Raw genomic sequence first — 569,943 nt, 5'->3', positions numbered from 1 at the left:
AAGCACCTGCCTTCATTTTATCATACTGAAAGTATACAGTTTGTCATCAGAGGTCCAAGCTCTAACATTTCTCCTGCATTGTGCCTGGGCTCTGTTCACAAAACTACCTCACCATCCATGCTCTCCAACCGTGGTGTCCACATCCTAGGCTGACATTAGGAAGAACAGAGGAGAACGAAGTGGCACCTATTCTCTCTTGCTTTTGAAACCTTCCCAGAAATAACACACATAGATCCACTTGCAGCTCCTCAGTAGAACTTAATTACCTTAGTGAGCTAGCTGCAGAAGAGATTGGGAAATGCCATTTTTTATTCAACATGGTGTTAAGCACAGCTAAAATTCATGGTTCTGTTATTATAGACAAAGAGAGGGATAGATTTGGGGAGGAATTATCAATCTTCACCACACCTTCAAAAGAGCCAGAAAGAATGTCAAATGGCTGCATTACACCAGCTCTTTGACTACCCTTCCTTATAATTCTAAAAATAAAGATGATATGTGCTTAATATAAAAGTGCACATCTTTAATAATAAAGATGCACTCACTTAATAATGTAACATAGCACCCCTTGACAATGGAAAAACACGTTCCTTCCTTCCCCTAAAAGGAGTATGAGTTTCTGCGTCCAGCTCCACACCCAGGAGCTCTGAGTGGTAGTCATTCCTCCTTTAATTCTGTCACAATCCCATCTCAATGTTCTGTAACTCATAGACTGCAGTTGGTCCTATATAAGATAGGAGAGAAAAAGGAACAGATGAGGAAGGGCAGTTATTTGAAATAGAAATATACATATGCCACAGCAAGGAAGGAAACAGAAGTTAAGAGTTCCTGTTTTGCAGCTGGTCATAAGGCTACAATTGGTATTTATGACTCCTGGACTTACTGCCCATTGCATAATCTCCCTTTCCCTTTGTCAGGCATCTCAACTACTCAGAGGAATTTGAGGTTATTATTGTCTGCCACTGGATATGCCAGTAGCAACCAGGCATTACCATGACTGGATTCTACTTACCTACTTTTGCCCATCCCATAAGAGCAACCTTACTTCCACACAGTTCTCATTATTGTCACACTGATCACTATCATCATAACCAGCACTTTTGCAACCCACCCACTGAGACGAAATAACCAGAGTCTCAGTTTTCATTTCAATGGAACTTGAATCCTTGCAGTGGATGAATTTCTCTTTGGTTACCAGCACCTTCAAGAGTGGAGCCTAGAGAGGAAAAAACAGAAACAAAAACTTAGCAAATAGATCAGTGGGTGTATTCTTGAGAGGGGAGTTTCTCTTTGTTCCTATACCCATGTGTCTTAACTGCAAGGCAATAGCATCCTACATTGACTTGGGAGTCAGAGAAGATTCTAATACTATAGGATAGTGACTTTCCTTTGCCAGGTACTGTCTTCCAATGGCCATTCCACCATTCTAAAAATTCAGCTGCTACTGAGGGACAGAAATGAGCCCATCACATTTCTTTTTTTGATGTAAAATGAGGTCCCTGGGCAGAAGCAATGCTGTGGGGTACCAAATGGTAAGGGACACAGAAAGTCTAAAGGTGGTAGTGGAGGCACTGATGAGCAAGGGCAGTCAACCCAAGTTCCAAAGCACTGTTCATTACAGTGGGGACATGTCACTGATATCCTCCACGAGCAAAGAGGTCTATGTAATCTGCTTCCATGTGGATACTTGGGACAGCCCCTAGTTTTGGAAACTTTTGGAAGACTGAGAATTGGCTGGTGATGCCAGTGAGAAGCCAGGTCAGCCTTGGGAGGGGAAAGTCCACGTTGTAAGAACACGGAACAGTTCTGTCCTTGCCTTCATGGTCACCAAGCCTGCAAGCCCATTGGAAAACCAATGAGCCAGCTAGGGACAGAAGATGACTCAAATCACAAGGCAGGTCACCTCTTCCTACTGAAAGTTGAGGCCCCAGTGTAACTGGATCATTTAATGAACCTGACTTGTTGGCTTGATGGATCAGAATAATGTACATCTCAATAGGGCAGCTCAGAACTGCCTCATGACCCAAGATTCTTGATCAGGTGTTCAGCATCTCCTCTCTCTCTCTCTCTCTCTCTCTCTCTCTCTCTCTCCCTCCCCCCCCTCCCTCTCTCCCTCTCTCCCTCTCTCCCCCTCTCCCCCTCCCTCTCTCTCTCCCTCTCCATGCTTTCAGTATGGAACAATCACATTTATCGTGGGGAGTTGGGACATGTACATAATGCATTTAATTCCTTTCTTCATACCCTACCCCTCCCATTGTTCTGTCCTCCTTCCAACTCTTAGTCTACTTCCCATTTACAAAAGCTGTTTCCAATTTTTCTTCTCCATTCCCTTTCCCTCCCTTCCCCCATCTCTTGTTCCTCTTTCCATTTGAGAAAGATCTGCCTACTTCCTACTATCTTTTATTTTGCTCTTTATATTTTGGGTTTCTCATGTAAGAGAAACCATGCAATATTTAAACTTGTGTGATTGATTTATTTCACTTAACATTATGGTCTTGAGGCACATCCATTTACCTACAAATGCCTCAAATTTGTCCTTTTTATGGGAGAGTAGTACTCCATTGTGTATAAATGACACATTTTCTCTATCCATTCATTTGTCGATGGGCATATAAGCTATTTCTAAGATTTAGCTGTTGTAAATGGTGCTGCTATAAGCATGGGTGTGCATGTATCATTGTAATATGATCCCTTTAACTCTTTCAGGAAGTTATCTAGAAGAGGAATAGCTGGGTCAAGTGGAATTTCTAGTTTTAGTTTTTGAGGAATCTCTATACTGATCTTCATAGTAGTTGTACTAGTTTACATTCCCACCAACAATGTAGAAGGGTTCCTTTTTCCTTCTTGCAGCCTGCCCAGCATTTGTTATTATTTGATTCCTTGATGATAGACATTCTTTCTGGAGTAAGGTTATCTCAGTATTGTTTTAAATTTGCATTTCTCTAGTGGCCAGTGACGTTGAACGATTTTTTCATGTATTTAATGGCCATCTTTACATCTTCTTCTGCGAAGTGTCTATTCATTTCATTTGCCCATTTTTTGATTGGGTCTTTTATTTGGGAGTTTTAATTTTTTTGAGTTCTTTTATATTTTAGATGTTAGTCCTCTGTCACAGGAATAGCTGGCAAAATTTTTCGCCATACTGTAGGTTATTTCCTCACTCTGCTGGTTGTTTCCTTTGCTGTGCAGATGCTTTTTAATTTGATATGATCTCATTTGTTGATTCTCAGTGTTCTTAAGCCACTGGGGTTCTGTTCAGAAAGTCCTTGCTTGTTCCTATGTCTTCAAGAGTTGTACCTATTTTATCTTCCAGCAGATTCAGTGCTCCTATTTTAACATTTAGATCTTTTATCTATTTTGATTTTAGTTTAGTACATGGTGAGATATTTGGGTCTAGACTCAATCTTCTGCATGTGGACATTCAATTTACCCAGTATGTTTACTGAAGAGGCTATCTTTTCTCCAGTGTATGTCTTTGGCCCCTTTACCAAAAATCAAAAAGCTAAATTTTTCCAGGGTTGTTTCTCCTTGCTCTATTCCATTCCATTGATCCATGTCTGTTGTTGTGCCAGTACCATGCTGTTTTTATCACTGTAGCTTTGTAGTATAAATTCAAATCTGGGATTGTGGTGCCACTTGCTTTGCTCTTATTACCCAGCATTGCTTTTGCTACTCTGGGTCTCTTCTGGTTCCACATGAATTTTTGGATTGCTTTCTCTAGATCTGTGAGGAATGCTGTTGGTATTTTGATTGGGATTGTGTTAAATCTATTTATCAGTTTTGAAAGTACAGCCATTTTGACTATATTGGTTCTGCATATCCAAGGGACATAAGATATCTTCCCACTTTCTAAAGTCCTCTTCAATCTCCTTTTTCAGAGTAATGTAATTTTTATTGTAGAGGCATTTCACTTCTTTGGTTAGGTTAATTCCTAAGTACTTTATTTTTCTTGATGTTATTATGAATGATATTTTCCTAATTTCTTTCTCAGTGAATTCATTGTTAGTGTATAAGAATGCTATTAATTTATGTGTTGATTTTGCATCCTGCTGTATTGTTGAATTTAGTTATTAATTCTATGAGTCTTTTGGTGGAATTACTTGGATTTTGTAAATAGAGGATCATATCATTTGCAAATATGATACTTTGAATTCTTCCTTTCCTATGAGTATCCCTTTTATTTCTTTCTCTTGCCTGATTGTTATGGCAAGTGTTTCAAGGACTATGTTAAATGAGAATGGAGCCCACTGCAGACAGGCAGGTCTGTGTATGCCCTACAGAGGTCCCGAGTCGAGCAGGAGCATGCAGAATCAGCCCACGCCCCGGCAACAATCCACTGGACCCCCACCCCCGCTCCTCTGTACAGCCACCTGGTTCCACACTACAAAGACACAGAGGACACCGGACCACCAGACCACAGTACTGAGTCCCACTGCTCCCGGCCCAGAGATAGGGGCTGCTGAGCCACCATCCCACTGCTCCTGGACCAGAGGAAGGGGCTTCCTGGCCACCATCCCTCCCGCTTCTCCCAGCCCACAGGAAAGGGCGTTTGGGCCACCATCCCTACCGTTGCTCCCGGCCCCTGTCCCAGCTCTCCTAGCTCAGAGGAGGTAATCCGTGCAGGCGCCAACAGCCCCGACCCCAGTTGAAATGAGAAAACACGTAAATAAGTCACAAAACCAGACTTCCAGATCATCTACAGCCACCCCAAAGGGAAATGAGATGGAACACTCTGATACTATACCACCCGAACCCACTGAACTGGCAACAAAAGGGGATCTGGAAAAAATGAAATCAGAAATAATTTCTCAGATAACAGGAGAAATTGTGCCCCTAGTGCAAGACATGATTAATAAATCTAGAGAGGAGCTGAGGAACATGATGGAATCCCAACATAGAAAACCAATGGAATCCATGAAACAGATCCAAATAGATTTCCAGGACATGAAAAACTCCCCCGAAAGTCTACACAGCAGAATGAGTCAATGTGAGGACAGAATTTCAGATATAGAAGATAAGATTGCAATTAGTGACCAGGAAAAGAAAAATTGCTTCAAAATTATAAGGGAACATGAGAAATCAATCCAGCAGCTGATAGATGATGCAAAGAAGAATAACATCAGACTGATTGGAGTCAATGAAGAAACAGGAGAGAGTGCAGATGACATAAAAAATCTCTTCACAGAAATAATGGCAGAAAACTTCCCAAGCAGGGGAAAAGAACTTGACATACAGATAAGTGAGGCATATAGGACTCCAAATAGCCTTGATCAAAAAAAATCTACACATAGGCATGTAATTGTTAAGATTCCAGAAACTCAACAGAAGAACAAAGTTCTCCAAGCAGTCAGAGAAAAGAAACAAATCACATACAAAGAAAAGCCCATCAAAATCACAGCAGACTTCTCAACACAAACCATCAAGGCAAGAAGAGCTTGGAGTGACATATTCCAAGCCCTAAAAGAAAACAGCCTCCAACCCAGATTGATGTACCGTGCAAAACTATCTTTCAAAATGGATGGAGAAATAAGATACTTTCATGACAAAGAGCACCTTAGGAACTTCGCGCATACCAAACCAGCACTCCAAAGAATTTTACACAATATCCTAGGAACAGACATTGAGGATCACAACCCCAGGAAGCAAAGCAGAATGAACCCATCTGGCATGGCAAGAAATTAAATGGAAAGGGGGAGAACCCAACAAAAAGAAAAAGTCATGGCAATGACAAGTCAATACATTTCAGTTATAACCATCAATGTTAATGGTCTCAATTCACCAATCAAAAGAAATAGACTGCAGAATGGGTCAAGAAGCAAAATCCAACAATATGCTGCATACAAGAAACACACTTCATTCAAAAGGAAACTCATAGACTGAAAGTTAAAGGGTGGAAAACAATACTGCATGCGACAGGAACCCGAAAGAAAGCAGGAGTAGCTATCCTCTTTGCAGATTAAGTAGATTTCAAACCAACACTGATTAAGAGAGATGAAGAAGGACACTACATCCTTGTAAAGGGAAGAATCCAAGAGGAAGAGATGACAATCATAAATATCTATGCACCAAACACTAGTGCACCCAACTATATAAAACAAATGCTAACGGACATGAAAAGTCATATATGCACTAATACAATTGTAGTGGGGGACCTCAACACCCCACTGTCACAAATAGATAGATCAACTAGACAAAAAATAAGTAATGAAATACTAGAACTCAATCGAACTCTTGAACAAATGAACTTAACAGATGTTTACAGAGTCTCTTCCACCCCACAAAATCACAATACACATTCTTCTCAGCTGCACATGGGTCATTCTCCAAAATAGACCTCATACTCACACATAGAACATGTTTAAGTAAATGCAAAGGAATTGAAGTTATCCCCTGTATATTATCAGACCATAGTGCGATGAAATTGGAGATCCATAGCAAAAGTAACTCAACAAATTTCATAAATACTTGGAAATTGAACAACACACTTCTGAATAACCAATGGGTCACAGAAGAAATTAAAGAAGAAAACAGATAGTTCCTTCAATTAAATGACAATGACAATACAACATATCGGAATCTATGGGACACAATGAAAGCAGTCTTATGAGGGGAATTCATAGCAGTGAATACGCATATTAGGAAAACAGAATGAGCCCATTAAACAACCTGATGCTGAACCTCAAACTTCCAGAAAAAGAAGAACAGGACAACCCCAGAGCTCATACAAGGGAGGAAATTATAAAGATCAGAGCAGAAATCAATGCAATGGAGACTAAGAGAACAACACAAAAAATCAATGAAGCCAAGGGCCGGGGATTTAGCCCAGTGGTTCCATCGTCTGCCTCGCAAGCACAAGGACCCAAGTTCGATCCCTGGTACCAAAAAAAAAACACAAAAAAACAAATCAATGAAGCCAAGAGTTGGTTCTTTGAAAGAATCAACAAAATTGATAAACTCTTAGCCAACCTTGTCAGAAAAAGGAAAGAAAAGGCCCAAATCCATGCAATTAGGAATGAAAAGGGTGAAATTACAACAGACCCAGTAGAAATCCAGAGGATCATCAATACCTACTTCCAGAACCTATACGCCAATAAGATGGACAACACAGAAGAAATGGACAGATTCCTAGATACATGTGAATTACCAAAGTTGAACAAAGAAGACCTAAAATTCTGAACAATGCAATATCAACCAATGAAATTGAAAATGTAATTAAAAACTTATCAACTAAGAAAAGCCTGGCCCCTGATGGCTTCACTGCTGAATTCTACAAGACATTTAGACAGGAACCACAGCCACTACTGTTTAAACTCTTCAGTGAAATTGAAAGGGAAGCAATACTCCCAAATTCATTCCTGGAAGCAAGCATCACCTTGATCCCCAAAGCAGAGAAAGACCCAACTGAAAAGGAGAACTATAGGCCAATCTCACTAATGAGCATAGATGCAAAAATCCTTAATAAGATAATGGCAAACAATGCAGAAGATCATCAAGAAGATCATACTCGCTGATCAAGTGGGATTCATCGCAGGGATGCAGGGATGGTTCAATATACAAAAATCAATCAATGTAATACACTATATCAATAGAGCCAAAGACAAAAACCATATGATTATCTCCATAGATGCAGAAAAAGCATTTGACAAAATCCAACATGCATTTATGATAAAAACCCTACAAAAAATTGTAATAGATGGTCTCTACCTCAAACTGATAAAAGCCATCTATGAAAAACCAACAGCCAGTATCATACTAAATGGTCAAAAACTGAAATCCTTCACACGAAAATCAGGAACAAGACAAGGATGTCCACTATCACCACTCTTGTTCAATATAGTTCTGGAAACATTAGCCACGGCAATTAGACAAGAGAAAGAAACAAAAGGAATAAAGATAGGAAATGAAGAAGTCAAATTGTCATTATTTGCAGATGACATGATACTCTATATAGAAGACCCCAAGAACTCCACCAAAAGTCTTCTAGACTTAATAACCAAATTCAGTCAAGTAGCTGGATACAAGGTCAACACACAAAAATCAATAGCTTTCCTCTACACCAATGACAGACTCACTGAGAGAGAAATAGCGCAAATAATTCCTTTCACAATAGCATCCAAAAAACTGAAATACCTAGGAATCATCCTAACAAAAGAAATCAAAGACCTCTTCTCTGAAAACTATGGCACTCTGAAAAGAGAGATTGAAGATGATATCAGAAAATGGACAGACATCCCCTACTCCTGGGTAGGAAGGATTAATATAGTGAAAATGGCCATACTTCCAAAACTGCTATATAGATTTAATGCAATTCCAATTGAGATCCCAGCAGCATACTTCATAGACCTTGAGAAAACAATCCAAAAATTCATTTGGAGTAAGAAGAGACCCAGAATAGCAAAAGCAATTCTAGGTAACAGAGACATGGCAGGGGTAATCACAATCCCCAACCTGCAACTCTACTGCAAAGCTACTGTGATAACAACAGCATGGTACTGGCAAAGAAACAGACCTGACGACCAGTGGAACAGATTAGAAGATGCAGAAACAACATCAGAAACACTCAGCCATCTCATCTTTGATAAAGGGGCCAAACACCCTCACTGGAGGAAAAATAGCCTCTTTAATAAATGGTGCTGGAAAATTGGGCTTCAACTTGCCAAAGATTAAAACTAAACCTATATCTCTCACCATGCACTAAACTAAAATCAAAATGGATTAAAGATCTAAATATTAAAATAGAAACTCTGAACCAGTTGGAACAGAGGTTAGGTAGAACCCTTGAAGACATCGGTGTAGGAAAAGATTTTATGAACAAAACCTCAGTTGCCCGTGAACTAGCACAAACACTCAAAAAATGGGATCTCTTCTTATTAAAAGGCTTCTGCACAGCGAGAGAAAGCACCAGCAGTGTGAAGAGACAACCCACAATGTGGGAAAAAATCTTCACCTGGTCTTCCTCACACAAAGGTCTACTATCTCGAATCTATAAAGAACTTAAAAAGGTCAGACCTCCCAAATTTAAAGACCAATCCAAAAATGGGCATCTGAAATGAACAGACATTTCTCAGAAAAAGAAGTAGAAACAGCAAATAAATACATGAAAAAATGTTCAACATCACTGGTCATTCAAGAGTTGCAAATCAAAACAATGCTGAGATTCCACTTCACTCCAGAAAGAATGGCTGCTATCATGAAAACAACCAATAACAAATGCTGGCGGGGCTGTGGGGAAAGAGGAACCCTGCTCCACTGCTGGTGGGAGTGTAGACTGGTGCAAGCACTGTGGAAATCAGTACGGAGATACCTCAAAGAACTAGGACTGGAAGTCCCATTTGACCCTGCTATTCCACGGCTGGGGATCTTCCCCAAAGAATTAAAAGAATCATACCACAGTGATATATGTGTGCCCATGTTCATAGCAGCACAGTTTGTAATAGCTAAAACTTGGAAACAGCCCAAATACTCATCAACTGGAGACTGGATAAAGAAAATGTGTTTTTTTTATAAAATGGAGTACTACTCAGCCATAAAAAATGAGAAAATAGAGACATTTATAGCCAAGTGGATGCACATTGAGGCAATACTCTTAAGTAAAATAAATAGGACACACATGTATAAATACTGAATAGTTTCTCTGGTGTGAGAAACTGAAAGTGTAAATAAGGACTAAATGTATAATAGGTCATGTGAAATAGGAAGAAAAGGGGCAAAGGGAAAGGAAGTGGGAGGGCTAGGGGAAAGGATAGAAGGGAATGGGATTAATATGAGAACATGGAAAAATAGACACAAAATCTTTGTAAATAGGGAGGACTGGAGGGGTTGAAGGGCGGGCTGGGCAAGGGTAAAAAATAAGAACCAAGAGAGACTATGTAAAGGTGCAAATTTCCAATGATGAATGTCATTATATTGTATACCTAAAATGTACCAATGATTAGAATGAATAATCGATAATGTAAAATAGGAAGAAAAGGTCCAAAGGGGTAGGGGTAGTGGGAGGGGCAGGGGAAAGGAAAGAAGGGAAAGGAAAAATGCTGAGAAATGGAAAAAATGGAAATAAAGTCTTTGTAAATAGGGAAGGGTGGAAGGGGTGAAGGGAGGGCTAGGAATGGGGAAAAAATAAGAACCAAGATGCATCATGTAAAGGTACAATTCCCAATGAGAAGTGTAATTGTGTTGTATACCTACAATGTACCAATAAAAGAATTTAATTAAAAAAAAATGAGAGTGGTGATAGTGAACATCCTTATCTTGTTGTTGACTTAGAGAGAAAGCTTTCAGTTTTTTCCGTTTTATTATGATTTTGGCGGTAGGTTGGACATAAATGGCTTTTATCAGATTGAGATAAAGTCCTTCTGTATCTATTTTCTTCAAGGTTTTTATCATGAATGAATATTGGATTTTGTCAAAGGCTTTTTCTGTATCTATTGAGATGATCACATGATTTTTGTCCTTGCTTCTGTTTCTGTGATGTATTACATTTCTTGATTTGTGTATGTTGAACCATACTTGCATCCTTGGGATGATGCCTACTTGGTTATCATTGTGGCTTGTGTTTAGATATCCTAGTGCCCTTGAGCATAACACTGTACCATAAACCAATCCCAGTATCACACACTCTAGATCCAGCTACCTATGAAAAAGCCCTACCTATGACCTCATGAGGCTTTGGGGGGGACATCTAACAGATTCTTTCTGGCCCTTTTATCTTATCCAGATTACTTAGGGCAGATAGCCCTCATATCCTTAATCCTAGTGCCATAGCATTACACCAGAAAAACTCTGTTAATCTTTCTTGTTACTTTGCTGTCTTCTCTCTGCCATGAACTGTTGGCCCTCTGCCATGTGCCACCTTGCCTTGGAGCCAGTCAATTATGGACTTATTATGGCTTGTGGTTAGATGTCCCCCCAAAGCCTCATGCAGTCACAGGTTGGGCTTTTTTAGAGATGACTGAATCTAGAGTGTATGATTGATTCCTGGTGCAATCCTAGGCCCAAGGGCACTAGATTAAAGGTGTGAGTGCTACCCACTCTAGTTAATATGACTAAGATAAAAGGGGCAGAAAGATGCTGTTAAATTCTCTTGTTGCTTTGCCACTGTCTGTCCACTATAAACTGTTGCCCCTCTGCTACCCTGCCTTGGAGCCAGCCAGTTATGGACTGAAAGCTCCACAACTGTAAGCCAAATAAATCTCCCCCGCTTCTTTAACTTTGAGTGTCATTTGTCTCAGCAACAAGAGAAAAGTAAGATGGAATTTGGTGCCAGAGAAATGGGGTCATTGCTGCGTCATTAGCTGGCCATGTGGCTGAACAGCCTTTGGAGCTATCTTCTGGGAAGGAGAAGAGTTAGGAAAGGTTCAGAGATGCCTGTAGAAAAAGTAGAGCTGAACACCTCAGGCTGTATTTGATGGAAGATTCTGGTCAAAGCTCAGAAGACAAAAAGTCAATACGGACCAGGCTTGGGAGGTTTCTGCTGAAAAGAAGGACTGCATTGTCTGCTGGACTCTAGACGATGTGTGCTATGGCTTAGCAGGAAGTTTGTCTGCATTTTGCTTGTGTCCAGAGACTTTGCCTGAGACTGAGATTAAGGGTGCTGGACTAATAAATCTGGCAGAAGAAATTTCAAGACATTGAGGCGGTGGCCTGGCTACTGTTGGACACTATTAGTCAGATTTATGTTGAGAATAAAGAGCTCAGCACAATGATTCAAAACATTGTGAGCTCAATAGGAAAGGAAACTCTAGTATAATTGGCACCTGCAAAGATAGAACAGAAGAGATCTTGATTGCCGAGAAGGAACAGGAGACTAGAAAAGATAGCCTCAGGACATCATAAGAAGCAGCAGTACTCCAGCCTTTGCAACCTCAAAATTGTAAAAGTGAAAGACTTTACTTTGAGAAGAGAGCCCCAGAACACCATGTTCCAGAATGGTGGCAGCCTAGGGAAGTTGTTCCTTGGAATTTGGTTCATTGGCACTGGACCCTTATAGCCAAGAGAGAAGGAAGCCTGGCTACTGCTCCAGCTGACAGCAGACCTTGGCATCATCCATGTGGTGCTGGCTTTAGCCACACGCAGAATGCAAGAATTGTGGGGTCAGGAAGGCTTCCACCCGGATTTCAGAAGATCTGGGAGGCCAGGCAGTGTGCCCCTGAGAGGGCAGTGTATGAAGCTGGGAGTGTGAAGCCAAAGGTGCAGTAGAGATCCCAGAAGTTTGGAGAAGATAAGAACGTGGATCATCTGAGGAAAGCTGCGAGGAGGGAGGAGAGCCAGCCAAAGAAAGAAGCCTGGGAGCTACAACCACTGACCGTGCTATTGGGGAAGAGTCACCCAAGCCCTTTGGAGTTCACAACTTGCTACAGATTGCCGGGAATCCTGAAAGTGTAACTTTAATGTTTGCATTGCTGGATTTTGGTCTTATTTTGGTTCCATTCCTTTGTATTCCTCCGTATGTAATTTTGGAATGAAAATGTCTATCTTGTGCCACTGAAGGTTGGAAGTGTTTAACTTTCTTTTCATTTGTACAGGGCTTGCAGCTAAGAGTTTGCCTTAAATCTCATAGGAGACTTTGGACTTTTACTTTTCAGCAGCACTGAAACGGTTAGGACTTTGACAACTCTTGGAGATTAACTAAATGCCTTTTGCATAAAGGGATATTCATGAGTCTTTGGGGGGGGGGCTGTCAGGAGCAGAATGTTATGGCTTGTGTCTAAATGTTCCCCCAAAGCCTCATGGGATCATAGGTGGGGTTTTTTTCAAAGTCTGGATCTAGATTGTGTGACACTGGGATTGATTCATGCTGCAATGTTATGCTCAAGGGCACTAGGATTAAGGGTGTGACTGCCCTTCACCCTACATAATCTGGATAAGATAAAAGGGGCACAAAGATGCTGTTAGGATCCCTTGTTGCTTTACTACCTTCTCTCCACCATGGACTACTATCCCCTGCCACATGCCTTCCTGCCTTGGAGCTCACCAATTATGGACTAAAACCTTTACAAAGTGTCAGCTAAATAAATCCTTTCTCTTTTAACTTTGGGTGTCGAATATTTTGTCTCATCAGTGAGAGAAAAGTAACTAAGACAGTAATGGTGTATGATCTGTTTGATGATTTGTTGCATTCTGTTTGCCAGTATCTTGTTGAGGATTTTGTATGTATATTCATTAGAGAGATTGGGCTGTAGTTCTGTTTTGGTTAGATCTTTGTCTGGTTTTGGTATGGGAGTGATGCAGAAACAGGCAATCACCATCTTCTATAGCCCAGTAGGAACCCAAGTCTTTTCTTAAGAGGAAAATAGTTATCTGAAAAAGAAGACATGTATTTTCCCAAAGCATTGTAGTTGATACAGGATTCTGCTAATAGGATTTGACATGGGCTCCATAAACCTCTCTAATCTGCCATTGACATTCTAAGCACCACTGAGCCCTGAAAGCAGATTTCATTGCTGGTGACCAAGGAAGAGAATCTGCTTCACCTCCTGGCTCCTTCTCAAAATTAAGACCTTTTCATGACAACCCATAAGCGGGTCAAAGAAGCATACCCCAATGTGACAAATGTTGCTTCCATAGAAAGGTCCTCCAAGCATGGTGCCGCTTTTTCCATAGGAAGTGGTGTAAGGTACAAAAATTCACCCATCCCTTGGCGGCGAGTCTCAATTTCAATCACTATGCTCTGCAAGATACTTCCCTGAGGTCACAGGCCTCTGCAGATTCCTGAGATTTATTTACCACATTACAATTTGCTTGTTTTTTAATTACCTGGAATAACCACCATCCCTGCTCTGCAGGTCCTTGAAAGCGTGATGTCATCAATACGGTGGACACTGTGGCACCTGCAGGACCGTAAGGTGACTAGGACTGCTGCAGACTGAACTGTGTCAGAGACTAAGTCTTCAGTGAGATGAAACTAATATCTTTTTGGGGGGGGGTACCAGGGATCAAACTCAGAACCTTGCACTTGCCAGGCAGGAGCCGGAACCACAAAGTTAAACCCCCGCCCCAAAACTAATATCTTTATCAGGTGAGACAAGGCACCTTTTGGAGTTCTTCACTCATTTCCTCCAGTATTTGGGTGACTTGTTGTGTTGAAAACACTACTGTATTGAGCTTACAATAATCAATTTTCATCTCCAAGATTACTCCATCTTCAACCAAACAGTTAAATGGGGAGGTGTTAGGGTATCACTTCTGTAGGGTTCAAGTTCTAGTCTGAGAGTTAGAGGTGGGTCCAACACTGTTGGTATGACTTATGCTATGGTTTATTTCTTTTTGTTTGTTTGTTTGTTTTGGCGGGGTGGAGGGGTTGGTACCAGGGATCGAACTCTGGTCCTTCTGCTTGCGAGGCAGGCGGCAGACCCACTGAGCTAAATCCCTGGCCCATGTTATGGTTTATTTCTAGATGTCCCTCCAGAGCTTCTTGCACTCATAGGTGGGGCTTTGGATAGGTGATTGGATCATGAAGCTGTGATACTCAGCAGTAGATCAGTCCACTGATGAGTTTATAGCTAAATGTGATGTTGGGAAGTGAAGCCTGGTTGGAGGAGGTGAGTCATTAAGGGTGTGGCCTAAAAGGGTACATGTCTCTCCCTCTTCCTTTGTTCCCTTTCTCTGCTTCCCATTGCCGTGTCATGAGCTCTTTCTCCTCTGCCATGCCCCTCTGTCATGCTGCATTGCCTTGGAGCCAGCTGACTCTAGAGTGAAACCTCTATAAACTGTGAGTCAAAATAAACCTTTCTTCCTTCCAGTTGCGGGTGTCAGGTATTGTTTCTCAGTAGTAAGAAAGTTACTAAGACAACCTACATCAGATCAAAGGTGTTTTTCATTTTTCCCCTGTCAAATAGACTTAACAGTGTCATTGACAATGTCTACCTATTATTTTGGTCCTGGGGCTCATGATCAGTTCTGGCAGAGATCTTTGGTATGCAGATAATTTTCCTTCCTAGATTGGCCCTGGAAAAGAACATAACCATAGTACTTGGTTTTGAGATAACCTTTTCTTTCCTCTGCTTGTGCCTCTGGAATCCTGGCAAACAGGAACCAGTCCATTCAACCCCAGAGCCCTCAACAGCATCTCTGATGTCCATAAGAGCCATAGCCGTGGCTTGGGAGAGGCAGTTCCCTCACTTTGGCAAAGAAAATGTCTTCTGGCCTCTTTCAGGAGAAATTAGGGGACTGGTGAATAGGGGATGATACGCCACACCAATGTTTCTGCTTCCTTGGATTCCTCCTTCTACATTATGCCAGAGAATTCCAGACATCTCAACTATTCTTGAGTGGCAGGGCTGCCATGAAGTACAGGTCTCAATCAACCAACCAAACAACTGGAACCACTCATTGGAGTTTCAATGGACCAGAATCTCTTGATAAACAAACTCTCTTTTCCTGCCTTAGCAACCTCAGAATCCATTCCCACATGAAGAGAAAAATCTTGCAACTGCTTTGGTATGAGTCTGCGTCCTGGTTGGCTTTATGCCACGTGGGTATGTTGGCATCTAGTTGTTTGTGTCCAAAGACCACAGGAAGAGAGGAGGACAAGGCGACCCAACTTCCACCTGCAAAATGACTTCCTTAGGCCCTAATCTTTGCCATTGGTCCTCTAACTATCACAGAAGAGACACGAGGTTTTGTGCAGATGTTGTAAATCAGAAATCCACAGGGTCTCCTTTCAGTTTGCTTGTGGTTGCAAAAGATATAGTATTCCTTCACCAGAGCCACTGACAGCCCTTACCTTTCATTCTCAGTCTGTACCTTGAACTAGAATCTAAGGACTTGCTATTTGCTTCTCAGGTTATCTAACCATTAGAATCAACTACCTCTCCCTGAAGCTTTCGAGTTTTTTGTGCATTTCATATTGTTGTCTGACAGCAACCCCTACTTCTCAAAGCTTGAATTCCAGTGAGATGTTCATTGCACTGGATGACCTTCTTTGCATGTGACCACAAGTGGTCAATTGTGTCATAAGCTATCTTAATACCCCTTGAATTTTTATTGTCCTGGGGCCCAACCAGAAATGTAAGCAACTTCAAGTCTCCCTATCCTCTGAGGCTGTGTTGTTGTCAATACTCCTGGTGTCATTCTTTTGTATTTCCCCGAGCTCTTGGTTGCAAGAAACAGAAATAAGATTTGGTTAATTTAAGCAGAGAAAGAATGGACTAAAAGGCACATTATATAGCTCACAAGACCTTCAAGCGTGCAGGTGAAGCTTGGAAGCCAAGAAGAGTCTACCCAAAGCTATGCTGCAGAACTGGTTCTTTAGGACATCACTGCCACTACCACTGCCTCTGGGGCTGGCAGTTTGCACTGCAGACAATACCAGTGCTGGGCACTGGGAATCACTCATTTCAGTTAGAAGAGATGATAGTTGCAAGTAGGAGAAAATCTGGCTAGTAATAGGTAAGTAGTCATTTTTTCTGACGTGTTTAAATGTTGATTATTGCAAGCAGTGATTCAACTGTCCAAAAATCTGCCAAGGAACCTAGGTTTTTCTTTCTGTCTTCTTTATCACCCTTAGTGTATGAGCTTTAATCCTCTGAATTGTCCCCTGATGGTGGCAATCACAACCATGACATTTGCATTCAAGGCAGAAATGGAGAGGAAGCAAAAGGAAGGGCTCCTGTGTCAGTAAGGCAAGGGTTCACCAAGAAATCCCAAGCCAGACTCCTGCCTCCATCTTCCTGGCTAGAGGTGTGCCATGCACCCCTCTAAAGAGACAAAGGAAGTCAAGAAACCCCTCGTTTGGCCTGACCAACCCCTATAGTAGGGTTGTAAAGGGTGTTGGATTAGAGAATCCCTCTCTAGAATAAATTATATTGTTTGCGCTTCTTTGAGTCACAAGCTTCCAATCCATAGTCTGGGAGAGAGGCCTCTGATTTGCAGGGCCTAGACCATGTGCCCACATCTTAGCAGCAAGAGTAGCTGGGATGTGACAGTCTGGTACCTGCAGTTCCTATGGTGGGACCTACTACTTCAATATAATAGGGGATTTCTCAAATGTAGGGAGGGAGTGCCCACACCAGTAGGCCAGAACGGTGACAAATACCTTGCTATATTGTCATGGAATATCTTCCCAAATTATTTTATTTTATTCTTTTTTTTTTTTTGTACCGAGGATCAAACTCAGGACCTTGCGCTTGCGAGGCAGGCGCAGTGCCACTGAGCCAAATCCCCAGCCTCCCCCCAAATTATTTTGTACATGTAGTTAAAAGTTGTGAGTTAACTTTTTGGAAGATTACCATTTGTGTGCAATTGACCTTTTCATTATCTGTCTTTGGGAATTCTTGTATGCTCACTGTTAAACAATTAAGGGTAAGAAGGAGGCAGACTACAGGAGGGAGGGCTGCTTTGCCCTTGGCTGGTCTTGGAGATCCAGCTACACCAGCTTATCTCTCTCCCAACTCCAAACCTTCTACTCAGCTGAGCACCCAGCAATCCAGGAACCCCCATGTGAAGCTGCCCCGGGCCTACTGACCACAGCATGAGGGTCCCTAGACCTTTGCCACAGCCCACCCACACCACATTCCTGCCCAGTGGCACACATCTGATTATGTTCCCCTCCAGAGGACAAGAGTTCCCAAGGTGGTGAGCAGCTCATTCCCATAAACAAACCCATGCTTTCCTGGGAAAGAACACTGTGTACCATTTGGTAATGCTGACTCTCACCATAGACGTGAACTATGGTTCAGAAACACATAAGTAACCACAGCCTGGGTGATCTAGAATATAAATAGCATCACCTAGAAGGAAAACACTAAATAGAAAGAGGTCACTCAGCTAGGTGGGCAGGCTGCTGAGAAACTTTCACCTAGTGACAGGGAGTCCCATGCTCATAGATGCACTGTTAGACAAAACAAAGAAACAGTTACAGGAGCCACAAAATTACTTTTTGTACATTTAAAAAAAAATAAAATTCAAGTCCTAGAAATTGTCATGTGGTTTTCAGTCTTCAGATGTCACTCAGAGCAATACCAAACCTCAGGTGATGGAAACATGAGTGATTGCTTCACTTCCCCATCAGCACACTTGAGGTGTCTGGTTCATTACGGAAGGAACAACTGACTGGCTATCATTTTCATTCTTAGCTTCTCAGGACAAAGTCAACATTTCTTGTAGATTTTTTGGTCTAAACTGTAGTCTTTAAATGCTAAGTTTCAATGGTTTCAAGAATGCTGGGATTAAGGAAGTAGGTGAAGTAACATAATTGACAAGAAGCATTTTGCCAGCTAAAATTATTTTTACGTAAAAGTCAGAGTTTTTATTGTTTAAAAGTTCCTATTCAACTAATAAGTTGGACTTTTCAGAAAACATGCATGCTTTTATAGAATTTAGTTTGCTCTCATGCTTGCAGTTCTAAATTGAAAGACCCTTGAGTATATCAGATTTTCACAAAATTCCTTATTAAGTCAAAATTCATCCACTCCAAGTATATAATTCAGTGAGTTTTAAGTATCATTAAGTTTATACAACTATCACCACAAATCTTCCAGACCATTTGCATCCCCAAAATAATAAGGGTGTGAGATTTTAATTCAAGCAAAGAGCCCCAGGATTCTTTCCCATATACAGTGGATCCTTGACTTATGAACTCCATTCATTCCCGAGGGCTGGTTGTAACCCAAGTTGGTCAATTGCCTTCAAAATCTCTCTCCTGTATAATTGTAGGCCACATTTTCTTCCACGCAAATCTCAGTGTCCTTAGAGAGACATTGGCCCAGGATTTCTCAATTAACCCCACACAGGAAAGGATGTTGTAATGTTCCTTCCAGACTCTTTAAGGGTTAAATCTGTATCTGAGACCATCTGGAAGCACAAACGGTTGAAATTAGGTTGTAACTTAAGACTTTGTTCTTAAGTTAAAACTAAAATTCTGATAGTAACTCAAGTTGTTCACGTGTCAGGCTGGTCATAACTCAAGGGTCCACTGTACTCCAAATACTTGGCCTATCCTCAGCCAGAATCTAAGCAAATAGACAGAATGTGAAGGCCACCTGGGCTGCTCAGAAATGCTTTTAATGATTTAATAATTCATTAAAACTTTGGTATTAAATGCATTTGGGTAACAACTGGAATTTATTAGAAGTTGGAATCCACAGAGGTCAAGAGCATGGGACATTTCTTAGTTTCCTGAAAACAAAATGAATTTTTTGCTACAGATGAATCCCCTAATGTATGCCTCATCCTCTGCCTAGGGAAATCGCTGAAAGAGGTTTGCTCAAGTTCCTTAATAGCCTCTCCCTACATTTTTTGTCTGTATCTGCCTCTTTATAGAAGAATAATTCTGTGATATCATTTCCCATAGAAAGATAACTTTACTTCGGCACGACTGATCACATTTGGTTTTTATTATTGAACGTCAGGAGCTTTGCTTTCAGCTTCCCAACTTGACATTGTTAGCTTTGTAGATTGTCAGGGTTGTTTTCAAATTTGGGGAAATTTTGATGAACTTTTCATTTGCTGTCCATAAATTTTCAGGACATCTCAAATTTTCTCAGGCATCAGTTAATCTTAAATCGTCTTTGGCTAGATGACACTCTGCATCTATTTGTGATGACACGCGATGTCATGGTGTATGATGAGTTTCACATTATTTTCATATTTCAGCCTGCTGAATGGGAGGAAAGAGCTCGGATCAGCACTGGGGCCCCAGGGGCTCACCACACCCAGAGCCCCATTTGCATTTTTCTTCCGTGGGCAGAGAACAGTGTCCACTTTGTGCTCAGAAAGGGCAGAATGACCCCCCGCCCCACCACCTACAGGGCCAGTGAGCGTCCTCTCTGGACTAGAACCATCCTGCATCCTTCATCTGGAGCCCAGTGGAGAGAGGAGAAAAAGGAGCTGAGGAGGCAAGCCAAGGGACCCTGCAAAGGGTCCTGGATCCTGGGATCGGAGGATCTGGGCTGATGGGATTCAATCGGCAGAGGCCCCCATCTGGACAAAATGTTCTGGGAATAGACTGACCCTTCCAAACTCAACAGAGAACTTAAACTTGCTCCAATAGCACTGGACACAGATCCTAAAGAAGGGCTGGCGAGTTGTGCTGTGGAAATGGGAAAACAGCTCCAGGGACAGCAATTTCAAAAGGAATAGCACTTGGTCTCTCTCTTGTATAGAGAATTCAAGGAAAAGAAGTCAGCCAAGCAGGGAAGGGAGAAGCCTGGAAATTGAAGGGCTTCTCCCAAGAGAAGTGGAGATATAGCCCTGAAGGAGCCATTTGAGGAGTTGGTAGATGGGTGAGTGGTGGCTACTCTCTGTTTGTGGCAAGAGCTCAAAGCCACATTGTGGCCACAGCAGCAGTGACTTGACCAGCATGTGTCATCTCAGCACACTGGGTCATGTGGACATTGCCAGCATTCTGCCTTGACAATATCCACAACCATGCCTCAGAGCCATCCTGAGAAGCCCACCACCAGGGGAGTAGTGGGCAGCCTGTTCCATCCCCTGTCAGCAAGCTGAGATGTGCTGAGCTAGAGAAGTTTCTGGAATCAGTTGGGGTCCCTGGAAAGAGCCCGCCAGGATAATAGGTGACAGCCATCAAGAAACAGACAGCACAGGGCTTGGTTGGAATGGACAAGTGGTGGCTTCACAGATGTGTGTACGCCTCCCTGCTGACCATCCTCGCCATCCTATGGCAGCAGTCTGCCACCCAGGGAGGAGGGAAGGAAACACTGGATGTACAGTACCAGTTTGTCCCAGTGTCTGGAGCACAGGAGCACACTGAGAACAGACTATGTCAGCCCAGGTGCACCTCCCTGGCATAAGGACCATTAGAGAAACTGCAGGTGCTAGAGAAGCTCTGCAGACAAGACAGGTTGTCCTCTTGTAAGGGACATTTATATCTACAAAGATGTTCCATTTTTAAGGGTGTCCCCTGAAGGAAGAGAAGGAGACTCTAATCACTGTGCTATGGTTAGTGGCACCGTGATCATTAGTTCTGTGTCAGTAATCCGCTGAGGGCTCTTTTGCTCCATTTGGGTGGAAATCGCAAATTGGCCAAGTGCAGCTTCCTTGATGCTTGCTTCTCTGGGCTCTGAGTGCCATTGGCCCTTGACCCTCAGTGTCACAGCCTTTGGCAGCTTCTAGCCACCACAGAGGTATCTGGAGGACTCTGGAACTATCCCTGAGGAGGCCACAGGGAGCAGGTGTGACAGCTGTTAGCCAGTCGAAGCCCCTTCTGGCTGTCACAGGGTAGAAGGAAGGGGCATCCTTGTTTCTTTCTAGCTCACCTGGAGACTTCTCAATGGAGGCAGCACAACTTGATGCTGCTAACAAATCCTCCCTTTGCTCCTGTGCATGTCTGGGGCTGCTCCACATCCAGAGACCCTATGCCCTCCTTTCTTGGCTGTGAAAACAAGGGAGCTAAGACTTCTCTGAGTATCTCCGGGGGCGGGGGGCAGCATATGTTAATAACTTTATCTGTTTTCCACTTGTTTTACATTATAGAAGTCTGTTCCAGTGAAGAATTGTGGAGCATGCAGAAAACAAAAAGCATTTCCTTCCCTATACCACTAACATGGAGCACTGTGGGTGGGGAGGCTGTTGGGAACAAGATAGCAGGGTGATGGGAAATCCGGAGCCATCTCTACATTTGCGGTGATGGGTGCTTGTAGCTCCCTATCTGTTATGGTTTAGATATAGAAAGTCTCAAGGGCCTCATGTGTTCAGAAGTGGGGTTTTTTAAAGGTAATTGGATTATGGGTGATATACTCATTCGTGGACTAGTCCACGGATGAGTTCCAAGCTAAGTATGCTGTTAGGGTCTGGTGGGAAGAGGCGGATTGCTGGAGGCATGACCTGGAAGGCGGTATCTCCCTCCTGGGTGGTTCTTTCTATCTCTGCTTCCTGGCCACCATGACATGAGCAGCTCTCCTCTGCCCAGGCCCTTCCAGCATGCCATTTTCTGTGTTTAAACCAGCTGATCATGAACTGAAACTTTTGTAACTGTAAGCCAAAGCATACTTTTCCTCTTTTAAGTGATGAGTGTCCAGTATTGTGTCCCAAAGGCAAGAAAGTGACTAAGACACCATTGTAACCAAAGCACAGCATGGGGCTCTGTAGCAGATGGCCACTCAAAAGGTGCCCAAGTCCCAGCTCTGGGACCCAGAGTTACATGAGAGAGAGAGAGAGAGATGTGGGCCTAGGGAGGCTCCGAGGACATGCAGGAAGTAGGGGTGTGAAAAAGGACAGAAAGGGTGGAAAGCAGAAGAGCAGAGGGTCAGGTAACATAGGCATTGAGCAGGGCTGGGGTATCCTGAGGTACACAGAGTATGGAAGGTCCAAGGGAATAGGACTGGAATTAATAGGCTCAAAGAAAATGAAACAAACATGAGGACAAACCAAAAGCAACTACTTTTAAGGTGTTAGAATTAAACATTCTCACACAGGGTATTTTGTTCATCCCTAAACATTCCCCATTAATTTGTCACATTGTTCACTCTGACTCATGGACAATGGATGATAACGGAGGCTTAGAGAGGTTAGACAGCTTTCTAAAGGCACACAGCTAGTGGAGGACAGAGCTGGGCTAGGAAGCCCTGTGTCTGTCTCTGAGCCACCAGGCAATGTTGTCCAAGGAGACCAATGGGGACCCACCAGCTCCCCCATGCTGGAATGAGATCACAGCCAATTCTGTGGGTCACATGGCACAACAGTGACTTGTGGAGCTGGTGACCTTACAAGTTGCAGGTCTCCACTGTCCCAACTGGCCTGTTGTCCCTTAATATGTAACTGGGCACTGAACTCTGAGCCCAAGGCCAGCCGTGGCCGGCTCAGTTCCACTTCAGTAAGGCAGCTCCAGGTGACTGCGTTACAATGGCATCTCAGCTATTGAGCTGGTCCCGATCCAGATTCCTCCTGACCCTGCCAGGGCAGGTTAGAAAGGAGTCAGGGATGGGGCTGCAGGGACTCTGGGAGCTGCGGGAGCAGCCACCATGGACTGGGGCAAACTCGCAGGCTCTGAGATGACCCCAGACAGATAGCACAAGCACAGCAGCCAGTGGACACAAGTGCCAGGTGCCATGGCACCAGTGTTTATGAAGCCCAGGGCAAGAGTCTCAGGCTCTTAGCAGGGAACCGGTGGGTGTCACCAGAAAGGACAGTCTGGCTAGCATCACCGGGCACTGCACGTCTGTGGTGGCAACTCTGTGGGGGGGATAGTTGTCCCTTTGTCATACAACATAAAAATGACAGTGTGTGTGGAGTGTGGTGGTGCACACCTGTAACCCCACCACTCTGGGAGTCTGAGACAGGAAGAATGGAAACTCAAGCCCAGCCTGCTGGACAACTTAATGACTGAGTGAGACCATGTCTTAAAACATTGAAAAAGGCCAGGGATATAGCTCAGTGTGAAGACCCTGGGTTCAACACCCCAGTACTGGCAAAAAGAAAAAAAAGCATTCCCTGGTCTTTGGGTCTTCTGAAGTCTCCTGTGTCACTTGAAAGTTTGATTAAGTAAATTTGTTATAATTTACTCTTATCAACCCTTCTTTATTGAGAGGGGATAACATTTTATATTTTTTATTTTATGTATTAGTACCTGTTTGCAGTACATAATGATTACATTTATTGGGGGGGAGTTTATGTAACACATCTTAATTTTTTTGTCCCCTTCCCCTCCCGTCCCTCTCTGCTCTCTCCAACTCTTGTCTCCCTTGCCATCTGCAAAAGATTTCCCTACTTCCTATCATCCATTTTTTATTTTGCTCTTTATGTATATTTTACTTATATTTCTCATATAAGAGAAACCATGTGATATTTAAATTGTATGTCTGATTTATTTCATTTAATGTTATGGTCTCGAGGCACATCCATTTTTCTACAAATGGCTGAGATTTATCTTTCTTTATGGCAAAGTAGTACTCAGTGGTGTGTAAGTACATTTTCTTTATTCATCTGTTGATGGGTATATAGGCTATTTTCAAGATTATCTATTATAAATTATGTTGCTATGCACACAAATTTGCATGTATCACTTTTATATGATGTGTTCAATTGTTTTGAGAAGATACCTAGAAGGACAATAGCTGGGTCAAATAGAATTTCTAGTTTTAGTTTTTTGAGAAATCTCCATACTGATCTCTACTATGGCTGTGCTAGTTTATGTTCCCACCAACAACATAGAAGGGTTCCTTTTTCCTACCTGCAGCCTCCCCAGCAGTTGTTATTTGAATTCTTGATGCTAGATATTTTTTCTGGAGAAAGATAATATCTCAGTGTTGTTTTAATTTGCATTTCTCTAGTGGCCCGTGACGTTGAACATTTTTTCATGTATTTCTTGGCCATCTGTTAAGGCTTGTGTTTAGATATCTCCCAAAGCCTCATGCAGGAATAGGTGGGGCTTTTTCAGAGGTGGCTGGACTTAGAGTGTGTGACACTGGAATTGATATGATGCAATGCTGTGCTCAAGGGCACTAGGATCAGGAGTGTGAGTGCTGCCTGCTCTAAGTAGCCTGGAGAAGATATAAGGGGTAGGAAGAGCTGTGGTCAGAAGCAGCCACAGCCACCTCCCAGTCAGCCCCAGTCTCAGAAGTAGCAACAGCAGCAGCAGGAGCAACCACAAATGATGATGACGCTCATGATCCAGCAAGATTCCAAATCTGTTAGGCTTCCAGTTTCCCAAAATGTCCACACCCCAAGGGGCTCTCTGGCCACACCCAGACTCCCAGAGACTACCCATGCAGCAGAGTGGCAATGTACCTGCCATGGTCAGTTTGCAAGAACCTACCTCCACACCACCATCACCTGATAAACAAAGGATGCCAGTGCCTGTGAATACTCCTTCCAATTTTGCTGCCCCACAAACTCACAAATTAGATTCTGTGGTGGTGAATCCTGGAAAGTGATGTAATTCCCGAGCAACGAAAAGGGCAAGTCCAAACAACAGTCGCAGATCTAGTCCTGGATCTAGTAGGAAAACCACCCCAAGTCCTGGGAGGCAAAATTCAAAAGCCCCTAAACTTCCTCTGACCTCTCAAACAAATGCAGCCCTGTTGCAGAATGTTGAGTTGCTGAGAAATGTATTGGTCAGTCTGCATCTCCTGCTCATCCTAACAGCAGTGGGCTGATTCCTCAGAATCCCACTGTGCCTGTGGCTGCAGTGGAGGCTGTTCTTGAGGACAACAAGGAGAGCTTGAATGTGCCTCAGACAGTGATTGCCAGAATTCCCAGAGTAGGAAGGCACAGGTAAATGTTGAGCTATAAGCAGTTCCTGCCCAAGAAGTTAAAATAGGTGTCCCTGAAGATCAATCCAAAAAAGATGGGCAACCTTCAGATCCTAACAAACTTCCCAGTGTCAAAGAGAACAAAAATTTGATGTCTCCTGCCATGAGGGAAGCACCAACATCATTAAGTCAACTTCTTGACAACTCTGGAGCTCCTAATGTGACCATTAACCTCCTTGGGCTTACAGATCTGGAAGTAACACCTCCCATAGTTTCTGAGGAGGACCTGCCATTACCACTGTGCAGGATCCCTCGTCTTCTAAAGAACCTTCTAATTCCCTAAACTTACCTCACAGTAATGACCCATGCTCAACTCTTGTGCATCCAGAATTGAGTGAGGTCAGTTCTAATGTTGCACCAAGGATCCCTCCAGTAATATCAAGACCTGTTAGCTCTTCATCCATTTCCACTCCATTGATCCCAAATCAAATAACTGTATTTGTCACTTCTAATCTCATAACCACTTCAGTTAACACATCACCAGCCCTGCCAACTCACCTGCAGTCTGCATTGATGTCAACAGTCGTCACAATGCCCAACGTGGGTAACAAGGTTATGGTTTCTGAGGGACAGTCAGCTGCTCAGTCTAATGCCCAGCCTCAGTTCATTACACCTGTTCTTATCAATTCATCCTCAATAATGCAGGTTACAAAAGGATCACAGCCAAGCACAATTCCTGCAGCCCCACTGACAACCAACTCTGGCCTGATGCCTCTCTCTGTCGCAGTTGTTGGCCCTTTACACATACCTCAGAACATAAAACTTTCTTTAGCCCCTGTACCACTCAATGTCTCCTCCAGTAGTCCTGCTCCAAACATTCACCCAGGTCGACCCTTAGTCCTTAACTCATGAGCCACTCCTGTTCAGCTTCCTTCCCCTCCTTGTACATCTCCAGTGGTCCTTCCTCATCCTCCTGTCCAGCAAGTGAAAGAATTGAATCCAGATGAGGCTATTCCTCAGGCAAACATCTCAGCAGATCAGAGCACTCTGCCCTCTTCAGCCAACCACAGTGGTTTCTCCCCTTTTAACCAATAGTCCAGGCTCCTCTGTCAACCAGCGACGCCCAGTACCACCTGGTAAGGGCAAAGGAAAAGTGAACAAAATTGGCCAGATTTTGCCCATCAAAGAGTGTAAGAAAGTTATGGGCTCTCTTGAGAAAGAGGAAGAGCAATATAGTGCAGTTGGAGAGACTGAAGTCCAAAGGTTCACGGAAACAGAGCAATTGTCCACAGACCTGAAAAGTAAAACCCCAACACCCCCAGCACCTACTCTGCTAAAAATGACTTCTAGCCCTGTGGGCCTGGGGTTTGCCTCAGCAGGTCCCAGTTTACCTTGTGGTCCTTTTCCCACTAGTATTCACTTGATATTAACCACTCTGGTACCTTCTAAGAAGAGCTCATCTCCATGGCGCTGACCACAAAAACCAATCATGGTAGCATAGTATCCCAGCCACATGCAGGTGGCCTAGTGGAGAATAAGGTAGGATTCTATCCAGAGATTGTACCCAACATAGCCCCAGAATTTGGTTCCAAAGAAGACTCCAGCTGCAGAGCTCTGTTGCCAGATCAGAACTGTGATAGTCTCTGGACAAAGTGAGCCGAAAGAGATAGCTGAAAAGCCAAAGACACTCCCAAACTGAAGAGCCAACTGTGGCTTCTAAAAGTATGGAAAATGGACATCATAAACAAATCCTCTTGACCTCCTTCAGCCTCCAGCTCTACTATAGACATAACCAATGCAGTACAATCCAAGCCAGCGAAGAAAATCCAAGTAAACAAGCTGGACAACGATTTAATACTCGTAAATGTGTGTGAATTTTACAAAGAGCAATTTTGACTTTTAAAAATTTATTTCTGTACAGTCATTTTTAACAATGGGGCCCTTTTCCTAGTCCCTGTAACCTATTTTGTAAAGTGCAATGAGGAAAACAGGGTTCTTGAGTCCTTTTGGTGTTGCAAGATGGAGTTCAAGGTTTCTAAAATGTGGGGATGTATTGAAAGAAGCTAATGCCATTATAAATATTGCTAGTTTTCAAATTCCTAAAGTGGCCCAGAGTACAGGTTGAACATGTTTAGGTCTTCTAATGAGGTATTGTGTTGTGAAGTACTGTGCATGAATAGCAGTAGCAGGGACAAAAGCAGTCTTGTCATTTGGAAATGTTGTAAATTATTTTATTATACAGTGTTTCAGATGTATTTGTTGTAGAAATGGACCAGTGAATGAAGAGAATCTAAGGGTTTGTACAATGTGAAACTTTATTTTTATTTTATTTTTTTTGGTACCGGGGATCGAACTCAGGTCCTTGCACTTATGCAGCAGGGGGCGAAACCACTGAGCTAAATCCCCACCCCTTAATGTGAAACTTTAAAAAAGAAAAGAATTGGGCCAGGGATTTAGCTCAGTGGTTCCGCTGCCTACCTTGCAAGTGCAAGGACCCGAGTTCGATCCCCGGTACCAAAAAAATACATAAATACATAAAAGAAAAAGAAAAAAGAAAAGAATGAGCTCTAGTTTTCCCTTGCTTCCTTTGCTACCTTCTGCCTGCCATAAACTATTGCTTCTCTGTGATAGCTCTCTGCCATGCACCCTGCTTTGGAGCCAGCCAATTATGGACTGAGACCTCTACAAACTGTGAGCTAAATAGACCTTTCTTCCTTTGAGTGTCAGATATTTTGTCTCAGCAACAAACAAAGTAACTAACACAGAATTTGATACCAGAGAAATGGGGTTACTCTGTGACTGTACCTGACCATGTGGTTCAGAAGCTGTTGAAACTGGCTTGTGAGAAGTTTGGAAAGGTTTGAAGAAACCAGCTGAAAAAGTAGAGCTGGAACACCTCAGGCTGTATTTGATGGGAAATTCTGGTCAGATCTCAGAAGACCAGAGGGCTGATAGAAATCCTGTCAGTAAAGACCAGTCTTGGTTGGTTTCTGCTGGGAAGAAGGACTGCAATGGCTGTTGGACTCTAGATGATGTGTGCTATGGCTTGGCAAAAAGTTTGTCTGCATTTTGCTTGTGTTCAGAGACTTTGCCTGAGACCGAGATTAAGGGTGCTGGACTAATGAATCTGGCAGAAGAAATTTCAAGACAGTCTAACGTTGAGGTGGTGGCCTGGCTACTGTTGGGCACTTTTAGCCAGATTTATGTGGAGAATAAAGAGCAAAGAGCTCAGCACAATGATTCAAAACATTGTGAGTTCAATAGGAAAGGAAACTCCAGTAAAGTTGCAGCCTGCAAAGATGGAACAGGAAAAATTGGTCTCTGAAAAGACTAGCAAGAAAATAACAAGTATTTCAGAAGAAGACAACAGAAAAGTAGGCCTGAGGGCATCACAAAAAGCAGAGGGACTCCCACCTTTGCAGCCTCAACATTGCAAAAGTGAAAGACTTTGTTTTGAGAAGAGAGCCCCAGAGCACCATGTTCCAGAATGGCAGTGGCCTAGGGAAGTTGTACCTCAGGATTTGGTTCATAAGCCTGGACCTCTACAGTCAAGAGAAGGAAGCCTGGCTACTGCTTCAGTAGCAGCAGACTTTGGCATTATCCATGTGGTGCTGGTTTTAGGCACATGCAGAGTGCAAGAATTATGGGGTTAGAAAGGCTTCCACCCAGATTTCAGAAGAAGCCCTAGGAGGCCAGGCAGTGTGCCCCTGAGAGGGCAGTGTGTGAAGTTGTGCATGTGGAGCCAAAGGTGCAGTGGAGACCCCAGAAGTTTGGAGAAGTCAGGAACGTGGGTTGTCTGGGGAAAACTGCAAGGAGGGAGCAGAGCCAGCCCAGGAGAGAAGCCATGGGAGCTACAACCACTGACAGTGCTATAGGGGCAAAGCCACCCAAGCCCTTTGGAGTTCACAATGTGCCACAGATTGCCTTGGGTGCTGGAAGTGAGGCTGTGGGATTTTAATGTTTGCCCTGCTGAATTTTGGTCGTGCTTTATTCCCATTCCTTGCTATCCCTATTTGTAACTTTCAAAATGGAACTGTCTATCTTGTGCCACTGAAGGTTGCAAGTGTTTAACTTTCTTTTCATCTGTACAGGGCTTGCAGCTAAGAGTTTGCCTTAAATCTCAGAGGAGACTTTGGACTTGGACTTTTCAGCAATGCTGAAACTGTTAGGACTTTGGTAACTCTTGGAGATGAACTAAGTGCCTTTTGCATAAAAGGATGTGCATGAGTCTTTAGAGGCGTCAGGAGCAGAATGTTATGGCTGTGTCTAGATTTTCCCCCAAAGCCTCATGGGATCATAGGTGGGGCTTTTTCAGAGGTAACTGGATCTAGAGTGTGTGACACTGGGATTGATTCATGGTACAATGTTATGCTCAAGGGCGCTAGCATTAAGGATGTGAGTGCTACCCACCCTAGGTAGCCTGGAGAAGATATAAAGGATGGAAAGAGCTGTGGTCATCCCTTGTTATTGCTTTGCTACCTTGTGGCACTATGAACTGTTCCTCCTCTGCAATGCCTGTCTGTCATGCCACATTGCCTTGGAGCCAGCCAATTATGAACTGAAACCTCTATAAACTGTGAGCTAAATAAATCTTTCCTCCTTTAACTTTGAGTGTCAGGTGTTTTGTCTCAGCAACAAAAAAATAACTAACACCCCAACTCTACTTCTTGGGAGAAGTGTCTAGTCATTCAGTTGTTCATTTTTTGACTGGGTCTTTTATTTTGGTGGTTTAAATTTCTTTGAATTCCTTTTATATTCTAGACATTAGTCCCCTGTCCAAGGAATAGTTGGCAAAACTTTTTGCCATACTGTAGGTTATCTCTTCACTTTGTTTCCTTTGCTGTGCAGATGCTTCTTAATTTATTATGATCCCATTTGTTGATTCTTGGTATTATTTCTCATGCCATTGGAGTTCTGTTCAGAAAGTCCTTGTCTATGCCTTTGTCCTCAAGGGTTGTACCTGTTTTATCTTCTAGCAGATGAAATGTCCTATTTTAACATTTAGATCTTTTATCTATTTTGATTTTAGTAGATGGTGAGATACATGGGTCTAGACTCAATCTTCTGCATGTGGATATCCAATTTTCCCATCATCATTTATTAAAGAGGCTATCTTTCCTCCAGTGTATATTTTTGGCCCCTTTATCAAAGATCAAATAGCTGAATGTGTCTAGTGTTCTGCTTCTTCTATTCTGTTCCATTGATCCACATATCTGCTGTTGTGCCAGTGCCATACTGTTTTTAATCATTGTAGCTTTGTAGAATAATTGGAAATCTGGGGGCTGGGGATGTAGCTCAGTGGTACCGCACCTGCCTCATAAGCACAAGGTCCTGAGTTCGATCCCTGGTACCGAGAAAAAAAAAATTTCAAATCTGGGATTGTGATGCCTCTTGTTTTGCTATTTTTACCCAGGATTGCTTTGCTATTCTGGGTCTCTCGTAGTTCTATACAAATTTTAGAATTGTTTTCTCTAGATCCATGAGGAATGCTGTGGGTATTTTGATTGAGATTGTTTTAAATCTATGTATCAGTTTTGGAAGTACAGCCATTTGGCTATATTGGTTCTGCCTATCCAGGAACATGAGATATCTCTCCATTTTCTGACATCCTCTTTGATCTCCTTTTATCAGAGTGATGTAATTTTCCTTGGGGAGATCTTTCTCTTCCTTTCTCTTGTTATAGAAGTGTCAACTGCAACCCTACTTATGGGCAAGAAAAAGGATCAAACATTTCCATCCCTGCACATTTGTGTATATTTTTATTTTTTTGAACCATGTTATCTATGTGGTCTCTTTGCAAAAATTAAGTTTTAAAAAGAGAGAGAGTCAGACATGAGCCCCACCCTGTAACTAGTCATGTTTGTCTGAGGCCTTAACTTTAATAACACAGCAATCTAAAATTACCTCACTTTTTCTGCAAGGGCCTTTGAGAATAGGTGGAACCACAATCCTTGCTCTACAAATAAAAATTGAAGCCCAGAGCGTTGTATGGGTGGGGAAGGGGGTAGCTGAGTCCCTCTGTCCTGTGTACATGGCTGGTGTTTGAGAATGAAGACAACGGAAGCATCAATTATCAGTCATTCAACACGTTCTGAGTGAAAATACATATGGCCTAAAAAAAAAAATACATATGGCCTGCCCTCTTGGGGTTCACATTCTGGGAGGAGACAAGATAGATGCTCACACGAGCACGTAAGCATCACAGTAAGCTCTATATAGGAGAAGAAAGAGCTGCCTCAGAGAGAAAGTGAACAGCACAGTTTTGGGGTGGGTGGACAAAGAAGGCTCCAGGACAGAGGTGAGACCCAAGAGCTCTGAGAGGACCTGTAAAGCCTGCATCCGTGCCAGGACAATCAACTTACAGTGAAAAGGTTTATCATGGCTCATAGTTTCAGAGGTTCAGCACATGGTAGTTGGCCCCATTGCTTTGGGCCTGGATCAAGGCAGAAATATCATGATGGAGCAAAACTGCTCACCTCATGGCCAGGCAGAAGTCAGGGTCCCTCTGCCCCCTTCAAGGGGATATCCCCAGTGACTAAAGATTTCCCCAGTGCCCCACCTCTTAAAGGTCCCACCGCCTCCCAAAAGCTCCACTCTGGGAGGTCAGCCCTTTAACACATGAGCCCCTGGGACACTTAAGTTCCAAAGCAGAGCAGGCCCAATGGTTGGAGAAGACGAGGTTGATATCACAAGGGAAGAGTAATCTTATGAACCCAAAACGTGTGCTCTGGGAATGAATTCTCACTCCTGGGCTCCTTCTCTGTCAGCCCATCAGCCATGGAGCAGGCCAAGAGAGCCCAGTGTAATATCAGGTGGTCAGAAAGAGTGCTCAGGAGGACATAAGTTCCCCGGCCTCAAGATACTCACAGCCTGGTGGAAGAAGCGACAGCACCCCAGAAACAAGCAGAGAGCCTTGGAAAGGCATGGGAGGAAGGACGAGGGACTGAGCTGGGTGTGATTTGTTCAGTAGATGGCAAAATAGCAGAGACCTGATGGGGCAGGGCTAAGGAGAGCCGATTGGCTTATGGAGAGAGTCCAACCTCGGTTCTAGGCTCTGCATGGCTTTGATTGCAGCTCTGCCATGTGGTAGTGGGCGACACTGAGCAAGTTATTGTTTTCTCTTTGATCCTCAGTTTTCTAACCTGGGACTCGTGTATGACTCCTACCCCTGGCATGGCTGCCAATATTACAGAAAATAAGACACATGTGGGTCTTTGGAGAGAGAAACATCTGTGGCCCATAGCCCAGGAGGAGATGAGGCGGTCCAGTGGGCAGTGCTGGGGGGATTTCCAGGGGGCTGTGGCTGCCAGCTTGGCTTGCTTGGTAATGACCAGCATGGAGCCTCTGAGCAGCAGCCTGAACCTCTATCCCATTATTAGCGGTCTTAATGGAATGATCAGTGGGTTTGGTGGAAACCGCACACCACCATGATGGGAGCCAGTGGGGTTTGTGAAATCCTTCTCCCTCTGCCACCTTGTCTCTTCTCTCAAGACCTCAGAGCAGATGTCATTCCCCTGGGACAGCCAGTTTTCAAAGGACCCAGGCAGAATCCAACCCTCATGGATTAACTAACTGCCAGATTCTTCGCTTTATCTCTTGACACAGCAGAGATAAAAAACGAGAGGGAAACCAAGCCATTCCTGGGGAAGCATTTCCAATAACCTGGCCATTCCTGTGAGCAACAGCAGCAGGAAGACAGGTCACGGTCAAGGGTATGTGTAGGGCAAGTCCGCAACCACTAATGCCAACCTGGACTAAGCCACAGCTCTGAGACCTTGGAACTATGGCTAGTTTAACCTGCAAAGGTTGAACAATTTCAGACATGGATGACAGTCTCTCTTTCTGAATTTTAGGGTTGAAGAAGGCTACTGGGTATTCTGAGGTTGCACAGCCGGTCAGTGACGGATGCGAACAAAATCAGGCCTCCTGTGTCCAGATGCAGACGAGATGCTCTTCTGCTACACCCTTTGGCTCTTGGGCTCCTGTGAGGTCGGTGGAACCCCTGCTGGGGGAAGACAGGGTGACACCCTCGCTTCCTACCTGTGCCTCCTCCCAGTGGTTGGGGTGGGGGGCAGCTCCTGGGCACTGCTGCGGGGGCTTCACACCCGGCTCTAATCAGATTCATCTTCTGTGACCAGTCACCCCGCCCCCACCCGTCAATCCATGCACTGTGCTTCACTTCCTAGGACCACCTGGGGATTGCATTCATTTCTGCTTGGTCTTTGTCACCACGAGGTCCCTTGGCAGAGAGGTCGTCTGCAGGGTGGGCCAGGACTCCCTAAGACCTGAGGGCAGTTCACACCATTCTCTCACTGATTTCCACTCCATGAAGACACCGGTCTCTTCTGGAGTTGCTCATATTTATTTACTTTTTGTCCAAATATAAGTTATCATATGGAATGCTGAGAAGAGGGCCAGCAAGACCCCGCCCTCCAGCAAGCAGGTGGCCCTGTCACAGGACACAGACAGGCACGTGGCCCACTGTGACATAAGATATGGAATAGAGGGCCAGGGATTTAGCTCAGTAGTTCCGCTGCCTGCCCTGAAAGCACAAAGACCTGAGTTTGATCCCTGGTACCAAAAATAAAAAAGATATGGAATAGAACAACATGTGCAGAGATGGGGAGGTGTGGGAGGCCTGGTTCTCCAATGTGGAACTACAGACAGCTCTATAAAGCAGACTGGAAAGGGGCAAGGACAATGTCAGAGGTCACCAGGGCCAGATCACAAAGAGCATTCTATATCTAACTAGCGTTTTTTGTTTGTTTGTTCTCTAACTTTAGGCCACTTTAAAATTTGAGGGCAAAACCAAAATTCCCTGTTAGACAACTTCTAAGAAGTACGTTGGAAGACAAATTAATGAAACAGACCCTGGAGGAAATACAGAATTTGAATAGCACCTATTAAAGAAAGTATATTCCTAGCTTGAAAACCTACCCATATGACAATGACAGACTCATATACATTTTAACTGATAAATTATATCGAACATTTAAAGCAGAAAGAAAAAGCCATGTGATCCTGTCAGTAATTGGAGAAAAAGTATTGGTCTAAATTCTACAACTGTTCATGGTAAAAGCTATCAGGAGACTAGAAGAACAGAAACTTCTCAACAGATAAAAGACATGAACCCCATACTTCTAGCAAAAACACCTTATATGAATGGAGAAGATACAATGCTTTCTCCCTAAGGTGGGGAACAAGAGTTTTGTAATATGCTTTCTATATCCTTTTAAATTCCGTAAAATCTGTGGTAATGTCTTCTGGATCTCGATACTGTAATTTAAAAAATGTATAATTGATATTGTATAATAGGAAGAAAAGGTCTAAAGGAGCAGGGAAAGTGGGAGGGGTAGGGGAAAGGAAAGAAGGGAAAAGAAAAAAATATGAGAAAAGGAAAAAATGGAAACAAAGTCTTTGCAAATAGGGAAGGGTGGAGGGGGTGAAGGGAGGGCAGGGGAAAGGGAAACAAATAAGAACCAAGATACATCATGTAAAGGTACAAGCTCCCAATGATGAATGTAACTGTATTTTATACCTAAAACGTACCAGTAAGCTTAATGGAAAAAAAATTTTTTTTTAAATTCCCTGTTAGAAAGATGGAATTGATCAAATGGGCAAGGACAGTGACAGGGAAACCAGCCAGGTGGATGTTGGGACAATCTGGGATGGGGGTGAGTTCCCGAGCCAGGAGGGGAGAGCTGGAAGACAGACCTGAGGTAGTAGACACCCAGAGAGAGGGGTAGGGAAACCTCAGAGGGAAGATGTCCTTGGAGGGATGAAACTCCTCCAGTGTGCCTAACAGTGTGTCAAAGGTCGGGGTGCAACTTCGGAGGTTAACAGGATGCCTCGCTGCCCTGAGGTGGGGGGGGGGTGCGGCACAGGAGCAGTGTCTGGGCTGGGGTCCTCTGTGGGTGCACAATGCCGTTGGTCTGAGAGTTCCCCTTGTGCAAAGCTGGCGACCTCACAGGAGTTCTGAGCAGCAGGAGACAGGACCCGAGATGGGGGAGGGGAGAGACAGCAAGGCCGTTCGATTGGTGAGTGGGACAAGCACTCTGCCATGACAGGGTGCTGCGACCTGCCTTCTGGGAGCCTCATCTAGGAATAACAGGAACAACCAGCAACCTCCCCCGTCCCCTGTCCCTCCCACACATGCCCAGCGCCATTCCTTTTCTGCACAAACTCTACCCCAACTTGGCATATGCCTGCAGTCCCAACTACTCAGAAGGCTGAGGCAGGAGGATCACAAGTTTGAGGCCAGCCTGGACAACTCAGCAATTTAGCAAGACCCTATCTCAAAATACAAGAAAAAGGACAGGAATGTAGCTCAGTGGCAGAGTACTTGCCTCACATGCACAAGGCCATAGGTTCCATCTTCAACACTGCAAAAGGAAGGAAGAAGGAAAGGAAGAAGGGAGGGCAGGAGGGAGGGAGGGAAAGAAGAGGGGTGAGTCAGGGTAACAGGAGCGTCCCCTTGCTCATCTCACGGCGTTGTGGGGGTGCTGAATTATGTAGCAAATCGTCACACTCACCAATGATGATGCCAGGGCACAAGGGATTTTCACTCTTTCCATCTGGTTCTACTGAGCCAACATCTTCTTCGCGCATGTGGAGCGTGCGGGGTATCAGGAATTGAAGCCAGGGCCTTCACACTGAGCCACATCCCCAGCCCTTTTCTTTATTTTTTTATTTTGAGACAGATTCTCATGAAGTCACCAGAGCTGGGCTTGAACTTTTGATCCTCCTGCCTCCCAAGGTGCCAGGATTACAGGTGTGCAGCACCAGGCCTGGCTGCCAGTGCACATCTTTAACCACTAAGGTTAAATCCCCTCCGAAGCCCAGGTGGGCCTGACCCTCCTCTCTGTCCTGTGACCTTGGCAGGCTATGAGGATGCAGCCAGACCTGCGCTGCCTGACAGGGAGGCTGCGGCCCCCAGGCCCTGCACCCAAAACAGCGAGCTGGAGCCAAGGTGGCCTCTCACAAGATGCACCTGGAGTCCCAAGACTTGGTAGGAACAAAGGAATGTAACGCGCCTCAATAGTCATTCCTAATAGTGATTACTTTGTTAGAATTATGAAGAGTGTCTTGCATTATTAATCACACTTCCTTTTACTTTTTCAAAGGAGGCTGCTAAGAAAAATCTAAATTCTGGCCTGGGGATGTAGCTCAGTGGCACTGGGCCCGCCTTTCAAGCACAAGGTCCTGAGTCTGATGCCTGGTACTGGAAAAATCTAAATTCCACGTGACTCGCCAAAGTCGGGGCTTGCTCTGTACTCTGCTGCATGGCCCTATCCTGTGCACAGAGCAGAATCTGGAAGCAATTCGTTCACTAAATGTGTATGTGCTGCAGACCTCATGATGGACCCGTCTCTGGGGAGCCATGTGTAAGCCAAACTGTCTCCAAGGGTGGCCCAAGCAGGGTGGCTGGTGTCACAGAAGCAGCTCCATCAAAAGCAGGCGACAGACACTTGCTCTGACACTCAGCTCTGCCCCTTGGATTTGCCCAAGGCTCCATACCTTGGGCAGTGACTTTTGTCACAGCCTCTGGCTGGAAATCCACTTGCTCTCTGACAACTTGGCAGTCAGGAGTCTGTGCTGGTCAGCAGAAAGGGCTTCTGGTTTCCTGAGAGGCTTTCAGCTAGCAGAGGTTCTGGGGCAGTCAGGAAAACCTCTACTCAGCAATGGAAACACTGAGGCCCAGAGAGAGGTGTCGTTTTAAGTAGCATTTGCACAAGAAAAACTCATACTCACACTTTAGTGGATGTCAAATGCAGAAAAATAAATAGCCAGGTGTGGTGGCCCATGCTTGTGACCCCAGCACTCTGGGAGGCTGAGGCAGGAGGACCACGAGTCCAAGCCCAGCCAAGTGACTTGGTGAGATGGAGACCTGGGCTCAAATAAAAATGTATAAAAGGGCTAGGAATGCAGCTCAGTGCAATGACCCTGGGTTCAGTCCCCAGTACCACCGAAAGAGAAAAAAAAAGAAGGAAGGAAGAAAAGAGAAAGAGAGAAGGAAAGAAGAGAGGAGGGTACAGAAGGGGAAGGGAGCACTGCAGACATATACTATGTACTGCAAACGTGTACTAATAAATATTAAAATACAAAAAGTAGCAAAACAAAAACATTTCCCTTTCATGGTCATTTTGACTTTGGGGATGGGCCAGGAGTCACATGGTGCCAGATCCTGTGAATCAGGTGGATGAGGGCACTGTGATGCTTTTATGTGACAGAAATTGCTGTTAACAGCTGATCAGTGCCAGAAGATCAACACATATGGTGACTGCTTAAATTTTAAAATTTGTTACAGTACAAAAACAAAACAAAACAAAAAAATTTGTTACAGTAAAAGACTATTGTCATCGGTGCCCCTTAAGTCCTCCCGCTTGCTTCAAACACACTATCCCACTGTTCTTGGCAATGTGTCTTTATCATTTAATTTACATATTCACCGTATTTATCATTCCTTGTATAATGTTATGCACATTTTATTACCTTTTTGGCAGCAAACAAAATATTGCAAGGACACTTTCTTGTCAGTGATTATCATCTAAAATAATGAGAGCACCGGAGTATAATGTTCCTGGCAGGGTGAGTTAGAAGCAAGCCTGAATGTGCTTGTATCAGAGAAGACGAACATTGAGAAAAACAACCATCTCTTTTTTGTATGAGGCTCCGTAAAAGGGCCTTGTTGCCTAGGAGCTTTGTAATCCACAAAGTGTTTTCCTAGCTTTCGTTATGACCGCCAAACTTCCACAGCATCTAGCAAACTGGGAACACCAATGAGCATTTTAAATAAGTGGAAAAATAAGCAAATACACATCATCTTGATATAGGGCATATGATATAGGACCTCCAAATAATCCAAAGGAAACCTGCTAGATATCTGAAACACCGGGTTCCTGTTCTCTAAAACCCAAGAGTGAATTCTAGGAACAATGGAGGTTAAGAGTAGGAAGAATTTATTGAGAGAAAGATAACTTCTAAAACAAAGAAGGAGGACTAGAAAGTGGGATGCTCACCCACCCTGCTTCTGAAAGGTGTTTTATTGAGCAAAGCCAGGAGGTGAGGCAGGTACAAGGTGGGACAAAATTTAGTCAATTAATAAGATTACAAGTATATTCACTTAGGTGATATTGATCCAATGGGAAACCACTAGGTGGGACAAAAGTAGGATCAACCAGTAAGATTAGGACAAGTATAGTGGCTTAGGTGATATTGATTAAATGGGGATCAAATGGGGAAGCAACTCAAGTAGCAAGCGTACAAGGAATGAACAAGGATTTCCTAGAAGGAAGGGGCTCTGGAGGTTTTGGTCCCCAGCGAAGGTAACTGATGGCTATTTAGAATCTCAATCACTGCTGTCCTTCCCTTAGGGAGTATGTGGGTGTAGTTATTCTTCTTTTTTGAATCCTGGCCTTGAGTAGATGAGCCTCAGGACACAACTGTCTTCGTTGCTGAGGGCCCAGCCCTGCCTAACTGCTGTATAATATTTTCTAACTAGCTTAGCTGTCTACAATAATGTCATGAATTCCCCATAAAACTGGGACTAGGTAGGCTCCATTCTCACAATGTTACAGATTGTACAGGGAGCTATTACCTTGGTAAATCCCTTATGATTTAACATAGCATTTTTACAAGTCCATCTCCTGGGCACTCTAAATAACCAGGGCGGTTATTAGTGTTAGTCTCATTACACAGAAGAGGGATGCTGCACGTGGTGATGTATACATATAATCCCAGCACTCTGGGAGGCTGAGGCAGGAGGATTTAGTGACTCAGAGAGACCTTGAAATGGAGGGAGAGCTTGATCTTGACTCCAAAGTCTTGACAACTGCTTCCCAACTGTGACGACTTCCTGCCCCACCTTCACTTAAGCAGTTCATACTGTGCTGGTAAATGTTTAATCTTCAACACTGCGGGTATGGTGGGAGCCCAGACCCACACGGTCTGCTGACTTCTCCCTGTGAATACTCTTACCGTGGCCGACGTGAAACCACTGATGCGATGTCACTGAACACAGATATCCACTGAACACGGGGTCCACCCCAAGGCTCCAGCGGTCTGCCCCCTCCCCCCTTCTCTCCACCTGAAGGTTTACTCCTGAAGCCCACGGGCGTCTCTCAGCCGGCACAGTATGGGCACTGAGACTCCCTGGAGGTGTCTGACCTGGGTCGCTATTCAGGGGTTGCTCTTTCTCCCGTTCCCCCACGCGTGGGTGCTCTTCCCTGGCCTGGGAGAGCCTCGGGGCCATCTGCTACCCAGGTAAGGCCTGCGGCAGAGCCATGGCTAGTCTTGGGCCCTCCGCATCTCCTGCTCCACGCTGTAAGCCCAAGCTGAGGATTCTCTCTGTCGCAGAGTCCCAGAAGGTCTGCGCTGTCGCTGCCATGGGCATCAGCAGGAAGATGGAGGTGGCAGATGGGAGGGGGCCCTGATCCTCAGGCCTGCGGGGCCATTTTTTTCAAAACTGAACTGGCTCAAATCTAAAAGCTATGGAGAACCTGGAAAGCCGGCTGCTGATTATTCTTCCCAGGGCTACACTCTGGGCGGTATTTTTTCCTCTAAACATCTTGCTGGAATTTTCTGCCTTGACTCCTATAAGGTGTGTGCAGACATTGAAACGGCAGAGCGTAGGGAGGTACAGAAAAGACGGGCTTTGGCGCCATCTGCTGGATATTTCTGTTTTTGCACAACATGGATAAATGAAACTGACCGTAGACATTTTATTTTGTTCTTTGATATACAGCCAATTTTGAAAAATCCCTTATTAGAAGAAGCCTGAAAAATATAAACTTAATGAACCCCTTGTTAAATACTAACTTGTCCCCCACTGAAGCATTTATCAAATCTGCTATCAAACATAAAGGGTTGGGTTTTATTGGGGTTTTTTTGTTTGTTTTTAATACTGGGGATTGAATGCAGGGCTTTCACACTGAGCTACATCCCCAGACCTTTTTTATTTTTTATTTTGAGATAGGGTCTCAGCTAAGTTGCTAAGTTGCCCAGGCTGGACTCGAACTTGTGATCCTCCTGTCTCAGCCTCCCAGTGTGTTGGGTTTACAGGTACACGCCATCATGCCTAGCAAAAAAGGTTGAATTTTAATCCTACTTACTTTTCATCCTCCAGGCTGCCCTCCCTTATAAATACAGTCTCAGCTCAGGATGTCTCAACTTATGATTTCTGGATTTCATGATAATATGGAAGCAATACTTCATTACTTAATTGCACATTCCAACAATTGAAAATTGAAAAAATGATGCCTTCACTTTAAAGATGTGAAATATTTAGGGATAAATTTAAGAGAACACATGCAAGACCTCCTACTTTCAAAACTACAGAACAGTTGTGACAGAAGTAGAGACCATACTTCAAATTTTGAATTTTGGCCTTTCCCAGGCTGGTGGCCTGCAGCAGTATCCTCTCTCCCTGGACAGGTTACATCTGCAAAGCTGAAGTACACATGCTGAAGCTCCCAGGGCTTCCACCCACATCAAAGAGCAGAAGCCAAGCCATGAGTTCAGGATGTTTCTCTGCTCTGCTGAGTTTTATTTCTTTCAAATTCATCCTCAGCAACTTATATGGAGCTTAATGATAAATATTTTTTTCTCACATCAAAAATACTAGCCCTGGGCCCGGGATTTAGCTCAGTGGTTCCAGCACAAGGACCCGAGTCAATCCCCGGTACCAAAAACAAAACAAAACAAAACAAAACTAGCCCTGTCTTTACATCAATGTTCTTAGTTTCTGATATCAGTGTTTTTCAACAGCTGTGTCACTGCCACCTCACCAAGCTCTGTCAAGTGGGTGGAAGGCACTGCTCCTGGTGCTAGAGAGGAGAAACTGAAGCCCAGAGGAGGCTGAGTCATCCTGACCAACCACAAGCCAGCCCCCCCCACCAGCTCCCAGCCTGGGTTCCATGTCACTCTGTGGGGTCACTGGGTCCCCATGGGCCATGGAACCCTTACTGGTGGGCAGTGACGAGCAGGGTCACCTTCACTAAAGCCAGGGGCAGTTGCTGCCACCACCGTCTCGTCCCAGATCACCTGAGCAAGCACTTTGGCTGGATTCACTGGGTGTGTGCTGAGAACCTACCGTGCCAGCTGTGCAGGAAGACAAAACTGGGCTGGGTCCTGTTTTCCTTCGAGGCTCGCAGTGGGATGGGGCAAATGCACAGGTAGAGACAGCCACAATCCAAAGCAGGATGGGGTCATCACGATGCAACAAACTTTGCTGTGCCATGGAGGAAGAGAGTCCCTCCCAAGTGGGGAGAATGAGCTGCGTCAGGAGCATTTACCTGGTCTTGGAAGGGGAGAGTCAGTCTGAGCTGGGACAACTGTTACAAGCCCATTCACACATGCACACACGTGTGCCCATACACACAGTGCCCCTAGGGTTGGGAACAAAGCAGGATGCCCATTTAGTATCACCACTTTTACTCAGCACTGTGCTGCAGATTTTAACCAGCATGTCAAGCAGAAAAAAAATAGAAGTTATCCATATTGGAAAATAAGAAATAAAATTGTCTTTTTTACATGCAGTGTAATTGTCTGTGTAGAAAATCCTAGGGAATCTGAAGAGTCTTTTAGAGCTAATAAGTGAATGTTAGCAAAGTCACAAATACAAGGTCAATATATATAACTGAATTGCACAGTCTAGCAACAAACAATTGAAAACTGAAGAAAATACTGTTTTCAGTTTAAAGATCTGAAATATATAAGGATGAATTTAGTAAAATACATACAAGACCCCCTGTACTCAAAACTACAAAATAGCTGGATGTGGTGGTGCACACCTGTAATTCCAGCACTTGAGAGGCTGACGCAGGAGGATCACTGCAAGTTCAAGCCCAGTCTGAACTACATAGCGAGATCCTGTCTCAAAAAACCAAAACAAAACTATAAAAGAATTGTAACAGGGGCTGGGGATTTAGCTCAGTGGTTCCACCACCTGCCTCGCACGCACAAGGTCCCAAGTTTGATCCCCGGTACCAAAAAACAAAAAAAAGAATTGTAACAGAAATTAAGAAATACCAAAGTAAATAGAGATACGGTGTTTGCAGCATAGAATACTCAATGGTGTTAAGATGCTAGTTCTTTATAAATTGATTTATAGGCTCAAAACAATCCACACAAAAATCTCAGCAAACTTTGTAATAGAGCTTAACAAGCTGTTCTAAACATCGTGGAAATTCAAATATTTTAAATAATCAAAACTATTTTGGAAAAAAAGCTGGGAAAATTGGAGGATTTGTATCACCTGTCTTTGAGGTTTATTATAAAGATACAATAGACATGACAGTATGATATTGGTAGAAGAATAGGTCACCAGAATCTGCTGAGAAAAGACTTACATATATAATATGGCTGGTTAATTTTTGATAAGGATGCACATAAAGAATAGTCATTTTTGAAAATTGGTGCTGAAATAAGTGGGTGATCAAAGAACCTCATTTTACTTCACCACATAAAAATGTTTAATCCAGCTGGGCATGGTGGCTCATGCCTATAATCATCACACTCTGGGAGGCTGAGACAGGAGGATCACAAATTTAAGCCCAGACTGGGCAATTTAGTGGAATCCTGTCTCGAATAAAGGGAGGGGCTGTTCAATCCCCAGTAGGGGAAAAAATGAACTCAAAATAGATCTTAGATCCCAGTGTAAGTGCAGAAACCATAAAACATTGGAAGACAGGTCATGAAGCTTCCTCTGAAAGGACCAGATAGCTGGCATTTAGGCTTCGGGCCATGTCTCCATCATGACCTCTCACCTCTGTTATAGCACAAAAGCAGCCGTAGCACTAATGAATGAGTGGGCCTGGATGTGTTCTAATAAAACTTTATTCACAGTAACAGGCAACTGGCCTGTAGCCAGCCCACTGTGTACCAACTCCTGTTCTAAAAGAAAACATAGAGTAAATCTTTGTGACTTTGGATTAAAGATTTCACTGATGTGAGTTCTAATTGTACAGTACCTAAGAACTGTTTAATTGGGTATGGAAAGACTGGCAGGCAAATAAACGGTTGTCATGAAGGAAAAGTTTTTAAAATAAAAACTTCCTCTCAGAGCAAGAAGCCTGACACACCACGCCAGGCCACACAGGGAAGTATGAGGCAAAGTAAGGGTGTGGGTATTAGTCACTTTCCTGCCATAGGAACACAACACTGACACCCACCTCTTAAAGGAGGAGTTTATTTTGGGTCACGGTTTCAGCAGATTCAGTTCATGGTCTCCTGGCTCCAAGGCAGAACTATCACAGTGGAAAGGCCTGGCAGGTGAAAGCTGCTCATCCCATGATAGCCAAGAAGCAGAGAGAAAAGGAAGGAGCCAGAGAGGGAGGTGCACCTTCCAAAGGCACGGTCCCAGCGTCCTGCCTCCTCCAACCAGAGCCCCCTCCTAACAGCACATTCAGCAGCCACTGATGAGGACACAGCCACTGATGAGTGCAGTGCCCGTGATCTGACCACCTCTAAAAGCACCCACCTCTCCACACATGAGCCTAGGGGGACATTCTAGACCTAAACCATGATGGGGACAGCAATGGGGGTCTTATTGTGGTCTTCACAGAAAGAGCACTGAGGCAAGGTAAGCAGGCTGGGCAGGCTGCAAATGGGGTAGCATGGTAACTGCAGTGGGCTCTGAGGATAGGGCTGTCCCAGGGCCCTGGTACTGGTCCTGGGGTTAGAGGGCAGAGGGACAGTAGTCCAGAGTGTGACAACCCCATCAGGAAGTCTCCAGGAATGTGAGCTCTGCATGGGTTGATCTGTATTTGAAGGGCCACCTCCCAGGCCTGGCTTTGGCTGTCTTTGGGAGTAGCAATCCTTGGGGCAGAGTCCCTCCTGGCCAGCAAGGCCCCAGGTATCAGAGTGATATAGGATGTATGATATATGAACCTCCAAATAATATAAGGAAAATATTATAACTCCCAATCTGCTAGATGTCCGACATGCCAAATGCATGATCTCTAAAATCAAAGAATGAATTCTAGGAACAGCAGAGGTTAGGAGTAGGAATAATTTATTAAGAGACAGATAGCTTCTGCCTAAAAGAGACAAAAGGGGTCCCAAGTGGATGGCTGGGGACCTGGCTTCTCAGTTATTTTGGGGTTTTTTTTGTACCAGGGATAGAATTCAGATCCTTGTGCTTGCACAGCAGCCAGTGAAACCACTAAGCTAAATCCCTGGCCTGCTTCTCAGTTTAATAGAGCAAAACCATGAGGTAAGTCAGGTATAAGGTGGGACAAAACTATGATCAGCCAATAAGATTACAAGTATAGCGTGTAGGTAATATTGATTAAATGGGGATCAAATCCCCAGTGCTTGCAAGTCACTTGGCAAGCATACATGGACCAAACAAAGACTTTTCCTAGAAAATGTGGGTCAGGGACCTTTCCTGGAAGGGATGAATTAAGGTCTTGGTCCCTCACCCAAGTGACTGATGCCTATTTAGAATATCAATCACTGCTGCATCCCTAGGGGAAGTATGTGGGTGTAGTCAATTCTCTTTGTCTTGAAGCCCAGTTTTCAATGAATGTGCCTCCAGCCACAGTTGTTCTCTGAACTGACTTCTTTGAGGGCCCAGACCTGTCTGACAATATACAATATTTCTAACTAACCTAGCTGTCTACAATATTTCCCCCTCTGAAGAAGTGCCCCAAACTGCCATGAGGACATAAGGGGCAAAGACTGTTCTGACTACTTCTGGCTGAAGAGGGTTGTAGTCGTGATTGGGAGTCAGAGATACTCCACAGAGGGTCTATTTCAAAGCCCTCAGTAGGCTTCAGGTGTTCTCATCTTGGGTAGGTGTATAGCTTTAAGTCTGGAGGAGATAAGGCAAAAGAAACAGTTAAGAATGCATGGACCAGGGCTGGGGGATTTACCTCAGTGGTGCTGCTGGCCGCCTAACAAATGCAAAGTCCTGAGTTCAATCCCCGGTACCAAAAATAAAATAAAATTTAAAAATGCATGGGCCAAATAATATGAACAAGATTGTTATGCATATAGCCAACAAAGGTTTCCATCAGGAAGAACCAGTACTAGCCTCCCACAAAAAAAAGATAAGGAGGCGGTCCAGGGGATTTTAGAATCCAACCTGGCATTAACCTTTCATTCAGTATCTTGAATAGCTATCCAGATATTAGCAGAAGAATCAGGAATGTACACACAACATTCAGCTTTTATATCATTTGACAAAATCCAACATGCATTTATGATAAAAATCCTACAAAAAATTGGAATAGATGGTCTCTACCTCAAACTGATAGAAGCCATCTATGAAAAACCAACAGCCAATATCATACTAAATGGTCAAAAACTGAAATCCTTCACACTAAAATCAGGAACAAGACAAGGATGTCCACTATCACCACTCTTGTTCAATATAGTTCTGGAAACATTAGCCACGGCAATTAGACAAGAGAAAGAAATAAAAGGAATAAAGATAGGAAATGAAGAAGTCAAATTGTCATTATTTGCAGATGACATGATACTCTATATAGAAGACCCCAAGAACTCCACCAAAAGTCTTCTAGACTTAATAACCAAATTCAGTCAAGTAGCTGGATACAAGGTCAACACACAAAAATCAATAGCTTTCCTCTACACCAATGACAGACTCACTGAGAGAGAAATAGGGCAAATAATTCCTTTCACAATAGCATCCAAAAAACTGAAATACCTAGGAATCATCCCAACAAAAGAAATCAAAGACCTCTTCTCTGAAAACTATGGCACTCTGAAAAGAGAGATTGAAGATGATATCAGAAAATGGACAGACATCCCCTACTCCTGGGTAGGAAGGATTAATATAGTGAAAATGGCCATACTTCCAAAACTGCTATATAGATTTAATGCAATTCCAATTGAGATCCCAGCAGCATACTTCATAGGCCTCGAGAAAACAATCCAAAAATTCATTTGGAATAAGAAGAGACCCAGAATATCAAAAGCAATTCTAGGTAACAGAGACATGACAGGGGTAATCACAATCCCCAACCTGCAACTCTACTACAAAGCTACTGTGATAAAAATAGCATGGTACTGGCAAAGAAACAGGCTTGAGGACCAGTGGAACAGATTAGAAGATGCAGAAACAACGCCAGACACACTCAGCCATCTCATCTTCGACAAAGGAGCCAAACACCCTCACTGGAGGAAAGATAGCCTCTTTAATAAATGATGTTGGAAAAATTGGGCTTCAACTTGCCAAAGATTAAAACTAGACCTGTATCTCTCACCATGCACTAAATTAAAATCAAAATGGATTAAAGATCTAAATATTAAAATAGAAACTCTGAACCAGTTGGAACAGAGGTTAGGTAGAACCCTTGAAGACATCGGTGTAGGAAAAGATTTTATGAACAAAACCTCAGTTGCCCGTGAACTAGCACAAACAATCAACAAATGGGATCTCTTCTTATTAAAAAGCTTCTGCACAGCAAGAGAAACCACCAGCAGTGTGAAGAGACAATCCACAATGTGGGAAAAAATCTTCACCTCCTCTTCCTCAGACAAAGGTCTACTATCTCGAATCTATAAAGAACTTAAAAAGATCAGATCTCCCAAATTGAAAGACCCAATCCAAAAATGGGCATCTGAAATGAACAGACATTTCTCAGACAAAGAAGTAGAAATAGCAAATAAATACATGAAAAAATGTTTAACATCACTGGTCATTCGAGAGATGCAAATGAAAACAACTCTGAGATTCCACTTCACTCCAGAAAGAATGGCTGCTATCATGAAATCAACCAATAACAAATGCTGGCAGGGCTGTGGGGAAAGAGGAACCCTGCTCCACTGCTGGTGGGAGTGTAGACTGGTGCAAGCACTGTGGAAATCAGTATGGAGATACCTCAAAGAACTAGGACTGGAAGTCCCATTTGACCCTGCTATTCCACTGCTGGGGATCTTCCCCAAAGAATTAAAAGAATCATACCACAGTGATATATGTGCACCCATGTTCATAGCAGCACAGTTTGTAATAGCTAAAACTTGGAAACAGCCCAAATGCCCATCAACTGGAGACTGGATAAAGAAATTGTGGGTTTTTTAATAAAATGGAGTACTATTCAGCCATAAAAAATGAGAAATTAGAGACATTTATAGCTAAGTGGATGCACATTGAGGCAATACTCTTAAGGGAAATAAATAGGACACAGATGTGTAAATACCGAATAGTTTCTCTGGTGTGAGAAACTGAAAGTGTAAATAAGGACTAAATGTATAATAGGTCATGTGAAATAGGAAGAAAAGGGGCAAAGGGGAAGGAAGTGGGAGGGCTAAGGGAAAGGATAGAAGGGAATGGGATTAATATGAGAAAATGGCAAAATAGGAACAAAATCTTTGTAAATAGGGAGGGCTGGAGGGGTTGAAGGGAGGGCTGGGCAAAGGTGAAAAACAAGAACCAAGAGAGACTATGTAAAGGTGCAAATTTCCAATGATGAATGTCATTATATTGTATACCTAAAATGTACCAGTGATTAGAATGAATAATCGATAATGCAAAATAGGAAGAAAAGGTCCAAAGGGGTAGGGGTAGTGGGAGGCACAGGGGAAAGGAAAGAAGGGAAAGGAAAAAATGCTGAGAAATGGAAAAAATGGAAATAAAGTCTTTGTAAATAGGGAAGGGTGGAGGGGGTGAAGGGAGGGCTAGGAATGGGGAAAAAATAAGAACCAAGATGCATTATATAAAGGTACAATTCCCAATGGAAAAAAAAAAAAAAACCCCCCCCAAAACCATTCAGCTTTTATAATTGCACAGGCACCCCCTACGCTGCTGTTAGAATGTCTAATGCCATCTGATTTTGGTTTTGTTTTGTTTTTTTTGGTTTTTTGTACTGGGGGTCGAACTTGGGACCTTCCACTTGAGAGGCCAGCGGCGGAACCACTGAGCTAAATCCCCGGCCCCAGGTGCCATCTGATTTTGGAAGACAGCTTGCCACATTAATTTTACTTCTTCATTCAGGAGAGACCAGTCAGAATGTCCTTTAAGGCTCGCTGAGTGTAATTAGTTAAGGTCTTGATGTGTTGCATGACATCTTCTATCCCTAGGGAAGGGATAAAGATAGAAGCCAAGTGATCATGCCAGTGAAACAAGCTTCTAGACCATCAGTGTCATACGTGGGGTAAGTTTGCAGGTGTGTTGATACTTTTGACACTCCTGCCTTGTAACCACACAAATCCCAGTGTGCATCTCCCAAATGTAATTTTTTTTTTTTTTTGGTACCGGGGATCAAACTCAGGTCCTTGCACTTGCGCAGCAGGCAGCGAAACCACTGAGCTAAATCCCCAGCCCTTTTTTTTTTTTATGGTACTGGGGATTGAACTCTGGTCCCTGCACTTTCGAGGCAGGCAGCAGAACCACTGAGGTAAATCCCCGGTAGTGTGCATCTCCTTATCCATCCAGGGAGTGGTCAGGGCCATGAATTGGTTCCACAGGACCATTGAGTGCCATTGGGGGCTTCCCATCTAATTCCAAGGTGATTAAACCAGTTTGTTGCAAACTAGTCTTCAGCCTGTAAAATTATTGTATGTATACACTGCTCAGGGGTGTCCATTCGAAGTATTTAGTAGAGTTAGGCCAATGAGAATAGGAGTGATTTTTCTGTTCCCAACGTAAAGGGGCCTTTCTACAAAGTTGTCCTATACTGGGGGTTAATCATGTATAATCATCTGAAAATAGCTATCTTGATATCTATGTTTGTTGACCCTCATGATAGTACCCCTACTCTTAATAAGGATTTTACTAGAGTTTGTAGAGAGGCTTCAGTGCCATTGTTAGAAAAAATCGGATTACGTCCAGGATCATTAAGAGAGTTGTTTATAGGTCACTCAGTTACCTTGTAATAGTGGGCTAAACTATGAACCATGGATCTCTTTCATGTCTCATCAATGTAGTCTTGTAGTTAATTCCAATCATCTCCTTGAAGTGGGGATTGCCATCAAGGAAGTCCTGATGTATTTGACAAGGGGAGCAGGCCACATATCCAGCATGACATTTGTTGTAATGACTCTGCATGTTCCTATGCTCACATTAGAAAGGAATTACACTCTCCATTAAATGGTAATTAGTAAAAGTACTAAGAGTAGCATTTTAGATTAGTTATCTGAAGGTTTTGCTTTCTTTTTGAACAAGAATTATAAGTTGTCTATAGGTTCACAAGAGTATTTGGATGGCTGCTTACACTCAGCAACAGTCTCTGGTTCCCCGGGCTTGAGTTGGGCATGATGTACCCAAGAGTACAGGCCTGCTACCTTGACAGCTGATGGAGTTGACAGGATCATGGTGTATGGTCCTTTTCAAGTTGATCCTAGGGAAGGAGATGATGAAGGAAGAGAATTTACCAGTACTAAATCTCTGGGCTGGAACATAGGATTCTCCTTTTCTTTAGGCTGAGCTCCTGTTAGCTATTAGAGAGTCTGTTGGAATTTAGCTAGTGAGGTGACATCTTTTAGTAAGACATCTGTGTCTCTATCAAAGAGAAAACTGTCAGTGAGAAAAGGGCATCCATAAAGCATTTCAAATGGACTGAGGCCTAGGATTTGAGGTGTATTTCTTCTTTGATAAGAGCTATAGGTAGTAAGTAAAGCTACTGTAGGTGGGTCTCCTGAGCCATTTTACGACGATGTCTCTTTAGGGTCTTGTTCGTTTCCTCTATCTTTCCCAATGATTGTGGCCTCCATGCACAATAGAGGTGATAGAGAATCCCCAGTGCCTGAGAGACACCCTGTGTGACTGTTGGCTTAAAGGAAGGCCCATTATCACTCTGTTAGCTCTTAGGAAGTCCAAATACAGGAATGATTTCTGAGAATAAAACCTTTTTTTTGAGAATAAAATCTTTACCACCTCTTGTGGCTATTCTGTTCTACAAGGAAAGGCCTCAACCCAGTTTGTGAAAGGCTCTACCCAGCCAATAAGTATTGAAATCCCTTACTCTTTGGCATATGAGTAAAATTGAGCTGCCAGTCTTCTCCATGGTATTTACCGTGGCTCTGTATAGCTGAAGGAACTGTGGTCTGGTTAAGAGTACTGTTCTTGGGCCAGGGATTTAGCTCAGAGGCACTGTGCCTGCATTGCAAGCACAAGGTCCTGAGTTCAATCCCCAGTACTGGAAAAAAAAAAAAGATTGTTCTTTTGGCAGAGCTCACAGACTTTAACTATCTGTTGTATTGTCTGACAAAGTCCCTTTTTTTTTTTATTAAATTCTTTTATTGGTACATTGTAGGTATACAACACAATTATATTTCTCATTGGGAATTGTACCTTTACATAATGCATCTTGGTTCTTATTTTTTCCCCATTCCTAGCCCTCCCTTCACCCCCTCCACCCTTCCCTATTTACAAAGACTTTATTTCCATTTTTTCCATTTCTCAGCATTTTTTCCTTTCCCTTCTTTCCTTTCCCCTGTGCCTCCCACTACCCCTACCCCTTTGGAACTTTTCTTCCTATTTTGCATTATCGATTATTCATTCTAATCACTGGTACATTTTAGGTATACAATATAATGACATTCATCATTGGAAATTTGCACCTTTACATAGTCTCTCTTGGTTCTTATTTTTCACCCTTGCCCAGCCCTCCCTTCAACCCCTCCAGTCCTCCCTATTTACAAAGATTTTGTTCCTATTTTGCCATTTTCTCATATTAATCCCATTCCCTTCTATCCTTTCCCTTAGCCCTCCCACTTCCTTCCCCTTTGCCCCTTTTTCTTCCTATTTCACATGACCTATTATACATTTAGTCCTTATTTACACTTTCAGTTTCTCACACCAGAGAAACTATTCGGTATTTATACATGTGTGTCCTATTTATTTCCCTTAAGAGTATTGCCTCAATGTGCATCCACTTAGCTATAAATGTCTCTAATTTCTCATTTTTTATGGCTGAGTAGTACTCCATTTTATTTTTTTAAACCCCACATTTTCTTTATCCAGTCTCCAGTTGATGGGCATTTGGGCTGTTTCCAAGTTTTAGCTATTACAAACTGTGCTGCTATGAACATGGGTGCACATATATCACTGTGGTATGATTCTTTTAATTTTGGGGGGAAGATCCCCAGCACTGGAATAGCAGGGTCAAATGGGACTTCCAGTCCTAGTTCTTTGAGGTATCTCCATACTGATTTCCACAGTGCTTGCACCAGTCTACACTCCCACCAGCAGTGGAGCAGGGTTCCTCTTTCCCCACAGCCCTGCCAGCATTTGTTATTGGTTGATTTCATGATAGCAGCCATTCTTTCTGGAGTGAAGTGGAATCTCAGCATTGTTTTCATTTGCATCTCTTGCATGACAAAGTCCCTTTCTATGAATAAGTTTGAGGCCATCTTCTGAGTTTTGTCTCTCCCCAACTGAAAGGTTTGATGTAAAGACTTAATAATTTTCCATTGACTAGCGTGAGAAAGAAACAATTTACCATCATCCGACTATAATCATCCTGATGGAAGGAACTGGCACTCATGGGAGAGAGCCCATTCAATTTCTGACTGAGAATATTTGGGTTAAGTGTGATCAAGGGACCCTTCCCAAATCAGAGGGCCCTGAAGGGAGGGTGCTCTTGAGCAGCTTTTTTTTGCTGCTGCATCAGCCAGTTGATTACCTTCAGATACTTTGTTACTCCTTTATGGTGTCCTTTACAGTGAATTACCACTACTTTGGAGGGCATATAGACAAATAAAAGTTCATCTATCTCCCTATGACATTTTATAGGAGACCCATTGGCTGTCAAATAATTTCTTTCCACATGGCTCTGTGGGTTTGTAACACTAGGAAAGCATACTTTGAACCAGTATAAATATTGATTTTCTATCCTTCACTGAATTATAAAGCCCTGATCAGAGCTATGAGTTCTGCTAGCTGGGCACTAGTCCCAAGCACAAGCGAGGAACAGCTTCCAAGCATCTGATGTAGAGACACTACTGCTTTCTTGTCCTATTTTCCATGAAGGATCTGCCATGATAGAAGAGGGTCAAATCAAGGTAAGGAGAGTGTCTAATAAGTGTTCTCTGGCTGTGTATATAGGGAGAATTACCTGTTCACAGTCATGTCTGTCAGTCAGTTTCAATTTCTTCCTTTTCTGGTAGAAAGGTGGCAGGGTATAAGGGGGAAGATTTCTTTATTTGAATGACTGGTCCTTCTAGAAGTAGGGCCTGGTATTTAAGAAGTCAGTTGTCTAATAGCCATAGGTTCTCTTTGGAAAAAAGAAGTCCTGCCACATTGTGGGGTGTGTATGCAATGAGATCTTTGCCTAAAGTCAGCTTGGATGCTTCTGGCACTAAGAGAGCTACCTGCAGCTACACCTCTGAGGCACGTAGGCCAACCCTTTGCCACAATGTCTAATTCATGACTCAGATACCCTACAGGGTGTTGAGGAGGTGCCTGATCCTGAGTAAGTATTCCCAAAGCCATGGCCCACCTTCATCAACATATAAACTAAAATAGTGTCCTGTTGGTAGACTCAGTGCTGGGGCATTTAGAAGTGCTTGTTTAAGCTTATGGAATCCATTTTGGGAATCAGGTTCCCAGGTTAAAGTATCTGTCTTTGGGGCTTCTTTTATAATCTGATAGAAGGGTCATGCAATTTCACCATATCCTGCTATCCAAAGGCAATAAAACCCTGTAATTCCTAGGAATCCCCCAAAGAATTGGTTTAATTCTTTCTTCCCCTAGCCTTCAAGTTCCCTTGGATATGATAAGGCCCAAATATTTTACCTCAAGGCTGCAAAGTTATGCCTTAGATCTAGAAATTTTATAACTCCTGTCTGCTAGAAAATTCAGCAGAGCACAGGTGCCTTGGCTAGAGAGCTCTTCTGAGGGGGCACGTAACAGTATATCATCTACATATTGCATAAATGTGACCTGGGAAAATTCAAAACATGCCAAGTTGTAGGAAAACACTTGCTCAAAAAAGATGAGGATCCTGAGTTCGATCCCCGGTCCAAAAAAAAAAAAAGAAGAAGAGGAGTATCTTTGAATCCTTGAGGAAGCACAGTCCCCATCAGCCAGGTGGCCTAGAAAAGAGGCTTATCAAAGGCAAAAGGAAATTGGGAATCTGTATGTAAAGAAGTACAAAAGAAGGCATCTTTTAGATTTAATACTTCCAGGATCTGAGAGAGGAGAGTGCATGGGTTAGATACTGCCTGGTGAACTGGCGCTACTGCTTCATTTATCAATCGAAGGTCCTGTGCCAACTTCCATTCCCCACTGGATTTTTGAACTCCCAAGATCAGAGTGTTGCATAGGCTGTTACAAACTTTGAGTAAACCTTGTGTTCTTAAATTATCGATTATAGGCAATAATCCTCTCTTAACTTCAGGCCTTAGAAGGTGTTATCTGTGGTGAGGAAAAATAGTAGGATCTTTGAGATGTATTTGCATTGGAGTAGCTTGTATCACTCTACCTATCTATCTTTAGTTTCCCATATTTCAAGATTTATTTCTTACTCTACTAGGGGAAGGCCGTGTACCTGACCTGGGTGTATATATATTACAGTATTTGTGATTTTCCCCATATACTACAGTATTTAAACAAGATAAAATATCTCTCCCCAGGAGAGGAACTGGAAATCTAGGCAGAATCAAAAAGGAATGTATAAAAAGAAAGCCATCCCTGTTACAGCCCAAAGGTTGTGAGAAATATTGAGTTACTTCCTCTCCAGTGACTCCTTTCACTGAGGTATGATGGCTGGAAGGAAGGCCAGGGTTGAAAAGAAAGACTGATACACACCAGTGTCCAAAAATAGGCTGATTTCTTTTCTCTCTGTAGTCATGATTACCCAGGGCTCTGTGGAGATGACAGTCCAGCCAGAGGGAGAAGGCAGAGAGTGCCCTGGGGGCCCTTCAGTCTTGCTAGACCAGCTGGTAAGATGTGTCTGAGTTCTGGGGCCTTCACCTCAGACAGCAGTCTGATTTCCAGGGTCACCTTTGCAACCGAGGCATGGCCCAGGGGGCCTCTTATTGTGGCAGTTCTTATCACAGCCCCTCTTAAGGTGGCCTGATTTTCTACAACAGTAGCAGGTGAGGTTAGTAGTTGTCAAGCTCTTCTTGGAGCTCTGAGAATCAGACCTAGGATCTCTTCCTTTTAAGGCCAAAACCAAGGTAGCCATTTTCTCTTTGTCTCTTCATTTTTTCTCCTTGGCTTCCTCCTGGTCTCAATTATGAAATAATCAAAGGAGATAATTCTCACTAAAGTATCAAGTGAGCTATCTGGGCCAAAAGCCATCTTGTATAGTTTTTCTAATATCTGAGGATGACTGGGTAATAAACTTGTCTTCAAGGATAATCTGTCCTACCAAATTAGGAGCTAAGGATGTATGTTTCACTAATACTGCTTGTAAACAATCTAAAGAGGAAGAGCAATTCTCATTTTTCTTCTGTTGAATAGTTGAGAATTTAAAATAATGAAAGGTCTTAGTTCTCATCCTTCTCAGACTTTCAAGAATACATGTTTGGAGATGCCTCCAATTCCAATCTCCCATCTGGTTGTTAGGCCAGTAGGGGTCTTGAGTAGGAACTTCATGGTCTCTAGTGGGAACTGCCTATCTTCTGGCCTTCTAAATTAACAACATGATATTCATTCCTAAATGTAATAACAGCTTGTAATGCTGCTTGTCTCTCTTTAGAAGTCAATGTTTGATTTAAGAGTAACATTACATCTTTCCAGTCTAGTTCATAGGACAGGGTAAGTCATCTAAAGACCTCAATATACTTATCAGGGTTATCTGAAAACTTTCCTAGATCTTGCTTGAGCTGTTTAGATCACGAGAGCAAAGGACACACAAATGGGAGTAGTTCCAAATTTCCCATTAACTTCCTGTAAGGGATGTTGTCTTTGAGGAGCTTAAACAAAATCAGCTAAGGATGGATACAGCCCCAGAGAAGCTTTGATTATGGCTGGCCTAGAAGCCCCACCCTCAGGTCCCAAAGGGCAAATAGGACTCAGTAACAGTGGGCTAGGCTTTGATTAAAGTTGCCTTGGAAACCTGTCCTCAGGTTCCAAAGGATGAAGAAGAGTAACTTCAGGCTCTGTGATAGTAGATGCATTAAAGGCCAGAGGTGTCTGGTTTTAATGTGGCTTACATTTACATTTTGAACACAAGCAAGGATTATTTCTTAACGCAAAGAAAGTCTGAACATAAGGTAATTCTGACCATTTTTCCTCTTTTTTATAGTATGACTCTACTTGTGAAATAGCGTCATAATCAATACTTCCCTCTATGTTCCATTTTGGCTCTAGGAGGTAGGCAGGCCATGTGCAGGTGCAGAAAAATATTAAACTGCTCTTTCTCAACATATAAGGGTCAAATATTTTCCAGTGTTTAAGAATGCATTCCAGGGGCTGGGGATTTAGCTCAGTGGTTTCGCTGCCTATTGCGCAAGTACAAGGACTGGAGTTTGATCCCCGGTACCAAAAAAAAGAAGACTGCATTCCAAAGGAGTAAGAGATTATGACCATGAGTTCTTCATCTGAAACAAGATAAAGAAATTGGCATCCCTTTTAATTTCTATTTGATTCCTATATCCTCAAGGCATTCCTGAGGTGACCAGCTCCAGAGCAGGTGGCTGCCATCTGGAGAGAAACCAGAAGATAGGCCAGGGTCAGACTAGCCACCCTTACCAGCTTAAGATGATATCTTCCCTGGGAACTTGAATTGTTAACTCCAGCAGGTATTTTAAAAGCACAAATTACAATTGACCTCAGATGTAACAGTTATATTTAAAGAAGGAAGCATTGCTAGCAAAACCAATAACCAAGAGATCTAAACCACTATTTTTTAATTCTTTGAAAGAGAGTGAGAAAATATCAAAGAGCAAGTTGGAAATATTTGGAGCACTTCTCAGCCTGTAAAAGAGATCACCTCTAGAGATAGATAGTCAGATAAAATGGCTTGAAGAAATCTTTTCCTGGGACCTAGGAGAGAGAAGTCTCTAAGACATTTCTGCTATCTACCTAATTACCTAGGCAATCTTCCTTAGCAGCAAGAAAAGGCTACATTTTATTCAAGGCCTAATCTAAAATTTCTGTCTTTGAAGCTCACAGGTTAAACTTATACTCAATGTCTAGCAATCAGAATTCATGTCAGTAAAGGCCCATTTATCAGTTTTCTACATGCACATGAAAAGAAGAGAAAGGCTGACTAAAGTCTTTTTATTCTAATTAGCATGTATAAGACACATGTGTAAGTCACTAGCTGATTGCTATTCTCCTCTGTGAAAAGCAAACAGTTGTCACAAGCTGCCTCAGTCCAACTTCTGGAGGGAGGGGTAGTCTAGCTACAAAGTGGTTTAGCTAATCAAGGAGCTTTAAGGTTAACTCTCAGCGAGTTGGAAAAACCTTAGGGAATTTTTTCTAACTTCCGTAACTTATTAGTGAAAGTATTTTCCTCCTGTACACACATAAATGATGAAAACCAGATGGGGGGGGTGTTAGGGATTTTCTCTTAAACTAAATGTGTTTTGGTCCCTTAAATGTTATGTTGAGGAAATAGCTCCTTCTAGTCTTACCCAGAAGTCAGTTATTTCCATGGGGTCTCAGGTTCAGTCGCCAAAGGAAGACTGTTGCCCAGAACATTATGCAGGAACATTGCTTTTATGTGTGTTCTCTTGGACAGGAAAAATCCTGATGTCTCATCTGACCCAGAGACAGGGTATGTGTTCCTAATCTAAGATACTTCCCTGTCTTTGGTGTTTGCAAATGCTTATTTTCTATGGGCTCAACTTAAAGCTTCTTAGTTATTGGATAGGAGGGGAAGGTTGGGGCACTTTAGGGTTCCTTTTTCTCTAATATTACATGCCTTTAAAAAAGGAAATATAGAATGGCAGAGGAAGATCAGAAAGGAGGTCAGGAAAAGGAAGCCTTTTCTTCTCATGCTCACAGTATGTTATTGAGACAACTTGCTCATGAGTTGTCACCCTCAGCCTGGAAAGGCAAGCATGGGGAATCCCAAGAGCTAAGACTGCCTCCTCACCAGCAGAAGGTCAGACCAGAAAGGAAACTGATACAGAATAGGCTCAACATTTTCTCTAGAGTATAGGGAAGGATTGAGCCAGAACATCTCAGTGATACCTGTCCTCCAAGTATTAAGAATGGCTGCTGGCTATTGCATTTATTAACTGGCAGAAGGAGTCCTGTGATTTATTAATAGGCATATATTTTTTTTTACATATAAACAAGATTTCATAAAAAACCCATTTTACAGAATTTTATATCAAAATCTAGTAGGGGGCACTCTAACACTACTTTTTCCCCTAGTGCTGTTGTCTAACAAGTCAAACAAGTCAAGCAAGGAACACCAATAAATTCAGCAACTGGTCCAAATGCATCATATAAACTTACCATTATTTTAACAAAAGACAATGCATTATAAGCAAAACAAGGCATGAAACTCAAGGTATACACAATTGACAAAAATTCAAGACATAAGCATAAAATTTAAGATAATTTTGATTACCCAAGTGAGCCACAATCTGGAATTTATGAAACAAAAGCAAACTCTTAGAGTGGGCCCTTGACTTATGAACTCAATTCATTTGTCAGTGTTGGTTGTAACTCAAGTTGGTCAATGAAGGTTCAGGCTCCTCCACACAGCCTTTGAAGTCTCTCTCCTATATATAGGCAGAGCTTGGTGTCCTTAGAAAGACATTGGCCCAGGGTTTCTCAACCCCACACGGGAAAGGACATTGTAGTGTTCTTTTCAGTGCTGGCATTCAGGTTGTAACTCAAGACTTTGGTTGTAGGTTAAAACTAAAGTTCCAGTCATAACACAAGTTGTTCATACATCAGGCTGGTCATAACTCAAGGGCCCACTGTACCGCCATCCAATTATCTCAGTGGGACCTCCAAATGATATAAAGTGTATGATATATGGACCTCCAAATAATATAAGGGAAATATAACTCCCAACCTGCTAGATGTCTGACATGCCAAGTTCGTGTTCTCTAAAATTAAAGAATGAATTCTAGGAACAGTGGGGGTTAAGAGTAGGAAGAATTTATTGAGAGAAAGGTAGCTTCTGAGAGACAGAAGGAGTCCCAAGTGGGTGGCCAGGGACACTGCTTCTCAAGGGAGTATTTTTTTGGTGCCAGGGATTGAACTTGGGTCCTTGTACTTGCACAGCAGGTGGTGAAACCACTGAGCTAAATCCCCGGCCCTCAAGGGAGTTTTATAGAGCAAAACCATGAGGTGAAGCAGATACAAGGTGGGACAAAATTATAGTCAACTAATAAGATTACAAGTATAGTCACTTAGGAAATATTGATCCAATAGAAAATCAGAAGGTGGGTATAAGGTAGGACAAACCTATGGTCGATCAATAAAATTACAAGTATAGTTGCTTAGGTAATATTGATCCAATGGAAAATCATAAGGTGGGACAAAACTATAGTTAACTAATAAGATTACAAGTATAGTCACTTAGGAAACATTGATCCAATAGAAAATCACAAGGTGAGTATAAAGTGGGACAAAACTATAGTCAACCAATAAGATTACAAATATAGCTCCTTAGGTAACACTGATTAAATGGGGAAGCAAGTTATGTAGCAAGTGTACATGGAATGAATAAGAACAAAAATTTTCCTGGAAGGGATGTTAGGGACCTTTTCTGGAAGGGATGGATTAAGGTCTTGGTCCCTCATCCAGGTGATTGATGCCTATTTAGAATATCAATCAGTGCTGTTCATCCCTAGGTGGATGTAGTCAATTCTCTTTTTGTTGAAGCCTGGCCTTCAATGAATGCACCTCCAGCCACAGTTGTCCTCTGCACTGACTTCTTTGAGGGCCCATCCCTGTCTGACTGTCTATAATATCTCTAACTAACTTAGCTGTCTGGTTTTAGTGTGGTTTTTTGGGGGGTACTTGGGATCAAACTCAGGTCCTTGCGCTTGTGCAGCAGGCAGTGAAACCACTGAGCTAAATCCCTGGCCCTAGGACCCTTGTGTTTAATCCCTACTGCCAGAGAGAGAGAGAGAGAGAGAGAGAGAAGAGGGAGGGAAATGCAAGTCAAAACTGCAATGTAGTGTCATGGCAAAAATGAAAAAGACCAATAATGGTGGTTCCAGAGGATGTAAGGCCCCTGATTCTCAGGTGTCACTGGTGAAGATGCACAGAGGTGCACTCAATTTTGGAAAAGTTTTCAGTTACCAATAATCACATCTCAGATAAACCTCATTGGCTATGATACTGCCACTGTGCAAAGCTGAGGTGCCCTCAATTTGGAAAACAGTTTGACAGTTTCTCATAAAGTTCAGTAAATGCCAGCTCTAGCACCCAGCAATTCTACTAGATATTTGTCCAACAGAAATTAAAAATCCTGTACGTACATTCACAAAGAACTAGTACACAAAAGCCATAACAGCTTTATCTGTGATAGATAAAAACTGGAAACAACCCACACTTGTGAATGGATAAACAAATATTTCTATAGCCTTAAAATAAGATAGTATTCAGCAATTAAAAATAGAATAAACCGATATATATAATAAGAATATAGCAACATGAGACATGACATAGTCAGAAATGAAAATCACATTATTATAAGATTGGATTTATGTGAAACCCTAGAAAGCAGATCTCCATGACAGAAAGTAGCTCTGTGCATGCCAGGGCTTCGGTAGAAGAGAGCAGCTGAGTGTTTGGGAACACAAGGGATCTTTTTGCAGTTTTTGAAATGTTTTATATCTCAATCATAGTTGTGGTGGTTACACAACTGTACACACTTGTTAAAACTTGCAAAGTTGAGCCAGGCATTGTGGCATATGCTTGTAATCCCTGCCCTTGGGAGACTGAGGCCAGCCTGAACTACACTATGAGACCCTGTCTCATATAAGAAAACAAAACAACTTGCAAAGGTGCACAATAAAAGTGAGTGAATTTTACTGTATGTAAATTGCACTTCAGTAAAGCTGAGAAAAGAATGAGACGATATGAAAGCTTTCCAAAAGCAGCAGAAGAGCGGGCAGTAAGGCCTATAGGGGCTCAGGCATAGCTCGAGGCCCCAGGTTCAGTCTCCAGCACCAAAACAAAAAAAGTGAGGAAGCAAAAAGCCCTACTAGCTATGTAACTGGAAAAATTATATAAATGATCCTTTGCGTTTATTTCCACACAACAAGGCAAGGAGGGTAATCAGTAGGTCTCAACAAGTGCCAAGTTTCTGTGTCCTTTCTCCTCTTTCTTTCACATCATCCACCAGGGCAGCTGTAAATCAGTGATGGGTGGGGCTGCAGGGTGTTGCTCCATCTTCTGATAGAACAGATGTCTCTCCAAAGGCGGCAGGTGGGGGGGGGGGGGGAGCCGTCCTCTGCAGAGAAGAAAATGGAGACTCTCAGAAGCTGTTGGGGGCACACACTTCGATGCAACACTTTCAGAGTGGCATTTCCCAGTGTGCATCAAAAGTTTAAGTGTGCAAACCTGTCCCCTTAGCAACCCACTGCCACAGAAGGGCCAGAGGGCATGAACACCAGCTGACTTCCTTTTGAAGAATGTGACCACTTAGTTGCATATGCCTTCTCTGCATACCACAGTGTCCTATTAGCCAGACCTGGCTCGCCACTGGAGGCTGTGGCTGCCTATTAACGTGGAGCACTGGGCTGCACCTGCCCCAGATGTTCACATTTGCCCAGGCCAGTGCAGACCCCAGCTGCTCACTTCAAATGGGGCTGGGGAGGCAGACGAGAGAGGAAACTGAGGGCCAGTCGGCTCTACCTGCCACACACACTTTCTAGCAGGATCACTTTGCATACATCACTCTGCACATGGACTTTTCATTTGACAACACACTAGTGCCACTTCCTGTGCCAGGATCTGCAGATCTGCTTTATGTTGTCCATAGGCTCCATAGCATCTGGGGACCCTTAATGCACTTAGCCAAGCCAGGGGCCCCTGTGAGGGGATGGAACTCTGGACCAGTGGCACCTGCCTGGCCTGCTTCCATCCTCTCACTTCCAGGAAGAGAAACAGGATCGTGTCTGTTGGAGCAGCCAGTCTTATGTAGTGTGTCACACCAAGAGCACCTGTGTTGTTGCAGCTTTAATAATGATAATTAACACATGTCCGCTGCTCACTACGTGCTGAGCACAGTTCTGGACACTTTACATGAACAACTTGTTTAAACCTCATAACAACACTGGCGTGGATACCATGGTTGTGCTCATTTTACAGATGAGCCAACTGAACCACAGAGAGGTCAAGTACTGCACCCAAGGTCATACCACTCACTCAGGGAGCAGCAGAACTGGGAACCCAGGCAGTCTGGGTCCAAAGTCTGCTCCTAACCATGACATCCATGGGAACAATTCTGGAAGGATAAACCTCACATTACAGCTGGGGTATGGGATATAGGGAAGAGAAAAGAGAAACTTGCCTTTTTACATTCTTAAATTTCTCTTTTGCATGCTTTTCACACTTTAAAATAGTTATATATTATTTTTTAGTGCAAATGGGCAGTTTAAACCCAGTGTGTTGGCAAGCACCTGTAATCCCAGTACTCTGGGAAGCTCTGAGGCAGGAGAATCTCCAGTTTGAGACCAGGCTGGGCAACATAGTGACTTAGCAACACTCTGTCTCAAAACAAAAGAAGTGTTAAAAAGTCTAGCTGTTCTAGTGAAAGATGAGATGCAACTGCTGGGGTGGCCTCTGCAAAGGACAGAGCAGAGCAGGACTTGGAGTGCTTCACAGACACCTGGTGGGCCAGCTGCTACATTGTTATCCAAACAACTGCCCAGACCCATTTCTCATTTTTTACATTTGTTTTGCCACAATATATATTCAGTGTAAACCCAGAGAGAGGGAAAAGGTCTGTCAGCCACCACTTGTCTCTCGAGGGCGCCTCCACACAGCCTCTCTTATGTTTGTAAATATTTAGGTTCTAGCTCCTGGAAGGGCAGAGGCACTTGGGCCCAGCACAGCACCATATTTGGGCTGAAGTGAGTGGGCTGCTGGCTGCTTTAGTCTCAGGTCTCCCAAAAGGAACAGAGGCCATGTGTCCACAAGGCTACTAGGCTGCAAGAACACAGGGATTTGGGGGCTTCTGTCCATTTCTGAATCTGCACAGCTTCAGATTTTGTCACCAAGAGAGAATCAATTTATGGGGAGAAAAGGTTTATTTTGGCTCACAGTTTCAGAGGTTTCAGTCCATGGTTAGTTGGATCTGTTGTTTTGGAGCCTGAGGCAAAGTAGAAAAATGAGGACGGGGAATGTATGGCCAAGGAAGGGAACATCTTAAGGTGGAATGGAAGTAGAGAAGGGGAACAAGAGCAGGGTCCCTGTTTCCCTGCCAAGGCCATGCCCCCAGTGACCTCACTTCCTCCTGATAGGCCCCACCTCCTAAAGGTCCCTCTCCCTTCCCATAGGCCATCAACTGAGGACCAAACCTTCAACACACAAGCCTTTGGGGACATTTAAAATCCAAACCATAACAGTTGTTGAGAGGAAATGTATATGCATTACACAGAAGTGTGTATAAGGTATGTTTTAAGTGGAAAGGGCATTGTTGCCTAAAGTTAGACAACTGAGAAAATAATATTTGAACAAGTTTTAGGTTAAAAAAGTTCATCCACAATATAAAATAATTCTCTTCTTTTCCCCTAGTTACTAGAGAGGGAACTCAGAAACAAGTACTCCATCACTGAGCTACAGCTACAGCCACTTTATTTTTTTTTGAGATAAGGTCTCACTAAACTGCCCAGGCTGGCCTCAAACTTGCCATCATCCTGCCTCTGTATCCTGCATAGCTGGGATTAAAGTCATGAGCCCCCTACAGTTTGTAATAGCTAAAGTTTGGAAGCAGCCCAAGTGCCCATCAACTGGAAACTGGATAAAGAAAATGTGTTTTTTTTTTATAAAATGGAGTACTACTCAGCCATAAAGAATGAAAAACTAGAGTCATTTATAGCTAAATGGATGCATATCGAGGCCATACTCTTAAATGAAATAAATAGGACACACATGTGTAAATACCAAATAATTTCTCTAGTGTGAGAAACTGATAGCATAAACAAGGGTTAAAATGATTAAAATGAATATTTGATAATTTGAAATAGGAAAAAACATCCAAAGACGAAGGAGTGAAGGGAGGGGAAGGGGAAAGGAAAAGAGGGAAAGGAAAAACTATGAGAAAAGAAAAAAAAATGGAAATGAAATCTATGTAAATAGAGAAGGGAGGAGGGGGTGAAGGGCGCACAGGTAATGGGGAAAAAAAATAAGAACCAAGATACATCATGTACAGGTACAAACACCCAAAGATAAATGTAAACGAATTGTATACCTAAAATGTACCAAGAAAAGAACTAAAAAAAAAGTCATGAGCCCCCATGCCCAACAAATATTCCCTTTTTAAAAATAGGTGAATAAGGAATAGATTAGAAGATGCAGAAACGACTACAGATATGCTCAGCCACCTAATCTTTGACAAAGAAGCCAACCACCCTCACTGGAGGAAAGATAGCCTGTTTAATAAATGGTGCTGGAAAAACTAGATTTCAACCTGCCAAAGATTAAAACTACACCCATACCGATCACCATGCACTAAATTAAGATCGAAGTGGATTAAAGATTTAAATATTAAGACGGAAACACTAAATTTGTTGGAAGATAAGTTAGGTATAACTTTTGATGACATTGGAATAGGAAAAGATTTTATGAACAAAACCTCAGTGGCACGGGAACTCGCACAAAGAATCAACAACTGGGCCGGGGATTTAGCTCAGTGGTTCCGGCGCCTGCTTCGAAAGTGCAAGGTCCCAAGTTCGATCTCCGGTACCAAAAAAAAAAAGAATCAACAACTGGGATCTCACCTTATTAAAAAGCTTCTGCACTGCAAGAGAAACCACCAACAGAGCTAAGAGACAACCTACAATGTGGGAAAAAATTTTCAGCAACTGTACCTCAGACAAAGGACTACTATCTAGAATATATATATAAAAAATTCAGACCCCCAAAATTTAAAGACCCAATTCAAAAATGGGCATCTGAAATGAACAGACATTTCTCAAAGAAGTAAAAGCAGCAAATAAATATATGAAAAAATGTTCAACATCACTGGTTGAGAGATGCAGATGAAAACAACACTGAGATTCCACCTCACCCCAGAAAGAATGGCTGCTATTAAGAAATCAACCAATAACAAATGCTGGCGAGGGTGTGGGGAGAAAGGAACCCTTCTCCATTGTTGGTGGGAGTGCAGACTGGTGCAACCACTGTGGAAATCAGTATGGAGATACCTCAAAGAATTAGGCTTAGAGGTCCCATTCGACCCAGCTATCCCCCTGCTGGCTATCTTCCCAAAAGAATTAAAAGAATCATATCACAGCGATATATGTGCACCCATGTTTATAGTGGCACAGTTCGTAATACCGAAAGCTTAGAAACAGCCCAAGTGGCCATTAACTGGAATCTGAATAAAGATGTGGGTTTTTTTTTTTTTTTATAAAATGGAGTACTACTCAACCATAAAGAACCAGAAACTAGAGACATTTGTAGCTAAATGGATGCATATTGAGGCCATCCTCTTAAGTGAAATAAATAGGACACACATGTGTAAATACCAAATCGTTTTTCTAGTCTGGGAAACTGAAAGTGTAATTAAGGATACACACGGATGAAATGGCCTAATAACATATTTCTTGGATTGTGTTTCCATCGCGAGTCGTATGACTGTGTCGAAATTTAAATTAGGGAGAAGGTTGGCTTATGTGGAGTCTGCTAGCTAAATGGAGTATTTTTCCAGATCACTATTTGTTCAGTGCTGGTTTTGGGGATCTTTCTGAAACAAATAATATCCTCTGGTGTCTTGTTGGTCCTTAAGATGCTTTTTTAAGTTATATGGAAAAATGTTTAAGTGCTTTTCAGTTTTGTTTTGGTTGAGTTCTACTGTATTTGAATATTATTGTAGTTTTTTTCCCTTGCATTTTTCTTTTTAATGGCTTTTTGTGTGTGTGTTTGATAATAAAGTTATTTAAGTATATTAAAAAATAGGTGACTAAAAATGGCAGCGTAGACACCAATAGATTCTGGGACCTAGAATCAAGACAACTGGAAAATGACAAGTTGGTGAAGAGAAAAAAAGAAGTAGATCTTTGGGAATCCAGAGGAAACTAACAGGAGAACTAGAAACTACAGCAAAAGAGGAGAAATGGAGCACAATGCAGAGAAAAGAATGAAGCAGTCTGGAAAGCTCACCCGGCTCCCAGGGAAGGGGACCTGTCTCCACTGAAACAAGGTAAGCCCAGGCAGGGTCAGAAGCTTCAGGTAGAAACAACTGGGATTCGTGCTGTCTTCTGATCTTTCACTAATTCCAGTTAATCTTAGATTAGTCTTCTTTGTGTCATCTAGCAGCTGTTGGGTCCATTTTTCATATTCTCTTGTTTTTCAGGTATCTCTGAGTATACGGTCACCTGCATCAGCCTTGTCTTTTAGTTGTGACACTTGGTCCTCACATTGGTCACTTCTGCTGCCCATACTTTCAATAGAATTTTTAATCATCTAGATTTCTTTTTGGTGCCTTTTCATGAACTTTAATCCTTTATTAAACTGGTAATTCATGTTTTGTGTCATTTTATTTGGCTTAGCTAGTTTTTATTACTGTCTTCTGTAACCGTTTTATTAAGTCTGTTGTCTGTTTAGTTATATCATCTTTGAGCTTGCTGAGTACCATATTGATCTGTTTTTATTCCTCCTCTTTTATCATTTTGTATAGTTTGGGTGTTTGGTTTTTTTTATTTCCTCATCATTGATGCCTCATAGAACAGCTTTGGGGAAGTTGGGTGTTTTTGAAGGAACTTTGTTGCTTTGTCTTCTCATCTATTGTTTTGTTTATTTTTGTTTTATTTGCTTGTGCTGAGGTATGCAGGTTAATTATAGTGGGAAGATTTTGTTGCTAGTATAGTGATCACTAGTCAGTGTCTGCTTTTCAGTGATGCACTCTGGGTGTGACTAACTGTAGGCCTTTGCTTCTGTCCCAAGATCCAACCACTTCTATTAACCTAGTAGGGGAGTGTGAGGTGTAATTGGCCTACCACCCAGTTCTCCAAAAATGAGCCACAATATTGTAATCCCAGAAGTCAGCAGGCTGAGATAGGAGGATTGCCCTGAGTTCAAGGCCAGTCTGGGCTACATTGTGAGTTCAAGGCCAGCCTGAACAACCTAGCAAAACTCTATCTAAAAAAAAAAAAAGAATGAAAGAACAAAAGAAGTGGAGGAAGGAAAAAACACAAATGGCATGAAAAAAAACCTGTTTATAAAAATAATAGTAGAAAACTTTCCAAATATGGGGAAGAATTTAACATACAGATAAGTGAAGCATATAGAACTCCAAAATAGGATCAGAAAAGAATTTCTCCACAACACATCATAGTCAAAATCCTAGAAGTCCAACACAAGGACAGAATCTTAAAAGTTAGAGAAAAGCAACAAATCATTTATAAAGGTAAACCCATTAGAATTATAGCACATTTCTCAACAGAAAACTTAAAAGCCAGGAGAGCTTGGAGTGAAGTGTTTCAAGCCCTGAAAGAAAACAGATTGCTATATCTTGCAAAACTGTCTTTCAAGACTGATGGAAGAATAAGGTCTTTCCATGACAAAAAGCACCTTAAGAAATTCATGACCACCAAACTAGCACTCCAAAAAATTCTCAAGGATAACCTAGAAAGAGACAATGAACCTGTGCTTGCTTCAGCAGCACATATACTAAAATTGAGACAATGAACCAAATAATGCCAAGAAGTCTAATGGAATGAATACTCTATAGAGTAAGCAGTTAAACAGGAGGGAACAAAAGGGAGTCAGCAGTAGGAAAATAATGCAATGATAAGAAGAAGTCATTATCTTTCAGTAATAACTCTCAGTGTGAAAGGTCTTGATTCCCCAATCAAAAAACACAGATTGGAAGATTGAATCAAAAAACAAAAACCAACAACATATTGTATACAAGAAACATATTTAATAGAAAAAAGAAATTCATAGTTTAAAAATAAAAGGATAGAAAACAATATTGCATGCAACAGGAACCCCAAAACAAGCAGGAGTTGTTGTCCTATTTTCAGACAAAGTGAGCTTCAAGCCAAAGCTGATCAGAAGAGGCAAAGAAGGTCACTACAAATTGGTTAAGGAAACAATTCAATAGGATGAGATAACAATTATAAATATATATGCACTGAATACTAGCACAGCCAACTTCATAATACGAACACTAAAGGACATAAAAGATCAAATATCAATACAATTATAGAGAGGGACCTCAATATCTCACTATCACAAATGGATCAACTAGGCAAAAAAAAATCAAAGAAATGTCAGAATTGCACAAACCTTTGAATAAATGGGGTCAATAGATACCTACAAAGTGTTTCATCCAACAGTAGAATACACATTCTTCTTAGCGCTACATGGAACTTTTTCCAAATTAGATTCCATACTAGCCCATAAAATATGCTTAAATAAATACAAAATAGTTGAAGTTATTCCACACATATTATCAGATTATAGTGCAAGGAAACTAGAAAGTAATGACAAAACAAAACACAGAAATTATGCAAAAACAAGGAAATTAAATAATACATTTTTCTTTTTCTGTTATTTTGTTTTCATTCATTAATTTTATTGGTGCATTTTAGGTATACAATATGCTGACATTCATTATTGGGAACTTGTACCTTTACATAATATATCATAGTTCTTATTTTTCCCCCTTCCCCTGCCCTCCCTTCAATCCTCCACCCCTCCTTATTTACAAAGACTTTGTTTCCATTTTTTTCTTTTCCTATATTTATTCCTTTCCCTTCTTTCCTTTCCCCTGCCCCTCCTGCTTCCCCTTCCCCTTTGGACCTTTTCTTTTTCTGGACCTTTTCTTCCTATTTCACATTATCTATCATACATTTTGATCTTTATTTACACTTTCAGTTTCTCACACCAGAGAAACTATTTACACATGTGTGTCTCATTGATTTCACTTAAGAGTATGGCCTCAATGTGCATCCATTTAGCTATAAAAGTCTCTAGTTTCTCATTCTTTATGGCTGAGTAGTACTCCATTTTATTTTTTTAAAACACACATTTTCTTTATCTAGTCTTCAGTTGTTGGGCAATTGGGCTGCTTCCAAGTTTTACCTATTACAAACTGTGGAGCTATGAACATGGGTGCACATATATCACTGTGGTATAATTCTTTTAATTTTGGGGGGAAGATCCCCATCAGGGGAATAGCTGGGTCAAATGGGACTTCCAATCCTCGTTATTTGAGTATCTCCATACTGATTTCTAGAGTGGTTGCACCAGTCTGCACGCCCACCAACAGTGGACAAGGGTTCCTTTTTCCCACAGCCCCACCAGTCAGCGTTTGTTATTGGTTGAGTTCTTGGATAGCAGCCATTCTTTCTGGGGTGAGGTGAAATCTCAGCATTGTTTTAATTTGTATCTTCCGAATGACCACTGATGTTGAACATTTTTTCATATGTTTATTTGCTCTTTCTACTTCTTTGTCTGAGAAATGTCTGTTCATTTCAGATGCCCATTAACAAGCCATCAGTTTAAATCACAGAATTATGTTAACTTGACTTTCTTGGGAGCCTCTTAGAGGATTAGTAAAGCTCACTTCTTGATGTGTCTGGGTGGACCTTGAGGATTGCACCTGGCCGGTCACACCTTCCTGTTGGTCATTGTGCCACTGCTCTGTGTCCCGGTCACCCCATCCTCAGGGCCTTTCATTTTCTTTGTTCTCTACATAGGACTCTGGATAGAGAAATATCTGTATGGCCTGCCATTTCTCTCAGTCTCTGGTCAAATTTTGCCCATTAAAGTAGAATTATCTGTCCCTTCTCAGTCTATCATCCTTTATCCCCTTTCCCTAACTTAAATTATCGTTACTTTGGTGATCCTATTGTAGACCAACAATACATTTTTCAATAATCAATGGGTAACAAAAGAAATCAAAGAATATATTAGACAGTTCCCAGAATCAAACAATAATGCCAGTAAAACATACCAGAATCAGGGCCGGGGATTTAGCTCAGTGGTTCCACTGCCTGCCTTGCAAGCCCAAGGTCCCGAGTTCAATCCCTGGCACACACACACACACACACACAAAATACCAGAATCCATGGGACAAAATGAAAGCAGTCCTAAGAAGGAAAGTTAAGGCTGTGAATACCCACATCACAAAAACAGAGCAAGCCCAAATAAATAACCTAATGATATACCTCAAGGTCCTAGAAAAACAAAAATAATCCAAATTCAAAGCTAGTATAAGGAATTTTTGAAGATAAGAGCAGAAATAATGAATTAGAAACTTTAAAAAAAATGAAAAGGGTGAAATCATAATGGAAACTGCTGAATTCCAGAAAATTTGGAAACCTGTGGTCCAATAAATCAGAGAATCTAGGAAAAATGGATAGAGCCCTAGATACATATGAATTAAACCCTGCATAATCCAATAATAGACAATGAAATGGAAGCAACAATTTTTTAAAAACTACCAACTGAGAAAAGCTCCAGACCTGAAAGATTCTCCACTGAATTCTAAGAGAACTTTAGGGAAGATCTACTACCCATATCCATCAAACTCTTTGATGAAATTGAAAGGGAAGAGTACTCTCAAAGCCATTCCTGCAAGCTAGCATTACCTTGATCCCAAAACCGGATAAGGGCTCAACTGAACAAACAAACAAACACTACAATCCAATCTCTTTAATAAGCATAAATGCAAAAATCCCAATCAAAATCCCAACAGCATTCCTCACAGAACTATAGAAAACAATTCAAAAATTCATATGGGATCAGAAGAGGCTCAGAATAGAAAAACCAATCCTAGACAACAAGAGTAAAGCAGGAAAAATCACAATCCCAGATTTCAAATTATATTACAAAACTACAGTGATAAAAACAGAATGGCACTGGTGTAACAGACATGTAGATCAATGGGACAGAACACAATAAGCAGAAACAACCCTAGACACGTTCAGCTATCTGATCCTTGACAAAGGGGTCAAAAACATATACTGAAGGAAAGATAGCCTCTTTAAGAAGTGGTGCTGGGAAAACTGGCTATTTACATGCAGAAGATTAGAGCTTGACCCATATTGATCATCACATACTGAACTAAAATAAAAATGAATCAAAGATCTAAATATTAAAATAGAAACAATCTGCTAGAAGATAAAATAGGTAAAACTCTTTAAGTCAAATGTACAGGCAAGGACTTGCTGAAAAGATCTCCAATTTCACAAGAAATAACATCAAGAACTAACAAGTGGAATTTTTATCAAATTAAGAAACTTCTCTACAGCTAAGGAAACAATCAACAGACTGAAGAGACAACTTACAGAATGGCAAAAATTTTTTGCCAGTTACACCTCAAAAAGAAGACTAATATCTAGAACATATTATGAACTCAAAAATATTAAATACCCCCCAATATAAAAGACCTGATCAGAAAATAGCTGAAATGAATAGATGCTTCTCAGAAAAAGAAGTACAAATGGACAATAAATACATGAAAAAAATATTCTACATGCCTGGCCATTAGAGAAATGCAAATTAAAATAACACTGAGATTCCATCTTACTCCAAAAAGAATGACTATCATCAAGAAATCAAACAGTAGCAAATGCTAATGAGGCTGCAGACAAAAAGGAACCCTTCCACATTGTTGCTGAGAATGTAAACTAGTATAACCATGGAAATTCCTCAAAAAAACTAAGACTAGAAATTGAATTTGACCTAGCTATTCCCCTTCTACATAACTTCCTGAAATAATTAAAGACATTAAATTACAGTGATACATGCATGCCCATGCTTATAGCAACACAATTTATTATAACTAAATCTTGAAAGCAGCCTATATGTTCATCAATAGATGAATGAATAAAGAAATGTGTTTATACGTGATTGAGGACTACTCTGCCATAAAGGATAAATTTGAGTCATTCGTAGGAAAATGGATACAATCTTGGGAATATAACGTTTAGTGAAATAGAACAGACATGCAATCTTAAATATCACATGGTTTCTCTTATATGAGAAACCCAAAGTATAAATAAATTAAAGAGCAAAATAAAAGACAGATAATAGAAAACAAGAAGATAGATCTTTTGCAAAAAGGGATGGAGACCAAGAGACAGAAGTAGGTCGGAGGAAGGGGAGGAGAAGGGAATGAAAAAAGAATTAAGATGCTTTGTGTACATGTATCAACTCCCCCAAATGAATGTAATCATTACATACTACAAACGTGTACTAATAAAAATAAAAATTTTAAAAATAACAATGTATTAGTAACTGTTCTAACTACTCATTTGGATTCTTAATAGCTGCATTTTGTTCTCAATTTTACTGGTGGATAAACAAAGACCCTACTTTGTAGGAAATAATTGTTTCTTTATCAGTGCATGTTTGTTCTACATAATGGTTTTTTTTGGTACAGGAATCAAACTCAGGATCTTGCGCTTGCCAGGGAGGCACAGCACCACTGAACTAAATCCCTGGCCCTGTAGTACACAATGTTTACATTTCTTGTGTGGAGTTGTTAGATCTATATAACCTATCCCAATTCATTTTTTCATTCCCTTTCCCTTGCTCCCCACTCAGCCCATCTCTTCATCTCTTTCCTTCTTTATGTAAAGAAGTATATAATATTCATATTATATATATATATAATGTAGTATATAATGTTCATATTACTTGGGTATATGCAATAATTTTAAATGCCCTGTGTTTTAAACCATATCTGCAAATATCATTTCTAACTCAGAACCTCTCTGGACCCCGAGACCAGTGACTTAGTTCCCCAGAGAGCACTCAGTATTGACACCACAGGAAGGTTGTTTTCATAAGGAGTTGGCTTTATGGCTCAGTCCTTCTTATTAAGTTTACTTAATGTGAACCAGATTCTAAGCATTTAATGAACATTTGCTATGTGTTTAATGCTTTGGCCCAAGTAGACAAGAACTCAGGGGTTGTGAGGGAGAAGGAAGTTGTTTTTACCAACACACTAATGAAAATATAAAAATGGTACTATTGGCTATGATCTGAACATACATCCCAATTTTATATGTTGGAACATGATCCCTGTATTTGTCAGTTTTCTCATCACTGGAACACAGTACCCAACATCCACAACTTAGGGGAAGAGAGGTTTAATTGGGCTCATGGTTTCAAGAGATTCAGTCCATGGTAAAGTGGCTCCAAGGCAGAAACATGGTGAAAGAGCATGTGGAAGCAAAGCTGCTCAGTTCATGGTGGCTGGGAAGCAGAGCAAAGGAACAGTGCCAGAGAGGAAGGAGTGAGGGACCAGCTGTTAACTTCAAGGTCACACCTCCATAGCCTGCTCAAACATACCCTGAAGTGTGTTTATTAAGCTCTTAAGTGGCTCACAAGACAACCAAGTTAACTCCGTTTAACCACCACAGTCCCCAATGCAAGGGCATTGGAAGATGTGGCCTGATGGGAGAGGTTTGGGTTTTGAGGGCTTTGCCCTCAGGAATGGATTGATGTCACCATGAAAAGGGCTGTAGGAATGGATTTGCTCTTGTCTGCTCTTCTGCCATGTGAGACACGCACAGAAAGTGCCTTGACCTTGAACTTTCCAGCCTCCATAACTGTGAGAAATTTGTTCACTCCATCTTAGGTATGCTGCTATAGTGGCACAAAATGGACCGAGACACCTTCTAAGGCACAAGTGTCACACCTGTCTTCATAGGGACAGGGGCAGGACAAAGCAAATTACGAGTGTGACACATGAGTAGGGCTTGCAGGACAAGCAAGAGGTGACCTGAAGACTCAGGGGAGGAAAAGGGTGTCCAGGTAGAAGGAACAGGAAGCATGAGACAGCCCAAAGCTCAGGGCTTGGCATGTAGTATAGAATGGCTGGAGGGGAGGGACTGGTGTTGGTCTGAGTCCTCAGTGAGGAAGGATTGAGGGCTTCCTGCCCAGCCAGAGGCTCCTCCTACACAGTCAGTATCAGTACAGTCTCTAACAAAAGTCTCATTACTTCTGCTGCCCTGCCCCAGGACAGCTGCCAGGAGACCCAGCCCTGCTGCAGACTGCCCCAGACCATGCAGGGATTCTCATCTGGGTGTTGGTGCCCAGGGCCATAAAGGCCATTGTTATTAGCTTGAGTAGATCATCAGTGAGCAGTAGAGAGAAGGCCTCTCCAAAGCTCATTGATGAAAACTGAACCCACTGGGAGAGTGAAGAAAGTCTCTGTAATAAAGGTGCACTGTTTGGTGAGTTGGGATCAGCACCTTCCACCAGAACCCGGACTCACTTTAGGGGAAGGGCGGCTCAAACCTGCAGTAGAATCTTGCAGAGTTCAAACCCGCAGGAAGTCAGGGAGTTCAACTTGGGCCTTGCAGCCAGAAAGCAGTCCAAATCTCAGTGAACTATGGCTAGCTTGCTCAAACTAATCAATGTGGATCTACATGCTGCTTGCTGCCCACATTATCCACCAGTGACAGCAGAGAAAGGCCCTGAAGGGGGCCTTTTCTTCTTCTTCTTCTTCTCCTTCTCCTTTTCCTTCTCCTTCTCCTTCTCCTCCTTCACCTTCTTCTTCATCTTCTTCATTTCTCTCCTTCTCATTCCTGTTCCTGTCCTATTTTGGGGTTTTTTTTTCATTTTCTTTTCTCAGTTGTTCTTATTTTTATAGGAGAATGAATACAGTTTCTAGTTTTCCTGTTGCTGTTTGTTCTGTTCTTGTTTTTGTTCCTTCCTTCACTCTTTTCCTCCTGTCTTCCCAGTTTCCTAAAGATTGCATGATCTTCCTGTGTCCTCTAGCCTCATTTCTAACCTTTCCCTCTACCATCCCCCATTCCTTCTAAGTCCTCACCCCAGAGGGTAAATTCGATATATTGAAGGGCTTATTTACTGCAAATATATTTTGTGTTGGTCTTTGAATTTGATCTGGTTCATGAAGTTAAAGGTTATTAATGCAGTTAAAGGTGATTAATAATTACCTCAATTTGTCATTTTCTAAGTTGTGTTTGATGCTATTGTTGATGCTGATTGTATTATTTGGGCCAAGGTGACATGATTGTTCTAATCAGTTATCCTTCCTAGTATACCAAAACCAAGTTTGCCTAAGAGTCATTACAGACTCAAAACCTAAAGACCAGCTATACCTGGAAGATACCTCTGAGCAGTAATCATTCCTTAAGGGTTCTAAACACTAGCAATAAAGATACTCACAATAAGCAATATATAAGTATCAACCCAGAATTTAAACCAAAAACATCAACAACAAAAAAATAAAAATGAGAAGACACCTAAACAAGATGCAAACCTAGACTACCAGCTCACCAAAGGCAAATTCTAGGGGCAACGAGGTGGAAAAATCTGACAATCAACCACCTGGACAACCTGAACTGATAACACAGGAGGCAACAAAACAGATGAATGAGGTTGTAGAAAAAATCAAAACAGAAATAATTTTCCAGATAACTACAGAGTTGGTGACCAGAATGAAAGACATGATTAGTCACTACAGAACAGAAATAGATTAGAAAAATAGGAGGAGCTCAGGACCATGATGGAAGCCTTGAAGGCCCAGCATAGGGAAAAAATGGAAACCATGAAAGCCCAGCATAGGAAAGAAATGGAATCCATGAAACAGATTCAAACAGATATCCAGATTTAAAAATCCACTGAAAGCATATGCAACAGAATGAACCAATGTGAGGACAGAATATCAGATATAGAAGTTAGGATTGTGGTTAGTGACTATGAAAAGAGATATTTCTTAAAAATAGCATGGGATGGAGGCCAGGGATTTAGCTCAGTGGTGCCGTGCCTGCATTGCAAGAGCAAGGTCCTGAGTTTGATCCCTGGAACTGAAAAAAAAAAAAAAAAATCAAGGGACCATAAGAAACGAATTGAGCAGCTGCTAGATGATGCAAAGAATAACATAAGACTGATTGAAGTCAATGAAAAAGCAGGAGAGAGTGCAAACAACATAAAAAAAAAACTGTTCACAGAAGTAATGTCAGAAAACTTCCCAAGCAGGGGGAAAGAATTTGACATACAGATAAGTGAAGCATATAGGATTCCAACTATCCATGAAAAAAAAAAATCTACACCTAGACATATAGTAGTCAAGATCCCAGAAACCCAACAGAAGAACAAAATCCTACAAGCAGAGAAAAGAAACAAATCACCTACAAAGGAAAGCCCATCAGAACTACGGCAGACTTCTCAGCACAAACCTTCCAATCAAGGAGAGGCTGGAGTGAAGTATTTCAAGCTCTAAAAGAAAACAATTTCCAACCCAGATTGATGTATCCTTCAAAACTATCTTTCAAAATCGATGGAGAAATAAGATATTTTCACAACAAAGAACACTTGAGAAACTTCATGAATACCAAACCAGCACTCCAAAAAATTCTGAACAATATCCTAGAAAAAGATAACAAGGGTTACAACTCCTTGAGGCCAAACAGAACAAAGCCATCAAGGCAAGGCAAGAAATTAAATGGAAAGAGGGGTAAAATAAAAAATAAAAGAGCAAACAATGGGAAAATATCATGACAAAGATGAGTCAATACATATCAGTTATAACCATCAATGTTAATGGCCTCAATTCACCAATCAAAAGAAATAGATGGGCAGAATGAAGCAAGATCCAACAATATGCTACATACAAGAAAAACATAGTTAATTCAAAAAAATTCATAGAGTGAAAGTAAAAGGATGGAAAACAATACTCTATGTGACAAGAACCTGGAAAAAAGCAGGAGTAGCTATCCTATTTATAGACAAAGTAGATTTCAAACCAAAACTAATTAAGAGAGACAAAGAAAGGCACTACATCCTTGTAAAGGGAACAATCCAAGAGGAAGATATGACAATCATAAATATATATTCACCAAATACTAGTGTAACCAACTATATAAAATATTAATGGACATGAAAAATCTACAGTATTCTTTTTTGGGGGGGGGGGTACCAGGGATCCAACTTGGGACCTTGCACTTGCGAGGCAGGCACCAGAACCACTGAGCTAAATCCTCGGCCCTTGGACATGAAAAATCAAATAAGCACTAATACAGTTGTAGTGGGGGACCTCAATACCACACTATCACAAATAGATCATCTAGACAAAAAATTAACAACAAAATACTAGAACTGAACCAAACTCCTGAACAAATGGACTTAATAGATGTTTACAGAGTGTTCCAACTCACAAAATCAGAATACACATTTTTTTTCAGCTGAAAACAGGTCATTCTCCAAAATAGACCACATGCTAGTTCATAGAACATGCATAAGTAAATGCAAAAGAATTGATGTTATCACCTGTAGATTATCAGACCATAGTGCAAGGAAATTGGAGATCGATAGCAAGAGAAATCACAAAAACTTCACAAACACATGGAAATTGAATAACACCCTCCTGAACAACCAATGGGTCACAGAGGAAAATAAAGAAGAAATTAGACAGTTTCTACAATTTAATGGTAATGCCAATACAGCATACTGGAATTTATGGGACACAATAAAAGCAGTCCTGTGAGAAAAATTCATAGCAGTGAATGCCCATATTAGGAAAACAGAGTTAGCTCAAATAAACAAATTAATGCTGAACCTCAGGCTCCTATAAAAAGAAAAGCAAGACAAACCCAAACCTCATACAAGGGAGGAAATTGTAAAGATCAGAGCAGAAATCAATGCAACGGAGACTAAGAGAACGATAAAAAAAATCAATGAATCAAAGAGTTGGTTCTTCAAAAAAATAAATAAAATTGACAAACCCTTAGCCAACCTTATCAGAAAAAGGAAACAAAAGGATCAAATCCATGCAACTGGGAATTAAAAGGGTGAAATCACAACAGATCCAGCAGAAATACAGAGGATCATCAATACCTACTTTGAGAACCTGTACTCTAATAAGATGGAAAACACAGAAAAAATGGACAGATCTTAGATACATATGAATTACCAAAATTAAACAAAGAAGACATAAAAATTCTAAACAACTCAACATTAATCAATGAAATTGAAAACATAATTAAAACTTACCAACTAAGAAAAGCCCAGATCCTAATGGCTTTACTGCTGAATTCTACAAGAAATTTAGGGAAGAGTTAATGACACTACTTCTCAAACTCTTTAAATGAAAAGGGAAGCAATACTCCCAAATTCATTCCTGGAAGCAAGCATTACCTTGATTCTGAAAGCAGAGAAAGACTCAACCAAAAAAGAGAACTACAAACTAATCTCCCTTATGAACATAGATGCAAAAATCCTCAAGATACTGGCAAATAAAATACAAAGGATCATCAAGAGGATCATACACCCTGACCAAGTGGGATTTATCCCAGCCATACAAGGATGGTGCAACATACATAAATCAATAAATGTAATGCTATATTAACAGAGTTAAGGACAAAAACCATCTGATCATCTCAACAGGTGCAGAAAAAGCATTTGACAAAATCCAACACCCATTCATGATAAAAACCCTACAGAAAATTGGAATAGATGGTCTTTATCTCAACCTGATAAAAGCCATCTATGAAAAACCAACATCCAACATCATACTAAATGGTCAAAAACTGAAACCTCTCATGCTAAAATCAGGAACAAGACAAGGATGTCCACTATAAGCACTCCTGTTCAATATAGTTCTGGAAATATTAGCCACAGCAATTAGAAAAGAGAAAGAAATAAAAGGAATAAAGAGAGGAAAGGAAGAAGTTAAACTGTCATTATTTTCAGATTACATGATACTCTACATAGAAGACACCAAAAACTCCACCAAGACTTCTAGACTTAATAACCAGATTCAGTAGAGTAGCTGAATACAAGGTCAATACTCAAAAATCAATAGTTTTCTTTGTACACGAATAACAGTCACTGAGAGAGAAATTGGGGAAACAATTCCTTTCATAATAGCATCCAAAAAAATGAAATATCTAGGAATCAACCTAACAAAGGAAGCAAAAGACCTCTACTTTGAGAACTACAGCAACATTGAAGAGGATATCAGAAAACGGAAAGACACCCCTTGTTTCTGGGTAGGAAGAGCCAATAATAGTAAAAATGGCCATACTTCCAAAACTGCTATATAGATTCAATGTGATCCCAATTGAAATCCCAATAGCATATTTCACAAAACTAGAGAAAACAATCCAAAAATTCATTTGGAACCAGGAGAGACCTAGAATAGCAAAAGCAATCTAGGCAACAAAGGCAAGGCAGGGGATATCACAATCCCCAACTTGAAGCTATACTACAAAGCCACTGTGATGAAAAAGCATGGTACTGGCAAAGAAACAGACCTGAGCATCAATGGAACAGATTAGAAGATGCAGAAACAAATACAGACATTCTAAGCCACCTCATCTTTGACAAAGGAGCCAAACACCCTCACTGGAGGAAAGATAGCCTCTTTAATAAATGGTGGTGGAGGGCCAGGGATTTGGCTCAGTGGTGCCTCTGCCTGCCTTGCAAACACAAGGTCCAGAGTTCGATCCCTGGTACCAAAAAATAAATAAATAAATCGTGCTGGAAAAACTGGGTTTCAACTTGCCAAAAATTAAAGGAACACCCATATCTTTCACCACACACTAAACTAAAATCGAAATGATCAAAAATCTAAATATTAAAACAGAAATACTAAACCTGCTGGAAGATAAATTAGGGAGAGCTCTCGAAGACATTGGCATGGGAAAAGACTTTATGAACAAAACCTCAGTACCATGGGAACTAGCACAAGGAATCAACAACTGGGATCTCATCTTATTAAAAAGCTTCTGCAGAGCAAGAGAAACCACCAACATAGCAAAGAGACAACCTACAATGTGGGAAAAAAATTTTACCAGCTATTCCTCAGACAAAGGACTACTATCTGGAATATATAAAGAACTTGAAAAAATCAGCCCTCCCAAATTTAAAGACTCAATCCAAAAATGGGCATCTGAAATGAATAGACATTTCTCCTATAGGGCCGGGGATTTAGCTCAGTGGTTTCATCACCTGCTGTGCAAGTGCAAGGACCCGAGTTCGATCCCTGGTACAAAAAAAAAAAAAAGACATTTCTGAGATGAAAAAGTAGAAGCAGTAAATAAACACATGAAAAAATGTTCGACATCACTGGTCATCTGAGATGAAAACGACACTGAGATTCCATCTCACTCCAGAAAGAATGGCTGCTAATGCTCAGTAACAAATAACAAATGCTCACTGGGCTGTGGGCAGAAAGGAATACTTCTCTACGGTTGGTGGAAGTGTAGACTGGTGCAACCACTGTGGAAACCAGTGTGGAGATTCCTCAAAAAACTAGGATTAGGGCTAGGGATTTAGCGCAGTAGCACTGCGCCTGCCTCACAAGCACAAGGTCCTGAGTTTGATCCCTGGTACCAGAAAAAAAAATAGGATTAGAGGTTCCATTTGACCCTGCTATTCCTCTGCTGGATATGTTCCCAAAAGAATTAAAAGCATCACACCACAGCGATATATGCACATCCATATTTATAGCAGCACAGCTTGTAATAACTAAATCTTGGAAACAGCCCCAAAGCCCATCAACTAATGAGTGGATAAAGAAGTGTTTTGTGTTGTTTTTATAAAATGGAGTACTACTCAGCCATAAAGAAAGATAAACTTGAGACATTTATAGCTAAATGGGTGCACAATGAGGCCATGCTCTTAAGTGAAATAAATAGGACATACACATGTAAATACTGAATTGTTTCTCTGGTGTGAGACACTGAAGGTGTAAATGAGGTCCAAAATGTATAATAGATATTGTGAAATAGGAAGAAAATGTTCAAAGATGAAGGGGAACTAGGGAGGGGGTGCAGGGGAAAGGAAAGAAGGGAAAGAAAAATAATTGAAAAAAAGAAGGAAACAAAGTCTTTGTAAATAGGGATGGGTGGAGGGTTTGAAGGGAGGGCAGGGGAAGGGGAGAAAAATAAGAACCAAGATACGTCATGTACAGGTACAAATTCCCAGTGATGAATGTGATCATAAGGTATAACTAAATTGTACCAATAAACTCAATAAATCTCTCATTAGTCTAGTGATAAAATTGTTTAAAGTATATACATTTTAAAAATAAAAACAAATTATATTAAATTATATATCATATATAATTACCTATTATCTCTATAGAGTATGTAGTATGTATGTATGTATACTGAGGTTTGAATCCAGGGGTTTCATACTGAGCTACATCCTCAGCCCTTTTTAATTTTTTTTATTTTGAGACAGGGTCTCACTAATTTGCCAGGTTGCCTATGCTGGGCTCTAACTTGGGATCTTCCTTTCTCAGCCTTCCAGAGTGCTGAGATTATAGATATGCACCACCTCACCTGGCTCTCTTATACATCTAAGTATTATACAAATATGTATAACTTTGTAAAGTGAGTTTTTCACAGAGTTAACCATATTCAATCAAAAGACTCTTTTATCCTGACACCATGTCATTACTCTATTTTGGTGTTTAAGTGTCCTGTTATCAGGACAATGAAAAGTGGACAAATTTCTTTTGGTTTCCTCCTCTTTTTTTGCTTGAACGTGAAAGTTTAAGGACTAGAGATTCCAAACTTCTGGAAATACTAAAACAGACCATCAGGGCCAACTGTAGAGACTGACATGATCAGATTTTCATCTCTGATGAGTCCCTCGACAGGGGTTTGAAGGACAGTCAGGAACAGGCAGGCTGCTGATAACTGAGGGCCCGACTCCTGAGGTCCCTCTGCTTATAGTCCAGCACAGAAAGCCTCCTCTGAAGCCTGCTTTAGTCTTCCTCTGACGCCACTGCATCCTCTTCCTACTGATGTGTGTTGACTGCGGCTGTCTTTCCTTTCCCAGGAAGTTGTTAAATTTCCTGCCTCCAGTAAAGATCCTGAAAAACAATCTCCAAAAGCTCCAGCTTTTCCCCATTTGGCTTTTCAAAGCCAGAGCCTTTCATCTCTAATGGGAAATCCTTTACTTCTTCTTGATTTCCAATCTGAGAGTTGCCACAATGTTCCAATGGGGCTTTAGCTCTCTTAAAACTGAAGACCCCCTAACTGACTTGTGGTCCCCACTCTGGCTTTTCCCCACTGGCCAGGAGCAGGGCCTGGCCTGGATCAAAGCACAGTGCCAAGCTCAGAGGATCCAGGCCAGTGGCTGGTGCCAGAGCCTTCCTGGTTTACCAGGGAGGAGCAGGATGGGGTCAAATTTGAAGTGTGAGGGTTCAGGAGTCCAGAAGTGTCCTTTCCAATACCTGCTCCTCCCCACTTGTCAAACATCCCCCCCCACACACACACAATCCATGTACGCAGCACATCCACCACATCCCAGTCTGTGTTTCTGTAACAACATACCAGAGACTGGGTGCATAATGAGGAAAAGAGACTTAACATGGCTCAGTCTGCAAGGCCCACGCTCAGGTGGCCACATCTCCGAGCTCCCACCAGACCCCTCCTCTTAGACTCCACTCCCTGTCGTCACTGTTACCTTGGGGACCAAGGCTCACGGCATTTCAGGGACAGACCACATCCAAACCACAGCACTGCACATGTGTATGCCACACATGTACACAAGCACATGCATGCAGTGAGATACCACTCATGCACAGGGTACCACACAACATGCACACAGAACACATACATATGCACACACTTGCTCACATCAAACACATATACAGCCACAAACATACATATGCAACTCGTACACCCATGTGCACACACTCATGCCACACACACACCCCTATGTGTACACACAGCACACAAGTGTATACACTATTCATGACACATCACAAACACGTGTGCACGTCTGCAGCTTACACACACCACATAGATCCAATACACACTTGCACTATACACTATCCATATATACATCCCCCACATGTGCACACACATGTATGTGACTCACATGCAGACACCTACTAACCTCCCCTATTGTCCTTTCTCAGTCCTGCTCTAGTCACTTGAGTGCCCTCATAGGCCCTGGGTCTGCCTCAGGGCCTTTGCACTGATTTCCCTCTGCCTGGAACATTCTTCTCCTGCAGAACCTCATGGCTTTTTTTTTTTCCAATACTGAACCTAATGCCTTTGCACGGGATCTTGATAAGTTGCCTAGGCTGGGCTGAGGCTATTTATCCTTCCACTTCAGCCTCGCAGAGTGCTGGGATTACAGATGTGCCCCACTCCACTCAACAAGTCTGAAGACATTTATACTATGAATTCACACACAGTCCCAAGCCAGGTGCTGTAAGGCTTCAGAATCGGTCATCTCAGCGCCCGCTGCCAGGACCTCATGGGTGTGGGCAGGGTGCACCAACCTTAGTGGCATCCACCTCCTGATGTGCTTGTCACAACACACAGGGAGACCCCAGTCATGGCAGTTCTGATTTTCTAGGTCTGGAGTGGCCAAAGAATGTACATTTCATCAAGCTACCCAGATGCTGCAGGGGCCCTGCATTCTGGGAACCACAGGGCTCGGGTCTCTCAGAGGTGTCCTCTACACAGGCCCCGTCTCACTGGAAGCCCTCCCCTCTCTGCCCTCACCCTGCTCCACACTTTCACACGGTGCCCATCACCACCACCAAGGAGAAGCTCGGTGTTTTATCAGCTGTCTCCCTACCTGTGGAAGTGTAGCAGGAGGCTAGGGCATGGGAACACGGCTGGAGCGGCTGGCGCTACCTCCCAGGTGAGGAGACTTACTAAGCGAGTTCGAACAACAGCAACATCAAGGCTGACACGGGACCGCCAATCACCAAGCCTGCACCTGTCACCAATCTTCTGGCAGGCGAACACACTGAACATAGCACCTGCTTTCAGTCTTCTAGGATGAGATCAAGTAGGAGCACCTGGATCAACCACCAAAGAAGACAGAAAGACGACAGCAATGGACTTGACAGCCATGACCCTCTTGATCTTGCAGGGGTCTGTTCTGCCTGCAGGCTGTATCTTCTCTTTTCCCTTCAAGTCACCTTTTTTCTCCCTGGCACTTCTTTTACACTTCTTCTCCTATTTATTTTCTTTTTCTTATTTCTGCCCAAACATAAATGGTAATCTTTCACATCCACCAATTGTCTTCGCCAATTCATTGATTGGGACAAACAAGAACCTGGCAAACATTGCTGGTTCCTACCTCCTCTGATAACAAGTGTCAGAGAGAAGGGACTTAGGTGCCCTGCTGTTTCCCCACGACCTGGAGCTGTACCTGACACATAGGAGTCACTCAGTAAATATTTGTGCAGTGAGGAGGGCACGCAGCACAGGGCTAGGTCTGTTACTTAGCAGAGTCACAAACTGTAAAAGAGTCCTAAACCAGCCCAGGTGACGAGGCATATGGCAATCCCAGCACTCTGGGAGGCTGAGGCAGGAGGATCACAGGTTTGAGTCCAGCCTAGGCAACTTAGTGACTTAGTGGGGCCGGGGATTTAGCTCAGTGGTTCTGCCGCCTGCCTCACAAGCGCAAGGTCCCAAGTTCCATCTCCAGTACCAAAAATAAATAAATACAATAAAAATAAAAATAAAAATAAAAAAATCAAAGGGCTGTGGGATGTAACTCAGTGAGAATGCCCTGGGGTCAATCCCCAATACCAAAAACAACCATGAAAATCACAGAGAGACCTGACTTGGATACACAGCATTTGGCCTAAGAGAACAGGGGGACATGAAGAGAGCTGAGAGATGATCAATCAGACAGATCCAAGCTGCTGTTTCTAACAGATGGGTGGATAGGGAGGACAGAGAAACCATGAGGGAGTGGGTTGCATAAGAGGTACAGGAGGCTGAGAGTGCAGCTCAGGGGCAGAGTGCTTGTCTCACGTGTGTAAGGCCTCAGGTTCCATCCCCAGCGCTGCCAAAGGGGACAAAAAAAGAAAAAGGATCCCAAGAGTCATGCCGTTGGCGTGGCTTCCCACTGGGCTTCTGTGGAATGCATCCAGCCCTCCCAAGCCACCCAAGCTTGGGCAGTGCCGAAAGAATCTGCTTCTAGGTCTTTGGGTTTCATGTGTTCCTTCTTAAAAAATGATGTGCCTACTTCTTGCAAGTCATAAACTAGTTCAACTTGCAAGTCATAAACTAGTCATAAACTAGTTCATAAACTAGTTCAAAATTAAAAGGTATTTTTAAATGAGGAAAATAATACAACTATGTCACATTATTTTTAAATAGGGGAAACAAAAATCATTTATAAAGGAAGCATCTGAATATATCATTTTTAGCACTTGCCAGATTGCCTTCCAGTCTTTCTCACCCACGTACTGGTCTACATTGTCATAAATATAATGCACAGATTACAAAGAGATCTGCCCTAAAAAGCTCAGAAAGCTGAAGAGTTAAACTAGATGTTAGTTTGCCTGGGCTCCTGGAATAAAGTACCACAAGTTGGGCTTAAACAGGAATTTATTGTCCCATAGTTCTAGAAGCTAGAAGTCAGATCAGTTTTGAATATGCATTGTATAATTAGAGAATGTGATTGTCCTGCTATTATAGTTCTTAACTGATTAGTGTGTTGTTGTTCCAAACAGAACATTTTTGTTCTCAGAACACCTATGCTAAAGTATTTGGGCAGAAAGGGTTATAATACAGTACTTACAATTGACTCTCAAATGATTATGCACATAACTTACTAAGAGATGGAAAGAGGTAGATGTGGTAAAATGTTAACAACTGGTGCATTTGGATGTATTTTTGTCTTACCAATTTTTCTTAAAGTTTAAAGTTTTTCAAAATAAAAAAAATACAGCGCCTGCGTCATAAATGCAAGGTCTTGAGTTCAATCCCTGGTACCAAAAATAATAATAATTATTATTGTTATAATAAAAATAACCACTAACACCAAAAAAGCAAACAATGTAATTCAAAATGGGCAAATACTTGAGTAGATATTTTTTCAAGGAAGATATGCAAATGGATCATTAACATGAAAAGTTGCTGAACATCATAAATCATTAGGAAGGGCCAAGGATGTAGCTCAGTGATGCGGCACCTGCATAGCAAGCACAAGGCCCTGAATTCAATTCCAGGTACCAAAAAAAAAAAAAAATCATTAAGGAAATGCAAATTAGAGTCATAATGAGGTCCCACCTCACATTCATTAGGAGGGATACTATAATATATATTATACATAACATTATACTGAATATATACAGAATATATATATAGGGAGATATAGAGAGATACAGAATATAGATATATATAGATACAGTATATATAGATAGATACAGAATATATATATATAGGGAAGCCCTGTCTCAAAAAAAAGATAAATATTATTCAAGATGTGGAGAAAATGCAATTCTTAAGCCCTGCTGGTAGGAATGGAACATGGCTGTGGAAAACAGCATGGCAGCATGCTGTTTCTCAAAATATAAAGAATAAAATTATCATATGATGCTGTAACTGGCACTGCAAAGAAATTTTTTTGTTTTTTTTAAGACAAGATCCTGTTATGAAATTCACACTGGCCTTGGTCTCCCAGCAATCCTCCTTCCTCGGCCTCCCATGTGCTGGAATTACAGGTGTGTGTCACCATGCCCAGGTACAAAATGGAACCCTAAGTTTAGATTTTTGCTGGCTTCTTCAAATTTCCTCAGGACTAGGGAATAAATAGCTATACCCACCCTTCCTCAGCCCAAATGAATTTTTTGTTTCATTTTGACTTTTTGAGACAGGATTTCCCTATGTAGTTTAGGCTGGCCTTGAACTCACTATGTAGTCCAGGCTGGCCTTGAACTTTCAGCATTGCTCCTACCGCAGCCTCCTGAGTGCTGGGATTACGGGCATGTGCCAATATACCCAGTATGCCCAGATGAATGGTCAGAGCCTACAGATGCTGGCACCAGGAAGTCAAGTCCAAATCATTCCCTTAGGCAAGGGAGAGAGAGGCTGGGTCCAAGAAGGGATGAAACAAGCCTGAGTATGGTTATTGTTTTGTTGTATTCCCTTCCCCCCTACTGTTGCTCATTGTAGAAGACCCTAACCCACCTGTACATGGTGAGATGGTGATTTGAGGCAAACAGGCCCATCCATCTCCTCAGAGCTAGCTTTGAATAAATCCGTTTTCCTTTTACCACAATAAGTGGCCTGAGTGTATGAGCTGGAGTGGCCATTAATAATACTGTAATCCATTTCTGGGATGTGCACCACAGAACTGCAAGCAGGGTCTCAATGAGACACTGTACAGTATTACTTACAATAGCTAAAACACAGGGGTAGCCTGCATGGCATCTCCAGGTGGATGGATAAATAAAAGGTGACAGGGTAGATGATGGAAAGAAATTCTGGTACATGCTACTTAAAGATATTGTGTTATGTGAAATAAGCCAGTTCCAGGGAGACAAATATAATGATTTCACTAATATGAGTTTCCTAAAGTAGTCAAATATATAGAGACAGAAAGTAGAATGCTGATTCCCTGGGGCTGAGAGGAGGAATGAGGAATTGTGTATAATGGGTAGAGTTTCAGTTTTGTAAGATGAGAACAGTCTTAGAGATAGATGTGGTGCTTCCACAACAATGTGAATATACTTAATATCATTGAACTCCACACTTAAAAATGATTGTGGTGGTAAATATTCTGCATGTGTATTTTACCAGAATAAAAAAATTAATGATGGAAGGAAGAAAACAACACCTGACTACCATCACAATAGTAATTAATTCTGGTAGGAACCATCAATGGGGTAAAATTAGAGATTAAAAGTTTAATGAAGAACAGGATATTTACATAGCCTCAAATTATCTCCCCAACATATTTATTAATTATTAAAAGGAAACATAGTAACTATTATGGCTTGTGTTTAGATGTCCTCCTAAAGCCTCATGTGGTCATAGGTAGGGCTTTTTCAGAGGTGGTTGGATCTGGAGTGTGTGATGCTTGTACCAGATTCATGGTACAATTCTAGGATCAAGGGCACTAGGTTTAAGGATGTGAGTGCTACCCACCCTAAATAGCCTGGGTAAGATATGAGATAGAAAGAGGGGCCAGGGATTTAGCCCAGTGGTTCTGCCACCTGTCTTGAAAGCACAAGGTCCCGAGTTTGATCCCCAGTACCAAAAAAAAAAAAAAAAAGAGAGAGAGAGCTGTGAGGGACAGGGATTTAGCTTGGTGGTTCCACCGCCTGCCTCACAAGCACAAGGACTGGAGTTCGATCCCCAGTACCAAAAAAAAAAAAAAAAAAAAGAGTTCTTAAGGGCCGGGGATTTAGCTCAGTGGTTTCGTTGCCTGCTGCACAAGCACAAGGACCCGAGTTTGATCCCCGGTACCAAAAAGAAAGAGCTGTGGTATGCCCTTGCTTGCTTTGCTGCCTTCTGGCCACCATGAACTGTTTCTCCTCTGCAATGCCTACCTGCCATGCCACCCTGCCTTGGAGCCAGCTGATTATGAATTGAAACCACTACAAACTGAGCTAAATAAACATTTGCCCCTTTAACTTTAGTGTTGGGTATTTTGTCTGAGCAACAAGAGAGAAGTAATTAAGGCAGAATTTGGTATCAGAGAAGTAGGATCATTGCTGTGGCTGTACTTGACCATGTGGTTTAGGAACCTTTGGAACGGGCTTGTGGGAATGGGGAAAAGTTAGGAAAGATTTGGAAATGCTGGCAGAAAAGGTAGAGCTGGAATGCCTTAGGCTATAGTTGATGGGAGGTTTTGGTCAGAGCTCAGAAGACTAGAAGGCTAATGGAAATCCTGCTGGTAAAGACCAAGCTCAGGAAGTTTCTGCTGAGAAGAAGGACTGCCTTGTCTGTTGGACTCCAGGCAATATACATTATACTTTAGCCAAAAGTTTATCTGCTTTTTGCTCATATCCAGAGACTTAGCCTGGGGCCAACATTAAGGGTGGTGGACTAATTAATCTGGCAGAAGAAATTTCAAGGCAATCTGATATTGAAGCTGTAGCATGGCTACCGTTGAAAGCTTTCAGCCAGATTTATGTTGAGAATCAAGAGCAAAGAGCCCAGCAGAATGATTTAAAATGTTGTACATTTGGCCAGAAATGAAACTTCAGTAATGTTGCAGCCTACAAAGATGGAACAGAAAAATTACTTTCTGAAAAGACTAGCAAGGAAAACCCAAGTATTTCCGAAGAAAACAACAGAAAAGATGGCCTAGGACATCACAAGAATGACCAGGACTCCAGGCTTTGCAGCCTCAGAGTTCCAAAGGTGAAAGAATTTGCTCTGAAAAGAGAGTCTTAGAGCTCCATATTCCAGAATAGTGGCAGCCTAGAGAATTGGTTCCTTGGGATTAGGTTCAGAGTTCACTCCACTCCTAATCAAGGCACTCTACCCCTACATTCAAGAGAGAAGGAAGCCGGGCTACTGCTCCAGCTTGCAGCAGATCATGGCATCATCCATGTGTTGCCAGTTTAAGGTGCATGCAGAGTACAAGAGTTGTGGGATCCAGAAGGCTTCCACCCAGATTTCAGAAGAAGCCCTAGGAGGCCAGGCAGTGTGCCCCTGAGAGGGCAGTGTGTGAAGTTGTGCGTGTGGAGCCAAAGGTGCAGTGGAGACCCCAGAAGTTTGGAGAAGTCAGGAACATGGATTGTCTGAGGAAAACTGCAAGGAGGGAGCAGAGCCAGCTCAGGAGAGAAGCCATGGGAGCTACAACCACCTGCAGTGTCATAGAGGCAGAGCCACCCAAAATCTTTGGAGTTCACAACTTGCCATAGACTGCCAGGGATGCTGAAGTGGAACTGTGGGATTTAATGTTTGCCCTGCTGGATTTTGGTCTTGCTTTGTTCCCATGCTTTGCTATCCACCTGTTTGTAACTTTTGGAATGGAACTATCTTGTGCCATTGAATGTTGGAAGTGTTTAACTTTCTTTTCATTTGTACAGGGGCTTGCAGCTAAGAATTTGCCTTAAATTTCAGAGAAGATTTTAGACTTGGACTTTTCAGCAATGCTGAAAATGTTAGTACCTTAGCAATTCTTTTGCATAAAGGGATATGCATGAGTCTTTGGGGGCCCAGGGGTGGAATGTTATGGCTGTGTCTAGATGCCCCTCCAAAGCCTCATGGGGTCATGGGTGGGGCTTTTTCGTAGGTGGGTAGAGCTAGAGGGACACTCGTTTAGTGTCTAGTGACACTAGAATTGATTCATGGTGCAATGCTAGGCTCAAGGGCACTAGGATTAAGGGTCTGAGTGCCTCCTGCCTTAAATATCCTGGGTAAGATATAAGGGATAGAAACAACTGTGGTCTAACCTTGCTTGCTTTGATGCTTCTGGCTACCATGGATTATTTCTCCTCTGTGATGCCTGTCTGCCATCCTCCCTGCCTTGGAGCCGACTGATTACGGACTGAAACCACTACAAACTGTGAGCTAAATAAACTTCTTCCCCTTTAACTTTGGGTGTTGAGTATTTTGTTTCAGCAACAAGAGAGAAATAACTAAGGAAGTGACTTTATAGTAGAGAAATCAAGAAACTGTCATGTACGTGTTGATTAAAGTTAATGCCACCAGCATCAGGACAAATGTATCTCCTAATGTGTGGTACCATGACGCACTGGGCATTACTTCTGTGTGTTCCTGCCAAAATTTATGCAAAACTCTGGTATAATAATGAAGGAACCATCAGGCAAACCCAAACTGAAGACAGCTTGTCCTCTTAAAATAGAGACATGCTGGGTGTAGCAGTGCATGCCTGTAATCTCAGCACTGGAGAGCTGGAGGCAGGAAGATCACCGTGGATTCGAGGCCAGCCTGGGCTACACAGTGAGCTCCTGCCTCAAAGAAAAAAAATAGTCAAATTCATGAACGATAAAGAATGATAGAGGAACCCTTTCAAATCAAAGAAGACTAAAAGCACATGTCAACTGAATGCGATTTGTAATCCGCTACTTTCTTTTGCTACTAGACATTATTTGGACATTTGGTAACTCTGTATAAGATCTGTAAATTACAGGGTTTTAGCAATGCTAATTCCCTTGTCATAGTAAACCCATTTGTTTTATGAAGCAGATACTAAAGTATTCAGAGGTAAAGGGCATCATGTTTGCAACCTATTCTCAAGTAGTCCAGATAAAAACATGCATATATATGTCTCTGTGTGTGTGTGTGTGTGTGTGTGTGTGTGTGTGTGTGTGTGTGTAGACAGAGAGACAGAGACAGAGAGAGAAATAAAGCAACCATGTTACAACATTAAAACTTTGGGAGCACCCCACCCAGACAACAGCAGCGAGAGTGCACAGGTCCCAGCCAGGGCCCTGCCCAGATACCAGCAGCATGGGCACACAGGCCCCAGCTGAAGGCCTGCCTAGAAAACAGCTGTGCAGGTGTGCAGGTCCCAGCCAGAGGCCTGCCCAGACAACAGCCCAGCATGGGGATCCAGAAGGCCATCATTCTCAACCCAGGTATTGGTGCGGTGGTGAGCAGCAGAGAGAAGGCCTCTCTGAGGGTTGTTGAGAATTGAAGCCCACTGGGAAAGCAAAGAGTCACCTCGATAAAGGCACAGCAGACTGCATTGGTTGAAACGAGAAGACACCTAAACAAGTCTCAAAACCATATTTCCAGATCATATTTCCAGGGGCAATGAGATGGAAAAATCTGAAACTCAACCATCTGGACTCCCTGAACTGGCAATGAAAGAGGATCTAGAAAGAATAAAATCAGAAATAATTTGTCAGATAACAACAGAGATTGTGTCTATAGTGAAAGACATGATTAATAACTCTAAAGCTGGGCTGGGGATTTAGCTCAGTGGTTCAGGCACCTGCCTTGCAAGTGCAAGGTCCCAAGTTCGATCCCTGGCACCAAAAAAAAAAAAAAAAAAGAAAAAGAAAAATAACTCTAAAGCAGACACAGATTTAAAAAAAAAAAAAAGAGGAGTTGAGGAACATGATGGAATCCCAGCACAGGAAACAAATGGCATCCATAAAACAGATGCAAACAGATATCCAGGAAATTAAAAACTCTATTGAAAGTTTAAGCAGCAAAATGAGCCAAGGTGAGACCAGAATACCAGATACAGAAGACAGGATTGTGATTAATGACCAGGAAAAGAAAGATTTCTTAAAAATAGCAATGGACCATGAGAAATCAACCCAGCATCTGCTAGATGATGCAAAGGAGAATAATGTAAGACTGATCGAAGTCAATGAAGAAACAGGAGATAGTGCAAATGACATAAAACTGTTCACAGAAGTAATGGTAGAAAACTTCCCAAGCAGGGGAAAAGAATTTGACATACAGATAAATGAGGAATATAGGATTCCAATTAGGCTTGATCAAAAAATATCTACATCAAGGCTTATAATAGTCAAGATTCCAGAAACCCAACAGGAAAAATAAATTCTATAAGCAGTGAGAGAAAAGAAACAAATCACATACAAAGGAAAGTCCATCAGAATCACAGCAGACTTCTCAATACAAACCCTCAAGGAAAGAAGAGCTTGGAGTGAAGTATTTCAAGTCCTAAAAGAAAACAACCTCCAACCCAGATTGATGTAACCTACAAAACTATCTTTCAAAATCGATGGAGAAATGGGCTGGGGATTTAGCTCAGTGGTTCCGCCACCTGCTTCGCAAGCGGAAGGACCCAAGTTCGATCCCCAGCACCAAAAAAGAAAAAAGAAAAAAAAATTGGTGGAGAAATAAGATACTTTCATGACAAAGAGTACCTGAGGAACTTCATGAATACCAAACCAGTGCTCCAAAAATTTTTAAACACTATCCTAAGAAAAGACAATGAGGGTCACAACCCTACAAAACCCAGCAGAATGAATCAATCAGGCAAGACAAGAAAGCAAATGCAAAGGAGGAGAATCCAACAATAGGAAAAGGTCATGACAAGGATAAGTCAATACATATCAGTTATAACCATCAATGTTAATGGCCTCAATTCACCAATCAAAAGAAACAGACTGGCAGAATGGGTCAAGAAGCAAGATCCAACAATATGCTGCATACAAGAAGCACACTTAATTCAAAAAGAAACTCATAGACTGAAAGTTAAAGGAAAACAATACTCCATGTGACAGGAACCCAAAAAATCAGTAGTAGTTTTCCTATTTGCAGATAAAATGGATTTCAAACCAACACTAATTAAGAGAGACAAAGAAGGCCCTATATCCTTGTAAAGGGAACAATCCAAGAGGAAGAGATGACAATCATAAATTATATTCACCAAATACTAGTGTGCCCAACTACATAAAACAAATACAGACATGAAAAATCAAATAAGCACTAATACAATAGTAGTGGGGGACCTCAATACCCCACTGTCACAAATAGACAGATCAACTAGACAAAAAATCAACAACAAAATACTAGAACTGAACCAAACTCTTGAACAAATGGACTTAATAGATGTCTACATAGTATTCCACCCCACAAAATCAGAATATACATCTTTTTTTTCTTTGGTACTGGGGATCAAACTCGGGACCTTGCGCTTGCGAGGCAGGCCCCGGAACCACTGAGCTAAATCCCCAGCTGAATACACATTTTTTTCAGCTGCACATGGGTCATTCTCCAAAAGAGTCCACATACTTGCACATAGAACATGTTTAAGTAAGTGCAAAGGAATTGAAGTTATCACCTGTTTTATTGTCAGATCACAGTGCAATGACATTGGAGATCAATAGCAAAAGAAACCACAAGAATTTCATAAACACATGGAAATTGAACATTAAAACTTGGGGAAATCTGAGTGAAAGATATATGGGAAATAGTTTAGTAGTCTTCGTTTTTTTTTTTATATATACCAGGGATTGAACTCAGGGCCTTGTACTTGAGAGCCAGGCATGGAGTCATTGAGCTAAATCCCCAGCCCCAGTATTATTCTTTCAATTTTACGTAAGTCTGAAAATTATATACATTGAGATGAAAGATTAAAACAACAAAAGGCAAGTGGAACCCTGGTACCTTGTGCTGGAGGTCTGATGATACAGAGCCAGGAAGAGGTCTAGAGGAAAACAGGATGCCAAAACACAAATAGGAGCCAGGTGTTGTGATGCACACCTGTAATGAAGCCCTTGAGAGGCTGAGGCAAGAGGATCATAGAGAGTTCGAGGCCAACCTGGGCTACATAGTGAGACTCTGTCCCAAAAACAAAACAAAAGAACACCAAATCACCTCTAGATATAAAAACAATTAGCACCAAATCCCATTTGCTCTCCCTCCTTTGCCATTTAGCTATGTCATTTTTATCTGAGATCAGAATTGGCCTTAGGTTTTTTAATATATTCATGAATTAGGTGAGTTCCTCTAGAGTTGAAACATTAACACATTTAACTTTATGTGACATCTAGAAAGTAAAGGAAGCTTCCATGGCCATTCACACCCAGTGGCCAGATGTCCCTGCAAAGGAGACTGGAATGGACACCTCCTTCAGCGAAACAGCCAGGGAGCTATTTGCCCTCCCAGTTTCATGGGCAGTTGTCTGAATAGCCAGGTAGACAAGCTACCTTGGCTTCTTATCAACACAGTCTGAGACCTGCTTCCTAAATTTTGTCTGCCCCATCAGGATGACAGCAAAGAAAGAGGAAAAGTATCAAAAAGGCAGGCTTTCGCTTTTTATTTTTGGTCCCGGGGATTGAATTTGGGACCTTGTGCTTTTGAGGCAGGTGGCAGAACCACAGAGCTAAATCCCTGGCCCAGGATTTTGCTTTTTAATTAAATTACTTAACCCATGCTAGGCAAGTGCTCTACCACTGAGCTAACCGCCCCCCCACACACTTTTCTCCAATTGGTATATTATGGAATCATCAGTACAATTGCTACTTCAGATATCAAATGTAGAACTCACTATGTAGACAAGGCTGGCCTTGAACTCATGAGGATCCTCTTGCCTCAGCCTCCCGAGTGCTGGGATTACAGGTGTGTGCCACCACATCGAGCTTCAGATAATTTTTGAAGTATTATTGAGGTCTTATGTAGTTAACTTTTTTTTTTTTGGTACTGGGGATCAAACTCAGGACCTCGCGCTTGACAGGCAAGTGCTGTGCCGCTGAGCTAAATTCCAGGCTGTAGTTAACTTTTTTTTTGGTACTAGGGATGGAACTCGGGACCTTGCGCTTGCAAGGCAGGTGGAGGAACCACTGTGTAGTTAACTTTTAATCATACACGCACAGCTTCAGGCTAGGCTCTGTGAACTCAGGAACACCAGTGGAACACATACTCCTTGCCCCCAAAAGTTTATATCTGGGAAAACACATAGAACAGCTAGAGTAAAGGAGCACAGTATTACATTCACTTTGAGTATGTCCAGAGCACAAGGGGAAAGAAAGTATTCTTTGATGCAAGTCATGACTGCACATGAGACATATTTGGAACCATACACACTGAAGGAGTGACACGGACACAGGCCACGCTGTCCTGGTAGGAGACACAGGGTCAGTATCACATGCCTGAGCTATGTGATGTGAGTAAGGGTTGTTAATAGTAAGTGACAGTGAGTTTACAATATAGACTGGGCTTAAGCAGGCAGGATGGCCCTGATGCAATAAGGAAACAAGCCGAGAGAAACAGGGCCTCGACATTGGGTATAAACAGTGGAGCAAGGGCATCTTGTAGGTGGAAATCACAGCAGACCTCACCTACCGTAGTAAAAGCAGGATAATGTGGCAGGAAGGATATTAGCTTTGACTTCACAGTGTGATTCAAGTCCTCACTCTGCCACTTCCTGTGTGAAAGTGGGGATGTCATCTGATCGCTAGGGGGCTACCAGCTTGTGCGTGTGCAATTGTGATCAGTATTAAATTCAGAGCTGCGCAAAGCATCTAGCAAAGGCAAGCACACAATGAGTAGTATCTCTTCTGCTCTTTGTGTACCAGCTAAGGCATGGCACTGTGTTATCATCTTGTCTCTCCTCCAGTATATTGCAAGCTTCTCACAAAAAGGATTATACATTAATTTCAAATTCCTAGTGCAGTGTCTGACTCATGGTATCTTCTCAGTAGATAGGGAAATAATAAGAATCACAAAAACTCTACATTTAAATAATGACGGCTTGGCTTTAACTGAGTACATACTCTGACTCTGTGCTGGAAGAATTTCATGGATCTCCTTATCTCATCCTCACTACAATGTGAGTATCACATACAAATGACTAGGATGTGGAGGCTGTGGAACCTGCCATAATGGTGGCAAATGGGGCCCAGGCCTTGGCTGCTGGATTCCAGGAGGGTGTTAAATGCTCCTCCCACATTCCCAAGGAAAACCCCACTGACCAATGGGAGCTCTGGCAGCCATCTGAGCACCAAAAAGGGAGAGAATCTGTGAGAGGGCTAAGAGCATTCCAGGCTCAGGCTCAGGCATCAGCTTGGGGCAGCTCTGCTGCAAGCGAGGATGGGTGGGGTTGCAAGACAGTGTGAGCGTTGGCAAGGTGAGGCTGGCTGAGCTCAGATTCTTGCATCCATGGGCCACCCTTAGTCCTGTACTGTCAGCAGGTGGACACAGGAAGAAGAAGACCTCATTATGACCCAGAAGCCCAGAGTTGCTTGGAGCAGCAGTCGGGGAAGGAGGATGGATAGGGATAGGAGAGCTGGAAGGCCGGATCTGATCATGTACTGCTAGTACTCTTCCTCACTTCTCCACCAGAAAAAATGCAGCAGCACAGAGGCCTTGTGATGTAGCGTTAAAAATGGGGTGTCAGGGCCGGGGATTTAGCTCAGGGGTTCCGCTGCCTCCCCGCAAGTACAAGGTCCTGAGTTTGATTCCTGGTACCAGAAAAAAAAACTTAAAAAAAAAATGGGGTCCCATGGGGCTGGGGATTTAGCTCAGTGGTAGGCACTTAGCATGTGCCAAGCCCTGGATTCTGTCCCGAGCACTACAACTAAAGATATAAATAGGGAGTCTTTTTAGCCTGACAACCTTGGGTCACTGCAGGCTTCTAGCTGTGTGACCTGGGAATGATTCGATCTCTCTGGGTCGCCTCATCCCTACTTTGTTAAATAGGTGAGCTCAAGATTAATTAATACCTGTAGAACACTGGGTGCCTCACAAGCACCTGGTAAATTTTATCTCTAGTGGCTAAGGAGAAGAAAAGAAAAAGAAGCAGGGTACACTGGCCCATGCCTGTCATCCCAGCACTCTGGGAGGCTGAGGTGAAGGATCACAAATTGCAGCCCAGCCCAGGCAATTCAGCAATTTAGCAATACTCTGTCTCAAAATACAAAAGTAAAAAGGGGCTGGAGGTGTGGCTCAGTGTGAATGCTCTAGGTGTGTTACTGGACAGGGTTTGAGGATAAGGAATCTAACCCATACTTACTCATAGAATAAGTTTTGCTACTCCCATCAGGGGAAAAAGAATTTTTTGGATTGGTCAGAAAGAGGCAAGGGCAGGATTTATTAGGCAGAAATTTAAAAGCACACATTCCAGACTGGAGTGCCACTGGAGACAGAAAGAGAGAGAGAGAGATATTATTTCAGAAACTGGGAACATTTATGCTTTTTTTTGTACTCGGGATCGAACTCAAGACCTTTCGAGGCAGGCCCAGTGCCACTGAAGTAAATCTCCAGCCCCATTTATGCTTCTTTTGATGAGGCAGAAACTTCAGGAAAAGGTGACCCCACCCCCATCCCGCCCGCAAGGGAACTGGCCCACTTTTCCAGTATGAGCCCAGTTTTTTTGTTGTTGTTTCTTTTTAAAATGGATAATTTAAGCATTTGAATTCTCTTAACATGTATCTTAGGATCAGATTCCTGCTTTTTCATTTTTTTTTAACTATGCCAATTTATGGGCTTAAAGTATTATTACACAGTTTGGACATGATGCATCTGGAAGAAAAGGAATCTAAATTAAGCAAGGAAATGCTGACATGGATTATCTTGGCATAACTTTGACTGGGTCCCAGAAATGACAGTCTTCTTAAAAGTACAATTTTTATTTATCTATTTAATTATTCATTGTTTATTTATTTTTCGGTACCAGGAATCAAACCCAGGACCTTGTGCTTGCCAGGCAGGCACGGCACCACTGAGCTTCATCCCTGGCAAAAGTACAATTTTTCATAATGATTTTCTTCGTTCCCTTTCTACCTATCTTTTATTTCTTCTATCCCATCTCACCCCATCCCCACAACTTCAATTGCTTATTCTTTTTCTTTTTTTTTTTTGGTACAGGGGATCAAACTGGGGACCTTGCGCTTTCGAGGAAAGCCCCAGAACCACTGAGCTAAATCCCCAGCCAATTCCTCATTCTTAAGGAGTGCAGAAGGGGTTAAAGTTCTGCCCTCCTTCTTAAAACCGCTTCAGGCTGAGGAAGGGGATTGCTCTTGCCTAGCCAGGGATCAAAAGTCTCACCCTGACTGATCTAAAGGAGACAAAGGAAGATGAGTTTTGTTGTTTGATGAACCATCATCTTTTGATAGCCTGCAAAAAAGGACAAGGACATTAGCAAGTCATTGGCACTTAAGCTTCTTTTTATAATCATGTTAAAAGAAGCAGGGGCTAAAAATTTAAAGTAGAATCTTGGTGAATAGTAGATCTAAAACACTGTAGAGGTTACACAAAATTTAGGAAGTATTTGGCATAAGCCTTTGAATACTTCTATTTGTCTCGAGGTTTTTACCCAAATACAACAGGTTCAGTTTAACAGCATACAGACTCCTCTCTGTTTGTTAAAGATATTACATTTTTTCTTATTTTTAATTATAACAATGGTGAAGAGGGCGGGGGATTTAGCTCAGTGGTTCCTCCTCCTGCCTCGCAAGCGCAAGGTCCTGAGTTCGATCCCCCGTACCAGAAAAAAAAAAAGGGTGAAGAAATACACTAAATGATGACATATATATATATATAAAGAAATTATTATGAAAAAGCACAAACTTGTTTTTCAATCTAGTTTTTATGAGTTTTATTTTTATTTACTTTTGAGATAGGGTTTCTCTATGTAGTTCAGGCTGGCCTTGAACTCACTATATAGGCCAGGCTGGCCTTGAATTTACAGTCATCTTCCTGCCTCAGCCTCCTGAGTGCTAGGATTACAGGCGTGTGCTACCATGCCTGGCTCAAATACCATTTTAATATCTTAAGAAAACTTTCTTCTTTTAGATATAGAAACCTAACTTTTTAATTATAGCCAACTTAATTATATATAATAATAAATTTTTAAAACAACATTTGTTGAGGTGGGCACAACAATGAGGCAGAAGATCAGGGCATGGCAAAGCAGCTGGATAATAGGCCTGACCTGTCAATCAAGGAGATCCAGGACACCACAGAAAACAAAGTTCTCAAAGCCCTGCACCTGGGGCCAATCAGAAAGTGTTATCTTCAATTCTTCTGGTGAAAAATCAAGGTTTTTGATAGGATAGCCTAGATCTGGCCTCAGCCTGAGCAGTGGAAGGTGCAAAAAAATGGCTGCCATTAAGCTCTTGGGCACTGTGGTCTCTTAGTGGCCCACTCTCACGGTATAGAGCAAACTTCTTTTCCTATGTGTCAATGGCCCTCACTCACTCTGCAGAGTATATTTCTTTTCCTACCCTAATACCTTTAATAAATGTAAAACCTGCTACCTTTTGCACTTGTCTTGACCAATTCTTTGTTCAGGGAAAGAACCTAGAAAGGATAACTAGAAGGAACCCAAGGCACCCTAGACCCCAGAAACAATGACTCTGGAAAAACCAGAGAGGCTCTCCTCATCATGGAGAAAACGGAAGCAAACTGGTTCAGGCACAAGAAAGATTTGTTAGGGACAGATTTAAAAATACACATTCAAGAGTGGAGTGTAGGCATTTGGAAAGAGAAGGTTGCATTATTTTCTAGAACTGGGAACACTTATGCTTTTCTTGATGGGGTGGAAACTCCAGGAAAAGGAGTCCAGAAGAGAACTGGCCAATTTTACCATTATGAGCCCAGTTTTGCTTTGTTTTGTTTTTGAAATGGATAATTTAAGCATTCTTGGAATTCTTTCAGCCTATTCCTTTTCCTAGGATCAGGTTCATGCTCTTTACTTTTTTTACGTTTGGTACTGGGGTTCAAACTCAGGACCTTGTGCTTGCCAGTTAGGTGTGGTGCCACTGAGCTAAATCCCCAGCCCTCCTTTTTTTTTTTTTACTAAGCCATTTTATGGATTTACAGTATTCTTAAGGAGTTTGGGCTTGACAGGGCTAGAAAGAAAGGAGCCTAAATTAACCAAGGAAATGCTGATAGGGATCATCTTGGGTAACTTCGAATGGGTCCCAGAAGTTACAAATCTAAAAGTTTTTAGAGGAATACTTTTTAGAGGAATACAATTTTTAGAAAAATACTTTTTTTTCTTTTGAGACAGACTCTCTTAGGTAGTTCAAACCAGCCTTGAAGTCAGTACGTAGCCCAGATTGGCCTCAAACTAGAGGCAATCCTCCTGCCTCTGTGTCCTGAGTGTTGGGATTACAGGCTGCACCATGCCTGACAAAAGTGCCGTTTTTAGTTATGATTTTCCTTGTTGCCTTTCTACTTATCTTTAATTAATTTATTTATTTTTTTGAGACAGAGTCTCGTTATGTATCCTAGGCTGGCCTCAAACTCCAGGCTGCTCCAGCCTCCCAAGACCTGGGATTACAGACTTGCATCACCATGCATGGCTATCTACTGATCTTTTTTTCTTCTACTCTACCTCTGGTTCAATTCCCAGTGCCAATAAATAAATAAAATAAAATACATAAATAAACAAGTATGAGTAGATCAAAAACTTTATGCTTAGAAAGTATTTTGTTTTGTGTGTGTATGTGTGTGTACTTTTTGCTGATTCAGGGCTCACACCCTCTAAATGCTGCTGTTTACTGGGCAAAATTATTTCAAACTAGGTTCCAGGTCCTTAATTTTAGCTGCTGGCAGGAAACAAGTTTGTCCTGTTGACCCCATGGAGTCAACCAAACACATATCCAACTCCAAGGCCCTCTACCCGGTCTGAAAACAGCACTGGTTTTCCAATCCCCCAGGTTTTCCAACCCAGTTTATCTTCATTTCTCCTTTGCCTCACAGTCAAATTAGTCATCAGGACTGGTTTCTTCTTTCACTGTAATACCTGGTAGATTCACTTCTCCGGATTTCCACCTTTTCCTTTCTCACCCCTTGGCCCCCTACTTTCAACTGCACTAGGTTGACCTACCTGACTTTCAATTTAGAGCCAAATTAATGATCAACCATTTATTTAGGTAAATGGCACTTTTAAATCGTTTATCTCCCTTTGTCAAAAAACTTTCAGTAGTTCTTTTCTAAGTGTTAGTGCAGGGCGAGTTCAAATTCCTAGATTTGTTATTCAAGGTTTTACGTCCAACGGCCCTTCCCCAAATTCTCTGGGGTGGGGGTGGGAGTGAAGGTTCCCTGAAATCACCCTGCTCATTCCCTCCATCTCCCGGGAAGACCCTTCTCCCACCCCGGTTTAAACTGCATTTCTTTCCGAAAACCTGGTTCGATTCCCACCATCCCACACGAAGCTTCCCCTGGTCGGTTATTCCAGCCCCACTTTTTTTTTTTTTTTTTTTTAATCACTGGGGCCCCAACCCAACCCAAGACTGAATTGCGTTATACCCTTGTGACTTTGTCTGGGCTGGGGGAAGGACCCTATTCCTTGCGGAATCCCCCACATGAAGGAGCCCAGGACCAGGCACTCAAATGTTGGCTGCCTGGATGCAGGGGTTAATGGCCGAGCTCCCCGCCTATACTTCCTTGCTAATTCCCAGCACCCACCCCAGGCCTCCCACTTGAGACAGGCGAGCGGTACAGGGGTGGCTTCGGCGCAGAGGCCGGCGCAGGGTTCCCCGTGTGGAGCCCGCCCAGAGTTCGAGGGGAGCCCACTCCAGTGGTTCCCCAAAGGGGGATTAGGGCGCGGCCCCGGGACAGCCGGGGACCCGCGTCGACCTCCCCCATCCTGGCTGCCATTGGGCCGCGTCGGGCGCGCGCGGGGTGTCCGGGGCGGGGACTCCCCATCTCCGCTCCCCTCCCCCGTTTCCCGGGGTGGGAACTATGGGGGCGGGAGGGAGGAGGGGCCACCGGGGGCGGGGGCGTCGGGTTCGAGCTCTGCTTTATTCCGTTGCTCCGCCGCACCACTGTTCCCGGGGCCGCAGTTCGGGATCATGCAGGTCGTGAGCAGCCGGAGTGGGGCTGCGTGGATGCGGGCGCTGCTTCTGCAGCTCGTGCTCGCGGGGCCCGGGGGCTGCTTGAGCCGCCAGGACCTCTTCCCCTTTGGCCCCTCACAGGGGGACCTGGAGCTGGAGGATGGGGACGACATCCTGTCGCCGGCCCTGGAGCTCAGCCAAGCGCTCCGCTTCTACGATCGTTCCGGGATCGACTCCGTCTACGTGAGTGGACCGGGCCGGGAGGGGGCGGCAGGAGCGCGGCCAGGCGGGCGCGGGGTCGCGGGGCCTGCGCTGGGTCTGTGCACCCCGGGGTCTCCCCTCCTCGCCCTGCCACCCGTCGCTGTCACCCGAGCGTGCGCGGGTCCGGGCAGCGCCGGGTCCGTCCCGCTCCGCGCTTGCCTGCGGTCACCCGGGGATCCCGGGACTCCGGGCGGAGCTTCCTTCCGCGGCCGTGGGCTGCATCGCCCCCGGGAGGTCCGTCCGCATCTGGCCTTTGTCCCGCGCCTTTTTTTTTTTCAGAGTTAAGTTTTGAATTTAATAAAGGAATGACAGTAAATTGTATATACGTTGAGTGAAAATATTTTTACACCCACACCACCCCTTCCTGGGGATGAACCTTAGGGGCGTTCTACTGAGCTACATCCTCAGCTCCTTTTTACTTTTTATATTGAGACAGAGCCCTGATAAGTTCCCCAGGCTATTCCTGAATTTGCAGTCCTCCTGCCTCAGCCTCCCGAATGGCTGGGACCGTAGGCTGTGCCCGTGCGCCCCACATTCCTGAGGCAGGACCTCCCCCCCCCCCCCTTGGGGCCGGGTGTGGGCGGGAAGCCCGCGAGGCAGTGGCCGGAGTTGGGTCGCGGCGGCTGCGGGCCTGGACTCCGTTGCCCTGGAGGAAAAGGCGGCCAAACCCCGCGCTCCTCCCCGGGAATTGAAGCAACTGCCCCGGCCTCTGCGCGTACGGGCTCCGGATGTGTCTTGGCAATCAGGGCTTCTGCTCTCTCTACTTGGGCTCGTTTCAGAGTCCAGAGGTCAGGGCTGGGACCGTAGGACGCCCCGGTGATCTATTTTCCTGTGGCCGATTTTTGTCATGCTGGGAGGCCCCAAATAAAGAGCGCGGCCAGGTGACCCTTAGTTCTCTGGCGCCTCCCCAGTGCTGGCCCGGGCTGGGGGCGTTGTCAACTTGGTCCTTTTGTGCCACTGCCTTCCCCAGCCGCGCGCCATGTGGATTTCGTATGAAGCTGTGTGCATTCCAGGGGGGGCGGGGGCAACGCAAAGGGGCCCTGGACAACACCGCTTGCAGCTTGTGCGCTTTGCCTAAAAATGTGAGTCCTTGGTGGCAACGCACAAAGAGCCCTCCCCCTTTGGGGTGCTGCTGAAGTATAATGCTTTAATTTTATTTTACTTTTTTTTTTTGATACAGGGGATTGAACCGCACGTCATCGCACTGAGCTACATTTCGAGCCCCCCTATTAAAAATATTTTTATTTTGAGACTCGCTAAGTTGCCCAGGCTGGGCTGGAACTTGTGATCTTCCTGCCTCGGCCTCCCGGAGTGCAGGGAGTGTAGGGTTGTGTCAGCTCTCCCGGCTCAGTGTGACGCTTTCAAAAGCATAAAATGAAATCCACAAGATTACCAAATATTTTGAAATACAGAAAACACACGTTATATGGTGTAGTATACTTACTGACTTTTTTTTTCTTTTTTAATTAGTGCTTGGCCTTGAACCCATGTAAGGTGAGCAAGCACTGTACCACTGAGCTATGCCCTAAGCTTTTTTTGGAGACAGAGTCTGGCTAAGTTACCCAGGCTGGTCTCACTGCTGCTACAGTATTTTGTTGCCTACATTCGTAGAGAGGGAAATGCTGAGTATTAGTTAGCAGGTATTTACAAGTGAAATTTCTTATTTAAAGTACACACCCTCTGGAATCAGCAGCCCAGGGGCTAATCCAGGATGACCTTTTTAGTCAAGATAATTGGTTCTTCCACATCCGCTCTTTCTAATAAGTCAGCCATTAGTCACAAGTTGCTATCTAAATGAATGACGGGTAGATAACATGAAAGTTTCAGGCTTCCTGTCCCACTAGTCATATTTCCAGGGCCCAGTCCCCTCTTGTGGCCACTGGTTACTCTGTTGGGCGATAGAGCAATTCCATCGTTGCAGAGAGCTCTGCTGGACAGTATTGTTCTGTCAGCCTGCTTGGGCTTGTTTTCCTCATAAGGGACGTGCTCTCAGACCTAAGTCCCCTGTCTGGCCTCTGTCTGGGTCATTCTGTTAACATCTCATGGACCAGAGTCAGTGGGGATGCGTGCCACCACTGCCCCACATGGTGGCAACAGGCAGGGATGCAGGGAGGGGGAGAAACTGGTCCAGATGATGTGAAGTGTTGTGGAAGATGACTCAGAGGTCTGTGGTGGGTGGGTCACCAGGCATGCCTGTTTTTAGTAGGGCAAGTGTGACAGTGGTTTGCGTGGTGGCCTGGGCAAACAGACAAGGGGAATTTGGAATCTGGAAGCCAGTGCCATAACTGCTGGTTTACCCAGATGTGTAGGGCTGAGGCCCACTGGGTATGGGGGACAAAATGGGGATCTAGATGAGAGGAGATCAGGATTTGTGCCAGGGCACATGTGGGATGTGAAGGAGGCAGAAAGGGATGGGTGGAGGGGAAAAGATTGGCCCAGTTTGCATACACAGTGTTGGCTACATATGCAACAAGGGGACAGAGGTGGAGGTGCCCTGAGGCCGGCAGACCCTCAAGCAAGCAGTCTTTTGGGGGAGGAAGTGGAAGCCTGATTAACAGGGGAAAAGAGGAGAGTAAGAAGATGCCAGGAGTTGACTTGAGAGTCCTAGAAAATGATGCTCCAAGATGGCAGTTTCCAGTGTGCAGGCACCCTGGGTGCCCTGGAGACTTGTAAGGAATTTCCGTTGTCCAGACTCTTCCTAATAATGGTACTGAGATGTTATTTGCTTTTTATTCTCTCTCTCATGCTCTCATGAGTATACAGTGGAGTTCAGCAGAGGCAGCATGCTACATGCATGATAGCTGTCACTGCAGATCAAACGGAGAGCCAGAGATGAGGATCCAGCTGCCTTCCATTAAACCATACATCGGATCCATTTTTGCAAAAACATAAAATAGTGACACTTCTCTCCCTGAATATTTTTGGTTTGGTTTACTCTCTTTTAAAAATGTTATTTATGTTAACATGGAATAGGTTCATTATTTGAATGTTAGAAATATTTAAATATTTTTCAGCTCTAATTTTTCCATGATAAGCATCGATTGTAATAATCTATACAAGCCCAAGCTTTGGAGCATCTTTGAAAGCCATTAAGAGTGTAAAGGGGGGCCAGGAATTTAGCTCAGTGGTTTCGCCGCCTGCTGCGCAAACACAAGGTCCCAAGTTCGATCCCTGGTACTAAAAAAAAAGTGTGAAGGGGTCTTGAGACCAGAGTGTTGGAGAGCTACCAAGCTGATGAGATCCAGATCTCTCATGCCTCAGCCTCCTTGTGATAGATGTTCAAAGGTGGGAGGAGAGTTTTGCTGGTTTCCAGACTTCCTCCCATGAGCCATGGCAGGATCCCTGTGTGAGGAGGTCTGATCTTCCCCAAGGAATGACCTCTTGTTTTGGGATGGTAAATCAATGCAGTCTCACCAGTAAAACTAGCTGTTCTTTGGGGCCCATCCTGGCCCTGATCAGCCCACTGGACATTTCTCACAAGCAAAATTGTAATAAGGTTGTTCAGGGTAGTAAAGCATTTTCTTCCTTCCACTGGAATTTGATTATCTCAGTTTATTTATGCTGTTATCTCATCTTGGTTGGAAGCACTCATTGGGTGTAAAGAAAAATTTCCAGAACATAATTACATTGCATATTAAATTATTTGTCTTTGATTCATAATAAATGGAGAAATAGACGGGGATTTAGCTCAGTGGAGCCATGCCTCCCTTGCAAGTATAAGTACCTGACTTCAATCCCTGGTATCAAAAAAAATGGAGAAATGCATTAGATACTATTTAATATGTTTAGTTTTGTTTTAAAGATAAAATCCTTTGTGCCATGGGAAAATAATAAAAGGATATCCTTGGTAGCAAAAAGATTGTATACCTCTGTCCTGACTCATCTCCTACCTGCCTCTTTTTCTCACACGAAAATACACTATATATACACATACACCTAGTTGTTCATATGTAGCATGGCTACACTTATGGGCACCCAGGAAGTTTGTCCATTTGCTAGTCAAATTAATCATTGTTGACCAATTTATATTTACAGCCAAATCATTTCATTTCTTAGCCTTTTGTTGTTCTGGTCTTTTCATAAAATGAACAGGTTTGACAAAATTATTCCTAAGGCCCATTTTATCTTGTGTCTTTAATATTTTTTGGTTGAATGATCTGGTGGTAAGCAAGCACATTTATTTTTTCAGGAAACTGGGTATTTTTTTGTATGTGTGTGTGAAATGTTAATTAAGGTCCATCATTTATTCATTCTACAAATAATTAATTTATTCCCTAATATGCCAGGTACCCTAATATACCAGTGTGAGGCTTTGGACATGGAAGTTGAAAATAAGACCAATGTATTGGTCAGCTTTTCATTTCTGTGACCAAATACTTGATATATACAGCTTAAAGGAGGATTTATTTTGGCTCACTATTTCAGAGGGTTCAGTCCATGATCAGCTGGCTCCAAAGCGGAAGCATCACAGTGAAAGAGCACAGCAGAGAAAAGCTGCTCACTTCATGGCAGCCACCAAGCAGAGAGTGGGGAAAGAGCCAGAGGAGGAAGAGGTCAGGGACAATGTGTGTCCTTCCAGGTCAGGAACCAGTGGCATTTCTCCAACCAGGGCCCATCTCTTACTAGCACATTCAGCTATGAACTCATCAATAGATTAACCCACTGGTAAGATTAGTGACCCACGGTCTAATACGCTTCCATGAACACACACATACACACACACACACACACACACTCACACGCACACCACCTTTTGGTAGTATTTTTGACCAATCCGTAATAAGAAGTTTGTCTTACCCTTACAGAGTGTTCTGTGTACCGAGGAAGATGGCATTAGACAGTGCTTGTGCTGACAACTGAATTGCTGCTGGCTGTGCTCAGTGCTTGAGAGAGGCTGAGGATCAGGTGGGCCTGGATCAGGGTGGAACACAGCTGGTGCAGGAGTCCTGAGGCTCTCCTTCCTGAAGGATGGTAAAGGTTAGCTCTGAGGGAAGGGCAAGAGTGGGGTTCATATGAAGTCACTGTGCTGTGTGTGGGACCCTGCCCAGTGCAGGGCACAGAGCTTGGCATGTGCCTGGCATGTGACAGGTGTGCTTGGGAGCAGCATTGCAGCAGGGCCCTCAGTGCCTGGCCACTCAGCCTCCTCACTGCCACCCCTAATCCCTTCAAGGCTTTTCCTTTGTGCTTCATGAAAGCCAACCCCCTCCCAGGCGTTTGCACAGCCTCCCATGGGTGGCCCAGCTTAGCTGGTCTGTCTGCCCTCATGCCAATGTCTGTCCCTCTCAGGATGGCCTCTGGCTGCCTGGCTTCCTTTCTCTACCTTTTGTGTAGGCCTGGATGCTTTTCTTCCTTCTTCCAGGCTGCTTTGTAAGCCTTGGGTCTCAGCTCTCCTCCATTGGAGACACTCTTCATCATGGTACCTACTGCTAGTACATTCATTTATTTGTTTATGAGATTTGAGCCCCACAAGGAAGGCTATGTCATGTTCACAGCCATCTCCCCAATTCTGGGGGTGGTGCCTGTGGACATAGTGAGTCCTCTTTTGAACAAATGAAGGAAGGAATGAATGAGTGACTGTCAGTATTGTTTAACTTTATTCTGTGAAGCAGTGGGGAACCCTTTGACATTTTTAAGTGGGTGAATGACATGATTTGATTTTAAAGGATCACCGTTTTCTTCAAATAAACTGCATGGGGGACAAAGGAAGAGAGAGAGCTGGTAAAGATGAAGAGGGACTTCCAGACCTGTAGGCTAAAAGCAAGTGAGGCCTGGTTGGGGTCTGATTAAAACCAGCTCAGCTGGCTGTGAAAAACATCTTGGGGCAAACCACTTTTCTTTTTTCCTTTTTGTGGTACTGGGAATTGAACCATTCTCACATTGCTTTTCTAGGAAAGGTATGCATGGAAATATTGACAGGTGAAGAGCTTTGATGTCTGGGATTTCATTTAAACTCCTCTGAAAAAAAGAAAAAGGTGGGGAACATGTGGGGAAGGTGCAGATGAAATAAGAAGCAGAGCATGTTGATAATTGTGTGAGCAGATTGACAGGGATATGGGGGTTTGCTGCACTATTTATATATGTTTGAAACTTTCCCTGAAATTTAAAAAAAATGATGCGCTACCCTGAAGGTGGACTTGGTGAGGGTGGGAGGAGGCGGCAGATGAGTTCTGGGGCTGGGCACTGTTGCCAGGGTCGAGGTGCCAGGTGGGGATGGAGCTGGGGCTTCTGATCTGTTGGAAGGGGAAACTGCAAGGCTTGTTTGGGCTCAGTCTCATTTGAGACATTGTGACAGCCCCTTACCCCCACACCAGGAGATGGCTCAAGCAGGAGGTATGTCCCATGCTGTAGGGAAGAAACAGTCACGACAGCTCAGGGGCTTGTCAAAGTCCACTCAGTGGTCGGTGCCAGAACTTGAGCTCACATCTTCTGACTCCTACTTCAGTGCTCTTTTTACTGCCCCATGCTGAGTATACATTCCCTCCTTCCCTCCATACTTCCATAATGACTTTTTTTTCTTCTAGTAGTGGGAATTGAACCCAGGGAGCACTGAGTTACACCCCAGTCTTTTTAAATTTTATTTTGAGACAGGGTCTTACTGAATGGCCCAGAGTGGCCTCGAATTTGGCATTCTTCTGCCTCAGCCTCCTGCGTAGCTGGGGTTCCAGGCATGTACCACTGCACCTGGCTCCATAATGTCTCATCAGCTCTTGTTCTGTGCAGACTCTTCAGCCTGGAGTGTTGGGACCACAGTGAGGAGTGACATCAGACACGGTCTGACTCTTGGGGTGGTCATTTGCTGCATTGCTTGTGAAAAATCTTGGTTCTCATGCCCTCAATAGCAGGTTTCTGAACTGTTTTGTCCTTGGGTTTTGTCCTTTTCCTTTCATTTTTCAAACATTATGAATATTTTCAAACACACAAAAAGGGGAGAAAGTTGTATCATGTTAACAACTATTAACATTTTCCATATTAATTTTTAGTGGGGGCTGGAAATTTTCCATATTTGTTTCACCAATTTCCCTTTGCCAAAGTATCCAAAATAAACTATAATCTTTATGATATCTTATCACCAATTTTTTTTTCTGAGCCATGGTCTTGCTGTGTAGTCCAGGCTGGCTTTGAACTCATGGTGATCCTCCTGCCTCAGCCTCTGAGTGCTGGAATTACAGGAATGTACCACCACGCCCAGTTTATCACCAAGTATTTTATATGCCTTTGTTACCACAAAAAGGATTGGACTGTTGGAATCTTGCTTGTTGGAAGCCAATCAGTAGAGAGGCAAGGTGGTGGTAGGGAAAGAACTTTTTTATTAAGTGATAAACTAGCCAATTGGAAGATGGCAGACTATTGTCCTGAAGGACCTTCTCTCTGGGAAGCTGATGTGGCTTTATGTAGGAAACAGGTGATGGCAGACGGGTGGGGGTTTGTGGCCAGATGACACAATCTTTTTTTTTTTTTGGTACCGGGGATCAAACGCGGGTCCTTGCGCTTGTACAGCAGGCGGCAGAACCACTGAGCTAAATCTTAATTGCTTAGTCTAGAGATACTTTTCAGCTCTGCAAATCTCAAGAAAAACTGATTGCTTCTGTCAAAGGTTACTTCCTCAGACCGTTATTGATTAATTTGCCTCTGTGCCGTTCTTGACTTTTTTTTTTTTTTTTTTTGAGACAGGGTCTCTGTGTCAATCAGGCTGGTCTTGAAGTCATGTGTAGCCCAGACAGGTCTGAAACTCAGGGCATTCCTCCTGCCTCAGCCTCCCCAGAGCTGGGATTACAGGTGACAGCATACACCCAGCTCTATTTCTGACTTTCTGATTTATAGCCATCTAGTGAGTGTAAAATGTTATCTCATGATTTTGATTTACATTTCCTTGATGGTTAAGGATGTTGGACATCTTTCCATGTGCTCATTGGCCATTTATGTACTCTCTTTAGAGATAATTAAAATCCTTTGATTTTTAATTGGATTATTTGCCTTTTTATCCTTGTAGGTTACATACTTTTTAACAAAAATGTTTCATAAATGAAGCGGCATATTTCACAATGAATCACATCAGGTGGCAGCTCGTAAGGTTATTGCCCTGTTGGCCAGGCTAAGTTAAATAACTGGTGCTAAGGAGCTGATGACAGCCAGGTAGTGTCTGTCAGGTTGTTTTGAAGTCTTGTTTACAACATGCAAGCTAAGGTTGGTGCTCTGGCTTCTCAGCTGCCTGGGTGCCCCTAACTTTTCATCTAACGGTTTAGCATCCTTTGATGATCTCCACCAGAATCAGTTATTAAATTCAGGGTTGCAAAATGGTACTTTATTTTCATTTGTTATTTGCTTATTTGTTTTTGTCACTCTGCATTTATTAGCTGATGTATTTGGGAAGGCAGAACTTCTCACCCACTGTAACATTCAGGTTATACTGCAATAGGGTTCCTTCTGGAAAGGCAGGAACAGAAAGCATTAAATGTTTAACTCTTTCCCATTATTTCTGATGTTCAGATAAGGAATCAGGGTAATACGAGGCTCCCCTTGCTGCAGGTCAAGTCCTGACATCGGATCCCAAATTCCTAAGGAGGCACACAGCCTTCTTCCCCAGAGACTGAGGGATGGGACAGGCCCTGCCCTGATCTTTCCGAGGCAAGGTCCCCAAGGGCAGGATTGTCACTTCTTGCTGAAAGAGACTCCAGCTGTTTTTAAATGTGGGAAGGAAGGTCACCTCAGGTAGGAATGTCCGCAGAAGAGGTGGATAATTGATCCATCATCTCTCTCTAGACATCAACCCGACAAAATTGAAACCCGTGACTCACCCTATTACCTTTGGGCTGTCCTGCATCTTTATTTGGTGATCCTCCTGTCTCAAGGTCTGATTCAAGCCTTACAATTCAGACTTGGAGTTCTAGCTCTGCTCTGTCACTTCTAGTGTGCCATCTTCTTAGCCAAGTGAGATGCATGCACTAAAACTTTTTTTTTTCTTATACCAAGAATGAAGGTGCTATTTACTGCCTACTTTACGTGGTTGGATGAGATAATTGGATTAAAAATGCTTTGTAAACTGTAAAGTATGGTGCGGAGAGATGAGGCCCCAGGTTTCCTCTGGTCCCTGGATGGAAATTAGCCAACCTTCACTTCAATTGTGTCATAGGTTTGGTTATTTCCTGGTCTTATTTTCCAAGTTTTTCTCTTGCTAGGCTCTTTTACTTTTCTGACTCTTTCCAGCTGCCCAGTCCTTACATTGAAAGCATTCCATGGTCCTTCCTTGACTTTTGTCCTTTGTTTAGAGAAAATAAGGACAGATAGAACAGATAGAGTGTAGTTTATGGACTTCAGCAGCTATGGGGTGGGATCTTGGTTCTATCATTTGGTGGCTGTGTGAACATTAGAATCGGTTAAACTTCACCCTTTCCTAGCTTTTCATCTTATGTGAAAAGGATAGTTGTATTAAGTGCCTGTTGTATTAAACCTTAAAAATGCAAAGAGCTGTAGTAAAGGACCTCGAACTCAGCATGTACTCTCTCCATGTTTGTTACTTTTTCATTCTTTATTCTAAATTATTTTGTCCTTAGTTCCCACTGCCTCCCACCCAGGGAGTTTGCTTTCCCACCAGTTGCATTGTGCTCTCAGCACAGCTTTTGCATTTCTAAAACCACCCCATTGGCTTCTGATTTGTGCCTACCGCTAGCATTCTCTAACCACACTGGTTTTGGAGCAGGCTTTCCCTGCTCTTGCAGGCTGCCTTATGCCCTGAGGACCACTGGCTACCGAGCTCATTTAAGCTAAAAGGATGGCTGTCCTTTGACATCTTCTGTGTGATTTGAATATAAAAAATCAAATCTCTCAGGATTGGCATTTAGATTTTCTCCACTGACTCCTGCTGTCTATAAATTCACATTTAAGAGGGAAATGAGACAGGAAGTACTTTTAAAAAACGGGAAACACCCTTCCATTCTTAGTTGCTCTGTCCATCTCCTTCTAGTCTGTTGGGCTGAAACAATTGTAGCTAAGTGGTTCCAGCTGTTAACTCTAGTGCCCAGCGGTTCTCTCTACAGGGTCTTTGTGATGTAATTGTCATGTTCTGCCCCAGAGCAACTGAAGAAAAAGCCATTTTTGTTTGCTTTGCGCTTTAGGGTGAGTGGGTGGACTAAAGGGACCTTAAGTCATGCTAGAAACACGGGGACCTTTGCTAAAGGGAACTTTTCCCCAGTGTGAACTGAAATTGGAAGTAAAATTTCAGGGAAATGTCTATACTGCTCAACATGCAGGAAGTGCTTTTCAATAAATAAGTTTTTACTCCTTAATGCATAGTCACTGAGAATCTCACCTAGGCATATTGGTTAGTTTTAGTCACCTTAAAATAGCCAGGTGTGGTGGCCCACACCTGTAATCACAACATACAGGAGACTGAGGCAGGAGGCTTGGAGTTTGAGGCCAGCCTGAGGTGAGACCCTGTTTCAAAAAAAAAAAAGAATATAACATTGAAATTATTATTTCTCAGTGATTCAGATGAGCCTTCTCAAGAACAGGTTCAGTTGAGCTGGGGATTTAGCTCAGTGGTTTCGCTGCCTGCTGTGCAAGCACAAGAACCCAAGTTAGATCCCCAGCACGGGGGGGGGGACAGGTTCAGCCCAGGAGGGTTTGGCAGCATGATGTATGGCAAGCCAAGCACAGTGGTGCCAGTAGGAGTTAGGGCATTCAAAGAGTCAGGGTTTTGAGGTGCTAATTGCAAAGGTAGAGAGAAGGGTGGATAGAAAGGAACAAGTGGTGAGCCCTGCCTGGGAAGTCAGGAAAGCCTCACGAGGAGGGAAGAGCTGTGCACATACTCAAACTCTGGGGCAGGAGGATCACAAGTTCAAGTCCCTCCTGGGCCACTTAGCGACTTAGAAATCCTATCTCAAAATACAGAATAAAAAGGGCTGGGCACTCTAGCTCAGTGGTAGAACACCCCTGGGTTTGAGCCCCCCATCTGCGGGGCGGGGGTGGGTGGGTGGCCTTTGCCAAGGATGAAGCTGAGAAAGGGTTTCTGAGGAGTAGGAGACCATGGATGCAAAAAATCCTGAGTGCCGCGTTGGCAGAGCACCACGGTGAGTCTGGAGAGCTGTAAGCAGTTGAAACGTTTTTTTCTAACAGATAAATTTCTACTCCAGCTTTTACTTCCCAGCATTCATACCAAACTATACTCTGGTCCCATAATCTGCATAAGTAAAAAGAAATAATGAGTACATATTTGCAGTCCGTAATGATTACATTCATTGTGGGGAATTGGTACATGTACAATCCATGTAAGCTTTTAACCAGCACAGATGTAAGCAGAATACCTGGTGATGCTGTGTGATTTAATACTCTGCTTAATAATTGTTTCTTTGGGGCCACGGATTTAGCTCAGTGGTTCCGCCGCCTTCCTCTCAAGTGCAAGGATCCCTGGTACCAAAAAAAAATAATAATAATTGTTTCTTTCTGGACCCAGGGCACTGTGGGACTGCCTCAAGGCTTTGGAACTTTTCATTACCTTTCATTGCTAAATCTACTTTTGCCAGCACCTTGTGCTCATTCACTGGCTACCCAATAATACTCCTGAGTCCCTGGGAGAGGGATGAGGGAAAGCCCAGGGAAGGAAGGAATGCTAGGCCGAGGTAGAGTCTCCCTCAGTTTTGCTTCTGTTGCTTGTACTTTTGATGTCATCCCCCAGTCAGGACCAATGTCAAGGAACTTTTTTCTTGTTTTTTTCTGAGAATTTTATTGTTTCAGGTCTTACATTTCAGTCTTTCATCTACTTTGAGTTAATTTTTGTGATTGCTGTCAACATGGGTCCATTTTTCTTCTTTCATATGGGGATATCTGTATCTTCCCAAGGCTGTTTATTGAAGAGATTTCCCCACCTGTTCTGTGTTCCTGGCACCCTTGTCAAATATTGATTGGTCCTGTATACTCAAAGGTTTATTTCTGGACCTACATGATGGTGTGCAGTCGGTATGTTCCATATGTCTGCCTTAACTTTGCTAATAACTTGACTGTGGTAATCATTTCACACTGTATTACATATATCAAATCATCATGAGGTCCACCGGAATTTATACACTTTTATTTGTTAATTATACCTCAAAAAAGTTGGAAAAACAGAACAAATCAAAGACAGTAAACCTCAGACCCATTCCTGAGAGCATTGGTGTTGGCTGATCTACTAAAGCTACCTGCTCTTCTTTGCTAAAAGTTAGGTAATCATGTTCATTGTCTATTTTAAAAAATCAAACTTTTGGGCCAGGGATTTAGCTCAGTGGTTCCGGCGCCTGCCTTGCAAGCGCAAGGTCCCGAGTTCAATCCCCGGTACCAAAACAAAAACAAATCAAACTTTTATTATGAAAAATTTTCAAATGTATCCCAAAGTAGAATAATAAAGTAAATTTTGTGTACTCATTACCTGGTTCCAACAAGTATCAATTTGTGACTAATCTTATTTAATTTATTTTATAGCCCCAACTTTTCATAACATCCCTTCCCCTGCCAATTTTTTTTTTTTTTTGAGACTGTCTCATTGGAAAGTTCAGGCTGACCTTGAACTCACTATGTAGCCAAGACTGCCAGTCCTCCTGCCTTAGCCTCCTGAGTACTGGGATTACAGGCATATGCCACCACACTCAGCAAACTGTATTATTTTAAAGCAAACCCCAAACATTTTATTTCATTGTAAATATTTCAGAATGTATCTCAAAATACTTTGAAAAAGAGAAAAATCGTCTAAAAATAATAATTCCTCAATATAATACTCAAATAATTTCATAAAAGTTTTATTTTGCTTTTCATGGATTGGTTTAAGTCAGAGTCTGGTCAGAGCCCACAAATTGCATTTGGCAGATATATCTCTTCTTAGGGCTATTTGGGGGTGTGTGTGTGTGTGGTATTGGGGACATGACACTGGGCTCTACCACTGAGCTACATACATCCCCAGCCTTCTATTTAGGACTTTTTAAAACTATGGGCTTCCCTCACTGTTTTTTATTCCCCTTGCAGTTTCATTATTAAAGAAACTTGGTAGTTGTCCTTTAGATGTCCTATATTCTGGATTTTGCAGATCACGTCCCTATGGTTTCATTTACCGTGTTATTTCCTGTACACTGAGATCTGCAATCACATTGACAGTGTAGGTTCCTATTTTCCACACACTGTGCTATGGTAACCCTGGTTACTAACAGGGCAGGGGGAGGACTGCAGGTACACAGTTCTGGCGTCTTCCTGTTGTTCCCACCTGAGTTCATCCCCAGGTATCACATCCCAAACAGTCCAGGTGCACAGGTCTCCTGTGTTGACCCTCACTGCTCAATATAAGCTGTGGTGGACAAATATGGTAAATGCTTACATTTTAAAAAATGTATTACAGTAAAAGACACATTGCCATGAATCCCCCTCATAATAACCCCCCTCACTTTGAACACACTTATTCCGTCATCCTTTTAACTTTCTGAAGCAATTCTAGAAGTTGTGTTTTAGAAGTTACTTCAGTTCTAGAAGTTACTTCAAAACTCTTTTCATGGTCACTTTTTTTTTGGTACTGGGGATTGAACTCAGGACCTTGTGCTTGTGAGGCAGGCGTGGTGCCACTGAGCTAAATCCATGGCCCTCTTTCCTGGTCATTTTGACTTTGGGGAAGAACCAGAAATCGCACAGTGCCAGATCTGGCAAATAAAATGGATGAGGGAACACCATAATGTTCACTCCCTAGTAATGGAAAAAATCCATCAAACTTCTGGCCATTCCACATATTACATTTCTCTGCCAAGTCATCTTTCTTCAATCTCATGGATGACAGAGTTCAAGGTGCCGCCAATTGACTGAAAAATAATTTTCCAATAATAATACTAATGAGGGTTATATGACCTTTGGCTATCCAGTCATTTGTGCTGTTTCATGATGCTTGCATAAAACCATATTTCTAAGGCAGGCGTTTTGGGTGAAAATGGAAACATTCCTGTGCCCAGATTCCAAGTAATAAAAGATACTGGCAGTGTTTTCACAATTGTTGAACTGATTTAAATTTCTCTGGGAAACAGCTTTTTGAATCTGAGTTGTCTGTGCGTGGCTCCTCCGTGTGACTGCTTCAGCAGCTGGTTTCTGCTAACTTCTGGCAGCTGGAGCCGGAGCCAGTTCTCACGCGCGCCGCTTGCACCCCCCCCCCCCCCCCCGCAGCTGCCCGGGATGTCTGCTGGGGACGGGCGCCTTGCCTGACTCCCTTCCTTGCCGCCTGGCAGTGGATTCTAGATAAGCCCTACTGGCCAGCTAATGCTGGAAAATATGCCACGGGAGGAGTTAACAGCCCATGAAGTTTGCAAAAAGAGAGGATTTTAATAAATCCATGGTTAACTCCCAAAGCGCTGGTTCCTTTCCCTGCCAGGGCCGAATGGGCTCCACCATTCTGAACTTGGCCACCGGGTTCTAAACAGTTGTGTTTTAATCCTTCAGTTCCTCTTTTTTTTTTTTTTTTGCCCTTGGGACTGTAAGTTGAGGCTGTGGGGGTGGGGCTGGGACAAGCCAGTGACTGTCCACAAGCCCCTCCTCAGCAGCTGAGTAGCTATGTAAGATCTGTATTTCCAATCTACAGCCTCTTAAAAGAGCAAAATAAGAGGCTGTTTGGAAAATCCTTCCCATATGATTAGAAAATTAAAATGAAAAACTTTTGTGTGTAGTTTTTTTGTTTGTTTTTTGGTACCGGGGACCTAACTCAGGACCTTGCGCTTTCGAGGCATGTGTCGGAACCACTGAGCTAAATCCCCAGCCCTTTTTGTGTGTTTTTGAAATAAGATCTCCTGTTACCTAAACTAGGCTGGAACTCATGATCCTCAAGTAGCTGTCTCTCCAGCAGCTGATATTATAGGCATGTGCCACTGTACCCAATCAAATTTACAGATTCTTTTTGTTGTTTTTGTTTTTTTGAAACAAGGTCTTGCTATGTAGTTCAGCCTGGCCTTATTCTTACTGTGTAGACCAGGCTGGCCTTGAACTCAAAACAACCCTCCTTCCTCAGCCTCCAGAATGCTGGGATTATGGGCATGTGCCACCAAGTCCAGATAAATTTATAGATTCTTAAGTAAAAAAAAAAGGCTGGAGTGGGATTCCATGTCATTGGTGGAGTGTACCCTAAAAAGAAATGGGGGATATTTAACCTCACTGGCATGGTTTCGCAGCAGGTCTAGATGACCCACACTACCAAGAGGCTGTTTGCCATGGTACCTCAGTGGCCTGCTCTTTGTTTTCCAAACAGTGTGGGTTTTAGCTGAGTAAGAAAATTGGTGATGTCCCATGGTAAGGTAGAAATGATCTCAAGAAATCTGTACATGCACTGATCAAGATGACCAACTTCAGAGTTGGGTTTTCTGTGTTTGAATCCACTAATTTCTTGGTGACTTTGTAGTTTTTGGTTGTTTTGTTTTTTGAGACAGGCTCTCACTATGTAGTTCAGGCTGGCCCTGAACTCACTATATAGCCCAGGCTGGCCTAGAACAAGTGGCAATCCTCCTGCCTCAGCCTTCTGAGTGCTAGGATTATAGATGTGCATCACCATGCCCAGTTCAGCTCACTTGGTGACTTTGGACAAAGTGATTAATTTACCTAATTTTCCCTACCAGAAAAATATGAATATTAGTAGTGCCCAGCCTTCTGGGGTTCTTTAGAGGATTGGATGCTAGTCAGATGCCTGGAACATGGTGAACAGTTACTACATGTTAGCGCTCATGTAACTAAATCAGTCACAATAATTGATGAGACCATGATGCCTGGTGTGGATTTACTTCTGGACACATTATTGTGTCATCATCTGTTTGTGTCACTCTTTGCCTTCTAGATTGCCAGTCCCTTGAAGGCAGGGCCCAGGTCCTACTCATGGATGTCCTCATATACTTAGCACAGTCTTGTGCACATGATTGCTCCATCTGTGAGGAGAATCCGTAAGGTTTGAACAATGCTGTACATTGGGGTCATGCTTGGCAGCAAAGCACTTTATGCCTGCCATTTCACATGGAGGCAGGAAGACACACAGGAAGAAACTTGAAAGTCTTACAGTCTGAGATACGTGGCCAAGCTTCCTCACCGGGCACATGGCAGAGTCATGGCTAGTGGCTGGGCCCCTGTGACAGCTCACCCCTTGGAGGACGGAGCACTTTCTGCACTCCGTTTAACCACACTTGGTTTCATACAGGTCACCACAAATGGCATCATTGCCATGAGCAAGCCTCCTGCCAAAGAATCTCATCCCGGGCTCTTCCCACCCACCTTCGGTGCAGTGGCACCTTTCCTGGCAGACTTGGACACAACTGACGGCCTTGGGAAAGTATATTATCGAGAAGACCTATCCCCCTCCGCCACTCAGCTGGCAGCAGAGTATGTCCAGAGGGGCTTCCCAGAGGTCTCTTTCCAGCCCAGCAGTGTGGTGGTGGTCACCTGGGACTCTGTGGCCCCCTACCAACCACCCAGCGGGAACCCTGCCCAGGAAAGCCAGGTAAGCACTGCCCAGGCACGAGTGCAAATGGTGTGACACGCTGACTTTATACTCCACTCTCCTGGTGTAAGTGACTCTTGTGGGCACCGTCGCTCTGTTATTGATCAAGACAGGAGACCTAAAATAAAACAGACTAGGCTGGTCATTGCAGGTACACAGCTTCCAAAAGCTCTGGAAGGATATATAAATCTGTGTTTCAGTGATGATCAGATGTAAAAAAGCTAGTTCCTGAGAAGATGCCTACATGGGAAAAATGGGACTGGTAAACGGCAGCCCTTGGGTGTTCTTCCTTTAAGTGGCATATACTGGGAAGTTAGGTTCTAATAGAGAAGTTATTACACCAGTGTGATTGAAAAGCATGGTGTATGTAAAGAAAAAATTTATCACCGTAAAAGCCACATTGCTATTAACACCCCCCCCCATATTCCTTCTTACTTTAAACATGCTTATCTCATCATTCTTGCCACATATCCATACATGTGTTGCTGGGTAACTAGATTTTAATTCACCTTCACAGAGAAACACGTTCCAGGCTGTTCTGGCCTCCTCGGATGCCAGCACCTATGCCATTTTCCTGTATCCCAAAGGCAGTCTGCAGTTCTACATGACCTTCTCCAAGAAGGATGAGAGCCAAGTGCCTGCTATGGTTGCTTTCAGCCAAGGTTTAGTGGGATTCTTTTGGAAGAGTGATGGAGCATATAATGTATTTGCTAATGACAGCAAGTCACTGGAAAACTTGACCAGGTATGCTTTCTTTGCTCCTTGGTAGATTCTCTAATTTATTATTTTACCAAGGAAAATGTTATAGGTGATTACCTAACAATATTCTACAGATTTAAATTTTGTATCTAGTTAAGGGTTGTTTGTTTGGTTTTTGGTTTTGTGAGACAGGGTTTCCCTGTGTAGTTCAGGCTGGCCTCGAACTCACTATAGAACCCAGCCTGGACTTAAACTCAAGGCAACCCTGCCTCTGTATCCTGATAGGTAGGGTGTGTGTTTGTTTGTTTTGTGATGCTGGGGATGGAACCCAGGCTCTCTTGCATGCTAGGCAAGTGCTTCACCACTGAGCTGTGTTGCTAGCCTTGTAGATAGTATTTCATATTACGATATACTATTTCTCTGATGAGTGTAAGGGAACACACTCAGAATGAACAGGGATCTTTTTTTTTTTTTGCATATCATCCTCATTTTAAACAGTTTTTTGTTGTTGTTGTTGTTGTTTTTTTAGTACCAGGGATTGAACTCAGGTCCTTGTGCTTACGAGACAGGCGGTAGAACCACTGAGCTAAATCCCCGGCCCTTGAAACAGTTTTTATCATGACCTCTGTAAATATGAAGACGGGGTAAAGATCATTCAAGTTTGTCTCCTTGCCAGGAACCAGAGGCTAAGAAAACCATTTTGTCTCCACACTAACCTAGGGGGAAATCTTACAACATTGACTGTTGCCCAGTGTAACAATGTTCTCAGACTGTGTTGTAGATTTGGCAAAAGGAGGGGGAGCCTAGACTGGTTTCTTTTTTAAAGTAAAATCTTTTCTTTCCCATCAGTCTTTAAGAAACAAAGAATGGCCCCTGCCAGTTTCATATTGTCAAATGTAGCCTAAAATGTCTCTGCCCTTTACCGAGTAGTATGCTGGCAAATCCTCAACATCTAGTTTTATGACGGCAGGAGCCCTTGCTTATTTTTGTGATGAAAATATTCTTGCCTTGATCAAGTTCAAGCTATTAATGTTATATCACTCACAGTTATGAAAAGATACACTATTATATTTTTTCTCCTTACTATAAAGATACAATACAGTTAAAAAATTTGAAGAACACAAATATTAGGGGCCGGGGATTGAGCTCAGTGGTTTCGGCTCCTGCCTCGCAAGAGCAAGGTCCTGAGTTCGATCCCCAGTGCCAAAAAAAAAAACCCCACAAATATTAGTAAAATTATTAGAAGATGAGTTTTTGAATATTTTTACCTTTTAAAATATATAATTTAGGTAAGCATGGTGGTGCATGCCTATAAACCCAGCACTTGGGAGACTGAGGCAGAAGGATCTTCATGAGTTTGATGCCAGCTTGGATTACATAGTGAGTTCAAGGCCTGAACTACACAGGGAGACCGACCTAGTCTTTTTTTTTTTTTTTTTTTGTACCGGGGATTGAACTCAGGACCTGGTGCTTTCAAGGCAGGCGCCAGAACCACTGAGCTAAATCCCCGACCCCAGACCTACTCTTAAGAAACCAAAAAAATTTTTTTTGATTATAAGTTTATGTAATTTAATTTTTTAACAATGTTTGTGCTGGGGGCATAATGGCGCACACCTGTAATCCCAGCACTCGGGAGGCTGAGGCAAGAGGATCGCTGTGAGTTTGAGGCCAGCTTGAGCTACGAAGTGAGTTCAAGGCCACCCTGAACTGAATAGCAAAACCTGTCTCAAAAAGACAAAAAAAGTGTCTTTAATAACGGATTTAGAAAATTCCTAAAACTTCATTGTGTAATGTGGTCACTTTATATTTTTGTTTACTTACCTTCTGATCACTGATGCATGAGAATATTAAACATGAGAGTGGGGGATTAAGCTCAGTGGTAGAGCATTTGCCACCAAGTGTGAGGCCCTGGATTTGATCCCCAGCACCGAACAGAACAAAACAAAACAAACAAAAACAAAGCATTAAAAATGGTGAGCAAATAGAGATAGGGTTATTCTGTTGTGTTTTATAATTATAAACTGCCTTTGGATTTTGTAACTTATTTGCTTTTCACCATACTCTTTGAACACAAAAAGGTAAACTGAGGCATCTCTAAGCTATCTATCCAATGGTGTTGGGGCTTTTAATTAATCCTACCTGCAGTTTTTTCCCTCACACCAGCCAACTGGCCAGTTCTCTGGATGTCGGCTGAGTGCCCTGTAATTCAGTTCAATTCTGGCAGTAACTATGCAAAGTTAATGTAGACCCCACAGGTACAGACAGGTCCAGCTCTACCGCACTGCCCCCACCTCAGACGTCACAGGCTCCATCTGACTCCATCTGTCCTGACCACCCGGCTATATTTCAGAGTTCTCCTTGACACTCTCTGTCCTCAGGTTCAGGCACTTGTTAGAAAGTCTCTCAAAATCCAGAAAGCACTTTACTCTTGCTAGGGTATTATAAAGGGCATACTTCGGGGACAGCCAAAGGGAAAAGTTCCGGACTAGGCGTGGGGGAGAGATACCAAGCTCCCATGCCCCCTCCCTCTTTCTCTGACCTCCCAGGACCTTCCTGTGGTCTCCAACCCTACCATTTTGGGTTTTTATGGCAGTCCCATTAAGTACATGCAGTTGGTTAAATCATTGGTCATTGGTGATTGATTCAATCTCCAGCTGGTCTTCCCTCCCTGTAAGTGGGAAACCTGAACCTTCCAACATCTGGTCTTGGCAAGGCCTATCTGGCCAACAGCCCCCAATCTGTGGCTATCAAGCCCCCCTATACCCCAGTCAGATCATTAGCATACAAACCCCACTTTTTATCACTTTGGAAATTCCAAGGGTTTGGGGAGCTCTTGTATCAGCAACAAGACCACCTGTATATTTTCTGTTCTATGCACTGTTAGGGAAAGAGAACAGTAGAGAGAATGAAAGACCTCGGGCCCTTGAGCTCATAATGTAGGGTAATAGATAACCTAAGTCCTGAGAGTGTCCCGGAGCCCTCCTCATGAATGCTGAGGGGGACCCTCTGATAGTGCTGTGCCCACCTGGACTCGGTTTACCAAATAGTCCTGGACCGGCTGAGCTCTGTGATGGCCAGGCAAGACAGCTGCTGCTCTCCTGCACTTCTAGGCCTGGCTGCAGGTGGACAGATGATCACAAGCATGGCTTTCAGATCCACACGGATCCCAAGGGCTCCTCCTGGTGGTGAGAGGGGCTGCAGGCCTGTTTTCAAGAAGCCTTCTTTTCCCCTAGGAACAGCAACTCTGGGCACCAGGGCGTGTGGGTGTTTGAGATTGGGAGTCCAGCCACTGCTGAAGGTGTAGTTCAGGCGGAGGTGAACCTCGGACCCAATAATGGAGCAAACTATGAAGGAGAAGTCGAAGATTATGACCAGATGACCACTCATTTTGCCCTGGAGGATGCAGCAACTCCATCTTTGCCCTTCAAGATTACAAAAAGGGAAGACATTGACACATATGATGTGCCCCGTGACCTCTCTCCACGCCATGAGGCTACTGAGGGGTCCAGATCTTTCCAGTTGCCAGTGGAGAAGTTTCCCCAGCAACAAGCCCAGGTCATAGATGTGGATGAAGTGGAGGAAACAGGAGTTGGTAAGACTGTTTAAGTTGCAGTTGGCCGGCGACGTCTTTGGATGCTTGGGTGTCCAGGCAGGAGTGTCATTACCTATGTGCATTGTGTGATAGGTTGTAAGGATGAGAGCTCACAGCTGTGGAGCACTGGTGTGTAGGGCTGATGGTTTGGTAGCAGCCCAGTATCCTTTGGAATTAGGACCCTGGAGCTGTGGGTGTGTCCTCTCTCAAGATTCCTTGTATTCCATTCTGTCTGTTTTAAAGAGAAACATGCTTTAGAATTATTTTGAAAGTCAACTTTTCTTATTTGTGACTTCTGAGACCAGAAATGTATTCATCCAGCTGAAAAAATATTTTAGAAGTTCTTTTAGCTATTTCTGCAGCTTATCTTTGACATTATTTCCTCTTGGTTTTGGAATTAGAATGGCTGATTAGTTTTCCTCTCCAGCCCCATCAGTTTTGGAGCTAATTTGTGAAGATTAAAAAATAGAAAATAACCAGACTCCCTATGAAAAACAGTTTCACAGATATTTTCTAGTCAACCGTTATGTATTGGGCTTTTCCTACATTTTGAGAAAAAATAGTTTGAGCATGCTTTATCTTGCCTCATAAGAGATATTCAAACTAAAGTGTGTTCATTAAGTTTTTTCTCTTGAGGTTCCCATTAAAATCCACCCCTTACTGGAGATTGAGCCCAGAGCTTCGCATGTGCTAGATAAATGCTCTACCACTGAACTACATCCTTAGTCCTTTTGCTTTATTTCTATTTTTAAATTTTGAGACAGGGTCTTGCTAAGTTGCCCAGGCTGGCCTTGAACTTTCAACCCTCCTGCTTTAGCCTCCTGAGTAGCTGGGATCATAGGTGCGCACAACCATATGTGGTGACCCAAACCTGAAGCAAGTTTTCTATAAGTTTTTACTGCTTCTGCTAAGAAGTTACCCCAAGACCCCCAGAGGAGAAGTCTGTGTCCATTCCACGCTAGTCATTTTTATTTCTTCTTACTTGTTCTGATATTTCTCATAGCAATGGTCAGAAATGTTTTTTCTTTTTCTTTTTTCTTTGTACCGGGGATTGAACTCAGGACCTTGCTCTTGTGAGACAGGCAGCAGAACCACTGAGCTAAATCCCCGGCCAGAAATGTTTTTTCTTGCCCAGTATCCCAAACACTGGGCATGACTCTGCTCACTGGTGCGCTGTCACTTCTGAGGCACAGAAGCGGAGTAGCTGCCACTTGGTGGAGGATGAGGATGTGGATCCCTGCCTCAGCCCCTCCCTAACCCCACAGGACACACTGTGCCCTGGATTCTGCAGTGATGCCCACATCTCTCAGCATGTGGCACTCTGCTGCGGGTTTGCAGAGCCATCTCCCCACAGTGCTGAGTGTGTTTACCTGTAGATGTTGAATTTGGAGTCTCATCTTATTTCCACCCTTTCTAGATATCTCTGAAAGTCTCACTTGTGAAACCACCACATTTTTTTGCGGGGGGGGGAGGAGTTTAGTTTATTCCTCTAAACAATATTTTTCTTTGGAAAACAAAGCCAAGGAGTTTCTGCCAACAAGTTGTTTAACTTATTTCTAGAAGCCTAGTACATGCAGAATTGAAACTACAGGGGAAAAGTTTTAAAAAGTAGATCCTACAAGAGGAAAACTCAAGCTATTGTAACAAATATTCCTTTAAACACCAAGATAGCTCAACACACTTCAGACAGAAGATTTGGTCTACTAAGGAATCCGGCCTGGTAACTACACACTTAGACCTCACGAAGTTAACAGTAAGTTACAAGTCAACCTGTTAGAACAAACCAAGGTGAAAGGCACTGCTAGCTCTGCTTTAGTGCTTAATGTATCACACCATTACTTAAAAGAAGAAAGAAATCTTATCTTCCCTGTAAGCGGCTGTCATGCCATACAATGTTAACAAAAAACCCTTGAAAACAGATTATCGGCGGGAATGAAGGTAAAGTACTGAGCAGCATCAAGTCATTCTTTGGAAGAGCTTAGTCAACTTCTTCCATGTGTGAAGTACCGTCATCTCCTTCGAGGGGCGGCATCTCTTCAGTGACAGCAGCAGTGGTTTTGTCAGTGGTGGGGTCATTCTCATCAATACCAAGCCCCAGCTTGATCATCCTGTAGATCCTGTTGGCGTGTGTCTGGGGGTCCTCCAGACTGAAGCCAGAGGACAGGAGCGTGAAAACCACCACATTTAAATGAAACTGTAATTAGGCCCAACGATGTATAACAGTATACTACTTGATACAGGAGAATGCCTAGATTTGAATTTAAAATGTGTCTATGACAGCTGTTTTTCTGTCCCTGTATCCCAGTTATTTCGTTGTATGTATTAGAAAGGTCAGCCTTCTGTGGCTAGCAGCGCATTCCTGATGTTATCTGATTAGTCACCCTCAGATATGTAGGCCATAGTAGACCTACTAAGAGCTGGGGCTTGTTCATTCAGCAGAACACCATCAGCTCCAAATGCCATCCTTATCCACACTGGAAATTCCCTGCAGAGGGTGTAGGACTGATAGAGTCTACCTGCCTTTAACTTTGCTTTTAACTTCACTCATGTCAATTACAAGCAGGATCACTAGTCCCCTTTAAAAAGTTTACCTCTCTTTTGCTTTTGAACTTCATTCCAAATTAATTTGCTCTGAATCATTAAATTTAATGGGTCAGCTCATGATTCTAATAAAGTGAACGTGGGAAGTGGAAATTTAAACTAGGGAGAGATTCCTTTTGATTCTTGGGTGAAAGGCTTTTAGACCAGGTGTAACTGAAGGATTAAGTCTCATCAGCTTTTGAATATCAAAGCTTCTCAGTTATTCCCTGGGGAAAAGGGAGGGGTTAAAATTTAAACAAAAATTTAAGGTTGTTCAAATAGAAAATTTTATACTATATATATTTTAACACAGTAACAGAAAATAGTAAAAAGAATGGACATTTGAAGTTCCCCCTAAATGTAAAGCTGATACTTCTTGACTACATTGTATGGATGTCATTGTCAGGTTGATGTTGGATGGCAGTCACCTGATGTTGATTCAGTGACACAGAGGACCCTCGGTGGTAGGAGTTTTTAATAGGTTGCACTTGTCATTTCTCACTCCTGTTGGACCCATTTGCCCCAGTTGTTTGAATAACAGAGCTGTATCACTGTGTCAATAGCTATCTGGAGTGGGCTCTAGTCTTCTGTGATAAGCCAGGTACTCCAGCATCCAGGCAGATTCCAGTCCTGCAGGGACTCCAGACCCTGGAGTGATGTCAAGGGCCAACAATGTGCCTTTCTTTGTTTCCTCCTGACAGTATTTAGCTATACCACGGACTCCCAGCAGACGTGCACCAACAACAGACATCAGTGCTCCGTGCATGCGGAGTGCAGAGACTACAACACGGGCTTCTGCTGCAGCTGTGTGGCTGGCTACACGGGCAACGGCAGGCAGTGCGTTGCAGAAGGTAATTGGTGTCCATGTGTTCCACTTGTGGAGAGAAGAGTGGAGGTTTTGTCTTGTTGCTTGTTTAGAAGTGTGACCTTTGCCCAGACCTCTGGAGTGTGCGGTTTTTGGTGGAGTTTCATCTCTCGTCTCCTATTCTTTGTTCTTCTCTGATGAGTGTTCCTTGGGGAATATACATTTTTCCAATTTGGTGAAGTCTTCCTTTCCAGTACTGTTTTGCAATTGCTAAGGTGATGACAATTGGGAGCCGTCTTCACAGCTGCCAGCCACGTGTTGAAATTATGCAGTCTGAACCAGGGACTGTTCACGCCCCTCGTTCTCAGTTTCCTTTATACCTCTTCCACGTCTTTGTCCTATATGTGTGGCAGACCTGACTATCTTAATGGTTATGAAGCAGGACCACAGAGGACTGGCTTAGACTGTAGTAGGTCAGATTTATTCCCACCATCCTTCCTCCTCATTCCTGTTTCTTTTCTGTCCCTGAAATCACAGCATGGCAGTGCTGGAGCTCAAGGGTGTGCTCAGCAAATCCTGAGGCCCAGATCCACTGTGGGGCCCACTCCCAAGTGGATTCTCTGATGGGCGGAGGTCAGCTCTCAGCTCCGCCCTCCGAAGGACCAGTCGGTCTCAATGCTCTCAGGTGGGACATCTGAGATCTGGTGACAGTTCACTCAGAATGAGACCTCTGGGGCCACACTAGAATCAGAAACAACAAAGCCCATGTTACTGAGCCTTTGTCTTTCATATGCCACCAGATTGTCTCACTGGTCCAGGTAACTTTCCTTGTGGGCTTAATGAGGAATTTAAACTGCTTGTAAACTTTGATTAAATAAAACCCAGTTGGAATTCTGTTTCCCAGATTCCTTGCTGTAATTATCATTCAGTTATTTTAATTTGCTAAAAGCAAAAAAAAAAAAAAAAAAAGTTTCTTTCTGGGTCGTAATTAGATGACGTGACCTTTTTGACCTTTTAAAAAATACTACCTTCAACAATGGAAGAACATCTAGCATATACTTCATATTAATTTTGGAGGATGTTTTAGTCTTCTTTAAAGTGTTTTCTTCTAAATCTCACCCCCAGGCATGGTGTGCCTTTGCTTCTTTGTTTTAGGCTTGGCTTTTTTTTTTACCTCTCCACCCTTCAAGAGTTTCCAAAATCCACAGCAAAAGCTAATTCTTAAGGAGCAGCCTCATTAGCTCTTTTCTCCCAAATATCAGAGCCCAGCATGCTGAGCAGTTTGTTTGGCAGCAGACTCAGAGATGGCAAACTGTCCAGCCACAAATTTTGTTTTCAGCCACAAATTTTGACATTATATGCTCATCCTGTAATAGTTTTCTGGTTTAAATATTTGTTGGATTCTTGCTACTTAAAAAATTCTTTTCTAGCTCAAGTTTGGTGGGAAAAAAATGTGTTTGGTTTCCTTAACTTGGCTTTCTTCCTTGTTTCTGTAATTATTCTTGGGATGCATTTTTTTTGCTATGAGCCTGCAAGCTTCAGAGCATTCCCCAGTGGAATGACACACTGTGTGTGCACAATCAGTCTGTGTCAAATACCCCTTGGCTGGTCTGTGATCTTGTTTAGCAACTTGGACCAATAGCTGACAGAATGAACTTTTTCTCATACCTAAACAATTCAAGATGACCTTTGTTTTACCTTTCTTTACCTTTTCCTTGAATTTTTGTTCATTTTCTTTTGAGATCTAATTCATGTATCTTTTAAGACATAATTTGATAGGTCTTAATATAGCCACTACGTTGTGCAAAAATTACCTCTAACTCTAGAACGTTTCCATCATCCCAGAAACATGCACTGTACCCCTTAGCAGTCACTCTGGATTCCCCAGAGTCCCCCAACCCTGTCACTCCTAATTTATTTTCTGATTCTATGGGTTTTCCTGATTTGGAGATGTCATGTCAATGGAATCACACATTATATGACCTTTTGTGTTTGGCTTCTTTCACTTAGTATAATATTTTCAAATTTTCTCCATGTTGTAGCATGGGTCAGTATTTCATTCCTTTCTCTAGCCACATAATATCCAGTGGATGGATGCACTATATTTTGTTCATCCATTCATTAGTTGATGGACATTTGGGTTGTTTCCCTTTTTTATAACTGTAAGTAAAGCTGCTAAGAACATGTGTACAAATTTTTGTGTGGACATATGTGTTCCATTCTCTTTTTTTTTTCCCCATTAACTTTATTGGGACATTTTAGGTATAAAATACAGTTACATTCATCATTGGGATCTTGTACCATTATATGAGTCTCTTGGTTGTTATTTTTTCCCCTTCCCCTGCCCTCCCTTCACCCGCTCCACCCTTCCCTATTTGCAAAGACTGTTTCCATTATTTTTCCTTTTCTCATATTTTTTCTTTTCCCTTTTTTCCTTTCCCCTACCCCTCCCACTTCCCCTGCTCCTTTAGACCTTTTCTACCTGTTACACAATATCAGTTATACATTTGTAAAATTACAATATCAAGATCTAGGAGACATTACCACAGATTTTACAGAATTAAAAGGATATAGAAAGCATATTACAAAAATCTTTTTTGAAATAAATTCGACAACTTCTAAGAAGTACCTTGGAAGACAAATTAATGAAACTGACTCTGGAGGAAATATAAAATTTGAATAGCACCTGTTAAAGAAAGTATATTCCTAGCTTGAAAACCTACCTATATGACAACAGCAGGCTCATATACATTTTAACTGATAAATTATATCAAACATTTAAAGCAGAAAGAAGAAGGATGTGTTCCATTCTCTTGAGTATACACAGAGGAATTGGAATTGCTGGGTCATGTGGTAATCTTCAGTTTTCTTATTTGAATACAGTAAGAGCAGCTAACCTACTTTCTTTTCTTTCTTTTCCTGCCTTCCTGCCTGCCTTCCTTTCTTATGCAGCACTGGGGATTAAACCCAGACCCTTTCACTGAGCTACATTCCTGGCCCTTGAAAAAGTTTTTTTATTTTGAGACAGGGTCTTACTAAGTTGCCCAAACTGGGCTTGAGTTTGGGATTCTTCTGCCTCAGGCTCCCAGAGTGCTGAGATTGCAGGTGTGCGCTACTATGCCTGGCTAAGTAATTTTTTTAGTTCTTTTATTCCTGATTGTGCAGTAAATATATATGCAAGTTATATATACTCAAACATTATAGAGGTACATAGTATAGAAAACAAACATTCACCATGTTGCCCTGACTTAACTGTCAGCAGTTTTCCCCCAGGTGTATTTATTGCTAATATTTATTGCGGATGTTAGTTTTGTGAACAGAAATGGTATCCTACATTCCAGGTGAGGGGGGACTATTCTGAGGGAGATTAATGGCAGTGTGTCTTTTATTGTAATAAGTTTTTAAATTTAAACATTCCCCATGTATTTTGGTCACCCATTGTAGTGCTCTGTGGAAGGCTGGCTACAAAACATGTCCACCTTCTCTCTTTCTTTCTGGCTCAGGCTCCCCGCAGCGCGTCAATGGCAAGGTGAGGGGCAGGATTTTCGTGGGCAGCAGCCATGACCCCATAGTCTTTGAGAACACCGACCTCCACTCCTACGTGGTGATGAACCATGGGCGCTCCTACACGGCCATTAGCACCATCCCCGAGACAGTCGGCTATTCCCTGCTTCCTCTGGCGCCCATCGGGGGCATCATTGGATGGATGTTTGCTGTGGAGCAGAATGGATTCAAGAATGGCTTCAGCATCACTGGTAATTTATATCCGACATTAAAGTCAGTGAACCACACAGCAGTGCCTGGGGAGGCCTGGGAATGCAGAGGGAACTGTGTCTGCATATGCTTTCTGATAACCATTTGGTCTGGGACAGAGGACCCTGTATTCTGCCCTGAAAATAAGATGAAGACATGTAATTAACACATGCTATATTCATTAGTGGATACTGCCTAGAAGTGTGCTCGGTGGAGGAGCAGTGTTGTGCTAGAGAGTTAGAACTGTAATGTCAGCTTCTCTACACTCACAGCCAGATGGGCATCTGAGGTTGACATTTGACATCTCAGTATCAAGTAAGAGAAGAGGAACCTGCCAGGCCTGGCTGGCAAATCAAGCCTGATACACATCATCCTCCTGAGTCCTAAGAAACCCTGGGAGCCCTTAGAGGCTGTCTTTTGGGGCTATGTGGACAGATGATTTGGGGGCTGCATTCTTGGTGTCATGGTGGCTCCTCCCTTCCTCTGTGAAACACAGACCCTTTTTGTGTCTGGGGCCCATTCCTGGGAATGGCTGCAGTAGCGGAGCCTGCATTCTCATCTTGTTGCTTCCAGGACCTGCAGCTTGCCTCTGACACCCTAGATGTGTCTTCCCCCAGTCTCGGAGGCACCTGGAGCCCCAGCCCCTCTGTCTAGCTTCACCCGGGTAACTGCAGAAGTTATCGGTTTAAATGCATAACTTCCTAAAGTGTGGCCATTTTAAGAAAAGAGAATATATATATTTGAAAAGGGCTTCGATCCCCAGTACCAAAAAAAAAAAAAGAAAAGGGGTGAACCTTCCCATCTTTTGCCTAATGTTTTTTCTCTCTACCCACAAACATATGTATTCGGAGTATCAGAACCACATCCACACTCTTGTGCAAGCTGCATGTACTTTGCAAATGTAGCTGAGCTGCAGCCAGACTCACAGACCCTGCTTCTTCCCTGCCTGGCTTTCTCAGGGGTGTTGGTTTGTATGTGCATTAATCTCAGTGGATGACACTGTAACACAGAGGGGCCGACTTTCAAATTCACTACCCAGTAAATCTTTGTTACCATAGGGATCCTTTGTAACTTGCTAGGAACCTGTGTTATCAGTTGAGTATCTCCTTGAAACTTGGGCCAAACTCTGTCTACAAAGGGATAGAAAGTACACATTTTAAGCTTTGTCTGAATATTTCCAATTATCTGGCCTCTATTGGAATGACTCAGCTCTGTCATTGTGGAGAAAAAGCAACCAAATACAATATGTAAAGGGGTGAGTCTGACTGTGTTCTGATAAAACTTGATTAATGGGCACTTGGAATTTAAATTTCGTGCATTTTTCACATATTCTTCTTTTGAGACAGAATTTTTTATTTTGAGACAGAATCTTTTTATGTTGCTATTTTGCCCAGGCTGGGCTTGAACTTATGATCTCTTGCTTCAACCTTCCAGAGTGCTGGATTACAGGTGTGTACCACCATGCCCAACTTTGCATATTCTTATATTATTTTAACCATTTAAAATGTAAAGCTGATTTATAGCTCTCAAAAGCCGTATAAAAACAAGTGGTGGTATCCTGATTAAACTCTGGGGCTGTAGTTTGCTGACCCCTGTTATAATGGGTGCCTGCTATAGTAGAAAAGGGAAGAGGCTAGATAGAGGAAGAGTATTTTCCTGGAGCTGCTACCCTGCACCTCATTTCTGGTCACTTCAGTACCTGCAGCCTGCACACTGCTGCTGCCTCCAACTCATAGTTCATCAAAAGGAGATCCTGAGCCGACACTAGAGCACAGGCTCCTAGGGTGGTTTTGGGTACTGGTGATGGGTTGTCCTGAAAAACTGGCCTGTCCTGGCCAAGACTTAACTATATCAGTAGTTATCACCATAACTGGCATCAGAGCTTTTGACAAATATGTTTTCTTCGGGTTTTTTGAGACAAGCTCTTTCTAGGCAGTCCATTTTCTATGTAGCCCAGGCTTCCCTTGAACTTGAAATCCTCCTCCCTCAGCCTCCCAAGTGCTGGGATTATAGGCATGCAGCACCATGTCTGGCTTTTACAGAACATTTATCTCCTATCTACAAGGTGGATTGCATCTCTTTTTCACCACCAGGAAATAGAGACTTACAGGGGTTAAGCAACTTATTCAAGTTTACCCAGCCAATTCCTCGCATGGCAGAGAGCAGTGATGGTGAACCTTTTAGAGCTTTCAGTGATACAAACAGCCCTCTGTGGCCTGCGTGCTACAGGCTTACCACTGGCTTAGAGTCAGACCCAAGGCCCCTGTTTTTTTCTGGCACAACCCCTGAACCATGAGTCTCATGGAAGCAGTTTCTCTCCTCTGTGTATGGCTCATGTGGGCCATATGAATGTCTGGGCTCCACCTTCAGTGTCACCAGCCCCAGGTTCTGTCAGTCATGCCTTGGCATTGTGGACAGGCCAGGAAGGAGGGTATGCTAGCCAGACAGCAGAGTAACTGACAGGCTCATCTTGCTTTTGCAGGGGGCGAGTTCACCCGCCAGGCTGAGGTGACCTTTGTGGGGCACCCAGGCAAGCTGGTCATCAGGCAGCAGTTCAGTGGCATCGATGAGCATGGGCACCTGACTATTGACACAGAGCTAGAGGGCCACGTGCCACAGATCCCAGCTGGTTCCTCTGTGAACATTGAGCCCTATACGGAGCTCTACCACTACTCCAGTTCTGGTGAGTCGCCCCGGGGACAGCCCCCACGCCCCTGCAAGCCCTGACACCCTAGTGGCCTCCTGGACCCAACGTCATCTCAAGGGCTCAGGGTGGTAAACACACAGGGCCTTCCACACAGGGCACATGTGTAGAGAATTTAGTGCAAGCCAGAAAATAAGTGTAACTTAAAGTCATAAAACTTGGAGGTGATTATTTAATTGAATACTGTGCTTCATAAATCTCCAACATCTATCTTTATTCAGGTTAAATGTCCCAACCTGTTATATAATTCAAGATAAAATAGTACAATTTTAAAAACACACATCTATTTGTAGTTCTTAATTAAACTGCATTTACTGTCCATCTGGTACCTGGTTTTACCCTAGGAAAATTGAAAATAGAACAAAGAATTTCTGTATACAATTTACCCACCTTCATCAATTGTTAACATTTTGCCACATATACATATTATATATATATTTTTTGTTGTTGTTGTTATTGACCATTTGTGAGTAAGTGTATGAGTCGTGTTATCCCCTAAATGCTTCTTGTGCTTTTCCTAACAAGGACATTCTACACAGCCACATTCTAAGTATCAAAAACCAAGAAATTTGACAATGATACAATAGGATGATATAATCTACGGTGAGGCATTTTGTTTCTATTTCAGTGACATTGCAGTCATGTGGCATTGTTAAAACTTCACCTTTCCAGTTAATATAAAATATGAATATTTAACAGTTAATTAAGCAGGCTTTGAAGACATTTTTAAGGAACCTGCCAGATTCAAATGGATGGCTGTTAAACTGTTCTAATGCTTCTTTCCTAAAGCTTAGGTAGTTTCCACTTTTCCCCACTCATTCTGAGTTGAAATGACCTTCTTTCTTGACCAAATTTCTGACTCAATTCCTAGAAATAGAGGTACTAGGTTAAACAATAGGAACTTTTTTTTAAGGTACTGGGGTTTAAATTCAGGGTCTCCACACAGAGCTTCATCCTCAGCCTGTTTTTTATTTTTTATATTGAGACATGGTCTTGGCTGAGTTGCTCAAGCTGGTCTCGAACTTGTAATTCTCCTGCCTCAGCCTCCTAGGATGCTGGAATTACAGGCATGTGTTGTTGTCCCCATCTAGGCACTTTTTAAAGGCTTGCAGTTCAGAAAGGTTGTGCATTGACCAGGACATTGCAACTAGTCCCAATCCTGGTGGGAGCCAGTGCAAGGAGCAGATGGCCTCTCTAGTCCAGCACGTGGGAGCTGGACAGGAGCAGCTTACACTGATCTTTTATTTATCCTCTGGCTTTCATGCTTCTATTATGGAGCCAACTGCAGGAGAGCACAAAAATATTAAGAGTCTTTTATACCTTTTTTTTTTAAAATAGGAAATTGAAGATTTTTGTCACATGGGCAAATAGCTCTGTTCTGAGTGGGGAGACTGTCTGCTGAGGTTTACTCCTGGTAATTTTTCCAAAATTGACTGTTAAAACCCATTTAAAGTTTCATTTTTTAATGTTACAGAACTGCTTGCTCTAGGGTAGTTTGGAGCAACACAATTTATTGATACTAAGTGAAATAACTTACAGAAGGCAGTTTGCATGCTGCTAGTCATGCAGTAAATGCTCAATAAATGCTCATTGATCTGAGGAATGTTATCAGTCTGCCTGATTCATATGACCTCATCTAATCCTCACCCCGGCCTGTTTTAAGAAGAAACTGAAGCTAAAGCTGCTGGTAACAGCTGTGTGGTCACACACACAGCTTGCAGGTAGTGTGGGGGTGTTAATTTCCTTCCGAAGATGCACTCTTTCCATCAGACCTTGATCTCTAGTTCTGGGAGTCCTAGGAATTACCAGAGAACCATTTGATTGAGAAGCAACAGATATTAACAATGCAGTATCTTCAGGATTTTCTACAGGAATTCTACTATCCTCTTTTTCAGTTGCTGAAATTGTCTTTATTAATACAAATAATTTTAGAGCATGATATTAACCATAAAGGAAACTATTTGAAACAATAAGTGGTATGTACATTTGGTGTCCAGGGAGAAATCATAGTAAGTGGAATGAAGGCTTAATCTTTACAAATGTGCTTCATAAAGCCATTAAGAAGTATGCAGAATATTGTCTTTCCTTAGTATGTTAACCTTTGTATCTAACATGACTCTGAACTAAATATGAAGTGACAATCCTGAATGTTTGTTGTTTTAACTAATACAGCACATTCAGCCAATAAAGACTACATCTTTGCTGTAAGAGGTAAAAAAAAAAAAATGCAAATACCACCCATGATCGTGTGGGAAATCTAGGAAGCTGTATGACTCCCAAGACTGATAAGCTCTATTAAGCTGTCCTGTCCAACTGCCATCTGGTGCATTGTGGGCAGTGAATGCCGCTGATGGTTTCAAAGCACAAGCGCACCTGTAAAGATCTCTCTTCTGTCTCTTGCCCTGTCCCCTTCCACCGTGGCCACCCCAGTGATCACTTCCTCCTCCACCCGGGAGTACATGGTGACTGAGCCTGAGGGGGCTGGTGCGGCACCGTCACGCACCTACACTTACCAGTGGCGCCAGACCATCACCTTTAACGAGTGCGTGCACAACACAGCACGGCCGGCCCTGCCCAGGACACAGCAGCTCTCGGTGGACAGCGTGTTTGTCCTATACAACCAGGAGGAGAGGATCCTGCGCTACGCCCTCAGCAACTCCATTGGGCCTGTGAGGGGTAAGGGGCAAGCTCTCGGCACTCATACTCATCAAAACCTTGCTCTTTGACTTAGGTTTTTGGTCTCTTACTTTTTGGTCTCTTTCCATCTATAGAAGAAAATTATGTTAAATTATCTTCAAAGAGAAAAAAAAATCTTGCCACCTGTGATTCTTGAAAAACCTACTTGCTAACCTACCTCCTAACTAAAGGGCTGATCACACCCTGTCTGGGGGAGAGATTGCAAACCTCATGAGTTATTACAGAGATGGCCAGCCAAAGGATGCTGCTGGCTTTGGCAGATCTTTTCTTCAAATTTATTTTTAATTGGTATATTAATACTTGCACATATTTATGGGCTGCAGTGTAATTAATTTCCACACATGTATATAATATGAAATGATTAGGTCAGGGTAATTGGTATATTCATCCCTTAAACATTTATCATTTGTGAGAACATTCAAAATCCTTCCTACTGTTTTGAAATATGCAATTAGTTGTTGCCAACCATAGTTACCCCACTGTGCTATAGAATGTTAGAAGTCATTTCTCCTGTCCAACTGCCCCACCCCACCCATTAACCACTCTCTCGGTCCCCTGTCCCCGCCACCCTGCCCAGCCTTTGGTAACTGATATTCTGCTGTCTGCTGCTATGAGATAAACTTCATTAGCTCCCACATTTAAGTGAAATTATAGGATATTCATTTTTCTCTGCCTGACTTATTTCACTTAACATCCTCCAGACTCATTCATGTTGCCACAAATGACAAGATTGCATTCTTTTTAAGCCTATAATAATATTCCATTGTATGGGGGTGGGGTTTTTTTGTTGTTTGTTTGTTTGTTTTTGGTACTAGGGATGGCAGGTGTGGTGCCACTGAGCTAAATCCCCAGCCCTCTATTGTATGTATATACCACATTTTCTTTATTCTTTCAAGAGAAGACTTTAAAAAAAAAAATCTCATATTCCCATTTTGAAGGGAATTGTGTGCTTTGGCCCTAAGAAAAATTTAAATAAAACCAAGCACAAAGACAAGCTCTCACCGGGCCCGGGATTTAGCTCAGTGGTTCAGCAGCTTGCCTCGCAAGCACAAGGACCGGAGTTTGATCCCCCGCATCCCCCCCAAAAAAGGCAAGAAAGACAAGCTCTCACCCTGAGAACGGCACACCATGAGGGTGTCTTAGTTACTTTTTCTCATTGCTGAGACAAAAGACTCAACACCCAAAGTTAAAGGAGAAAATGTGTATTTAGCTCACAGTTTGTAGAGGTTTCAATTGATAGAGGACTGGCTCCAAGGCAAGGCGGCATGGCAGGGGGGCATTGCAGAGGAGAAATAGCCCACAACAAGGAGCCAAGTGAGAGCACATTAGCCTTCTTTCATTTTTATTTTATGCAAGCTACCCCCCAATAGGAGAGGGTAGCACTCATACCCGTAATCCTAGCCAGAACTGTGCCAGACTAATCAGTGGACTGATTTAGTAATCACACACCCTTGATCCCAGCACCACACACTGTAGATCCAGCTGCCTCTGAAAAAGCCCTACCTGTAGCTACATGAGGGTTTGGGGGGACATCTAGACACAAGCCATAAAATTCTGCTTCTGGACCCCTAAAGGCTCATGCATATCCCTTTATGCAAAAGGCATTTAGTCCATCTCTAACAGTTCCCAAAGTTCTAACATTTTCGCATTGCTGAAAAGTCCAAGTCCAGAGTCTCTAAGATTTAAGCAAACTCTTGGCTTCAAGCCCCTGTACAAATGAAAAGAAGTTAAACACTTCCACCATTCAATGGCACAAGATAGACAGTTCCATTCCAAAAGGTACAATTAGGGGAATACAGAGGAATGGGACCAAAGCAAGTCCAAAATCCAGCAGGGCAAACATTAAGTCCTGTAGTTCCATGTCCAAAATCCAAGGCAATCTGTGGCAAGATGTGAACTCCTGAGGGTTTGGGTGGCTCTGCCTCTGTGGCACTGCAGGTAGTTGTAGCTCCCAAGGCTTCTCTCTTAGGCCAGTTCTGCTCCTTCTTTGCAGTTTTCCTCAGATGATCCACCTTCCTGTCTTCTTCAAACTTCTGGGATCTCCATGCACCTATGGCTTCACACACTGCCCTCTCAGGGGCACACTGCCTGGCTTCCTAGGCCTTCTTCTGAAATCTGGGTGGAAGCCTTCCTGACCTCACTACTCTTGCACTCTGTATGCACCTAGAACCAGCACCATGTGATGATGCCATGGTCTGCTACTAGTTGGAGCAGTAGCCAGGCTTCCTTCTCTCTTCTCTGTAGGGGTCTAGTGCCTGTATCTCTGAGCACTCTAAACCCAATCCCAAGAAACAAATTCTCTAGGCCACTGCCACTCTGGAAATGGTGTTCTGGGGCTTTCTTCTCAAAGCAAAGTCTTTTACCCACTTGCAACGCTAAGGATGCAAGTATGAAGTCCTGGTGGTTGTCCTGATGTCCTCAGGCTATCTTATCTGTTGTCTTCTTCTGAAATGTTTGGCTTTTCCTTGCTAGTCTTTTCAGAGACCAATTTCTTCTCTGTTCCATCTTTGCAGGCTGCAGTTTAACTGGAGTTTCCTTTCTGGCCAAACTCATAATGTTTTGAATTGTACTGCTGGGGTCTTTGTTCTTTATTCGCAAAATAAATCTGGCTGAAAGCTCCCAACAGTAGCCATGCCACAGCCTCAACATTAGACTGCCTTGAAATTTGCCAGATTAATTAGTCCATTGCTCTTAATCTTAGTCTCAGGCAAAGTTTCTGGACATGAGCAAAATACAAACAAGCTTTCTGCCAAGGCATAACACACATGTTCGGCAGTCCAACTGCCAATGAGTCCTTCGTAGCAGAAAACTCCCGAGCCTGGTCTTTACCAGCAACATTTCTATTGCATTCTGGTCTTCTGTGCTCTGACCAGAATCTTCCATCAAGTACAGCCTCAGGTGTTCTAGGGCTGAGTTTTCAGCCAGCATCTCCAAACCTTTCCAAATTCTTCCCACCAGCCAGTTGTTCCAAAGGTTCCTGAACCACCTGGACAGGTACAGTCACAGCAATGAGCCCCACTTCTCTGGTACCCGATTCTGTCTTACTTACTTATTCTCATCGCTGAGACAAAATACCCGACACCCAAAGTTAAAGAAGAAAAGGTTTATTTGGCTCACAGTTTGTAGAGGTTTCAGTTCATAGTGGGCTAGTTCCAAGGCAGGGTAGCATAGCAGAGGGGCATCACAGAGGAGAAATAGTCCATGGCAAGCAGGCAGGTTAAAGCACATTAGAATCTTTCTGCCCCTTGTATTTTATGGAGGCTACACACCATAGGGTGGCTATAGCACTCACACCCTTAATTCTACCCAGAACTATGCCAGACCAATCAGTGGACTGATTTAGTAATCACACACACTCTAGATCAGCCACCTCTGAAAAAGCCCCCGCCCCGACTACCCAAAGGTTTGGAGAGACATTAGACACAAGCTATAACATAAGGCTTTTGTGACAGGTCACCATTAGACTTTTCAGTGTCCCCGTCTGGATGCCTGGGGGTCCTTATAATTGGGATCTTTCCCTTTTTTCAGTTGTTTTGGCTCTTCCTCCTTACCCAAGTTACTTCCCCAGCTGGCTGGTCTGTCTTCACTTTAGCGCTGCCAGGCAGGAGGCAGGGAGGTGTGGTTCTCCCCTTTGACAGCTGTGGGTCCGGGGATCAGTGATCATCACTGTTTCCTTGAAGGACCAGGTAGTAGATATCATAGCTTTTGTCAGCCATATTCATCTGAGTTCTGCCGTGGTCACACAGGAGCAGCCAGAGACCATATGGAAGCAGAGGGGTGTGGCTAGTTGCCAGTGAAACATTATCTACAGAAACCTGGAAGGGGGCAGAGAGGCCTGGTTTACTGACTCCACTCCAGAATGACTCAAGAAATGGCTGGCCTACCCCCCATTCCTCTCTGTCTCTTGTGGCTTTCTTTCAATGGAAGGAGGAGGCCTGCAGGAGTTCCTGGGCACTGACTTCTCGAATTTCTGCCTTCACAGAGGGCTCCCCTGATGCCCTTCAGAATCCTTGCTACATCGGCACTCATGGGTGTGACACCAATGCAGCTTGTCGCCCTGGCCAAGGGACGACATTTACCTGCGAGTGCTCCATCGGCTTCCTCGGAGATGGACAGACCTGCTACGGTACAGCCTCTGATTGTGTCTGGGATGTGGGGGGCTGGGAAAATTTGCTGGTAGGACGCTCCTGGAGTCTGAATGGGGCTGGGTGTGGTAAGGAAGCTTGGGTGAGCCACAAAGTCTGACCGTTTATGTACCTGCTGTCCCCTGGGTGAAGCTAGGGGTACTGATCCTTCCCATCGGATTTGAGGAGCCGACTCCTGACAGCCCGGAAGAATTCCATGTTCTGCCCCACATTAAGAGTGAGCAAGTCTAAAGAGAAACAAAAGTCAGAGTTGCTACTAACTCTAGGAATATAAGTGTGGCTATGATTTACCCTACGGCTGTGATTCAGGCTCTGTTAGGGGCTTCACAAACACCTTCCTTTTTTAATTCTATAACACTGAATGAGAGATTCTTTCACTCCTATTGTTTTAAAGTTATGTTTAACTGTGGTAAAATACACATAACATAAAATTTGTCTTTCTTTTTTTAATACTGTAGATTAAACCAAAGACTTTAGCACTGAGCTGCATCCCCATCCCGCTAGCCACTTTTTAAAAGTTTTTTATTTTGAGACAGGGTCTCGTTAAACCACTAAGTTGCCCAGGCTGGGCTCCAACTTGCATTCCTCCTGCTTCAGCCTCCCAGAGAGCTGGAATTACAGGCATGTGCCACCACACTTGCAAAATTGATCATCTTAACTATTTTTAAATGGGCAGGCGCTTCAGTGATATTAAGTACATTCACGTTGTTGTACAGCCATCACCGCCATCCTTCTCTAGAACTGTCTTCATCTTGCACAACAAACTCTTGCCCTTTAAACAGAGGCTCCTCATTTTCCTCCCCCAACCCTTGGCCCCGCCATTCTACTTTCTGTCTGTATGAATTTGATGGTTCTAGAGAACTCGTGTCAGTGGAATTTTGTGCCTGGCTTATTTCACATAGTCCATTGTCCTCAAGGTTCATCCACATTGTATGTATCAGAATCTTTTGGAGGTTGAATAACATTCTACCGTATTTTATTGATGGACACCTTTTGGCTCTTGCTAACAATGCTGCTATGAATATAGGTCCACGAATACCCCTTGAGGTCCTGCTTTCCATTCTTTTGTGTCTGTACCCCAAAGTGAAATTGCAGGATCATACTGTAATTCTATGTTTAATTTTTTTTTTTTTTTTTTGTACTGGGGATTGAACTCGGGACCTTGTGCTTGCGAGGCAGGTGGCAGAAACACTGAGCTAAATCCCCAGCCCTACATTTAATTTTTTGAGGACTCTCCATACTGTTTTCTATAGCAGATGTGCTGTGTTACATTTTCACCTGTAGTGTGCAAGGGCTCCAGTATCTCCACATCCTTGACAGCACTTGCTGTCTTCTGTTTTCATTTTGTTTTTGTAGCAACCAGCTGACTCATTGAAGTGAGCCAGTGACAAAGAGTATTTGAACTTGAGCTTCTATCTAAAGCATCTGTTTTTTTCTTCCTTCTTGTGCTTATTTTATTATTTATAATTCAACTTTAACATAGATCACCTGATATTTATGTCACTAAATTTTAGTGCATCTCCAAAGGGCAGTTAGTCCATTTACCAAGAGCAGGAATGTTGGGCTGCTTACTTCATCTGCACCAGAGGGCTCATTAGTGAGGAGGAGGAGGAATGCTAAAGTTTAGTTTCCCTGGCAGAATGAGGAATATACTCATGTATGTTTGGCCAGCAAGATGGGCAGCTGCTACCACCTTTGCTTGACTGGAGAATACAAATCCAGAAGCCCAGCAGCCTTGGAATTTGGAAATGATGCCTTAGGTCTGGAATTCTGTTCCACCAACCAATGGCAGATTTGGTGTGCTGATGTAATGTGAAGGCTGGCAGATCCTGATGCAGGGTGTTGGACAATTTGCCTTAGAGTAACTCTTCCATGCAGGATGCTCATCAGGATGCCTGAAATGTTGGAGAGCAGGTCTTGGGCTCATAGAAGCAGTTGTGTGATTGCTTGGCAGCTTGCTGATACCTTTGGACATGTGATAGAATTCAGCCCGAGACCCACCTTCCTGGTAACACAGCACCGCTTTGGGGATATAACACTGCCTCAACCTGTAATTGTCAGTTGCCCACTCGTCCCTTAGGGTGTGTGACAGTCTTGACTCTGGCTCCAGAGAGTTCCAAGTTCCAAGCAGCATGATGCTGTGTGTGTGTGTGTGTGTGTGTGTGTGTGTGTGTGTGTGTGTGTTGGTGTGTGTGTGTGGCTACAGGAACAGATGCCCTGTAGGCAACATGCATTTTCATCTCTCCACACCTCCCCAGTCTATACAGCCCTACTTCAAACTTGTGAGCCACTTGCATATTAATGCAGCGTGGAGATAACCCAGCCTGCTGCTGCTGCTGACTTTCCTCCTGATGCCACTTTGGTGCCTGAGCTTGTCACAGAGAGAGCACTTCCTTTCAGAAGGCCTGCTTTATGCAGTCTGTTGTGTCCTAAGAAATCCTTGGCAGTCCTTGCCCAGGAAGGCAGGCAGGTGGTCATGTGTGCACTGGCTTTTTTTTGGTGGTCAGTCATTATTCTGGGATATTAGCTCTGTGGAATGTGGGGATATTCCCAGCTTTTTGTTCTAGGTCACTAGCACACACCTCCCAGCATTAATCCCTCGAGACATGGGCTTTCGGCAGGAAATCACATTAAGCAGATCACTTCTCACGTGGTTTTGACCCAGCCAGGGCCTTTGAGAAGAGTGAGGTGAGCTTCTGTGATTCAGTTTGTGCATCATTGACATAATGACTTATGACATCCATAGCAGGGCTGTTTTGGGCCAGACATCTCAGTGGACTTTCTAGGAAGGCTGGAGATTTCCAGTGGAACTGTGGAGCTCTGGTCATTGAGTGTGTGGCAGAGTAGTGGCTGTGTAGTCCTCAATGTGGAGTCTGTAGAGACAGTTCTGGTTAGTCTTTCACTGAATAGTTTTTGAGTATTTGGAAGGCATTTCACAAATCAATGATGACACTCTTCAACGAGCCTGGCTTTTATAGAAGGGACAAATTAGAGAAATTCAGTTGTTGAAAATTGTCAAAAGTAGCCACTCAGAAGAGTCAAAAAGCGTAATCCTAGTTGAGCATGGTAGCAAACACCTGTAATCCCAGCACTCAGAGACTGAAGCAGGAGGATTGCCATGGGTTCAGGGCCTGCCTGGGCTACATAGTGAGTTCAAGGCCACCCTGAACTACGTAGCAAGACACTGTCTCAAAAAAAAAGTTCCTTTCTATTGAATCCTATTCAATAGCATTTCCTGTTGGGCTAGAGAATGACTGTGCAAAGAGGATTTCCTTCCTGAGAAGAGGCTAGACAGATGTTGAGTAATAAGAATCATGATCTTTAAGAAGATACTGAGGAATGCTATGAGGGACTGTTGTCATAGTTACCTAGTCATTATTTCCATTAAAGGAGGAGTTAAGGTCCTGGCCTCAATTTACAGAAGAGATTTAAATAGCACACAAGGAGAAATTTTCCAACTCAAGGACCACAAGATATTAGCAGGGAAATAGGGACTTTCTAGCAAGACTTGGGTGTCACCAGCCTGACCTCATACGTGTGTACCTGGTGTGGCAGCGGGGACCTTCCTTGGGGACCATCCCACCATTCCGAGATCCCGTCTGTCTGTGGTTCTGGAAGTGGAGCATGGGGAGGAGCCTGATGCTTCAAGAGTTTGTTTTTTGTTTTTTTAAAAAAACACAGCTTCCATCTGCATAAGTGTTCTTGGGGCAGGGGAGCTTGGAAAACTTCCCTTGGTGATTTTGCTCTGTCGTCTTGATTGAAGCCTGCTGCTCTGTTCTTTGGCTGTTGGGTCTGAGCACTTGGCCCTGCAGCCATACACTGCATGTCCAGCCATCTGTGGGAGAATCCCCCAAGAGGGATAGGCAGAGGCTGCAAGCACAAGATGGTGCTTCTTCTGTGTTGGAGCAGCAGCTGGCAGGTGGTGCCGTGAGGTCCACACTTGCTGCATGGTCCTCATCCTAAGCCCCAGCTCAGCTCATGTTACAGAACCCCCTAGCTGGGCCTGGCACAGTCTTTGTGTCTGAGATCCTGTCATGAACACATCACCCTCACACATGTACACATATACACACGCACACATCAGTGTATCTTCAGAAGATTAAACAGCATTTCGTTTGGGTCTTTGCCTGGGCATTGGACAAACTGGGCTGATGTGGCCAGAATGCTTGGCTTGTCCAGTGTTGACCAAGAAGCCAGAAAGACCATTGTCTCAGCAGCGAAGACCTGCCAGGCTGGCCATCGGAGAGGACACAGGAGACTGTCTGCTGAGTGTCAAAGTCACCTTAGAGTGCTGGGAAGGGGGCTTAGGAGGATGAGAGCCGAATGGTCTTAGCTGACAGGAAATCTGCACACACCTTGGAGGAGATATGTACTGGCTAAGAGTAAGAAGGACGTCATGTTCATTGCAACCCATCAGTGGACAGGAACCAGGGCAAGGAGAGGTTAGTTCAGTTTCTTAACTATTGGTAGCCACAGACTGGCCCCCAAAGCCTGGTGGTCTTCTGAGTGCTGTGTTCCCTGAGTTAACCAAACTCATTATGGCTGAGGGGTTAGGATGAATGCCTAATAATTATAAGAGTATCTACATGTCTTGAGCATGCTAGGCCTTCATTTTCTGTAATCCTGAAAAGAATGCTCAGGATGAGTATTATGCTTATTTGCCAATGGGGAAACTGAGGCTGAGTAGTTAGGTCACTTGCCCAAGATCACACAAATAAAGGAGGCAACATTTGAACCTAGCTATGTTCAAATCCAGAGCACATGTTTTAAAATCTACATTACACCATAGTGATGGCTGTAGTATTATCATATAAAAGGACATCACTCCACTACTTCATTCAACATCTTATGAGTTAATGACTTTTGTTTTAGTCTATTAAGCTTTAGATAGCATTCAGAAATCCACAATTAGGCTTTAAATTGTCCAATTTTTATATGTAATTGTAATTGGAGAAAGGTTACTTTTGTTGTTTTTTGCTTTGTTTTATTTTGGTATTAGGGATTGAACCCAAAGCTTTCATGCTGAGCTACATTCCCAGCCCTTTTTAAACATTTTTTATTTTGTGATAGGGACTTGCTAAGTCACTGATTGCACAAGCTGGGCTTGAACTTTCGATCCTCCTGCCTCTGCCTCCCAGAAGGCTAGGGTTACAGGCGGCCGCCACCATGCCTTGCAAAAGGTCATAGTTTTGAGCAGCAGTGTATTTAAATATGCTGTTGAGTTTAGGGCCCTCATCCAGAGACCAGACGCTTGTCTCTGTGTCCTTCAGATGTGTCTTTCCCCATTTGATGTGAGGAACTCATTAGGACAGCCCCAGCCTCAGCAGCTTGCTCTGGGATATATTTATCTTTTTTTTTTTTTAAAGGTTTTTTGGGGGGTTTTTTGGTACCAGGGATCTAACTCAGGTCCTTTGGCTTGCAAGGCAGGCAGCGGAACCACTGAGCTAAATCCCTGGCCCTGGGATATATTTATCTTAACATGTATCCATTCTCAGGGAAAAGTGCTGTGTATTTTATTACCCTCAGTGATCTTTGAAGAGGTTGAAAACAGTGTGCACTCTCAAACAATTTCCTGCAGATATTGATGAGTGCTCGGAGCAGCCCTCCGTGTGCGGCAGCCAAGCCATCTGCAACAACCAGCCAGGCACCTTCCGCTGTGAGTGCTCCGAGGGCTACCGCTTCTCAGACGAAGGCAAATGTGTGGGTAAGTTCTCCAGGTAATGCTTCAAAATAGGCTCTTGCTGTGTGGCGGCTCTGTGGGATAGTAATCCTGGCCTAAAGAAGGAGCTGAGTTCTGCCCTTGGGAAGGGTACTTTGCAAAGGCAAATGAGGCCTAACCGGCCCTCCACCTAGCTGGAGAGTCAGAGCTGCAAGGAGTAAGCCATGTTCTTGTCTACACTGGCAACACCGTCGCCTCATGTGTTGTAAGTTTTGTCTTGCATTTGCTTCTGTGTGTGTGTGTGTGTGTGTGTGTGTGTGTGTGTGTGTGTGACTGCAGATTGAAGACAGAGGCTATATCCCTGCCCGTTTTTAAAGTTTTATATTTTAATACAGATTCTAAGTGCTTAAATTCTCCAATTTGGGTTCAAACTTGGAATCCTGCCTCAGCTTCCCAGAGTGCTGGTATTATAGACATGTTCCACCATGCCCAGCACTTCTTAGAAAGTTTTGATCATTTTTCACTATGGCAGTGAAGCTATGACAACTTGCTTCTCCCTTGTCATTCATTAGTGGAGCCTTAAGAATCATGAAGGGACTTATATGCCATTAGCTGTTTTAGACTGAATTCTACCCAAGTTACTTCTAAAATTCCGTTTGGGGCTGTTCTAAGTCACAGCATAATTTTTTAGTGTTACTGAAGTGAATTAATACTGCAGTATTAATTGGGCTAATGATGCTGTTGGTTGATGATTTTGGTGATGATGATTACGGGCCAACCACAAAGAGCTGAGTTGTTAATTTTACCTTTTCTTCTACTGGCTGCACATTGACACTGGTTCCAAGAATTTCAAGTTCAAAGATTCTTGGAGCCTTTCAGGTCTGGAGCACAGCCGGCTGAAAGCCATCTGAGTTCAACATAGCTGCCTGGTTTAGGCAGAGTCATATCTGCTCTTTCAGCCAGTGTCCCCTTGCCCTTCCTGGCTGTTTGCTGAGCCCTGAATGCTTTCCCTTTGCTCTGTCTCCGAGCTCAGACGAGGAGCCAAAGTCCCAGGGTGAGGTGATGTCCTCAGGGCAGGAAGGAACAGGCAGTTCTCATATTTTGAGTGTGGCCCAAACATCTGTGAGCTCAGGAAGCCAGTTCCCTCTGCAGAGTTGAGGTTTCCCCTCACTCTGCTAAAGTTTCTTATATTTCCTCTCAGTAGAGAACATCGGTTTCTATATATTTGGCCTGACCTCCTTTGCTGCTTTTGGTGGCGCAGGAGATTCCAAAGTTTGTTTTTAATAGCAGCCCCATTTCTATCTGGTGTTGGCTCAGTCGTGGGTGGTGGATTTTTTACCCCTTGGGTGGTGGTATGCAGAGTCACTGAGACCAATCACATGCACGTGCGAAGCGTGATGACCTGAGTTTCTGGATCTGAACATTTCCTGATGGCCACAGGCACTGGAGGGGCAGGGCAGAGTACGAGGCCAGTGCTGTGGAAATGTCTGCTCCCAGAGATGTTTGATTCTGAGGAAGATGCTTGAGCTCCCAGGCCTCAGTTCCTCATTTGTAAAATGCTGTGATCATTGGCATCCTGTGTCTCTTGGAGCCATCAAAGTGCTTCATCGCAGTGTTGCCTATATAGACACAGAGAAGTCATGGGTAGGCTGTTATCCCCTCTTCTGACCACCAGCCTCCTATTTTCTATAAATCAAATTATGAGTAAGATGTTTGAATAATGGATTCCATTGTTCAAAACAAGAGTGAAAATCACTAGAGTGGAGGTGGTCACTGGGTTCTGCCAGATCTGCCCTTACGCAGTCTCCATTTTCCCACCGCCAATGGCCTCAGGAAGTTCTCTGCCCTTCTAATTGTCTGCTTGGCTACAGTTGTCTCTCAGAATTCCCTATCCAAATGTTATCCTAGGTTGAAAGTTGGGGCTGGAAAGTTTCTCTGTGGGCCAGAGTAGGAAACATGAAAAAACCCAGGCAATGAGAAGGCTGGTTTGTCCTGCTGTGAGGGGCTGGGGCCCAGGCAGGATACCTGTGACTTTCTCTTTCTCACTAGTTGCAGACTTTTACACTTCGTTTAAATGTATAAGACATGTTTTTGTGAAGGAAAAATGGGCCTCAGCTGGCCCGTAAGTCACCTTGATGTCTTCAGACACATACTCCTGAACGGACACAGGCCTGTGACGCTTGGCCTGGCGTATGGGGCAGGGTGAACTTGGGTGTCTTTGTGTAGTGCATAACACTGCCCCAGCTCTTCTGGCAAAGCAACAGCAGAGCAGGGCTTTGGCAAAAGGCTGCTGAGCATGAGGCCACTCATCCTCCCCCCTTGCCAGTAATATTGTTATTGATGCTACATGGAGGATTCACTGTGATCTTGTTTTCAAATTTACAGTACCCAAAGGCCTTCTGACTCACCCTCCTGAGACCTGTGTGCTCTGCCCTTTTTTCCTCCTTTAAGTGGCTTCTTTCCTTCTATTTGTCCCTCTTCATCTTGCATCTCCTGTCCAGTCTCCTGTGCCTCATTTCTCAGCCCCAACCTGCCTGCGTGTGTCTCCCAGGGACCTTGTCTCAGTTCCAGGTCAGGGCACAGCCCTTTGCTTGAATTTTCTTCAGAAGTGAATGCACCATAAAAGTGGAACCTCTACTTAACAATCTCTGGGTTTCCATTTTGAGCTCAGTTTTCTCTTTTCCAAAACTTGCTCTTGCATTTACCCCTGCGATCTGGCAAGGATCCCTGGGGACAACAGGGCCTTGAGTATTGGTGTCCCCGCCTGCACATCAGCCCACATTCTGGGCAGCTAGAGCGGCAGCTTCACCTCTGTGGTGTTGGTCACCGACTCTCCCAGGCTCCAGTGGCTCCGCTGTAGCAAGAAAGTCAGCAAGGCCATCTGGATGCTCCATTCCCGTGAGAACTGGAGGAAACTGCTGGGCCTACAGACAGCCCTTAGGAAACACTTTCTCTCTAGCTGATGTGCAGACCTTAGCTGAAAATGTTTTAATTACTTACAACTGAGAACTATGCAGCTATACTGTTTAGGATTGTAAAGTTAATTTTGAAAGCTTTGGTAAAAATGAAATCACTGGGCTTGAGAAATTGTCTTACATAAAGGAAGATCCAGCTGAAAAAATTACATTATGAGCTGTTCTTTCTTATCAGCGATTTGAAGATTCTAGAAATGCACGTGTCGAAATGATGGCTGGGGGGTGGGGATTTAGCTCAGTGGTTCTGGCACCTGCCTCACAAGCACAAGGTCCTGAGTTCAATCCCCGGTACCAAAAAAAAAATGATGACTGGGCAGCAATAGTTAGAGCTGCACACATGTGTATTGGATTCTTTTTTTTTTTTTTTTTTTTGGTACTGGGATCGAACTCAGGACCTTGCGCTTGCAAGGCAGGCGGTGGCACCACTGAGCTAAATCCCTGGCCTTTGCACACGTGTATTGAGGCCCAGTGACTCCCAATGAGCTGAAAAGCAGCATGAATGTTTGGTGGAAGAGAGAGGAAAGTAGAGCATCACTCATTTCCTGGTTGTCATGGCCACGGTGGGAATCTATTTTCCCTACCTTCTTTTGGATTTAATTCTTCGAGTCTCCCCTATCACATTGTGTAGCTAAAGGAGCTGGAAGGAAGGAGGACCTTGTAGAAGGGAACATTTCAAGTGATGGGAAGAGGAGATGAGAGAAGAGGAGCCCAAGGGAACAGGATGTGCTCAGGCTGGTTAGACTCTGGTAGCTTCTGGGTTATTGTTTTCAGGCAAGAGTGTTTTGCACCACTGGAAGCCATGTAAAATCTGGCCACCTTTTGGGCTATAAGATTTGGTTTGATAATGCCTGTTCCAGGAAGTTAGTGAGCATCCTGGGCTTCAGAAGTCTAAAGCGGTAAGGGCACAGGCCAGGCTTCCATCCCCAGTCCTTGGCTGCCTTTCACTTAGCACAGATTGTTTACCTGAGAATGTGCCAAACTCTCTTTCTCTTTCTCCTCCCCTTCCCTCTCTTCCTTTCTACTTAAGGCAAGATAAATCAAAATCAGGCATGGGGGGACTCATCAAGGAGAGAGGAGTCCTGTCCATAGGCTAATCCAGATCCACGGACCTCCTGGAAGGGAGAGAAGAGTTATGTTTTGGTAAGGGGTGAACTGTCCTAGGTCTTAGTGCTTCCAGAAAACCAGAAGGAAAATGGTGCCATAGGAACCCCTGAGTAACCGAATTGGCCATTGGAAACCAGCCTGATCTTGGCCATGACTGGCTGCAGCATGAGCAGGACACCATTGCCAGCCCCTGTGTCCCCTATACTCTTCCTCAGACCATGTTTCCTGAGACTGTCATCAGGACCATGGTCCCCTTTGCTGGCTTCCCTGTCACCACAAGTCATCGTTTCTGCTGTGCAGAGGATGGATCTGAGGCTCTGAGCAGTAAACAGTGAATCCAAGTCCATATGGCCAGTCCACACAGACCTGGTACAAGCCCAGGGCCGCCCACCCCAGAGGCCCACAATCTTCTGCCATACCTGCCTCATAGCCTTAGAGAAGCTTCTTTTGCCTTGGTGGAAAGTAGGTGACATTGACTTTGGCATTGGCAGTGAAGGTACTACCTGTCCAGAGTGGTACCACAGACACTATGTGGTTTCAGAGTCTTGGCTCCAAAAGCTGCCTGAGCCAAGGTGCTATGGGAAGTGTGGCCTCTGCAGATGTCCAGCCTCCATCTCCAGATGAGCAGGCTCTTGGGTAGCAGGAGCCCAAGCCTAAGGGCTACGGAGGGTAAAGCCAGATTGAATGATTGACCCGCCAAGACATTAGAGCCCTGATCCAGGGGAGGAAACAAGATGAAAACCTACTGAGAAGTAGGGGAGCACCCTGGAGGTATCTCCTCAAGCCCACTGGATGGAACTGATGGCATGGAGGGAGCTGGGCTGGCCCCGGCCTGCTCAGGGATCTTCCTCCAACAGTGTGCCTTAACCTTTTGTTTTGAAGCTATTGTGGACCAGCGCCCAATCGACTACTGTGCCACTGGCCTCCATGACTGTGACATACCCCAGCGGGCCACCTGCATCTACACGGGAGGCTCCTCCTACACCTGCTCCTGTCTGCCAGGCTTTTCTGGGAATGGCCGTGCCTGCCAAGGTGTGTGGTTGCTCCAGAGTCTTCCCTCTGTGTCACTTGGAAAGGTCACCTCGGTGGTGCTTACTAAGAGCTGATTCCCAGCCACCTCTTACCCCTCTACCCCAAATATAAGAGAGAATTATGGTCCCAGCTCCATTGGGTAAATGAACTGCCTCTTATATCTCTGTGGCTGGAACTGATTTCTTTTAGGGGCTGTTCTCAGTGGTGATACTTGCCCTCCCCCCGCTGATTTGTTCTATGTGACTTGTTTGTTCAGGCAACAATTAGACACCTGCTCTCTGCTGGGAACTGAGAACATTGTTGGTCTTTCACAAAAAAGCAAATAGTCCCTGCATGTGTGTAGCATAAAGTCCATCCTTTTATTTAATAAGATATACATCATCATTCAGCTGGCTTGCTCTAGCTTTCTCCCCCAAAGCAGAGTCCCCTTATTGAATAAATGGCTGTAGAGTCAGAGAATAAATGTTACACAGAATACTTTCACACTTGGGATCACCCCACTGGTGGTGGCAGGGTGCTCATAGTGGTAATTTTAGGTAAGAAAACCTATGAACAGAGTACCCCGGGTCTTTTAGTTGGCAAAATTGCTTGATCGTATACCATCCAATGTTTCTGAAAAGCCCACACTTTCTAAGATGGTTTGAGATATTATCTCTTCATTGCTTATCAGGTGAATTTTCGCTGGTCCCTGGGGTTTTTCTGTCCAGCAGTTAATGATCTGTCTTCAAACATACAGGCATTTAAGCAGTTCTCGCTTTTGATGGAAGGGATCATCTTATGATGTAAATGAATTGTTTCTTTTTCCTCTCTGCAAGCTTGATTTCTCATGAGGACATTATTGTCAAAGTGATTTGACAATTTATAAATGTCGGGGTCCGGGGATTTAGCTCAGTGGTTTCGCTGCCTGCCACATTTATAAATGTCCTAGACCAGTGATGGTGAACCTTTTAGAGCTTTCAGTGATACAAACAGCCCACTGCAGCACTCGTGCCATAGGTTCACCACCACTGTTCTAGATGGATGTTGGGGAGTTAGTGTCTTGATGTTTAGTTAGTTTAAAATCACTGTTCCAGAAAGCTGGCTGCCATAGATATGAGTAAGTGGCTTAAACCATTGGACAAACCACAAATTATGGGAACAGACACGCTGACCCTAGGCCTGTGGCTGTTTTGCAGATGTGGATGAATGCCAGCCCAGTCGCTGTCACCCTGACGCCTTCTGCTACAACACTCCAGGCTCCTTCACGTGCCAGTGCAAACCTGGCTACCAAGGGGATGGATTCCGATGCATGCCTGGAGGTAAGGGAAGACACTTGGAGATGGTAGAGTTAGTTGCCCGTTGCTGTACCCATGAGGGCTGAGTACATGGTCCTGGGGAGATGAGGTGTTAATGGGAGACCCTAGAGGGGCAGAGCACCAGCTTTAGTGCAGAGCCTTGCAGGGCACACAGTGCACACCTCCAAGGGGCATCTGCATGGACCACACTATGCTGGCAACCTGAAGTCAGTTGTCCTATGACTTGGCCAGCAGTGCAAGATAGGAACTGGGCTGTGTTTGCCAAGGCTTGCCAGAGAAACAAAACCAAAAAGGAGGTTGGTGTGTGTGTGAGATTTGCTATAAGAAATTAACTCACGTATTATGGAGGCCAATAAATCCCAAGATCTGCAGTTGGCAAGCAGGATACCCAAGAAAACCAATGGTTTAGTTCCAGTCCTATGACCAACAGGCTTGTGTCCCTGGAAGAACTTATGTTTTATTTAGCTGTGGAATGCAAGGGGGAAGTAATGTTCTAGTCTGGAGGCCATCAGCAATGATTCTCTTACCCAAAGAAGGGTCAGCTGTTTTATTCTATTCAGACCTTCAGCTGATTGGACAAGACCTACCCACATCAGGAGGGCTGAGGGAGAAGTTGCCTGAGCTGGGGGAAGATGCAAACTGAGGACTCGCATCAATGGTCTGTAGTTGTTACACCTACCTGAATGGTGCAATCTGGAGTTGCCGCTGACCCGAGACTCAGGAGGCTCCTCCCTGGAGCCTAAAATCCTAGCAGTTCCAGCCAGCCTTGGAATGAGTCTGGGGACTGGGGAGTCTCTCAGCAAATGCTATTGCATGAGTGAACATAGTGGGGTGCTGTTGATGCAGAGCCTGCTATGTGTTAGAGCTTGTGCCATCAGATTTCCATCATGATAACAAAATACCTGAGAAAATCAACTTAAAAGGAAGAAAAGTTTGGCCTCATAGCTTCAGGAATTTCAGCACATGGTCACTTGGCTTTGTTGTTTTGGGTCTAGTGAGGCAGAATGTCATGGCCAGAAGTGTGTAGTGGAGCAAAGCTGCTCACCTCATGGTAGTCCAGAAACAAAGAGAGGAAGGGCTGTGTCCACATATGCCATTCGAGCCCACACCCCCAGTCACCCAGCTTCCTCCCACTGTGCCTCACCTTCCAAAGGTTCTCTCACCTTCCAATAATTGCACCACAGGCTGGGGACCAGGCTTCAAAACCTGCCCTTTGGGGGATAATCAAGATCCAAAATAGAGCAGTGCTTTATGGGGTCTGTTTCACAGCATGTTCATGATCGTCTTCATCAGGTCAGTGCTGTGATTATCTCCATTTACTCGGAGGGTGTGACACCAAACAAGAAAACGCTCTTTCTAGGTTCCCCAGGTAGTAAATGCTAGAACTGGGTTGGTCTCTCAATGTGGGTTCAGTCCCCCAAACCTCTCATGTTCTGACATGAGGTTAAGAATATACTTGACCCCTCAGGCTGGAGGTGGCCAGGCATGTTATTTGTTTTTAGTTATTGCTGCTCTTATTGGTCAGATGTGTCCACAGCACTGTGGATATTTTCAGTAAGAGCTGTGTGAATGTTTTCATCTCTCCACTTTTGCAACCAGCCAGGAGCTGCATGAATGTCCACCTCTTTCACCAGTCTAGCTTCATTAAGAGCAGGGTGGAGGTACACTTTCTATGTCTCCAGTGCCCAGGGGGGTTTGTGGCCCATCCAGGGTTCATGGCTATTTAGTTGTTGGGAAAACAACAAATGCACCAGCTTCCATATTCTTAACAGCAGCATGTGAAGGTATTTGTTTACCCACATGCTTACTAGGACTAGTTTTTAGAATGGTGCTAATCTAAAAGGAGAAAATGTCAAGCAAAATAAAGTTTAAATTTTGGCATATGTATTACATGTTGCTAGCCTAAATTGTTTTCTTCTATTTAGGACAGGGATCAGTAAACTATGGCTTATTGGCCCGGTTTGGCCCTCTGTCTGATTTTGTAAATAAAGTTTTATTGGAACATAGCTATGGTCTTTAGCTCCTGCATGAAGTCTGACTGTTTTCATGTTAGGAAGTCAGAGTTCAGTACTTGTAACTGAATCTGTGAGGTCCACAAAGTGGAAAGGGCCTAAATAGTTTACTCTCTAGCTCATGGGAGAAAAAGCTTATTATACCTACCTAGCTTACATGGATCCAGGCAGGGTCAACCCTTTCTTCCTGAGTTTATGGGTAAAAACTAGGTCCACGCACAGATTTTGATAGGCAGAGTACACAGAGAAGAGTTGTTGGCAACGGGAGCCTGGGCATTCCTACAGCTATTAAAAATGACTAGTGTCCATTATTCCACAGGCTCGCTTCTCATCTTCACTTCAAAGAGAAGCAGATGTTTCAGTTTTTGGCTTTTGTTGTTTTTAGCCTGACTCCCTGCCCTCTCTTTAAGGATCTGTTTACTAAACAGAAACAAATCCAGACCTGTAGTCTGGGATATGAGGATGAGACAATGATAATGTTAGTAAGAGCTGTTTACCAGGACTGTTTATGTATTTAACCCTGTTCCCTGAGGAGATTCAACGTCTAGCTATATACCCAAGAGACAGTGTGCATCAGACGCACAAGAATGTTCAGTGCAAATTGTTTGTAAGAGAAAAGAGTCTCCATGACTCTTAGCAGGAGGAAAGGGCAGATGAGTCGTGGTTAATTTCATGCGATGAAATAGCAGGCAGCAGTTAAAATGAATGAACTGGAGTTACTGGATAAATCTCAAAGCCATGGTATTAGCTAAGCAAAAGAAAAAGTTGCAAAAGAGTGTGTGCAATATGATCAATGCTTATAAAACAAAATAGAAACCTGTCTGAAAATAAACCTATATACATGGGAAAACTGAAATGGTGTAGGAAATAAGGGGCCTAGCACAGAGATTACCTCTGGTGAGAGATGGGGTTTAGGATTTGGGAAGGGTAATGGTGTCTCGGTCGGCTTGGACTTCTGTGACAGAATACCATGGAGTGGGTGGCTTATAAACAACAGAAACTTACTCTCATTAAGGTCATGGCTATGGCAGTGTCGAATGAGAACAAAGCCGAAGAAATGATAATCTACCTGTTCCTGCTCCATCCTACTGCATTCTGCCCCATGCTTATGTGTGGCTGTGCAATCACTTTAGTGGATCACTGTTACTGTCTTTTAGATCGAATGAATGAAGTAGAAAACAATGTAGAAAATAGAGTATAGGTAGAGTATATACAGCAGGAATAAATAGCATTTCAGGAATCAAGATTTGTATGTGAGATTGTACATGTGTATGGTGTGTGCATGTGTGAGTGTGTATGTGTGCACCATATTAGGCATCTATTGTTATATAGCTTTATCCCCCCCAATTAGCTGCTTACAAGAATAAACACTAATTGTCTCACAATTTCTATGGGTTGGGCCAGGAATTCAGGAGCAGCTTACCTGGGTAGTCCTGGGTTAGGGCATAGCATGAGATGGTTGTCAAGACGACAGCAAGAGCTGAGATCTGCTCTGACAGAAGAGAAGGCTCTGCATGAAGGACCCCTCATTCCTCCCTGGGGTACCTTAGCATGTGAGTCCTGGCAGCTGACTTCTTCCAGGGAAAGCAATGGCTAAGAGAGACCGATTGAAAGGGGGGCAAGATAGGAAGTGACCTACTCTCTCTGCTGTGCTATCACCTGAGGCTGACTGGCTGACAGTGTGAAAAGGGACTTCCTCCTATGGGAAAGTGGAGCCAATCAGGGAGGCTGCTATCACGCCACTCCCCTTGCCTGGATAGCACCTGAGAGAATGTCACTGGCTAGAGTTTTTCAATTCAGGAGAGTCAGGAGAGGGTCAGAAAGGGCATAAGACATCTGGGCTAATGATGCCCACCTGGTCCTTCGGGTACATTCAATCTAAGACCTGGGGATGCTCACACAGAACTGGGAGTGCCTTATGGGTACATGTAGATATTTCCGGTTCAAAGTCATACCTAGAGAATTGTTTCTACCCTTATCAAGATTACATCTGCATCTTCCTCATTCCATGCTGAGGATCTAAGTTCTTAAGGGCACAGTGAATGATAAGAGTTAGAATGTATTACCATGACTAGTGATATCCCTAATGACATACACAGACTTTCTTAACGATCCTAATTCTATCACTGTGTTAGTTACTTTTCTCTCATTGCTGAGACAAAATACCCGACACCCAAAGTTAGAGGTGAAGGGGTTTATTTGGCTTACAGTTGATAGAGGTTTCAGAAAAATCTGCTGGCTCCAAGGTTAGGTTGGCAAGCAAGCATGGCAAAGCAGAAACAACATGGTATGCACAAGATAACAAAGGTACCAAGAGAAATAGTTCATGGCCATGGCAGCAGAATACACCAAAATGCAACAAGAGAGAGTTTAACAGCATCTTTCTGCCCCTTTTATCTTATTCAGACTACCGGGATTAGAGCGGTACCAAACCAATCATTCACGTGTAGTGGTTTAGTAATCACACACCCTTAACCCCAGCACCACACATTCCAGATTCAACTACCTCTGAAAAAGAAAGTCTCATCTCATCCTCGCGAGGCTTTGGGGGACATCCAGATGCAAACCATAACAGTCACCACTGGTATAATTTCTGAGAACAGTTTTCTTACTCAATCACTGTCTAGTTACTCTGCTGTTAGAAGCAGGTTTTCTAGCAGCCCGAAGGAAGGGCTTGTGGAAACTGTATTCATTCCTTGTTCACGTTTTCTTTCCTTGACTCACCATTCCTCTGACATGAAGCATGACTGTCAGACTTTAATGATAATCTGACAGTAATATCCCCCTTTTACCTTGTGCCTAAAGGCTTTTTTCTTCTTTTTGGTTCTCTACTTAAAGTCCAGTAATTTTACTACAACATGGATTGGTGCTGATTGTTCTGAGTCAATACTCTTCCTTATACAGTGTGCTTCTTTGGTATATCCTCCAAACTTTTGCCCCGTTTTGAAGTTTTCCAAATTTTGATTCATTTTGTTCTTTGCTGTCTGTATCATTTTGTTTTTGTCTCTTACTATGCTCTGTTCTGTGAACACGTCTTTCTGGCAAGCTTTCATTGTCTGGAAGGTTGTTTCTCTGCTCCTTATTCTTGTCCTATGCTTACCTTGCTGTGGAATTGGATCTACATATTCTTCTGTCTCTGTTTTACGTGAATCTAAGTTTCCTTGAACTTTTGGAAGGGTGGCTTGGTTCACAGAGTTTCCTCTTCTGTGAAGTATTTGAAAATAGTTCAACTTACTTTTGAGAATTCTGGCTCTGTTTCCCTTCCCCATTTATATCTGGTCCTTCTCTTTCCTAGACCCTGTGTTCCTGACTTCGACTCTACTCCTACAGTTTCTCCCCACTGTGGGACCCTGCCAGCTCTTTAACTCTGAGAATTCCAGCTGCTCAGCTCCTGGGTTTGGCTACTGTGTTGCAGTCGGCCTACAGTGCCTTTTGGGGTACGCCTGCTCACTCTTAGGGGTCTGCCTGTTCCCAGACCTCTTGGATGCTCTTTTGCTTCCATTTGCTGTCTCTCAACAGACACTATACCAGGGGGCCTTGGTGGTGTGGCCTCAGCTGCTTGTTTCAGTGTTCAATAGACTTCACTGTCACCTTTTTATTTTCCTTTTCTCTGTTTTTTCTTTTCATATATGTGTGTGTTGCTTGGGATTGAACCCAAGGCCGTTTGCAGTGTGCTACACCCCCAGTCATTTTTTTAGAGGTAGGCTCTCTATGCTGCTCAGGCTGGGCTCAAACTTGTGCTTCTCCTGCCTCAGCCTCCCAGAGTGCAGGGATTACAGGCATGTGTAGCCTTTGGGTTTTATTATTTATTTAACCTGCCTGTAACTAGATTCTAAAACTAGGTCACTACTTTCTTAGAGTCTCTCATTCTTAGACTACTGTGGGGGCTTTTGCCCCAACCACCAACCACCCCACCCGAACTGCTTGTGTAAAAGTCAGCAACAGGGGCTGGAGATTTAGCTCAGTAGTTCTGCTGCCTGCCTCGCAAGAGCAAGGTCCTGAGTTCAATCCCTGGTACCAAAAAAAAAAGAAAAGTTAATGCATTAAAAAAAGAAAGTCAGCGACAGCCCTTGTTGGTCTCACCTTCCTGAAACACTTCCTGTATTCAGTGTCCAGGAAACCACAGCTCTGGGGTTTTGGCCTCAACAGCTGGTATGTATCACTGCTGGTACAGTTAGCCCCTTTGAATGGGTGGGATACAGGGGTTTAGAGGGACTAGCTGATTTGTCCAGGGTACCCAGCTAACTAGTTGCATGGTTAAATACTTCTTAAGCATCCCCTCTGTGCCTGCCACTGTGCTCTGCACATGGGCCATCAATCCCTGCCCTGGAGGAGCCTGCACTGTAACTGGCAGGGAAAGGTGAATCTGTGAGTGTTGCCTAGAGGCTCAGACCAGAGACCCAAGGGGCCCAGCAGGGAAAGTGTGAGCACCAGGAGGCTCGGATCTGGCCTTCAAGGACAGGTGGGATTGACAAGGAGATGAGGAAGGATAGCAAGGAGTAGATGGTGAGATCAGGCTGTGAGAGACCCCAGCCAGGCCCACAAAGTCGACAGTGTCCCAGACTTGATGCCTGTGGCCCTCGGACCAATCACCTCTCTGCCCCTGAGGTCTCTAGTGGTCTTGTTTCCAAATCAGTGTAGTATCACTGAGCCTCAAGGCTCCTCTTCCCCACTTTTCCTTCCAGTCCCCTCTAACCTGCACGTCAGGAGCAGCACGTCAGGAGCAGCACGTCAGCCAGGCCCACCCATACCCAGGATTTCTGGGCCTCCTGTTCTCCTTGGCTTTCCATCAGGCAGCTACTGTATCCAGGCTGACAGTGCATTGGGGACACTGCAGATGTGTCACCTAGGTGCCACCCAAGTCCATGATGAGCAGCTTTTCTTCTTAACTTCCTAACTCTCCCCTTCCTGTGCTCCCTGACCAGGGTCCTCATCCCAGCCTTACTTCTGTCTCTGCTTCATTTCCCTCTCACTCTCTTTGTTCCCTCTTTGAGAAGTCACCTGACTTCCTGCTCTTACTCTGATGATTATCAGCCTGAGAGCTTCCTCCTGGAGCCTCTCAGTCCAGATGGCCAAGAAGCAGCCCACCTGCGCCAGCACTTTTCCAACCAGACGCAATCCCAGGAAACAACCCTCTATAACCCCACTGTCCACTCATCCAGCAGGGCCTCGCTGGACAATCCCTGGGGCCTGGAGACCTCATCAGAGGCTTTCCACTGCCTGCTGGCCCGGCTCAGCAACATCCTAGGAGCCCCACTGAGGTCACAGTTTTCTGTAAACACACTTAAAATTCAGTTTCCTGAGTCAGAATTGAGGTTTCCCTTCCTTTTCGTAAACTCAAGATACAGCACTTAAAAGTTTCACTGTCGATTCCAGATCACTGAGAGTTTTTTGTTTTGTTTTTATGGTATTGGGGATTGAAACTCAGGGCCTTTGCACTCAGCTACATCCCCAGCATTTTAAAATTCTTTTATTTTTGAAAAAGGGTCTCAGGCCAGGGATTTAGCTCATGGTTCCGGTGCCTGCCTTGCAAGCACAAGGTCCTGAGTTCGATTCCCAGTACCAAAAAAAAGGGTCTCATTAAGACACTCAATTGCCAAAAATGAGTTCAAACTTGGCAATCCTCCTGCCTCAGCTTCTCAGAGTGCTGGGAATATAGGTGTGCTACATCTGGGTCACTGAGGTTTTTGTAGGTCAGACACCAAATTAACACAAAACTCTTGTCAGCTATGTAAAATAGAATAATCTGGGCTCTCTTAAATTTTGACTTGACGGACCACACAGCGCACCAACCCTACTTTGCAGCTAGAAAAGCAGATCTGTGTAGAGATGTGGCTGAGAGGAAACTGCCTAGGGTTCTCAGGTACTTTGAGTGTGTTAGACTTGTATATCGTAGTTGACATAATATGTCTAATGCATGTAAGTGTCCTGGGCCCTGGAGCAGGAATCCAGAGACCCAGATTCTAGTTCGAGCTGACCCACTCATGTTGTGGCCCTGGGGAGTTCCTTCATGAACTCTTTGAGCTTCTCTTTTCTCATTTGATATAAAAACCAGTTGCCCATCACACAAGATTACAAGGGAAGTTAAATAAAAAATGTATGTGAATAAGGACAGCTAATATGGAAACGCTAAAACCCAATACAAATGGAAAGGTTTGAGGAAGTAGATAGATTTTATGTCCAGGAATGTATAAAACCCAACATTTTTCTTCTAACCAGATGGCTTATTCATATCTTTGTTTGGCTCTTCCTACATCAAATGTTTTGTTTAAATTAGCCCTGGGTTAGAAGGAAAATATACACAGTTTTTTCTCTTGCCAGGTGCAACAAACACTTTTCTGGCACGCTAACTGCCCCTAATCAAGGGAGCAGTCATGTTAGGCTGGCTGACAGGACAGTACACAAAAGGTGCTTTACACGTGCGCCGGCAGCACACCCACTGAATGTCATCGTATCTGCCTTCCGCAGGTACAGTCCAAGGTGAACATTTGGGTGCAGAGCTTATCATTCTATCTGTGTGTGTTGTCTCAGTGCATTTGCTGCTGCTGTAACAGAATACCATACACTAGGTAATTTATAAGAAACAAATTTATTTTGCCCATGGTTCTGGAGGCTAGATGGACTCTTGAGGGCTGTATCATAACCTGGCAAAAAGCATCATCTAGGCGAGAGACAGGGAACCTAGTCCCACAAAAATACCAGTTGTGCATTCCGCCAGACAGATTCCTTGCAACCTCTCTACCTCTTAAAGGTCTCACCTCTCAACACAATTGCATTGGGGATTGGTTCCCCAACAGGTGAACACTGGGGAAACCGTAGCACTTGTCACGTGCCCCTTACTCCTCAGAGTAATCCTGGGAGGGGCACTGCTGCTGTCAGCTGTTCTATAGCTGAGGGAGGTGGGGGCTGGGCAGCATTGTGGACATGCCCATGGTAACACCGGAAGTCATGGCTTTTTACAGTGTGTTTTACTAATATGTATTAATACACACACACGTTTTTCCTCCTTATGTAATGAGTAATGCCCTAGAGCAGGAGTTGGCAACTACCGTACCAGTCAGCCAAATCTGGCTGATTGTCTTTTTTTTCTTCCAGTACTGGGGTAGAATCAAGGCCTTTGCTCTGATGTACTTTCCCAATTTTTTTTTTTTCTTTTGAGACATGTTTTTGCTAAGTCACTAAGTTTTCCAGGCTGGGTCAAACTTGGATCCTCTTGCCTGTCTCCCAGAGGGCTGGGGTACAGGCATGTGCTATCATATATAGTTTTTCTTTCTTTTATTAAAGTTTCCATGGAATACAACCACGTTCATTTAAGTATTTTTGTGCATTTTCCATTTTATTTTATTAGTACACGTGTGTAGTACATAATGTTTATCTTTGTGGGAGTTGGCATGTGTATATAACACATCTTAATTCCTTCATCACCTTTCCCTTCCCTCCCCCTCTCCCATCCCTTTGGTCGTTCCCTTTTTTTTTTTCATTTGTGTATTAAGCATGGTTGCAGCCAGGAATGGTGGCACATACATGTAATGCAAGCAACTCAAGAGGCTGAGGCAGAAGTATCGCAAGTTTGAACCTAGCCTGGGCAATTTAGCAAGACTCTGTCTCAAAATGAATAAAAAGGGCTGGGAATGTAGCTCAGTGGTAGAGCACCCCTGGATTTAGTCCCCAAGGCCAGGGATGAGAGGAACCACATGATTGCTTTTGCACCGCAACCATAGAGTTGGGTAGTTGTGACAGAGAGTGTCAAAGTTGGCTCTGCAAAGCCCTGCCCTAGAGCTCCTTAGCCACTGCAGAGGTGACCACCTGGGCCTGGGCCTTGTGGTGACTGGGCTCCAGCAAGCATGGGACCCTCTGTAAATCTGGGTGTTTGGAAGTCATTTGTTCTGGGGCGTGGCTTATGTCAGAGCACTTATAGTATCTGCTTTGGGACTTGGGTTGCATGGTTTAGACACCCAGTTTCATCTCAAATAATTAAAGGAAAACACTAGAGTTGATGAGCACTCTGGTCTTTGATCTCCAGAATCTTTGACCTTGATTCAGTATCAGTCAGCAAGGAGCATGAGAGTGAAAAAGACACATTTAAGGAAAATTTAAAAGTCCTTATAAGCCAGGTGTTGTGATGCATACCTGTAATCCTAACCTTCTGAGACTGAGGCAGGAGGATTAAATTAGAGCCTGGTCAACTTAACAACTTAGTAAGACCCTGTCACAAAAAGAAAAAAGGGCTGTGGCTATACCTCAGTGCAATGGCCCTGGGTTCACTCACCAGTACTACATCAAAAAATAAAACAACCCCCCCAAAAAATAAGTGGGAGCAATTGCTTCCGGGTACAGGGTTTCCTTTTGGGGTGTTGGAAATGTTTCAGAACTAGATGGTGCAGCACTGTGAATGTACCATGCTATTGAATTTTTCACTTTGAAACGCTCCTTTTATGTTATGTTTTGTCTTGATTTTTAAAAATTGTTTAAAAACTTTGAGAGTAAAGATGATGTAATCGTGACAGTTAAATACATTAAATCATATTGATGTTTTAAATTTGTAAAAGTTAGTGACACTAAATCCAGTGATAGGCAGGTGCCCTTGTGGTCTGAGTCATGGACGGGAAGCTCAGTGTACACAAGCACATCTAACCCAGCTGATGGCTTCCTTTGTTGTCTCTGACAGAGATGGAGAAGACCCGGTGCCAGCAGGAGCGAGAACACATTCTTGGCGCAGTGGGGGCGGCAGACACACAGCGGCCCAGGCCACCGGGGCTCTTTGTCCCTGAGTGTGATGAACATGGGCATTATGCGCCCACCCAGTGCCACAGCAGCACTGGCTACTGCTGGTGTGTGGACCGTGATGGCCGAGAGCTGGAGGGCACCAGGACCAGGGCTGGGCTGCAGCCCCCATGTAAGTGGATCACAGGCGGCAGAGCCGGGGGCCCAGAATGGCGGGTGCAGGGGTCCCCCTGCTCACTTCCCTGCCACTCCCCCACCCTGTTCTGTCATGCACTTCTCTTCTGTACATGCAGCTTCTGTGTAGATGCCCAGTGGGGCCTGTGGCCCTGATGTGAGATGGGCAGAGAGGACGTGTGTGGGGGGCCTGATCTTGGGGGTGGGGACAGGGCAAGAGTTGGGGGACCTCTCCAGAGCCGTGCTTATGTAGGCATTTGTTTACATCTTTCAGCACCTGCCCCCTTCACAGCTGTGCTCTAGGACTTTAGGTGCCAAAAGTTGTGACCTCCAGGAGGTCCCCTGGTTTCTGCAGCCAGTTCAAGGCTGCCCTGGTGTAGGACAGCTCCGTGCTGGTCCCTGAGGCCCAGCAAGCTGTGGGACTCCACACAGATTCTGCCTCAGCTTCCTCAGCCTCCATGGGAGAGATGAGCAGAGTAATCCTGAGGATATTGCCTCCTTCTAGAACTCCACTTCTGACAGAAATGTAGAAGTCAGTCATTGTCACAAACTAAGCTGATACAACTAACTCTTGAATCTCCCTTCTTGGTTTAGCTAGTAACCATAGATATAGAGTTTCTCCCAGATACTTCCCCACAGCTGCTAAGGGGCAGCACAGATGACTGAGCAGCATTAACTCACCCAGACATCATTTGGTGTGGGTGCTGGGGACACCAGAGGAATGGCATGGATTTGTCCCCTCAGCAACGCCGAGAAGAAGGGAACAGTCAGGAATAGTGTAGGGAAAGGAGCTCTAGGGGACAGGATGACAAGCAGGAAGACACAGAAGAACCAGCTTGCGGAGGTAGTGGGTGACAAGGAGGCCTTTGGAAAACACTGCAGGAACCTTGAAGTACAGGGCCCAGGAGGGAAGCGGCCACTGACTAAAAGGAAGGAAGGAGCTGTAGGGGTTCAGCATTGGGTGTGAGGGACAAGAGGGTACCAGGTGCCAGGCTGAGGGGGCGGGTGCTGGTCAGGGGGCATCAAGAAGCACTGGAGGCCCAGAAGGAGGTGCCAATGTGAAGCCAGTTTCAAGTTTAGAAGCACCCAGCTGCTCAGTGGAAGCCGCAGTGGGTGCGAGAACCCCAGCTTCGCAAGGGGAGCAGGGCAGGGGGAGTCCAGACTGTAAAGAGAACAGCCAGACTGGTGTGGTAGGGACATGATTCTGGTGCAGGTCTGAGGCTGCCCCACTCCATGGCCCAGAACAGGGTGTGCAGGATGCCCTTGTGTGATGGGCTCCTCTGGCACTGACAAGCTCAGCGGCACCGCTAGAACACAATTACCCATGGGCAAGGACTGCAGGGCTACCGTTGAAAGAGCATGAACAGCAAAGTCTGTCCTGGGAGATGGAGCTAAGCCATGCCTTTTACTGGACCTTTACTGCCAAGCTCATGCTCTACCTTACCTTCTTCACAAAAGCCCTTTGACTGTGGGCTTTCTCTTCTGGGGCTTTCAGGTAGAAAATGTGTAGCTTTTTGGTTTGTGGTGCCATAAAAGCGACATAACCCAAAAAGTGGATGGCTGTGTGATTGTGTACATGTGCCCATGTGTTTTTGTATGTATGCACACATATATGTGTGCTTGTGTGCATCTGTGTGTTTCTGGTGTGCACAGCCCTTGATCACTGGCCTCTCCTGTCCCCTAGGTCTGAGTACAGTGGCCCCCGTGGTTCACCAGGGACCTGCATTGCCTACCTCTGTGATCCCCCTGCCTCCTGGGACCCATTTACTCTTTGCCCAGGCTGGGAAGATCGAGCGCCTCCCCCTGGAGGGAAATACCATGATGAAGGCAGAAGCCAAGGCATTTCTTCATGTCCCGGTAATGCTGGCTGCTGGCCCTGGTGACAGCTCCTGCTCCTGTGACCTGGAGGGTGAGGTCACACCAAAAGCATGATTGACCTCTGGAAAAAAGCCACTCCTTCCATGCAGTCCCGAGAGTCCATCTCTCGATTGGGCCACCCTGTGCCCAACACACCAGTGAGGCTCACTTTGAGTTGGAGCAATCAAAAAAATGTTTGCTGAACAAATGTATGAACCATCATTTTGTCCTCCATTGCCCCACTGAAAACATGAATCCCTCAAGGATCGCCACTGGTCTCCTTTGTATCCTCCAGCACACATGCTTTACACTGTAGTGGCCTTTTTTGTTTGTTTGTTTATACTGGGGATTGAACTCAGGACCTTGCGCTTTCGAGGTAGACTCGGTGCCACTGAGCTAAATCCCTGGCCCTACACTGTAGTGGCTTTTTAACAGAAATTGCAGTAATGAATCAATTTAGGTTTAGGACATCAAGAAAGCCATGAAAAGACACTCATGAAAGAACTGCTTCAGAAAGTAATAAGAACAAAGGGATACATGTGTTTGAAGTGAGGGGGAGTTTTCTGAGGGGGATTAATGCAATATGTCCTTTACTTAATACATTTTTATTTAAACAGTCACCATATATTTTTTGGTACCGGGGATCGAACTCGGGACCTTTTGCTTGCAAGGCAGGCTGCCACACGACTGAGCTAAATCCCCGGCCCAACAGAAACACTAAATCTGCTAGAAGATAGAATAGGTAGAATTTTTTTTGTTTTTTTGTATCGGGGATGGAACTCGGGTCCTTGCACTTTCAAGGCAGGCGGCAGAACCACTGAGCTAAATCCCCAGCATCACTGTTATCACATCTCATACATAGGGTGTTAAAGAAAAGTAAGTTTTTAAAAAAAATATTTTGTTAAAGCATGGTAAAAAAGACTTTGTACAGGACCATCTTGATAGATACAGGGACCACAGCAGTCAGGTCTTGCAGTGAAGGAGAGATAGGGTTTAACTCGGAACATGTGTAGGCAACTAGGGATTTATAGCCAGAGTAGATGAGGTCTGTGCATGGAAAATAACTAAGAGGAAACATCAGGTCTCATAGGGATTCTGGCTAAAGCAATTTAAGAAGAATGTTGCTGAAGACAGGTTAGGGCTATCAGCCATCACCTGGGGATGAGGAACCTGGTCATCTTGAGGGTGCCAGTTTCTTGCTCAACTGATTAGAAGAGTTCGTTACTGAAACTGGACGTTACCAGGAAGTATATAGAAGGACCTGGAGGAAGATTCAAGTGCTTCACTGCACTTTGGCCCAACTAAAGAATCTTTGTCAAAGGCACCCAATAAATACTTGTTAAATGAATCAATGGCAGATAATCGGCTCCCTCTTCTCAGGAGAGGTTGGCTTACTCCAGGGATCTTAACACTCAGTGTCTTTCAAACGCAAGTGTAGCCTGGTTGATTTTTGTTAAACTCAAAAAGTTATTCACCTTTACTCATGCTGGTCCTTTTTTCTTCACTGTCTAAGAATCAGTGTAACTGGGATTTAGCTCAGTGGCGCTGCACCTGCCTCGAAAGCACAAGGTCCTGAGTTCAATCCCCAGTAATACCACACACACACAAAAGAGTCAATGTGTAGAAAAAGACTGAGTGTGTTTACTGCAGGAAATGCTCTTTCTCTAGTGAGATGGGGTCAGAGAAGATACTGATCACAGATGCAGTGACAGAGGTACCCACGGGTGGCCCGAGCACTGGGTCGTGATGACCTGGGATACTATGTCTGCCCTACCGGTGCACAGAGGCTACCCAGATAGTTAATGACTGTGTACGTAACACACATAATGTGACAGAATATAAGTTCGTAATATTTAACTAAATATCAATTTATAACACCTGCATATTCACAGTACACTATAATGAATTTAGAAGCACAGCTCTATAATCTGGAGCACCTTACCTGTTATTATAGGCTTAGCCTGGCAGGTAAACTTATTCAGAAGAATATGAAGACCTTTTCTTATCATTTCTTCTTATACTTTTTGCCTATGGTGAAAGGTCAAGTTGAGAATCTATGTTGGGGTAGAGTGCTATCTTTTGAACCTAGGGTATTTGTAGTAAGCTACATCTCCAGTCCTTTTTAGTTCTCATTGTGAGACAAGGACTTGCTTAATTGCCCAGGCTGAGCTCAAATTTTGAATCCTCCTGCCTCAGACTCCCAGAATGCTAGCGTCATAAGCATGTGCCACCACGCCAAACAGTCTTTTTCCTGTTTCTCCAGATGTCCTAGCACTGTTTGTTGAAAAAAGTGATTTCTCCCTTGGCACCTTGGTGTCCTTGTCAGAAAACCATTTACTGCAAGACTGAGGGTCTGTTTCTGAGCTGTTGTGTGGTGTGATCTCTCTGCCAAACCTTACATCAGCTCCACCCTGCCTTGATTATACTCAGTCTTGAAATTAAAAAGTCTTCCAAATTGGTTCCTTTTTCAGATTGTTTTTGTAAGAACCAGCCTATAAGCTGAGCTAGAACCTGACCAAGGGTTGACAAAGATGAAAAATAAAGAGACACGGAAACAGGTTAAATCTGGGGGCTAGAGAGCTCGTGTCTTGCTTTAACATAGAGGCCCAAATGACTGGCGCACCTTGCCTTTATTCACTCAGACACAGGCAGGAGCAGTTAGGGTTCCACAGGACTCATCTGTCTCCCTCCTCCACGGTACTTCTCTGGGTAAACAACTTAACCTCAGGTGTTTGTACTTTTCCCTGCAGTGTGTTAGCAGCTTGCATGCGCTCTTCTGAGTGCTCGCTGAGGAGGCCAATTAGGCCTCAGTCTTCCCACCTGGTTTCCCATATGTTTTGACTATTTTAGATTTTTTTCACATTTCTGTATAACATTTTAGAATAAGCTTGTGAATTTCTACAAGGAAAAAAAATCTTGCTTGGACTTTGATAAAGATGACACCGAACCTGTAACTCAGGGAGAACTGATAGATATCTTACAATCCACAATCTCGAAATCCAATAACCTTATGCACCTCTATTTATTTTTGTAATTTTACTTTACAATGTTTTGTAGTATCTGGTATAGAATTTTGCACGTTTAACAATGTTTATTCTTAAATATTTTATGAGAGTTTTTTGAGGCTAACATAAACACTGTTTTTAAAGTTTATTTTCTATTTTTTGCTACTTTATAGAAGTACAGGTTTATATTGACCTTGTATTCATCAATCTTGCTCAATTCAATTATTATAATAGTTTCATAGGTTCCCCAGTACTTCTACCTAAACAGTCATTACCTTTATATAGAGAGCTTTTACTTCTTCCTCTCCAATATTTTGCCTTTTACTTACAACCTTCAGTAGGCAGATTTCTTAGGTGGTATATAAAAAACATGAGCCGTAAAAGAAAAATAATAAATTAGATGATAAATCTTTTAAAGTTTTGGTCTTCAAAACTAGCACTATTAAGAAAATGGAAAGGGGGCCAGGGGTTTATTTAGTTTAGTGGTGCCACCACCTGTCTTGAAAGTTCAAGGTCCTGAGTTTGATTCTCGGTACCAAAAAACAGAGAAAGAAAATGGAAAGGCAATCTACAGGTGAGAGGAAGTACACATATACACACATTCCTACATGAATATGTATATGTATACGGAAAAGTTTTATGTGAAATACATAAAAAGCTGCAATTCAGTAATGAGAAATTTTAAGTAGATAACAGACTTGAATACACTTCATTTGAAAGCTCCCCCTGCCCTTCACTTGTAGGAGAAGATCATCATCGGACTGGCCTATGACTGTGTGGACAAGATGGTTTACTGGACAGATATCAGTGAGCCTTGCATCGGGAGAGCTAGCCTGCATGGTGGAGAGCCAGCCACCATCGTCCAGCAAGGTAGGCAAGCAGATGTCACCCCTTTTTGATCCTGTTTTTAGCAGTGCATGTGGCTCCTGCTGAGAGGTGGAAGGTGGAATATATGGCCGCTCACCAGGTGTGGTGATTTGTGGGTCCTATGCCCCAAAGCACCACCTTTCCATCTCTGAAGCATCCCTCAAGGACCCACCATTAAACCAAGGACACTGTAGCTGAGATTTGTTGCTAGCTCAGGAGAGTAAAATCAAAACAGTGCAAGTGCCTGTGCCTTTCCCTGAAAGCACCTGTAGCCCATTTTCATGAGCCACAAAGGTCAAACTCAGTATCCAGGTTAATGTGCATGGCTCTCTTTGGCTGAGCCTGGAGTGGCCACTTCGCCATGTGCTCCATGGGGAGCTTCCGAATCACAAAGTTGGGAGGGTCACGAGTCTTTGGCAAACACTGTCCTTGAGGGCTGAGTCTATTCCCAAGACAGCTGTCAAGCTAAAGGGTTGTCATTTCGCTCTGTAGCATGACGGGGTTAAGAGTAGCTTCTCTTCTCTACCTCACTACTTGCTTGGATCACCTCAGCCAAAGGAAGCCAGTATAAGTTCAGGGCTCTGTGCAGTATTTTAAAGCCTGTACTCAACAAATCAAGACCATCTTCCATGGGTATATTTTATCTAGATGAAAGGCCACTGTAGCAAAAAATCCTAGGACCTGTAAAAATTTTCTTGTACTGTCAAGAATTATATGTTGCTTAGGTCATTCATTACTCATCAACTGACCTGGTAATATTTTTGCTCAGATTTGTCATGCTGATATTTATTGTATGAAGTCTTCTTGCTTCCTCTGTAAAATTTTCAAATCAAAGATATATCTTTAAAATGTATAAGCCTCATTTTGTGTGTCTTTTTACTTGAGCCTTTGCAATTTCCGGTTTAACATTTCTCTAGTACTAGATACTCTGCAAGGGTCTTTGTGCTGGAAGCATCCCCGCGGGGCACTTCTTTCTCTCCCTTGGCTCCCTCCCTAGAGCTGCTGCAGTGGGAACTGAGCCAAAGCTGCATTAAGTCTCTCTGGCTTTGCACTTAGAGCCCAAATCCTTTACTGGAAACGAGAGGCCATTTAAATGATGTCTGTTAGTTGTTATGCTTTGGCTTACTGAACAGAAGTTTGAAAATGCCTTTGAGCCTCTTATCTCTGTCAAAAATGTTATTATCTACAATTTGATTTGAAAGCCCACTGGAAGGAGGGAGTAGGTCATCATTTGCTATTTCCTGTTGCTTCTGGAGCTGATAATCATCCAAGAATGTTTTAAGCGCAGTCGGAAACCTTCCCAACAAAAGCCTGCATACTTCAAAGACCCAGAATTAACCCAAAATGTGGTCTTTGTAGATGAAAGATCACAGGCAAAGATAGAGATAGAGGTGAGAGGGAGAGATAGAGGAGAGAGGGTATGCTGTTCAGGCACTGTATCTCCCCTTGCAGGGTGCAGGCTGGTGCTTTGCTGGGGAGTTAGGTGGTGTGGGCATCCTTTACTTTTCCTCCTAGTTTCATACCCTCAGAATCCTGAGCTTCTCTTTCCTTCTGTGAATCATCAATTTCCTTTCGACAGGGCAGTGCAGAATAAAACATCACCATGCCATCCACCCTGTTCTTCAGTGTAGTAAGGGGTGCGGTTTTCCAGGCCTTCCTTTGGAAGCATAGTGTTTTCCTGGTTGGGAATGAGGGGCCTTGGTGACTCCTGGATTTAAAGTCAGGACTGGGGCTGTGTTAGAGGAGATGTTATGACATGGAGCTCCTGTGGGGCCCCTCCAGGTACCATGTGAAGGCCATCTTAGGCAGCCTTTGTCTTCTCTGTGCGCCTGTGTGGTTCCCATCTCTCACCGGATGTGCTCATTCCAACTATTCCCCAAAATGGATTACTCAGGTTCTGTCTGAAAGCCAGAAGGCGCCTCTGGAGGTCACTCTTACTGTCCCCTGGGCTCTAGGGACATGGGAAAGATTGTGCTACTTTACAAAGCTCTACTATGGGTTTGAATAATAAAGACAATCCTCAAGTATGGTTTCCGCCCTCTAGTATCAGAGGCTTTGACGTACTGGGGGTCCAGGGACGGCTGATGTACAAAGGGGGCTGAGTGCTAGACTCGCTGTGTATGGACCAGAGAACCCCAGACCCCTCAGTAGGGCAGCCTTTTCCCCTTATGCCTGCTTCCCTCCAGCTATGCCACATGACTTACTGACCCTGATCAGTGCAAGGAAGAATCCTAAGTAATACTAACAGTCCCACAACGTCTTTGTAATTATAAAAATTTATAGCAGAAAACTATTGAAACTTTGAACTTCAGTTAGATGGGTATGGAGTGCTCACACTGAAGATTCTGGTACTTGCTGCCATCCCTGGCCTGGACACCACTGTTGTAGCCCAGTGAGGACAGCAGGGGTGTCATTTATAATCAGAGGCACCCTTTCTTTTCACACATTTCTTGAAAATATTGTTGCCCTCAAACGTCTTCCCCCTGTAATTAATGAGGAAGAAGGAGTTGCTGGTCCCTTTTACCTATGTGATAAAGTCTAAACTTTTTTTTTGAATACTGAAGATTGAACCCCAGGCCTTCACACTGAATTACATCCCCTGCCCTTTCTATTTTCAAGCGAGGTCTCACTAAATTGCCCAGGCTGGGCTGAAACTTGGAATCCTCCCATTTCCTCCTCCCAGGGTGCTGGGATTACAGATATCCACCACCATGCCCAGCATCCTCACTTTGTCTCTGGCTTATGTCCTCCAGCTGTAGAAAATTACATACAGTTCACTTCAGTCCATTTCCCACCTTCCTTTATACCTATGCTGGGCCTGCTCCCCAAAAACTCGTCCAGGATCTTTGCCTGACAAACTCTGAGGGGTCCTTTAGGAGCCAGCTCTGGGGGTGTCCCCTTCCTCAGGAAGCCTTCTCTGGCCTCTGCAGGCTGGAGCCCTGCTCCTGGCTCCCATAGAACCTGATCTGATTGTGGCAGGCTGTGAGCTGAGGCCATAGTTAGTCCCCGCGCCTGCCCTCCCAGTTTCCACCATCACACATGATGGATGGACAAGGAATAGCATTAGTTTGTCACTTTAAGAGTTGCTTATCTTATAAACAACAGTCATTTCATATATTCCCATTTGGTTTTTCCAAGTGCAAGGACTGGGTATCCTGTGAAAGGGCATTGGGTAATCTGCAAAGTCTAATGTGGGCAGGGCATGCAGCTCAGTGGACAAGACCCCTGGGTTCTGTCCCCAGCACCACAGAAAACAGAAGAAAGGAGGAAGAGGGAAGGAGAGAGGGAGAAGGAAGGAGGAAGAGAAAGATATGGAAGAAAAGAAAGGAAAAGTTCATCTGTTTTGTGTCTGGCTGTAGATCTGGGGAGTCCAGAAGGCATTGCCATTGACCATCTTGGCCGCAACATGTTCTGGACGGATTCTTACTTGGATCGAATAGAAGTTGCCAAGCTGGATGGCACACAGCGCCGGGTGCTGTTTGATACAGATTTGGTGAATCCCAGAAGCATCATAACGGATCCCGTGAGAGGGTATTTTTTTACCTATTGTATTTGCCTCTGGCCCTTCTGGATATTCTCAGATGTGAGGCTCTGGCGACATTGTTGCTGTCCTGAGATGAATGAGTATGGGATGAAGGAGTCTATCATTGGTGCCTGGCAGATATCCTGCAAGCTGGCAGAAAGCCAGCACATTTATTATGCTGCAGACTTCATACCATGCTCCATTTCAAAATCTTTTACCAAGAGACTTTGTAAGTTATCAGCTCAGAAATTGGGTATTTTCTCTAAGGGTTGAATGTGGATGCACATTCAAGGGACCATGAACCCCATGCACCCTGGGCTCCTTCCTGGAGCTTGACCATCTGGAGACTCTTCCTGCAGGTCTCCTCAGCACATCACTGCTTCTGCTCTTTCCTTGCTTGCAGTCTTGCTCCCTAGACACTGACTCCCTCCCTTTAGGAGCACGTTCTTGGTGCTGTGGCTTCTCAACCACCTCTTGGATGGCGGAGCTTTGACCATTGCTTCTGCCAGTGTCTGCAGCTTGCCCTCTGGTCCCTTGGGTCTGTATGGTGGCAGCATATGGAGAATTAATGTGCATTTATGCACTTAGGACATTTTGTTTTGTTAACAGCTTTTTTGAGCTATGTTAGGGAACTGAATTTGTTAGTAACAGAATAACCAAATTCGGGTGAGAAACCAAGTCTAAATGTCCTTAGAAGAGAACCCATCTCCTGTTTAGCTGATCCGTGTTTTTCTGTCTGCTAGTCTCTTCATTATAGGTTCTTTAAAGTGTTTTTCATAAACTTTTCTCCCACACATATTTAGCATTTCTCTTCCTTTTCCTTCTCCAGGAACCTTTACTGGACAGACTGGAACAGAGATAACCCCAAAATTGAAACTTCCTACATGGATGGCACAAACCGCAGGATTCTTGCACAGGATGAACTAATCCTGCCCAACGGCCTGACCTTTGACCCGTTCTCATCACAGCTCTGCTGGGTGGATGCAGGTGATGGAAAGCTCAAAGCTATCCAGGGAGAGTTCTCAGTCAGGAGTTGGCAAACTGTGACTCTCAGGCCAAATCTAACGTGCTACCTGTTTTTGTGTAACCCAGACACTGACCAGTTTTTACACTATGAAGTATTACATTTTAAGTGGTTTTATCAATACCCACATACCATCATGGTTTTGTCTCTCAGCCCAGAGAACCTAAAATAATTCCTATCTGGCCCTGCAGAAAGTTGTTGCTGTCCCTTGTTCTGAGTGGCATCACACAGGGCCTCCAGGCTTGCAACATCTGTCAAGCACTTCACAACTTAACATTCCCAAAGCTCCCGTTAGTCCCCATGGCTTCAGCAGGACTTTGCGGCCAGGAGGGTACAACACGAGCAGCCCATGTGCAGTCCCTAGCATCTGCCCCTCCTTAGCAGAGTTAGGTGCCCCTCCAGCTTGGGATGTAGAGAGGAGCATCCATCGTCCCTCCCTGCAGAAGTCTCTGCTGGGTACCTGCTCTGCTCCAGGCCCTGTGTCAGTTGTCAGGGATGCAGAGTGGCATGAGTGCGTCCCTGTGGAGTTAGGACAAGGAGTAGGGTGTGAACACTATAAGGGGTGACCAAAATATATGGTGAATGTTTAAGTTAATTACAGTAAAAAAAAAAAGTTAGTTACAGTAAAAGACACATTGCCATTAATGTCCCTGAAAATACAGTACTCCCCCTTGCTTTGCACACTATTTTTGCCTCTTTCTGAAGCAGTTCTTGGAGTCATCTTTCGTGAGTGTCGTTACAAGATGTAATTAACAATATGGTGACTGCTGCTGTTGAGTGCCATCCAGTGGAAAAGCAGGCTCATAAAAACATTACGGTGTGTCCTCATCCACCTTATTCACCGGATATGGCACCTAGATCTGACTCATCCCCTAAGTCAAAATGACCATGAAAAGGTCAGTGTTTTGAATTAATTTGGGACATTGAGCCAGCTACAACAGCACAACTAAAGCTACTCACAAAAGAAGACTTCCAAAACTACTTCAAAAAGAAGCAAGAATGATGGGATAAAAGTGTTCAAAGCGAGGGGGATGAATGGCAGTGTGGCTTTTACTGTAATACATTTTTGAAAAATTTAAACATTCACTGTATTTTTTTTATCACACCGGGTAAATGACCAGACAGGCCTAAGGACACTCACCATGCTGCACAGATGCTGCCAAGGAACAACTTCGTGATTGCTCTGACCAAAGGGAGTCAGGGTCCAGAGAGGCTTAGCAGAGCAAGAACTGGAGATGGCGCAGCCCCTCCTCTGAGAGAGGAGGCCGGGGCCCCTGGCTTACATCTCCTCCTAGGATCTGCTGTGGGTGCTAGAACACAGGTGGGTGTGGACAGATGAAAGAAGCAAGAATGGCAGAAGGGACAAAGGGCCAATGTCTAAGAACAAGCCCAGGGTTCTCCAGGATCTGTAGCTACAGTGCTGAATTTCTCCCACTCTTGGCCCCCTTACCCTCAGTCTGGGGACACAAAGGGCCCATTTCTTGGATAAACAATGAACAGCTTGTTTTTCCTATACACAGGCACCCATCAGGCCGAATGCCTGAATCCGGGTCAGCCCAGCAGGCGCAAGGTTCTCCCGGGACTTCAGTACCCTTTTGCAGTGACGAGCTTTGGGAAGAATCTGTATTATACAGACTGGAAGAGGTATGTGGGCTGCTGCCCTGCCCTGGGTCTCCAGGAGGCCAGGCCCTTCCCTTTTGGCTCTTGTCTGGGCCTTTGAGCCTTCAAAGATGTCCCCTCACCCCCCTTTTCTGGCTATTAGGGGATGGGAGATTAGGGTTAAGAAGGAGGGAGGGGGCCGGGGATTTAGCTCAGTGGTTTCGCCACCTGCTGCGCAAGCGCAAGGACCCGAGTTTGATCCCCGGTACCAAAAAAAAAAAAGAAGGAGGAGGGAGGGCAAGGCTGTAAGAGCAGCAGGAGGTGCCATTCATCATCTGCGTGCTCCCAGGCAGTTTCCAGACTAAACTGGGGCTTTCTGAACATCTCTCTTCTTTCCCCAGGAGCTGGCCGAGGGTCACTTGGCTGGCGGGCTCCATGCTTCTGCCTCCACCTCTGCTTCCTTCTCCTTCTCTTTCTCTTTCTCCTCCTCCTCCTCCTCTTCCTCCTCTTCTTCCTCATCTTCAGTCCTAGAGATTGAACCCAAGGCCTTTGCACTGAGCTACAGTCCTTACTTTGAGACAGGATCTCCCTAAGTTGCCCAGACTGGACTCAAAATCCTCCTGAACTCAAAATCCTCCTGCCTCAGCATTTCAGGATGCTGGGATTTCAAACATGTACCACCACACCAATTTAATTATAGTTCTTAACCTACAGTGTTGCCATACCTTCCCACAGAAGGAGAGTCAAGTTGAAGAGGTAGCTGGCTAGGGCTGTCTGTATAGAAACAATGTCCTGTTTGGAATTTAGAGCTAGCTGATTTCTGTCTTTTTAAGAAAGAGCTGCATGCTTGAAACCCGCCCCCCCGACACACACGTACTACCTACCACCCCTCAGGAGAAGGGGGGCAGGGGAGCAAGACCTCCGTGTCTGTTTATGACCCCCAGGCTACAGAGGAGGCTGTCCTGTTGAGAACTGTTCTGCCCTCTGATGTTTTGCAGGAATTCCGTGGTTGCCATTGATCTTACGATTTCCAGTGTGACAGACATGTTCCATCCCCACAAGCAGAGCCGGCCATATGGCATCACCACCACCCTGTCACAGTGTCCCCAAGGTAACTGACCTATGCTGCCACTCTTAGGGGTCTGGGGATCATGAGGCTCAGAGCCCACATGCCACAGGCTGTTGGTAGCCTGGATTACACTGAGGAAGACATGTGTTCCCTTCCAGCAAGGGCTTCCATTCCAGAGTGGTGTTTTAGTCAGCTTTCCCATTGCTGGTCACAGTGCCTGACCCCCACAATTTAAGGAGGAGAGGTTTAATTTGGCTTACTGGATCAGCTGGCTCCATGATGTAAAAACACCATGATGGAAAGGCCTGGCAGAGCAGAGATGCTCCATTCCTGGTAGCCAGGAAGCAGAGTAGAAGAGTGCCAGGTCAGAAGCTGTGAGGGATCAGACATAGATCCCAAGACTGGGCCTCCATGACCCACCAGACTCACCTAGAACTGTGCTCCACCAGTCTCCAGGGTAGATCCCTAGCTAATCAAGGTGAAACTCTACCCTAACCCCCAAAAGTGGTGAGCCAGATCCATAAATATATGAAGTGGGCGTGGTGGGGAAAGTCCTAATCCCTGGCTGGGTCTCCAAGTGCACAGTCTTCAGATTGCAAATAGGACCTCAGTGTTAGCACCTCAGCTGCTTTGAATCGTCATCTGGTCTAACAGCAACAGCCGTGCTTAATAAGAATTGAAACACATCTGTGATATTTCTGTGAGCCTGGTACTTTACATACACTGGTTCACTTAGAGCTATATGCTCTTTGCATGCATTAGTCAGTTCATCTTCATAGTGACCCTATGGGGTTGGTACTATTGTTATTCCTATTTTATACAAAAGGAAACAGAAGCCACTTGATCAAAGTCATATACATTCACAGTAGCAGAGCAACAGATTGATCCTCATCTGTGCTGTGCCCCTCTCAAAGGCCTCTGAGCCCGTTTTCCTTCTCACCTTCCATCTCCCTGTAGCAGTGTGAACCCAAGTGCGCAAACTAGACAGAGTCCCAGCTCCATGTTGGGGTTGGGGAATCTTCCCCGAGATCTGTTTAAGTGAATCTATATGACCCTAGTCAGGAGCTGTGTTTCTGCCTGTCTGGTTTACTGAGGAGGAAACAAGTAGCTCAGCTTGGCAAGTGCCAACACAGCCCTCCCTCCTCCCTTGGAGCCCTCATGAGCTTGGCTTCTGGGAAACCCCAAAATAGGGCTAATCAGGAAGCTGCGCTATAGATAACTTTGAGTCAGGTAAGAAGAGGCTGTCAACCGATTTCTGTTTTTTATAGGCCACAACTACTGCTCAGTGAACAATGGTGGCTGCACCCACCTCTGCCTGGCCACCCCAGGAAGCAGGACCTGCCGCTGCCCTAACACCCCAGGGGTAGACTGTGTCGAGCGGAACTGAAGACAGAAGTGCTTCCTTTCTTTTCCGAGTATCTCACAGCAATGCCCTACTTGAAACTACTTGGTCCAGATGAATACCTGTCTCCCAGCTGAGGGACCACTAGGCCCAGGTCTAGCCCAGCCTGAGCCAAACAACTTTCATCACACTGTTTCCCAAAACATATGCCCAGGCCTTCTGTAAAAAGAAGGTCTCTGCCCTGATATAGGGGTTGACTCTCCCACCCTGACCCCATTCTTCAGACAAGCTTACAGAGCCCCAGGTGAAAACTGTGTCACATCCCATGTCTTAGGACCTTTCCCCAATCCTAGTCCCCAGGGATGAGCAGACCCTCCACAGGCCTGCGGGGAGGGGCTTCCTTGTGGCCTTAAGAGCTCACCCTATACTCTGACGCACCCACCATCCTGCCAGCTCCTCAGTATGCCATCTGGGGCCTGCCCAGGCAAGGATGTGATGAAGGAGGGAGTTAGCCTTGCCACTCCTTTTCTTTTGGTGCTCTCACTTCCCTCATTATACCCCATCTTTCTACTTCCCAGTTCCTCAATGCCTTTATCCTGCCCAAGACACTGATTTCATTGAGCACGCTCTGCTTTTTGACAAAAACCCACTGTGTTCTAGTGCTTTATGGAATCTGGTGGATAATGAGCAACCCTTCCCAGTAAAATATTGGCTTTTCAGCCCTGGCCTTTGGTAGTCAAAGGCTTATGTCAAAGAAGCATCCTGTGGAAGAAATTTTAAGATGTAGAGTCAGCTGTTTGAGCATAAGGGTTATCTTGATGTGCCTTAAATGATACCAAAGATTACCACATTATCCCTCTTTACCAGAAGCACCTGCATCTGAGCATTTGGTTTCTGGCTTAATGAACTATGCAGGTCTCCAGCCCTGCTGCTGATACCAGTGTCCATTCTCATGAAGACCCAGGTATGGCACATGCTGGGGTAGGTCACGGGCTGTGGCCCATCCAGCCCCTCACCTGTGGCCCCCAACTCCTAGGTACCAGTTTGCTCTCAATCATGAACTAGTATCTTTATTTCTCCCTCCATCCGTGGCCCCTGCTGGCTCTATTCTCATCTGAAGACACAGTCCAGGAAGGTCTATTTGAGTATGTATTCTAATGGCTCAGATCCTTAATTGTACATTACTGTACATTACCCTAATGCAAGGGATTATTGTTTAGAAAACATTTCTTGGCCATATGAGTAGCTAGTGTTATCTCTTCCAATTGCTTCCAAGAGTCCTGAGACAACACAAATTTTGGATTAGAAGTTAAGCATAAGGAGTTTGAGCCAGGACAGCATGGGGTAAGGGGTAGAGAAGATTGGATGAAAAGCATCAGGAAGAGATTGATCAAGGGCAGGAATAGAAACCCTAAGAGGAGGGGGTGCAGGAAGGGTTTAAGAACAGCAATAATAAAAACCCTTAAATAATGCCAAAGAGAAACTGGTACATTTTTGCCAAAGATCACTTATCCTAAGGACAAGGAAAAATTTGTCTGATATTCTGCTTAGACAAGAGATATTCCCCACCCCTTTGCTTCAAACCCCAGCACTTGGTCCCTGGCTCTTCCCTCCTGCCTTTGCCTCACATGTTACTGGGGCCTAGAAACCCAAATTGAGAGTCTTTCCTTAAATAATTGGATTTTTTTGAGAGGCAACTCTATCCCCAAGAATTACAAGCCTGGGGAAATGTGTGGGTCTTATATGAAGCCCAGCCCCATACATTAGTCTTTCTTTTTGTATTTATCATCCCATATCAAGCCCTGCATATCAAGTTCATCATGATGTATAGTTTGTTTTTAACGATTCATTTCACTAGATTCATTCTAAAGTCTTAAATGGTAAGTTTTAAACTGTGGAAACCACTGAAGGTGCTTATTAACTGTTCCCCAAAATGTACACAAGTATTGGACTTGAGTTTACAGCTGTACAAATATTAGTGAAGAATATTAAAAAATGTTTTTGTTAAAAAGAAAATCTTCCTCTGTCTTTTTTGAATGAAGAGCAGTAATGTTGGGACGCTGATTCATGAAGCCCTGAGAGAGTCTTATCAGGAATCGCATGTTTCTCCCACAGTCTAGAAAGAACTTAGGGGTTTGTAATTGACTCAGAGAGTAATTACATCATAAATCCCAAATCACTCTTTTGGACAGTGTTCTCACCTTTGAGAAAAATGTATTCTAGCTACAGGTAGTAAAAAGAGCTTCCCAACTCAACAAATGAGCTGGTGTTCGCCCTCTTTGCCTTCAGAAGAAGGAAAGATCCTTTCCTGATGGTGGTCGTGGAGTGAGACCCTGTTCTGTTCTAAGCTCCCACCAGTGAGCAGTGCCACCAAGTGTCCCTGGTGGGGTGAGAATGCCCTCCGTCTTGGAGGTGACTGGAGGTCATAGGCTCAGAGCTCAGGTGCCACAGAGCAGAGAGCTGGGACATGAGGACTCCCCATGGTTGGCTGAAAGGGACACCTTGTATTGGGGTTAAAATTTCCAGGATTTTATTCCACCTACAAAACCTAGTGACCTCAAGATGATATGCTGCCTAAAGGTGGTAAAATAGGAAGCTCCAGAAATCCATCCTTCCATCAGAACAGCAATTGAACTGTAGAACTCTCTGAAGTGAATTCGGGGACTCTGGGTCTAGTAGAATCCTCTTAGTGCCCAGGACACAGTGTGGAGGAGACTGGCGTGGTTCAGTTCGCTTCAGCTCCAGCTTGATTGTGTTTGTCAGCCCCACATCCCACAGCAGGCAGCCAAGGGGACAGCAGACAAAGTTCCTGCTGTCGGTTGCTGGAGCCAGGGTAGGCAACAGACTATGCTCCAAAAACTCCAAGATTATGTACTGCTGCTTCCATCACGGAGAGGCTGGCACATAGGAGAAACCTTCCAGACACTGGATTTGGCCACAATTTCTTGGATATGATATCAAAAGCCCAAAGAAGAGGAAAAAATAGGTAAATTGGACTTCACAGTTTAAAATGTTTGTGCATCAAAAGATACTATTAAGAATGAAAAGAATCATTGGAAAGGGAGAAGATATTTGGAAGTGCTGTATCTTGTAAGGCATTAATATGAAGTATAAAAACTACAATTCAGCAACTGAAAAACAATCCACAGTGAATAATGGATTTGAATCTTTTTACAAAGAAGATACAGAATTGGCAATAAACATGAAAAGATGCTCCAAGGTGGGGCTGCAGCACCTGCCTAGCATATGTGAAGCCCTAGGTTTGATCCCCAACACCAGGAAAAAACGTTTCACATCATCAGTTATAAAGGAAATGCAAATCAAAACCAAATTTGATACTACTTCATACCTATTAGGAATGCTATTATTAAAAAAACATGTTGAGGAAGTGGAAGAATTAGAACTGTGGATAGCTGATGGGAATGATACGGCACAGAGTGGAAAGTTGAGGAACTCAGCTTGCTATACAGCTGAAGAGATGGAAGGAGGAGCTGGACTAGATACTTCTAACCCAATGTTCATTGCAGCATAATTAACCATAGTCAAAAGGCAGAAATAACCTGTGTCCATCAATAGATGAATGGATAAACAAAATATGGGGTACACATACAGTTTGGCCATAAAAAGGAAAGGAGTTCTGACACATGCTACACATGATACATGTTCTGACACATGAATGAACCTTGAAGATGATATGGTATGTGAAATGAGCCAGACACAAGGAAACAAATACTATGATTCCATTTACATAAGGGATGTAGAATAGGCAAGTTCATGAACACTAAAAGAATAGAGGTTTCCAGGGGTTGACAGAAGGGAGGAATGGAGAGGTATTGCTTAGGTTACAGAGTTTTGGGCTAGGGAGCAATGAAGATTTTGAAAATAAGTAGTGATCATGGTTGCATAACACTGTCAGTGTAATCAATGCCCATGAACTGCACACTTAAAAATAGCTAAAAGGACAAATTCTGTTATAGTCTACCATTAAAAAAAAAAATACACCAAAACCCATTGTGTGTACACTTTAACTGAGTGGATTGTATGGCATGTGAATTATATCTCAATAAAGCTGGTTGGGTTTTTTTTTAATCGCTGCAAAATAAAAACTAGTTACCTAAGATTAGCAAAATGCTTATCCTTGTAACTGGGTGAATTCTAAAGATCTCAAAATTCTATTTAGATTTTTCTCTGAAAGGAGTTTGTAGATGGAATTAAGATTGCTAATGAGCTGACCTTGAAATAAACACATTGCCCTGTTATCCAGGTGGGTCCTTAGGAATAGACGAGGGAGGGAGAAGTCAGAGACGAGGCAAAAACAGAAAGCAGGTGAGATGAGGGTGGGCTTGCAAATGGGGACAGGGAGTCATGAGCCAAGGAGCAAAGTGACTTCTACGTGTTGTGAAAAACTGACGGACAGCACTGGGTCCTACAGCTGCCAGAAACTGGGTTCTGCCCCAAGCTGAAGGGACTTGTAAGCAGATTCTTTCCAGAGCCTCCAGCAAGAGCTGCAGCCCTGTGAGACTAACTGGAGGACCCAGGGAGCCACACCAGGCAGAGTTTCTGACCTCTGGAAATGTGAGATAGTAAGTGGTTATTGTTTTAAGCTGATAAATCTGTAGTGCTTTGTTACACAACCATAGAGAACTGGCATGCTCTTTGCAGCTGGGTGTTGCAAAATGGGATTATGGCTGATGGATGTGTCTGTCCATTGGCCCTTTCCACCCTGGTCAGGCCCCAAGAGGCCCATCCATGTGGACAACATCTGTTCCCTCCATACTCCCTGGCTTCCTAGCAAGCAGTGCAGGGAGAGAGGAGGTGGGATGGGTGTGTACCCCTGGTCCTGCCAAGTTGGCCAGTGGTCACAGATTCTCTTGGGGTGTTGCTCTCTGCCCACACTCTGCCTGGGTCTCAGTAGCCACTCCCTTGCTAGTCTCAGGGAGGTGACAGACCCTTGCTGCTGTCCCCTGGGACTGTTCCACTTGGGTTCCCCTCTCCCTCACTATAACTTTAAACTTCCATCAAATGGTTCTAATTTGAGGACATCTGGGGTTTTTTTTTTTCTGAGACCCCAACTGAAACTGGAATTCATAAATTTTCTATTCCCAACTTTTATGGATGTCTGGAATTTTATATAGTTGACTTTTTTTAGAATTCAAAAGCTATTTTATAATCACATCTCACATTTTATAGGATACATTTTAGTTACAGTATAACTAACAGGTACAAATTGCATAGATGTACCAAAAATGTACCCCAAAAGCCTTATTTCTTTTCATAGTTCATTGTGATTTTTAGATGCAGAGCCCTTAATCTAGGGGATTTGTAGCCCCTTACGGGAATTTCTCAGCCACTTCAATTATGTTCAGGAGATTATTTTCAAGATTGCTCTGCCTTGTGTTTTCTCAGTGGTCTTCCACATTCCCAATCTCAGTTCCTGGAGTGTGGGGACCTCAGCCCAGCCCAGCCTGAATGCTGTCCCTCTGATAGGTAGTGTCTGAGCCAGGCAGGCTCCTGTAGCCTCAGGGTCACTGGTCTGGGCCTGCAGGTCACTCGGCAGCCTCCTCCTACTCGCCTGGCCTAACTGGACCTCAGGGACCACTTCAGCCCTTCCTCACCCCTTCTGCACTCAGGCAAGATCCAGGTGCTCTGCTTCTTCCCCGAGGGGGCTGGCTTCAGGGCCGCAGGGGAGAGGTCCACACAGTTGAGCCCCATCCACCCACCTATGAGCGCTTGAGGCTTTAGGGGGACATCAAGACATAAACCATAACAAAAGGCATGCGTGATCCAAAGGCAGACACTGCAGACACTTGCTACAATCAGGAGACCTAAAGCCAGATGCATTTCTGCCATTATTCAAGCCATTAGTGCTTATATCCAACATCCTGAGGGACAAAGGTTTTAGGGCCTGATTATGAATCCCAGGAGTGTTCCATTCTTCCTTCAGCCACTCACAGGTTTAGTTTAACCACAACCATGAAGAGCATCTGCTGTGTGCCCAGGGGTGAGGCATCCAGCGACACCGGTACTGCCTTAGGGAGTCTGACACCCCAAGAATGAAATGATGAGCCTCACCCTTTCCCCTCTAACAGTGACGGGCTCTGCCTGCAGCCAGGATTAGTTTCTACAGGTACCTCTGGACTTATGTCGGGGATATGTCCTGCTAAGCCCGTGGCAGATGGAAAAATATCTGAGCTGGAAAATGTATAGAAAACACCTGACCACCACACAGGCCTCCCCTGGTGACATGAGAGAGGCCTGTACCGTGTCATCTCCAGCCAAGATGAGAGCAAGATTCAAAGTTCCAAGTACAGCTTCTACTGACTGCATCGCTTTCGCACCATTGTGAAGTAAAAAACTTGTAATTCAAACCATCGAAATTCAGGGACCTCCGGAAGAACCGAAGATGATGCGAGAGGCTATACTCAGTCTTCATTTTAGAGATTCGCTTCCATTCACTCGGGACCTGAGCACCTTGAGGGCTGGGAGGGACTGTCACCTTCCCCAGCTCTGGCATTTCCCCAGACCAGCTTGCAAACCCAATCCCACCACTGAACAGACTTTCAGACGAGTTATACGGTATCTGGCAACTGCCAATGAACTTACTCCCAAAACAACTCATGTAACTCCCTCTTTCCCCCAATAAAACCCTAATCTTCTCTTGTTCATGAGACATTCCAAAGGCCCCTCTGACCTCTGCATGTGTCTTAGACTGCAATCCTCATTTTTGTATAATTTCCAAGTAAAACTTTTATACTTGGAGATTTGTCCTGATATTTTTATTTGTTTTTATCACCTGCACTTTCTTCCAACACCACTGTCCCATGTGGGGACAGACATTCCTGAAGGCTTACAAGCAAGCAAGGGAATGTTTTGTTTTGTTTTGTTTTTTGGTACCAGGGATCGAACTTGAGACCTTGCACTTGTGAGGCAGGCACCAGAACCACTGAGCTAAATCCCCAGCCCTGTTTTGTTTTTTGAGACAGGGACTCACTACATAGCTCAAGCTGGCCTTGAACTCATGGTGATCCACCTGCCTGAGCCTCCAAGTGCTGGGATTACAGGGATGTACCACCGTGGCTGATTTGAGCAAGGGAATTGTTTAAAAAATTATTTTAGGGGCCAGGGGTTTAGTTCAGTGGTACCGCACCTGCCTCACAAGTGCGAGGTCCTGAGTTTGATCCCCAGTACAAAAAAATTATATTTTAATTATAAAAATTTATACATAGAGAATATAATGATCAAATCAGGGTAGTTAATATTTTCATCCCCTTATACATTAAAAAAAATCAACGTATAGGGCCAGGGATTTAGCTCAGTGGTGCTGGCGCCTGCCTGGCTAGCACAAGGTCCTGAGTTTGATCCCCGGTACCAAAAAATAATATCAACATATAGTAATTATACATATTTATAGGGTACCCTGTAGTATTTCCATACATGCATACAACATGTACTAATCACATGAGGCTAAGTCACATCTCCATCTCCTCACCATTAACTGAGAATAACAGCAGAGAGTCTCCTTGACACTGAAAGTCCCCTACCCTTCCCCACAGAGTCCTTCACTCGCTCAGGGATCCAGTCCTTTTCCTCAAGTCTAGGTTTTGTCAGCGCAGGGTGATCACTCAAAGACTCTCAAGGATAAAAGCACATTTGATCATAGTAAAATTGTTGTGTGTGCGGTACTGGGGATTGAACCTAGGTCCTTCACACTCAGCTACATCCCCAGAGATTTTTTATCTTTATTTTTATTTTGAGTCAGGGTCTCATGAAATTGCCCAGGCTGGGCTCAAACTTAGTATCCTCCTGCCTCAGCCTTCCTCACTCCTGGGATTAGTGTGCCACAATGTCTGGTTTAATCGTAACATTTTACTGGGAATGGGAATACAAAAAAAGAGGAAGGCCCATTTGAGGTCTTATTTGCATCCCTTTCAAACAGACCTCGTAGTCAGGAAATACCTTAGAGTTGAATTCCACCAGGTCCTTCTGCACCAGCCCTGACGAGGATTCCTGTTTCATCGCCAGTCCCGCCAAATACTGAGTCACGTCTCCTTGTAACTAATTGAGCCTATGTTGAACAACGGTTCCAAGACGAAAGTAAATAATGTAGGAGGGATACGGTTTTACACAAATTCTTTTAGGGACTATCAGAACGGGCTCACTTGAAGACCTCAAGTCTGGGAAGTCGAGGCAGGGCGGGACCCCAAGCCTCAGTGACAAATTTGTCCCTGTCCCCTTCCCCACGTGTGGGAGGAAAGCTGCAGCTGAGGATTTAGAAGCCTCTATAAAGGAGGACTCCTACGAGGGGCTCTTGTTAAGACGACGCAGAAATTAACACAGGGAAGAGCCAAAAAGGCTTGAAAACCAGGCTCTGGGCTGGGTCCTGGTTGCTTGGCGCTGGAGCCCTTAGAGGACGCCCCGGAGCCCCAGCTCCTGTTGGTCAGTTTAAATCCTCGGGCTTTTCCCAAGGCAGTTCCAGCCACGGCCACATGGGGGCAGCCAGTGCCTCTCAATCCCTGCTTGGAAAAGAACGGGGGACTTCTTACAGCCACCAGGATTCAATCTCCAGAGCTTCACCTAACCACTTCCCAAAAGCACACCTAACACCATGGCTGGATTAAGTTTCCACTCTCTCTTTGTCTTTCTTTTTAACGGCTCTGGAGCTTGAACCCAGGACCCTTACACTGAGCTATATACCCAGCTCTTTTTGTTTTTTGAGAAAGGTTCTTGCTAAATCCTTAAATTGCCCAGGCTGGGCTATAACTTTCCATCCTCCTGCCTCAGCCTCCCAAAGGGCTGGGATTACAGGCATGCTCCACCACACCCCGCTAGTTTCCACCTTCTTAATAGCTCCCAATCGGGATTAAATTCTAACATGAGTTTCTGAAGGGGAAAAGCATACTCCAACCACAGCGGGTACACACAGCTCTCTTGGCATTTTCCCAAAGAGAACTCCAAGGTAGCGAGCGTCACATTTAATGCAGAACAAGAGTTTCAGAGGTAACCAGGTAGCAATCAAGTGGCATCTGAGTCATCAGGGGCATTTCCCACTGAGACTGGAAACAAGGCCAGCGGTGCCCTGACCAGGTTGCTCATCACTGAGGGGCACAGAAGCCATGGCTGAAAGGCACCACAGAGAGACTTGGCACCGGTCACACATGGTGGAATCCGATAACCACAGCTCTGACATTCTGAGTAAGGCAAGGGTCAAAAAGGTAGATGGGCTACAGACCTTCAGTGTTGCCTGTGTTCTTAGATACCTGGTAGGGTGATGAGGGAACAGGGAGGGGGGCTCAGTGAAGATTCTAAATGTGATCTAAGAAATCTAGAGCTGCACTGTGTTGCTTGCTTTGCTCAAGCTAAACGAAGTATACTGTGTATATATTTTGTAGGAGCCATTTCCACCCTCTCCCTGCCTGTTTCCTCCTCTGTGAAACAGACATTGTCGTAGCGCCCAGCTGTGAGGACATCTTAAACTTTCCCATCAAAATCCTCTTTAGGACAAAAGAGCTGCATCACAATCCCATTAAAATCCACAGTATAGAAAGTTCAAAATGTAAAATACCATTTAATATCTGCTATGGGTTGCATTATGGTCTTCCAAAAAGAGATGTTGAAGCCCTCACCTAGTCCCTCAGAGTATGATATTTGGAAATAAGCCCCCTGTAGATGTAGTCAATTTAAGATGAGGTCATTAGGGTGGGCCTTAATCCCCTTATTAAAAGGGGAAATTTGGACACACACACACATGCACACACAGGTGGAATGCCACATGAAGATGAAGAGAGAATGGGGAAATGTAATTCCAAGTCAGAGTAGCCAGAGTAGCCAGCAAACCACCAAAGCTGAGGAGAGGCTTGGAACAGATTCTTACTCCCAGCCCTTAGGAGGAACCCACCCTGGGGACGCCTTGATCTTGGCCACTAGTCTCAGGACTCTGAGATACATGTCTGTTTGAGCAGCCTCAGTTATGGCAGCCCCAGAAAACTAATGCACTACTGGAAAAACATCGACCCCAGTGGAAGATGCCTGACAATATCCTGTGACTCCCACTCCTGCCCCAGCTGATGCCCACCTTGGGACAACACAGTGAAGCTGCACAGATCCCTAAGAGGTCTGGAAAACACATATGTAAGCACTTTGTGAATTCTTAATTGATAGGGAGATACCAGCTCTTGTTAAGAAGTGCCAGGGAAAGAGAAAGAGGTTTCTGGGAAGTGGTACCGTCAATCCAGTCAAGAAGATGAACCAACTTAAAAATCTGCCATGGTGCTCAGGGAAAGCATTTGAAACCTCAGTGCGCTCATAGGTATGGAAAACATAGATGATTCCTTCTTTAATTGTTCTAAGTAGGTTGGTTCAAAGCACAGGATATTTCCAAGTATAATTCGCTTTGAAGAAATGTAGAAGAACGTCTAGCATTCTAGTTAAGGTTGATATTGATCTTTCCAGCATGAGCTACTTGAACATAATATCTCCAATGGAAAGACAAAGGACAGAAATATATACAGAGGATGATGGCACTTTACATGTGTTTTGGCAGTGTTTATATGTAAACCTACTCCCAAGAGAGGGGAGATTTGGGCCCATATTTTGTTCAGTGGAAAAAAGCCAGCAGCAGCTTTATAGCAGTGACAGAAGAAGCCATTTGAGTGCCACTGCTTGGAATGCCAAGAACACCATTTTACATTAACTGTTGTTAACGTTAATATTGTTAATGTGCTTCACAAAGCATGTAGGAAGCACAGACTCCAGGCCTGCTTTTTCACAGATGCTATAATGATTCTAAAGAAGTAAATGAGGATTCTTGCCCTGAGGGAACCAGGACACTAATAATAGGAATAGCTATAAACATATGCTAGAACAAGGTAAATACCAGCAGGTGTGGCATCAAAGCCTCTACTCCATTCCTGCAATAATAAAAAACAAACTAGCAGATGACTAGTAAGTTGGCTAATATTACTTTTCTAAATGTAAGTCTTGACATATCAATTTTAAAGAAAGTGTGTGGGATGAGATAGGAATTCTTAGAAATTCTAATGCTGTCAACCACCAAAGCCTGCCTGTTAGGGAAAACCATTAGCACTTATGTGTGAGTGGTAAGAGGAAGATAATGAGTTTAAGTTTTTTCTTTTCCTCCTGTTAGGTCTTCAGTCCGTACAAATGCTGGAGAAGGCAGGTTCAGAGCAGTGGTTTCCAACTCTTTCAAGCAGGATCCACTTACAATAGCTGTCTCTAAAGACACTCACTGGGAAAGGAAGAGAGATAATGAGATGGCAATAGGAATTCAGTGGCTCTTCTGAATGAGGTTGCTTGTTATCAGTGAGGACAGCTTGTGGGTGCACCAGGAGGGTCACCACATAGCTGTCGGTCATGTACTGCATTCACCGGTGCACGTTAAGAGTCCAGATCCCTTTGCAACAGCATCATGGTGCTTGGCCAAGGTATTAGATTTGCCACAGCAGGCTGTGTTATATCCCCCGTGATGGCGGTGGCTGTGGAGGCCAAGAAGGGCCCTGGACAAGTCTGCACATGACCCCACATCTTGGCCTAGCAGCTCTCTAGCAGCCTGTTTGATCTCATGGCGTCTGTTTCCTCTGCTGGACAGCACCTCCCAGGGCAATGACCTAAGTGAGGCAAAGCTCTCCACACAAAGCCTGTGCAAATGAGAAGTGATGCTTGGAGCACCACAGAGGCACCTTTAGTTGCTCCCCAAATCCTTTTGTTTTTTGGTACCAGGGATCAAACTCAGGACCTTGCACTTTCGAGGCAGGTGCGGCACCACTGAGCTAAATCCCCAGCTCCCCTAATCCTTACCAAGCTGAGATTCCTGGGAATGGAAGAACTCTTGGGTTTCCAAAAGGAAATTACCATTAGCTGCACAAGTGCTGGCCCCAACTGAGGTACCTCCTGCCCTTTAACGCATTCGGAACTCGTCTCCACCCTGTGTGACGCATTAGCCCTTGCACTTGCGAGGCAGGTGGCAGCACCACTGAGCTAAATACCCAGCCCCTGAGCATTCTTTTTATGGCTCCCTACAAGTAACTCCAATCTGTATGGAGGTTGAGAGCCACTGAATAAAAATTCTGGAAAACAAAAAGTTTTGCTGGGAGTTTGAAGGGATTATGTTGCACCTATACATCACTTAGGGGAGACCTCTCATCTCGATAACACCAATTCATGAACACAGAATGCCTTCCCATTTATTTAAGAAGGGCTATGATTCTTGAGCATCTAGTACACTCTGGCTCTTCACTTCAATCACAGGTAATCCATATTTTACTGGCACAGCATATGAGCCCAGAGTCATTAAGAAGCCTATGAAGGGGCCAGGGATTTAGCTCAGTGGTTCAGCCACTTGCTCCAAAAGCGCAAGGACCCGAGTTCGATCCCCGGAACCAAAAAAAAAAAAAAAGCCTATGAAGATGACATACAGCTGGTGTGTTGGGATTCCCGGCTCCATCTCTCTTTGCTGTTTCCACTTCACTCTGTCTCAGCCCAGCCAGCTCTAGGTTAGGTCATTTTATTGCAGACAGCTAAGTTAGTTAGACAATAGAATAAAACAGTTAAACAGGGCTGGGCCTTTAGCATAGAAAACAATTGAGGCACATTCACTAAAGGTCAACATTAAAAAGACAGGAACTACTACACCCACATACTTCCCCTAGGGATGAGTAGTAGTGATGATATTCTTCACAGACATTAATCACCTTAATTGAGGACCAAAACATCCATCCATGTATGCTCGCTAAGTGACTAGCTTCCCCATGTGATCTCCATTTAATCAATATTACCTGGGTGACTGTCCTTGTAATCTTATTGGTTGATCATGGTTTTGTCCCACCTCATGCCCACCTTGTGATTTTCCATTGACTCTTACAGTTTTGTCCCACTTTGTACCCGCCTCACCTTGTGGCTTTGCCCCATAGAACACTGAGAAACAAGGTGTGCAGGCAACCCACTTTCCACATGTCACCTCCTGACCTTCTCAGGCAGGAGTTGTTTTCCCCTCCATAAATTCTTCCTACTCTTAACCTCCATTGTTACTCCAATTCATTCTCCGATTTTAGGGAACTTGAACTCAAGTTTCAGATATCTAGCAGGTTGGGAGTTATAGTTCCCTTACATCATTTGGATTACTTTGGTGCTCTATATCAATTCCATCAGCACAATCTCCTTGAAAAAGAGAGATTAAGTCAAAACAAAAGGGAGGTTATCTACAGTGACATGAAAATACCTCCAAAATACAGAGATAAGTGAATTAGGAAGTCACAGAACTGTGGATAGTCCATGACCTATTTTCATACAACCAAGGAAATGTGTGTGTTTGCACTTAAGAAAGGCCTAGAAAGAGATCCAAGAGACTCCCAGTCGTGGGGGAAAGATAAGTGCAAAGTGTTGGGCCTGCCCTAAACCAACAGGAAAAAGCAAACAGGCTGCTTTCAGGAAACAATAGCAGTTCCCCAGTAAATAGGGCAAATGGACTCAAAATGTGATTTACAGCCCCCCCAGCCCGGTGCCGAGAAGTCCAGTAACTGTATACCCACTTGAGAAGACCATTCTTGGGCATCCAGGTCATAACAATTCCTTATGATTATGCCCCCTTTCTCACAATCTATATAAGTATAGTCTTCCCTCCCTGCTAGCTGCTATCTCTCTCCCCCAGTGTTAGCCCATCCACTCCCGGATGAAACCTTTCCCTGCTAGCGGCTAGAATCTCCTGATTTTAGTCCCTGATTCTAGTCCTTGTTCACTGGAATAAACTTTTCTTTTTCTTACAACAAAGAGCCTGTTTTTCTGACAAGTGGATTCTTTTTTTTTTTTTGGTACCGGGGATTGAACTCTGGTCCTTGCGCTTGCTCAGCAGGCGGCGAAACCACTGAGCTAAATCCCCGGCCCTCTGACAAGTGGATTCTTTATAACAAGAAGGACTTTGACTTTTCATCTTTGTCTGTCCTCTCTGATACTGAATGTTCTGCTACAAGCATGCATTATTTTTACAATTAAAATTTCTAGTTGAGAGAGGTGGGGAAAAGTCACCTCACATTGCTAACTGAAGACCTTTGAGAATAGGAAGTTGCCTGGTTCCACTTCACAACTGCAGTGACCATTGGGTAATCCCACCCTCCCTCAGATCCCCTCGGAGAAGGGGAGGGGATGTGCACAGACCCCACAGCTGCACCAACCTGTGCCTCCCTCCACCAGCGGACCCTGAGCCCAACCTGAGCTGCTGTCCCTGAGACTGAGCTGTAAGTTGTCTTCTGGGGTTCTCGGGGTACCTTCCCATCTCCATGGCCACCACAGCCTTGCAGCACTTCCTGTTGGGGATGAAGCTACCATGTGAGTGACAAAGAGGAAGCTGTGGCCGGGACAGTGAGTGTGGGGTACAGGGAGGGCCCTGCTTGCCCTTCGCCCTCTGAGGGTGGGATCCCCTGGGCACCGGTGCAAATGGCTCAGCAGAACAGGGAACATTTCCTCGTGCCCAGAGTTTCAGGAGGATGCTGTGACGTCACCTTTGTTTCCAGCCTGGGCTGTCCAGTCTGGCCAGCTCAGGGTCTGCTCTTGTTCCTATCACTGCTCTGGAACAAACAGCCCAGCACCATTCTATAGTCCCTGAAGCCCTTTGGCAACACCTGTGGCTGTTTATAGCAGTTTCCATTTCTCTGTGAACAGGTCTCCTGGACCCTCCCTGGGGTTTCCCACCAGTGTTCTAGGCGGGGAAGCTCCTGGAACAAAAGGGCAAGTCTATGGGGCCGGGGATTTTGCTCAGTGGTTCCGCTGCCTGCCTTGCAAGCACAAGGTCCACAGTTCTATCCCTGGTACCAAAAAAAAAAAAAAAAAAAAGGGCAAGTTTGCTCTGCTCCGAGACAACCTTGGCAGGGGCTCAGCCCACCCAGAGAGCTCAGCTTGGGAGCAATGGGAGCCCTTGCCATCTGGGCAGTGGAATTGGGAATGCCTGCCTGTTTACTATAAATCTTTCTTTGTAAAATGGCTTTTAAAACTATGCATGCATAACTGTTCTTACATGTTTAAATCAAAATAAGGGCAGTGGTAGCATACATGAGCTCCAGGCTCCTAGCACTGGAAAAAAAAAAGTACTAAAACAATGTAAAATAAAACACAAAATCAAAGTTTTTGTTTGGGGGTTGGAGATAAAAGTGCTGGATTGTATCTGAGGATGTGGAATTGTGTGAGTGCAGAAGGCCCGGGGGTACAGCAGAGGGCCACCCGGGATGTGTAGAAATCTAAAGTACAGTAATCCAAAAATACAGTCAGTGTTAAAATTGGTTTTTCTTAATGTATTATTATCATTAAAAAATAGTCATTAATCCCCCTCAAAACACTCAAACACACTTATCCCATCATTCTTGCCACTTTCTGAAGCCATTCTGGAAATCCTCTTTTGTGTCTTTAGTTGCACTGTTATTGCTGTTTTGACATCCTGAACTTATTCAAAATATTCACCTTTTATGGTCATTTTGACTCTAGGGAAGAGCCAGAGCTGCATGGTGCCAGAGCCAGTGAGTAAGGTGGACAAGGACACACCGAAATGTTTTTATGAGCCTGCTTTTCCATTGGATGGCACTCAGCAGCAGCACTCACTGTATTATTATCACACCTTGTAAAGACACTCACAAAAGAGGACTTCCAGAACTGCTTCAGAAAGTGGCAAGAACAATAGGATAAGCATGTCTGAGGAAAGGGGGTCATTTCAAGAAGGATGTGTCTTCTACTGCAGACATTGAAATATTCACCTTATATTTTGATCACCCCATGTATTTTTTTGTTATTGTTGTTTTGTTTTGTTTTGTTTTTGGTACCGGGATCAAACTTGGGTCCTTGTGCTTGCGCAGCAGGGTTCAAAACCACTGAGCTAAATCCCTGGCCCCATCCTCATGTATTTTCTCATGGTTCTGGGAGCCAGAAGTCTGAAATGAAGGTGTCCACAGGGCTGGTTCCTTCTGAGGGTCTGAAGTGTGAGGAGAGATCTGTGCCAGGCCCCTCCTTTGGGCTTGAAGAGAGTCATCTTCACATCTCCCTAAATGCTGGCTCCAAATATCGTCCTTCTTAAATAAGGACATCAGTCACACTGGAGTTGGGCCTACCTTAAAGACCTCATCTTACCAGTGTTACTTCTATATGACCTGCTCTCCAAGTAGCGTCACATTCTGAGATACTGAGGGTTAGGACTTCAGCATATGAACTTGGGGGACACAACTCAACCCATAACACCAGAGGGTAACAGCCCGGGCTATGACAGGCCTGTTCCTTGCATGAGCCCTGAGGCAGGGATGGGGTCCTCTCCAAGACCCAGCCTGTCCTTACAAGAGCAAAGTGGCCTCTTCTATGGTGGCCCTGGGGTGACAGGTGTTGGCCCAGAGTCACACTTGTACCTGTTCAGCTCATACAACTAGTTAACTGAACAGTTGCCACTGAAGTACAATTCAGCTCATCAACACAATTTATTTGCCTTGGTCAAACTAATTACCAGCCTTCCCAGAGCATTACAGGAAGAAGCTATAGAAAGTACAAAGTGTGATAAAAAAAAATTATTACAGTGAAAGACACGGTGCCATTAATCCCCTTCAAAATACTGCTCCTTGCTTTGAATTCACTTATCCCACCACTCTTGCCACTTTCTGAAGCAGTTCTGGAGATTCCCATTCATGAGTGTTTTAGTTGGGCTATTTATTTATATATTTTAAATGTATATATTTAATACACATATTTATGAGGTACAGTGTGATATTTTGATACATGTATAAGTCATGTAGTGAGCAGATCAGGGTATCAATATATCCATCACCTCACATTTATCATTTTTTTGTGTGTGGAGAGACACCAAAAAACCCCTCTTCAAGCTATTTAGAAAGAATACATCAGTTATGTAAAGTCACCCTACTGCACAACAGCACACCAGCATCCACTGATCAACCTCACCCCACACGCTTCTGATAATCACTATTGTACTATTTAAGATCAACTTTTTTAGATTCCACATGTGTGAGGTCACGCAGTGATTGTCTTTCTATGTCTGGTTGATTAGGCTCAATATAATGTTCCCCAGGTACATCCATGTTGTCCCAAATAACAGAATTTGATTTGTAATGGCTGAATATAGTATTCCATCGTGTTGGAGTTTATTTTCCAGCACGGTCTTTCCTGGGTTTTGTGAACATCTTTGCTACAAGTTTAGTGAAGTGACTTCATATTCTGACTTCCTAAGCTCTTTGTGTCATGAGCATATATACCAGCATCACAGCTGCAGTTCCTCTATTTTAAGAAGCAAGAAATTTTGGTCACACATTTCATTTTTGTAGAATTTATGTCCATACCTGGAGCTTAAGCAAAAAAGATACTGACTGCCTCCTCCTGTATCATCAGTTCGGCTCACTTTTTTGGGGGTTAGGGGGGACTAGGCTACATCCCCAGCCCTTTTTTCATTTTTTATTTTGAGATAGGATCTCATTGTGTTGCCCAGGTTGGGCTTGAACTTGGTTGAACTTCCTGCCTCAGCCTCCCAGAGTGAAGGGATTATTAAGAGGTTTTAAAATGTAGCTTGCAAGAGTACCAGGTAGTACTCTGACGGCCGATGGACGCCCGCACGCGACCCGAAGCAGTTCGCCGCTCCTCCCTGCGCTGGGGTTGGGGTGTGGGGGTTGCGGCAGTGAGTGCACGGTGGGGCCGCGATGGAGGGCGCTCACTCCACCTGCCAGTATGAGGGATCGGACTCAGGACCTTGTGCTTGTGAGGCAAGCGCGGTGCAACTGAGCTAAATCCCTGGCCTTAGATTCATTCATTTTTAACTTCATTGTTTGTATTTACTACTTCTATTGATGGACAGAGCGGTTTCCACTTTTACCAGTATTACAAACATCCTTGACTCCATGTAATAAATGAAGGAGATTCAAGCCTTGCCACTGAGTTACAGGAAGAGCTGGAGGAAAATCTTAGGCCAGCTGTGGATGAGAATAATACAGTGTCAGCTAAAAAACAGGGACCACATTTACATAGCTGTAGTGGTGACTGGAGCTTTTGGACTGTTACAGACAGAGTGGATTAAGAAGCAAAATGCAGCCCAGCACCTGGAAGGAAGCTCCTCTGCTGCCATCCCAAGCTCCTAGGGCAGAGAAGGTGAGCCACGTGGGTGCCAGAAGCACCCCCGCCCAGTGGAAATGAGAAGACATGTAAACAAGTCTCAAAAACAGACTTCTGGATCACCTACAGCAACCCCAAAGGGAAACAAGATGGAACAATCTGATACTCAACCACCTGGACTCTCTGAACTGGCAACAAAAGAGGATCTGGGAAAAGTGAAATCAGAAATAATTACTCAGATAACAGCAAAGATTTTGCTCATGGTACAAGACATGATTAATAAATCTAGAGAGGACACCGGTAAGAAAATAGAGGATCTGAGGAACATGATGGAATCCCAACATAGGAAACAAATGGAATCCATAAAACAGATACAAACAGATTTCCAAGAGATTAAAAACTCCATCGAAAGTCTACACAGCAGAATGAACCCATGTGAGGATAGAATTTCACATATAGAAGATAAGATTGCAATTAGTGAGGAGGAAAAGAAAAATTGCTTTCAAATTGTAAGGGAACACGAGAAATCAATCCAGCAGCTGCTAGACAATGCAAAGAAGAATAACATAAGACTGATCCGAGTAAATGAAGAGGAGAGAGTGCAGATGACATAAAAAAACTGTTCACAGAAGTGATGGCAGAAAACATCCCAAGCAGGGGAAAAGAATTTGCCATACAGATAATTGAGGCATATAGGACTCCAACTAGCCTTGATCAAAAAAAATCTACACATAGGCATATAATTGTTAAGATTCCAGAAACCCAACAGAGGAACAAAGTTCTACAAACAGAGAAAAGAAACAAATCACATACAAATGAAAGCCCATCAGAATCACAGCAGACTTCTCAATGCAAACCCTCAAGGCAAGAAGAGCTTGGAGTGATGTATTTCAAGCCCTAAAGGAAAACAGCCTCCAACCCAGATTGATGTAACCTACAAAACTATCTTTCAAAATTGATGGAGAAATAAGATACTTTCATGACAAAGAGCACCTCAGGAACTTCATGAATACCAAACCGGCACTCCAAAAAATTTTAGACAATACCCTAGGAAAAGACAATGAGGATCACAACCCCAGGAAACCCAGAAGAATGAATCCATTGGGCGTGACAAATTAAAGGCAAAGGGGGAGAATCCAACAAAAAGAAAAAATCGTGACAAGGCTTTTAAAACTTTGAACTTCATCTCCCTAATGAGTGTATAATTCAATCTTATTATTGTACTAATTAGTATTTTTCTGATTATAGAGTTGCACACCATTCCTTGTGCTGTACTGGCTATTTATCATCTTCTTATGTCTACATTTTAATTGGGTTGTCTATTAATGAGCTCTAAGAATTCTTTATATATTCTGGTCATAGGTTATGTGTATTGTAAATATGGTCTGTTTAAGGACTACTTTTCGTTTTAATGATGTCATTTAAAGTTCTAAATTGTGATGGAATCTCATTTATCAATTTTTTTCTTTTATACATCATGTTTTTTGCATCCTAGGTAGTTCTTGCCTACCCTGAATTCATAAATATTTTCCCTTATAATTTCTTCTTAAAGTTTTATACTTTCAGGCTTTCTTATTTAGGTCCATAGACCCCTTCAAGTTATTTTCATGTATGGAAAAAAAGGGTTGAAGTTAATTTTTTACATACGGATACCAGGTGTTCTAGTGCCGTTTGCTGAAAACATTATCTCTTCCTCGGCTCTTGCATTGAGTTTATATTCTATAAAATGTTGTTAAATAATCTTTCAAAACTCAGTGGACCATATACGTGTGGTTCTATTTCTAGATTCTCTGTTTTATTCTAATGACCTATATGTCTTTCCTTACACCAACAATGCCTTGATTAATGTAGCTTTAGAAGAAGTCTTAAAATTAGGTACTAAACGTCTTCCAACACTGTTTTTGTTTTTGTTTTTAACTTTTCTAGGTCTTTTGTACTCCTACATAACTTTTAAATTTCAATATCCAATTCTTCATTTATAGCAAGTATACACAGACCTGAATTTTTATATATACCTTGTGTTTTCTAATCCTGCTAAATTCAAGTACAAGTTCTAGGGCCTCCTAGAGATTTCTTAGTATTTTCTCTGTAGATGATCATTTCATCTACATATAAAGATTTTGCTTCTGCCGTGCCAATCCTATCCCAGTTGTGTCATTTTATTGCCAGACTATTTTGCTGGGGACTAGGTTTCAAAGTTTAATGGACAGATAAAGAGTAAGCATATCTGCCCTTGTTCCCCACCTTAAGGAGAAAGCATTGTATCTTCTCCATTTATATATGGCATTCTCGCTGGAAGTATGGAGTACATGTCTTTAATCTGTTGAGAAGTTTCTGTTCTACTTCTAGGCTCCTGATAGCTTTTACCATGAACAGCTGTAGAATTTAGTCCAATACTTTTTCTCCAACTACTGACAGGATCATATGGCTTTTTCCTTTCCTCTGTTAAAATGATGACTTTTGGGGGTGGATCTTCCAATGCTGAACCAACACTGCCATCCCTAAAACAAAACCACTTTCTACATCCTGCCAGATCTGACTTCCAATAGTTTGTTTTGTTAAACAAATTTCTATCTATGTTCATACCTTTTTCTTCTATTATCTTTATCCAGTTTTAGGATTAGCACAATGTTGAGTTCCTAAAATGAGGGAAGTGTTCCTTCTTTTTTCTGCTTTAATTGTATGATATAATTTATCAGTTAAAATGTTTATGAGCCTGATGTTATCATATAGGTAGGTTTTCAAGCTAGGAATATACTTTCTTTAATAGGTGCTATTCAAATTTTATATTTCCTCCAGAGTTAGCTTCATTAGTCTTCCAAGGTACTTCTTAGAAGTTGTCAAATTTATTTCAAAAACGATTTTTGTAATATGCTTTCTATATCCTTTTAAATTCTGTAAAATCTGTGGTAATGTCTCCTAGATCTTAATATTGTAATTTTAAAAATGTATAACTGATATTGTGTAACAGGAAGAAAAGGTCTAAAAGACCAGGGGAATTGGGAGGGGTAGGGGAAGGGAAAAAAGGGAAAGGAAAAAATATGAAAAGAGAAAAAAAAAATGGAAACAAGGTCTTTGCAAATAGGGAAGGGTGGAGGGGGTGAAGGGAGGGCAAGGGAAGGGGAAAAAAATAAGAACCAAGATACTCATGTAAAGGTACAAGATCCCAATGATGAATGTAACTGTATTTTATACCGAAAATGTACCAATAAACTTAATGGGAAAATAAATTAAAAAAAATAAAAATCAAATGTAGCTTATAGCTTGCCTTTTTAGGGATTTGGGAGTTTTAGCATGGGTTTAGCTAGTGCTTAGATTCTCTTTACCACACTGTTTTATTTACTACTCAAGGCTTTGCCTAGCACTACAATAGGACCAACGAGCCTGTATAGCTATTAAATTCCCCAAAGAATGTGTTGTGAGCTTTACAAGGCCCTAGCAGGCCCCACACACGCTGGCTGTGCTGAATGGGCGGACCCTGACATGGTAACTCTTCTCTCTGTAGGCTGATACAGTGCCACTTCCATCGAACACACCCTTAGGCACTGAGCACAGCACCTGGGATGGGTGTGGGCAGAGGATGCTACTGATCACATGCTCCCCCAGTGCTAAGAAAAACCCTCCGCTGGGAGAATTTCACTCCATGCTGGAATTCCAGTGGGGTGGTTTGTCCAGCAACTGTTCCTTGGCAATTAGACTCCCTGGAATAGTGACAGGAACTTGAGTTCAACCTCTGGCTGATGGTCTTTACAAGCTGTGTCCCTCCACCTAGTGTCAGCCTCCTCCCTTACACAGGGGACACCAGCCCTGACAGAGGACCGGGGGTAAAGCAGCTGGCAGTGTGCTGCACCTCTATAACTGTTGATCTTCACAAATGGCTTATCACGGCAAGGGAGCAGGCATACTGCCCGCCTTAACCTAGGGCTTGATGCTTCTTTCCCGGAGTGGCTCTTAGCGACTGTGACCTGGTTCTAGAGGTTAAACACATCCACTCAAAATCACACAGTCCAAAACTGCCAGACCCAGGCCCCAGCTCCCTCAGAATACAGCAGGCAGCACAGGCATGGAGGAGGAGTCAAACCTACTCTGCCAACTCCTGGTCATAAAATGACCAGGTAATAACACCGAACCGGAGGGTCAAGCCGAGCACACCTAAGGAGCCAGGGAGAAAGATTAGATCTTTGCCTGCCATAGAGTCCCCTGGGAGTCCCCAGCCTGGCACGGGGCGATCATCCACCCACAGGAACCCCTTGGAGCCCCTCTAGACATGACCAGTTAACCCTTCCCACAATGCAACCCCCCGGGTCTAAGTCCAGACTCGGCCAAGTTCAACGCGCTAGGCCATCTTGCCCACATCCGTGCCTTTTCTGCAGACAACACAAACACAATACCAATTTGTGTAAGTAGACCTCTCCAGTATCAGGTCTCAGGCCAGACTCCATTTCATGGTACTTTTTCTTTAGCCTCAGCTTGGCTCCCAGTTCATAGGCTCAGCCTCCTACCCCTAATTCCTCTGGGCTCTGCCCTTGTGCCCTTTCTACCCCACCTCCACCAAGGGGCCTGTGCCTGCCTCCTTTCTCTCTTCCTCTCTGCCAGCCCTAGGGCATGCATAAGTGAGTGAATATGAGCATGCGTGCAAATGAGAGCATTGTGTGTGACTACATGCGTGCATGAATGCCTGTGAACGTGTGCATTAAGCAAGGGCACAGGTGAGAGTGTACGTACGAGGGTCTGCGATGCTCCCTTTGAGGTGGAAGCTGGTATAAGGGATCATTCATTCAATCAATACATTGATTAGGGCTCACTGTGGGAGAAGACTAAGAAAACAGCAGTGAAAAGAGGGACAAAGCCCTACCTCCCCGGGGACAGTGGCCTAGGAGTGCGCTACGAGTGCCAAGGCAGTGGCTCTAAGGGACAGGCAATGGCTCTTTGGGTCTGTAATAAAGCCAAACAGAGCGTTGCGTCTGTGATCTCACCTCCCCACTCACTCTTTAGCCCTACGCTCGGCCCTTCCGGGGCCCCTTCCCGCTTCAAACCCACGCACGCCCCACCCCCAGCGTCCGGGTCGGGGCCTCCACCCCACCCCCTGCCCTCACGGCCTGGTCCCGCCCCTTCCGCGCCCACGCATTTGGGTCCTTCCCCTCGTGCTCGCTGTCCCCGCCCCTTCCGGGCACACCCACTAGGCTCCTCCCCCTCCAGCCACGCCGGTCCCTCGCCTTTCACACACATCCCTCAGGTTGGCGCCTCTCCTTCCGCCGGTGCGGGAGAGCCCGTTTCTCTCGGGGTTGCGCCCTCCCAGGGCGATAGAAGCCTGAGTCAGTTAAGCTCTTTGGGAGAGGTTGGAGTCTGCATCTTCCAGGGGCTCACAGGTCCTGCATTTAGCGCTGGCTCCCGCTCCCTCACCACTGGGTGTACGTGCGGGGAGGGGCTGCGGTGTCCTTCGCTACAGCGGACCAGGGTCCCCTGGCCCAGCGGAAATGTGCTGTGCGGCAGGAGGGGCATGGAGGCTGTGGGGTCGGCTGCGGGGGAGGGGCAGGTACCCAGAGGTCACCGAGCAGCCCGAAAAATCACTCAGTGGTGTGCGGTCAGCGTGCTCACGTGAGGCAGTAAAAGAGCACATTGAGGCAGCTGTATTCAAATCCTGCTCTTCAGCTGTCCCCTGGTGCCTTAACCTCTTGGGGCCTCATTTCACTCCCTGAAAAAATACTTTTAATTGATACCTACTACAGGAAGAGGTTGTAAAGATAATGAGTGGGCAGGGCACACTGAAGATGGTTCCTACATAGTACCCATCCCAATTATGGCAGTTCATCCTTACTGCCAATCTGAGAGAATTAGTCCCAGGTAGGAGCTTCTTCCAGGTCAGTGGCTGGCAAAGCTTTGCCATCATCAGAATCACTCAGGGGGCACGTGTGTTAAAACACGAATCTCTGGGTTCACTTCTCCAGAGGGTCTCCTGCAGATTGGGGCAGGGCCTGAGAACTTATTTCTGACAGGGTCTTGGGATGGTGGGTGGCTGCTGCTGTGGGTTGGGGGACCACAGCGTCATTTACAGATGATAATCCCAAGGTTCAGAGTGCAGGGTGAGCTCCCTCTCAGCTCCTTGCTCATGGACTGTTGCATCCTTCCAGGTCCAGGCAAGGCCAGGAGATTCAGGCTGGATGACAGGAGGACAAGGTGCCAGGCACCTCGAGACTATCAGGATGCCAAACTGGCACTTGAGCAAAAGGCCATAGGGGTGGACCTTAGTTCTAGTGGGAAGAATGAGCTTTCAAAACAGCAAGCCACTGTTGTGCCCAGCAGAAAAGTGACCTCGGTAGGACCTGAGCCACGGCAGCCCGAGATGTGTGTGAGCATGGGGCGGGAGGCATGAGAGTGTTAGCACTCCTGAGTGTATCAGTGTGCCTGTGATGTCATAACAAGGTACTGCAGGCCAAGTGCCCTGAATCACAGACAGGTATCTCCTCACTGTCATGGTTTAGGCAGAGCTGGTCTCCCTTGCAGCCTCTCTGTGCAGATTGTAAGTGGCTGTCTTCTGCTGTGTCTTGATCCCCTCTTCTTATGAAGACCCCAGTCAGATTGGATTGGGGCCCACCCTCATGACCTGATTTTGATGTAGTTATCTCTTTAAGATCCCGTGGAGATTCTGGAGGTTAGGGCTGTGGCATATAAACTTGAAAGTGCATGCGTGAATGTGCTCATCTGTGTGTATGGGGTGGGGGGCTAGAGAACCTTGAGAGGGCTTTACAGGAAGCAGCCATTTTGGAACCCTAGAGGGGCCTCCTTCCCCAGGAGGTTCTTGCGGGTGAGAAATCTAACCTCCTTCCGCCTCATCCTGGGTTTCTGGGTTTATGAAGGGGCTGAGGAGCTCTGTGGCCTCTCAGGTCAATGTGGCCCTTTAGGGGTCAGGGTTTAACATGAAGTTTTCCTGGATCCAAGCTGCCCGTCCTTGGGCCCCCTTCATGTGACAGCAACTGCCTCTTGGGCCACCCTAAGGGACACTTTCTGCATCAGAAGAAAAGCAAGAAGAGCAGGAGGGAGCTGGCTGACCTCCAGGGACAGGCAGCTGTGCTCACACCACCCTCGGCCTGAATTCTCCCTGTGTGTGCTCTGTATGTCCCTCGGGGCCAGGTTCTTCCTGTTGTAAAGCTGAAAGAGTCATTTCTGAGGCTCCTTCCAGCTAGTTTAACCGGCTCTCATGGTGAAAGAACTGTTGGTGGGCTTGGAGGGAGATGTGGCAAGAGGATATTGAAGTTTTTCGCAAGGGTTGTTTTCCATCTGGGACGGGCACGTTACCTAACGAGCTGTCCCTTATGGGAACTGAGCAAAAACTACTCACTGGCACCATCTCAGCCACTGGCTGTACTTGAGACGGTGGGACAGTGATTTTGCTTCTGAGGGCAGTAAACACAAGAGAAAGTGCTGCTGGCTTTAGTTTGAACTGGAAATGGCCTGAGGGACAAAACCATTGAAAAACTCCAGGCTCTCTTGAGGGACCTAGGGTTGTGGGGTTTGCACTGGTAGAGGAGCCAGGCCCATGTGTAAATGGCATAGCAGTGAGTGCATGGCCCAGAGCAGGACTCAGCCCAGGACCTACTTTGTAGTTTGCTCTCTCTAAATGTCTGCTGACTGAACGAATGACTGATTGCAGGAATGAAAAATGCAATTTAAAGGAGGACAAACATTTGCCATGCAGGCAAGTTGGGGCTGGAAGTGATGGAGAGATGTTACTACTGGCTTCCTTCTGAGGTTCATTGTAGTGGCCTTGGGCCTTTAAGAATAGCTTTCAGTCAGGAGACTGGCCAGGCTGCCTAAAATTACTGAGTAAGCCCCAGTAGAATACTAGAAGGCAAATAAAGACTTCTGAAGAATTTTTCTTCCTTGCTTGTATGTTCCGTGAAAAAAGCAATTACAATTATAGTGGAAGGAAAAAGACTGGAAAGGAAATTTAAAAATAATAGTAATTTTATGGAGTGGTGGATGATGGCTAAATGCAATTTTTCTTCTTGACTCTCACTCCACCTCTGTTCTTTCCTCTCCACTGCCTGGCAGGCCATTGTCACATAAGGGGCAAAATCCCCTCTCGGGGTGCATCTAGGCCTTCTTCCAGCCTTCTCCCACTACTTCGTAGTATGAACATCTCCTGCCCCAGACTGTGGCCGTGGATGGAAGCAAAGTTGGTAGGAACCCCACCCCCTCCTCCCCTTCCATCCACTAGAGACTTACAAACTCCCAAAGCCAAGCCCCCAAGATTCAATGCTCCCACAGTTATGAGATGACCAATTTGTGGCTCTAGGACTGTCCCCTGACATATCTATGCAGGCTTATGTGGAGATCAGATGGGAAGAATGAGGCCTAATTGGCCTTCTCAGAGAGCACTGAGCAGAGGGCATGCAAGCATGCTAACACGCTAGAGGGAAAAGTAGAAACACCTGAGGTTAAGTTGTTTACCCGGAGAAGTACCGTGGAGGAGGGAGACAGATGAGTCCTGTGGAACCCTAATTGCCTGGGCCAGTGTCTGACTAAAGCCAAGGTGCGCCAGGCACTTGAAGCTCTATGTTGAAGGGAGACGTGAGCCTCCTGGCCCCCCAGGTTTTAACCTATTTCTGTGTCTCTTTATTTTTCATCTTCATCACCTATTGGTCAGGTTCGAGCTCAGCTTGTAGGCTGGTTCCTACAGGCTGAGGTCAAATATTGAATTACAGAGAAGTGGTTGTTGCAACCAAGGTTTCCCGAGGAAACGAAAGTGAGGGTTTGGTTTCCACTCAGATTGAGCAACTTCCTCCAAGGGCACTCCCCATTCAGGCAAATGTGGCCTTTTAATGTGAACGGTCCAAGAGCACATCTGAGGGGAGTGATCAAGCATGTGACATAAATACATAAATACCTGTGGGAGGAAGCTGGCCTGTAACCAGTCACTCTAGTGGGGTTGTTTACATGAGCTTAATTGTCCACTCTAATCACCTTAGGAATTTGGACTAAGCCAAGGTCCCAGTTCAAGGGCTGTGTGGGGTGAGGAAGGGACTGCTAAGGATGTACTGCCAGATCAAAAAGTGCAACCTCAAGTCCCAGGGGACATTCCACATTTCACTGTGGCCACTGTGATATAAACCTACACTGAAGCTCTGGATCCTGTTTGTCAAAGCTTTGTCTCCTCTGCAGGAATCTGGCAACAGAGCCCTTCCTCAGCAGAACCCAGGGACTCAGCCTTCCCTGTGCCCAAAAGCCTGGGCAGGGAATGCAGCCTGGCCCATCTCTGCAGAGAGGGGAAACGTACCCACTTCCCTCAGCCATTGCCAAGAGGCCCATACTTCAGGGCCACTTCCCTCTGGCGCATGGCTAGTTGCGTCTGCACTGGTGTTGGTGGGTGTTTGAACTCCTGCCCTCTTCCTATAAGGAGACTCCGGACCTAAATCTCCTATCCTCTGCTGTTGGCAGTCTCTTTATCAGTGACTCGCAGCCTCAAACTTTTCTATCATGAAAGGAAAAACCAGTGAAGAGAGCCCAGTGCCAGGCCTATCTGCCTTCAGTGGCTGGCTCCTGTTCCCTCCTCAGGGCTCCCTGTTGTGCAACCTGGACCTGCCCCAATAGGTAAGATTCTCAAGGGGTGGCACTCATCAGGGAAGGCAGGTGTTAAGGTATTCTGTGCAGTGGTACAGCCTAGGGGAGCTCAGATCAGAGGAACCTTGGACTATGTAGACAGAGATAGCGCTCTTACTGTTACCAGAGAGCTTTGGGGAGGTAGACCGGAATGGGCTGTTCTATTCTGGCTATGGAATTTTCTGCACATTTTAGGCAAGGATCTAGAAACTGCAAAAGGCTAGAAACACTCCAGCATGTATGGCAGTGGTTTCTAGTCTTCCTGGGAAATGACTGTCCCACTATATGTAGATGTTGCACATGACTTCCCTGTCTCAAACTTGACTGTATTTCTGTACTCTTTATTTCTGTTTACCTACTCTCACCCACATGGCTAGTGGGATTTAAGAACAAACATCTGTGTAGACCCATTTCCAGAAGATACTGCACCAAATGCTCTTTTGACCCCTGAACATGCTGTATCAGATTTAACCCCAGCAAAACCCTATAAGGTGAGTGCAGTTATAACTTGGTCTTGTCCACTTTCTGTTACTGTAATAGAATACCTGAGAATGGGTAATTTATAAAGAAAAAAAGGTTTATTGGGTCCATGGTTATGAAGGCTGTAAAGTACAAAATTGGATGACCACATCTGGTGAGGGCCATGTGTGGCTGGAAAAGAGAATAGCCTACTCTCAAAATAATCCAGTCCTGTGCCCGTGAAAGGTCAGTCAGAGAAAAAGCATTAATCTCTTTGTGATGGCGCTTCCCCCATGACCTAAACACCTCCCTTGAGGCTCCGCCTCTTAGCTCAGCTGCCGTGGTAACCACACTCCAACATGAGTGTCCCAGCTGACAAACCACAGTCCAATCATAGGACCTTCATTTTCTAACACTACTGTAGGCAGCCTGAACTCTCAAGGTTATGTGGTCAGTCCTGGGACAGAGGCAGGTGTGAGCCCAGGCAATCTGACTCCAGCACCTCGGCTTTGGGCCTCACACTGAGGCAGTAAAGAGGGACTCTCGGAGCCAAACTTCTCTCTTACTTGCTGTGAAATCATGGTGAGTCAAGATACTTCACTTTTCTGAGCTGGAGTTTCCACCTCTGTAAAATAGGGGGTGATAATGCCTACGGGTAAAGGGGGCTGTGATAATTAAACAACTTAATAAATATGCATTGCAAAGCACCACACATGCTAACTGCTATTCTTATTGGGCTGTGCCTCCCTGCATATTTATGCCCCTCATTTAACACTAGAGCAGACCTTTTAGAGATTATTTCAAAAACATTTTAACCTTATAGAAAATGTGTGAGTATAATTGTATGAGCTCCACAGATTCTTCAGATTCACAGATTGTTAATACTTTTCCACATTTGCATTATCTCTATTTTTCCTTTCAATCTGTAAATACCATCCTTATTTTTGTTAGACCATTTGCCGGTTAAGTTGCCAGAATTTTAATCCTTTACCTCTAAGAAAAGAACATTCTCTCATATGACCACATTGCAATGATCATATTGAGGAAATTCAGCATTGATACAATACTGTGACCTAATGTACAATCCACGTTTAGATGGCACCAATTGGCCCAACAATCTCACAGGAGAGAAATCATGTCTCCTAGCTCCTGTGCTCAGTCCAGAGTCACAGGCTGCTTTCAGTTGCCAAGTCAAGTGCATCTCCTTTAAATTGAATCACTTTTCAGTCTTGGTTGTCTTTCACGTGTTGTTTCTGAAGAATGCAGTTTGTAGGATGCCTCTCACATTCTGATTTCTTCCCCGTGATCAGGCTTAGATCAAGCAGATTGGGGACAAATGCTACATAAAGGATGTCTTCTCAGTGGCCCACACCAAGAGGTGCATGATGTTTCAATTTGTGGGAAGATTCTTTAATAAGACCATAGACAATTTGTTCCTCTCAGACGTGCACATGGCCGACTCCAGAACAGATCACAAGGCTGCATGCTCTGTGACACAGGGACACAGGTGTTCACAGGATGTGTCCCACCCATCCTTCCTTCCTCACCTTGCCATGTCCTCCTGGCTTTTAGGGAACTGGGTCCCTCTCATGTCCCTCCCCACCCATTTTGGAGGCTCACCGAGAGTAGGCACTCTGCAAATCCTTGCCAAAACAAAATAAATAGAATGTATGTGACCTGAAGCCCTGTCCATGTCTTGGAGTGGGTGCTAGGAGACAAGGAATAAATGTCACCCGCATGCACGTGTGTTTGCATGAGCACAGGCATCAGGGGATGATAGGTGAAGGGGGTGGGGGGAGGGGACACTTTGCACACTCAGAAACAACAGATTTACAAGCAGGATGTGAATGAATCTGAAAAACATGGTTGATTGAAAGATATAGAATAAAATGGATGGCACCATATCATTTGTGGAACTGGCACACAAAATGATGCTACACATGCCTGTGTCACATACACGTATGTGTATACATATAAGGACATGTATGTAAACGTGATCGTGAGAAAGCCCAAGGAAGGGATGAGAATGGAAGTTTAGAAGGGAATAAAGGGAGTAAACAACACAAGACAGGAGCTGTGCCAGGATGTGTGATAGGGGAGGAGGAACTGAGGTGAGGAGGTCTCAACTCACTGACCCGAGTGCCAGAGGGGAGGAAAGAGATATTGTTGCTAAGAGCAAGGAAACAAATGTACTCTTCCCCCTCCCTGCACCCTAGGGCTGCACTCCTTCTTCTGCCAAATAAGGAGTCTCAGGATGCACAGCCTCAGACCTGCCATGGCAGGAAGGCAGTAGAGCAAACATGGTAGCCAGAGGAGACAGGGAGCCCCCTGCAGCTGGGGCCACCTCGCTGATCACATGAGCCTAGTTCACATTCCAGCTCCATCATGTACTAGATACATGACCTCCAGGGGAGCTGCCTTATCGCTCCAAAGTTCAGGTTTCCCAGGGCCAATGCAAGCAAAACCCCCAGCAGAGGGCCATGTTCTTAGAAATTCTTAGTTATTGTCATACTTCTCTTTTTCCACCCTAACAAGATTGCCAAACTTAGTTCCAGAACATCTCTCTGGACCTTTGGGACATATACAGGCTGGTTACCAGCAATCTTGGCTGACTGACATTGACAGCTTTCACTATTACAGGGCAGTAAGCCTGAACATTCATGGTCAGCTACTAGGATCGGGCCAGAGGTAGACTAGTACAAACTCACCTGGGAACATTCCTCTGCAAGAGCAAGAGGAAGCCAGACTCTGCTCTGTTGCCCTCTTCACTGGGAAGCTCTGGAATTGCACTGTGCTTGGAACAGCTTCTTCCTTCTAGAAATCCAGGCTGAAATCAGAGAAGTAATTGAGTTAAAGTACTAGAAAGAGGCTGTGTGTGTGTATGTGTATGTGTGAGCCCATTCTAGGAGGTTCCCGTGTCTGAATTTTGTTTTATGGCACATTTACCAGGCCCAGTTTGTGCCTGACTTTGGGAAATCACTTTGGCAGGAATTATGAGCACAGTTTTGAAATCTGCACTTATCAGAGAGCACCTGGTTGCAGTGGGGCAATAATGACATGACGAGCCAGAGTTTCTCTGGGACAAAGGGTGGAGCAGCTCTCTGTGGCTGAGATTACAGAGCCACCCAAACTGCCTTCAGTGTGGAATGTGGTGGGGAACTAAGGATGGCTGTGCAGGGCTGGGTGCACAGAGTGAGTGCAAGCTGGCCCCTCAAAAGCACAGGAGTCAGAACCACATCTGGGGCTGTCCCCTCACTGATCTGTGCAGGATGCCACATTGAGAACCCCTTGCTGCCAGCCACTGTGGCTGGCGCCTCTTGTTCTCCAGCAGCTGCCCCACAGTCTGGCCCAAACCAGCTAGTCAGCAAACAGTTGTAAAATAGCATTAAGGACGAAGGGAATTCAATGAAAATTTAAAACAAAAAGAAGCTATCGCTTTTTCTTTTGCGGTGCAGCCAACTAAAACAAACAACAGATTTTATGCACCCAAGGGTGTTTGACCCCCACCTTGTTGGCTTCTAATACTGTTTTTCCCCCTTTAGGATCGCAGCATTGGGTCTTCCTGGATGTCACACAAACACCTTTGCCAGCCCAGCACAGGGTCCCTGCCCTCAGCAGTGTAGTGAGTAGGCATCTGCAGACACCTCTGATGATTCATTCTTGGCCTCGCTCTCCAGAGCACCATCAGCAGGGCATTTTCTGGCTCCAGGGAGGAAGTGTGGCTAGCAAGAGAAGAGCAGGAGGGCCAGTCCTTCCTCAGCCTGCTGAGTCAGACCCCTGACGCTTAAAGAAACAAGAAACACAGGCTCCCTCTGCTCCCTCTCTCATCTGGTATTCCAGATCCCTTCAAGGCATCTTGTTCTTCCAGGAGCTGCTGAGAAGGTGTGATTCATTTCAGGCAGAGTCCCCTGAACCCAAAGTACTGAGCCTCCTGTCCCCAGCAAATGTCTTAAACTGAATTTGATGCTGACTCCTTTTTTCTCCTTGATTTGATGAACTTGCTAGGACAGCTCACAGAACTAGTGGAGGGTAGTGGAATTTTTAAGAGGTGGAGTCTAGCTGGCATAGTGGCATGCATCTGTGGTCTCAGGTACTTGAGAGGCTGAGGCTGAAGGATTGCTTGAGACCAAGAGTTCAAGTGACTGTCTTGTCTCATTGTTAGGTATAGGAAAGTGAAATTTAGAATCAAAAAATGCAGTAATATCTTGGTGAAAAAAGACCACTTACCGGTTTGGTCTCTATGTGTTGGAACCAGAGATTTGAAGGGTGATCAGTTGAGGCCAGCGGAAAGAACATGAACTTTGCAGTAGGATATGTTTCAGAAGTCCCGCTCTGCTGCCCATGTGCACAGTTGAGTGTCTTGTAACAGCATCAAGTGTACCATAGGCCACATGTGCTACAAGTGTCCCATAAGATTATGATGCAGCTGAAGAGTTCCTGTTAACTGCTGTCCAAAAGTGGTAGTGCAATGCATTGCTTCTGTGTTTGTGATGATGCTGATGTAGAGATGCCCACTGCACTGCTAGTCATATAAAAATACACAAGTATGCATAGTCCATTATGCTTAATAATGAACTACTGTGTTACTGGTTTATGTATTTACCCTGCTGTTTTAGAGTATACTCATACTATAAAAACAAAATTTATTGTGAAATGCATGCTTGTGCTCTATCAAGAGGCCATGACAAGTGACTGTCCTGTCTCATCTAAATTTGTATAAGTGTAGTCTATGATGTTTGTACAGCAATGAAATCACCTAACCATGAATTCCTCAGGACGTATTCTGTTATTAAGGGAAATGTGACTGTATTTACTTAGCAAAATCCAGAGTTCTTGGCAGTTTGGGCAGTAGGAGATGGCCTAGGTGGGGACTCATAAACCCAAGCTCTAGGATGTGGCAGCTGTATTTCCGTCATGGCTCTGTGATTGGTTTCTGAGTGACCCTGGGGAAAATTCCTCAACACATCTGGGCCTCAATGACTTCACTTATAAAGTCAGAGTAATACTTGTACCTATCTATAAACTGTCATGAGGACTAAATGATTTCATTCATGCAAAGTTCCTCGGGGGTGTAGAAAAGGGAGGGTGTAAAGGTAGCTAATACTTGCAAAATTGGGCTAATGATGCCTAGCCAACAGAAAAGTTGTGGGGAAGATTTAAAAAGCTAACATTTAGGTACCCAGCACATGCTGTACACCCGGTGATGCTGGTATCCCTCCTAACTCTGGTGTATTTGCAATATTTGATGTACCTGCAAACTTGGAAAGGAAGCATATAAGGTGGGCGAGAAGATGTTACAGCACCCAGCAGGTGGTGTCACCCATAGGAGCCTTGAGCCCAAGAGGTCTTATTGCATCTTCTCTGGCTTCCCTGGTTTTCTGGCCTTGAAGCGAAGTCCTCTGGGAGCTGGACTAGGTTCCCTCTTGGATGAACCTCTCTCCATGGGGTGGCCCCTAGTTTGGGCCCTGAGGTTCTGGGTGGCCCCATCTCCATTGTAAGCCCTGTTCATCACCCAGAGCAGAGGTCAGCAAGCTTCTCAAAAGTCCTTGTAGTGGCTGTGTGTGACTTTGAGGGTCATACAGCTGTGTTGATGTTACTCAGCTCTGCCTTGTATCTCACAGACAGTAACTTTGTGAATGGGCTTTGGTGCACGTTCCAGGAAAAGTAGAAATTTCCATTTCATTTAATTTTCATGTGTCAAGAAATAGCATTCTTCTATTGGTTTCCCAACCACTTGAAACTGTGAAGACAGCCTCAGTTCACAGGCCATGGAAAAACAGGAGTGAGGCTCAATTTGGCTCATGGGCCAAAGCCTGAAAACCCTGCAGATCTCTCTTCCAGACTAGAAGGTTTTCTTATTGCAAATGTCTAGTCATTGTTATTTGATTTTTATTCTGCTTCTATATCAGATTTAACCCTAGCCTCATAGGTGAACATGCTTTATTCCCATTTTCTTACTTCTTAAGTAGATATGATCTTTTGACCACACCCATTAGCCTATCTATGAATTGTGGTTATCTATTGACGTATGATAATGGACTTTAGCAACTCTGAACTTTTTATTCTCTTTTCATTTTTGTTTCAAAATCAGTGTCTGCTCAACAGTCATTACTGTATGGTATTTTTAAAACTATGGTTAAGGGCTGGGGATGTAGCTTAGTGGTAGAGCACTTACCTGGTATGTGCAAGGCCCTAGGTTCAATTTCAGTACCAGAAACACAAATAAACAAACAAAAAACTGTGGTTAAATACAACTAAGGTGAAATTAACCACTGTAACCATCTAAAGCAACCATTCACAGACATTAAGTACATTCACAATGTTGCAAAGCCATCACCTCCTTCTAGTTCTAACATTTCCATTTCTCCGTCATTAGTTTATTTTCCATCCCTTTGGTGGTAATCTATATTACAGTGTAGGCTCTTAGAGGACAGGGGCCTACCTTCTTAGGTTTGGAATTCAGAGCCAAAGGGAAAAATTAAACAGCCAGACTGATGTTTAGGGATAAAATAGCCCCCATGACAATTTATCTTAACCTTTTTCCTTTCTTGATTTTTCTCTTATTCGATTGCCTTTTTATACATGCAATTATAGATACTCATATCCCTTATATAAAATGCAGTAGTATTTTTGTATAACCAGTGCACATTCTCCCTCGTACCAGAACTCATCTCTGTAGACTACTTATAATACTAGGTAAATGCAGTGTAAACAGTTGTGCTGTACTGCTTACAGAGTAATGGCAAGAAAAAATGTCTGTGCCTGTCCAGTACAGATGCAGTTTCTTTTTCTGAATATTTTCAGTCTGAAGTTGGTTGCACCCAAAGATGCGGAGGGCTTACTGTTTGTTGCTCTATAAACACATACATGCATACACACATATAAACACATACATACACACACAGGTAGCTTAAAGACTGATCTGTGGCCCCTAAACTGTTCCTGTGGGCTTCTGACCTCAACATTTCAGACCATATTATTTTTCTCTCCAGAGGGAAAAAGCACAGTGAACTGTTTGCTTAGATTCTGGAGTGTAACTGAATAACGTATTTCCTGAGCTGCCCTTTTCTTGTTCTCATGTTTCCCGGTTGTTGTGGGGGACAGAAATGAAATAGACTCTTGCAAACAGACAAGAGGCCATGATCTCTGGCACCGCAAAGGTATCAGAAACTGGAACAGTAAAGAAAGTGGCAAGCCACACCCTCTGCCCCTATCTGCCCTGGATATTTATGCAGCAGTGGTTACTCTGCTTGCTCTAATGTTTAAATTACAGTAGAATGAGAGCCTTTGATGGAACTGGCTGCAGAGTTTGATACAGGAGGGCAGGGCGAGGTGGGGTAGTCTCTGTAACTGGGCTGTTGTTAGACATGAGCCTTAGGGACCTTTGCTCTGTCTTTTTGGGCGGCTTGATGTGGACCATGTTACGCAGTCTACAAAATCTGAGTCTTTTCAGCTGGTAAAAGGAGAGTCTTCGCATTACCATGGCTTTAGTGGGCATGTCCTGGGCTGTTTTGCCCAGTGGTCAGTAGCTTTCATTCTATTTTCCTTCCCCTGAGCCAGCACGCAGGGCCATCTTCTGGGCAAACAACCCATATTGTTGGACAGGAAGCACACTTAGAAGGGATCCATGTTTAATTTAATGTTCTGCTGTTGCTGTCATGAAATTCTGAATAATTCTTTAACAAATGGCCCTCCTTTGTTGTTTTGCACGCGGCCTCACAAATGACATAATCAGTCCTACCAGGACATTTAAACTCCTCACCACACACAGCATATTTATACAAATGTTAGACAATTGTTTAATCCTTCAGATCCTGCCCCTGCTCTTGCGTCCCACTTTGCCCTAGGTGCTAACTGGTTCTAACTCTGGGTGTCCTCTTCTCTACCCATGACTCCTCCCGTGTAGTCAGTGGGCCTAGTGTGTCACTTTATGGTGACAAAAGACTCTCTAAACGTCTCTTCTCTGGGTTCTGCTTTGTGCTCCCCACACCACCAGCACACCCTGGGCTCCATGCCCTGAAGCTATGTGGGCTTCTGCACAGCGATGTTGTGCAACCTCCAGCTGCTGTCCTCTCTCCCCCAAGAACTGCACCCACTTCCAGCAATACCCTGGTCTCCTTAACCATCTTTCCAGACCTGCTTATGCTAATTTTGACTCCTTGGTAGCACAACCTTTCAATTGGATGTGTCAGTGTTGGTGTGTATGTGTTTGTGTGCATGTATGTATGTGTATATATGTATACATGCATATGTGTGCATGCACATGGGTGTACACAAGAACAGTTTTGCTCACACTGAGTGTTCATTTCGTTATGAAGAATGAGGCTCGTGTATCACCATACACTGTACATTTGCATTTTGATGTCAACCCTAGCTCAGTACCATAGGAGATAAGTCACAACATCTCCAAACTGCCTCATCTCCTATCTGAGTCCAAGCCCTTGCTGGTCCTGTTTTACCTAGCAGTGTACATTAGCCCACTACTCCCTGATCTGGCAGTCTGTCATGATCACAGGGAGAGCTTTTTTCCAATATGTTCTCTGTGTTCCATGCGGATCTACTGAATCAGCCCCTGGAGAGGCCCTGAAATCTCCATATGCCAAAAGCTACCATTATGAGCCTAATTGAGAAACTCCCACACTATCAGCAAGTGGGCCTCTCTCAGGCATAAACCTTGCCATCTGGCACACCGCCCTGCCCAAGGCAGGAAGGCATGAGTACCTGAATTTGCAGCTGTAACAATGGAGTCCAGGTGACTCTGTGGCATGTCTGGAAGCTGAGAGTGGCCAGGACTTTGCCCACTTGCCTGAGATGGGGAATGCTCTTACCTCTGTCCATGCCCCCATGTTTGAACAAGAGAACCATATCATCTCACAGTCTGGAGGCTGGAAGTATCAGTCCCTGTCCTCTCCTGGGTCCCTGTGCTTCTCTAACACCTTTGGCATTCCTTGGCTGTAGATGTATTGGCGACCTCTGCCTTTGTTTTCTTTTTTTGGTACTGGGGATTGAACTCGGGTCCTTGCACTTTCAAGGCAGGCAGCAGAACCACTGAGCTAAATCCCCAGCTCTGCATAGCATTCTCCCTGTGAACATGTCCTGTGTCAAAATTAACCCTTTACTCAATGTGATAAATAAATAGTGAATGTTTAAATTTTTAAAATTTACTACAGTGAAAGACACATTGCCATTAATCCCCCTCAGAATATTCCTTTTCATTTCAAATATTTATCCCATTGTTCTTGCCTCTTTCTGAAGGAATTCTGGAAGTCCTCTTTCATGAGTGTCTTTAGTTGTGGCTGCCTTGATGTCCTGAATCAATTCAAAACATTGACCTTTCATGGTCATTTTAACTTTGGGAAAGAGCCAGAAGTTCCACAGTGCCAGATCTGGTGAATGCAGTAGATGAGGACACACTGTAATGTTTTTACAAGCCTCCATTTCCTTTGGATGGGAGTTGGAAGCAGCATTCAATATATTTTTGAACATACCTCATAAAGATGCAGTGTTATATTGGATTAGGATTCATCCTAAAGACCTAATATTTTGGGGGGGGTACCAAATTCAGGACCTTGAGCGTGCCAGTCAGGTTCTTGTGCCGCTGAGCTACATCCCCAGCCCCTAATGACCTAATTTGTATCTTGATTACCTCTGTAAATATCTTGTCTCCAAATAATGTCACATTTGGAGGCCCTAAGGGTTAAGACCTCAACACATTCTTTTTTTTTTTTTTTTTTTTTGGTACCAGGAATTGAACTAAGGACCTTGCACTTCCCAGGCAGGTGTGGGGCCACTGAGCTACATCCCCAGCCCCTAACAAATTCTTAATAAGTACTGGTTTTGTGATCTTCAACAAGTGAACCTCACAGAATCTCAATTTCTTCAACCATGAAATGGGGATAAAACCACCTACTGTGCAGGCTTTTTTCTGAATAATTATCATCAGATTAGTTAAGGCACATAACAGACTAGATGATGCTATGATCTGATCTGGGTTTCAAGAGGTGGGATAACTCTCCACATATTACCCCCCTGTGAGAGGGAGAAGGAGAGGGAGAGAGAGAGGGAGAGGGAAAGGGGGGGGGAGAGAGAGAGAGAGAGAGAGAAAACGAGAACTTGTGTGTGTAGTGTTTGTGTGCTATAAACTGTGATGTCCAAATCACTGAAGCATCAAACCCTAAGGCAGATTCCAACAGAATCCACATATCAAACATGGTTCTGCCTGAACATTGACTTCAACTTTTCACACTAATGAAGGGTGTGTCAGCATGAAAATGACCTAGACACCTTTGTCAGTGTTCAATCTGCCTTGTCATTTTTTCTCACAGTTAGTGGAATGTTTCCAGAACTTACCTGATGAGACATATTGCACAGATTTTCTCCCCAGAAATCCAGGTTGGATTGGTCCAGGTTGGTGGCTCAAAGTTCCATCAATTAGTTCCATGTACTAGTTGGTTTTCCTGTCTCTGGAGCATGATGTCTGACACTTCTAATTTAAAGGAGAGACATATTTTGGCTCAAATTTCAGAGGGTTCAGTCTGTGGTAGGCTGGCTCCAAGGCAGAAATATCATGGTGGAAGGGTGTAGCAAGGGACTGCTTTCTCCATGGCAGCCAGGAAGCACAAAGATAGAGACAGAGACAGAGAAGGGAGGAGTCAAGGATAACACACCCTTCCAGGTCACACTCAGGATGACCCACCTCCTTTACCCAGGCTCCACCTTGAAACGATGAATACACTGGTGAATATAGCGCTCCTATGATCCAATCACCTTTCCAATGCCTCATCTCAGAACACATGAGACTTTGGGGGGCATATTTTAGATCTAAAACATAGCACTTGAAATGTTGAACATAGAGTTACCGTATGATTCAGTAGTTGTACTCCTTGGTTCATACCCAAAAGAAAAGAAAATATATGTCTACACAAAAATGTGTGCACCAATGTTTACAGGACCATTAGTCACTATAGCCAACAAGTGGAAACAACCCAGTGCCTCTCAACAAATTGTGGCATATCTATGCAATAGGACCTCATTCGGCCACAAAAAGGAGAATGAAGACATGCTACAGTATGGATGAGCACTGGGAACATGATGCTAAGTGAAAGAAGCCAATCACAAAAGGTCACACATTGTATGATTGCTTTTGTATTAAATATCCAGAATAGGTAAATCTGTAAATAGGTGTAGAAAGGATATTAGTGTTTGCCAGGGCCTGGGGAGGGGTAAGTGGGAATGACTATTCCATGGGGTACAAGGGGTTCTTCTGGTGAGATGAAAGTTTTGAAAGTAGAAAGAGGTGGTGGTTGCAAAACACAGAATACATTAAATGCTGTTGAATTACACATTTTAAAATATATGTTATGTGAATTTTACATCATTGAAAATAAAGAGGGAAAGGGGTAAGGGTGTGTATGGTAGAGGGAAAGGAGGAAGGAAGGGGAGGCAGAGAGAGAGAGGCAATATTGTTGTGCCTGAGCCATGAATCTCCCTGAATATAAAGGAGAACATGACCACTGCATTGCTGTAGCAGCACAGAAGCTCAGTATGATCATAGGGCTGCCTTCCTCTCAGGGGGAAGTGCCATCATTTCCTTTCCACCAGCAGCAGTCTCCAATGAGTCACAAGATGAGGTACCAGCACAGTGTCTTGGGGTTGATGGGCACAGCTCCTCTGCATCCTCTCAGTCAGGTGCCTCCAGCTCAGAGCACCCTGAGACTGGGCCATGTGAGGCTTTCTCAGCCCTGGGGTCTGGCTGACCACCTTTGGCTCAGCAAGCATGAGGTCCATAGAGGGAGAAGGAGAGTTTGTCTGGGCCACAGACTCACCAGATCATGTGGTAGATTGCTTTTCACCAGCTCTTAAATGTGCAAATCATGCCCTTCCCTAGGGCTTGTTAGGGTGAAGACTTGGATTAAAAAAGAAGCCACCATGGATGGATATCTGAGCTAGAGGACAGAGCAGATACTGGTGGCCAGTTTAGAGAATGCATTTGGATGGGTTTCAGCATAGCCCTTTGCTGCCGAGACTTGCTTTCTTCATGCTGGCTCCCTTTTGGACAGGTCTTGATATAGCTCTCAGGCAGAGCTGACCACTTAATATAATCAGATCCAGATGAGAATGGAGTTCTGCAGGTTCATTGTCTCTAGCAAACCCACATGGGTTCTGCATGACTGCTCTTGGCTTCTTGCCACACTTCAACCTCAGGACCCCCTGATAGCAGTTTGGTCTCTGCTGACCACCTCAGCCACTAACCACTAGCCACCATATTACCCTTCACCAAGTGCTGCTTCCCAGGTCTCTGGCTAACTATGCCCGGCTCATGAGCACACAGCCCTACAGCTCAGGGTCCCAATGGGCAGCTGCAGAATCAGAGATGGGGAAGATTTGAAAAGGGGCAGATGGAACTTTGAGCAGAGGCTTTGTCCTGCTGGAGTGAGGCTCCCGCTGGAGTGAGGGTCTTGCAGCAGCAAGAAGATCCTTCCTGGGAGCCTCGCAGGAGCTCTGCAGCTGTGTTTGTGCACACCTGGGCAGATGCACATGGCACTGGTTGCTATGGGCTCTGGTAGGTACCCAGGAGACAGTTGGCTCTACTGGCAGCTCGAACTTCCTGCATCAAGACAGACACTGAGAAAGTCACCTTCTCAGCTTTATAGCCACCTGTTAAATGCCTGGATGGCTTCTCTTTCATGACGGGGGAGTCCTCGAAGGGACTTTAGCTGAATGGTCTGCTATCCCCATCCCCACTGTACTGAGCTATGTGGACTTAAAACTCATAGTCTCCTTGAAGTCCTATTATTCCTGCTCTTCTCTTTTGCAAGTATTTTGACAAAGAACTATATTGTTCTCCAGCCTAAGACATTCAAGAAAGCATGTGGTCTCAAATCTAATAATTGAAATGAAATGCACATTTAAATTTCCACTTAAAAAATTAAATGTCATTTAAAATCAAATGAAAACTGAATAATATTTACTGTTTTTGAAAAATAAGCACAGCCTGGTTGTGAGCCCAAAGCCCACTCTGCTCCCCACCTGACCAGAAGTGGTGATTGGGCTCAATTCCTACTGTGTGCAAAGGAATCTGTGCCGGGTGACATCCCCAGGGCTGGAGCTCACAGCCCCCATCACGTGGTGTAGCCACTCATGCCTCTTAATCAGAGTATCAAGTGATTTGGTTGATGTGGTTGCGAAGCTATTTTTACAAAGTATCTCCCTATCAAGGGCTGCTCTGAGCGCGGGGCCTTTCCTTGGCTCTTCTCCAACAACTTGACTAGTTTCCTGTGTTGAGGGCCCAGGCTGCTTATCATGGGAGCTATGAGGTGAAAGCCTGAATCTGCTTCAGAATGTTCATTACATAGGCTTTTCAGGAAGGGCCAACCCATAGTGGGTACTGTGAGAAAAAGGCACTCAAGTGGGAGATGGAAGCCCTGGCTTTAATCCTGGCTTTGCCCCTAAGGAGCTATGTGATGCTGCACAAGTAAATTAACATCTCTGGGCTTCCATTTTGGCATTTGTAAAACAGGAATCGCAAACAGGATGCCAACAGGGGAATGAGTTCAGGCCTTGGAGTCAGACAGAGTTGCCTTCACATTCTACCTTGCCACCTATTGGCCTTGGGACCTGGGCCATCCCCAGCCTCCAAGATCTCTGTGGACTGGACCGAGATGATACCTTCCTTCTGGGGGACTTGTGGAAATTGAAAGAGATGCTTTATGTACTGTGCCAGGTACATTATTAGAATAAGGGTAAAACATATCTCTTTTGAATTTTTGGAAGTATCTTTTAATATATATGAAAATATACTGCAAACTATAAAGTAATATAAAATATCATTACCATTAGTAGAATCTTTTTTTCCTCTCAATTTTACTCTATTCCCCCCCCCCCCAACCTTGCCTACTCCTGTTCCAACACACACACTTTTTATATTTAAATATTCCGGGAAATTTGGGAAAATAGTGCAATACTGCTGAATATCCTTGATTCCTTAGATTCAGCAATTAGGAACACTGGCCTCATTTGGTCACCTGCTCTCTATTTCTATTTCCATTTATCTCCCTGTCATTAATTTATCTGTAATTTATGGACACTGAAAGTAGGTTGCAGGTGTCATGGCTCCATATCAAAGTACTTTGGTGTGTGGAGGATAAGCTCAGAGCAACGGCATTCTTGTGTATAACTAAGCCTTACACTGTCACTGCTATCTTAGGCCTCCTGGCCTGCTGGAACAAAATCCCATAGAAGGGGAGCTTAAATGACATACATTTATGTCTCAAAGTCCTGGAGGCTAGAAGTCCAAAGTCAAGATGTTCACTAATGTGTTTCCTGGTGAAGTCCCTCTCCTGGCTTGCATATGGCAACTTCCCACTATATCTTCCCATGGTGGGAGGAGAGAGGAAGAGAGAAAGATCTGTCTCTTCCTTGTCTTCCAAAAACATATGTGGTGGTACACACCTGTAATCACAGCACTCCAGGAGGCTGAAGCAGGAGGATTGCAAGTTTGAGCCCAGCTTGAGCAAATTAGTGACTTACTGAGACCCTGTCTCAAAATAAAAAACAAAAATAAAAAAGGTGTAGGGATGTAGCTCAGTGGGAAGGCCCTGTATTCAATCCTTAGTCCTGCAAAACAAAGAAAACCCACAAATTCCATGCGGACCCCACTCTCCTGACATCATCTACACCTATTGTCCTCTTCAAGGCCTCTCACCTCCAAATGCTGTCACATTGGGAGTTAACAATTCAGTGTAGGGATTTGGTAGAGACACAGTCCCTAGTGATTATCAAGGAATGTAACACTGATTCAAAAATATTGTCTAAAACACAGTCTGAATTAAAATTTCCCCAGTTGACTACTTCCTCCAGCATTGAGGAGCAGAGCTGCTCCCAGCACAGAGGAGGTAAAACTTACGGGCCACTATACCACCGCCCCCAGCACTGAGGAGGTGAGCTGTGCAGGTGCCAGCAGCACACATCCATCCCTCCCTCCCGCCATCGAAATGAGAAGACACTTAAACAAGTCTCAAAACCAGACTCCCAGTTCACCTAAAGCAACCCCAAAGGGAAATGAGATGGAACAATCTGACACTTAACCTCCTGGACTCCCTGAACTGGCAACAAAAGAGGATCTGGAAAAAATGAAATCAGAAATAATTTCTCAGATAACAGCAGAGATTGTGCCCATAGTGCAAGACATGATTAATAAATCTAGAGAGGACACAGATTAAAAAATAGAGGAGTGGGGCTGGGGATTTAGCTCAGTGGTTTTGCCACCTACTGCACAAGCGCAAAGACCCAAGTTCGATCCCTGGTACCCAAAAAAAAAAAAAAAAAGTAGAGGAGCTGAGGAACATGATGGAATCCCAACACAGGAAACAAATGAAATCCATAAAGCAGATGCAAACAGATTTCCAGGAGATTGAAAACTCCATTGAAAGTTTACACAGCAGAATGAGCCAATGTGAGGACAGAATTTCAGATATAGGAGATAAGATTGCAAGTAGTGACCAGGAAAATAAAAATTGCTTTAAAATAGCAAGGGACCATGAGAAATCAATTCAGCAGCTGCTAGCAGATGCAAAGAAGAATAACATAAGACTGATCAGAGTCAATGAAGAAACAGTAAAGAGTGCAGACAACATAAAAAAAACTTACCAACTAAGTAAAGCCCGTGTTCTGAAGGTTTCAGTGCTGAACTCTATAAGACATTTAGAGAGGAACTACTGCCACTACTGTTTAAACTCTTCAATGAAATTGAAATGGAAGCAATACTCCCGAATTCATTCCTGGAAGCAAGCATCATCTTGATCCCCAAAGCAGAGAAAGACCCAACCGAAAAAAAGAACTGTAGGCCAATCTCACTAATGAACATACATGCAAAAATCCATAATAAGATACTGGCAAATAGAATGCAGAAGATCATCAGAAAGATCATACACCATGCCCAAGTGGGATTCATCCCAGGGATGCAGGGATGTTTCAACATACACAATTCAATCAATGTAATACACTGTATCAATAGAGCCAAGGACAAAAACCATATGATCATCTCCATAGATGCAGAAAAAGCATTTGACAAAATCCAACATGCATTTATGATAAAAACCCTATAAAATTGGAATAGATGGTCTCTACCTCAATCTGATAAAAGCCATTTATGAAAAACCAACAGCCAATATCATACTAAATGATCAAAAACGGAAACCCTTCACACTAAGATCAGGAACAAGACAAGGACGTCCACTATCACCACTCCCATTCAGTATAGTCTTAGAAACATTAGCCATGGCAATTAGACAAGAGAAAGAAATAAAAGGAATAAAGATAGGAAACGAAGAAGTCAAACTGTCATTATTTGCAGATGACATGATACTCTATATAGAAGACCCCAAGAACTCTACCAAAAGTCTTCTAGACTTAATAACCAAATTCAGTAAAGTAGCTGGATACAAGGTCAACACACAAAAATCAATAGCTTTCCTCTACAGGAACAACAGACTCACTGAGACAGAAATAAGGCAAACAATTCCTTTCACAATAGCATCCAAAAAACTGAAAACCTAGGAATCCACCTAACGAAAGAAATCAGAGACCTCTTCTCTGAAAACTATAGCACTGAGAAAAGAGAGATTAAAGACGATATCAGAAAATGGAAAGACATCCCTTGCTTCTGGGTAGGAAGAATCAACATAGTGAAAATGGCCATACTTCCCAAACTGCTATATAGATTCAGTGCAATCCCAATTGAAATCCCAGCAGTATACTTCACAGACCTTGAGAAAACAATCCAAAAATTCATTTGCAACAAGAAGACACCTAGAATAGCAAAAGCAATCCTAGGCAACAGAAACATGAAACTATACTATAAAGCTACAGTGATAAAAACAGCATGGTAGTGGCAAAAGAACAGACCCGAGGATCAATGGAACAGATTAGAAGATGCAGAAACAACGCCAGACACACTCAGCCACCTCTTCTTTGACAAAGGAGCCAAACACCCTCACTGGAGGAAAGATAGCCTCTTTAATAAATGGTGCTGGATAAATTGTGTTTCAATTTGCCAAAGACAAAAACTAGACCTGTATCTCTCACTATGCACTAAACTAAAATAAAAATGGATTAAAGATCTAAATATTAAAACAGAAATCCTGAACCAGCTGGAACAGAGGTTAGGGAGAATTCTTGAAGAAATTGGTGTAGGAAAAGATTTTATGAAGAAAACCTCAGTTGCCTGTGAACTAGCACAAACAATCAACAAGTGGGATCTCTTCTTATTAAAAAGCTTCTGCACAGCAAAAGGAACCACCAAAAGTGTGAAGAGACAACCCACAATGTGGGAAAAAATTTTCACCTGCCGTTCCTCAGACAAAAGTCTACTATGTAGAATCTATAAAGAACTTAAAAAAAAAATCAGACCTCCCAAATTTAAAGACCCAATCCAAAAATGGGCATCTGAAATAAACAGACATTTCTCAGACAAAGAAGTAGAAAATAGCAAATAAACATACGAAAAAATGTTCAACATCACTGGTCATTCGAGAGATGCAAATGAAAACAAAGCTGAGATTCCACCTCACCCCGGAAAGGATGGCTGCTATCATGAAACCAACCAATAACAAATGCTCCAGAGCTTTGAGGAAAGAGGAAATCTCTACTGCCAGTGGGAGTGTAGACTGATACAACCACTGTGGCAATCACTATGGAGATACCTCAAAGAAGTAGGACTGAAAGTCCCATTTGACCCAGCTATTCCCCTGCTGGGCATCTTCCCCAAAGAATTGAAAGAATCATACCACAGTGATATATGTGCACCCATGTTCATAGCAGCACAATTTGTAATAGCTAAAACTTGGAAGCAGCCCAAATGCCCATCAACTGGAGACTGGATAAAGAAATGTGGGGTTTTTTAAAATATAAAATGGAGCCAGGGATTTAGCTCAGTGGTTCCACCACCTGCCTTGCAAGCGCAAGGACCCGAGTTCGATCCCTAGTACCAAAAATTAAAATAAATAAAATAAAATGGAATACTACTCAGCCATAAAAAATGAGAAATTAGAGACATTTATAGCTAAATGGATGCACATTGAGGCTATACCCTTAAGTGAAATAAACAGGACATGCATGTGTAAATACCAAATAGTTTCTCTAGTGTGAGAAACTGAAAGTGTAAATAAGGACTGAAAGGTATAATAGATAATGTGAAATAGGAAGAAAAGGGGCAAAGGGAAAGGGGAAGTGTGAGGGGTAGGGAAAAGGAAAGAAGGGCATGGAATTAATATGAGAAAATGAAAAAATGGAAACAAGGTCTTTGTAAATACAGAGGATGGAGGTATTGAAGGAGGGGCAGGGGAATGGGGAAAAAGTAAGAATCAAGAGAGATTATGTAAAGGTGCAAATTTCCAATGCTGAATGTCATTATATTGTATACCTAAAATGTACCAATAAAATTAATTTTAAAAAATTTCCCCGGTTAGCCCCACAATCTTCCTTATAGTGAGTTTATTCAATATTGGATCCTGCATTTCCTCTGGTTGCTTTGTTTCTTTAGTCCTCTTTAAACAAATTGTGTTGCCCAATTCTGAAGTCCCCAGTCAAGCCACTTGAGCACTTAAACTGTGGCCAGTTCAAATTGATGGCATTAAAGATTTAGGGAGGGGAGAGAAGAATGTAAATGATCTCACTTATAGTAATTTTTTATATTGATTGAATGTTAAAAGGATAATATATTGAGTATATTGGGCAAAAATACATTATTAAAAATTAATTGCACTGATCTCACTGCTTTCTGTTCTAGCTATTAAAAAATTTAATGACACACTTCTTGGATTATATTTCTATTACACAGCACTGTTCCAGAATACTCCCTCTTGCCCTGCCTTTTTTTGTGTGTGTATGTGTGTGTGTGTGTGTGTCTGTTGTGACATGGACATTTCTGAAGAGCCCAAGCCAATAATCTCCCAGATTGCCCTACAGTCTGGTTTTCTCTGCTTCTTTTTGTTTAGATTCTGGCTAAGAGTACTGTGTAAGTGATGTTAGCACTTTGCTTGAGGAAGCTCAGGTGTTTGTCCCATTGTTGGGCATGCAAAGTCTGGTCACTTGATTAAAGTGGCACCTGCAGAGTCTCTCCAATGCAGAGCACCCCCCCCCCCACGGCGTGATTCTTTGTGTGATCCTGCTCCTCCAACCTTTTACCCAGTGATTTTAGCATCTACTGCTTATCTTTGCCTCTCTCAATTACATTAGTGGTTGAAACACCTTAGGTATCTTAACCTTTCATTCCAACTCAGTGCCTTGACTCAGTTCTTGGTTGAGTCTTTTGTGCTAAAACACAGCTCACTACTTTCTAAGGCTTAGTATTTTTCTAGTTGCATTGTGTTCCATTGTGCATGATGCAGAGTACAACATTATTTAATCTTTATTGATGATTATTTAGGTAATTTCTAAGTTTTTGTTGTTAAAAACATTGATTTCATGAATATCTTTATACATTGTCCATCCAATCTTCTCTATCTTTGAAATATATTCCTAGAAGTGGTATTGCCAAGTATATGCAGTTCAGTTTGTGATGTGTATAGTCAGATTGCTCTCCAGAAATATCACAGTTCACACTTTCCAGAAATCAGCCAGGATGCTTTCAGCTGTGGAGCAACAACAATCCCAACACAAATAGGCTTAAATAATAAAGGCATGCACTTTCTCACATAAGTAAGACCTCTAAGGGAAAGATTCCTGCCTTTCTCCCCCTCTCTCTCTCTCTCCCTCCCCCTTCCCTTCCCCCCTCCCCTCCCTCCCTCCCTTCCTTTTCTTTTCATTTTTTTTTGGTACCTGGAATCAAACTCGGGACCTTCTGCTTGCGAAGCAGGCAGTGAAACCACTGAGCTAAATCCCCAGCCCCCTTTTCTATTTTTTTAAAGAAAAGCACTGGTGGTAATCTACCAAGTGCACTTCATGACTTACTACACAATCGTGGCCTACAATTTGAAAAACACTGGTTTGAAATATTCAATTCTCTCTGGAGCTGGCAGTGGGTGAAGAAAATTCTGACTTCAATTAGGAAGGGAAGAAAGGACATCTGTCACTTTACCTACAAATTGTGGCTGACTACACTTTCCCAGGCCCTCTTCCCTCTAGACATCATTTGGTTTTCCAATCTTTGCCAACCTAACAAGTCAGTAAACTCTCTCTTTTTAAAATTTCATCTATATTACAATGAGATTTTACAGGCAAGCTATATTGTCTAGTGCAGCCTCTGCCTAGATTTCTGGTCCGGGTTCTTCACTTAGCAGCTGTGGGACTTAGATCAAGTTACTTAAGCTACCTGTACCACTGGTTCCTCATCTCTGGAATGAGGCTAATACCTAGCTCATAAATTTGTTGTAAGAATTAAAAGAGATCATTCATATAAAGTGCTTAGGCCGGGGATTTAGCTCAGTGCTTCTGCCGCCTGCCTCACAAGCACAAGGTCCTGAGTTCGATCCCCGGTACAAAAAAAAAAAAAGTGCTTAGCATACATTCCAAAAATGGACGTCAGAGGAACAACTGTGCTTTGTTTTGTTTTGTTTTTTGTAGTGCTGGGGATTGAACCTGGACCTTCATACTGAGCTACATCCCCAGCCCTGTTTTATTTTTTATTTGAGATAGGGTCTTGCTAAGTCACTGAGTTGCCCAGACAGGGCCTAAACTTGCAGTCCTCATGCCTCAGCCTCTCAGAGTGCTGGGATTATAGGCGTGTACCACCGTACTCGACTCAAAACAACTGTTTTGTTGTTGTTGTTTTTATAAAACAACTGTTTTTTTCATTGAAAGATTCCTACTGTTCTCTGGGAATGAAGCCTGGGTTTGAACACACCACACCAGGGAAAAGGAGGCATCAGGGCCTGGTGTGTGCCTGAGCTTTCCTTGGGCCTCACACAGCTCCTGGTCCCTGGAAGAGGAGGAAGAATTGGTCACAGAGCACCATGGGGACAAAGCCCTGCAGCTCTGGAGACCAGGAGAGAGGCTAACACAGACTGTCTTCCAGAAGCTTAACTAAGGAAAAGAAGCCAAAGGAACTTCCAACCGCAAAAGGCGCTCAGCAGACACCTTTTCACACTCTATGAAACTCTCCTGCTCATAAGGTCCCTGCGCCACATCACCAGGTGTGGTATCTGTGACCCTTCAGATCCCTGTCTCTTCATCCCTGGACGGAGACCAGCACCTCACCTGGCACATTGGGAGCATTAAATCAGTGGGTCAGCGGCTCTGTCAGGGAAGATGCCCAAGGCACTGGGATGCAGTTTTCCTGTGTGATCCAAGTGGTTTACATACAAAAATCTCATAGTCAGTGTCTCTTTGATGGGGGAGGGAAGCCCAAGTACGTAAGGAAAATAGGAAGTGGCTACAGAATTATGAGAAGGAAGAAAAAGAGGCACTGCATGATCTTACAAAAGAACAGACATTGTAGAAAGTCTGTGATGAGCAAACAGTGCATGTGGCCTATACAACTCTCTTGATGTCACAGGCTGCCTGGGTTGGGTTTGCTCTGGGTCTGAGACCCTCACCATTGCAGTTTTAGCAATATGTACAGGTTGATTCCAGTAGAGACTAATAAGAAAATCATAGCTCAACCCTATTGGAAAAAGGCACAAATGATAATAGCAGGTAAATCATAGAAGAAAAACAAATGTCTCTGGAAGAGGGAAAATATCAGCATGATACCAGGTACCCAGACAGCGTCATAACCAACACCATCAGTTCTGTGGCAAGTAACATTATCATTTGAAACGTAGGTGGAACAGTGATAATAATAGCTAACATTTGTTCCTATTGACTCCTTTCCCTGTTTAAAAAAAAAACAGAAATCTATAAATGAACTAATCATTGTTTTCTTTTATTCTTCAAAGTCTATAAGGCATCTATTACTATCTCCCATTTAGGGATGAGGAGCCAGATTAATGGAGAGATTAAGTAACTTGTTAAAAGTTACACAGCTACCCCCCAAAAAAGTTGCACAGCTAAGTAGTGGGTTGCAGAATATGAATTCAGGCAAGTCTCTCATAAGACACTGAAATATACAATATTTTTTGCCCTTGAAATCTCAGTATTGTACATATAAAGTAAAAAGGTAGTTGCTTTCTGGAAAGCAAGCACAGTCTATGAAGATGTCCCCCAGATTGGTACTGCATTTCTGTTGTAGAATAAGGATGATGCTGAAATTTCCAAGGACCTTAAAACATACTTGGGGGTTGGGAGAGGAGGCCCCTTCTTCAGCCTCCATGCTGGGAAATAATCAAATCTACATCATCTCTACTCTGCGTCTAAGTGCTCACTTCCAGAGCCATCCCATTCTGTTTTGGGAGCCACCATGAGTCACCATGACTAAGTCATTGAAACAGATTTTTTTCCCTGATGACACATGCTGCCAAGGACTGAATTCGATGCAGCCAGCTTTTGAGTCTGGACCTAGAGGGGAGATTGCATCACAATCTTTCAAAACTGGACTAAACGGGGCAGCGTCTATTAACATATAGAGGCCTGAGTCCTGGTCCCTCTGGGATGCCTGGCTCTGTGGGCCACTGTCCCTGCTTCCTGCTTGGCACTCACTGAGTGGGTGATCTCAACCCCTCTGGGAAGAGTGAGGAACCAGGCCACCCCCAGCTGTGTCTCAGTGCCCTTCCCACACAAGCCTCTGCCTCCAGTTATGTCACAATTACTCAGGGGGCTACATAAGGCAGACGGTGCTAATTAAGGCAGTGAACAGAAAAAAGCAAGGGCTGACCATTCACTACACCAAGGCTGTTATTTTAAAGTAGACATTGAGGTCCTCTCTGACTCTGACATCCTGCAATCAAGATCCTAAGAAACATTTAGACAGCAGTATGCACGTTAGTTGATGACATTTCTTGTTCCTATAAATGGCAAGAGTCAGGGTTAAAGAGAACAATGAAGCATCTTGTCACTAACTGAATTGGTTTGAATTCTACTCATTGCTATATTTAGCCACTTCTCAACTAAATTCTTGACCTTTTTCTCAGCTTCTGAGAAGAGAGAAAATCTGACAACTCATTTCCTCCTAAGAGCTCACCACTGCTTCTCCCCACCCAAGATGCAATCCAGTTCTTTCATCATGGTAAAGAAAGTTCTCTACTATCTGTCCCCTGCAGCCTTTAACATTATCTTTTATTGTGATTTTTACTGTTTTTATTTTTTTCCACATTTCCTCGCTCTCATCCCAACCCCCCCCCCTTAGTTTTTCTCAGGAGGTGGGTCTCAATGTGCATAATATATTTTTATCATATTCCTGCCTCCTATTACCTGCCTTTATATCTCCTCTTCTTGCCCCTTCTTCAAATTAATAGATTTGTATTGATTGTGGGCAACAGGATGCTTTGAAATATACTGTACCTTCTGACACCCTGCATCTTTGCCCCCAGCTGATCTCAGCCAAACAGTATTAATGCACCCTACTTCTCCAGGTCTTGATGGGCCCGGGCTGTGCCTTATCCTTGCAGCACAGCCCCTCTTGCTTCTTTACCCTTGCTTGGATGAGTCTTCAGGCTTCCAACCTACTCAAGATTTTACTTTCTCCTGGAAGCTTTGCCCTCCTTCCCAGGCTGGAGCAGGTGGGCACCACTCCTGCATATTGCCAGAGGAGCCCACAGGTGCCAGCCACAGGGCAGCCCTGGGATCCTCTTCCGCTGCCATTTCACAACAGTCAGTCCTGGAGAGCAAGGAATGCATGACTTTCATCACGTATTCCCAATACACTGCCACATTGTCTGGCACACAGCAGAGTTGATAAATACCATGGCTGAATATTCTTCAGGTCCGTATGATATTTGACATTTTTGCTGTTTAGAATATAGTTACCCATTTCCTTTCTATATTTTCTGCCACATACTGAAAACAAACAAATGACTCATAGTTTCTCTCACTCCAAGCTGACGCCTGCTCCTGCCACCCTAAGGTCAGGACCTGCTCCTCCAAGTCCCTAGCACACACTCTGAGCCAAGCTTCAATTGCGTTGTGGAGGACCTTGTGATACTGAGAAATTCACTTTTATTCAGTAAGAAGGATGAGTCAATGGAGGTTTGTGCAGGACCAGGAAGTGGAGCGTGTGATTAGAGCTCTGGGCCAAGATGAGTGCTTCTGTGAACCACAGGATGGACTGTCAGGAGGAAAAGTTTGAGAGGAACCATGGCAATCACCCATGGGAATGAGGCTACTCAACACAGAAATGGACAGAAGGGGCCAGATTTCAATTGAGCGGTAGGACAAAAGAAAGAGGTTACAAACTCTTGAGTCTGGAAATTGGGAAGCCAGGTAACTCCACTAACAGAAACCTGGATTGCTACAGGGATTGTGCTGTCACCTCCAGTTCTATGCCATGACTGTGTCAGTGTGAGGGAGAGAGGTGTGTATTGATTCTGTTAGCAAAGTATTTATGTTCTAAAACTTAGTATTTAAGTAAAATTAGAGCTAACATTAAGTGATTATTATGAGGCAATCACTTTACAAAATTAACTTCTTGAATGCTTATAGAGAGGTAGATTCTCTTATTCTGTCTTTTTCACAGATAAGGAAACTGAGGCTTAAGTCATGTGTCTATGTTCCCACAGCTGTGAACTGAGTGAGTGGTAGAGATGGGGTTTAGTCAGGCTCTGTGACCCACTGCCCTCAGCCTGTGGGCTGCAGGCTTGGGAAGAGGCTCAGAGCTCTCCATAGGTCTCAGAGCATCCACATAGGGAACCACTGACACTGCACAAGGTTGTGAGGGGAGAAACTTCACTGTTGTGAAGGGAAGTTTGATACCAAGCATGGCAACGGCAGGTTGCAAGCGGGCAGGCCAAGGGCCAAGGAGAAGCCAGACGTGGGGACACAGCTGGAGCAGCTATGGAAGGGGACTGGGTAGCAACACAGGCTATGGCAGAAACCTTCCTGATGACAGAGATGAGTGCCATGTGGCATAAGGGAAGGTCAAGAAGGGAAAATGGTTCAAGACCATGTGACTGTTTATTTGTTGATTGGTTAAGCTAATAATCAATACATAGCACTCCGGGCATCTACAGTACAGAAAGAGAAGTGCTGAGGAAGCAATTTGGGTGTCATCTGCAACACTTGTACAATTATTCCAGGGACCAGCCCTAAGGCTAGAGGGACATTTTTGCTGTGGTTTCCAAGCTTCAAAGATGTGATGCTGTGATATATGCCAGATATCACCATTATGGCTGCTTGAAACCCACAGGGTGTCAATCCAGTATAGCAAAGGCCTTAGAATCACTTTAGGGTAGCAACTGGTATTTCATGTGAACACATACTCTGAGACAGACTTGGCTTCATCATCCTAGATGCTGACGTCACTTGCAACGATCAGGATCTGATTTCCAGTTCTCCTTTCAGGCTCTGCACCTGATGACCTGGATATGGCCATTCCCAGAATCAGCTAGAACTCTTTCATCTAGAGCCATTCAAATAAGAATTTGTAAAGAATAACTAAGATGATTTTCTCCAGCCTGGCCAGTTATGAAGTGATCTTTCAGCCTGAGATGCAGAAGTTCTGAACCTCAGGGGTTTAAGATTATCTCTGCTAATGCCAGCCTCTTTGCAAGAAGAGAAACTCCTTTCCTTCAATAATAGATGAACCAGCATCCAAGCTGCTCTGACTGAACTCCCATTTGGGCCTTAAATGGCTTCAAAGTATGTTTGCAGGGAGGAGGGGCAGAACACACTGGAAGTCTGGAAGAACTGGAGAATGTTAAAACTAAAACAAAGCCAAAAACTCAATGAACCCAAGCCCAAATTTTGCAAATGAGAAAAATGAGGCTCAGAAATGAGAGTGTGCTAGAAGGTACTAGTACTAAGGCTAGAACCTAAGTCTCTAAACTTCTTGCCCAATTCTCTTGCCACTGTATCATTCAGAAAACATTGTCCTGTATCTAGCATTCTGGCACGTGCATGCACACATTCACACAATGCCCAGTGTAACCTGGCTCAAATAGGTCCTGGTGCTAATATCCATTATGGTCAGGAAGGTGAGAGAATACCTATGGGTGTCAAGGTGAATGTCTTCAACCCTAACAGAAAACTGGGAGATTCCATGTCTTCTAGCTAAACCCTAATGGGCAAGCAGAGCCAAGAGTTATAGTTCATCTTTTCCATTTTTAGAACCCAGGGCACATTTGCTGAAGAAAGTATGCTGGCCAGTGGGACAGGAGTAGGCAGAAAGAAGAGACACACTACCTGTATTTTTTCCTTTAGCTGGACAAGACAGACATATGGCCAAGACTGCCTTTCCTTTTCAGGGGCTATGTGGTCTTGGCTTGTGTTGCATTTCCTCTCAAAGAGTCATCCTCACTATCTCCTACTGTTTACACCTAGTACAGTGGTGGCTGAGGGATGGGCTGCAGGCCAAGTAGTTCTGGTGGCTGCGTGGTTATTCTTGGACTTGCTGTCTGGCCTTCTGCAAGTCACCCCTCTTTCAATTTCTGCATCTATAAAATGCATGACTCACCTCAGAGATGCCAAGAAATTCAAAGACTATGTGTTCCTGTTATTAAAGGAGAAGAGTTAAATTTAAAAAAAAGAAGCTGCTGCAGACATACCTATCAGACTATTATTAGACCAAAGCAAAAGCCAAGCCAGAACAACCTTTGATTTCATTTCAAAGCCAGAAACAGAGGACCTAGTGTCAGAACTTTAAAGGTATATGTTGTCTATAGTGAGTTTGTCCATCTTACAATTCAGATTCAGGTTCAAACCCAACTGCAGTGGGGACCCTGGTTCCCCAGTACTCAGTAGGACATGAACCAGAAGTGTTGCTTTTCTGGCTAAGCCATGGCCGTGAGTGGCCAGAACTCAACTGGGGTGTGTTGTAGGCCATTTGTGTGGCTAATAACACACACTGGGTAAGTTACAAAGAAAAGAGGGTTGTTTTTGTTCACAGTGTTGGTCCAACGTTGAGGGTGCAATCTTGTGGTGACCTTTTTGACGGCACAGCTCCAAAGTGGCATAGGGCATCCTATGGCTAGAAATAAAGAGCCCATGTGTAAGTGTGTGTGTGTGTGTGTGTGTGTGTCCTGGTCTTTCTCCTTCATCTTCTAAAATCACCAATATTCGATCATGGGGCCCTCTCTGATGACCTAAGATAATCCTAGCCACCTCTAAACACCATGGTTAGATGGCACTCCCTTGGAATCTCATGATGGGGATTCAACTTAAACATGAGCTTTCACAGACAGCAAACCATATTCAAACCACAAATGTGGATGTGGTCTCCACTTGAGGCCAGCTCCAAGCTGATCCCACAGACAGTGCCCCTTGATGTTGGGGCAAAGCTTTTCAACCTTTGCATGACCCAGATGTATAACTCCAGTGAGCTGGAGGACTAGCCCTGAGGAAGAAGGGGAGAGGAGGGGAGGGGAGGAGAGTGGCTTAGTCTCCAGCTTTGTGCTGTTGCGGAATGGTACAACCTTTAAGAATTCACTGAGGGGAGGGCCGGGGATTTAGCTCAGTGGTTCTGGCTCCTGCCTCCCAAGTGCAAGGACCTGAGTTCGATCCCCGGTAGCAAAAAAAAAAAAAAAGAATTCACTGAGGGCAGACCATTGAGAGGCCCACCATGACCTGTGGGAAGCCTCCTGTTTTCATAAGTAAGGTTGTAATTTCAAATTTAAGACAGAATTCCTAGTTATATACTTCATACCCACAAGCATATACACTAATTTTAGAATATTCCATATCTTAATTGATGCCTCAATAAAATGACAGCATTGTATATTTTTTCTTTGAATGCTTTATAACAGTTCATCATTATCTGGATTTTGTTATAACTTGAGAAAATATAACTTCATCCAAAAATTATAGGAAAAGCTTTCTATAAAATGAATAGCCAATGAAGTAAGTCTTGAATCTACCTCCTAAAGCTACATAGTAAAACTATATAATAAAACTCTTATATATGAAAGTGTGTTGTAATATACTACTCAAACTCAGAAATGGTGAATGGATATGGGGAGAGCCTCAGAGTTTCACCTGCCCTACCTCAAGTATCTCTGCACATGTGAGAGCTCTATCTTTACACACACAATTTGCTTCTGTACTCTCTAGTGTACACATTCTAATGCAAAGCATTCTTATAGGAATTTTGTGCCCTTCAGAATGAAAACACTCTGTCATCCTCAGAAGCACTTAGCTTGAGCACTAGTACTTAAGAGGGAAACCAAAATGAACTTAGGATAAAGCTGATTGAAATCTAGATTTGATTAAAAAGTTCTCTCCACCTTTAATGATTTGTCAGATCCCAGCAAAGTTAACAAACAACCCTCTGGCTGCCTTTGTGTCCCCAAGAGAGAGACAGGGGGAAGTGCTTTGCAACTGACCCCTAAAGGACAAGTAGCTGCTGTACTACCCCCCACCCAACCCCCACCCAAGCCCTGTGGTTCCCGATCTTGGATACATTACTTACCTATCGCCCATATTGTCAAGGAAGACTAATCAATACAGGCAAAGAGTTTCAACTATACTTAGCACATAGTACGTGCTCAATAAATGGTGGCCATCACTAGCTATTAGAGATTAGACCCAAGGCCAGGGGATGTCTGGAGGCCATGGGAGCAAGACTGATAAACATGGGAGAACAGATAACAGAGGGGTTGCTAACTACCTCTCACTTGTTCTCAGGTCTCTGGTCACTGCATTCCACATACCTTTCATCTCTCACTTCTAGTTCAATGTCTACAAAACCTAAAGCAGCAACCCTGATCTCCAGGCCTGTTTCTTCTGGTTCCTACCAGAACCTCGGGTCCAATCCCTTCCAATCCTAAGTTCACCTCACTAGGCCACCTTGCCCGTCACCCAGACTACTTCCCTGGGACCCCCTTTGTGGGTGGGACCCCATCATAACTGGATCTTCCAAGCCTCCACTTCTCTCTCTTGCCCCACACTTAGTAACCAGGTCCTGCCAGTTTTACCTCCTTGAGGTTATTAAACCTATCTCTGACCCTCCCTTTCTGTCACTGCTGGCCCAGGTCAGATTTTACCCAATTGTCCTGCATCTAAACATGTCCTTCTCAAATCCAATACTTCCCCAGATCATCCCTGCTTCAAACGGTCAATGACCTCTTGTTCCTCAAAATGTCTCAACCGTAACTTTAATAACTTCTGGATGTAACTTAAGTACTTGACTTGGTCAGGCTCCAACCTATCCCCCTGACTTACTTTTCAGTCCTTTGTGGCTTGCATTTTATTCTCTAGCAACATTGACTTGCTGGCTGCCACCTCGCCCACAGAATATTGCATTTCAGTTCCATGTCTGGTCTGAGGCTCTTCCCTCTACTTGTAATATCTTTATCTGGCTTGCTCAGTTTGGATGACGCCTCCTCCAGAAGCTGCTCAAATCCTCCTCTCCCTTAAATTGAGTTAGACATCCTTCCCCTGGTGGCTGTCTTCTTTTACAGAGCAACCCACTGCACTTGCTATATAATATTATAATTATGTGCCTCCCTCACTAGCCTGGGAGCTCCTGGAAGCAGGAAGTGCTGTGTGTTGTTCACCTTTGTATACCGCATGCTAAATATAGTGCCTGGCACTTCCGTGGCACTTCATAAATGAATACAGAATGAATGACTATTTATTGAGCCCCCTGAGACAGTATGCCATCTGGAGAAGTTAGATTAGTATAAAGTAGTATATGGCTCCCTAAGATGGGAGAAGGCATTTCAAACATGGAAAGAACAGAGCAAGGCAGGATGTATTTCATTCCAGAGTTGCTGAAAGTACTACAGCCTATGGGAGCTTGGGAATGAGGGGCAAGAGAGATCAGAAATGACCTGGGGTGGGTCCAATCAGGAAGAGAGCACCCAGAAGGACAGGCCACAAATAATTAACAGCTACCGCATCATGTCCTGGGTCTACAGGATCCTACCCTGCCAGAGGAAAAGTGATATGATTATCCACTCATTCATCACTTACTGAGCTTCTACCAATGAAGCAGGCATAGGGTGGGTACTGGAAGATGTAGCAGTGCATCAGAAACTCCTTTCTCTGTTCTTATTGAGCTTAGCGGGTGCTGGGGAGGCAGAAAGCACCAAAGTAAGCATATTGCACATGGTGATAAGAGGTTGAAGGATGGAAACAGGATAGAGGGAGAGAAAATAGCAGGCAGGGGTGGGGGTGGGGAAACTCTCTAAGGATGTGGTTTTGAGCTGTAGTTGTCAGGACAGGAAGGAGCCAGAGGAGGAGCTCCCAGGGCACAAGCCAGAGAGATGCCTGTTCCTGAAACTTAGGAAGCCAGGGCAGGGGGAAGGAGAGGAAGGCTGACAACAGGGAAAGGGACAACAGAGGCAGAGAAAGGCAGGGCACCAGGAGTTCAGATTCTAAACGACAGCTACAAAGGGTTGGGAGACCCAGGGAACCATGAATGAGCAAGGAATGCACTGTGGTCACAGTGTCCAGGACCTGAAGGCTGAGGGTGGAGATGAAGTTGGGAAGGAGAAGAAAACAGACGTGGTCAGGCTAGTAGTTTGCTGTTTAACTTTTCTCTTTAAGAAACATCACTTACCTCATTTTACACCAGGAGAAATGGGGCTTCAGAGCTGGGATGCGGACTGAAATCTACTTCCCGCAAGTGAGAACTTAAATCTCTGTGGTCTGTTCTCTAACTCCTGGGCTCAGCAGAATGCAACTTCCAGATGGCAAAGATTAAAAAGAATGATAATATCCTCTTTTTCATCTTTGGAGGATGGAGATTCTCATCCATTGTAGGTGGAATGCAAATTGGTAGTCTCTTCAGAGGAAAGCCCAGTTCCTTAATGATGTGTGTCCTCCTAGAGTCCCCAGTTTCAGTTTTAGGAATCTGAAAAAATAAACCATCTACTGAGCAAGGATGTTTGAGCAAGTCTTGTCTATTGGTATTTTTGAAAGGGAAACAGGGCATCAAAACATTAGACCTCAGTACTCTGCAGTTAATAATAATGATGATAATTTACTGGGATGGAAAGATTCCTCAATATACTGCCCAGAGAGAAATTGGGTTACCACGGACATAAAGTATGATTCTACTTCTGTAAAGTATATGTTTATATGTATAGAAAAAAAATCTTAGAAGGATCTATGTCAAAAACATTGAGAATGGTTATCTCTGAAAGATATTTGGACCTTTTGGTTGCAGTTGCTTTTTTTTCCCTCCCTGTAAATCTATGTTATCTATTTTTTCTAAAGCAAAATGTTAATTTTTTTCTTGAAGTATAGCATACAAACAGAAAAGAACACATGTCCTATGTTTACAGCTTGATGAGTGATCACCAACTGGACACACCCAGATAAACAACACACTGATTAAGAAACAGAAAACTGCTTGGCTCCTGGATGCCCCCTTTGTAGAATCATACAGAAGCTACTGTATCATCTGGCTTCTTTAATTAAAGATTATGTTGGTATGATTCTTCCAAGTGCTTCATTTAAATGTAGTAATCAATTGTTTAAAATCTTAGAATGCTTATATTTTAGCTTTTATAAATATCACCATGCCATGTATGGAATCGTTAGTCTTTTGGTCACTTTATAGAGCACTTTCATGTGCACTAGCTCTAAGAATTATTATTTTTTGCTTAAATTCATTTATTGGTACATTTTAGGTATACAATATGTTTACATTCATTATTGGGTGCTTGTACCTGTACATCATGTAACTTGGTTCTTATTTTTTTCCCATTCCCTGTCCTCCCTTCCCTATTTACAGACTTTGTTTTCATTTTTTCATTTTCTCATAGTTTTTCCTTTCCCCTTCCTTCCCACTTCTCCTACCCCTTTGGATCTTTTCTTCCTATTTCAAATTATCAATTATTCATTTTAATCATTTTAATCCTTATTTATACTTTCAGTTTCTCACACCAGAGAAACTATTTGGTATTTACACATGTGAGTCCTATTTATTTCACTTAAGAGTATGGCCTCAATATGTATCCATTTAGCTATAAATGCCTCTAGTTTCTCACTCTTTATGGCTGAGTAGTACTCCATTTTATTTTAAAAAAAACTATCCAGTTTCCAGTTGATGGGCAATTGGGCTGTTTCCAAGCTTAAGCTATTAAAAACTGTGCCGCTATGAACATGGGTGCACATATATCACTGTGGTATGATTCTTTTAATTCTTTGGGAAAGATACCCAGCAGGGGAATAGCTGGGTCAAATGGGACCTCTAGTCCTAGTTCTCTGAGGTATCTCCATACTGATATCCACAGTGGTTGCACCAGTCTGCACTCCCACCAACAATGGAGGAGGGTTCCTTTCTCTCCACACCCCCGCCAGCATTTGTTATTGGTTGATTTCTTGATAGCAGCCATTCTTTCTGGGGTGAGGTAGAATCTCAGTGTTGTTTTCATCTGCATCTCTCCATTGACCTGTGATGTTGAACATTTCTTCATGTTTATTTGCGGCTTTTACTTCTTTGTCTGAGAAATGTCTGTTCATTTCAGATGCCCGTTTTTGAATTGGGTCTTTAAACTTGGGGTATCTGATTTTTTTTGCAGTTCTTTATATATTCTAGATAGTAGCCCTTTGTCTGAGGTACAGCTGCTAAAATTTTTTTCCCACTTTGTCAGTTGTCTCTTAGCTCTGTTGGTGTTTTCTCTTGCAGTGCAGAAGCTTTTTTTTTTTTTGGTACCAGGGATTGAACTCGGGACCTTGCGCTTGCGAGGGGGGCTGAGGAACCACTGAGCTAAATCCCTGGTCCTAGTGTTTCCGTTTTAATATTTAGATCTTTAATCCACTTTGATTTTAGTTTAGTGCATGGTGAGAGATATGGGTCTAGTTTTAATCTTTGATAGGGTGAAATCCAGTTTTTCCAACACCATTTTTTAAATGGGCTATCTTTCCTCCAATTAGGGTGGATGGCTCCTTGGTCAAAGATGAGGTGGCTGAGTATGTCTGGAGTTGTTTTGCATCTTCTAATCTATTCCACTGATCCTCAGGTCTGTTTCTTTGCTAGTACCATGCTGTTTTTATCACAGTAGCTTTGTAGTATAGTTTCAAGTTGGGGACTGTGATACCCTTTGCCATGTCTCTGTTGCCTAGAATTGCTTTTCCTATTCTAGGTCTCTTCTGGTTCCAAATGAATTTTTGGATTGTTGGTATTTCAATTGGCATTGCATTGAATCTATATAGCAGTTTTGGAAGTATAGCCATTTTCTCTATATTGGTTCTTCCTACCCAGGAACAAGGGATGTCTTTCCATTTTCTTATATCCTCTTCGATCTCTTTTTTCAGAGTGCTATAGTTTTCAGTCTTTTGCTTCCTTTGTTAGATTGATTCCTAGATATTTCACTTTTTTGGATGCTATAGTAAAAAGAATTATTTCCCTAATTTCTCTCTCAGTGAGTCTGTTATTTGTGTACAAGAAGGCTATTGTTTTTTGAGTGTTGACCTTGTATCCAGCTACTCTACTGAATCTGTCAATTAAGTCTAGAAGTCTTCTGGTATAGTTTTTTGGGTCTTGTATGTCAAGTATCATACCATCTGCAAATAATGACAGTTTTCCTATCTTTATTCCTTTTATTTCTTTCTCTTTTCTAATTGCTGTGGCTAATGTTTCCAGAACTATATTGAATAGAAATGTGATAGTGGGGATCCTTGTCTTGTTCCTGATTTAGCATGAAAGTTTTCGGGTTTTGACCATTTAGTATATTGTTGGCTGTTGGTTTTTCATAGATAGTCTTAATCAGGTGGAGGTAAAGACCTTCTATTACAATTTTCTGTAGGGTTTTTTTTTTTTTATCATGAATGGGTGTTGGATTTTGTCAAATGCTTTTTCTGCATCTATGGAGATGATCATATGGTTTTTGTCCTTGACTCTGTTAATATAGTGTATTACATTTATTTATTTACATATGCTGAACCATCCTTGCATCCCTGGGATAAATCTGACTTGGTCAGGTTGTATGATCTTCTTGATGACCCTCTATATTCTGTTTTCCAGTATCTTGTTGAGGATTTTTGCATCTATGTTCATTAGGGAGACTGGTCTGTAGTTCCCTTTTTTTGTTGGGTCTTTCCCTGGTTTAGGAATCAAAGTAACACTTGCTTCCAGGAATGAATTCAGAAGCCTTGCTTCCCTTTCAATTTTCTTGATGAGTTTAAAGAGTAATGACATTAGTTCTTCTTTAAATGTCTTGTAGAATTCAGCAGTGAAGCCATCAGGACCTGGGCTTTTCTTTGTTGGTAAATTTTTTATTAATTTCACTCATTGTAATTGGGGTGTTTAGAATTTCTATATTTTCTTCATTTAACTTTGGCAATTCGTATGTATCTAGGAATCTGTCCATTTCTTCTGTGTTTTCCATTTTATTAGAGTACAGGTTCTTGAAGTAGGTATTGATGATCCTGTGGATTTCTGCTGGTTCTGTTGTGACTTCACCTTTTTTGTTCTTAATTGCATGGATTTGAGTCTTTTCTTTCCTTTTTTTTTTTTGATAAGGTTGGCTGTAGGTTTACTGATTTTATTTATTCTTTCAAAAAACCAACTCTTTGATTCATTGATTTTTTGTATTGTTCTCTTAGTCTCCATTGCATTGATTTCTGCTCTGATCCTTATAATTTCCTCTCTTGTCTAAGAATTATTAAAATCCTCATTTAATAGACAAAAGGCCTGAGACTTGCAGAATAATTTGCCCTGCACAAAGCTAGTGTGTGACAAGCCAGGACCAGTTTATAGCTAAATCCATGTCCTTCCTACCCCACCCTGGGGGATTAAGAGCAGAGGTAGCAGTGCATTAAATGAAAGGAATGATATTTTTCACCATTAGACTCTTTAGATATCAAGACAAGTTACCAGGGTAGTTTATTTAAACTTCTTTCCTGAAAATCATTCAGATCAGAACATAGAAACCCTTCTGGTTGTGAAGGCAAATGCCTCATAAATGTTCAACCAGTTTCAATATTAATCACCTCCAGAGAGAATTTCTTCTTGTAATAATTAGTGATACCCACATTGCTCATTTAACACTATTAATTATAACCTGCAAGATTCCACAGTGTTTGTTATATATTTGATAAATGTGTATTTTGTATTTGTGTATGTCCACTATCCTCTCCCACTTAATGAATGTCATAAACAGGAACAGAGATGCTCCTGTTATAAAAACAGTGAAAAGCTTTTGTTTCGATCTAGTTTCCCCCCAAGAAAGTAGAGCTGTGTGATTTAGCTTTTTGTGTTATAAAATTATGATATTTCACTATAAGGTCCGATATTTCACTTTGCAACATGGTAAATCTAGATGTCTGCATCACAAAACCAATTTCACAGTCCAAGTCACTTCATAGAAATTTCAAAAGATATTGTGTAAGTAGAGCAAACAAGAACATAGCCCCTTGAATGTTCCCTTAAGCACCAGTACAAGGGTCCTTGTCTCATGGGTTGGAGCTGTGAAAGTGTGAAAGGGGAAGTAAGGTGGTGGAAGTGGGGGTGTTTAGTCCAAGCTTTTCTCCTTCCCTATACCTATTTCCCATTCTGTGCATAGCCCCTTTCTCTAAACCCACAGTGGTCTGCATTGGAGCCTTCTCACCTGTGACTCCAGCATTCATTGTGCTGGGACCACTTCCCTAGGGAAGCAGGGCTCGGCTTTTAACTTACCTTCTTGCGGGAATCCCCAAAGTGTATGGTCTGGTTTGCCTTTTGCAAGAACGGAGTCTGCAGGTCAAAAGTCAACAGGTAGGCCTATTTATTTTCCCAGAAACTATAGCTGGGACAATTCCCATGCTTACTTGGCTCTCAGTCCTGGGCTGCCTTGGCCCAGGTTCCAGCCTTCTTCTTGCTCTCCAGGGGGCTTTCCATGCCTCCTCTCTAATGGCCTCTGGCAACCTCTAGCCTCATAGTGTATTTGCAAATACACTTTAGGGAAAAAACCCCTTTAAATAAATGGGTGAATATGGACTCAAAGCTGTCACCTTCTTGTGACCTTTAGACATTGAGAAATACCAAGGCCTCAGAGCTCTGCAGGTTTTGTGCCCAGTGGGGCCCTGAAGGGTGTGGTTGCAGTATGTTCACAGAGCCTGCATGCTGAGTAAATACAGAGCTTTCCAGGTGTTCAGTGGAAATTCCAGCTCTTAGGATATATGATATGGCATGAATATTATTTCTTCTACCAAAAGTGGCAACACACAGGGCGTCTGACCTACACTGGAACAAAGATGGTGAATGGCTGAGGTCTTTATTTGGCTTTGAGCTTAGAGAAATCTGGAGTCAGCTGTTCTCCAATGGGTGGGTGGTGCACAATTCAGTGAGAGTTGAATGCACAGAGCATTTGGAGCATGGAGCAGAAGGTAGGATGGGTGGGTGAACATGCAAGGTTCTCTGTCCAGCTCTTCCTGAGAGTGTGTGCAGTAGAGGGGGCTGGAGGAGCTTTCATCATGAGGGCTGAGCTGAGAACCCACTGCCCTTACTAGCTGGAGTTCAGGTGGGACAACAGATGGAGCGTTCATCTTTGGATGCTAAGCAATGAGCATTCACCTCACTGCTACCTTTTACAAATTTAATCCTCTTTAAGTGTATGATTTAATTTCTCAGATAACAGCAGAGATTGTGCCAATAGTGCAAGACATGATTAATAAATCTAGAGAGGACACAGATAAAAAAATAGAGGAGCTGAGGAACATGATGGAATCCCAACATAGGAAACAAATGGAATCCATAAAACAGATGCAAACAGATTTCCAGGAGATTAAAAACTCCATTGAAAGTTTTTTTTTACATCACAACATTGTTTATTATGTGAATTTTTTACAATATAAGCAAAAAATACAGAAATGCAATATATGGATACAGCTAAATGCAGAATGGTGACTTTTTCTCCTCAGGAGGCCATGATGTCCATTTCTAGTAAAATAAAGAGACTAGGTAGAAACAGGTTGGTTGTTAGCTTCACAATTTGCCTAGAAATGATCTATAAATGCATTTCCCTCCTGCTACTTACCATAGTGAGTAAAAAAGGGAGTTAAAGGAAAGTTTCCTTGTTGGTTTCTACCATATGAAAGATGCTATATTCTATTTTAGCAGGGCCAATATATGGAAAATATCTAAATTAAACGTTATTACAAAAATGAAGCAATAATGAGATTCTGGCTAAAAAGGGCATTAAATGAGAATAATATATACTTAAAGAATCCAAAACAAACAAACAAAAAAACGTTGTTATAAAAAAGCTCTAGGTGCACTGTAAGCATATAGGGTTTTTTTCCATGTGTATTTTTAAACAATGAAAGTGTCAACAAATAGGGTCAACTGTGTTAGACTAAATTACATTATTGTATAGGCTGCACTGAATGGAACCTCTGTATTATAATTATCATAGAGAAGCATAGTTTGTATCATATTATGGCAATTTATCCTCAATGAAAACCTTCCAGTGTCCTTTTATTTTGGAATATAATGAAAAGAAACCACCAGAACATGATTGTACAACAGTAAAATGTTCTCTTGCATTAAATTGAAGACATCTGTTTAATAATAATAAAAAGAAAAGAAAATGTGGAAAGGTACTTAGAGCAGTTATTTTCTAAGTACACAACACCCTCAACAATTCAAGGCATCTTAATTCCATCAAGAACAATAAGGGCTGGGGGTTTAGCTCAGTGGTTCTGGTGCCTGACATGCAAGCGCAAGGTCCCAAGTTTGAGCCCCAGTACCAAGAAAAAAGAACAACAAAAAAATAATTTTTGTCATGCTGTTAAATCCATCATTATGGATTTAAAGACTGGTGCAAATTGGTCAAACGGATCCAACAAACACTGATGTCCCTGATGTCCAAGCTGGCGTATTGGCAACTACTATGTAACTGGTGGTCAACAGAGAGTTTAAAAGATCTTCCCTTTCTTCTTGTTCTTTTCCAAGGTTCTTGAAGAGTTCTGTTGTTCTAAAATACATTGCTGAGCTTCCCAGTTTGCTTTCTCGTCCTCAAATTGATGACGTTTTTCCTCTAATTCTTTGTGCTGTGCTTCCAAATTTTTTTTTCATTTGCTCATGGTGCCACTGGAGCTCAGCTTCACATTCCTTCAGTTTTTGAACTTTTTCTTTGACTTTCATCTCAGACACTTGCTCCATCTCCATCTCCATCTGCATCTTCTTCATCTTAGCTACATGCTCCCTTCTTTCTTCTTCCATTTGTGCAGAGGGCTCTTAGTAAGCTGCCCTTTGTTCTCCTTGTTGTCCACTCCATTGTAAGTCACAGCTGCCAGTTTTCTACTTCTGTAGTTCTCATAGTGCACATCATTGGTGACATCTTTCAAGTCCTGCATGTGCACCTTATCAACATATTTCTTGGATTTGTAAAATCACAATGTTCACCATTTTCAACTTCAGCCACACCCCAAGGGTACTGCCTTCCTCTGACCCTTTTGCCATTAACTTCAATGATAATGTTGCTACCCACCACAGCAAGAGGTAAGCAGGCTTTTATCTTTTTAACCAGCTTATTTTCTTCTTCATCATGTTTCTGGAAATTCATATATTTTAATTTTATGCTCTTGGATTTCTTTCATTATCTGTTTTTTAAACTGTTGGCATTCCTCCAGTGTAAGCATGTCAGCTTTGGCAATCAGTAGGATGATACTCACCATTGAAAGTTTATGCAGCAGAATAAGCCAATGTGAGGACAAAAGTTCAGATATAGAAGTTAAGATTCCAATTAGTGGTCAGGAAAAGAAAAATTTCTTTAAAATTGTAAGGGAACATGAGAAATCAATCCAGCAGCTGCTAGACGATGCAAAGAAGAATAACATAGGACTTAACGGAGTCAATGAAGAAACAAGAGAGAGTCCAGATGTAAAAAACTGTGGACAGAAGTGATGGCAGAAAACTTCCCAAGCAGGGAATAAGAATTTGACATACAGATAAGTGAGACATACAGGACTCCAACTAGCCTTGATCAAAAAAAATCTACACATAGGCATATAATAGTTAAGATTCCAGAAACCCAACAGAAGAACAAAATTGTACAAGCAGTTAGAGAAAAGAAACAAATCACATACAAAGGAAAGCCCATCAGAATCACAGCAGACTTCTCAATGCAAACCCTCAAGGCATGAAGAGCTCGGAGTGATGTATTTCAAGCCCTAAAGGAAAACAGCCTCCAACCCATATTGATGTACCCTGCAAAATTATCTTTCAAAATTGATGGAGAAATAAAATACTTTCATGAAAAGAGTACCTTAGGAACTTCATGAAAACCAAACTAGCACTCCAAATTATTTTAGACAATATCCTAGGAAAAGACAAAGAGGATCACAACCCCAGGAAGCCCAGCAGAATGAAACCATTGGCCATGACAAGAAATTAAATGCAAAGGGGGAGAATCCAATAGAAAGAAAAAGTCATGACGATGATAAGTCCATGTGTACCAGTTATAACCATCAATGTTAATGATCTCAACTCACCAATCAAAAGAAACAGACTGGCAGAATGGGTCAAGAAGCAAGATCCAACAATATGCTGCATACAAGAAATACATTTAATTCAAAAAGAAACTCATAGACTGAAAGTTAAAGGTTGGAAAACAATACTCCATGTGACTGGACTTTGGAGATCAAGTGGATTTCAAACCAACACTGATTAAGAGAGATGAAGAAGGACACTACATCCTTGAAAAAGGAACAATCCAACAGGAAGAGATAATGATCATAAATATCTATGCACCAAACACTAGTGCGCCCAACTATATAAAACAAATACTAACGGACATGAACAATCAAATAAGCACTAATACAATATTAGTGGGGTACCTCAATACCCCACTGTCACAAAGAGACAGATCAACTAAACAAAAAATAAGCAACGAAATACTAGAACTCAACCAAACTCTTGAACAAATGAAATTAACAGATGTTTACAGAGTGTTCCACCCCACAAAATCAGAGTACATGTTCTTTTCAGTTGCACACAGGTCGTTCTCCAAAATAGACCACATACTCGCTCATAGAACATGTTTAAGTAATTAAGTAATTAAGTGCAAAGGAATTGAAGTTATCCCCTGTATATTATCAGACCATAGTGTGATGAAATTGGAGATCAATAGCAAAAGAAACCTCAAGAATTTCGTAAACACGTAGAAGTTGAACAATACACTTCTGAATAACCAATGGGTCACAGAGGAAATTAAAGAAGAAATCATATAGTTCCTTCAATTAAATGACAGTGACAATACAACATATCAGAATCTATGGGACACAATGAAAGCAGTCTTATGAGGGAAATTCATAGCAGTGAATACACATATTAGGAAAACAGATCAAGCCCAATTAAACATCCTGATGCTGAACCTCAAGCTTCTAGAAAAAGAAGAGCAGGATGAACTCAAAGCTCATACAAGGGAGGAAATTATAAAGATCAGAGCAGAAATCAATGCAATGGGGACCAAGAGAATGATACAAAAAATTAATGAAGCCCAGAGTTTGTTCTTCAAAAAAATAAACAAAACTGACACCCTTGGCCAACCTTATCAGCAAAAGGAAAGAAAAGGCTCAAATCCATGCAATTAGGAATGAAAAGGATGAAATTAAAATGGACCCAGCAGAAATCCAGAGGGTAATCAATACCTACTTTGAGAACCTATACGCCAATAAGATGAAAAACACAGAAGAAATGAACAGATTCCTAGATACGTATGAATTACCAAAGTTGAACAAAGAAGACCTAAAAATTCTAAACAACCCAGTATCAATCAATGAAATTGAGTACATAATTAAAAACTTACCAACTAAGAAAAGCCCGGGCCCTGATGACTTCACTGCTAAATTCTACAAGACATTTAGATAGAAACCACAGCCACTACTGTTTAAACTCTTCAATGAAACTGAAAGGGAAGCAATACTCCCAAATTCATTCCTGGAAGCAAGCATCACCTGATCCACAAAGCAGAGAAAGACCCAACCAAAAACAGAACTATAGGCCAATCTCACTAATGAACATACATGCAAAAATCCATAATAAGATACTGGCAAATAGAATGTAGAAGATCATCAAGAAGATCATACACCCTGACCAAGTGGGATTCATCCCAGGGATGCAGGGATAGTTCAACATATGCAAATCAATCGATGTAATACACTATATCAATAGTGCCAAGGACAAAAACCATATGATCATCTCCATAGATGCAGAAAAAGCATTTGACAAAATCCAACATGCATTTATGATAAAACCCTATAAAAATTGGCATAGATGGTCTTTACCTCAATCTGATAAAAGCCATTCATGAAAAACCAACAGCCAATATCATACTAAATGGTCAAAAACGGAAGCCCTTCACACTAAGATCAGGAACAAGACAAGGACGTCCACTATCACCACTCCCATTCAGTATAGTCTTAGAAACATTAGCCATGGCAATTAGACAAGAGAAAGAAATAAAAGGAATAAAGATAGGAAACGAAGAAGTCAAACTGTCATTATTTGCAGATGACATGATACTCTATATAGAAGACCCCAAGAACTCTACCAAAAGTCTTCTAGACTTAATAACCAAATTCAGTAAAGTAGCTGGATACAAGGTCAACACACAAAAATCAATAGCTTTCCTCTACAGGAACAACAGACTCACTGAGACAGAAATAAGGCAAACAATTCCTTTCACAATAGCATCCAAAAAACTGAAAACCTAGGAATCCACCTAACAAAAGGAATCAAAGACCTCTTCTCTGAAAACTATAGCACTGAGAAAAGAGAGATTAAAGACGATATCAGAAAATGGAAAGACATCCCTTGCTTCTGGGTAGGAAGAATCAACATAGTGAAAATGGCCATACTTCCCAAACTGCTATATAGATTCAGTGCAATCCCAATTGAAATCCCAGCAGTATACTTCACAGACCTTGAGAAAACAATCTGAAAATTCATTTGCAACAAGAAGACACCTAGAATAGCAAAAGCAATCCTAGGCAACAGAAACATGAAACTATACTACAAAGCTACAGTGATAAAAACAGCATGGTAGTGGCAAAAGAACAGACCCGAGGATCAATGGAACAGATTAGAAGATGCAGAAACAACGCCAGACACACTCAGCCACCTCTTCTTTGACAAAGGAGCCAAACACCCCCACTGGAGGAAAGATAGCCTCTTTAACAAATGGTGCTGGAAAAATTGGGTTTCAACTTGCCAAAGATGAAAACTAGACCTATATCTCTCACCATGCAATAAACTAAAATCAAAATGGATTAAAGATCTAAATATTAAAACAGAAATGCCGAACTAGCTGGAACAGAAGTTAGGTAGAACTCTTGAAGACATTGATATAGGAAAAGATTTTATGAACAAAATCTCAGTTGCCCATGAAATAGTACAAACAATCAACAAGTGGGATCTCTTCTTATTAAAAAGCTTCTGCACAGCAAGGGAAACCACCAACAGTGTGAAGAGACAACCCACAATGTGGGAAAAAATCTTTACCTGCTGTTCCTCAGACAAAGGCCTACTATTTAGAATCTATAAAGAACTTTAAACAAATCAGACCTTCCATATTTAAAGACCCAATCCAAAAATGGGCATCTGAAATGAACAGACATTTCTCAAAGAAGTAGAAATAGCAAATAAACATATGAAAAAATGTTCAACATGGCTGGTCATTCGAGAGATGCAAATGAAAACAACACTGAGATTCCACCTCACCCCAGAAAGGATGGCTGCTATCATGAAATCAACCAATAACAAATGCTGGTGGAGCTGTGGGGAAAGAGGAACCCTGCTCCACTGCTGGTGGGAGTGTAGACTGGTGGAAATCACTATGGAGATACCTCAAAGAACTAGGACTGAAAGTCCCATTTGACCCAGCTATTCCCCTGCTGGGTATCTTCCCCAAAGAATTAAAAGAATCATACCGCAGTGATATATGTGCACCCACGTTCATAGCAGCACAATTTGTAGTAGCTAAAACTTGGAAGCAGCCCAAATACTCATCAACTGGAGACTGGATAAAGAAAATATGTTTTTTTAATAAAATGGAGTACTACTCATCCATAAAAATGTGAAATTAGAGACATTTATAGCTAAATGAATGCACATTGAGGTGATTCTTTTAAGTGAAATTAATAGCACACACATGTGTAAATACTGAATAGTTTCTCTAATGTGAGAAACTGAAAGTGTAAATAAGGACTAAAAGGTATAACATACTGTGAAATAGGAAGAAAAGGGGCAAAGGGGAAGGGGAAGTGGGAGGGGTAGGGGAAAGGAAAGAAGGGAATGGAATTAATATGAGAAAATGAAAAAATGGAAACCAAATGTTTGTAAATAGGGAGGGAAGGAGGAGTTGAAGGGAAGGCAGGGGAATGGCAAAAAAATAAGAACCAAGAGTGCTTATGTAAAGGTGTAAATTTCCAATGCTGAATGCCATTATATTGTATACCTAAAATGTACCAATAAAATTAATTTTTTAAAAAAGAATTAAAGTATATGATTTAGTGGTATCAAGTACATTTACATTGATTTGCAATCGTCATCCCTTTCTGTCTCTAGAAGTTTTTCATTTTCCTAAAGAAATTCTATCAGTTCCCCATTTCCCTCCTCCCCAGTTCCTATGTATGGCCATTCCACATTCCATCTCTATGAATTTGACTGTCCTGGGTATCTCATACAAGTGGACTCACACAATGTTTGTCCTTTGTCACTAGCTTATTTCACTTAGCATATCTTCAAGATCTATCCATATTGTCACATATGCCAGAATTTCTTTCCTTTTCAAGGTTAAAAAGTACTCTCTTGTAATGCTATATTGCAATTTGTTTATCTATTGATCCATCAGTGGCCTTTGGGTTGCTTCCACTTTTGGCTATTGTTAGTAATGCTGTTATAAACATAAGCACACAAGAATCTGTTTAAGATTCCTACTTTCAATTCTTTGGGCTATATATATCTGGAATTACTGGGAATACACTAGGAATTACTGGTTCATATGCTAATTCTATGTTTAACTTTCTTTTTCCTCCTGTACTGGAATTTTAAAATCTGTATTCACTTTTTCAAGCAAGTTCTCTCCCACTGAGCTATATCCCCAGCCCATACATTTACCTTTTTAAGGAACCACCAAATAGGTCCCCCTTTCTATAGAAAGAAAGGTTTTTTGGAGATGGGGATCAGTAGGGAGGAAGGATGGCAATTCCAAAAGTGAAAATTCCTTAGAAAGATGTGTCAGAAACTCAAGGCTGGCAGAATAATGAGATCTGAAAGTTAATATAGCATAGACATCCTCCTGACACCTACAGCCTGTGACTCTGGGTTGGTAACATGTGGCTCTCTTCCCAGGGCTGAAACACCCTGGGAAATCCTCCCTGTGTCATTTCTGTCACAGCTCTCTGACCTTTCTTGTCTACCTCCTTTTTTTTTTTTTTTTTTTTTTTTGCCTTCTAGAGAGTTTTCTACCATTTAAAAGTTGTTCCTGGGCCCTTCCTGCTACTCATCAAAAGTATAATTTGTGTTTTCTTCTGGGATAGTTAGGGACTTAAAAGACATTTTTGCTAAAAACCATGATCCTTCACTTGGACCTACAAATGCCCAATAGGCAACTAAAAGCAGACCTCCATTTTGTATCCTTTGTTACTGTAAATCTTGGGTCCAATCTCTTCTCAGCTCTGATATGGGTATATTGATCTTTTAGTGAGTATCTAGTCTAGAAGCTGGCAGGACAGGCTTGATTATATCCAACTTTACAAGACCTCATCCACCTTCAAGACTGAGGACACCAAGATAAGAGGTTTTCAGGAATATTTGCAGTTATGCCCAGAAGGTTCCAGGTATTGTCTTAAACCTGGATCCAGATCGCTTGGATTCCAGAAACAGTATAGCCCTGCATGACTGCATCATCATGAACACAGGATCACTTCTTGAAAACAGAACCACCACTCAAGCCATGCTAAGCTAAGCAGGATAGAAAGTAATCAACTGGACATGGCAACCAACTAATCCTTAAAAGCTGGCCTCCTGCCTTTTCAGGTGGCCAGTTTGACCCCCTACATCAAAATGTGCACTCTCCAGCTGGTCAAGCTGGAGTCTTTTTCTATTTTTCTTACTCTCCTTTGTTAAGGGCCAACCTGACATTTGTCAGCTCCCCAAGCTAGAGTCCCTCATCATTTTCTCTTACTTTCTAATTAAAACATTTTCTTGTTTTAAAAAATATGTTCCTCCTGTGACTTAGTTTGGAGACACCGTACCCTGAGTATTCTCTCCTGGAATAAGTCTATTTCTATGCAGTATGTAGAGTGGTGCCCATGATGGATGACATGCCCCATAGCCCCCAAACAGCAAGGCCAAGGGACAGAGTCCATGCTTGCTTGCTTTTCTTTCTTTCTTTCTTTCTTTCTTTCTTTCTTTCTTTCTTTCTTTCTTTCTTTCTTTCTTTCTTTCTTTCTTTTTTTCTTTCTTTCTTTCTTCCTTCCTTCCTTCCCTCCCTTCCCCTTCCTTCTTTCCTTCCTTCCTTCCTTCCTTTCTTTCTTTCTTTCTTTCTTTCTTTCTTTCTTTCTTTCTTTCTTTCTTTTCCATTAAATTTATTGGTACATTTTAGGTATACAATACAGTTACATTCATCATTGGGATCTTGTACCTTTACATGATGTATCTGGGTTCTTATTTTTTCCCCATTCTTCTGCCCTCCCTTCACCCCCTCCACCCTTCCCTATTTGCAAAGACTTTGTTTCCATTTTTTCCCTTTTCTCATATTTTTTCTTTTCTCTTCTTTCTTTTCCCCTACCCCTCCCACTTCCCCTACTCCTTTAGAATTTTTTTTCCTATTACACAATATCAATTATACATTTTTAAAAATTACAATATCAAGATTTAGAGGACATTACCATAGATTTTATAGAATTTAAAAGGATAGAGAAAGCATATTACAAAAATCTTTTTTGAAATACATTTGACAACTTCTATGAAGTATCTTGGAAGACAAATTAATGAAAATAACTCTGGAGGAAATACAGAATTTGAATAGCACCTATTTTTTTTTTTTTTTTTTTGTACCGGGGATCGAACTCGGGTCCTTGCGCTTGCACAGCAGGCGGCAAAACCACTGAGCTGAATCCCCGGCCCATGAATAGCATCTATTAAAGAAAGTGTATTCCTAACTTGAAAACCTACCTATATGACAACAACAGGCTCATATACATTTTAACTGATAAATTATATCAAACATGTAAAGCAGAAAAAAGAAGGAACACTTCTCCCCTCATTTTAGGAAATCATCATTGTGCTAATACTAAAACTGGATAAAGATAATAGAGAAAAGTATGAACATAAATAAAAATTTGTTTAACAAAACAAACTATTAGAAGTCAGATCTGGCAGTATGTAGAAAGTGGTTTTATTATAAGGATGGCAGTGTTGGTTCAGCATTGGAAGATCCACCCCCAAAAGTCATCATTTTAACAGAGGAAAGGAAAAAGCCATATGATCCTGTCAGTAGTTGCAGAAAAAGTATTGGACTAAATTCTACAGCTGTTCATGGTAAAAGCTACCAGGAGGCTAGAAGTAGAACAGAACCTTCTCAACAGATCAAAGACATGTACTCCATACTTCCAGCAAAAACACCGTGTATGAATGGAAAAGATACAATGCTTTCTCCTTAAGGTGGGGAATAAGGGCAGATATGCGTACTCTTCATCTGTCCATTAAACTTTGAAACATAGGCCCAAATCACAATAGTCTGGCAATAAAAATAAACAAATAGATGCTTTCTTTATTTAAAGCAGGGTTCACGTGGCTGTTTGGGGAGGCAGGAGGCAGGCAGGTCTAGTGCCTCTGACACAACTGGAATTGTAATGCTTAGGGATCAGTGGAAGGTGTGCCCCTTTGCATAGTTCTCAACAATAGCTATTACTTGCAATAGCAACAGCAGCCCCAGGCAAACAGAGGATTTGCCCCAAAGGCAAACCAACCATCTTTATTTCTTTTCTTTTTTTGACAGGTAGCAGAAGGGTCAGTGAAGGGCCACACAACCATACTGTCTCTTCCTATTGAGCTTGCCTTTTTTGTGTGTGAGATTCTCTCACAAACTATTGATGTTTCAGACTCACTTGAAGGTCAAACATTTATCTCTACTAAATGCTACATCATTAGAATCATTCCAGGATTTTTAGAGGTGCTTTTTCCATCACCCAGTGCTTTTGGTCTATTTCCCAACTTTGTATCATAGCTGGTAAAAGTTCCTTAGTATCGAAGGAGGATTGTCGGGAGACTGCATTTTCTAGCCCTTTCTCTAAAGTGCTGCCATGTGCAATGACCTCCTCTAGGCAGTAGTTTTACGTCTTTCATGTTCTGCTGACCTCTGAACTCTTCCAAGCAAGGTGGTACTATATTGAAGCCCTGTGAAGGATAACAATGGGAATCCATGTCTACATTTCTCCCCTTTGTTATGTCTTTTTTATTTTATTTATTTATTTATTTATTGGTACTGGAGATCGAACTCGGGTCCTTGCGCTTGCGCAGCAGGCAGCAAAACCACTGAGCTAAATCCCTGGCCCTGTTACGTTTTAAAAAATATATATATATATATTATTTTATTGGTACATTTTAGGTGTACAATATAATAACATTCATCTTTGGAAATTTGCACCTTTACATAATCTCTCTTGGTTCTTATTTTTCCCCCTTCCCCTGCCCTCCCTTCAACCCCTCCATCCCTCCCTACTTATAAAGACTTTGTTTCTATTTTTTCATATTAATTCCATTCCCTTCTTTCCTTTCCCCTACCCCTCCCACTTCCCCTTCCCCTTTGCCCCTTTTCTTCCTATTTCACATTATCTATTATATCTTTTAGTCCTTATTTACATTTTCAGTTTCTCACACTAGAGAAACTATTTGGTATTTACATATGTGTGTCCTGTTTATTTCACTTAAGAGTATTGCCTCAATGTGCATCCATTTAGCTATAAATGTCTCTAATTTCTCATTTTTTATGGCTGAGTAGTACTCCATTTTATTTTTTTAAAAACCCTGCATTTTCTTCAGCCAGTCTCCAGTTGATGGGCATTTGGGCTGCTTCCAAGTTTTAGCTATTACAAACTGTGCTGCTATGAACATGAGTGCACATATATCACTGTGGTATGATTCGTTTAATTCTTTGGGAAAGATACCCAGCAGGGGAATAGCTGGGTCAAATGGGACTTCCAGTCCTAGTTCTTTGAGGTATCTCCACAGTGATTTCCACCAGTGTACACTCCCACCAGCAGTGGAGCAGGGTTCCTCTTTCCCCACAGCTCCACCAGCATTTGTTATTGATTAATTTCATGATAGCAGCTATCCTTTCTGGAGTGAGGTGGAATCTCAGCTTTGATTTCATTTGCATCTCTTGAATGACCAGTGATGTTGAGCATTTTTTCATGTGTTTATTTGCTATTTCTACTTCTTTGTCTGAGAAATGTCTGTTCATTTCAGATGCCCATTTTTGGATTGGGTCTTTAAATTTGGGAGGTCTGATTTGTTTAAAGTTCTTTATAGATTCTAAATAGTAGGCCTTTGTCTGAGGAACATCAGGTAAAGATTTTTTCCCACATTGTGGGTTGTCTCTTCACACTGTTGGTGGTTTCCCTTGCTGTGCAGAAGCTTTTTAATAAGAAGAGATCCCACTTGTTGATTGTTTGTGCTAGTTCATGGGCAACTGAGGTTTTGTTCATAAAGTCTTTTCCTACACCAATGTCTTCAAGAGTTCTACGTCACCTCTGTTTCAGCCAATTCAGCGTTTCTATTTTAATATTTAGATCTTTAATCCATTTTGATTTTAGTTTATTGCATGGTGAGAGATATAGGTCTAGTTTTAATCTTTGGCAAGTTGAAACCCAATTTTTCCAGCACCATTTATTAAAGAGGTTATCTTTCCTCCAGTGAGGGTGCTTAGCTCCTTTGTCAAAGATGAGATGGCTGAGTGTGTCTGGAGTTGTTTCTGCATCTGCTAATATGTTCCACTCGTCCTCAGATCTGTTTCTTTGCCACTACCATGCTGTTTTTATCACTGTAGCTTTTAGTGTAGTTTCAAGTTGGGGATTGTGATACCCCTTCCCATGTCTCTGTTGCCTAGAACTGCTTTTGCTATTCTGGGTCTCTTCTTGTTCCAAATGAATTTTTGGATTGTTTTCTCAAGGTCCATGAAGTATGATGCTGGGATTTCAATTGGGATTGCATTGAATCCTATAGCAGTTTTGGAAGTATGGCCATTTTCACTATATTGATCTTTCCTACCCAGGAGCAGGGGATGTCTTTCCATTTTCTGATATCATCTTCAATCTCTCTTCTCAGAGTGCCATAGTTTTCAGAGAAGCGATCTTTGATTTCTTTCATTAGGTTGATTCCTAGGTATTTCAGTTTTTTGGATGCTATTGTGAAAGGAATTGTTGGCCCTATTTCTGTCTCAGTGAGTCTGTTGTTCCTGTAGAGGAAAGCTATTGATTTTTGTGTCTTGACCTTGTAACCAGCTACTTGACTGAATTTGGTTATTAAGTCTAGAAGACTTTGGTGGAGTTCTTGGGGTCTTCTATATAGAGTACCATGTCATCTGCAAATAATGACAGTTTGACTTCTTTGTTTCCTATCTTTATTCCTTTTATTTCTTTCTCTTGTCTAATTGCCGTGGCTAATGTTTCCAGAAGTATATTGAACAAGAGTGGTGATAGTGGACATCCTTGTCTTGTTCCTGATCTTAGTGTGAAGGGTTTTTGTTTTTGATCATTTAGTATGATATTGGCTGTTGGTTTTTCATAAATGGCTTTTATCAGATTGAGGTAGAGACCATCTATTCCAATTTTTTGTAGGGTTTTTATCATAAATGCAGGTTGGATTTTGTCAAATGCTTTTTCTGCATCTATGGAGATGATCATGTGGTTTTTGTCCTTGGCTCTATGGAAATAGTGTATTACATTGATTGATTTGCATATGTTGAACCATCCCTGCATCCCTGGGATGAATCCCACTTGGTCATGGTGTATGATCTTCTTGATGATCTTCTACATTCTATTTGCCAGTATCTTATTATGGATTTTTGCATCTATGTTCATTAGTGAGATTGGCCTATAGTTCTCTTTTTTGGTTGGGTCTTTCTCTACTTGGGATCAAGGTGATGCTTGCTTCCAGGAATGAATTTGGGAGTATTGCTTCCATTTCAATTTCATTGAAGAGTTTAAACAGTAGTGGCAGTACTTCCTCTCTAAATGTCTTGTGTAATTCAGCAGCGAAGCCATCAGGACTTGGGCTTTTCTTAGTTGGTAAGTTTTTAATTATGTTTTCAATTTCATTGATTGATGTTGGGTTGTTTAGAATTTTTAAGTCTTCTTTGTTTAACTTTGGTAATTCATATGTATCTAGGAATCTGTCCATTTCTTCTGTGTTGTCCATCTTATTGGCGTATAGGTTCTGGAAGTAGGTATTGATGATCCTCTGGATTTCTTCTGGGTCTGTTGTAATTTCACTCTTTTCATTCCTAATTGTATGGATTTGGGCCATTTCTTTCCTTTTCCTGATAAGGTTGGCTAGGAGTTTATCAATTTTGTTGATTCTTTCAAAGAACCAACTCTTGGCTTCATTGATTTTTTGTATCATTCTCTTAATGTCCATTGCATTGATTTCTCCTCTGGTCTTTATAATTTCCTCCCTTGTATGAGCTTTGGGGTTGTCCTGCTCTTCTTTTTCTAGAAGCTTGAGGTTTAGCATCAGGATGTTTAATTGGGCTTGATCTGTTTTCCTAATATGGTATTTACTGCTATGAATTTCCCTCATAAGTCTGCTTTCATTGTGTCCCATAAATTCTGATATGTTGTATTGTCATTGTCATTTAATTGAAGGAACTATATGATTTCTTCTTTAATTTCCTCTGTGACCCATTGGTTATTCAGAAGTGTGTTGTTTGATTTCCATGTGTTTACGAAATTCTTGAGGTTTCTTTTGCTATCGATCTCCAATTTCATCACACTATGGTCTGATAATATACAGGGGATAACTTCAATTCCTTTGCACTTACTTAAACACGTTCTATGAGTGAGTATGTGGTCTATTTTGGAGTATTACCTGTGTGCGCTGAAAAGAATGTGTATTCAGATTTTGTGGGGTTTAATACTCTGTAAACATCCGTTAAGCTCATTTGTTCAAGAGTTTGATTGAGTTCTAGTATTTCATTACTTATTTTTTGTCTAGTTGATCTATCTATTTGTGACAGTGGGGTATTGAGATCCCCCACTAATACTGTATTAGTGCACATATGACTTTTCATGTCCGTTAGTATTTGTTTTATATAGTTGGGTGCACTAGTGTTTGGTGCATAGATATTTATGATCATCATCTCTTCCTGTTGGATTGTTCCCTTTACAAGGATGTAGCGTCCTTCTTCATCTCTCTTAATCAGTGTTGGTTTGAAATCTACTTGATCTGCAAAGAGGATAGCTACTCCTGCTTTTTTTCAGGTTCCTGTCCTATGGAGTATTGTTTTCTACCCTTTAACTTTCAATCTATGAGTTTCATTTTGAATTAAGTGTGTTTCTTTTATGCAGCATATTGTTGGATTTTGCTTCTTGACCCATTCTTCCTGTCTATTTCTTTTGATTGGTGAATTGAGACCATTAACATTGATGGTTATAACTGATACTCATTGACTTATCATTGTCATGACTTTTTCGTTCTGTTGGATTAACCTCCTTTACATTTAATTTCTTGTCATGCCTGATGGATTCATTCTGCTTTGCTTCCTGGGGTTGAGATCCTCATTGTCTGTACCTAGGATATTATTTAAAATTTTTTGGAGTCCTGGTTTGGTATTCATGAAGTTCCTAAGGTGCTCTTTGTCATGAAAGTATTTTATTTCTCCATCCATTTTGAAAGATAGTTTTGCAGGGTACATCAGTCTGGGTTGGAGGCTGTTTTCCTTTAGGGCTTGGAATACATCACTCCAAGGTCTTCTTGCCTTGAGGGTTTGCATTGAGAAGTCTGCTATGATTCTAATGGACTTTCCTTTGTATGTGATTTGTTTCTTTTCTCTGTTTGTAGAACTTTGTTCTTCTGTTGGGTTTCTGGAATCTTAATAATTATATGCCTATGTGTAGATTTTTTTTGATCAAGGCTAGTTGGAGTCCTATATGCCTCACTTATCTGTATGTCAAGTTCTTTTCCCCTGCTTGGGAAGTTTTTTGCCATTACCTCTGTTATTTTTCTTTGCATTATCTAGCAGCTGCTGGATTGATTCCTCATAGTCCCTTACAATTTTGAAGCAATTTTTCTTTTCCTGGTCACTAATTGCAATCTTATCTTCTATATCTGAAATTCTGTCCTCACATTGGCTCATTCTGCTGTGTAGAATTTCAGTGGAGTTTTTAATCTCCTGGAAATCTGTTTGTGTCTGTTTTGTGGCTTCCATTTGTTTCCTATGTTGGGATTCTATCATGTTCCTCAGCTCCTCTATATTTTTACCTGTTTCCTTTCTAGATTTACTAATCTTGTCTTGCACTATGGGCACAATTTCTGCTATTATCTGAGAAATTATTTCTGATTTCATTTTTTCCATTTTTTAATTTTTCCCCTTTGTTACCTCTAACATACTTTTAATATGTCATTCTCTCTTTTTGAATAATAATAAGAGACTACCTATAAATGGACTGTCATATTTAATAGATTATTATGTTTTTCTATTGATATTTTTAAAGGAATATAGTAACTTTCAGTGCATAAATGTTTTATCCTCCTTTGAATGTAATACCAAGTAAAATTTGAGAAAAGTTATTATCATTTCTTTATCAGATAAAAGATAAAAACATTTTGGGGGGATATTACCCATCTTATTTCTCTTCTTGCCCTGGTTACAGTAGTCAAGGCCATGCTCAGAGTGGAACTATAAGCAAAGCTTATCTCAGGCAACTGGTTATATTTGCCCCATTTATAGATCCCTCTCCTTTATTTTAATTTTTTACAACTACCCTATTTTTAGAATCTGTTTCTACTTTTTCAAGTTAACTTGTGTCACTCTGTATGTACATCAGAAGATTTAAATGATAGCAACATGTAAAGGCACTCCATCTTCCAAATGAATGCTTTGTATCCTGTTTTACTAACAAGGACCTACAAGTTCATGAGAGGGTCAAGATATGTTTCCCTCCAAAAGCCTTCAGGAAAAAAGTGTTGATTCAGTACATCAGGCTGTGGCAGATGCTCTGACAGTGGGAGGATCCCATGAGGCAGGAGTGCCATGAGAGAAGCAAGAACACTTAAAAGTGTGAAATCATCATAGGTATTCAGAATACTTCAGAGACTTCTCCATGTGCTATAATGTAAAACACTGCTAACAAACATCACACAGTAATGAGGTCTTTTTGTTTTCTTTTTCTCAAAGGAATATATTGACAGTGAATTTATTATCCACAGCAGTTACCCACTTTTCATGTTGGAAACATAAAGAACTTTCCCTCAGTCCCTTTGACTTTTACATCTGCATGGAGTGTGTGTTCCTGAGTTAATCTGGAGCTGAGTTGCAGCTCAGCCAAGTACAACCAAGCCTAAATGCCTCGGGGAATTTACTGGTAACAGTGACAGGTAGGGATTGCAGCAAATATTTATTGCAAAATTTTTATCAAGTGCCTAAAATCTACATGCCACATGAAATTGTGGGATATGTTTACAAGTATTTTTTGAGGAATAAATTATAAAGACTACACCAGATCCTTTAGGGTTGAGCTAGGCATGGAAATCGAGACCCATAAGTAATGTGGTACTATCTATTATAAGCATTGATTTTAATAGCCATCGTTTTAGGTGCTACCATGATGTTATGATATGAATCTTTTTAGCTATAATCTGTGTCCAGAAGATAAGATTAGCATTAATCTCTAAGTACAGTAATAATCTTGAAAGTTCTAGGCAAATACAAATAATACATTACAGTCATTCATAGGTATTGATTATACATCTATTATGTGGTCTTCATATGCATGCAAGTAACACAAACCTACAAACTGTGGTCTGGTTAGCAATAACAGCATGGCCTCGGAAATTAAACAGACCGGATTCAAGGCCTCCATTTAAAAGCAGGAAGCCTGATATGATAGTGCATGCCTATAATCCCAGCACTTAGGAGGCTGTGGCAGAAGGATCACCTCGAATTTGAGGCCAGCCTGGATCACATAATGAGTTCAAGGCAAGCCTGAACTATACAGTGAGAACTTGTCTGAAAAAACCAATAGGAGACCAGGGATTTAGCAAGGTCCTGAGTTTGATCCCTGGTACTGCAAAAACTGAAAAACAAACAAAAAAACCAATAAACAATAGGAGGAAGAATATGTTCAAATGGGAAGAGGAACAAGAGAAAGGGCTGAGGGAAGGGAACAGAGGGAATAAGGATAAAGAAAATAAAAAAGAATGGAAGAAAAACAACAGAAATAAAGTTTTGTAAAAGGAGAGGGGAAGGTGGATTGAAGGGAAGAGAGGGGAATGGAAAAAAAGAATTAAGATATAATATGTACAGGTACAAATATCCTATGATGAAAATGATCATTGTGTATGTCAAAAGTATACCAATAAAATTTATTTTATTTTATTTTATTTTTTGGTACTGGGGATTGAACTCGGGACCTTGTGCCTGTGAGGCTGGTGGCAGAACCACAATAAAATTAATTTTAAAAAATAAATAAAACTGGAAAAAACTCAATAAATAAATTAATAAAAGCTGTGAGACATGGGGCAATCTCAGCTTCATTTATGTATGAAATAGAAATAAAAATATCCACCTGGCAGAATTGTTGTGAGGATTAAATACAATTATGTTTCATAAATTGCTCATCCAGGGCCTGGTGTAAATTCTCAATAAAAGGAAGTGATTTTTTTATACATACAAGTATGTATTTGTAACTTGTTAATAAAAGTATTAATTCAGAAATCCAGTGGGCCAGGGATTTAGCTCAGTAGCACTGTGCCTGCCTTGCAATGAGTTCAATCCCTGGTACTGAAAGGAAAAAAAAAAAAAAAAAGTCCATACTAGGCATGGAATTGAAAAGAGGACAGTGGTTTTTAATCAACATCTTAAAAAGGAAACAATGGCAGAATCTAAAAAAAGGAGAGAGGCAGATGTCAGCACAAAGGAAGGGCAGAAAAGAGACACTACAAGTTTGGTGAAAGTTTTACCACCACATGGCTGGTGGCAGTGGCTAGATTGAAGCCTTGCATTCTAGTGTTTAGTTCAATTCTGTCCTCCAATGGATGAATTCTCAAACTGAGAGTGATGGTGATCCTCACGGGGACAAACTAAGGCCTGTCCCTTGTGCAGAAGAGTCAAGGAGCAATGATTCATAAGCACCATCATGAAATCGCTGACTAGAAATCTTTGCTGCAGCCACATTGCAAAAGAATCAGACTTGATTTGCCAAATCCCCCATGTGATACAAGCATGGCTACCTGCCAAAGAGCCAGAGGGAGTCCGGGCCACTTGCCTTCCTGGAGACACAGAGATTTCCTTGCTCTATTGCCACAAGGGAAAGGAGTATAAGGGCTTTCAGGAAGCCATTCCCAGGGACAATTTGGCTTTGGAAGAGCAGGTGCCCTGCCAGCATGTTTGGAGCATTGGTCTTTTTGCGGGGAGCTTAGCATTTTTATGTGGAGAAGTTGTGTTCTTGCAGTGCATGAAGCTCTTCCCTTTACCATCTGGTCCTGTGTCATCTTCATGAGACAACAGAAAGCACAGCAGGATTTGCTCTTGTCATCTAATGGGGTTTCAGGTGGTTTGAAACTGTTCATGTTCTGGGAAAATGATGCTCCCCTCAGTCACTGAACAGAAGCCAGGATTTAACTGCAAACAAGAGACCCAGCTTGCTAACCAGCATGGAGGAGACCAGGTTCCTTGCAACTGAGCAGATGGCTGCTAATCAGCCCACAGCAGAGATGCCCACAGAGTAACTACTGAAGGACATGCTCCTTGCTCCCCTGAAGGAGGTACTCACTGTGCAGGTATGCCAGCATGTTTTGGTAACTTCCCAGTGCTAGCAGAGAGCAGGGGCAGCTTAGATGGCAGTCTGGGTACAGGCTGAGGTCTTTGGTACCACCGAGAAAGATCCTGGTGCCCTTGGGGACCTGGCTCATGCAGACTGCTTACCAGGGGGGCCAGGTACTGTGGAGAAAGCTGAGGAGAGGGAACCCAAGGAAAAAGAAGAAAGAGACTCCTCTGGAGTGAGCTGAGCTGAAGACATTCACTGGAAAGATTCCAGCCCTGATTCTGGGATTCCAGGAAATTAAGATTGTTTGTCTGGGGCTTGCTGTAGTTATAAGGACTCACTCAATACATGGGTACATGGGCTCGTGGGATGTTATTAGAGAAGGCATCTAAAGCTGAGTGTATCCTAAATGTACTTTCTTTCCTTCTCATCTGCTAGCCCTCCTTAATCAGGCCCTATTACACTTTTGATCTCTGCTAAGGATATCTGAAGCCCTCCTGTACCTCCTCATTTTGGACACTAGAGACTGGTGTAGAAGGGAGAGGGAGGCAGCACAGATTGAAATGGAAAAGTACAAAAGGATAGCTAAGAAATCGCATGGCTGGAGGAGTAGGGGAAGGGAAAGACTAAGCATGAAATTCAAGGGAAAGCTAGAAGGACACAGAGTGCATGTCTGATTGGGAGGGGCTGAGGACAGTCTAGAAGTCAGAGGTTGGCCATGGAGAGCTGAGAATAAACCTTGAAGGGTCGAGGTTGTGAGGGGTCTTGAGCAATTGTTCTGTGAACTTGGAGACCTCAAGATGTGGGTGGGTCAGCCTAGCTGGAGTATGAAGAATGAATTAAAAGACAACTCCATCCTCTGGGAAGCACACCAGCAGGATGGAGCTTTCTGCTGCTCTGCAGGCCTGCCTACTCTCCACTTTCATTGGGTTCCTCCATCCTCCTAATCACTCCTCTCATACCCACATCCTTTCAGCTTGGGCCCTCAGCGCCTTTCTGGGACAAATGCAGGAGTCTCTCTACTATTGTCACTGCCTGTGCTACCTTTTCCCTCCCATTCACTCTTCACTCAACTACCAAGATGATCTATCTAAAATGAAGGCTACATCATCTCTCCAGTTTAAGGACTCTAATGCCTTCCTAGTCCCTATAGAGCAAAATCCAAACTTCTGTGAGTACCCAGTGCTAGAGTCACATTCATTATTTGTCATTCCTTAATGTGACCTTAGAATGGCCTATTTACTTCCTTATACTCTTCCCTCAGACTGGACTATCTCTTCTTCTTGCCCTGCCTGCCAAGCCCTTCCTCATCTTTCAAGACAAAGCCACCTCTTCTGTGAAGTTTTTCCCATCCCCTCTCCACAGCAGGGTTCATTGTTCTGCTTTCTATTCTTGTGTGTGATTAAGTCTACATAACATAAAATTTTCCATTTTAACCATTTTCAATTTTAAACATAGTGGTATTAAATACATTCATGTATTTTGGTACAACCACCACCATTATTCATTTCTAGAATATTTTTTATCTTCTTCAGCTGAAACTCTGTCCCCATTAAACACTGACTCCTCACTGTTCTTTTTCATTAGTTCCTGGAAACCCCTCTTCTACTTTCTGTCTCTATGAATTTGACTACACTAGATACCTCATATAAGCAGAATCATACAGTACTTGTCCTTTTGTGACTGGCTTGTTTCACTTAGCATAGTGTCCTTAAGGTTCATCTCTTTATAGTCTGTGTCAGAATTTTCTTTCTTTTTAAGGCTGAATAATATTCCCTTCTATGGATAGACCTCATTTTCTTTATCCATTCACTCATTGGTGGACACATGGGCTGCTTCACCTTTGATTATTGTGAATAATGCTGTATGAACATGGGTACTTAGATATCTTGTCAAAACCCCATGTTCACATATTTTGTTACCTACCCAGAAGTGGAATTGCTGGATCATAAGATAATTCTAACTCCTATTCTTTTCTCTCAAAAGTAATTATGCACATTAAATGTGCATCTTCAGTGTGGTAATATAGCCTTACATGAATTCCCTTGGAGTAATTTTAGATAATTAAAGCATAACAAAGGACTATGTCAAGGATGTTTGACTCTTCCTTGCAGTAAAAGTATGTTTTCCACAGAAGTTGCATACTGGTTGAAACGTGACTGTGCTAATAACACTTGCAATCTAAAATTAGATACATGGGCCAGGGATTTAGCTCAGTGGTTCTGCTGCCTGCCTTGCAAGCGAAAGGTCCCAAGTTCAATCTCCAGTACTAAAAAAAAATTTTTTTTAAATAAATAAAATTAGATACTGAAAAAATACTTCTAAGAAGAAAATTCTTTTGAGAAATCTAGTTAGTAAGTTTTGTAGTTATCACTTTGTTGTGATCTGCTTAGGAAGTTGGAGTCAGGAAACCCCAGTACTAGCCCTACCCTGCTCATTTCTTACAGTAAGTTACTTAATTCTAATTTCATCATCAGTAAAATAAAAATGCCCTTTCACATTCATGATAATAAAGAATCCAAATGGAAGCATTCTGGTAACCCCAAAAAAGGGTATCATCTGCATTAGCATAATTACCAGCACTCTGTGTGGTGCAGGGATACTTTTAGCATATCTGTAAGGCAGCAAGTTGTACTCATGGTCCTCTGTCAGAGGAGGCTAAGTGAAATTCCTTAAAGGACAAAGTGCAACAATACTTTATCATGGGATTAGAAAAAACATCGAGAAAGAAGTGGAATTCCAGGAATTCCAAGAAAGGTGCTGGTAGAATTAAAAAACATACCAGTTGTGGAGACATTTTTCTATGAATAAGGAATAGGCACAAAGAAAGCCCTGAACTAGGAGTAGAAAAAAGCTTTCAGCAAAAATAGGTGGTAAGTCCTACATAGTGTGTGCATCCCATCCAGGCAGTATCGGTTAGAGTATTAGCATAAATACTCTAACCTACTTCTCATGATTCCTTCCGGCTTGCTGGGTGTATTAGGTGTGGCAAGGATGTGAGTATAGTCATTATTATGATGTTGGTGCCAAAGCATGACACTTTTACGGAGTAATAAATCAACCTAGCTTCTTTGCCTTAGAAGAACTGACCCATCAACTTTTAGATCTTACAGCCTACATTCCTGTCTTTCATGTTTTAAGATGTCCATGTTATTGATTCTTCACCAGCGAAGGCAGTGTAAGGCAAGCCTACCAATTTTTTTCAAATAGACTGATAAAGTAATATTGAATGGGATATATTTTCCCTCCTTCATTACTCTGTTTACTCTCTGAAAATGAAGTAGTTAATAAAAAGAAAACATGTTTGAAACAATTAGAGAATTCAGGAGCCATCACTGATCATACAGAAATATGAGAGGCAGAAGGCACAGTACAGTGTGTATAGTAGCAGTTAAACCTAAGGAAAATGAGACAGCAGTTGCTTCTGAAAAATTCAGATCCATTTTCAGGGCTATTAGTTTTTGGATCTATATTTTTCTATTCTAGAGAGCTCAGAAACAGCCTGCAAAATAGGAAGGAATTGAATATGCAATAAAGTTGGCATTTCTAATTAGAGGGGAGATAATGAGTATAATGGATGGTGTTAAGAGGACTATCTGCTTGGAGGGAGATGTTTTTTCCTGTTCTGTTTTCCTTCAAGTGTTGTCATCCACAAGTATTTTCTTGGGCATCTGGCCAGGGAGCTACCAGTAAGAAACACAAGTGGCACCTGTGCCACTTGGCAGAGCTGGAGGTAAATACTGTTGACACTCAACCACTCCTGCATATCATCCTCCTTTGGCTAAACTAGTCCTTAGTGTCCAAGGACTGGTCTTACTATTGGACATCTACTGTGTGTCTGCCTTAAATTGATCAGATTTTAAGATCCCCCCCAACTCCTTACCTGAAAATGAGTTCTCCCCAATGATGACTGTTCTCATATCACTTCTCTAGTAAGGGGCAGCTGTGGGTGGATAGGCTGCTCATCTAGTAGCTGAATGTGAAGACCTCATTTCCTGGACTGCCTGCATCTGGTGTGGCAGATGGCAAGCCCAGGGTTAAAAGCCAGGTTTCCAACAATTAGCAGAGGCAGAGCAGCCATCAAATGCTGCTCTGCAACTCATCAGGAAACCCTTGCTCTCCTATTAGACCTTATTATTGGTCAGCAGCTGAGTTGCAGAAATGATGCTATAGATCCCACAGGAAACAAGTGAGGAGAGGTTATCTTGGTGGGGGTAAAGGTCCTGCGATGGTGCCTTACAGTACATTTCCTGGTCATCTATTGCTTTGATTTGGGGACCTTGGGTTCCTGGCTGATGCTTTTACTATCTGGAGAAGGAACTTGATAGTTTGAATAACACAAACAGCAGCAGAGCTATCATCATCATCATCATTTCACATATGAAGGTACATGATGAGCTTTTAAAAAATACAGATAAAAATCCAGGTTTTATTATCCAATAGGGCCAGACATTTCTAAATGCCTAGCTTATTTAAGGTGGTTTACAATTTATAAGTATGCTTTCATTTATCTTATCAGAGTCAACTGTTTTCCTCTGATTTCTAGAATCTGGCAACAGCCCATGACTGTTTTCTTTATTTTATATTTTGGCAGTTGGTTTTCCAACCAAAATTACTGAGCAGCTGCTATGTCAGGCACTTGGGAACACAAACAGCCAAAACATAGTCACTACACCTTAGTAAACTCAAAGTGAATTTGAGAAGAGAAATAATTTTTTAAAAAACAACAATAGTGATACTGTAGGCAATAAGGGAACTAGGAAAGACAATTTGATTATCTCAGTTACTTGAGATATTCTTTCCCTTTTAGTAGATAAGAAAGAAAACATGTATTTTTCTTTTTTTTCAGTACTGGGCATCCAACTCAGGACCTTGCACTTAAGAGATGGGTACGCCAACACTGAGCTAAATCCCTGGCCCAGAAAAATGCATATTTTAATTTAAATCCTAATTTATAACAAAAGAGCAAGACTGCCTTTTGATCATTCAGTGCAAATCTCATGCAGGTGTAGGATGAAGACTGAGACATCAAAGTAGTTGTGTGGGACAGGATGACTCCTATCAGTGTGACGTAGCACCATCCTGGCTCTGGGTAGAATTTTATTCATTGGTGTCTGCTCCTCATTAAAAGACTCTCCACCAGCCCACAGTGTGACCTGTTGTTATAGTTTCGAAAGGCTTAATCAGCATCCTACTAATAGCCACACAATAGGCCCAAGATCTGTGTTCCTTATCAGTTTAAATTATGCTCAGAGGTTCTTCAATAAGTGATCAGACATTTTAGCAATATGGATCATGATTTAGTTTAAAATGAGCAGGATGACATATGGGGCAATCACTACCCAGCCACAGTTGAGACCGAAAATACGAATCATCCTCACCCAATCTCCTCCTTGCCTTCCCAGCACCTCTGGCCCATTGCCTGGAACCTTGCTTTGACCCTTTCTACTTCTCAAAGGATCTTCAAACCACCATGGTCTTTCCCATTGGTCTTCACACATGCTGATCCCTTTCCTAGAATAGAGCTTCTTAAACTTAATGTGCACAGAAATAATCCAGGGATCTTATTCAAATGCCAAGTCTGACTCAGTGAGTCAAGGGTGTGGCTTGAGACTGTTTCTCACAAGCCCCAAGTAGCACTGAGATCTAGCTGGCCCAGGAGTAGCCTGGGCTTACAACACCCTTCCTGCTTGAACTGGCCAAGCTGCCAGTGGTTTCTGGGCACTTGGATTGTATGGATCTCTCTCTCTCTCTCTCTCTCTCTCTCTCTCTCTCTCTCTCTGTCTCTCTCTCTCTCTGTCTCTCTCTGTCTCTGTCTCTGTCTCTCTCACGCGCGCACACACACACACACACACACACAAAACAACCATACTGACAACACTAACCAATCAGCACACAAACCTTTTCAGGGAACAATCAGCTTGCCAACTCTTTATTATTGCCAACTGATTGGTCAAGAAAAGACTGCAAAGACCTACCAAACTGTTATTTCCATATTATAAAAGATTACTGAAATTCTAAAATAAGCAGAAAGGGCCTATTTTCAAAATAAAGGACAGTCTCTGGTGGAAAACTCACTACATTGATCTTATGTTTAAAATGTTATCCTAGACTGGAGGCACTAAAAGCATTTAGAAAAAACTGGTCTGTCCAAAGCCTCCTTAGCTTTTAAGTGTCAAGTTTAGAGTCCGCCTTTCCAAAAAGCCTTTTTTTTTTGGTAGTGGGGATTGCACACAGGGCCTTCTCACTGAGATATATCCCAATCCTTTGGTTTTTATTTTATTTTATAGGATCAGATTTCTCTAAATCACTAGGTTTCCCAGGCTAGTATGGAAGCTGTGATTCTCTTGCCTCAGCCTCCCAGAGTGCTGGGATTATAGGCATGGATATTTATCCCCAGCTCCAAGAAGCCTTTTTTGACCTGAGATGGGCTTGCAATCCTTTCATGGTGCTCCAGACAATCCTACACGTTACTGCTATGACTCTTGTGCCCTCCCCTGGAGTCCCAGCAGACCTGTAATGTCTTTCAACTACCTGTGGAGCCCAGTCCATTAAAGTACTAGAGACTGAATAAAGACTCTACAGTGACTGAACAAAGACTAAAATAATGGATCAACCTTGGAATCTTATTAGTGCATTCTGTGTAGGTGTTTAGGAACAGTTTTTTAAATGGTCCAAAATTGTGGTGTGTATAAAATAATAGAGAAAGTGTACCTATTAAGAGTCTTTTTGAAACAGGTTTTTTTTTTGAATAGGCAGTGAAATATATACATGTTTCTTACCTTGAGTTGCTAGCCCTTGCCTAGCCCTACCCAACTCCCGCTTTGAACTGGTCAGGTAATGTTCTGTTCTGTGAATTTGCTGATTACTGGACTGAGTTTTTAAAAATTTCCTTCTGAATGAGCTACCATGAACTTTAGAGAGTCCTTATAATCTTTCATCTTCTCAGACCACCTGGGCTTGAAGCTTTATAAATAGGAATGAACAGAAAACTTGCACTATTAATGCTAATGTTTCTTAACTTCCTTTTACTTTTTAGCCTACCTATTGCATGGGGGTAGATTTAATTTGCTCTTCCAAAATAAACAGCCCATGTAGGTTACAGCTGAAAGTTAATCAGAAACTTGTTGGCCATGGGACTATACGGGAAATTAAGATAGACAAATATTGCTATTCAAATATGAAGTGCTAAGTAAATCACTTGGCTAAGAATTACGTTCAATAATAGACCTAAGTCTCTCTTTCCTCAGTTACAGTGACAGTGACAGTTAGAACAAGAACAATAACTGTGTGTTTTGAACTAAAACATCTATAGGCATGTATATCAATTACTAGTGATTATCATTGGGATGAGATCACAGTACATTTCATTTTCTATGCTGTGTATTTGTCTAATATTTGACTTTATTACTATAGCATTATATTTCCTATGGTAAGTAGAAAAACAGGTCAGAATTTTAAAAAGAAAAAAAAAACTTTTATGAGGATTAATGACACTCTTGCCCACAGTGGAATCTTTCCTACATAGGAAAATATGTAGAACACTGACACACACTCAGCATGAGATTTTCACATCAAATTGGGAAATCTGGGGTTTTTTTAAACACTTCTAGCTGGCTGAAAAGGTCATATCATAAAATTTTTTTGAAGTTTACAATTCTTCATTTACTGCAATAACATATGAATTCTTGAGTAAAATGTAAATACTTTGGGAAATTTAAAATACTATCAGTGATTTAGGTAGGAAAATTACCTAAAAATACTTTTATTAAAATCTAATCTGGTAAATTTTGCAAAAAGGAGCAGATGTTATTACCAGCTTAATGGAGACATTAATTATGAATTAACCACTTCAATGAAGTTTCAAGGTTCTTGTTAAAAAAACACATTTTTAAAAGGTCTATTATACAACCTAATTAAGTAGAGCACTCCCAAACTAAATATTTGTCCATAATTTTTTAATATAGCAAGTATATGGTCTTTAGTTAAATGTATAAATTTAGTCATTTGTATAATTTTGACCATGATACAAGTTATAGGCATTGCAGAAGTAGTGTTCTTTAACTACTTCACAATCCCATTTCTGTCCCAGTGCATTGCATTAGGCATAAGCTATACAATCGCAGCTCAAAATTATAATTAACTTACTCTTTGGATATTTATTTGACTTTTAAACAAAATTTTCTTAAAGCGTTTGCTGAGTGCCTACTGTCAGGCACTGTTCTGGCTCTTGGGGTACATTATAAATAGAACAAAGATTGCTGCCTGGGTGGGTCCTACAGTCTAAACATGGGTGACAATAAAAATAAGCATAATAAATAGGTAAATTATATAGTTTGTTAGAAACTGATAGGTGATATGAAAGAGACAATGTTTAAAGTTACAGTTTACACTAACGCTGACTCAGTACCAGAGCCCAAGTGACAGATAACTTATTTGTTTCTTAGTAAGGTTATTGTAGGAGGCATTTGTGTTATGAGAGAAATGCAAGTGTAGGATCCCAAGACAGAGGCCCTTCTTGCCTAGGTCGAAGGCTAGTATTGAGGGTAAAACTCATTGAGAGGTATAATCAGAGCAAAGACAAGAGGATAAGGGAGTTACCCTCTGGACATCTATCTGGAAAAAATGCACTTTGCACAGAGGGACCAAGGGGTGCAGAGACTTTAAAGAAGGGAACTGCCTGGCAGAACCTGTCTGGTTTAACAGTTTGGAGGCCATTATGTCTGCAGTAATGGGAAAGTAAGAAGAGATGAGGTGGTGGTGTAGGTTTTTGAACTCAAGATCATTATAAGGACTTTTGGCTTTTACCTAAGTGAAATGAGAAGCCATTGCTGGGTTTTGATCTGATTTACATATCCATTTAGTCATTAAATTTTTAAAAAATGCATTTTAGGGAATAAACATGAAATTGTGCACGTTTACATTTACTGCATACTTTTAAACACTGATGTTATAATCTCATTATAGAGTTTAATGTTAGAGTCAAATAATCTGGAGAATTTATCATTTTAAAACTTTCTAGGGGCTGGGGATTTAGCTCAGTGGTTCTGCCGCCTGCCTCGCAAGTGCAAGGACCCGAGAAAAAACAAAAAACAAAAAAACTTTCTAGTATGGTGTAAATAAGGATCAAATATATAATAGATATTGGAAAATGGGAAGAAAATGTTCAAATGAGAAAGGGAACAAGGGATGGGGGAGAGGGAAAGAAGGGATAAGGAAAAAAGGGAATAGAAGGAGAAATGGAAACAAAGCTTTTGTAACTAAAGAGAAGGAAGGGTCTAAGGGAGGATAGGGGAATGGGGAAAAAAGAAGCAATATATATCATGTACATGTACAAATTCCCTATGATGAATGTTATCATTATGAATATCTTAAATGTACCAATAAAAATTTTAAAAACTTTCTAGTATGTCATATATACATAATTAGGGCTTCTAAAAATAAATTTATTACTTTTTCTTTATTTTTCTTCCTTTGACTATTTTTAATTACACCTTGTTAATTCATTAACAAATTAATAAATTAACAAATTTGTTGCTTTGAAATCTTTTAAACTAAATTCTTTTTTGTTTTTGGTATTGCGGATCAAACTTGGGACCTTGCGTTTGTGAGGCAGGTGTCGGAACCGCTGAACTAAATTCCCGGCCATTTTAAACTAAATTTTATCTAATATGTATACATCATATTAATGTTCTAAAATATTGGAGCAAAATCAATAGTATAGTATCTTTGTTAAAATGCTTTATGACTCAGATCCACAGAGAAAAGAGCAGACACAAGTGATTTTACCTTTTATGAGTAAAAATACTTTGAGGGCCAAATGTGCACAACAGCACATAAAGTGTCTCATTCTTTTTGCTTTACTGAAGTCATGAACATCTATTACCTTCCATTCAAGGGAAACAAAATAATTTGTTACTTGGCATTTCTGTAACTTCTTTTGTTCATTAAAAAAGACTTTTTAGGATTAGAGGGTGAAAGTTGTGGTTTAATTAAGAGTAGATTCAGTTTGGCTTCCTCATCCTCTTTGAGTTTAGAGACAGGAAAATTATCTCCAATACCTGAGACAGTACCAAGCACATCGTAGATGCTCATTATACCTTTGTTAAATATGTACCTATTCCCCTGAGACAAATCTTTCACTAACTTGTTAGACACTTTGTTATGTTGCTCATTGCTGGAAGTTTTGTATTTTAACGACTGCTGGCAGAGGAAGTGGGTAAGCTTTGTCTAAAAATATGAACTGCTACTGGTTAAACATCAGAGTTAGAGGGGAGCTATTTAAAGAGGGAAATTTTCTCAGAGAGCTGCTATAAACTATATCAATGGGCAACTCTTTAGTTTTCTTCTTACTGGTTCAGATGGGAGATGAGGAATTTGCACTCGGTATGTAGCCTTTGGACTTAATATCCTGAATTTTTTTTTTGGTACCGGTGATCGAACTCGGGTCCTTGCGCCTGCGGGGCAGGCAGCAACCTGAATTATTTTCATTTCTTGATACCTCTGCAAAAAGTTACTGGCATTGTTGATTATATATCAATTCCTATCAACGTACAGACTATTTGCTTATAGATTACATTGTTTGGTGGGATTTGAAAACTACTGAACAATACACACTGTATCTTTATAGTCCAGGGTCTTACTCAGTTTCTTTGACACTCTGCAAGGACTGTCACAGTGACTGGAAGGTGAGGAAGGTGGCCCCTGAAATGGCAAACAGCTTATGGGAGCAGTCTGTCTGGCCCACACTGGGCCCTTAGTCTGTGATGCAGCTGAAATATACTTGTATTTAACTTGTGATTCCCACGCTCTGAAAAGACTGGTATATTTTAAGTCCTATTTGGTGAACACACATTTTATTCAGGACTGACTATTCATCAGGAGAGACTCCAGTGCAGAACTGGGCTCCGTTTTGAATACACTAGGGTTAGTGGGGATTCATAGTTAAGGAACAGGAGGTAAGAGGGATATCAATTTGGGCGGATTCTGGCTGAACCAATCTACGGAATTTCTTCTGAAGGCAGGCCATCATGATCAGATACAAAAGGCAGAGAGTGAGACCATTCTGATTTGATGGGGGGGGTATCTTGCTATACGGACTTATTTGCGAAAACTGGACTTTACAAGAAAGTAAGAACAGGAAGGCCAGGGAGAAGGTTCCAGAGCCTAAGTCACAGGGTCCACTGTTTACAAATGTGCATGTATAGGGCTGAGGTTGCAAATACATCTCCACACTGAACTAATGCTGTGGCTCTGCAAACCTCTTTATACAGTTTTTGAAAGAAGCCCAAGGTAACCCTGACCACATGAGCTTTCTAGGCCCGAGGAGGACAACCTGCCTGCCTTTTCGTATCTCTTCTGCTCTAATCCTCAGTACCACCACCAACTGGAAGGAGGAAGCGGATACTGCGCATGTGCCCACGCTGCTCCAGCAAGTTTGTTCCCTGGGCTCCAGCCGAGCCCGAACAGGGGAAGGGCCGGGTCGCCGGGAGGACCCATCCTTTCCATTGGCCCCGCAGCACCGTACGTCACGTCGGCGGCCAGGGCGCAGCCCTCTCAAGAGGGCCGGGGCTCGGGACACACTAGGCGGGACCTGGGGCGCACGCGCAGACGGGAGGGCCTGGGTCCGCGAAGGGGGAGGAAGGGGTGGTGTTCCTGGTTTCCTGGGTTACCTGAGGGGGCGGGGGTGGGGAGAGCACGGCGGCGGCAGCGGCCGCAACACGGGATTCTCCTGGTGAGAGAGCGCGCGGCGGCCACAGAGAAGGTAAAGGCGGCAGCTGGGCGCCGACAACACTGCGGAGGGCTGGGAGTCGGGACCCCGGTATGGCCTGGGAGGAAGGCGGAGGAGGTCGCCGCCGCGGAGCCGAGGGTACTGAGGGACTCGGCCCGTGAGCTGACCCGGCCTCAAGGCTCCAGGATCATCCAGGCGGCGTTGCCGCCGGTGACAGCGCCAAGCGGGGTGGGGAGCTCAGCGAGCCCTGCGGACCGTGGCGGCAACTGCGCGGCCCCGGACCCTAACTTTACTTCTCCGGAGGCTGCGGCACCGGGCCAGTGCCCCTGTTGTGTGTTTTACCCGGTCCTCAGGCCCGCCCCGACTGGCGACAGCGGGAGGTGACGGGGTCCACGCCGCCACCCCGCGGACGCCTTTCGTCCTTGGCCGTGGTGCTCGCCCACCTGTCGTCCCCCGGGCATCTCGGTCCCCGCCTCCCCTGCCTGTGACATCCTGTGTCGGGGGAGGGGGGCCCTGTGCCCCTAGACGACAGTCCCTCTCCCCAGGAGTCCCCGGAGACATTCTGGGGTCCTAGGCATCAGATAGGTGTCCGTTCGCCTCTGCTGGGCTGAGCTGACCGGCCAAGATCCCTGCTGGGCTGACCCGACCAGATCCCGATGCCACTGTGGAGGCAAGCGGTGACTCCTTGTGGAGGGCATGAGCTTAGAGGCTTGAAGAAACGCTTCCTTATCCCTATGCACCCAGTGACAGCACTGGGTAGTTGTTAGGGTTTGTTTTAAGCAGATAGAAAATTTGAAAGGATTTGAATCTTGTGTGTTGAATACGCTCGTATTGAATTCAAGTCAGTGTTTCCTTGAAGATCGAAATCAGCTCGCCTTTTCTCTACGGCTTAACTGATTGATGGAACAAACTGAATTGAGCTTTTCTTCTTGATAGTTGGCTCTTCCCCTTTATTACTTTAAAGTTCTGCACCCAGAAACCTTATCCTAAGTAAAGATATTGACTCTCGGCTTTCCTTTTATAAGTGTGGTTAATTAATATCGGTTATCTGTTTAAAAGAACCTTGTAAATACTCCGTAGTTAGCAACTTGCTTTTGCTATTATCCATATTGGTACTGCAAAGATGGGAAAATTTGAAGAGAGGATACAAAGAATAAATGAGTTACTTTAATTTAAATGAAAATACTTTGTAAACTATAAAATTTTATATATCATATGTGCATTTAGTAAATAACTTATTGAGCACCCAGACACTTTTTCTTTTTTTTTTTGATACTGAGGATTTAACCCAGTGCCTTCACAGTCCTCCTGCCTCAGCCTCCCAGAGTGCTGGGATCCCGGCTGGCAGACACTTCTCTAAACAGATAAATATCCCTTCTTCATGGAGCTTATATTCTAGTGGGGGACTTAAAATAATAACCATAAAATGTGGGCTGTCAGAGGGTGTTAAGGACTATTGAGAAAAACCAGGGAAGTGGAAAGACAGGGACTGGCAGTCAGAATTTTAATTAGAGGTAGGCATGAAAGGCCTCCTGGAGAAAAATGATAATTTGAGCCAAGTCTGAAGGAAGTGAGGGGTGATCCATGCACCTCTCTGGGGGGAGGTTGTGCAACAGAAGTTAAGACACTTGGCAGAAGCCCTCAGACAGGAAGGCACTGGGCATGTTTGAGGAGAGCAGGGAGGATAGTTTGGTGGTGGTGGAATGAGTAGAGAGTAATAGTTGTAGGGAAAACTCTAAGCAGGTTAGTGGGGTAGGAGACTGAATTGTGTAAGGCCCTACTGTAAGTCTTTGTAGAAGGAGAGTCATCACTTTTGAGTAATAAAGGATATAAGCAGAATCACTTTTTTTTGGTATCAGGATCGAATTCGGGTCCTTGAGCTTACAAGGCAAGCAGCAGAACCACTGAGCTAAATCCCTGGACCCAGAATCACTTTTTAAAAGGATCACTGGTGTTTAGATGGAGAAGAGACCTTGTTTTAGGGGAAGGGTAGGGCAGTATCAGGTACAGTGATTTTAGTCTGGGACTTTGCCACAATCCAGGCCAGAGACAATGTAGCTTGGATCAGAGTGGACATGGTAGCCTTGTTGATTTCTGCATAAATTGAGGGTAGACATGTAAAGGACATTAAAAATTTTTTTCTTTAGCTCTGAAAGATAGGGTTGTTGCATGCTGAGATGAGGTTTATGAGAAGAGTAGGTTTGGTGGGGAAGTTACAAGACAATAAAATTAGACTTCTAAATGGAGATTACTAGAGGTAAACTCTAGGGACTTTGTAGACTCTTCTTATGTTACAGTACCTTGATTAGTCTAGGGCTGGATATTTTTACTTATAAAGTACCAGCTATTATGTTGTTTTATGCTTTTTCTTTTTAGCTCTTGAACCAACCTAGTAATTCTTTTCCCTAATGTAGTTTTGTTTTTGTTTGCTTGAACTCAGGCTATGTATTTGCTAGTTTCTGTTGTAGAGAAAGCCATATAATCCAGTATTTTAGCATATCTCTTTTGTCTGTTGCAGTATTTAACTTGAACACCTTCATTTGGCCAATCATTTTCTGAATTATCTTTAGACACCTGGCTTAAGTTAAAAAAAATTTTAAGCCCTAGAACTATTGTCAAATGTGCTTTCACTTGGCCATTTGTGAAATTTCAATGGAAATGACCTGAATTTTTAATACTTTACTAATAAGTCAGTACTATTTTCAGGGGTTATCCTAATTCTTCCGTTTCATTAATGTTGGCTTGAAATAGACTGAATGTGGTGACCCACACCTGTGATCCCAGCACTTGGGAGGCTGATGCAGGAGGATTTCTGAGTTTGAGGCCAGCCTGGGCTACATAGTGAATTTGAGCCTGTCTCAAAAAAGAAAAAAAAAAAAAACACAAAAAAACCTCCTGTAATTGAAGGTTTGCCCCTCACAGTAAGAGCCAGAAAATAAATTAATAAACTAATAATTTTATTTATTTTATTATTATTATTTTTTTTGTACTTGGTGATTGAACTTGGTAACTTGTGCTTGCACGGCCAGTGCCAGAACCACTGAGCTAAATCCCTGGCCCCAAACTAATAATTTTAAATGGATTTTCATTGTATATTCTGAAAATATATAAAAATATGTGAGATTAATAACTGATTATATGCTGATCTTTTTTAGGAGATGCTATCTTTATTTACAGGAAAATAAAAAATATTAAGCTCAGATCTTTTTTGCGGATGTAGGAGATGCCATCTTTATTTGCAGGATAATAAAAAGTATTAAGCTCAGTTTAATTAGATGTAATACATTTGCCATAAATCCTGCAGATTTGAAGGCAACCCTGAGTGGAAGCCTGGATAGGTGGAACAGTGGATTACATAATAAAATGTCAAATAATGTGCAATTTATATGTGAATCAGTATATTTTTGTATAAACTGATCTTGAAGTCAATGCTGTATCCTCTCTGATATTACTTACTTTCACTGCTGCTTCTCGCCAGTGTTTGTTTTTGTACCTCTTAACTCCCCTGGCCTTGTTTATACTAACTGAAAGAGGTCTGATACATTTGGAAATTTTTTCTTTTTTTTTTGTATGGGGGATTGAACTAGGGTCCTTGTACTTGTGCAGCAGGCGGTGAAACCACTGAGCTAAATCCCCGGCCCTATCAGTCATTTTAATTAATCAAGAAAGGAATCAAATTTTCAAGAAGCTAGTTATTGTTCCATCTAAATGTGATTCTTTGTAATTGAAACCCAAAATAGATGAGGAAATGAGAACTTCTAGCTATGTTAAATAAGTGGAAGAGAGAGATCAATAGTAGGGTAGAATTCTACACATACTTAGAAATGTTTAAAACTGCTACCACTAATCTTGAAAAGGTAAAGAGATGTTCATATAGTGGATTACTACTCATCAGTCAAAAAGGATGCACTATATATATTAAGCAACAAGATGGATAAATCTCAAAATAATTACACTTCATGAAAAAAACAAGAACAAAAAGAAAAAAAGTAGTACGTACTATATCATTCCATCTGTAAATTCTAGAAAATGAATACTAATCTATAGTGGCAGAAAGCATATCAGTGGTGGCCTGGGTATGGGGAGAAAAGACAAGGAGGGATTATAATGGTGTACCAGGAAAGTTCAGGAACCAATAAATATTCTCATTGTCTTGATAATGACATTGTGCATTTCTTGGGTGTAAACATATGTTTAAACTTATAAAATTACACACTTTAAATATGAGCAGATTGTTACATGTCAATTATATCTTAATAAAATGTTATTTAAAAGTAGCTCTACCATGAAAATATGTGAAACAATCTTAAATACATTCTGGAAAAGGCAAAACCGTGAAGACAGTAAAAAAGTCAGTGTTTACTGGGGGTTGAAGGGAGAGGGATGAATGAGCAGAGAGAGGCACAGAGGATTTTAGGGCAGTGAGACTATTTTGAAAAAATACTACAGTAGTGGATACATGTCTCTATGCATTTGTTAAAACTTATAGAATGTACACAGGAAAAGTGAGCCTTGTATAAACTATGAATTTGGGATCGGAATGACTGATAAAGGAATATAGGAATATTGTGACAAATGTATCTCTAATGTGGGATGCCCATATCTGAAGAGGCTTGTGGGGGAGGTATTGGGAACTACTTTCCACTAGATTTTGCTGTGAATTAAAAACCTGTCTAAAAGAGATTTTTGCTAGAAACTTGAAGAAATGCATATTTTACTGAAAAATTTCGAAAGGGTAGGTGAAGCTGAGAACCTGTACTTTGAAACATTTTAACACTGAGTTCTAGAAAAATAATAGACTAGATTGCCAAATGCTTCATAATTTGTGAGTAGAAAGCAGTGATTACTAGGACATTTAATTCATTTTTAAAGAATAAGTCATCTTAAGATGACCCCATGCTCACTTTGCCAAAGATAGAGTAATCTCTGTATGATAATCTCTGTAGTGCACTACACAATTTACAGAATACACTTCTATATGTTGCTTCATTTAACCCTTAAAAAAGCCCTGTGAATTAGTGTAAAACAAGGAAACCGCAACAGTAGCAGCCTTAGGAAGAAGGCACAAAGGTGTAGATGTGGCAGATTTTAGAAAGGGCTTACTTAGATATGGGTAAAGGAGAAGGAGAAATCAAAGCAGGCTTTGATTCTAGATTGTGTAATTGAGTGAATAGTGATGTTGGTAATTGTTCTTAATTTTCAAAATACTGGTGGAACAGTAGATTTGGAGATGTGAAATTCATTGGTTTTCCTCAGTTTGATGGAATTAGCTGTTTTATTTCTTTTGTTGAAACCAAAGTGGATAGGATTGTATTAAAAAAAAAAAAAAAAAAGCCTTAGCCAGATAAAAACATCTTTGTTTTTCAGATATTTTGGAAATGAAGGGAGGACAGTAGGGGGAAGTTTGAACAAGGAGATGTGATTGGTGGAGGTTTAGTTTTCCTTAAGAGAAGTCAGGGCTGCTTTCATGTATTGAGCAAAAGGGACCACTGAAGAAGAAAATTAAAGTCACTAGAGAAAAAAAGTAATAGACCATTAGGTGAAAGGATTACTCTGAAGAACAGTAATGCACCTTCCTATTAAGAGAGAAAATAGGGAGTAGGTAGAATCAAGTATTTAGGATGGCATCTCTTCTCTATGAAGCAAAGTTATCTGCTGAGATTGAGAGGGAGAATGTGGTTTTGAATATGCTTGGGGGAAAAAAAAAGTTACCTTTATGATTGGGAAGGGTACTTAACCAGGGACAAGTGACCTAATTACTGAACAGTGATGAATACCCTTCCAAAGCTTGAAATCACAAGTGTACAGAAACAAGTCAGAATAGTTAAGCAGTTTTCTCCACAAGCTACTTGTATGTAATACTGCAGAAAGCAAATAGACTGAACATGGGTGGGGGTAAGAAGAAAAGATGTGATGGAGAATTTAAGGGTGGTGTGAAACTAAGGAATTGAGAGTGGTAATGAGATGGCTAACTGAAGGGCTAAACCATGGGTATCCTACTTGATAAAGGAAGAAAAGACAAGTCCATTGGAGTTGATATATGTGGAGAATGAAGAAGGTAAAGCATCTGAGTAAGGGGCATGATTAATGTCAATAATAGACTACTAGAGATGGAAAAATAGGCTGTGTGATATGAGAATCCTAAATTTAAGATTCTAGAATTGGAGCAGGGCCAAGTGATAAGGGCTAAAGTGTAATTTATAATAATGGGTAGCCCATGTTAATGATGCTAATTACAACAATAATACTATTAAGAAAATCTGCTATTGACTCTGTGTACTAGTCACAACACTAAATGCTTTCTGAAGGTTATTATGTTCACAATAATGCTATAAGGAACATATTAATATCAGTATATTACAGATAAGGAAACTGGGGCTCAGTGAGGTTAAATAATTTTCTCCAAAACACAGAACTAGAAAGTACCTGAGTCTTTCTAGTTCTAGAGTTCTTTTAGCTAACTACTGAACCAACGCTGGAGTACACAGGAGGTGAGCCTTTCCCAGTGCACAAGAGGAGGCTTCCAGGCCACCATACCACCCCCGCCAGCACACAGGAGGTGAGCCACTCCCAGCGCACAAGAGGAGGCTTCTGGGCCGCCCTACCACCCCCGCCAGCACAGAGGAGGTGAGCTGCTCCCAGCGCACAAGAGGAGGCTTCCAGGTGGCCATACCACCCCCACCAGCACAGAGAAGGTGAGCTGCTCCCAGCCCACAAGATGAGGATTCCTGGCCATGGTACCACCCCCATCAGCACACAGGATGTGACCCGCTCCCAGCACACAAGAGGAGGCTTCTGGGCTCCCATACCACCCCCGCCAGCACAGAGGAGGTGAGCCGGGCAGGCGCCAGCAGCACCCTCCCCCTGCCCTCCGTCGAAATGAGAAGACATGTAAACAAGTCTCAAAACCAGACTTCCAGATCACCTACAGCAACCCCAAAGGGAAATGAGATGGAACACTCTGATACTCAACCACCTGGACTCCCTGAATTGTCAACAAAAGAGGATCTGGAAAAAATGAAATCAGAAATAATTTCTCAGATAACAGCAGAGATTGTGCTCATAGTGCAAGACACGATTAATAAATCTAGAGAGGAGCTGAGGAACATGATGGAATCACAACATAGGAAACTAATGGAATCCATAAAACAGAAGCAAACAGATTTCCAGGAGATTAAAAACTCCATTGAAAGTCTATGCAGCAGAATGAGCCAATGTGAGGACAGAATTTCAGATATAGAAGATAAGATTGCAAGTAGTGACCAGGAAAAACAAAATTGCTTTAAAATTGTAAGGGACCATGAGAAATCAATCCAGCAGCTGCTAGATGATGCAAAGAAGAATAACCTAAGACTGATCGGAGTCAATGAAGAAACAAGAGAGCGTGCAGATGACATAAAAAAACTGTTCACAGAAGTGATGGCAGAAAACATCCCGAGCAGGGGAAAAGAATTTTCCATACAGATAAGTGGGGCATATAGGACTCCAAATAGCCTTGATCAAAAAAAATCTACACATAGGCATATAATTGTTAAGATTCCAGAAACCCAACAGAGGAACAAAGTTCTACAAACAGAGAAAAGAAACAAATCACATACAAATGAAAGCCCATCAGAATCACAGCAGACTTCTCAATGCAAACCCTCAAGGCAAGAAGAGCTTGGAGTGATGTATTTCAAGCCCTGAAAGAAAACAGCCTCCAATCCAGGTTGTTGTTCCCTGCAAAATTATCTTTCAAAATTGATGGAGAAATGAGATACTTTTATGACAAAGAGCACCTTGGGAACTTCATAAATACCAAACCAGCACTCCAAAAAATTTTAGACACTATCCTAGGAAAAGACAACGAGGATCACAGGAAGCCCAGTGAATGAATCCATCTGGTGTGACAAGAAATTAAATGCAAAGGGGGAGAATCCAACAAACAGAAAAGTCGTGACGATGATAAGTCAATATGTATCAGTTATAACCATCAATGTTAATGGTCTCAATTCACCAATCAAAAGAAATAGACTGGCAGAATGGGTCAAGAAGCAAGATCCAACAATATACTGCATATAAGAAACACGTTTAGTTAAAAAAGAAACTCATAGTCTGAAAGGTAGAGTGGAAAACAATACTCCATGTGACAGGAACCCGAAAAAAAAAAAAGCAGAAGTAGCTATCCTTTTTGCAGATCAAGTGGATTTCAAACAAAAATCTGAAACCCTCTGGTCCCAAGAATTTCAGATAAGGCAGGGTCAACTTGTTTGTACAAATCTATTGTGAACATGTGTTTTCATTCTTCTTAAGTAAAAACTTAAGAGCAGAACTGTTGGTTCTTAACAGTAATACAAGATATTTCTAAATTGTTTTCCAAAATGGTTTTATCATTTTACATTCACATTAGCAGTATTAGAAAGTTCTAACTGGTTCACACCTAAGGTGACATTTGTTCTTTTAAAACTTTTAACTTCATCTCCTTAATGAGTGTATAATATGATCTTGTTATTGTACTGATTAGTATTTTTCAGATTCTAGTGTTGCACACCTTTCCTTGTGCGGTACTGGCTATTTATCATGTTCTTGTGTCTACTTTTTAATTGGGTTGTCTATTAATGAGCTGTAAGAGATCTTTACATATTCTGGTCATAGGTTATATGTATTACAAATACGGTCTGTTTAAGGACTACTTTTCATTTTCTTAGCGATGTCATTTAAAGTTCTAAATTTTGATGGAATCTCATTTATCAATTTTTTTCTTTTATGCATCATGTTTTTTATATCCTAGGAAATTCTTGCCTATCCTAAATTCATAAACATTTTCCCTTATAATTTCTTCTTAAAGTTTTATAGTTTTAGTCTTTCATATTTAGGTTCATAGAGCCTTTCAGGTTATTTTTATGTATGGAAATAAAGGATTAAGGTTAATTTTTTACATACTGATACCAGGTGTTGTAGTACCATTTGCTGAAAACACTATCTTTTCCTTTGCTCTTGAATTGAGTTTATGTTCTATAAAATGTTAATGTTAAATAATCTTTCAAAACTCAGTGGACCATATATGTGTGGTTTTATTTCTAGTTTCTCTGTTTTATTCCAATGATCTATATGTCTTTTTTTTTTTTAAATTTTATTTTTGGTACTAGGGATCAAACTCGGGTCCTTGCGCTTGCGAGGCAGGCAGCGACACCACTGAGCTAAATTCCCGGCCCTATATGTCTTTTCTTATACCAACACTGCCTTGATTACTGTAGCTTTAGAAGAAGTCTTAAAATTAGGTACTAAAAAAAAAATTAGGTACTAAATGTCATCCAACACTTTTTTTTTCTTTTTCTTTTTACTTTTCTAGGTTCTTTGTATGTCTACATAACTTTCAAATTTCAGTATCCAATTCTTCATTTTTAGCAAGTACAAATAGACCTGAATTTTTATATATACCTTGTGTTTTCTAATCCTGCTAAATTCAAATACAAGTTCTAGGGGCTCCTAGAGATTTCTTAGTATTTTCTCTGTAGATGATCATTTCATCTACATATAAAGATTTTGCTTCTGCTGTGCCAATCCTATCCTAGTTGTGTCATTTTATTGCCAGACTATTTTGCTTTAGACCTATGTTTCAAAGTTTAATGGGCAGATGAAGAGTACGCCTATCTGTCCTTGTTCCCCACCTTAGGGAGAAAGCATTGTATCTTCTCATTCATATAAGATGTTTTTGCTGGAAGTATGGAGTACATGTCTTTGATCTGTTGAGAAGGTTCTGTTCTACTTCTAGCCTCCTGGTAGCTTTTACCATGAACAGCTGTAGAATTTAGTCCAATACTTTTTCTGCAACTACTGACAGGATCATATGGCTTTTTCTGTTAAAATGATGACTTTTGGGGGTGGATCTTCCAATGCTGAACCAACACTGCCATCCCTATAATAAAACCACTTTCTACATACTGCCAGATCTGACTTCTAATAGTTTGTTTTGTTAAACAAATTTCTATCTCTGTTCATACTTTTTTCTTCTATTATCTTTATCCAGTTTTAGTATTAGCACAATGATGATTTTCTAAAATGAGGGAAGAAGTGTTCCTTCTTTTTTTCTGCTTTAAATGTTTGATATAATTTATCAGTTAAAATGTATATGAGCCTGTTGTTGTCATATAGGTAGGTTTTCAAGTTAGGGATATACTTTCTTTAATAGGTGCTATTCAAATTCTGTATTTCCCCCAGAGTTATTTTCATTAATTTGTCTTCCAAGGTACTTCTTAGAAGTTGTCAAATTTATTTCAAAAAAGATTTTTGTGATATGCTTTCTATATCCTTTTAAATTCTGTAAAATCTGTGGTAATGTCTCCTAGATCTTGATATTGTAATTTTAAAAATGTATAATTGATATTGTGTAATAAGAAGAAAAGGTCTAAAGGAGTAGCGGAATTGGGAAGGGTAGGGGAAAGGAAAGAAGGGAAAAGAAAAAATATGAGAAAAGGAAAAAAATAGAAACAAAGTTTTCGCAAATAGGGAAGGGTGGAGGGGGTGAAGGGAAGGCAGGGGAATGGGGAAAAAATAAGAACCAAGATACATCATGTAAAGGTACAAGATCCCAATGATGAGTGTAACTGTATTTTATACCTAAAATGTACCAATACACTTAATGGGGAACCCCCCCAAAAAAAAACCCCAATGTCGGCCTTTTACAAAATAGTGAAAAAGAGGAAGGCAAAGTGTTTTAAGTCTAGTGTGTTGGGGATTAATCATTCCTATATATAATAAAACCCCCACAATATCGACTCTTGTGTGGGAGAAAAATAGTCATATAACAAAGTTTATAGTAAATGAAGGACTCAGAGGTCAGTAGATGACAGCTTTAAACATTGATACACCTTAAAACTGAGTACTAATGATTCACAAGTCACCTTGGGAAACCAGAGAATACTGACTTGCCTTCCTTACCTGGAGCCTGAGTGATATAGTGATTTATTAAGAAGAGAAGGTGAGGCGATCTTCCTGTGTGGAGGCGGGGATATAGGGAAGCTTCTTAGCAACAGAGCTAGGATTCCAAAAGGTAGGGAATATAAAATCCAGGGAGCAAGGAGGGGTTACATAGTTGTGTGTGAAAAATCAGAAAGGAGGGGTGGGAAGGAAGGACAATCTTGTAATTTATTGGCCAAACAGTTGCTAATTTGATGAAAAGTATGTCATTAATAGTTACTCTGGGAGAGCAGGCATAAACCAGTACTTTCTTAGGCAGATAGAGATGTTTGGTCACACCAGTGGTAGGTAGTCAGAGGAGCTACATTGGAAAAGGGTTGTAGAAGTTGAGAATGAATTAATTAATTAGCAATCTAGAGGGGCATGAATGGAGTGAATCAGCCTGAGATTATTTTCTCTAATCCCACAATATTGCCCTGAGATGTTCTGGGTACAGTGGACCCTTGACTTATGAACTCAATTTCTTCCCAAAGGCTGGTTATAACTCAGGTTGGTCAATTGAAGGCTTAGTCTCCCCTACACAGCCTTCAAAGTCTCTCTGCTGTATACAGGCAGATCTCAGTGTCCTTAGAAACACATTGACCCAGGATTTCTCAATTAACCCCACACAGGAAAGGATGTTGTAATGTTCCTTCTAGAACTCTTTAAGAGTTAAATCTGTATGTGAGACCATCTGGAATCACAAGTGGCCAGCATTCAGGTCGTAACTCAAGACCTTGTTCATAAGTTAAAACTAAAATTCTAGTTGTTACCCAAGTTGCTTGTATGTCAGGCTAGTCGTAACTCAGGGGTCCACTGTATATATTTTTAAAAATCATTATTTGTGCATGTTTATATTAAAGAATAGAGGTGTTTGGGGAAATTTGTACATGCATATAACATGCTCATTTTCAACTCCTTTCCCCCTGCTGCCTTTTCTCCCCCCTCCCTTTATTCCCTTCCCTATCTCAAAGAGTCTGTCTTCTAGTTTCCTTTTATTTCTTCTTTATTTTATCCATTCATTCATTCATTCATTCATTTATATTTTAAGTTTCTCATATAAGAGAAAGAATGCAGCATTTAACTTTCTGAGTCTGGCTTACTTCATTCAAGTTGATGGTCTCAAGCTCCCTCCCCCCATTTTCTTGCAGATGACATGATTTCATTCTTTGTGGCTGAATAGTATTCCTTTGTGTATATGTATATATCACATTTTCTATATCCATTTCATCTGTTGATAGGCACCTAGGCTGTTTCCAGAGATGGGCTATTGTGAATTATGTTTCTAAAAACATGGGTATGAATGTATCATTATAGTAGGATGTCTTTAATTCTTTAGGGACTATATTAAGGAGAGTTATGGTTAGATCAAATGGCATCTCTATTTTTAGATTTTTGAGGCTTCTCCATAGTTTCCCATAGTTGTTTTACTATTGTAGAATCCCAAGCATGCAATGATGGTTCAACATACATAAATCAAATATACCACATAAATGTAATTGAGGCTAAAAATCATATGATTAGCTCAATAGTGTAGAAAAAGCCTTCAACAAAATCGATCATCTCTTCATAATAAAAACCGTGATGAAAATAGGTATAGAAGGATCCTTCTTCAAACTGATGAAAGCTGTATATGATAAATCTACAGCCAACATCATACTTATTGGTGAAAAACTGAAAGCATTTCCTCTAAAATCAGAAATGAGACAGGGAAGATATCTAGAAATAAATAGCTGAGTTGAATGGAATTTCTATTTTTAGTTTTTTGAGAAATCTCTATATTGATTTCCATAGTGGTTGTACTAGTTTACATTCCCACCAACAATGTAGAAGGGTTCCTCTCCCCCAACCCTGCAGCCTTTCCAGCCTTTGCTGTTACTGTTTGATTTCTTAATGATAGCCATTCTTGCTGGAGTGAGATGTAATCTGTGTTATTTTAACTTTGCATTTCTCTAATGGCAAGAGATGTTGGATATTTTATTGCCCATTTGTACTTCTTTTGGGTCTTTTATTTGGGGGGGTCTAATTTTTTTGTGTGTTCTATATATATTCCAGATATTAGTCTTCTGTATGAGGCGTAGTTGGCAAATTTTTTTCCCATTCTGCACGTTGTCTCTTCAGTTTGTTGTTCAGTTTGTTTCCTTTGCTGTGAAGAAGCTTTTAATTTGATACAATCCCATTTATTGATTCTTGATGTTATTTCTTGTACAATTGAACTTCTGTTCAGAAATTCCTTGACTGTTCCTATATCCTCAAGAGTTTTACCTATTTTATTTCCAACAGATTCAGTGTTTCTGTTTTAATATTTAGGTTTTGATCCATTTTGATTTTATTTTAGTGCATGGTGAGAGATAAGAGACTAGATGCAATCTCTGCATGTACAGCCTTTTTCCTGGCACCATTTGTTAAAGAGGCTGTCTTTCCTCTAGCGAATGTTTTTGGCCCCCTTTTCAAAGAGCAGATGGCTGAATGTGCCTGGGGTTGTTTGTGCATCTTCTGTTCTGTTCCATTGATCCTCATGACTGTTTTTGTGTCAGTACCATGCTGTTTTTGTCACTGTAGCTTTGTACTATAACTTGAAATTACAGTTGTGATGCCTTGTGCTTTGTTCTTGTTGCCCAGGATTACTTTTGCTCTTCTGTTTCTTCTAGTTCCACATAAATTTTAGGGTTTTTTTTCTCGTTCTGTGAGGAATGCTGTTGTTATTTTGATTGGAATTGGATTAAATCTAGATATCATTTTGAAAATATGGCCGTTTTCACAATATTGGTTCTGTCTAGCCAGTAACATGATAGCTTTCCATTTTCTGATGTTCTCTTTTACCTCCTTTTTCAGAATATTACAGTTTCTGTTATAGGGGTCTTTCTCTTCCTTTGTTAGGTTAATTCCTAAGTATTTAATTTTTCCTGAAGCTATTGTAAATGGTATTATTTTCCTGATTTCTTTGTCAGTGAGTTCACTATTGGTGTACAGGAATGGTATTGATTTTTGTGTGTTGATTTAACGTCCTGCTACCTTGCTGAATTTGTTTATTAGTTCTAGGAGTCTTTGGTGAAATTTTTTTAATCCTACGTAAAGGATTAGGTAGTCAGCAAATAAGGGTAGTTTGACTTCTTCCTTCCTCAAACATTTAAAGCAGAAAAAGAGTATATGTATATACTCTTCTTTCTTTTGACCAATTGCTCTGGCTAAAATTTTGAGTACTGTGTTGAACAGGAGTGATGAGAATGGACGTCCTTGTCTTGTTCTTGATTTTAAAGAAAAAGCTTTCAGCCGGGGATTTAGCTCAGTGTTTCCGCCACCTGCCTCACAAGCGCAAGGTCCTGAGTTTGATCCCTGGTAGCAAAAAGAAAGAAAAAGCTTTCAGTTTTTCCCCATTTAGTGTAATGTTGGCAGTTTGTCATAAATGGTTTTTATGGGATTGAGGTAAGGTCCTTCTACATCTTTTCTTCAGAATTTTATCATGAATGGATGATGGATTTTGTCAAAGGCATTTTCTGTGTCAATTGAGATGATCATGTGTTTTTTATCTTTGCTTTTTTATGTGATATATTTCATTTATTGATTTGCATATGCTGAACCATTCTTGCATCTCTGGGATGAAGCCTCCTTGGTCACCTCATATGATCTTTTTAATGATTTGTTGCATTCTATTTGCCATTATCTTGAGGATTTTTACATCTATATTCATTAAAGAGATTGGCCTGTAGTTTTCTTTAATTTAATCTTTGTAGGGTTTGGAATCAAGGCAATAGTGACTTCCAGGAATGAGTTCAGCAGTACTCCTTTACTTTCAGTTTTATTGAAGAGCTTTTAGAGTATTGGCATTACATCTTCCTTGAAGTTTGTGCAGAATTCAATGGTGAATCCATTGGGTCCTGGGGGTTGCTTAGTTGGTAGATTTTTTATTGTCTTAATTTCATTGCTTGTTATTGGATTCTTCAAAGCTTTTATATCTTCGCCACCTGCTGCACAAGCGCAAGGACCCAAGTTCGATCCCCGGTACCAAAAAGACAAAACAAAGGTTTTATATCTTCTTGGCTCAGTTTTGGTAAATTATATGTCTCTAGGAATCTGTCCATTTCTTCTGAATGCTCCAATGTATTGGAGTACAGTTTTTCAAAGTAATTACTAATAATTTTCTGAATTTTGGCAGTGTTCATTGTGATTTCACCCTTGAATTACTAATTTCATTAATATGTACCTTTTCTCTTTTTGGTATGATTTTTTTTCCCATTAAGTTCATTGGTACATTTTAGGTATAAAATACAGTTACATTCATCATTGGGATCTTGTACCTTTACATGATGTATCTTGGTTCTTATTTGTTTCCCCTTCCCGTGCCCTCCCTTCACCCCCTCCACCCTTCCCTATTTGCAAAGACTTTTTTTCCATTTTTTTCCTTTTCTCATATTTTTTCTTTTCCCTTCTTTCCTTTCCCCTACCCCTCCCAATTCCCCTACTCCTTTAGACCTTTTCTTCCTATTACACAATATTTCTTCCTATATATTTCTTCCTATTACACAATATTTTCTTCCTATTACACAATATCTTTAACAACGAGATGCTGAGAAAACTGCATAGTCACTTGCAGAGAATTGGAAGTAGATTCTTGTCTCCTACTCTGTACTAAAATCAAATCAAAATGGATCAAAGATCTAAATGTTAAACTAAAAACTTTGAAATTGCTGGAAGATATTGTAGGGAAAACACTTGAAGCCATAGGCACAGGCCAAGATTCCTGAATAGAACTCCCGATACCATCTTCTTAAATAAGGATCTAGGGATTTGAAGAAAGTTCTGTACTCATCTGTAGATGAATTTTGGGAAGTCATTTGCTTGTAAGTGGGACTTGAAACCTTAGAAGTTGTTGAGATTATCAGAGGAGATCACAAAGAAAGAAAAGTGAGAAGTTAAGAATCCAGAGCCTCACCAGCATGAGGAGCTAGCAAAAGAATCCAGTCAAGAAGACTGAGGAGTAGTCAGAAGAGGAAAAATAAAATATACAAGTAGATGTGTTTGGGGTGTGTGTGTGTGTGTGTGTGTGTGTGTGTGTGTGTTCTCCTAAGTCAAGAAAGAAGAAAGGGTTAAAGAATGAATAATGAATAGTCTTATATGCTTCATATTCCTTGGGGAGATCAAATCAGATAAGTACTGCAACAAGTCTGTTGGAATGACAATTAGAAGGTTATTGTTGATGTTTGTCTGAGTAGTTTTGGTAGTGTGGGCAAAAGCCAGGCTGCAGTGTACTGAGAGGTGAGGTGAAGTGAGATTACTTTCTTTATGGACTATCCTTGAATAATCTTAAAAGAGGAGGTACCAACAAAATTACTCCCTCTGTCCCTCCTTTTCTTCCTTCTTTCCTTTTTTTAAAAAAATGTAGGCAGTCAAAGAAGCCAGTGGATATGAAAAGTTAAAAACTAAGAGAGACCTGAAAATAAAACTAGTAATGTCTACTCAGTAATTTTGTTGTCATCAAAAGGATGAAAACAAGTAGGAAATGCATTTTAAACCAAGTAAGACAGACTTTGTAAGAACTAAAATTTATGAACAAAAAGCTGGAATGGGTAACAAATGTTTATAATTCATAATTTGGATTGAATACTGGAAATTTTATATCTAGAGTATGGACTAACTTTAGGGTTCTTTTTTTTCTGCACTGTTTTGGGGAGTGGTCTAGCCATGTCCTACCTGCAAGAATGTTCAGATGTGGGCCGGGGATTTACCTCAGTGGTCTCACCTGCCTCAAGCTCGAGGTCCTGAGTTGGATCCCCAGTACCGAAAAAAAAAAAAAAAAGATTGTTCAGATGAATTTGCTATTTTCTAGGGGTTTATCCTTGTACATATTTCTTTTTAAAATTTAACTGTGCATTGGAAATATTTTTTGGTTAAGTATATTTAAATTTTTGTTGTAGCATTTGATTCTTTGTTGAATTCAGTGTTTAGTAATTTATGTTTATTTAGCACAAATTAAATTAAATCTATGTTTTTTAAGTACTATATCATGAACTTTTAAAGATCAATAATTTTTCTTTTTAAAATTTATCTCATCAAAATGTGATTTGCTATAATTCTTATTAGTTCTGTAATTCACTGTTCATTCCTTAGATATAAGAATAATAGTCATAATTGCATAAGTATTATTTGAACATCATAATTACTATGCTGAGTGTGGATGAATGTGAAGTTAAGACAGTGAAAATGATCTCTTTTATCGTAATAATGCGATCTGTTTGAACAGGCAACGAAATATACTTATCAATTCATAAAATACACTAATTGTTATTGCTTCTGGTCATTCATTAATTGAAGTGTAAAATTCAGTATTTCCTGGCCAGTGGCAAAAGATTTTTTTCCTGGTGTGACTTATAAGACAGCTGCTTTTATCCATCAGCTCACTCTTATCCTCCTTTTTATATTTACTTGTCTAGACTTTGTTGAACTTCAGTGTATTATGACTTAAGATTTGTTAAAGATTAAAATCCTTTGCTGTTTTCTGAATTTTGTCTTATCAATGATTTCAAGGACAGTGATGCTGAAAATTATTCTTGAAGTTTTTTCTATGTTAACCTTATTTAAACATTTTGGAGAATATTCCTAAAGTCATTCATTCTCCACTACTGAAATAAATTTATTTTCTCAGTATTTTGAAAAGATAGAATATCAGTAAGGTATTTTGACAAAACCTGGTTATGCACACCATAAGGAGACATTTAAAATATGTAATTGCAATCTTAAATAGATCCCGATGCCTACACTTTCCGAATGTTATACTCGCATAAAACAACCCAAAGATACATTTAGACTCGTCTAGGTTTTGTTTTAAAATGTGTCCATAAGAATTAATGGGAATCAGAAGAGTTAGGCACCTTGCTTGAGATCCTAAGGAGAGTTTGAGGCAAAACAGAAACCTGAAAATTTCTTGATTTTAGCCTAGTATTATTTTACCAGATAGGTTCTGAAGTGGTCCCCACAAAGGGGAGATGGGATGGGGAAAAAAATAACCAAGATACATCATGTATAGGTACAAGCACTCAATGATAAATGTAAATGTATTGTATACCTGAAATGTACCAATAAAAGAATTTAAGGAAAAAAAAAAACAAAGAAGAGATGGGGACCTCAACTTATCCCACAGCAACCCCCCCCCCAAATAGGTTTGCTGACTTTCATTACAGAAAAACATTTCATTTCACATCATTGAGAAGCATAGGCAGATTTCTTTTTTTTTGGTACCAGGATCGAACTCAGGTCCTTGCCCTTGTGCAGCAGGCGGCAAAACCACTGTGCTAAACCCCCGGCCCCATAGGCAGATTTATTAAGCAGAATCAAAGTAGTATACACTTAGAAAGGAGTGCAAGTGTTCAAAGGATGAGGTGCATTATGGTCTGGGGTTGAGGGTATTTATGTGCTCTTGGTGGAAATCTGTGAAATTTGTAAATCTGTAGAATTGGGAAAAAAATGAAGGCCTAATTTACGGGTGACAGGCAAGGGCCCAATTTACAGGTGTAATGTATATTTTTAAGAGTCTTAGAAATTTTGAATGAGTTGTCTGGAAGGGGGAAAAAGGATTGTAATGTTGCATAATTTTGATTATATCCTGAAGCTTTAGTTTTCTTTAAAAGTTCAATTTTAAAATTACAGTTATCCTGGTTTCTACCTATCTTTGTTTCTTCTACCTCAATACTACCAGCCTTTTGAACATTTTAATGCATTTTAACAAGGTAATCTCACTGAATGGAGTCAAAGGAGGTCTCCTAAAGAGGAGATAGGGACCTCAACTTAGTCCACTAAATAGGTTCTTGGCTTTTGTCACAGAATAATCAGGATGGGTCCGTGTGAGACTTAGGGATGTTTATTAAATTAGAAAGTAAGGAAGAGGGCTGGGGATTTAGCTCAGTGGTTTCACTGCCTGCTGCGCAAGCGCAAGGACCAGAGTTTGATCCCCGGTACCAAAATAAAAAGAAAGTAAGGAAGAATAGGAAAAGGACTACAGCTGGAGTAGCTGGACGGGGCACATTCTAATAAGGAGGTTTTGTGGTTTTCTCACAAAAGCACGAGGCCAGCTTTTATGGAACAGCTGAGGTGAGCCAGGGTCCAGTCAACCATTATCTCAGTTCTGGTGTCTTAGCTCTGGAGGAGTCCTACGGCTTCAGAGGGCAATTTGGGTCCCATGAAATGATTGTTTTTGCTTCATTTTATGTCATGGGGTAATTTCTTCTGCAGGGGTGTGATCCCATCATGAAGTGGTCTACAAGTCTGCTTATCCTGAAACCTGAGGTGGGTACAGATTTGTAGACTTCTAGGCATCACACCAGGGGTCTGGAAATGGGTGTTGTAAAAAATTGGAAATTGGGTGTCCCTGCACTCTCTGAAAAATTATTCTACTCTTGATGTCTTGAAGGGGGATGACACAGACTAGGTAGATTTAAGGCTAATAAACCTTTTCTATAATTGACTTCATCAGTTCAGTTTTTTCTTTATTTTAAAGGGAAAGCCAGCTGGGCATAGTGGTGCACACTTATAAGTGGGAGTCTGAGGAGTCTGAGGCAAGAGGATTGCAAGTTTGAGTCTGCGCAACTTAGACTGTTTCTCAGAATAAAAAGGCCTGGGGATGTAGCTCTGAGTACAATCCCCAGTAAAACACACACACACACACACACACACACACACACACACACACACACATACACACAAAAGGAATGATAATTGTATTCTGTACAAATTACAGAAGATATGCAGAAACTAGTGCTGTCTACCCTTGCAAGTTATTTTCCAAGCTTGTAAATGTCTGCATTCAGTATTTCTAAAACTTGTTTTATAGACTTTCATTACATGCAAAATAGATACGAAAAACTATTATAGATCATTATAGATCATTATAGAGTTGGTATATAAACTTTTTAATTATATTCATTTCACATTTAAAGACCCAAAGTGTTTAGTGTTTCTTTAGGAGGCATGAAAGGCTAGCATACTTATAATTGAGAACTTTCAAACTATATTCTCTGAATTATAATCTTTGACATGATATGAGTAAAAATTTATCACTGAAGATTTTTAATACAAAAAATTTGTAAGGTTTTTAGGTGTATGTGAGTACCTGAGTACCTTCAAAGCTTGTTGAATACAGAAAGACTTCTGTAAATGTGTCTATTCAGTTAGTATTAAATAAATATTTTTTGTACTATGAGGGTTTGAACCCAGGGCTGCACACATTCTGAGGAAGTAGTCTACCACTGAGCTATATCTTCAGCCCTTTTTATTTTTTTATTTTGAGACAGTTTTACTAAATTGCCCAGGCTGGCCTTGAACTTGCCATCCTCCTGCCTCCACCTCCCAGAGTGCTGGGATTAGTGGCATGTGCCACTGCTTTTGGTTCCTTCCTACGGAGTGTATAATCTAATTTGGAAAGAAACAATACAGTGTGATGGATGCTAAGATAGAAACATGTAGAAAAGTAATTAATTGGGAATTAATGGGAATTTCTGTAGCAAAAACAACATAAAAAAATTAATGAAATAGCGTTGAAAAAGTATCTTTCTCAAGTAGTGTAGTAGAAAGTGTTAGGAGATGTTTTGGGAGATTGGAAAGACTAATTGGAGTGTCATTTATGATTCCAGGACTCAGAGGGACAATTTTAACAGTTGTAGGATTTGGATTGGATGGAAACCAGACCAGGATGTCAAATTAGCAGGTTGTTGGTATAGACAAAGAAGAGAGGAGATGAGAGCCTAGGAATGTTTCAGCAGGAGGGTAGAGGAGAAGGACCAGATTCAAGGTGGTGATATTAATAGCTAATGATTATTGATCTTTCTCCAATCTGCCAGTCACTGTATGCATTCTATATGAGCTCTTGCATTTATTTTTAATATTCACAACAACTGTAGGTACTCTTATGATCTTAGTTGTAGAGATTAAAAAAAAAAAACAACTGTGGCTTTAGAAAGAGGAAGTATGCAAGTTTGTAGAGCTGGTGAATAGATGAAGCAGCAAGATTTCAAGAGCAAGAATATGTCTAGACCCCAGATGAAGCACTATTTCAGTTTCTCTCTGGGAAGAGACCATAAACTGAAATAGGAATGCGGAAGGAAGAATTGGTTTGTTGGAGGGAGGGGTCAGTATGTACAAACTACTGAGAGATTGCCTGAGTCTGAATCCTGGCACTGATAGTAGCTCTGGGACCTTCGGGAATTGCCAACCTTACTGTGTTTCGGTTTCCTTAATGTGGAACAAATACTAATGGCACATATTAGGTTGTTTTGAACATTAAGCAAGCCATGTCTGTAAAGTACATCTAGTAGCTTTAGATGTGTGGTAGTCAATCAAAATAGGTGTTAGCAAGATCTCATAATCATCCTGTAGAAATCCACATATTTGTTTTGAGGATAGTTTATATAAAACTTCTAGCATATCCATTCCAGCAATGATGTAAAACAAAAGATGTAAAGAAGAGATGAATTACTTGGATGGGCCTTAATAATTTTTTTAGTACAGGTTCACTAAAACCAAAGTCTCAAAATTTCCATCTTTTTGTGGTACGGAGGTTCAAACACAACTTCTTGAGATAACTGGCTGTCTAATTTGTTTGATTGAGGGAAAATTAACTACTTGTTGAAGGGTTTAGGTTTGGTACATTTTGGTGTGTCTTCCTCTGAATGTTAAAATTCTGCCTTGCTATCCTGTTCCTGTGTTATCTTTATTTCTTGGCCAACTTTGTCATATAGGAACCGGAGTGGGCTCTCTTCCCTGGGCCAGCCACAAATTTCAAGGAGCTGGAATGGAGAGTGGACTTTGTGGGCTTGGAGAGAGGAGGAGGGAAACAGGCAGTATTGTTTGTTGACCCCCTGAAATATAAAAACAAAAGTAGATACACTTTTTGGCTCACTGCTTTCTTAGATTTCCATCCCCTCCCAAAACACTTCTCTTAATACGTTTTTTTAAAAATGTTCTTTATTTGAACAGCCCACACAGTTCTACATAATTGCAAACATTTCATTAAATATGTTTTATGTTTTGACTTCTAAGTGCATAACACAGAATAAATGTAGGATCAATACAATCATTTATTTCCATGTATTGTACACTGCTTAACAATCATTATGGTTCTGTGTTTTTAACATGGAACATCTAAGTCAGAGCCAACTTTTACACCTGTGATGCTAAAATTCTAGTTAGAGCTGAAGGTGTTACTTTTTGTTAAAATGTAAATACTGTACTTCTTTCTAGGAGGAGCAGCATTTCCCCCCTCCAGGTCATTTACTTCTTGGTTAAATGAAAAATGTGGAAACATGGGAAAAGATAACATGAAGCTATAAAACAAGAAGTGAGAAATTAATTGGCAGGAAGTTTGTTGTGCTTAAGGGGTGAAAACAGCATTATTCTTAAGGCTTTAGAAAGAGAAAGTACCCAAGTTCATAGGGCTAATGAGTAATGTGAACCAGCAAGATGTCAAAAAGGAGAACTGTGTAGACCCCACAAGAAGCCCTGTTCTGGTTTCTTACTAGGAAGAGGCGGTAACTGAAACAGGAATGAGAAAGGAAGAGTTGATTTGTGAGAGGGAGTAGTCAGTGTATACAAACTGCTGAGGGGTTGCCTAGACCTAATTACTGACAAGATCTAACAGGTAGCATTCTGAAAGAGTTTGGCTTTGAGAGATCCCCTTAAACTTTATGCAGTATCAAGAAAAACACTGGGTAATTTTGGGAAATTTTAAAAAAATTTTTTAACCAAACATCTGCCTTAATGTTTTTATCTGTAAAATCCTAAGGGAGGTTAATGTAACAAACTGCGGAGGGATAAGTCCCCCAGAGCAGGCTAGCGAAAGCAAAGAAGTACAGACTTTATTCACCCTGGGCAGAGGTGAACTGACGGCAAGCAAGAGGCCACCAGCCCTGAACAAAGAAAAGGCAGAAAGCTTTATAGGGCATTGGAAGAGAATTCTGGAACGTCTATCACATATAGGGATCAGAGCAAATATTTGTGGTTGGGGTCCATGCAGCGATTGAGGCAGATGTATGGATATTTTCAGGTGACTTGGCAAAAAAAAGGTGCTGTACTTTGTAGTTGTTATCTCTATATTGGGAACATCCCATCCTGTGTTTGTGTTCTGTCTGCTCTGAGATATTTGGCTTTTGTCAGACAGAGACAGCACCTGCATTGGCTGCCTGTTTTGTTGTGTTATTTCTTTGTATCCTGTCAAACTGTAGCTTGGAGTTAAAGAGCATATTCATTAACCATTTCACTACCAGGTCAAGCCCGACAGTTAACATGGTCATTAATCTATAGGTCATGCAGTTCTCTGAATATTGATTATAGAATAGATTCTCATTCTAAAATAATTAAATGAAAACTGTAAAAGTTTTTTTTTTTCTGCCAGTCAGTTTATTACCTCATTGTCAGTTGAAAATGTAGGAGTATGGCAGTTACTTCTTACAAATGATTGTGTTCCAAATGTTCATTTCTAAGATGGTTATTTAGAATGCAAAAGATTTGCCCTTACAGACAGTGCCATGTATACATGAGATGTTCCAATCTGTAGAATTTGTCTTCTTTGGGGCATTTAGAGTACAATATGGATGAATGTGGCATTGAGAGAGAACCCTTGGGAAGGGTTTAGAGAGATGCTGAGATTACCTCATCAAGCTTACCTGGGCTGCTGTTTGACTTAGTTAGTATATTTATTATCCAATTTTATAAATTTTTTAAATTGTGAGTTTATCATCAATATGTATTGAGCTCTGCAGAGGTGGAATTTAGTAAAGTCCGTATAAATTGATCTATATTTTCAAGAAAGCTTCAATTGTGGCTTTTTCTGAATCCATAAGTCATGGAAAAATACAAATACTCCCTTGTTTTTATTTTTGTTGCTGCCTTGGAAAGCGCATCTTAAAGTAGAAATTAGTGGTTTTTTTGTTTTTAAATTTTGTTTTTTAAAATTAATTTTATTGGTACATTTTAGGTATACAATATAATGACATTCATCATTGGAAATTTGCACCTTTATATAATCTCTCTTGGTTCTTATTTTTTCCCCATTCCCCTGCCCTCCCTTCAACCCCTCCATCCCTCCCTATTTACAAAGACTTTGTTTCCATTTTTTCATATTAATTCCATCCCCCCCCCCCCCCCCCGCACTGTCCTGAGGGAAGACTGCAGTGGTCTTTTCTTCCTCCAGATGGCACACTTGGCCATAACATACTCGGCTAGTGCTGAGCGATTAAATATAACAACAGTGTTTACTGATGTTGTATAGTCTTCTGGGATCTATGCAGCTCCTCTAGAGGAGGAAGCCAAACTACATACTGCTCTGTGTGTCTGGCTAGATTCCCCATCTGCTGCCTTTAGGTCTTTGGTTTTCAGCACTGCCGGATGCTGCTGTATGGATAATCAGCTGTTCATAACAGATTCAGAAACTACTGAAGATAGCTTGAAAACAGATTAATATATGTGTATTAAAATAGTTAATAAATATTGATTGAATTAATGAATTTGTGGAAAGGGGAAATATAGCACAATGGACCCCTTTTTGTTGACATGGGCTACTTGAGAAGGAAGCTCAGTGATCTATGGGCTATTCTGGCCCTCTTATTGAGCTTGAGACTTTTAAGCTCAACTTCTAAGCTCATTGCAATGGTAAATACAATGTCCTTGGTAGTGCTGACCAGAACACAGAAGGGACAAGCATTAAAAATGCTGTTACATAGGAGCGGCCCTAAGGTTAAGAGTGTATGTGGGTCATGACTTATTTTGGGGAGCAAGTATAGTAGTTCTATGTATCAAGAAGGTAAATGTGTGAAAATCCACAATACTTAGTGTGTAACGTAATTCTGTCATCTTGTAGGTGGATAGTACATTTTAATACTCACAGAACTAGAACAGAGCTAAAGTATCAGTCAGCTGCCCCAATGTCTGCAGGAAGTTTCACTCAGTAAAGCAGAGCCATTGTTGACTTACTTCATTGACTATTTCATTTTCAGAAGGTAAAGGAAGTAATCAAAGGATCTGATACTCTATGCCTAATTTTGACCTATTGTGAGGACTTAATCAGACAAGGGAACATAATGGGAATCCTGAGAGAAAGGCCATGTCATTCGTTCAGTAAATGAGTTGAATTGAATGCCTTCTGTGTGGCCAGTAGTATTCTAGATGCCAGGGAACTAACACTAAATACAACAGATACAGCTCCTATCATTAAGAAGTTTTCATTTTCTAAAGTTCAAAGGAAAGTAGGTAAGATTCATCGATACAGTCTCTAGAAGTGAAAGTGGCTGGAAGACAACCATCAAATCTTTACTGAATAATTGGAAAAAATTTGTGAAGAAAAGGGAGAAGTAAAATGGTCACGTGAACTGCTATTAAAATAGCATGTGTAGAAAGAGAAAAGAAGGATGTAAAACATATATATATATATTCAAAATATTATTTAAAAAGGAACACAATCCTAGCAGAATAATGAGCTGAGATTTAGAAAAAAGGCTATGCTGACTTTCTACCTTTTATATGTAGGGAATGAAAATGACAAATAGTATATTCTTATTAACAAATTGGCCTTATAGATACAGAGAATGAATGAAACTGTCAGATTCTGTTTTCTGTCTTCTCTGATATGAAGAATAATCTATATATAGACAAATATAGCGAGAAGTAGGAGAAATAATAGGAAAAAATTGAAGCCCAAGACTGGGGAGGAGATTGGATCAGAACCTTTGGTTGGTCTGAACAAATTCATATCTCAGGGTCAGATTTGAGAAGATTTGTTAGTATCTTTGCTGGACTGTAATCTTTGAGTAATTATGGCAAATGTGAAAACTTGTAGACAGTGGAGGTATAAAGTTCCAACATTAAAAAGGATGTAGAGGCCATAGATTTTAGTAAATTGATGTAATCTCCACAAAAGACTCTAGAGATCACTTTAAAAGATTTACAGATATTTGCAGAATAAAACGATGAACAGGAAATGTTATGCAGATTCTCTTAAGAATTCATTCTAGATAACTCAGTTCCTACTTTTGACAGGATTGCTACACATGTGTGTTAGCAGAATGCCTCAGCTATAGTACATGTCTAGATTTCCCTGGTGTATTTGGCAGTCATTCTATCACTATCTTTTGGGACACAAAGGAGAATTGGATTATAGTATGGCTACTGTTATTAAACACCACAACTCAGTCTTACCTTAAACTCATTGGGACCTTAGTGGGAAATCTCTTAGAGGCTGTTGTTTTTTACCCTGCTACACTGAGTACTTTAACACTTCCTCCTCACTTCTCACTCTCAGCTAGTAACCTTGTTTTTTATTTCACCAAGAAAATAGAAGCACTGAAAAAGGACTTTTTGGTTTTCTATTGCCAAATAGTGTAATCTTCCTACATCTGTACTCATGTATTCTGACATCCTTTTAATCCTATTAGAGACCTGTCACTGTTTTTCCACTTATACATTGGATTCTCTTTATTTTGCCTTTATTGTTTTGTTTTGTTTTGTTTTTTGGGTACCAGGGATCGAACTCGGGTCCTTGCTCTTGTGAGGCAAGCAGCAGAACCACTGAGCTAAATCCCTGGCCCCTGCCTTTATTGTTTATAGAAATCTCTCTCTCTCTTTCTCTCTCTTTCTTTCTCTCTGTGTGTGTATGCTACTAGAAATTGAACCCAGAGCCATAGCCCTGAGCTGCTTTCCCATTCCTTATTTTTCATTTTGAAACAGGGTCTCACTGTGTTCCTAAGTTGTTCAGACCGGACTCAAACTTGTGATCTTCCTACCTCAGCCTCTCAGAAGAAGTGGGATTGTAGGTGTGTGCCACCATACAAATATCTCTTTTCATTCTAGTTTTTTTTAATAAACTTTTTTTTTTCTGTTGGAGCAACAGGCTATATCAGCTTACAAACATGCTCCAATGTCAGGCTTTTTTTTTTGGTACCGGGAATCGAACTTGGGACCTTGTGCTTGCGAGACAGGTGCTGGAACCACTGAGCTAAATCCCTGGCCCTCCAATGTCAGTCTTTTAAAAAAAATTTCGTATCCCAAGCCCCTCAAGTGATTCCCCATTTCCTTGTATACTTTATGTCAGAACTTCCCAAAAGAGCTGTCTAAACTGCTTGCTTTCATTTTTTCATTACTCTTTCCTAATCCCCTAAGCATTCTTAGCAAGGTTGTCAGGTACTTCCATATAGCTAAACCCAATGGTCAATTCTCAGTCTTCCTCTCCTCAGTCACTTAGGAATATTTTGTATGATTGTTCACTTTTTTCTGTCTCACATTTTCTGCATTTGGTCCTGGAGATACCATTCTGATTTTTCTCCCACATCACTTGCTATTTTTTTCTTTTCCTCCTGTGCTGGATGCTCCTCTCCCAGCTTCAGTCAGGCTTAGACCAGGCAGGGCTTGGTCCTAGACCAATACTCATTCTCTAAGTTCCAACCATTCATTGTGGCCACATTGGCCACATGTAGCTTTTGTCAGCTGTGTTAGATAGCAGGGATTACATAACAGTCCCATGATCTCAGCAAGTTCTTTTGGATAGCACTGCTCTGGGTTATTTCATCCCCGCTAGTCTCCTGGCTTTAGAAATATACCTGCATGCTGAGGATTCCCCAGTTAGTTCACCAGTTCCAGCCTCCCTGCTTGAACACCAGTTTTGTATCTCTGGCTGCCTTTTTGACATCCTTTACTTGGTTTCTAATAGTCCTGGAAATGTAATATAGCTGAAATGGAACTCTATTTTCCTTCTCACCTTGCACTTCTGTCATCTTACCTACCAGTAAGCAGTACTATTCTAGTTTTTTATTTTTCGGGACCTTGCACTTGCGAGGTAGGCAGCGGCACCACTGAGCTAAATCACTGGTCCAGCAGTTTCTCATAGGCTGGAAAACCTAGTAGTCTTTTTTTTAGGGGGTGCATTCTGAGGAAGAAATATTTCTAGGGAAGCATTTCTGTTTCCTCTTTTCACATAGTACTCCAGTTCCTGAGAAGTAGGACTGAATGACTTTTCTCATTCTGTCTGTGTAGTCACTCTTGACTTATCTCTCGCATTTAATATCCAATACATTAGGCAGACATCATCTCAGTACCTTGAAGTACACATTTTTCAGATGCCCACTTGACCCAATTTAAAAAATTCTGTTCAAGCCTTTGCTCAAAGTTTACCTCTTCAGACCTTCTAAAATAGCATTACTATTTTAGTATATGTGCCGCCGAAGCAAGCACTAAAATAGCATTACTATTCACTCTGTACACTTACACTGCTTTACTTTTTTCATAGCACTTAGCACTGCCTGGCATGATATATATTTTTATCTTTCTCTACCCCACTAGAATCCATGAAGGTGGGGATTTTAATTTTGCTCTATACTCAGTGCCTGAAATAATAGCTGGCATATAGTAAATACTCACTGAACATTTGTTGAATTACATTAACACATTGATGAAATTTCTAATGCTGTAAAACTAAAAGTTGATGCTAATACATTAAATCAGGGTTTTTATTGTTTTGGTTTTTGCTGTTATTGTTAATTAGTTTGTTCTTATTTTACATTTTACCAGTCACTGTATGAGAAAAAGTTATTTTTCTGAGAACATGATTTATATTTTTATAGGCATTTTTTATACTTTTCATTTTGGGTAAATGTTAGAAATATAAATGTTCTAGGACTATTGCTGGGGCAAGTTTTATTGTAACAGTTGTATTAGAAATGGAAAATTATAGTAATGTTGAATTTAAATTTTGGCATCATAACAGTAAAAAGGCAAAAAATAGTAAGATAGGATCCTTGGCCTTAAGGAGCTTGTGACCTCATGGGTAAGATAGTTACATAGACAAGTAACTAACTACAGGGTGTCAGTATAGTTTGGAAACAGACAAAAATATGTATAATTCCCTAATGACATTTTAAATCTATTAAAATATATTTACAGTTCTAGACTTTATGAATACCTAGTGTAATATTGAGTGATAAAAATTAGATTATAGTTGTGTATAAAGAGAGGTGGGACAATCAAGAAGGGCACAGCTGACTCCTGGCATTAGAATTGTTTGTGGGTAAAATGAAATTTCATGGATATCCAAGCTGGGCTTGCAAACACAGACATGGAGAAGCCATGCCAATTTAAGAATATTATAGAAATCCATCAATTTGGCCTAGAAAATGTCTCTCAATAAAATAGCAAAACAGTTTTAGTTGGCTGCCAGCTTTCAATTCAGTAGCCACACTGAATTATCTGGAATCATTTAAGCATTGTAAGCTAGGTGGCTTTACCTTGTAGTAGTCCAAAGATAGAGGATGTTATATCAGAACAATTAATAGAATACTATTTTTAGACTCATAATTTGACTAATAATTTCCTCTTCCATTATTTTATTTATTTTTAAAGTTAATTTTATTGGTTCATTTTAGATATACATAATGACCACATTCATCATTTGTACCTGTGCATAATATATCTTGATTCTTCTTTTTTCGCTAACTCCCTCCCCTCCCTCAACCCTTCTTCCCCTCTTTATTTACAAAGAATTTGTTTCCGTTTTTTCCTTCTCTTTGTACATAATTTTAGAGTTAAGAATATATGCATGGTTTTGATTAGCCTGGGAGGCAGCAGAAACAGGCATGAAAGGTATCCCACAGCTGTTCCTGTGTGGTTGAGTGGTTGGTGCACTAACCACTGGTGCTGGTCCATGGAGTGAGCAAGGGAGACTGAAAGCTAGCCTGTGCTTTAGCAATGGTGTATCCTGATGTGGGCTGCACCCACTAGAAATAGGTATTTTCCTAATTTACATAAAACTGTGTGTCTATTGTAGCTCTGTCCCATTTCCTGCCTGCTTTATCCTGAAATACCTAATACGTGGTTTAGGAATTGTTTGCCTAGCTGAAAGGAGCTTGGTAGTTCTTCAGATTTGAGCATTTTAAAAAATGGTCACTGTTTTCAAAAAACTTATGATTCAAAATAAACCTACATAACTATAATAAGGAAATATTTTTTATGTTTCTTTCTGGTAAAAACTACAGAGAAGAGAAAACAGCTAACTAAAGAGAAGCATCTTGTTGCTGTTCCAGAAGCAGAAACTTTCTGTTAGTATTCTAGAAATAGTTTTCATTGTATTGTACCCAAAAGTTGAATTCATTAGAGAATTCAAGGATATGAAATTTTGTGTTAATCATTGTTTGGTTTTAGTATTTTGAGTTCTCATATATCATCAAATAACTTTCACCTCATGCCATAGTCACTTTCCTTGTTGTTGCGACACAATACCCAAGACCCAAAGTTTGAAGGAGGAGAGGTTTATTTTAACTCACATTTTAGTCCATAGTTGGCTAGATCCAAGGCAGAATGGCATGGCAGAGGTGCATGCCAGAGAAGAGCTGAAGAGAGCTGCTCACAGCACGGTGGTGGGGAAGCAGAAAGAACAAAGGTAAAGCTAGGAAGGGAGATAAACCCTTCCAGGCCATGCTCTCAGTGACCTGCCTGTTCAAATTGGGCGCCACCTCCTAATAGCAAGCCAGCTGTAAGCTTCCATATTCCAATTAGCTTCCAAAAGCCTGCCTATGAGTACCTGAGGCTCTTGGGGGATATCTGTATGTAAACCTTAACACCCCAATGGGAGAAGAATAATTTGGCTATCCATAGGAACTTGGACATGAACACCTTTTTTCTTGGTGTATTTAGGTGATATTCAACCACCTCCTAGAATCCAGTGTTAAGAAGACTGACAGCAGTATGATTATCTTTGTAGTTAAGTTGTGACTCATCTGGAGCATGTAAGTTAGGAGTTGGGAGAGGAAGGGTAGAGAGCTATGATTAGGTTGATAGCACTGTGTGCAGGACACTCTCTTAACTCATTTCTTGAAGCTATGCATTTTTGTAGTGTGCTCTTGAGATTACAAAAAAAAAAAATTGGTAGTGGTTTCATGCATCACATAAAAAGACTGGTCACTGATTTTTATGTCAGAACTTTATTAAAATTATTTAATAGGTTTCCCACTAATATGTTTCTTTTTTTTTAATAGGTGAAGCTTTATTCTACTTTATGAACCCAAATTATAAAGACTAAATGTTACAAAAGTGTTGAAAGACTGGTAAGTATCCAATGTAATAAATATTAGCAGCCAGAACACTTGATCCTTGAAACTATATAGTTAATGGCATTAATTGAACCCTGCAATAAAAACAGCTGAACTTCCCCTTGGTAGAGATGAACATACAGATTTTTGTTTTGGTACTGGGGATCAAACTCAGGACCTTGTGCTTGTGAGGCAGGCATGGCACCACTGAGCTACATCCCTGGCCCAAGATTGTGATTTATTCAGACTATAACATATTGCAGGACAGTTTAAAGAAATGAATATAATCCTGACAGGGAAAAGCAAAGTTATAACTACATAAAATATGCTTTTTATATAATTTTTAAATAGTTAAAACAGTATTAAATATATTTAGAACTATAAACATGTTAAAAAATATAAGGGTGTGTCGTACAATGCTTAACAACAAGGGTAGAAGTGTGGGTGCAGATTTCCTGTAACTGTAAGATTTGATTTCTTTACGCTTGCATGAACACATATGTGTGCACACACAAAGTGACCTGAACATACTGTAATAATACTTTCCAGATATGGGTGCTAGCTATAACCTCATGCTGTATATTTTTTGTACTTTCCTGAGTATATGGAATATTAGAAAAAAAAATTTTTTTGGTACCAGGGATCTAACTTGGGACCTTGCGCTTGCGAGGCAGGCAGCGGAACCACTGAGCTAAATTCCTGGCCCTGGAATATTAGAAAATTTTAAAGAAAATACAATGCTTATCTTTTCATTTGGGGTTTATTATGGTTGAAAGGAATTTGATTAAATCCAGTATTCCTTTTAGGAAGAAGTGAACATTTAATGTGCAAAGCAGAAGTGCACCCTACCACCCCTACTAGTATTGTTAGTGCTAACTTAGGTAGTCAGACAGAATGGGAATTTTTTATGAATATTGCACAGGAGAATTCAGAATTTTTATAAACTGTAGATAATAGGGACTTATTGTACAATATGGTGTCTGTAAATGATATATTCTGAAAAAATATAGAAAGAATGAATGTTAAGTGTTGTGACCATAACTTAACTGTGTGAAGTAGTGCATTTATTTATTTACTTATTTATTTTTTGGTACTGGGAATCGAACTCGGAACCTTGCGCTTGCAAGGCAGGCGGTGGCACCACTGAGCTAAATCCCCGGCCCGTAGTGCATTTATTAATTGGCTAGTTTTCACCATAACACAATATACAGAGTCTGTCAAAAAAATGAATACACACTTCAGCAGTTCACCATACTAATAAATGTCTGGAAGCTAATGGCCACCACTTTGAGTACCTCTTGTAATTGCAGAGGCCACAGGTAACTTGTATTAATCTCATGATGTCTCAATAAATTTACTATTAAAATATTTATATACATTTTCCTTTTTCTGATGCATACTTTTTGACAGACTATATACTTCGAAACATCATGTTGTATGTGATACATAATTATTTTTTAATTTAAAAAGTTAAAAAATGAAGAAAAGAATAAGAGCTCATGTGAAAAGTTTTTCAAGATGTCTAAATGAAACAAAGCAGGTAATAGTCCATGTGTGTGTTTATTCATCTTCCTTTTCTTATAAAGTTACTAATTCCATCATGGGAATCCTTTGCTCCTGACCGCATCTAACCCTGATTACCTCCCAAAGACCCCACCTTCAAATACAGTTAACATATGAATTGGGTATTAAGTTTCAAATACATAAATGTTGGGAGACATGCCAAACCATAACAATTTCAATTATATTAATTTCTAGAATGTAGGCCTAATTATCACCATACTTTTAAAGCTTTTTACATTTTAATATTTTAAAAGTGGCAGTGTATTTTGCAGTAGATAGTGTCTTATAAGCACTGTCAGAAGCTGCTCCCGAATGAACTTGGTAATAACCATTCAGCTGAGTTCTGTGTGTTTATTGGTACCATACCTATTGAGTTTTAAGTGTTTTTCTTGTTGCTTTCTGAAACACTGAGGCTCAAGAAAGTACCAACATTAAAATTTACAGAATAGTGTGAGCTACTTTGGAAGAAAATCCTAGTAATGGTAGTGCAGTGCTTAAGAAATGCTGCATCATAAATGGTCCTGATAGCCCAAAGAGTGAGAAAGCATTGCATCATAGTTTCAGTGGCAATGTTTTTTTTTTCAGTGATGCACTTAGTAATTCTGTATCCTAAAATCAATGACAGATTAGGTAATATGTGTTAATAAAGTTAGATAAATATAGACTAAATATAAACTAGGTTGATTCATTGAATAATTTTACTTTACGGAAGTTTATAGGGAACCAACATTATATGTGTGTGTGTGTGTGTGTGTGTGTTTCCTGTACTGTCCTGATCGAACTCAGGACCTTACATTTGCCAGGCAGGTGTGGTGCTATTGAGCTACATCCCCAGCCCCAACATTATATATAATAGAGATTATTGCTGAATTTTTATTTTTATTTTTTTTTGGTACTGGGGATCTAACTTGGATCCTTGTGCTTGCAGGGCAGGTGGTGGAACCACTGAGCTAAATCCGTGGCCCCTAATGCTGAATTTTGAAATGAGTCATGTGCATTTTTTATACTTTTCTTTTTGCTAATATTAAATGATATCAAAATAATATTTGTGAAATGTATGTCTAGAAGATATATATATGTAGGACAGTGGTGGCAAACCTATGGCACACATGTTAATGTATGAGCTGTTTTTTCTAAACTAAAACCTCAGTATTCAGGTTTAATTACAGTGTTGGCACTTTGTGGGTTTTGGGTTGCAGCTTGGGCACTTGTCTCTAAAAGGTTCACCATCACTGATCTAGGATATATATCCTATATATATTGCTCTTGGGGGATATCTGCATATAAACCATAACCTATACAATGGCATCTCACCACTGAATTTGATTTGGTTCATCCAATTCAGTTTGTGACCAGAATTGTGAAAGAATTAAGTTTGTGAACAGAGGTACCGCTATATATATCCTAGGTATAGAATTCAAGAAGGAATCCAGGAGTTATGCTATTAGGCCCTAGAATGAGAAGGAATCAAGGTAGTAGAGGGATTTCTCTGGCCTCTTGCTTTCATGTTTAATCTACTTCTCTTTGCATCTTGTTGGTCTCTTTCTACCCAGTTGGCTTCTTCTGAGCCTCACTTATGTCATAATGACCACCACAGGCCCATTTTCTATGTGAACTTTTATCATTTAACTATGTCCCTTTAATTCAAATTCCAGAGAGAGACAGAGGGACAGACAGAAAATGCAAACAAATCTGATTTGCCAGTTTCCCTCTGCAAGCTGCACTGTGCATCCTTGCCCAACATGTATGTTGGCCACTCTTGAATCAGGTGTGCTTCTGTTGATTGCAGCCCAGAGCTTGGCCCTGCCTCTTTGCAGTAGGTGCAGTAATGTGGCCCACTGCCCTCTCAGCCAGGACTGTGGTGCAGGCTTTCCCCTAAAGCCAGTGAAGGATGACTAGGCAATGTATGTCTTACATCATTGACCATCTCTAAGTTAAAAAACTTTTAAAAGTTACTAGATATCTCAAAACTACTTTTAGTCTTAAAGTAAAACTCTTTTGAAACTCTTTGGATATTTTGTTATTTTTCCATTTTGAGTATTTATACATTTTTCTCAATATTTGTATCTATGTTTTCACCTCTCTGTCTGCTTGGCCTTATTCTTTATTTTCCTTAGTCTTAAAATGTCAGATTGCCTTTTATTTGATTCAAATATGTAGTAAGAAGTGAAGTGGTGTAACTTTAGCTGCTAGAATTCTTCAGTATTACTCACCTTATGGGAAATTCCCTTTCTGCCTCCCACACTGGAGGATAGGTTCAGATTGTGGGCACTATCAAGTGAAAAACAGTTTATATTTTTTAAAGTCAGCTTATCTGTTTTAAAACATTTAAAGCAATAACAATTGTGTAAGTAATGTGGTTTTTAAAATTCTAATTAAGAGAGAAAGTAATTGCCACCACTCACTAGTGTCTTCTCTATAGGTACCTTCATTAACCTCTTCCTGGCTGTGCTCAGGCATTTCAAACCTGGACCTTGTTTCTGCCATGCAAGAATTAGAATAAGGAGTATGAAGTAGATTAGAACTATATCTGAAAATTGTACAGGGTTGGAGACCAATAGCCAGTAATTTTAAGTCAATCTTCAGTTAAAAACAAACAACAGAACAGATAGTTTAAATGTGTGTTTGTATTCATCTTTCTAATCTTTTGTTGTTGTTGTTGTTACAGCTCGGTCATGAGCACCAACAGTAACTCACTGGCACGTGAATTTCTGACTGATGTCAACCGGCTTTGCAATGCAGTGGTCCGGAGGGTGGAGGCCAGGGAAGAGGAGGAGGAGGAGACACACATGGCAACCCTTGGACAGTACCTTGTCCATGGGCGAGGATTTCTGTTACTTACCAAGCTGAATTCTATCATTGACCAGGTAACATTTTCATCTCAACTTTCCATTAACATATTATAGTTTATTATAGATTGATAATTACTGGGTTACTTAGGTTTTAAGAGTCTCAGATAAAATCCTATTTTTTCACATCATTCCAATAAAAAAAATAGATCTGTTTATGAACATAGTGCTTATTTGGATACTTTTTTAAATGTCTGGAATATCTTAGAATTATAAATGGCCTTCTGAAATGGCTTCACATTTTTTATTCTAATAGCAGTGAAATCATATGATTATTAATAGAGATATAACATTAATTCAGAAGCATATGAGTTTGTGTTTTCAATAAAGATCAAGTGTATTTTTGAGAAATTTAGTATGAATTATATTTAGGGACTTTGCTAATTCTGGAGTGAAAGCAGAGTCCTCTTATGTAGACTATTAATAAGTCCTTTAGCTTATACATTTTTTGGTTTTGCTATTTCCTTATTATAGAATTAACAGTTTTGGGGCCGGGGATTTAGCTCAGTGGTTCCAGTGCCTGCCTTGAAGGCTCAAGGTCTCAAGTTTGAGCCCCGGCACAAAAAAAAAAAAAAAAAAAAGGAACTAACAGTTTTAAAGCTAATTTCGTTTAGAGATATTTTTTTATCTAACCATCTTTTGTAGAAATAACTCCACAACACATTGTATTGAAATAACAATGCAAAGTTAACTTGAACCTTAAGTGAGATTTATGTCTTTATTTTAGAAGGAAACAATTATTTTATGAAAGAAAAACTCTAAAGACTGCATTTAGGGATGAATTAATGTAATTAGATAATAATATTTCAATTACCTTGATGAGATAATTAGGTTTCTATCGCATCAGTATGATGATTTTTTTTTTTTTTTGGTTCCGGGGATCAAACTCAGGACCCTGCGCCTGCAAGGCAGGTGGCGGAACCACTGAGCTAAATCCCCGGCCCCTGATGATATTTTTTAACATATTGAGTGTTACTGGCTTTAGATGTGTACTTAGCTATCACTAAGTAAGATTTCTTTGCTATGAATGAATTTTACTGATCAATATATATGAATAAATATGGAGGCTTATAATTAAGCAATGACTCATTTTTACTGTAAACTAGGGCATGTAACAAATAACAATGAAGAAGCATTTGCTTATTGTGGTATCCACCTGCCATGGAATTTTCCAGAATATGTGAAGGTTTTAAGTATTTGTACTATTATTCATAAGTATGGTATTTTAAAATATGTAACTGGATGTATTTGTATGATTTTTCTATAAATTTTAAAATCAGAACAAAGTATTTGTTTGACCTGTGCGTAGTGATTTTTTGTTTCGAAATTTTAATACACATACTCTGCTCTTTTAATTTTCTTATCACATATTTTAAAATTCAGTGCAGGGCATTAGAAATATAAAATACCCAGGGATAAATCTAATAAAATATGTGTAATACTTCTGTGTGGAATTTTATAAAACATTATAGAGAGAAACTAAAGGAGACCCAAATAAATGGAGAACTATAATTTCATTTGTTATATTATTTGAATTTGTTGAATTTATTGTAGAGATATTTTCTCACAATTGATAGATTCCAATGCAATCCCAATTAAAATCTCAGTAGTTTTTTTTTTAAATAAAACCATTATCAGGAGGCCAGGGATTTAGCTCAGTGGTTTCGCTACCTGCTGCGCAAGTGCAAAGACCCAAGTTCGATCCCTGGTACAAAAAAAAAAGCATTATCAGGCTGAGAATGTAGGTAGTAATAGAACATGTGCCTATCATGTGTGAGGTTCTGGGTTCAATCCCTAGCACTTCAAAACCCAACCAAAAAACAAAACAAAACAAAAACAGCATCATTGAGATAAAGTTCACATTATAAACTCACCCATTTCATGTGTACAATTCAGTGGTTTTTAGTGTAGTCAGAGTTTCGTGCACCCATCCCCACAGCCAGTTTTAGAATACTTATATCACTTCAAAAGAAACCCCATATCCTTTCATTATCACTGGCCTCGTCTTCCCTCCTTCCAGTTCTAGTAACCACTAATCTGCTCTCTGTCTCTACAAATTTTATGTTTTCTCTGTCTGTCTTTTTTTTCTTTTTTTTTTTTGAGACAGTGGTCTTGCTATGTAATTCAGGCTGGCCTTGAACTCTGTGTAGCCCAGGCTGGCCTCTAACAGCGATTTTCCTCCCTCAGCCTCCTGAGTGTTGGGACTACAGGTGTGTGCCGCCATGCTCGGCTATGTTTTCTCTTTTCAGCAATGTTAAATCATTATATTATTAAGTGACCAAAATCATTTGAATCCTAACAATAGTAGTAGTTTTTTGTGGTAATATTTTGCCAGTCTTTAGTATTAGCTATTCTAAGGGAATATGAAGTATTATCTTATTGTAGTTTTAATTTGCATTTCTCTGATAAGTCACGATGTTGAGCACTTGTTCATAGGCTTGTTGGCCATTTGTTTATCTTCTTTTGTGAATGTTTGTTTAAGTTTTATGTCATTTTTAAGGCCAAGTTATGTATTATCTACTTGCAGTAGTTCTTTGTGTACTCTGGATATAAGTCTGTTATATTGCAAATGTTTCCTTTGTAACTATGAAAAGAGACTAGTTTTTCTTTTTATATAATGTGATATCTTTTAGTGTATTACTAAATGATTTAAATTATTTGATATAGCTGCAATAATTTTTTTCTGTGGTAACTTTTTTTTAATCCTTTCTTTCCACCTACTCACTTTTTGGAATATTTGTAGCAATAGTAGAAGGAAAAGTATATGTTGTCTTGAGAGTGAAGATAAATAGCCATTTAAAAAATAGAGCTTTCATACATTATAGGTCTACATTTAGAGGTCACAGCTCAATAAAATTTAACAAGTGTTTTAGATAAAATAAATATGACAGTAAACTTTTGATCGTTTCAATTAGGAAATGGAGAATGATCATTTGAGTCTCTAAGAAAAATTAATTGAACAAGACTTCATCATTTAAGATGGAATCAAAACACTAGACACAAGGCCATACATTTCAGGAGGAACTTTAGCTTTTGTATCTGTTTTTCTCATAAGTAGGACAGTTCTTGGGCACCCTGGGGAAGAGGTGATTTAAGCACTTTGCCCATCCACTGCAGTACTTTGGCTTTATATTCTGCTTTTTTTTTTTCTGTACATAAATACCTATGGTAAAGTGTAATTTACAGGTTAGAGAAAGAGAATAACAATAATAAAATAACAGAGCAGTTATCACAATGCATTGTAATAACAGCTGTTTAAACATATGAATTAATCATGCATCTTGAGGTCCTAGAAAAACAAAACAATTACAAAAATCAGAGCAGAAATTAATGAAATTTGGCCTTAAAAATCAGTGAATCAAAGAACTGGTTCTTTGAAAGAACAACCACAATAGACAAACCCTTAGACAATCTTATCAAAAGAAGGAAAGAATAGACCCATATTAATATAGTTAGAAGCAAAAAAGGCAAAATCAAAACAGACACCATCAAAATCCAGAAGATTATTAGAGCTCTTGCAAATGGGAAAGGAAAGAGAGGGAAGCAGAAATAAAAAGAATCTGTTATGTATATGTACATGTCCCAAATCCCCATTATGAATATAATCATTGTTTACTGTAAACATGTACTATTAATAAACCTTATGAATTGTTTATTTCTGGAATTTCCCACTTAATATTTTTGGACTGTGTTTGACCATTGGTAACCAAAACCACAAAGAGTGAAATCATGGATATGGAAGCATTACTATATCCTATTTCATGAATGTCTGTTCAAGTTTTGTGTCATTTTAAAGATTAGATTGCTTACTGTCCAGTCATAGTTCTTTATATATTCTGGATACAAGTCTTTTTCAGTTGTAAATATTTTTTTCATGACTTACCTTTTCATTTCTAGCAGTATTTTTACAAAAGTATGTTTTTCTCTTTTAGAGTGATTTTTTTTTTTTTGGTACCGGGGATCGAACTTGGGCCCTGGCAGAACCACTGAGCTAAATCCCTGGCCCTCTTTTAGAGTGATTGTTTTTGTGTCCTATGAAATCAATTTTTTTTTTTTGGTCCTAGGGATCGAACTTGGGACCTTGCGCTTTCGAGGCAGACAGCAGCACCACTGAGCTAAATCCCCGGCCCTGAAATCTTTATCTTACAACCCCAAAGTTGCAAGATTGTCTCCTAGGTTTTTTCCTCCTAAAAGCTTTTTAGTTATTGCTTTTACCTTCAGGTCTGTGACCCACTTTAAATTAATAATTTGAATGTATATAGTTTGTGATAGGAGTTACAGTTCCTTCCCACTCCTCCACCACATTGTTACTCAGTAGTTCCAGCACCGTTTCTTAAGAGTCTGTTCTTTCCACATTGAATAACATTGACCGTATATTTATGGTTCTCTTTTAGGACTTTCTATTCAGTTCTACTATTCTGTCGCCTTTTCCTTTATTAATACCATAATATATTGATCAGAGTAGTTTTTATAAAAGCAAGTCTGGAAATTAGATAGTATAAGTTCTCCAATTTTATTTTTGTTTTTCAATAATGTATATTCTATGTCCTTTGCATTTGTTGTAGTCAGAAGGATTTGGCAAGGGAATACATTAAATACAGGACAAATAATTTCTTTTCTTTTTTCTTGGTACAAGGGATCGAACTCGGGTCCTTCCGCTTGTGAGGCAGGCGGCAGAACCACTGAGCTAAATCCCCGGCCCTTCTTTATTCTTTTTTTGATGCTATTATAAATGGCATTTAGGGGCCGGGGATTTAGCTCAGTGGTTCTGGCACCTGCCTCGCAAGCGCAAGGTCCCGAGTTCGATCTTGAGTACCAATAAATAAATAAATAAATGGCATTTAGATTTTTTTTCCTGCTGTTTGTTGCTTATAGAAATACAATTGTTGGGCCGGGGATGTACCTCAGTGGCACCGCACCTGCCTGGCAAGCACAAGGTCCTGAGTTCAATCCCCAGTACTGCAAAAAAAAAAAGAAAAGAAAAGAAATACAATTGTTTTTTGTATGTTGATCCTGTGTCCTGTGCCTTTGTGTGCGTGTCGGGGGAGGTTGAACCCAGGCCAGGAGTGCTCTATACTGAGCTATAGCCCCAGTCCTTTTTATGTTTTATTTTGAGACAAGATCTCACTAAGTTGACCAGGCTGGCTTGAACTTGCATTTCTCCTGCCAGCTTTCTGAATAGCTGAAATTATAGGTGTGCACTGTTACATCTGACTGCTACATACATTTATTAGGTCTTGAAACTTTTCTGTAGATTCCTTAAGATGTTTTATGTAAACAATTATGTTTTAAATAATGAAAGTTTCACTTTTCCCCAATTTTTGTACCATTTGTTTTGTTTTCTTGCCTTTTGTACTGGGCTGTAGTACAAAGGCAGGTGGAAATGGCAAAAGTCAACATCCCAGCCTTGTATGTGACCCAAGGGAAGCATGCAGTATTCCATCATTGAGTGTTTATGACTTCTCCCTGTTTCTTAGTTATCTTGTGTCTCACCCAGGGGAAGCATGCAGTCTTCTGTCATTGAATGTGATGTGAGATTTCTTTGCTTCTTAGATACCCTTGGTCTGAATGAGGAAGTTCTCTTCTATTCCTGATTGAATAGAAGAATCTTTATCCTGAGTAGATGTTGAATTTTGGTAGTGTCTTTTTTGCGTCTTTTGAGACTATCCTATGATTTTTCCTTTTTATTTTGTAATGTAGGTGAGTTACATTCATTGTTTTTAAATGTTGAGCTGAGTTTGTGTTCCTGAGATAAACTCCATTGTTCATAATTGATTATATGACATTAAAATCTATTAAAGAAAAAATATTCTGTTTAATATCAAATTTATTCTTTTTAATATCTAATGATGACAAATTTGAAGTTTATACCCAGGCCTATATAGGTTTTTTGTTTGTTTGTTTGTTTGTTTTTATTTTTTTTCCAGACCAGGCCACAACAAGCCTTTATTAGGGGAATAGATCTGCCAGGCTGTCTCTGAACAAAGGAGAGACAAAAGCAATATGGCCAGGGCAGGGAGAGTCTTTTATAGAGACTGGGGTGGGGTTTGTAGGGGCTGAGGTGGGGTTGAGTGAGGTAGTGACTAGGGAATGGAGGAGCCGGTGATGTCACTAGATGGTAGGAGGTGAGCGAGTATTAGGCTACTTTCTAGGCGGGAACAGAGACATGCTGGGAAGACGGGTTTATTCTTTGGTGGGAGCAACCATCTTGGCATGACGTCACACAGGGGAGGGGGCAAGGCACCATAGGAAGAGGGCCGCTACTATACATAATAGCTGCTGAGGTAGTGGAAGACCTATCATTCCAGGCTTTTGTTTTATGATAGTTGGACAAAGGTCTCTTCTTCTGGAGCTGCTTCCTGCTGACAAGGGGTGAAGACTGGGGCTAGACCTGGATCTGATGAGGCCCATGGCAAGTGGGGACCTCTTCCTTTTGTCGTACTGGCTGGTACCCTGCCATGATGAACTCCATGACTGTCTGGCTGGTGAATGCCCTCATTCGTTCCTGCAAGAAATTTGAAAACAGCGAACCAGGCATGATCCAAAACAGAGAATTAAACAGATAATACTGAGGGGTCCCAAGAGTAGTTATAGCCAGGGGAGCCATGAGCTCCAGGAACCAAACGTACCCCACCATTGATTAGTACCATGGGGGGCATATGTATCTGGCCCATTGAGTTTTAATTTTTTTCATTTGACATGTAATTTTTTTATTCATTATTTACATAGGTTGTACAGAGACAGCTGGATGTTTAGGGGCTCATTTGTTATAGAAGTAAGAGACTGTTGTGGAAGTAAGAGATCATAGCTCCTGATCTAAGGGCCCATGTATCATGTCCTTGCTCTTAGATAATGAGTGGAAAAGTGATAAACACAATTTATATAATCTTTATAATCCTTTTTTTTATGGAATATAAAAGGTGTATGTAACTGAGCAAATGTCTTTCGGAGGCCAACATACTGATGAGTGTAGTGTTACTATGAACCTGACTTGTCCTTTAAATTCAAGGCCATGAAAACACACATTTTAGGTTGACAGTTCCAGCAAAGCCATGGAATAGTTGTGTAAAGGACAGTTTTATTCTTGTATCTCTCAGTTTTTGGAGGCCTCTTAGATATATTTAAAAATAAAGAGAACTGATAACCTCAACAAGGACACTGGCCAACTTAAGGAGATCAAGTGTAACATAAAAGGCTTGATCTTTTTAGACACGGGTAGGTATCCAGGAAATATGAGCACAGTGAGAGAAGAGGCATCATAAACAGAGAACAAGGATGTACATTATTTTAAAAGGAATAAATCTTGTAGCTGCTTGGTATAGAACCTATCCTGACTGTGGCTGACAAGCACGTGATTTTTTCCCAATACTCTTACTTTATGATTTTTTGGTTTTTTGTTTTTGATCACTACACCATAGTTAGTTATCACAGAATCAGAAAAACACTTCTCTAAAAGGAGAGATCTGGAGACCAGTGGTTTCTAGGATTGAACACCAATACAGGTTTTTTTAAAATAAATTTTACCCAGCCTAAAAAGTAACAACTCTCCTTGACTTTAATCTTAAGTTCAATATCACCTATATGGATAACATTAGTCACTTAATAGGTCCAGATCTTAGTATCTTCATCAGTAACATAAGGACATCCAGTTGAATGAATGAAAGAGATCACTTCCAACATTAAAACTGCTTCCATATTGATGATAGTAGCCTCTGATTTCTTCTATAATCTGCTTATAAATATATAGATTAATTCTGTATAATAGGTACAAAGTTGCAGTGATCTGTTGCCAACACAGTGTATCAAAATTGGACTAGTATACATAGTCATGTTGTATAAATAGTTCTTTAAAAAATTTCAGTGATGTATAATTTTCATTCCTATTCTGTGTGGATATTTTATAAAGTTAGTAATTTTTGAGTCAAATATGAAGTTTTTTTGAAGGATATATATTTATGAGCAAAATTTAATTTAAACATCATAATATGATTCTTTACCTTCAGCTATTTTCTGATAAGAGAGTACTTTATTTGTCCTACCTTTTTGTAGTATTGTCACTTGTATTTATGTATATAAAATAAATATAATAGAAAAGTACCATATCTTTAAGAGTTTGGTTACATAGTTCACTCACTAGTTTATTCAGCAGACCATTAAGTACCTTCTGTGGGTCAGCTTCTCTGCTAGATGCAGAGATGAAAGAACAGAGACCATCTTTATCAGAGGCTTTTGGCTTTTGAAAAATGTACAGGTAAATACAGTAAGTGAGGACAAAAGAATGTGAAAGTGTTTAGGGAGTACAGAGAAGAGAGACATTAGCAAACGCTTCTTAGAGATATTGTCATCCTTACAAAGGGATTCACAATGTAGGGAGGGAGGAAGCTAAAGATCAAGGGAACCGCAAATACATCCAGGACTAAATAAGGAACAGTATATTTGATGAACTACAAGCAATACTGTAAATTGTTAGTCCAGAAAGGGCTCAGCTAGAATAGCCACTTAAATCCATGTGGTGTCAGCTGAATGTACATCTAAACTTGCATTCAGCAGATTGACAGGGCCCTTGTGTGGGCTATTGACTGTGTTGCCTCAGTGCTCAGCCACATGGCCTCTCCTCACTCAGGCTATATTCCGCTTCTTTTATTTATTGAGTGTGCCTGTGTGTGCATGCATTTGTGTGTGCATGTGTGTGCATGTGTGTGTATTTACAGGGAATTGGATCCAATCCTTCACACTGAGCTACATTCCCAGACCTTTATTTTTTATTGTAAGACAGGGTCTTGCTAAGTGATTAAGTTGCCACAACTGGGCAAGCTCTACTTTGTGATTCTTCTGCCTTAGCCTCTCAGAGGACTGTGGTTACAGGTGTGCACCATCCTACCCAGATTACACTCAGCTTCTTTACATGGTAGTGGAAGCTTCCAGGAGGGTAAGGAAGAAGCTGCAAGAAGCCACATAAAACGATTTTGGTTGCATCTTGTTGGTTAAAGCAGATTACATGGCCAAGTCAGATGGAAAGGATGGGAGAGGCTCCCATCACTTTATAAGAGTAACTTCAATTAGTCTGTGGCCAGATTTTATCTACACCACAGTCTCCTCTCTAGTCAAAATTATTAGCATTCCTCCCCTGTTTCCTCATTCCCAGGCCTCACAAAGTATGGTCCCATCATGGCATCCAGGCTTGAAGTTCATAATCTCATAATGTGTCAGTTCTGGATGCAGATGAGGCTTCCATGTATCATACTTTAAAAAATAGCTTTTTTTAGTTGAAAATTTGTGAACTAAGAAGATAAATTATCTGCTACATACCCTATTGTAGTGTTGAGATGAGGCAAGGTAATCACATAGATATTTGTATTCAGCAAGGAGGACAGGAGGCACAAACCAGTCCCTGAGCCATAAGCAGTTCTGAAATCCAGTCAGACACATGTTGTCAGGCCCTCCAGAGGCCTGGAATATGTTTTTCTTGACCGTGAGTAGTTCCTAGTCCATGATTCTCCAGGATCTTATTCTATCTCCCGAAGTAACTTTTCCATATAGATTGCTTTTTCACCTTGTTCCTGCATATGAGAAAGGTGGGGGTCCAGAGACATCTTTTTAGTTTTTACTGTTTCTGTCCCTATTGGGCAAAGCTGTTAGTATTTTTAAATAATGTAATTTTTTTTTCTTGGTACTGGGAATCAAACTAAGGACCTTGTACTTGGAAAGCAGGCGCAGGCACCACTGAGCTAAATCCCCAGCCCCAAAATAAAGTAATTTTTAAAAGAATTGTGGGTTTCTCTGAATCGTAATGGCTTCATGCTACAAAAGCTGTATCTATAAATGTTTTTCTACTCTCTCTACCTTGAGCATAGAAGGCTTGTGTGGTACAGTGCCCTCAGGATTCTTACTAGCACTTTTATCTAGCTCACAAGTCTGCAAGATAACACCTGAAGTCTTTCTGGTGTCCTAACAGTGTTATGGCCACTTAATGACCGTTCTTTGCTGAGAGGGGCAGAGAAGGAATGGGGGAGGGGAGCTAGTTGGGCAAACTACAGCCTGTAGATTGGCAGATATTCTGGCATTGACCTGTTTTTGTACAGCCCATATGCTAAGAATTGTTTTTGCATTTTAAAGGGTTGTAACAGAAACAGCGGAAAATGTGAGAGTCCATATATGACTCATAAAGCCTAAAATATTTACTATCTGGTTCTTTATAAAAATGTTTGCAATTCCTGGTTTAATTCAAGAAAAACTATCAATTTAATGTTTGACATCAATTAGAAAAGTACATATAACTACTCTGAGACATCAAAAACATTTGACAGGACTGGAGGTGTAGCTAGCTTAGTGATAGAACATGTACTTAGTACACAAGACCTCTAGTGTCTCCAGCACTCCCCCCCAAAAAGACAAAATTCATCTATTCTTAACAAAACGTTCTAAAAACAAATTAAGAACAGAGAGTTTCTTTTATATACATAGTAGGAAAACCAATTTTTTTTTCTAGTACTGGGAATTGAAACCAGGGCCTTCTCACTGAGGTATATTACCAGCCTTTTATTAATTTTAAGACAGGTCTCAGTAAGTTGTTAAATTGCCTGGGCAGAGCTTCAACTTGCAATCTGAACTTCTGCCTTAGCTTCCCAGAGTTCTGAGATTACAGGCAAGTACCACCATAAGAAATTGTACATAGGACCAATGTAAGCATCTCTTTATTACTGTTTCTATTTGATATCATGGTTTAAGGAAATACAGTAGTAAAGTGGAATATGAAAGTAATGGCAGCTAAACGTGGGAAAGATTGTTAAATAAAAACACTGTTTGTTAAAGTGATGTACATAAGGGGCTGGGGATTTAGCGAAGTGGTGCTGTGCCTGCCTTGCAAGCACAAGGTCCAGAGTTTGATCCCTGGTACCAAAAAATAAAGTGATGTATATAGAAAGATAGGAAAAAAATCATCCAGAATACTATTCAACAAAGTTGTAAAATATAAGACAAACTTACATTATTTCCTAGTTATATAGGTAGAAATGAAGAAAAAAGGTTTTATAGTTCTAATGAAACTTTCACATATATGTAACATACATATTAGAAATAATTATAGAATTCTGATGGAAAAATAAAAGAACAGCACATTCACATAAATTCCTGCTTATGTCTAGAATATGAAATTTAATGTCAAGAGACTGACAATGTAATAGCAATAATAACAATTATAATAACCTCAGTAATTCTCCCTCATTTTATGGATATAGTCCAAGTTCCTTGGCACATCATCTGGAGGTTCTTGTTTACAAGCTCTTTTTTTTTTTTTTGGTACCAGGGATCGAACTAGGGACCTTGTACTTGTAAGGCAGGCAGTGGAACCATTGAGCTAAATCCCCGGCCACCTGGAGGTTCTTGAACCCCACTGTCAGGTGCCTGCCTATCTCTGCAGCTTCCTAGACACTAGTCTGCTTTAGGATTTCAGCCTTCCTCCCCTCTCCTGATTACTTACCACTACTGCTTCTGGGGGCTAGCTAGATAGGCAATTTAAAATCCATTTGAAGCAATACAAGTATGAAAACAGCCAGTGCCTAGTACCTGGTAGATACTTCAAATATATTTCTTGAATTGAATTTAAAAAGTGTCAACTCAATGAGAGTGATTTTTACTGTTTATTGTTGTTATGAGGAATTTTAAAACATATGACACAGTCATTTCCCCTTCAGAAGGGGAGACAAAAATGTAAGTATTAAATAAGGAATGGTATGATATTAACTGATTTCTATAGGTTTGACAGTTTAGAAACAGCCATGTAATGGATCTGTATATGGCATACGTGTATTGCCTACCATGGCAGATAGGAAAATTTCCACTTTACTGACATGAGGGAACATTCCATTCCCCTAGATTCTGTGACTATTGTGTATACTTAGGACCTTGGTAGATAAATTTAGGGCTTGATTTGAAACAGAAGGCTACAGGTTTTAGTTTTTCAGGGTATCTACAAATAAAAGATTTTATGATTTCTAGGACAGAATTGAATATGTGCTTTCATTGGAAGCAGAAAAAGGTTAAATAAACCTGGGAATTTTCGATACCTAAAAAAGTAATAGTTCCAGAGGATTAGGGAGAACTGCCCTGATGGTGAATTGAGTTAGAAATGATGGTAACTGAGCATGAAACAAAGATCATTTCCCCCTCTGTTGTTTCAGGGTCCAGAATGGGACAGGGTCCCCCCTTAAGACTGAAATTCCAGCAAGGGGGTCAAGAAAACAAAAATCTGTACCTGCTGCAATCTCATCCTTTTAGAGGGCTCATGATTTCCACAAACTAGTCCATTGAGGAGAGCAGTAGTCTTGGGTTGGTTTGGGAGAGAAACTTCACTGAAGAGCCAGTGTCAGAGCTGAGCCTGGAAGGTGGTAGGGAGCCCTTAGCTACTGGGAAGGAGTGCAGAATGGTGCAGACCATGTGTCACGCAGAGGCCAGCGGGCAGGAATGCCTCCTCACACACTAGGGATGATTTGTCAGTGTACTGTTGTAGAGCAGGAGCTAAATTGAGAACAGCATGTTTTTAGAATTTCTTTGCACATCTTTGAGGTTTCTGCAAGTTCCATTGGAGTGCTTTGAGTTCATCTCCTAAAGGTAAAGGGTCAGATGAACAGGACTCTACAGGAATGATGAGCCGCAAAGTGATTGACTTTTTAAAAAGACCATGTACATTTCCTCCCTTCTGTTGACTCCTCAGCCTACTGTAATGGAATTTGCACCATAATCATTCATTAGAAGGTCACCAGGTCCCCTGCAGTTACTAATTGCCTTTTACCCATCATCTTACACAGTTCAAGAACAGTAGCTTTTGACTCTTATTTCCTGAACTGCTCTCTTTCTTGGTTTCTCTGGTTCCACTTCTGTTTGGCTGGGGCCAGGGCGGGGGTGACTTCTCAGTTTCCTTTGCAGGCTAAGCCCACCCTTCATTCTTTAAATGCTGTCCTGCACACCATTCCCATCATCTCCTCTCCTCAGGCTGCATCTGGTTTCTGAGGAACTTCCTGCATTTCCTTGACTTCTACCCCAATGACTCCCAAATCTTTTTATTCACATCTTTTTAAAAAAAGTTCCACATCTATATATCTATGTCTACTTGAAAAACTCTCCATTTAGATATCCCGCAAGCATCTCAGACTCAGTATATCTAAAAAATAAACATAATCTTTACCTCAAGCTGATAGCATTCTGAGTTTCCTGTCTTAGTGAATACCTTATCAGCCACCTAGTTGCCTAAAGCGGAAATTTGTGAGGAGTCTTTTTAGATCTTTTTTTCTGCCTTTGCCTCAGAAAATCAACTGTGAGTCATATCAGTTCTACCTGACAATTTCTCAAATACACCTGCTTTTCCACCTCTTCTGTTGGAATATTTCAGATAGTCACTATTTCTCTCATTTGGGCTAGTGTTTCCCTGCCTCTAATACTGATTGCTCCCCTTTACCCCACTCTGTCCAGCAAATCTGATTGTATCTCCTGACCCTTCCCCACAGATTTGTGTGAGGGATGAATTCTAACTCGACTGGTCATTAAGTCCTTGGCCACCCATATCCCATGTGACCTAGGTTTAGTTCTCTGGTTCTGATCTTACTTCCACACTCTGATAATGACTGCTCATTTTCCTGAATTCCTAACCTGAATATCTGTTCCACCCCTGGGGACGTACGCAACTACATGGCTTCTATTGTTCTTCTTTGTGTCTATGTATTTTGTGGACCAAGTGAGAGAACCTTCTCCAGGGCTTGCACCATTACTTCAGAAAGGGTAAGACTGTAAGTCCTGCAGATATAGTGTGCAATCAATAAATATTTATTGGATAACTTTAACTAATAAGTTTCTGTCTTTATATATATTATTTATTAATAATGCCAATTTCTTTAAAAAAATTTTCTGAGTCTTACATTTAACTGCATGAAGACTTACCTTTTTTAGTAACTTTGTGTTATTCATTTGCTAATTAACAGGGCTTAACTTTTCATTTTCACCTAACAAGTCTGTTTTTTCATAGGGGAGGAATTCTTGTAATGTGCATGGTGGTAATAACAGCAAGAATGTGCTAAATACCATCAGATACTCTTACATTCTTCTGTCATTAGAAAAGCTTATAAATTGGAAAGTGTCACAGTTTGAATTGGACTTAAGATAGGTTAATTTGATTTTTAGCTTCTTAAATGTACCCTTTCAAGAAAAAGGGTTCTGGGGCTCAATTTAAGATAACATATTAAGAATTAATGTGTCTCATGCGCTTAGAACATGAAAGACTTTTGTATCTGACACAGGCGTTGACATGCAGAGAAGAACTCTTGACTCTTCTTCTGTCGCTCCTTCCCCTGGTATGGAAGATACCGGTTCAGGAACAGCAGGCAACGGGTATGTTTCCTCTTGGGGATTATTCAAATGTAATAATGATTAGAAAATGTATGAAAAAGCAGCAACATTTGTCAAAAGGAGTAAACTTAAGTATGCCACATATCAGAAAAAATGAACAGTGAAAATTTTGAAGAAAGAAATTAAACTTCCTTTGCTTAAGATTGCTTTCTATTACATTGCTCTAGAAATAATTTTTGCAGAATTTGTTTTAGTTTGGTTTTTCTAATGTTGCTTTTAAAGGATAAATTCGAAATACTGTAATATTTTGTTTCAAGGTTGGGTAGACTTTTTACACTTAGGACCAATAGATATTTTAAAATTTCTGACTTGAAAAAAAACTATTTATAAAAATACATGAAACTTCAAATATTTCAGTGGAAAGATCAACAGTGTTTGGATATGTAAATTGTGAGATGTGAGGTTAAAAATCCTCCTACGTTATATTTTAATCCCTTGTTTATAGTTTTAGTAAATTTCTGATATAGGCTTCTTTTTAGGGAGTTACCTAAAGTCTCATCATATTGTTTCAGAAAGTTATATAAGATATTGTAATATCATTTTTCTCTCTGTTCTTTTTTTGCTCTTTTTTCTGAATTTGTAGAGTTCAAAAACTATTAAACACTTAAGGAATTTGATTAGTGTCCTTTTAGAGAAGTTGTCTTTGTTGTCTTTATCTTTTGCTTTGGTGGTGTTTGTCATATTCCTTTTAATTTCTCCTCTCACTAGTTTGTTTTCCATCTCCTAATTAAAGTATAAGTCTTCTATTTACAGATTTTTATTTATTCACTCTAAGTTGCAACTGTATTTTTCATTTAGATCTTATTATGTGTTATTGCAAAGGGAAATGTTAATTTAATTGTCTTCTTAATTGGTAAGAAGGATTCATTCATTTCTCTAAGAAATTGTCATTGAGTATTAACTACATTACAGGACTTAGCTCTAGGGACTGAGTTTGAAATGGTGATGTCTATGCCTGGTGCCTAGTTTAGTGCATGAGGCATTGGAGAAGTATTTCCAATGCAGAACCCTTTTAACCTCAGTCTTGGTAAACATTTGGTATACACTGTATGATTTTTTTTTTTTTTTTTGGATCAAACTTGGGACCTTGCACTTGTGAGGCAGGTGGCGGCACCACTGAGCTAAATCCCCAGACCTACACTGTATGATTTTGAAATAATTTTGGAAATTTTTAAAGTTCTTAAAGGCTCTAAACTAAATACTACTTTTGAGAGTATAATGCACCTTAATGTGGCACTATTGAAAGAGATTTGTAAAATGGTGTGAACAGCACTATTAAATCTCAGATAATCAATCCAAAGAGTCTCTTACTTTGACATTAGAATGCAATAGATGGCTTTAAGTCAAATTGACTTTCCTGATTCTATTCCCTTCTGTTATTTTCAAAATCAGTTTAGATCCTTTGAGTTAATATCACCTGGTGTTTTTAGAGTGAGAAGGGTAAGTGTGGGAAGAAGTGACCCAGAGACCTAACATAACTGAAGGAAAATAGCCCTGTAGCAAAAGTATCAGAGTCTAGACTCCTGAAGTAGATGATAAATAAGGGGATCATTGCCTGCATAAATTGAGTTTAACAGCATATTCTAAGGTATTCTAAGTCTTCTTTCTTCATTTCATTAGATTTTAATCTGCCATTGTCATCCAATATAATCCTGACCAAAGAAAAGAACTCAAGTTCACAAAGACCTGCTCAGGAAAAATTATATTTGGGAGGAAGTGCCCCATCTAATCAGGTTTCTACAAAAATAAACATCTTTCGAAAAGGCAGACGACAGCGTAAAAGCACCCATCGTTATTCCGTAAGAGATGCAAGAAAGACACAGCTCTCCACGTCAGATTCGGAAGGCAATTCAGATGAGAAAAGTACAACCGTGAATAAGCCCAGAAGGCCCCATGTACTTCAGCATTTTGTAACACAGTCTTCTAAAGAAGCCCCCCTCACAGCTAAACTCGACCCCTCTGCAACAAAAGAGCCGGCTTCTCCTGACATGATGGCTTTGGAAAACTCCAGAGAGATTATCCCAAGACAGGAGTCAAATGCTGACATTTTAAGTGAACCAGCTGCCTTGTCTATTCTCAGTAGCATGAATAACTCTCCATTTGACTTATGTCATGTTCTGTTATCTTTATTGGAAAAAGTTTGTAAGTTTGACATTATGTTGAATCATAATTCTGCCCTGGCAGCCAGTGTAGTACCCACACTGACTGAATTCCTAGCAAGCTTTGGGGACTGCTGCAACCTAAGCGACAGCTTGGAGAGTCGAGTGGTTTCTGCAGGTTGGACTGAAGAACCAATGGCTTTGGTTCAGCGGATGCTCTTTCGAACAGTGTTGCATCTTATGTCAGTAGATATCAGTACCACAGAGGTGATGCCAGAGAGTCTTAGAAAGAATTTAACTGAATTGCTTAGGGCAGCTTTAAAAATCAGATCTTGCTTAGAAAAGCAGCCTGACCCCTTTGCACCAAGACAAAAGAAAACACTACAGGAAGTCCAGGAAGGCTTTGTGTTTTCACAGCATCGGCACAGGGCCCTTCTTTTACCTGAGCTTTTGGAAGGGGTTCTACAAATCCTGATCTGTTGTCTTCAAAGTGCAGCTTCAAATCCCTTCTACTGCAGTCAAGCCATGGATTTGGTTCAAGAATTCGTTCAGCACCAAGGATTTAATCTATTTGAAGCAGCAGTTCTTCAGATGGAATGGCTGGTTTCAAGAGATGGAGTTCCTCCTGAGGCCTCAGAACATTTGAAAGCCCTAATAAATAGTGTGATGAAAATCATGAGTACTGTCAAAAAAGTGAAATCAGAGCAACTTCATCACTCAGTGTGTACAAGAAAAAGGCATAGACGCTGTGAATATTCTCACTTTATGCATCATCACAGAGATCTCTCAGGTCTTCTGGTTTCAGCTTTTAAAAACCAAGTTTCCAAAAACCCGTTTGAAGAGACTGCAGATGGAGATGTTCATTACCCTGAGCGGTGCTGCTGCATTGCAGTATGTGCACATCAGTGCTTGCGCCTGCTACAGCAAGCTTCCTTGAGCAGCACCTGTGTCCAGATTCTGGCAGGTGTGCACAGTGTTGGCATATGCTGCTGTATGGACCCCAAATCTGTAATCATCCCTTTGCTTCATGCTTTTAAATTGCCAACACTGAAAAATTTTCAGCAGCATATATTGAATATCCTTAACAAACTTATTTTGGATCAATTAGGAGGAGCCGAGATATCTCAGAAAATTAAAAAAGCAGCTTGCAACATTTGCACTGTTGACTCTGACCAGCTGGCTAAGCTAGAAGGGACCCTACAGGGCAACTCATGTGGTGCTGAACCTCACTCAAGTTTATCCAGTCCTTCTTACAGATGTCAAGGGATCCTACCAAGCAGTGGGGCTGAAGACCTTTTGTGGAAATGGGATGCATTAGAGGCTTATCAGGACTTTGTTTTTGAAGAAGACAGATTATATAACATACAGATTGCAAATCACATTTGCAATTTAATCCAGAAAGGCAATGTAGTTGTTCAGTGGAAATTGTATAATTATATATTTAATCCTGTGCTCCAAAGAGGAGTTGAATTAGCACATCATTGTCAACACCTGAGCATTACTTCAGCACGAACTCATATGTGTAGCCATCCGAAACAGTGTTTGCCTCAGGAAGTGCTGCAAATCTATTTAAAAACTCTGCCTATCCTACTTAAATCCAGGTTTGTATGGACGCAGATATGCAGCTCCTTTTCCTTATTGAATGTTTTTGAATGTGAGATAAAGTGTATGCATTTGAAATTCTAATCATGATACCTCCACACCCTCATCAGTAGTGTAATATATATTTATTATATTCTTTCCTAGAATTTAATTTTCATTTATTAACAAGCAAGGATCCCATCCCATGTCAGATATTTTCAACCTTTTATTTATTTGTTTTTACTGGGAGTAGTTATAGTGGAGAGGATACAGCAATTGATCTTAATTTCTCAGCTAACAAAAGTATAATTTTAGATGTGTTTCTCAGGGAAAAAAATGGATGCAACACAGAACTAGGGAAAGGGTAAAGATTAAATTAGTTATTTTATATTTATTTGATGAAATATTATTAACCATTAAAAATATTTACAGAGATCATGTTGGACCAGCAGAAAATTCTTATAACACTTTAATGTTAAAATAAAGTTTAAAATAACATTTACTTATTTACAACTGTGTAAAATATGCACATACATAAAATGATAATTATTTATTGAGGCAGTGTTGTTGTTGTTACTTGTTTATTATTATCATTTGAGACAGGGTCTTGCTATGTTGCCAAGGCTGGTCTTGAATTTATAATCTTCTTCCCTCAGCCTCCTGAGTATATATCCACTATACCTAGCTGGGATTACTTTTTAAACATCATATTTATATTTACTACCTAAGAAATACATTTATAAAAATGGAAAATACAAATACACTTTATCTTAGCCAAAAGACTGAGAAGCAATGGAAAATACAAATGAAGAGAAGAAAAATTAAAATTACTTTTAATTCCAGTTTTTGTGATTGTCAAGTCTGGTACATTTAAAAAATAATTTTATAAATAAAGCTGGTTCGTATAGATAGATTGGCCTTTCAAATTAATGCATATAGTATTTTATTATATGTGCTGCCAAAGCGAGCACTGCATATAGTATTTTAAAAACTGAAAATATCACCTATAATCATCTTTATGTGTGACTTTTAAATTTTCATCTTACTACAACTACTTTAATGTTAATGTTGAATCATTGCCTTACAGACATCTTTTTAAAATTCTGCTATTTTGTTATTGTCCAAGTAGAACTGACTTTGTTTTATCCTTGGCATATTTGTGGGCAATCTAAATCCTTGCAAAATAAGGACTGGGAATCACTGAGTTGATTTATGTTAAAGTTATTAATAGGATGGATTTAAGTGGTCTAAACACAAGTCTTTCGTGAGACAAAGCTGAAAACCTCTCTCTCTCTCTCTCTCTCTCTCTCTCTCTCTCTCTCTCTGTACTGGGGATTGTACCCAGGACCCCATGCTAGGCAAACCCTCCATCACAACTGAGCTATATCCCCACACCCCTGAAAACCTTCTTTAATATTTGCATTGTTGACTTATATCAAATAGCCAAACTATAATTGAACTTAAGGAAACTCATGTAATGCTGAACTTCATTCACATGATAGAAAATTTTAATTTTTATTGCTATAGTTGGGTTCTTTCCCTTAATGAAGTGCAAATGTAAGACAAATGAAAAATCTTGATTGGGCTGTTAAGCAGTCAGATGAACAAATGACTGTCTGCTCTTGAGTATATTGATGATTTTGGCACTTAAATTTATATAGAATTTGCCATTTGGAGAAAAATACTCTTCCTTAAATTACCTCATTTAATTTGGATTGCATGTAGTCCTCTCTTTTCAAATACTTCCAGAGCCATATATGCAGTGTTTTGAGAAGGATATGAGGGCAATTAGAAAGTAACTTGGAGTCCTGGTTAATATTTAACAACTTTAAGCAGATAATTAATCAGATTAGGTAGTGTTAACATCTACCAAATGTGGCAACAACGTATTTAAGTAGTATATGTACCTACTATAAGTGATGTTTCTCTGTATAAAATCTTTTTGTTTTCTACTTTCTCTCACAGGGTAATAAGAGATTTGTTTTTAAGTTGTAATGGAGTAAATCAAATAATTGAATTAAATTACTTAGATGGTATTCGAAGTCATTCCCTAAAAGCATTTGAAACACTGATCATCAGTCTAGGAGAACCACAGAAAGATGCTTCAATTCCAGGGGTTGATGGACTAGATGTTGAACAGAAAGAACCATCATCTTCAAATGTAGGTCTTCCTTTTAATAACCAGCAAGCTTATTCAAGTTCTCCTCAGAGCCTCAGCAAATTTTATGCCAGTCTCAAAGAAGCTTATTCAAAGAAACGGAAGACTGGTCACCAGGATGTGCATATCAACACCATAAACCTCTTCCTCTGTGTGGCATTTTTTTGTGTAAGTAAAGAAGCAGAGTCTGATAGGGAGTCGGCCAATGAGTCAGAAGACACTTCTGGCTATGACAGTACAGCCAGCGAGCCACTGAGTCATGTGCTGCCATGTTTGTCTCTTGAAAGCCTTGTCCTCCCATCTCCAGAATGTATGCACCAGGCAGCAGATGTGTGGTCTATGTGTCATTGGATCTACATGTTAAGCTCAGTCTTCCAGAAACAGTTCCATAGTCTTGGTGGTTTCCGAGTGTGCCATAAATTAATACTTATGATAATACAGAAACTATTGAGAAATCATGAAGATGAGCAAGGAAGAAAGCAGGAAGATATGAATGCAAATGAAAACCAAGACTTAACCAGAACTTGTCACCCTGAGACAGCTATGAAGGAAGAGTTATCATCTTTGACTCTAAAAAGTGACTCCACACTATCAGAATCGGGAAGTCTAAAGAAGACTGCCGACAGTTTAAGTAAACTAGAGTCACTGCCTATTTCTTCCATAAATGTGGAGCAAATTTTAACCTCTGGAGCTGTTCCTGAGGAAGCAAAGCAATTTACAAATCGAGAAAGTGAGACCTCGCTTCATGGCATACGACTTTTGGAAGCTCTTCTGGCCATTTGTCTTCATAGTGCCAGAACCAGTCAACAGAAGATGGAATTGGAGTTACCCAATCAGGTACTACTGTATATTTTTTTAAAAAATTTTTTTCCAAAGTTTTATGTCAGTTTTTTTGTTTGTTTGTTTGTTTGGTTTTTTGGTTTTTTTGGTACCGGGGATCAAACTCGGGTCCTTGTGTTTGCGCAGCAGGCGGTAAAACCACTGAGCTAAATCCCCAGCCCTTCAAAGTTTTGATGTTTTGAGCAGCTCCTAGGCTTAGCACAATACCAGGTCCAGTATAGGACATAAAGGAACATGTGACCCTGTTCTCACCCTAAAGAAGCTTATAATTTAGTTTGTAGTGCAAACACTTCATGTGAAGCACTGTGTGCATTTAGTGTCAGATAAGTCTGGAAATTGTTTCAGACTTCAGAGTTTACATTCTCAGTGTGATGCTGTTGAGTGCCCTGCCTGGGCCCCTTACCTTTGTTTCTACCTCTTGTATAATTGTCATCATATCTTGTTTGTACCTATTTCTCATTTTGAACTGAGAATTTGTTAAAGGAGAAGTCAGTTTCTTATCCATCTTTATGGTCTCATAACCTATTTTAGAGATATGGGCAAACAGCAAGAGCTTCCTTTAAGGCCAGAAGGGAAGGAGTGAGAGAAAAAAATTAGAATACAACTGCTTCTTGGAATCTTGGGGAATCTCCAAGAATAAGGGATTTATAAACTCTAAAGATGGTTAATTCAAACTCTGAAGTTTTAAAGAATAATTTTATGATATAATTAATTACTGGTACACTAAAATTTAAATGAACAATGTATTTGATAAGGAAAAATGTTGTTAGCCCAAAGTGGTGGCACATGCCTATAATCCTAGTACTGAGGGAGGCTGAGGCAGGAGGACTGCAAGTTTAAGTCCAGTCTGGGAAACTTAGTGATTTAGTGAAACACTGTCTAGAAAGAAAAGCCTAATACCATGTACATGCACACAGAAGTTATTAATTTTAACAATAGAATGTTTGGGTAGATCTTAAAATTTATACAATTACCTTCATATCAATGGCAAGTAAATGGACTAGTTTTCTGTGTTTTAAATAATTGCTATTTATTTTGTCTCTGTTTTAAAAACATGTTATTAATATTTTTAGTCTCTTTTATTTTGCCTCAGAACTTATCTGTGGAAAATATATTATGTGAAATGAGGGACCATCTTTCACAGTCAAAAGTGACTGAAACAGAATTAGCAAAGCCTTTGTTTGATGCCCTGCTTCGAGTTGCCCTGGGGCAACATTCAACAGATTTTGAACATAATGATGCTATGACTGAGAAGGTATGAATCCATTTAGTGGAGTTATTTGGGCTATTTGCCTTTGACTAGCAGAGGCAGGAGTGTGTGGGGTGGGACTAGGACATTGATGAATGTGGTTAGAATGTAGAGACCTGAATTTGGACAGGTGAGGTCCACAAGTCATATCGCCATCATCTGAGGTGGATAGTGTTATCTCCAAAAGCAGAACAGCAATATGACATACTTTTCTTAATGTAACCTGGAAATTTACCAAGAATTATTCCCAGTAAGATAGAAATGTATTTATTTGATTTGTTGGGGGGTTTTTTTGGTACCGGGGATCGAACTCGGGTACTTGTGCTTGCACAGCAGGTGGCAAAACCACTGAGCTAAATCTCCGGCCCATGATTTGATAAATCTTAAAGACAACTGATAATTTATTAAATGATAATTCAGGACAATGATAATACAGCTCATCTGATCCTATATTGGTACAGCTAATTTTCTAGAACTCTACTCAGTTTAAACCACTTAACATAAAAATGAATAGTACTTGCAAAGAAAATAATCATAGTTTAGTTGTTTGTGTCAACATTTTTTTCTAAAGTAACAATTTAAAATTTTTTCTGAAAATACACATCTCCAATGTATATTTAGTTCATTTCCCTCTCCTTTTGTTTCCTTTATCTTTGATTAATTATTGCTTTCCTTTATATAACTTCCCTTTTAAATCTTTGGCCTAGTGATTGAGATATACATATATATATATATGTATTTTATAATTGTTTGCCATATTATTTTATATTACTATTTGCTATATATATTACTATTATATATATGTTAATATTTGCTATGTATATATATATATGGTACTTTATAATCATTTGCCATATTATATTATATTACTATTTGCTTTAACTTTAAAACTTACTGAAATAACTATTAATACTTTCATCTTTCTACTGATTCAATTGGTTAACTGTAAAATGTTTAAATACCAGCCTTTTGCTCCTTTTTTTTTTTTTTGCTGTTGCAATGATAGCATACTCTAGCTTTTAAAAGTGACAGTGGTCTAAAATGAAGGTATCCATAGCATTTTTATGAGAAAAGAAAAATGTCTTGCCACAGGTATTGCATAGGAAGTTAATGCTGGAACTTGACTTCTGAGATGTTTGTATATAAAGTTTCCTTCTGAAATCTTTACTCCCTTTGAAAAATTGCCATCTCTTTTCTAGTTATCTATGAAACATTTTATTTATAAAATACTTTGAAAAAATGTCTTAACAGCCAGGTGTGGTGGTACATACTTGTAATCCGAGTACTTGGGAGGCTAAGCCAGGAGGATATTGAGTTTGAAGCAAGCTTGGGCTACATAGTGAATTCAAGGTCAGCCTGGGCTACATAGCAAAACCTTGTCTCAAAAAACAAAAACAAAACAAAAAAAGAAAGACATTATTTTCATTAACAAATCTATGAAAATAACATACAGTTATTAGCATTAATTTCTGTTCCCTATTGTGTAACTAGAACTAGGTTTATTCAGTGAAACTGAAATAACTCTATGGCTTTATTAAGGTGTTATCTGAGAAAAACATAATATTGGGTGAATTTCATAATCTTACAATGGCTATTGTTAAGATATTTTTTTCTTGAAGAACATATTCACTGACTCTGTCCTTAAAATGACTTTTGAGTAATAAATGTTCTGTTACTAAGAATGAGTGAACGTTACAATTGTTGCCTTTAAATTACACTAATCTTACAGAGTCATCAATCTGAGGAAGAATTATCATCCCAGCCTGGAGATTTTTCAGAAGAAGCAGAGGATTCTCAATGTTGTAGTTTTAAACTTTTGGTTGAAGAAGGAGGTTATGAAGCAGATAGTGAAAGCAATCCTGAGGATGGTGAAACCCGGGAAGATGGTAAAATATCCAGGATGTGCTTCCCATTGGATTTGCAAGTCAGATTGTTAATTAGCAAAACGGTTCATAAGGATACCACTTTTAGAATTTTGAATTCCTTACATTGTAAAAAGGGCATTGCATTATCATTGTATTTGGTCTTCACAACTCTTGATGTTTGTATATGCAATATAAAGCAGTGAGATAAATTTTGTTACCATGAGCATTGGCTGAACACCTATTGATATGGCATGGGAAAATCAGTCTTTACTTTCATATACTTGCTAGTAGAAAGAAAGACAATAAGTATCAGAAGTAAACAGCATGGGAATATAAAACCAGGTGATGTAATATTGATTGGGTGGGTGGTCAGGGAAGGCCTTTCTGAAAAGATGATATTTACAATGAGATCTCAATTTAAAAAAAAAAGAGCTAACCAAACACTGGGAGTTTGTTTTAAAGAATAAATAATGAAAGGGGTGAAGATATCCTTTTGTGACATCCAAGGACACTGCAGCGTAGATTTCTTCTTAGTTTTTCACAAGCCAACTTGTCCTTCGGCTGGAAGCGCATGACATAATGATCCTTTGTCTCTGGGTTAAAACTTAGGTAAAATAGAAAAAATAGATTGATTAAAGCTAAAAGTTTCTGGGGAGGTTCTATCTTTTCAAATGCTGGCCTTATGCATTTCCCGGTACTATTAGTCTTCACTAAGTTTAGAGTAGTTTCTTTCCCAGAGTTAAATTTCTCTTCCTCTTGGAATGAATGGGAATAATCATTGATAATCTAATTAAAGGGCCTAATGAACCCATGGTCAGTGCTTTTTGAAAAAAATATTGGTTTGATGGTGGTTTTATAATACGGGTATGTTTTTATAATGGTAGATTACTTCCTTTTTATGTTTGCTAACTAAATCTCAAAGGATTCTGGCTTAGGCAGATCAGTATATGAACAGTTTTAAAAGAGCACAGCAGTCTTTTTTAAAGATCATATCAGTTTTCTAAAATGTAATATTAAGTAAGACAGCATTTGTTTCTTACACATAAAGAAAACAAAGTTTAGAAGTCAATCAACCAGTAGCTACAGCTGCTATTTTCATTGAACTATCAGCAAGTGAATTAAAATACCATGTGATTTAGGTATTTTGGGGTCAGAAAGATTGGGATAGTACTTTTTTCACTTGTGTTAGAGGGAGTTGTTAAATTTATATCATGTCTATAAAAATTGCTGTTGATAATAGTTTTAGTTTTATTGGTGGTCCAAATTAGTTATAAGGCTACTGTATAAGCTTCAAACTATGTATGACTTTATTTTTCAGGATATGTGCCTTAAAAGTAGTATTGTAGGAAAAGGTTTTGTGAGAATCTTTTTATAAGTAACACTTTTGAATGCTGAATCTTATGAATGCTGAATAAGGCTAAAATATGTGTTCAGTGACGAGGGTATAAAAATAATCTTTTCTTTTCCCTGTTCAGGGCTGGATTTAAAGCTTGAAACAGAAGGCTTCAGTACAACAGTCAGTCCAAATGACTTACTTGAAAACCTTACTCAAGGAGAAATAATATATCCTGAGATTTGTATGCTGGAATTAAATTTGCTTTCTAATAGTAAAGCTAAACTTGATGTGCTTGCTCATGTATTTGAGAGTTTTTTGAAAATTGTCAGGCAGAAAGAAAAGAATGTTTTTCTGCTCTTGGAACAGGTAAAAGAGGCATTAGATTTGATCAATATTTATCACAGTCATGCCCCAACTACCCATCTCTTTATTTATAACCTAACTTGTCTAAAAATTACTTGAGAATTTTTGTCCTTTAACAAACTATAGAAATGATCCCTGGAAGTATAGCCTTCTCTTGTCCTTTAAAATACCTTACATGTGCCTTGACCTGTAAGTGACACTCTATAATCTTCTAATTCCATATTTCTCTAAAGTAATATAAAAAAATTGCCATTGGGTAACCAGTAATTAATCCTTATATATTTCTGAGAATTGGTAACATTTTAAAAATTGCATTGTAATGTATGCTCGTCATTTTAAAAAATCAGAAAATTCAAGACGGCATACAAAGAAATGTGTAATCCTACATATAGCATTCTTTCTAGCCATTTAAGAAAAGCCACACACAGAATAGATCTCTTTCTATTAATTTATTTAAGACATTGCTGTTGCTTTATGCTTCCATGAGGTAAGACATTTAATTTCTTGCATTTCACTTTCTAATCTTCAGGGAATTGTGAAAAATCTTTTAGGAGGGTTCTTGAGTATTTTAATACAAGCTGATTCTGATTTTCAAGGTGAGTTAAAACTATTAATTTTAAACAGCTTTAAAATAATTTGTATTTGTGATAATCATTTACTATTGTGAGATAATTATGGCTTCCAGTAGCATTGTGCTATGTGATTTCAGAAGTATTTTCATATTCAGCATCGCATTTGCTCCTCAGACCCATTCAATGAACTAGACATAGTATGAGTACCTTTATTATATAAAAAGAAGAATCAAGAATCTAAGTGATTGCGTTGTTCACAGTTGACATTGCGGAGACTGTAATCCGGTATAATCATTATACTGCTGCCTTATCTAATATTATCTACTCCCTGCTCAGTACTTTTCAGACATTTGAGAAATCCATAGACTAATATAAAGTATGATTTTTAACCAGAATAAACCTAAATTTTTGACTGAAGCACAAAGGAGATGTTAACTTGTGTTTGTGTGCTATTTTTTTCTGATTAAATTCAGGTTATACATTTTTGGCGGGAATCCTCAGAAGTGCTGCTGAGCTCTCCTCAGGGCATCACATCAAGGGGTTTATGATGTCTGTATCTTATTACTAGTAATGTTGGTTGAAGTGGTATCTTCTGGGTTTCTCCTTTGTAAAGTTAAATATTTTCCTCTTGTGATTAATAAGTATCTTATGGAGTGGTAACTTGAAAATATGTAAATATCCCTTTTTTCATCATACTCATCAGACTTTAACCCCATGAATTTTATTCCATTGCTGATATCTGATGGAAACAGTTAATATGTGGTGTTTACCAAATAGCGTTTATCTATTTCTGTCATTCTTTCTGCATTTATTAATTGAGGTTGTACTGTAAGAAAAAGTTTTCCCTTCCCCCCCATTTACTTATTTAATGTATGAGTATATTACACTCCAGATTATACTCTTCCCCACCTGTTTCCTCTATTACCACCATGTAACATTAGTATGGTGCATGTATTACAGTTAACTTCTATTTTATGTTATTACTAAAGTTCATAGTTTATTCAGATTTCCTAAGTTTTTACCTCATGTTCTTTTCTTGTTCACAGATCCTATCCAGGATACCACATTAGAATTAATTGTCATAGCTTCTTGCTTCTGTTGTTATGCTTTTGGTGTCAAGTCTAGGAAGGTCTGACCTAAGGTCACAGAGACTTATTATTTTTAAAAATAATTTTCTCCTCACTGTATTCTCTGTTCTTTGTTTTCTTGCATACTATTGTAATCTTGATTCCTTGGGTTGACTCTACATATGCCATGTCTCATATTATCAACTTCTCTCTTCTTATACTATATTCTGGAAGGTTTTTTTTCAGTTCAATTCCAACTTATTTTTTTTTTTTTTTTTTTTTTTTTGGTACCAGGGATCGAACTCAGGTCCTTGTGCTTGCACAGCAGGTGGCGAAACCACTGAGCTAAATCCCCAGCCCTATTCCAACTTATCTTTTAGTATTGAATTTTGGCAATTATCTGTTTAATATTTAAGAGCTATTTTTGTCTGGTTATTTTCTGGGGGTTTTTCATAACATCATCTACGCATATATAACATCATCTATCTGGATATTGTTATTAACGTTTTAAACAGATTTCTTTCATCTCCCTAAATTACTTCTTTTTTCTCTAGGGTCAGTTTATAAATTTATTGGATTTTTACATGTTAGGATTACTTTTTAGATTGCTGATTCTCAAATATTTTGTGAACTTTTTTACTGCCTATTTATATTTAAGAATGCTGTTGGAGATTTCCTCTAGTGTTGTAGAAGTAAATTTGTTTTTCTTTTGGCCCTCTTCCTTGAATGGATGTTCTATTGAAGAACTCTGGGCAGATGTGCCAGTGGATGATTGGAGGTTCCCCTGTACCCTAATGAAAAGAGAAATTCTCAGGGAATCATTAGGGCCGCTATTACCTCACAGAACTCTTTGTGTACTATAGGAAAATACGTTCTCCATATGTAGGCTATCAGACAGCATCTTCCTGCTAAGAAAAAGGCATCCCTTCCTTTGTCCAGGCAACACAGCCCAAAATCAGGACAGTTTGGTAAACAGTGTTCAGTCTATTTTCCCAATTTTTCCCTTTGGTTAGGCAACTTCCAGACTATATAGTTACGCTTAGTACCCCTGATGCTAACACACTGCTATACATCTGAGCTTTTCCCTGGCAATCCGTACCATTTTTTCAGAGAAGAGTTTTCAAGTTTTGGGCCTAAAAGGGAAAGCTGAGCTATCTGTGCTCTGTATGCAGATATAGGAGAGAGGTAGATAACCACAGACAGACATTTCATTAATTTCTTTGCTTTCAGGTACACTCTTACACTTTCCCAACTTTAGAGAAACAGATTGGCTCCCACTGCTCCAAGCCCTTTTATAATGCAAAGGAATTCTAGGCTGTAGCTTTCTCTTTTTTTGGTTGGTTTTTTTTTTTTTTGTAGCAGGGATCGAACTCAGATCCTTGCACTTGCGAGGCAAGCGGCAGAACCACTGAGCTAAATCTCTGGCCCGTGTAGCTTTCTCTTTTGTTCATTTACTTCTTCACCTTCAAGAAATAGTTTTTAATCTTTTGCCTCTTTCACAATGCTCACTGCCCTCCCTCTATTCATTCTCCCTCTCTCTGTCTCTCTGTCTTTCTCTCTCTCAGACTCTCTCTCCTATTACAGATTTTTTTTCCATTTTGTACTTTAATGCATTGAATCTTCAATAGTATATAGAAGCAGTTATATAGGTGTATATATCTGTTTCCTTATTCTAAACTAAAATATGTTAGTTTTGAACTGAAAAAAGAAATCTAAGCACACTACAGTGTTACGTTCCTACTCAGAAACCTTTAATGGGTTCATATTTCTTAAAGGATAAAGTCTCTGTTAATTTATACTCTTGTTCCCAATTGTCTTCCTGACATGCCTCCTGTTATACTACTGCATCCACTCACTGCCTTTGCAAAACAGGGTGCTTAAACCTGGCTTCTATTCTCTGACTTCCAGGTCTTCCAAAATTACCAGTCTTTTAAGATACATCTCAAGGTTTAGCTCAAGATTTTTTTGTCATGTGTAAAATGGAGGTAATAATTGATTCTTAGGTTTTTGTTTTTTGGTGAGGGTCAGCAGAGATAATGCATGTGAAAATATACTTGGAACACTATACATTTGTGCTCTATAAACAATTATTATGTACTGTAAAGAATGCTATGAATTTGTGTATACCATTATTTGTGTTTTATCCTAAACTTAGTAGAATGTTCAAACTGTGATAAGTATTTTAAGTATGTATATAACCTTTAATATTTCTACTGTTATTTCTATCATTCAATTTTCCATGTAGTAAATGATAGTAAATGTTATAATTTAAACATTTCAAAATGAGAAGATAGCAAACTATTATGTAGTATTGGAATGAATATTAGTTTATCTAGCAAATACTTTACTGATTTATGCTTCTTTAAAAAATACCTTTAGTCTGCACGAGTGTGAGGACCCAAGTTAGATTCCCGGCACCAAAAAAAAACTTTTAGTTTACTCATAGCCAATAGATATTTAAGAATATTGTTTTTGTTACTTGGTAGGTCAGTTTTCATTTAGTTATCTTGCTATTTCTTCAGCAAAGTTTGTGATTACTAGACTTAAAATAGTATTGTATATTTTTCTGTGAAATTACATATTCATTTCCTTTAATTAAATGTGTACTGGCTTTAATTTTTCCCCTCTTTTTTACATTTAGTGTGCCAGAAAGTGTTGGTGGATCTCTTGGTATTTTTGATGAGTTCAAGAACATGTTCAGAAGAGTTAACCCTTCTTTTGAGGATATTTCTGGAGAAATCTCCTTGTACAGTAAATATGCTCTAATTTTTACATTTATATGTACCTCAATAGAATATTTTAAAAAGTTATTTAGAAGTCACTAAGCTTTTTCCTTTGGTATGGCAATTATTATACAGTCAATTCCATGTTATGTTTGAAGTAATTGATTATTTTATTAATTATGTATATTTTATTTCACTTCAATTTTGACTAACCAGATTATAGTGCCTTTAACCCACTGCACCTCCAACCTTTGTGCTTGAGGAATGCTAAGTAATTTTAAGGAGAATTTAATGATGAGTAATTACAGCCTTTTTAAAGACAATTCTAAAAAATTGTTGCCCATTCCTCAGTTATTTCCCATATTTTCCTTTTCATTGGTATATCTTAGTGGCTTTTAGTGGCTGGGATACTCATTTTTTTTTGGTACTGGGGATCAAACTCGGGACCTTGAGCTTGCGAGGCAGGCGCCAGAACCACTGAGCTATTTCCCCGGCCCTGGGATACTCATTTTTAATAATGAAACTCTGAATAGAAGCATAACCAGATACAACAGAAAACTTCATGTTTTGTGTGAAGCAAGATGGGCTCTTTCAGAGCTCTACCTACTTCCCTGCCACTCCATTCCATGGCTCCCAGGGAAGCTCTGTTGGACACAGGTTAAAAACTGATCAATGGATCATTTAGAGCTGGCTAAATATTTATGGAAGGCTTCTAGTATTTCTCCTGTGTGCACTCCCTGATGATAATCAACAGTAGATGTTGCTTTATGCATAAATAGGGCATTGCACTAGTTTAAACTCTTCTGCTCTTTACTTATCTTACCTTAGTCATTCTTCTCTTTGTTCTTATCATTTTTTATATTTCAGTTCAACAAAATCTTATGAATAAAACCTTATTTCAATTTGCCAAACACAGATGAAAGAAAATGTACTTGACTAGGGAAAAAGCACATGAATAAGTTACAGTATAACTGAGCACTCAGTTTTATGAAGTCAGTCATTGTCTAATATCATTCAGAAATCTGGAGAACTTAGAAGGTCTCTGAGTATATATCCCTGACTTAACTAAAAAGTAATTGAGAGAACATATGTGGAAACTACAAAGAAAAAGGACCTGGGCCAGGGATTTAGCTCAGTGGTTCCTCTCCTGCCCCTCACAAGCCAAGGTCCCGAGTTTGATCTCCAGTACCAAAAAAAACAACAAACAACTAGAAACCAAAAGAAAAAGGACCTGAAAGTAGAAGAGGAATTACTAGAGACAGGGGAAATAGGGGGATGGGTAGAAGAAGGATGGATGGTTATGATCGAACATGGTGCATGCATGTTTGGAAATATGATGAATTCCGTTTATTCATACAGTTAATACATGTTAATGATTATAGTAAAGATAATGGAGAGAAGACAATGAACTACCTGGAAATAATCATCTTTATTTTGTTCAAATGATTCCTGATGATAATATTCTTGACAAAACTAACTCATAAATGTTACATATGTACCTTAAAAATATCTAAATTGAAACCAAATTAACCACAAGATTATATATTTTAAGAATAAAATACGTTTCATATTTCATCTTAACTGAACAAAAATGGAAATTTTAAAGATGTGATAGAAAACTGCTTAAATAGGAAAGCTGATATATATGGATATGTCTGTATTTTCACTTGTCGCCCAAATTTCAAGATTATTATCTACCTGGGTACGTGATTATAAACTTTCACTTCTTTGTCTTTTTCTATAGGAAATTCTTCTTCTGGGTATTTTGAAAATTATTGAAAGTGATGTTACTATGAGCCCTTCACAGTATTTAACTTTTCCTTTGCTGCATACTCCAAGTTTAAGCAACAATGTCTCATCACAAAAATGTCCTGGGATTCTAAATAGTAAGGCCTTGGGCTTATTGAGAAGAGCACGAATTTCACGGGCCAGGAAAGGGGCTGATAGAGAGAATTTTCCCCACCGGCTTCTTTCCTCTTGGCACATAGCCCCAGTCCACTTGCCATTGCTGGGGCAGAACTGCTGGCCACACCTGTCAGAAGGTTTCAGTGTCTCACTGTGGTTTAATGTGGAGTACATCCACGAATCTGAAGGTGGTACAGAAAAAAGAAAGAAGATAAAGCAAAGAAACAAATCATTAATTTTACAAGGCAGCAGTTTTGATGGATCAGGTATGATAGGGTTGTCTAATTTGTACACTGAAATTTTTCAAATGGCAATTTGGGTTGAGCACTAAGGGTATATATAGCAATGTTCTATTTTTTTAAATTTTATTTTATAGGTACATTTTAGGTATACAATATAATGACAGTCATCATTGGAAATTTGCACCTTTACATAATCTCTCTTGGTTCTTATTTTTCCCCCTTCCCCTGCCCTCCCTTCAACCCCTCCATCCCTCCCTATTTACAAAGACTCTGTTTCCATTTTTTCATTTTCTCATATTAACTCCATTCCCTTATTTAATTTCCCCTACCCCTCCCACTTCCCCTTCCCCTTTGCCCCTTTTCTTCCTATTTCACATTATCTAGTATACCTTTTAGTCCTTATTTACACTTTTGATTTCTGACACCAGAGAAACTATTCAGTATTTACACGTGTGTCCTGTTTATTTCACTTAAGAATATCGCCTCAATGTGCATCCATTTAGCTATAAATGTCTCTAATTTCTCATTTTTATGGCTGAGTAGTACTCCATTATATAAAAAACCCCCACAGTTTCTTTATCCAATCTCCAGTTAATGGGCATTCGGGCTGCTTCTAAGTTTTAGCTATCACAAATTGTGCTGCTGTGAACATGGGTGCACATATATCACTATGGTATGATTCTTTTAATTCTTTGGGGAAGATCCCCAGCAAGGGGAAAGCTGGGTCAAATGGGACTTCCAGTCCTAGTTCTTTGAGGTATCTCCACACTGATTTCCACGGTGATTGCACCACTCTACACTCCCACCAGCAGTGGAGCAGGGTTCCTCTTTCCCCACACCCCCGCCAGCATTTGTTACTGGTTGATTTCATGATAGCAGCCATTCTTTCTGGAGTGAAATGGAATGTCAGCGTTGTTTTCATTTCCATCTCTGCAATGACCAGTGCTGTTGAACACTTTTTCATATGTTTATTTGCCATTTCTGCTTCTTTGTGTGAGAAATGTCTTTTCATTTCAGATGCCCATTTTTGGATTGGGTCTTTCAATTTGGGAGGTCTGATCTTTTTAAGTTCTTTTAGATTCAAGATAGTAGACCTTTGTCTAAGGAACAGCAGGTGAAGATTTTTTTCCCACATTGTGGGTTGTCTCTTCACTCTGCTGGTGGTTTCTCTTGCTGTGCAGAAGCTTTTTAATAAGAAGAGATCCCACTTGTTGATTGTTTGTGCTAGTTCACGGGCAACTGAGGTTTTGTTCATAAATCTTTTCCTACACCGTGTCTTCAAGGGTTCTGCCTAACCTCTGTTCCAACCGGTTCAGATTTCTATTTTAATATTTAGATCTTTAATCCATTTTGATTTTAGTTTAGTGCATGGTGAGAGATATAGGTCAAGTTTTAATCTTTGGCAAGTTGAAGCCCAATTTTTCCAGCACCATTTATTAAAGAGGCTATCTTTCCTCCAGTGAGGGTGTTTGGCTCCTTTCTCGAAGATGACATGGCTGAGTGTGTCTGGAGTTGTTTCTGCATCTTCTAATCTGTTCCACTGGTTCTCAGGTCTGATTCTTCACCAGTACCATGTTGTTTTTATCATGGTAGCTTTGTAGTAGAGTTGCAGGTTGGGGATTGTGATACCCCCTGCCATGTCTCTGTTACCTAGAATTGCTTTTGCTATTCTGGGTCTCTTCTTCCAAATTAATTTTTGGATTGTTTTGTCAAGGTCCATGAAGTATGCTGCAGGGATTTCAATTGGGATTGCATTGAATCTATATAGCAGTTTTGGAAGTATGGCCATTTTCACTATATTGATCCTTCCTACCCAGGAGCAGGGGATGTCTTTCCATTTTCTGATATCATCTTCAGTCTCTCTTTTCAGAGTGCCATAGTTTTCAGAGAAGAGGTCTCTGATTTCTTTTGTTAGGTTGATTACTAGGTATTTCAGTTTTTTGGATGTTATTGTGAAAGGAATTGTTTGCCCTGTTTCTCTCTCAGTGAGTCTGTTGTTCCTGTAGAGGAAAGCTATTGATTTTTGTGTTTTGACCTTGTATCTAGCTACTCTACTGAATTTGGTTATTAAGTCTAGAAGACTTTCAGTGGAGTTCTTGTGGTCTTCTATATAGAGTATCATGTCATCTGCAAATAATGACAGTTTGACTTCATTTCCTGTCTTTATTCCTTTTATTTCTTTCTCTTGTCTAATTGCCATGGCTAATGTTTCCAAAATATATTGAACAAGAGTGATGATAGTAAACATCCTTGTCTTGTTCCTGATTTTAGTGTGAAGGTTTTCCATTTTTGACCATGATATGATATTGGCTGTTGGTTTTTCATAGATGGCTTTTATCAGATTATAGTAGAGAGTGTCTATTCCAATTTTTTATAGAGTTTTTATCATAAATGTGTGTTGGATTTTGTCAGATGCTTTTTCTGCATCTATGGAGATAATCATATGGTTTTTGTCCTTGGCTCTATTGATATAGTGTATTACATTGACTGATTTGCATATATTGAGCCATCCCTGCATCCCTGGCATGAATCCCACTTGATCAGGGTGTATGATCTTCTTGATGATCTTCTGCATTCTATTTGCCAGTATCTTATTAAGGATTTTTGCATCTATGTTCATAAGTGAGATTGGCCTATAGTTCTCCTTTTCAGTTGGGTCTTTTTCTGCTTTGGGGATCAAGGTGATGCTTGCTTCCAAGAATGAATTTGGGAGCATTGCTTCCCTTTCAATTTCATTGAAGAGTTTAAACAGTAGTGGCTGTGGTTCCTGTCTAAATGTCTTGTAAAATTCAGCAGTGAAGCCATCAGGACCTGGTAAGTTTTTAATTATGTTTTCAATTTCATTGATTGATACTGGGTTGTTTAGAATTTTTAGGCCTTCTTTGTTCAACTTTGGTAATGCATACGTATCTAGGAATCAGTCCATTTCTTCTGTGTTTTTCATCTTATTGGCGTATAGGTTCTCAAAGTAGGTATTGATGACCCTCTGGATTTCTGCTGGGTCCATTTTAATTTCATCCTTTTCATTCCTAATTGCGTGGATTTGGGCCTTTTCTTTCCTTTTTCTTATAAGGTTGGCTAAGGTTTGTCAGTTTTGTTAATTCTTTCGAAGTACCAAATCTGGGCTTCATTAATTTTTTTTATGGTTCTCTTAGTCCCTGTTGAATTGATTTCTGCTCTGATCTTTATAATTTCCTCCCTTGTATGAGCTTTGAGTTTGTCCTGCTCTTCTTTTTCTAAAAGCATGAGGTTCAGAATCACGTTGTTTAATTGGGCTTGATCTGTTTTCCTAATATGTGTATTCACTGCTATGAATTTCCCTCGTAAGAGTGCTTTCATTGTGTCCCATAGATTCTGATATGTTGTATTGTCATTGTCATTTAATTGAAGGAACTGTCGGATTTCTTCTTTCATTTCCTCTGTGACCCATTGGTTATTCAGAAGTGTGTTGTTCAATTTCCATGTATTTATGTAATTTTTGCAGTTTCTTTTGCTGTGGATCTCCAGTTTCATTGAACTATGGTCTGATAATATACAGGGGAAAACTTCAGTTCCTTTGCACTTACTTAAACACATTCTATGAGCAAGTATGTGGTCTACTCTTGAGAATGACCCATGTGCAGCTGAGAAGAATGTGTATTCTGATTTTGTGGGGTGGAACACTGTAAACATCTGTTAAGTTCATTTGTTCATGAGTTCTATTGAATTCTAGTATTTTATTACTTATTTTTTGTCTAGTTGATCTATCTATTTGTGACAGTGGGGTATTGAGGTCCCCCCACTATATTGTATTAGTCCATATATGACTTCATGTCCATTAGTATTTGTTTTACATAGTTGGGCACACTAATGTTTGGTGCATAGATATTTATGATTGTCGTCTCTTCCTGTTGGATTGTTCCCTTTACAAGGATGTAGTGTCCTTCTTTGTCTCTCTTAATCAGTGTTGGTTTGAAATCCACTTGATCCTGCTTTTTTTTGGGTTCCCATCTCATGGAGTATTGTTTTCCACCCTTTAACTTTCAGTCTTTGAGTTTCTTTTTTAATTAAATGTGTTTCTTATATGCAGCATATTGTTGGATCTTGCTTCTTGCCTCATTCTGCCAGTTTATTTCTTTTCATTGGTGAGTTGAGACCATTAACATTGATGGTTATAAATGATGCTTACTGACTTATCATTGTCATGACTTTTTCATTCTGTTAGATTCTCTCCCTTTGCATTTAATTTCTTGTCACGCCCGATGGATTCATTCTGCTGCTCTTCCTGGGGTTGTGATCCTCCTTGTCTGTTCCTAGGATATTATCTAAAATTTTTTGGAGTGCTTGTTTTGTATTCATGAAGTTCCTAAGGTGCTCTTTGTCATGAAAGTATCTTATTTCTCCATCAATTTTGAAAGATAGTTTTGCAGGGTATATCAATCTGGGTTGGAGGCTGTTTTCCTTTAGGCCTTGGAATATGTCACTCCAAGGTCTTCTTGCCTTGAGGGTTTGCGTTGAGAAGTCTGCTGTGATTCTGATGGACTTTCCTTTGTTTTGATTTATTTCTTTTCTCTGTTTGTAGAACTTTGTTTTTCTGTTGGGTTTGTGGAATCTTAACAATTATATGCCTTTGTGTAGGTTTTTTTGATCAAGGCTAGTTGGAGTCCTATATTCCTCACTTATCTGTATGTCAAATTCTTTTTCCCTGCTTCGGAAGTTTTCTGCCATTACTTCTGTGAACAGGTCTTTTATGTCATCTGCACTCTCTCCTGTTTCTTCGCTGACTCTGATCAGTCTTATGTTATTCTTCTTTTCATCTTCTAGCAGCTGTTGGATTGATTTATCATGGTCCCTTACAATTTTGAAGCAATATTTCTTTTCCTCCTCACTAATTGCAATCTTATCTTCTGTATCTGAAATTCTGTCCTCACGTTGGCTCATTCTGTCCTCACTCATTGGCTCATTTCAGTGGAGTTTTTAATCTCCTGGAAATCTGTTTGTATCTTTTTTATGGATTCCATTTGTTTCCTGTGTTGGGATTCCATCATGTTCCTCAGCTCCTCTATTTTTTTATCTGTGTCCTCTCTAGATTTATTATCATGTCTTGTACTGTGGACACAATCTCTGCTGTTATGTGAGAAATTATTTCTGATTTCATTTTTCCCAGATCCTCTTTTGTTACCAGTTCAGGGAGTCCAGGTGGTTGAGTATCAGAGTGTTCCATCTCCTTTTCCTTTTGGGTTACTGTAGGTGATCTGGAAGTCTGCTTTTGAGACTTGTTTATGTGTTTTCTCATGTCGATGGTGTGTGGGGGGGTGCTGTTGGCATCTGCATGGCTCACCTCCTCTGCACTGAGAGTGGTGGAATGGCAGCCCGGAAGCCCCTTCCTCTGGGTTGGGAGCTGGGGAACCGCAGTCCGGAAGCCCTTACCTCTGGGCTGAGAGCAGTGGAATGGTGGCCCGGAAGCCCCTACCTCTGGGCTGTGAGCAGTGGAATGCTATAGCAATGTTCTAACTAGCTCTTATCATGTTCTTTACTTTAAAAACCCTTAATGGTGGCAGGTTCTGAATTACCAAAGTCTGAGTTGTCATAAAGCCTTGCAATCTCCATTTCCTCCTGTACTTTGTCTTTAGGGTGAAAGTGTGGTTACACTACATATACAATGGCTGCTGGGGTCATAATCCCATTTCCTGCCTTTTTTTTGGTCCCATTACTTGATTAGGGTCCCTAGTGATGTTAGAAGAGGAAAAGATAAAATCCCACAGCCACTCTTCTGTATGCTCTGTTCCCAGCCCCTATTACACAACCCCATTCCATCCTCTTTCTCACTTTTTTCAAGTTCTCCTCTTGCTGTGTCTTACCTCAGTGGCCCTCCCCTAGTTCTGTCACAGAACCTTTAAATGTATCAGTCATTCTCCAGAGTTAGAGCAAAGTTCATTCTAGTCCTTCTGTGTCTGAGGAATTGCTGTTATGCTGCCTTGGAACTTCATCTTGTTTTGGGCAAAAGAAACTGTTCATTAAAAAGCAGTTATGGTGGTGGAAGTCAAATAAACAGGATCATTCTTAAGGTCTCAGGAATGAATAAAATGTCCAGATCAGACAGATGGTGAGAGTTTTACGCATACGTAGAAGTGTAATTTTCAGTAACTCTTCATTCCACAAACCTCACCTGCCCATGGAGCCTCTGTTTCAGGTCTCCACTTACTGTGATGTGGACAGGAAGATCCCTAATGAAGTCATCAAGATTGAAATGATGGAAATTATTGTCTGATGTCCACAGTTGGAGTCTGAATCCACTTTCAGCAGACACTTTCCATGTTATTAACGTGGCATAATGCTTGTGTACTTTTTTTTTTCAGCAGTACCAGGGATCAAACTCAGGACCTTGTGCATGTGAGGCAGGCATGGCACCACTGAGCTAAATTCCCGGCCCCCTTGTGTACTTTTATAGGTTACCTTAGGAAGCTAAACTTTTTTTCAAACTTATTAGGTACCATACAGTGGTGTATATGTTATTTATAGTCTCTGAATTAAATAAATCTAAATTAAACTCATCTATGGAGCTAAGATAATATTTCTTAATTTTCAGACATTCATACATAAAACAAGCCTATTGATCCCCACTAGTACAGATACATATTTCATATTAGTATGTGATTAAATCTTACCCTTGTAAAAAGAGACTAAATAACATGAACTTTTTAAAAAGAGATTATTGTCTTTTGGTTCAGCGTCTACAGCCCCAATTTGCAGAATCTTTCCCTCATCATTATGCCAAGGGTCTAACCAGATACAATCCTCAAGTCCCAATATAGACTTAAGGGGTGCTAAACTTTTTCAAAGATTGAGGCAGATGATTTGAAATGTTTCAAGTAGTTATAGAATCTTCTGTGGATTGGATTTTGCCACCTACCAGTGACAACTCTGAAATCATACCACAGGTGATGGTATTGATGATGTTCCTTTTTAACAGGCATTGAGTTCCTTTGTCTGTGTATCACTTTGTTCAGTTCTTTTGAATACATTTCTAACCTCAGCTATAAGCGAGTAAATAAGTGCTCATACTGTCTGTACTTGTTGATGACACTAAGCAGCATGACCCAGTCACATAGCTGGGAAGTGGTGAATAGGGACTTAAACCCACTTGTTTTTAATTCCAGAGCTTATATTCTCCTATAAGCTAAGCAGATTGCTTTCTCATATTTTAATGAGAATAATCCCAATGTAAGCAGTGTATTATAAAATAAATGAATCTATACTAATGATTAAGAAAAGTAACAATTGGAAAATATTTTTTAAGTTTTAATATTTTTTTAAGTTTTAATATTGAAAATGTATTTTAAAGCATATATTGTAGGAATATGGTTTTGCATGAACACTTAAAAAGAACATTTAAAAATAAATAGACACATAATTTTGGAATAGAAATGAAGAACATATTGTAGTGACATCCCATGTTTTGACATTAAACTATGTACATGTCTTTGTGCACATTATTTAGTACTTCAACACCTCAGTTCTGCCACTCCCCAAATTGGGACAATAATATTTACCTTGTAAGATTGTTATGAGCACTAGCTTAAGAAATACTTAATAATATTCCTAGTCTGCAGGTTCACAATGGTATTTGTTGTATCCTTTTATTTGTATAGTTCAGATTTGGCCTGGAAATATTTTAAAATATCACAACAGATATGAGTTCTCTATACATCTTATAGGCAGTAGTTCTCAAAATCAGTGCCCTTTACTTCTTTTATAGGACTGTTTTCATTGCTAGGGGGGTATTCTTAAAAATTGGTGATAGTTTTACCTGTTGGTGAATGGCAACTTATAGCTGTAAAATCTACTAACTAGTAATTTTCATCTCCTCTGAAAGTCTGAACCTTTGGCCATGCATTTTGTACTTTGGTGTATCCTAATATAGCTTTACATAAAATAACATACATAAAGTAACAAGAAGCTCATCACACATACTCAGTTAGTGCAGAGTCTAAGTGGTGAGAAAGAAGAGGCAGGTCAAATAAGCAGAGAGCCTAAAGCCTATAACATAATGTAGAGTTTCAGAATCACTTAGCAATTCCATTCAAAGATCAGCAGTCTAAACGATGACTATATTCAAACTATATTCAAACCCTGTCATTTTCTAACTGTAGTTTTAATATGATCATTTTTTAAAAAAATCATCCCACTGTGATAATTACATAGTGAATTTTGGTAGTATGTAGCATGTGACAATGGTATGTGCTCCCTGGACCGGGGTCAGTGATGTTATAGTGCCCCATTGATAAAAGCAGTTTGATATAGATTGTTGTAAGTCATCACAGTGGCATCACAGCACTCATGCCCATAATTGCCCTTAGTTATTATATATTTTAAAATATTTAATAATTTCTAAAGCACTTAATCACTATTTTTCATCCTTTTTGCTCTTTTAGAGTTAACATGTAAACTTTGAAAATGTTGTTTGGAAAAGGTCAGCTTCAGACATTCTGTGTAAATATTCTGCTACAGAGGAACCACTGTGCTTTGTATTGTTTTTCTTTGCTTCGTTTTTATGAACTGTTTACCAACCATTCTAATATCTTTTTCTCATAGGGAGTGACAGACCAGAGGGTACAGAGTACATAAATCCTGGTGAAAGGCTCATAGAAGAAGGCTGTCTTCATTTAATTTCACTGGGATCCAAAGCGTTGATGATTCAAGTGTGGGCTGATCCACATAATGGCACTTTTATCTTTCGGTATTGATTATGTTTACTAATGAATAGATTATGCATTTAAATAATTTAAGATGTACTAATGTGAAATCAGCTAATAAAGATAATTATAACAAAAGAGATTTTTTTTTTTCCAGGCCACAAGCATTTATTGCAGGGATGATCTGCTGGGCTGTCTCTGAACAAAGGAGAGACAAAAGCTATATGGCCAGAACAGGGAGTGCTTTTTATAGGAGCTCGGGTGGGGTTGAGTGAGGTAGTGGCTAGGGACTGGAGGAGCCTGTGATGTCACTAGCTGTTAGGAGGCCAGCAAGTATTAGGTTACTCTTTTGGTAGGAGTAGAGGGATGTTGGGAAGAAGAAGGTAGCTATTATATACAGCAGCCACCCTAAATTGAAGGGAAATCTATCATTCCAGGCTCTTGTTCTATGGTTGTTGGGCAAAGGTCTCTTCTGGAACTGCTTCAAGCTGACAAAGTGGTAAAGGTTAGTGCTAAACCTGGATCTGATTGGGGGAGCAGTAGGTGGGGGCTTTTTCCCTCTGCCTCAGTGGCTGGTAGCCCACCATGATGAGTTCCATGACTGGTTGGTAAATGCCCTCATGCGTTCCTGCAAGAAATTTTGAAAACAGCGAAACAAGCACGGTCCAAAGCAGAGGATCAGACAGATAATAATGAGAAGTCCCAAGAGCGGTAATAGCCAGGGGAGCCATGAGCTCCAGGAGCCAAACGTATCCCACCATTGATTAGCACCTTGAGGGGTGTATCTGGCCCATTGAGTCTTAAGTCTTTCCCTCATTTGATGTGTAATTTCTCTCATTATTTACATAGGTCTTACAGAAACAGCTGGATGTTTAGGGGCTCATCTGTTAAAGAAATAAGAGACTGTTATAGAAATAAGAGATCATAGCTCATGATCTAAGGGCCCATGTGTCGTGTCCTTGCTCTTAGAGAATGAGTGGAAAAGTGATAAACACAATTTATATAATCTTAATAATCTCTGTAATCTTTCTTTGGAATATAAAAGGTGCATGTAACAGCAAATGTCTTTTGGAGGCCAACATACCAGTGAGTGTAGTGTTACTATGAACCTGACTTGTCCTTTAAATTCAAGGCCATAAAAACACATTTTAGGTTGATAGTTCCAGCAAAGCCATGGAATAGTTGTATAAAGGACAGTTTTATTCCAGTATCTCTCAGTTTTTGGAGGCCTCCTAGATATATTTAAAAATAAAGAGAACTGATAACCTCAACAAGACACTGGCCAACTTAAGGAGATCAAGTGTAACATAAAAGACTTGATCTTTTCAGACACAGGTAGGTATCGAGAAAATATGAGCACAATGAGAGAAGAGGCATCATAAACAGAGAACAAGGGTGTACATTATTTTAAGAGGAATAAATCTTGTAGCTGCTCAGTGTAGAACTTATCCTGACTGTGGCTGACAACCAGGTGATCTTCTCCCAATACTCTTACTTTATGTGTTTTTTTTGATTACTACATGATAGTTAATTAGTTATTACAGAATCAGAAAAACACTTATCTAAAAGGAGAGATCTGGAGACCAGTGGTTTCTAAGATTGGACACCTGCAAAGAGCTTATTTTAATTTTTCTGAAAAGAGTCTATACACACTTGTAGCTAATTAATGATTTTCCCCTTCTATTTAGTCCCCCCAAGTTTTTTTTTTTAATGGCTGTGTCATGAGTGAACCAAAAGATTTTTATGGATAGGCTATGTCTTAATTTCTCTGAAGTCTAGCTTTATTATTATGTCATTATTTTATACCTCTTTTGGTTATTTTTTTCTGCGGCGTGTTTAAGACCAAGTTAAAGTGAGACCTGTGTCAATCAATATGAACCTCTTGCTATCAAGGTCAGTTAAGTCTCCCCAGGCCATTACTTTGGAACCATGCATAGAGCCTCTCTGCTCCTCTGTCAGTGTCAGCCATCAGGATGAGTCATGGCCTTACTTGACCAAGTTGTTTTTAGTGAAAGCGTGGGAGATTTTTTTTCTTGATGACCGTTCTTTGGCACACAGTATATTGTCCTCTGGTGTCCAGCAATCTCCCTGTTCAGGAGGTTGAGAGACTTACCAAAAATGTAGGATCCTGTAGAGAAGGTTCCCTCATGTCCTGGATCTTTGTTGACCTTGAGGGGCCAGGGCCAAAATATTGGCTGTCCTCATGGCCCAGTTACCTTTCTAGTTTTGGTGTCCAAACTTTAAGTTGTTGAACACCCAGAAGAGAAGATCAGTAGCATTAGCATTGTAACAAGAGTAATGAACTTAACTGTTACAGTTTTACCTGAATAGCAAGCATTTTGAAATTTAAAATATAGAGAACCGTTATTGTTTTCAGTCATGGTTGTTCTAGTAGTTGAATTCCTGTAGAATATTAACAGAAAAAGAGTCATAAATAATATTTTAACATGATAATCATGATGACCTTACCTTTGTAACATATTTAAAAGTCCATCTTGATATAAAATAGCCATTGTTAAATATACTCATTAAAAACACCAAAAGTTTTTATCTAAATTATTATCTTGATAGGATACCATCTAAAGAAAATATTTCAGCCCATAAATGTACCTGTTATCATAAATAGCTGGAGTGTATGAAAAAGCAAATACCTGAATCAGAAAGAGGTTATTATCATAAACAACATATTAGAAAACCTGTACAGTCAGAAAGTATAAATATATTTAGTACATCAGAAAAAATAAAACCTTGTTATTGTTGTTTTTTACAGGAAATTTAGTCCTTTGAAAATGACCAATAGGACTGGGGATTTAGCTCAGTGGCACTGCACCTGCCTAGTAAGCACAAGGTCCTGAGTTCAATCCCTGGTACTGAAAAAAAAAAAAAAAAAGAATGAAAATGACCAATGTAGGGCCAGGGATTTAGCTCAGTGGTTCCGCCGCCTGCCCTGCAAGTGCAAGGACCCGAGTTCGATCCCTGGTACCAAAAACCCCCAAAAACCAAACAAAACGACCAGTGTAAACATACCATAATAACATATTTAAAATTTATCCCTTTGATGACAAGTGTTGTAAACATAGTACAATAATATATTTAAGTAGTATTTATTGATGTAAGTCTTTTATAAGGCTATGAAAACTATTGGGTCAGTCTGTTGTAAGACGAAAACTGTTGAGGTCCCCCTAGTGAACAAATACTGGAAAATTATTTCCATGCGCCTGCTCCTTTGTTCACCAAGGGGAGCAGGCCTTGAAGAGAAAGATTTTATTTAGAAAATAAAATACATTATAAGTTATTAATACCACTTTAGAAAAAGTAGTGTATCATTCTACCCAAAAATCTGTAAGTAAATTCTAGATGATGTTAATATTCTATTAGATTTTGGATCAAATACATATTCAGTAGAATATGTTTTATTCAGTAGAAATAGAAAACTATTTTGAAGACAGAAAACTTGTAGTCTTCAGGTGTTGTTAGCAGATGTATTTTCCATATAGATTATATATTTAATAGCTATTATCTAATAAGCTTACATTCTCCTTGCTGTCTTATCCTTTTTACTGTCTTTTTTATTAAGTATAGATATGTGTTTTAGTTGTACTAATGTTTGAATAGTATGATATAAAACTCCAAACTAAAACTAGTATGTTATTTAAGAATATATGGTTTCTAAATGTTATAAATACTACTAGATTCTTTATATACATTATCTCTTCACTGCAATAATCTTTCAAAGTAGGTTAGAGCACTAATATCTTCTAGTATTTATATTTATAAGAATATGTATTAATTTTTATATGAACCATATATTACATTGTAATATCTAAAAAGGTATGACTAAATAGAAAAAGTTTTATAAATTTTTTTTACAAATTGACTTCTGGAAATTATATTACTAGCCAATAAGCCTAATCTATTTTATCTCATAAATTGAGTAATAGAATAAAATAACCAAGCAAGTTATGCCATAAAACAAAGAATTGCTGGCTTTTAAGTCAGTTTAAAATAGAAGTGATTTTTAATCTCAGTTAAATATTTAGAGTTATAGTTGCTGTCTGTTAAAAACTGAGGTCAGAACTTTGATGTTTTAAGTCTGTGCTCTTTTTTCTTTATCTCCAGTATGTGTACGGATTCAAATGATGACATGAAAGCTGTTTTACTAGCACAGGTTGAATCACAGGAGAATATTTTCCTCCCAACCAAATGGCAACATTTAGTACTCACCTACTTACAACAACCCCAAGGAAAAAAGAATGTCCATGGCAAAATCTCCATATGGGTCTCTGGACAGAGGTATGAAGGAGTTTTAGAAAATATTTATTAATCGCGGTTACAATTTTAAGTTTAGTCTGTTGTAGTTCCTGAAACATTACAGAAAACTGTAAGAAAAATTTACTTATTAACATAGGAATTTATATCAGATTTGGATTTTTTCTATTTATCACTATCATGCAAAATATATCTACCATAGACATAACTGTTGATAATTAATACAGTTAGCCCACTGTAACTATGGGTTCTGCATCTGAGGGTTCAACCAACTTCTGACTGAAAACATTGAAGGAAAAAAAGTTGGCGTCTATCATGAACATGTACGCTTTTAAAATTATTATTTCCTAAACAATACAGTGTAACAATTTACAAAGCATTTATATTGTATTAGGCATAAGTAATCTAGAGGTGATTTAAAGTTACAGGAGACTATGTGTAGGTTTTGTGCAAATATGCCACGTTATGTAAGCATCTGCAGTGGGGTGAGGGGGTGGGGATTTCTGGAGCCAATCCTGTAGATACTGATTGGAGACTGTATTTGAGTTTGAGAAGCATGCAGAAAACCTGGACATTTAGACATTTGTGTATAATGCCTATTAGATCAAGGAAGAGAATCTATAATTATGTCCCTTAAGCCCATCTGTTATAAAAATGAATCCACAAGGAATTATTCAAATTAATTGACTAAGTGCTTTATATGCATTATTTCCTAATTCTCTCAAGAATCATTCAGAGTAGATTAGACCACGGACATAACATACATTTAGCACAAATTAACCTATTCTCATTCATTAATTCATCGCATACTTTTTCAGGAATCACCGTGTGCCAGGCATTACTATAGGAGGATGTAGGTGTTACTCCTTACAGCTTTCAGGCTTCAATAATAGAGGAAGGCAGGGGAGAAGGGGCTTGCAAATGGCTTTGGGGCAGCCAGTACATGGTGGCTGCCACAGGAAAGAACAGGCTTTGGAAATTAAGAGTTCAGTTTTGTTTTATCCAGTTAAGAAAATATATAATTGAAGCCTAATTTTTCATATTCCAAATAAAATGCCAACTGGAAAGTTCTCAGTCTTCACACCTGCCCAAGACCTGAATGGCAGCTGTAGCCAATCAGTAAATTGTTTTGAAGAATCAATGGGAGTTGATGGTGGGGCTATGAGTAGACAGCCTTTCTCCATGTGGACTCTGTCCTCATTCTTGAGTTCTTACCATGTGCCAGGTATTGTTTTAAGCACTTTACAGAGTACCTCATATCATCCTTCCCCAAACACTATGAGGTAGGTATCGTATTATCTCTGTTTTACATGTGAGACAGCAGAGACCCACAGTAGGGTGAGGCAGCTTGTCCAAGTCATACACCAAGTAAAAAGTAGAGCCAAAACTTGAGCCAAGGCTCAGTGCCCAAAGAGAGCTCACACTCTAAATCCTTGCTTTACTGCCCCCCAGCCTTGCTCTGAATCAGGCCGTCTGACATGTATAGGAATCATAAATTAGTTTTTAGACACGCTTAGAGTGAAAGATTAAGTTGTCATCCTGGGCAGTTCTGAAGTTAATGAGTATATAGTAGTCACTTGATTCACACATCATTCTTTCTTTACCCTCCCAATTATTTCTACATTCCTTCCAAGGAAATTTTTTGCCATTTGGTACAAGTTAATGATTCCATTAGTTTACAGAGCAGTGAACAAGTGACTAAGGACCAAAAGTATCCTGTTGACTCATTTTATTTTGTCTTTATCATTTTCAGATTTATAATTTCTACAAAAAATATATTTTGAGGCCACTTTAATAATATGAGACTCTGAAAATGACTTACGAATATCTTATATTAACTGTTACTTGATGAACAGTGCACAAATCTGGTAGAAATATGTGGCACATAATATATACTTGTTATTTGTTGAATTTATTTTGCATTTATCTTGCAATAGGTTTTTATCCTTAAAAACCATATTAAGTCATAATGTCACTAGGTGGCAGTAGTGTTTTGGTCATGGCCATTTATTTGATCCAAAAAGGTTGTGTATTTCAGATTTTTCCTTTATTAAAAAATATTCCTATAGAATAGTTAAATTTATATTAAAAGAAAGTTTTAAATTTATAAATATATACAAAATTGAATTTCTCAAAAGAACTAACCATTTTGACTTATTCTAAGTCTTCATCTTATTCACAAACTTTATTTAGACTTTGTCTTGATAGGTTATCCTCATTATCTTATTACAGAATTTAAGACATTCTAAAATAAGGATGGAGCTTAACGCTCAGCAGCTTCACAAGATGAAGTCTCCCAGCTTTTGTGTGTGTCTCTGTATGAGCAAGCCTTTCTTTACCTTTGCGGGTACTCTTTTGTTTTGTAAGCATTTCTGTAACTTTTATCCATGAAAAAAAAAAAGAAACTAATCAAAAGCTTTCTAATCTTTAGTATTTCAGTGGCTAGACAGAGAAAAACTTGGAGAAGTAATTCTTTTTATGATTAGTCTTTGAAAACCTCATAAAAAACATAAAATTTTAGGAATTGTTTGTCAAAATGGTAAGGTGGCGGGTAGGTTAGTTGGTTTCTGTAAACCAAGAAGGCATAGATGCAGAAGTCAAATGACAAAGGAAAACTTGCAGCAACTATCAGTTCATGCTTCCCATGGCCTGCTGTGTGCCCAGGCATCTGTTTTGCTTCCTACTTCTATGGCTTGTGGACCACCAGCACCTCTGACCAAAGAGGCTGAAGAATCAACCCTGTCTCTGTTCTTGTCACCAACCGTCCTATAATAAACCAAGAAAAATTGTTCAAGAATCTCCCATCATTAAACATTCATTCTTTAAACACACTTTAGTACTCCCAGAAATAATGATATAACTTTGTTTTAAATGTAGGAGGCCTGATGTCACTTTGGATTTTACACTTCCAAGAAAAACAAGTTTATCATCTGATAGCAATAAAACATTTTGCATGATCGGCCATTGTTTATCATCCCAAGAAGAATTTTTCCAATTGGCTGGAAAATGGGACCTGGGAAATTTGCTCCTCTTTAATGGTATATTTTCCCCTTTGAAGCATTTCCAAATTTTTCTTTCACTTAACAAGTGTTAAACTAAGTAAATTGACATAGCTAAAAAGTTGATCTCTGTTCCATTATTTGTTTTTAATAAGTACTATATTTCCAAGATTCTAATACCTTTTTAAAGTATTTTGACCTTTTATAATCTAGAAGTGTCATAATTGATGTGTACATTTAATATAGAAATGCATCTCCCTCCCCTCCCCCACTACATATATTAAGCCAACATTATTTTACAATCCTGGAAAATGAAGTATCATAACAAGTAAACTTAGAATGGTTGTCTCTTTTATTTATAATTTTAGGTGTGTCCTATTAACATACCAAATTTTAGGGAAAAAAATGTAATGCAATTTTTAGGGTTTTTTTGAGACAAGTTCTCACTGTGTATTTCAGGCTAGCCTTGAACTCACTATGTAGCCCAGGCTGGCCTCGAACTCATGGTGATCCTCCTGTCTCAGCCTCCCAAGTCCTGGGATTACAGGCATGCACCACCACACCCGGCAATAACTTGGTTTTTTAAAATATATCATTAAACCTGGCATTAGTGGCATTCAGACAGTGTTTATTGACTATATCAGGAAGAATAAAGATATCAATTCACATATCATTTAAAAACAGAATTTACCAAGATATAGTTTACATTTATTTAAAAAGCAAAGTAAAACAAAACCAAAAACCTGTTTGGCTTAATTTTACTTTATTTATTTATTTGGTACTAGGGATCAAACTCGGGTCTTTGCGCTTGCATAGCAGGCAGCGAAACCACTGAGCTAAATCCCTGGCCCAGAAATTTTATTTTATTGAGAGTTTCACAATTAACTTCATGCACATTAATTCATCATTTATCCTGATTGGTGTAGGTTATTTTCTCATTATACTAATTTAAAAATGGAAGTTTTATCAATTTTGTCAGTCACATGAATAACTAAAAAATTTTGAGAAAAATATCTTGTTTTCTTGTCTTTTGTTAAAAATTCTGCGGGGGAAGAAAAAAATCCTAGGGGACCAGGAATTTACCTCAGTGGTTTTGCCACTTGGTGCGCAAGTGCAAGGACCCGAGTTCGATCCCTGGTACCAAAAAGAAAAATTCTGCTTGAGTATTTTAAATAAGTAACTTTATTTTTCTGCTATCCAGGAGCTAAGATTGGTTCACAAGAGGCCTTTTATCTGTATGCTTGTGGACCCAATTATACATCTATAATGCCATGTAAATATGGTAAGCCTGTGAATGACTACTCCAAATATATAAATAAGGACATTTTGCGATGTGAACAGATCAGAGAACTTTTTATGACCAAGAAAGATGTGGACATTGGCCTCTTAATTGTAAGTTTTAATTTTATAAGTCTTTGAGGTAAATTTTGTATAGGTGTAGTTATTGAAATGCATAACTAGCAATGAATTATATTTCTAGAGACTTAAAAATTTTGTTCTTAACAGTATTCTGAAACAAATTTGAAACACTGTCCCTCTGTCAAACTTTGTTTCATATTTTAAATTTATGTCCATCTGTCCTTGGAATTATATTTCTGCAGTAATTTTGTCAATTCTTTTGTATCTACTAACAATTCAAGAACAGGTTTTTTTATGATGCAGCGAAAATACAACACTTGTTAGTCTGACATACTCTTTTTTTCTTTTGGTACCGGGGATTGAATTTGGGTCCTTGTGCTTGCGAGGCAGGCGGTGGAACCACTGAGCTGAATCCCCGGTCCAACAATATTTTTAAGAGTATGTCAGACTCTGTATTCCCTGACCCTGAGCTCAGCAGCTGCTCCCACTGAGATCACTTCCAAGTACATTCTGCATTTAAAATTTACCTTAGTTTTCAAAGAAATTCAGAGAAGCTAGACATGGAGTTAGGAATTGATTGAAACTACTCTGCATGGGAGAAATACTGAAAATTCTATTGAATTTTATTTAATTGTGCTGACAGTATGGAATTTTATTCTAACAGAAAAATATGGTTTAGAGTCACTTTTAAATGAGTAACCAGCCCATGAACGGACAAAAATGTGGGTAAATTGACCCAAATCCATGGCAAAAATTTGGGTAAATTGATCCAGAGTTCCCATATTCCTAAGTCCTTAGAACAGTGCCTAGTATAGAAGTGTGGCATAAGAGTTAGTTGTTATTTGTAGTAACAGTAAGTACACTTTCATGCTCATTCTAAATTGATCAAAATGGTGTCCTTCTCAGTCTTGATGTAGTTTATGGTGTTGGTCACAGCCCAGTGACACTCGTCATTTCCTTTGTGGGAAGCAGCCTTGCTTTTCATGTTCATCTTTGTTCAGTGTAACAGCTCTCTTTTCTAAAACAAAGAGAAAGACTAGCTGAGTGTCTTTCCACTTTGAAATTTTTTTTGCTAGTTGATAACTTACATTTTAAACTTCATTTTGTGACTGTATTAAAAACAAGTATTTGTGTTTCAGGAAAGTCTTTCAATTGTTTATACAACGTACCTTCCTACACAGTATACCATCTATGAGCCAGTGATTAGACTCAAGAGTCACGTGAAAACACAGCTCTCTCAAAGACCCTTCAGCTCAAAAGAAGTTCAGAGCATCTTACTAGAACCTCCCCATCTAAAGAGCCTCCAGCCTACAGAATGTAATACTATTCAAGGAATTCTGCATGAGATTGGTGGAACTGGTACATTTGTCTTTCTCTTTGCCAGGGTAAGAGTCACTGATTATTATTTTGTCTAAAGAGAAACTACTTCTTTCTTATTGATAAAGAGTTTCTTGTGGATTACCAAAAAAAATGCCACACCCAGTTTTATTAAATGTTTCAGATAATAAATCACATATTAAAGTAACAAGCTTTTTGTCACAGATAATTATGGGGTTTTTTCTAATTTATGAAGCTTTTAGAATTTCTCTATTATCCATAAATATAATTGGAACAATTAAATGTTAAATGTACAAGACTTTAAATTGCATTGGAAAATAAAAACGCTTGTTGTGGTAATGATACGAAAAATATATTTTTAAAAATTAGGGTTTTGAAACTTTTATCCTTTAAGCTTCCCAATACATGGGGATAAAACCAAAGTCAACAAATAAGTGAAAATGTTTTTGATTTATTAGAGTTTGGAGGGGTTTTTTTGGTACTGGGGATTGAACTTGGGTCCTTGTGCTTGCGAGGCAGGGGCCAGAACCACTGAGCTAAATCCCTAGCTGGAGATTTTTTTAATAAAGAGGAAAAATACAAAAACTTTGACTCAGACCTTAAGTAGCACTTTAAAACAAATTATCTGTTCTATTTAGTTATTTGAGGGTAGAGACTAGCTTTTCTGATACAGAGTGAACAGTTAATAATTACATATTAACTATTTCAAGGATTGCTAAAATCTATAATAGGGGCACAAATAGTCTCACTTTGGTACAAATCAGTTCCATTTTCTCTGGTCCATATCCTTGTGTAACCAAAGCCTTTATCTTCCTTCATCCTCAGAATGCCATTTTATCTTTAAGTCTAACTTCTGAAACAGCAAATTTTCATACTATCTCCCTAACTGGCTTACTTTCTTTACAGGGCCTGCCTTTGATTAATTTTGCAATATGAAATGTATCATCTTTTGGTGTTAGTGTTCCATACTTTGTAAGCAGTCTTGTCTTCTTCTTTCTCAGTACTTTTTCTCCATCTGGTATCTAAATTTTCCCCTGGTGTTTTAAAATTAGAAATTTTTCATTTAACTCCTAATCAACATTTTGTGATCTCCTTTCATACTACTGTGTAATTTCAAAATGTGTATCCCTGATTTCTCCTCTTTCATTAGGTATTGAATATAATCTTGTTATGGCTGTTGTTACACAGTGATTAGATCCTTGAGAAAATGGTAAAATTTCTATCATGTATACTTTTAGGATCTTGCCAATAAAACTTTTGAAGTATATTTTCACATTTAAAACTTAGAAACTTTTATTGTTTTCTTCGTCTTCCCCTATAAAAATAAAATTTAGTTTCTTTAAAATCCTCACATGAGGGCCAGGGATTTAGCTCAGCTGCACAGCACGAGGTCCTGAGTTTGATCCCCGGTACCAAAAAAAAAATCCTCACACAAGTAGCCTACCTTTCGGCCTAATCTTCTTCAGTCAAAGAGGCCACTTGCAGCCTCCTTAGATGTATCACAAACTTCACTTTAGACCTTCACCCACTCTTGGTTGTCTCCCAACCCTGAGCTCCCTTTATCCCTGCTGCCCAGGCCTTGACTCAACTTTCAGGCTGTCTTCTGTGTGGAGGGGTCAGAGTAGTCTTTGTTGCACTCTTTGAATTACTTTCCTAGAAACTAAACTTGCTTATGGCACTATGGTAGATAATCACATATATTAAATTTTTACTCTCAACAGATTAGAAGAACAATATATCCTCTTTTTGTTTTTAGGTTGTTGAACTCAGTGGCTGTGAAGAAACTCAGGCACTAGCACTACGAGTTATACTCTCTTTAATTAAATACAACCAACAGAGAATGCATGAATTAGACACTTGCAATGGACTTTCCATGATTCATCAGGTGTTGATCAAACAAAAATGCATTGTTGGCTTTCACATTTTGAAGGTATAAACTCATACAATTTACTATCATGGTTCCTATGCAATGATTCTCAAAGAGACTTTCATCAAAGCATCCTATTAATAGTTTCATTGTCAGTTATTCCTGAAGAAAATGAAAGTAGTTCATTACTATATATTTAATTAATCCAAGGTACTCTTCTGGTTCTTTTCATCATTTAAGTAATCACATTTTCTTTTTTTTTTTAAGCATTTCAGAAAAGTAAGAAAGAAAATAAACTCAAAAAATTTTAGATCTGAATGGACCATTAATGTCCCCCAGGGCAGCCTCTCTTCTGTAATTGATGAGATTGTTGGCTTTACTCCCATCCCACAGTTATGGAAGAGAACTCAGTTCTCCAAGCCCTGAAGATACATCATGTGCCACTGCAGATAGTTTTTAAAGTTACAAATGTCCATGTTAGTTTTTGTTATGATCCTGACATTCTGTATAGTTAAATACCTCCTAGCTGTAAGTATTGGTAACATCATGAAAGTATTTCTCTGAGGGTAATGTTATTAAGGCAGAAGATGATTCCTTACCTTTTCCCCTACCCTACCTCTTTAAACCATAAGACACATACATTTGTGGCACAAATCCTTTACTAATAGCAGATTAATTTAAATTGATTCAAATTACTATTTAAATGAAATTAAATTATGTAAATCAAATTTTTAAATGTGGGTTTGAAACCAAGTAGTCACTTAAAAATATTTGAAGTTTGGGATTTTCTATTTGAATTATTTTACAAAGCAAAGATACTTTGTGAAATGTTGAATTATTTGCTGTTGTTCTTTGAATTTAATGTCACAACTGCTAAAGTTAAAGGCTTAATGTTTCTGTTTATTATTTGTTTAATCAGTTATTAATGTATCTTGTATTAATGCTTATTTTCCATAGACCCTTCTTGAGGGTTGCTGTAGAGAAGAGATTATTTATATCAATGAGAATGGAGAGTTTAAGTTGGATGTAGAGTCTAATGCTATAATCCAAGATGTTAAACTGTTAGAAGAGCTGCTGCTTGACTGGAAGATATGGAATAAAGCACAGGCATGTAATATGTACTTTTTTTCATTCTTTTATTGTGATAAAATACATATTAACATAAAAATTACTATCTTAACCATTTTTAAGTGTATAGTTCACTGGCATTAAATGCATTCACAGTGTCATACAACCATCACCACCATCTGCCTCCATAATTCTTTCCACCCTGTAAAATCACAACTCTATATCTGTTAAACAATAACTCCCCATTCCCTACCTCCCCAGCTTTGGCAAATTGAACTTGTTGACTCTGTGACTACTTGTCTTAGTTACTTTTTCATTGCTGAGACAAAATACCCAACACCCACAAGTTAAAGAAGGAGAAGTTTCTTTCAGTTCACAGTCCGTAGAGGTTTCAATCCATAGTTGGCTGGCTCCAAGGCAGGGTGGCATGCCAGAGGGGTATCAGAGAGGAGAAATGTTCATGGAAAAGCAGGAAGGAGCCAGTAAAGCAGCAAACAGCAGCAACAAACCACAACCTCTCTCCTCCACCAGGGCTATAAGCCTATTGATTGGTGCCACCCACACCCAGGGTGAGGGCTTCCATTATCCACACCCAGAACTATGCTAATTCCAATCAGTGGACTAATTTAGAACCACACACCCTTAATCCCAGTATCACACACCCTGGATCCAGCCAGCTCTGAAAAGCCCCACCTGTGAGTGGATGAAGCTTTGGGGGGATATCTAGATACAAGCTATAACACTACTCTCTCTCATATAAGTGGAATCATATGGTATTTGTCTTTTTGTGATTAACTTATATCACTCAGCATAATGTCCTCAAAGTTTCATTCAGATATAGTATGTGTCAGAATTTCCTTTTTAAGGTTGAATAATATTCCATTGTATATATATACCACCTACTGTATTTCTTAACCACTCACCTGGGATATTTAGGTTGCTTCCACATTTCAGCAATTGTGAGTAGAAGCATGTACTTTTGAATACTTACTTACTCAGTCTTCTGAAGAAAAATGAATTTACTGCTTCAGTGGAATGTTAGTTGTAAATGGAAATTCAGAAGTTACTTCCTATGCAAAGTTTTGAACTGCCATGGTTAAATGCTGAGCTAGAAGGTCAGTATCAGAACTTGGGCTGGCTCAGAATACTTCACTAAGGAAGGAGCCCATGAGCTCCTCCCTTGGGGATTTACATTTAATGTAAACTGTATACTAAGATTTTGGCCTTCTAGGATTCTGGGGATCTGGGTCCGGGAGAGAGAAATGGACACACTTCTGAGTTGAGGAGCCATGCTGGCAGAATGCAGGACCTGGATCATGATGAAGGGCAAAGCTTTATCATAAGCATAATGTAAGCAACATAGGTAGATCTTAGGTCTGGGCACAGTTTCTCAAAACCTCGAATGGTGGGCCACCAGTCTTCAAAGGACCCAGCCAAGGAATAAGCACTGTTTCCTTTCTGCCCCAACTTTCAACAGTCCTAATGGCAAAGGCTCAGACAGGCTGCTCAATTCTAGTATAGACTGTTCCCCAAGTGTGGCAGTATGCTAAGTAGGTATTGGTGATTTTCCCAAGAAAATAGATTATCTAGAATTAATTAGAATATAACAACATTACCATAAAATATAATTATTTGATTTTTTTTTTCCGGTACCAAGGATCGAACTCAGGACCTTGCACTTGCCAGGCAGTTACAGTGCCACAGATCTACATCCCTACCCCTGGACATAATTATTTGAAGAGCAATTCAGAGTGTACACCTTTAGAATTAAAAAAACTTGTTGTTCCCTAATTTGGCAGCATTGCCTAAAAAATTGTACATTACCAACAATGAGTTAATAAAAATAAAAAATAAAGTTAGCTTAAACATGCTAGAGAGAAGAGAATTATTTTTCTACTTGTCCTATAGAAAATTATAAAGTTGTTGTCATATGAGGAAGCAATCAAAGATAATGCAGCCACAAATGTAAAAGGAAAGTTTTAAAAGGGAATGTCAAACAACTAACTAAACTATTGTTATTTTTCTGTACAGTATTTTGTGGGCATTGATGGCATTTTTCAGTTTTTTAAACTTTATAAATGTTATGATTTCTTTTCTCATTCTGAATATTCACTTTCAGATCTTTTTTTTTTTTTTTTTTTGGTTCCGGGGATTGAACTCGGGACCTTGCACTTGTGGGGCAGGCACCAGTATCACAGAGCTAAATCCCCGGCCCTTCACTTTCAGATCTAAAAACATAAAAGATAGATATGTTTAATACTTCAGAAAGAAAAAGTAAATAAATACAGAGATAGTGTATGTAAACAAATTTAATCAAAGACAGTATAAATATAAAGAATATACACAAGTGCTTGCTTTGGCAGCACTTACACTAAAATTGGAATGATACAGAGAAGATTAGCATGGCGCCTACACAAAGATGACACACAAATTTGTGAAGCATTCCTTTTTTTTTTTTTTTTTTTGCGGTACTGGGGATTGAACTCAGGACCTTGCACTTGAGAGGCAGGCATGGTGCCACTGAGCTAAATCCCTGGCCCTCATTCCATATTTTTAAATGAGGACCAAAATGTATAATAGATATTGTGAAATAGGAAGAAAATGTTTAGAGGGGAAGGGGAAGGGAAAGGAAAAAATGGAAGCAAAGCTTATGTATATGGGGAGGCTGGAGAGGTTGAAGGGAGGGCAGGGGAATGGAGAAAATAAGAATCAAGATATATCATGTACAGGTACAAATTCTCAATGATGAATATGATCATAAGGTATACTTAAATGTACCAATAAACTCAATAAAAATTAAATCTAAAAAAAATGTATATATATATATATATACTCAAATGGAGATTGGAAGATCTATCTTAAGTAAATTTTGGGCAGTTTAGTGTTTCAAAAAAAAAGGCAAGCAAATTTGGAGTTACTTGATTTTAAAATTTTTTATTGAATTCAAAGCAATACATATAACTTACATGGATTTGAAATAAGGGGGTTTTTTTACCTAGTTATTTTTTAACTAAGTTTAGTTTTGTTGTTGGTTGTTTGCTTATATTGGCACTATTTTATTTTCGAACTACCACCCAGTAGTTCCAAAATAGAGCTGAATCAAATTTTAAGAGCTGAATCAAATTTTCATACTTGAGTTGCCTGGTCTTGGAGTTATCACATGGCTTCTTCTTTTAAGCCTTCTTGGTTCTGCCTTATGAAGAGAAAGGCCTCACTAAGAGTAGTGTCGATTCATTGGCCTTTTCATTATTCATTTCTGCCATCAATGACACAGAAATAATAAGACCTGCAACCCCCAGCAGTTAATTTTGGTTTTTTGGTTTTTTGGGGGTTTTTTTTTTTGATACTGGGGGTCGAACTCAAGACCTTGTGCTTTTTGTTAATAGCTTTGTTGAAAGGTTAATCAGGGCCCAGAGATTTAGCTCAGTGGTTCCGGCACAAGCCTCACAATCGCAAGGTCCCAAGTTTGATCCCCCGTAGCAAAAAAAGAAAAGAAAAGTTAATCAGGTGAATAAGTATCTATGAGATTTCTTTTTCTCTAGTATTATGGATAATTTAATAGATTCAATTTGGGAGGGGCATTTTTAAGTCACATTCAAAGAGTGTTAACTATTCTCTAAAGAGGCACAGTTTGTAATAGTACAGAGAATTATGTTATTTGGACTTAAAAGTAAGTAAATCTAAAAATGCAAATTTTTTCACTGTCCATGATGCAACATAGCATTGAAATTTACATAATTTTAATAATGCCACTTTTTGAAAAAATTATTTGAAAACAATTGTATTTTAATGTGTGTTTCTTTATTTTGAATAAATCCCTTAAGATAATTCAACTTTTGAAAATATTTATGCATCATTTAATGCCATGGAAAGGATAATGTACTAAAGTTCTTAATATACTGTTGCATTCAATATAGGTATTTAGAAATTAGAAATGACCTATTGACAGCAAGAAATAATAGTTGATACTGCCATCGCTATAATAAAACCACTTTATACATACTGCCAGATCTGACTTCTAATAGTTTGTTTTGTTAAACAAATTTCTATCTATGTTCATACTTTTTTCTTCTATTATCTTTATCCAGTTTTAGGATTAGCACGATGTTGATTTCCTAAAATGAGGGGAGAAGTGTTCCTTCTTTTTTCTGCTTTAATTGTTTGATATAATTTATCAGTTAAAATGTATATGAGCCTATTGTTGTCATATAGGTAGGTTTTCAAGCTAGGAATATACTTTCTTTAATAGGTGCTATTCAAATTTTATATTTCCTCCAGAGTTATTTTCATTAATTTGTCTTCCAAGGTACTTCTTAGAAGTTATCAAATTTATTTCAAAAAATATTTTTGTAATATGCTTTCTATATCCTTTTAAATTCTGTAAAATCTATGGTAATGTCTCCTAGATCTTGATATTGTAATTTAAAAAATGTATAATTGATATTGTGTAATAGGAAGAAAAGGTCTAAAGGAGTAGGGGAAATGGGAGGGGTAGGGGAAAGGAAAGAAGGGAAAAGAAAAAATATGAGAAAAGGAAAAAAATGGAAACAAAGTCTTTGCAAATAGGGAAGGGTGGAGAGGGTGGAGGGAGGGCAGGGTAAGGGAAAAAAAAAAAAAAAGAACCAAGATACATCATGTAAAGGTACAAGATCCCAATGATGAATGTAACTGTATTTTATACCTAAAACGTACCAATAAACTTAATGGGGGAAAAAAAAGAAATAATAGTTGGGGCTTTCCTGCGTCCAGTGTGTCAATTTGAACTTCTCAAGAGTGTTTTAGAACTAAAGAAGACAACAAATAGGGGTCATCTGAAATTTACTGGCTCCCAGGATAAAGTTGGAGATCACTGCTCAAGCGTAAGTTTTCCTAAGACTGCTACAGAGATGTTTGATGTAAAGGCTTGGGCTGAATATGTTGTGCAATGGGCTGCAAAGGACCCATGTGGTTTCCTTACGACAGTTATTTTGGCTCACTGTTCCTAGCAAGTACCGTCCTGTCTTGGAAATTGGCCAAGATGATTGAAGCCCAGGAGAAGGAGCAAAAGAAGAAACAAAAACATCAAGAAAATATTGCAAAAGCTAAATGACTGAAAAAAGATTGAAGGGATGAACAGGCTCTGCAAACAGAAAGAAGCCATTTGGAAAATTAGGCAGCTTTGGAAGGACCCCTGAGGTTTCTTTGGATTTCATGGAAGTTATTAATGTCCATACAGAAGAATCATTCTGGAATGTGACCTCAATACTGTACTAACTTTCAGGCCTGGGCACAGATGTTTGTTGGTGACCATTGGCAGTTATTATAAATTAGTATTTGATTATATTGGTTGAGTATCACTGATGCCTAACCCAGAATACTCCAAAATCCAAAACTTTATATGCACAGATGTGATGCCACAAGTGGAAAATTCCCCAGCTGACCTCTCGTGGGTCTTAGTCAAAATACAGATGCACTAAAAATGTATAAAATTTCTTCCAGCCTATATGAAACAAATGAATTACCTAAAGTTGTCCCATTATGTATATGCAAGTATTCCAAAATCTGAAAACATCTAAAACATTTTTGGTTCCTGGCATTTCAGAGAAGGAACATTCAAGCCGTAGTACAAATTCTTTATCATTGACTTAGTAATTTGCCATTTTGTAGCTATGTTCTGAAATAAAAACATCCTGTGGAAACAAATGACTTTACATTATGAACTCTATTCAAACTGATTTAAAACAGGGACCTGTTCTCTGCAAAGGATATTAAGAATGTTAAAGTCAGGCCAGGGATTTAGCTCAGTGGTTCTGCTGCTTGCCTTGTAAACGCAAGGTTCTGAGTTCTCTCCCTCGTACCAAAAAAAAAATGTTAAAGTCAAACTTGTCCTCCTTGAGGTGAAAGTTTGCTTGGGCTTAAAAGAGATACAGTATATTAATCACATCTTTTATCGTTATTGCTTATTTCTTAGAATCATTCTGGCTTTTTCAAAGTGAAATAATATTAACAAGTACATCTATTCTGTATTTTTCTGACTTTAGCCTTTGAGACAGCTAGTAATTATCAAGACATTCTGCATTTCTAAAAACCTAATTTTTAAAAGAATTGTCTTATTTTGACTATGTACAGTACCACCTACTAGATATAATGATTTTTGTACCTAGAAACACTGCCACTTTCTTAGTGATGAGCTGTGGAGTAACACTATGATTTAAAACTTGCAGTAAAAATGCCAAACACTGCATTACCTTGGAAGCCGTTTTTGCTTGTGCTAAAACTGAAATAGTTAAAATATCACATAATTTGCTCATTATACAGGTAATGCTTTGTTTTTATTCCATTTGTTTTATTAACTTACGTGGTAATGATGTCCTGTACTTTTTGGTCAAACAGTTCGAGGTGAAAATTAAAACTTTTTTTTGGTACTGGGGATCGAACTCCGGTCCTTGGGCTTGCGCAGCAAGTGACGAAACCACTGAGCTAAATCCCCGGCAATTAAAACATTTTTTTAAGGAGCTCTTAAAGAGTTAACATTTAAGTCATACTTCATAAGTGGTAAAGGCCCAAAATTTGGAAAAATTTGGTTGGGCATAGTAATTGCACGACAGAATTAATTATGTCAAAATAAGGATGTGCTACATTTAGGTCCAGAGCTAAAAGATCTTTCGATTAAGTAGTATAACCAGAACTTTTTACTATTAAACATGGCTTTTCTAAATGCATGGTCCAGTAATTTTATTTACTGCAGTATTTAATACCTTATTAATGTTTTCTGCACCTCTGATGATGAATTTTAAGTTACTGTGATTGTCCAACAGCTCTAATTTAAAAATGAAACTAGGTAGGAAATAAATTTGATACTTTTTTATTAAAAAAAATAATAGTTGGGAAATAAACTTTAAGATTTACTTTTTCAGACAAATTTAATCTTTAATATTGAACATATATACAGTTAAATTATTATATTGAAAGCCTGCAGCATGTTGTTCAGTAACTGTGCTAATTAGTGTGTGTTTATTTTCTCAGCAAGGTGTGTGGGAAACTCTGCTAGCAGCTCTGGAAGTCCTCATTCGAGTGGAGCACCATCAGCAGTGGTTTAATATTAAGCAGTTACTGAACGCTCAAGCAGTTCATCATTTCCTACTGACTTGTCAGGTTTTGCAGGTACTTTTTGTTTCTCTTCTCAGTAACTCAGTACCACAGACATCAGATTTTTGTGGGATGTTCAGTGGGATTTTCCCTCTTTTCCATTTTATGTCCTCTCCAGGGTTTTAATCTTTTTTTCAACTCTTACCTCTTGATCTTTACATTTGCCATGTATCCCAAGTCAAATTTCAAAAAGGAAAAAAAAAAACAGCTACCAATTTTTTTTGTGTTGAGATATAATAATAATTTTTTAGTCTTTTGAACTATAATAGTTTATTTATTTATTTATTTTTGGTACCAGGAATCGAACTTCTGTCCTTCCACTTGCGAGGCAGGCCGCAGAACCACTGAGCTAAATCCCCAGCCCTGAACTATAATAGTTGATGAATCTTCTTCTATTTTTCCTTAACTTATGACTATTTATTGTTTAAATAAGTATAATTTGCTGTTTTATATTCTAGAATTAGCATCTTGAATAAGGTGGCATTGACTTCACCAGTTACATAGAAATGTCTATGCCCTGGGGCTTGTAATTAAATCTTTTCTCTCTTTAAACTTCTTTTTATCTGTCTGGCTAATATATTGGGCTATTTTTGAATTTTTTAAATTTCTGAGTCATCTCTTAGAATTTTTTCAGGTTAGATAAGTGCAAGATATTCGTGGGATAAGTAACATTTTATGTTTTTAGTCCTTTGCTTTAATGGCACTAGGGGCTTCTGACGGTAGAGAATCCAAACTTTGAAACAACATCCTTAAGACAGTTTGTACGATCTTGTCTTAGTTACTTTTCTAGTTTCTGAGACTACCCAACACCCATAGTTGAAAGAGGAAAGGTTTATTTAGCTCACAGTTCATAGAGGTTTCAGTTCATAGTTGTGCACCACCATGCCCAGCTTTAACAGCTGTGCATAGCTTTATGATAGGTATTGTGAGAAATAGATAAAGAAATGAACTTAAAGTCGTGATGATATTTTAGGAAGATTAACAAGTTAATTGTATATTGGATAGAAACCAGCTTCATTAGCTTCTGAGTATAGTATAATAGGCCTCAAGAAGTGGGAAACAAATATGATAGGGATTATAAGGACAGAATTGATAGGACTTGATTCTATTTAAATTGGAGATTCAGGGGCTGGGGATTTAGCTCAGTGGTTTCGCCACCTGCTGCACAAGTACAAGGACCCGTGTTCGATCCCCAGTACCAAAATAATAATAATAATAATAATAATAATAATAAATTGGAGATTCAGGAGTCACATATAAAATTTCAAGATAGAAGACTAGAAAAAAGATAACATCAATAAAGTAAACATGTAAGTTTTGTGGTTCATGCATTCTGTATTTGCAGCAGGACACTCAGTGACAGCAACTAAAATTGCAGAGATGGAAACACATTAGATAAAAAGAATAGTGAGAAACTCAGAGGGCTGCAGTTTGCACTTTTAGAAATATCCATTGTCAGGATGTGAAATAGGAAAAATTAGCTATGGAACGAGGTGTAGAAAGAGTAATTAAAGAGGTAGAAGAAGAATCAAGAAACTCAGAAAAGTGAAATGCAGGAATGAGCAGAGAGGGGAAGAACACACACAGAAGATGAGAGTACCTAGAGCTAAATGATGTAAAAAGTTCAGAGAAATGTGATTAATAAAGGGCTGTGGACTTACAAACTCTTAATGGCTTGAGAGATTTCAATAGTGTGGAAAAGACAAAGGACTTTAGGTAGTGTATGTGGTACAACATTAGAAGCAATAAGAAAAAACTGATTAAAAAGTCTAGCAGCAAAAGTATAGAGTGTTAACAAAAGTTCAAGAGATGTTTTTAAATGAAATAGGAGACCAGAGACTATTTCCTAGGAGTCAGTGGAGAGGGCAGGATTGGAGAAACTTGGGCCAGGATGAGTCTAGGAATGAAAATAATTCATGATGCAGCTAGACTTGGGAAGGTACAAGAGATATGATTCAGAAGAAAGGCAGCTGGTGTAGCAGAAGCAGCTCCACATTGGGAGTTAAGAGACATATGTTCTTCTCTTGGCCTGGCCACTCAGCAGTTGGGAAATCTTGGCAAAGGGATTTTGTGCTTTCTTTTAAACTCAGTATTCTCTTAATTCTGAAGTAGTCAGGCTAAATTGTCTCAAAATTAACGTGTACCTCTAAGTATTCTGATTCCACAGTAAGGATGAATGAAGAGGAATGGATGGAAACCTGTGTATTTGTGTATAGGAAGAGGACAGATGAGGAAGTTTACTTCTGATTCCCTTAACCTGGGGGCCAGCTGTCATCCACTGGGGAGGTGGAATTGGAGTATATAAGCAATTCACAATCAGACTTTATTTTTAACAATTACTTGTCCAGAAGCACTATTCCAAGCAGGAGATGATGCAGTAGAAACAGGTCAGAGGCCTGAGCTTAAGTTATAGTTGCAGTATAACTTAAATATTTAAGTATTTTCTGTGTGGTTTAAACTAGGTAAATAATCATTTTGAGCCTCATAGTCTAGAAATAAGAGATAATTACCATTATAGAACCATTGTGAGAAGCTTTGTAAACTGGAGCACATTATATTAATGTAACTAGGTTTGTCCATCAGAAATTCCTCCAGGTCCTGTAGTAGTAAAGCCAAAGTAATAGTCCTTGTAATAGCAATAGTAGTGATGGTAATATTAATAATAGCTAACATTTACACAGTGTCATGCATTCAAAATATTTCAGATTTCACGGCATTTCGGGTGCTTAACCATAAAGTCTGCAAATATTTCAAAACCTGAAAAAAAACCCCTCTGAAATATGAAACACTTTTGATCCAATGCATTTCAGATAAAGGATACTCTAACAGTATGTAGCTTACCATATGTGAGGCACTGTTGTAAGAGTTTGTGTTGTTTAATCCTTAAAACAAACCTATGAAGTAGCATTAGTATTATTTCTACATTATAGACAAAGAAATTGAACCACAGAGTGTTAAGTGACATATCTCAGGTCACACTGAGTGACAGAGCTAGAATGCAGACCTATGCAGTTTGACTTCTGAGTCCATGCTCATGAGTGTGCCTCAGTTTAATAAGATAAGTGGACTAGAATTAAATTGCTCTCTTTTTAAATGAATTTTTAATACCAGGATTACTTGAATTGAGAAATGGCAACTCAATTGAATGGTAAATATGGTCAGACTAGAATAGTAAACCACAGAATTCTCTTAAAAAGTATGTCTTGCTTAAGTGAAAAATGTTAGTTGACAGTTCTTTTAAAATCTAAAGACAATTTGATTTTTATTTTTTCAGGAACATAAAGAGGGGCAGCTTACATCCATGCCCCGAGAGGTTTGTAGATCATTTGTGAAAATTATTGCAGAAGTCCTTGGATCTCCTCCAGATTTGGAATTATTGACAGTTATCTTCAATTTCCTTTTAGCAGTTCACCCTCCTACTAATACTTACGTTTGTCACAACCCCACAAACTTCTACTTTTCTTTGCACATAGGTAGGTATAATCATTTTTGTTAGATTTTGGGTATTTCCACTTCGTCTTATTTTTTTCTACCTGATCCATATTTGTTTGATATTCATTGAATGCACTTTCTGTGCTAGAAAATACCCTAATAACACACTGGGGTGGGGACAAGGCAGAGGGTTATAGAATGAAAATGGTCTCTGCCTCCAGGGAGCTTAAATACCAAAAGGAGAAAGGAGACACACACAAATAACGACTAAAAAATAATATTTGCTAAGTACACAGATGGAGAACTAAAGAAATTTCAGAGGAGAGAAGGTTTCATCAGACCATTATGGGGAGAGAATATTTAATAGATTTTATGATATCTGTAGTGGCCATTGAAGAATTAAGGTAGGATTTGATAGGTAGATTGGACAATTAGCATTGCATGCAAAGAGAATGACTTGAAGAGAGGAAAAATGGAAGAAAATAAAGAGCAATTTTTCCTAAGTACATATGCAAAATCTATAAAGGAGAAATGAAAAAATAATACTATGAATATAGTTTAAGACCCCTATTTATTTACCCTAAGGTAAATGAACCATTGAATGTACCACCAGAGAATTTGAACTCACATTCTACAAAGGCTGATTAAACTATACAACATGTACAAGCTGGCAATTTAGCTCAGTGGCACATAACCTGCCTCACAAGTGCAAGGTCCTCAGTTTGATCCCTGGTACCAGAAAAAAAAATACAGCATGTATTTAAAATTTTTTTATTACAGTAAAAGGCACATTGCTATTCCCTGCTCCCCTTTTCTCCCCCTCACTTCTAAAACCCATCCCATCATTCTTGCCATTTTTTTTTTTTTTTTTTTTTTTTGGTACTGGGGATTGAACTCGGGACCTTGTGCTTGCGAGGCAGGTGGCGGAAGCATTGAGCCAAATCCCCGGCATTCTTACCATTTTCTAAAGTAGTTCTGAAAGTCCTCTTTCATGAGTGGCTTTATGAGGTGTGATAAATACACTAAATGCTGTCGCCAAGTGACATCCAATGGAAAGACAAGCTTGTGAAAACATTATGGTGTGGGCTGGGGATTTAGCTCAGTGGTTCCGCTGCCTGCCTCTCAAGTGCAAGGTCCTGAGTTCGAGCCCTGGTACCAAAAAAAAAATGTTTAAAAGCATTATGGTGTGTTCTCATCTACCTTATTGACTACAACTGGCAGCATGCAACTTCTGATTCTTCCCCAAAGTCAAAATGACCATGAAAGATAAACATTTTGAATTGATTCAGGACATCAAGGCAGCCATAACAGCAACCCTAAAGAGATGAAAGAAGACTGCCAGAAGTTCTTCAGAAAGTGGCAAAAATGGTTCCACTGCCTGCCTCGCAAGCGGAAGGACCTGAGTTCGATCCCTGGTACCAAAAAAAAAAAAGAAAGTGGCAAAAATGATGGGATAAATGTGTTTGAAGTGAGGGGAAACATCTTAGAGAGGGATTAATGGCAATAAGTGAGGGGGAGAATCTTGGGGGGATTAATTGCAATGTGTGTTTTACTGTAATAAATTTTTTTCAAAATACACTTATACATTCACTGTATATTTTGATCAAATCTCAGAGATCATTTGCTTGGTTTTACTTGTTGGCTTATTTGTTTTTGAGTAAGAGGATATGATATAAGTAAATTATTGCAGTAGAAGTGAGAAACGAGGCATTAAGACCAATTGTAATAGTCTATAGGAAACATGAAATGATAAAATCTGGGCATAGTAGAAGTGGAATTGGAAAGGAGGAATTAAAGAGAGAACTGAAAAGGTTGGAATAGGATGGCTGTGGGGATGTTAGGACAGAAGATGATTACTTTATAATACATGTTGCATTTGAGGTGCCCTGTGATAATTGTCTATCAGGCAATTGGAAAGGGTAGTAACACAGGGCAGTTATAAGGAGCTACCTGCATAGGAGTGAGTAGAAGCTCTGAGATTAGATGAGACCACTAAGAGTAGTGTAGAGAGGGAATGAAAGAGGAAGCTATGGATAAAACTCCTGGTAATATTACTACTCAGAGGATACAAAAAGAAAGAGGAATCAGTATAAGAGAAAGGTGGAATAATCAAGAGTTTTTAATGAACTGGAAAAAAGTAATGTAAAAAAGAAAGCCAGAGTGAACCTATGAGAAAGATAGGTGGTAACTTTAGAATGGAAAACCAACTACACAATATTTCAAAGAAATTAATAAATGAATAAAATGCTGAAGCAATAGTAAAAGTCCAAATGTAGATTGCATGACTGTGTTAAATTCAGCACATTTAGTGAGTGAAGTATTATGGAAGATTTGGTGAGAAGGATAGTTAACAAAGATGAGTAAAATATGATCCCCCCCTTAAGAGGCTCATGGCTAGTACAGGAAAGAGAAATATAAACAGATGGTTACACCTTACGAAGTGGACACCACAAAGATGGACATTAGCATTTTATTTTCTGGTAGCATAGAGCATGGTGGGAGCTGAGGGCATGTTTCCTGGAGGAGGCTATGCCTGCTCCCAGTCTTAAAGGGTGAATACCAATCAAAGGGAAAGGCCTTTCAGGCAAAGGAAATGTCTTGACTGGCACCTCTGAGAAGTGGGTGTTGCTGAAATGTAATATAAGAAACAAGGCTAGACAGACCCCTGGAGACAGATCATGAAGAGTCTTATAGACAAGAATCCCAGATGGTAAGGTTTTTTAGTAGGAATTGACATTTGAGAGAGAGAATTTTAGAGGCCATGGTGCTTTGAGGGTGACAAGTTGTCCATCAGAATACCATTTAGACATCTGTGTCACTGATGCAGGTGAGAGATGACAAAGCCTGTATCATAGCACTATGGTAGGGAAGAGAAGAGTTTAAGAAACTGAAAACAAAGTCAGTAGGACCTGGTGACTAATGTGGATGAAAGAAAACTGGTGGTTGAGTTGGCTGTAGCTCTCCATGGGGAGTGAACAAATCCTTCTACCAAACTAACTAGAAGATAGAACAGGAGGAATGAATTGAGGGCAGGAAGATGATTAAGATTTAGAGTTATTGCATTTGCAGAGCATTTACAAAATCAAGCACTTGGATTTATAAGTATGAAGCACAGAAAGAAGATGAAGCTGAAGGTATTAGTTTTGGAATAAAGTTAGACACTGAAAGAGATGTATAAAAGCGTAAGACATGGTCCTTTTCTCAAGGAATAAATAGATAAGCAGTCTCTGAAGAGAGAGCATAAGGACATGTATAAAGCAAACAGTTAAATGAAAATTATAGAAACAGTTCCAAGTACAACTGGAATTCAAAGAAAGTAGAAGCTAATGTGGCCAGTAATAACAACAAAGAAATATAGAGTAAGAAATTAGAGTGAATATTCATATGTATATATTCATATTCATATTCAAGTGTAACTGGTATAAATAAGCCATGTCTTTGCCCTTTGAGTATTTTTTGGTCAAAATTTATACTTAATGATTTGCTTTCAAAGTTATATTTTTGGCTGCACGTGGTGGTGCATGCCTGTAATCCCAGCACTCAGACTGAGGCAGGAGGATTGCCATGAGTTCAAGGCCAGGTGGGGTTACACAGTGGGTTTAAGGCTAGCCTCAATAGTAAGACCCGATCTAAAAAGAAAAAGTTATATTTTGTTTCATTCTTTTAAAAAATTTTTGCCATCTCAAAAATTTTTTGTTTATTTAGATGGTAAGATCTTTCAGGAGAAAATGCAATCAATCATGTACCTGCGGCATTCCAGCAGCAGAGGACAATCCCTCAACAGTCCTGGTTTCATGGTTATAAGTCCATCTGGTTTTACTGCTTCACCTCCTGAAGGTAAAAGAGACAATAATGAAATTATAACTTCCCATTTTGGTCTTGAATATTCATAGATTGAATTGTACATGTTTTTAGCAGTATAGTACAACCTGATATTTAGAATAAATAGAATAAATGCATGGACAATTAAATTAAACTTCAGACTCATAGAATATGTTTAAACCCATTTTTAGTACTATCTGATATCAGTAACTCATGTAACATCCATTCCAGGTCCTCAGGAGAGCTCAGAAAATTGGATGATGCTCATACCATCTTCTCTGGCATTCTCTGTCCTTTCTTAGTCTTAGCATAGTCATTTGTCTTTCATTAAACTTCTGATTTATTTTCCCATTTTCTTCAGAAGGTTTTTTGGTTTTTTTGGTCCTCTCTCCTTTCTACTAAACCATCATTCTAGACAATGGCTGTTACATGTGGAAGCCATCAGTCCTCCAGCCACGTGTTGCTTGTCACCTCTGTCCTGGAGGTGACCATCATCATGAAGGCTTCTAGGGACCTTGAAACCTTGGGGCTCCATTCCCTGGCTGTTTGTATGAATGGTGTTAAATAACCCACATCACTGTCAAACATTTCCACATACAGTCATGCTCCCATTTTTTTCAGGTCTTTTAAACAGACTCTTTCGGCAGTTTTAGCCCTCCTGCCAACCAGAGAAACAGAATCCTCTGGGGACTTCTGATACACTAAAAAAGTCGAAGAAGATGCATTGTTCCTTTCTAATCCACTCTTGGGTAAAAACCTCCTATCTTTCTGGCCTTTTTTTTCTTTTTAAGTTTAATTAATTTTAAAAAAATTTTGAGACAGGGTCCCACTTGCCCAATCTAACCTCAAGCTCACCATTCTCCCTCTTCAGGCTCCCAAGTAGCTAGGATTGCAAATGCATGGCATGCACCTCACTTTTTTGGTTTCTTTATCATGATCCCAAGTTCCCTTTGCCTCTGCAAAGATCCCATTTGCCAATTTTCTTGGGTTTTTTGTTGTTTTTTTTTTGGTACCGGGGATCGAACTCGGGTCCTTGCGCTTGCGCAGCAGGCGGCTACACCACTGAGCTAAATCCCCGGCCCCAATTTTCTTGACACCATCTTCAGTTTCCTTGTTCCCTGGGCCTGTTGATATTCAAAAAACCCTAAGCCAAACTCAGTCTGACCATCCTCACACTGCTGAAGACTGTCACAAGGCTTTCAATGCTCCCCTGTCATTTTTTCTGTGTTCATAATCAATTCCACTTCTGTTTATACAGTAAGTATATTCAAGTCTTTATACTGATTGTATTTTCCTATCTTCCTAAATTACCCTTAACAAACTACCATATCTGCTTTACTGAAAAAAAAAAAAAACTGGTGCAAGTTTCCTAGTATAAGTTCTCTTCTGTGCTGGGACATTCCTTTTATTGTCAGTCCAACTTAATCTTTTTCCTCTAACTCCAGTATAATTAATACGTACTGCAGGCAAGACATAGATATAGGAAGGTAGGACTGGATACTTAGGAATTAATCTCCAGGTTTTTTTTACCTTCCAGAGTATTTTAGTTTTCTTTATCACATTTTATGGTGTTTTAGTATAATATCTAAGACAGTGGAAATGTGTATTATTAATTAGGAAATGTGTATTTTTTAAATCACATGCATTACTCTGAAACATTTTCAAATACAATCATACTGGCATTTTTTCCAGAATTTTAAAAACAAATCTTTTGGCAGTATTAGCCCTTCAACCAAAATCCCGAATAATCAGAAAAAACATCTGGGCTATGGAGCTGTTTTATTACCTCAAAGCCTATATACTTACATTTATTCTGTATCACTGCATCTCAAGTGTACACAAAAGGCACCTGGAGAGGCTCCTGCCCCTGCTAACATTCTGGTTCAGTGGATGTATGCAAGAGCTTGAGAATGCAAAGTCCTAATCATCATGTAGGTGCTGGTGCCCATGCTGCTGATCCACAAACCATACCTTAAATAGTGTGCACCTAAATCCTGTACTCTTGCAATAAGAGGGATTTTTCTGGTCTCCTCCTACATTGGATATTAGAAGTAGTAAATTGGAGATCTGTAGCATGAAGAGAGAAGGCTATTGTTTCTCTCCTAGAACACTACAGATGGGGGAGAGAGAGAATAGTCTAGAGCCATTATTAGTAATAACAATTACTAATATGTATGAGCTACACAGTAGTTATTCTGAACCCTCATTATACATTGGCAGAAACTAACATTCATGTAATATAATTGAGTAATTTACCTATGACCACTGAACTAGCAGAACTGTCATTTGAATCCACTCATATCTAGGTACAAAGCCTAAACCTTTTCCACTGTATCACTCTGCATTCTGGTGACTACTGGCCTGAATAAGTTCAGCTCCACTTCATTCACGTAATTTCACTGTTGCAGATCCATTAATCCTAATGACTTTGAATCATGCTGTGTCCATTTTTTATTAAGGAGACAGAAAAAGACAAATTTTTGTAATATTTTAATAAAAATTATTAAAAGAAAAAATAGTGTTGGCATTTAAGAAATTTAAATGTTAATTACTAGGAAAAATAACTTAGATGAATTCCTGAACAGTAGTAGATAGGTAGGCTATTACCATGGTTGTAATTTGTGCAGAAGAGAAGTGGTCCCATTTAACAGAATTTTAAGTAATGTATTTCTCTCTACTCTTACTAGGAAGCAGTTTCTCCAATATTATTCCACCAGGGATGGCTGCCCACATGCTACGTTCTAGAAGCCTACCAGCATTTCCTACTTCACCACTAATGCAGCCACGAAAATTGACTGGAAGTTTGGGTTGCAGTACTGACAAGTTACAAAACATTGTAGATACTTATGTTCCTACCCAAGCAGAGAAACAGAATCGTTTGGGGAGCTCTGACATGCTGCAAGCAAGCAAAGAGGATGCATTCATCAGTAGCTGTGAGTCTGCAAAAGCTATTTGTGAACCAGAAGCTATTTCTACAGCCCAAATCTCTGCCAATGGTGTTCCAAAAGGAGCACTGGGATTTCCCATGGGGAGAGTAGATCATAAAGACTTGGAAGCAGAACCCAGATCAGATGATGACAGTCCTGGGGACGAATCCTGTCTGCGCCGACCTGATAACCTAAAGGGACTGGCCTCGTTCCAGCAAAGCCACAGCACGATTGCGAGTTTGGGGCTAGCTTTCCCTTCACAGAATGGAGCTGCAGCCTTGGGCCACTGGCCCAGTCTTGTTGATAGGAGCACTGATGATTGGGAAAACTTAGCCTTTCCTCTTGGTTACAAGCCCAACTATAACAGAGCTACAAGTGCTCACAGGTACTCGTGCATTTTGTGTGCCCTCTCCACTTTTTTGTTTTGTTTGGTTTTGTTTTTTGGTACCAGGTATCGAACTTGGGTCCTTGCGCTTAAGAGGACGGCGGCAGAACCACTGAGCTAAATCCCCGGCCTACCCTCCCCATTTTTAAATGGTCTTTGAAGACTCTACTTCTGGAAATGTCGTCATTATGCCACTTCTTAAAATACAACATTGTGTTAATACCAAACAGAAGAGTGCCTTTTTCCTCATTGTATTTTTTCCCTTGTTTTAATATTAGATAGTATTAATTCCATGTCCAGCTAAGGCTAAATAGCTCTCAAAGAAAAATTTCTCTTTTGGCTTAATTCCTTGTCATTATTAGAGAAAAATTCTTTATTTCAGGGAAATGATCAGACTGATTCTTCTTCCCAGTGGCATCTCAAGGAGCACCATGCAGCGAAACTTTTTGTAGTGATAGAAATGTCTTCTCTGTGCTGTCCCTTATCATGCACACCAACCATATTCCTGCTGAGCACTTGAAATGTGACCAGTGCAGCTAAGAAACTTAACTTTTAATTTAATTTTAAATTGTTGAAATAGCATAAGTGGCAGTGACTACTGTATTAGACATAGATTCAGACTACAATAGTGTTTAGTATACTATATGCCTAAAAATATCAGTAATAAAAAAAAATCAGTAATAAAAAGTGAGGGTAATTTTGTTAATCACAGTTAAATTAGGAAATATTTCTTAAACCTTATTGTTCCACATAAAATTACCATTCGTCATAGATCCTGAGGTAATCATCATGTAGTTTTCTCCCTGGCACTGTTAGTAAGACTTTTTTGGTCTCCGTCTTAGTGTCACTGAAGACTGCTTGGTACCTATATGCTGTGGATTATATGAACTCTTAAGTGGTATTCTCCTCATCCTGCCTGATATTATGCTGGAAGATGTAATGGAGAAGCTTATTCAAGCAGATACACTCTTAGTCCTCGTCAATCATCCATCACCACCCATACAACAAGAAGTTATTAAAGTAAGGGCAAGTCCTACAGAAGTGTTTTAATTCAAGAAAACAAACATACATGTATTTTAAATTTTTGAATGTACTTAAATATGTTAAAGTAAACAAACTTTTAAAAATGTTTTAAAATATATTAACTTAAAGTTTTATATTTAGAAATAATGAACTTATGTATATATATAGTCTGTCATTTCCTACTTGTATTTTGTATGTATCAGCTGTAAGACTTTCTCCATATATTGATTCATATTTTTAAAAATCTACCAATAAATTCACATATCTGAACATTTAGTAACTCACAAAAATTTACAAGGAACACGTGGTTCACTGCAGCCAGTATCAAGTTTTGAACATTTACTTCACGTTTCAGCTCAGATGTCACCTTATCAAAAATTGCTTCCCTCTAGCCCTACCTCTTAATTATTCTATTAAGGCATCCTAAGTACCTCTTAAAATTATCTTTTTTATTTATTTGTGTACTTAGGTTTTTAAAGTCTACTATGAGGGTGGACATCTTGTGTCTAGTGTATGACAGATACTAACTAAACTGTTGAATGATGAGTGTTTTGGCCTCAATTAGAAAATCACTCAGTGTTGAACTGGTCTTCAGTGACTCTTATTTTCTTTAGTTTGTCTGGATGTAGATATTCTTTAATCTCTTGCATCTCAACCTAGTATTTATTGAGCCTCCATTCCATGTGCAAGACCCTTGGCTAGTTAGTTACTATGTTGGATTTTAAAAAGGGAATAATATGAGTCCTTACATTCTGGGAATTGATACTCCAGCATGGAAGGGAGGCACATACCCAGTATAAGGAATTCTGTAGAGTCCTGTCATGGCAATATTGATAAAGATGAACGAGAGCACAGGACAAGCAAATAACTCTGATAGGGGAAGCAGGGAAGAATGTATGCATGCAAAAAAAGTTTTGATAATATACTGTAAACTTAGGAAGTTTTTAAAGCAAAGTGGTAAATGGTTGTGTGTTTGGGAAAGTATTAATACCTGTCACTACTGTGAGGGAGAGTGTGAAAGCGAGGTAGAAGTATTCTGTTAGCAGGCTAGCTTAGTAACCCAGGGGAGAAATGACTATGACTGTTAGCGGGGTAGGCTAGTATCCAGAGAAAAGAATGAGAAGGGTTCCCAAGTTGGACTAATGAAAGTAAAAGGACACACAGATTTGAGAGGCTTTTGCTGGAGTGGAAGATAGGTACCTTCATAACTGAATGTGCCAACCAGAAATAGAAAAACCAAAAGTCAGTTTTACATTGAAGTTTAGAGGAGTGGTGCTAAGATCCATTTAAGTGTGGAATCGGAAAAAGTGGGTTTGGAAGGAAAAGTAATTAGCTGAGTTTTACATACATTTTATTTAAGATACTAAACAAGGGTGAAAATTCCAGCCTGTGCTCAGGATAAATACTCTGTTAGGAAGTCTAGAAATAGGACTGAGAGTGTGGCTCAGGGGTAAAGGACCTGCCTAGCATGCATGGAGTTCTTGGTTCAATCCCCAGTACCATACACACAAAAATGTGTAGAAATACAAGTTTAGAATAGATTTGCAGGGAAAACATAGTGCACTGAATTTTTTCTTCATAATTAGGCACAGATATTCCACTTACACTCAACTAAAATTGCCAGGCTACTAGGTGTCCATGCTCAGCGGGGAATGCCAGCTTTCCCACCACAGAAGAATTAAGATCTCCAGGACAGAGTCACAACAGCATTCTACAGTGTCAGAATTAATTCTTCTATAGAGGTGGCATCTCTTTGTGTAGTCTTCTGTGTGTATTAATAATTTATAAATACAAGTATGCTACATTGATTTACATATATTAAATTTTAACATAAGATCTAAATTGTCTTAAATTTTTTCTTTAGCTATTACATGCATATTTTAATAGAGCATCTAAGGAGCAAAAAGATAAATTTCTGAAGAATCGTGGCTTTTCCTTGCTAGCCAACCAGTTGTATCTTCATCGGGGAACTCGGGAATTGTTAGACTGCTTCATTGAAATGTTCTTTGGTCGACGTATTGGCCTTGATGAAGAGTAAGTGGGTTCTCCACCATAACTAGGGATCCTTTGTTTTAAATGTAAAATTTAGTGAACTCACTCTTTTTTTGTCTGTGTGAATTCACTCTTAACACAATTATTTTCTCACCTTTAGAAAAAAATCATCTAAAAGTAATTTTCCAAGTGAATCAATTTATTTTCTTTTTTTTTTTTTTTGGTACCTGGGATTGAACTTGGGACCTTGCACTTGCAAGGCAGGTGCCAGAACCCCTGAGCTAAATCCCCAGCCCAATTTATTTTCTGTGTGATAGTCTTTCTACTGTATGTCTTCCTTTGTGTTTCATTCACTAGCTAAAAACTAGAAATAAGTGTTGTATCAAATGAAAGAAATTGATAATGATTTTACATCTAGTATTAACATGAGAAAGTTGCCTGAAGAGAAAGATGGCCCATTTGTTCTCAATGACAGATTACACAGGTAATCTGTTCAGTCCTCTTGGAGTCCCCAGCTCATCTGGGAAAAGAATGGCCTCCTCCTTGGAAGGCCTAGACCTACTGATGGCTGAGATTTAACCCCAGTGTTGTGCTGAAAGATTAGCAAATAAGTATAAAAATAAAAGGATATTTTTCACCCAGTCCATAAGTTTGGCAGAAAAGTTATTTTCTTTTTATAATAGAGAAATATATGCTCTCTGATTGTGGTATACAGAGTCAAACCTTGAGGTATTAACTCATTTACTGTGGTAATTTCAGTGGTACTATATACTTGCATACAACTTTTGACTTCTCCAAAGTAACTCTGCATTATCTTATTTGAGTCTCACAACAGTCTTGAGTAGAAAGAAGTGCAGATATCATCACATATATTTGATACATGAAAAAAATGAGGCAGAACAGGCTTAAATAATTTTCCTGCATCACAGAGGCAAATAGTTTTGGGATAAGAACTCAAGATTCATTTCTTTATGCTAACCCTCTTTTGATTATCTCACTGTATTTCAAATAAATAAAATACTGATACTTTTCCTATATGCCTATTATAAGCCCTTAAAGCAGAGGTTCTTTGGATATAAGACCCCCATGAAATGAGTTAATCAGTTAAAACTCTGAAATTGTATGTATCATTCTTCTGAACATTTGTATATCTTAGGATGAACCTCTGACAACAGCCTTTATCTTATTTTTGGAGAGGATCTATAGCCAAAAGGCTAAGAAACTTTATTCCCCAAATTTATTTTTAGAGCTTGAAATGGTTAACAAAATGGCCTGTAGTCTCAAGCATTCATTCTTTTTTTTTTTTTTTGTATTAAATTCTTTCATTGGTACATTTTAGGTATACAACACAATTACATTTCTCATTGGGAACTTGTACCTTTACATAATGCATCTTGGTTCTTATTTTTTCCCCATTCCTAGCCCTCCCTTCATGCCCTCCACCCTTCCCTATTTACAAAGACTTTATTTCCATTTTTTCCATTTCTCAGCATTTTTCCTTTCCCTTCTTTCCTTTCCCCTGCCCCTCCCACTACCCCTACCCCTTTGGACCTTTTCTTCCTGTTTTACATTATCGATTATTCATTCTAATCATTGGTACATTTTAGGTATACAATATAATGACATTCATCATTGGAAATTTGCACCTTTACATAGTCTCTCTTGGTTCTTATTTTTCACCCTTGCCCAGCCCTCCCTTCAACCCCTCCATTCCTCCCTATTTACAAAGATTTTGTTCCTATTTTTCCATTTTCTCATATTAATCCCATTCCCTTCTATCCTTTCCCCTAGCCCTCCCACTTCCTTCCCCTTTGCCCCTTTTCTTCCTATTTCACATTACCTATTATACATTTAGTCCTTATTTACACTTTCAGTTTCTCACACCAGAGAAACTATTCAGTATTTATACATGTGTGTCCTATTTATTTCACTTAAGAGTATTGCCCCAATGTGCATCCACTTAGCTATAAATGTTTCTAATTTCTCATTTTTTATGGCTGAGTAGTACTCCATTTTATTAAAAACCCACATTTTCTTTATCCAGTCTCCAGTTGATGGGCATTTGGGCTGTTTCCAACTTTTAGCTATTACAAACTGTGCTGCTATGAACATGGGTGCACATATATCACTGTGGTATGATTCTTTTAATTCTTTGGGGAAGATCCCCAGCAGTGGAATAGCGGGGTCAAATGGGACTTCCAGTCCTAGTTCTTTGAGGTATCTCCATACTGATTTCCACAGTAGTTGCACCAGTCTACACTCCCACCAGCAGTGGAGCAGGGTTCCTCTTTCCCCACAGCCCCGCCAGGATTTGTTATTGGTTGATTTCATGATAGCAGCCATCCTTTCTGGAGTGAAGTGGAATCTCAGCATTGTTTTCATTTGCATCTCTCGAATGACCAGTGTTGTTGAACATTTTTTCATGTATTTATTTGCTATTTCTACTTCTTTGTCTGAGAAATGTCTGTTCATTTCAGATGCCCATTTTCGAATTGGGTCTTTAAATTTGGGAGGTCTGATCTTTTTAAGTTCTTTATAGATTCGAGATAGTAGACCTTTGTCTGAGGAAGAGCAGGTGAAGATTTTTTCCCACATTGTGGGTTGTCTCTTCACACTGCTGGTGGTTTCTCTTGCTGTGCAGAAGCTTTTTAAGAAGAAGAGATCCCATTTGTTGATTGTTTGTGCTAGTTCACGGGCAACTGAGGTTTTGTTCATAAATCTTTTCCTACACCGATGTCTTCAAGGGTTCTACCTAACCTCTGTTCCAACTGGTTCAGAGTTTCTATTTTAATATTTAGATCTTTAATCCATTTTGATTTTAGTTTAGTGCATGGTGAGAGATATAGGTCTAGTTTTAATCTTTGGCAAGTTGAAGCCCAATTTTTCCAGCACCATTTATTAAAGAGGCTATCTTTCCTCCAGTGAGGGTGTTTGGCTCCTTTATCGAAGATGAGATGGCTGAGTGTGTCTGGCATTGTTTCTGCATCTTCTAATCTGTTCCACTGGTCCTCAAGTCTGTTTCTTTGCCAGTACCATGCTGTTTTTATCACAGTAGCTTTGTAGTAGAGTTGCAGGTTGGGGATTGTGATACCCCCCGCCATGTCTCTGTTACCTAGAATTGCTTTTGCTATTCTGGGTCTCTTCTTGCTCCAAATGAATTTCTGGATTGTTTTCTCGAGGTCTATGAAGTATGCTGCTGGGATCTCAATTGGAATTGCATTAAATCTCTATAGCAGTTTTGGAAGTATGGCCATTTTCACTATATTAATCCTTCCTACCCAGGAGCAGGGGATGTCTGTCCATTTTCTGATATCATCTTCAATCTCTCCTTTCAGAGTGCCATAGTTTTCAGAGAAGAGGTCTTTGATTTCTTTCATTAGGATGATTCCTAGGTATTTCAGTTTTTTGGATGCTATTGTGAAAGGAATTATTTGCCCTATTTCTCTCTCAGTGAGTCTGTCATTTGTGTAGAGGAAAGCTATTGATTTTTGTGTGTTGACCTTATAACCAGCTACTTTACTGAATTTGGTTATTAAGTCTAGAAGACTTTTGGTGGAATTCTTGGGGTCTTCTATATAGAGTATCATGTCATCTGCAAATAATGACAGTTTGACTTCTTCATTTCCTATCTTTATTCCTTTCATTTCTTTCTCTTGTCTAATTTCCGTGGCTAATGTTTCCAGAACTATATTGAACAAGAGTGGTGATAGTGGACATCCTTGTCTTGTTCCTGATTTTCGTGTGAAGGATTTCAGTTTTGACCATTTAGTACGATATTAGCTGTTAGTTTTTCATAGATGTCTTCTATCAGTTTGAGGTAGAGACCATCTATTCCAATTTTTTGTAGGGTTTTATCATAAATGCATGTTGGATTTTGTCAAATGCTTTTTCTGCGTCTATGGAGATAAACATGTGGTTTTTGTCCTTGGCTCTATTGATATAGTATATTACATTAATTGATTTTCATATATTGAACCATCCCTGCATCCCTGGGATGAATCCCACTTGATCAGGGTGTATGATCTTCTTGATGATCTTCTGCATTCTGTTTGCCAGTATCTTATTAAGGATTTTTGCATCTATGTTCATTAGTGAGATTGGCCTATAGTTCTGTGGTTCAGTTGGGTCTTTCTCTGCTTTGGGGATCAAGGTGATGCTTGCTTCCAGGAATGAATTTGGGAGTATTGCTTCCCTTTCAATTTCATTGAAGAGTTTAAACAGTAGTGGCAGCAGTTCCTCTCTAAATGTCTTGTAGAATTCAGCAGTGAAGCCATCAGGGACTGGGCTTTTCTTAGTTGATAAGTTTTTAATTACATTTTCAATTTCACTGGTTGATATTGGATTGTTCAGAATTTTTAGGTCTTCTTCATTCAACTTTGGTAATTCATATGTATCTAGGAATCTGTCTATTTCTTCTGTGTTGTCCATCTTATTGGCATATAGGTTCTGGAAGTAGGTATTGATGATCATCTGGATTTCTACTGGGTCTGTTGTAATTTCACCCTTTTCATTCCTAATTGCATGGATTTGGGCCTTTTCTTTCCTTTTTCTGACAAGGTTGGCTAAGGGTTTGTCAATTTTGTTGATTCTTTCGAAGAACCAACTCTTGGCTTCATTGATTTTTTTGTATCATTCTCTTAGTCTCCATTGAATTGATTTCTGCTCTGATCTTTATAATTTCCTCCCTTGTATGAGCTTTGGGGTTGTCCTGCTCTGCTTTTTCTAGAAGCTTGAGGTTCAGCATCAGGTTGTTTAATTGGGCTCGTTCTGTTTTCCTAATATGTGTATTCACTGCTATGAATTTCCCTCGTAAGACTGCTTTCATTGTGTCCCATAGATTCCGATATGTTGTACTGTCATTGTCATTTAATTGAAGGAACTGTCTGATTTCTTCTTTCATTTCCTCTGTGACCCATTGGTTATTCAGAAGTGTGTTGTTCAATTTCCACATGTTTATGAAATTTTTCCAGTTTCTTTTGCTATGGATCTCCAATTTCATGGCACTATGGTCTGATAATATACAGGGGATAACTTCAGTTCCTTTGCACTTACTTAAACATGTTCTATGTGTGAGTATGTGGTCTATTTTGGAGAATGACCCATGTGCAGCTGAGAAGAATGTGTATTCTGATTTTGTGGGGTGGAAGACTCTGTAAACATCTGTTAAGTTCATTTGTTCAAGAGTTCGATTGAGTTCTAGTATTTCATTACTTATTTTTAGTCTAGTTGATCTATCTATTTGTGACAGTGGGGTGTTGAGGTCCCCCACTACAATTGTATTAGTGCATATATGACTTTTCATGTCCATTAGTATTTGTTTTATATAGTTGGGTGCACTAGTGTTTGGTGCATAGATACTTATGATTGTCATCTCTTCCTCTTGGATTGTTCCCTTTACAAGGATGTAGTGTCCTTCTTTGTCTCTCTTAATCAGTGTTGGTTTGAAATCTACTTGATCTGCAAAGAGGATAGCTACTCCTGCTTTTTTTCGGGTTCCTGTCACATGCAGTATTGTTTTCCACCCTTTAACTTTCAGTCTATGAGTTTCCTTTTGAATTAAATGTGTTTCTTGTATGCAGCATATTGTTGGATTTTGCTTCTTGACCCATTCTGCCAGTCTATTTCTTTTGATTGGTGAATTGAGACCATTAACATTGATGGTTATAACTGAAATGTATTGACTTGTCATTGCCATGACTTTTTCTTTTTGTTAGGTTCTCCCCCTTTACATTTAATTTCTTGTCACACCAGATGGGTTCATTCTGTTTTGCTTCCTGGGGTTGTGATCCTCAATGTCTGTTCCTAGAATATTGTGTAAAATTCTCTGGAGTGCTGGTTTGGTATTCACAAAGTTCCTAAGGTGCTGTTTGTCATGAAAGTATCTTATTTCTCCATCCATTTTGAAAGATAGTTTTGCAGGGTACATCAATCTGGGTTGGAGGCTGTTTTCTTTTAGGGCTTGGAATATGTCACTCCAAGCTCTTCTTGCCTTGATGGTTTGTGTTGAGAAGTCTGCTGTGACTCTGATGGGCTTTACTTTGTATGTGATTTGTTTCTTTTCTCTAACTGCTTGTAGAACTTTGTTCTTCTGTTGAGTTTCTGGAATCCTAACAATTATATGCCTATGTGTAGATTTTTTTTGACCAAGGCTATTTGGAGTCCTATATGCCTCACTTATCTGTATGTCAAGCTCTTTTCCCCTGCTTGGGAAGTTTTCTGCCATTATTTCTGTGAAGAGTTTTTTTATGTCATCTCCACTGTCTCCTGTTTCTTCATTGACTCCAATCAGTCTTATGTTATTCTTCTTTGCATCATCTAGCAGCTGCTGGATTGATTTCTCATGTTCCCTTGTAATTTTGAAACAATTTTTCTTTTCCTGGTCACTAATTGCAATCTTATCTTCTATATCTGAAATTCTGTTCTCACATTGGCTCATTCTGCTGTGTAGACTTTCAATGGAGTTTTTCATCTCCTGGAAATCTATTTGCATCTGTTTTATGGACTCCATTTGTTTCTTATGTTGGGATTCCATCAAGTTCCTCAGCTCCTCTCTAGATTTATTAATCATGTCTTGCACTAGGGGCACAATTTCTCCTCTTATCTGAGAAATTATTTCTGATTTCATTTTTTCCAGATCCCCTTTTGTTGCCAGTTCAGTGGGTCCAGGTGGTTGAGTATCAGAGTGTTCCATCTCATTTCCCTTTGGGGTTGCTGTAGGTGATCTGGAAGTCTGGTTTTGAGACTTACTTATGTGTTTTCGCATTTCTCCTGGGGCAGGGGGGCTGTTAGCGCCTGCACGGATTACCTCCTCTGAGCTGGGTGAGGTGGGACAGGGGCCGGGAGCAGCGGTAGGGATGGTGACCCAAAAGCCCTTTCCTGTGGGCTGGGAGCAGCCGGAGGGATGGTGGCCGGGAAACCCCTTCCTCTGGACCAGGAGCAGTGGGATGGTGGCTCAGAAGCCCCTCCCTCTGGGCCGGGAACTGTGGGAGGAATGGTGGCCCGGAAGCCCTTTCCTCTGGGCCAGGAGCAGTCGGACAGAAGGTGGCCCAAAAGCCCTTTCCTCTGGGCTGGGAGCAGCAGGAGGCATGGTAACCGGGAAGCCCCTTCCTCTGGACCAGGAGCAGTGGGACGACGGCTCAGAAGCCCCTACCTCTGGGCCGGGAACAGTGGGACTCAGTACCTTGGTCTGGTGTCCTCTGCGTCTTTGTAGTGTGGAATCAGGTGGCTGCCAGTCTGCAGCGGGGTGATTCGGCATCTTCTGCACTACTCAGGACCTCGGTATGGCGTCCACAGACCTGCCTGTCTGCAGCGGGCTGATTCAGCGTGTGTTCCGGGCGACTGGGAACCTTGGTAGGGTGTGGGCAGACCTGCCTGTCTGCAGCGGGGTGATTCGGCGTCTTCCGCGCCACTTAGGACCTCTGTAGGGCGTCCATTCATTCTTATTTTGTGACTAATTGCTTTTAATGTGCTCTTAACTATTGTTTGTTACAGATTTGATCTGGAAGATGTGAAAACCATGGGACTTTTTCAGAAGTGGTCTGCCATTCCTATCCTGGGACTAATAGAAACCTCCCTATATGACAACATACTCTTGCATAATGCTCTATTACTTCTGATCCAGATTTTAAATTCTTGTTCTAAGGTAGCAGACATGTTGTTGGATAATGGTCTACTATATGTGTTATGTAATACAGTAGCAGCCCTGAATGGATTAGAAAAGAAGTAAGTTTTGAATTATTAATTAAAATTATATCTGATAAGTCTTTAGAAAGGGAAACTTTAGTAATAGCTTCCTTTAAACCATCTTAATTTTTCATAATACTTTCAAAGAATGTCTTTCCCACAACATTTATTACCTTAAATTAACTTGGAGAGGGCAGGTTTTTTTTTTATCATTTTCAACAAAAGTTGATTAAGAAGATGTTTATGTTTTTAGGTACTTAGAACATGAAAACAAATAGAATAAGTTTAATCATGCCAAATATATTTACCAAGCTTCCACAATATATTTATAAAAATTATAAACTCCAGGAATAGAAAATTGAGGATTAGAAGGATACTCAGTAGCTCACTGAGTATATCATGCAGCTAGTAAACAGCAGATAACCTGAGACTGAATCTGTCTCACTTCACAAGCCTGTGTTTTAACCTTAATGTGCTAACCTATTAGCATATTCTGTTACTACCTACTACCATAAATTAATTTATAATAGTCATATTCAGTCACTGTTACCATAAATTAATTTCTGATAGTCAAACATACATAGGCAAAGGGTTGCCCAGCAAATAACAGTTTTTAAAAATACATTAGGAGGGCCAGGGATTTAGCTCAGTGGTTCCAACACCTGCCTTGCAAGCGCAAGGTTCTGTATTTGATCCCCAGTACCAAAAAAAAAAATACATTAGGAGTTTAGATTTTCATTTAGGATTTGTATCTTTGGTGTCCCCATTTATGGTGCACAGAGTACCATTTTTACTAACATAACATTAAATATTTGGATGCACCATCTTGTTGCATATAAATAGCATTAAATGTTATCTATATTTTTGCAGAGAGAACAAAGCATATCTTTTGTGATTCTCTAGGCCAAGGAGAGACTCCTTGTAACTTGGTTCAGCTTTCATTGAACACCTATTACATTTAGGGTCTGTATGCTAGGCATATGAGAAACAGAAATAAATATAAAGTATAATATTTTCTCAAAACACTTAGTCTTGATTGCAGTACAGTACATGAAAATGGTAAACCTAGAAAGGCAGCTGCAGGCTTGTTCTAAAAGTAGATTTTGTTTACTTGGTAAAAAGTAAGTTATGCTTACTGATAGCCCCTGAATAGTACTCTATTAATGGTTACCATGTTTTACCTTTCCTTGATTTGAAAAAAGTAAATAGAAGTGCTTAACCTGATAGCACACACTGAGGTAGATTATCAAAGTTAAAATTGAGAGGCAGAAAGAAGTAACTGATTCATAGTTATTGTGTATTGAGAGGTGATTAATATATATTTAAACCTATTACAGTATCTTCTAATGCTTAAAATAACCATAATTTATACAAGTGAGATTCAGAGAGTTTAATTTATTTACATTCACCTTTTCTGGGGAGCCTTCCCAGAATGTTTTTGCTCGCACTCTCATACTATTCATCCTTAGTATAGGCTAGGAACGTGCTTATTTGTTCCCCATATCTTGTGTTAATCTCTATTATTAAATTTAACATCATTTACTGTTTATAATGGTCTCTTTACTTTGCTGGTCTTCTGCAAGACTATTTTTGACAGGAGTGAAAGTGTGTCTTCTTGTTTCTATTCTTAATATGCAAAGTGTATTACCTGTCATAGAGTGAGTATGAATAAATACTGAATGAATGCATGCTGATAGAATAAGAACTTAAACCAGTTCTCTGTCTTAAATTATTGGTTCTTGTTCTTATAAATGACCTTTTTTTTGTTTTTGCTTTTTGGTTATCTTTAGCATTCCTTTGAATGAATACAAATTACTTGCATGTGATATACAGCAACTTTTCATAGCAGTTACAATTCATGCTTGCAGTTCCTCGGGCTCACAATATTTTAGAGTTATTGAAGATCTAATTGTACTCCTTGGATATCTTCAAAATAGCAAAAACAAGAAAACACAAAGTAAGATTTAATTTTTATGGATTTTGGGGGGAAGTTGTATAGTAGCCAGACATTTCACTAAGGCCTAATCTCTGCTTAATAACTCCTTTACTGAAGGTTTAACTTCAACTTTGTGATGATACTGATTGGCTTTAAAAAACGGCCTTTTGAAGTGGCAAAAATAGAAAAAGTGATGCCTTGACATAATTAGAAGCTAGGAAGGCATCCTCAGAAGAGGCTGCTGATTTTTCTTATCAAGTAGAGTTAAAGGGCTTGTGTAGAACAGTAATGCTTCTTTTTTCTTTAATGGCATATATTAAAGTAAACATGAAACTGGAAAAGTATGAGTTCTGCTGGTTAAACTTTTAACTTATATGCACAAATGTTCTTTGAAAAACTTATGTAAAATTAAATGTATGAACTCTTATGAGTATTTTTCCTTTACCTTTTTTTTTTTTTTTTTTTTTTGGTACTGGGGATCGAACTCGGGTCCTTGCACTTGCACGACAGGCAGCAAAACCACTGAGCTAAATCCCCGGCCCTTCCTTTACCTTTTTATAGTGACTATTTGGAAATTTGCTTTAAAATTGCTTTTAGAGGCTGGCCATAAGGCTCAGTGGTGGAGTACTTGCTTAGATGTACAACCCCTGGGATCAATACCCAGGACTACCAAAAATGAGGTGTTAAGTTAAAATTCTGACTAGCATTGAAAACCTATGTTGATCAAAAATTTTAAATTTTTATCTAATAATTAGCAGTTTAGACATTGGATGATATAAAAAATAAGATCTAGTGCCAGGGATGTAGCTCAGCAGCACAGTGCCTAGCTGGCAAGCAGGAAGTCCTGAGTTTGATCCTCAGTACAAAAAAAAAGATCAGTTAAAAGATTAATAATATCATAGCTTGGAGGCATCCTAGTCTCTTCTATTTGTAGGTATGGCTCTTGCCCTGCAGCTTAGAGTTCTCCATGCTGCTCTAGAATTTATAAGGAGCACAGCAAATCATGACTCTGAAAACCTTGAAGATACAATACAGTCACCTTCTGCTCCCCACCATGCAGTATTTCAAAAGCGGAAAAGCATTGCTGGTGAGTATTAAAATAAGTTTTAATAATTATAAATTGACTTTCCTATATTCTGATGCCATTCACATTTTTAAAATGTTTCTTAGTTTAAGCTGTAAAATTTGAGAAATTTTCCCCCCAGAGGAAATTATCCTGTTTTCTTTTCAGTGTTGTTCTCATTCAGTTATTTCTTCAGCACCTACCATGAGCCAAGCCCTGTGCTAAATTTTAGAGAAACAGATTCTGCCTTGTAGAAATCATCAAATAGTAGTTAAATGCAGAGGGTAGGCAGAGAGTACACCAGGGCAACCAAATTTAGAGCAGGCATGAAGGAGGCCTCTGTGGAAGTGAAATTCAGTTCTGTATGGAGGTGTAGGATAAGAAAGGAATTAGCAAGGTAGAGTCAGAGGAAGATTGTTGAAGACAAAATGAACAATGTTATGGATCCCAAGCAAGAAAAGAGCTAAACTTGTTGAAAGAGCTAAGCTTGTTCAGAGAGCTGAAAGAAAGCCATTTAGCTAGAATATAGCACTTGAGGAGAGAGTGAAGTAAGATGAAGCTTGGTTGAGTCTCCAGCACTACAAAATAATTAATATTAATAATAATTAGCATTAATAACAATCAGTGTTAATATTATTAGACCTCCTTATGTTTTCAAATGGCATTTGTTATTCCATGTATGTAAACATAATCCCAAAAGATGACGTAACGTCACATAGGATCGTGTACATATACAACATACATATACATGAATGTGTTTATATCTGTACATAGTTAATATACACAAGTATGTATGTGCATACACATACACATGCATGTATCTTTTTTTTTTTCTGGTACCGGGTATTGAACTCAGGACCTTGTGCTTGCCAGGCAGGCACAGTGCCACTGAGCTAAATCCCCGGCCCTAACACGCATGTATCTTTGAACAGAGTACTTTGGTGTACTGTTTGAAGGTTTTGGTTTTTTTTTTGGTACCGGGGTTCAAACTTGGGACCTTCCACTTGCAAAGCAGTCGGTGGAACCACTGAGCTAAATCCCTGGACCTGCCCTTGTAGTCTTAATAGCTTTCAAGTCCGAATGTTTCTTCTGCTTGTGCTAAGTTACTTCACTATGTGAAATTTTAAAATCATCCAAAAAACTACCCATAGAGAAGACTTTCTAAAATATGTTTTACAGTAATATAAGTTTGTTATGCTAAATAAAACATTTATAATAAAACTTCTAAAATATCTATGTAACTAAACTTACTGCCCCTATATATCTTTCCTTATTATCTAAACAAAGTCTCTTCTCTTGTGCTACCTTCCCATTGTTTCTCCTTTCTCCTAAGTAGAATTATGTCCTTTCCCAAGTCTAACAGTCATGCTCAGCTTTTTACATGCCAAAAGATGACTTCTGAACAACTTACTTTGTAGGCCTCCACTCTTAGTGACTGCTCAGGTAGAATTAACCCTCTATTGATTTCAGACAGTACACATCTGTTCCTTCTGCTGCTTCCTTCTTTTTGCTGCTTCTCTTGCTCATATCCTTCTACTGCTCTGCTTGCATCCCTGGTTAGTTAATGATCAGCCTGTGGCTGGGCTTGCTAGCACAATGACCCTCTTGCTATTGTCTCTTAAATTGGCGATTCCTCTGATAGTTATCTCTCTTTAGATACTAACATCTCTGTCACCCTGAGCCTCAAAGCCCTGGATAGCTGTAAGTTTATTATTGTTTTGGTTTTGCCCTGAATCATTTTTAAATGGATAATGGACTGTCACTCTTTTTACTACACCACTTTTCTTTTTTTTTTCTTATTCCTCTAGTCTCTTATTATACTTGGGCTTATGTTTTTGTGTTTGTTTGTTTTGAGACCGTATGTTGCCCAGGCTGGCCTTGAACTCCTCCTGGGTTTAAATGATCCTCTTGCCACAGCCTTCCAAGTAGCTGGGACTACAAACACAAGACACAATGCCTAGCTTTACTTGGGCTTATATTTTTCACTTTATAAATACAATTGCTGTCATGTGTGTGAGGCTTATACATAGAATCCTGCAAATTCCTAATCTTAATAAAAGACCTTACAGGTCATCCAGTCCAGCTTCCTCATTCTTACAGGCTCACTATATCCTAAAATTAGGGATAGCTGGAACTCACACTCCCACACTCTTCCCTTTGTGTCCCAAACAACATCTCTTTTTAGGGCTAACATAGCTTTTAGAATCTATCTCTCTCAAGAGTTCTTCCCATTTTGAACATTATGTTTATTTAAATTCTGTGAATTCAGTTTGCAAAATACCACTTCATGTTAAATTGTTCCTTTATAATTACTTTCATGTTTTCTTCTTTACAAATATATTTGGGGAAGACTTTTTTATTTTCACTATTAGTTGTAAGTTACTGTCACAAGTATATTGGCTTTGTACACTTTAGGTACAAAAGATAGAATACCAAGACTTCTGTGCTTCTGAGCAGTATGGCTATGAAAATCTATTTAACTCCAGCTGTTCACAATTCTTTTTTTTTTTTTTTTTTTTTTTTTTTTTTGGTGCTGGAGATCAAACTCGGGACCTTGCGCTTGCAAGGCAGGTGGCAGAACCACTGAGCTAAATCCCTGGCCCCAGCTGTTCACAATTCCAAAGTGACTTACAGGGATTTCTACTTCTGTCATTTCCATCAGTTAGATAATGAATTGTTACTTAAAAGACTTAAAACTATCCTCATTGCTGATAAATGTTTAGAAGAGGTTTTTTCCTAAATAAACTTATTTAGCATTTGTTGAAAACTACCAAGATGTCTTACACCTCCAAGCCCATTGCCACAGCCCACTCCTCCAATAGAGGATGTGGGGATTGCCAGGGCCTAGGGCTTGCCCCCCTCTAACAGGGGACAGACTTTTACTCAGACCATGAGCCCCAGAATGACTTTGTGAAGAACAGCATTTTTCCAGAAGCACTCTGATCATGTCTAGGTTTTAGACTCTTGGAGGAATTGGACACAATTTTATTGCCAGATTAATGTTCTTAGAACTTAGTGCATGTGCACCATTCTTCCACTCAAAGGTCTGAGTTCCTTTCTGCTTGAACAGAGCCCTGATTTATTCCTTAGCCTCCATATTTTGTTTTTCATACAAATAAGGGAAAGATATCTAATTTTCTAAATGGTACATGCTCTACCTACTGTTTTCAAAATGATTTCTATTTCTAATCATTATACTTGAGACTTCTTTCCATATTAATAAATATATTATTTATTTTAATAAATGCATAATCTATTGTATTGTATCTTATTCTTCCCCAACTTTACCAATAAACAAAGGGTTTTTCTAATTTACTTTTCCTATTATAAACAGGATAGCATATTCCTCTGCCTGTCAATGTGAAAAACTTTACACATCACCTTTAGCACATAAAGGTAGAAGAATTAAGCATTATGGTGTTATTTAAAGTGTATTCTGTATACCTAGGTAAATTGTCCTTTGTAAAGATAGATATGTTTTTTGTTTTTTTGGTACAGGGGATCACCTTGTGCTGCAAGGCAGGCAATGGCACCACTGAGCTAAATCCCCGGCCTGATAGATATGTTTTAACCAATAAAATAATACTGAACATTAACTTTTTTATTCTTTGTAAGAATGAGACAGGCGTTATGTTTTACATCCATTATTTATTTAATTTGTAAAATAACCTTGATTCATTCATTCAGCCATAAAAGAATTATTGAGCACCACCCATGTGCTACTTACTACTTCATCTGTCCTTGTGGGACTTGTACTAGAGGAAATGACCAATACAGATATAAACAAATATATTGAAGGTAATGTCAGATAGTAATAAATACCTACCCATGAGATGAGCTCGGTTTTATTTTCTAACTCAGATCTTATATATGAGAAAACTGAGGCTTAGAACGAACCAGTTCTGGCTGGGCATATGCCTGTAATCCCAGAACTTGGAGGCTGAGGCAGGAGGATCACCTAGAGTTCAAGGCCAGCCTGAACTACATAGTGAGGCCCTGTCTCAAAAAAAAGAAAGAAAGAAAGAACAAGTGAACCTGCTCTGTATGTCTTCACAGCATAAGTGCTGGAATACCCTTGCATTTTTTCCAGCATGAAGTACTAAAGAAGACTTTAACATTTCCTTCATTCAATATATTGCCATCCCTCTAGATTATGATTTATCAGCTGCTTACAGAACATGAAAGTTCTCAGAGATACAGACTTCAAGAAGAATCTGCCTAAACTAAGGACATTGTCTGGCAGCATTAATCTTGAATATATCCAGGGTAAAAATTTTTTTCTTTGTTTCTTTTTGGCCTCCAAAGTGACTCTGCACACCAAAATGTATTAATAAAGAATACTGATCACCTAAAAATTTTAAATATCTTGTGAAAACCTGGTATAAATGTCATGTATAAGCTTATAGCAATTATTTATAAAAATTGATATATGTTTTCATATATCAAACAAAGGTTCAATTCCAATGAAGGGTTCTGTTATTCCTCACCTACCAAGACGTCATTTTCGTTCCTATGGTCAACTTCCAATGCCCTTGTCCTTCAGTCCGCTAAATGAAGACTCCTCCCCCCAGTTTTCTCCTGGATGCTCTACCTGTGTGGTACCTTCTGGAGCAGGTGTAGTAATGACACAGGAACACCACTCGTACCTGTCCAATCAGAAGAAATGTTTCTCAGGAAATGGCTTTTGTAGCTCTGAATTTGAAATGATCCATGTGCTCCAAATCATTTTAAAAGCAAATCACTGGAATGATATTCACCTTTCTGATCTCTTTTACTGACAGGGTCCTACTTTGTCACTATATACAGTTTTTGTAACTAATTTATAAAATTCGACAGTACTTATCCAGAAATAGCAGTGTTCTTACTAAGACACAATTGCTTTAAAACTCTCTTGATGATTTTGGGATATAAGGAAGTGAAACAGTATTTGAAAATATTTTATCAAAACAATCTAATACTTTGAATTTTTCAAAAAACTTCAACTTTGACAAATGATATCCCTCTCACTAAGCAATGTCACTGACATTAACACTTATTTCAGACTTTGAAACCTAAAATACTGTTGCACTTCTTTGAAGAGGGAGAAACATCACTTTCTCTTAATCATTTTCTTCCCTTTGTGTAAATTAACTTTGCAGTAATTAAGTTCTTCTTTTCATAGTCTAATAATCAAAAATTTTCAGTAAACATAGATTTCTTGATCACTAACACTGGCATTGGACATTTTAATTTATATACTTGAAGGTCCTCGAAAATTTTCCCTGGTCCAAACTGAATCTCTTATGATGAAAATGCGTTCAGTGGCCAGTGATGAACTCCACACCATGATGCAGAGGAGAATGAGCCAGGAGAACCCCAGCCAGGCCACTGATGCAGAGCTTACACAGAGATTGCAGAGGCTCACAGTCTTGGCAGTCAACAGGATTATTTATCAAGGTAGGACAGTAGAATTAAGTTGTTCTTACTCAGACTTTGAACTAAAAGAAAAGTCACTTCAGAGGGAATAGATTAGGTTTCAAAATTTTAAACAGTATTATTTATCTGTTCTTAATATCCACATTATTAAAAGAATTTCTTATTTGGAACTGATGGTTGTGAATAAAAATCTACTTTTTAATGTATTAAATGCTAGTATAGATAGACCTTTGATTTTTAAAACAATATAGTATCTCCAATATTTTTACCTTTTTCTTTTACATATAGATTCACATGCAGTTGTTGAAACATAATGTAAAGATCCTTTGTGCCTTTTACCCAGTTTTCCTGTGAATCTTGCAAAATTATAGTATAGTGTTATTATCAACATAATGACATGAATATAGTCAAGAAATAAGATGTTTCCATCCCTACAAGGATTCCTCTAGTTTTTCTTTTGTCACTATACCCCCTTTGCTCCCACTCCATTTCTTTTTAGCTCCTGGAAACCTCTACTCTGTCATCCATTTCTGTTTTTGTCATTTCAGGAATTCCATATACTATACAGTGGTACCTCAGTTCATGAACTTAATTTGTTCTACAATTTTGGAAGAGATGGCCACGTTCGTGTTTGTGTGGGAAAGATGGCCATGGTCATGTTTGTTATCTGATGCAGTTTGCAAACAAAAACAAAATTTTGCCAAACACTTCTGTGAACCAAACTGTTTGGTTCCACTGTAAATAGGTACCACTGTAAATAGAATCATATAGCATGTAGCCTTTCAGGTTTTCTTGCATGTATCAGTAGCAGCCCCCATTCCTGTATTTTTAGTATTTCATATGGACGTACCACAGTTTGTTTAACCATTAATCTGTGAAGGGCATCTAGGTTTTTTCCACTTTGGAATTATTACAAATAAAACTTCTATCAACGTTCATATACAGGTTTTATGTAAACATAAGTCTTATTTTTCTGGGATAAATGCCCAGGGGTACAATTCCTGGGTCATATAGTAATTAATTTAGTGTTTTAAGAAAGTACCACAGTTTTCCAGAGTTGTTGTATTACTCACATTTCCTATCACTGAGACAAAATACTTGACAAATACAACTTAGGGGGAGAAGTTTTTGGCTCACAGTTTCAGAGAATTCAGTCCATGGTTGTCTGGCTCCAAGGCAGAAACACCATGATGGAAGGAAGCTGCCAGGCCATGGCAGCCAGGAAAAAGACAGAGGAGATAGGGACAAGAGTGTATCCTTCGAGGTCGCACGCTCTATGATTCACCTCTTTTGACCTGGCCTCATCTCCTAATAGCATATTTAGCTATGAACTCTCATCAGTGGATTAATCCACCAAGGAGGATAGCACCCCCGTGATCCAGTTACCTTCTAAAAGCCCCACCTTTTTTTCTTTGTTTTTTTTGTACCGGTGATCAAACTCAGGACCTTGTGCTTGTGAGGCAGGTGGTGGCACCACTGAGCTACATCCCCGGCCCTATAAGCCCCATTTTTGAGCACATGAGATTTTGAGGGGAAATTTTATATCTAAACCTTAACAGTGGCCGTATAGTTGTGCATTCCCACCAACAGTGTATGATTAATCAAAGTTTCTTTGTATTGCATCACTATTTGAATTTGTTGCTATTTTTTATTTTGGCCATTCTGATAGATGTATAATGTCTCACTGTGTCTGTAATTTGCATTTCCCCAGTGGTCAGTGTAAGTAATACTTAGAATAACCAATAAAAAAGCTACTCAAGGGCCAGGGATTTAGCTCAGTGATGCCGCCGGCTGCCTCACAAGCACAAGGTCCTGAGTTCGATCCCCGGTACCAAAAAACAACAACAAAAGCTACTCAAAAGCACCGTAATGTTCACACCACACACAAAAGTAACTATATAAGATGGTAAATGTCTTAACTCGCTTTGTTATAGTGGTCATTTGTATATGCATATCAAAACATCAAGTTGTACACTTTATTTTTTTAATTTTACACTTTAAATATATGTAACATAGAACTTCTGTTTGTCAGTTATGCCCCTGTAAAGTCAAAAGAAATTTAAACCACTGCAGGTAAGCAAAATGGGATTCTTTTTTTTTTAAATTATTTGTTTATTTACTTTTTTTTTTTTTTTTGGTACTGGGGATCGAACACAGGACCTTGTGGTTGTGAGGCAGGCACCCGAACCACTGAGCTAACCCCGGCCCCACAAAGTGGGATTCTAAAAAAATATTTAGGTAACCCACAGGAAGGCAAGAAAAAGAAAACAGTAATTGTTAGTCACTAGAAAACATGAAAAACCCAAGGACAGTGGTGGTGAGCCTTTGGCACATGTGCCACAGTGGGCTGTTTGTTATCATTGAAAGCTCTAAAAGGTTTGCCATCGCTGTCCTTGGGGTTTTATTAATTTTCATTTGGAACAGCAGGCTCCCAGTCTAAACTCTGAAACTGAACCATGATTATCACATGTACAGCTTTTAATTGGATAGCACATGCATGAAAGAACTCTGAGATCTATCTAATGTATATATTATGTGGTCTTTATGTTTGATTTGTACAAGAATTTTATGTTTTAACAATTTTGCTGATTAACTCCTCTCATTAGTAAGCTAAATCTTTACATTTCATAGCATATATTTTAAAATTTCTACATTGTTTAGGTGACTTCACTTTCTCTGTTGTACTTTCTATAGCACACCTACTACATATATATGGTGATAAATGAGTTAGCAATTACATATTTTTGTCAGCATCATTACCTTTTGTAATGATTATGTATCAGTGATTTGACCAATTTTTATTCTTTTCTTAATTTAAAGAGTTTAATTCAGACATTATTGACATTTTGGGAACTCCAGAAAATACAACTCAAAGCAAGACCTCAGTGTTCCAGACTGAAATTTCTGAGGAAAATATTCATCACAAACAGCCTTCTGTTTTTAATCCATTTCAGAAAGAAATGTTCAAATATCTGATAGAAGGATTCAAAGTGTGTATTGTAAGTAAACTAATAACATGAGAAATAATTCAAAAGGAATAGAGTTTTATGTGTCTGTACTTCATGTTTCCAAAATCATTTCTTTGTGCTGTTTCAGAGAGCTTTCTGAAACTCGGGCAACTTGAATTTTTCTTTTTCTTTTTTCTTTTTTGGTACCAGGGATTGAACTCGGGTCCTTGTGCTTGTGCAGCAGGCAGCAAAACCACTGAGCTAAATCCCCAGCCCGCAACTTGAATTTTTAATAGTAGAGTTAATATATATTGCTAATTCCAAAATAACTTGTTTCATGCACCATAGACTTTGAAGTCTGACTCTTGAAAGCCATTTTCAAATTTTGTTGTCTAGGAAAATTAGCATTAAAAAGAAAGAGGGCTTTGCTGATTACTCTGAGACTTTAAATTAACAGCCTATTTCTGAAAGGACTTTGTTTATAGTTATACTCTTGAGTTTCTGAATTATGAAGTTTAATTTTTAACTAAATGTATCTAACACCTTTAGAATGATACAGAGAATTCTGACAGATGTCAGGCTCCATTTATCATCACCTCACTTGAGTTTCTATGGGTCACTTAGAGTTGACCGTGAGGTAAAATCAGTCCATTTACTCCATAGATACCAAAGCCCAATCTAATTTTACCAGAACTCATAAATGACTGCCAATCTCTAAATCTAAACTAGATTTTCTTGCCCATCTCTGAGCAGCAAAACAAACTGGATTGACTTAGAATTGAATAACTCACCCAGGGCCCTTGGGACTAGGAGTAATTGGAAACTCATTCCCAAACTCGGAATAGTACATTTCCACCATCAATGTACACTTCCAGTTTTAATCCCAAGACAGGTATTTTGATCAGGATCAAGATAGTGTAAGTAGAACCACAGTTAGTTCTTGTTAACTAGCTAAATTAGGGAAACTTGATGGTTAACTTGGTTTTGTGACCGTTATACTCAATATTGTAATACTAGTTGAAGTCTTTATTGTGAATCCTTTCTCCTTTATGTGGCAAAATCAATGTGGGTTTATCTGCCATTGTTCTCTTATTGTTTTGTTTTGATTTTTAATTTACAGTTTCTAAGCTGTTGATAATTTTTAAATGCCTTAGAACTTTAACTTTTTCATCTGTCTTTCTCTTTTTAAAATTGTGGTGAAATATATATAACATAAAATTTACCACTTTAACTATTGTAAGTGTATAATTCAGTGGCATTAAGTACATTGATATTGTACAACTATTGCCATCATCCATTTCTAGAATTTTTTTTATTACCCCAAACTGAAACTCTGTCCCTGTTAAACAATAGCTCCCATTATCCAAACCCAGTAATCATTGTTCTACTTTGTTTCTATGAACCTATTTTAGATACCTCAGATAAGTGGAATCATATGATATCTGTCCTTTTGTGTTTGGCTTATTTCATTTAACATAATGTTTTCAAGGTTCATCCGTGTTGTAAAGCATGTATCAAAACTTGGTTTCTTTTTAAAAGGCTGGATAATATTCCATTGTACATATATATCTACATTTTGTTTATAAGTGCATCCATTAATAAACATTTGAATTATTTATTTCAGCTATTTTGAGTAATGCTGTTATGAATGTTGCACATCCATCTCTTTTAGACTCCCATTTGTATGTATGTATGTATGTGTATATGTGTGTATCTTTCTAACTTTTAATTTCTACCTTTGAATATTAAATCTACAGTGAAACATTTTATTGTCTTCTTTGGAACTGTGTGAGGTTGGTATATTATTGCTTAAATCTAATCCTAATTCACTCCTATTTTAATTTAAGGGTTCAAGTAAAACCAGTGGTTCTAAGCAGCAGTGGACTAAAATTCTTTGGTCTTGTAAGGAAACATTTCGAATGCAACTTGGGAGACTACTTGTACATATTTTGTCACCAGCCCACACTGTACAAGAGAGAAAGGAAATATTTGAAATACTGTGTGAACCTAATCATCAGGAAATACTGCGAGACTGTCTTAGCCAATCCCTGCAAGTAAGTATCTTTTAGTAAAATATGAAGTCTTTCAAAACAACTGAATTAAACTGTATTTTCATGGCTAATATCATGAGTGTAATTTTTCTTACCAAACAAATTGTATTTGAGATCTTTCTCTTTAGATGCTTTTATCCAGGCTTGGTTTGATTTCTGTCCCCTCCCCAATCTTTCCAGTGCTTAAATTAGGAAGTGTAGGGCCGGGGATTTAGCTCAGTGGTTTTGCCGCCTGCTGCGCAAGCACAAGGACCTGAGTTCGATCCCTGGTACCAAAAAAATTAAAAAATAAAGATATATAGCCGGAGATTTAGCCCAGTGGTTCTGCTGCCTGCCTCACAAGTGCAAGGTCCCGAGTTCCATCCCCGGTACCAAAAAAATAAATTAAATTAAAGATGTACTTACCTTGTGACCATATTCTACTATTTCTAGATATTTACCTAAAATAAATTAAGACTTCTGCAAGACCATAAAAAGACTTATACAAGGGCTGGGCATTTAGCTCAGTGGTTCCGCTGCCTGCCTCGAAAGTGCAAGGTCCCAAGTTCAATCCCCAGTACCAAAAAAAAAAAAAAGATTTATACAAGAATATCCATTGGCAACTTTTTTCATAATGGCCAATAACTGAAAATAATGTAAATACCTATCAACAAGAGAGAGTACAAATGAACTGTGATATATTTATGCAATAGACTGTTATGCAACAATGAAAAAGGAACAAACAGGAAATTATCTTGTTTAGGGTGCCAGTTACATGGGTGTACACAGTTATCAAAACTCATAAAAACAAACACTAAATATGTTTTATTGTATGTAAATTGTGCCTTAATAAGGAAAGTAATAGATTATACATTTAAAAGGACAGGCATCCCTTTTAATACCTGAAAAACTCATATAAGGAATCAAAACTATCTTGAAATAATATTTTCAGGTACTCTTTTTAAGTGTACTGAGGACACTGTCTTTCTTTCCCCAAGGCAGAAGTGTATAGTTTCAAATAGCCCCATACTTTCCTTCAGTGGAGAATTTCAAGTGTGTTTTTTTTCCTTTATACTTAGCAGAGTTGCCATTAATCACATCCAACTCTGGTGTTAACAATCCTCTTTCCTCCATGCCTGCTTCCCTTCTTATCTGCTCTGCCTCTTTTAATGTTATCACCATTGATTTCAATTTCAAACACTGGCCTTTCAAACTTTTTCTTCTCTCTCACATCTATTTCATCACCATGGCCAGTTATTCCCAGTGTCCTTTCCAGTCCATCCATTTCTCGGCACACTAGTCCAGACTCTGCTCCTTACCCTTGGATCACTGTAATAACCTTCTTTCTACCTCCACACCAAATTACTGTTCTTGATTATTTTAAAGCTTATTATGGAAATTTTTAAACATACTTAAAACTGAGAGAATCAAAAAAGGGCCTCACAGGCCGGGGATTTAGCTCACTGGTTCCACCGCTTACCTCACAAGCATAAGGACCCAAGTTCAATCGCCGGTACCAAAAAAAAGGGCCTCACATGACCATTACCCAGTTTTAATTTTTCTTTGTAGTATTTTGAAGTAAATCTCAGGTAATAAATCATTTCACATATAAATACTTTAGAACTCATTTAACTTCCCACTCTTTTTAACTTCCCACTCTTAATTAACTTCCCACTCTTAATTGTAACTGTAATTCTTTGTGATCACCTAATATACCAAGTCAGTATTGAAATCTTCCCAGTATTCTAATAATTGTCTTATAGTTAGTATTATTGACACTGCATCCAAACAAAGTCCACATACTGCATTTGTTTGGTATGTCTCAAATATTTTTAATCCATAGCGTTTCTCCTCTATGACCCTTTTTTTTTCCACTATCATTTACTTATTAATGAACTAAGGTCATTTGATCTGTAGAGTTTTCAACATTCAGATTTGACATATTGTATCCTTGTGTCTTAGATTCCAGTTCTTGGTTTTATATGTTTATGTGGATTCTTCTTAGGAGGATGCTTTAGTGGAAGTACTTTGTATTTTCTCTTGCATCATAATAGAAGACATGGAATGTCTAGGTACCCTGCTTTTCAAAGGTGATATCAACCTGATCAATCCATTCTGAAATTTGCTCTGTCTTTAACCTAATAGTATTAGCAGGTATTGATAATAGTTTCCAAGTTCCATTTTTCAATAGGAGGTACACAACAGTGAGTTCCCTGAATCTCTCATAGATATCATTAAGAAAAATATGTGTGACAGTTTTCTTCTCCTCCTATCTTCTTTATAGATTAGTTTTTCCACTAGTTTTTTGCCCACAAAAACCACATTGCAAAGGTATATGGTGGCCTAACCACCAAAAGCAACTACTAATTCTAACTAGGTGAAAACTATGTAATTTTCTTTATGAGAGACTTGTCTTCATGCCTGTTTTCATTGAACAAAGGAGGCAATAGGTTGCTATCTGTTTCCACTAGCAGAATACACAACCAAGTGAAGACTTATTCTGAAATTGTCTAGAACAATGTTAGAAGTTCTTCTTAACTTTTAGTGCCATGTACAAGACACAGTATACATTTATAGCCTCAATTTTAAGGAAACTGAGAACTCAGCAGTAAAGTATGGAAGGAAGACATTTTTTTTTTGGTACCGGAAATCGAACTTGGGTCCTTGTGCTTGCGAGGCAGGCAGCAGCACCACTGAGCTAAATCCCTGGCCTCAGCAGTAAAGTATGAACATGGAAAGGGAACATTAAAAAATATACTAAGGGGCCGGGGATTTAGCTCAGTGGTTCCACTGCCTGCCTTGCAAGCGCAAGGTCCCAAGTTTGATCCCCGGTACAAAAAAAAAAAAAAAGTACTAAGTATACTAGTAACTGCAGTTATTTTCAAAGGTCAGACTTTCAAATTCTATTGAGAAAACTGTGAGCTTTTTACTTTTGCCTCTTTTAAATGAGCTGAAGCTAACTATATAGAAAGATATGGAAGGGGCCTCAACTTCTACTCAAATTTTCCTAAAATTTTCCTTCTGAAAGGTCTTAACAAATAATCCAACTAGACTACCTTCAGATGATGTGGCAGATCAGATTAACTTGTTTTCACATTAATTTGTTTTACAGGTCTTCTGAAGTCTCTGCCCCTTAATCTAAATGAAAACTTTCTGATATTTTAAAGTTTAGTAAGATTCTCGCATTATAAATTCAAACTCAGTACTGCCATCTTTTACCCTCTATTTAAAAATTAACTCATTTTCCTGCTGAATAAAAATATCTTCCCAGGTCATTGGCTTATTCTGAGGAGTAAATGTAGTTCCTATTAGAGGCTCTTTTCCAGCATCAGTGCTGTACCCAAAACCATTATCCATTACAGACATTGTGCTTGAACTATCAGAGAAGTACACTCTGATTTGTAAAGACTTCTGTGGATGTAAATGATAAAGCTTCAAGTCCCCAGAAGGATCTTAAGTATTAACAGACTTTATGTGTAAAGGCATAAATTGATAGTTGAAGAAAGATTTGCCACAGGCCAAACATTGATATTTTTACCCCCAATATGATGAGCTTCATGATTTGTGTGATATTCTGCAAGAAGAAATACCTTTACAGTACTGGTATGGATACTTCTTCCAAGAATTAATTTTAAAAGGTCTCTTCAAACTTGTCAGACATAAAACCTTTTGCATACAATGCAGATATAATAGACTCTTCCATCAACTATTAACTCATACTGATCATCATGCTTTACTTTCATACATTTGCTTGTGAACTCACTGCTAAACATTTTTGGTAACACTCTCAAGACTGGCTTTCCCTTCATCAGGGTGATTATTGACAGAGATCACTATGTCATAAGTACTTTCCCCAATATTTACATAAACAAGCCTTCAGTTCAGTAGCTATATCTAAAATATTGATTTTCTAGCCTTCCATTGGATGTTTTGATTCTAAGCTTGGATCATTAGAGTTTCTAGTAATTATATCTGAAATTTTTAAAGAATTAGAAAGTGTATGAATCTGTATCTTCTATATCATCAGTCTATCAAAAGTAGCATTTTGGGAGGTGTCACCCTGTGGGACCAAAGATGTATTGCTGACTGCCGAGTCTAGACGAGCTAATAGTGTTATCATCATCATCTATAATTTTCTTCTCTTCTTCATCGTTTCCTGTTAACACAATATTGTTTGTTATCTGCTGATTCTGTACAAGTGATTTGATTGAAGACATATGATTTAGAAGTGAAGAATTGACATTTGGTGATGTAGTGAGTGGTGTCTGATTTGACAAAATGATGTTGAAGAGCCAGATGTATTGGAGCTGAAGGCACCAGAAATTTGTTGCTTCTTTGTTTCTGGCTTTTCTTTGTCTGATTGATGGGAGTGGGAAGTTTCTAAATAGGTGAGATATTTGTTAAAGGGGAAGAACTCATGCTAGTAAAAGGTGCAACATGTGAAATAGCAACAGGGCCTGAGTTATGTTGGACCTGTGTCACTACATTGTTACTCAGCTAAGTCTTCTTTGCAAGCAAAATCACAGAGCAGAAAAGGACATCATCATCATCATCATCTAACTCAGTAATAATGATCTTTTTATTTCATAATCTTCAGCAGATAATGAAAAAAGACTCTAATAGGCATTATAGTGGCCCATTACCTTAGGCTTCATCTTTTGATTATTATAGTACAAGGTTTTTGTCAGTAGAACCAAGAAGTAAGGTTTCAGTATTACTGTCTTGAGCTGTACCTGAGATGCTTTTAATCTGTGTCAACAGACACAAGCTCTGCTATAAGTTTTACTTTTAATAACTTCCCTGATTTAATTAACTCATCAGCTAAATCTGTTCTATCACAGACAATTTTAGAACTATAGACGTAATTCAGAATTTCTACAAATTTCTGCTCTTACAAAGCTCATTTCACCAACCTGCGCAGCAACTGAAAAGAGCTGATAGAAATATATACTGTCCTGGAAGCTGAAAAAATATCCCTGTAGGCCCAGAATTTTCAGTCTTGCAAATAAGAGTAACCTCACAAGAGAGTTCATGGCACATTATTGATTCAAATTCAGCCAACTGCCAGAGTACTGAGTGTCCTTAGCAGGAGTTTTCAACTGGCCATGCATGGTTCCTGACCCACCACTTCTCACAGCAGAAGGGCAAGTCTTCCAACAGGGAGAGGCTGAGCCCAAGATTCTACTCCTCTTTAGACAGTGCTCCACTCTTGGGCTACCTCCTGCTGCTGTCACTGCTATAGCTACCCCTTGCTTTCTTCACTTAACACTATGTGCTAGAGATTATTACACGGTCATTCATGGAGATCTTTATAGCTTTGCATAACTGCTTACAAGCTGACCTCCATTTGTAGTTGGCTTCGGTCTTCAAGCCCGGGCAGCTTATCTCTTGTTTCAGCTCAGTTCTGGTGAATTCTCTGGTCTATAGCCTTTGTCTTTGCAAGATAGTGTCATCATTGTCTCTTACAACCTCTTCTCATCCTGTGTGTTCCTATTGCCATGTTGCCTCACATGTAATGCCCACCCTCTTCTCCATCCATGTGCCCATTCTTGCCCACTTGTCTCCAGACCTGGATTACTGTGCAGCTACTTCAGTCTTTCTTCTTTTCTCTAGTCCACTCAGAATTCTTCCTTCTGAGAACTTTCATTGAAATTTTAATTGTATACACTTGAGCATTTTATTATTTTCTAAGAATTTGTATTTCATAGTTCAATTCCTTAAATTAGTTTTGTGTTATTTTGTTGAGACTGGGTCTTGCAGTGTTGCCCAGGCCAGTCTCAAATTCATGGATTCAAGGAATCCTACCTCAGCCTCAATTTGTTAAAGACTTAACATAAGGAGTTTTTCCCACCAATCCCTAGTAACATTTTTTATAGTCTTAGTGTCATGGCTTGTGTCTAGATGTCCCCCCAAAGCCTCATGTGATCATAGGTGGAGCTTTTTCAGAGGTGGCTGAATCTAGAGTTTGTGATGCTGAGATTGATTCAAGGTGCAATGCTAGGCTCGAGGGCACTAGGATTAAGGGTGTGAGTGCTACCCACTCTCAGTAATATAGATAAGATAAAAGAGGCAGAAAGACTCTGTTAAGGTCCCTTCTTGCTTTGGTACCTTCTGTCTGCCACGAACTGTTGCCCCTCTACCTTGGAGCCAGCCAATTATGCACTAAAACCTCAACAGACTATGAGCAAAATAAATCTTTCTCTCTTTAACTTTGGGTGTTGCGTATTTTGTCTCAGCAGTGAGAAAAGTAACTAAGACACCCAGAAACTATATTCAATAAATGATCAGAGGGTGTTAAAATGAGATATTAGAAAAAACTTAGTATTTTTTTATTAAGTTACTTGGTACATTTTAGGTATACATTATTATCACATTCATCATTGGGAATTTGTACCTGTACATGATATATCTTGGTTCTTATTTTTTCCATTCCCCTTCCCTCCTTTTAACTCCTCCAGCCCTCCATATTTATATAAGCCTTGTTTCCATTTTTTCCTTCTTTTTTCATTTTTTCTTTCCCTTCTTTCCTTTCCCACCCCCCTCCCTAATTTCCATTTCCCTTTGTGCATACATTTTCTCCCTGTTTCAAAATATCTATTATACTTTTTGGTCTTCATTTACACTTTCAGTTTCTCACACCAGAGAAACAATTCAGTATTTACATGTGTATGTCCTATTTATTTTACTTAAGAGCATGGCCTCAAGGTGCATCCATTTAGCTATAAATGTCTCTAGTTTATCTTTCTTTGTAGCTGAGTAGTACTCCATTTTATATATAAAAAGAAAAAACACATCTTCTTTATCCAGTCTCCAGTTGATGGCATTTGGGCTGCTTCCAAGTTTTAGCTATTACAAACTGTGCCACTATAAACATGTGTGCACATATCACTGTGGTATGATGTTTTTAATTCTTTCAGGAACATACCTAGTAGGGGAATATCTGAGTCAAATGGGACCTCTCTAATCCTAGCTTTTTGAGGTGTCTCCATATTGATTTCCACAGTGGTTGCACCAGGCTATACTCCCACCAACAATGGAGAAGGGTTCGTTTTTCCTCACAGCACTGCCAGCATTTGTTATTGGTTGATTTCTTAATAGCAGCCATTCTTTTTGGAGTGAAGTTTAATCTCAACGTTGTTTTCATCTGCAGTTCTCAAATGACCAGTGATATTGAACATTTCTTCATATGTTTATTTGCTATTTCTACTCCTTTGTCTGAGAAATATCTGTTCATTTCAGATGCTCATTTTTGGATTGGGTCTTTAAATTTGGGAGGTCTGATTTTTAAAATTTATATATTCTAGATAGTAGACCTTTGAGGAACAGCTGGTAAAAAATTTTCTCACATTGTGGGTTGTCTTTTCACTATGTTGGTGGTTTCTCTTGCTATGCAGAAGCTTTTTGTTTTTGTTTTGCTTTGTCTTTTGGTACCAGGGATTGAACTCAGGACCTTGCACTTGTGAGGCAGGCTGCAGCCTCACTGAGCTAAAGCCCAGGCCCTGCAGAAGCTTTTTAATAAGATGAGATCCCAGTTGTTGATTCTTTTTGCTAGTTCATGTGAGACTGAGGTTTTGTTCTTTTCCTATGCCAATCTCTTCAGGAGTTCTACCTAACCTCTCTTCTAGTCAGGTTAGTGTTTCTGTCTTAATATTTAGATCTTTGATCCATTTCAATTTTAGTTTAGTGTGTCATGAAAGATATAGGTCTAGTTTTAATCTTTGGCAAGTTGACTCCCAATTTTTCCAGCACCATTTATTAAAGTGGCTATCTTTCCTCCAGTGAGGGTATTTGGCTCCTTTGTCAAAGATGAGGTGGCTGAGTGTGTCTGGAGTTGTTTCTCCATCTTCTAATCTGTTCCATTGATCCTTGGATCTGTTCTTTTGCCAGTACCGTGCTGGTTTTATCACTGTAGCTTTGTAGTATACTTTCAAGTTGGGGATTACGATATCCCCAGCCTTGTCTTTGTTGCCTAGAATTGCTTTTGCTATTCTAGGTTTCTTCTTGTTGCAAATGAATTTTTCGATTGTTTTCTCTAGTTCTATAAAATATATTGTTGGAATTTCAATTGGCATTGCATTGAATCTATATAGCAGTTTTGGAGGTATGGCCATTTTCACTATATTGGTTCTTCCTACCTAAGAACAAGGGATATCTTTCCATTTTTGGATATCCTCTTCAATCTCTTTTTTGCAGAGTCCCATAATTTTCTTTTTTTTTTTTTTTTTGGTACCAAGGATCGAACTCAGGACCTTGTGCCTGTTAAGTTTTGGGGGGTTTGGGGGGTTTTTTTGGTGGTACCAGTGATCAAACTCAGAACTATGCACATGTGAGACAGGTGGCAGCACCACTGAGCTAAATTCCTGGCCCAGAATGCTGTAGTTTTCAAAGTAGAGGTCTTTTATTTCCTTTGGTAGACTGATTCCTAGATATTTCTTTTTTCAGGTTTTCTTTTTTGGATGCTATTGTGAAAGGAATTGTTTCCCCAATTTCTCTCTGAGTGAGTCTGTGTAAAAGAAGGTATGGAGGTGCCACCATTCCCGGCCCAGAGGAAGGGGCTTCTGGGCCACCACTCTTCCCACTGCTCCCGGCCCAGAGGTAGGGGCTTCTGAGCCACCATCCCACGGCTCCTGGTCCAGAGGAAGGGGCTTCCCAGCCACCATCCCTCCTGCCACTCTCAGCCCAGAGGAAAGGGCTTTTGGGCCGCCGTCTGTCCCACTGCTCCTGGTCCAGAGGAAGGGGATTCCCGGCCATCATCCCTCCCACTGCTCCCAGCCCAGAGGAAGGGGCTTCCGGGCCACCTCCCGACTGCTACTCCCGGACCCTGTCCCACCTCTCCCAGCTCAGAGGAGGTGAGCCACGGAAGCACCAACAGCACCCCCCCTGCCCCCCCAGTCGAAATGAGAAAACACATAAATAAGTCTCAAAACCAGACTTCCAGATCACCTACAGCAACCCCAAAGGGAAATAAGATGGAACACTGTGATACTCAACCACCTGGAGCCACTGAACTGGCAACAAAAGGGGATCTGGAAAAAATGAAATCAGAAATAATTTCTCAGATAACAGGAGAAATTATGCTCCTACTGCAAGACATGATTAATAAATCTAGAGAGGAACTGAGGAACATGATGGAATCCCAACATAGGAAACAAATGGAATCCATAAAACAGAAGCAAACAGATTTCCAGGAGATGAAAAACTCCATTGAAAGTCTACACAGCAGAATGAGCCAATGTGAGGACAGAATTTCAGATATAGAAGATAAGATTGCAATTAATGACCAGGAAAAGAAAAATTGCTTCAAAATTATAAGGGAACACAAGAAATCAATCCAGCAGCTGCTAGATGATGCAAAGAAGAATAACATAAGACTGATTGGAGTCAATGAAGAAACAGGAGAGAGTGGAGATGACATAAAAAACTCTTCACAGAAGTAATGGCAGAAAACTTCCCAAGGAGGGGAAAAGAACTTGACATACAGATAAGTGAGGCATATAGGACTCCAAATAGCCTTGATCAAAAAAAATCTACACATAGGCATGTAATAGTTAAGATTCCAGAAACCTAACAGAGAACAAAATTCTACAAGCTTAGGGAAAAGAAACAAATCACATACAAAGGAAATCCCATCAGAATCACAGCAGACTTCTCAACACAAACCATCAAGGCAAGAAGAGCTTGGAGTGACATATTCCAAGCCCTGAAAGAAAACAGCCTCCAACCCAGATTGATGTACCCTGCAAAACTATCTTTCAAAATTGATGAAGAAATAAGATACTTTCATGACAAAGAGCACCTTAGGAACTTTGTGAATACCAAACCAGCACTCCAAAGAATTTTACACAATATCCTAGGAACAAACATTGAGGATCACAACCCCAGGAAGCAAAGCAGAATAAACCCATCTGGCATGACAAGAAATTAAATGTAAAGGGGGAGAACCCAAAAGAAGAAAAATTCATGGCAATGACAAGTCAGTACGTTTCACTTATAACCATCAATGTTAATAGTCTCAATTCACCAATCAAAAGAAATAGACTGGCAGAATGGGCCAAGAAGAAAAATCCAACAATATGCTGCATACAAGAAACACATTTAATTCAAAAGGAAACTCATAGACTGAAAGTTAAAGGGTGGAAAACAATACTGCATGTGACAGGAACCCGAAAAAAAGCAGGAGTAGCTATCCTCTTTGCAGATCAAGTAGATTTCAAACCAACACTGATTAAGAGAGACAAAGAAGGACACTACATCCTTGTAAAGGGAACAATCCAAGAGGAAGAGATGACAATCATAAATATCTATGCACCAAACACTAGTGCACCCAACTATATAAAACAAATACTAATGGACATGAAAAGTCATGTATGCACTAATACAATTGTAGTGGGGGACCTCAACACCCCACTGTCACAAATAGATAGATCAACTAGACTAAAAATAAGTAATGAAATACTAGAACTCAATCGAACTCTTGAACAAATGAACTTAACAGATGTTTACAAAGTCTTCCACCCCACAAAATCAGAATACACATTCTTCTCAGCTGCACATGGGTCATTCTCAAAATAGACCACATACTCACACATAGAACATGTTTAAGTAAGTGCAAAGGAATTGAAGTTATCCCCTGTATATTATCAGACCATAGTGCAATGAAATTGGAGATCCATAGCAAAAGAAACTGGAAAAATTTCATAAACATGTGGAAATTGAACAACACACTTCTGAATAACCAATGGGTCACAGAGGAAATGAAAGAAGAAATCAGACAGTTCCTTCAATTAAATGACAGTGACAGTACAACATATCAGAATCTATGGGACACAATGAAAGCAGTCTTACGAGGGAAATTCATAGCAGTGAATATGCATATTAGGAAAACAGAACGAGCCCAATTAAACAACCTGATGCTGAACCTCAAGCTTCTAGAAAAAGAAGAGCAGGACAACCCCAAAGCTCATACAAGGGAGGAAATTATAAAGATCAGAACAGAAATCAATTCAATGGAGACTAAGAGAACAATACAAAAAAATCAATGAAGCCAAGAGTTGGTTCTTCGAAAGAATCAACAAAATTGACAAACCCTTAGCCAACCTTGTCAGAAAAAGGAAAGAAAAGGCCCAAATCCATGCAATTAGGAATGAAAAGGGTGAAATTACAACACACCTAGCAGAAATCCAGATGATCATCAATACCTACTTCCAGAACCTATATGCCAATAAGATGGACAACACAGAAGAAATGGACAGATTCCTAGATACATATGAATTACCAAAGGTGAATGAAGAAGACCTAAAAATTCTCAACAACCCAATATCTACCAACGAAACTGAAAACATAATTAAAAACTTATCAACTAAGAAAAGCCCAGTCCCTGATGGCTTCACTGCTGAATTATACAAGACATTTAGAGAGGAACTGCTGCCACTACTGTTTAAACTCTTCACTGAAATTGAAAGGGAAGCAATACTCCCAAATTCATTCCTGGAAGCAAGCATCATTTTGATCCCCAAAGCAGAGAAAGACCCAACTGAAAAGGAGAACTATAGGCCAGTCTCACTAATGAACATATATGCAGAAATCCTTAATAAGATACTGGCAAATAGAATGCAGAAGATCATCAAGAAGATCATACACCCTGATTAAGTGGGATTCATCCCAGGGATGCAGGGATGGTTCATCATATGCACATCAATCAGTGTAATACACTATATCAATAGAGCCAAGGACAAAAACCATATGATTATCTCCATAGACACAGAAAAAGCATTTGACAAAATCCAACCTGCATTTATGATAAAAACGCTACAAAAAATTGGAATAGATGGTCTCTACCTCAAACCTCATAAAAGCCATCTATGAAAAACCAACAGCCAGTACATACTAAATGGTCAAAAACTGAAATCCTTCACACTAAAATCAGGAACAAGACAAGGATGTCCACTATCACCACTCTTGTTCAATATAGTTCTGGAAACATTAGACACGGCAATTAGACAAGAGAAAGAAATAAAAGGAATAAAGATAGGAAATGAAGAAGTCAAATTGTCATTATTTGCAGATGACATGATACTCTATATAGAAGACCCCAAGAACTCCACCAAAAGTCTTCTAGACTTAATAACCAAATTCAGTCAAGTAGCTGGTTACAAGGTCAACGCACAAAAATCAATAGCTTTCCTCTACACGAATGACAGACTCACTGAGAGAGAAATGGGGCAAATAATTCCTTTCACAATAGCATCCAAAAAACTGAAATACCTAGGAATCAACCTAATGAAAGAAATCAAAGACCTCTTCTCTGAAAACTATAGCACTCTGAAAGGAGAGATTGAAGATGATATCAGAAAATGGACAGACATCCCCTGCTCCTGGGTAGAAAGGATTAATATAGTGAAAATGGCCATACTTCCAAAACTGCTATAGAGATTTAATGCAATTCCAATTGAGATCCCAGCAGCATATTTCACGGACCTTGAGAAAACAATCTAAAAATTTAATTGGAAGAAGAGACCCAGAATACCAAAAGCAATTCTAGGTAATAGAGACCTGGCAGGTGGTATCACAATCCCCAAGTTTAAACTATACTACAAAGCTACTGTGATAAAAACAGCATGGTACTGGCAAAGAAACAGACCTGAGGACCAGTGGAACAGATTAGAAGATGCAGAAACAACGCCAGACACATTCAGCCATCTCATCTTCGATAAAGGAGCCAAACACCCTCACTGGAGGAAAGATAGCCTCTTTAATAAATGGTGCTGGAAAAATTGGGCTTCAACTTGCCAAAGATTAAAACTAGACCTATATCTCTCACCATGCACTAAACTAAAATCAAAATGGATTAAAGATCTAAATATTGAAATAGAAACTCTGAACCAGTTGGAACAGAGGTTAGGTAGAACCCTTGAAGACATCGGTATCGGAAAAGATTTTATGAACAAAACCTCAGTTGCTCGTGAACTAGCACAAACAATCAACAAGTGAGATCTCTTCTTCTTAAAAAGCTTCTGCACAGCAAGAGAAACCACCAGCAGTGTGAAGAGACAACCCACAATGTGGGAAAGAAATCTTCACCTGCTCTTCCTCAGACAAAGGTCTACTATCTCAAATCTATAAAGAACTTAAAAAGATCAGACCTCCCAAATTTAAAGACCCAATCCAAAAATGGGCATCTGAAATGAACAGACATTTCTCAGACAAAGAAGTAGAAATAGCAAATAAATGCATGAAAAAATGTTCAACATCACTGGTCATTCGAGAGATGCAAATGAAAACAACACTGAGATTCCACCTCACCCAAGAAAGAATGGCTGCTATCATGAAATCAACCAATAACAAATGCTGGCGGGGCTGTGGGGAAAGAGGTACCCTGCTCCACTGCTGGTGGGAGTGTAGACTGGTGCAAGCACTGTGGAAATCAGTATGGAGATACCTCAAAGAACTAGGACTGGAACTTCCATTTGACCCTGCTATTCCACTGCTGGGGATCTTCCCCAAAGAATTAAAAGAATCATACCACAGTGATATATGTGCACCCATGTTCATAGCAGCACAGTTTGTGATAGCTAAAACTTGGAAACAGCCCAAATGCCCATCAACTGGAGACTGGATAAAGAAAATGTGTTTTTTTAATAAAATGGAGTACTACTCAGCCATCAAAAATGAGAAATTAGAGACATTTATAGCTAAGTGGATGCACATTGAGGCAATACTCTTAAGTGAAATAAATAGGACACACATGTATAAATACCAAATAGTTTCTCTGGTGTGAGAAACTGAAAGTGTAAATAAGGATTAAAATGTATAATAGGTAATGTGAAATAGGAAGAAAAGGGACAAAGGGGAAGGAAGTGGGAGGGCTAGCGGAAAGGAAAGAAAGGAATGGATTTAATATGAGAAAATGGAAAAATAGGAACAAAATCTTTGTAAATAGGGAGGACTGGAGGGGTTGAAGGGAGGGCTGGGCAAGAGTGAAAAATAAGAACCAAGGGAGATTATGTAAAGGTGCAAATTTCCAATGATGAATATCATATTGTATACCTAAAATGTACCAATGATTAGAATGAATAATCGATAATGCAGCATAGGAAGAAAAGGTCCAAAGGGGTAGGGGTAGTGGGAGGGGCAGGGGAAAGGAAAGAAGGGAAAGGAAAAATGCTGAGAAATGGAAAAAATGGAAATAAAGTCTTTGTAAATAGGGAAAGGTGGAAGGGGTGAAGGGAGGGCTAGGAATGGGGGGAAAAAAAAGAACCAAGATGCATCATGTAAAGGTACAAGTTCCCAATGAGAAGTGTAATTGTGTTGTATACCTAAAATGTACCAATAAAAGAATTTAAGAAAAAAAAAAAAAGAAGGTATTGAATTTTGAGTGTTGATCTTGTATCCAACTATTCTACTGAATTTGTTTATTAAGTCTAGAAGTCTTTGGATGAAGTTTTGGGGATCTTCTATATAAAGTATCATGTTATCTGTAAATAATGACAGTTTAACTTCTTCATTTCGTATTTTTCTTCCTTTTATTTGTTTCTCTTGTCTAGTTGCTGTGGCTGATGTTTCCAGAATTATATTGAACAGCAGTGGTGATAGTGGATTTCCTTGTTGTGTTCCTGATTTTAGCGTGAAGGCTTTCAGTTTTTGACCATTTAGTATGATGTTGGCTGTTGGTTTTTCATAGTTGGCTTTTATCAGATTGAGATAAAAGACCATCTATTCCAATTTTCAGTAGGGTTTTTATCATGGAATCGGTGTTGGATTTTGTCAAATGCTTTTTGTACATTTATTGAGGTGATCCTATGGTTTTTGTCCTTGATTCTGTTAATAAAGTGTATTGTATTTATTGATTTATGTATGTTGAAGCATCCTTGCATCCCTGCAATGAATCTCACTTTGTCAGCATGTATGATCTTCTTGATGATCTTCTGCATTCTGTTTGCCAGTATGTTATTGAGGATTTTTGTATCCGTGTTCATTAGGCATATTCGTCTGTAGTTCTTTTTTGCTTGGGTCTTTGCTTTTGGAATCAAGGTAATGCTTGCTTCCAGGGACAAATTTGGGAGTATTGATTCCTTTTCAGTTTCATTAAAGTGTTTGAGAAGTCATGGTATTAGCTCTTCTCTAAATTTCTTGTAGAATTCAGCAGTAAAGCCATCGGGACCTGGGCTTTTCTTTTTTTGTTAGTAAATTTTTAATTGCATTTTCAATTTATATTGATATTGGTTGTTCAGAATTTTTATATCTTCTTGGTTCAATTTTGGTATCTAGGAATGTATCTAGAAATCTGTCCATTTCTTCTATGTTTTCCATCTTACTAGAGTACAGGTTCTCAAAGTAGGTATTGATGATCCTCTTGATTTCTGCTGGATCTGTTGCAGTTTCACCCTTTCATTACTAATTACATGGATTTGAGCCTTTTCTTTCCTTTTATTGATGAAGTTGGCTAGGGCTTTGTCAATTTTATTTATTCTTTTGAAGAACCAACTCTTGGGTTCATTGAGAAGTTTTTTGTATCATTTCTTAGTTTCCATTGCTTTGATTTGTGTTCTGATCTTTATAATTTCTTCCCTTGTATGAGCTTTAGGTGTGTCTTCCTCTTTTTCTAGAAGCTTTGAGGTTCAGCATTAGGCTGTTTATTTGAGCTTGAACTGTTTTCCTAATATAGGCATTCACTGCTGAGTTTCCCTTGTAGGACTGCTTTCATTGAGTCCCATAAATTCCAGTATATTGTATTGGGATTATAATTTAATTGTATAATCTGTCCAGTTTCTTCTTTAATTTCCTCTGTGACCCATTGGTTGTTCCATGTGTTTGTAAAGCTCTTGTGGTTTCTTTTGCTACTGATCGCCAATTTCATTGCACTATGGTCTGATAATATACAAGGGTTAACTTCAGTTCCTGTTCATTTACTTAAGCATGTTCTATATGCTAGTATGTGGTCTATTTTGGAGAACATCCCATGTGTAGCTGAGAAGAATGTGTATTCTGATTTTGTGGGGTAGAACACTCTGTGGACATCTGTTAAGCCCATTTCTTCAAAAGTTTGGTTCAGTTCTAGTATTTCATATTTGATATTTTTGACTAGTTGATCTATTTGTGACAGTGGGATATTGAGGTGCCCCACAACAATTGTATTAGTGATTATTTGATTTTTCATGTTCATTAATATTTATTTTGTATACTTGGGTGCACTGCTATTTGGTGCATATATATTTATGATTGTTATCTCTTCCTCTTCGATTGTTCCCTTTACAAGGATGTGGTAACTTTGTCTCTTTTAATCAGTCTTGGTTTCAAATCCACTTTCTCTGCAAATAGAATAGCTACCCCTGACTTTTTCCAGATTCCTGTCACATGGAATATTGTTTCCATCCTTTGACTTTCAGTCTGTAAATTTCCTTTTTTTTTTTGGTACCAGGGATCAAACTTGGGACCTTCCACTTGCGAGGCAGAGGGTGGCACCACTGAGCTAAATCCCCAGCCCTATGCATTTCTTTTTGAATTAAGTGTATTTCTGACATGCATACTGTTGGATCTTGCATCTTGATCTATTTTGCCAGTCAGTTTCTTTTGATTGGTGAATTGAGACCATTAACATTGATGGTTATAACTGCTATTATTGACTTATTTTCCTGTTGTTGGCTCTCCTCACCCCTTCCATTTAATTTCTTGCCTTTCCTTATGGATTCCTTCTGTTGAGGTTCATGAAGTTATAATCCTTATTGTCTTTTTCTAGGATATTGTTTAGAATTTTTTTGGAGTGCTGGTTTCATATTCATGAAATTTCTCAAGTATTCTTTGTTGTGAAAGTATCCTATTTCTCCATCGATTTTGAAAAGATAGTTTTGCAGGATACATCAGTCTGGGTTGGAAATTGTTTTGGTACTGGGGATCAAACTTGGGGATTGAAGGAAATTGTTTTCTTTTGGGGTTTGAAATACTTCACTCCATGCTCTCCTTGACTTGAGGGTTTGTGTTGAGAAGTCTTCTGTGAGTCTGATGGGCTTTCCTTTGTATGTGATTTGTTTCTTTTCTCTAACTACTTTTAATATTTTGTTCCTATCTTGGATTTCTGGTATTTTGACTGTTATATACTTAACTGTAGAATTTTTGATCATGGCTAGTTGGAGTTCTATATGCCTCACTTATTTTTATGTCAAATTCTTTTTCCCTGTTTGGGAAGTTTTCTGCAATTCTGTGACTAGTTTATTTATGTCTTTTGCGCTATCTCCTACTCCTTCATTGACTCCAATCAAACTTAAGTTATTCCATTTTGCATCATCTAGTAGCTGTTGGATTGATTTCTCATGGTCCCTTGCTGTGTTTAAGAAGTCCTTCTTTTTGTGTTTGCTAACTGCAATCCTGTCTTCTATATCTGAAATTCACTTATTCTGCTGTGGAAACTTTCAATGAAATTTGTTATCTCCTGGGTATCTGATTGGATGTGTTTCATATTTTCCATTTCTTTCCTATGCTGGGTATTCATGGATTCCATCTTTTTCTCAGCTTCTCTATTTTTTTTATCTGTATCTGCTGTAGAGTTACTAATCTTGTATTTCATTATGGTCTCCGTCTCAAAGGCGTGGTGGCCCTCACGGGTGCAGGGCAGACCAAAGTCCAGTGGTTGCTTACAACTTAGTGTTTAAGAAAATCATGTTTCTCTGCATTTTTCTGATAGTTTTTCAAGATAATTTTAGAATGTCACAGAATACTAACCTGAAATACTTTAAAATTTTATATTAAGAACATTACTTTTAAGACACACATGTGAAAATATTGCAGTTATTTACCATTTTTCTTTATTTGCCAACTCTTCAAGCCTTTTACTCACACAGCATATGTTCCTTTTCCCCTTTTGGTCAGGTAGCAGCTGTCTCTTGACTAATTTAAAATGTTGCATTAAAATGAGCTTTGCTATTTTCACTATTGCATATGCTCATCCTACACTTTGGGGAAATGACATGATGTGATTCAGTGTGTTAGTTTAAATATCACCCAAAATGTAATCATTTCCAGATCCATTTGTTGACATTTAGTGCTGTTCACAGTTTAAAATGCCATAAAGCCAAATGCAGTGGTATTTGCATCAATGCAAAAAATGTTAACATAAAATATATGTGTTTAACTTGTTGGCAAAATTATCTAATATATTTTGTACACATTACAATCAGGTATGATACCCATAACATGGAGAGGCCAATTAAAACATCAAAGTTTAGTTCAAATGACAGCTGTCATTACCTTAAGAAATATGATACTCTCATTTTGGTTTAGAGTCTGTTCATAGATTGGCCCATACCAGCCTCTCCCTCGACATGCATGTAGAACTAAGTACTGAAAGCTCACCTACCTTTAAAGTTTTTCACCTCTTTTTCTCCCTAGAGAGTAACAACTGCTTATAAGCTAAAGATAGTCCTTTGTTCTGGAAATTTCACCAACTTCTCTTCTACTGAGCAAAAATCAAAGGAAAACAATAAATATACATATTTCTTTTACTTTAAGGCTAAACAGAAGGTTTCCCTTCTAGTTTAGTTTTTCTGTGAGAAAAGCTAAGAATAAGAAGTCTTTTTCTTTATCCCTGGCTTATTTCCCATATTCCTTGAACAGATCCTGTTCAGAATTCTTTCCATTCAAAGCTAGCTAGCTAGCTTACTTCTTTTTAAACTTTCACAATGAAAAATTTCAAATATACAGAGAGAAGTAAAAAGAATTATATAATAGATAAATATTATATAACCATCTCCTAGATTTTAATATGTTTATCATATTGGTATCATTTCTTAATTTTCTGAATTATTTTATAGTAAATTATAGAAATTATGACATTTTCTAGATTATTTTTGAAAGGTTATTTTCTTCTGTAATTATAACATTATCTCACCTAACTAGCAATAATTCTCTAATGCCATCAAATATCCAGTACATAATTAAACTTCATTTGTCCCCAGAATGTCGTTGTAGTTGATGTATTTAAATCATATTGAACCAAATATATCTAGAAATATAATTTAATTTACTGTTAAGTAATTTAAATGGAAGAAATAAAAATTCTTTATCACTAAAAACAACTTGATTTTTTTGAAGCATGGAGCCAAGTTAGTATTGTATCTGTCAGAGTTGATACATAATCATGAGGATGAGCTGACTGAAGAAGAACTGGGCACAGCAGACCTGCTTATGATCGCTCTAAAACTGTGTGGTCTCAAATACATCCCACCCAGTGTATCCTCAAAACCAGACCTTGTCAGCATGATCAAAGAGGTGAGTCAGTAGAGCCATAATGAGTTAAAAGATTGTGTGTGTGTGTGTGTGTGTGTGTGTCTGTGTGTCTGTGTATGTGTGTTAGCTACATTGAAGCCCTTTTTTATTTTTTTATTTTGAGACAAGTTCTCACTAAGTTGCTCAGGCTGTCTACAAGCTTGTAATCCTCCTCCTCCAGCCTCCTGAGTAGTTGGGATTACAGGTGTGCATTATCACACCCAGCTAAGATTTTTTTTGTTATAGAATACATTGATACTAAACTTGAAATGAATATTTTTTCTTTTACTACATTGTACTTTTTCACTATGAGAGGAAAAAATAGGTTTATTTTATGGAACTTTTTATTCTCTATGGGCATCCTCATCCAATTTCAGTAGCTTTTGGTCAAGAAAAGATTTTTTAAATGACAAGCATGTTGAACTGTATCTTCAGGTATACCTTCTTTAATGAAAAAGCAAAGTAAGACTAGCATGGTAGCACGAGCCTGTAATCCCAGTGTCCAGGAGGCTAAGGCAGGAGCATCTCCCAAGCTTAAGACAAGCTTGGGCTACATAGTGAATTCAAGGCCAGCCTAAACAGCATAGCAAGACTCTGTCTCAAAAAAAAGAGAAGAAAACAAACCACTATGTAAATTTACTGGTTTTGGCAACCCTGGTTAAATATTTCTATAACCCTAATTTCTGTAACCCAAATTGCCCAGAAACAAAGGAGAGTTGTAACATTACTTATATGACTTGTTTATTTTAATATTCTGGTCTCCTGAGGATGTTTTTTTCCTTTCTTAACTCTTAACTTTCAAACTTTTCTTAAAAAGTTTGTTGGGGCCAGGTATGGTGGTGCATGCCTGTAATCCTAGCACTCGGGAGGCTGAAGCAGGAGAATCACTGTAATTTTTTTTTTTTTTGGTACCAGGGATTGAACTGGGGACCTTGCACTTGTGTGGCAGGTGGCGGAACCATTGAGCTAAATCCCCGGCCCCTAATCACTGTAATTTTGAGGCTAGCCTGGGCTATATAGTGAGACACTGTCTTAAAATTAAAAATAAAAATAGTTTGTTGGGCTCTGCCATAATATTGGCATGTGATGAAAAATACTAACTTTATGTAATACATTATCTAAATCTTTTAGGAACAAAAGAAATATGAAGCTGAAGAAAGTGGGAGTAAAGCCTCTTGGCAGAAAACAGTGAATAATAATCAACAAAGGTATAATTTTATGTGTTCCAAAAAATCATATTTTGAGGGACCCATCAAATTTTATATATATATACTTTTAGCTTTTTTGCTTTGGCTTGAGTTTTGATTTTGTGGGGTCCCTCCACCCCAGTGCTGGGGATAGAACGCAGGGGCCTCCTACATGCTAAACAAGCACTCTACCATTAAGCTTCACCTCCAGCCCTCATTTATGCTTTTAGTTTTAAAGTGTTATGTTTTAATAACTATTTAATATCCTATACACTCTTACACACAATCTTTTTAGTCTCTTTCAGCGTCTTGACTCAAAATCAAAGGATATATCTAAAATAGCTGCAGACATCACCCAGGCAGTGTCTCTCTCCCAGGGAATAGAAAGAAAAAAAGTGATCCAGCACATCAGAGGAATGTACAAAGTGGACCTGAGCGCCAGCAGACATTGGCAGGAACTCATTCAGCAGCTGACACACGATCGGTGAGCAGTGGGAGGACATCATTATCTCCATGAGTATTAAATACTATTTTCATTCCAGAATTCAGATTCCTAAAATGATTTCAGTAGCTTAAACATTTTTTGTTCTATTATTGATGATTTTTCTATCTTAAAGAATAATTGTGTGAGACTTTTTCATTATTGTTGAGGAAAAATATAAGAAAAAGAAGGCAAAAAAGGTATTGGCTCTTCTAAACAGTAAAATTGGCTTTCATTTTAAAATAAGATCTTTGGTTTCGCCGCCTTCTGCACAAGCGCAAGAACCCGAGTTTGATCCCCGGTACCAAAAAAAAAAAAATAGGATCTTTGCAAAAGAATAAAGAAATCATTGAAATGGATAGTTGAGAAATGTATCTTTTTTTAGCTAAGACTATTATACATTGTGAATAATAAAAAGGAAATTAAAGTGTTATTCTCTAAAATTTGGTTAAGATAACTCTTAGTATGACTTTGGGTTGTTAGTATATGCTAACCATTTTATGCTAAAGTAAATTACAGACAGCTAAAAAAATTAAACTCACAAAGTTTATAGAGTAAAAGAGAGTATCAACTCTGAATATTGGGTAACTTTCTGAGCTCAAACACAGCAGAAGAAATTAAAAAGAAATCCTTGCTTTTGAATTTTGTTTTCCAGTGTATTTAATGACCAAAAAAATTAGAAATTTATTTTTAACTAATATATCAAATAGTCAGTATGTTTATTGCTTATAAAACATACAGATTTGAAAATGAAAGATCACAGTCCCTGAAGTTTGAAAGAGCAAACTCCTTACATAAAACAAATAAAATTAATAAACAAAAGGGAGAATATTCAATATTTCTACAGGCTTGATTTTTTAAAACCTTTAGATGTCACATTTTGCTTTTTATGTTTTAAAAAAAATGTGAGGCCAGGCTGCTAATAGCTGAGAATGTCAACTGTCCTTTGTCAGAGCTTTGGTGCCATTGTACACTGACAGTATATGTCAGGAACCCAACAGATATTTCTAACTCTAGACATGTTTTAGTGTTTCTATCCTATGAAAAATAATCAGAATATAGAAGACAAAAAGACAAAAATGTTTCCATCTCTGCGTTATTCACACTACAGAATAAATAGGAAAGAATTTAAATGAGAGCCAGGGATTTAGCTCAGTGATTACACCACCTGCCTCACAAGCGTAAGGACCCGAGTTCGATCCCCGGTACCAAAAAAAAAAGGGAGACGGAAAAAATTTAAATGAAAAATAATAGTAAGATGTAATTAAAATACATTATGATGTGTCCATTCAACATCATATTAGTCATATTAATTATGATAATAAAGAGTATACTGTGCTCAGTAAGAGAAGGCAGGAGCTGGAAATATGTATATGTAATGATTATAACTACAGATTAAAAATAGGTACATCTTAAAAATGAAAGAAAATAATGCACAGAGTAGTAGGATTAAGAGTGGGTTTTTTTCTACCACCTGCCTTGCAAGCACAAGGTCCCAAGTTCGATCCCCGGTACAAAAAAAAAGAGTGGTTTTTTTTCTTTTCTCATCTCTTTCTAAAAATGTATTTAATATGGTTTAACTACTTTCTTTTATCTAAAATACGAATAATTTTTAAAACTTTTTAAAATATAACACAAAAAGAACTGTTACATTATTAAACTTTCCATAGTAGTAGTTATATATCTTTTTTAAAATTTAATAAATGCAAGAAACTGAAAATAACTTGCTCCAGAAGACAACTTAAAATCTGAAATTCAGGACCAAAAGCATTTTTAAAATGTTATTCTTTTAGGGCCAGGGATTTAGCTCAGTGGTTCCACCGCCTGTCTCGCAAGTGCAAGGTCCTGAGTTCAATTCCCAGTACCAAAAAAAAAAATGTTATTCTTTTGTTCTATCTATATGTGTTCCCTGCTTAATATATAAATACTCAGTGTTTTCAAATTAAATAGATCAGTTGTGATTTATTTACTCACCCTCTATAATGATTTTTTTAAGCCCATAAGTCCTTGGATGGCCCTTAAAATGTCCTTTTATTTTCACTTGCAGAGCAGTCTGGCATGACCCCATCTACTACCCAACCTCCTGGCAGTTGGATCCAACAGAAGGCCCAAACCGAGAGAGAAGACGTCTGCAGAGGTGTTACCTAACTATTCCAAATAAGTACCTGCTTAGGGATAGACAAAAATCAGAAGGTAAGGGTGGCTTCTACAAAAGCATGTAAATATGGCAAATAACTGTGGTCATTAAAGATAGTATGTACTTTTTCCTCAGCAGATATGATAAAACCACCACTCTCTTACCTATTTGAAGACAAAACTCATTCTTCCTTCTCCTCTACTGTCAAAGACAAAGCTGCAAGTGAATCTATAAGGTAAATTTGAATCCAGAGACCTTCACTCTTTTGTGAATGTACAATTGTTCCTTGTAGGGCTTATATAATATTTATTTTAGATAATTTCATGGCTTTAAGAAAAGTCCTAAACAATCAGGTTCAAGGCCAGACAAGATTGAGTGTCCAAAATCCAAATGACATTTCTGAGAGAAGAGTATTTTGGACTTCATTCATCATACTCTGGCCCTTGTTAGTATACATTTTTTTTTTTTTTGCACCGGGGATTGAACACAGGACCTTGCACTTGCAAGGCAGGCACATTGCCGCTGAGCTAGATCCCTGGCCCAGTATACTTATTTTTTAGAGTTGATTTTTTAAAAGCTGCAGGTGGTATCAACAGGTGGTATAGTGTGATGATTAATAGTTCACATTCCAGTTCCTGCTCTTCCTTGCTGTCTGACTGTGCATGTTACTTAGCCTCTCTGCCTGCATTTCCTCATCTGTTAAATGAAGGAAAAATCATACTCAAGTTTTCATTGCATTGTTGAATTTTAAATGTATTAGTAAATAAGTATTATCATAGCCATTGCTGTGATTATTCCACAGTGTGGTCAAAAAATAACAATGAATGATTAAATTTTTTAAATTACTACAATAAAAGACACATTGACCTTAATCTCCCTCAGAATACTCCCCCTCACTTTGAACACACTTATCCCATTGTTCTTGCCACTTTCTGAAGCAGTTCTGGAAGTTTTCTTTCATGAGTATCTTTATTTACCCTGTCATGGCTGCCTCAAACTGAATCAATTCAAATGTTTATCTTTGTGGTCATTTTGACTTTGGGGAAGAGCCAGAAGTCATAAAGTACCAGATATGGTGAATAAGATGAATGAGGACATGCTATCATGTTTTTGTGAGGCTGTATTTCTGTTGGATGGCACTGGGCAGGGAGATTTCATCATACTTTTTTGGCCACACCTCATAAAGACACTCACAAAAGAGGACTTCCAAAACTGCTTCAGAAAGTGGCAAGAACAGTGGGATAAGTGTGCTCAAAGCAAGGGGGAATATTTTGAGGGGGATTAATAGCTACGTGTCTTTTAATTTAAACATTCACCATGTATTTTGATCAGACCTCCTATTATACTCATTTTGTAGATTATAAAAAATTTAGACTCAAAAGAAATAAGTGACTGACTCAAGAAAGCTTGAGTGACTCACTCAAGCTTTTCTGACTCCAAAATCCTCATTTTTGCTAGAATAATATGCTTCCTTTCATGTTTGAAGTATCAGTGGCATAAAACAACACCTGCTTCTTTACTGAATGGATTAAACACTGAAATACCTGTTGCATCACCAATTCCTCATATTATGCATCTATTTATAGGGACTGTGAGCCTTTTCTAAAGTTTCAGGATTTTTGTCCTCCTCTACTAGTACGTTAGATAACAGCATAGTACTGTCTTGGATTTGAAGACATGCTATCGAAACTCTAGTTTGCTTTGCTGAAATCTGTTACTAGATGTAATGAAGCTTATACTCTTTAAAATTGGACAAAAAAATTAATCATAGTAATTTTAAATATGTTTTGGCAGAGTAAATCGAAGATGTATCAGCGTTGCACCATCTAGAGAGACAGCTGGTGAATTGTTATTAGGTAAGTCAGTTTCCAAGAATCTTATGCATACCTTATTTTATTTTTAATTTCAAGTGTTTTTTGACACTTTGGCGTTAAATCAGATAAACTTTCTCTAATAGCACATAGGTCTTTTTTCCTTAATATCATATAGACAGGGGCTGAGGATTTAGTTCAGTGATTCCGCTGCCTGCCTCACAACTGTAAGGTCCCGAGTTCGATCCCCGGTACCAAAAAAAAAATCAAATATCATATAGACAGTAGTTCTCCTTATTTGCCGGGGATATGTTCCAAGACCCAAGGTGTACAGTACCAAACCCTCTGTGTACTATGTGTTTTCCTGTGCATATATACCTGTGATCAAGCTTAATTTATAAATTAGAACAATGAGAGATTAACAATAACTAGGAATACAATATTTATATTAAAAGTTATACAAATGTTATAGCTCTCAAATTATTTTATTGTAATTTTACCTTTTAACTTAAAAGATTTTATGGTCTCCTTTGGCCTATCTGAAGTGCCAGCATCACTGTTTTTGTGCTTTGAGGCCATTATTAAGTAAAATAAGGGTCACTTGAACACAAGAATTTTAATTCTACAACATAGTTGGTCTGATAACAGGCCATTATGAAGTGATAATGAACAAATAGCATATACACTGTCAATATACTGGACACAGAGATGATGCATGTCCTCAGCAAGATGAAGCAGGACAGGGCAGGATTTCTTCATACTGCTCAGGATGGTGTGTAATTTAAAACTTATGAATTGTTTATTTCTGGAATTTTCCATAATTAATATTTTCAGACCATGACTGACCACCAGTAACTGAAACCACAAAAAACAAAACTGCAGATAATTTATTACTACTGTAATAAATATGATTCGTGAATGTGAGGATATGAAATCTTGTTGGGTTTTGTATTTTTTTTGGTACCGGGGATCGAACTCGGGTCCTTGCACTTGCGCAGCAGGCAGTGAAACCACTGAGCTAAATCCCTGGCCCTGAAATCTTGTTTTTTGAAAACCATGTGATTAAAATTTTAATTTTTATAAAGTTTTCTTTAGTATACATTGTTATAATCATACCTCTTATATACTAATTTACATTTTTAAAGTAAATTTTTATTTATATATTTATATCCCTACTGTTTTTAACAGATATACTTGTGCATAAATATGTATTTGATATTTGTCATAATTTATATTCCTTATTGTGCCTCTGAAAGACTAAGATTGTCAATCCATAGATACCTGTATAGTCCCATTTGATGGAAATGTTTTCCTCAAAATATGGTCCTGCATTGAGAGCACCAACTCACATCCAGGGAAGGTTAGGGGTTTAGGGTTAGTGAGGTATTGTCTGTGCTTCCATACGTCCTTCTGTGACTCTGATGTATCCTCAAATTTGAAAATCACTGCTCTAAGCTAAAACTACAGCCTCCAAGGTCCAAGATATGGACCCTTAAGTTTGCTGGGACAGAACCCAATGACCACAAGGATGGAGGTAGTTTCCTTCTCTGACCTAGCCATGTCAATGCTTCATGTCCACTCATTCACAGGTGGCCGGTATGCAGGCGTTGTAGCCCCAGGGAAGTTCCTGACATCTTGAAACATGATGTAAGGACGTGCGCTGGCAGTAGCCAGCCTAGGATGCAGGAAAAAATTGGAGGCTGGACCGGGGATTTAGCTCAGTGGTTCTGCTGCCTGCCTCGAAAGCACAAGGTCCAGAGTTCGATGCCCAGTAAAAAAAAAAAAAAAAATTGGAGGCCATTTTGCTCTGTCAAATGTCTTAATCAGCAAAATAATTAAGGGTTAGTCTTAATCCTCTTTTGCAAGAAAATTTGGTTGACTACTTGACTTTAGTCAGTCTGTGACAGAATAAAGCAAATCAATATAAGAAGGATAGTTGTAATAAAGAATAATTAGTATTTATTTAGCACTAAGTACCAGGTCCTATTGATAGCATTGTGTATACATTCGAATTTAATTTAACTGTGAAATAAAGCCCCTTTTTTAAAATAAGGAAACTAAGACACAGAGAGGTTAAGCAACTTTTCCCAGGTCTTATGAGTACCATTTAAAGATATGTTTTGAATGCTGGGAACTGTTTCTAAGTGCTGGTATTCAAATTCCAGCCAAAGAACTCTATAGCTCCTATTTGTAAGCATATAAGATTACAGTGTATTTTTAAACTCTTTTGTTTAATTGTTTTCTGCAGGTAAATGTGGAATGTATTTTGTGGAAGATAATGCTTCTGATACAGTTGAAAGTTCAGTGAGTAGAGGCTTAAGTTTGTATTTACACCAAACCTAGACAAATTTCCAAAATATGTACATTTAGTATAATGGGGCACAATTGGGTCTCATCTGTTGTCTGAATTCCAAACATTTTTTGAAAGATAATTTCAAGCAGTCTTTGCTTTCTCCTCTGGCTCACAGCCTGAGGCTCTCAGCAGTTACTGTTAGGAGTCAGATTCTAAAGTGCTGTTATTTCAATCTGTGTCCATACTTTCTCATCACTGTCCACAGTTGCAACACGTAACTACTCCCTAGCACTCCCAATTCACTGCCAAGTACCTTTGCCTTCAAAAATAAAGGAAAATTTTGTATAACTGAGTCAGTTAAGTTATCCTGATATTCCTGTAGCTTAGCAATTATACATATTCTTCTGAAAATACTGGTATTAATCATAAAATAACAAAAAAGACAGTTCACATTTTTGTAAAATTTTTTTAGCCACCTGAATTACGTTGTACACCATTTAAATATTTTTTGAGATCCCCATAAAATTAATATATATTTGATTTTAATGAAATTATTAATTGAAAACATGAAATGTGGTTATAAAACATCATATAAAAAAGTCAAGAAAATATTTAATATAGGCCAAAAAATTGATGAGATACTCTTTTTCTGATGTATATAATTACTACAGGGTTTGTCCCAGCTAATAAAGTATAGTTATGTTATTTTTGAAGATGCATCTTTTTTCAACCAAGAAATTTAGTAATTGATACATGAAATAACATTTTTCTGTGCCCAAAGATGACATTTTTCCCCCTTAACTGATTTCAGAAATGCCCATACTATTTGACAGATTGAAGGATTCTATGTACTTTTATAGTATTATTTCATCTTATTTGACATTTACTATTTTGCATTTTAAACATTTTACAAGTATGTCTTGCTCGTTTTTGGCTTATTCTTAACAAATACATTGCACACAGATGCTAAATATATGTTGAATGAATGAATGTTGAAGCTAACCAAAGGAGGAATTTGATTTTTTTCTTGAGAATATTACATTTGCATTTCTAATGTATTCCCTGCCTCTACTTCGAAAACATATTCGGGACCCAGTACAATAGTGAAACACACATAGGGTAAAACAGTACAAATTTAAAATTTTTTTAAATATTTGAGGAAATAAACAACTTGGGATAAAACTAATTGTAATTGAGCTGTAAATTTTGCTCTGAGTTTCCTCTTAGCTAACATAAGTAAAGTTTTCTAGCTGGGCGTGGTGGCACACACCTGTAATCCCAGCACTCAGGAGGCAGAGGTAGGAGGATTGCTATGAGTTCGAGGCCAGCCTGCACCACATAGTGAGTTCAAGCCCAGCCTGAACTAATACCAAGACCCTGTCTCAAAAAACAGTTTTCCAAAAGCAAAAACTAATTAGAAAAATAAAAAACCTAGGATACAGTTGTTTTTTTAAATTCTTTTATTGGTACATTTTAGGTATACAACACATTTACATTTCTCATTGGGAACTTGTACCTTTACATGATGCATCTTTTTTTTTTTTGGTACCGGGGATCGAACTCGGGTCCTTGTGCTTGCACAGCAGGCGGCGAAACCACTGATCTAAATCCCCAGCCCTACATGATGCATCTTGGTTCTTATTTTTTCCCCATTCCTAGCCTCCCCTTCACCCCCTCCACCCTTCCCTATTTACAAAGACTTTGTTTCCATTTTTTCCATTTCTCAGCATTTTTCCTTTCCCTTCTTTCCTTTCCCCTGCCCCTCCCACTACCCCTACCCCTTTGGAACTTTTCTTCCTATTTCACATTATCAATTATTCATTGTAGTCATTGGTACATTTTAGGTATACAATATAATGACATTCATCATTGGAAATTTGCACCTTTACATAATCTCTCTTGATTCTTATTTTTCACCCTTCCCCTGCCTTTCCTTCAACCCCTCCATCCTTCCCTATTTACAAAGACTTAGTTTCCATTTTTCCATTTTCTCATATTTATTCCATTCCCCTCTTTCCTTTCCCCTACCCCTCCCACTTCCCCTTCCCCTTTGCCCCTTTTCTTCCTGTTTCACATGGATGCAGTTTTTTTGATGAAATAAAGTCTTAAATAGGCTTAAACTTTAGTGGTAACTTTTTTCATGATTTCTCTATCAAGAGCATTGAGTAATATAGTTCATAAGTCTAGTTGCAATTTACAAAAGATTAAACTCATATTTTTTCAAGTTTTCTTTTGTTTTGTACTTCAAGAGAGGCCAGTGATGATAGGATGTCTAGGACCTATGGCCTCAGCTCTTCATTCTAAAATGGGGGAATTTGTCTAAGACTAAGTTTGATGCTCTCAAGGAAATTAGTCTTCTAGTGTCTCTTTTTCAGTCTCTTTTCTTTCTTCTGGACAACAGGAGAGATCTGTGGCTCTTTGGCCTGTGTATACTGTGAACACACATCCCAGAGACTTTGTTTTCAAGGGTGCTACAGTGGTAGCAGTAGTCTTTCTCCAGGGACCTTGCTTTGCTTTTCCTGGATGACTCAGGGAGTCATGGGAACTATGTTGCACATCTGGTGTGAGAAAGTGAATGTGTAATTTTTCCTTTCCCTTCTTTCCTTTCCCCATCCGCTCCCACCACCCCTACACCTTTGGACCTTTTCCTATTTCAAATTATCAATTACTCATTTTAATCATTTTAATCCTTATTTACACTTTCAGTTTCTCACACCAGAGAAACTATTCGGTATTTACACATGTGTGTCTCATTTATTTCACTTAAGAGTATGGCCTCAAGGTGCATCCACTTAGCTGTAAATGTCTCTAGTTTCTCATTCTTTATGGCTGAGTAGTACTCCATTTTATTAAAAAAAAAACACACACATCTTCTTTATCCAGTCACCAGTTCACGGGCAGTTGGACTGTTTCCAAGTTTTAGCTATTACAAACTGTGCCACTGTAAATATGGGTGTGCATATATCGCTGTGGTATGATTCTTTTAATTCTTTTGGAAAGATACCCAGCAGAGGAATAGCTGGGTCAAATGGGACCTCTAATCCTAGTTTTTTGAGGTATCTCCATACTGATTTCCACAGTGGTTGCACCAGTCTGCACTCCCACCAACAGTGGAGAAGGCTCCTTTTTCCACACAACCCTGCCAGCAGTTGTTATTGGTTGATTTCATGACAGCAGCCATTCTTTGTGGGGTGAGGTGGAATCTCAGTGTTGTTTTCATCTGCATCTCTCGAATGACCAGTGATGTTGAACATTTTTTCATATATTTATTTGCTGCTTCTACTTCTTCATCTGAGAAATGTCTGTTCATTTCAGATGCCCATTTTTGGATTGAGTCTTTAAATTTGGGGGGACTGAATTTTTAAATGTCTTTATATATTCTAGATAGTAGTCCTTTGTCTGAAGAACAGCTGGTAAAAATTTTTTCTCACATCACTCTGTTGGTGGTTTCTCTTGCTGTGCAGAAGCTTTTTAATAAGATGAGATCCCAGTTGTTGATTCTTTGTGCTAGTTCATGTGCGACTGAGGTTTTGTTCATAAAGTCTTTTCCTATGCTGATGTCTTCAAGAGCTCTACCTAATCTCTCTTCCAGCAGATTTAGTGTTTCTGTTTAATATTTAGATCTTTGATCCATTTCAATTTTACTTTAGTGCATGGTGAGAGATACAGGTCTAGTTTTAATCTTTGGCAAGTTGAAATCCAGTTTTTCTAGCACCATTTATTAAAGAGGCTATCTTTCCTCCAGTGAGGGTGTTTGGCTCCTTTGTCAAAGATCAGGTGGCTAAGTGTGTCTGGAGTTGTTTCTGCATCTTCTAATCTTTTTCACTGATCCCCATGTCTGTTTCTTTGCCAGTACCATGCTGTTTTTATCACGGTAGCTTTGTAGTATATTTTCAAGTTGGGGATTGTGATATCCCCTGCCTTGTCTTTGTTGCCTTGAATTGCTTTTGCTATTCTGGGTCTCTTACTGTTCCAATTGAATTTTTGGATTGTTTTCTCAAGTTCTGTGAAATATGCTGTTCGAATTTCAAGTGGAATTGCATTGAATCTGTATAGCAGTTTTGGAAGTATGACCATTTTCACTATATTGGTTCTTCCTACCTAGGAGCAAGGGATGTGTTTCCATTTTCTGATATCCTCTTCAATCTCTTTTTTCAGAGTACTGTAGTTTTCATAGTAGAGGTCTTTTATTTCTTTTATTTTATTGATTCCTAGATATTTCATTTTTTTGGATTCTATTTTGAAAGGAGTTGTTTCTCCAGTTCCTCTCTCAGTGAGTCTGTTGTTTCCAAGATCTTAATAAGGAAACTGAGTATAAGGGGCAGGGGACAGAATACATGGGGACTGTCTTAATAGCTGTTCAATTTTCTGTAAACCTAAAACTGGTCCCAAAAAAGTCTTAATTTTTTATTACTGATTTTTATCTAATAATTTGAAGTGTTTTATAGTGGGAGCATTTTCAGGTAATCTTACCACCATTTTTTCCACAAAAAAAAAAAAAAGCTTTTTTTGTTTTATTTGAATATTTTTTTAAAATCTAAAATTAAAATAATTATTTACATTTGATATAAAACAAGTACTTTTGCCTATTTCCTTTGTTTTAGAGCCTTCAGGGAGAGTTAGAACCAGCATCATTTTCCTGGACATATGAGGAAATTAAAGAAGTTCATAAGCGTTGGTGGCAACTGAGAGATAATGCTGTAGAGATCTTTTTAACAAATGGAAGAACCCTGCTGTTAGCATTTGATAACACCAAGGTAAATTCAACTTGTATATATGTATGTATGTTGTGTGATTATTGTATGAAGGTTTAATTTACTTAAACCTTAATTCACTGCTTAGAAATCAAATAAAAATTGCCTTACCTCTTAGTCCTAATTAAACATTTGGTTATGTGAAGATTCATCTTGACCTCTACAATTGTGCTAAATTTGGATTCCACTAAATGACTGAAAATAGTATTTTGAACTTGAGTGGTGCTGTAGTAGAGTCCATCTTTGACAAGCTATATCTTTACACACACACACACACACACACACACACACACACACACACACACCATCCCTTCAGCTATCACTTCTCTCATTCCCTCATAGAAAGCCTCTCAGGGAAAGTGGTACTGCTGCCTTGGGCTGGTGCCCATGGCTCTTGAAGGGCTCCTATCACGCTTTCTTCTTACCACTCTGGTCAGAATCACCAGGTCTGTAAAGCCCTATCTGTGGCTGTATTTCCTGGTCCTCACCCTATCAGCAGCACTTGACTTTAGTCTTTTCTTTTTTAGAAGGACCTTCCTTCTCTGGGCTTTTGAGTTACCACTTTCACCCGTTTCTCCTGTTACTTGACCATCCATCTCTCCCCTGGGCATCTCAGGGCACATTCCTTGGACCTCTTCTTTCACACACTGTCTCATGGCTTTACAATGCCATCTGTATCATAACATCTTAAAACTTTATACCAGTACTCAAGCCTATCCCCTGAATGCCAGCTCCTGAATTGGCATCTTCATTTGGAAGTCAATAACTGGCATCTCAAACATAATACATACAAAACTGAAATTCCAGTCTCCCCCTAAAATCTCCTTTCACATTTCTCCATCTCAAGAAAAGATAACTCCATCTTACTGATATCCAGACCCAACTCCTTGAGATTTCCCTAGACCTAGACCGTTCCATTTCTTTCACCTCCACATCTGTTCCATCAGAATGTACCCAGAATCTGACAGCTTCTACTGTCACCATCCTGTCTGAGCTACCCTCTTCTCCTGCCTGAGCTACCCTCTTCTCCTGCCTAAATTATCTTCCAACTGGTCTCCCAGCTGCTTTCACACAGACTGTTTCAGTGCAACACCAGTGGGTGTGGACCTTGCGGTTCTGCTGGAAATCCCCAGTCATTTCCCATGTCACTTAAAGCCAAAACCATTACAATGGCCTGATAAAACCCTACATGATCAGGTATCTTGTTTCTTCCCTGTCCGACTTCATTTTTTACCTTTCTCTCCCTCATTTCCTCTACTCACTCCATGGTAACTTTCTTTTCCTTCAATATGTCAGACACACTGACACTTCAGAGTTTTTGCATTTTCTGCTTCCTAGAATACCTTTCCTCTTAAAAATCTACTGATTCACTTCCTCACTTTTTTAGGTTCTCCAATCATATGTCTTTTCTTCAGACCTTTCTAGTTGATATCAAATAACAGTTATATTCTTCCTAAGCCTGACTATGCAAAATCTAGTCCTCTGCCCCCCAGACATCCCTGTCTCCTTTTCTGTGCTGTTTTTCTCCATAAGACTGGTTAGCATCCAGCATTGTCTGCCTCTCCCAACAGAATGTCAAGACTTGCCTTTGTTGATGTAGGGGTGGTGGGAGGGGAACGGGAAAGGAAAGAAGGCAAAGGAAAAATTATGAGAAAAGAAAAAAAATGGAAATGAAATCTATGTAAATAGGGAAGGGCGGAGGGGGTGAAGGGTGCACAGGTAATGGGGAAAAAAATAAGAACCAAGATACATCATATACAGGTACAAGCACCCAATGATAAATGTAAACGTATTCTATACCTAAAATGTACCAATAAAAGAATTTTTAAAAAAAGACTTACCTTTGTTAAGTGCCAGGAACATTATTGGTATGTAAATGTTCAGTACATGTGCTCGCTTCAGCCACACATGTACTAAAATGTTCACTAAGCACTTGTGTGAACAAATGTTTCCTTTTCCTTCCAGAGTTTGATATACAGTCTGTCATAGATTACATTCTGTTTACCTTAGTTTCAGCATTTGACAGCCTTTAGATTTTGGCTACAGGTTTGGATTTTTAAACTTGTTCCATAATTACAGCCCCATTTTCTCATTCTTGTAATTTTCTTTTAGTCCTATCTCTCACTGGCCACACCTGTGTGTGACTGTGCCTGAGCATACATACACTTAAGATGGGTATTTCAAGTCTGTTTTTTGTTTTTCAAGTCTGTTTTTAACAAAAGCTGAGCTTGTCTTTTTTGTTCATTTATTACCAGTTATGTAATTACTTTAGAAGAATCAGTACCCTTTTTCTGTGAGAAAACTTTTGTGAATATCTAGAAGAAAATTTATATTTTTTTCAATCAATAATGGGAATTTTACTTTTTACATAGGATATTTTAATTCTTATAAGTAATATCACCCCATTATTACATTTGTAATTGTAGCACAAAGGTTTAGTTAGAACACAGATTAGGTCTGTCCTTATTTAGTTAGATCTTCTAGTACGGAGATGTGCTGTTTACACCATATCACATTTATCTAGAAGAAAATTACTGGTTATTCACTGATTTTTTTTTTAGTATCTTCATAGAAGTGACTTTTCTGCATAAGTTTTCCTTAGAAGTTATAGATAGATCATCTTACCATAGATTTCTTCAGCAGCAAAGTATAGCAACTAAGAGCCCAACTTCAGGAAAAAGTCCTGCCATTGACTCTCAGTTCTCCATCAGTTAATTATATTTGGCAAATGTATTTTCTTGGAAGACTTGAGATTAGTAACCTATTTATAATCTCATTCTCTGAAGAAAAGTGTCAGTGACTCTAAAACTAATATCTGGTTTTCTTTCTCCTTCTTTTAGGTTCGTGATGATGTGTACCACAGTATACTCACAAATAATCTCCCAAATCTTCTGGAATATGGTAACATTACTGCTCTGACAAACCTGTGGTATGCTGGGCAAATTACTAATTTTGAATATTTGACTCACTTAAACAAACATGCTGGCCGATCCTTCAATGATCTCATGCAGTACCCAGTGTTCCCATTTATACTTGCTGAGTATTTGAGTGAGACACTTGACCTCAATGATCCATCAATCTATAGGTAAGTTAAGACATCATCACCTTTTGGTTTCATATTATTGTCATTGAAGTTTTTATTATGAAAACTTTTAAGCATGCACAAAAATAGAATGATTATATAATGGACTCCCGTATACCCATAAACTTGCATCATCATTTTTTCCTTTTTATTTCAGACATCTTCTTACAATCCATCATTTCTGAGTTTTACAGTATGCATCTTTTTTTAAAAAATGGAACATTTCTTATATAACTACAGTGCTGTTATCACATCTAAGAAAATTAATTCCATGACATCATCTAATATCTAGTACATTTCCATATGTGCCCTGATTATCTTAAAAATGTGTTTTTATGATTGGTTGGTTTGAATCTGGTCCTTGTCTTATAGATTATTGATCGTTGTCTCATAGATTGTTAGTATATCTAAAAACATGCATCCAAAATAGCCTTTAATTTTCATTATGTAGATTTTCTCTTTATTTCCTCTGGATATTAACTTGCTTAAAAAAAAAAACAGCCATCATTTAATTTGTTCCTCTAGCCTCTGTATTTCCTAGAAATTAGAAATTAGTTCCAAAGGCTTGATTAAATTAAAGTTCAACTTTATGTAGACAAGAATATACTATACATGCTGGGATGAGCTTTGTGTGGCTACTTACCATATCACAGGGGCCTGTAACATCCCACTCTGAGATTCTTAGATGAATCTGTGAGTTCAAGCTCCCATTGATCTTTTACCTAGTGATTCCATCTATTGATAATAATTGTTTGCATCACTTATTTCACTAGAGGCTGCAAAATGGCGATTTCTTTTGTTTTTGTTTTTGTTTTTTCGTACCGGGGATCGAATTTAGGTCCTTGTGCTTCTGAGGCAGGTAGTGGAACCACTGAGCTAAATCCCTGGCCAAAATGGCAATTTCTTATCTTCCATTTCTCAATAAGTTTATTAGAAGAAAACATACAAGATGAGCCTAATATATTTTGTTGTGTCAAAGAATGAGGAAACAAATATAGTCTCATCAAAAGGACACAGAAGCCAACTTGAAATGCCTCACACTGCCAAATATACCACAGTCTGAGAAGCAAAGAGAATAATAATGCAAGTAATTGAAGCACATTGAAATAAAAAGATACATAAATTTTTAGTTATACAGGTTGAATATCCTTTATCTAAAATGCTTGAGACCAGGAGTACAGGTGTTTCAGATCTAGGAATCTTTGCATAGACTTTACCAGTTGAGCATCCCTAATCTAAAAATTTGAAATCCATATACTTCAAAATCTGAAATTTTTAGAGCACAGTGTTTGAGGGTGTTTCAGATTTGGTACATCTTGGATTTCAGATCTTTAGGAATGGTTGACCCATATTTTTTTAAATGCCAAAAAAATAAAAGCATACCTCATTGGTCCCATTGGAGGTAACTTACTGTGATTGGAGTTCCTTACTTTGAAATTTGAGAAATAAAGAATCAAGTATTTATTTTGCCTTTTCTCAGTTTACTGTATTTTATAGTAACCAAATAGCTATGTTGATGAGAGAATATTTTGTTTGCTTAGTTTGAAAAAATTCTCTTATTTAAAGAAAAATTGACTCCAAATATTCCACTTGTATATTAACATATTTTAATTATAACTGCCCACCTCAAATAGGCCTTCATTCAGCCATTTCTCAAGAAATCAGTTTCCATTTAATGCATTTGTCAATTTTTAAAAAAGCAAATGGCATGTGGTTTCTGTTCTAGACATTTTACACACTGCCGGTGGACATTTAAACATCGTGCATTTTTTATATGAATAAGATATGGTCTTTATGGCTGACAATTTGATGATGTATTTCCAAAGAACTCTTAAAATATGCATACTGTCTTTTAGCAATTTAATTTTGGGGGATGTTTTTCTTAGGAAATACAGTAGGATGTGTGCTGTATAAAAAGGTTCTCATACAAGCTTCATGCTTGTCCTGCTTACTGGCACTATGTGCACAGGTTTAGCTGTCAGTGTAGTCTTCACAGCATTGCTGAAAGTAGCTAAAATTTAGAAATAACCTACATGCCATCACTAGGTTTCAGTAAATTGCTATATATCACAGCCATTAAAATAATGTTATGGAAATGTATGCTGTAGGCAGGAAAAGATATTATTTTTATTTTAAAAAGTAAATACACATGCACAGATAAGCAGAGAAAACATCTGGATAGATATATTCCAAAATGTTATAACTGTGAGTAATAGTATTATAACTGATTCTTTTTTTTTTTTTTTTGATACTGGGGATCGAACTCATGACCTTGTGCTTTCGAGGCAGGTGCAGCGCCACTGAGCTAAATCCCCAGCCCAGCTGATTCTTGATTTATTTAGTTTGCTGAATTGTAATTTCTGCTTTTTCAGCCACACCAATTAATGTAATTGTGTCCAAAAATCTACTTATAGCACTTATAAAAAATTGTATGTCAAGGTCTTCCTATTTTGAGATGTGAATTCATATCTGTTCCATAATTGTTTTTACTTCTTTTGAGATAGTGTCATGCTATGTTTCCATACTGATCTTGAACTCTTGGGCTCAAGTGGTCCTCTCAGCTTAGTCTCACAAGTAGCTAGGACGACAGGCATGAACCACCACACTGGGCTCTGTTTTGGGCTCTGTTGTGTAAACCCCAGCAGTAACATGTTCACACGTGTGTGTATGCCCTGCATTGTCTTTAATTAGATAGCAAAACATTCACTTCAGTACTCCAAATCTCAGTTTAGTCATTTGAAATGTATATTATTTCTTCAGTTTTTACTAATTAGGCTAATAATTAAATAGCATCTTCTCATGATCATAATTTCTGTCCAAACTTTCCTTTACTCTAACTGCCAGATAGGGATGGAGAGTCTGGAAAATGGGGACAAAAACTTTCAGGGCTTGAGTGGAATCAGCTGCTATGGGCAGCATCAGTTGCAGTTCCAGAGGAAGCTGCACATGTAGGGTGAGAAGCTCTCCTTGTTCAGGTTACACCTCAGTCAGGGATTCCTACTGCTGGTATAGGTCTGTGGGAAGATTCTATCATAGCTGCTTATGAAGCCATAATTTTGAATGGTGACTGTTAGTTGCAAAGCAACATGTAAGCATTAAACCCATGCCAAGCATTTTGCTGATCACTTATTTACTCAGAGAATGCAGACATAGGTGGCCTTATCCTGTCAGTATGAAATGATTTCATTTTTTCCTATCATCCCTTCCTTTATAGAAATCTCTGTAAGCCTATAGCTGTGCAGTATAAAGAAAAAGAAGATCGTTATGTGGACACATACAAGGTAGCTGTGGTTTCTACTCATACTTTAATAAACGAAAAATGAAGTTTTGTTTTATAAATTTGTGCTCTACCTGATTCTAAATTTACAGTATTAGTTTTTCTGTTTTTCCTTTCCTTGTACTTTGACAGATAACTAGAAATCATTGTATGAAATTAAATATTCTTTTCTGTCTTAATTCTCTGAAAACACCTCAGAGAATTAAGAAAAAGAATATCCTTTTGGCATAAATTGAAAACTATATCCATTGAAACTATATAATCTATTGTTTACTCAAATACATAGTAATTATATTGCTTTAAAAACTCACACACTTCCAAGGACCTGCTCTTTATATCCCCTAGTGCTATTTATGTAACACTAGTAACCATGTACCATAATCCTTATTACTCATATTCAGAAAATTTGGTTTATTAAAACAAATTTACTAGATTTTAAATTTTTTGTTTTTTTATTTTTTTGGTACCGGGGATCGAGTTCAGGACCTTGCACTTGCCAGGCAGGTGCTGTGCCACTGAGCTAAATTCCCAGCCCTTAAATTTTTTAAATACAAATGAATTACCTGTTTCTGTGGAAATAATATTATTGAAATTCTATTGGAAATTCAAAACATCCTCTTTTGCCACACATAGCATTCTTCACAACAGTGTCAAGACAGAAGCAGCTGAAAATTTCTCATATTTACCATGTTGTTTTTTTATGTCATAGTTCCAGAAATATCCCTCTAAGCATCTTATATTGTCACTGATTCTTCTAGGGTTGAAAATAGGGCAGTGAAAGTCCAAAGTGACTATTGAAAATTCACTACACCTGACTTTGTTATCAGAACCAAACAGAAGCCATGGAAGATGAGCACAGATATTAAATGTTTAGCTTTGCTTCCTACTTTATGATCGAAGGATAGGAATAATGAAAAATCATGATAGTCTTTTTATCTTTTATGTACTATACTGCAAAATAGCCATAAAATATTATATTGATATTGATAATATGTAATATCTTTACATTTTGATTGCAATTCTACTTCTAGAGAAGCATTTCTTTAAGTAACGTAGCATTGTGTCATGCAACTGTCCTTTAAAACTTAGACACCTCTAGTGATTGGAGCAGCTGTCATTATTTGAGTGCTTAATGACCTTAGATATTAGGAGCTGGAGTGCTCTGCGTGAGGCTGCAGAGCAAGAGGGTTTTGTGAGGACGCAGAGTGGAGGTGCAGAATGCCAGGTGAAGCCTCACATGGTCAGGCCTTGACAAACCTCAGAGAAAACTCCTAGACACTCAGGCTGGCTGGGGTCTCAGACATGAGTGGGATGGGCAAGCTGTGGAGAATGACGTCAAAAGGGTGGGAGAGAAAGACAGAAAAGAAAACCTACACTTTCCCAGCATTGCATGGAATGCACAGTCATGAATTCTCTCTGATTTGGAATTCTTCAGTACTTAGAGGAGGAATACCGCAAAGGAGCAAGGGAAGACGACCCCATGCCTCCTGTGCAGCCCTATCACTATGGCTCTCACTACTCCAACAGTGGCACCGTACTCCACTTCCTGGTCAGAATGCCTCCCTTCACCAAAATGTTTTTAGCCTATCAAGGTAAGAATGTTTCCTGTCCCTAAAATCATGGTGGGTCATGACAACAAACTTGACTAGCTTCTTGAGAACTTACTAAGAATAACCAAGCCACAGGAAAGAAAATTCCACTCACTCCTTCATCAAAATTCTCCTCAAAAAAGCAATGGTAAATGAAGTCCTCTTGGTAGTGTCTCAAGTTTATCTTCCAATTAAACATATCTAAATTTATAAAAATGCAACTCTTTTTAAAAATTCTTTTAAATTTTTTAAATATTAAGATGTGCAGGATTTAGCTCAGTGGTGCCGTTGCCTTCCTCTGAAGCACAAGCTCCCAAGTTCGATCCCCAGTACCAAAAAAAAAAATTAAGATGTAATTCACAAACCATAAATTCTACCCTTTTAAACTGTATGCAGTTCGTTTTGTAAAGCCTTTCAACCTAATAATTATTTCAAATCACTTGAGTTACCTTGGGAACCTATGTACATTATTTGTACAAAGAGTACGCTATTGTAATTTATTATAGGGGACTGTTATTGTCGTTTACTGTAGCTAAATAGTGAATACCCGTGAGAGCCACACTAGCACCTTCACTGTAATAATTGCCTAGTTAATAATCTACCTCAGTTGGGCATAGTGTGTGCACATCTCTAATCCCAGTGCTCTGGGAGGCTGAGGCAAGAGGATGGCAAGTTCAAGCCCAGCATGGGAAACTTAGCAATTTATTAAGATCCTGTATCAAAATTTTTTTTAAAAAGACTGGGGATGTAACTAAGAAAAAAGGCCCTGTGTTCAATCCCATATTAGTCAGCTTTCCCATCATTGGCACAAAATACTTGACACCCATAACTTAAAGGAGACAATTTCAGTTTGGCTATCGGTTTGGAGTTTTAGTCTATGATCAGCTGGCTGCAAGGCAGAAATGACATGATAGAAGGAAATGACAGAGGAAAGCTGCTCACTCCATGGCAGCCAAGAAGCAGAGATGCGGAAAAGGGATAAGAATACTCTCTTCCATGGGCCGGGGATTTAGCACAGTGGTTTAGCTGCCTGCTGCACAAGCACAAGGACCCGAGTTCGATCTCCGGTACCAAAAAAAAAAAAAAGAATACTGTCTTCCAAATCACACTTCCCGTGACCTACCTCTTCCAGTCAGACCCCAGCACATTCAGCATGAACTAATGAATGAATCAATCCACTGATAAGTATAGCACCCCATGACTCAAAAACCCCACTTATGAATACATGAGACTTTGGGGGGACCTTTTAGATCTAAACCATAACAAATCTCCAATACTGAAAAATCATCATCATCATCATCAGTCATCTTCTACCTTGGCATTTTGAGTAGCAGCCTGCAGAACTGAGGATGACTTAGGAGTGAGTTTACTGATTTGTATGCAAACAAGGACACACTCCCCTGTCACTTTCTAGTAAGAACTGGCATATTATCTCTTTAGTTGTTCCCCAGAATTCTTTGGAGAATCATTATCCACTTATGTAATCAACCCTTCTAGGACTTCCTTATATTTTTCATTCACATACAACCCCTTGAAGGAATGAATTTGTTCTCTCTGTGCTTGGTCTATGAAGGAACTTTTTATACTTGCTCTTCTGTAAATACTCAGAATAAATGTTTCACATGACAGCCATTTAGATATTTTAAGATTGTTGCCCTGTCCCTTTTCTGTATCTAAGCCTTATTTTCCTTTGGCTAATTATCCCTCGTTAGTTTGACATCAGGTTGAGAGCTACCTATACGCATGACCCTACCCCATCTGTTGCAAGGAATACTAAAAGATAAATGGGACTGCTCTGTACTTCATAAACAGTATTCACAACTCATGTTCAAAGCCATCCTTGTTTGCTTCAACTTCCAAACCTGTCACAGTTCTGAAGACATTTCTGGACATGTTCTAATTTGTGAATGTTATTTAAAAATGGCAATATTTTAGGCATGGCTTTGGGGCCACTTTAGTGTTTAACAGAACTGTTAAAACTGTGTTTAACATCTAAAACCATGTTTCTTTTAATGTAGCCCAATAATCTATTATATAAAATTCTCAATCAACTAAAATTTATCAATCTTCATTTATATTACTATTGTGAATATATAAATATATAATACTAGGTTTTCTTTGCTGTTGATTGATTGTAGCATTGGAGATTGAACCTAGGGCTTTCATACTAAGCTGCATTCAAGCCCTTTTTAAATTTTTTAAATTTTTCTTTTTTTTGAGACAGCGTTTTGCTATGTACATCATGTTGTCCTTGAACTCACTATCTAGCCAGGCCAGCCTCAAACTCATGGTAATGCTCCTGTCTCAGCCTCCCAAGTGCTGGAATTATAGGCACATGCCACCATACCCAGCTTTATTTTTTAAATTTTGAGACAGAGTTTTGCCTTAAAGTTGAACAGGCTGAGCTCAAACTTACAGTGCTCACGCCGGGGATTTAGCTCAGTGGTTCTGCCGCCTGTTTCGAAAGCGCAAGGACCTGAGTTCAATCCCCGGTACCAAAAAAAAAAAACTTACAGTGCTCTTGCCTCAACCTCCCAGAGTGCTGGGAATAGAGGCATGCACCATGACGCCCTGATGTTGTATATTTATGAGTAGATTTTTTTTTAAATCCTGGTACTACCTTATCTGTTCACTTTCATCTCATTAGTTGACTTTTGATTTTTGGAGGGGAGGGGGGTACTGAGGATCAAACTCAGGACCTTGAGCTTGCAAGGCAGGCACAGTGCCACTGAGCTAAATCCCCAGCCTTGAATTATTTTTTGCTTTACAGTTCAGTCCAAGAATTCTCAACTTTCACACTCTAGTCACCTTGAGCTACATAATTTATCTGTCAAAGGGGCATCCCAGACCACTACCCACTAATATCAGTGGCACATCCTCACCCCAAGTTGTGACAACCATAAATGTCTCCAGACATTATCACATAACACTGCAAGACAAAAGTGCTGCCAAATGAGAACCACTGATTGAGTATAAGCATAATCTAGATCAGTGGTGGTGAACATATGGCATCTGTGCCACAGCAGGCATGCAGAGCCCTCCCTGTCAGAACATAAGCCAAGTCACCCCAGCAGCTGAGCATCAGATATTCAGGTTTACTTCCAGTGTTGGCACTTTGCCATACATGAGTGGGTTTTGGATTGCAGTTTGAGCACTCAGTCTCTAAAAGATTCGCCATCACTGGTATAGATTAGAAGAATTTTGCAGTAATATTTTTTAGAAACAAAAATTAGGAAACTACAGAAAGTCTTAAAATCTAGACATGAGTTCTCTTATTCCTCAGATCTTGGTGCAATAAACCCATCGTGCCCTGACAAAATGGCCCTGCTTACTTTCTGAGAAATATATAAACATTTATAAAACTTATTTTTAGCCAGGCACATGCCTATAATCCCAGCACTCAGGAGGATCACTGTAAGTTGAAGCCAGCCTGGGCTATATAGTGAGGCCCTGTCTCAAAAAAAAAATTTTGTTCTCCAAGATTTTATACAGTGGCCAGGCAATGCTGTCTGACTCAACAGAATAGATGAGAAAGAAGTAAAAGTAATAGAAAATATGCTCAGCAGAGCAGCTAATGTGTAGAGAAAAAATGGAGTGTATCATTTTGAAGATGTGCTTTGCTTGATGCTGAGATTCATTTGTGACAGTCCCCACATGAAAGGATATGCTAGTTAGCTAGTTAGAGGGATTTTAGACCATCTGACACTTTTCCTAATAAATGTATACTTCATTGATGTTTCCAAGGGCTGGCCTTTGGGTATCATTTATTAATCCAGACCTGCTTGCCCTAGGCCTGGAAAGTCTGATCATTGTCAGCAGAAAAGAGACAGGGACAAAACTCAATTCTTGATTATTCATAGTCTGTACCACACATACACACAAAATTAACAAAAGAATGACTATGCTTAGTTTTATATTATTCATTTGTAGGATAATGTGCTCAAATGCTTTAGCCAGAACATCTAAAAGGCAATGTCCTCCACCCCTACAGAAAGAGAGAGAATGGTCTTAACAACTAGACATGAAGGAATAATTTTGTTTCCTAGTAGGGAAAAAACTATCTACCTACCTAAACTTTTTTGGGGGGGGGGGGTACTGGGGATCGAACTCGGGTCCTTGTGCTTGCAAGGCAAGAAGCGGAACCACTGAGCTAAATCCCCAGCCCTACCTACCTAAACTTTAATTTCCATCTTTATTATTCATTCACTTAATAAAGAAATCTTTTTTGTGTACTCATAATATACTGGGTGTGGGTTATATGCTAGGTATGGGTGATACCCCAGGGGTCCTCGTTTTGTAGAACTTTCATTCTACTTTAATAGAAGATAGTAATTAAATAAATGATATAAATTCATAGCTTCTCGGCCTTTTGGCTAAGATCATGTGTAACGGTATAAATTCATCTTGTATGATACTTTTTTTTTTTTTTGGTACCGGGGGTCAAACTCAGGACCTTGTGCTTTCAAGGTGGGCTCCGGAACCACTGAGCTAAATCCCTGGCCCTCATCTCGTATGTATTATGAAGGCATAATATAAATGAAAATAATATAATATGATCTCAAAATATAGAAATATAAAAATATTTTCAAGATAATGAATAATCTCTGAAACTATGGGCAAATAAAATCAATATTTTTATGAATTTTTTTTTTGGTACTGGGGATCAAACTCAGGACCTTGAGCTTGTGAAGCAGGCACTGGAACCACTGAGCTAAATCTCCAGCCTGAATTTTTTGAAATAGCAAAAGCTATGAAAGGTTTCAAATGGAATTAAGTCTTCCTATCTTAATTGCACCATTTGTATTTCTTTATAGATCAAAGTTTTGACATTCCAGACAGAACTTTTCATTCTACAAATACAACTTGGCGCCTCTCATCTTTTGAATCCATGACTGATGTGAAAGAACTTATCCCAGAGTTTTTCTATCTTCCTGAGTTTTTAGTTAATCGTGAAGGTATAGCAGCATATCATTTTCATTTTACATTTCTGAGGATTTGTGATGTTATAATTTTCTAAAAATAAAAATAAATATAGCTTTTCTAAGTCCTAAAATTTGAGTTCCTAAATAAGAGAAATTCATTTCTTTAAAGTGTATAATTTTCTTTTCAGGTGAGCCTAAGGATTTTAAGTTTTTCATAGGACTAAATATATTTGGAAGACTTAAATTTTTAAGTGTTAAAATTTTTTATAAGTATATATTTTATTGTTATTATATAAATTATATATTATTATTTATTATATAAATTATTTTATTATAATGTTTTATTTTATTATATAAATTATTTTATTATAAATTTTTTATTATAAACTTTTTTTAATGAGACATGAATATATTGAAACCAGATGTAACTTAACCAAAATCTCAGTGATTTTATGAAAAAGTCAAAGATAAAAATAAAATACTCTAAGCAGAATTATCTAATAACCCAAAAGGGATTCTGGAGGGTAAAATCCAACTTTCTGCGATGCCAGTGACCAGTGATTTTGACAACCTTAGCTTTTATTTAATAGACCATCATTTAACCCTGAAAGAGGTACTTTTGGGTTATTTTCCTTAATTTCATGTTTATGTGACTCTCAAAAATATATGAAATTGAGAATTACATCTCTAGGGAAATTAGTGTTAGGTGAATCATTTTAGAATTATTTTCTAACTGGCTTCTCTGAGGCTGTTTGGAGAATTACTAATAAATCCACACTGCTAGTTACCCTGGACATGTTTCAAAATGTTATCCATCTGAAAATGCCTTAGGCAAATATCAATACCTGTAGTTTGGAGAACCTTCCTGTGGCTTTCAATATGGAACTCATATTTAACCCATTTCCCATTTAGAAAAAGAAAGCACACTTCACTACCCGCATTCATTTAATTTTCAGCAATCAAGAATTACTATATTTCATAAATGGAAATTCCATTACTAAAAACACGATGCTATAAACAGAATGATGTCTTTTGTTTCCAAAGACTATCAACACATTAGAGCAATCCAAAAATAATAATGAAAGCGAGATATTTGGGGAGTTGTTAGGGCTGTAAATCAGAGTTATCTCAGAGAAATCTGTACCTGCAAACACCACTGGTGAATATTCTTGGGGCAACCAGAAATGGATTAAATCTACTGCTTATTTTCTCTGATAGTAGTTTCTTATATGTATATTCCCATAACCAGTGGCCACATAACAACCCCAACACTTAGTGACTTAAAACAACAATAAATTTATCCTCTGTCAGTCTTTGCAGGACCAGCTCAGCCTAAGGATTGTGGCCCACAGACTGCTTCTGTTTGAGAGAATAGTAAGGTTCTTGAAAAACATATAGGAAATGTTGTAGCCATTTTCTGAAAATACTACACAATTTTCTGTAATATTCACCATGTCATTTCCTATCAGCATTCTTCTCATTTTATCTCAGTCATCTGCTGAGTGGAGAGTCTATATCTGTGATGTGTCCTAGGGGACCCAAAAGTTGGGAATTATTAAGTCCTGCCAGTCCCTCTCCAACCTTCCCTTAGATTAAATAAATCAACCCTTGCTGCTGCTTCTCTCAGAGCTGCATGGAGTTATGCAGGTGCTCAGCGAAGCCTTCCTGAACCCCTTGCAGCTGCTCTGTAGGACTGCAGGCTCCTTGAGATGCTCACATGCAGTGTGAATTTGATTAAGTCCTCATTTTATATTTCACATTGTATCATTTCAAAATGCTTCCAAATCGGTGAAGATTCTTTTGTGTTCACACATTTAAGTAGACAACAATTTAATTTTATATAGATGTACTCAGCTTTTAAGACATCATTTTTAGTTTTTATTCTTATGGTGCTTGGCTTTTACATCAATAAAATGTAATACCAAAACATTTTCTATTCAAAATTATTTCTTTTAGGACATTTTTTAAAATAAATACTTCTAAGATTTTTTGTACACTAGCAAACTAATCAATTAAATATTAGCTCATTCATATCCCAGAAGACCCCTCTTATTTGATGTGTTGATATTATTTTGTTTTGCAGGCATGCTTAGTACAGGTGTGCCCAACCTGTAGCCCAAAAGCCACATTCAGCCCTTGACAGCTAGTAATGCGACACCACATGATCATAAACTTTTAACATTATTATGTGATTTTAGTGATTTTTGTCATGATTCAATTGCATGGTGCTCATGAGTAGGGGTGGGCACAGTGTAGTGGCACCTATGGTTAGTAGAATCAAAACCCACATTTATCAACACTAACTTGGATTTGTGAGATTTGGCAAGCAAAGCACAGCAATTACTGATAATAGTATTTCAACCTACCTACATATGAGTGTGCCTGTGAAGACAGGTATTTATTATTATCAAGCAATTATTTTATCAACAATTCATATTTATTTTCTCCTTCAGGTTTTGATTTTGGCGTGCGTCAGAATGGTGAACGGGTTAATCATGTCAACCTTCCTCCTTGGGCACGGAACGATCCTCGTCTTTTTATCCTCATCCACCGACAGGCTCTAGAGTCTGACCACGTGTCCCAGAACATCTGTCACTGGATTGACTTGGTGTTTGGGTACAAGCAAAAGGGGAAAGCTTCTGTTCAAGCCATCAATGTTTTCCATCCTGCTGTAAGTGATTTTTCAAATCATTTCTTCAGTTGTCTGCACATATGTAAAATGGAATCTGAATATTTTAAGGTTTACTGTTAGGCTGTTCCTTTAAAAAGTATCCGTTATTAAAGAGAATCAGCAGTTACACTCAACTGTTTCTGTTTTTACCCAGGATTCTTCACGTTGTTTTGTTTGTTTTTTCATGGTACTGGGGTTGCACAAACCCAGGGCTTTGCACATGGTAGGCAAGGACTCTACCACTGAGCCACACCCCCAGTCCTTTTTATTTTGAGACAATCTCATTCAGTTTTTCAGGCTGGACTTAAGCTTTTGATCTTCCTGCCTGGGCCTCCTAACTCACTGGGATTATAGGCATATGCCCCTGCACCTGACTATATTTTATATCTTTAAAAATGCCTGAGGAGGGCCAGGGATTTAGCTCAGTGGCACTTTGCCTGCCTCACAATCACAAGGTCCTGAGTTTGATCCTCAGTACTGGGGGAGGGGAGGATGCCTGCGGCATGGGCGTGGCAGTGCAGTCCTACCACACTGGGAAGTGAGGCAGGAGGATCAAAACTTCAAGTCCAGGCCTAATCAGCCCACTGCAGACAGGCAGGTCTGCGCACGCCCTACTGAGGTCCAGAGTCACGTGGAACACGCCCAATCAGCCCACGCCCGGCAACAATCCACTGGATACCACCACCAACACCACCCACCTCCACCCCCACCCCCACTCCTGCTCCTCTGTACAGCCACCTGGTTCCACACTACAAAGACGCAGAGGACACCGGACCACCAGACCACGGTACTGAGTCCCGCTGCTCCTGGCCAAGAGGTAGGGGCTTCTGAGCTGCTGTCCCACTGCTCCTGGTCCAGGGGAAGGGGCTTCCCAGCCACCATCCCTCCCACTGCTCCCAGCCCAGAGGAAAGGGCTTTTGGGCCACCATCCCTACTGCTGCTCCCTGCCCCTGTCCCACCTCTACCAGCTCAGAGGAGGTAATCCATGCAGGTGCCAAGAGCACTCCCCCCCCAGTCAAAATGAGAAAACACATAAATAAGTCTGAAAACCAGACTTCCAGATCACCTACAGCAACCCCAAAGGGAAATGAGATGGAACACTGTGATACTCAACCACCTGGACCCACTGAACTGGCAACAAAAGGGGATCTGGAAAAAATGAAATCAGAAATAATTTCTCAGATAACAGGAGAAATTGTGCTCCTACTGCAAGACATGATTAATAAATCTAGAGAGGAACTGAGGAACATGATGGAATCCCAACATAAGAAACAAATGGAATCCATAAAACAGATGCAAATAGATTTCCAGGAGATGAAAAACTCCACTGAAAGTCTACACAGCAGAATGAGCCAATGTGAGGACAGAATTTCAGATATAGAAGATAAGATTGCAATTAATGACCAGGAAAAGAAAAATTGCTTCAAAATTATAAGGGAACATGAGAAATCAATCCAGCAGCTGCTAGACGATGCAAAGAAGAATAACATAAGACTGATTGGAGTCAATGAAGAAACAGGAGACAGTGGAGATGACATAAAAAAACTCTTCACAGAAGTAATGGCAGAAAACTTCCCAAGCAGGGGAAAAGAGCTTGACATACAGATAAGTGAGGCATATAGGACTCCAAATAGCCTTGATCAAAAAAAATCTACACATAGGCATATAATTGTTAAGATTCCAGAAACTCAACAGAAGAACAAAGTTCTACAAGCAGTTAGAGAAAAGAAACAAATCACATACAAAGGAAAGCTCATCAGAGTCACAGCAGACTTCTCAACATAAACCATCAAGGCAAGAAGAGCTTGGAGTGACATATTCCAAGCCCTAAAAGAAAACAGCCTCCAACCCAGATTGATGTACCCTGCAAAACTATCTTTCAAAATGGATGGAGAAATAAGATACTTTCATGACAAACAGCACCTTAGGAACTTTGTGAATACCAAACCAGCACTCCAAAGAATTTTACACAGTATCCTAGGAACAGCCATTGAGGATCACAACCCCAGGAAGCAAAGCAGAATGAACCCATCTGGCATGACAAGAAATTAAATGTAAACGGGGAGAACCTAACAAAAAGAAAAAGTCATGGCAATGACAAGTCAATACGTTTCAGTTATAACCATCAACGTTAATGGTCTCAATTCACCAATCAAAAGAAATAGACTGGCAGAATGGGTCAAGAAGCAAAATCCAACAATATGCTGCATACAAGAAACACACTTAATTCAAAAGGAAACTCATAGACTGAAAGTTAAAGGGTGGAAAACAATACTCCATGTGACAGGAACCCGAAAAAAAGCAGGAGTAGCTATCCTCTTTGCAGATCAAGTAGATTTCAAACCAACACTGATTAAGAGAGACGAAGAAGGACACTACATCCTTGTAAAGGGAACAATCCAAGAGGAAGAGAAGACAGTCATAAATATCTATGCACCAAACACTAGTGTTCCCAGCTATACAAAACAAATAGTAATGGACATGAAAAGTCATATATGCACTAATACAATTGTAGTGGGGGACCTCAACACCCCACTGTCACAAATAGATAGATCAACTAGACAAAAAATAAGTAATGAAATACTAGAACTCAATCTAACTCTTGAACAAATGAGCTTAACGGATGTTTACAGAGTCTTCCACACCACAAAATCTGAATACACATTCTTTTCAGCGCACACAGGTAATACTCCAAAATAGACCACATACTCGCTCATAGAACATGTTTAAGTAAGTGCAAAGGAATTGAAGTTATCCCCTGTATATTATCAGACCATAGTATGATGAAATTGGAGATTCATAGCAAAAGAAACTGGAAAAATTTCATAAACACGTGGAAATTGAACAACACACTTCTGAATAACCAATGGGTCACAGAGGAAATGAAAGAAGAAATCAGACAGTTCCTTCAATTAAATGACAGTGACAGTACAACATATCAGAATCTATGGGACACAATGAAAGCAGTCTTACGAGGGAAATTCATAGCAGTGAATATGCATATTAGGAAAACAGAACGAGCCCAATTAAACAACCTGATGCTGAACCTCAAGCTTCTAGAAAAAGAAGAGCAGGACAACCCCAAAGCTCATACAAGGGAGGAAATTATAAAGATCAGAACAGAAATCAATGCAATGGAGACTAAGAGAACAATACAAAAAAATCAATGAAGCCAAGAGTTGGTTCTTCGAAAGAATCAACAAAATTGACAAACCCTTAGCCAACCTTGTCAGAAAAAGGAAAGAAAAGGCCCAAATCCATGCAATTAGGAATGAAAAGGGTGAAATTACAACAGACCCAGTAGAAATCCAGAGGATCATCAATACCTACTTTGAGAACCTATACACCAATAAGATGGACAACACAGAAGAAATGGACAGATTCCTAGATACGTATGCATTACCAAAGTTGAACAAAGAAGACCTAAAAATTCTAAACAACCTAATATCAACCAATGAAATTGAAAATGTAATTAAAAACTTATCAACTAAGAAAAGCCCGGGCCCTGATGACTTCACTGCTGAATTCTACAAAACATTTAGAGAGGAACTGCTGCCACTACTGTTTAAACTCTTCACTGAAATTGAAAGGGAAGCATTACTCCCAAATTCATTCCTGGAAGCAAGCATCACCTTGATCTCCAAAGCAGAGAAAGACCGAACCAAAAAAGAGAACTATAGGCCAATCTCACTAATGAACATGGATGCAGAAATCCTTAATAAGATACTGGCAAACAGAATGCAGAAGATCATCAAGAAGATCATACACCATGACCAAGCAGGATTCATCCTAGGGATGCAGGGATGGTTCAATATACGCAAATCAATCCATGTAATACACTATATCAATAAAGCCAAGGACAGAAACCATATGATCATCTCCATAGATGCAGAAAAAGCATTTGACAAAATCCAACACGCGTTTATGATAAAAACCCTACAAAAAATTGGAATAGATGGTCTCTACCTCAAACTAATAAAAGCCATCTATGAAAAACCAACAGCCAATACATACTAAATGGTCTAAAACTGAAATCCTTCACACTAAGATCAGGAACAAAACAAGGATGTCCACTATCACCACTCTTGTTCAATATACTTCTGGAAACATTGGCCACAGCAATTAGACAAGAGAAAGAAATAAAAGGAATAAAGATAGGAAATGAGAAGTCAAATTGTCATTATTTGCAGATGATGTGATACTGTATATAGAAGACCCCAAGAACTCCACCAAAAGTCTTCTAGACTTAATAACCAAATTCAGTAAAGTAGCTGGATACAAGGTCAAGACACAAAAATCAATAGCTTTCCTCTACAGGAACAAGAGACTCACTGAGAGAGAAATAGGGCAAATAATTCCTTTCACAATAGCATCCAAAAAACTTAAATACCTAGGAATCATCCCAACAAAAGAAATCAAAGACCTCTTCTCTGAAAACTATGGCACTCTGAAACGAGAGATTGAAGATGATATCAAAAAATGGACAGACATCCCTTGCTTCTGGGTAGGAAGGATTAATATAGTGAAAATGGCCATACTTCCAAAACTGCTATATAGATTTAATGCAATTCCAGTTGAGATCCCAGCAGCATACTTCATGGACCTTGAGAAAACAATCCAAAAATTCATTTGGAACAAGAAGAGACCCAGAATAGCAAAAGCAATTCTAGGTAACAGAGACATGGCAGGGGGTATCACAATCCCCAACCTGCAACTCTACTACAAAGCTACTGTGATAAAAAACAGCATGGTACTGGCAAAGAAACAGACCTGAGGACCAGTGGAACAGATTAGAAGATGCAGAAACAACGCCAAACACACTCAGCCATCTCATCTTCAATAAAGGAGCCAAATACCCTCACTGGAGGAAAGATAGACTCTTTAATAAATGGTGCTGGAAAAATTGGGCTTCAACTTGCCAAAGATTAAAACTAGACCTATATCTCTCGCCATGCACTAAACTAAGATCAAAATAGATTAAAGATCTAAATATTAAAATAGAAACTCTGAATCAGCTGAAACAGAGGTGACGTAGAACTCTTGAAGACATCGGTGTAGGAAAAGATTTTATGAACAAAACCTCAGTTGCCCATGAACTAGCACAAACAATCAACAAGTGGGATCCCTTCTTCTTAAAAAGCTTCTGCACAGTAAGAGAAACCACCAGCAGTGTGAAGAGACAACCCACAATGTGGGAAAAAATCTTCACCTGCTCTTCCTCAGACAAAGGTCTACTATCTCGAATCTATAAAGAACTTAAAAAGATCAGACCTCCCAAATTTAAAGACCCAATTCGAAAATGGGCATCTGAAATGAACAGACATTTCTCAAAGAAGTAGAAATAGGAAATAGATACATGAAAAAATGTTCAACATCACTGGTCATTCGAGAGATGCAAATGAAAACAATGCTGAGATTCCACCTCACTCCAGAAAGAATGGGTGCTATCATAAAATCAACCAATAACAAATGCTGGCAGGGCTGTGGGGAAAGAGGAACCCTCCTCCACTGTTGGTGGGAGTGTAGACTGGTGCAAGCACTGTGGAAATCAGTATGGAGTTACCTCAAAGAACTAGGACTGGAAGTCCCATTTGACCCCGCTATTCCACTGCTAGGGATCTTCCCCAAAGAATTAAAAGAATCATACCACAGTGATATATGTGTGCCCATGTTCATAGCGGCACAATTTGTGATAGCTAAAACTTGGAAACAGCCCAAATGCCCATCAACTGGAGACTGGATAAAGAAAATGTGGGTTTTTTATAAAATGGAGTACTACTCAGCCATAAAAAATGAGAAATTAGAGACATTTATAGCTAAGTGGATGCACACTGAGGCGATACTCTTAAGTGAAATAAATAGGACACACATGTATAAATACTGAATAGTTTCTCTGGTGTGAGAAACTGAAGGTGTAAATAAGGACTAAAATGTATAATAGGTAATGTGAAATAGGAAGAAAAGGGGCAAAGGGGAAGGAAGTGGGAGGGCTAGGGGAAAGGATAGAAGGGAATGGGATTAATATGAGAAAATGGAAAAATAGGAACAAAATCTTTGTAAATAGGAATGGAGGGGTTGAAGGGAGGGCTGGGCAAGGGTGAAAAATAAGAACCAAGAGAGACTATGTAAAGGTGCAAATTTCCAATGATGAATGTCATTATATTGTATACCTAAAATGTACCAATGATTAGAATGAATAATTGATAATGCAAAATAGGAAGAAAAGGTCCAAAGGGGTAGGGGTAGTGGGAGGGGCAGGGGAAAGGAAAGAAGGTAAAGGAAAAATGCTGAGAAATGGAAAAAATGGAAATAAAGTCTTTGTAAATAGGGAAGGGTGGAGGAGGTGAAGGGAGGGCTAGGAATGGGGAAAAAATAAGAACCAAGATGCATTATGTAAAGGTACAAGTTCCCAATGAGAAATGCAATTGTGTTGTATACCTACAATGTACCAATAAAAGAATTTAACAAAAAAATAAAAATAAAAATAAAAAAACTTCAAGTCCAGCCTGAGCAAGTTAGCAATTTAGCAAGACTTTATTTCAAAATAAAAATTAAAAAAGAATTTAAGAGCCGGGGATTAGCTCAGTGGTTCTGGTGCCTGCCTCGCAAGCGCAAGGTCCCGCATTCAATCCTTGGTACCAAAAAAATAAAATAATAATAATAATAATAATTTAAGTGGGCTATGGATGTATCTCAATGTGAAGACCCTGGTTTTAATCTCCATTTACACAAAGAAAAAAAACCATAAGGGCTGGGGATTTAGCTCTGTGGTTTCTCAGCCTGCTGCGCAAGCACAAGGACCCAAATTCGCTCCCTGGTACCCAGAAAAAACCCTTAGGTGCTATCTGTGGTAGGTAGGGGTTCATAAGACTGCCTCCCAGTTTTAATAATTTACTAGATGAACTTAAGGTCTCAGCAGATGGCTGTGGTTTATCCAGTGAAGAATACAGCATAAAAAGAGAAGGGAGCCTGAGCATAGTCTGGAGAAACCAGGCCCAGACTTCCAGGAGTCTCCTCCTGGCGAAGCACAAACAACATACAGCCTTCAGCGATAGGTTGTGATACCGCATCTGTAGTGTTGTCTGCCAGGGAAGCTTGTTGGAGACAGCGCCCAGGCTCTTTTGGGGCTGGTCACATTAGGCACCATCTACCTTGTACTTACTCCAGTTCCAAACTCCCAGAAGGAAAGCAAGTGTTCAGCACAACCTCTATTGTTTGTACAATTTAGACATAGTGACCCAGGCAAGTCACTTAGGGAATGGTGGGAAGACTCCTGGAACCCAGGTTCCCAGACACCAACCAGCCCAGAACACCTGGAAGGCAGTCTTTCCAAGGAGAGCTGTCAGCTTTTGCTGTCTTAACTCTTCTGCATGCTGTCCTACATACATGTTCTGTTTTAAAATGGCATCATTTTTCCTTATTACAGAAATAATACATGTGCCTCATTAGAAAAAATATATAATAAATTTTAAAATAATCTATGATATCACCACCCAGAGAAATATCAAAAAAGAAGTTTAAAAATAAGTTTCAGGGGCTGGGGGTTTAGCTCAGTGGTTCTGCCACCTGCCTCGCAAGCAACAAGGACCTGAGTTCCATCCCCGGGACCAAAATAATAATAATAATGTTTCAGTATCACCATCCAGAGATAAATATCAAAACCACCTTTCTGGGCCGGGATTTAGCTCAGAGGTTCCGGCGCCTGCCATGCAAGCACAAGGTCCCAAGTTCAATCCCCAGTACCAAAAAAAAAAAAAAAACCCACCTTCCTGTGCACACTTGTGATCCCGGCACTTGGGAAACTGGAGGCAGGAGGATGGAAGTGAGTTTGAGGCCAGCCTGGACTGCACAATGAGTTCAAGACCAACCTCAACTACATAACAAGATCCTGACTCAAAAAAAAAAAACCGTCCAGACTTTTTCTATAGGTATATATCATTCCAATACTGTAATAATATTTGGTAACCTTTTCCTCCCTCTGAACAATATACTTTCAAATTTATTCAAGTCATTAAATATTCTACATGATTTTTAAAGGCTAGTTATCATCCCAAAGTATGGTTGTATGATAATTTATTTAACCAGTGTGCTGTCTTTGGATATTTAGTTAGGATTTGTTTGCTATTAAATTAAGATGAATATTCCTGAGGTTATTTCTTTATGTATATCTTTATTTCTTTAAGATAAATTCCTAACAATAGAATTATTACTTTCACATGTACTTCATGTGAGAAAAAGGACAGACGAACTTTTTTTTAGAAAAAAAACCTTATCTAGGGCCTGGGAATTTAGCTTACTGGTTCTGCTACCTGCCTCACAAGCACAAGGTCCCGAGTTTGATCCCTGGTACCAAAATAAAAACCCTTGTCCATTCAGGAAACATTTGTTTTGCTAGGCTGTAGGGATGCAAAGGTAACAAGGGTGGGTAGGGTTAAGAAGAGAGGGGGATGGATGGGCCTTGATCTGGTGGTCGAGTTCCACTGAGGTCTGCAGAATGAAAGGTCTCAAGGAGTGGGAGGTTTAAAAACCAACTTACGAGGAGGAAGATATTTCCTAATACTGACTAGTGGCAGCTCAATATAAACACAACAGATTAGCTGTTAATCCACTGCAAAAGACATCTAACTTTATTGTTTCTCTAACTTTAAAATTAGTAGCCTGAATTAGACTGGATCTTGGCCTTGTAACAATGATTAAATTACTCAGCCAGAGCCTCAAACTTGCAATCCTCCTCCCTCAGTTTACCAAAGTGCTAGGATTACAAGCCTACACCACCATGTCCCACTGTATCTGAGCTTTTTTAGGCCAGAAATCCATTCCCAACGCAGTCGAAAAATAAATTTCTTTTTAGTCCATTTTTCTCTCTAATTATTTTGGGTACCTTCAAGGTAATATAAAATTAAATTCTTTATGAGATTTACAGTCTAAAAGAGAGAATAAGACAGTTTTACTGATTATTCTACTAGAAGATATATGTATGCTTTGGGTAATTTTATTTTGAAAAATAAGAATAATACCGTTACATTGGCAAATAATAATTTATATCTAACAGTAGTAGGTAGAGGAGAAATAGAGGAGGAAAACATGTTTGTTTTTTCTTCTATCCATGTTGGTTCACTGGCTGGACCCTGTAACAAGAGGAATTAAAAGGAGAAAAGTATACAGACTTAGGGTAGGGCAAAAGGAGATGAGGTGAGCTAGTGAGCTGGGGGAAACAGTGAGGCATGTTAGTCCACATTCCTCCCCAGGTGGCTTCATCTGTCTTTAAAGCCAAGGATGCTCCTTTCCTGAGGGAGGGAGGGAGGATACCCCTCACCTGAGGGTCTTCTGACCTGCTTCAGGGAAAGGCCAGGGGGTCCTTCCTGCATAGGCTATTCCTCACATTCCCCCAGCTTAAAATATTCAGTGTGCCAAGGGACTGTGTCTCGGTGTAACATGCTGTAAACCCCATGAAGTAAAGGTCAAGATTCAGGTTTAATTTTTGAACTTCATTTGTATTTGATCCTAGAATGCAACTTTTAGAGCAATTAGGCATTTTAATATTGACCTCAGTTTACTCTGTGCCATCCTTTCAGTTACCTGTATTCTTATAAAAATTCACATTGAAAGTACTTGAAGACTAAAATATTTTACAAAGTAGTTCTCATCTGACTAGAATTCTTTTTACCAATTTTTGGAACTTTAGCATTTTAAAAAGGATATAGTTATGGGGCCGGGGATTTAGCTCAGTGGTTCCGCCACCTGCCTTGCAAGCGCAAGGACCCGAGTTCAATCCCCGGTCACAAAAAAAAAAGGGGGGGGGGGAATATAGTTATACTGTTGTTCTAAGAAGATAGGAAAATTCAATCGGGAGGGCAAAACAAAGTTTAACAAATAAATGCATGGTCTCTGAATTCAGAATTTAGTTCATGTCTTCATTCTCTGGCTCAGCCACTTGCCATATGACTTCGGGAAAATAACCAAACTTTTCTGTAACTAAATTTATAATAATAAACCCAAACTCATATATGAGGACTTAAATTCATATGGGATAATGTCTGCCACCTAATTAAGTACAATCAAGCTTTAACATTTTTTTAAGGCATATAGAAATGCCTTTTGATCTTTATTTGTTACTTGCTATTACACAGGGTTCACTTAGAAGCTGATGCCACAGAATGTAAAGAAACATTGTTTTAAAATAAACTTTAGAATTCCAAAAACAAAAGAAAGAATTCCAGCTATAGAAGTATATGACTTTGTCTGACTTTTTAAAATACATTAAGTCATGTAGCCCTTTGAAGGGCCCTGCTTAGATATGCATTTTAGCACACATTTGATCCTTTGTGTTGGAGTAGGGGTTGAGGGCAGCAGTCGTGAAGATTGTTTAATTTCTGGAGTATCTTTGAAACCATTTTGGTGCTTAAGAGGAATGTTATATCTAGACATGTAAATAAAGGCTGCTGTAACTGATTCAGTGGTAAAAGTAAACTGTCCACGTGGACATGCCTAACATGTGGCAGGCGTAACACCACCTGCTAGGTTTAACAACAGAGAAGGAAACACATGTGGCAACCCCTAGACATAGCAAGTGATAATGCCCTTTACATTAAAGAGCTTGGATGTTCACTGCTGCTCTTTCAGATTCACTTAAAATTTTCATTAAAACCCATATCTCCTTTTGAACTACCTGACAGCATTGCAGTTTAACTTCTCTTTGCCTTTTCCTATAAATCACTTTGGGTAAGCAACTTCTTTAATAATTTTAGTATTATACATGTTCTCAGACCCTAAACATACCTAATGAGCACCAGTCAGGCAAGATCTGTTGTTTTTGTCACTCATCCTGAAACACTGATCTCAGTGAAACTATTAATGAGAGTTAACCTGATCAAAAACATTTTTAAATCATTTGAATTTGAAATAGAGAAGAGTAAAACCATTGCTTAAAGAATAAAACAAAGTGTTATTTCCCTTTGGTATTTTTACCAAGTCTTAACTTTCTAGTTATATTACATACTTTATGTCCTTTATCACTCTACAGACATATTTTGGGATGGATGTCTCTGCGGTAGAAGATTCAGTTCAGAGACGAGCACTGGAAACCATGATAAAAACCTATGGGCAGACCCCACGCCAGCTGTTCCACACGGCCCATGCCAGCAGGCCAGGAGGCAAGCTTAACATTGAAGGCGAGCTTCCTGCCGCCGTGGGGCTGTTGGTGCAGTTTGCCTTCAGGGAGACCCGAGAACAAGTCAAAGAAATCACCTATCCGGTATGTCACTGGGATTTTAATTGAATTCAGCAAAACCTGTGGGATGACTCCTGCAGTGCCAGACCCTCACCCAGACTCAAGGGACACAGAAATGAATGGCCTCAGCTTAGATATATGAGCAGTTCAGCCTCAGGCAGCTAAAGCAATGTCCTGTGTGTTAAGTACCCTGTCAGACACAGGAAGAGAGAGCCTGGAGAGCTCGGAGGGAAAAAGATGGATATGTCAAACAGTAGCTTCCCCAGGGAGGGGAATGATTATCAGGGAAAGCCTTGAAAAGTAACAAACTAGGATTGTGTAAACAAGAGGAAAGATATGATTTCATTCTTCTTTATGGCTGGGTATTATTCCATTGTGTAAATACACCACATTTTCTTTATCTGTTGATGGGCATCTAGGCTCTTTTCACAGCTTAGCTATTATGAATTGTGGTACTATAAACATGGGTGTGCATGTATCACTGTAGTATGCTGTCTTTAATTCTGTCAGGAATATACCCAGAAGAGGTATAGCTGATCAATGGTATTTCTAATTTTAGAATTTTAGGAACATCCATACTGATTTCCATAGTGGTTGTACCAGTTTACATACCCATCCTGGCATCCACATCATCATTGTTTTTCTGTATTCTCAACAATAGCCATTCTGAGAAGGGTGAGATGAAATCTCAGAGTCATTTTGATTTACATCTCTCTAATGGCTAAAGATGTTGAACATTTTTCTATATGTATTGGTCATTTGTACTTCCTCCTTTGAGAAGCATCTGTTCCATTCATTTACCCATTTTTTAACTAAGTAATTTGGTTTGGGGGGGGTAATTTTTTGTTTTTTGTATATTCTAGAGATTAACCCTCTATCAGAAGAGTAACTAGCAAAGATTTTCTCCCATGCTGTAGGTTGTGTCTTCACCCTTGTTTTCTTTGCTATACACTCTTGTTTTTTAATTTCATAGAGTCCCATTTATTGATTCTTGTTGATATTTCCCTGCTACTGCAGTCCTATTGAAAACTCTTTGACTGTGCCCATGGCTTTAAGTGTTTCCCCTATGTTATCTTCCAGAAATTTCAGTTTTTGGTTCTGTATCTAGGTCTTTGATCTATTTTTATTTGATTCTAGCTCAGGGTGAGATAATGAATCTAGTTTGTATCTTCTACAAGTGGATATCTAGTTTTCCCAGCACCATTTGTTAAAGAGGCTGTCTTTTCTCCAATGTGTATTTTTGGCCCCTTGGTCAAAAAATCAGGTGGCTATAGGTACATAGGTTTGTTTGTGTCTTCTGCTCTATTCTGTTGGTCAGTTTGGCTATTTTTCTGTCAGCACCTTGTTGTTTTTGTTGCTATGGCTTTGCAGTGTAACTTAAAATCTAGTGTTATGATGCCTCCCACTTTGCTCTTTTTGTGCAAGATTATTTTGACTATTCTGAATCTTTTCTGATTCCATATGGATTTTAGGAGTGTTTTCTTCTAGTTCTGTGAAGAATGTTGGTATTTTAATAGGGATTGCATTGAATTTATAAGCCATTTTAGCAATTTGGCCATTTTCAGAACATTAATTCTTCCAATCCATGAACAAGGGAGGTCTTTCCATTTTCTAATGTCCTCTTCAGTTTCTTTCTTTAATATTGTATAATTTTCATTATAGAGGTCTTTCACCTCTTTGGTTAGCTCGATTCCTAGATGGTTGATATTTTTTAAGATAATTGTGAATGGAATTGTTTTCCAAATGTTCTGGAGTGACTTGTGAGTGTAGCCTTTCTCCAGCCCACTTATAATGTTTCCCATAATAATATTACTTACATATGTCAGACCTTAGATGTAAATTCTTTATGCTCATAGCTCATCTCTGTCAAATATGTATGTTAAATATAAACAAAACTCATTCAACTAATAAAATTCTTTTTTTTCCTTGCTGTACTGAAAGTTGAACCTAGGGCCTTTGCACCAAGCTACATCCCCCAGCCTTTTTTTTTTTTTTGAGACAGGGTCTCACTTAAGTCACTAAGTTTTCCAGGCGGGGCTTGAACTTGGAACACTCCTGCCTCAGCCTCCCAAAGTACTGGGATTACAGGTTTGTATGACCACCTCCAGCTATAAAATTCAATTATAAAACATTAATAAAATAACTTGTTTTACTAAAAATCTCCAGTGTTGTATTTTATAGTGGAAAGCTATAGGTTTTACTTTGTGTTTTTGATGGTTTAAAAATAATTTCAACTACTATCATTATCAGAGTCATCAATTTTAAATATAATCCATTGCTTTAACATGTCAAAATAATTTAACAGTATATACAACAAATTTAATAAATGGAATCTAGTTTACTACTATACTTACTTCTAATCAGTTGTTTTGGGTAGGTATAGATAGAGAAACTGAACAGTGTATGTGCTGGCAGGGAGAATGTGTTTCCAACCTGCCTGATCCCCACTTCAGAGCTTCACACTCATTGTTCTCTGTGCCCAGAAATACCCTTTGTGGCTGCTCATTCCATTCAGGGCTCTGCTCAGACTCAGACATCTCTTGAGAGTCTTCCCTGACTCCACTGCCTCTGGCGGCGGTTCCATCGTTCTTAGCCCCTTTCTTTGTTTTGCTTCAGAGCACTTACTTTCACTACCTGAGATACTATATGTGTATTTATTTGTCTGTCTCCCATCTAACCTTGAATAGAGTTCCACAGGAGAGGAATCTGCCTATCTTGCTCATCACTGTGTCCGGTTCCTGGATGGTGCCTTGCTGTACAGTGGCACTCACTGCTTCTAAACCTGGTGCTTCTCAAGACAGGTTACTTGGAGTTTGGCTTTCCTGTGCTTCTGAACAGCATTTATCCCACTGCATTTCTTTATTTGAGCCACTGCAAAACCTTCTACACAGTCACTGCTTCTTGATTCCTCAAGGCCTTCTGTGGCACCTGCTCAGAATGCAAACACAAGCCTCAAGTTCTGTGTCCAGTGACAGTACAAGGAGTCATCTGGGTGCCCCTGATATGCTTGTGTGGAAATACTTGAGCTGTATGAGGAGAATTTAAATAAAACACTTACTTTATGCAAGCTGTGCTGTAAAACAGTTGCCACTATATCTGTGTATGTAATTAAAAAACAAAATTTAAGCTCTGCAATTAACATGAAAGGAATTTTGGGACAAGGAATTATGAATGATAAATCATAATTGCAGTTTAGCAACACTTTGTCTCAACTTTAACAATGATGGACCTAAAATTTTAGAGAACTTGTTCCAGAATATCTGACATTGACCCCTCTGCTCCCACTTGGGCAGTCCTGATGCTCCTCAGCTTTCCCAGAGGTGCTCAGTATTTTCAGACCACTCTGTCCTCTGAATGGTCTGACAGAGAGCAGAACCCCTAATTGCCATTCTTTTTGAAAACATGGTATGTAGATCAATGATACTTATTTTTTCATTCATTTGGAAAATGACATAATAAAATTGCACTAAAAATTATTAGAAGTTTTCTGGAAATAACTGAAATTTGCTTAGTATATTATTTTATTAGACTTATATGACATTTCCTCTGAAAAGTTGAAAAAACACCTAATTAAACTCACTCATCTAAAACAAAGAAAATCCTTTTTTTTTTTTGGTACCGGGGATCGAACTTGGGTCCTTCTGCTTGCGAGACAGGCGGTGGAACCATTGAGCTAAATCCCCGGCCCAAGAAAATCCATTTTTAAAACATCAGTAAAATATAAAACAGTCAAAAGGAGAATAAAAATATAAAATTGTGGGAGAAGCTGTGGAAGGCCCTAGTTTCTTCCCCCTGGATTCCTTCTTGATAGTTTTTTACTTGGGATCTGGGGGAATGCTGCCGCTGCTGTCTACGGCAAGTGTGTGGTGCCTTCTCTGCCACCTTCCCCCACCTTCTACAGCCACACCCTGCCATGCTTGGACAACTCTTTCTTCTCCAGAACTTACTAGTGCGCTGTGGAGCACCTCATTCTCTAGTCCTCCTGATATGCTCCATCAATAAACACTTTTTCATTTATCCATCATCTACTAAGAAGCTGCTGTCCACAGCATGTAGGGGAGTCAGTGGTGTCCCCAACTTGAGGAGTTAAGGGTTAAGTGAGCCTTCCTACGTCACATGTACTCATAATTTTTAACCATCCTGTTTACATAGGGCTTGTTGTGCTTCCAAATTATAGCCCTCCTTTATTATCCACTTTAGTTTAAATATTTTAGTCTTCTAAGAAATGTGCTTAGTAACACTTTTTTTATCTGCTCAAATTTCAAGAAATTTTGAATTATTAACCAGACATTTTCTTGCAATAAAAGGCCAGAGCTACAGAGTAAAAATCAAATAAGGAATATATATTTGTACATAAGCATGGGGAAGTAAAAAAGGTGTGAAATAATTCTTGCCCCTAAAGAGTTTAAATCAGATTTTCTCTTTGTTTAGAATCTAAATTAGAAGCAATTCTATACGTACTACCTGTTTAAAAGAATCATACTTTTTACTTTCCTTGGTTTTAGAGCCCTTTGTCGTGGATAAAAGGCTTGAAGTGGGGGGAGTATGTGGGCTCCCCAAGTGCTCCTGTACCTGTGGTCTGCTTCAGCCAGCCTCACGGAGAAAGATTTGGCTCTCTGCAGGCTCTGCCCACCAGAGCAATCTGCGGTTTGTCCCGAAATTTCTGTCTTCTGATGACCTACAGCAAGGAACAAGGTAAAATAAAACACAGTGAAGATCATCTTGAGGATATCGTTCATGAGATTTGCATGTTCCCACCTCATCTGTGCTGCTGTTCTGTTTGACTTCTGACATTTTCTCAGTCCTTAGTGAAGAACTCCTCAAAGTTCTGGTTACTTAATACAGTAGGAATTAAAACATAAGATTAAATGCAGTGCCATTTACTATAATGACTCCAGGGGGAGCCTGTAGAAGACAACTGCAGTGGTAGCAGCAGCATCACCTGTGAGCAGAAGCTAGGACCCAGCATAGTGGCATGCTCTGCACTGTGAAAGCACAGCGGCCGCTGAGTCACCATGCAGCCCTGACATGGGCACCAGCGTCTCCAAAGCTCAGGGCCTTTGGTCCTTCTCACTCAATGAGAAATGGCACCCTGGAGACTGTGAGTGCTAAGCAAGCTGTGGTGAGGCCTCAAGGCCAAGCGATCCCCCACTTCATATTCACACACTGAGGCTCTACATTCTGTGATGAGTATGGGGATCTGGCTCACAAGTTCTATGAAGAGACAGTTGTCACCAAGCAAGCCAAGCTGAGGCAGGTGTACAAGAATCTAATACTCAGGGCATCATGAAGCTGAATCCTCCCCGACATCCCCATAGATTTCTCTGTGATCCTCTATGAGATGTGAGCCTGGTGCATGACAGATGCAAGCACCCCTGACCCAGCAAGAAACTTCCAGGATCAAGGTATGGCTTCCACTGAAGAGCCCAACCTGGGGCCACAATGCTGAATAAACTCCATTGGCCCAGAACCTTCAGCCATGAGCAGGGCAGTCTCTTAGTATAAATTGGATATTGGTTAAATTGGATATTGGTTTGTGTGTGGACAAGAGGTGGTTGGTGGCTGGCGAAGGCTAATGGCAGATTTACAACCACACCTTCCCCAGCCACCCTGTCAAGAAGCAAGGAAAGGCATATGGCAATCAGGAATGTGTGGTTCCTAGTTTCTTGCCTGGCCTGCTCTCTTCCAAGCTTGCCTAGGGCCCAGCCCTGCTAGAAGCTACAGCACTTTATAAGCAAAGTCTGCCTTCTTCCAGTCCCTGGGCTGTGGGAGGTCTACACAACTGGGAACTTCCTTTCTCTCACTTCCCTTACCCCCCAGTCAGAGTATTTCATCTGTTTGCTACCTCATTTCCTCCTGTGTTGGACAGAGGCTGGGAAGAGCACCAGCCTGACTCTTCCAACCAGCCTGCCATTTGTTCCCATTTTCAGATGGACAGTTTGCTGGCTGTTAGTAAGAATGGGAACTGTTCAGTAGCTTCTCCCTTTCCCAGGGCTCAGCTCATCCCTCCCCAATGCAACAATTTGTTGCCTTCTCCCCAGTTAAGAGGGTACAGGCTCGACTTTGATCCCTGGTACCAAAAAAAAAAAAGAGGGTACAGGCCAGAGTCAGAACAGGCTGCAGATGCCTGTGCTAATGGAGAGTTGCCTCAGGCTACCTATTCTAACCTCCTTTGCCTTTCCACCAGCTCCCTCTCCCCGAGTTAGAAGAGGATTGTCCACTACCCTCCATGATAAGGAACAGCATACTAGGAAGGGTGCCAGTGATGCTATGAGGAACCCACCACTCTTCCCTTACGGTATCCTCACCCCTTCTGGATCAGTCAAAGGAAAGTACTAAGGCCCCTTGATAGGGACAGAAAGGACACTATACTTAAAATGTGAAGGTTTGGGCTGGGGATTTAGCTCAGTGGCACCGCACCTGCCTTGCAAGTGCAAGGTCCTGAGCTTGATCCCCAGTACCCCCCCTCAAAAAATGTGAAGGTTTCTAAATAGTCCATAGTGATGTTGGGGTGGAGTTTGATTTCTATATAGAAAATAACTTTTTTTTCTTTAATTCTTTATTGTGCAAGCTCTATGCTTCTAGAATGGGAAGTGGCTTGGGAATAGTCCTCCCCAACATAGGAGGACTGTTGTGCTACTTGTTCAATTTCAATCAAATTATTTACAGATCCTGTAAAATAAAATAAATGGAGGGGTTGGAAGGAGGTAAGAATAAATGGTTATTATGCTCACAAGATGAAAACATTATGTATTTGATAGAAATATATACTTCACATTTATTAAATATACAAATGTATTTAATAGACAAATCTGGTACCTCAGAAGAATACACCCATGGGCTTAAACAAACCAAACAGAACAAGAGTCAGGAGAACATTAAAAATAGGTTTCAAAAGCATGTATTTTGGAAAGCAACCCTTTTCTGACTCCCCACCCACCAACATGGTGACAGTGACATGTGGAAGAATACTGTGCAATTGAGATCTCTTCCTATTTCTGAATGTCAGTGAGACACTGGAAAACTAGGGACATTTTTCACATTAAGTAATCTCTCAGCCCTTCCAATCTAATTTCATTAGATGTAATAGAATCTCCCCCACTGAGCACGCCCAGGCGTGTGCACAGAAGTGAATGGCAGAGGGCCAGCCAGCCTATGGACTGGATGCCTTTTCACAGTGCACTGCACTAACCTTGCCCACCATGAAGGCTGCTTGTTTGGCAGGTTCCACATATGGCCTTCTGCAGCTCCACATACAAGGTGACAGCAGCTGTGCTAGACATCTATCACTTAAAACAGCAAAGTGTACTGGCTGGGCCACAGTTCTTTCAGGATCACTCTTATTTCTCTCATAAATGAAAGATTATTTTTATAGTTTCTAGGGATAAAAGAGGATGCATACCATTTCATCTAAGTTTACTTAAGTTAGGAAGGCAAGGTAAACCTGTTTGCCCATAATAATTGGCATATCAGTGGTTTATTCTCACTTGTATCTTGCTGTTAGTTATAGTCACAATTAATGTACTGCTAAAAAGATGTAAAATACTAAAATGTGTAAATTATTTAGCTGTAAAGAAATTAGAGTACACTAGCATTTATCTCTATTGAGCAAATGAGAAACTGCTGGTATTATCACTTACCATTATGGAATTTTAAAATACCCATGTAATTCTCAATCTGTCTTACTTGTACCACTACTGTTCCAAACCCTTAGTGTGCCCTCAGTAGGTGGGTCCATTCAAAGTACAGTATTCTTGGCTCCTTTGCACAGTGTTTGCTGAATCTGTCATAATCTGGGTATGTATAGAGAAGTGCTTACGGTCTTTGGCCTCTGGAACCACAGGGCCTGAGTTTGCATCCCAGCTCCGCTATTCACTGTGTGGCTTTGGGAAAGTTCCTCAGTACCTTCCAGATACTGGCTTTTGATCTGTAAAATGAGAACTACAAAATGACTTTCTTCCAAGGTAATCAACAGTGAGGATTCAAAAAGAGTAATGCCTGGAATGATTAGCATGGGGCCTGGTTTATTTGAAATAGTAATATCCATCCAGTCCAGGGACTATGTTCACTGGATGGTCCTCTCTGTAGGTATTGCCAAAGGAGACTGCAACTTGCAGGTAGATGTTAGGATGCCGAGTCACAGCTGGCAAGTTAAGCACTATTATATAAGATACCTTCGTGGTTTTGCCTGGTTATACATCCACAATACACTGTGACAGCTACACTGAAGTGGTTTTAGTGATGTTAAAGACAAGGTAGACCAATTCCTTGAAGACTGTGCCTCAGAACTGCCCAAGGAGCTTTTTCTTCAAATACACTCAGTCAGGTCCCACTTGAGACACCTGCATAACAATGTGAGGCTTCTGGCCACAGCTGCACATTCTGAAAAAGCAATTTTCTTGCAAGCCCTATTTGAGACCCACTGTTCTATTAGGTAGTTTCTTTTTCTGGAGAAAAAACAAAAATGACAATCTTGGCTAATTGTGCACCTGCCACATTACGGTAAACTTTGATAAGTCTCATGATACAAGGGATGATCAAAACATACAGCGAATGTTTAAATTAAAAATTGTTACAGTAAAAGACATATTGCCATTTATCCCCGTCAAAATGCTTCTTCCCTTTGTTTTGAACATACTTAGCCCATTGTTCTTGCCACTTTCTGAAGCTGTTCTGGTAGTCTTCTTTCATGAGTGTCTTTATTAGTTGTGATTGAAGATATGATGAATGTGGCTGCCAAATGCCAACCAACAAAGTCAGGCTTGTAAAAAACATTACTATGTGTCCTCATCCACCTTATTCACCGGGATCTTGCACCGTGCAATTTCTGGCTCTTCATCAAAGTCAAAATGACCTTAAAAGGTAAACATTTTGAATCAGTTCAGGACATCAGGGTAGCCATGACAGTACAACTAAAGACACTGATGAAAGAAGGCTTCCAGAACTGATTCAGAAAGTGGAGAAAATTATGGAATAAAAGTGTCATTGGAGCAAGAGGTAATATTTTGAGGGGGATAATGACAGTGTTATCTTTTACTGCAATAATTTCTTAGTTTTCTTTTTTTGGGGGGGGGTACCGGAAATCAAACTTGGGTCCTTGCGCTTTTGAGGCAAGTGACAGAACCACTAAGCTAAATCCCTGGCCCTTGTAATAATTTTTTTAATTGAAACATTCACCATACTTTTTGATCACACCTTATATGTGGCCCCTTTCTATAGAAGCTTATATTTAGTATGTCTCAATTCCTTTGTTGTGAAACTGGTGCCTGTATTTGGTTATTATCCTCAGAAAACAAAAAGAAATCTGTGAATTACATTTTCAATATGCTCTTGATTCATTCAAGAAATATTTGTTGTGTTCATCTAGCTGTTGGGTATTCTGCTGGGTACTGGCAGAGATAAAGTACATCTCTCTTAAATATTCTTTATGCTGGTTCAAAACATTAGAAGTTTCGAGGGCAGTTTGTTTACATCATTTGTGCTGCTTTTATTAGTGACAAAAAGGCACTGATCATAAACAGTCCTCAGAAAGGGCATCAAAAATGTCCAAATTTTTAAAACTAGAAAACACCCTTGAGTGAAGGTCTGCCATGCCAAATCCTGCACTCGATGGGATTGAAAACCCTTCACAGGCTTTTCTTCTAGCAGAGTTTTCTTTGTAGTATTAAAATTTGTTCATACTGACTAATTTAGCACTGAGTATCTAGAAAGTTATTTAAATAGTATTTAATTCATATTTATTTTTTAAAGGAAAGGTTTCTCAGAATGTGGATAGGACTGTACTTTTAGTTCTAAGACAAAGCCCAGTGAAAACAACACAAGTAAAAAATAATGTAATTCCACTCTTACAATCTTATTGGTATTAAAGGGTTAAAACTAACTCAAATTGTTTCATCTCGGGGAGAAAAAGATTGTGCCACCTGGAATGATATCCTTCTATATAAACTTCAGCCTTTACTCTGCCATTGTTTGGCTGTCTTATAACCACTGAACAGTGGTAGTTTGATATTTTTATTTCTCCTTCTTGAGGTGTGAGAAGCATGAACAGTACTGCTATTCAGTGGTCAGCTATCCTGAGCTGGGGATATGCCGATAACATCTTGAGGTTGAAGAGTAAGCAAAGTGAGCCACCAGTGAACTTCATACAAAGCTCTCAACAGCACCAGGTAAACTGTTTCATGGAATATTTTATATAATTAAATGCAATGTTTTACAAAGGAGTCAGAGTAATAGCATCTACTTTTAAACCTTCTATAACTAGTCTAGGCAAGAAGCTGATGTTTACAGGCCTTATAGACTTTCTAATACTGCTCTGCTGAGTACGTCTGAAAATTTGTCTTCTGTCCATTTCCTTGTTGAGAGAGTTCTGATCATCTGCTCAGCACCAGCCAAGGACACAATATTTGAACAAAAGTAGCACTGTTTTCTTCCCCTATCCACTGGCTTTTGTCATTAAGTTATTTTCTGTAACCATAGTACAATCTTTGTTATCTGACTTTTCCTAAACATACGGGTTTTCAGCATTGTGATATAGCAGAAAAACACTAGGCCTCCAGCCTGTGGTTCTTGCTGGTCTCGCAGCTTTTTTATTTACTACGTGGTGTTTGGCAAGTGATTCAGCCTTTCAAAATTTGGCTTTCTTTCCTCCTCTTTAAAACTAGGATAACATAGGCCAGGTGTGGTGGTGCATGCCTGTAATCCCAGCACTCTGGGAAGCAGGGGCAAAAGGATTGCAAGTTCAGTCCTAGCCTGAGCAACTTTGTAGTGAAAATGTGGTGTCTGTGGAACTTGTAAGCTATAGCTCCCATGTAGGTATACAGTGATACCTTGGTTGTTGGTTCTGACTGCAATGTGCAGCCTTCTTTGTCTGGCTTTCCATGGGCAGTTCTCTTCTCACACTCAGACTTCCATTACTTTTGTAGAACCTGCTGCCTGTTTACGTCTCCTAAAATGTGTTCCATTCCCTCAACTCTTTTTAGAACTACCTTTGGGCAGTTTTTGTCCATGAAAACAAGGCAAGAAATGACTTGTTTGCCTAAGCTGAAAAAAAGATCATTACCAATTGTTATTACCTAGCTCACCAATAAACTATCAGCACTAAGAATAAAGGGACAATGAAAAACAACCTTATTAGAAATTTTAATAAGATTTTTTAAAGTTTTTAAATATATCAGCCTACATTAATCAAAACATTTTATACATATACAAATATATATATCGAAATTATAACCATAAATTATAACCATAAATCATAGCAAAGCTGGCAGTGTAACTAAATTGGAAATGAGTCTACAAAATAAATGAAAACACAGAAGCATATTATAGAATAAATATGTCCTTTCCCTTATTCCCTCCTTTTTAGAATTGTTATGTTTGACGGTGAAAAGGGAAATAGGTACACTGGAAGTTAGAAATAAAATACATTCTTCCTATCAACTTATATTAGCATAAATAGATGTATGACCAAGTGTAGCTCACTGGTATCATCAATAATCTAGGTTTGTAAACACCTTGACTCTGGGTTGAAAGGTGAAAAGAGCAAATGAAGTCCTCATCAGCATTAATTGACAAAGCAATGTTAAAGATACACTGTATGGTAATTTTCAATCAATACCTTTACACTTTTCATTACTAGGGATTCCCTCTATTTGTTTAAGAGCTGGCTGCTTCCAAGAAACTCATTATTATTGGAAGGACTTGGTATAAAGAGAAGGGAAAGAGGAACGAACAATATTAAGGAAGTTTTGCAATTCACTGTTGTATTTTCTATAGTACAAAGACAAGCTTTTGTCTTTTTGTTTTTTCCATATAAATTGAATATTAGTTTAGCAGATCCAAGGCTTGAATAAAGGTTATTTTAAATATAGCCCTTGTTTTTATATGGTGTGATTTCATTTTCACTGAGGTATAATTGACAAATAAAAATTGTGTTTAAGGTATATAATTCAGCATTTTAATATACATTGTGAAATGATTACTATAATCAAGCCAATTAATACATCCATATCCTCACACAGCTACCATTTGTGTGTGTTGAGAACATTTAGGAGCCACTGTTTTTATAAATTACAAGGATGCAAAACCGTGTCGCTAACCATACATGTGGCGCTGCACAACAGGGCTTCAGGACTTCATCATCCTGCACAACCAGATCTCTGCCTTTTGGCCTACACCACCCACGTCCCAGCCCAGCTCCTGGCAACCCCCTTCTGCTCTCTGCTACCATGAGATTGGCTTTTTTAGAATCCACACATGCGCAAGATCATGAAATATTACTCGTCTTTTCTGCCTGGCAGTTTCATCTGGTACAGTGCCCTCTAGGTTTGTCTATGTTGTCACAAATGACTTTTTTAAGACTAAATAGTATACCATTTTATACATACACATCACATAAAAATTTTAAACATTGAAAAATTACTCATGAAAAATCTGACATACAAATAACTTGAAAGATGAGATAATGCTCTCTTAAATGTTTTTAGCAAAAGGGGGTGGTCCAAATTCTTGTAGTAAAGTATTGTTTAATAAAGTACTTCCAGTGAAATGACTGCCTGAATGTCATAGTTCAGTTTTGTCCTTAGAAATATATTGTTCACACATTTTTCCTTTACTTAGAGAAAATCCATTTAGGACATTACCATATGAAGAGTCACCCTCTAAGAGTTTACTTATATGATCAATTTCAATATTGCCAGAGTCTAGAGTTCTGCTGGCTCTTTGCCTTCATCTTCTTATTAGTCTCATAGTTGTAAGGCATCTTCCTCTCTTGGTTTCCTTCTCTTTGTTATAATTGGTAAACAGTGAAAATTTCTGAATTCTTAACTGTGTTAAGGAAAGCTGGAAGCAGACTTCAGGAGTGATGTCTTAGCCTTATTTTTTGCTTTTTTTTTAAAGATGACACCATACTTTGGATAATATATAACAAAACCAAAAGTTGCCATTTTATTTCACTTACTACATTATCTGGGACATTCCATCATTTTTGGTGTTGTTTACTTTTAATGTAGTTGGGAATCCCAATTCTTTCAGTAGTAGTGATAAGATAATTCCTAGAATGATGAAATACCAAAATATTTCAAAAAATAAGAAAAAGTAGATCATTAAAGTCCTGTAGTATAAGTTAGCTTTATAAAAGGGTTCAGTGGCTCCATATGATAATTGCAAGACAGAATGCATTTTATTTTATACATATTTTTAAAGTACACTTCTTGAGGGAAAAAAAAAGTTATGAAGGCTCGGTCTTTACAAATAGAACTAGTGAAGAAACTCAGAAAAATAAGATTGGATCTAGGGGACCTTGATGTTATATTGGGAGGTAAGCCAAATTAGGATCACCCAGGCATGGTGGTGCACACCTGTAACCCCAGCACTCAAAAGGCTGAGACAAGAATTCCCATGAGTTTGAGGCCAGCCTGAACTACATAGCAAGACCCTATCCCAAAAAAAAAAAAAAATCAGGATCAAAGAATGTCATTTTCTAATATCACAGAGACTTGGACACATTTATAGGTCCAGAAAAGATTATTTTAAAGAAAGAACAGGGGTTCCGAGGAACCTTGCAGATGGGACAGGATTTGCCTTGAGAAAAGAGCCCCTACCTTTTCTGAATCAGGAGATGCAAGACAATTTGAGGCACAGAGGATGGCCAAGGAAGAGGCCCACACTGATAACCTTCACTTCTCAGAAAAGTGTGGGGAGGTGGGGTGGAGAAGGTGCAAGAGGAGCAGAGCATTGAGGGAACTGCTGTGAATATGGCACACACTGGGCATCAGCTGGTGCCCAGGAAGACATACTGGGCCATGTGGGAATTGAGCTGAGTGCAAATGGTGCCTCTGTAGTAAGGACGGAAGGGTTTGGCATCAAGGGAGTAATGCCAGCTTTTCTCTTTCATGTTTATCTTTTCTTCTCCTATGTCGCCTCCTAAGAACTGTTAGGAGCAATACATCTATTTGGATGTACCTGGTTCCCCCCAAAAAAACTAAAAAGAGCAAAGTTTGTGAAAGTAAAAACCAGTTAAATGTGTGAAAAACACATTCACACTCAAGCTTGGATCTAATCAATCCTTGATCATTCCGTTAAATTTCCCAAGGATAAATGAATATGTGTGTATAAAAATGTAAAATCAGGCCAGGGATTTAGCTCAGTGGTTCTGCCGCCTGCCTCCCAAGCGCAAGGACCCAAGTTCAATCCCAGGTATCCAAAAAAAAAAAAGTAAAATCAAGTAAAACGTTTACCTGAAATCTTGTGATTATTTTATTTTTTTAAATAGTTGTCAGAAAATCAGAAGCATTTCTCATGATTTTAAAACATGAAAAATCTTTGGTTTGTCTTTTCAAAGGTGACTAGTTGTGCTTGGGTGCCTGACAGTTGCCAGCTCTTTACTGGAAGCAAATGTGGTGTTATTACGGCCTACACAAACAGGTTCAGTAGCGGCACGGTAGGTCCTGGCTCTTACATACTTGGTTTGGGACTTTGCGTGTCAGTGAGGGAAGAAAACTTTCATGAAGTATCATTTGCTTTCTGTAACACTAACTTAAAACATGTGTAATTTGATCTTTTCCCCATTTTGATCTTAAAATGTGGAAGTCACATGTCTGATTCTTAAGACTTAGGTTTATTGGGATCATGAAAATTTTAAAGGTCTTTAAATATAAAGGTCTTATATTTTGGTTTTAGAGTCAGATAGCATTTGTTTTGTATTTAGGATTTCTCATGACATTTGAATGCTTGCCTATACTCCGAGTATCCACCTAAATGCATAAGAAGAGTGTTACCACAAGATTCTACCAAATTTGAAAACTTAGAAATCCTAATGTTCTGCATTCCCATACTCTCTGAGTAAACTAAGTGACAGCCAAAATATCAGTAGCTTGTCTTAATTCCTGTCACTCACAGAACAGTCTTTTTAAGCCATTCACTGAACTTCCACAATTTGAGAGTTAAACATAAAACAGCCTACTAAAGAGAAGAAGATATATTATGCAATGCTTCTTTTAATTTCCTAACCTCTTTCTTGAATCAACTTGTCTTACTTTCTCATTGCTGGGACAAAATACCCAATACCCACAAGTTAAAGGAAGAAATGTTTATTTTAGCTCATAGTTTGTAGAGAGAGGTTTCAGTATAGTCAGCTCCAAGCCAGGTCAGCATGGCAGAGGGGCATCACAGAGGAGAAACAGCCCCTGGCATGGCAGGCCTAAAGCAGTGATCCTTCCTTCTTTCCCTTTTCATTCCATCTAGGCTACAAGCCTATTTGTTGGTGTCACCCACACCCAGGGTTGGTCATCCCTTTTCATTAAGTCCATTATCCACACCCAGAACTGTGCTAAACCAATCAGGAGACTAATCTATTATCACACATCCAGGATCCAGTCACTTCCCCAAAGCTCCACCTGTGAGTGCATGAGGCTTTGAGAGTATACCTAGATATAAACCATAACACAAATGCATGTGGAACAGTTCTGGGCAAGTGGCAAGTTAGGGTGGTAATCATCTTTCTAATCTAGAGTCTTCTCTGGCCTGTTTTTTTTTAATCACAATTATTTCAATTATATTACTAAATGTATTTTACTGGGTGAAACCTGAGTTCCTAGCATAGAGTGACTCTCAGATTCTTCTTACTTTTTTATCTGAATTTATTGCATTTTAAACCCTTGTTAAGGTCCTTTGCCATGATCCCTGGGGTATAAATGTGACTGTAACATTTTTTCCATCTCTTAGCCTGTGGAGCCATTAAAATGTTTTAATCAGGAATAATATAACCCAGTTAGCACTTGAGGGAGACTCCTGTAGGGCTGCAGAAGAAACATTTCTGGAGCAAGAAACTGGAGACCAGGACACAGCAATCCCGGCAGCATGCTGGGAAGGGCAAGACAAGGAGCCAGCAGACAGGGTGCATGTGCTGCTGGACAGGCTACTGCACAGGAGTGGGGCCAGCCAGATGTCAGGGATCCTAAAAACTTACCGATGGACAGGATCTTAAAGGATCATTTTACTGCATAAAAAAAAAAAGAAACAGCATTTCAGGCAGAGGAACTAGCTTACCCAACAGCATTGAGTCTAAGGCCTGTTAACCTGGGGGATGGCAAGTTGTTTTCTTGGTAATTTAGAGTATAAGATGTAGGGAAGGAATGGCAAAAATGGGGCAGAAACTGAGGCCAGGGATAAGCTAATTACACACCATGATAAACAGGATCCTTAGGAATCTAAACAGAAGGGTCATAGCTCCTGGAATGTCCCCTTTTCTCTCCCAGTGGCCTAAAATGGATGCTCACCCCTATGCATCTCTAAAATTCAAGGTTGCTGCTGGAGCCCCTAATCTTCGAAAACATGGAAGTTTTCCTTCCCCTGCAGATCTGTTCCAAACCTTGCCACTAGGGCCCTTGTCTGCTGTGCACACCAATCATTTCATACCAGGACATAGGTACCTTTTTAAAAACTGGATTCATCTTTTGATTTTTATCTCCACTGGTTTTCCCAACACTTTGAGCGGCCTTGTTCTTAGTTTTCTTCATTTCTGCATTTTTAATTGTGCACCAATGTGATGTGCATTACAGATTTTAAAAGAAAAAGATTAAGCTCTCAGTTCAGGAGCACAGAATACCTTTGAATAGAGCAGATCAATAATTTAAATACAGCAAGACTTATCTTCTTTTGTTTTTGAAGTATATGGTAAGCTTATGAAGGATTATATTACTTACTGTTTTTCAGTTTATATTTGCCTGAAAGCAGGTTAGTTTCAAAGCTGAGAAAACTTATAAATTTGTATTCAGTGAATCAGAGGTACTTGTTCCATTTAAAAATGAGTCACAGAAGAAAAAGTAGATGTGAGAAAAAACAAAATTTCTAGAAATGAAATAAAGAAAATAATAGCTAATATTTATCAAATGCTTACTTTGTATCAGGCATTATTCTGAGCTGTTTACATATTCTGGAGCGTTGAATCTTCTTAACAACCCTTGGGTATAGGTTCTATTGATATTCTCATTTTCAAGTGACACTCCTGAACACAGACTTTACCACTCTGGTAGCTTTCCCAAGGTGTCACAGCTGGTTCATTGTAGTGGCCAGTTAAATAGCAGATTACAGAATTAATAAACTGGAAGGCATATCTGTCTGAAAAACATTACACAAACTGGAACATGTAAAGATAAAAAGAGACGAGAAAGTATATAGGGAGAAGAATGAGACAGTCCAGATGTGGCTCATAGTCACAAGAAGAAAGAATGGAAAAAGGCACAATCTGAAAAAAAGTGACTGAGAATTTTCTAGGATTCAAACTTGAAATTTAGAATAAAGAATCACAAGATAAGTAAAAATGGGTCAAACCTGTCTTTACTGGACAACCTCCTGTCCACTGCCTCAGTTCAGCCCCTTCCTTATGCCACCCACTTCACCACAGTGGTTGTCTTCTCACTGTCCTGGCCTCCAGCCTCTTGCCCCACCAGTGAGTCTCCTGCAGGCTCTCAGGGGTCTTCCTAAAATGCTGATGAGATCCTTAGCTCCTGGTTAAAATGTTTCAGTGTGGTGTCCCACAGTGCCTGAGGACAAAATACAGGCTTCTAGTACCACACACCATAAACCCAGGCCCTGACCGCTGCCTTTCCACCCTTTCTTTCCTGGGTCCTCCCACTTGGCCCTTTTTGCAGTGCCACTTTCTCCCTTATCTACCTTTTATGCACAGTGCTTTTTCAGCCCTGATGCTATCTGACAACCCCTTCCCTTTGTCTCAGTCTGTCTTGCCAATTGTCATACTCAGTTCCCCCAGTGATCCCACCCTTACCCCTTCCTCTAGTCTGAGGACGTGACTTATCTGAGGGTCTCGTGGATTCTGAGAAAATCCTCCTTAGCGCAGGTTTCACTTATTACTGCCAAGGAGCCAATGGAGGGGAAAGCCTGTCTGATTTCTGGATCCCCAGTTCCTGGTTCAGCAGTGCACACAGGGGCAAGCACTTAGCACTGTATGTTGGCTGACTGAATGGAATGTGTTCCAGGTTACCTCTCTGTGACCCTTAAGTTCATGTGCAACAAAGAAGTTCTGGGAGGAAATTCCCCATTTCTTAAAAAAGTATTCAGAATAATCTCCTGAACAACTAAAACTGGATGAATTATATTCATATAAATGTGTATTTATAAAATGTATTTATACTTTAATAATATATAAAGACAATAATACATGTTTTTATCTAGCCTTCAGTATTGTAAATTTATATGTATTAATCTTAAAAGCATCAAAAATCTGACAGGCTAGTAGGAAACTACCAAGATAGAAAGATCCTTGTCTGTAGTCCTAGGTACTTGAGAAGCTGAGGCAGGAGGATCAGTTAAGCTTAGGAGCTCAATATCAAGGATATTTATCAATCCTGGAACATTGACACTGTCCTTGGACAGCCTCTTGTGGGAGAAATAGAAACCAGCAGTAGAGACTGTACAAGCTGGGGAGTCCCAAGGAGACCTTCTTCCAGACACTGGTCCTAAAGGGTACACTGGTAGCGTGAGGATGAGGTGGATGGGACCAGCTCCTACACAGAGTTATCATCTGGGTTAGAATTCCCTAGGTTGTCCAGGATCCTCAGGACCTGACTGTACCTAGAGAGGTCCAGACTGGTATGGTGGTTCACACCATCTGGCAGACACAGGAAAGGTACTTGGATTCTGTTTCATAAATACAGGAATTCCTACAAATAACTTTTTTAATGTAGTGACAAATACATAAAACCAAGTAACAGTTACAATTAAGGAAATGAATATATGAAAAAGTTGACACTTGGTTATAAAAATGGTTATAATAAAAGAAATATTTAAAGAAAGTTTGATTGCCATTTAAAACTGGGGAAATGTTCGAAGATTAGAATTCAGGCAGATCACAAATTCAGGTGCTGCAGAGCTCAACCAGAGACGGAAGGGAGTCCAGCCCTTTGAGGAGGGAATTCTTTCAACCCAGATACCCAGATCATGGCCTGAAAGGATTCTAGGCACACCCTTGAGGCCCTGCAGGCTCCTGGCCCGGTAGAGAGGGTCACAGTCAGAGGCAGATGGGCCCCTCTAAACAAAGGAGGGCCCAGAGATTCAGACCCAGGCTCTTGCTCTTATTAAAAACTAATCTGATTTGCTGTTCAGTTGAAGAACACCTGCCCTAGCTTAATAGGCAACTACTACACAGCTTCAGCTGGTTGTTCCAAGCCTCATATTGTCCTGTCTTTTGATTTTAAGTGTAAAATATATATATTTGTTTGAATAAAATAGCAGTTAAGATAGATAAGCTATACTTAATATATCAATACAAATATATTTCAAAAATAGTGAACAAAATGGGCAACATGCAGAAGATATAAATTTCATATATATATAGTTTATAAACATGAGAAACTATGTTTATAGTTATATTAACGTAGATGTGTATATGCTTACATGAAAACAAATAAAATTTAGGCTAGTAACTTCTGACAAGGGAAAGGAAATAGTATGTAGGATAGTATGCATAATACTTAATGCTTTTTTTTTTGGCAATACTGGGAATCAAACTCAGGACCTTGCACATGCGAGACAGGCACAGTGCCACCGAGCTAAATTCCCAGCCCACTTAATGCTTTATTTTAAAAATAAACTGACAAATATAAAATGTTAAGATTTAACTGGGTAGTCACTATATTTTATTTTACTTATTATTATAATTACTCTTTATTATACTTACTATTTTTATATGTCTATATTCTTCAAAGGGAAAATATTAAAATGCTTATGATAATAAATAGCCCACTGAAGAAAACAGGAGTCAGGGCTGGGGATTTAGCTCAGTGGTACTGTGGCTGCCTTCCAAGCACAAGGTCCTGAGTTCAATCCCTGGTACAAAAAAAAAAAAGAAAACAGGAGTCAAACCCTTTGTGGACATCCAGCAGCTGTGAGCCAATGAGGACTTCGGGCGTCAGTTTGCAGCCTTTACTTAGAAAGTTAGTCCATAATTACAAGTTAGTCCATTACTGCCCATCACCACCCATACGTAGCATCAGGAGTTGGTGTAATATTTTTGAAAAGTACCCTGTCAAGAACTGTAAATTCACTGACCCACTAGTAAAATTATGCAATTTATGCTAAAGAATTCAGAAAAAACAAAATGTTTATATTTAAAGAATTTATGATTAGCTCAGTGGTTCTGCAGCCTGCCCCATAAGCGCAAGGACCCAGGTTCGATCCCTGGTACCAAAAAAAAGAATTTATGGCATTATCTATAACTTGAAAATAATTGGAGTGCCTGGCACATGTCTGTTGAGGTAGGAGGATCACTAATTTGAGGCCAGCCTGGGCTCTATAGTAAGTTCAAGGCCAGCCTAGACTACATGGCAAGATTCTGTCTTAAACCTCCTCACTTCAAAAAAAAGAGGTAACAACTTAAAAATCAGGGCGAGGGATTTAGCTCAGTGGTTCTGCCGCCTGCCTCGCAAGTGCAAGGTCCCAAGTTAAACTCAATCTCTGGTACCAAAAAAAAAAATCAATGAAAGCCACTAAAGTCAACTATGGTATACTAACTATAAAGAATATTATAATACAATTAAAAATCATTTTGAAGACAATCTCAAAATTAGAAAATATTTATAAGAGAATGTATGAAATAGAAAATTATTTATATGGCAATATTACAACATGTGCCTTTGAACAAAGAATGAACAAGAAAGACAAAAATGAAAAACATATTAGTTGATGAAATTGAATAATTTAAATTTTTAAAAATCTTTTATTCTGGGGCCGGGGATTTAGCTCAGTGGTTCTGCCACCTGCCTCACAAGCGCAAGGACCCGAGTTCCAAAGTACCAAAAGTTTCTAGTTGCCAGTACCAAAAAAAATTCTTTTTATTCTGTAAAAAAGTTGAACTGTCTATGATTGAAAATGGTTAAATGAGAATGTTTGAGTCACTTTATATTTTTATTTTCAAGATACTGTACTAGGATATTTTGTTTGATGATTGCTATATTATCCTTTGCTTAACTAAATTTCAGCCATCAGAGATAGAAATGGAGACTCAGATGCATCTCTATGGGCACACAGAAGAGATAACCAACTTATTTGTCTGCAAACCATATAGTATAATGATAAGCGTAAGCAGAGATGGAACCTGCATCGTGTGGGATTTAAACAGGTATGGAAGTCTCTCACCCACACAACTATTTTTAATATTACTATTCAGATTATACAAAATATACACTAAAATAATACCACTGCTGCCAGGCATGGTGGTGCACACCTGTAATCGCACCACTTGGGAGGCTGAGACAGGAGAATCATGGTGAATTCAAGGCCATCCTGGACTACATAGTGAGTTTAAGGACAGCCTGAACTACATAGAGAGACCCTGTCTCAGGAAACCAAATAAATAACTGAATGAATAAATTAATCCATTACAATTTTAAGCAAGCCTAATGGTAATAAGATTCTTTGTTATATTATTCAAATCAAAAGATCAGATAGGAAAACACGTATGCCCTATGAATAATAAGTAGAAACACCGAGGAAAAGAATTGCATAAGTAAGAGAATATAATTCTCATATGGAAATTTAAGTCTTTTGTTTTTCAGGCTATGCTATGTACAAAGTCTGGCAGGACACAAAAGCCCTGTCACAGCCGTCTCTGCCAGTGAAACGTCAGGTGACATTGCTACTGTGTGTGACTCAGGTGAGCTCACCCCAAACCAAAACACAGGGCTGCTACTCCAGCAGTGTATAAGTAGTTATACCTCCAAGATCAGGCTCCTCTCAGGTCCCTGCTGAGCTAAGCACTTCACTCCTAGCACATAAGTATATTAAAATACATTGTGGTCCAAGGCTGAATTCCTCAATTGAGGCACAACTTATACAGAAATTAATATTGTCATAATTTAGCTCTTTTCCAGATACATGTAAAATTGCATTTGAACACACATAAGCAAATTATTGTTACATAGTTATCTGAATTTTCTGGATTTTTGTTTTTTTTAATCCTTAATAATTTTCAAAAATGACTCAGAAAACTCAGAAAAACACCAGATAGGTTGAATATCCCTTATCCGAAATACTTGGGAAGAGAGTATTTCAGATTTTGTATCTTTATTGGATTATAGAATATGTGCATGTGTGTAATGAGATATCTTGGGGTTGGGCCCCAAGTCTAAACACAAAATGTTTCATATACACCTCATACACTCATTCCACTTGTATCATCATGACAGTTCCCAAAGTTTGTTTCCAGACCATTTCAGATGGTCAGCTTGTACTTAGTACCACCATTTATTATAAAGGACAGAACTGAGCAGCCAGATGATGAGTTACTCGGGGAAGAGTCAGGAAGGGTCCTGAGCACAGGATTCCTGTCCACAGAGTTTGGAGTTGGGGTGCACCAGCCCCTGGCACCAGAATGTGTTCTCCACCTTGAACACAAACAGGCCTTGTCATTTAGAGACTTGATTGAACATGAAGATATAAAAGTGATAGGTGACAGAGCACAGTCCAGCCCCACCCCTCCTTGGGGGTGGGTCTGAAATCCTAGTGACCCGCACCTCATCTCATTAGTGTACAAAAGACAGTAAATTCCAAAGGTGTATCAGGAACAGGGACAAAGACCAAATATTTGCTTTTTATTATGTTACAGATAATCTCTTAGGGTTTTGTTGTTGCTGTTGTTTTTATAAAATATTCATTCTTATATTTAAGAAAAGTAATGTCTTCAATTATGATTAAAGTTTTCAGACATGAAAATATTTTTGCCACTCTTATCTCCAGTGATAAAATCATGTCATGAAAACATTTTTATTTCCTAATGACCATAACTAAGGGAAAAGATCTTACTTAAAGTCAACTTTAGTATTGACTGATGACTTTGTTGATTGTACCTTGTCAGCTTTTACTGTGTCACATCCAGAGGGATGCTGGGAGACTAACACAATGCTTACTTATATAAAGTTCTCTACTTTCTTACTTTGGCAGTGTTTGAAAGTTAGGACTGATCCTGAGGGAGCTGAATTTTTTAGTTAATTACTTTCCTGCTGCCAGTAGTGATTTACATCTGTGATACTACATCAGCTAGTCATATGAGAACTAGAAACAAAATTACTTTTGCTGTAGTTACCAACTTATTAGGATATTTGGGTGTCTCTGGATACCAAACAGTATAACAGAGTAATGGGCAGAACATTTTTTTCCAATTTAAAAAAGCCTTCTCAAAAATTTTAAGGCCTCTTGATACATATATAAAAGAATTCTCAAAGAGCACTTAGTATAGAGGACATAATTTTTAAAATTACTTTTTAAAAGAGAAGTCAAACGTTTAGTAACCCACACTATAGTCTTATTTTCTTATGGGCTAAGAAGGGAAGAAAGTAATCAGATTTAACCTACCAAAAATCATTACCTTTTAGTGGACACTACCCAAGTTTCCTTAGAATCAAAATTAAAAATAAATAAATATTTATGTATATGTGTGTACATATATGTATATTATATGTATATAAAATCTTCTCAAAAGTTACATTGTCAGTTTCATTCCTCCTGATCATAATTCCTCTGTTCTTATTATGGGATGTGGTTTTTATAGTAATAGGATATGAAATTACAGAGATGTTATAATAGATTATTTTTGTATTTTTGTAACCATTCTATCACTGGATCCAAACATATGCCTCTAAATGAGGGTGAAACATGCATGGCCTGGTCCTCTTAGGGTGCCATCATGAAGGTAATACTGTTCTCAGAGATTTAGAGCAAGTCGGTTTCCCAGTTTAATTTCCATGACAGTATATAGGAAGAATAGAGTTTTTTCAGGAACGCCCAAGTTTCTGACTTTTAGTTGATGGGTTAAACTATACATGAAAGCAATCTGGTATTGGGTTACAGTCTATAATTTTGGTGTTAGGCAAACTAGTTATTTGGTGTTACGGTAGCCCAAGATTCCGGGTGGTGAGTGGCTAGGATAATTCTTTGGCTATTAATACCACACCCCAGGGAGTGCAGACCCACATTTAGACTTTTCATTTTGAAGGATTAAGCCATGCAGTAGCTACAAGTTACTGTGACCAAGCAACCATGCATCAGTATCTTTTACAGATGTGTGTCAGTGATTTCATAACCCTTCTAACTTGACCTAGTACTCATCTGGTTACTTTTTATCTTTTAAAAAAAACTTTGAGTCATGGTCTCACTAGCTAACCCAGGCTGGGTTTGAAATTTTGATCCTCCTGTCTCAGCACTCCCAAAGTGCTAGAATGATAAGTATGTATCACCACACTTGGCTTGCAATCCCATTTCTTTAACACACTTAGTCTTCCTGCTCTTGATGCCATATTTAGATGACATCCCCTAGTTGGTGTTCTGCAGTGGGAAGTTTTAGTAACAGTGGGTGTGTGTGAAAATAGATTTAACATAAAATTTGCTATCCAGTATACAGTTCAGTGGCATTGATTACATTGTAATCAACGTAGCCATCACCACTATTTCAAAAACTTTACCATCAACCAGTGAGAGGCCCTGTGACCATTAAGTAGTAACTCCACATTCCTTCCCCCCCACCGCCTACACCCTGGTAACCTCTGTTCTTTCTAGCTCTATGAATTTGCTTATCCTAGATAGTTGATATAAGTGGAATCACGGTATTTCTCCTTTTGTGTCTTATTTTACTTAGTGTAGTGTTTTCAGGGTTCATTAATGTTGTATTATGTCTCAGAACTTCTTTTTGTGGTTAATATAATATTCTACACAATAGTGCATATATACCTACACACAGAGCATTTGTTGATCCATTCATCTGTTGTGGATATTTGATTGTTTCTGCCTTTTGGCTATTTTAAGTAATCAACAACACACTGTCCATTTTGGTGTGTGATATTTGAAAGTCTTTGACGTATCTTTAAATAATTTAGACACATTTCTAATGCTTGTGGGGTTTTTGCTATAAAATATGAACTATTTTCATTTTTGATAAATACTTTTGTTAGTCACAATGAAAAGGTAAAATTAAGGGTATGAGACATGTCATCCAAATGGGATCATGCTTCAGAACCTCTTTTGTTTTGGTACCAAGGATCAAACTTGGGACCTTGTGCTTGCGAGGCAGGTGGTGGAACTACTGAGCTAAATCCCCAGCCCCAGAACCTCTTTTTTTAATCAAAGAATATTTCCTCAAAGAAGGCTGTATGTGTCATCATAAGCCCAAGAAACCCACTTTTAATGCATGGCACACAATTATTGCTTCTTCCACCCTCCAGAAAACTAGAAAAAAATGGTCACTCTGTAATCTTTGAAAAGAAAAAGGTTAATAAGACATTGATAAATCCTTCCTAGAGGTCCTAAAGAATAAGTTTTCTTCTCTTGTTAAGAATCAGTTTTTCGGGCCAGGGATTTAGCTCAGTGGTTTCACCGCCTGCCTCAAAAGCGCAAGGACCCAAGTTCGATCCCCGGTACCAATTAAAAAAAAAAAAAAGAAGAAGAATTAATTTTTAACTCAGGTAAATTTTACTATAACTTTCTTTTTTTTTTTTCTTTGAAAATCTCACGGTTCACTTCTGGATAATTTCACAGAATATTTTTCTCTCTTTTTATACATTGTTTAGTTTTTATAGATTGTTTCAAACCTAAGATTTGATATTTCAAAGGCTGAAATGTGATAATTACACAAAGATTCATGATTAATTTACCTTGTTGCTCTACAGTGTACATGATATTTTTACATTCTCATGGGTCACTGTCTCTAGATAAGTATGTAAGCCTCTATGAGACTTACACTGGAATAATTTAAATCTTTAGTCATGGTTGCCTGTGAACATCATAACTATACTAGCAAGCATGGTCCTTGGGGATGCCCTTGGGGACCCATGTGCCTGGGCTCCAGACCCTATATCCTGGTGACCTTCTGGACCATTTGGTGTTTTAGCAGGCGGAGGCAGTGACCTTAGACTCTGGACAGTTAATGGGGACCTCGTTGGACATGTCCACTGCAGGGAGATCATCTGTTCTGTGGCTTTCTCCAACCAGCCTGAGGGAGTATCTATCAATGTAATTGCTGGAGGCTTAGAAAGTGGAATTGTAAGGTAAGCCAAGTTTGGATTCTTTTTTTGGCTTTTATTCATAGGGACACAGCATTTTCAGAAATTAGTTTTTAATATGTAGGCATGTTAATATTTAATACCTAGAGATTTAAAATCCTCTTTGGATACAGGTTCTTAAGTTATTCCTGTTTTATTTTTAAATAATAAAGATAGCTTTTGGGGCCAGGGATGTAGCTCAGCGGTCCTGTCCCTGCCTCGCAAGCACAAGGTCCTGAGTTCAATTCCTCAGTGAAAAAGAAAAAAAAAAAAGATAGCTTTAGTGCAGTTTTTGAAATTCTATATTAACTATAAAAGGTTATCAATATGACAGTATATGAAGTTAAAAGTTCTTATTCCCACATTCACCCCTATAAAATTCATACAGGTAACACTGTTAATTGCTTATTATATTTCCTTCCAGGTAACTTTTAACACATAAGCAAATGTGTAGGTTTTTTCTGTGAGGGTAGTTTTAGTTTGTATAACTAAATGAATTTTTTTCCCTCTAGGTTATGGAGCACCTGGGACTTAAAGCCTGTGAGAGAAATTACATTTCCCAAATCAAATAAGCCTATTGTAAGGTAAGATCTTCCCCCTTTATTCTTCATAACATAATTTGTGAATGTATTTTTGCTAGAGAGAGATTAAAGCATACAGACCTAAAGAACTCTGTGCTCGAAGGCATCATGGAAAGCCAACCATTTCTCACACCGTGTTGTCTAGGACCCAGAGCAAAAGGACCACACTTACTATCTTGTAGAGCGAGTCTGAGTGAGGAACTTGGAGCCTAATGGACAGGCAGGATAGGTAGTGAGCCCAGGAGCCTCGAGAAGCACAGAACCTGTGCTTTTTCAGTTCCTAATCTGAAAAAACCACAATGGTAACTGATTGCTATAGGCATGCACTTGACAAGATGGATAAATGCTACCTTTTGCTGGGTTAACAAATTTGACTCTAAAAACTCAATTAGAAGTAAAATGAATCAAATTCTAGTTCATTAAAATAAATTTATTTTCATTGTACTAGCTCTAAAGTTTAATGAGCCTAAATTATTTTTAATGTTAGTTTTTTTAATCCTTTTTCAGGAAAATAAAATATATCTGTAAAGTAATTATAATTTTAAGAATATATATTGTTATTTTTTAAGGTTTCCTATAGCTGAGCATTTGTGGTTTAGGTATTAAATCATAAACAAGAAAAATAAAATAAAATACTATGCAAAGAAGGAACAGATTTTCCTGAGCTCTTGGGCCCTGGTTTTATCCTGTGTCACCTGGTTAAAATGAACCTCACAATTTGACATCAGAGTGATGTCTCAGAAACACAGTCAAAACCAATGAGCTACAGCCACCATTTAATTTATGTCTCTGTGCTCCAGGAGAAATATTTTACCTTCTATATCATGACCAGTATGCTAATATAATTTTAAGAAATATAACTACACATGAGGTTTGTTTTTACAGCCTTACATTTTCCTGTGATGGCCACCATTTGTACACAGCCAACAGTGAGGGGACAGTGATCGCCTGGTGTCGGAAGGACCAGCAGCGTGTGAAGCATCCCATGTTCTATTCCTTCCTCAGCAGCTATGGAGCTGGGTGACCATGAGGGGCTGTGTTCTACAGAGTATGGGACCCATACTTCATGATTCAACTTTGCCAGTGCAGGAGCTGAGCCTGAAGAAATGGATGACTGAAACAAACATCCAAATAATAGTATCTGCTCTTCTGCACAAAATTCCAAAGGCATCTCAGGTCCTGAGAGGAAAGTTCTGTCCTAATTTAGTGATGATACAGGAGATTGTGTCAGTGTGCACCAACCAACAAGCTGCAGGTCTTGCCTGGTAAATTAAAGTCACAGTCTTAAAGTTTTTCCCACAAAGGTATTCTAAAGAAAAGATAATTTGTCAACCTTTCTCTGTTTTTTTCAAAAGAGCCAGTAGAATTTAAATTGGCTAGATAATTATTTACATAAAATATTATAAATATTATATTTTAAAAGTTTTCTGCCTTGAGATACCCCTACCCCCACACACACACACAAACCCAATAAAGGAAAGAAAAAAAGACAAGAATTTTCAGGGCTCAATAATTGCTTTCTTTGAAAAGCAAACTATTCAGTAGGTGCCTCTGCACCAAACATTTTATGGAATATCTGAATACTATGAATGAATCTAAGCACTAGGCAGTTTTTCCCAGTTGCCTTCTTAGCTCAAAGGAGAACCAGAATTTTTTTGACAGCCACAAACAAGAAAGCAAAGAAATCTCTGATTTCAGACACATTTTGTTTCTTCATAAAAATTTTACTTAAAATCCACAAAACTAGATATTGAATATCCTTAGTTGAATCAGCAAGTTCAGCAAGTTAATAAGTCTTTCAATATCTGCCAATAACAGTTTCATTTACAGAGCATTGAATGCTTAACCGATTGCAGTAGAAAGCCTCCACTATGCAAAAAGAAATTTTCTTACTCAAAACAATTTAAAAAGGAGACAGCTTACTGAATTTTAAACAGAAGACGGAATAATTCTTCTAGGAAATCATTTCACCTGTTCCTATTAACCTGTTACGCATGAGAATTCTAGGAACACTAGAAAAATATAAGTGTACTCCATGGCAAACCTACACAGTGTAAAGACAGAATTTCTAAAAATCTTGAAATAGTCCATCTCTGCTATGCTGTGATAGCTGTATTTTTTCTTGGGGTGCTGCTTTAGTGGGTTTGAAAACACTGTAAAATAGGCTCAGAAATATGTTACCACAGGATAAAAGTATGTATTCCTAAGCATAACTTGTGCGTTTGTTATGGAAATTTAATTCATATAATGTTTATAGAACTACTTTTATAACTTCCACACTTTCTACAACATTCTGCTTAGAAGCTATAAAATACAACTGCAAAGTCTCTGCTGTCAAGATAGGGACCCAGGCAAGCAAGTGGCCACGTGTGCCCCTAACCTTCAGCTGCACACACGTGCTAAGGACCTTACTGGCTGCGTTTGGATCATGGTTTGCACCGGCCAGGGATTAATTCTGAGGTCCATGGAACTGCAGAGATGAGATTATTCCTATTCACGTTGAAGTGATTTGCTTTGTTTAAAACAAAATTGCAGCTATTGTCTAGTTTCCATTTTTTTACTGAGAACTTTAGTCTCCTATTAGAATAGGGTTGCTACTCAGTTTTTTTTAAGGGCTGAATTTTGTCATTTATGGAAAGAGAAAATATGCAGAATAACTGGTCTTGTTAACAGTGCAATATTCTATTTTTATGTAAAAATAAAAATTTGAGGGAATTATTTATTCAGCATGAAACCTAATATGTATATGTTGAAAACACTTCATAATGTGCATGTCATAGCAAACATTCCTATAAATTATCACAAGCTCTGTTACCTTTGTATACATTGCCACTTCAATTTGGAAATAAATTTCATAAAAACAGGTTTAAATGCTCATCCTTCATGCAATGTAAATATTATCATATCACAACTTGATGGCTTTTTAAAAACCCACATAGGTTCTTCAGCTGTTATAAATTTCTATATCACTAGGAAATGATGGAGATAATTTTCATTTCATAATCGGAGTCTTTGTGCTATAACGTTATATTTCAACCTTTCCTACCTCTAAATGAAGTTTAGACATCAGTCATGAGATCAGCCCACTGTTTTGACGTTTTGGGTTTTTTTGTTTTGTTTTGTTTGAGACAGAGTCTCACTATGTAGACCTCACTGGTGATCCTCCTGCCTCTGTCTCCTGAGGCCACTTGTTTTAAAGGAAAACATATCTGTCCCCCCATGGCAGATCTACATTGAGCCACTGCCATGCATCAGGCACCATTTTAAGTCCTGAAGATGTGATGATACACAAAATCTAGTTGTCCCCTGCCTTCCTGAAGGTCACAGGCTAGTGGAGAGGCAACCATAATCCCATAGGTAGCACACATGGTGAGTGCTGGGGAGGTCGAGTCAAGGTTACTCAGAATAGAGCAGAATTCAGTGTCAGTGGCTATTATCTAGAAAGCCCCTGGAAAGACTGAAAGTTTTATTGCAGCCTAAGGGATGGATAGTAATCCAGGTGAAGATGGGCACATGTGCTCCAGATGGCACAAGTGTGAACTCCTGGGCTGGAACATTAGCAGGCCAAGGCCAGGGAAAGGAGTGGCTATCTACACACACCCAGCCTTTGTGGGTGAGGACAGGCGGCAGAGTGGCAGTGACTCGGGACAGAACAATGAGTGGCTCAGCACCCAGTCTGCCACTGATTCTGCCTTGTTCAGGATGGGCTCTAGGTGTCTTTCTGTCCCCAGGAGAAGCCAGAAGCAGCATTTTATCAGTGGAAGCCTGCCGGCCCAAATGTCTGCTCTGCAGCAGGTCTCCATTGGTCCAGGTGATTACAGGGAGAGAGGAGCCAGGATGCTCTTCAGCCCAGTAGAGCTCATTCCTGACACCTGTCAGGCACTGGGTAACTCGGAGATGTCCTGAGGCAACAAGAAGACCCAGCAAGTCCATATTTATCAACAATGTTGAAAAGAGGTTAGCTGAAGAGTAAAACTGTTGAAATTCTTGTATTATCCATATCAGTGTCCACCTTTTGTTGCTAATGATCCTTCATCTGTTCCTAGTTTATACACAATGGGGACAAAATGTCCCAATTTGTTCCCAAAGTGTTTCACTTCTTGGCCAGCTAGCTGTATACTGTAATTTTTTCAGTAAACTCCTTTAATTAATGAACTCCATCGATTATGAAGCTAAAGCACTTCACAATCTAGTAGTTTTAAAACCCCTGTCCAGAAAGACCAGCTGAAAAGCATTAGCAATTGGAGGGTAGGTGGGGAGGAAACAAATGCCATTGAACAATTCAAGGCTGAGGTCAGAGGAAGCAGATAAAGGTCATACATTCAGTGTAACCTGGTGTTAGGAAGAATCACATGATGTAACATCAAGACATGCAGTATTTATCAGGTATTTCCCCCAGTTATGTCCCATTTTAAATTCCACAATTAAAGCTGCCACACACCAGGGATTTAGCTCAGTGGTTCCGGTGCCTGCCTCGAAAGTGCAAGGTCCTGAGTTCGATCCCCGGTACCAAAAAAAAAAAAAAAAAGCTGCCACATTTGCCAATATAAAACACATATACTTAAATATACATAAAGATGGGAAAGAGGGGCCACCAGTTGTATATTATGTGACAGAAAAATATGCCTACCACTGGGGACAATGGGTTACAACTCAGCTATTTGAGAGAAATTAAATGTGTCCTTGAGATCAAAGTGACTAGAAGATTATTTGAGACTAGACTGTAATATTCTTTTTTTTCTTCCTTAAATTCTTGTATTGGTACATTTTAGATATACAATACGTTTACATTTATCATGGGGTGCTTGTACCTGTACATGATGTATCTTGGTTCTTATTTTTTTCCCATTACCCGTGCACCCTTCACCCCCTCCACCCTTCCCTATTTACATACATTTGGTTTCCATTTTTTTTCTTTTCCCATAATTTTTCCTTTCCCTTCTTCCCTTTCCCCTTCCCCTCCCACCACCCCTACACCTTTGGACCTTTTCCTATTTCAAATTATCAATTGTTCGTTTTAATCATTTTAATCCTTATTTACACTTTCAGTTTCTCACACCAGAGAAACTATTCGGTATTTACACATGTGTGTCCTATTTATTTCACTTAAGAGTATGGCCTCAACATGCATCCATTTAGCTATAAATGTCTTTAGTTTCTCATTCTTTATGGCTGAGTAGTACTCCATTTTATTTTTTTTTTTAAACCCACATCTTCTTTATCCGGTTTCCAGTTGATGGGCACTTGGGCTGTTTCCAAGCTTTAGCTATTACAAAATGTGCCACTATAAACATGGGTGGACATATATCGCTGTGGTATGATTCTTTTAATTCTTTGGGGAAGATACCCAGCAGGGGAATAGCTGGGTCAAATGGGACCTGTAGTCCTAGTTCTTTGAGCTGGCTCCATACTGATTTCCATAGTGGTTGCACCAGTCTACACTCCCACCAACAGTGGAGAAGGGTTCCTTTCTCCCCACACCCCTGCCAGCATTTGTTATTGGTTGATTTCTTGATAGCAGCCATTCTTTGTGGGTTGAGGTGGACTCTCAGTGTTGTTTTCATCTGCATCTCTCGAATGACCAGTGATGTTGAACATTTTTTCATATGTTTGTTTGCTGCTTTTACTTCTTTGTCTGAGAAATGTCTGTTCATTTCAGATGCCCCTTTTTGAACTGGGTCTTTATATTTGGGGGCGTCTGATTTTTTTAAGTTCTTTATATATTCCAGATAGTAGTCCTTTGTCTGAGGAACAGCTGATAAGGGTTTTTTCCCACACTGTAGGTTGTCTTTTAGCTCTGTTGGTGGTTTCTCATGCCGTGCAGAAGTTTTTTTGTTGTTGTTGTTGTTTTTTAGGTACCAAGGATCGAACACGGATCCTTGCATTTGCGCAGCAGGAGGCAAAAAGCAGAAGCTTTTTAATAAGATGAGATCCCACTTGTTGATTCTTTATGCCAGTTCTGGTGCTACTGAGGTTTTGTTCATAAGGTCTTTTCCTATGCCAGTGTCTTCAAGAGTTCTCCCTAGCTTGTCTTCCAGCAAGTTTAGTGTTTCTGTTTTAATATTTAGATCTTTAATCCACTTCGATTTTAGTTTAGTGCATGGTGATAGGTATGGGTCTAGTTTTAATCTTTGGCAGGTTGAAATCTAGTTTTTCCAACAGCATTTATTAAATAGGCTATCTTTCCTCCAATGAGGGTGGTTGACTCCTTTGTCAAAGATGAGGTGGCTGAGTGTGTCTGGAGTTGTTCCTGCATCTTCTAATCTATTCCACTGATCCTTGGGTCTGTTTCTTTGCCAGTACCATGATGTTTTTATCACAGTAGCTTTGTAGTGTGGTTTCAAATTGGGGATTGTGAAACCCCCAGCCATGTCTCTGTTGCCTAGAATTCCTTTTGCTATTCTAGGTCTCTTCTGGTTCCAAATGAATTTTTGGATTGTTTTCTCTAGTTCTGTGAAGAATATTGTTGGAATTTCAATCAGCATTGCATTAAATCTATATAGTAGTTTTGGAAGTATGGCCATTTTCACTATATTGGTTCTTCCTACCAAGGAACAAGGGATGTCTTTCCATTTTCTTATATCCTCCTCTATCTCCTTTTTCAGAGTGCTGTAGTTTTCAGTGTAGAGGTCTTTTGCTCCCTTTGTTAGATTGATTCCTAGATATTTCTTTTTTTTTTTTGCATGCAATTGTAAAAGGAGTTATTTCCTGAATTTCTCTCTCAGTGAGTCTGCTATTTGTGTATAAGAAGGCTATTGTTTTTTGAGTGTTGACCTTATATCCAGCTGCTCTACTGAATCTGTCAATTAAGTCTAGAAATCTTTTGGCCGAGTTTTTTGGGTCTTGTATGTAAAGTATCATATCATCAGCAAATAATGACAGTTTCACTTCTTCCTTTCCTATCTTTATTCCTTTTATTTCTTTCTCTTTTCTAATTGCTGTGGCTGATGTTTCCAGAACTATGTTGAACACGAGTGGTGATAGTTGGCATCCTTGTCTTGTTCCTGATTTTAGCATGAAAGTTTTCAGTTTTTGACCAGTTAGTATGATATTGGCTGTTGGTTTTTCATAGATAGCCTTAATCAGGTTGAGATAAAGACCTTCTATTCCAATTTTCTGTAGGGTTTTTATCATGAATGGGTGTTGGATTTTGTCAAATGCCTTTTCTGCATCTATTGAGATGATCATGTGGTTTTTATCCTTGACTCTGTTAATATAGTGTATTACATTTATTGACTTACGAATGTTGAACCATCCTTCCATCCCTGGGATAAATCTGACTTGGTCAGGGTGTATGATCTTCTTGATGACCCTCTGAATTCTGTTTGCTGGTATCTTGTTGAGGATTTTTGCATCTACGTTCATTAGGCATATTGGTCTGTAGTTCTTTTTTGCTTGGGTCTTTCTCTGCTTTTGTAATCAAGGTAATGGCCTCTCTTTAATTGGTCTGTACTTTTTGGGGGTTGGGTCTTTCCCTGGTTTTGGAATCAAAGTAACACTTGCTTCCAGGAATGGATTTGGAAGTATTGCTTCCCTTTCAATTTGCTTGATGAGTTTAAAGAGTAATGATGATAGTTCTTTAAATGTCTTGTAGAATTCAGCAGTGAAGCCATCAGGACCTGGGCTTTTCTTTGTTGGTAAATTTTTTATTACATTTTCAGTGTCACTCATTGTAATTGGGGTGTTTAGAATTTCTATATCTTCTTCATTTAACTTTGGCAATTCGTATGTATCTAGGAATCTGTCCATTTCTTCTGTGTTTTTCATTTTATTAGAGTACAGTTTCTTGAAGTAGGTATTGATGATCCTCTGGATTTCTGCTGGGTCTGTTGTGACTTCACCTTTTTCGTTCTTAATTGCATGGATTTAAGCCTTTTCTTTCCTTTTTTTTTGATAAGGTTGGCTAAAGGTTTATCGATTTTATTTATTCTTTAAAAAAACCAACTCTGAGTCATTAATTTTTTGTATTGTTCTGTTAGTCTCCATTCCATTGATTTCTGCTGTGATCTTTGAATTTCCTCTCTTGTATGAGCTTTGGGTTTGTTATGCTCTTCTTTTTCTAGGTGCTTGAGGTTCTGCATTAGGTTATTTATCTGAGTTCTCTCTGTTTTCTTTATATGGGCATTCACTGCTATGAATTTCCCGCGTAGAACTGCTTTCATTGTGTCACATAGATTCCTGTATGTTGTACTGGGATTATCATTTACTTGTAGGAACTGTCTAATTTCTTCTGTAATTTCCTCTGTGATCCATTGGTTGTTCAGGAGGGTGTTATTCAATTTCCATATGTTTGTGGGAGTTTTGCAGTTTCTTATGTTATTGGTCTCCAATTTTATTGCACTATGGTCTGATAATATACAGGGGGTAACTTTAGTTCTTTTATATTAACTTAGACATGTCCTGTGAGCTAGCATGTGATCTATTTTGGAGAATGACCCATGTGCAGCCAAAAAGAATATGTATTCTGATTTTGTGGGGTGGAACAGTCTATAAACATCTATTAAGTCCATTTGCTCAAATAGCTTGGTTCAGTTCTAGGATTTTGTTGTTAATTTTTTGTCTAGATGGTCAGTCTGTTTGTGATAGTGGGGTATTGAGGTCCCCCACTACAATTGTATTAGTGCTTATTTGGTTTTTCATGTCCATTAAAATTTGTTTTGTATAGTTGGGGGCATTCGTATTTGGTGCATATATATTTAGGACTGTCATCTCTTCCTCTTGGATTGTTCCCTTCACAAGGATGTAGTGACCATCTTTGTCTGTCTTAATTAGTTTTGGTTTCAAATCTACTTTGTCTGCAAATAAGATTGCTATGCCTGCTTTTTTCTGGGTTCCTGTCACGTGGAGAGCTGTTTTCCATCCTTTTACTTTCAGTCTGTGAATTTCTTTCTGAGTTAGGTGCGTTTCTTGTATACAGCATATTGCTGGGTTTTGCTTCTTAACCCATTCTGTCAGTCTATTTCTTTTGATTGGTGAGTTGAGGCCATTAACATTGATAGTTATAATTGAGAGATACTGACTCATCCTTGTCATGATGTTTTGCTGTTGTTGGCTCTTTTATTTCTAATTTTTTCCCCCTTTCCCTTTCATTTCCTACCTTGCCTGGTGGCTTCCCTCTGTTGGGCCTCATGGAGTTGTGGCCTTCATTGTCTTTTTCTAGGATATTACTTAGAATTGTTTTGGCATGCTGGTTTGGTGTTCATGAAATTTCTCACGTGATCTTTGTCTTGGAAGTATCTAATTTCCCCATCCATTTTGAAAGATAATTTTGCAGGATACAACAGTCTGGGTTGGAATTTATTTTCTTTTAGGTCTTGAAGTACTTCACTCCAGGCTCTCCTTGATTTGAGGGTTTGTGTTGAGAAGTCTGCCATGATTCTGATGGGCTTTCCTTTGTAAGTGATTTTTTTTTTTTTCTTAACTGCCTGTAGGATTTTGTTCTTCTGTTGTGTTTCTGGGATCTTGACTATTATATGTCTATGTGTAGATTTTTTTTGATCACGGCTAGTTGGAGTTCTATATGCCTGACTTATCTGTATGTCCAATTCTCCACCTCTGTCTGGGAAGTTTTCTACTATTACTTCTGTGAACAGTTTTTTTATGTCAATTGTACTTTCTCCTGTTTTTTCGTGGACTCCTATCAGTCTTATGTTATTCTTTGCATCATCTAGCACCTGCTGCATTGATTTCTCATGGTCCCTATTTTGAAGAGATATCTGTTTTCATGGTTCTTAACCACAATCCTGTCTTCTATATCTGATATTCTATCTTCAGATTCCCTTAATCTGCTCTGCATGCTTTCAATGGAGTTTTTAATCTCCTGAATATCTGTTTGAATCTGTTTCATGGATTCCATTTCTTTATGTTGGGCAATCATGGTTTCCATTTCTTTCTTATGCTGGGCATTCATGGCTTCCGGCATGTTTCTGAGCTCATCTATTTTTTCGTCTGTTTCTGTTCTAGAGCCTCTAATCATGTCTTTCACTCTGCTCACCATCTCTGTAGTTATCTGGGAAATTATTTCTGTTTTGAATTTTTCTAGAGCCTCATTCATCTATTTTGTTACTTCCTGTGCTATCAGTTCAGAGTGTCCAGGTAGTTGATTGTCAGACTTTTCCACCTTGTTTCTCTCAGAATTTGCCTTTTTTGGGGTGGAAGTCTGAGTTTGTGACTTGCTTAAATGTCTTCTCATTTTTATTTCTGGTACTGTCCTTGGTTTAGTTCCTGGGTTGATACTTTTAAATTGCTTATTGTAAGTATCTTTGTTGATGTATTTAGAACACTTATGGAATGATTGCTTCTCAGAGGTGTCTTCCAGATATAGCTGGTCTTTAGGTTTTGAGTCTAATGGCTCTGAGGCTGTCTCATTTTCATTATACCAGGAAGGACAACTGATTAGATCAATCACAAAACCTTAGCCCAAGTGATACAATCAGCAACACAATAGCATCAGGTACCTCTTAGAAAATGACAATTTGTGGTAGTTGTTAATCTTTCACCTTTAACTGTGTGAATTAAATCAAAATCAAGGACCAACTCAACATATGTTTATAGTGAATAAACTCTTCAATATAGCAACTTTACCCTTTGGGATGGGGAGTTAGATGGAGTTGGGGAGGGAGGAATAGGTAAGTAAAAGGATAGGAGAAGGTTAGCCGTGAGGCCAGAGGGCACAGGCAAGAGAAGAAAAGAAAAATAAAGAAGAAATATGAATTAGGGGCAGAACAGGAATACAAAGGGAGATGAACAATGTGGGACAGCAAGGGAGCAAGGCAGAGAGAAAGAAAAGAGAAAAGAAACAAAAAAGAAAAAAATTTTAAAAGAGTAGCAAAGAAGAAAAAATAAGCAAAAAAAATAGTGGTAATTTTGAAAATAACAAATAAAAGATAAAAATGAAGGACCTCCTTCAGGGTATGTCTCTGCTGTCACAATAGACAATGTGGGCAGCAGTGTGCAGTCATTAAGTCAATGAGTCTCAGCAAGCCAGTCACAGACCCATGAGATTCAGGCAGATTTCTGGCTACAAGTCCCAATTTGAGCTCCCTGTCCTCCTGCAGGGTTGAACTCTGCAAGGTTCTACTGCAGGTTCCAGCTGCCCTTCCCCTGAAGATAGTCCAGGTTCTGATGGGAGGTGATGATCCCTCCAACTTACCAAGCACGGTAGTCTGCTGTGCCTTTATTGCAGAGATACTCTTCACTTTTCCACTGGGCTTCAGTTTTCAGGACTGTAATATTCTTAAGTGCTGAGCATGTTTCTTCCCCAAGAGCAAAGAATGAGAGATGAGATTATTTTTGTGGCCAAGTTTGGCTCTTCCCAAAGTGTATTAAGCTGACTTTACCAAAATTTCTGAAGGCTGATAAAGGATTTTCTGGGATTTTTATAAAAAATGAAGCTATAATTTTTTCCCCAGTACCAGGGATTGAACTCAGGACCTCACACTTGTCAGGCAGGAGCAGCACCACTGAGCTATATCCTCAGCGAAGCTATAATTTTGATAGTGATTGACCTAAATACAAATGATTAACTAGCTAACTTCCATATGTATTTTCCATACATCATTTTTTTATGTAGTAATGGTTTTTTGCCACCAAGAAAAGTCTACTTTTGTGCTTCTACTTCCCTAAGAATCAGTCATATGTTTTATTTTCTGGGATGGTGTGGAGAGCCCAGGTGTGGGACACATGCCACACAGCCTGCACAAGGGGCAAATGCACTTCCACTCTCCTCCATGTGCTTGTTGAGGCCCACACACCATTGTAGACTCTTCAGCGGCAGCAGTGTGGCAGAGCCATTTCTGGTGCCACTTCATGGGCACAAAGTCTCCATTTGGTTCCAGCTTGATGAGCCATCCTCTTCCCACTGCTTGTCTTGCATTTTAAATTTTCAGTTATTACAAACAGCTCTTTTGGGAAATCTTTCTCCTGTGAGCACATAGGGCTTTGCGAACAACCGAAATCCACCAGAGACAAATCTGACAAATATTTGATAAATGTTGGTCAAAAACAAAGTATGAGTCAAGTATGGCAGTGCATGCCTGTAGTCTCAGCACTCTGGGAAATTGGGACGGCAAGTTTGAGCCCAGCCTGGGCAACTTTGTGACAGCGAGACCATGTTTCAAAAAAAGGGCTGGGATGGAGCTCAGTGCAAAGGCCCTCCATTCAATCTCTGGTGCCACAAAAGAATAAGGCAGATTAGGCACATATTAAACTAAAGAAGGAGCAGAGAGAGGGAAGATGGACAAACATTATGTCTCATTTCATGATAGCTTTTTCTTAAATCTCCCAATGCAAAAGTACAGCCTTTCTTCTTTAGGTAACATCTTTCACAAAACAGGGAGCACACATTCATCTTCATCTACACACTTTCCTCTACCTACTTCTTGAGAAGAAACTCCCACCTTGTATGAGCATATTTGACTCCCCAAGTTCTCACCCACTTCTTTCTCCTCAAGTTTAGTAGATTACAGTTGTTTCATGTTTATCTCAGGATAATTCTTAGGCAAATATGAAAGCAGTAAGAATGACAGAGTTGTGTACACTTGTCCTGTCAGAGATTATGACAGTTCCATTTATACCCAATGAACAATTCTTATTTGGGGCCCTACTTAAGACCTAAAGTTCGATTATCACAAATTATGCCAGAAGCAACCAGGCTCGCTTTCAATCTAGGAATACTTGCATCTTCCCTGTGGAGTAAATGACACCATATCAGACAGTATTTTGCAGTTTTTAATTATCCTGTTACAGTTAGGTTGTTAAATGTTCTCCACAGGTCCATGTGTTAAATAAAGGCTTGCCACTTGTCCCCTGTGGCACAGTCGGGAGGTACTGTGGAACCTGTAAGAGGTAGAACTGCATGGGAGGTCTTAGGTGATGGGATGTTATCTTGAATGGGACTGCAGAACCCTGCCCCCTTCCTCTTCTCCTTTGCTTCCCTGACACTGCTGGCTAGCACATCCACCCAAGGCCAAAGGCAGTGGGCCTTCCACACCTTGGACTAGAACCTCCAAAACTGGCAGCCTAAATAAATCTTTTCTCTTTGTGAGTTAATTATCTCAGGTATTTCGTGTTAGTGACAGAAAGGTGACTAACATACCTTATACAAGTTAGTTGATCCTTCAAAAAAAGTTATCTGGGAATAACATTCAAAAATTAAACTAATTTTTGTAACTGTCTCTTAAGTGGGGCCCGCAATACATAAAAATAACTTTTCCCAATCTCTAAAAATGTAAGCAAATCAATAAGCAAATGGTTTTTATTGATATTCCATTAAATGTGGAGTGTGGTTACTTAATCATAGGATATTTGTGAGCCTCTACAATGTACCAGGCACAAAAATTTATAAGACACAGAATCTGCTCTCAACTCAGAAGGATAGAAAAAGATATAGAAGATTGTTGAGGCTGGGGACACAGCTCTGTGGTAGACAGTATGCTTAGCTTGTGCAAGGCCCTGGGTCAATCCCAAGCACTGTTTGGAGAGAATTCTGATACAATGAAGTAAATTTAATAATAACACTCTACCTATCAGTGAATAAAATGAGAAGAGGGAGCAGTCAGGTTCAGTATCCCAAAGATGCTAAAGATTTAGTTAAATCTTGAGGAAAACAAATGTACCAGATCTGGACCAGGAAAGAAAAAAAAAAAAAACCAGTGGTAAAGAGGCTCAGGTGTAAGACAGCAGGGAGTAAAAGTGGGACATGGGTGACAGTGGGGGGTGGGGAAAGGAGTATTTAAGTAGAGGCAGGAATTTCTGCTCCTCTTCACTTAAGGAAAATTAGAATCAGACTTGCCCTGCTATCATCACCAACAGAGACCCTGGGGATGGTATATGAAGCAGTGCTTTTTAGAGACAGGAAACAGCACAGAAATGTGATGCTGTGAGAAGGGAAGACACAAATGAGTCTTTTTGCTGCTTTCGCTTCCTGGCTGACACGGGGCTACAGTGCTGGAAAAGAACCTAGTAAGAGTACAGAAGTCTCACTGGGAAGAGGAGACCGAGCTTGGAGTGGGGAGCTGGGAAACGAGTTTATGGCACAGACATCAGTAGAGAAGGCTGCTGCCCAAAGAGATGCAGAGTTCTCCCTCGAGGCCCATCTGCACAAAGACTCCACAGCCTGAGGGAAGAATGTCCAGGGAGCAGCAAGTGGCACAGTCGCCAGAGCTCATGGTGGTGTTAGGGGGTGCATTTCAGTTCTAGCCAACTGTTCATGGAACACACAGGTGTTGAGTGGCGACCCCAGGAGAGTCACAGCAGAAGGCTAACCTGGCCGGACAGTGAGGCCTACAAGCTGTTAAGATAGCCATCAGGGGCAACCCACTTTCCAGTCCCCTTTCTGTCTCTCTTAGACAGAAGCTATATTTCTCTCAGTAAATTTTTCAACCCTAACCCCCCTTGTTCCTAGAATTCATTCTTCCGTTTCAGAGAACACAAACTCATGTTTCAGATATCTAGCAGGTTGGGAGTTATAATATTTCCCTTGTTTGGATTATTTTCCTTATTTGGATTACATGGTACCCTATGTCATTTGGAGGTCTACCACTGAGATCATTGGACGGCGTTTTCAACAGTGTTTGGTTCAAGGCAATTCCCTCCTCTGTGACTACTGGATTTCAAGAAAGCTTCCAAAATGAGGCTGCCAAACTTCAAGCTGTCAAACAGATGAAACCAATGACAAATGTGCTAGACTCCTTTTACCAGGATCCACCAGATCAATCTTGTAAAAAAGTTCATAACTTCTAAACCACAATATGACTTCTGAGACCCATTAAATTAGCTCTTTGGAGAGGGCCCCTAACTGTGGTCTCCCCATCAACACTTCTCAACTAGAAGCAGTTAGATAAACACTATTATGCCCTTTCTCCCCTAAGCAAAGTTAGGGATACTTCTTCAGAGGGGGGAATATTGCAGACAACTAAATTAATTAAAAATTATAAGGCAGTTGGGCAAGGCTGGGTCCTCAGCATAGAAAACAATTGAGGCACATTCACCCTAGGGATGAATAGCAGTGATTGATATTCTAAATAGACCACAATCACCTTAACTGGGGACCAAACCGTCTCTAGCTAGCCCATTCCCAGCTTGTTATGTGACTAGCTTCCCCATTTGATCTCCATTTAGTCAATATTACCTGAGCAACTATACTTGCAATCTTATTGGTTGACCACAGTTTTGTCCCACCTCATGCCCATGTGATTTTTCCAGTGGATCTTATAGATTTGTCCCACCATGTACTCGCCTCACCTTGTGGCTTTTTCCTATAAAACACCTTTGAGAAGTGGGGTGGCCAGGCAGTCAACTTTCTGGTCCCTCTTCTGTCTCTGTTAGACAGAAGGTATTTTTCAATAAGTTATTCCTACTCTTAAAAAAAAAAAAAAAAGACAGCCATCAGGGGACCCAACTAATCCATAGGTAACTTCCCTACTGCCAAAACAGTCCCTACTCTTTAAAGGAAGACAAAATCCAGCACACACAACATATATTTACAATGTCAAAAGTCACTGCACAAGCCAAGAAATAGGAAAATGTGACCCAAAACAAAAAAACCCTCAGTTGACAGAACAAGAAAGGAAGAAAATGACGGAGTTCACATATAAGCTTGTTAAAATAGCTGTTATAAATGTGCTCAATATACCAAATGGAACTTCTAGAGATAAACATACAATGTCTGAAATGAAAATTTTACTGGATAAGTTTAGCAAATGAGACAGCTCTGAAGAAAAAAATCAGTGAACTCGACAGAGCAGCAACAAGTGTCCAAACTGAAATACAGAATGAAGAATCAAAAAACACAAAAAAAAATTAACAGCACTCCAGTGATTTGTAACCATATTTAATGATCCCCTCTGCTAGTACAGTCCCAAAAGGAGAAAAGAGCTACAAGGGGCCTAGAAAAATATTCAAACAAAGAAGAGGTAAAAAATTCTTCAATTTGATAAATGTTGATAAAAATTATAAACCTAAAGATCCAAGAAGCTAAATAAACAAGCAGCACACCAGCAAATGAGAATAAGCCAATACTTGAGATAAAACAGAAAACTCAAGTCTACTCAGTTATCCCAGAAGGAGGAAGGGAGAAAAAGGACAAATAGAAACAAATACTAATATGGTAGATTAAAACTCATATGATAATTATGTAAGAAGTAAATTACCTAGACACTCCAATTACAAGGCACAGATGCCAGGCTGATTTTAAAAAGGAAGCTCCAAGTCTGTTGTCTACAAGAATAGAGAATCCCCCACATGACACAGATTTGAAAAGTAAAAGGATAGAAATGTATCCCATAAACACTGTTAATGGCAAGAAATCTACAGTTGTTTGATGACCTCAAAGGGGGCGGGGGGGGGGGAACAAGCCTTCAGAACAAGGAATGTTGTTAACAGGATGAAGAGACTGGTGCCCAGGGTCGGGGAGCCAATACTATGCAGGAGCTGCAGTGTTCTTCGTGATGCCAGAGAGAGACAAAACCAGAATCCCTAATGGACCCTGATATGATTTGTATTTAGATGTCTCCACTAAGTCTCATGCAGATGAGGTGGGACTTTCTTTGTTTTTTTGGTTGGTTTTTTTGGTACTGGGGATCGAACTCAGGTCCTTGCGCTTGCGAGGCAGGCGGTGCACTGAGCTAAATCTCCGGCTCGGGACTTTCTTTTTCAGAGGTAGTTGAATATGGAATATGTGATGCTGGGGTTAAAGGTGTGTGATTATTAAACCACTACATGTGAGTAATTAGTTTGGCACCGTCCTAATCCTGGTAGTCTGTATAAAATAAAAGGGGCAGAAAGATGCTTTTAAACCCTCTTATCAATTTTGCTGCCTTGTGCGAGCCGTGTTGTTTCTCCTCTGAGATGCTTGTTTGCCATGCCAGCCTCAGAGCCAGCCGATTATGGACTGAAACCTCCACGAACTGTAAGCCAAATAAACCTTTCCCCCTTTAACTTTGGGGGTCGGATATTTTGTCTCAGCAACGAAAAGTAACACAGGCCCTGAGGTCTGGGTGGGGTCTGAGTCTAAGTTTCTAACCAGTTGGGGCAGGGGTATCTTTGCTGCTGGTCTTGGAGTCTGTGGAGATTCTGGCTTAGCCTGACCGTGTAAGCTCTTCCTCTTCAGGATGCTCAGAATCCCACCTTGAAAGGATAGTGCAGTAATGAGAAAGATAAAACAAGGAAGGGAGTTTCCTGGAAGTATAGATGCTGCTCTGCCTGGTAGATCAACTGGGACGAACAGTGGAATTTGGGATCAATGGAAACCCAGGATTCTGCTTTATCCAGCCAGTGTAGGGAAGGGTGTGACACTGATAAAGGCATTGCAAGAGACATATTTTGCAGGTGAAAATAGCCCAAATTTGGATTTGTGGAATTTTCAGTGAAGTACCTATTAAAAAATAAAAAAGGCTGTGCGGTGGACATTTATTGGCTTAGTCATTTTACCATAGTCAGTGCATGGTCTCAGGCACTATGAAAAGATTGGACGTGAGATACGTGCTTGCCACACGTGGGCCTTCCCGGCCTCTGCATTTGCGTGGTGTCTGACACTTGGATCCTGGGAAGGTGCGCGTCTGTATGGGGTAAAAATCAGAGCAGCAGGACCAGAGTCTCCGTGTCATTTACAGCAAGGCACGGTTGCTGATGGTGGATGGGGAGGAAGGGCCCACGTTCTCAGGACAATTCCCAACGGCTCTCAAGGGTTGTACGTGGTTGCCTTTATAGAGGGGATGAATATCGGCCACCCGTTTACGAGTTACTCACACTGCTTGAAAGGTTCCGGTCGCTTCCTTATTCTGAAGCTTTTGTGTTATTTTACCAAGAGTTGGAAAATGGACGGCGCCGAAGCCGTTTTACCCTCAAGGAAGCGGAGTGTGGTCACTAGCGGTTTTAATGTGTCCATCACAAAAGACACAGCTCCTAAAGCGCGAGGATAGGCGCGCTCTGGCCCGCAGGGCAGAGTGGCGGGGGCGCCCCGCTCTCCGCCCGCCTGGGAGCCGGTCCCGCCCTCCGGCCGCTCAGGTGGCCCAGTGCGACGGTCCTTTCCCGGTTCCCTAGCGACGTCGGAGCGCGCCCCGCACAGCTGTCTGCATCTGGGCGCGCACAGCCCCGTGATCCCGGGGAGGCGGGAGGCCGCCGCGCCCCGCGCTCGCCCTGGCCCCTTCCCGGGACCGAGCCTGGCCGCGCGCGGACCCGGCTGCGCGCTCCAGGCGAGCAGCACCCTGGGCGCGGGGCGCGGAGCCCGGTGCGGGAGCCCCGATGACGCACCAGTGACGTCGACGGCGGCGGGCGGGATTTCCCGGCCCCTCCCGGGTGCGGGGCGAGACCCTGCGCGCAGTGGGCGCGGCCAGCGCGGGGCGCAGGAGGCGAGAGTCGGGGAGTCGCCGACCCGCACCCAACGGGTTGGCGCGGACGCAGAGCCTTGCGCCTCACGACCTCGCTCTTGTGCGGGGCAGGCGAGCTCAGAGGGCAGGTTCGGCCCCTGGACCCCCTCCCCAGTTGCGCGCAGTCATCCCGGAGGCTCAGTCCCGCGACCGGGACCCTCGCTTGGCGGGCACAGGGCCCTAGCCCACCCTCTGTCCCCGCCCCGCGCAGCCCGCGCCGCGATGCCGCTCGGCCCTGCAGCCCCCTGCTAGCGCCGCGCCGGGGACCCCGCCTGCGCCTGGGCTGCGGTAAGTGCGTGGCGGCCGCCCGAGCCACGGGGTCCCCGGGGAGAAAGCTTCGGCCTCGCGCCGCGAGCTCCAGGCGAGCCAGGAACCAAAGGGAAACTCGGGCGGGAAAGTGTCAGAACTAGAGAAGCTGCCGGCGCCCCGAGTCGCCCCGAAGCTGCCCGGGACACAAAGACCCTAGGTTCCCGGCGGGGCCCCTGGGCGGGCACCGGGATCCTCACCCTCCCGCCGCGCCCCTGCGTGGGTTGTGGGGCTTCTGCCTCCCCCTGGCGGGGGGTACCTTGGGCGAAGGGGATGGAGTGGCCTCGGGTCTTTTCGTCTGGAACTGTGTGTTTGGACGCCTGCCTCGGGAGCGGACCGAGCGGAGACCTGCGTCCCCCTCCTCCGTGGCGTCTGTCCCCACGTCCGGTGCTGAAATGCGCTGAGCTTCTCGAACGCGAGCCCGGCTGCGCCCGGGGACCTTTGATTTAATTTTTTAATCGCCTCTGAAATAATAAACGACAGGGGAGGGGACAGGCATGGCTGGAAAATGTTCTTTAATTTAAACGGATCTACTCCTTTCTCCACGTTTTCAGCTAAGATGTTAGGAAGTCCCAAAATGTCGAAGTTTGATCAAGTGATAAAGTAGGTCCCGGGCACCGGATCTACTCCCCTCTCCCCAGCCCGCATGGCTGCCTGTTCCCTTCTGTTTGCGTCGCCTACCGGATCTGTAAAAAGGGAGGCAGGGGGCGGGCAGGTTCAGCCAAAGCAAGAGGCTGCCTAGGCGTCTCCTCTGTTCTTTAAAACCTGTCACAGCAGCCTGTCCTTTGCTGTGAGCGAGGTGTGAAGGTTCCCACTATGGGCCCTGAAAATTCAGCATAAATGCCTCGCCGCTGCAGGGAGGCCATCAGGGCCTTGCCTGGCTCCTACGTTCCTGGGGCAACTCCTGTGCCTGAAGGCCTGCAGGGAGGAAGGGAGGCAGCCACCCTCTGATCCGGCCCAGCTCCCTGCCAAGCCTGCTGTGCTCACAGCTGGGTGGTGAGCGGAAAGCCTTGTTCAGCCCTGGGAGACAAGACCCAGCACCTGTAAGCTGTGGGCTCTGTCCGTATGCGTGGCCGTGGCATGGGAAAAATAGCAGGTGTGTGTTGGTGCGCATTCGAGGTCAGTTGAGGTACTTTGCTAGGCTGAGTAGGCTCACCTGGAGGTTGTTAGGCTGAAATGTCTGCCCCTCCACAACCCTCTGCTCCAGTCCTTGTCCCCTTTAGATGAAATCACCCAGAGAGACCTATGGGAGGTATCTGGCTGCTGTGAAAGAGCACAGCAAAAGGGCAGTTCCCAGCAGTCCCTGCCTGGCTGGGCAGCTGCCTTTTCCATTTCTCAAGCACATCAATAATAAAGGAACCCCAAAAGAGCTTTCCCCTGTTCATTTCAGTTTTTAATGTAACAGTGACAGTCCCCTAAGCCTCCAAATCTCAGTGCATCCTTGGAAATGGTGGGACATTGGGTGGGAACATGGAACTGGTGCCTGGGAAGCAAGTGCCCACAGCTGTCTCTCGACAGGACAGCTGGACTGAGGAGTGGTCCAGTGTTGCTGCCCACAACACCCACACCACAGCTAATGACTTCAGGGTAAACAGCTAAATGGCAGAGAGAATTCTGAAGTGTATGCCAACAATCATTCTCATTTATTTATTGCCACATCACACTATCACATTTCTTTAGTTTGCCTCATTTTTGTTCTGCTTGAAGAGCAAAGAATGCCTAATAATACATATCAGAAGATGCCCTTTTCTTCATGGAATTTTGAGGCATGGATTTTTAAGCTATTTCCTGGGTTTTGTTCCCAGAACACCTTCATGAGCATGTACAGCTATCTAATCATGCTGATTTTCCTTGGCCTTTTTATTCACTCCAGACATACTCAGGCACAGAGACTTTTATTATTCAGGTACAAAGATGGTTTGTTTGGCTTACTCAATTTAACTTTGTAAACACTGAAATATCAGGCTGGGATTTAGCTCAGTGGCACAGTGCCTGTCTGGCAAGCATGAGGTCCTGAGTTCGATCCCTGGTACCAAAAAACAAACACTAAAATATCCCATCACCGCTAGCTAGCAAGGATATCTTAACTGAAAGTCAGAGAAACTAAGTGAGTATCAGGAAAGAAAAGCATAGCGACCAAGCAGAGAATACAGCTGTTAAGGGCTTGAAGCAGCTGGTTAAAAACAGATGAATAAGCCAGAGGCCTGAGTCACATGATCAGATGTGAAAGCACAAATGAAACCTCCATTTAGAGAAGGAAGTAGAGGCAAAGAAGACTGCTGAAGGGAGAAATTACCACAGAGTGCCCTAGCCAGCTGAAGCATTCTGGTCTCTCTTGTCACAGCTTTAGTAAGGGCAGGTGGTGGCTGAAGGTGCCAGGTCTCCTGCAGCCTGGGAGTTGTATTGAAGCTGTGGCACTTACTGTAGATGGCCCTGGCTGCCAAGGAAAGGTGAGAACAGGTAAGCAGGGGTGGAGAAGCTGTTCATCCTGGGGTTCTGGGTATCTGCATGCAAATCAACAAAGGCCCAATCTACAGGACTAGAAGGGGACAGGTTAGTGGGCACAGGGGTCAAGCAGGAAGGGCCTGTCTACCGGGCTTGGGTTGGACACAACGTATGAATGATCCCATTGATCCTCATGTGATACCTGCAAGGTTTTGATTTTTCAAAACAACAATAGTGACTGCTGTGTCAGGGGTGTGTGGATGGGATGTTTGGTGGGTGGGGAGAGACTTTAACAGAGGAAAGTGTCACATAAATGGCAGGTGAGTGGTTGAGTCTTGGCGGAGAACAAAGTGAGTGACTGGGTGGTCATCCATCCCCCACACTCTGTCCAGGACATGGGCTCCTTCTCAAAGGGGAGAATTTGTCCCTCTTTTTCCTTAGATTTCTCTGACTCTTGCTCTCTGGGCAGTGTGTGGTGGCTCTCTCCAGTGCGACATGCATTGTGAGGCTGTGAAAGGCCCCCAGGAAGAAAAGAAGCACTTTCCTTCCTCCTGTGGAGCCCAGGCACCACATTTTCCCCAATGCACACGCAGGCAGGTCATCACTTACCAGGCACTGACCGAGCTCCTGCCCTTGTTACTGGTCCCCAGGTTTCCTCCTGGTGCTGGGTCTAATGCACAGCTGTGGGGCCTTTCCTTCCACTCATCAAGCCGTCACCACTGAGGACAGGGCAGAGCAGTAGGAATAAGAAGAAGAGAATCATGTTTCAATCTTTTAACATTCTGATTTGGGCATCTCTACAACTACTTCCAAGGTGGTCATCTGAAACCAGATGCTCCCCATCATCCCGGGATCAGCCTCATTTACTTCTGGTGTTCAGTCACACAAGTATATAAAACTGAAAGATTTCTACCAAAGTAGGAAGTGGGTTTAGAAGATGGGAAGGAAAAAGTCAGGAAAAACTGGTCCAGTGGGAGGCAAAACAGTGGTGAAGGGAAGGTGCTGAAGGCTCTTACCTGAGGAGGTCCCATGGGGCTCTGCGGCTCCAACACTGCTAGAAAAGGTGAGGACAGGTGGAAGGCCAAGGTGGTCAGCCCCTGCAGGGTGCACACACAGGTCTACCTGGCATGCAGCTGGATGGTTGTACTCCTGGGGAGGATTGAGCTCTCTCCCGAAATTGTGGGGCTCTGGGGCCCAGGACTATGTGTAGCACCCCCTCTCTCTGTGGGGCCTATGCTCCAATGGGCTCCCCACACCCTCCCCTCTGGCCCCCATTCCTTGTCTATATGAGATTCAAGTCTGCACAGAACTGGCATCCTCTGCAGTGTATTTCCAGCCCATTTGGGGGCCATCTGTCCTGCCCTGGGGGACCTGCAGATGCACCCTGGGTGGAAATTTCCAGCAGGTCCTTTTCCCCTTCCACAGCTGGTATTGGAATAAATGTGAGTTGATTCCTGTTTGGTTTTGAGTGTCGCTCAGCAATCTTGGAAATATCCTGTGTCCTCTGTGCCCCAGCTAACTTCACGCACAGCCCTGGGCTGCACCTACGGGCCAGTGCATGCTCACCCCCTGGACACCCTGGGCCACAGCCTGGTGGGGGGGCCTAGTTCCACAGTGGGCGGAAGGTGTGCATGGGGGACACAAGTGTCCCAAAGATGTAGACACACATCAGGCTTCCTGACTGACCATTCAGGGCAGTGGTAGGTGTGGCATGTGTCTAAGAAGGGAGGAGGATGGATGGTGAGTGGAGGACCCAGAGCTTTAACCTCCAAGGAAATGATGAAGGGAAACCCACAGTGCTGTTGGCCTTCGAGCTCTTTCTGGAACGGGGTGAAAGTGGCTGTCCTTGGCATCACCCAGTTCCTCCCAGTCCAGCTGAATTTTATCTGATGGAGGCAAAGTCACCTGTGTCCTCTGCTGACATGGACCCTTGGGTGCCCCCCTCCCTGCTGGCTGCCTCATCTCCAGGTGGCTGCACCTGTCACCCTTTCCACTGTTGGTTGGCTGGTGTCAAGTTGTGTCTTGTGGTTCTCTGAACAACTCAGTATCTTTCCAGAGCCTTCTTTGTTGTAGTTTATTGCAGTAAATAGTCTGAAATAAGTCAGTAAGTCACTGGCTAGACCCCACACTGGAAGTGGTCATCACAGAGCCCTGCCAGGCCTTGTGATGGATCTTGCCAGGACTGCTGGCCTTTTTCAAGTTTTCTTATGAATTACAACTCCAAACTTTGGTCATCTCCAGTGATCATAGTGCTGGACACTATGGAAGGACTCTTCAATAAGTGCATGTGGCTGGAAGTCATAGTTGTGTTCCTAGAAGACTGTAGACCACACCTTTGTGGATGACCAGTTAGGCAATGGAAAGACCAGTGAGGCACAGTGATAGCTTCCAAAGAGCAAGTGACCCAGAAGGGAATCCGTGTGTGAAAACAGCTTCCCTACCATGGATCAGGGCTGTGACCATGCTTTTAAAGATCCATGGGCACAAAAATGATGGGAAGGCCCGAGGCCACGGGGCACAGCAATGCCTGTCTGCAGAGGGCATATCATCAGCTGGTCCTGGGAGGTTGATGGGCCTTTCCAAGCTGGACAAACAAGAACAGGCTTTCAGTGGAGAGCTCAGCACCTGCCAGGCTCTTAGAATAGCCATACAGGGAGAGAAGAGCGGCAGGGCACCGCAGACTGCGCATACAGAGACTGTTCAGTGATGCAGGAAGAGTCTGCTCTGTGAAGCATAGATCCAGGGTAGCTGTTAGCAAAACCAGGACTTAGCAGATCTGGTCTTGGCTCTGCCTGGTGTGTGGGCCAGTCACCGGGCTGAGGAACAGGGCAGGGGCCTGGGAAGCTCTGAGGATTCTCCAGCTCCATCTCTTGTCAGCACTTCCATCCGGCCGGAGGCAGAGAGCCACACAATCACGGGAATGTGGGGGTTTCAAGGTCTCTAGTTGGGCTGAGGAGTAATGTGACCTAGTTTGGTGGAGTTGGCAAGTGAAGAGAGAGTGTGTGACTTGCCAAGTTAGGAGGTGACATCTAGGGGGCAGGTGGGTCCAGAGCTGAGTGGAGGGCAGGCTGGACACAGACTAGAGGATGGCGTTGTTGGTACTTGGGTGAAGCTGTACAGTGCATAAGATTGTCCCAGGGAACCAAGACCTGGTGAGCCACATAGGAGGCCCAGGACTCCAAGGACAGAGTGAACTTTGGAGCAGACCAAAATTTCTTCTGTGAAATGCATGCTCTTTTGTTTTGGCTGTGTTTCATGAATGCTAGATGAACACCCTGCCTCTGAGCTGCACCCAGCCCTGCATACTCTTTCTGATGTGGGCTTTCTCAGGTTGGATTCCCTTCAGCGGCTCATCCCTCCAGTCTGGGAGACAGCAGCCAGCAACTCTAGCTGCACCTCCCTGGCTGACTCATTCTGTCTGCATTCGTATGGTGGCAGTTCTCCCTCTTGTTTGATTCCTTTGTTCCCCTACTGCTCCTGGATTTGGTTGGATGCTGCTGGAACCACCAGTCTCTCAGTTCACATCCACATCAGGGGATCTGTGTATTGGCCTTCAGTGCATGCACGTCACTAGCCAAAGAAGAGCTTTGGTTTAGGTTTTACTCAAACCTACCAGTCACCCTTTTTCCCACTCCTGAGCTTTGGTGGCCCTGAGATAGGCAGCATAGCCGTGGCCCTGCTTCCCAGTAACCATGGCAGGTCACCAGAGTCACCTACAGAATGGCCTGCTAGGCTTGGACAGGGCCTCCTTGCCCCTTGGTCTCCTGAAGGGCTGTCCATGGTCAGTGTGAAATGCTCTGGGTCCCCACCCTCTTTGCTCAGGGCCTCATCAAGTGCCCTGGGCCATCCTTGCTTTGTTTTCCTGCTTGAAAGAGAGAGCACCTCCTCTGTGAGGGAGCCAGCCTCTCACCCCAAAGAACACCTCTTGACACAGTGACCCCAAAAGCAGACCTCCCCCTTCCCTTCCTCAGCAGTGGGAGCAGGTCTGGGGTTCTAAGCCATGCAAAGCGATGTGGATATCTCCACTCTTCAGTCACCTGAGGGGGGCAGGTGTTAGGTCCTGAGGGCCCCATCCTGTCTTGGTTACTTTTTCTTATTGCTAAGACAAAATGTCTGACACCCAGAGTTAAAAGAGGAAAAGTTCATTTAGCTTACAGTTCACAGAGATTTCAGTCCATCATTGGCTGGCTCCAAGGCAGGGTGGCATGGCAGACAGGCATCGCAAATGAAAAAGAGTTCATGGTGGGCAGAAGGTAGCAAAGCAAGCAAGCAACAAGCCTCTTTATGTCCCTTATGCTTTATCCATACTACCCACCCTTAGGGCACGTAGCACTCACACTCTTAATCCTAGCATTGCACCATGAATCAATCCCAGTGTCACTCTAGATCCAGCCACCTCTGAAAAAGCCCTACCTATGACTGTGTGAGGCTTTGGGGGGATATCTAAAAAAAGCCATAACACAGCCTATTTTGTAGATTAATGCCAGTCATAAAAGAGCAGTGGGAGGGTTTCACTCTTCTCTTCCACACTGGGAGGACAGATATAATGACCATCTCCATCATTTCCACCTTCTACCATGGGATGACACAGCAAGAAGCCCCCTGAAAGACATCAGAAGCACAGCCCCTTGACCTTCGCCTTCCTCATCTCCAGAACTATGAGAAATAACTTTCTGAGTTTATAAATTACCCAGACCCAGGTATTCTGGGATAGCAGCACAACATGGACTAAGACAAAGACACATGATTGTAACACAGCATGAAGTTAAAAACAGGTCCCCCTAGGGCCAGGGATTTAGCTCAGTGGTTCCACTGCCTGCCTCACAAGTGGAAGGACCCAAGTTCGATCCCCGGTGCCAAAAGAAAAAAAATAGGTCCCTCTAGAACACCTCGAAGGTCTAGGAAGTTCTCAAAATCTGGCCAGATGAAGGATCAGAGCAGAGCCTGTGCAGGGCAAAGGCTTTCCAGGCAGATAAAAACAATGGCTAACACTTAGAAGTACTTCCTATGGGCCAGGCTATTTTTTTGTTTGTTTGCTTGCTTGCAATTCTGGGGTTTAAATGAGGGGTGCTCTCCCACTGAGCTACATCCCCACCCCTCTTTTTTATTATGTTTCATTTTGAGATAGGGTATCACTAAGTTCTCCAAGCTGGGCTACAAATTGTGATCCTCCTACCTCAGTGCTAGGATTACAGGTGCTGGGATTACAGTGTGGGATAACAGCCACTAAATTGTTATCCAATCTCAAACATGCCCAGCTGCACAAGCCTTACATTGTACTACAGTATCTTTTATTCCTGACAACCCCTGTGGTAAGCAGAATAATGCCCACCCCCAGAAGGCCACACCCTAAACCTGGGAATATGTTACCTTCCATGACAGAAGGAACTTTGCAGGTTCATCAAAGTAGGAATCTTTTCTCTTTTTGTTTCGGTACCAGGGATTGAACTCAGGACCTTGCATTTATGAGTTGGGTGGTTGCACCACTGAGCTAAATCCCAGCCCTGGAATCTTTTATTTATTATTTTATTTTTTGGTGCTGGGGATTGAACCCAGGGCCCTTATATACTAGCTAAGTGCTCTACCACTGAGCCACACTTCCAGCCCTAAAGTAAGAATTTTGAGATGGGAGGTGATCCTGGATTGTACAAGGGCCCAATATAATCACTAGGGTCCTTGAAAAAGGAGGACAGGAGCACCAGAGAGAAAGATGGGAAGACAGTGGTCCACTGGTTGTGACTGGCTCAAAGGAGTGGCAGCCCCCAGCAGGCTGCCGTGCTACGGCCCCCACCATCCATCTGCCTGGTGCAGGAGGAACCCATTCATTTGGGCACTTGGGATGCTGGCGCAGAGGTTGAATTCTTTCATCTGTGCCTTTTTTACTGCTAGAGAAAGTGAAATTTATCCTTGAGTGCCTGAAGCCCAGTCTGCTGTTTGCCACCACCACCTTTACTCTGGGACAAGTCACTCTGAATGTCTCAGTATCTGCAGCAGGCTGTCAGCCCATTGAAGGAAAAAAACAAAACAGAATAAAACAAAAAACAACCACTTCAGACTCTACATCTTTTTCCCTGGAAAACATCCAGGTTATTTGTGGGTTTATTTAATTTATCCCTTCTTTTCTCATTGCTGCTACAATATTCTCTCCCAGGTATGGCATAGTCTGTCTGCAAAGCCTCCCAGAGCTCTTTGTAATATGTGTGACAAGTGCTTGGCTGCAAAGCTTTCCAGAATTCTTTGCAACATGTGTAACAAGTCCTCAAGTAGCATGCCTATCATTCATGACAAGGTTCCATGTCACTTCTTCCCAATTTTCCTCAGACATTTATCTCTGACAAATCATTCGATTTTGTAAATTCTTCAGATCTAGAATGAAAGCTACATTACTGGGTTTCTTCTTTCAGGACCCAGCCATTAAGTTATTACCAAATCTCAAAAAAAGGGCAGGTGACAATACCTAATAGTCTATGAATTTGTCAGTTTGTGTCATTGATTTTGTCCCCACCTGAGGCATTTTACTTGATTCTAATCATTTTGGGGTGAGAAGGCAACAAACTGTTAAAAAAGGGAAGACTGAAATTCAGGAAGACAGAAACATGCTGGAAAATAGAGGGTTAGAAGCAGGTCTCCTGTCCTGGTTCCTCAATCACTTTTCCTACCTGAAAAACATTCTTTTTTCTAGTTGTTAAAGCTACATCTGCAGAACCAGTATTCTGTCTATTTCTGCTTCAATTCTGGCAGCTTGCTCTCCAGCTGACCCATGCAGTCTCTACCCAAAAATGAAAGCATGTGAACTAACTCTAACCCTCCACCCTCCTTTGTCCTACCTGTGACATAAATTATCCCTTTGTCCAGTGTATCCACACTGTATATGTTACCCTCCCACTAGTCACTTTGTAAGTGTCTCAGCAGATCAGTTATTGCAATATCACAATGCTGTGTCCAAGTAAAAATTATATTAAGCACCATTATATGTACATATAGAAAAAACATGGCATATATAAAATTTGGTACTGTTTGTATTTTCAGGCATCCACTGGGTGTCTTGGAATGTATCCCTGTGTATAAGGAGGGGCTACTGGATTTGAGCAGAGTGATTGTGAACTGGGCAGTACTAGACCACAGCAGTTCAGGTCTCTCTGGGTGGGTGCTAGAAAAATCTTGTATAAGGTGTCCACAGAGGCAAGACAAACTATGGTTGCTTAAAGTAGAGAATCCCTAGAGACTAGTTGGCAGGTTCTGATTGCTTAAGTTTATAATTGGTTAAGTTTCCTCTTTATGTTGACATTGAATTGGGCTTACTTAGTGGGAACCTTAGGTGCACAATCTGGCCAGCCCTGGCCTCATATGTATGCATTATGTATGTATGTATGTATGTATGTATGTATGTATGTATGTGGTAGTGAGCTTGAACCCAGGGCTACATTCTCCAGCCCTTTTTGTTTCTCATGAAGATACAGCACTCCAAGGAGGTGGAGAAACAGAAGAAAAAGTGGAATGGTGTGTGTGATCTACACACCTCTGCCCTAGGATGTGCCCTGGAGAAAGTCTCAGGCAAGAGACTCCTGTTCATAGCATTGTTGTGCAAAACAGCCAAATGTTGGGAACCATTCGGTGTCCATAAGCAGGAGTGGGGAAACAGGTGGACATATGCAGTGGAGCACCATGGGCTTTGAATGTGTAAGTCTCAGGAAAATATCCAGGAGAATACCTATCCTCTACTGTTACAAATGTTTTTAAGTAGGAAAGGTGATTCGTACTTAGAAATCTATACCTATGTTTGAAAGGTAGGAAGGCAGGTGGGACTCATCGACCAAATTCATACCAGTGATAACTGGGGGTGGCACACAGGGTGCCCAGGGAACGTGGGTCATTGTGTTTTGTTTCATAAGCTAGGTGGTAGATAAGTCAGCATGTTGCTTATATTGTTCTCTAAGTTGTATTATATGTCTGAAATATTCCATAAGAAGAGGCACATTGAAAATCTACCCAATTCACTTGCTCAACAACATATGGGAAAAATAATTAATAGATTAGATCATAGAATTTCTTCTTTTTCTTTTTGCAGTACTTGAGATTGAACACAGTGCCTTCACACTGAGTTACATCTCCAGCCCTTTAAAAAAATTTTTTTTTGAGACAGGGTCTCACTAAGTAACTAGGATACCCAACCTGGATTCAAACTTGCAGTCCCACTGCCTCTGTCTCACAGAGAGCTGGAATTACAAGCATGGCCACCTCACCGTAGAAATTTATGAAAATTTATGAAAACACATGATGCATAGTCTGTTCTGCTGCTGTTTCTGTCCACTGTGGGCCTGGGAGGTCCAGAAGTCATCTCGTGGCTCTCAGCCACCCAGAAAGTAGATCACACCTGCACCCAGAGCCCGGGAGAGAACCCAGTGACCAGTGGCCTCCCTGATGTCTGAGTAGGTAGTTGGACGTGTGGAGGGACAGGTCTCTAGTGCAGCTATCCACTGCCTGACCCTACTTTAGGGAAACATTGTGTCCATTTGAAGCAACAGAAAATGGCCCAAATATGAAGCAGAAGGAGGATTTGATGAAAGGTTATAAGGAAGTCCATAGTATCAGTGTGCACCAAAGAGCTATGAGCTAAGGCAGGATCAGGATTCTGGAGATGAGGGCTGGGGAACAATGGGGCAAGGTCTCTGTGATCTCAGTACAGCCCCCGCTGCCCTCGGACACCAGCACTGTGAATATTATGTCGCTGCCCCTTTGTCCACAGCCTTGGTTAGGAGCATGCTGGGAAGAAGCCCTGAATGGTCATTTGGCCAGGCTGCTGCAGGGACGCATGCTCCACCAAGCCACTGGCCTAGCTAGCACGGGATTTTTTCCAGCCTATGATTCCATAGATTTTTTGAATGTGGTTGCAGCTACCTCCTATTAGCTCATTCCACACGAGCCACCTAACCATCTAAAATTCTTCCACTAAGTACTGATTTTTAAAGAAGTCATTATTGGAGCTATTATATATATTCTTTATGGAATGAAGTCTGAAAGAATAAACAAAAAAGTTTTAAAAAATGTAAAAGTCATAATTATCTTAACTGGAATACCTAGCTTTATAATTTTACATTTCGTTTGGAGTTTGGATATTTTTTTAAGCAGTTATACAGAGGAAAAAAATTAAATTGATTCCATTTAGGAACCCCCAACCCCCTTTTTGCCTTAGTGTGTGTTTCTATGACAAAATATCTGAGATTGGGTAATTTTAAATAATAGAAACTTATTTCTTACAGTTCTGGAGGCTGGGAAGTCCAGGGTCAAGGTGCTGGCAGATTCAGTGTCTGATGAAGATCTGCTCTTCGTAGACAGCATTGTCTGGGTGTCCACACATGGTAGGAGTGATTGCCGTGTCCTCACATGGCAGAAGGGCAAAGAAGGCCCTAAGCTGGTTCCATGCAGCCCTTTGTGAAGCTGCGATCCATGCAGGAAGGTAGAAAACTTGTGACTTAGTCACTTCGCCAAAGACCCCTTCTCTTCACACTATCACAGTAAGGATTCATTTTCACTGTGAATTTTGGAGGTGACATACTTTCGAACCTTAGCAGCCTACAAAAAAATCACTGGTACCTGGAACCCTCAAGGCTGGCAATGTTTGCACCCCATAGTTAGGGCCATCATTGTGTCTGCTCCTTGGTATTGATTCAGAGAGGCGGAAGTTGATGCTGGGTTTTTTCCATTCAATTAATTAAATGGGCACTGAATGTAAAACTCTTCACTAGGTGTTCTAGGGGAAGAAAAGTGAAACTGACAATCTTTTGTCCTAAAAGGAGCTCACAGACTATGGAGGAAGAAAAGATGCATACACAGTTATTTGCCTACCAGATTATAAAGTCAACTGTAGTGAAAACAGTAAGAAGCCCAGAAGTGTCACATGCAAGGGGAATGGGCAGGTCTCTGGGCCACAGTAGTGAGCCAGCTCATGAGAGCTCTGAGAAGTTGGCAGCCGTGGAATGATGCCTTGAAGATGTAAGAGGAAGCTTTATCCAAGAAGAGTGGCAAGTCAGGGAGGGTGGCATTAATCACATAGTGGAAGCAAAAGGATCAAAGTGGGAAAGCTCTGACACTAAGAGCAACCAAATCCCACCAGACTGGAATCATTTAATTTTTATTATCTTATGAGAGAAGTTTGATACTAGTTTTTAAAGTCTCTTGTAATTGCATTTGACATTTCAGAAGAATTATCCCCAGCATTCCATTTTAACCAGGGATATGATTTTGAAAAGATAAACTTACTGGCCGTCTGGGGGCCTCTACTTCTTTTGCCTCCCTGGTTCACTAATTGACTCCCTGCCTGGAAAGGCAGGCAGAGGTTCAACTTCACTGATTCTGCAGAGAGCAGGTGCCAATTTTATTCAAAGAGGAGTTGCGTGTCAGCCTCCCAGGTCCTGCTCAGTTCTGTAGAGCTCAGTTGAGTCATTAACTAAGGGGACTACATCTGCCAAATAATCAGTGACAGTGATCCCAAGAAATAAGTCATGAGGGAGGCACCTCATAACTGTTAGTGAGCCACAGCCAGCTGGATACGATGCAGAGGGAGGGCAGACGTCGCTGGCCGGGGAGCTGGGTGGAAGTCCAGGATCAAAAGCAGACAAGGACTCTGGAGTCCTAAAGGTAAAGGTTGGCAGATGGTGAGGGTAAGCGTGCAGAGGCAGGAAGCCACCATTAAAGAGGACCACTGGCCAGCACCTGTGAGTCAAAGTGAATGGGGCCAGCGTGAGACTCAATCCACAGCTCAGCTATGGGGAGAAAGGTAACCCTTAGTTTTCCTCTAACTCAACTATATTTGAAGTACAGTTGCCTCAGCACTCCCCTGGAATGTGGACAGGGTGTTGGGAGAAGTGCCCTTTTGGTCCTGGAGGCATCTGTCCACCAGGTGAGCAGTGAGACACCATCAGCTAGGTGTTGCTCTTGAGACTGCTGGCTCTTGGTGGGCTTGAGTCCTGCCTGGGAGCACAAAACACTCCCTCAGACTCCCCATGGCCCCCACTGCCTCAGGGGACCAGGCAGCCCCCATCCACCAGCTAACAAGACTTTGTAGCCCTGACAATCCCGCTTCAGTGAAACCACTCTGATCCTGGGGGAATTCCATGCTCCCTCCTGCTTCTGGCTGAGACATTCCCCTGTTCCCAGAGCTCTCCCATCGCTGGTACTTGGGCTGTTGGAAACAGTGGTGGGCAGGCTCTTGGGTCATGTTTGTTTCTTCACCCTCCACACTCAGATGCTCCTGGAATGGGGACATGTAGGTTTATATCTCAAAATACTGTCTAATCTCATGAATTTAGCAAATTTGGCCTTTCTTTCAAAGACGTCACTATGCTCAAGGTATTCTGGCCTTCCTGACACTGTTGACACCTGACAGAGTTCAGGAGAGGTGTCAGGTGGCCCAGGTCACAGCCAGAGTACGTATCCACGCCAGCCCATTCCTGTGTGCCCCCAGGCTGTGTCCCAGACCCTTTTCTCACAGTGGCTCCTTTGGTCTTTAGAACTGTGCGGGGAGGCAGGTGCAATCCCACCTGTTCTCCAGGTGTGAAAACTCAGGCTTGGAGGGAGTAAGCAGCCTCCTTGGAGCCGCACTGCAGGGTGCTCGAGCTTTCCTTTGGGTTTGGCGCTAGCCACTGTGCTTCTGTCTTCCTCTCAGTGATCACAAGACATCTCTAATCTCAAAGACGGTCTCAGATTTGGGCTCTAAGTTGCTTGTTTGTATAAAAATACTGTCTGCATAAAAATGCTGTCTGCAGCAAGGATAAGAAGAAAGGTTTGAGGAGTTTGCTGTGTGGATCCTGGTCTCTGCCAGGAGTTGGGGGGCAGTGAATGCTAGGCAGAGGGAGGGGATGATGAAGGCACGAGCAGGAAGGGCCAGAAAGGGGCGCCAACTCCATCAGGTCATTGTGAGTGTGTGACTGAGGGGAAAACACGTCCTCAGGTTCTGAACTCCTCTTAGAAAATATTTGTGGGATATGTATGATAAAAGACTTAACCAAAGTATACAGTGAACTCTTAAAATAAGAAAACAGCCCTATTTTTTTCCCTTCCCCTACCCCTCCCAATTCCCCTGCTCTTTTAGACCTTTTCTTCCTGTTACACAATATCAATTATACATTTTTTAAATTACAATATCAAGATCTAGGAGACATTACCACAGATTTTACAGAATTTAAAAGGATATAGAAAGCATATTACAAAAATCTTTTTTGAAATAAATTTGACAACTTACCTTGGACGACAAATTAATGAAACTAACTCTGGAGGAAATATAAAATTTGAATAGCACCTATTAAAGAAAGTATATTGCTAGCTTGAAAACCTACCTATATGACAACAGCAGGCTCATATACATTTTAACTGATAAATTATATCAAACAATTAAAGCAGAAAAAAGAAGGAACACGTCTCCCCTCATTTTAGGAAATCAACATCGTGCTAATCCTAAAACTGGATAAAGATAATAGAAGAAAAAAGTATGAACATAGATAGAAATTTGTTTAACAAAACAAACTATTAGAAGTCAGATCAAACAGCCCTATTTTTAAAAAATGAGCAGGGCTGGGGATTTAGCTCAGTGGTTCCATCACCTGCCTCGAAAGCGCGAGGTCCTAAATTCAATCCCTGATACCAAAAAAAAAAGAAATGAGCAAACATTGTGAACAAACATCTCACCAAAGGAGATGCACAGATGGCAAATCAGACGTCTTTCAGGAAACACAAGTTAAAACAGCAAGGAGACATCACTGTCCACCTTCCCTAGTGGCCCAAATCCAGAAAACTGACAGCCACAGATGCCAGCAGGACACCGAGAAACAGCAGCTCCCATTCATTACTGGTGGGAACACAAGGCCGAGTAGCCACTTTGTTCCTTTCAAAACTATATACTCTAGGGTCAGGGATTGAACTCAGTGGTTACACCACCTGCCTGGAACGCAGAAGGTCCTGAGTTCGATCTCCGGTACCAAAAAAACAAAAACAAAAAAAACTACATACTCTTTTATGAGGGGATCCAGAAATTATGCTCAGTATTTACCAAACTGAGTTTAAAACTTCTGTCCACACACCAAAAAAAACTGGCACATGAATGTGTATAGCAGTATTATCCATAATTGCCAAACTGTGGGAGCAACCAAGACGTCCTTCAGTAGATGAGCAGATAAATGTACTGGTATATCCAGACAATAGAATTTATTCAGTGCTAAAAAGAAATGAACTATGAATCCAGTGTGGTGACCCATGCCTGTAATCCCAGCGTTCTGAAAGGCTGAGGGAGGAGGATCCCAAGTTTGAGACCAGCCCATACTCAAGATTTTTTAAATTTAAAAATAAATAAAGAGAAGAAATCAGCTGTGAAGCCAGAGAAAACATGGAGGAAATTTAAATGCATATTATCAAGTGAAAGAAGCTGGTCTGAAAAGGCTACGTTCTGTGTGATTCCAACTATGTGACATTCTAGAAAAGGCAAAACTATGGGTATAATAAAAAGATCAATAATTGCCACAAGCTGGCAAATTTTCAGGGCAGCGATATTATTCTGTATAACACTACAAAGCTGGGTACTTGTCACTATACATTTGTGCAGACCCACAGAATGTACAACACCGAGAGTGAGCCCCAGGGGTGAGGCTCAGTAGCCGAGCACAAGGCCGCTGGGTTCCCAGCACTGCCAGAACAAAACCAAACCAAAACACAATTCAGTAATACCCCTAGAGTAAGCTCTGGACTTTGGGTAATGATGCTGTGTCTATGCTGGTTCACTGTCACCAAGGGGTCACTTTGGTGTGGGATGGTGGTCATGGGGAGGCTGTGTAAATGTGTGGGGCCACGGGGCCATATGCAAACTCCCTGTATTTTCTGCTCAATTTTACCGTAAAACTCAAACTGCTCTTAAACTTACAGTCTATTTTTTAAAAGGGCTTGGAAGGTAGCAAAATATGGGAATGGTGGGGGAGAAAAGTACTGTCCCAGGGCAAATAGAGCAAGGGAAGGGAGACTGTGTGGCTTTGTGAAGCTCAGGGTCTGTGTACCAAAAGCATCATTCTTTTTCCCCTCTTCCAAGGCCCCGAGTACCTTTGCTTTGTGGGTCCTCACGTGCTCCTGGGACTCCTCCCTCTCTAGCCTGGCAGCTGCCTGCCTCTTCCTACTCCTCTCACACTGGGTCCTCAGTGGTCTCTGCTCCCTGTGTGGACCTCTTGTGAGGCCAGCTGTTCCCCGGGCTCACGAAAGTCACCAGTGTATTACAGATGTCCCCAAGAGCTGCAGCTTACTAGCAATCCTCTTCTGGCACTCGGGGCTGTTTCAGACAGCACTGTTGGCCAGGACGAATAACATGGTGGCAAAGGAGCCAGTGGTAGAGCCAGAGGTAACAAACAACCTTCTCCAATCTGTCTGTAGTCTCCTGCCAAGTCTTACAGGAAGCAAATGAAATGGGAAATAAATCCACACACAAAATGTGAAGTGAAACTCTCATACCTTAGGACAAAGTCATTTTACTTTTTAAAAACTTTGCTTCTCTAGGAAGGTGAAAATTAATGATTTCCCCTAATAATGTTTATAGAAAATTCATTCTTCTTGAATAATGCTAGGAGCTGGAATATGACAGCATTTGTCTTTTCTTCAATTAAAATTGCGTGGGAAACTCGAACTATCATGTTTCTCTAACAGCTACTTCTCCCACTTTGTAAAAATAGCGTTTCTGTGGAAAAAACATCATGTGAGGTAGAATTTGAGATAGGCTGAAGTACCAGACTACCTTTCAGAGAACAGCTGTGACCAAGGCCTTCAAGCTTGAACCAGCTCTCTCTGACCAGACAAACACTCAGTGACCCTCCAACTCCCTCCTTTGGCATTTAGAAATTGTGGAGCCCTTGCAAGTTTGTGATCACCAGTTTCAGATGTCCATTCTATTAATGCAGGTTCAAATATATAACAGAAACAAGCACCCCATTCCTCCATCAGCCTTTTTATAAGCCAGGGATACACTGAAGGCAGGGAGAATGAGGTCTTTCTCCTCACCAGGCTATTGGCTGTTGGTGACAGGGAGGGAGGGAAGAGGGAAGGCTGTACTGGAACGTGTGTGGAAGGGACTCCCCTAACCTGGACTTATTAAAGCATGGGGGCACCAAGAAATACCTTCTGGAGGTCAGGACAGCTGACCAAGTAAAGAGGGTTGAATGGGCGCCCATCAAACAAGAAAAGAAGGGCATCCTTGCCAAAGAGGACACATACAGAACGTCCAAGATGGAGAAAACACAACAGCCCATCACTGCTGCTGATCACAGCTGATACTTCAAGAAATATAAAAAGTATCTGGGAACTCTAAAAAGTAAACCAGACTCTCTGGATTGTGGAAGAGAGGCAAAATGTGAGAAGCAACCTAAATGATAAATCTACTTCCTACTTTCTTTCTCCTTACTCTGTGGTTTTGCACCCAAATGGGACCAGCAGCAGATGTGCAGATAATTAATTAGTGTAGACAGCTCATGCTCTAGGAGTAACCCCACATGTCTGCCAAGGAACCTGGGGAAAGATCTTTGTGGTTCTTTTCCCCTTTTTCTTTTTTCTTTCACTGATTTGCCCCAGGAGCAGGCCCCAGTTGCAGAATCACACAGTGGCAGCAGCACTATGAGCTACATCTTGGGGAGGAACCCTGTCTTTTGGGTCACAGAAGTAGGAGAAGGGGCCCTCGTGAACTGAAAAGTATGAAAAATACTGGAGAAGAGAGAATGAGGAAGTGGATCCTCTAATTCTTTATATGAACCAACAAATCTCCCAACAACACCCCTGAGATGCACATACATAGGACAGATCCAAAGCAGAACAGAAAAAGAAAAAAATTGAAAGAAAATTTTATACAGGCACTCAAAGCTCAGAAAAAGCCCTGGGTGATATATGCATGGAATTGCAAAAACTTTAAAAACCAAACTGAAGTCAGGATCTAACCTAACTTTATGTAATAGTAAAGTTCTAAACATCCCATGTATCATACAGAAAATCACAAAGGAAAACAAGAAATATTTCAAATTGGTATAAAAACATGTGATCCAGCAAAAGTAGTCCTTGTAAGGAAACTTACACCAATAAATACTTATGTTAGAAAAGAAAGCTCTTGGGCCAGGGATTTAGCTCAGTGGTTTCGCCGCCTGCTGCACAAGCACAAGGACCCAAGTTCGATCCCTGGCACCAAAAAAAAAAAAAGGAAAGAAAAGAAAGCTCTCAAATCAATGATTTTAGCTTCTACCTTAATAAACCAAAAGAATGAGACTCAGGGAGAGAGAGAAAATCAAACCCAAAGCAAGCAGAGAAGAAATACTAAAGAACAGAAATCAGCAAAATGAGCTGGGCATGGTGGCACATGCCTGTAATCGCAGCACTCTGGAGGCTGAGGCATGAGAATCACCATGAGTTCAAGACCAGCCTGGGCTAGATAGTGAATACAACACCCGCCTGAACTACATAGCAAGACCCTGTCTTAATTTTTCTCTTTTTTTTTTAAGGATAGAAAAGCAATAGAAAAAATGACACCTAAAAGGAATTCTTTGAAAAGTCCCGTAAACTTAGAACTCTAGCCAAACTGACCAAGAAAAGAGAAGACCCATATTATAAATGTCAAGAATGAAAGAGGAGATACCACTACAGGTCCTACATGCATAAAAAGTAGACTATGACAAAGGACCATCTGCTCATAAGTTCAGTAACTAAAGAAAAAATCCCATAGAAGACACAATCAAAACTCATACAAGAAGAAATAGAACCTGAATAGTTCTATTTCTACTAACAAAAGTGAATTTTTAAGTTTAAAATCTTTCCACAAAGAAAAGTCTAGTCCAAGGTAGCTTTGTTGGTGAATTTTACTAGATATTTAAGGGGAAAAATGTTACTAAAGATGGAAATAACAGCAGCCATGTGGAATGAAAGTCACTGTTGAAGTCTGAATGTGTTGTCACACACACACAAGTATTACTTATAGGAACTACCCATGATCTACCTGCCCTGTCTGGCACCAGGGATACAAAAGCCAATAAAACAGCCTCTACCCTCAAAGGACTCCCAGACATCTATTGGCCAGGGAGCAGATCTTTTATGACCTCAAAATAATTATCTTATTTAGAAATGACCATATTTTCTTCTCTTTAGGGAAGAAAGCAGCTTTTGAAAACATCATAGCAAAATTTAGTGCCATTGAAAAAGCTGCTTTCTCCAGCAACAAGATCAAGAGAGTCTGTCAGGGCCTGAATCCCATCAGTACCAATTACTTCTCTTATTTTGGAGAAATACCAATGATACAAAGAAGTTGTTTAAAATCCTTTGCAGGAGGATGGTTCAACATATGCAAATCAATAAATGTAATACATCCCATAAACAGAAACAAGGACAAAAATCATGTGATCATCTCAATAGACCCAAAAAAGCCTTTGACAAAATTCAACATCCATTCATGATAAAAAAAAAAAAAAAAAACTTTGAGAAAAGGAGGTTAGGGCCGGGGATTTAGCTCAGAGGTTTCGCCGCCTGCCTCGCAAGCACAAGGTCCTGAGTTTGATTCCCGGTACCAAAAAAAAAAGAAAGGGAGTATAAAAGGACCTTATTTCAATCTGATAAAAGCCATTTATGACAAACCTACTTCCAACATCATACTAAATGGAGAAAAGCTGATAGCTTTTCCTCTATATCAGGAACAGGATGAGGATGTCCACTGTCCACTGTTACCACTTTGTTCAATATAGTACTTGAGACATCAGCCAGAGCAGTCAGGCAAAACACCCTGTGGATGACTGAGACATGGACAATACTAAGCCCTATATAGAGTATGTTTTTTTCTGTATGTACCTATTTATAGTAAAGTTTAATTTACAAATTAGGCACAGTATGAGGCTGACAATGACTAATAACAAAATAGAACAGCCATCATCACTACTTTTCACTTTTCATTCTTTTTCCATTTTTAGATAAAATAAGGGTTATGTGAACATAAGCCTGCGATATCACTGTAGTCGTTTTTATAATCTAGTCAGCTACTAAGTGACTAATGGAGGGCAGCATATATAGCATGGATATTCAGGAAGAAAGGATGATTTATATCCTGGGCAGGACAGAGGGGGATGGTACAGATTTCATCACGATCTCAGAACAGTGCTCAGCTTAAAATATTAATTGTGTCTGGAATTTTCTCATTAATATTTTCAGACCATAGTTGACCCTGGGCAACCAAAACTGCAGAATGTAGAACCACAGATAAGGGGGAGACTACTGTACTCTGACAGAAAGGAGCAGTCACATTTGTAGCAGTAGACAGGTGGTGTTTGTAGAAACGTTGGAGGGGCTACCTTAGTCTATGCCATAGATCAGGGAGCTCATATACCACAGAAATTTCCTTCTTTCCATTCTGGAGGCTAGAAAGTCCAAGACAAGACCTAGTGGGTTTAGTGTCTGTTGAAGACCTACTCTCTGGTTCATAGCTGGGGGTTGAGTCCTCGCCTGGTGGAAGGGACAGAGCCTCTCTCAGGCCTCTTCTATGAGACATGAATCCCATCCTGAGGTTTCCTTACTTGTGACCTTGTCCTCTCCCAAAGGCCCACCTCCTAATACCATCACCTTGGGGGTGAGGATTTCATCATAGGAGATGTGGGGAACACAAACATTCAGACCATAGCAAAGGCTGAGAAAACACATTAAGCACAATTCTGAACCATCTTCCCCAATATTCACATTAAAATGAATTTGGATTCCACTCTACCTAGCAGAACAAACGGGACTGGCAGCCCATTCCTATTGAGCTTGATTTTGCTGTAGATTCACTAGGATCCGTGGTTGAGGAGGGAACTCAGAACTCTTGGGGACAGCATCATCTTGGTGCCAGCCATGCTATCCACACCGGGCAAGGCTCTTTGTCCCTCTGTGAGTGAACTCTGTAGTCATCTGACCTAGACATGTACCTTCCTTGAAATCTAGTTGTTCCTGACGCATGTAGGCTATGTGCATCAATGTGCTAAGCATGGTTACCTAGGAAAAGGCATTGCAGTTGGTCTTTATTTTTGTTACTGTTATTGTGATCTTCTCTATCTTCAGTGGACATATATTTTTATAGAAGGAAGAAACCACGTGAACTCTATCCATTTGGCAGGCATTAGCTGGAGCTAGAGCTGTGAGATTGAGGACTGAGCACCTGGCGTGAAGGTCAGCAGGGAGGCCTTCAGGTGAGGCCCACGGAGGCCTTGAACTCGAGCCTGGGTCCCCAGTCTTCCCTGTGTCGCCTCAGAGGTCCTCTTTCTGCCTTTAGTTTGCCATCTCCCCCCATCCTGAGAACTGATGTCCTGCTGCTGAGATGGGGAGGGGCAGTGTGGGAGCAGCTGGGGACAGGACAGCTACATCTCTGGTTGTACTTACAGGTGAGCCCCGAATCAGTCTCTCATCTGACAACTGACTACTGCCACCACCAGCCTGTGTCCCTTATCTGGGCCTGTCACCGTGGCACCTCTCAGCAGGTAAGGGGAATGACTTTCCTCCTCAGGAATGGTTTCCTCTGGAGAGCAGGAGTATGGGGTCTGGGTGGGGCTTGGCCATCAAGATCCCACTCTGTACCCTACTCCTGGCGGTGGTCACTGCCCTATCCCTCACCAACTTCCATTGCTGACATAGGGCCATTAGGACACCTGAGTGTAATGAGGTACAATGGCATACACTTTTCAGAAGTTCTAAATGCCTGTCCTGAGTCAGGTCTGAACCACAGCACTGAGAGTAGAACCACCTTGCCCTGGCCCACCCTAACTCCATACTTGCTGAGTTGGAAGCCACTGGTACAGCCCCCTGGGCCACCTGTCTGTGTAAGTGTCTCCCGTGTGCCCCAGAAGGAAGACATTTTTAACCACTTGGGACCAGGGGAGGACCCTGGCTTGTGGCTTTTTTCCTTTTGCCTCATCTTGAAAATCAGCCATGGAGTCAGTGTCCACAGGAGCTGGCAAGCATGTTTAGCTTTGTTGCAGTTCTACTTTGCCCAGACTGTTTTCTTTCTTTGGGCCGAGGTGAGATGTATAGCACACACAGGTGTGTGGACAGAGACATACATGAGGTCACACACAGTCCACACATAGTCCAGCATGTGGGTAGCAGCAGAGGCAGGGGTGTTGTTCAAGGGAAGCCTGAAAGGCCCCTGGCTACAGTGGGGAAGCATTGCTCTGAAGCTTCCCCACAAGGTCTGTCTGAGAGGCTGAGGCAGGAGAATCGCAAGTTAGAGCCCAGCCTGAGAAACTCAGTGATTTAGCAAGACTCTGTCTCAAATAAAAACTAAAAAGGATTAAGAATGTAGCTTAGTGTGAAGGCCATGGGTTCAATCCCCAGTACAACAAAAACCAAACAAAAAGCTTAATTGTCCGTAGCTCTGCTTGGCAAAAGCCATTTTCTTCCCGTGCTAGCTGTCCCTGAGTGATTTCCCAGCACAGTGGGGCAACCCCTCCCATCTCTCTCCCAGATCAGGCACGGTTCAGGATCACTCCAGGCTGAGTTGGTTTTGGGGAATAGAAGGAACAGAAGGAACAAGTATGTGGGTGAAGTCCTATTCCTGCCCTGTGTGGTGGAGTTACAGATGCTCCCAAATTTCAGAGCCTCCAGCTGCTTGAGCTTCTTGTTGCTGGGCACAAGTTCCCAATGAGATGGACACACACTGGCCAGCTCTGACCTGTCTTATAACAGGACAGCCTTATTTTTTAAAAATCGCCCATGAGCAAAGGAAACTCTCATTGGGCCAGGAGTTTGTTCATCCATTAAAAGTCCCACCAAGAGAGTGGCCTGCACAGCAGGGTCCTGGCCTTGGCCTCCTGCTTCACTCTGTGTCTTGGGAGCCATTGTCACTCATGTCACTCTTTACAGTGGCCCGTCCTTGACACTCACACTTTGATCATTAGGCCTCCTCCAAGCAGTTTCTCATTGGATGGGGTAACTGTGATCCAGGGCTTATGCTCTCTTGGGGCACAAGTAGCATTACAGTGTCTTGTCTTAGTCACATGGCAGCAGAATGTGTGAGGTCATGGAGAATTTCCTTCCCTTCTAGAACAGCAAATCTGGCTTGCACAGAGAAGCTGTAGATGGTGGGAGGTAGGCAGGGTGGGATGGGGTCTGTCTTATCCTTGCTGTCGAGAGCTGCACTTCCAACCCTTTGTCTGTGGCTGCTTGCAGGGGCCGTAGAATGAAAGAGAGCATGTCCAATAACAGTACCACTAGCATCTCCCAGGCCCGGAAGGCTGTGGAGCAGCTGAAGATGGAGGCCTGCATGGACAGGGTGAAGGTGAGCATGCGCAAACCCTCTTCCTATTCCAAGAGCAGCTGAGCCAGGTGCAGTATATCTCATGAGCACCCAGCCACCTTCAGCAGGGAGACATTTATAAATGTTCCAGTGTTCTGAGCATGCCCAAGGATTAGGAGTGATGCAGAACATGATGTATATGATTTCCAGAAAATAGATGCTTCTTCGTCTCAGCTCTGTTTAATTACATTGTCCTGCCAATGAGCAGGAAGGAGAGTTGAACAATGAGATCAGTCACTGGTGCTGTGACTTTAAGGCTTACAACATTGCATATTTTGTCAGGGGTACTGCTGGGGCAAGGCACTCAACCACACCTGTGTGTGTCACACCTTCCTTGAAGGAAGGTGACGAAAGGTGCCGGCCACCAGGCATGTTCACTGCTGAATACAGGTCCTTTGACACTAGGAGAGCTGGATCAAGATGAAGCTCCCATTTCTCGAGCTGCCACTTAGAGGCTAGTGGGAGGCCAGGCAGAGCATATGGCTCTGAAATGCACCTGGGCTCATGGCTGTAATAGAGTGGGAAGAAGCCCTCTCAGGAACAACAACTGCAAAGTCAAGGCCACTGTACCACTGTCTTTCAGGACACAGGGTCTTGCTTAGGCATCTGGGATTACAAAGGAGAATCCTTGGCAGTGGCAGTGGGCAGCTCTCAAAGCCTTCTATAGGCAAAGCCAGACACTCCTCCCTGGGGTTCATCATTGAGCCCTCTTCCCTGCCAGAATTGTTGGCTGACACCAGCTCTCCCCTCTGTGAGGGTAGTTATTCTCTCCCCAGGGGTTTTGGGATGCCACCTATCCAAGGGGCAGAAAACTGGCACAGAAAGTGACATGCGAGAACATAGAACTGGAAAGGAATGCTGTGGGGTAGATTGTTGTCAGTGCCACGTGACTTGAACATCTACGACTTGCACATACTGATACCAGCTCTGCAGTAGTTTGGATCTGGAGTGTCCCCCAAATGCCCATGTGTTAAAGGCTTGGTGGAACCTTAAAAACAGGTCAGATGGGGCTGGGGATTTAGCTCAGTGGTGCCGCCACCTGCCTTGAAAGCACAAGGTTCTGAGTTCAATCCCTGGTACCAAAAAACAAAAAAAAGAGGTCAGGCCTGGTGGGAGGTTTTAGGTAACTGGGGGCCATGCTCTCAAAGGGGACTGTGCAGAGCTAGAGAACACAATCCAAAAATTCATTTGGAACCAGAAGAGACCTAGAATAGCAAAAGCAATTCTAGGCAACAGAGACATGCCAGGGAGTATCACAATCCCCAACTTGAAACTATACTACAAAGCCATTGTGATAAAAACAGCATGGAGGGGGAAAAGAAAAACAGCCTGGAGGGGCCAGGGATTTAGCTCAGTGGTTTCACCACCTGCTGTGCAAGCGCAAGGACCCCAGTTCAATCCCCAGTACCAAAAAAACCAAAACAGCATGGTACTGGCAAAGAAACAGACCCGAGGATCAGTGGAATAGACTAGAAGATACAGAAACAACTCCAGACATACTCAGCTACTTCATCTTTGACAAAGGAGCCAACTATCCTCACTGGAGGTAAGATAGCCTCTTTAATAAATGGTGTTGGAAAAACTGGATTTTAATCTGCCAATGATTAAAAAACTAGATCCCTATCTTTCACCATGCATTAAACTAAAATCGAAGTGGATTAAAGATCTAAATATTAAAACAGAAACACTAAACTGGCTCGAAGATAAGTTAGGTAGAACTCTTGAAGACATTGGCATAGGAAAAAAACTTTATCAACAAATCCTCAGTAGCTCAGAAACTAGCACAAACAATCAACAACTGGGATCTCATCTTATTAAAAAGCTTCTGCACTCCAAGAGAAACCACCAACAGAGCTAAGAGACAACCTACAATGTGGGAAAAAATTGTTACCAGCTGCCCCTCAGACAAGGGTCTACTATCTAGAATATATAAAAAACTCAAAAAAATTAGATCCCCCAAATATAAAGACCAAATTCAAAAATGGGCATCTGAAATGAACAGACATTTCTCAGACAAAGAAGTACAAGCAGCAAATAAACATATGAAAAAATGTTCAACATCACTGGTCATTCGAGAGATGCAGATGAAAACAACACTGAGATTCCACCTCACCCCAGAAAGAATGGCTGCTATCAAGAAATCAACCAATAACAAATGCTGGCGGGGCTGTGGGGAGAAAGGAACCCTGCTCCACTGCTGGTGGGAGTGTAGACTGGTGCAACCACTGTGGAAATCAGTATGGAGATACCTCAAAGAACTAGGGCTAGAGGTCCCATTTGACCCAGCTATTCCCCTGCTGGGGATCTTCCCCAAAGAATTAAAAGAATCATACCACAGTGATATATGTGCGCCCATGTTTATTGCGGCACAGTTTGTAATAGCTAAGGTTTGGAAACAGCTCAAGTGCCCATCAACTGGAAACTGGATAAAGAAGATGTGTTGTTGTTTTTTTTATAAAATGGAGCACTACTTAGCCATAAAGAACGAGAAACTAAAGACATTTATAGCTAAATGGATGCATATTGAGGCCATACTCTTAAGTGAAATAAATAGGACACACATTGTAAATCCCAAATAGTTTCTCTAGTGTGAGAAACTGAAAGTGTAAATAAGGATTAAAATGATTAAAATGAATAATGATAATGCGATAATTTGAAATAGGAAAAGGTCCAAAGGTGTAGGGGTGGTGGGAGGGGAAGGGGAAAGGGAAGAAGGGAAAGGAAAAATTATGAGAAAAGAAAAAAAATGGAAACGAAATGTATGTAAATAGGGAAGGGTGGAGGGGGTGAAGGGAGGGCAGGTGAATGGGGAAAAAATAAGAACCAAGATACATCATGTACAGGTACAAGATCCCAATGATAAATGTAACTAACTTAGGTATTGTATACCTAAAATGTACCAATAAAGTTAATGGAAAAAAACAAAAAAACAAAGGAGATGGGTCAGGGATTTAGCTCAGTGGTTTCACCGCCTGGTGCACAAGCACAAGGACCCAAGTTCGATCCCTGGTACCAAAAAAAAAATCAAAACAAACAAAGGGGACTGTGCAACTCTGGCCCCTTCTCTCTGTGTGTCCTAGCCATGAAATGAGTGGCTTTGCTCTTCCATGTGCTTCCAGCATGATGTGTTACCTCCACATATACCAGTGGCCTAAAAGTATTTTGTCTTCTTAGCCTATAACCGCACTTCTAAAACTGGGAGGCAAAATAAACTTTTTCTGTTTTTAAGTTGATCATCTCGAGTATTTGTTAGGATAACAGAAAGCTGACTAACACAAACTACAGATCAGGTGTCAACCATTGGTCTCTAGGCAAGAGAAGGTAAGCACCCAGAAAACAATTTAAAATGGAGAGGGCCCCCATAGTGGAAAGGGACATAACCATATGTTCCACAAATGTTCTGTGCTCCAACAGGGGAGACAGGAGAGCTCCGCCGAGGGGTGAGGACATGGTGAAGCCATTCCTAAGCTGTGCTGTCATGTGAGTGTGGCATCACCATAGAAGTCAGACTTGTGAGTGGTGACTGGTTGTGGGTAGGCTCTGGACAAGGAGAGGCCAATATGACCACATTATGGCCATGTTAGCACCCAAGAAAGAGCTGCCTGCTGTGCCAGCCTCAGCTTTGGGTGGCTGGGGAGGGGACACTGTGCACACAGGCACAATCTCAGAACAACCGGGCATCAAGCTGAACCCATGGGGTGACAGGTATTTGAGGTGAACCAGACCTAGCTGTTCTGTTTTCTCCATGATCTGATGCACAATAACTCATTTAACTACCCTCCTATCCTTAGATGTTTCATTTATTTCCACTTTTGAGTGTTATCTTAAAGTGTTTGGAAAGTCCACTGGTGGGTAAAATGTGCGTGTCTCATTGTTTCTTTAGGATAAATTCTTAGGGACTGAAAATTACTTGTTTGAAGGATACATACACACAAAAGTGTTTGAATCCCTACCAGAGTTCTCTCTGAGAAGCTATACCAATATATAGTCTTATCAGCAATAAGCATGTCTTTTTCCCAAAATTCTTTTCCAAAATACCATTCTTTATGTCATACTAATTTCATAGATAATCATAATGGTACTATGAATAGATAACATTTATTGAGTGCTTACTATGTGCTGTTCTGGACAATTTTTATTAAATTCACTCAGTTCTTACAACAGTCCTATGAAGCAGGTACCCTATGTTATAGAGGAAAAAACTGAGGGCTGTAGGCAGTAACTTGCCCCAGATAAAGCCACTAGACAATAATGATAGCTCGAGGGTAGAAAACCAGGCAGGCCCTCACTTGTCATTATTATGTTATATCTTCTCTTGGTTGTTGATGCCCATTAGGGTTCGACCTAAAACACCCCCAGAGTTCTCATGTGTGCAGAGATAGGGGCCTTCAGAAGCTGACTGAGTCATGAGGGCTTCTACTTCATCCATGGATTAACCTGTTGATGAGGTCAGAATTTAATAACATTATGGGGAGGTAATGGAAACTTAGAAGGTGGGGCTTAAATTGAAGAGGGTGGGTCAGGTGAGTGTGACCTTGGGTACTGTACTTCTTTAATGAATGCATCTTTGTAGTACAGAATAATGATGTTCATTTTGAGGAACTGCCACATGCATATAATATATCTTGATCATTTACAGTCTCTTTACCCCCCTCTTTTTCCTCTGCCTCCCCTAATTCCCTTCCCCATTTCCAAGAGTCTACCTTCCATTTTCTATCACCTGTCCTTTATTTTGGTCATTTATTTACTTGTACTTTAGGTTTCTCATATAAGAGAAAACATGATATTTAATTTTCTGAGTCTGAATTGTCTCGCTTAGCTTGTTGATCTGGAGTTCCATCCATTTTCCTGCAAATTACATGATTTCATTCCTCTTTACAGCTGAATAATATTTCTCTGTGTATGTCTATCACATTTTCTTTAGCCACTCATCTGTTCATGGGAATCAAGGCTGTTTCCACAGTTTAGCTATTGTGCATTGGGCTGCTATAACATGAGTATACATGCATCACTGTAGTATGTTTTTTATTCTTTCAGGAATATACCCAGGAGTGGTATAGCTGGGTCAAATGGTATTTCTGGTTTTAGTTTTTTGAGGCGTCTCCATACTGATTTCCATAGTGGCTGTACAAGCTGACATTTCCACCACAATGTAGAAGGGTTCCTCCCCCTCCCAGCCCCATAACCTTGCTGACATTCATTGGGGTTATTTCGTGTGTTCTTGATGATAGCCATTCTGACTGAGGTGAGATAGAATCTCCAAGTAGTTTTGTTTTGTATTTCCCTAATGGCTAAATATGTTGAATGTTTTTTCATATACTTGTTGACCATTTATACTTCTTTTGAGAAGTGCCTATTTAATTCATTTGCCTGTTTTTTATTGGATCACTTGTTTGGGGGGTTTACTTCTTTATATAGTCTAGATATTAGATCTCTATCAGAAGAATAGCTGGCAGAAATTTTCTCCCATCCTGCAGGATGTCTCTTCACTATTTTGATTATTTTCTTTGCTGTGCAGAAGCTGTTAATTTGATGTGGTTGATTCTTGCTATTATCTCCTCTGCTGTTGAAGTCCTATTCAGTAACTCTGCCTGTGCCCATGGTTCCAGGTGTTTCCCCTATGTTATCTTCCAAGAGTTTCAAAGTTTTTGGTTTTATATTTGGGTCTTTGGTTCATTTTGATTTGATTTTAGTACAGAATGAGAGATAGAGACCTAGCTTCTCCTCCTGGGTCTGGCCACTCTTCCCTGGCTCATCACTAGGTCCTTACCAGCCAGCCCAGCACCAGTGGTCCCCTGTGTTCTGCCCCAGCCCATTTCTCTGGAGCCTCAGAATCACTCCAGGTAAACTCGTCTATGCCTTTTCCTCTGTGTCTCTGCCTGAGGTCCTGTTCTATGTATCTAGGAACCTACTGGCCAGTCCCCCAAAGCTGTAAAAGCACCATATCTGAAACAACTTTTATTTCATCCCTTTCTTTTTTATATTCTGTCTAATTCAATGATACCACTGCCCACCCAGGCTCACAACCAAGAAATTTGTGTTGTCTCTCTTCCAACCAGATATCTACAGTTCCAAATCCTACCAGTTTTGCCCCCTGAATATTTCCAAGAAGGTTCCCCTCATCTGCATCTGTGATCTCCTGGCCACTTGCAGAAGCCACTCTGCTTCTGGGCTTGCCCCCTCAGATCCATGCTCTTCCTTTCCTTGCTGCTGATCTTCTCTAATTCTCCACCAAGTGGAAGCTCAACAAATTAGCCCAATTCTGACACTGTGTGTATGGAATTACCACAGAACCCATGCGTTAAGGGCTCCGGCTCAGAAGACTGTCCCTACTGCAGACACCAGTTGTAAGTCTCAGGTACCCAGACTACCTGCACTTCTGGCAGATTTGCCTGGCAATGCAGGGGTTTCCAAGAGTCTTCTTGCCCAAATTATATCATTCATGAGAAGGGCTCGTAGAACTCAGGAAACTCTTTTACCCACATTTACCAGTTTATTACCAAGATTACCACTCAGAAATTGCCCAGGGGATGAGATGCATAGGACAATGTATGGTGGGATCATGGTATACAACTTCTCTGCCTTGTCTGACAGTGCTCCTCCCACCCATTGATTAAATGGTGATTAAATTCTATCTCCAGCCCTCTTCCAACTTGGAGGTTAGGGGCCAGGGCTCAGAGTTCCAGGTCCGATCATGGCTCATTCTTCCTGGTGACCTGTTCCCATCCTGGAGCTATCTAGAGGTCACCAGCCACCAGTCATCTCATTAACTACAAAATTCACTCCTATCACGCCAGAAACTCCAAGGATCTTAGGAATTCTGTACCAGGACCTGGGGACAAAGATCAAACATTTAATATTTACCACATTCTAACATAAAAATCTGACCGTGCATTTCTGTTCTTAAAAAACTCTGCAAGAAGGCTGGGGATTTAGCTCAGTGGCACCGCGCCTCGCAAGCACAAGGTCCTGAGTTCAATTCCTGGTACTGCAAAAAAACAAAAACAAAAAAAACAACTCTGCAAGAGAAAGAAATGGAAATGGTTTAGGGCTTTCCAAGACTGGTTCTGGAGCCTTCCCACCTACTTTCCTGGGCCTGGAGCTGATTATCTGTAAAGGGTTTAAGAGAAAGGCATCCCCAGAGGAACTGGGGACCCACCCACAATAGACTGCTCTGGGTGCTGGAATGCAGAGTGCAAGAAGCTGTGCATTCTGGATGTGCTTGTATATTTCTTCAAATTCATTATCCTGTGGTATGTGTTTAAGAATGAATGTATATATTCCTAATAATATATATATATTCCTAAAAAACTTTGCAGTAGATAAATTATTAGAATCATTCATGTGATTGATTTTTCAGTCCTGTGGATTAAACCCAGGAGTTTTGCACTGAGCTACATCCCCAGCCCTTTTTATTTTTCATTTTGAGACAAGGTCTTGCTAAGTCACCAAGTTGCCCAGACTTGCTCATGCTTATGATCGTCTTGCCTCAGCCTCCTAGTGTGCTGGGATTATATGTGTGTACCACTACGCCCAGCTCACATGACTCTTGATTCAGCCCATTCATTACATTTAGGAATTACTAGGGCTCCCTTAATTAAGAGATTAAGGGTTCATCCCTTAGTACTCCTGTCTACATGTCTCCACCCCTATTTTCTTCATCAATCTTGAGGATGTGCCATGCTGTAACACAACATCATATTCTCTCCACCTGGACAGAATGTCTTCCTCTGTCTGGAAAATCCCATCCATTTGTGATGTGACAGATCAGAGAATAGAACAGACCATGACCTAGGAGTCTCCACATGCAGCCCACCTAGCTCTTCACGGAGGCAGCTGCTCACTTCCAAGCAGGACTCAGCCAGAAACCCACGATGACTTTCCACCATGAAGATGGGCCTGCTATTTGGGGAAGTGTTGGGCATCTTCGCAGGGAACATGCTAAACAACATAGTTGATCTGTGACTTTCCACTGCCTCAGATTTTATCTGTCACCGCCTCCAAGAGCTGCATCAGGGACAGCCTTCCAGCACAGCTTGTAGCAAGAACATTCAAACACTGCTCCAGTGAACTGGGGAGGAGGGCAAGGAGAATCTATCTAAGCTGTCATCAAGCAAATAGTATATTTGATTTAGAACTGCCCCCTTTCAAAGAATAAGAGGAAAAGAAAAACATTATGTAAATATTCCAAAAAAGAAAAAAAATCAAGGATCAGACTATGACATACAAAAGGCTAACGAACCATTCACTTAGGAAGCCTTCTTCCAGAAAGCTTCAAGCAACTGCTGTATACTCTGAGAAAATATGTAAAACAAACAAAATCTCAGAAACGAGCTCAAAGGAGAGATAAAGTAAATGAGCTGAATAAAAGGTTGAAAAGGTAAGGAAAGATTGGTAGGCGAGTGGGGAACACCATTTGGAAGAGCAACGAGTGCAACATTTGTAGAAAACCAAATTAGTGATGTTGAGGACAGGCTAAAGTCACAGTGAAAAAGATGAAGGGCCAGATCAAAGCAGTTAGAAGATGACAGAAATCAAGACTGACTACAACATACCAGCATTTGGAGGCTGATGCTGTGTCAGAGATAACAAATGGAGCAGAAAATACTCAAGGATTTAACATTGAAAGTTTCATTAGGGCCCGGGATTTAGCTCAGTGGTGCTGTCGCCTGATCCCCAGGACCAAAAAAAAAAAAAAAGGAAAGAAAGGTTTCATGAAACAGAGGAAGACCTGAACCTGGAGATCCAGATTGTCACACCCCAGGACATAACTGATAGAAAATGATCAACCCTGAGACACATGTATTGGTGAGGGTTCTTGATCTCAGAAGTAAAGAAGTACCCTCTAATATCACCAAAACAATAAAAATAGCAAAAAGCAAAAAAAAATTTTTTTACAAAATAAAAAAGAAAGAAAGCCCATTCAGGAGACAGGCAGAAGCAGCCACCACTTAGGACAGGGCACCTAACTTTTATTACATTCTTCATGTGCCTCATCAGGAACTTGAACATTCACAGCAGCCCCAAGATCTTGGTGCTGTTACAGTGCCTCAGAGGTGCTATCAGAGGACACAAAGGCACACAACCGAACGTCGAGGGCTGCCACAGAGCCACAGGGCCTCACCTGCAAAGGAGGGAGTCCTCAGTGTGGACACATCACCCCAGGGTGGAAGGTGGCAGCTTACAGAGAAACAGCATCTGCAGGGAACTCTCCGCCCAGCCAACTGGCCATGTGTGCCCATGGTGATGTAAATATATTCCCAGTTATGCAGAAATGAAAACATAACACAAATACGTGCTGCTTTTATTTAGCAAAATGAGTCTGTTTTGTACAATGGACTGTCACTAAAGGAATACAGATACGCATAATTATGTTAACTCCCCACCTCGTCAGTTTCCTCCCAAGCACAGTTGAAGGTCTTTTTTTTTTCTTTTTTCTGATACTAAGGATTGAACTCAAGGCCTTTGCACAGAGGTATATCTTCAACCCCTTTTTTATTTTTTATTTTGAAACAGAGTCTTGCTAAGTCACTAAGCTGAGCTCCAAAATACAATCTTCCTGCCTTGGAGGCAAGAGTGCTGGGATTATAGACATGTGCCACCGCACCTGGCAGGTTGAGGATCTTGATCATTGCTGAATGTGACCACATACTATTGGGTCGTAGGAGTCATTGGTCAAACTGAAGGATGAACTTGGCCTACATAGATCAGATCAGTTTTGATACTAGGCCCAAATCAGAATCATAGAAACAGTCTCAGCACTCAAGACATTATATGCCCATGTGTGCTTTCTAAAGGGATTTGGGAAAGCTCATAGAATTGACATGAGAATCACCTTCTGGGAACAGCACTCAAAACTGCTGCAGCAGAGTGTGCTGGGGACCCATCACGATTGCCACCACGTACTGCATGCTATCACTTATACCATTACCACTCTGAGCTAGGAACCCAACCTTGTAGCTAGGGCTTTTGTCACTTCCACCAGAAGAAAAGCTCCTATTCTTTGCCTCTTGGGTCCTTAGTCAAAGATGTGTGTCTGATAGACAGAACTAAGGTCACATGCTTGTGCCCAAGTTGCAAGGGGTTTTGGGAAAGCAAATATTTCATATTTTCAGATCCTATTAAGAGAAATCATCTTTTTCTCATCATGGGACACAAAGAAGATAATTCCTCCAACTAGAGAAGTGGTTCTGTTACTAGGAGATAAGATACAAAGAACTCTCAAAATTCAGCAATGAGAAAAACACATTTATAAATGGACAAAAGATCTGAACAAGCATCTATCTCACCAAAGATGATAAATGAATGGTTAAAAAAAGGTATATGAAAAAATGTTCATCATCACTTTCTCTAGAGAACTGCAAGTTAAAACAATGAGATAGCACTACACATCTAGTAAATGGCTAAAGTCCAAAACACTGACAATATCAAGTGCTGACAAGGATGTGGAATGACGGAGGGCTTGCTGACAGCCACTTTGGCAGTTTCTAAGTAGCTAAACCTAGTTGGGCTGTACAACCCAATCACACCAAAAATACAGAAAGTAAGAGATGAGGAATGGGGTCGGGGATTTAGCTCAGTGGCACCACACCTGTCTCGTAAACACAAGGTCCTGAGTTTGATCCCCAGTTCAAAAAAAAAAAAAAGATGAGGAATTAAGGAAATGTCAAGAGATACAAATATATGAGACCAACTTATTGCTTACTTTATCTAGTTTGCCCACCAAAGACTGGGAAGGACATATCAAACTCATACAACTTGCCCATCTTTCCCAACATTTCCTCATCTTGTGCTTTATAAAATGAGAACATAAAAATTCTTTATCTAGAGTAGCAAGGACTTTCTATAAGCATCCCTCATGAAACACCTCGACAAAACCTGAAAAGCAGAAATAGTGCAGATCCATTTTTTACATAAAATGCAATGCACTTAATGGTAGCAGTGGTGGGGAATATATGTCAGAATCAGGAACATTTTGAAACTCTCTCCTAAACAATGGAACTGACTTTGAGAATGCCATATATATGTGTGTAAGACTCAAGACATAAAAGGGTCTAAAACAAGATTTGAGTAACAATACCTTGTTCTAGAATAGGCAGAATCAATATTTTAAAATAACTTTTCTCTAAATTATATAGATTCAGTATAAATATAATTAAAATTCTAGTTTGGCTTTTGGGGAAGCAATCTTTAAGTTATCCTAAAGTTCAGTTAGATGAAAATTGTCAGATCATCTTATTTTTGCACTACTGGGGATTGAACTCAGGGCCTTGGGTATGTGAGGTAAGTGCTCTACCACTTAGCTATACCCCTTCCCCAGAGGGTTATTGTTTACATTTGAGGAGGAAGATAAATAGACATATCCTACCATGTATTAAAACATACAAAATGAGCCAGGCATGGTGGTGCATGCCTGTAATCCCAGCACTTGGGAGACTGAAGCAGGAGGATTGCCTCAAGTTCAAGGCCAGCCTGGGCTACATAGTGAGTTCAGGGCCAGCCTGAACTACAAAGGGAGACCTTGCCTCAAAAAACAAAAACAAACAAAAACAAAACCCATAAAAGCATAATATTTAAAGATTTCTGATACTGCGTATAGAGCAGACAGATCAGTGGAACAAAATAAGATATCTCAAAAATAGACCCAAGTATATGACTCAGATGGCATCTCAAATTAGCAGGAAATAGATGATTAATAAATGTTGTAAGGAGTTTTTAGCACTTTGGAAAATATGTCTTCTTGTCCTGTCAGAGTTCTACAGACTGGGTGACTTAAACAACAAATTTTTTCATATTCTGGAGGCTGTAAGTCTAAGATCAAGGTGCCAGTAAAGGTTTGTGTGTGGCAAGGCCTCTTTCCCTGGGTTGTAGATGTTCACTTCTCACTGTGTCCTCACATGGCCTTTTGTGTGTGTGCTTACAGAGAGAGAACACACACACACGCGTGTGTGTGCGCAAGCGTGCGAGCGTCCTTTTTATAAGGGCCCAAGTCCTATCAGATTAGGTCTCCATTCTTATGACTTCTTTCAGCCCTAATTTACTTCCCTAAAAACCTGGTCTAAGATGCAGTCTTGGGGAGACATGCTTCAATCCATAACATGGATCAAATTTTTAAATATAGCAAATGAAACCATAAAAGTACTTGGAAAATAGGAGTAGATGCTTTAATAATAAGAGTTTGAGAAAGCCTGTCCAACCATATCCTAAAATTCATAGTTCATAGGGTAAAAGTTTTGACTACATATTTTTAATTCTATATAGTAAAAGTCTCCCAACCAAAAATAAGAAAAATATTTGCCACAAGGACCCAAGTTTGATCCCTGGTACCAAAAAAAAAAAACAAAAACCACTCATTGAATAAATTTCCTTTAAAAAAAAAATAAATAAACATATTTGCTAACCATAACACAAAGTTAATTTCTGAAAAAAAGGAGCTATTAAAAAAAAGCTCTTTTTTTCCAATCGTACAAGCAACATGCAAATAGTAAATTTATAAAGGAGATGTATGAATGCTCACTCATAGGAAGAGGCATGTTCCTTTATGAAGAGTGTAAGAAATGTGCCGAGTATAAGAAATGTGGCTAAGAACCAGCACTGACGTGCTCAGCATCACTTTCATTCTTGCAAGTTCAGGGTCCTCCACCAGCGGGGCAGCAGGGTGTGCAGATGTTTTACTGTCGGGCACAGTCATGGGCACAGTCTTCCCAAAGGGCGGTCAAGGTGTGTGTCCGGTGCATGCTTTCTGACCCAGCATTGCCACTTCTAGGAATGTTTCCTAAGGGGACAATCTCACAAGTAACAGAGGGCTGTTAGAGGTTCATCAAAGCACTATTTAAAATGTCAGGGCCGGTTGATTTCTTGATAGCCACCATTCTTTCTGGGATTTTTTTTTTTTTTCTGTTCTGGGGTTGAACTCAGGACCTTGTGCTTAGGAGGCAGGCATGTTGCCACTGAGCTAAATCCCCGGCCCCTATTTTTTTTGTTTGTTTGTTTTATTTTTGTTTTGGTACTGGGGATTGAACTCGGGTCCTTGCGCAGGGGTGTGGAGAGAAAGGAACCCTTCTGGTTGTTGGTGGGAGTGCAGACTGGTGCAACCACTGTGGAAATCAGTATGGAGATACCTCAAAGAACTAGGGCTAGAGGTCCCATTTGACCTAGCTGTTCCCCTGCTGGGGATCTTCCCCCAAAGAATTAAAAGAATCATACCGCAGTGATATATGTGCACCCATGTTCATAGCAGCACAGTTTGTAATAGCTAAAGCTTGGAAACAGCCCAAGTGCCTGCCCATCAACTGGAGACTGGATAAAGAAGATGTGGTTTTTTTATAAAATGGAGTATACTCAGCCATAAAGAATGAGAAACTAGAGACATTTATAGCTAAGTGGATGCACATTGAGGCAATACTCCTAAGTGAAATAAATGGGACACACATGTGTAAATACCGAATAGTTTCTCTGGTGTGAGAAACTGAAAGTGTAAGTAAGGATTAAAATGATTAAAATGAATAATTGATAATTTGAAATAGGAAAAGGTCCAAAGGTATAGGGGTGGCAGGAGGGGAAGGGGAAAGGGGAAGAAGGGAAAGGAAAAATTATAAGAAAAGAAAAAGAAATGGGAACGAAATCTATGTAAATAGGGAAGGGTGGTGAGGATGAAGGGCACACAGGTAATGGAGGAAAAAATAAGAACTAAGATGCATCATGTACAGGTACAAACCCCCAGTGATAAATGTCAATGTATTGTATACCTAAAATGTACCAATAAAAGAATTTTTTTTTTAAATGTCAGGGCCGGGGATTTAGGTCAGTGGTTTTGCCACCTGCTGCGCAAGCGCAAGGTCCCACGTTCGATCCCCAGTACCAAAAAATAAATAAATAAATAAAAATAAAATAAAATGTCAAAAAATTGAAAGTAACTGTCCATCAGTAGGCATTGGCTAAGTGCGTTATGTGGGGACAGTGCTGTCCTGTCCTTGCTGACACTGACAGAGCTCAGTGTGCACGGAGGGGGAGGCACATCACAGAGCAGTGTGTGTGTGTGTACAAGCATGCAGACCCATGTGTACACGTGTGGGTGGACAATGTGTACCAAATGTTACCAACAAGGGATGAGAGTTTGGTTGATTTTTACTTCCATCTTTATTCTTTTTGGTACCGGGGATTGAACTCAGGACCTTGTGCTTGCGAGGCAGGTGTGGTGCCACTGAGCTAAATCCCTAGCCATTCCATCTTTATTATTTTTTTAAAAATGTTCACATCTATAACCCCATCATTCTGGGAAGGTGCAGCAGGAGGATCACAAGTTGAAGCCCAGCCTGGGCAACTTCGTGATTTAATGAGACTATCTAAAAATGTAAAATAAAAAAAGTCTGGGGATGTAGCTCAGTGCACAAGCCCTGGTACCCCCCAAGTACCAAGTACCCCCCACATATACACACACAGAGTTCACAAACAAATAAAGATTGTAACTGTCAGACAGCAAAGCCATTTCAATAATGGCATTCTTCCTAGGAGTCACTTCTGCTGAGGAGCTGGCGCACCCAGGGCTGAGATTCCCCTCCTTCCTCTGTGATCTTCTCTTATACATCCTGGGTGGTGGCTGGGTATCTGGAAGGAAGAGTGTGCAGTGCTGGGTGGACATGACCATACAAGGCAGTGAACAGAAGAGGAATCCTCTGTTCCTTCCACTCAGATCTCACCACCTCACTATGAGCCTCAAACAAACTGTCACAAACCCAAGAGTTGGTTTTTAAGCAAATTTTTTTTTCTTCTGGTACTAGGGATCGAACTCGGGACCTTGTGCTTGCAAGGCAGGTGGTGGAACCACTGAGCTAAATCCCTGGCCCTTTAAGCAAATCTAATTAGCTGCACATGCACTATTTCATTTTGTATAAAATTTTTGTCTTCCTCCTTGTTTCTTTAGGCACAGACACCAGATATGGCCATATTTTTATGTAATCACGCTACATAAAAATCATAATGTACATTCAAACTTCAAGTGTAAACTAGTTTGGGATTCTATGCACTTTATCAGAGTGGATTATCCAGACCTCATTTGTGGAGCCAAATGGGAAATGTCTGGAAGCTTGATGGGAAGGGCCTTTGGGATTCAGCTCTTGGCTTTTACACATTTCTATTTGAGCCAAAGTTTTTTCTCATAATTCTTCAAACAGATATGTCTTTAACACGTGTTTTACCCTTAATTTTGTCTAGCACTTTTCCTAGGAGTCATAAGCAGCAACACCAAAGTGTGAATTCTTTTGAAAGAGCAAAATGTGTTTCCTATGGTTTTGTTTTTCCCAGAAGATAAAACACACATGGTTAAGTTTATGAAGCCAAACCAAAAAATTCTAAAACCAAAGCCAATAGTTGTTAAGACAGAAGAGTGAGGCTGAAATGTCAAATGTAGAAAATTGAAGATGAGCAAAATCAGGGAAACCCTTGTGTTCTGACTGGTTGGTCACAGTCCACTGAAAGGGCTTGGGAAAGTCCAGGTACAGGTATAACTAAGACAACACTGGATATAAAGATAGGAAGAGCCGGGCATGTAATTGCAGCACTAGGGAGCCTGAGGCAGGAGGATCACTGCAAGTTCAAGACCAGCCTGGGCTACATAGCAAGACACTGTCTCAAAAAAACCAAAACAAAACAACTTTCATAAAAAAAAAAAAGTACACATGTTTCAGTATGTCCTTGGCACAGTCAGGAGTGTAATGATAGCAGTGCATATAGGTGTTAGCTTTTCACTGTGTCTAGTTTGAAACCTGGGCAGTGGCCTTCCTTAGTCCAGCTTCCACTAGTTTCATGATTTGGGTGTAACCTTTTTCTTTGTTGTATCATCTTCCTTCAGAAACATTGTTGGCTGTGACATAGACTAACAGAAATTAAGTGATTCTGATGCTGACTTCCTGAAGTCATATTTAGAAATAAATCACTAGGGGCTGGGGATGTAGCTCACTGGCATCGCACCTGCCTGGTCCTGAATTTGATTCCCCGTACTGGAAAAAAAAGTACACATTGTAAAAATAAGTCATCTCTTTCAAGGAAAAGGTACTCATCAGTTGTAGAAGCAGGATCAGATAAAAAGAGAACAGCCTTTGAAATAAACTAAAGAACAGGACAAGTTGCTAGCACAGGTAGGTACCAGGTGCATCTGGAAAAGAAAAGGGCCTTTCAAGTCCAGAGGTTGTTTGGGTCAGGACACCGTGAGCATTGCATTGTATTGATCACCTCAGAGAAACATCCTCAGGTCTACTTCCAAACATGCTTTCCTTCCTTGCAGAAGGTACCACGATTGAGGGAGTAACAGCTCCTGCAGGTAGCATGGTGTCCTTTGCATCATTGACCACACACCAGCAGATGCCACCTGTAGAAGTGAAAGCTCTGGGCCCAGCTTTGCATCCTGCCCAGAAGGACACAGCACCTGGTACCCAGTGCCTCACTCAGGATGTGCTTCTGAGCTCTATGCTTCTCCCTAAGAGAAGTAAAATGTGGAATCCCCCTAGAGCTCAGACCTCAGACCTCAGGGCAGGGTCCCTGCAGTGTTCATCAGTCACCTCACTAGATTCCAACACCCTACACATTACTCTTGGTAAACTTGCAGGAATGCCTGAATTATGGCTCTCTTTGTAGAATATTAGGAAATATCAAAACTGAGAGGTGGTCAGGCAGGCAGGACTTTGGCTAACATATTGGAAGGGCCTGTTCATCCTCAAACAGGCCTGTCAAGGGGCCATGTAGTGACAGCTCTTCTGTGAATTTGGTGACACTAACCCTCTTTCATGCATCCTAGACTTAACTTCCAATATGCAATCAGCTTTTGATGTGGGAGAAAAAGGCCTTTATGGTGATATAGTGGCTAACCTGCAATTATGGATTTGGCCTTAACAATTCAAAGGGAAGTTACTACGTTATTCTTTCATTCACACACATGTTCTATCCCCACTCCCTCTGGTTTCCACCTTTATATAACCTCACCCCCTCCCAGCTAGATGGTGTCCTGGCCTAGGGCCCACTGAGTGAGTAGAAGACCCTCCCTGCAGAGGCCATTTATCAATGACAGAATTGCCTGTGTTGGTCTGGGATCTACTGCAAGTCATACTGTGAAAATATCTAGAGACTGCCTTAGGAACTGATGTCCTGGTCTCAAATATTTTGAATGTTACAAGAAAAAAAAAATCATGAGAACTCACCCTGCAGCATTTGCTGAGAATTTAGAGGTGAGACCTATACTTGACATGCCCTGAGGGTCCAATGGGGCCAACAGCTTGTGGTGTCTGTAAAGTAGGCACCATGTACCACACTGGCTGCAACCAGCTGTGCTCTTAACCGTGATCCTGCTTGTTTTCTGCAGCAGAGGAAGGAATAGCCAAACCAACAAAGATGCCTTTGGTTCCAGATGGTATTGTTCAGTAGACCAACATCGCTGAGAAGTAGGTACGGATCTCTGTGCTTTGGATGCACAAGATAAGTGTGGTGGGTGTCACAGCAAGAATAGTAATTATGTCATCTGTCTTGTCATGGAATGTGACTATAGTAATTGCAACATTCTCTCCCATCACTGAAGCTTGTAATTATTGTGGGACTAACAGGATTATGTGCTAACTTAGGCTGTTTTAATCACCTCTTTTACTCTGAAACGAAATGGTAAAATTCCACAGTTGTTCCCAGGCTACTGGTTCTTTTCAGCATCTGCTGTCCTGTGACTCTAACAGCATGACGAGATGCTCAGGGCATTTCATCAGAACAAGCTTGAGGCTTGATGAGAAAATATCAGTAGTAAGGGAGTTTCCAGATTTCTACCAGAGTAAAAATTTTTGTCTTCAAAAGCAAATTGTCTATTTTATGTTTTTTTTAAGGTGGCAGATGTTTTATGGAATCTGGTAATGTCTGAAACCCATATTTTATAGGAAGAAAATCTCCGACCACAAAAATCAATCTAGGAAGAAAAAAATCAATCTAGGGCTTGTTAAGAAAATCCTCCCAGGGCTGGGGATTTAGCTCAGTGGCACCATGCCTGCCTTGCAACTGCAAGGTCCTGAGTTTGATCCCTGGTACCAAAAAGAAAAAAGAAAATCCTCCCACCCAAACTAGGGAACAGCTGTAGGGTAAACCCCTGATGTCACACAGTGGGTCACTTTTCACATGTAAGGCACACAAAGAGACATGAAGATGGTCACTGCTTAGATTTATATCTACTGATCCCATTACAATAAATGCCAACAGTTACCCACAACACTTTGGCTATACAAGAATAAAGGATCTTTGGATTCTGTGAAAAAGAAGTCTGCTTAAGGTAGAAGACTCTTGATTATTTTGTGGTGAGATGACTACACTTGATTAGGCACAGAACTGTATACGTAGACCATTATTTATAGGGTAAATGTCTCAGTCTCTTTTCTGCAGCTATGACAGAATCCTATAGACTTGGTAGTTTATTTTTAAAAATGTATTTCTCACCATTCTGGAGGCTGGGAGTTCTACCTGGCAAGGCCTCTAGGTTGCATCAAAACATGGCAGAAGGACAGTCATAGGTCATGGGTGAACAAAAGCAAAAATCAGACAAATTCTGCCTTTTCTCAGGAGCCCACTCCAAGGTAACTAACCCATTCCTGCCATCATGGCCTTGACCTTTTCATGAGCTGGAAGTCCACATGGTCTATCGCCTCTTCAGGGTCCCACCTGTAAATCCTGTTACAACAGCAGTTAAATGTCAGTGTCCTCTTTGGAGGGACATTCTAACTGTAGCAGTTATGCTTTAGTAATTCTGAGTGCACCTAGAAGATTAATATACTATGGATGCAACCCAAGTCTCCACGTTTGGTCTCAGCCAGGCCCTCGCTACTCTGCCCCAGACTTCACTGTGCATTCATCCCTGCTGGTCAGGTGCACACACAGGGACATAGAACCCAGGGGAGTGTAGTGATGGCCAAGCAAATGCAGCTGTGAACTGAAACAGCAACAGAAGGAGGCTATCTAGGAACAACTTGTTTTCTTGAAAGGAAATCTGTGGCATCAAGTACAGTGTCACCTTTGGGAGGTGACAGGAAAATTCCGAGCAGAGGTCTGCTTAGAGCAGGCAAGGCGAGATGTTCACAGCCCTGTTGTTGGTGTGTTGCACGCTGGGCTGGAAGGAAGAAGACACACTGGTGGAAGAGGGACTGTAGGCCCCATCGAGCTCCCCTCCACTGGACTGTCCCCCAAAGCCCAGCATATTTGAGGCCCCTCCCATGCACTGCTGTGATATACTAGTCCACAGTGCAGCAGCCCAGGGAGACAAGCTTTCAAGGTTGCTCTCAGAATTAAACTAGCCCCTTCCACCCAAAATGGATGGTGCTAACCATGTTCACTATTGAACTGATCAAGAGGAAGGAAGCTGCTGTGATGAGTGATCATTCAGCAGGCTGCCTTCTGAGTGCAGAAGGTGATGCAGCAGGGTTGAGTCCCTGTCTCTCTGCGTCTAGGACATTCCACCACATGCCGATTATAATGGTGACTTCATTATTTCTGAGTCTTCTGCATTAGTTCTAGAAGGCAGAAATTTTGCCTTGTTCTTTCCTTGCCTCCTCCCAATGAGCCACAAGGTAAGTACTCAGTAAACACTTCCCGAATGAGATAATGCGGTTGATAGAGGATTCAGAATCAGCTGGAGCATGGCCCAAAGATGAAATGGATGGGAAAATGAAAACTAGGACACTGGAGTGGCGGCTGTGGTAGTCAGCTGAGGTGTCTTAAATGAGCACCTTGCAGGAGGGCCCAGGGGCAGGGGCAGAGGTGCAGTCCCAGGAGAAAGGGTTGTCTCTGTCACTGCAGCTCTGCACCAGGGCCTGGCAGCAGTGAAGGCCCCGCTGGAGAGGCCATTGGATGGGTTCAGTGGCCACACTGCCTTGGTGGTCCTGGGGAGACCCAGCAGCTTCTAAACCTCTAGACCTGGTGGGCAGCCTAGAGAGGGCAAGGGAGGTCAAGACTTAGTCCAGGAGCACTGGGCCTTCTCAGAAGGAGGCAGCGAGTTCACTGGTGCCTCTTTCTCCAGTCTACACTTCTGACATATGTAGACTTAGTTAAGATTTATGTTGAATATCCACTGAACTTCTAGGTGATTTATCTGAGGAAAAAACTTCATTCCGTGTCTCTGTTGGAATGATTTACAGGACTTGTGAGTGGATCTGGGCCGGGAATCAGAAGAATCTCAGTCAAATATTGGAGGATGAGCCAGTTAAAAAACCCAAAGGGAATATGTGTGGCTTGCCTGGCTGGAGGCCTGGAAACATTTTCATATACACTCATGGAGCAGATTTGTCTTTCTGGAGGAGAGGAAGACACTGATCCCAAGGACCTCGCAGGCTGCTGTGACTCCCCCTGCAGGACTCCTGGCAGGCAGCTGACCGATAGGGCAGTGAATGAGCAGATCAAGCTGGCAACTTTTCCCCCACAGTGAGTGCATCTCTGTGGGCTGCCACCTCCCACCCGGCTCTTCCTCTTACCTGGAGCTGGGGACAGTTGTCATGTGTCATAAGTCTAGAAAGAAAATGAGGGAGGGGGACTCCTGGTCCAGAGCAGCTTGCTGTGCAGGGAGTGGCCACCCCAAGTTAAAAGGCATGTGCTTCATGTAGTACACGGAGCAGCAGTAGACAGCCACAAGGAAGAACAAATCGTGTCATGGCAGGAAAATGGATGGACCTGGACAGCGTCATGTTGAGTGAAATAAGCTAGACTCAGAAAGACTTCTATCATTTGTGGAAGACTATTAGAAAAGAGGAAGGAGATCAGGGAAGGGGAGGACGGAAGGGCACAAGAGGGGACAGGAGTGACAGAAAGGATCAAAATGTGTTATAGGTATGTACACATCTGCCAGAATGAAACCCACTCATCTGGGGAACTAATATGCACTAATAAAAAAAGATATGACAAATATATATATTGTTGTAAAGCAGCTAAATGTGTGTTGTATTGAGGGGGACCAAGTATCTTTCTTGGTTTGGTCATGAGAATGAACTGCAGTAAAACAACGAATAATAATGATAATAATGAATACCATCACACTGGTTTGGCCAGGGACAGCATTCTGCATTATTGTTTCAGAAACAGCCTAGTAGAATCATTGTGAGGCTCCTGGCCTAGTACTGTTACCCCAGCTGGGAGTGTGACAAGGACATCTGACCTTTGTGCCAGCTCCTCCGCCTCCTCTGGATGACCTAGTATCCCAGGGCAGCATGTCCTGGGTGTCATGTCCCGGGCTTGCAACAGCTGTGTGCTGCCTGGGCGTGGCTGTTTCGCTGGCCATCCAGCCCTGTCACTCTCCTCCCGGCCCCTCACTGGATGCACTCTGTGAGCAGACCTCTAATGGGTCCTCTGCTGTGTCCCCTAGGTGTCCCAGGCAGCGGCAGACCTCCTGGCATACTGCGAAGCCCATGTGCGGGAGGACCCCCTCATCATCCCAGTGCCTGCATCAGAGAACCCCTTCCGGGAGAAGAAGTTCTTCTGCACCATCCTCTGAGGCCTTTGGTGATGGACCATCTCCTTTTCTGTCTGTAGAAACCCCCCATAAAGATAGTGCATGCTCTTAGACTAGGGAGCCACTATGGCTGGGCTCAATTCATTTTTTCATTGTATCTGTCATGGTATTAAATTTCTTTTTTTATGTTATTTTCATTCATAGCAAAGAAAATAGACATTTTTGTAGCCAAATAACAAATGTGCCGTGTAAAAATAAGTATGGGTTTAAGAGTTTACAATTTTTAAATGTCAGTTCTCAAGTTTAAATACATCAAGTTAATCAATGTCAGTGGATAATTTATTGAAATGAAAAATTGTGCCCAAGTAGTCTCATTGACAGCAATTCTCTACCCAGCGACAGCTTGGGGACCAGCCGAAATGTGCAGATAGGGTTCCATCCTGCAGCTCTGGGAGTACCCATGTGTGACAGTTCCATCATCCTATGGAAAAGGAATAGCCTGCAGGATGAGAACAACACAGGGCCCCTAGGGGCTCCAGAAGGGTGGCCTCTACCCTGCAGGAACAGACTACAGTGTCACAGCTTGAGGCGAGCCACCCACTGGTTTGAGCCTTGACATGTTAACCTATTTAACCTTTCAACAATAAGTACATGAGTGTTGAACTGTTTTAGAGAGAGAGAGAAACTGAGGCACGGGGAGATGATGCAGTTTGCCCAGGGGTGTATAAAGTGAGGTTATATAGGAAAGTAGGACTTCAGGGCAGGCAGTCCAACTCCACACCCCTCCCTGAACTCCTGAGCTGGGGTACCTTCAGGTACCTGTCTGCAGGTAGTTACACCTGCAAACAATCTTAACTACACATTGGGAGCAAACACGTTTGTAACACTGGCCCACAGCGGCTCAGAGCATACTTCTCTACCTGCCTTTCCCAGGAGGGAGCTTGGTGAGCCCATTTGCTGACAGTCTCTAGATGCCCCAGGGAAAGGCTAGGCATCCGCATTAGCTCTTTTTTTTTTTTTTTTTTTTTTTTTTTTTTTTAATTAAATTATTTTATTGGTACATTGTAGGTATACAACACAATTACATTTCTCATTGGGAATTGTACCTTTGCATAATGCATCTTGGTTCTTATTTTTTCCCCATTCCTAGCCCTCCCTTCATGCCCTCCACCCTTCCCTATTTACAAAGACTTTATTTCCATTTTTTCCATTTCTCAGCATTTTTCCTTTACCTTCTTTCCTTTCCCCTGCCCCTCCCACTACCCCTACCCCTTTGGACCTTTTCTTCCTATTTTACATTTTCGATTATTCATTCTAATCATTGGTACATTTTAGGTATACAATATAATGACATTCATCATTGGAAATTTGCACCTTTACATAGTCTCTCTTGGTTCTTATTTTTCACCCTTGCCCAGCCCTCCCTTCAACCCCTCCATTCCTCCCTATTTACAAAGATTTTGTTCCTATTTTTCCATTTTCTCATATTAATCCCATTCCCTTCTATCCTTTCCCCTAGCCCTCCCACTTCCTTCCCCTTTGCCCCTTTTCTTCCTATTTCACATTACCTATTATACATTTAGTCCTTATTTACACTTTCAGTTTCTCACACCAGAGAAACTATTCGGTATTTATACATGTGTGTCCTATTTATTTCACTTAAGAGTATCGCCTCAATGTGCATCCACTTAGCTATAAATGTCTCTAATTTCTCGTTTTTTATAGCTGAGTAGTACTCCATTTTATTAAAAAACCACATTTTCTTTATCCAGTCTCCAGTTGATGGGCATTTGGGCTGTTTCCAAGTTTTAGCTATTACAAACTGTGCTGCTATGAACTTGGGTGCACATATATCACTGTGGTATGATTCTTTTAATTCTTTGGGGAAGATCCCCAGCAGTGGAATAGCGGGGTCAAATGGGACTTCCAGTCCTAGTTCTTTGAGGTATCTCCATACTGATTTCCACAGTGCTTGCACCAGTCTACACTCCCACCAGCAGTGGAGCAGGGTTCCTCTTTCCCCACAGCCCCGCCAGGATTTGTTATTGGTTGATTTCATGATAGCAGCCATTCTTTCTGGAGTGAGGTGGAATCTTAGCATTGTTTTCATTTGCATCTCTCGAATGACCAGTGATGTTGAACATTTTTTCATGTATTTGCTATTTCTACTTCTTTGTCTGAGAAATGTCTGTTCATTTCAGACTAGACCACACCCCCGCAACCCTGATGTAATCACAGGACAGAGGGCTCTGTGTCTAAGTTTGTTCGGTTCCATCTGTTCAGAAACTGCCTCTCCCCTGGCTCTGGCAGAGGCTTGCTGTGTACTGCAGCACAAGCCATTGTGTCCCTGAGCTATTCCAACTGCAAACTGGGGACAATGGTAATTACTCCTTCTGCTTTTCTGTTTGAAGAAAATTGAGGGAAGCTCTGATTATCATTTAAAGCAAACACGTGTACTAAATGCCAAGCTATAATGTAGGGAAGAATATGTGACTTCAAAGATAGCAGTGGTTCATTTGGATGAAGAATATAAACTTGCCTACAAAGAGGCAAATATAATTTTCAGATCAGTTAATGATTTGCTGCCCTGGTAGACAGTTTTACACATCACCATGCCTAGCTGCTTTTTCTAGAAGCATCCTCAGTTTTGTGAGTGCTCACTGATGAGACCAGTGCAGTTAGGGAGCTGTGTGCTTGAACCGCAGCAAAACCAGGCACTGCATGAGCTGATACAACTTCTGGTCCTTCTGTGGCTTGGGTTGTAACAAGGATCTCTATTCTGTGGCCTACATCATTGTCATTAGCCTGCTAACACAAAGCACAGCCCGTAAAAGCACATCAGGTATCTGTTGGAGGTCATTCCTAATCCACCTTAGGTCAAGTTCATGGGCATGGTGTATGAGATATGTGTTCCCTTGATCAGGAGGTTCAGTGAAGTGAACCCTGCTTCCATCACAGGCTGCCTGCATCAAACAGTTGTCATTTTGTATTTTTATGTTGGTGTTCAGCATCTGCCCATCCTGCCCCCAGGAGGATGTTACTCTGACTTAGTGCATTTAGTGCAGTGTGGTGCCTGCCTCCCACTCTGGAAGCCGAAGCAGGGAGGTGTCCCTGTCTCTCAGGCACCCCCTTTCCAGCTTCATTTCAGCAGGCATGTGGTCAGGGATCTGGCAGACTACTAGGACCTCCTACTCGGTACTGTGAGCCTAGAGTAGGTGACACAGAAATGAAGGATGCTGAGAACCACTCCATGGAAGCCACAGTGGTGGCACTGTCCAGGGGTGGCACTGTCCAGCAAGGGAGCTGTCTAGAGCTGGTAGGCTGCAGAAATGGTGTGTCTGCTGGTAAGAGTGTCCAGGGCTGGGATGGCAGAGCACTTTGAAGACCATTCGGGCTCCACTGTGAGGCCCACTGAGCTGACTACCCCCCTATCTTCCTATAGCTCCCTTCTAGCTTCCTGTTCATTCTTTGGCCTCCATGCTCCACCGAGTAAATTCTTTACTCTTCCATGAAATAGCCTAAACTGAATATAGATACCACGTGACCTAACAATTCCACCCTAGGTGCATACCCCACAGAAATGTACCCATGTATTCATCGAAAGTAATGTGCTAGTGTGCTCATGGCTGCACTATTAATAATAACCCTAACCTGGAAAGTTCCCAAATGCCCATGGGGATAGTCACAGGGGGAATCTTATACAGCCATGGCAATGAATAGTCTGTACCTCCCCCACATTAGGGCACCCAGCAAGGTGAAGCAAGTAGGGACCCAAGTTACTCCTAAAGGGACAGTAACTCAAGGGAAAGCCTGGTGCAGTTTCCAGAATGTTCCATTGCTTGATTTGGTTGCCTGTCACCCAATGTATTCAGATTGTGAAAATTCTCCCAGCTGTACACTTTCAGTTTGGGTGCTCCTCTGTATGTTGTACTTCAATAAAAAGTTGAGTTTTGTGGCTACCAATCCTGAATCCTACTGTTACTTATTTTTTCTTTTTTGGCATTTTGCTTCACTCTTGACTTCTTTCAGATATCATCATTAACGTGAGATTGATCATAATGAACATTAGCGGGGCATTTGAAGAGCGTGCTTAACCACACTTTGGATGATGAAGTACATATAGTCCGTGCTATCTGAATGAAGAACAGGCTGCAGGGGGCTCCCATGGATAGGATATTCAAGCACAACGCTGTAGGATTTGGAGGAAACTGAGGAACCCTGCTGAGACTTCACACTGGATGACTGGGATGCATCTTTAGTGCCTTCCCGCCTTCTGACTATCACTGGTCAAGGTCCAAGGAGGTCACCCAGAGGGGAAATGGGGAATCTCAACTCTCCCCATGAAGTAGGTTCACTGACTCTTGTCACAGAAATCATTTCAGGACACATCAGTAAGAGACACAGCCAGGTTTATTAGGCAGAATCAGAGCAGTCCACAGATGGGTGCACAGGCACTTGAGGGTGAGGTGCATTGTGGTCTGGGGCTGGTGTATTTATGTGACCGTGGGGTGTCCTCAGAATGGATGATGAGGGATGTGTATTCCTTGAGTTATTTATAGCTACCTGGAGTCTGTCAGACCAGCCATGAGTAGGCTGGGTTAAAATGCAAACTGTTTGCGTGTGTTTGAAGGCTAAAGATGTGGTACCCAGTTAATAGAGCTGCTTCCTTGAGGATGAAAGTCTATGGCATTTGGGTCTTTAGTGTTAGAAGAAAACCATGGGCCAAATCTTTAAGACTGTAGGGGAGCCAGAAATTTAGCTCTGGCACCACACCTGCCTGGCAAGCTCAAGGTCCTGAGTTTGATCCCCCGTACCAAAAAAAAAAAAAAAAAGACTGTAGAAATAAAGAACCTGGAAGGAAAACAGGCCAAGGGTGAAACAGGAATTGCAATCTTGGGTGACTTTGTGTCTTGATGCTGCAGTTTTCTTAAAGGCACAATTATTAAGTGACAGTTGTCTTGTCTTCTCTCCCCTATCTCTGTCTCTTCCATCTGACCTCAGTCTAAGTGACACACAGGTGGGAAGACCAGGAGGGACACCCAGCCTTGTGCTCTGGGCCCTCCCTGGGCTCCACCCACATCCCATTGCAGTGTGGCCAGCTCGGGGCTCCTTTCCCACTCGCAGCTGTACCATGTCGCATCACAGGGTGATCACAGAGCAGCCTCACACTGGGACCCCGTGACACAGTGCAGAGGTCTGGCTTTGATTCTGAGCTCCAGCCTCGCTGAACGCCACCAGGAATCTGGGAGCTGTCGGCAGCCACCCTCCAAGGCGGTGTAGGGGGAGCAAAGCAAAGGGCAGAGGGCCTTTGTTCTGGTGACTGCAAGTTTGAGATGAATATGGACAGGGTCTATTTGCACTTCCACCTGCTGAGCTCTTCAGGAGTGAGAAGCCAGCAGATGAGGGCAGGATTTTTGGTTTCTTTGTGGTACTAGCAATTGAGCCCAGAGCCTTTGCACTGAGCTACATCCTTTATTTTTATTTTTTATTTTGTGACAGGGTCTTGCTAAGTTGCTAAATAGCCCAGACTGGGCTTGAACTTTCCACCTTTCTGCCTCAGCCTTACAGAGTTCTGGGATGACAGGTGTGTGCCACCACTCCCAGCCAGGGTGTAGTATTTAGGGAGCCCCAAAAGGAAGCTGGCTGCCCCATCTCTGGGCCCCCAACCCCTACCCCTCAGGATCTGGGCCCAGAGCAGCAGCATGGAGCACTAGCTGGTGTCTGCCCAGTTCTCCTGCTTCTGGTGGTCAGTGTGGATGAGCAGGACTGGCTCCCACTGGTCACAACCTGATGGTTGTATTCGGTTCCTAACCAAACTCCTGCACTTAATTCTGCTGTAGCCAATGTAATTTGCTAACTTGTAACACTTTCAAACCCATCTATGGCAATTAACCATATGTTGGTATTGTTCTGACCACTTCCCTTCAAAGACTTCTTAGTGACCTAGGGTAGACTCCAAGGCCCTATATGCTCTGGCCTCTGCTTACTCTCCCGTGACCCCCTCAACATCATGTGCTCATCCATACAACCATTATTCAAGCCTACCTCCCTTGGCATCTTCCCAGCTGCCACAGGTACTTTGCATCTGCTGCATCCTCTGCCTCTCTCTCTGCTATGTCTACTTATTTTACAGGCTTTGATTGAAGTTATTAGTGAAGGTTTAGTGTTCTATGGCCTCTTTGACTAGGCCAGTCTGTTTCTAGGCCTGCACTCTGAGGCTTGTTTTGCTGTTGCCATTTTACATTTTTATTTGTGATTACCTAGTGAATATCATCTCCTCCATTATGATGTAATCACCAAGAGGAAAGCTATCCTGGTTCTGCTCACCATTGCATCCCCAGAACTGTGCATGTCACTTGGCCCATAACGGGTATTATCTGAACAAATACATGCAAGTTATTACTAGTCCCTGGTCTGAGGTCACAGAGTTCAAGTTGAGAAACTTGCCCGGTATCCAACAACTGCTAAATGCCTGTATTTGAATCCAAATCAGTCCTCCACCACCACCACTACACTGCCTGTTGTCACATCTGGGGGTTTAAGAACCAGAAACCCCTCATCTCTTCCACCGCCCAATCAAAAAGAAAAAAGCTGCTAGGAAACCAAGAAGCACACTATTGGCTTTGTAGCCTTGTTGTGCTTTGTTGCCACTTAAAAGCCATAAATTATCGGTGTGCTGCAACTGCACCTTCCCACTGTGTGGCTGGGCACTAGTTTAATTGTGGTAATTAAGGCCAGGGGAGGGCTGCCTCTGGGTAAGATGTGAAAGAATAGCTTGAAAAGGAAGGAAACATCCTACTGGGCATCACAAAGGTAACATTAGTGAGTTCTGCTCCCGCCTAATCCTCATTATATGGAGTAAGGGGTATTGAAGTGTTTCCTGGAAGACAGAGACCTGTTATTTACTGTGCCCAGGTGTGTGAACAAGTGTTCATTCACTGACTTTTCTGTCCAAATCATTTGGTAAAGTGCGTATTATTTCCTTATAGCTTTTTACATTTTTTTATTATATTTTATTTCATTTTTTTCTTTTAAGTTAAATTAGACCTCATTCAAGTCAGTTTTAAGTATAAACCAATCCCTGGGGCAGAAGAAAGGAAGCTATTGTCCTCAATAAACCCAAGGCTTCTAGCTGGTGCCTGATCTAATTATTAGTTGCAGCCCTTTGTGGTGATGCACACTTGTAATCCGAGCACTCTGGGAGGCTGAAGCGGGATTGCAAGTTCAAGCCCAGCCTGGGCAATTTAGTGATTTAGTAAGATGTCTCAAAAAAAGCGGGGGCGGGGGGATATAGCTTAGTTGAAAGGCCCTACATTCAATCTCCAGTACCTGCGGCGGGGTGGGGCGGGGGGGGGGGGGACATGAATAAGAATGAGAATGAATCATTGGTTGCTTTGCTTAGTCTCAGCCCTTACTGATCTGTTTGGAAGGGCAGATCTACATGGGCACGTTCTGCTTCAGTTAAAATTACACAGGAACAAGAAAATCCAAAAGCAAAGGAGATACCCTGCTTGGTGGACTAATAATGATTGAGTAGGGAGGAACTTAGGAAACTGAAAAAACAAGAGAGGACCTGCGTTTCAAAGTGGAGAAAGACTTGGACTGAAATCCTGGCTCTCCGTGTTCTAGCTTTATCACTGCTCAAAGCTTTCACTTCCTCTTGTAGTACCATGGGGACAGGAATGGCTCATTCATGGGGGTTCTGGAGGACTCAGTTAAATCACCTAAGTGAGTACCCCTGCTGGATGCTCCATGTGCTTGGTAAATGCTCCATGTGCTTGTTGGCTTGACCTCCTTAACAATGATGATGCATACATGATGAGCATTTGAAGATTCAGCATTTGAAACAAGACTGTGCCACTTACCGAAAATGAACTGAAGGGAGGAGGGGAAGGACACTTAGCACCTTCTGGCTGGGGCCCATCTCATCCAGCACAGGAACACACTCAAGTTCCGCCTTTTACGCAGGAATACAACCTGATAGGCTGGCACTCTAGGAACTGCTCTGTGGAAGAAGGGATAAAAGAAATAAAGATGGGTCAAAAGGAGACAAGGAAAAATATAATTTAAAATTGTACCTTTATGGAGGAAAAATATGCAGCTTCACCACACCAAAGTTACTCGAGCCTTTTTCCCTTCCAGGAAACTCACTCCAAAAAAATTCTTAAAGGTTTTAAAGACACAATAAGCCTGTAAATTGGTCTCTGGGTCTGTGCTTTCTACCTGTAAATTGCACTTCCTCCCAGAGACCCTCATCCTCAAGGAAGCAGCGGTATTAGTGGGCACCAGGTCTCATCTTCAAACTCAATTAAGTGGTTTACATTCTACCCCAGCCCTCCACATGTGTACCCCCGACAGACAGCAAGCATGTACATCCTTAGTCAATCATCTTAAGGATACCCCAAGACCACATAAAAACTCCCAACCCCAGACCATAATGTGTCTCTCCCATGAGGGCCCGCACTCTTCTCTGAGTGTGTACTTGTAAATTCTGCCTAATAAACCTTTTTATGCCTCTCACCCGTAAGTCAGCAAGCTTACAACCTACCACGGGTGTGGTGAATGGAGGTCCCCATCTCCTCTTTGGGGGACCTCCTTGGGACCCCAAGCTATCCTGATCAGCAGCACAGGTCGGGGTTAAACCTATACTTATAAGTTCGAAAACCTCACAGTTGCTGTTTGCAGGGACAATGATCACAGTGGTTTCAAGGAGGTCCGAGTATTTATCAGGGTTTAGGAGGGGACCACTACCATGTCCCTGCTGACTGGGACTTGACTCAGAAGTGCTGCCTTTGTGTGGTGAGCTGACTTTCCATCCGTTACCTTCTCATCTCCATGCTGCCTCGAGGGACCACAGGCTGGGACCCCACTCCACCATGCCAGACCCTGCAGGAACCTAGAAGGGCAGGGCGTGAATGGTGGCTGCCATGCCCATCTGCTGTGCTGCCTGATACTGGGAGATGTGGCTTTAGGCAGCCAGACTTGGAGGGCAGAGCTGTCTTAGCCAGTTCAGGCTTTTGTAACAAATTACCATGTCCAGGGCCAGGGATTTAGCTCAGTGGTTCCGTCACCTGCCTCGCAAGCGCAAGGACCCGAGTTCGATCCCTGGTACCAAACAAAACAAAACAAAAACTACAACAACAAAAAACACAAATTACCATGGCCTGGGTGGTTTATAAACAGCAAACAAGCAAATATTGATTTCTCCTATTTCTGGAAGCCAAAAAGCTGAGATCAAGTGCTAGTATGGTCGGGCTCTGGCGAGGGCCCCCTCTGAGTTGACTTTCTCGGGACCCTTCTACGGGCACCAATCCCATCCCTGCAAGAGCTCCACAGTGTTCTGGCACAAATCATTTGCTTATTGTTACGTGTAGGCGACCTCGGGTACCCAGCCCCATGCTGGAATGCCACTTGTAGCCAGCTCACCTGGCCAGCCCCGCTTGAGTACCCAGAGCAGCTACTTTGTTCCTCCCTGACCCAGGGGCAAATGAAAATGAATGACCGAGACATGGAATCAGCTTAACATGCAGGCAGCCAGAGGGCTTGCACCTCTAGCCAGCATAGGAACCCCGAGCCTTTGCCTCACCTAGCTCTTATTCACCCAAACACCGGACACAAGCAATCAAAGTAAAACAAGATTTGTCTGCTTTGCAATATCCATTAGTACACTCGCTGGCAAACAACTTAACCTCAGCTGTCCTAACTTTTCCCTAATATGCAGTCACCCTCGGTGCAGCCCTTCTCCTTTGTGCTCACAGAGGAGACCAATTAGGCCTTAATTCTCCTCTGGTCTTCAACAGTTATGAACTAAATTTTTCCCTCCCGCAATTCACATGTTGATGTTCTAACCCTCAATATCTCATAATATGGCTGTATTTGAAAATAGGACCTTGGGCTGAGTGTGTAGCACAGTGAGAGAGTACATGCTTAGTGTGCAGAAGGCCCTGGGTTCAATGCCCAGCAAACAAGCAAGAAAGAGGGAGGAAGGGAAGGAGGAAGGAAGGAAGGAAGGAAGGAAGGAAGGAGAGGGAAATAGGAAAATAAGGCCTTCAGAGAGATAGTTAATTTAAAATAAGGTCAAATGGGTGGAGCATACTCCAGTCTGACTTATTTGTGTCCTTATTTGAAGCAGAGATTAGGACACAGACCCACACAAAGGAGTGACCATGTGAGGACACAGAAAATTCACCATCTATAAGCCAAGAAGAGTGGGCTCAGAAGGAACCAACCCTGCTAGCACCTTGATCTTGTACTTCCAGCCTTCCAGACTAGAAAGAAATCACTCCATGGTTTCAACCTCACAGTCTGTGGGAGTTTGCTCTGGAGGCCCTAGCAAGCTAACACAACCATCACATCTTCACACAGAGCTTACCAGGCATGAGGCCTCCCTCTAAGCACTTCACGAGTATCACTTCATGTCCTCTGAACAACCTGTGGGCCTGGGATTAAACCAACTGTATAGAAGGCAAGATAAGATGAGGCACAAGGAGATCAAGTGGTTGCACTGACACACAAGCAATGACAGGCAAAGCTGGCACTCAGGCAGTCTTGAGCCAGACCATGGCTCCTAACCACTTTGTAATGCTGCCTGTGGAGACGGGGAAAAGGGCTGATACCAGGGTTCAGATGGAAAGAGTGAGCACTGAAAGGGGGCTGCAAGTGTCTGGGGTGTTGTGGAGCAAGATGCTGAGGATATGGCAGATTGGCAGGCATCAAGGGGCAGGGAACTCAGAAACAAGGAGCACCCCAACAAAGCTGCAGGTACCTGGGACATCACCACTGCACAGGGTCACAGAGCCAGGCCCAGAGGTTTTGATGGGTATGGAGTCATGTGATGAGTAAGAACTGGAATGCACCAGAAATGAACTTGAGGTGGAGACCACAGCAGAAGCCCAGTCCCACAAATTGGCCATACAGTGGGCCAGAGAACGCCACCTTGGGAACTTTAGGGCAGGAGCCTCACGAGTAGAACAGGAGGTGGGCTGTGGTCAGAATATAGCAGATCCTCAGCCAGGGTGACAGCCACTGCTTCCCAAATGGCCTCATTGGGAAGATTGGGGACAAAACTCTTCCCATAGGGCCATAGCTACCTGAGCATAGGTTAGAACTGGCTGTAGGGAACTCTGGAAACCAATTCCAGGGACCTAAAGAAACAGGAGAAGGGAAAGAGAGAAGCCCTGTCCAGCGGGCAGCCTTGTATCCTCTGGGGGAGTCTTCTGCCTGAGAAGGAGGCAGCACCCACTCTTATTAATTATCCTGAGATTTGTCGATAAGCTCAGACACAACAGGAAAAGGTTTGCTGCAGCAACAGAGAGCTCCCAGAGGCCAACAGAACATCTGTCTGTCAGCAGAGGCTACAGGCAATCACACAATCCACTTCCTCTGCACAGGACATGGATTACCAGGTCCTTCAAGCCCAAATCTTCAATGTTGGTATTTTGTAAGCACCATCCACGTGTCTGTTACTTGCTGCTGAAACATGCGAGGCTTTAAAGAGGTGAACCCCTAAGCATTATGATGGAAGGTTCTCCAGGATCAAGTCACCCCAGCCACACATCTGTGATGCCTGTGCGATCAACTATGTGTTAGTGACACCTTATGTTGTTTAAATGCTGATAAACTTACTTGAGGCTATACATATTTCACTAATTGTGAATGCAAGGACCCTCGAGTTAGGACTAGCCTGACGTACAAACAACTTGGGTTACAAGTAGAATTTTAGTTTTAATTTACCATCAAAGTCTTGAGTCACGACCTGAATGCCAGCCACTTGTGCTTCCAGATGGTCTCAGATACAGATTTTAACCCTTAAAGAGTTCTAGAAGGAACATTACAACATCCTTTCCTGTCTGGGGTTAATTGAGAAATCCTGGGCCAATGTGTTTCTAAGGATACTGAGATCTGCTTGTATACCAGAGAGAGACTTTGAAGGTTGTGTAGAGGAGCCAAAGCCTTCAATTGACCAACTTGAGTTACAACCAGCCCTCAGGAATGAACTGAGTTTGTAAGTCAAGGGTCCACTGTATGTTTATTAGAAAATAAAGCCCCACAAACCATAGAGAATAAATGGACTCATCTAAGAGCACATTGAGCTTAAACTCTACCAGTATATTTCTATTTAAATACACATAACTGATTAATTTGTTTGTGATCACATTGAGTCATATATTTATATTAGATACTATATTTTTAGCACCCACATTACAGCAATATATTAGCAAGAGTTTATTTGCCCACCAAAGTCTTTATTAACTTGCATATAATTAATGTGAATTTTTGGCACATGTTTTACTTCAACACAGCTATTTACATTTTTTAGAACATATTTGTTTACTGAACCACCAAATGCTGTAATAAACTATCTTTACAGTCTTAGTCTTAATTGGGAGAAGAAAAATAGGAATTTCAATGAAGAAATTCTCTAAGCATCCAACCAAATGAAATGTGTATAACAAAGGCAATCAGTCCTAGATTTAGAATATTCTAATTTTATAATATGTGTCATCATTGTCAACCTCAAACAATATTAAAACCACACATTTCTTATCAATTTTGAGCTGATTGTTTTAAGGCCCTAATCAACTAAATGATTTTTTAAAATTTTATTATGAATGCATATGCTAGATCTGGCTGGTCTTATGTTTGAAGTTGTGGCAGAAAAAGGCACATGAGGCAGGAAGCACTGGACAATGGAAAACAGGAGAGGGGTACCAAGAGTGGCCCACAGCTCCTAAGTGCTCACCATGCACAGTGAAACATACTTCACTTAACTCTTGCAGGATTCCCTGTGAGGCACACATTACAGTTGCTACCATTGTATAGATGAGGAACTGAGCTGTGGTGTGCTGGTAGATGGTAATATTAGATTCGGAAAGGGGCAGGCACCAATCTACAGCACTTGCCAGTCACCATGGTGTAAATGCTCCCACCAAAGCCAATCTCAAGGTGCCAACATCAAGCCACATATGGTGCCATATGCCTGAAATCCCAGCTTTCAAGAGGCCGAGGCAAGAGGATCACCAACAGTTCGAGACAAGCCTGGACTACATAGTGGGTTCAAGGCCAGTCTGAACTACATAGTGAGACTGTCTCAAAAAAAAAAAAAAAAATCGAAGTGCCAACACCAACAGGCTATAAAGATCTTGAAAATTCAACAGCCTGCTGTGGCTAGTCAGTCAAGTCACCGGCCTGAGTTCCTAGTTGCACCATCAGTAAATGGAGGAGTGGGGATTTGAACCCTGGGAATATGACTTCAAAGCCCATCTTCTCAACCATAGTGTCACCTGTTTTTAGGATGAGCTGCAAGAGGAAAGTGAGTGGCAGGGGACAGGAACATCCTTCCAACTGTGCCTAAGCCAGAGTTGAAGGGCAGTTTGCATCAGGGACAGACTGACTGCTCGGCCTGAGCCCTTCAGCAAGAAAGGGAAGGTAGGTGTGTTAGTGCATGCACATAATCCCAGCCACTCTGGAAACTAAGGCAGGAGGATCACAAATTCTAGTCTGGCCTGGGCAACTGAGTAAGACCCTGCCTCAAAATTAAAATAACAATGGCTGAGAATGTAGCTCAGTGGTAAAGCACTCCTGGATTCAATCCTCAGTACCACAAAACAAAACAGTATAAAGACTCAGAAGAGAGGACGTATCCCAAATTCACTATGGTGGGGCCGGGGATTTAGCTCAGTGGTTCCACTGCCTGCCCTGCAAGCCCAAGGACCGGAGTTCAATCCCCAGTACCAAAAAAAAAAAGACACTTGCTTACCAAATTCACTACGGTGGATGACCCTGAAGGAGAGAGAAGGAAAGAGAAATGTAAAGGGGAACAAAGAAGACTCCACTATATCTGCAGGGTTTCATTGTATTTATCTTAACAACCATGACAAAGTTAGCAGTCTCCTGGAACAGGGACTTTTACTTGTGTGGGCCAAGCCCTGGGGTGCTATGGGGGCCCTGCATCCGGGTAGCTCCACCTTTATCTGTTCTGCATACTTCCATGTCACATATGATGCCCATCCCCCATATGCAGCCTAAGCACAGTGGGCACTGTGTCTGTCCTTTCTCCACCAGAGTCGAGGGCCTTCCTCTATGTCTGGGCTCAGCGGGAACATCAGAACCCTTTGTTGAATTAACTTTAAAAAGCAGCATAATTTTAGCAGGCCATGGTATACATGCCTGTGATCCCAGCACTCTGAGCGGCTGAGGCAGGAGGCTCACAAATTCAAGCCCAGGCTTGGTAACTTAGCGATTTAGCAAGACTCTGCCTCAAAATAAAAAAAGAATGAAGACATAACTCAGTGTGAAGGCCCCTGTTTCAATCCTCAATACCACCCAAAAAAGTATTTTATTTTATTTATTTATTTAATTGGCGGGGGGGGGGGGGTTACCGGGGATCAACCTCCGGTGCTTGTGCTTGCAAGGCAGGCAGCGGAACCACTGAGCTAAATCCCTGGCCCCCCAAAACGTATTTTAGTAAAATGTTTAACCAGTTATAAAGTCACAATAGAATGATGTGGGGAGATATGATCTCTACAGGACTGTATGAAGAAGAGCCTGCAACGGGCTGATCACCAAGGAGGGGAATGGGGTGGGGCTTCAAAGGGAGGAAGGTGTTTCCTTCCTTATGGTTCCCAGCCACAGTGAGGACTGAAGGACAGAGATAATCAAGATGCAGTGAAGTCAATTCTGAGCCACAAATACATAATCATGCCAAGGCTGTGTGGTAAGTTAAGGCATAAGTTATCTAGATCCCTTCTGAAGTCACAAATTCACCACCCTCTTGCATCCCAGCCTGTGGATCGCCACAAACTATTCATCCTTCTCCCTCACCCTCTTGACAGCCTTTTGGTACACTGATCATCTGCTTCTCCCTACAAGAACATCCCTTTTCCTCATTGCTCTCCCAGTCAAGTGCCTGCCTCATAGCTTCGAGCTCCTCATGCCAGCTGGAGCTTGCATCCACATCATTGTCTTGGTTACTGTCTTACTTTTCTCTCATTGCTGAGACAAAATATCCAACACTCAAAGTTAAAGGAGGAAAGGTTTATTTAGCTCACAGTTTGTCAAGGTTTCAGTCCATAATTGGCTGGTTCCAAGGCAGGGTGGTACATGGCAGAGAGGCAACAGTTCATAGCAGACAGAAGGTAGCAAAGGAAAAAGGGAACTTTAACAGTGTCTTTCTGCTCCTTTTATCTTAACCAGACCTCAGGGAATAGGGCAGTGTCAAACCAATCAGTATACTGGTTTAGTAATCACACGCCCTTAATCCCAGCATCACACACTCTATATTCAGCCACCTCTGAAAAAGCCCCACCTATGACCCGGTGAGGCTTTTGAGGCGACATCTAGACCCAAACCATAACAGTCCCTGTGGGGATCAGAAGCCTCAGGAGAACATGTGACCGTTCTCTGGAAGGAGCTAGCACTCAGGTTCAGTCTGCCTTCATGGTCTCACCTCTCCTGTCAAGCCCCACTCAGCCTTCCCACATCCCCTGGGGTCCATAGCGCCAGGTTTCCTGTGACCCGCACCTTGCTGAGTGTATTATCTTGTGTTGGTTGAGTCCCCCTCCCCACAGACCCCTTCTGTGACTCCTCCAGAAACCTACCTTTTCACCTGGCAGACCAGGTAGACAGCGTCTGTGGAGCCAGAATGAGCGGAGGCAGGCCATTCCAACACACACCTCCCTCCTGCTCCCCACCTCCTTCATTTCATTAGGCTGACCTGGACAGGGCCCAGTGCCCTGACTGTCACGTCCATGGGCCATATCTGCTTCTCTGACAGACCACATGTTGTTCCGAGGCCTCAGCCCTGTGTCTGTGCCCTTTGCCATGTGACTTTGCAGCTCCTCCTGCTGCAGGTGGCTTTTATTTTATTGCACCACCTGCTGTTATTCATGGCCTCTGAGTAGCAGTGATGTCACCCAGCTCTGAGTCTGGGCTGGAAGAGACCTCATGTGTTTTTGCTCAACTTACCTCTGGATGTGTCATCCTGTGTGCGAGTTCCTTCTGCACCAGACACATGAGCAGGAATGAAAACTGAGTTTTCACCCTGAGTCTAGGTATTGTTCTTATGCTACAATAGCTGGTGGATCCACCCTTTACTTCTTCATTTCTCTAGCCTCATAGAGAAGAGGAGACTAACATTTTCTAAGCAGCTGTTAGTGCCAAGTACTTCCACATATAGTATTGGATTTATTTATTTTTAAAATCCTACGAGGCTGCCATTGTTTTTCATATTCTATGGACAAGGAAACTAAGGCTCAGAGGAGTTAAGTAGCTTATCCAAGTCATAGTTTTAGTAAGTGTCAAAGTTAGGATTCCAAACCAGATCGTTTGATGTCATGTGAAATCCTGTTTCCACTTATTAAGATCAGATGAAGTTGTTGAGGTATTCCATTGTATCACCTCAGAAGGTCATTATAGGTTTTTATTCCCCAACATCAGTTTATCAGGGAAAAGAGATAGTTAACTTGTATATAAACCAGAAGGAAAAACTGCTTAATAGAGTAAGAGTGAAATCTGGCCCTTATCTCATAGGGGAAACTTATCCTAATATTTTTACCAACATGGATAATGAACCTTATGCATAATTAGCTACTTGGCATTGCCCTTTTATCTTTCAAGATTAAAATATCATCCTATCCTCTGACTCAGAATGGCTCTAATTCTTGCTGAATTAATGTAACATCATTTTGAAAATCTAATGTTATCCTCTCTGCCAATATTTGAAATTAATTTTCTCTGCAATTCAGAACAAGATTTCTCTGCACACATTTAGTCTAAAAGCTTTGAAGTAATTTTAATGATGTATCTTGGGCAAATATAAAAATAATATTGATTTTAAACTTAAATGATAAACATATGGGAGAAACTTATTTTACTTTTTCTTTGATCTCCTAAAACCAAAATTCCTAACACATCTCAAGGTGCAGAATGAACAAGGAGGAAGAAGACGAAAAAATCAGAGGAGAGGAGAAGACATAACTCAAAATCACTCTAAGAAGATTAAGTTATAGGACTTTTCTGATTTAGGAAATGGTTGTGAAGAATTAGACATGTCTCATGTTATAGATAATGTAGTTAAAAGGAATATTAAGAAACAGTCTTTTTAGAAAGTCTTCAAATAAGCAAAAATGGGAAAGCCTGGAATCTCTCCTAGAGTTAGTGTGTACATAGAGTTGGACTGTAGTGATTAAAACCAATTAAGAACAAAAGAGAAAATGAGAAAAGGTCCAAATGTTAGATTTTTTAAAACTTGCTCATTAGGACATTTTATTTCTTGTGTGTTGTGTGTTCTGTGTGTGTGTATGTGTGTGTGGTACTAGGGATCAAACCCATGGCTTCTCTGTCACCGATCTATATCCCCAACCCTTTAAAACAAATTTTTTTTAAAATTTTGAGACAAGATCTCACGAGATTGCCTAGGCTGGGGTCAAGCTTGCAGCACTCCTGCTTCAACCTCCCAAGTAGCTGGGATTACAGGGGTGTGCCAGTCCACCTGGTATCTTTCAATTTTTTAAATTTTTACTATCATCATCATCAACGACAACACCACTGTTGAGCCCTATTGCCTATTACAACAAAAGCCCCTTTTAACTATGTCACAGAGCAGATTACTGCAGTGTGTTGACAATTGCCAAGTGTTTTGCTTCCCAGAGTATATTAGTCAGGTTCCCGTTGCTGGGACAAAATATGTGACACCCACAATTTAAAGAAAAAGAGGTTTAATTTGGGTCATGATTTGGGGGTTTCAGTCCATACTGAAAGACTCCAAGGCGGAAATGCCATGGTAGAAGGGTCTGGCTAAGGAAGGC

General features: G+C 40.8%; 3 protein-coding genes, 2 long non-coding RNA genes, 1 other non-coding gene and 7 pseudogenes across 18 annotated transcripts; 8 read left to right on the top strand and 5 right to left on the bottom strand.

The window, feature by feature from the left end:
• The first annotated feature begins 24,659 nt into the window (after nucleotides 1–24,659).
• LOC101706397 (nuclear receptor coactivator 6 pseudogene) lies at nucleotides 24,660–27,041 on the top strand (annotated as a pseudogene).
• A 32,134-nt stretch (nucleotides 27,042–59,175) lies between these two features.
• LOC147826300 (U4 spliceosomal RNA) lies at nucleotides 59,176–59,334 on the bottom strand (annotated as a pseudogene).
• Nucleotides 59,335–64,831: 5,497 nt separating this feature from the next.
• LOC147826299 (uncharacterized) lies at nucleotides 64,832–65,673 on the top strand. The gene is made up of 2 exons (XR_015439238.1): nucleotides 64,832–65,350; nucleotides 65,504–65,673. It is a non-coding gene; the product is annotated as an uncharacterized LOC147826299 (long non-coding RNA).
• A 35,325-nt stretch (nucleotides 65,674–100,998) lies between these two features.
• Nid1 (nidogen 1) lies at nucleotides 100,999–178,022 on the top strand. Its single transcript, XM_004854619.4, has 20 exons — nucleotides 100,999–101,284; nucleotides 117,471–117,770; nucleotides 118,288–118,514; nucleotides 121,703–122,061; nucleotides 125,343–125,492; nucleotides 128,950–129,201; nucleotides 131,682–131,882; nucleotides 134,334–134,579; nucleotides 138,583–138,726; nucleotides 144,324–144,449; nucleotides 149,366–149,515; nucleotides 150,691–150,813; nucleotides 161,491–161,718; nucleotides 163,405–163,577; nucleotides 167,326–167,452; nucleotides 170,809–170,980; nucleotides 171,802–171,959; nucleotides 173,517–173,640; nucleotides 174,594–174,706; nucleotides 175,933–178,022. The coding sequence occupies exons 1-20, from the start codon at nucleotides 101,060–101,062 to the stop codon at nucleotides 176,049–176,051; spliced, it is 3,717 nt and encodes a 1,238-aa protein (XP_004854676.2). The 5' UTR covers nucleotides 100,999–101,059; the 3' UTR covers nucleotides 176,052–178,022.
• A 26,490-nt stretch (nucleotides 178,023–204,512) lies between these two features.
• Lyst (lysosomal trafficking regulator) lies at nucleotides 204,513–491,118 on the top strand. 12 transcript variants are annotated; one of them, XM_087181912.1, is made up of 56 exons: nucleotides 259,535–260,064; nucleotides 290,944–290,997; nucleotides 302,718–302,786; nucleotides 307,003–307,201; nucleotides 321,472–321,562; nucleotides 323,201–325,280; nucleotides 327,226–328,255; nucleotides 329,352–329,513; nucleotides 331,237–331,393; nucleotides 332,848–333,074; nucleotides 333,601–333,667; nucleotides 337,352–337,461; nucleotides 339,178–339,604; nucleotides 348,155–348,299; nucleotides 352,375–352,548; nucleotides 355,402–355,562; nucleotides 356,725–356,915; nucleotides 358,022–358,267; nucleotides 359,977–360,150; nucleotides 361,045–361,194; nucleotides 368,161–368,298; nucleotides 371,558–371,756; nucleotides 373,005–373,130; nucleotides 375,421–375,552; nucleotides 378,225–378,849; nucleotides 379,692–379,869; nucleotides 381,737–381,906; nucleotides 389,356–389,586; nucleotides 391,338–391,504; nucleotides 392,418–392,570; nucleotides 396,999–397,160; nucleotides 397,791–397,982; nucleotides 400,782–400,960; nucleotides 402,757–402,963; nucleotides 422,023–422,199; nucleotides 423,328–423,404; nucleotides 423,679–423,867; nucleotides 425,912–426,057; nucleotides 426,137–426,236; nucleotides 427,796–427,857; nucleotides 430,061–430,116; nucleotides 434,710–434,862; nucleotides 437,700–437,944; nucleotides 441,156–441,222; nucleotides 442,654–442,810; nucleotides 447,622–447,762; nucleotides 450,183–450,400; nucleotides 461,424–461,654; nucleotides 466,136–466,325; nucleotides 471,660–471,796; nucleotides 475,969–476,067; nucleotides 482,624–482,763; nucleotides 483,200–483,297; nucleotides 487,522–487,678; nucleotides 488,185–488,256; nucleotides 489,139–491,118. In XM_087181912.1, the coding sequence occupies exons 4-56, from the start codon at nucleotides 307,010–307,012 to the stop codon at nucleotides 489,275–489,277; spliced, it is 11,694 nt and encodes a 3,897-aa protein (XP_087038038.1). In that variant the 5' UTR covers nucleotides 259,535–260,064; nucleotides 290,944–290,997; nucleotides 302,718–302,786; nucleotides 307,003–307,009; the 3' UTR covers nucleotides 489,278–491,118. The 12 variants fall into 12 exon arrangements, with proteins under 12 accessions (XP_087038040.1, XP_087038038.1, XP_087038039.1 ...); XM_087181911.1 differs by lacking the exon at nucleotides 259,535–260,064 and adding an exon at nucleotides 271,726–271,812; XM_087181914.1 differs by lacking the exons at nucleotides 259,535–260,064; nucleotides 290,944–290,997 and adding an exon at nucleotides 204,513–204,743.
• Nucleotides 204,737–240,062, bottom strand: LOC110351166 (uncharacterized). Its single transcript, XR_002398281.2, has 5 exons — nucleotides 239,755–240,062; nucleotides 234,688–234,981; nucleotides 214,512–214,647; nucleotides 206,870–206,988; nucleotides 204,737–205,649 (listed from the first exon to the last, which is right to left on the bottom strand). It is a non-coding gene; the product is annotated as an uncharacterized LOC110351166 (long non-coding RNA).
• On the bottom strand, nucleotides 241,706–242,735 carry LOC101706776 (septin-7 pseudogene; annotated as a pseudogene).
• Nucleotides 333,033–333,222, bottom strand: LOC147826298 (small nucleolar RNA U3; annotated as a pseudogene).
• On the top strand, nucleotides 361,201–368,145 carry LOC147826296 (small integral membrane protein 15-like; annotated as a pseudogene). Its single transcript, XR_015439443.1, has one exon. The product of XR_015439443.1 is annotated as a small integral membrane protein 15-like (transcript).
• LOC147826297 (U6 spliceosomal RNA) lies at nucleotides 363,503–363,609 on the top strand. Its single transcript, XR_015439638.1, has one exon. It is a non-coding gene; the product is annotated as a U6 spliceosomal RNA (small nuclear RNA).
• On the bottom strand, nucleotides 406,108–408,050 carry LOC106010193 (transcriptional regulator Kaiso-like; annotated as a pseudogene).
• Nucleotides 447,161–447,314, top strand: LOC147826295 (U2 spliceosomal RNA; annotated as a pseudogene).
• A 15,412-nt stretch (nucleotides 491,119–506,530) lies between the features above and the next one.
• On the top strand, nucleotides 506,531–556,099 carry Gng4 (G protein subunit gamma 4). Its single transcript, XM_004854620.4, has 4 exons — nucleotides 506,531–506,909; nucleotides 528,773–528,868; nucleotides 530,556–530,664; nucleotides 552,050–556,099. The coding sequence occupies exons 3-4, from the start codon at nucleotides 530,566–530,568 to the stop codon at nucleotides 552,176–552,178; spliced, it is 228 nt and encodes a 75-aa protein (XP_004854677.1). The 5' UTR covers nucleotides 506,531–506,909; nucleotides 528,773–528,868; nucleotides 530,556–530,565; the 3' UTR covers nucleotides 552,179–556,099.
• The last annotated feature ends 13,844 nt before the right edge of the window (nucleotides 556,100–569,943 follow it).

The sequence above is a fragment of the Heterocephalus glaber genome, unplaced genomic scaffold, assembly GCF_053883595.1.
Source record: "Heterocephalus glaber isolate CG9 unplaced genomic scaffold, H.glaber_assembly_v1.0 deba00001472, whole genome shotgun sequence".
Classification (NCBI taxonomy): domain Eukaryota; kingdom Metazoa; phylum Chordata; class Mammalia; order Rodentia; family Bathyergidae; genus Heterocephalus; species Heterocephalus glaber.
The sequence above is the reverse complement of the archived record's forward strand: the minus strand, read 5'-3'. Positions and strand labels throughout refer to the sequence as shown.

Excerpts from the sequence above, each read along its gene's own strand:
- Gng4 (XM_004854620.4), top strand. The coding sequence starts at position 530,566 with ATGAAAGAGAGCATGTCCAATAACAGTACCACTAGCATCTCCCAGGCC. Across the intron at positions 530,665-552,049 it reads CCTGCATGGACAGGGTGAAG|GTGTCCCAGGCAGCGGCAGA; the intron begins GTGAGCATGCGC and ends TGTGTCCCCTAG.
- Nid1 (XM_004854619.4), top strand. The coding sequence starts at position 101,060 with ATGCAGGTCGTGAGCAGCCGGAGTGGGGCTGCGTGGATGCGGGCGCTG. Across the intron at positions 125,493-128,949 it reads CAGGCAGTGCGTTGCAGAAG|GCTCCCCGCAGCGCGTCAAT; the intron begins GTAATTGGTGTC and ends TTTCTGGCTCAG. Across the intron at positions 173,641-174,593 it reads TATTATACAGACTGGAAGAG|GAATTCCGTGGTTGCCATTG; the intron begins GTATGTGGGCTG and ends GATGTTTTGCAG.
- Lyst (XM_087181907.1), top strand. Across the intron at positions 441,223-442,653 it reads GTTATGTGGACACATACAAG|TACTTAGAGGAGGAATACCG; the intron begins GTAGCTGTGGTT and ends GGAATTCTTCAG. Across the intron at positions 466,326-471,659 it reads GACCTACAGCAAGGAACAAG|GTGTGAGAAGCATGAACAGT; the intron begins GTAAAATAAAAC and ends CTCCTTCTTGAG.